Consider the following 563,583-nt stretch of genomic DNA (forward strand, 5'->3'; position numbering starts at 1 on the left):
TGCGTGTGTTAGTTCTTTATTTATTCTGGATATTAATCTCTCGTCAGACGTACAGTTTGCAAATATTTTTTTCCACTCTGTAGTTTGTCTCTGTGCCTTGTTGGTTTTTCCCTTGGCTATGCAGAAAGAAGCTTTTTGGTTTGATGAAATCCCACGTCTGTTTTTGCTTTTGTTTCCTGTGGGTGTGGAGTCTTGTCCAAAAAGTTCTTGCCCATTCCAATGTCCTAAATTGTTTCCCCTGTGCTTTCTTCTAGTAGTTTCATGATTTCCACTCTTAACATTGATGTCTTTAATCCATTTTGAGTTGGTTTTGGTAACTGGTGAGAGATAGGGACATAGTTTCATTCTTCTGCATGTGGATATCTGATGTTCCCAACACCATTTTATCAAAGAGAACGTCTTTTCCCCAATGTGTGTTCTCAGCACCTTTGACAGGATCTATCAACTATAGGTGCGTGGGTCTCCCTGTGCCTCTCTATTCTGTTCCATTGGCCTATATGTCTGTTCTTGTGTCAGTATCTTGTTCTTTTGCTTTTGTTTTTGTTTTGTTTGTTTTGTGGTGCTGGGGATTGAATTCAGACCTAGCCCATGCTAGACAAGTGCTCTACCACGGAGTTCCAAACCCAGCTCTCTTTTATTTTGAAAAAGTGGTTCACTAAGATGTTCAGGCTGGCCTTGAACTTGTGATCTTCCTGCCTCAATCTCCAAAGTAGCTGGAATTAAGGTGTGCACCACCACGCCTGTTATAGTATGTTTTGAAGTCAAGTAATGTAATGCCTCCCACTTTATTCTTTTGGCTATTAGAGTCTTCTATGGTTCCCTGTGAACCCTAGGATTTTTTTTCAAGTTCTGTGAATAATGTCACTGGTATTTTGATAGGGATTGCATTGAATCTGTAGGTTGCTTTGGACAGCATGGATCTTTTAACAAAATCAATTACTCCAATCCATGAACATGAAATTTTTTTCCAATTTTCTGTGACGTCTTAAATTTCTTTCATCACATTTGTGTTGCAGAGACCTTTTGCCTCTTTGATTAAATTTGTTTCTAGATGTTTTGATTTTCTGTAGCTATTAGACATGGAATGTCATTGTTATGTCTTTTTCCAGGAAGTCATTATTGTGCATAGAAGCACTACTGATTTGGGGGTATTGATCCTGCAACTTGGCTGAGTTCATTTTTCAGTTCCAATAGCTTTTTGGTGAAACCTTGGGATTTTCTATATATAAGATCATATCATGTGTAAACCGTGACAGTTTGACTCCCTCCTTGCCAATTCAAATGCCTATTATTTCTCTTCTCTGATTCTTGCTAGAACTAAAATTTGTAAAGTACATTTTAAGTATCATTACAGCAGGGAAACCTGGCAGGCACTCCCTTATCCATGTGAGGAAAGCTAGCTTCAGCAGGGTGCTGTGTGGATTTCAGGTACCTCTGACATGATGTGACAAGAAGGGCACCTCACCTCTGCAGAATTTGCTCTAAAACTTTCGTGTAATTGTGAGGAAAACATCACCTGAAGCCAGATTTGGGGATGTTTTAGTCAGCTTCTTCCTTACTGCGACCTACAGACCTGACAAGAATAATTTAGAGGAGGAAAAGTTTATTTGGGCTCATGGTTTCAGAGGTTCAGCCCATGGTGGGCCACTCCCTAGCTCAGGGCTTGAGGTGTGGCAGAGCATCACGGAAGAAGGGCATGGCAGAGAAAAACAGCTCAGGACAGGCAACAAGGAAACAGAGAGCTCCACTCACCAGGGGCTGAACCCTAAAGGCACGTCCCCAGTGACCCACCTCCCCCAGCCACACCCGACCTGCCTGCGGTTACCAGCCAGTTCATCCATATCAGGGGATTAACCCACTGATGAGGTTACATCTCTCATGATGTAATCATTTTATTCTGAATGCTCTTGCATAACCTCACATGGGAGCTTCTGGGAAACCCTTCTATCTAAATTATAAAAGGGACATCCTACCAGACATCTGGCCAGGTGTTTCTGAAGATGCTGAAGATCTTGAAAAACAAGGAAAGGCTGAGTGAAACTATTACAGGCCACAAGAAATTGGGGAAACCCAACAACTGAATGTCAGGTGGCACCCTGGTTTGGATTCTGGAACAGAAAGTGAAACACATGGAAAAACTGGGCAAAACCAACTAAAATCTGGAGTTTAGTGGTTTTAAAACTTGCTATCTATATTATTAGAGTTGGGTTTTTGTTCGTTTTATAGTCCTTTTGCTTGCTTTTTCTACTTTTGCTACTGGAGATTGAACCAGAGGCACTATACCACTGAACTTCATCCTCAGCCCCTTGTATTTCTTATTTTAAGATAGGTTCTCATTTAATTGCTGATGCTGGCCTCAAACTCGCAATGTTCCTATCTGTAGCTGATATTACAGACATGAGCCACATACCGGGCAGGTTGATTTTTTAAATCAAGAAAAGCATTTGAATCTTGTCAAAGCTTATGAAAATAGTCCATGTGACATTTTTCCTTCTTAGATATATTAACATGTATACTAATGGTTTTCTTTATCTTTTTTTTTTTAACCAAGGATTGAACCCAGAGACACTTAACTCCTGAGCTACATCCCCAGCCTTGTTTGTTTTTAATGTTGAAACAGGGTCTCATTAAGTTGCTTAGAGCCTCACTAAATTGCTGAGGCTCACTTTGAATTTGTGATCCCCCTGCCTCAGCATCCCATGCTACTGGGATAATAGGCACGTGCCACCATGCCCAACTACTAATGATTTTTAATATTGAATGGATGCTTGAATTTTTGGAATAAATTCCACTCCATTAAGAAAGTGAATCCAGGGCGGGTGATGTGGCTCAAGCGGTCTCGCGCTCGCCTGGCATGCGTGCAGCCTGGGTTCCATCCTCAGCACCACATACAAAGATGTTGTGTCCGCCGATAACTAAAAAATAAATATTAAAAATTCTCCCTCTCTCTCTTTAAAAAAAAAATGAATCTGATAAAAGCTGAGGTCCTTAAATGGCCTTTAAGCCACCTCCCCCACGCTACCCTATCCCACCTCATTACCCGTCTGTATTTGCTTGCTAGAGCTGCTATAACAAAGTACCAAAGACTGAGTGGCTTAAACAATAGAAACTTATTCTCTCACTGTTTGGAGGCTAGAAGTCCAACATCAAGGGGTCAGCAGAGTTGACTTCTTCTGAGGGCTGTGAGGGACAATCACGACTGTTCCAGCAAACCCACTCTCATGGTTTGCTGGCAACGGTGGCATTCCTGGAACTGTAGAGCATCATCCAGTCTCTGCCCTCATCTCCCTGGTGCATTTCCCTGTGGACATCTGTCTACGTCCCAATTTCCCCTTCCTATAAGGACACCATTCCTATAGGATTAGGGCTCTCTCTAATGTCCTCGCCTTAGCTAGGTATATCTACAGAGACCCTAATTCCAAATAAGGCCACTTTCAGATGTTCTGGGTTTAGGACTTCAACATATGACTTTGAGGGGAAGGGACACCATTCAGCTCAGAATATGCCCTGGCGGTTTCCTCCCTGTTGGCCCCTTTATGGCTCCTCTCTTACCTTGGCATGGCGACTATCTGTTATCTGTGCTCTCTGTCCCAAAAGCTCTTCCTTAGATACCCTGCAGGCTACTTGCTCACTGCCCAAGTGCTTGCTGGACGCCACCTTCTCCCTGAGGCTCACCCTGTCCACTCGCTTACAACTGCACCTCCTCTGGCCTTCCTGATGTCCCCTACCCTGCTCCATTTTAAATGTCTTTTCCCACAGCACCTATCACTTCCCCAAAAGATGACATACTTCATTGGTTAACACATGGTCTGCCGCTTTCTCTCTTCTCTCTCTTATAGCAACTATAAGCATCAGGAAGACCAGATCCTTATCCATTTTTATTACTATATTCCAAATACCTAGGAGACAACTTGACAACTGGCAGGTATAATAAAAATTGTTGCAAGTTGGGTGCACACCGCAATCCCAGCTACTCAGGAGGCTGAGGCAGGAGGATCACAAGTTCCAGGGCTGCCTGTCTCAGGAAAAATAAATAACAACCCTGTCTCAGGAAAAGTATAATTAAATAAATAAATTTTATATATATATATATTAGTGGTTGCAGAAGAAAAAAACATGGATTCTGTTTGAGACTGGGAGACCCCCCCACCCCTACCCCGGGTGACTTGTCCGGTTTTCTCTCACCTCCATTCTCTGGGAAATCACACAGGAAGGAAAACTCAGCCCACGGAGCCCTAAGAAACAACTTAGCAAAGCAGAGCTTTTTCCTGCAACACCTGATACCAAGCAAGGGGAAAAGAAGAATCTACTCCTGGAGGCCAGGGGCTGTGGTTGGCGGACTAGTCCAGGAGAGGGCAGCATTGTCCTCAAAGAGAACCAAAAAACTGGAGAGGCAGAGCAGATCAATTCACCCGGAAATCTCTCTCCTCAGAGAAGTGCTCCCGGTGAGAATACGGCAACAGCCAGAATTCGAGCTGAGTTTAATTGAGCAACTGAACTCTATCACCCGTGGGCTCACAGATAACTCAGGTTGTCACAGGATTAGAGTATTTACCATTCCTGTCCCTGGGCAACGCCCTTTTCCAGCCCCACAGATCTGTCTTCCAGAAGATTCTCATCTTCTAAGTCACCACTCATTTTCGAATGCAGCACATTTACTCTCAGGCAAGTGGTTAAAAGGCACATAGAATGGAAGATTTGGGGTTTTGCTTTGTGGCACTGGGGATTGAACCCAGGGGCACTAGACCAGTAAACCACATCCCCAACCCTATTTTGTATTAGCACCTTGCCTTAGCTGAGGCTGGCTTTGAACTCGTGGTCTTCCCCCTCAGCCTCCTGAACCCCTGGGATTACAGGCTGCACCACCACGCCCAGCTCAGACCTTTTAAATATATATATATTCTGAGGCAGGGTCTCACTAGGTCGCTAAGGCTGGCCTCAAACTTGTGGTTCTCCTGCTTCAGCCTCCGTGTCACTGGGATGACAGGCATGCTCCACTAGACCAGGTTCAGAACACAAGTTTCAAAGCACTAAAAATCTTTTCAATGTCCTTACAGCTCAGTTCTTCAAGAAAGCTCAGGCTAACTACACTTGGGGGCTTAAGAAGAGAAGATTATTTCCTGCAGCTCTGGGGCCTAGAAGTGCTAGGATGAGGGGGTCAGCCTGGCCAGGTTCTGGGAAGGGCACCTTCCTGGCTCGCAGAGCTCTGCCTTCTTGGAGTGTCCACATGGGGAGAGGGGGCTCTGGTCTGTTCTTCTAAGGACCCTAATGCCATCATGGGCCCCACCCTCATGACCTCATCTAAACCTAGTTACCTCGCAAAGGCCCAACATCCAAACACCAGCTCATTGGGGTAGTTGGAGAATTTAGGGCCTTGACATATGAACTAATTGGGGGGGGGGGGAATACTAACATTTAATCCACAATAAGTACCAGGTCACTCTGTTACCTACTCAGGAAGCGATGTTCCAGTAAGTTCTAACAAACCTTTATCTGTCTTTGATACAGGCTTGATTATTTTCTCTTCCATGCACACGACCGTCCCGCACTCTACCCTGCGGGCTCCACGGGCACAGCCAACATTCTGACAGGACTCAGTCGCCAAAGTAGTATCCTTGGTTGCAGCAAAAATAAACCCCATGGATGGTTATGGGGGTGGAACTGGGCAGATGGGAGACAGGTGGGAAGGAAACTTTTCATTAATAGCTTTTAATATTTCTTGAAGCAAGTGCAATAGTTCCCATTGTACATTTTAAATGTAAAAACATTTATTTTAAGATGCGAAGTGGTAACTTAAGCAAGGTGGTGGGAAGTCTTGGGGCAGCAAGCAGCCCACCTGCAACTCCAGCTGCTGCAGCCCTCGGCCTCTGGCTGCTGACTTCACTTCCACCCACAGAGCCAGAGGCCTTCGGCCAGCCCCAGGCAGCAGCTCTCTGGGCCCAGGGTTTAGAGACGTCATTCTCTTCATTCCTTCTGTCCCAGACTCTAGTCTGCAATCAGCTCTGGGTCTGTCTCTTTCCTGTCCCTGGTCTGTCTAGCTGCCTACATTCTCCAGCCTTCCACCACAAATCAGGGCATCCTGTGAGAAGAGAAAATCACAAGGGCTGAGGGATGGAGGAAGGGAGAGATGAGGAGAGTTGGCCGAACCACCCAGAGACTTGCACATTCCTGAATGCATATTCAAACTTCAACTCATATCCCACCACAACCCCCCAGATGCCAAGAATCCCACTTACAACCCCAACCAATCAGAAGCAACGGTACTTCTTATGGACTACCGTCCGTCCCAAAATTGTCCTTCTAAAAGTTGGAAATCTATTCTAATTGAAATGAACGCACAAGTCAGGCTTGATAGCACAAGTCTATAATCCCGGCCTCTCGGGAGGCTGAGGCAGGAGGATCAAGAGTTCAAAGCCAGCCTCAGCAATTTAGCGAGGCCCTAAGGAATTCAGCAAGACCCTGTCTCTAAATAAAGTATGAAAAAGGGCTGGGGATATGGCTCAGTGGTCAAGCATCCCTGGCTTTAATTCTTAGTACCAAAAAAAAAAATTAATGCACAAAGACATAATCCCTTGAAGTCAAAGAAATTCATCTGCAGGCTGAATCAGGACTGTGGCGTCAGTACTGGAAGAAGCCATTGCAGTAGGAGGCTGGATATATGTGCATTAAAGTACACATCAAAAGTCTCATATGTTTTAATGTGGTGCTGGGCTTAAACCCAGAACCTTGAGCATGCTAAGCACTTGCATCACCACCGAGCTACATCCCCAGCCCAAAGGTCTTATTTTAAGTGAAAGATAAAGGGGATGACCTCAGGGCCATTCAGTGGGTGTCAAGAATCACTGCCAGGGTGAAATTAAAACCTACAGGCTAAGTTCCTTTAGTGCCTAGGAAGGTGGAGAGCCACTTTGTGCAGCTTTGGAATTGTTTTCAGAGACAACAAGGGCAGAGAGGGGAAGCCAGTGTTAAACCCAGACTCTACAGACAGAGGCATCTCTGAAATGAAGGCGGTTACTGAGGGCTGGGGGTTTGACCCCAGAGCTGCAAAAAATTGAGGAGTGGTTTTTGAGCCATCATAGAACGCTAGCCAGAAAGAGGAGTAGGTCCTGGGACAAGTTCCTGCAATTTCCAGTAGCAAGGTTAGATAGCAGTTGGGGAAATGCTCACTTGGCTGCAGCTAAGAGTTTTCTTATAACAGAAATTTGGGAAATGAAAACATAAGCTGTTTACATTGAACCTACATTGGCTACAGATAAGAGGGGTGGACGAAGTGATTTTTAGGAAAGATGGTAATGTTTTCTGAATATATGGAGGTTGGGATTGTACAGGATCATATATTTGTCAAAATCTTGTGACAATACATTTAAGATGTGCAGGGCTGGTAGGCATGGTGACACAGGCCTATAATCCCAGGAATTCAGGAGGCTGAGGCAGGAGGATTTCAAGTTCAAAGCTAGCTGCAGCAATTTAGAGGCCCTAAGCAACTTGGCTAGACCATGTCTCAAAATAAAAAGAGATGTGGCTCAGTGGTTAAGTACCTCTGGGTTCAATCCCTGGTACAAAAAAAGAAAAAAAGAAGAAGATTTGTAGGGCTGGGGATATACTTCAGTTGGTAGAATACTTGCTTACTTAGCATGATGTGGCCCTGAACTCAATCCTCAACACTGGAAAAACAATTCTGTACTTCATTGTATATGAATTTTACATCAAAACTATACATAAATATTGATTTTTAATTAATGATATACTTGCTAATCTATTTAAGGAGAAACGTATTGCTTTCTGCAATTTACTTTGGAAAACATCAAAAAATGGATTAATGGGTATAGGAATAGATGAATATGAGATAAAGTAAACAAGTCTAAGTAGTAGATGTATATAGATGTACAATGGAAAATTATTTCAACTTTGCTGTGCATTTGAGATTTTTCACAAGTGGTGCAGAGGGACCGGCTGGCGTTCAGTCTTGGCCGACTCCTTCACACAGTGTATGCTTTCTTCTTTGCAGCACTCCCCACCTCTCCCTATTGCCTCATGCCTGGACTGCTTCACTCATTTATTTGTGTGCACACCTGAGAGTAGGATGTCTTTATCCTAGACACGTACTACATGTCCTAAGAATGGTCAACCGAATCTCTGGAAGAGGTAGGATGACATTGTACGTGGCAGGGTGGGGACCCAAACTCAAACTCAGACTGCTTCTCTTACTGTACAGATTATTGCTCGGACCAGATGTGTGAGGGTTTCTCCCCGTCAGAGAGCAAGCACGCAGTCGTCCCCACCCCCTCTACTCCAGTTCAGTTCTGACACTGTCTACCTGGAGACAACGTTGGATCCCACAGGTTGAGGGCTCAGTCACCAGCTCTGCCCCCGACCCACCAAACACACACACACACACACACACACACACACACACACACACACACACACACGCTTTCAATCCCAATCACAAGCTTCAGGTTTTTACCTATATTTCCGAAAGACTGGCTGTACGTCAGGGATCATACCACCCCCTCCCTGGGCTTGATTCATTTTCTTGAGCAACTCATAGAACTCAGGGATACTCTTATGTGAAGGGCCCTGGTTTAAACACTTGCACCTCAGGAAAAAGAGAGAGAGATGCATAAAGTAAGGGGGAGGAGTGGAGAGCTTCCGTGCCCTTTCCAGAAACTTCCATGTGTTCCACCATCCAGAAACTCCGAGCTTCATCCTTTGGGGTGTTTATGGAGACTTCATTGCACAGGCTGATCGCTCACAGACAGGTGGGGACCCAGCTGGGCCTGTCTGTTCAGATGCATCTTGACCTCCTCTGCAACATTCCTCCCTCCAGGCTGTGGGGCAGGGCCTCTGGAATGAGCAGGTCTTATGACCTGTTATCTGAAAGGCAGGTCGGAGAATTTCATTATGGCCAGCTCCAGGACAAAAAGGCAGGGGAAGATGACCCCATGACCCACCGCGGGGAAGAGCAGTCTGTACAGCCTGCCCAGGGGAAGGAGCGCAGGGCCCTGAACTATGGACGAAAACCAATATAAGTGCATCCTAATATCCCAGTCCTGATCCCACTGCTTTCCCGCTTTGTGACCTTGCCCAATCGGTTCACCTCTGAGCCTCGGTTTCCTCATCTGCTTAAGGAAGTAATATGGAGAATGCAAAGTTCCTGGCCCAGAATGGGGACCAGGCAATGGTGTTATTTTTACACAATTTAATTGATTGGCTTTGTATATGTAAACAGATAAAATGATGACTGATTTTTACAGTGGAAAAACTTGAGATTGGCTGGGAATATAGCTCAGTGGTAGAGCATGTGCTTAGCAGGCATGAGGCCCTGAGTTCAATCCTTAATATCACAAAGGAAAGCGGGGCGGGAAGCTTTAAAGTTCAGACTCGGGGAAAGGTTAGGAACTCTATGTTCCTGGAAATTGCCCTATTTATTTTCATTCAATTTCCTCTCGCTTAAGAAAAGCTATCTTTGACCATCATGCTTAATGAGCACCTACTATGACGAATACTCTACGCATCTCTGAACTGAGCAGAGTCCCCGCCACAGAGAAGCCAAGGGAGCAACTGGAATCATAAACATATGCTCTCTACAGGGCAGCAAGGAAAGCCCCCAAACAAGGGGAGCACTGGAGTTGGGTCTTGCAGGGTGGATAGGAGCTTCCCATGTGGACCTGGAGAAGGAGGGTTCTCCAGGCAGAAAGAACAGCACGTGAAAAGTCACGAGCAATGAGAGGACAACGCGCTCCTCACTGGTAACAGACTTGAATTATGAAAACCAAGGAAAGCAGATGAACCACATCACACCCTATTGGCCCTGCTACAGAATTTGGGCTTTGTGCAGCTGATCAAAAGCCCCTGGCACATTTTAGGAATACTTCTACAGCAGAGAGGGGCGGGACTGACAGAAGACCTGAGGCAGTGCTGTCTCCAGCTCAGGTGAACTGCCAGGGGCACTTCAGATCCCAGACCTGTGGTGAGACGGCCTGGGAGCTCTGTGATCCAGAGCAGCCTCTTTTCCAGAGCTGAGGAGCCCTGCAAGCACAAGATTGCGGCCCCTGCCCTCCGGCCTGAGCTACAGCCTTCGGCATTCGGGCAGAGCGGATCGGGCATGTGACAGGTGTGACTTGGGGGAAGGATCTGCATCCTGTGGCGAGAGGTTGGCGGGCCCAGGGGAGCAGGCCTGCCCAATGGCTGGACCACGCACCAAGAGGGCAACCCAGGAGAGACAGTCAGGGGGAGGGGACAGTGACTTCTGCTCAGCCAGGAGGTCACCTGAACATTGGCTCTCACAGAGCAGAGGTCAGCCCTGTCTGGGTGGTGGTAAAACCATGGGTGGCTGAGGTCACTGAAGGAGACTGTGGCCTGGGAAGGGCAGAGGGCCACGGTTCCCAAACGCACTCGTTTTCCCTCCCGCTTCCCACACACATCTGTGACTTGAACGTCGCCCGTCTTCCAACCACATGAAGTTATTTAAGTCAGGACAATAAATGATATCATAAAGTCTGGAAATAGACCAATAGCAGAAAACGAAACATTCCCCAGATCTCCAAACCCCAGATGCCAGAGACAGAGACAAGCCGCCTCCTGTCCTCTGACTTAATCCAGGGACAGAGCCAATGGGCGACATTGACAGGCCCCAGAGGAAATTCAATCTCTCTTGTATTTATTCCTTTGTCCTCTCGGTGCTATTTAAGGAACAAACACTTCCCTTTTAAAGACAGCACGAAGCACACACCAGCTCTGAGAAAACCAAGGTCACAGTCAGTTGACTTGGGGCCACTGCCTGGACCTCTGGGAGCCTCTATCTCCCTTTTGTAAATCAAGGATACTAATAAAAGCCATGAGAAAGCCAAGATGTGTCCAAGACTCTGCCCGGGTTATAAAGAGCAGAACCCAGTCTCACGGGCTGAAGCCAAAGGAGAGCTGGTGGAACGATACACAGACGATCTCACCACCCTGCGAAAACAGGCACTAGAGTACAGTCGTCCCTGCAGATGGGAGCCGGATGTCTGACACGACTCCCACTGTGACATTCGCTTGGGGCCATATGGTCTCCCATCCATGCTTCTCCCTGTGGGTCCACACATTTTCACATGGCAGACACAGCAGTTTATCCACTACCCCTTCCTCTTCCATCCTCACTAATGGGACCTCAGTGGGATAAAGATGGCCCGAGCCAATTATGGTGAACTATTGTCCACTTTCCCAGCATCCTTTACACCTAGTGCTGCACATGTATGTAGTTCTGGCCAATGAGTCTTAAGAAGACTGCTGGGGGGCGGGCGCAGCTGGGGTTGTGGCTCAGTGGTAGAGCACTTGCCTAGCACCACATAAAAATAAATAAAGGTATTTTAAAAAGAAGACTGCTGGGAACTCTGGCAAAGCTCTTCCTTTTTCCTAACAAAAAAAGAAAATCATTGCTTGGAACCACCTCTTCCTTGTTCTTCTTTTCAGTGGTGATTGCTAGAGCCACAGCAACCACCATGGAACCATGAGGAAAAGGGCAAAAGAGTCATGAAGAGATCAGTCAGGAAAAAAAAAAAAAACTCACTCCTGTGTTTTTAAGCTACTGTGAGTTCGGTTCCGGTTACTTACATCTGAGGGCCGTCTTCACTGATAATTCTCTCATCTAATTTGGGATTTTCCAAACTCCAATCATCCTCAAACCATCTTTAGCATTTTAACCATGTCTCCTCAAGTACAATAAATGCTCTGATTCAAGTAAGCGTCCCCAAAGGCCTGTGCGTTAGAGGCTTGGTCCCCAGGGTGATGCTATTGGGAGGTGGTGGAACCTTGGAGGGGACCCAGCGGGAGGTCCTTTCATCTTTGGGTTGTGCTTCCACTTCCTCTTTGCTTCAGGGCTGAGGAGGTGAGTGACTGCTGGGTCATTCAACCACAGACTGGAATCTCCAAAACCGTGAGCCAAAACAAGTTTTTTCACATTGGAAGTTAACTTTCTCAGGCATTTTGTTACAGTAATGGAAGCTCACTAACAATGTTCTTGAATACCTATTTTCATCTTCTTTTTCACCTACTTTCCTGGTGTTTTATTTATTGTAACACATGTTAAAATAAATAATGATTAGAACAACTTTGTCACGTACCACATATAACCACCTCATTTTGACCAGTGGCTCACTTTTCAATAGCAAAACCAGTTCTGTCTCTATCTCTGGGACCGTTGCTCTAAATTCTCAGGATGGAAGTAATGGATCAAGGTCTTTCCCTGAGCCACATGGCACATAGCACCGTCCACTCTTCTAGGGAGACGGAGATGATTGGCAGGTCTGCTTAATCATGAGACTTAAACGGGATTAGGAGTAGTAATAGTGAGTGGTCCTGTTTCAAAACTAAGATGTCAGTGGAGCGTGGTCACGCACGCCTGTAATCCCACCAACTCAGGAAACTGGAGCAGGAGGATGGAAAGTTCTAGGCCAACACAGCAAGCAACATGGTCTCAAAATAAAAATAAAAAAGGGCTGGGATTGCAGTTCAGTGGTAAATTCCCCCTGAATTCAATCCCCACCACCAAAAGAAAAAAAAAATAAAGTAAGCAGAAAATGAGATTTTAAAGAAAAAGACTGAACCACAAAGTAACAGAGAAATCACAGAAGGAAGTTTCTTATAATCTTGATGTGGCAATTGGCTTAGTCCTATGCCAATGACAAGCACCATAAAGAAAGGAAAAGGCTGACAAATTTGACATGAAACTGTGATATCTCTCTAACCAACAACACAGACACCCAAGAGCATAGTTTTAAGTATGTCTTTTAAGTATGTTTATGTTTATTGTCTTTTAGGCAAATACAAAAATTGAAGAAATACTTACAATATAATAAACAGTGACATTATTGAATTATGGGTGATTTTTGAAATAAATGAGAAAAAAAAATGATACTGGGGAGTTAACTGCTGAGCTTCATCCCCAGCCCTTTTTCTATTTTTTATGTTGAGACAGAAACTCACTAAGTTGCTTAGGGTCTCACTAAGTTGCAGAGACTGGCCTTAAGCTTTCAATCCCCCTGTCTCAGCCTCCCAAGTCTCTGGGATTACAGGTGTGTGCCATCACACCCAGCTCTATAAATGAGAAAACGCTAAGCCCAGTAGCAAAGTAAGTAAAATGCACAAAGAAGCATCGCAGAAAAGAAGACCTGCAGGGCCTGGGAAAGTGGCTGAAGCGGTAGCGCGCTCGCCTGGCATGCGTGCGGCCCGGGTTCAATCCTCAGCACCACATACAAACAAAGATGTTGTGTCCGCCAAAAACTGAAAAATAAATATTAAAAAAATTCTCTTTCTTTAAAAAAAAGAAAAAAAAGAAGACCTGCAAGTGGACAAAATTCATATTCAAGATGTTCAACTTTACTAACAGCTACAGAGAATTACAATGAATTATCATTTTTCTTTTGGATGGACAGGATTGAAAAGATATTTAATAACCACTTGTTGTCAAGGGTGTGTGGAAGTAGGTGCCCTCGCATTCTGTTGATGGAAACATAGATTGGCACAGCTTTCTAGAGGGCAATTTGGAAGATAAGTATCAAAATTTGAAATGAGCAAACATGTTTCACTCACCTAGGAATTTGAGAAAACAAAAGCACCATATGCAAAAGTGGAATGATCAAGAACAGCCATTGTATTGAAAAGTTAGAAACAACCTAAGTGCCCATCGGTAGGGGTCTTGTTCAATAAATTTATCAAGGTCAAGTTGTTACAGAGATCAGGCAGGTGTCATGAAAAATAAGGAAGAGCTTTACACATATTTTTTAGTGTGGGAATGGAACCCAGGGTCTTGGGGACGATAAGTAAGGGCTCTACCACTAAGGTACACCCCCAGCCCCGTCTGCACGTGTGGACACAATGAAAAGACTGCTGGGAACTCTGGGAAAAGCAGTCCCCACAATTCCATGTAAACGTGATCCCCCTCTGTTTGAAGGTTAATCTGCTGACAAAGTCAACACTTACCATTAACGCTTATCTCTCTGGGCTGGAATTTCAAGGGAATTTTCTATATCAAACTTTTGACAAAGAGGTCGTTTTACTTGTGTGATAACAAAAGTCAATAAGGATCTCATGTGGAAAAATGAAGGAAGAAATGTGTTCTTTATATTGTCCTGTAAAGTATTTATTCATGTACTCTTTCATTCAACAAATATTAGTGTGTACGGAGTGATACCTCCAATATCAAGTGGACACAAACGACCATTGAACTGCACCTCTGGGAACCCTTTACCTCCCCACTCCCAGCCAGTCCCATCCCTGGGCACCCCCACATGCACACCTTCCTCCTTTCCTCCCGCCACAAAGGGGTTGCTGTCCCTCAGTCAACGCAACCCAGTCCCAGTACTGGAGTCCATCCCTCCTTTTTCTCAGAAGCCTTACACTTTTAACTCTCCTGTTTTTTGAGTCTTCAGCCTTTTCCCTCTGGTCTGCAGTCTGCTTGTCAACAATGAAAATTGCTCAAGTCTCCTGGGTCCTAAAAGAAAGAGAAGGAGACAGAGAAGGAAGGGAGGAAATCTTGGGCAGAATTGAGGGAGAAGGGGAGAGAAAAGGAAAAAGAAGAGACATCCAAGAATATTCCCCAACAGTGATGATTTTTGGCCATTCTTAAAGAAATGCATTTGCTTGATTATAAAAAAAAAAAAAATGACAGAGAAAGCCGTGTAAAAGCAGGACCAAGACCCCGGCCCCCAGTCCTGCGTGCCCCGGCACCTGTCTCAGGTGCCCTCTTGGGGCCTTTGAACGTGGGTGATATCGACGGGGAGAGCCCACTTTCTCCAGCTACCACTCAGCCCCTCCCACCCTCTACTAGAGTTCTAGAAAGAATCACCGCTCTCCCTCCATTCCCTTACCCCCTGTTCACTTCCCAACCCTGGAACTGACTGCTGAAACCAGTTCTCCCCGGCCCTTCCTCAGTCCACAGCGTCTTCACCCTGTTGCGTCTATACTTCTTGGTACCCTTGACCAGTGTGTCCTCTCTGGACTAACTTCTCCATGTTGGGGCTCCTGGCATTCAGTCCTCCTCTGCTTGGTCTCCCCCACCTGCCCTCTTCCTAGGCCATCTCATCCAAGACGGGGTGGTGACCACTGTACAATCCCAGTGACTTCTGAGAATGGGCCATCCATGGAGACCTTGTAACAAGTCTCCAGGACACTCAGGCCTCGTCAACATCTCTGCTTGGATGTCTCACAGATCTCACTCATGCATTTATTCCGGAACCTACTGCGTGTTGGGAACTACAGGTGGCCTTGGATTTGGAGTAAAGAACATAACAGACATGATTCACGCCCCTGAGCAGCTGAACTTATGTCAACAGCTGAGTTCAAAATCCTCCCTCAACCAACACGCTGTTCTGTGTTCAATAAACACCTCAATTAATTCCCACCTACCTGCTCAAGCCAAAGACCTGAACATCATGGCTGGTACTTTATTTTCTCTTATCTAATCGATGGAAGATTAGATAAGTCACAACTTAAAGTGACCTACAGGCACACGCGCGCGCACACACACACACACACACACACACACACCTGCAATGAGTCATGCCTTGGTACAATTCCATTTCCTTCCCTGTGACTTGCTTCTAAACATTAGAATACGTTCGGCCCAGGTGATAGCTGTCAGTCAGCCCTCATGTAGATCCCACCAGGTGCCAAGAGTGACAGAGTGCCACCCCACAATTCCATTATGTTATATAATACAGTCTTCCTCTCAGCAGGCTGGAGTGATAGTGAGTCTGTAGCTGGCTTTGAAGAAGTATGATGGCCTGTTTGTCTAGGGACCGTGGAGGGCCTCTGACAGCCAGAAAGGAAATGCAGTACCCCAGTTCCAGGAGCTGAATCTTGCCAGCTACCTCAACTTTAAGTAGTTAGATGGGCCTGCCAAGAGGTTATCTGCTTTGGGAAATCACATGTATCAAGCCTCTTTTTTTGGCATAAAAGGAGAGGCATGTCATTTTTTATTAATAGACAAGCAATTTCTTCCCATATTCACTGAAACATCGTAGACATTACAAGCTTAAAAGGAAGCTTGTAAATACACCTTTCCAAGCTACTGGAAAGATGAGACCCTGGGGAGCCCACATCCTCAGTCACACCTGGCCTGAAGCCTGGTGAGAGCCTGAACAGAGGACCAGCTAAGTGTGCTGGACTCCTGAGCCAGAGACCCTGCGAGAGAGTACACAGGTGTTCTTTGAGGTTACTGAGTTTGTGGTCATTTGTTACTCAGCATGGAAAACTAGTGCGGCACCCAGCCAACCATTACAAGAATTTTGGGTTCATTTGCTGAAATAATTCTTGAAAATATTGGCTTTTCTCCATTTCTACCATTTCACCTGAGCAAGCTGGCACCAACTCCCACCCAGACAAGCTGAACAGCCCATCTCTTTCTGCCCCTTCTATCAGAATCGGGCCAAGCCACAGAGCACCCCAGCCAATAATTTGGCATTCCTTCAACTCTACGATGTTTCAGTGAACATGGGAAGAAACTGGTTGTCTATTAATAAAAAGTGACATGCTTCTCTTTTTATGCCAAAAAAAGAAGCTTGATACATGTGATTTCCCAAAGCAGATAACCTCTTAGAAGGCCCACTCAACTACTTAAAGTTTAAATAACAAATGAACGAATATCTTATTTCCTGTAAATGCACCTTATTGCATTATTCAAGTTCATATTTTCAGCTCACCATACTTCACAGCACTTGGCTGACTCGGGTTTAGAGAAACAGTTTGTATATGCCAATCACAAATTTTCAAATTTGATGAAGAATGAGTTATGTTTTTCTTTCTCTTTTTTTTCCTTTTTGTGGTTTGGAATCAAATTAAGGCAATTGCTCTACCACCGAGCCACATCCCCAGACCTATCTTTTATTTCTTATATTGCTGTGTTTTTAGGGCCAGGTATGAGGTCATGAAGATTTACAGGGCTGGAGTTGTGGCACAGTGGTAGCTCACTTGCCTGGCATGTGTGAGGCCCTGGGTTTGAACCTCACACCACATATAAATAAATAAATAAATATCCATTTACAACTAAAAAATATTTTTTAAAAAAAGATTTAGCCCTATGTTTTTTTCTGATAGTTTTGTAATTTTATCTTTTATATTTAGGTCATTGATTGAGTGTGAATTAAGGAGGCATTCTACCTTTATTTCACACTTGAAAAAATAGATTCCGTCTTGACACACCATCACTCCTGAAACACACACACACACACACACACACACACTCACATGATTTTTCACTGGTTACAACTCTTTGATTCCAATGACAGCCTCCCACTCATTACAGGTGTGTACCTGTAATCCTAGTGGCTCAGGAGGCTGAGGCAGGAGGATTTTGAGTTCAAAGTGAGACTCAGCAAAAGCAAGGTCCTAAGCAACTCAGTCAGACCTTGTCTTTAAATAAAATATTAAAAAGGCCGGGGATAGGCTAGGGATATAGCTCAGTAGGCAGAGTGCTTACTTCACATGCACAAGGCCCTGGGTTCAAAACCCAGCATCAAGAAAAAAAAAAGGCTAGGGGTGTGGCTTAGTAGTTAAGTGCTCCTGATTTCAAACCCTGATTTAATGATGATGATGATGATGATGATGATAAAAGCCACAATTGTTGAAATTCAATTGATCATAGGTGTATCAGTTTGTTACTGGATTTCCATTTCTATTTCATTTATCTATATGTCTATCTTTATGCAAAAACCACAGTGTTTTAATTTCTGTTACTTTTTGGTAAATTTGAAAATCAGGAAGTGTGTCTTCCATTTTGGTTCTATTTTTCAAAATGATTTTGGCTATTCAAAGGTCTTAAGGAAGTCTAGCTTTAATTTCTGCACAAACAAAAAAAAGCCATGAGAATTAGTAAAAATTACATGGAATCTATAGATTGCTTGGGGAATATTGACATCTTAACAGTATTAACTCTCCCAATCCACAAACATTAAACATTTTTCCATTGATTTAGTTCTTTGAAAATTCCTTTTATTAGCGTTTTATGGTTTTTAGTGTAGGAGTTTCTCCATTCTTTGGCTAAATTTATCCCTAGATAATTTCTTCTTTTGAATGTTATTATAAATGGCAATTTTTTTTTTGTACCGGGAATTGAACCAAGGTGTGCTCAACCACTGAGTCATATCCCCAGCCCTGTTTTATTTATTTATTTTTTTTATTTTGAGGCAGATTCTCTCTAAGTTGTTTAGGACCTCGGTAAGTTGCTGAGGCCAGCTTTGAACTTGCTATCCTCCTGCCTCAGCCTTCCAAACCACTGGGATTATAGGAATGAGCTACTGTGCCCAGCTTGAATCACTTTCTTAATTTTCTTATCAGATTTTTCATTGCTGGTGTAAAGAGACACACTGATTCTTACATGTTGACCTTGTACCCTTCAATTTTGCTGAGTTCATTTATGAATTCTAGTAGGTTTATTTTTATTAGTTCAGTGGGATTTTCTTTATGTAGAATCATGTCATTTGCAAATAGAGTTTTTTTTCCATTGTGAATGTCTTTAATATATTTTTCTTACTTAATTGCTCTGACTAAAACTTTCTGTATAAAGTCAAATAGCACTGTGAAAACAAATGTCTATGTCTTGTTCCTTATCCAAGAAGGAAAGCTTTCAGAATTCACCACTGAAAATGATGTCTTATGGATGTGTTAGTAAGCTTTTTGTCACTGTGACAAAATACCTGAGAAAATCAATTTAAAGAAGCAAAGATTTATTTTGGCTTACTGTTTGAGGTTTCAGTCCATAATCAGTCACCTAGCCCATCCCTGTAGGTTTATGGTGACAGAACATCATGGTGGGGAGTGCATGGTGGAGCACAACTGTTCCCTCATAGCAGCTGGGAAAGAGAAAGAGAGAGAGAGGCCAAGAACAAAGCATACCCCCCACACCTAGTTCTGCTGATTAGGCCTCACCTCCTAAATTTCCAGGACCTCCCAATAATACCATCACTATGAACCCATCAACAGATTAGTACATCAATTAGGTCAGAGCCACATGACCCAATCACTTTCCAAAAGCCTCACCCCTGAGCCTAGCTGCACTGGGGACCAAGCCTTCAGCACAGCAGCCTTTGAGGACATTCCCAATCCAAACCATAAAAGTGGGGTTTTTTCATGACTTTATCATGTCAAGGAAGTTCCCTTCTGCCTTAATTCATTTCTTCTGCTATAACAAAATGCATTAAACTATGTACTTAATAAACAGTAGAATTTTATTTATCACAATTCTGGAAGCTGGAAAGTCAAAATTCATGGTACCAGGAGATTTGGTGTCAGATCCTGTTCTGTAGATGGCACTTTCTCAAAGCTTCCCTCCATGGTGGGAAAAGGTAGAAGGGCAGAGGGGATGGAAGAATGTCTTCAGATGGAAGAAGACATGGAAAGTTTGAGTACTGTTTAATTGATTGAGAATTGTTCCATGGCCTAACATATCGTCTATGCTAGAGAATATTCCATATACACTTAAGAAGAATGTATATTCTGCTGTTGTTGGGTAGAATGTTCTGTTAGGTCTAGTTAATTTATAGTGTTCTTCAGGTCGTCTATTTCCTTATCTGTCTAGATATTCAAATTTTTTGTGTTGTTTGTTTGTTTGAAATGGGGTTGAACCAGGCCGATCTTGAATTCCTGGGCTCAAATGATCCTCTTGCCTCAGCCTCCCAAGGTGTTGACACTACAGGCAGGCATTACCATGCCAAGATTATTAAATTGATTATTGAAAGTGAGATACTAAAGTCACCAATTATTTTATAGAATTGTCTATTTTGTCCTTTAATTCTGTCAATATTTGCTTTATGTATTTTTTAGATTCTTTTGTTTGTTTGTTTAGAATTATTTTCCTTTTATCAATATTTAATGTCTTTTCTTTTTCTTTTATGATGATTTTTTACTTAAAATGTATTTTTCTGCTGCTAAGATAGCCCACTTCAGCTCTCTTTTGGTTATTATTTGCTTGAATATCTTTTTTATTTCCAATCTATTTGTATCCTTCTTTTTTCTTTTGCAGTACTGGGGATTGAACCCAGGAGTACTTTATCATGAAGCTATATCCATATCTCTTTTTATTTTTTATTTTGAGACAAGGTCTCACTAAGTTGCTGAAGTTACATGTGGCCCTCTTGCCTCAGTCTCCCTAGAAGCTGGGATTATGGACATCAACCACCAGGCCTAACATATTTGTATCTTTTGAGCTAAAAGTAGTCTCTTATAAGAGTATGTAGTTGGTGGGCTCAGTAGAAGAGGGCTTGCCTTGCATGTGTGAGGCCCTGTTCAATCCTCAGCATCACATAAGAAATAAATAAAAATAAAGAAATGGTGTCCATTTACAACTAAAAAAAATATTTTAAAAAAGAGTATATAGTTGAATACTTTTTTATTCATTTTGCCCATCTCTGGCTTTAATTAATTTAGGATTTTAATCCATGTACTTGTAAAATGATAACTGTTAAGTGATCAGTGATTACGCCTATGATTGTGCCTTGTGTTTTCTAGGTCTCCCATCTTCTCTTGTTCTTCTTTTCCTCCCATACTGTCTTATTTTGTGTTTGGTTTGTTTTCAGTACAATTTTGATTCCTTTTCCATTTTCCTTCCCATGTATATTTTAAATTATTTTCTTAATGGTTGCTATGGGGATTACAATTGATACCCTAAACTCATAAAGATTTTGTTTGAATTGGTGTTAGCTAACTTCAATAACATATATTAGTTCTGCACCTATCGAGCCCCATCCTCTCTTTCTGATGGTATTGTCACAAACAACATTTTGGATAGTACATGCCCATAACATAGATTTATAATTATTATTTTATGCATTTGGCTTTTAAATCATATAAGAAATAAAAGTAGGAGTTATATTAAAAATAGAGTAACACTAATTTTTATGTTCACCTATGTAGTTACTTTTATCAGTGATCACATTTCTTCATGTGGCTTCAAGTTGCTATCTAGTATCTTTATCTGGGAAAGACTTCGCTTATTTTTATTTATACATTTTGCTGTATGTAGTATTTCTGGCTGAAGTTTTTTCTTTTGGCACTTTTACATCATCATTCAACTACCTTTGCCTCCATAACAGAAGTAGAAGTTTCTATGATGAGAAATGAGCTGTTAATCTTGTTGAGGATCCCTGTACCTGGCAAATTCATTTTCTTTTGTACTTTCAAGATTTGTTTTTTGTCTTCATCTTTCAACATTTTCACTATGTCTTAGTGTGACTCTCTAGATTTGTTCTACTTTTTTGAGCATATAGTATATGTAGATTCATGTCTTTCATCAATTCTGGGAAGTTTGTAGCCATTGTTTGTTCAAATCTTTCTTTCTTTCTTCTCTATCTATAACTTCTATATGTATATTTTGGTGTGCCTGCCTGCACTCCATAAGTCCAATAAACTCTATTCATTTTTCTTTATTCTATTCTTTCTGCTCCTCAAGCTGGGTAATTTTAATTGCCCTATCTTCGAATTTATTGATTCTTTCTTCTGCCTACTCAAATCCGCAGTTGAACACCTCTCATGAATTTTTATTTCAGTTATACTTTTCAGCTCCAAAAATTTCCATTTGGTTCCTTTTATTGTTTCTATTATTTCATTCAGATTCTATGCTTTTTCATACATTATTCACCTGATTTTCTTTAACTATTTTTCTATGTGTCCACAATTTATTTATTTTTCCTTCAGCATGTCTAAGGCAGTTAATTTAAGTATTTTTCTGTAAGTATAATATCTAGGCTTCCTCGGGGATAGTTTCTATCAATTTCTCTTGTTTATTGAGAAAAAAACACATTTTCCTAGTTCTTTGTATGCTTTATAATTGTTTTTATGAGGACTGAATATTTTGAACGTTAAAATTGCAACTCTAGAAACCAGATTTTCTCCCTGTATCCTGCCTCAAAGATTGTTATTGCTTAGTGAAGGCTGCAACCATATTTGGATCTTTCCCCCAACTATTTTTGCAAGGACTACTCCTTGTCATGTATAATCGCTGGAGTCTCTCTTTCATTATCTCTGCAGTCAGTGAAGGAGTCTGACAGATTTCCTTAAATACCAGAAGCAAAAAAAGGAAAATATAAAAAAGGTCAGTTTTATTTCTTTAAATCTTCTCCATCAAAAATTCACTTCAGCTGGGCTGGGACTGTGGCTCAGCGATAGCACACTTGCCTGGCATGTGTGAGGCACTGGGTTCAATTCTCAGCACCATGTATAAATAAATAAAATAAAGATCTATTCTAAGAAAAAAATATTTTTAACTCACTTCAGGCCTGTCTGGTGGGGACTTAAACTGTGTTGGCCCCTTAGCAATATGGCTGCTGAGATAGGGGCCAAAGGGCATCTTCAGCTTGGCCAGATGTTGCCAAATTGCTCTCCAAAGGAGTTGTACCAATCTACACTCCCATAATATGTAGGGTTTCTCTTTCCTCCTTATATGAAAAATAAACTATACATTCCTTGTGAACTTGTATATGTATTAAAAGTTTAAAAGCATTCATTAGAAAAATATCAAATGCCAGGTGATGGTTATATTTTCAGAAATAAGAAAAGGAGGCAGAGAAGAGAATATAATTGTAGGAGATTTACAGGAGATGTCAACTAAATTTCACTTTTTAAAGGACCTTACTCAATTTTAACTATAAAGCATTACATTTTGGGCTGGGGCTGTGGTTCAGCAGTAGCACACTTGCCTGGCATGTGTGATGCACTGGGTTCAGTTCTCAGCACCACATATAAATAAATAAAATAAAGGTCTATCAACAACTAAAAATATGGGCTGGGGATATGGCTCAAGCGGTAGCACGTTCTCCTGGCATGCGTGCAGCCTGGGTTTGATCCTCAGCACCACATACAAACAAAGATGTTGTGTCCGCCAAAAACTAAAAATTAAATATTAAAATTCTCTCTCTCTTAAAAAAATGAAATAAAGATATTTCAGTTTAATAAAGATAGTTAAAAAAAACAACTAAAAATAAAAATTTTTTAAAAAGCATTAAGTTTCAAAAAAGCTTGGTGGTGGCTACAGAGATTTTGGCTCTATTAATCACAAGTTTAAATAAACAAAAGCAAGATAAATAAAATGGGAGGACTGATTGAAAAATCTGTATAAAGTGCCTTTGGAGTTCTAGGTCACCAAGCAATCAATGATTATGCCATTTCCTACCCCACCCATTCCACCCACACCCTTCCTCCACCTTCACCACTAGAGATTTATTTTCTATGGCTGTAGCCTGATAGAAAGCAGTTGGGGCAGCGGGAGGGGAAGGCAGAAGGCTGATAATAGGAATCAGTAGAAATTGGCTGGGATTCAAAGCATTCTCTCTTGTTCAGTACTCTGGGAACAATCACAGCCAAGTTTATGAGCCCCGAACAGTTTTCTGGAGAGAACTCCCAATACTGACATTTGATGTCTGGCACATTATTTGTGCACCTTAAAGCAAAGCCTGTGAATCCAGAACTTTTCAAAACAGAATGTGCTGCTATTCAGGGATTTACTAATGAAGTAAAAGACATACTATTGTAAGTAATACCATAAGCATTCTCTGCATGCGGGAACCAAATGCTTAACAGAACATGACTGTAATACCATATAGCATGAAACTTAAAATCCAACAAAACCAAATGATGTTATAATATTATACAATAAAATTTTAAAAGCCAAGAGTATGAAAAAATTAGTTTTCAGTTTTTATATCATCTGCTTTAAAAAAAATTTTTTTTTGGCAGTACTAGAAATTGAACCCAAGGCCCTGGAATGAATCCAGGGACCCTGGGCATGCTAGGCAAGTGTTCTACCACTGAGATTTCCTAGCTCTGATTTTATATTCTTTAGTTAAAGATCTTAGTCTTTTAAAGATCTTTATGTTGACAAAAAAAAAAAAAAGAAAGAAAATTGGGAAGTAAAATATTTGAGGAATTTGTTTTTCAATGCTAGGGATCAAACCCAGGGCCTTGCACATACTAGGCAAGCACTCTACCACTGAGCTACAGTCCCAGACCCAAACAAATTTTAATACTTGGGGGATTGAACCCAGATATGCCTTTTATGTATTTTATCTAGAGATTTAGAGACAGGGTGTCACTAAATTGCTTAGGTCCTCACTATGTTGCTGAGCCTGGCTTTGAACTTGCAATCCTCCTGCCTCAGCCTTCAGAGCCTCAGGGATTATAGTTGAGTACTACCATGCATATCCCCCAAACAAATTTTTAAACAGAAGCATAATGAAGTATAAAAAATAAAAAGAGGGCTGGGGTTGTGGCTCAGTAGCAGAGCCCTTGCCTTACACACATGAGGCACTGGGTTTGATCATCAGCACCACACAAAAATAAATAAATAAAATAAAAGATTAAAAAAATCAGACATTTATTTAAAAAACTAAAAGGGAAAAAATTGTTTTTTACTAAAACACAATGTAATGAGTCAGGCTTAGTGGAGCATGCTGGTAATCCCAGTTACTTAGGAGGCTGAGGAATATTGCAAATTGAAGTCTAGCCCTGGCAACTTAGCAAGACCCTGTCTCAACATAAAATTTTCAAAAGCACTGGGGTATAGCTCTGGCATAGCATACAAGGCCCTGCGTTCAATCCCAAGTTCTTTCTCAAAAAGATGTGCATTGAAGGAATATTACTCAACCATAAAGAAGAATGAAATTATGGCATTTGCTGGTAAATGGATAGAACTGGAGACTATCATGCTAAGTGAAATAAGCCAGTCCCAAAAAACCAGAGGCTGAATGTTCTCTCTGATACGAGGATGCTAACTTACTGTAAGCAGTGGGGCAGGGGGTGTAGAAAGTCACTGGATTAGACAAAGGGGAATGAAGGGAAGGGAGGGGGTATGAAAATAGGAAAGACAATAGAATGAATCAGACATAACTTTCCTATGTTCTTATATAAATCCATAACCAATGTAACTCTACATCATGTACAACCACAAGAAAGGGAAGTTATATGTCAAAATACATTCTACGGTCATGTATAACTAAAAAGAACAAATTTTTTTTTTAAAGAGAGAGTGAGAGAGAGAGAGAGAGAGAGAGAGAGAGAGAATGTTTTAATATTTATTTTTTAGTTTTTGGCGGGCCCAACATCTTTGTTTGTATGTGGTGCTGAGGATCAAACCCAGGCCGCACGCATGCCAGGCGAGTGTACTACTGCTTGAGCCACATCCCCAGCCCCAAATACAATTTTTTAAATATAATTGTGCATTGAAAACATTAGGTGAGGGGCTGGGGATGTGGCTCAAGCGGTAGCGCGCTCGCCTGGCATGCATGCGGCCCGGGTTCGATTCTCAGCACCACATACCAACAAAGATGTTGTGTCTGCCAATAACTAAAAAATAAATATTAAAAAAAAAAAAGAAAACATTAGGTGATCCTGTTCAAGTACAGTTTTTAAATAAGTAGGTTAGGGATAGGGGTGTAGCTCAGGGTTGAAGATGTGTTTTGCATGCATGGGGCCCTGGGATGAATCCCCAGAATGAAAATAAATAAATATTACCTCAGTAGATTCAAGGGACCTGAGATTCTGCTTTTCCAGTGGGCTCCCAGATGACAGATCTTTTTGAGATGCCAGGTGCTGATCAACTAATCTTGTCATTCAGAATCTGCCCTCAGCTTTTTAGTGTCTCATCCTTAAAATGAACAGACTGCTAAGGTAGCCACACTTTTGAGGTTGCCATTAACATGAAACAAAAAGACCCAAACAAATTAGCACAAAGAAGACCCAAAGGAGCAGGGATAAAGCAGAGAGCAGAAGAAAACTAAAAACAAATTCACTACAATACCCTCAGAGAGAGAGACGATACTCCTACCCATAAAATGAAAATAGAGAAAGTGACAGTCAGTGGGGAGAAAAAGAAAGATCTTGGGAGTTAAAATAAGAACATCAGATCTATGCATGGTGGCACATGCCTGTGATCCCAGCAGCTCAGGAGGTCAGAGGATGGCAAGTTCAAAGCCAGCCTCAGTAACTGAGGCTCTAAGCAATTTAGCGAGACCATGTCTCAGAGTAAAAAATAAAAAAATTTTAAAAAGGGCTGGGAATATAACTCAATGGTAAAGTTCCTGGGTTTAATCCCAGTACTAATAAAATAAAATAAGAACACCAGGCTGGGGTGTAGATCAGTGATAGAGCGCTTGCTTAGCATGCACAGGCCCTGAGTTCAATCTTCTGCCCCATAAAAATAAATAAATAAATATAAGAAAACTGAAGTTTAAAATGGTTGAAGATAACGGCAAAGAAATATACCAGAAAAATAACAAGAAAAACAAGCAACAAATGGGTTTAGAATTTCAATTTTGCAAGATAAAAAGAAGTGTTGAGTTCTTGTGGGTTGTATAACAATGTAATGGACACTACTGAATTGTATATTTAAGATGATATTTACCTTCTCCACTCTTGCACTGCAAAACAAAAGATATGTGTTACCCCAGTTAAAAGTAAAAACCATAGTGCACATCTGTAATCCCAGTAACTCTGGAGGCTGAGGCAAGAGAATCCCAAACTGGAGACCAGCCTCAGTAACCTAGTGAGGCCCTACCAACTTACTGAGACACTGTCTCAAAATAAAAAAAGCAAAAAGGATTGGGTAATGCAGCACAGTGGGTAAAGCGCTCCTGGGTTAAGTGTCCAGAACCCTCCATGCATGGTGGTACACCTTTATAATCCCACTAACTCTGAAGGCTGAGGCAGGAGGATCACAAGTTTGAAGCTAGCCTCAAACCTGAAGCTAATTTAGACCCCAACCAATAGCAAGACCCTATCTCAAAATTTTAAAAATTTGGGGCTGAGGATGTAGCTCACTGGTAGCGTGCTTGCCTAGCATGATTGAGGCACTGGAATCAATCCTAAACACCACATAAAAATGAATAAACAAAATAAAGGTATTGTGTCCATCTACAACTAATTTTTTTTAATTTAAAATTTTTAAAGAGCTAGGGATGTGGCTCAGTGGTTAAGTATCCCAGGTTTAATAACCAGTAAGCACAGTGATGTTATTTAAGGGACTCAGGAGGCTGGGGCAGGAGGGTTACAAGTTCAAGACCTTAGGGAATTTAGCAAGACCCTGTCTCAAAACAAAAATAAAAAGGGCTGGGGATGTAGCTCAGTGGTAAAGTCCTTTTGGATTCAATCCCAGCATGCAAAAATAAAATAAAATAAAATAATGTAAAAACCAAACCAAAAAATTCAAATAAATAAAAAATAGAAAATTAAAGGATCACAGGAAGCTGTGGGGCACACCTGCAATCCCAGCAGCTCAGGAGGCTGAGGCAAGAGGATTGCACGTTTGAGACCAGCCTCAGCAACTTAGCAAGGGCCTCATAAACCTAACAAGACCCTAGCTCAAAATAAAAAATAAAAAAAGGGCCAGGAATATAGCTCAGTGGTAAAACACCCTTGGGTTAAACTCCCAGTACTATAAAAAAGAGAAAAGAGAAAGAAAATTACAGAATTAACCCAGAAAAACTAACTTCCAAATGATAGGTGTTACAGAAAGAGACAGATAGACAGTCATACAGACAATCATTGATGAAGTAATGAATGAAATTTTCTTCTAGAACTGAAGGACCAGCTTTCATTTTGAATGAGTATTCAGTTCATAAATATAAGAAAGTGTCACAGCAAGGCATATCATTATAAAACTTTCAGCCAATAAGTTAAAGAGAAATCCTAATGCTTTCAAAGATGGCAGGAGGTATAACATACAAAGGATCAAGAATAGGAATAGGAATTGAACTTCCGTAACAAAACCCTGGAGTTTGAAGAAAATGGATTAATATCTTCCAAAGGATAAGGGAAATTCCCTTCAAACATGAATATCCGGCACCATTACAAATCAAGTGTCAGAATATAATTCAGACATTTACAAATATGCAAAGATACTAACATATCCCCTATATTCCTTTCTTAGGAAGTTACTTGAGGAGGTGCTTACGCAAAACAAGGAAAGAGTTGTAAACTAAGATAGAGGAAGAGATGGGATCCAGGAACAACACCATACTATTGTCACTCTGGGATTTTCCATCAGCATGAAGGAAAATCCCAGAGTGACAATAGTATGGAAAGTCTAGAGAGATGTCAGCCCAGTTGGAAGAAGAGAAAGGAAAAATACTCCAGAGAAAAAGTGGATCTTCGATAATTGAATATATGGAAAATGTTATTGCCAGACTTTTATTTATTTACTGCAGTGCTGGAGATTGAACCCAGGGCCTCTCTCATACCAGGCAAGTGCTCTATCTGAAGGACATTCCCAGCCCTTATTCCTAGGCTTTTTGATAGAGTCTTAGAGTACCTGTGGGCAGGGAGGTATTAACATTATTTATACAAATTATATAAGTGTAAAAGACTTAATGTGAAAATGTTGGCCTATAATTTGGGGACGGGGATCTGCAATGTCCTGAAAATTATCCATGGTTTCTAAGTAAAGAAGTTTGTTTTCACTGGGGCAGGGGAGAGAGAGAGGGCCTATGGATATGGGTCAAGGTTTCTATGAAACACACACACTCTTTTTCTTCTTTCTTTCTGTTACTTTGACAGCATCTGAGGGAAAAAAAAATGTTAGCGTCAACTTAAACAAGTAAGGTATTATTTCATTCCAAACAATTGTGCCGTGGAATAGGATGCTTGCTTGGTGAGATAATACATATGAAAAGTTAATGGCTATGTTACCAAATCAGGCCTGTTTTGCCCATTAAACTGTATGCCAATCACTAAAATGATGAGTTCTGCAAAAGAGAAAAAGAGTTTATTCATGAGGTGCAGAAACAGGCAAGCTAACTCCAAATCCACCTAAAGATAGGGCTTGTGAAATTTATAGAATTAAAAAAAGTATGTGAAAATGTGATTGAAGGTGAGGAAAAATTAAGTAATGCATAGGTAATCAAACTTCATGGCTATTAATAGAAAATGTTTGCATTAGTATGATCTGAGGTTGGATTTTTTGATCCCCTGACATTGAAAGATCACCCATTGGACACTTGCACAGGCCCAAGCAAAGAGGTCTATGGCATCAACATGTTGAGCTAGACAAAGTCTGCTCCAAATTCCTGAAAAATGGCCTGGGCAACTGTAACTATCAGAATCTGTTTGTCAGAGATGTTATCTATAATAAACCATCTGGAGTCTAATAATACATTGCTTACCTCTAAAATTGGTGATTTTTAAAGTCAACTAAATCAAATACTAAAAGTGAACAAAACAAGTTAGGTTTGACAAGTATAGCCAGATTTGCCCTGTTTCAGTGTCTATGTCAATGCCTAGATTAATTTTTTATCGATGGAAATCAAAGAAAGTATACCTTGTTATATACTTAAGGAAGTCTTTCTTTACATCAAGCTTGACTCAGTTGGGAAGTATCAAGTATTTTAGTATCAACTAAAAATATGTTGCACCTTAGGAGGGAAAAAAATCCCTTTAAAATGCTTTTGGGGACTGAGATTGTGGCTCAGAGATAGAGCGCTGGCCTAGCATGCAGTGAGGCACTGGGTTCGATCCTCAGCACTACATAAAGTAAAATAAAGACACTGTATCCACCTATAACTAACTAAATAAATAAAATGCTTGGGGCGGGGGCCAAGGCGGGGTTGTGGCTGAGCAGTAGAGCATTTGCCTGTCATGTGCGAGGCACTGGGTTCAATTCTCAGCACCACATATAATAAATAAATGAATAAAATAAAGGTTCATCAACATCTAAAAAAATATTTTAAAAAATAAAGGTCCATCACCCACTAAAAATTATATATATATTTATATATATATATATATATATATATATATTTTTTTTTTTTTTAAAGGCTGTCAGGGTCTTGACGATAGGACTAGATTTTTTTGGTTCATTTTTTCTATGGCCCCCAACTCTAAGCAGAAAATAAATCATTTCATTGCATGTAGAAGGACTCGACTTAGTTTGTTATACTTTCCCAGCAAGAGGGAAAATGCAAAACAAGGTACAGAGGCAGAAGGTGCAGATGCAGCACAAAGATGACTTCAGATTCTACAGGCATATGAGTGGGAAGAGATGTCCCTAGCAGAGGTACTGAAGGACGAGAATATTGTGTTCCAGAGCACCAGAGGCAGCTCCCCAGGCACAGAAATGGAAGCATGACAGGAATCCAGAAAGGCTCATTTAGGCAGCCTATTAACCTAAAGGACTACTCATTCCTTTCCTCATTGCCCTTTGAGAAGGCGCAATTGTGTAATTGAAATTGTTTCAGACTCCAAACTCTAGGAGGGCAGGTCTTCGTCTATTCATTCACCGCAGTATCACCAGCACTGAGCAAGAGCCCCCTAAATACATGTTGGTGAAATGCATGCATGATGGTGCCTCTGGATAGTCACTATCTGGGATGAGGAAGGGGCATCCCCTACAAACTAGAAGCATATAAGGGCGCGCTTCTTGAGGGGCCTCTGAAATGATAGAACCGGAAGGTGGAGTTGGGCCTCAGGGACAAGCAGGAAGAAGCAGCTGGATGGTGAAACAAACTCAGGGAAAGGCCAGCTCGGTGGAGAAAACACTAGTAAAGATTTGGATGAGAGGCGGTTCTTTAGGAAAGGAGAGGCAGGGTGGTAGCATCACACACGCGCAAGCGCGACCTTTCCAGACACGCCCCTTACGCGCCTGCGTGCGCGTGCTGGAATCGAAGCGGAAATGGCGCCGCGGGGCCGCGCGTTTGGGCGGCGAGCGGAAGTGGGTGTGAGAGCGGAAGTGGCCGGCTAGAGCCGGGGGCTGGGCGGGGACCGGGCTTGTCGGAGAGGCTGCAGCGGTGGCGGCGGCGGCTCGGCAGGCGGGTTCAGGCTTCTGGGGCCAGGTCGGTCAGGTGGCTGGGTATCTCCACAGTCAGTGAGTGTGCGGGCCAATTTGTGCGTCTTCCCCTTCTCCCCACCCCGGTCCCTCTCCCCTTCTCCTCAACCTCCTACCCCACCCAGCCCCCCTCCTCAGGGGGCAGCAGGGCCGCTCCCTCAGTCTTTCCCTCTCTTGCCCACCCTCACCCGCCCTTGTTTCTCCTTCCCCTGCCCGGGGCAGCCGCCGCCATGATCTTGCTGGAGGTGAACAACCGCATCATCGAGGAGACGCTCGCTCTCAAGTTCGAGAACGCGGCTGCTGGGTGAGCGCGCGCCGGGGCCCGGGGGTGGCGGGGGAGGTAGAGTTGACCCCAGTTAATTCCCGGTGTGGTCTAGCCCCCAGGGCCTGGAGGAGAGAGATGGGGATCCCGGCAGGGCATAGGAGCTGCACCGGTGGGGTAGACGTGGAGACTGCTGGGCGCCGTGGGGTGAGGGGAGAGATGCGTGGGGAGAGGCTCGAGCAGGGATGCGGAAGCGGCGAGTGGACTGAAGGAGCGCGCATGCCAAAGGGCAGGAGACCTGTGGGACGTTAGGACAGCAGGAGCCGCAACTCTGGCCATAGGAGCCCATGCCTCTGGGGCGAGAAGGAAACCCCTTCCCTCTATATTCCTCGTTATTGTTGCGAACCCGGAGAAAGCCTGTTAAGGATTGGGTTGGAAGTAGTTTCAGGAATTCCCAGGACTGGAGGTGGGAAGGTGGTTCAGGTCCAGATCACCACCGGCATTCTTGTTCCCCACCCCCACGTCCTCCAGGGAGCAGGAAGGGAAAAGACTGAAAGTAGACCCAAATCTTGCCCCCAGAAAAAAGCCATCTTCCTAGCTTCTCTTCCCAGATCTCTACTGTGAGAGACACTAGCCATTTTTATAGATTTATTTCTCAAGCAAAGTTAATAGTCCCTTCCTTATCTCTTTTCTGTGATTCTAATGCTCTTTCTCCACCCCTTGCCTTTATGGTTATCTTTTAAATTTTTAAACAAAACCCTGGTCTGTGATTTCTTCTGTAGTAATCCTGGCCCAGTTACACGCTTCAGCCTCCAGAAATCTATGAAGTTCATAGATAACCTTGGGACATATTCCAAGGCTACCTTCTCTGTCAAACACAAAGATGAACCTCTCCTCCTCCAAAGCTGCTTTGCTTTTCTAATATAATATTTAAAACGAGGTTAAGAGTTGTGTTTTAGCTTCTAATTTTTGGCCGTCTGTGACTCGTTCCTCTGCTTCATTTCCCCATCTGTGAGGATGGGGATTCACATCTTGGTTTCACAGTTAGGAAATAAATGCAAACTGTTTCTGGTGAACCGAGAACCAGAAATAGGAAAGTAAGTGCTTAAGAGATTCACTGAGGGAGAGGTTTGATAGAGGGGAAATTCTACATGGTCATAAATGAACTCGTGGCTTGCAGGCATTTTTAAAAGGTACTAACCCACCACTTAAATCGAATATATTGTGGGTCCTGTCGGTTTTATAAGGTCACAGATTTTATCTATAAAACAAAGCACTACTTTCCTTGAATTAATGCATGCTTTCGGCAGTGCTGTTTCCTGCCAAGGGTTGCAGTTGCTTATATTTTAGTTTGATTTCTTGCCTTCAGCGTCTCTTACCAGTCCCTTCACATCTTAAATGTTCAAGTGAATCAGCCTAGGTTCTCTTCGGGTGATTGCTATGCACATTTTTTGAGCAGTGTCACATAGGAGGAAGCTGGATTAACTTCTGCATTTTCACAACTGATTTTAATGCATTCTCAAGTCCAGACTAGTAAAGAATGAAGCCTGGGTGGTTATAAGTTGATCCATGAGATAAATGGCTATATTTTCAAGTAGAGTCACGCCTTTTAATGTAAGAGTACGTTTACACTTATTTGTATATTAATAACTTGTGATTTCACAGTATGGCATACTATTCAGAACTTTATTCTTTTTCTTTTAGAAAACTTCTTAAAAAGAGCAGCATTTCAGAGAGATTAAAGTAGGCTGTCAAGTCTGTTTTAATTAGAAATTAGAATTTCGAGGACTCTTATAAAGGTAAACCTTGTAATAGTGGTGAATATTAGTTGGGTGGTAGTAAGTCTTTTATTTCCCCTTTGAGATGTGACTTTGAATAAATGGGTTCAAGTCATTCTGCTGAAAATTATTTTGAAAATCTTTGAAAAGGACCATTATATTATGATATAGGTAGGATTTTCCTTTGATTACAGATTAATACCTAGCAGAAGTTAACTTCCAAGCAAGTGTGAGTTTCTAAGCATACCAGTAAGGTGAGGCAACAGTGAAGTAGTACAGTGTTAATCAAGGTGCATGCATGTACCAGAACTTACAGCAAGGATGACTAGTGTGAGCATCATAAACATTTATGGGATTCTACCAATACCTAGCACCAGGCAGCAATAGAAAAAAAGGGGCCTTTCAGAGACAGCCTGTTAGCAAAGTTAGAGGCACCAAGGGATGAACTGTGTTGGGGTGGAGATTAGAGAAAGAAGTTAAAGAGGAATCACTTAAAGGAGAAACACTGGAGGTTTGAAAGGATTTGCCAGTGTGGGAACCTGCTGGGAGAGGTCAATTCCACCCTGTATTTTAGGGAAATTATAGATCAGCATACCTTTTTCCTGAGTACACATTCCAACTCTACAATGTCCAATACAGTAGTTCGTTCTCTGCTTGTGGCTGGTTAAATTTAAATAAAAATTTTTAGAAAGTAAAATTGAGTTCCTCAGTCACATTTCTAATTGCCATATGTGGATAGTAGGTACTATTTTTGGACAGTGTGGATATAGAACGTTTCCATTATCACAGAAAGTTCTATTGAATGACACTGATCCAACTACCAAAAATGAATGCTTGAGATAGTCTTTTGTTTATTTATTTGTTTTTTCTGGACTACTGAGGTTGAACCCAGGGTCTTGTGCATACTAGGCAGATACTCTACCAGTACTACATTCCCAGCCTTTCTAAGATGGTCTTGAGAGTTCTTTTATGGTATATACTTCAGAATACCATTTCACTAATTTCCTTTAGAGGTTAATTTTTTAATGATGCCTCTCAGATCATTTTGCTGGATCTTCTTGCCTTGACCTTCTACTAAAAGTCTTGATTTCGGGCTGGGGATGCGGATCAAGCGGTAACGTGCTCGCCTGGCATGCGTGCGGCCCGGGTTCGATCCTCAGCACCACATACAAACAAATATGTTGTATCTGCCAAAAACTAAAAAATATTAAAAAAAAATTCTAAAAAATAAATAAATAAAAGTCTTGATTTCTTTTAGGGTAAAGCAGTTCTGTCATGTACACTATCAAAGAATATATCAGGTCACAATTACCTTTTAATTTAGAGGTAGTTCTGGCAAAGCTTAAGATTCATTCCAAATAAATTTCTTCTTTTTCCTACCACAATGCTGCTACCATTATAGCTAGCATAATGGAACTATCTATATATGTGTTCTCACAAAGGAATGATTATTAGTAAATTGTCTTCCTGGAAGCCTTACAAACTAACAAAATGTGACTGATTAAAAAGCTATACCCAACACTGCAAATAACATCCTATACAGGTCTTACCAACAGCATAGCCTTTTCATTTAGAAATTCTTACCCAGACCCACAATTAAAGCAGAAGTAATTTGGCAAATTAATTAAATTCTTTTGTTGCTGTGTACACACTAAGAACCTTTTCAGCCTCAAAAGCAAGGCCTGTCAAGTAAGCTGCAGTCTGGAGTTCAGAACCAAGGAAATGCTGTCAGATGCGAATTGCTGTTGATTTTAAGTGCCTGCTGGCTCCTTGCCACACAGCCTGTGCATATTATGGAGAGCTGTGGTTCTGTGAGGGGGAGTGAAGCTCAGTAAGCAAGCAGTGCCAATTGGGGTGGGCGAGGACTGTGGGAGGAGAAATTTTAGAAAAGAATAAATTAAATCTTCCTGGTACCTTGTTCTCAGTCCCAGATATGCTGCATATGTCCACAGAGAGTCAGATTGGTTTAAAGTGAATCAGAATTAGGACATTGTTTAAGCTCTTAGAAGAAGTAGGATGTAGTTGGTCTTTTTACAGGACATTATAGCTAGCATACTGCTGCCTGTCCTCTGGCCTCCTTGGGATCATGTTGGGTATGAAGCCCCAGAGTTACACTTAGCCAAACCTTATGTGTACAGGGCTGGGACTGAAAAGTCATCGTTGTTTCCCCAGCATTCTCAATATGTATATAGTCAGCTCAATAGAGTGTTTTCTTGAAAGAATAAATGAAGCCACATAGAATGATTATTGATTTCATTAAAAGATTATCCCTCTTCTGACACTTTTAAAAATCTCTTTGTTCTCCATATTTTGAGATATAGCTTAGCAAAGAAGAGGACTACTCCTTATCTAATATGATAAACTTCATAGGCTTTCCTCACAAAGAATAATGTTAGCCTTATAGAGGATTTAAGAGTAATCAGAGTGAGCTGAATGCAATATTCCCTCTAATTCAAGACATAGACTGGATAACTCGAAGAGGGACACAAATGCTCCAGGGGGAAGTTGGATCCTAGGATGCATTTAGGAATGAAAACTGCAGAGTCCTTAATGGAAAAAAAGGATTAGCTAATACACTTGCCAGGAGTTCTTTGTTGACTGATCATTGACATTCCAGAAGCTTCTTTAGAAAAAGAATAGAAATTTTTTTCTAAGGGATTTTAAGAATAACTCAAAAGAATAATTTGCTCAGCACAATAGTGCACACCTGTAATCCCAGCTAATTGGGAGGCTGAGGCAGAAGATGGTAAGTTGGAGACCAGCCTAGGCAATTTAGCAAGATCCTGTCTCTCTTTTTTTTTTTTTTTTATTTTTGGTACTGGGAATTGAATTCAGGGGCACTTGACCACTAAGCCACATCCCCAGCCCTTTTTTGTATTTTATTTAGAGACAGGGTCACACTGAGTTGCTTAGCACCTCGCTTTTGCTGACGCTGGCTTTGAACTCATGATCCTCCTGCCTCAGCCTCTCAATTTCCTGGGATTACAGGGGTACACCACGCCCGGCAGATCCTTTCCATTAAAAAAAGACTGGAGGGGTAGCTCAAAGGTAGAGTGCCTCTGAGTTTAATCCCTAGAACCAAGAAAAGAAAAGAGCTCTTGAAGTCCCTCTGAATAAATTGAGCATGTTTTAATATCTTGGGCTATCCAATCAGTGACTTAAGGACCATCCAGCTGGCTTGTCTGGCTTGTTCTAGGATTCAACAGTCTAACACTAATAGGAATCTTATTTCTTCTTGTACCACTGCTAACCAACTCCTGATTCTGAGTGCTACCAGTCCTGAAACTTCTCCCAACCACAACTTCACAGTCTAGTCTCCTCTGACTCTATTCGAGGAGGAAAAAAAACTAATTTTCTGATATTTTGTGAATGAGGCGCCATGTTAATATGCTTTAACACAATTTTATTAAATTTCAAAAAAATGTATCTGTGTGAAAATATAGTAGATCCATTTAGAATCGAAAAACTGGATTGGGAGAATATACACATTGAGTAACTAGTGTGTATTAAGGACTTTTTTGTGCTTCTGTTCTTGTTGTTCCTGATCTTCTTTACCATGTGGTGCAGACAGAACATCATATTTGTATGACCCAGTTAGGTAAATAGTCTGGCCTAAAGATCCTGCCACTGGCTACTCTAAAGGCTGTGGAGATCATTATCTCTGTATATCTGTGATTTAGTCATGAGACACTGGTTGGGAAACTTTGTTGAACATACATCATCTCAGTTAGGGTTCGAGACAGCCCGTGAGGAAGGTGTTTTTATCCTCAGTGATAAAAGAGGAACTTGAGGCTCAACCACTTTTTAGTATCATTGCCTGTGACCGGTCACATAGCCAGTAAGTGACAGAACTTGGAACCATCAACTCTGACGGTCTTACTTTTTCTATAATTAAACTCACCCCCTATATCTGAAACTTTAGCAAATGGTAGAACAGTAAATATCTTTTTGGCCTATTAAATTATATTCTTCCCTTGGAGACCAGTTGTATCTACTCTTCTGTGCCATAATTTTAAACCACGAAAGATAACAACCAACACCTAGTTCTAGGACCGAGAAACAATCCTGTTAATGGTAGGTTCCACCCTGAGCAGTTTCCATGTGGGAACATGGAGTTTCCAGATCTCTAACTCCCAGATGACTTCTGAAGTCTCCTTTGACCTAATTGTGTCCTTGGCAGCCTTTCTTCTTCAAACCTTTTGTTCAGCCATGAATAGTAAACTAAAATATTAATAGCAGTGACTTAACAGATATTCCTAAATCACACAGCAAACCACTTTGGATCAATCTTAGCAACTTTTCTCAGTGGGAATCTATGCTCAGGGTATTTTATGCCTAAGCCGGGTGGGGGGGAGGCCTTGGAGTCCAATGTTTAGGGCGGGGAGAACCTTTGGAGTCAAATGTTTATAGCCTGGAACCGTAAGATTCTTTATTTATATTTGATTTTTCTCTTCGTAATTGGGAGAGTAAGAAATTTAGCCCTTTCTTGACTGAGGTAAAGCCAAAAGGTTAAAGGGTAGGTGTGGAGGTGAGTAACCATATATTAAGTGATGCAATGTGGACTTCTATAAACTCTGAATCTTCAGCACTGCTAGCCTTCTCCAGGAAAAATGTTTTGTGCATCTTCTTCTTGGACATCATTTTAATTTTTATCATTCAAATGGGCCATAGATTAATGTTGCCATTTCTTTGTTCTGTACTTTTGTTTCTAGGGGTGAGGAATGGTTGTTCTTTGTCCTTGTTTCCTGGCTACAGTTTCAAAGTGAAAGATCAGAGGCGATTTACATTTTCTTTTTTTTTTTTTTTAAACGACTTACATTTTCATCTAACTCTTTTCTCACATTCTAAACCCACAGCCTTTCCGTAAGTTCACTGGATACGCTAACCCAGCACACATTTCTTATCACATATGTATGACTTTGGAACCTTCTCCTTTTTTAAACTTGCGGTACTGAGCATTAGAGCCAGGGCCTTGCATGTAAAGCAAGCAATCTACTACTCAGCTACATCCCCAGCCCTTTTTATTTTTATTTTGAGGCAGTGTCTCACAAAGTTCTTAAGGCTGGCCTCAAACTTGGTGATCCTGGGTAGCTGGAAATATAGCATGCCATTGTGCTTGACTAGGGTGGAACTTTGTATTACGATTCATATAGGTTGATTTTTTTCCCCCCAACAGGATTTACATCCTAAATAGAAACCAATTTTTTGAAAGATGTTGTTTAGCTTCTGCATCAGCTTTTTAATAATCATGTTACCTAGTATTTTTTAATACCATGTTACCTAGTCTGTTATTTCCCTAGAGAGCAAATCTGTCTTGTTTCTTTCACAAGTGAGAGAGCAGAAAGAGCATAAAAGATACGTACTTGACTGAGAGGTCTTGAGCAAGTTGTTCAAAATTAAATGTGGAGGGGCTAGGGTTGTGGCACGGCAGTAGAGGGCTCATTTTCCACATTCGAGGCCCTGGGTTTGATCCAAATAAAATAAAGGTATTGTGTCCAACTACAACCAGAAAATAAATATTTTTTTTAAAATGTGGAAATACGTCCATGCTGTCTATTAGCTCATAAAACAAAGCAAGATCACTGGAGTTCTGGGAAGCTAGCTGCTAAAGCAGTAGCATTGTCATTGATTTGCTACTATTGGCTGTAAAGAAAAGGAGAAGATGTAAACAGTGTTTCACTGGGGGGATAATTAACCGTTATTGTTCATAGATGGTATGTATGTCATGCTTTCTAGGTAATAACGAAATATGTCAGATAGAAGTGTGTGTGCCAGGCTAAGGAAAAGTAACAGGTAGTTAATTGTTGTTGTTTCCCAATTCTTTCAGGTCTGACCTCTTGTTTTATATGTAGTGGTTCTATGAGGTTAATGGGAACATGTTATTCTCCCATTTTATAGACAAGATGAGAAAACAAGGGTGTAAGGATGTTAATTTGTCCCAAAACATGAGCATGAAGAAAAAGCTAGAAAAGGTGTTGACTATTCTCAGGGATTTCAGTGTTATTTTGTGCTATACTCTCTATAAGCACAGAGCTAAGATTTCAAAAAAAAAGTAAGGTAGAACCAGAGAGGGATTCATAAAGGAGAGTGTTAAGTATTTTGGTGATGTGAAGAGCAGGGAAGGATATGTGGAAGATTTGCAGATCGTCCTTGAAACAGAACATAACTTTTTTGTTTTATGGCCCCAAATCATCCTTTCACTTTAAGCAGATTAAAAATCATTCTACATTATACTTAGCCATTTTCCGGTTGAATTTGTTGCCCCCATCACCACTCTGGGGGGGCATTGACCAAAAGATGTTGTTTCATAGTTCACATATATATGTTCTCCAGATTCAGAATTGAAAGTGAGCACTGATCATGGTAAGAGATTACAAACAACAGGTTAAAAAAAAATAATAAATAGCTGTCCTTTTTGTATTTTCCACTTTAAGCAAGTCCAAAGGTTCAGGTATACAAATGAATTGTATACTCAAATTTAACAGTAAGCCTGAGGTTTATACAGAATGGTCTAATTGTAAATAAAGCACAGGAGCTTTTCCTAGTCCCCTTGAATGCAGCACTACAGTTAACTGAAAGCCTTTTTGTTTTGTCTTACAGAAACAAACCAGAAGCAGTAGAAGTAACATTTGCAGGTAAGTGTCTTTCAAACTATTAAGAAAAGATACATAGAAAATAAAATTGTTCCTAAAATAATAAGCTCTGATATCTTGGATTCTGTCCCTTGATTGTCAAGTCTTTTTGATTCTTTTGGTGTTTGATTTTTATTGAGAGTGGGGGAAGTCAAAGGATTTCATCCAGGAGTGCTTTACCATTGAGCTAGATCTTCAGCCCCTGTCTTTTGAGACAGGGCCTCACTATGTTGCTGAGGGCTTTCCTAAGTTGCTGAGGCTGAACTCAAATTTATTTATGATCCTCCTGTTTAAGCAATTAGAGTCACTGGGATTGCAGGTATGCACCACTGCACCCAGCTGAGGTCTTTATTTTAGATGACCACTTCATGGATTTGACTATTTGACAACTGACTCTGGAGTTTTGTAAACTATATAAGATTAGTTGTGTCTTAGAAGTTTGGGGTTCATTTTGTAAGTAAGTTCTTTTTAATTTGGAAGTTTCATAGTATTATCTTCTAGTAGCCATTGTCTTAGTGTACCAAATATAGAGTTGTGGGGAGACAAGAACATGCTAGAACCTTCCTTGTTCAAGTCAGAGATAACTGTTGCTTTCTATTACCTGTAAAGAATTGCATATCTAGGGCTGGGGTTGTGCCTCAGTGGCAGAGTGCTCGCCTAGCATGCATGAGGTACTGGGTTCGATCCTCAACACCACATAGAAATAAAATATTTGAAAAAAAAAGAATTGCATATTGATACAACTGTCTTGCTCTTTGAACTTTAAGGACTTTTATGATCACTCTTTATAAAGTACAAGTGCTTGACTAGATGATCTTGAAAGACTTCTAGAGTTCTGAAGTGCCGTGTGTGGCTTGGAAGGCAGGCACTGTTTCTGTCCCCTCCTATTAACTAGCAATGTGAGATCTCCCTTTGATTCTCTTTCCAGCTGTCTGTGCAATGGCACTCAGCACCTAGCTTCAGAATTACACAGACTAAATCAGTCTACTGTAGTGCAGGAAGACAGCAACTGAAAAGGGCATAGGCCTATAGATGAGAAGAGGTTTAAATGATAACCATATGCAGTAGTAGATCTTCTTGGGTAAAACAGTAATGTTTACAGAATTTTTGAGACAATTGGCTGGATATTTAATATTAAGAAATTGTTTTTAAAAATTATGCCTAACATGGTATTTTTTTTAAGAGAGAAAGAGAATTTTTTTTTAATATTTATATTTTAGTTTTCGGCGGATACAACATCTTTGTTTGTATGTGGTGCTGAGGTTTGAACCCGGGCCGCACGCATGCCAGGCATGCCAGGCAAGCGCGCTACCGCTTGAGCCACATCCCAAGCCCCTAACATGGTATTTTTAAAAATCAGACCTGCCACTTAGCTACATCCTCAGCCCTTTTTTATTTTGAGAAGTGTCTCTCTAAGTTGCTGAGACTGACCTTGAACTTGTGGTCCTTCTGCCTCAGCCTCCAGAGTTGCTGGGATTACAGGTGTGCACCATGCACCACAATTCCCAGCTTATAGTTTTTTGGTTTTTGTATTTTTTTAATAGTTTATCTCCTGAAGATATGTTCTGGAGTATACATGGGTCAAATGGCATGATGTCTAGGATTCACCTCAAAATAAATCATTGGGGAGGGGTCTAAATGAAATAAGATTGGCACCCTTGGGCTCAATCTCCAGTACCAAAAAAAAAAAAAAGCATTACAATAGAAGTGTTGGGGGGGTAGTTGTTGTTGTTATTGTTGGCTTTGGGTTTCTTTGAAATATTTTAAATAAGTTCCCTTAGCACCAAGCTGTGGTTAGGGTAAGAAAAGCTTTGGCACAACGTTGTTTCTGCTGACTTCCCGTAGACTTCATTTTACTTATATGCCTGTTTATCAGAAGTCTTCCTTATGGCCTGCTCTAAGGTAGGTACTTAGATTATTTCCTATTCTCAGGGTAAGAAATCTTACTTTCCTCACAGATTTTGATGGGGTCCTCTATCACATTTCAAATCCTAATGGAGACAAAACGAAAGTGATGGTCAGTATTTCTTTGAAATTCTACAAGGAACTTCAGGCACATGGTGCTGATGAGGTAAGAGTTCCACATCATTTTCCTTAGGACTTTTGTTTCTTCTTCATATTTTGTGGGCAGCTTACCACTCTTAGAAGATCCATGACCCTAAGTCACCCTCATGGGCACCAGCTACTCCATATAGCTTGCCCACCCAACCATTTCCCATATGACTCCATTTCATATAATCATGTAAAGAAATGTTTTCTAGAAAAGGTTTTGGTTCTTTATTTGCTTGCTTTTTATATTGGAGAGATAAAGATGTTCTTTAACCAAAGTTTAATGACTTTTATCTTAGAGGGATTTGCCTTTTTTTCAGATAACAAAGGATCGAGATTTTATAAAAGCAAAACACCTTAGTTCTCCAAAAACAGAGCAAAGAATATGTTCTTGACTAGTACAAAAGTAGATACCAGAAGAATGAGACAGGTTCTATTCTATTTTTATCACATTATCAAGGCAGCTATATAATCAAGGCTTAAATTTTATACTCTTAGTTTCTTATTCTGCAAGTTTAGGTACAAATTATTGTCCTTTAAGTTAAGTTGCTGTTCTTTAGAGTTGGCTTCTTTAAATATCTCTTCTTCCTTACAACTATTTTAGGAGAAACAAGAAATGTCCAAGCCTTGTGAAATTCTTGATGGCTATACCTGATACACTGCTGTCTTGCAGTAGCTGAAGTAGTAGGTTTGGTTCCTGTTGAACTGTAGTTGTTCTAGGGAGAGCCATTTATGGAAGAAAGAAAACTCTGTTACACCAGTGTGCACACATTGTGGTTGGGTCTCAAAGCAGGAAGTATGACTCAGTTCCTGAATCAGTTTTCAAACTTCTTAGTTTTAACAAACTAGACTCGCCTTACTCTTTTGAATGAAGATATAGGAAATAAGTAAATATTTCCTTTCTAAAATCGAATAGTAGCTTTTGAATAATTTTAAAATTAAATAATGAAAGTCTCTTTGTAAAGGAGTATAGTCCAAAACTTAATAAATATTTTGATATAAAAACTAAAATTGGTCTTAACTAAAGGGAATTCCAGTAGTCACAGATAGTCACTTCCCTTAGTCATTCACATGCAGTTGATTTGCCCAGTTCCAAGAAAGAAGGAACATTTATAGAATTTGGATTCAGGGTACTTTAAGAGGAAGACCTAGTCTTGTAAAGTTGGTAACTAACTCTTCTCACCAGATAAAGAACACAAGTAAACAAGACAACTGCTTGAAGGAAGTGTTGAACATTTGAACAGATAACTAAAAAGTTGTATAATCATTTTTCCATAGACAACTCTTTCTAAAAAGCTATGTGCCCTAATAATCCTGGAAGAGAATGCAGCATTGAAGTAGTTGTTTTGTTTTGCACATGCTAGCAAGCAATCTTCCACCAAGCTTCTTCCCAACCTCCTGAACTAGATGTCTTAAATTTTCTTTCCATTCCTTGCTTTGCTTACAATGGAACTACAGAACATATTGCTATTCTTGTCTCTACCAGAAGGGTCAAAGAACCAGCCCCACCCACTCAAGTGGGTGGAGTAAGTAATGTTAAGTGTTGGAACTGAGTGCATAGTAAATGGCTCCCTGCCTTGGTTGAACAGTGACCAGCCTGTGATAACCACAGGAAGCTTGTTACTTTGTCATGGGCCCATTTTAAAAGGCTTTTTAATCCGCCTTCGCTGCTATGTGGGAACATTAACAGTGATGAGTGATAGGTTGCCTCCATCCATCTCCTGGTGTCAGATTGAGAGAGATGGCACAAATTTAAATGTGAATCATAGTTAAAAATGCAAGTGAAGTAATAGGGAATGGCTGGTAAAGCCAAGGAGAGGGTGCAGAGGAGTTGAAAAGGGTATAAACCTGACTCTTTAGTAATGACTGAGTAAGCTTAGAGTTAAACTAAATTGAAGGAACTGTGGTTTCTCACACATCTGATTTCCCCTTCCTCCAAGTACCTCTAAGTAACAGTAGTATGCAGTGCAGAATTGTAACTCAGAGATAGCACAAACTCTTGTGGATATGGATATTACTTTTCCCCAAAGCCTTTAGGAGAAGTGGCACAAATACTGTATGCCACCAATAAACTCTGTGCCTTTGAATCTATCCCTTCAGTTCCTGTCTGTAAAAGATCCCTCATAGTGTCCATATGATCACTAACTAGGAACTACACATGGCATTACTTAACCTGTTACCTGTGTGATCATGGACCCATGCTATAACCCAAATTTTCATATTAGAAATTTCTTCTAGCTATTGGAAAATAGCTAGAAAGTTTATTATTAAATAAATGTGTAAAATACTAGGAAATAATTGTGCAGTGGACTATTTGCAGGCCATTTCTAAAGAATATTTAAGCACAGGCACAGACTTGTGGATATAGCTCAGTGGTAGAATGTTTGCTTAGCATGTGAGGTTCTGGATTCAATCCCCAGCATCCCTTCCCCCCCCCAAAAAAAAATGGGCTATTAGAGAAGAACCTCACTGTTTAATAATTTTTCAAATGGAACATAAAATATATGGTTTATTCCTAGGTTTTGTTTGTTTTTAATACTAGATAGTCCATTGGACATAGATGAAAAGAAAAACACTATTCCTTCAGATGGTTATTGCTCTGCTGAGCACACAACTGTGAATCAAAGACAAGGGCCTGCTTACATGACTCAGTGCTACCTGTGTTTACAGTGCTTTTCTGTGGCTACTAAAATTCTACTAAAAACAAAAGCTTGTGTTCTTCATTTTTAATTTTGTAATTCAGCATAGATTAAATACTCTTTAGTATCCCCAAAATACTAAAGGCTTATTTGTGGTGAGAGAGGTAAGAAATTGACTGGCTGTCTATTGACAAAATTCTGCAACCTGTTATACTACTGAGTTTTAGTATATTGGCCTCATTTTTATATTGCCCTTACCTTCTAAGGAATACTCATGACATCTTTCCTCCCATAAGTTTTTAATGGGCTTTGGTCATTATTCCAAGTCTATATTTTGACTTAAAAGTACAAAGACTGCTAAACGCTGAAAAGCTTATTAGATTGTTACTGACTTGAACAGCTACTTTTTTTTTAATACTTATTTTTTAGTTATAGGTAGCCACAATGTTTTTGTTTTACTTTATGTGGTGCTGAGGTTCGAACCCAATGCCTCACGCATGCTAGGTGAGCGCTTTACCTCTGAGCCACAACCCCAGCCCAATAGCTACTTCTTTTGTATCTCCGAATAGCGGCTTGTCCACTGCTTGATGTACCCCATATAACTTTTAAGTCAGAACTGTGCCTTCCAAAATAAAAAGCATGTCTCCTTAACCATATAATTTGAGAAGCAGATTCCACCAAGAGAAGTAGTCTTACTGACAAAAAATATGAAAGTGTAAAGGGGGCTTTGGTTTTGTCATTTTAGCTAAGTAAATTTAAGATTAGCAGGCTAACAGAAATTAGTTTCCAACAATCCTGTTTTTTATTTGTTCACCCGGGTTGTGGCTTGGCGTACATTCAGTTGGTAACTACCAATCTGTTCTCTATGATAGCAATTATCATCCTTCTGCTGTCTCAAAACCAAAAGATGATTGAGTGCAATGCAGAATATGAAGGAGAACAGTGTATCTGAGTCTAATCAAATCTTTGAAAGATAGCTCCTAAACTAATCCAGTTTCAAGAGGCACCTCTTTGGTGACTTAGATAAATTTGCTTCCCCTTCTAGCTTTCCACTTGCCAAATAAAAGTTAAAAAGAATGCTAGCTGAGAAAAACTTGTCAAGTACTTTGAGCCTCAGAAATATAAAAATTATCATGGACTTTGGTTTGACTTTTTTTTTTTCCCCTCCTAGTTATTAAAGAGGGTGTACGGGAGTTTCTTGGTAAATCCGGAATCAGGTATGTAGTCATGTGAGCAACTATGAAATAACATGAAGAGACGTGTCCTGTTTGTATTATGATTTTCCTAACCAAAAGATTTTATTTAAATACTATTCATTTGTCTGCAGAGGCCCAGTCCTGGTTCCACTTCCTCCATAAAAGTAACCTTTAAAGCAGCCTATTTACGGGTACATAGTGGAGTGTGCAGAATTCATGTTTATTATTAGCATTTTCTTGATGGGGCTAAAAATGGTTCTTCCTTAATCTTTCAGCCAGGGGGCCACCTTTATTGAGTATGGTGATTAAAATGTCTTTTGAGAAGTCTAATGAGCAAATATTGATTCCACTCACAGCCCCTGGCAATTCCTTTCCCTGTACACTGCATATTTGGAGAAGAAATAGAAATATTTGTCAACACTATTTTCAAGTAACAAAAATGTCAGCCCCCTCTTCAGTCCATTTTTCTGAGAGATGATAGATGTGTTTCTTTAAAGAAATTGAAATGCACCATGCCATTCATGAGTAACACAGCTGTGTTCTTTTGTTTTAAAGGAGATTTAAAGTATAAAGACAGAATAGCATTTTTAACCCCTGTGACCCAATGGCATGCCTCAGCTTAGAGGATTTAGCAGGGTCCCAGAGTGAAATCCACATAGTAGGATCATTTGAACATAGTATTTATTCCTCAAATATTGTTACTTTATACCTTGACTGATAAACTGTTCTGAGAAGGAAGGTCTCTGTTTGTGTGTCTCCTATTACCAAGAGTTACTTTGGCTAGTTTTTGTTCCCCAGACCCCCTTAAAATTTGATAAATTCACAACATGACTGCCTCCTGCCCCCATTAGAATTTATGTCTCCTATATTTTTGCTTTTGGGGCGGGGGGGGGAACTAATAAAGGTGCCTTTGAAATGTGCCATGTTACTAGGAATATTTGTGGGTGAAGTTTTTGTTTTGAGAGGCTGCCAGGGATCAAACCCAGGGCCTCACATGTTAGGCAAGTCTCTACAAGTGCTCTACCACTGAGCAACATCCTGGCCTATGGATGGAAGCTTTTGGAGTCCATAAAGAACACTGAAATTTGTTAATCCTCAAATTAATGTAACAAATGTATCACAGAAATACAAACCAAGATAAATAACACGGTAGGCTTGAGGAATCCAGAGTTTAACAGAGAGGAATAAAGAAACAAACAGATCTAGAACATATGTTGGAACTCTTGGGCATGCTTGTCACAGCCAAGATCCCAACATAGGGAGTTGGTATTTCTCTCCCTTGGTCTTCTCTTCCATCTCTTGCTATAGCACAAATATTGCTAGATTGCAGACCCTGAGTTCCTACAAGTATAAAGTATAAACATGTGAAAGTAGCATCTTTTCTCCACTTTGTTTATTGGATTTACTAAGGCAAGTTTAGAAAACTCAACTGGCTATAATAGATTGTTACTTTTCCTCATTCTCAGTATGTCATATTCATGTCAGAAGTCTTAAAATTTAAGGTTAGACTTTAGTTATAGTTTTATTTGATTTGATTTCATAGACCCAGCAAATCTCTATTTGCTTGGTTTTCAGGTGCACAAAATGTAACAATGATTACTGTTATTTAATACCAGAATGCCAAAATATGCTAAGAATTACCTAGAATAGATTTACATGGCCTATGCTCACAAAGAGAGTAGATCAGCAAAAAAAACATAGATCTTAGGAATGCTCTTGGGAAAAAATAAAATAGTGTATATAAGTTTGAGATTTTCAGAATTTTAAGATCAATACAGTTCTAGTTAAATTATTTCAGTCAGTTGCCTAGAATGTGAAATGATCCTCAGTGATGTACTGATACTCTTACAAAAACATATATAGGCTTTTGGGCACTTATTAGTCACTTGATTATATAATCAAGTGGTCCCAGCCCTGTTTTCTGGAATCTGTAATCCACATGCCATAAGAGGCAGAATGTTCTATTGATCAGCAAACTGATTTCAGTTCTTTTCTGTCCCATTTATTGATGACCTGCTATGTTCCAGGTATTTAAATACTATATATTCTTTTAATATTTATAGTAGTCTCCTCCATTTACTTACACCTTTTTTTAATAGATGTGGGAATTGCCCAGGTTAGGCAATTTTCCGAGGTCACAAGGCGGCAAGACCAAGTTTGGACCCGTTCTATTCAGCTCAAAATAGAGCCTGTACTAGTCTGTCATGCTGCTGCATTTGGCAAATCACTGCTCCTTTGAACCTCTCTTTCCCTCTGTAAAATTAGAATAACCTTATCTGGCCTGCTGTCAAAGAATTATTGCAAAAATCAAATGCAGCAAAGTGTTTTTAAAAGAACTTTGAAATTTTTACAATATATACAAATAAAAGCTATGGGGAATGTATATATGAGCAGACACTTGGATTTTCTTCCTTGTCTCCTTTCAAAAGGGGTTTACAATAGCATGTTAAAAGGATGTATTTTATTGGAAAGACACCCAACTCTGACAATGTTGGCACATCAAACCAGCAGAAAAAGATTATGTATTTCATTATAAGTCGACATCATGTATGGTTTCTTTTACAGCACTCTCAGGAACACTAAATTTCTAATCAAATTTTCTAGATTTTGACTTCTATTCCGTGTTTATAATATCTTTGATATTGACCCAAATTTTTGCTTAGTAGGGTTTTTTTTAATTTGTTTTAATTAGTTATACATGCCTAGTGTTTTTTAATTAGCTATAAATACTTACAGGGATTTTACAAGAATTAAGATTTTTATGGAATTGGCCAACATTCTCCCCTTGGTGAAAACTATAAACACTGAGAGAAAGTGAAATGTCATCAGAACCTGAAATGTTATTTTGTTATTATTGCTGTAGATTTGTTTTTGTTTTTAATTCCTCTAGTCTGTGTTTGCTTGAGAGATTTGGTTTCTTTACAGGAGGTTTTTGTTTTTTAATGTGGCTGCTGGGTGATATTTTCCCCCTCCAGGATACAATGTCTCTTTGCTATATGACCTTGAAAATCTGCCTGCATCCAAGGATTCCATTGTACATCAGGCTGGCATGTTGAAGCGAAATTGTTTTGCCTCTGTGTTTGAGAAATACTTCCAATTCCAAGAAGAGGGCAAGGAAGGAGAGAACAGGGCAGTTATCCATTATAGAGATGACGAAACCATGTGAGTATAGAATTTGGTCTTAAAACCTGTTTGTGGCTGTTACACCAGAATGGTACTTAGTGAAAGAAATATAGTATGGTCAGACTTTAAACTCTATCGTATTTATCCCCCTGAAATGCTTTTCTCATGCTACTTTTTTCTTTTTCTTCTTTTTTAAAATTTGTTCTTTTTAGTTATACATGACAATAGAGTATATTTTAACATACATACATCGTATGACTTTCATTCTTGTCATGTATATGACATAGAGTTACACTGGTGGTATATTCATACATGAACATAGGAGTTTTGGCATTGGCTTATTTCACTTAGCATGATAGTCTCTAGTTCCCTCTATTTGCCTACAATGCCATAATTCCATTCTTTATGGCTGAGTAATATTCCATTGTGTGTATGTACAACATTTTCTTTATCCATTCATCTGTTGAAGGGCCACCTATGTTGATTTTGTAACTTGGCTATTGTGAGTTGAGCTGCTATAAACATTGATGTGTCTTATACAATTTCTTAAACCATGATGTAGATGGTAGGGGGGAAAATAGTCTACTTTTCCTAATTTTCATATATTCAGAGTGAACAAAAGATGAAAAGAAAATGCCAGGCTTTCCTTTAAGGCATTAATATTGTGAGTCCTGTTTAAGAAAATAGCCCTGAGCTAGGTGTGGTAGCTATTAGACCTGTAATCCCTAGGACTCCAGAGACTGAGGCTGGAGGGTTAATAATAGTTCAAGGCCAACTCAAGAGAGACTAGCAGATCATTAGGCAGCATCGGCTGACCATAAGTTAAGTGGCATTCTGAGAATCACTAACTCTAGATTCCATGTCATGCCTGACAATACAAGTTAATAAAATCTACTTTTGATGATTTACACTTCCCGCCTCTTAGGATGCATTTATTACACTGACTTTGTTGGCCACAAATACTAGTCTCTTGGCATGCCTTTGCTTTATGGATTCAGGAATTCCGAAACTTAAAAACTGTAGTCGTCTTTACTTGTAGATGAAGTTATTTTCTTTCCTTTTTTTTTTTTTTTGTTTGTTTGTTTGTTTAAGATGACCTTATTGCCAGAACCCCCTTCTGATTCTGTACTTAACTCTCCTTGATTTTGTTCCTTTCAGGTATGTTGAATCTAAAAAGGACAGAGTCACAGTAGTCTTCAGCACAGTGTTTAAGGATGACGACGATGTGGTCATTGGAAAGGTGTTCATGCAGGTATGAAGTGGACATCTTGGGGAAAAACAACGGCATGGTGACTTACATCTTTGCACCAAAACACTGCAAGCATAGAAGTAAGAACCAGCAGCTCTGTTGATGTTGGAACTTGTTGAAGATTTAATAAATACCCTCAACCAAACTCACTGAATGTTACATTTTAGTGGTTTCAGCCTTGTAGGACAGGGCAAGAGGGTGAATTGGGTATTAAACATACTAACCATGACTAAATGTTAAGTTTCCTTCCTATCAGAGTCTTAGATCTAAATCTTTGGTCACATTTCCTCAGATTCTTAACAAGGTCTATTCTTGGCATGTATTGTTGTACAGTCTTTTAAGCATGGTCTGTGGTAGCCAGATACAGTGGTGCATGCCTGTATCCCAGCGGCTCAGGAGGCTGAGGCAGGAGGACCATGAGTTCAAAGTCAGCCTCAGCAAAAGCAAGGTGCTAAGCCACTCAGTGAGACCCTGCCTCTAAATAAAATAGAAAATAGGGCTGGGGATGTGGTTCAGTGGTCAAGTGCCCCTGAGTTCAATCCCCAGAACCCAAAAAAAAAAAAAAATGGTGTATGGTAAATTCTTAAGTAGTAGACCACTGCATTCATAGATGAAGTTGTTGACCTGGTAAAGAGGCTCAGCTTGAGTTGGAATCACTGTAGAATGCCTCCCTAAGAAACTGTGCTTCTGCCAAAAAGGGTAATGGTGTGTGTTAGGACACTTTGTGATTGGAGTTTTGGTATAGTTTGATTCATTTCATCCATTGTAGCTTAGGCATCTTGTCTGCTAGTCAGTTACTGACTATAGGAAGAGAGCTAATTGTTGATGTTGGTTTCTAATTGTTGAGGCTGGTTTCTTCTGAGGTAGCTCAGCATTCAAAATAGAGTATAGTAGTTAAAAATTTTTAAGACCTCAGTACATTATCATTTTATTCCTTGTCAGAGTGATAAGATTTTAAAATTTTGAAACAAAATCTTTTTTGCCAAGTAGAGTTGAAAGACAGCTGTGCTTAATATACTGAGATTATGTGTTGGTAGCCCTCAGTGACTAGGAGAATCTTCAGAACATGTCCTCAGTTTGACCCATCTCTAGTAACTTTTTGTGTTTTGGCTAATTAATGAAACTGGTTTGAGAGTCTCTGCAAAAGAATTTGAAATACTAACACTTTGGCATTGATAGTACTAATACACACAAACACACACACACACACAAATTTTGAAGGTCCTTAAAGTAAGCCTTGAGACAGTTATTTCATGTATTTTTATGCAGAATTGACAGGGAAATGTAATGCAGTAACTTAGAATTGGGCTAAATCCAAACTAAGGCACTAATTTTAAAAGCTATGAAGTATATATTTAGACTTGGCTGGGGTTTCCCCCACACCAATCTTGTTCCATTTTATTCCAGGAAATATCTTAACTTATTTTTATACTTTAAACAGGCCTTATCCTGGAGAGTTTATTGGAGATGTGTTCCTTCGGAGTTTTTGTTTGTTTAGTTGGTTTTTGTTTTTAATGAATTTAAACTCTTTCCTCAAACTCAAATGGTAGGGTTAGGGATGCTTACCTAAAAGGAGAAACCGGCTCTGTTGCATTTTTTTAATTGCCATCTTTCCAGTTAGTGACTGTCCATTCTAGTATTGAGTTCAGAAGCCATCTGTCCTGCCACCCTTTCCAGATTAAGAAGCTGGGGTAATTTTTTGGAAATGTCCATAACAGTGGACTTTAGCTTAGTTTGTCCCAAAGTAAATTGTCTGAATTTTTTTTCCTAGGTCTAGAATTTGAAGTTTCTAGGAAAGAAGAGTAGATGCTCAGTACAGAATATTGTGACTTGGAAATATAGTTTGAAGTTCCTGATGGTCACTAATCTTGCTGTGGGCCATTGTGGACTTTCCCCTCCTGGCATGCACCAACAGCCCAGTTGGCACACAAGTCCTGCTTTTGTCACTTACCATGAAGTCTCTGAGGGCTGCTTACTGCCTTTGGGAGAAAGATAGGAATTGTGTTCCCCCACTCACAGGGTTGCCTTGCTACCAAAGTGTGTTGTCTTTGTGGGTGTACCAGCCAAGCCCTGTAGGGAGCCTAGTAGGTGTCAACCTTTCAGACTCATTCCATGAAAAGCAATAGGACCAGCAGTATGCTCCTAGAGAACTAGAATTCTTTTCATATTATAAAATCTTAAAGTCAAGCTACTGAGAAAAGTGAAGTAGAAACCACTAGTTTCTTTATGTTCTGGGACAAGACAGTCTACCTTTTAGGCAGTTCTGAAAGTGTTTTTTGAGGGCACTTTCTATATTTCCTAAAATGAGAACACCATGTCAAAGTCAGTAATTTTGGTAGATACTGCCAAATTCTTCTCTTTGAAGGGTTATACTGTTTTTCCCCGAACCAGCAGTGGATGAGTGCCTATTTCTGCAGTGTGCAGTCAAATTTTTGGATTTCTGCTGCTGATACATTAACAGTGATTACTACTACATCATCTTAAAATCTTTTATGTTTCCAGGCATGATGGTGCATGCCCGTAAACTCAGCAGCTCAGGAGGCTGTGGCAGGAGGATCATAGGTTCAAAGTTAGCCTCAGCAACTTAGCAAAGCTGTAAGCAACTTAGTGAGACCCTGTCTTAAAAATAAATAAAAAGGGCTGGGTGTTTGGCTCAGTGGTTAAACGTCCTTGGGTTCTATCACTGGTACCAAAAAAAAAAAAAAGAATTTTTTATGTTAAAGACAACGTATTTTTCTTTTCCTCTGAAGTGACTCTTTATGTCCTTTGCTCATTTTTCTGTCCATTTACATAGAAATGTATGGACTGTAAAAGTCTGAGGTCTGTAAATTAGAAAATAAAAGAAATAGCCTGGTTTTTACATCCTCAATCATTTTTTGATAATTTGGTGAGGAAAAATACAAGAGTGATGAGGGGGCTGGGGATGTGGCTCAAGCAGTAGCGCGCTCGCCTGGCATGCATGCAGCCCGGATTAGATCCTCAGCACCACATACAAACGAAGATGTTATGTCCACCGATAACTAAAAAATAAATATTAAAAAAAAATTCTCTCAAAAAAAAAACGAGTGATGAGTTCTTGTATAGGATGTTGATATTTTATTCAGGGCCACTAAGGAGCAAGAATTAAAAATCATGTTATTGCTCATGGTACAAGGTCTTGCTATCTTTCTGAGCACCAAGACAACTCACAGCTCCATTATCATCTGCTCCCAAGAATGGCTTAAATTTGCTCTAGAGTTTTGACTGATGAATTCTAAATGGTGACAGGTTCTAGGAAACCTCAACAAATAGAACTTGGGTAAAGGTCTGGCACTCAGACCTATTCCTGAAACTGGAAAAAATGGAGGTGGGGGTCATGGGAGTCCTGGGAAATTTGTTGACTCATGAAGGCTTTCTATGCATAGATAGGAGGGAGGTAAGACCAACTAAAGCCTGTGTTCACCATGGAGTTTTAAAGACTTCCTTAAAAATCCAACCTTTTTTTATATTTACTCATAAGACAGTAAGGAGCAACAGTACTTATCTTAAATGTAACCAGTGCTTTGCAATTTGTTTAGTGTTAGATATAATTTTATCACCTGTGTTAGTCTAAAATGAGAGAAAGGAGCTAGGATTGGTGCATACATGTGATTGAAGCTTTTCAGGAAGCTAAGGCAAAAGAATGTCAAGTTTGAGGCCAGCCTGGGCAACTTGGCAAGAAGCAAGACCCTGTCACAAAAATTTAAAGGGGGAAGGAGAAGCACCACAGTGATAAAGCACCCCTGGGTTTAAAATCCAGTACTGCAAAATAAAAATAAAAAAGAAGAGGAAAAGGATTAGCAATCTTTTGCATCACATTGGAAGATCTGGCTTGTTAAGTGCTTTGTAATCTAGCCCTTTTGAACCTAAAGTGCACTAGAGCAGTCAGCACTGTATGGTTCAGGTCAGGCATAGTTTATTTTTAGCCATCTGCTGGTCCAGGGGGCTACAAAAGTCACACTGCATAGGACATGTACCATAGCATAAATTGCTGCTCATCCTACACCAGCTTATTTTGCTTTGTCTCCACAGGAGTTCAAAGAAGGACGTCGAGCCAGCCACACAGCCCCCCAGGTCCTCTTTAGCCACAGGGAACCTCCTCTGGAACTGAAAGATACAGATGCCGCTGTGGGCGACAACATTGGCTACATTACCTTTGGTGAGCTGGGTGTAGGTGCCTTTCATGTGGCCTTCCTGAGTTCACAGCAGAGTGCATAAATCAGAAGAGCCTTGGTTAATGTTTTAAGATAGACAGAAGCAGGCATATCAACTTGTTCCTGTTGCCACCACTGTGCCCGTGGGAGGGTGTCACGGTGCACTGATTACAGAGTAGGCCAGGTGCTATTTTTGTACAGTAATCATTTCCTTTTTCTTTTTTCTCCTTTTCTTAAATATTAAGGCAAAAGGGGTAGCTTCTGATGTCAAGAGTTAGGGACAAAACCACATCAGCTTTGCTAAGCAGTTAGAGTTCATTGTCATTTGATATTTCTTGGTTTTTTTGCTGCTTAAGCCTGAGCTCAGCTATCATTCATTTATTTTCCTTTCCACTGAAGAAACTAACTCCAGTCTTTTCTCCTTCCAACACTTCATCCTGTGAGCTGGTTCATTCACACACGTACCTAATGCCACTGAAATGTTTTGTAAAGTTTTATTTAATTGACCTTTGAGCTGAAGGTGTACCTGCTTATTGATGAATTTCTTGATTTATCATATTATGTTAAATTTAAAATATATATACTTTCCCCCCATATTATTGTCCTTGAACTTGAGGTGCACCTTGAAAGGTGTTCAGTTTAATTGGCAACATCTCTTTATGGTATATAAGATCTTGGTAAATTTACAGTCATGTACATAGTAGATTCTTTGAAACAGTTACCTCCTAGCCTAATGTCCATTTCCTTTTAGGCCAAGACATTCCTTTTCATTTCAGCAAAACTTTGGGGGTCTTGCTGATACTAAGATCAATGAGTAAAGGAAGTGCAAAAGATAAGAGAATTCCAAAAAGCCCAAGGGAAAGGAGGAACACAGATCTGCAGATTGGAGCCTAGCCTGTCAAGAAAGTTCAGATCCTTATATCAAGCCGATCCCACTGATTGGTTTTCTCCAGCAAAAATATAAGATCTTCTCTGGGATCACATTTCACTAAAGTCTTACTTTGTACTTCAGCACAAAGAACTCAGGATAGGCAGGAATTGGTAACCATGTGGCAGTCAGGGAATAGATATCAGAATGTACCATCACAAATTCCAGACCTGGAATGAGTGCTCAGGCCCATGCCCCATGTTCTCCCATGAACTCCCCTGTTTGCACTCATTGGCAGCGCCCCCGGCTATACTCTTCACCCACTTTGTCACAAGGTCAAAACCCTGCTTGTGATTACTGAAGCAAAGAGACTGAACTCAGGCAGATAGCATGAAGTTGTCTACAGGCTGCTGATCTCTCCAGTCCTTTGGCATTCGTGCTGCGCCCTGATGCCTTGTCTGTTCCCCTCACCCTCAGTGCTGTTCCCTCGCCACACCAACGCTAGTGCTCGAGACAACACCATCAACCTGATCCACACATTCCGGGACTACTTGCACTACCATATCAAGTGCTCTAAGGTGAGGAGGCACCAGCTTCTGGGTCCAGGTTATTGATATGTTTCTTAAATAGATACTTCCAGGGACTTCAAGAAATCATCCCTTGTGCTAGGCGTTGAGGAGTGACTCAGTGGTAGAGGGCTTACCTAGCATGCACAGGGGCCTGGATTTGATCCCGGCACTGAAAAGGCAGAGAGATGAGTTTGTGTTTATAGAATTGTTCCCCTTTCTGTTTGCTATGTGGCCTGGATCAGTTTCCCCAGTATATGCTCCCAAATTTTCCCAATGGCTATTCCTAAGGAAAGAGTTGTCTTTCTAGAGCATACCTCTGCTTCAGTACCTGCTGTGTTTGCTCCCAGGCCTATATTCACACTCGTATGCGGGCAAAAACATCTGACTTCCTCAAGGTGCTGAACCGTGCACGCCCAGATGCCGAGAAAAAAGAAATGAAAACAATCACGTAAGTAGGACAGGACTGAACTAACCCAGAAGAAAATAGATACTGATGGCCTGGCCCTGCTGGTGTCTGGGCAGTGCTGCATGTGAGACCAGCAGAACTGGGCTGGGCCTGTAGCTACAGGAGTGAAGGTGGGGTTCACAGAGTTTCACTTCTGAATGGACCAGGAGGGGTTTCCTTGTTTCCACATCTTTATGAGCTGAAAGAATGGCAGCTTGGAAAAACAAAGGGACCTTTTTACTAAATCACTATTCTCAGTGTATGAGAGTAAGTTGCTTATGTACATTTAGTTGTGTAAAGAGGCCTGAAATCACCCCAAGTGTTCGTTCTCCTGGTCTGCTCAGCAGGAAGGTGGCGTGGAAAGGAAGGCCACCTTGGTCAGGGTGGAAGTGATGAACAGAGCTGTGAACAGTGTAGCTCTGTGTGGGAGAGCCCGACCTGGCAAAGGACTTAGAAAACTCAGTCTTTGGACAAGGTGTCAGGTCTTAGTTCTGCTCCTGTAAAATTTGAGTTGTCTTGTTCTCAAGACTGTTTATTCTCCACGTGCGCACTCGCTCGTGCACTCTCCCTTTTTTTTTTTTTTTTGTACCAGGAATTAAACCCAGGGATGCTCAACCATTGAGCCACATCTCCAGCCCTTTTTTGTATTTTTATTTAGAAACAGGGTCTCACTAAGTTGCTTAGGGCCTCAGCCTCCCACACCACTGGGATTACAGGCCTGGGCCACCATACCCAGTTTATCTGCTGTTTGTGCCCTTGAATTAGAGATGTTGAGGTAAACTAGGCTCTCCTCCCCATCAAGGCCAGTGCACTCGCCAGCACTGTTGCTATTAGGAGAAATCTTTGGTGGGTGTGGCATGTAGAGGCACCAAGCTCCTTCCATTGATGTGGAGGCCTTTTCTACCAAGTTAGTTTCTGTTGCCATTTGAAAGGATTCAAGAGCTATCTGGCTGAATACTGAGCCTCAGGTGAGGGTTTTCAGTCACAGAATGTTAGGTGTTTTCACAAAGCAATTGAATTCACCTACAACTTTAGACAAAGGCCATTCTGTATTCTGTGCTGCCACTCAGACCCAAAGGAATGGAAGTCAGCCTGTAGCTGGATCCTCTACTTAGAGTAGCATGTCCAAATACTATGCCATTTCTAGTCTGCTCTGCAGCTGCATAGCATATCCCACAATGACAATACTAGGAAGAAGGTAGCAGGTGAGAATGTGCCTGGGGACACACATGCTCCTGCTGCCTCTCCTTTCAGAACCTTGTCTCCATCCTGGCATCAGCAGTTTCCTTTGTTTGCTTGCTCTTCAGAGCGCTTTACTCACCCGGCACTACTTTGTTGACCTCCAGTGTGAGGCAGCCAATTGCATGCCACTTTCAGGACCAGGAGAGAGGCAGTTCACTAGAGGCCAGGAGGAGAATTGACATCTACCTGCAGCCAAAGGGTGGCACATACCTGCTCTGGAGGCTGAGAAGGAGGTTCATTTGAGCCTAGGAGTTCAAGGCCAGCCTGGGCAACATCTTGAGTCTCAAGAAAAGGGCTCAGGGTGGGACAGGGGACCAAGAAAAATAAAAGATTCCAGGTGTAGTGGTGCACACCTGTAATCCTAGCAACTCTGAGACAGAAGGATCACAAGTTCTTAAGACCAGCCTCAGCAACTTAGGGAGACCCTGTCTAAAAGTCAGGATATTGAAATAGTTCCAGAGCTGCCTGCGTCACAATTGCCCTAGTAGTTGTTTGACTACTAAGGCCAGCCCTGCTGGTCTCACATGTAGCAGTGCCTAGCAGTAGCTTCCTGTCCTGATGGGAAACCTAGAAAAGGATGAGACTGTGAACATATTTTCCATAAACTTCCATCCGACAACTTAGAGTGGCTCCACTTATTCTACTCTGTGATCTCTTTGACAGAGTTAGGCCCCAAAAAGGAGAAGAGGGAGGGATATAACTGCATTTTCCATGAAAACCAGATTATGTTATTAATGAGGGATAAGAGTTAAGTTGCTCAGCCATGGGCAGGAGAAGCCAGGCGCCCCATAAGCATAGTGGGAGTAGTTTACAGAAGCATGAACAGGTGAAATAAGGTGTTGGTCCTGCTCTGAGAAGTAGGGCCCTGGATCTCAGGTCGACTGAGAATCAGTACCTGTCAGTGCTCTGCTTTTTATCTAGGGGGACAGGTGATCAAATATGATTTCATTTGGGAATGGGTGAGACATTTGGACAGGAAAAATTGAGAAGAGAACCCTTCTGGGTAAATATGGGTGGAGCTCAGGAACAGAGAACCAGGCCGGAGTCACTGCATGACAATAGACAGAGCTGTCTTTAACCTTGGAAGGTTTAAAGATTGCCTTGACCTGTCTGCCATCTGGTGAGAGATTAAAGAACTGCTCTCTAGGAGTCCTCAAAGGGATCTGCTGAATAGATGAGCCTAAGCTAACTAGCTAGTACTGGACAATTGAGTGCGTTCTGAAGTTCAGATCCATCTGGGCCATCTAGAAATTGGACAGGTGATTCTCCATCTACTTGATACATTTGGTGTCCTTAAGGGATTAATATAGTCATTACCTGGTACCCCAAAGTATTCAATAGGAAGAAAGATGGTGAAACCATTCTGCAAAAACTGGGTCTTGACCTTGCCCCTGTGGCTCCAGGACCTCTGCCTGAAGAATCACCCTTCCCTCCTCTTGTTTGGTGTCCCTTTGGTATCCTACCCCTACCTAGTCCAGGACTGTGGGGTGGAAGGAAAGGACATCCAGAAATCATCCTTAACTCTTACTCTCTGCTTTTGGAGGGGGAAGACGTTTTCATCCCGCTAACTCTTGGGAACAGAGGAAGAAATGCTGGTGACCGAAGGCTGGACCGCTTGCTACTGGATAATCGTAGCCCATCGTGTTGCACCTCTCCAGGTTCTTAAGGGATTCTCCCTTTGGGTTCCATTTTGTACGCATTTGGAAAATAATCTGCAGAAACGAGCTGTGCTTGCAAGGACTTCATAGTTCTCAAGAATTAAAAAAAAAAGAGAAAAAAAGAATTCCACTTGATCAACTTAATTCCTTTTCTTTTATCTTCCATCCCTCACTCCCCTTCCCTCCCACCCTCTTTTCCAAGCTGTTTCGCTTTGCAATATGTTATTGGTAATGAGTTGCAGGATAATGCAATCCTAACTTGTTTTCTCCTAAATATTTGAGTTCAAAACTCCTGTATCTAAAGAAATACGGTTGGGGACATTAATAAAGAAAATCTTTCTATCTTAATTAAGAATTTGCTGGGTTTCTGGACTGGTGAGTCCAAAAGAGAAGAGGAGAGAAGAAGGGCAGACCTGAGCTGAGAAATCTTAGGTTCAGGAGCCCATGCAATGTCTTATCCTCACCTTTAGAGGAGAGAATGGCTAGCTAGTGAACTAGAAACTTCACATAAAGCTTGGTTGCTGGGGCTACATGGCCAGGAATCTCCTGGATAGTGACAAGCAAATTAAAGTGGTTTTGGCTTATTTTGTAATGAATGATGCATAGCATTTCCCAAAGCGTGCAACATTTTGGTGCATTTAATTCTGCAGGACATCCATGGCTATTCAGGTGTGGATCTCATGTAAACTTACAGACACAGTTCCTCTTTTTCACACAATATCTGAAAAGATGGGCAGTCCACAAAGCTGTCTTTGGAAGATGGCCATATAACAGAGTAGGGAACCTAGCAGAGCACTGATCCCTGAGATAAAATTGGTTCCAGAAATTTGGTTGGTAAGGAATTTATCCAGAGAGTTTTAGGGGCATCTGAAATGGTCTGAGGGCTATCCTAATGGTTTCTGCCTTCTGTCTCATCTCAGGCAGTGTTTTAGATTGGTTTGAGGTCCATTAATGAATTTTGAAATCACCCAACTATATAACAACCAGCATTTTTCCCCTAAACTTGTGATTTTGGAATACCTATAGATTCATATATTTGTGATACTGGGAATCAAAGCCCGGGACTTATACATTCTAGACAAGTGCTCTACCCCTGAGCTACATCCTCAGCCCTACTTTGAGATTTTATTTACCTCCCTTCTAGTTTCCCCAATGGGGATACCTTGAATGATTATAGTATATTGTCACAACCAGGAAAATGACATTGGCAGAGTCTGTCCACCTTCTTCACATTTTATTAGATATTAAATATACTTGTTTGTGTCTGTGTTGTGTATTTCTGTGCATTTTCCTCACGTGTACTTTGACACCAACATTTTTAAAAAATGGAATAGCATAGGGGTATGGCTTTAGTGGTAGAGCACTTCCCTGGCATGCATGAGGCCCTTGGGTTCAACCCGCATCACCAAAATATATATATGGAATAGTATAGACTGCTCAGTTAGGGGCCACATCCATTCAATATTGATTTGGAGCCATGTTTTTGTTGCACTCCTACCTGGATGGGAGTGGAGGGGTATCTTTTTACTGAGTCACAGTCAAGTAGTTAGAGTCCCAGATTGCAGGTTGTTTTTTACTTCATTTACGTGGTTTCCAAGGAGCTCCAGGTTCCCTGGCCACCTGCTTCTGGCAGGTGGAAAATGAGGCTAAATATAAATAAATATACTGGGAGAAGTATTGGGCCCCAATCACTATTTAAAGGGGTTTCAAGGCTGATTTTGACTAGCACCAGTTGTGTTCTCGCTGGCGTCAGCATCACTCCCTGGTAAGTTGGAACTCACTGTTTTCTTGCTAATAGAATCAGATTGTTCTGAAGTACTACAGGTGGCAAAACCAGGTTATTTAGAAAATATAAAGTTAGGATAATAAAAAGAATTAAACATTCTTAACAGTAGTAAATCCTAAAGAATATCTAAGTCCAAGATGCTTTGTCAGCATAAAAACCCGTGCTGGTGCAAACCCCCTTCCAGGTCTATCCCTTTCTCTTTACCTATTTCCAAGACATCCTTGACCTTGGTGTGGAAGGAGTCTCAAGATTCTTGCTCCTCTGTGGGCAAAGAGACCCACCGTGACTTTACTCAAGGCCCATAGGACTATGGGAGGGGAACATCTCATGATGGGGACCAAGCACACTGAGGAATGTGATGTGGTTAGGATTATTATTAACTGGATCACCTGCCCTGAGGGCCCACACCTGGGAGTTTTGCATGTCTTTGGATTTGAGCTGCATAGATATGAAACAGGGTTTTGAAGAAACTAGTTCAAATCCAAGTTCTACCTCTGAAGAGTTCTGTGACAAAATCCTAGTTGTGTCATTAGTTGGATGTAATGCCATCTACTCCACAGACTGCTTAAAGAAAAAAGATAAATGTTTGTCACATCATGGGAATCTATAATACCTGCGTGTGTTTTGGTTTGGGATTTTGGCACTGCCAGACATCATCAATCCCAAGATCTCATGCATTGTAAACAAGCACATTCCTACTAGGCTACACCTCCTGCCATCTAATTATAACTTAAATGCAACTTAATTTTAGTTTCCTTTATATATTCAAAGGATTATTGGAGAGTCAAAGTCCAATATAAGACAAACCTTATTCAAGTCCTGGGGTTTTTCCAGGCCTCCCTCTATGATAGTTGTGCTTGCTTGCATGGCCCTTATTGTGGAGTTGGGTGGGAGTTGAGCCAGCCAGGACAGTGGGAATCTCTCTACTTGGATGAAGTGGAACCTGAGCAAGAAAGGAAAAAAATCCTGACCATTGCAGCAAACTCCTGTGGCAGCTGATACAGGGCAGTTGCCATTCAGATGGCCCATCCCATTGTACCCTTGATCCAACAGCTGCAGCTGGGTCTGCTGTGATGATGAGTGTGGGGCCAACCAATGCCACCTTCTTCTGGGGATTGCTGCACACTAGACTTCCTGTGACTTCTAGGGTATCTATCCAGACAGCTGTCCCAGATCTGAAGAATCTGACCAGGTTTGTTTGGCCACACTGGGGATCAAACCCATGGCTTCCTACAGGCTAGGCTAGTGTCTACCACTGAGCCACAGCCCAGTCCTATCTTGCCATTTAGACCTAACAAAAAGGACAGGATTTCTGCCCAAACAGCTGACCAAAAGCTTCCTAGCTCCTGGCCAGTCTCTGGGTAGAGCTCATCCACTCTTACCACAGGGAAGTGGGAAATGTTGAAGCAGCAGCTGGAGGTCACCCAGGGTCCACAAGGCCTCATGTACTGCACCCACTGATTCCCAGACATTGTGGGTCAGCAGAGGAATTCAAATACCTAAAAGAGATGGTAGTGGACAGAGAAGGCCCAGAAGGCTTCTGGGCCAGTCAGTCACGCTGACATGCTGTATGTCAGGAGAGCAGGTCCCGGCACAACCAGCCAGATGGAGCATCTGGAAACTTGCACCAGAGCCTTCTGGGCAAACGGGAGAAGCCTGAGCATGAGTCAGTCCCAAGGCTTGACGGGAACAGAGAAGAACCAGAGGATCTGATAAGGAAGGAGCAGGTTGAGTGGGGGACAGAACACAGGCTCCCACCCGCCTGAGTTGTACCCCTCACACGTCATGCCACACACAGTGTTTAGACAGAGCAGTGAAGAAGAAACACAGACATCCTAGATCCTGTGGGGAGGAGGCCAGAGCTGGGAACAGAAGGCAGTCTGTTTATTCCTGGCAGCCCCAAATTCAAGGGGCCCTGCAACCATTTCTGTTCAGATCCTAGGCTGAACTCTCCAGAGCCCAGGATCTCTGCCCAGCCCTGCCAGATAGCATGGATCTGAGGACCTTGTGGAGAATGGGTTTGAAGCTGGCTGTTCTCTTCCTATTATGTCCCAATAGAAGTCCCACCTTGCAAGACCCTGAATGGCAAGCAGAGCCAGTCTCCAAGAGCATGGAAGTCCCCTTGCTCTCTGCTGTGCTCTTCAGATTGTTCCTCAGGTCTCACCAAGAGCCTTCTTGCTGTGGTTGCAGCTTTTTCCTTCCTGTTCCAGTTTTAAGGGAGTGTGGCTGGGCCCCTCTCCTCCCTCACCCCAAAGCCACTCTTGATAGAAGGTGGAAATCAGGCACCATACCTCTTGGCTTTTCTGCCTTCCCTCTCACCGAGTTTCCTCAGTTTCTCTGTGCAGCAAAGTGTCATTCCCTTGCTTTTCATAGGTCCCCTATCTGCCTTTCTCAGCAGAGTCCTAAAGGGTACAGGTGCAGAAAAGGGCAGAAGGCCTAATAATGTTAATGACTGTCCTTCATTGGGTGCTATCTACCAACTGCTGGTCTGTTTCACATGATCTTAGTCCCGTAAGGGGTGTGTATAATTAGGAGTTCCATTTTTCAGATAAGGAAACCAAGGCAAGAGAACTTTAGTAATCCACCAAAGTTTTGGCCCAAGCTGGAAAAAAAGTAGAATCGCAGCCAACTCTTATTCCAGCCCAGTCTCATTCCTCTACCCCTGACCTACATCCCCAGCCCTTTTTATTTTCTGTTTTCATACAGGGTCTCCCTAAGTTGCCCAGGTTGGCTCAAATTTGTGATCCTATGTCAGCCATGAAGTGCCTGGCATTACAAGTGTGTGCCACCATGCCCTGGGGGCTCACACCTCTTAAAGATCATCATGGAGAGGAAGGATAACAGTCATTTGTTGAGATGACACCTCCCTCGTCTCTCCCTTTAGCATCAAGCACTCGGGTATCTCTGGTTTGCTTCTTGGCCCATGATATTCCCCACAGTAATCCCAAAAGGTAGTCTTATAAACTAAAAGGCCCTTCAATTGATGGGATGGGGGACTGAAGATCCCAACCACTGCCACCATCTCTCTCACACACACATACACTACCCTTGGGTGTGCTGGCAGGAATATGGGAGCTGGCTGTGCACTTGCCTCGCTGGCTGCCTCAGATTTAAGGATCATAAAATATAGCTGTACTAGCTGATGTAGGAGGTGGGTAGGGGTAGGCAGTCATTACCATTCATTAACTGAAATGCATTTTTCAGATGAGTGAGGCAGTGACAGGCAAGGCTCCCAGCTAGGGAGACCACCATCTAAGTAGGGGAACTTAGGTGGCACCATGTGGCCTGTAGTCAGGGAGAGGGTCACTGGTACGGGAGGATAAGGAGGGGAGACAAGGAGCCAAGAGGGAGGCTTCTCGGTGGCTCCAGCTCAGAATGTGCCAGGTCCCACCCCCAGAGGCGGGGCCAGGGCTGGGCCTGCAGGCCACAGCTCTGGGAACCCGGGCAGTGTAGAGCCTGGACGGGGAGCTGGGGCTCTACTGCCCCAGAGTGGATGCACCATGCACTCGCCAGCCAGAACACCAGACTTGGTCCCAAGCCCTGAAAGGCTAGCTGCTGTGACTCCCTGACACTCAGGAAAGCCCAGGCTGGTGAGCTACACCTGTCCACAGCCACCATGTGAGTACCTACGCCCCTCCCGCCAGTCTCCCAGGCCCAGATCCTGAAAAGGCCATTGCACTGGCCCAGGCCACAGACCTTCCAGGGTATGTGGTGGCCCAGTGTGTACCCCGCTGGGACATTACTCCTGGGGGGCTGATCGTTGCCTTTCTTGCTGCTTCAAGGATCATAAAATATAGTTGTACTAGCTGATGTAGGATCATAAAATATAGCTTTGGTGTAGGTGGGGTGGGGGACTCACTCAGAATAGTGCTAGGAACTCCAGTTCAGACCAAGTCTTATGGGGTTTAATAATGTTGATGGTGTAAGGAGGAAGGAGAACAGAAACTGGGGGAATCGCTGAAAGGGGAAGGATGTCTGGGTGGGAGGCACTGGGAGGAGATTCAGTAAGAGGAAACAGGAGTGGCTGGGGAGAACGGGGTAATGCCCTTGCCAAAGGTGTAAGGTACTGGGTTCAATCCTCAGCACCACATAAACAAAATAAAGATATTGTGTACATCTACAAAAAAAAAAAATGGTAACTGGAGGTAAGGGGAGGGAAAAGGGCACTTGCCTAGGGGTAAGGTGGGAAGGGAAGGCAAGAAGGCAACACTGTGCTCAGGGTGGCCTTGAGGCCAATTCTGATCCAGGATGGAGGGAAGGGAGGGAGGAATCCCTTCCTTATTGACTTTGATCCTAGCAACAGCAGCTGCTTCCCTGTTGACAGAAGCAGGAGCTCCCACAGGACCCAGGACCCCTCCCTCTGGCCCCAGCATGTGGCCATGGGGCTGAAACCTGGATGGAAAGTTAAGGGAAGGACAGAGAGGCCAGGCCCTGCCCAGCAGCCCCTCCTCCCTGTCCTCATCCATCCACTTTAGCATCTGGAAGCACAGGGGTCCTAACTCTGCTTGCTGGCATCTCCATGCTCAAAGCCAAGCATGAATCCCCTCCCCCGCCCTTTCCTCCAGTTCCCCGGAAGAGCCTGTTGCTATCATGCAGTGGATGAGTTTATGGACTGGAAGTCCGACCCGGAGGCTGCTCACTGAGCTGTACCAGACTGCAAGGGTGCAGGGGGTGGAGGTGCAAGGACAGGGCACCCCACTGTGCCCCAGGCTTGGGGAGCAAGAGACCACTCCACACCAGCCAGACCCTGTCATTTCTTTGGGCTCAGAGCCTCATTGGGTGGGGCAGAGGCTGGACAAAATTATTTGGATGGGTCTGCTTTTCAATCTAAATAAGCATAAACACAGCTGCCCAGAGCCCAGGCAGATGACCGAAATGGGCAATGCTGCCTGTTGGAGACTGGTCAACTGCCTGAAAGGCAGCCACTGCCCTGCTACCATACAGGAAATGTGTCACCATACCTCGTTTTTTGCAGAGAAACCCAAAATATGAATTCTTGTATATAATTTTAAAAATTGGCAACTAATTCCAAAAAATGTGTATCGGCACACAGGATATGGCCCACAGTATGGGTCTGCAGCCTCTGGATTACTGTGCAGTCCCCACCAGAAGGACAGTGACCTGAAGCCCCGCGCTAACTCTGGCCACCCCCTCCTCCATCCAGGCATGCCGGTTGCTGCTTCAGACCTCCCCCATTCCAAGGCCCAAGATGACATCCAACAGCACTGGGGAGGTGGCCATCCCCATCCCCATGGTGGCTATGGGGCTCTCCCTGACCCTGGCAAGCCTCATTGTGGCCGCCAACCTTCTTCTGGCACTGGGCATCGCCCGAGACCACCACCTGCGCAGCCCCCCTGCTGGTTGCTTCTTCCTGAGCCTGCTATTGGCTGGGATGCTCACAGGGCTGGCACTGCCCACGCTGCCAGTGCTGTGGAACAAAAGCCGCAGGGGTTATTGGTCCTGCCTCCTCCTCTACTTGGCTCCCAACTTCTCCTTCCTCTCTCTGCTGGCCAATCTGCTGCTGGTACATGGAGAGCGCTACAGAGCAGTGCTGCGGCCACTCCAGCCCCAAGGGAGCACTCGGCTGGCCCTGCTCCTCACATGGACTGGTCCCCTGTTCTTTGCCAGTCTGCCGGCTCTGGGTTGGAACCACTGGAGCCCCAACGCCAACTGTAGCTCCCAGGCTGTGTTCCCAGCTCCCTACCTCTACATTGAAATCTTTGGGCTCCTGCTGCCTGCTGTGGGGGCTGCTGCCCTTCTCTCTGCGCGAGTATTGGTCACTGCCCACCGCCAGCTACAGGACATCCGCCGGCTGGAACGGGCAGTGTGTCGCGATGCACCCTCTGCCCTGGCCCGCACCCTCACCTGGAGGCAGGCCAAGGCACAAGCCGGAGCCACACTGCTATTTGGGCTATGCTGGGGGCCCTATGTGGCCACCTTGCTCCTGTCGGTCCTGGCCTATGAGCAGCGCCCACCACTAGGGCCTGGAACTCTGTTATCCCTCCTCTCACTGGGCAGTGCCAGTGCAGCAGCTGTGCCTGTGGCCATGGGTCTGGGTGATCAGCGCTACACAGCCCCCTGGAGGGCAGCCACGCAAAGGTGGCTGCGGATGCTGTGGGGAAGAACCTCCAGGGACAGTCCTGGTCCCAGCATGGCCTACCACACCAGCAGCCAAAGCATCATTGACTTGGACTTGAACTAGGGGAAGGGCCACAACTGTTTCCTAGAAGCATCTGTCCATCTCAGCCATCAAATCCCTTTCCATATGTCCCCTCTTCTCTGGAACAGAAATCATTCCCCTGTTGTATCACCACCCTGAGGGAATAAAGCACCTCTGGCCACTTATAGTGATCTCACTCCTTACCTCAAGAGGGTGGCTGGTGGAACAGTCACAGAAAGAACCTCAAGACAGATGTGTGCCAGGGAGACTCCACTCCAGACAAGCACGTAATTGTCAGTGTGAACAAACCACGGCCCCGGAGAGGCTGGGCTGGCACTCTCAACATCCAGCAGTTTGGGAGAGCCTCCCACTGACATGGCCTTCACCAGTTCCTCCTTGTATCCAGCCACCACAAAACCTTCACAGACACTGCCTCTGGGAAGTATATTTTATTTACATTTTTAAAATCTGTTAACTAGTATCTCTTCCTCCTTTCCACCCCCAAAGACTTGGGAAGGGAAAGAACGGGAACCTCAAAGACCTACTCCCCACATACAAATACACACCCATGGCTCACACCAGCAAATGAAAGTGAAAGAGAAAGAGGCCTGTCCCTCCCGCTGAAGGGCCCCTAGGTCTGGGTGAGGAGAAGGGAGGGGGCCCGAGGGCAGGGTCTCAAGGAGAAGAAAAGGACAGAGGGAGGCAGGTCAGTTAAAGGGGTTGGGAAGCTATCGAGCCCCCCCTCCTTTTCCCTCTGTACCCTGCGCCTCACAGGGCGAGGGGGGGTCTCCCTTCATCCCCCTCAACACCAGACACCAAGTCAGAGGCCACAGCCATTAACGGTCAGGTCTCTGGACACAAAATACTTTCGCTTTGTGATCTCCTGACGTGGTCACCACCAGGGAGGCATCTCTGTAAACAGAAAGCACAGGGTTGAAGGGACTAAGGCCCTGGGTCAGGCTCCAGCAGCACACTCTGATTCTGGGTCCCTAATAACTAGTGCCACGCTGACCATCAACCCTCCATGCAAATAGCAGAGCGGGCAGGAGAGGCAGTCCCCCTCGCATGGGAGCACAGAGCTGAGGGGGATGGAGCATCAGTCTCAGCCTCTACACTCATGACCAAGAGGCGATACCCGGGCAGATCACTGCCGACCACTGGCCTAAGACTTGTTAAAAGATGACTCCCAGGGCTGGAAACCCTCAGGCTTCCCAGTACTGCTGCCTCACAGGCTGCAACCAAGCCTTGGGTCTCAATGCCCCCCTCTTGGAAATCCCTTCCATACCCCAAGACCCTATGCTAGTGCCACTTTCCAAATACAGTGGTCCCAGCCTTTCCCACTTCACGTACTTGCTGAGGGCAAAGTCCAGGATCTCAGCTGTGTGGCCCCGGTAGTCGGTCAGCAGGCGGCCTGTCCGGGCATCCCAGAGGCGCACGACACCATCCAGGCTGCAGGTGTACACCACAGCCGTGCCTGCCTCCCATAGCAGCTGCACGATGCCCGACTGCCCCAGGACACAGAGCAAGGTGGCAGATGTGTCAGATACCGGGGATGGGAGAAGAAAGACATCTGTTCCCAACTCTCAGTGAGGGAGGTTCACAGTGAAGGAGAGGGTAGGAGCCAGGTTTGGGGTGGCGCTCCCAGAGGCCAGGGCTTCTCTGTGACCATGACCACAGCCCACCAGCAACCCAGCTCCAACTACCCTACCTGGTGCTGACACTGGTGCCTGAGGGTCTGGGTAGACAGGTCATAGATGGCCAAGGTTCCATCCAGGTAACCAACAGCTGCCAGCGGCATCCTGGGCAGTGGAGCACCAGGAAGCTTGTGAGACCCTGGACTCATACTCACTCTCCTCCCTGGTCCCCCTGCCCAGCCCCCCACAGGCTTCTCCCCCAGTCCCTCTAATCTCCAAGCCAAGGCTCAGGCTCACACTCACACACTGCAGAAGCCCAAGGACTCCACTGAATTGGATTCGCTCTCCTCCCCTTCTCCCAGGTTGGGCTGGGAGGCCACAGTCTCAGGTCTGAAAACACCCACCACCTATCAGCCAGAGGAGATGATCAGAGGAGGCCTGGACCCTCAGTCCCCAACAGACAGCAGCAGAGTGAGGAACAAGAAAGGAAAGGCAGAAGACTTGGGAAAACAAGAGGCCCCCAGCCAGGCTCCAGGTCCGCTCACCTTGCCAGTGGTGGCACTGACCAGTTTGGCCTGGCAGTCCACAGAGCCAGTCAGGATCAGGCTGCCATCCTGGTTGGCAGCAACACAGGTCAAAGGGCCCTGGTGACCCTCAGTCCCTAGGAAGAAGATAGGCTCAGTCCTGCCCTGATTCTCAGCCTTCTCCCATGAAAGCCCAGTTTAACACTTCCCCCACCTCTGGTACCTTTTAATACATGGATGGGGTTTCCCTGTTTCAGGTCCCAAATCCTAATGGTGCCATCTTCATAGCCTACCACAGCTCTCTTTCCTAAAGGATCAGACACACCAATGAAAAAAGAATAGAGGGCACACACTAAGCAAGGGGGTGGAGGAGACGAGAAAGGGCAGAGCTGGGGCCCAGAGGGAGCTCAGGGAAGGGCATAACCTGGGATCCCCCTCTACACCCAGGAGAACACGCAAGGCAGTACTCTCACCGTCAGGGAGGACACGACCACAGGTGGCTGGGCAGTTGGGGCCCTGGAAGGTCTTGCAGTCACCATTCGGGACCTTCCACATCCAGGTGTTGCCATCGGCTGTGCCTGCCAGTAGGACAGGTGCCCGAGGATGCCACTCCATCCACTAGGCAGAAAGAAGGATCAGCAGGGAGGCCCATTATACCAGCCCACCTAAGGAACCTGTCCCTTAAGTCCCACTGAAAGTTTTCCTGCTTCTGGGATCAGTGGGAACTTTCAAGTCAATAGGTATATTTGTTATAACTTTGGGTACACTGGCTCAGAGCAGGCTTGTCCACTGGAGGTAAGACAGGCCCCCCAAATCTCTTGTCCCAACCTGTGGTTCCACAGAGTTGGATCCCACTCTGAAGAAATTACCTCCAGATCTCCTGCTTCGAAGGACCAGACCTCCTCCTTTGTGTCCACCTGCCACACTTTCAACAGACCACTCATGTCCCCTGTGGCCACTAAGGTAGAGTCATGGCTGAAACCAGCACAAGTCACAGAGTCTTTATGGCCTGCCAAGAAAAATGGGCAGGAAAAGAAGAAAATTTAGGGCACTTAAGTGCTGGGGACACATGATCCAGATCCCTTCCCCCCGAATGACCTACTAGGGAAAAAAGCAGGCAGTCTCCACCAAAACAAGTGGCCAAACACTGCAGCTCTAGGAACGAACACCTCCAGGTCTCTCCAGTAGAGATATCGCTGGTCCCTACTCAACCAAGTGGAGCCTGAGCTTCCTTTGCCTTGTCCCTCTGTTCCCTCTACACATCTGCCTGAAATCCCCACATCCTTTTCCCACTTACTCCTATGCCAGTGTTACTTCCTCTCAGGCCTTTCCTAAACTCTGTTGGCCAATTAGCATCTCCTGCCCCTAAGCCTACAACAGACTATGTTGTTATTCTTCTTTGTGTTCCTGGGACCCAGCCCAGAGCTGATACAAAACAAAGGTCAACAGATGGCTCTTAGATGCTCAACCACTGCAGATCACCCCCAAAAGATCTCCAAAGGAACACGACCTCCCCCAGGCCTCCACTCCAGCCCCCTCACCTGCACACTCAAAGAGTAGCTCCCCATCACTGAGCCTCCAGACAAAGGCTTTGTCATCTTCACCCCCTGTCACTGCCAAGGTGTTAGTCTTGGGATCCAGGCTCACACAAAACACGGATGCTGTCCCAAAAGATAATCCACAGGTGAGGGGATGGGGCTCCCACCTAGAGTTCTGTCCTTTAGAACCTTTAGGAAGCCCACCCTCTTTCACCCAAAGCAATATGTCTTCTCTCCTGGAAAAAAAAAAAGGAGCATTCAAATTCTTCTAAGTTGTAAGCAGTAAGTTATTAGAGAAATCCTTCCCCAACCTGCTGAGCTCCAAGTCCTTCTCCAGGGCAGATTCAAACTGTTCTATTCCCCTCACCACCCCCCACTGAAATTGTGGACAGTACAGGGCTTACAATTCTCAGCATGGGATGCCACCAAGCTGGATATGAATACAGTGAAGAGAGCATAGTGTTATTAGCTTCTTAGTTGAGCTGTTATTGAACAGATTATATAAAATGTGCTCAAAAAGATACATTTTTCAGCATAAGTTACCTCTAATTTCCATTCAGGTTACATTCATTAACTTCCACCAAAGGCTAACTTTTTAAGAGAAAACTTAAGGCCAGAGAAGTTATTGAAGGTGACAAATTGGTAAAAAAGGAGAGGTAGGACTTAAACCCAGGTGACTCAATTGACTCCAGTGCCATTCTTCTCTCTGATCCCTACCTGTGAACTCCTGCAGGACAAGGCCAACAGCTTTCCCAACTTGTCTTTCATAACGCTCTGTAGGCAGCAAATGTGCAATGCTCAAATGCCCACCTGGACTAATTTAAAGAGGATCTCCTCAGAGGCCTACCTGAGTGCAAGGCAAAGGTGACCTCACTATCATCGGGGCCCTCCATACTGCTGACCACTCCTTCCTGGGGTTCCAGGACCCAGCCCTCCTCGTTGCCCTCTTCCTCTTCTTCTTCCTCCTCAAAGTCCACATCTTCCATCTCTTGGGCCAGATCATCTGTTTTGGGGAGAGTGTTAACAAGATGAGGCTCAGGAGGCGTTAAGAGGGATGGGAATAAGCATGAGAAGGCCGAGGCTGGGGTAGGTCATGTGGCCACAGGGTAGGGTGAAGTCAGACGGCTAGGGTGTAGCTGGGGCTAAGGGGCAGGAGAAGGGGGCGTGTGAGGCGGAGGCAAGGTCTGAGGACCCGGGGTTGGCCGGCAACCGTGTGGGAAGAGAGGACCGAGGGCATGATGGGAAGGGGGTGTGTGAGGGGAAGGGCTAGGGGAGGCGTCAGGGAACCCCCACCCCGCCAGGCCTGACAACTAAGTGTGGGGGCAGGGAAAGGGGCAGGGAGAGGAATGTCGGTAGGAATGACCGGTAGGGTGAAGAGGGGAGCAGGGAGAAGCAAGGGTCAGAGGCCAGGGGTTAGCGCCTCCTGTCCCATGGCCTGAGCACAGGCAGTTCTCACCCGGGTCCGGCGGGCCAGGATCCAGTTCTACCACCTCGATAATCTCTTCATCACCATGGAAGCTTAGGGTCTCCAGCGGGGGGGTGTCAGCGGCGGCCCCGCTTTCTGATTCGGACTCCATGCGGCGCAGGCGGCCGATCCACTTCTCTGGGCCCAAACGCCTCCCAGAGTCAGCTCTGCGCGGCGACGCGGAACTCGAGCCCCTCCTCCCGGGAGGAAGTAGGCGTAGGCGACTCCCGGGCAGGAAGAGCGAAGGCGGCCTGGCCAATAGCAACGGGGGCTGACTGGTTGAACCACCAATCACAAGGCAGAGTTGGAAAAGGGGCTGAGGCTTGGCGGGGAGAACCCAAACTCCGCCCGGCCTGACTCCGCCCCCAATAGGAGGGAAACAAGCGAGCGTGCGCGCCTCCGGGGTCTCCTGGGAAGAGTAGTTCTCTGGAGTCCGCTCTGCGGGCTTCTGGGAGATGTAGTTTCTGATCTGTATGCAGGACGGAAGGAGCGGGGGAGGCCCCTTACGCAAACTACAATTCCCGGCGGAGAGCGCGGTGGAGGGGGGTGGGATCTGAACATGGCGGCGGTGGTAGCTGCTACGGCGCTGAAGGGCCGGGGGGCGAGAAATGCCCGCGTCCTCCGGGGTAAGGAGAGGGGCCCCGGGGAGGGCAAGACTTCAGGAGATTTCTCTTCTTTCACATCCCACCCGGCTATAGCAGGCGGTCGGGGCAGCCAATTCTGCCCACACCACTCTTTAGGATCTTAGAGTCTGGGGTGAAAAGATGCTCTATAGAGGTCACTCAGTCCATGCCCCTGCCTTCGGGTTACACAACACCTCTGGGGTCTGGCTGCAAGAAGGACCCCCGAAGAATGTTTTAGACTCCCGCGCTCCAGGTGTTTCACACTCACCGCAGTGCAGAGAAAAGAGCCCTGGGCTTCTGAAGGCTTGGGTTCTAACCCTGGGTAATTAGCAGTTTGACCTTGGGTGAAGCAGTTGTTGTCTCTCAGAGCTTCAGTTTCCTCTTCTCTAAAATGAGAGAATGGAGTAGACTATCTTCAGTTTTAATCCTGTGAGTCCCTTTGCGGTCCTTCCTATCCTGCCGTCGGAAATGAAGAATAGTGAAGCTCGCTCTCCTGGCACCAGGGTGATGAACCCGCAGTGACGTGAAAGTGGCTTCCAAAGATGCCACCTCAGTGGCAGTTTTCCTATTTCCTTTTGGATTCTCCCTAGCACTTGTTACTCCAAACTCAGATCTCAACCGCCCCTTCCCACCCAGTACCCACCTTCCCAGAGCTCCCTCCTCATCCCTGTGCTGACCTTCCTTACCTCCATCCACAGGAATCCTCTCAGGAGCCACTGCTAACAAGGCTTCTCAGAACAGAACCAGAGCACTGCAGAGCCACAGCTCCCCAGAGTGCAAGGAGGAGCCTGAGCCCCTCTCCCCTGAGCTGGAATACATTCCCAGAAAGAGGGGCAAGAACCCCATGAAAGCTGTGGGACTAGCCTGGTGAGTGTTAACTACCTCTTTGCCCACCCATGGGGAGTGCATCCAGGGGAGGGTAGGACCCAGAAATAACTTAAGTTTCAAGTGGTGAGCTGAATCCAAGGTTATAGGAACAGAATTGTTGGGTTCCGAGAATGGAATCTCAGAGGAGTGGGTCAGGAGAGGTGGGAAAGTATGTGGAATTGTGGAGACAGTGGGTTTTCTGTGGCGTTAGCTGAGCTGAGATGATTTGAACTTGGGTCCCTAGCCTCATCCTCCCTTTTGGGAGCTTGGGGAAAGATCCAAATCCTAGTAATTAGTTGAAATCATGTATTATTTGTACAGTAACTACAAGTTGTTCTGTATGTTATTTGGCTGTGATTCTGATCTTAGGTCATACTATCAATCAAAAGAAAAATAGGGGAAATTAACACTTTTTCACCTCTTGAGGTTTGATAGTACTTTACCATGTAATGTTTTCGTTTTTCTGAGATAAATATTACACCCCCATTTCACAGAGGAAGGAACTGAGGCTCAGAGCTGGAATTCTCACCGGGTCTTGTGACTCTATGCTCTTTCCCCCACACCAAGGCGCCCCCTAGTCGCAGTTACTCAGAGAAGGAAAGGGAGGGGCTGGAGTCGTACCTCAGTAGTAGAGTAACCAGAGAGAGGAAGCCTGGGAGGAGTTGTGGAGTTTAACTAGAGAGAAACTTGCTAGGACTCAGAGAAAGAGGCTGGTCTGCCTAGAGAATCATGCACAGGCCCTGAAGCAGGAGTGCAGGGTTCATGCTTATGAGTGTTGTGCCACAGGGGAAAGGAGTGAAGAGCTGGGCGTTTTCTGCCATGCCCAGGAGTCTGGACTTATCCAAGAAGTGATGGAAATTTGTTATGGGGTCTTAAGCAGGGCAGCAACAGGATCTGATTTATGTGGGTCCCTCTAGAAGCCAGCAGAGGGGACAAGTGGACACAAGATGCATTGCAGCATTCGTGCAATTGAAAAGCTGGAATGATCCCCCCATACCCCCCAGCTCTGTCTCAGGCCTGGCCCCTGCCCAAACCCGGTGCACATCTCCCTACCCTTAGGGCCATCGGCTTCCCCTGTGGTATCCTACTCTTCATCCTCACCAAGCGGGAAGTGGACAAGAACCGTTTGAAGCAGATGAAGGCTTGGCAGAACATGCGGGCATCCAACACGGGCGAGTATGAGAGCCAGAGGTTCAGGGCCTCCTCCCAACATGCCCCATCCCCTGAAGTTGGTTCTGGGGTACAGGCCTGAGGAGCACTGCAGCAACCCTCTAGACTGTATTTTGACTGAAACCCTGCAGTTTGGCTGATTCTGGTCATTGGCCTGTGAGGTCCACCAGAGGGCGCATGGAGCCAGACTGCTGCCAGTCCCTGCCCCTCCCACACCGAGGAGCCAGCCGAAAGCAAATAAATTTATTGAGTGGAAAGGAAGTAGGTTTGGGTTTGAGTCCCTTGGGAGTGGAGGGGAAGAGGGTGGGGCTGGTTACTCAGGTATGCTCCCTTTCACGAAGAGCTTGTTCCTGGCTGGGTAGCAGGGCCACCACAGAGGCTTAATCACCACAAGCCTAGGCTCAGGCCCTGGGGATGAATCCCTCAGAGCTGCCGGCCAGGAGGGTGGGGTCCCACTCAGCCTTGAAACAAATAATAAAGAGAATCAAAGGCGGCAATAAGGGTGTGGAGGCAAACAAGCACTACCCTTAGCCAGTCCAAATGACTCAACTTCTCTGGGGCTCAAGAGATTGGACTAGTGCTTTTTAAGACTGAGGTTCTGAACCTTGGTCCATTCCCTCCCTCATCTGCAAGATTTTATATATGCATATAGCTTTGTGGGGAAGAGAGTTAATTGCTCTCCTGAGCTTTTGTGAAGGACCCGTAACAAGAGGTCCCTTTGGAATCCACTATTGCAAGTTTGAGTTCCCCTTTCCCCCAGCCAACTGTTGAGCCTTCACCAGCCTCTCACATCCCTCCCTAGGAAGTGCAGCAATAAAGGATATTTGTCACCTTAGGAAAGGTGCAAGAGACCCAGCCAGGATGTAGAGGTAGGAAGTGAATGGATGCTTTGGGCAGAATCAGACACTCCCTGAGCCAACACCTTCCAAAGAAGAAAACCAGAGCCACACAGGGTTTAACTTCTAAACAAAACTTTAATAACATTTGTAATTGTGTCCCTTTGTGTGATATATTTAGGATCAAGTACTCAATAAAGAAGTCCTAATTATATCCTTGGGTTGATGTGGTTTCCGCCTCTACCCAATAGACTGACCCTGTCCCCTCCCCTATTCCAGCTTGAGGCACTTGTATTACAAAGAAGGCAGTGGCTGACTAGAGAGGTGGTGAAAAGCCCCCCAGTGGGAGTTCAGAGCAGGCTGAGAGACAGTCACCTTGCCCTCAGGGCCCTTCCTGTTAGCAGAAGGAAGAGCATTAAAGTCTCCTTGGGCACTGAGGTGGGTTTTAGTATTTCTCAAACTGGCTCTGGAGGCCCCAAGGCATTTTCCAAGCCTCCACCCATCTCCTCACCCTGGCTACTTCCATGCCACACTCCTGATCATACAAACTACTCTGTTTACTGACTCTTGTCCCTCACTTTCTGCTCTACCTGCCTGAGCAGAGAAAGCAAAAGACCTCAGAAGCACCCAGGGAAGTCCCAGGCAACTTTGGAGAATGGGGACCAGAAGGCTCCAAATGGTCTGCTCTCTCACACCATCCAAGCCTGGAGGGAGCTCAGAGGAGATGCTCTTTGTATTAGCTCCTGTACTTTGCTCATCTCTTCTTCCCCCCAGCCCTAACCTAGATAAACAATACATACATGTTATAAAAACAAGATGGGGTTAGAGTGCAGAGGCCCCTGGGCACAGATCTCTTTTACCATTCTGAGCTAAAAGGTACCAAGTCTAAGGAGTATAGAGTAATGGCCTGTAGTCCAGGAGGTGGGGATAATACTGTCTGGCTTTACTGGGTTTAGGAGGGAAACAGGCTCCAGCTACCTAGGCTAGAAGCCCGTGACAGATTGGGAGGGGAAGCCCTGCACCTTAAAGTCCCTTCTGTGTTCACATTTCCTCTGAGTTATAGAATGGGCTCTTTTCACACACACACACACCCAAGTGCTAAGAGTTTGGTGCCATATTGTGGGTAGAGGGCAAAAGACACATCCTCAGCCTCATTCCTGCCAAGCCCACTAACAGATCTGAACTGTCCCAGCACCCACTGCCCACCACAGGTTCCCACACCTCCACAGCCAGAGAGGTTACCCATCTCCTGGACAGAAAGGAAACTGGGTATGTTACTTGAGGGGAAGAAAAAAGTGTCTGAGGCCCAGACCCCAGTCACAGGGCCCAGCCCTCTGGGGAAGGGAGAACCCAGCGAGGGTGAAACGGGGGGCTCCTCAGTTGCGATCTCCCAACAGCTGCAGCACAAAGGTGAAGATATAGACGATATCTGTGTAGATCTGCAGGGCACCCGTGATGTAGTCCTCTGGGCTGATGGTGTGCTTCCGGTTCCCCAGGACCAACTGTGTGTCATAAGCCAGAAACTGCAGGGACAGGGAAGCTAGAAGTGAGTGCCAGTGAGTACCCGGAGGCCCAGAGCTCCTTTTTGGTCAGCAGAGTTGTCCTGGGAGCCTGTGTGCCACGTAGCAAGCGCGCTTAGGGTAAACAACAGGCTAACAGGTGGTCTCTGCCTCCTGCAGTCCACACCAGAAACAGAGGCAGGCACACTGCATCTCCTGCCCAGCATTCCAACAGCAGGTGTGTGACTAATACAGCAGGAGTGCCCTGAAAATCACGGGAACTCTTGACAGTGAGGAAAGATCGCTTCTGGCTCTGTTCCAAGACACCTAAATTCACTCGCCGTCCCCTGTCCTCCATCCCCTCAGTTCAGCTTTCCAGAGCACAGCAGGGACTTACCAGGGTGAAACAAATGGCCCCCAAAGCAGCATAGACCATGTGGAGCCAGTAAATCTGGGAAGAAGGAGATGGGGTGGTGTTAGAAATCTGAGCAAAGTACAGTGTCAGGCCTTCAGGACCCAGCTAACCCCCGGGATTCAGGCATCAGAGTGGACAGAACTAGGAAGCCAGTTCACTGGGATCCTGGGGCATGCCCTTCTAGGTCCTAGAACAGATCTGAAACGGTGACATATTTGGCAGAGGGAGCAGAGGCTATCCTAAAGCGGCCATATAAAACCAATCAAAGCATCTTTTAGCCAGACCAATCCATAGAGCTAATCTGCAGAGGTGTCCACTCTGCTTCTGAGAAAAAGCAGTGGCTGAGTGACAGCTTTGGAGGGACAGACCCAGCACACACCAGCTGAAGAGCCCCGTCATCTTTCCTCCAGTCCTGGTCAGCACTCAACAGACCACACAGCCCATCCTGGGATGGACAGAATGAAGAAGGGCTAGGAGGGAAGGAAACCCTAGCCTGCAACCACCCTGATGAGGTTCAGAATTAGGGGGTACCCACAAGGCAGCCCTGCTTCACTCTCCTGTAGGTGCCTGTCCACAGAAGGACAAGGCCAGTCCACGGTGAGATGGTCATCAGCCTGGGGACCTCATGTTTTCCTTTAGCTGACTATAGTCAAAGGATTCAGCTCCAGACATCTCCAAAGTCCCTTCCACACAGGTCCATCTTGTTCCTCTGGGTTCCTCTTCCAGTCTGCCTCCCAGAACCTGGTCTCAGCTGTCAGCTCTAATCTACTACTTCCCATAGGAAGGCTCAGAGAGGCTGGACAACATAGGCGCTGTCTAGGGCTCCCAGTGCTGTGGCTCTTTCCAAAGAGACACTGACTATTCCCTAACCCAAAAGGATGGTGCTTGTATGTGGATGCCTTTGCTAGCCACTAGAAGGTTCTAAGGTCAGCCTGCCCAGATGAGGGGCCCTGCTACATTCTGCTATACAGGGAGTCTGCAGTGAGGACTGGGTTCAGTGGCCTCAGCCCTCATGGGACACTCACATATTTGAAGTACAGCACAATGCTAGTGACAATCCCAGACACCATCAGCACAATTCCCAGGACACAGAAGAGGCCTGTGCACGAGGTGAAGTCCACCTGCCAGGAAGAAGAATGAGGTACCTGTCAACTGCCGTCACTAGCAGCCCAGCCAGACTGGCCTTGCCACCCTGCCACCCTGCCTGAGAGTCCCAGTTCTGCCTCCTGGAGACACAGTAATGACCATGTCATGCTAAGGACAGACATAGGAGGCAGCTGTGCAGGTGTAGATATGGGAAAGGGGATTAGGTCTCTAACGGAAATCCCTGGTCTATATGGATCTGGGCCCTCCCAGGCCATTCAAATGCCAAACCCAAAGGGCCAGGTTTCATAATAAAGAGAGGCAGGTGCCAGGGAAGAACCCTCCATTCCCTCACCTTGGTCTGAAAGCAGAAGATGGTGACAGAAATGGACACCACAGCAGTGATGATCATTGCAATGATGACAGCTTTGGTCTGATACATACTGGAAGGAAGGAGTTAAGAGAAGCCAGAGGCATAAGCACATACAAATGACTTCAAACTCACCACTTCCAGAAGATTCCACCCAGAACCCATCCCCACAGATGACCATCAGCCCAGGAACACCTGCTCCCCAAGAATACACACTTCACATGAAGATGGTAGATTGCCCTTGCATGTACCTGGAAATGGTGCCTGTCATAAAGCCCATGGCAAAAGTCTGAGGGAGAGAAACAAAGAAGACATTTAAGAACGGCAGGTACTGGGTGAAGTTCAGTGGTAGAGCACTTGCCCAGCACGTGCAAAGGCACTGGGGGATGACCACAGTGGCCTTCCAGAGCTGGGAGTAGATTCGATGGAGCTGGAAAGATGCAGCCACAGAGGGGACCCAGAGCTAGCAGTAAGGATAATTAGGGGGAGAAAGCCAGGGACATCCTTCCCCAGTGATATCTCCTTCCCTTCCCTGGGACAGCGCTCCCCTACCCTTCTAGACTTACAAAGAGAGTCAGCAGGATGATGTTCCATGGGAACCGGCGCCTTAGGGGGAAGAAAAGGCCTGGTTACATGACTTAGGAAGTCAGATCCTAGAGGTTCCCTCAGCACAAGGGAGCACCTGGCTCCTGTGCCTGCAGGGACAAGCCCTGCTCTGGGGAAGAGAAGGCTGGCATGGCTTTGGTACCTGCTCAGGGGGGTTCAAAAGGACAACATGGAGCAGTGGAGTGGACCTGTGCTATGGAGCCAGAAAGACCTGAAACTGTTTGCCACTATTACTCCGACTACCTGTGTGACTGTGAGAAAGTTGTCCAGCCTCTCTGAGCCTTGAGTTCTTCCTGTTTGGTTTGGGGTTCTTTTTTTCCCTCTCATTTTTCTTTTCCCTTCCCCCCTCCCCACACTGCCTTTTTCCTTTTCTCTTTCCTGTTTATTAAATGGTTAAAATTCTACATATCTTGCAGGGTTGCTGTAAAAATGGTAGCTAAATATATCTCAGACAGTGCTATGTAAACCTCTGAACGGTAGTCACCGACATCATCATCATCATCATCATCACCACCACCACCACCACAGTACTTCTTGTAAGTCTCCATTCGACCACTACAAGGAATCCATTTTCTTCCCAAAATACTCGCTCTTGTCCCACCCCCTTCTCTCCTCATTGTCTAAGGCTCTAGAACTCACCTGGGTCCCTGGCAGCAGGCAAGGGTCAGGTAGGTGACGATGAAGACAGCACTGGGGAAGAAGAGATGGGACATGGACTGTGGCCAGAGCTACCCTTGGCCGTTTCTCAGCCCAGCCTGGCAGCACTCAGCTGGCCCAGGGCTTGGAGGCCTAGGAAGCTGCTTGGGTCTGAGGGGAAGCTACTCAGGAAGAGTTAGGGCAGAACTACCAAGCCAGGGACCCTGAGCAGTTCTGTAACATGCGTGCGGGCCATAGAAACTGGCTGTGAGAACCTGGGCACTTCCATGCAGACTGCACACTGCTGTCATCATCGTCTGCTGCCCCACCACATGCTATGTGATTCTGTGACTCCTCATCAGGCACACCCCAGCATGGGAGAATGGCACTGGCCACTGGGAAGGACCCTCTCAAAAAACATTTTGAGGAGCTGTGGTTGTGGCTCAGTGGTAGAGCACTTGCGTAGCATGTGTGAGGCACTGGGTTCGAATCCCAGCACCACATATAAATAAGTGAGTAAATAAAGATTGATCAACATCCAAAAAAATATTTAAAAAACAAAAAAGCATTTTGATCCATGCCCTGAGTAGAGCCGGTCAACTGGAAACACTGCCAGCCACCTCCTCCCCTCGCCTTGAGTAGAGCCAGGCACACTCACTAGGACACGTAGTACACAGCCACATTCCTCCTCACGAATTGGCCAACTGGCTCCCTGTGGAGTCGAGGAAGAGGAGAAGAGTCATTCCAGGGCTCAGCTGCCTCCCCGCCAAGCACCCCCAAGACAGGCAGCCGACCCAGAACTCTCCAGGGTGGAAGGTAGGGTCAGCGAGGCCCAGACACTCACACAAAGGTGAAGATAGCAATGATGGCCACCGTGATGAGCAGCTGGACGGAGATGATGCTGTAAACCTGGAACATAGCCGGCCAGGGGCACAGGTGATCACCCTGTCTGCTGGCCTCTCCCCAGGAAGCAGAACCACAAGACCAAGAAGCCAAAGGAGCACAGCCCTGCCCTTCCTATCCTGGCAGTGGTGGAAGGGGCTTCTTTTCCCTATTTTGAAGGCTCTGCTTTTACTTTGAGCCCTCAAAGAGCCTGCAGCTGCAGCCTGGCCTAGAGGTGACCCCAGTGGGGAACATGGTCCACATGCTGTTTGAATTTCTGCTCCCTCCCTCCTGTCCAGCATCCAGCCCTGCAGGGCTGCCCTGTACCACCACCGTGGCTCCACACTTGCAGTTCAGCATGGCATGTCACACATCTGTCTGCCCTGAGCAGGTGCCTTGCAGATGTGAGATAGGAGAGTGGATTAGGAGCTCCCCAGTTGTTTAGGGTCTTAACGGGAAAACAAGGTCTGGGGAAGAGGTGGGAGATTTCCCAGATTGACTGTCCTCCCAAAACAAGGTCAAAGAGAAGGGATGCTGGGGATAGGGAAGCCGGGGAGAGAGCAGTGAGGGCAGGCAGCCAGCAAATTTCTATGAGAATTCTGTGCCTTTGCCTGTGGTTGGTGTGGCCTGGCCCTCCCCAATTCCCACAGCGTGAGGGGCCAGGTCCACCTGCCTCCCAGCCCATCTCACCTTTCGGATGAATGTGTGTCGGACTTTTCTGTCATCCCACTCTCCAGGCCCAAAGCTGTCGCTCACTGCTCTCTCCTCTCCATCATAGCCAGGGCCTAGGGACAGATCACATAGGACCATCTGGAGACCTGGGAATGTAACCTTCATCCCAAAACTTCTCAACACTGTCTGAAAGGCTCAGGTATCTCCAGCCAAAGTCAAGTGTTACAGTGCAGAACTCCTTTCCCAGCCAGGGTCCTCTGGATGCCCTCAGAGTGACCTGAGCCAGGGTGGCATGAGGGGGCTTAGGCAAAAGCCAGTCCATCCACATGCATCTCTTAGGGCTCTGTGCAGCCAGCCCACACCATCGGGGTCAGGTGGTGGTGTCAGGATCCAGGGAAGAAGCAGGCAGGAGTGGGGCTAGCTGGCAGAGCAACAGCCTCAGGGATGGAGGGCCAGAGAAAAGGTGGGGAGAACAGAGGATAAGGGCCAGGATGTAGCGTAAGCCTCATTAAGAGCAGATCTTTCAAGGGCATGTAGCCTCTCACATGTGAGTGACGCATTCCAGTCCGCACCAGAACACACATGTCCAAGTGAGAGCTGGCCCTACACTTGCGTCAGGACTCCAGAGCTGCTGCACAGCTTCCGAACATTGTGTGGATGCCTCTTTGGGAACTGCTGTCAAAATCCAACCAGAAAGCACTATGCATAGTTCAGAAGTAAAGCATATGCTTAGCATGTATGAAGCCCTGGGTTCCATCTCTAGCACCACAAAATTAAAAAGACGCCCAGGAAAAGGGGCTCACTGCATTCTAACCTCACTTGTTTCTGACCTGCCATGATGTTTACCAAGGTTGGCTCCACTTTGGGGTGTTTGCAAAACTCAGACTTTACCTAAAGGATGAGGATTTGTCATCCCCAAGGATGTATTTTAAAAAGTGAAGTGTTTGGGGTTCCAGGGATAGCTCCTAAGACAGACATGGCCCCTGGTAGGGAAGGCACGGACTCAGCCTCCTGGCTGAATAAAGGGGCTACCATGTGGCTGGAGGAGCTGAGGGGGGAAAGTAAGGAAGTAAAACAAAATGGAAGGAGAGATCTAAACAGATGAGAGGGAAAAGGCATTAAAAGGGAAGTTGAAGAGAAGGGAGTGAAAAGGAGGGGGCCACATTCACCCAAGGGCTGCTCCTCTCGCCCACCTTCCACATCCACTTCCAGGACTCACCGTAGTTCATGGGCATCGGGTGGATGGGAGGCATAGGCTGTGGGTAGCCAGCAGGGTGGCCGTAACCAGGTTGTGGGTAGGCAGGGTAGGCAGGGTACCCTCCTGGCAGGACAGATGGTTGCCCATAGCCCCCAGGGGGTGGAGGGCCAGGATACAGGGGGTTGCGGTCCTCATATGGAGGTGGGGCAGTAGGGTTGGACATGGCCACTCAAAGAGCTGAGGGAAAACCCCAGCTGCTGGGACCTGAAATGGAAGATAAGCAAAGTAGTCATGAGTGCCTGGCACAGCTCACTCCACCCCCATTCCCTCCCAGGCTGTGTCTCCCTGGAGAAGAGAGCCTCCTAATTTTTCTCTGGGTCACACATGTTACTTGCTTCCCACAGGCTGCTTCCCATCAGCCCAACCCCTGGCCCTCTTGCCCTCAAGCCAGCTCTTCATGGAGAGCTGTGTCTTCCCTGTGTAATTTCCTGGCCACAAGAAAGCAGGAGGAGGGGTTAGTGAGGCAACTAGAGTTGATGCTGAACATCAGATGTGATGCACGAGGAACTGGGCGCCTGGGAACTCCCTGTCCTCACATAAAAAAGCCTTCCAGTGTTGATGGCTTTTCAACAGAACCAAGAAAGAGGCTGGAGGGCTCTGGTAGAGCCTCCAGTGAGTCACAGGGCCAGCTGAGACCCTCCAGAGTGGAAGCCCAGCCCCCACCCAGCTGGCTGGAGCACAGAGCCTGAGAGCCAGAGCTGGGGTGCAGCCAAGCTCCGAGTGGAGAGGAGAAGGAGGAGGGAACAGTCTAGCCCAATGCCAGGGCCGCCTGGCCCCAGGGGAAGAGCCCGTGGACTGGTAGCAGGCCGGGTCAAGGGAGCCTGAGAGGTCTGGGCCAGCAAGCTGCTAAGAGGTCCCACAGAAGAGCAGGCCCAAGACTGGACTTTCAGGTTCCTTAAATAACCAGCTGTGGCACGTCAGGTAGGCATGTGACAGCCTGTGCACGCCTGCTCCCTTCACTGGTGAGCAGGAGCACACAGTGAGCATGGGGCCCCAAAGGCCCCTCCAAAGGGAGTGGGTTTTGTAGCCCAATATCTCTGGGGTCTTGATGGTTTCTTCTGTCTCCCCCAGGGGCAGTGGCTAGCAGTAAGGAGGGCCTGCTGGGAACTCCCTGTTGTCATTTAAAGGAGCTACAAGATGGAGGGAGTTCCTTAAGTAGCAGGGACAGCCCCACAGCCAGGAACCCGGAAGCACAGGTTGAGGGCACCTCGGGTTGCATAGCCCCCATGCTCCTTTCAGATGAGAGAATCAAGGCCCAAAACAGTAAACGATTCCCAGGACCACAGGGCTAGCAGGTCAGTAGCAGAGTCAAAATGGATCCCTTCAGGATCTGGGGCACATGTCCTTTATGTTATGCTGTGCTCCTTATTGCCTCCTCTGCCAAATAAATGTCCCTCAGGCCTGGTGTTCCCCACTGAGGTGGCAGAGCTGGGGGAAGAGCTAAGATGGAGTTTCCTGGGTCCCTCGTGGGAAGAAGCCCTGACAAAGTCTGGGCCCCTTGACAGGGCCATCCCTTTCCTAGAGCTTCGTCCAGGGTAGACCTAGAGGACCCCACAGGGACACCCCAGATCCAGGTCAGCAACCACCCTCAGCCTTTACAGGAACCAAAGAGCCCTGGCTTCTCTTTGTAGGACACCCTATGCGGTTCAGGGATGAGATAAAGGACTGTCTATGTCTTCTTTCTTAGGACAACTAGGGTCATTCAGAAAGGAGAAAGTGGCGGGGATCAAATAGCAGGGCAGATCTCTGAATGGGTTATTTTGATAAAAGTCTTTCTCCATCCACCCAGAGTGAGGAGACAGACAGAGCAAGAAAGTGTTGGCCAGGAAGAATGCCCTTCCCGACAGTGAGGTGTGAGGGGCAAAGCAGGTGTCAGGAGAGCAGAGCCGAGCCCTTGCAGCGCAGCAGGAAAGCCTGCAGCGACAGGTGCCAGACGCACAGGGGAGAGTACAGGAACTGGGTATGGAATGTCTGGGGCTGTGTAAGGGAAGGAAGATCGCCTTAAGTAATTATCATATATGAATCTCCTGTAAGTTCAAGGCCAGCCTTGGTGACTTAGCAAGACCCTGCCTCAAGAAATAAAACGGGCTGGGGCTCAGTAGTAGAGCACCCCTGGGTTCAATCCCCTGCACCAAAAGATAAAAATCTGCTGGGCATGGTGGCGCATGCCTATGATCCCAGTGGCTGGGGAGGTGGAAGCAAGAGGATTGTAAGTTCAAAGCCAGACTCAGCAATTTAGTGAGATGCAAAAATGCAACTCAGTGAGACCCTGCCTAGAAATACAAAATAGGGCTGGAGATGTGGCTCAGTGGTCGAGTGCCCCTGAGTTCAATCCCTGGTACCAAAAAAAAAAGGTAAAAACTTGGTGTCCTTTTTAGAGGAAGGGGTGGAGGACAAGTCACCTTTGGAATAGGTGTGTCTGCATCATGGCACCATCTCAGCACCCCAGGTCTATCTGACATCCACCATTGGGTTGGTAGTACATATGGCTGGCTGAACAGGCCCAGGAGGCACCTGTCATCAAAAGGCATGCTGTGCACTAAACCACAATGCCACCATTTCCTGGCCCTTTACCTCCTCAGGGTGCACTTCTATGAACTGAGGTGAGAAAGACCAGATGATCTCTGAGCTTGCAGCCAGCTCTATCAGCAGATGATGATCCTGGGACCTGAGCTACGCAGGGCCTGCCCTTTGCCCTCCCTATTCCCAGACTGAGAGGTTGCAGCGGCCATAGGTGAACATGACTCACAGAGAGGAAGGTCAGCCTCAGACAGACCTCAAGAGTCTGGTCCAGCCCAGTAGGCTGCTGACTCACAGAGCCCTGCGCCTCCTCACCCTGCCATGTCATGCCCCAACTTCAGAAGAATTCACAAGTTGACCTGCCTGCTGGGAGGAAAGTAGGTCCAAGTCTACTTCTCTGGGGCCTCAGTCACCAGCCCATCTGCAGCAGACAACACCATGATCACTTTACCTCACTATGCCCCAGTGCCTTCACCTAGAAAATGGGGTTGACACTTGAGTCCCCCACACACACACATACACACACCCCAGAGAATTGTGTGGCATGATGGCACAAGCTTATAATCCCAGTTACCTGGGAAGCTGAGGTAAGAGGATCGCAATTTCAAGGCCAGTCTGGGCAATTTAGCAAGATATGTTTCAAAATAAAAAGGGCTGGGGATGTAGCTCAGTGGTAGAGTGCTTGCCTAGTGTACCTGAGGCCCTGGGCTTGATCTCCAGCACTGAAAAATACAGATAAATACTGGCTGTTTTCAGTTTTTTCATTAAGTCTTTTCAGTAGCCCAGCAGGGTAGATACGGTTGTTATTATCCCCACTTACAAATGGAGACAGCAAGGCTTAGAAGAATGAAGTCACCAGGCCATGGTTACCTTGCCAGGGTGAGATGGAGTCAAGACTCAGGGCCCTAGACTGGCCCAGAGCCATGTTCTGAGTCCCTCTCTCGAGTTCCTCATTTGCACAGCCTATCTATCCAAACTCCTCACCCCTTCTCCCATGGCTTCCAGTCTAAGGCCCTCTAACAGCAGAAGGCTTACACAGAAAGTGGAGGCCAAGTCAGCCTTCCACAGTGGGCTCCAACCCCAACCAGCAGCTCGAGGCAGAGGCTGGTCCAGAGATTGAGATTCAAAAGGTCAGAGCGGAGAGGACACGCACTAAGGCAAACCTGCCCCTCTCTGCTCCAGCCAGAGAGCCACTGTGCAGGAAGCAGTAATCTGTCCTTGTCACAAAGCTGGTTTTGTGGCCAGGACCTAATCCTACTTATTTAGTATAGAGCTCTGGACACAGGAAAGGAGACCTTTCCTGTTAGTGCCTGCCAGGGGGTTGCCAGCCTCCACCACCCTCACCTCTGAGCCATGCCAAGGAGAACACTGGCAGGAGCCTCAGGGGCCCAGGGCCACCAGCCTCGGCAGCTTCTTGCTTCTGTGTCTGCCCCAGCACCTGCACAGCCTACGTGAGGGCCCTGACACTTCCTACCATCAGGGCCTGTGCTGGGGCCAAAGTTTAGGCTGATATCTGTCTAGGGAAGAGAGGGAAGGAGAGGGAGCCAGCTCCTCTCCTAGCCAGACCAAGGGTGATGGCTGGAGAACAGGGGGGAGAGGAAGGGATGGAGAGAGACAGAGGGAAGATGAGGCCCAAAGCCTACAAGCCAGCCTTCCAGGTTCTGCCAGTAGCTGAAGGAAGGCCCCACCGTCTCCACAGGCTGAAAGGGGCCTGTAGAGTTCCCACCAGAAACTTCCTTTTCCTCAAATACAGAAGGCATTCATTTCTACAGATGCCAGCCGTGGGGAGTTTGTTTGCCCACTGCCGTGGCTGCATGCAGCTTGAACCATCAGAACATTGTCTACCTCATGCTTGTGACCAAGGCTTTAGACTCTGCCTGATCCTGGCAGCTCCATCTCGGTTTGCTCCTCTCAGTTGGAGCCCAGAGCCTCTTCTCCACCCAGAGATGGTAGAAACGGAAGTGAGTGGAGCCTGTGGTGGTGGCACACGCCTGTAATCCCAGCATCTTGGGAGGCTGAGGCAGGAGGATCACTAGTTCAAAGCCAGCCTGAGCAACAGCAAGGCACTAAGCAACTCAGTGAGACCTTGTCTCTAAATAAAATACAAAATAGGGCTGGGGATAGGGCTCACTGGTCAAGTGCCCCTGAGTTCAATCTCCAGTACCAGAAAAAAAAGTGATTGGGCTCTTGGCCTAATCAACACACTTGCTGGTGACCAATGTTTTCCCATGTGAGGAGGGGACTCATCCCCCCTGGGGCTGTGTCAGTGAGTGTGCCCGGCTACTACCTCGGGCACCAGTTCTCCTGGGGCAAAAGAGGGGTTAAGGCTCTGGAATCTGTGAAGAGGAGGCCAGCTACTGGGGTTACTGCAAGAGGGTGTGTGTTGGAGGGAGGGGCAGAAAGGAGCAGCTGACTGGTCCAGGCAGCCTGCCCTCCTCCCTGCCAAGAACAGATGCCCAGAGCTGAGCAGAACGGAAAGAATAGCTCAGAGTGCACATCTCAGGAAGCCCCACCCAGCAGGCGCTGCGGCACAGTCAGTCTGGCTGGCTCCTTCCCCTGCTTTCCTTTCCCATTCCCCCAGGGAGAGCTCTGCCCCGCCACCCTAGCACAGCCACCAGGGCAGAGGAGTAAAACACATTCAGGAGAATTTGGGCAAGTGACCAGGCCTGATTCTAGACCAAGGGAGTCCAGAATCAACCTCATACTCTTTATCTGGCCTGGCCTCCAGGACCAAGAGATGAACTCTATAGAGGGGCCTAAAATTGAAATGTCAGACTTTAGAATGGGTGCTGCCGGCCCTGGATTGGAATGAACTTGAGAAATCATCTGGCCGTTTGACAGATCAGGAAACCTCAGAGCCAAGAAAGTTCTGGCCCCAGCCCAGGACAGGCCCTCATGGTCATGGGTTTGTAACTTCCCTTCCCAGCCCTGCCTACTATCTGAGAACTCTGAAAGACAGACGCATACACACCCCTGAGGAGGAGCCAGAACAAGCCACCCGTTTCCCAGGTTCTCTCTTAAGCTCTGGCTCCAACCTGTTGCTTCCCTCTCCAGCTCCCAGCCCCCATCTCTAGCCAGGGTTGCCTTTCTGGATCCATAAGACAGAGGGCTGGCTCCTGTCTCCAAGGGAAGAGAAGCTGCCCAGGAGAGCATGGGACACCCCAGGAATGGCAGCTCTCCCATCACCCATCACCCTTGTTTGGGGGCAGAATTGTGTCATCGAGGCATTAATGCCAGAGACCTCAGCCACATCAGTGGTCAGGATGGTCTGGAAGCGTAGATGAAGAAAGAAGAAGCCATTGACAAATAGGATGTCCCTTTTAGAGCACAGCCCCTACTCATCTCTGGTGTTTCAACTCTCCTGTCTTCAGCTGAACTTCCAGGTTAGGAGCAGAGACAGGCAGAGGAATGAGACAGATAATTAACCACCCACAGTGGAGAACTGCAGGTGGGCAGGCACAGAAGAGGACCACTAAGAGTGGCTTAAAGCAGTAAGAACTGTCAGTACTTACTAAGCAAGTAGGGGACTCTGATGCTCACAGAAGCCCTTCAATCCTACTGGCCAATAAAACAAATTCAGAGAAAACACATTTAAGGTCCCATAGAGGCAAACAGCAGAGATGGGTCTGAACCCAGAGCCAGTATCTGATGCTAAAGTCCATACCTTGTACTTTTTATTTACCTGGTTGGAACAGAAGCCCCTAAGGCACCCCCAACAGTCACTCTGGGAGCAGCCCAGCACCTGTGGGTATGGTGGAAAGACTGAAAATGACCAGAAGGGACTAAGCAAGTGCATCGTCGATACCTATTGCTTTTCCTAGTGAAAAGTGATCGGATGGGTGAGTCCTGAGTTAGAAGGCAGAGACCTAATGCCTGTCCTGGCTTTGGTACCAGTTCAGTTGCATGAGTCATAGTAGGTCACTTCATGTCTCCAGACCCAGCTTTTACATCTGTAAGATGAGTATCCTGGACCAAAAGATCAAAGTTCTCTCCAACTCTGCGGGTTTCTGATTCTGAATAAGTAGCCTAATAGAACAAAAACCTTCAAAGCAAACTGACATGCCCCCTAAGAAACCTACACTGGAGGGACTACTGATGTGTCACTGGTCCAGTGGACAACTACAGAGGCAGAGGCACATGGAATGCACTGAGTATGGAGATGGCTGTAACTGCCTCTCCTCCCAGACTACTCCAGTAATTCCCTCCAGATCCTCCAGCAAGCACCTCCTGGGTTCTCACTCACCCTAAAGCCTGCAGAGAGACAGTCTAACACTGTATGAAAGAAACAGCATGTCAGGAATCAAGAGACCTGGGTTCCTTAGCCAGCTCTGGGAATCCTGGCAAATGACCTCTCTGGCCTCCTGTATCTTCAAATCGGCCTAATTATGGGACAAAAGCAGAGATTAGTTTACCAGAACCAGAAAGCAGAGAGAGAGAGACTTACCAAGCCAGGCAATTCTGAAAAAGCGTCAGTGGATGAATGCAGAAATAAACAGTCCATATCCCTTTCTTGGAAATTCACAAGGCACAGTGACATATTAAGCCTCTGTGAAGTCCTGCCCTAAGAAACCTGTTCAATTTTGTTTAACCCAGTACCCCCCAAACTTTCCTAAGGCTGAAACTCTTTGATCCAGGCACACCTAACATTTGTGGGATGAGGATCCAGACCACCTATGTCTTACATAGTTGTCTGGATCAGAAAAATCCGTGTTCTAACCTCTCATATCTTAAAACTCCTTTGCCTCCACCCAGCCTGCCCTTACTCACACCAAGAACCTTACTCTCAATCAACTCAGTTTCAGGATACTCTGGAGGGTCCTCCATGACCCTAAGCCCCAGAGGCACACAGCTGTTACTGTAACTTCCATGATAGGATTTACTGCCCTGCAACAGAGCAGATCTCCAGCCTGCACAAAACCAGGACACTAGCATACCCTACCATCACCCCTATGTAGGGGAAAAGAACAGATCTTTGCAAGCAAGGACTCATTATCATTCTCCTGACCAATTTATCGAGAACCCTCTAGATACCAGCCTCTGTGGCCAGTGGACTTCTGGATAGCATTACTACTTTAAAATGAGACCTAGGTTTGGGCCTAGAATCCCAGAATCTTAGGGTTAACAGATTTTGTCAAGGTCACCCTTCCACAACATCTTCACAGAAGGTCCACATCATGGTTATTTATGTTAGCAGAATTTCTTTCCAGAGATTTTTATGAGCCTCTACCCTCCAGTTCTTCCAGTTTGGCACTCTGAAGACACACAAGTGTGTGTGTGTGTCCCTTCACTATGGCTTCTAGGGTAGGACTTCTGCTCTTTCTGAAGGGCCCTAGATGAGAAGTTTTGGGATTGGAGGTGCTGTGCGGTGGAATCTCCCCCATTTCCAGAGAGGAGGCTGAATGGAGGTGGCTATTACCCCAGCTCACGACATGAGACTCTCCTAATGCTTATGCTCTAACCTAACCCGTCATTACCTCTCTGGCGTGCCCAATTTTACAAGAGAGGCCCTGAGGTCATGGCATAAGAAGACAGGGAAGTCGGACCCTTGACAGTCGTCCTACCACTTCATTCTAAGCTGTAAACTGGGTCCTTAAGACTAAGAGTCCCCAAGTGACACGGAAGTATGGCTCCCCTTTCGCTCCAGACAAAGCAGCCTCAGGAAGCTCCTGGCTCCCCCTGCCACCACTGACCAGGCCGAAGGAACCAGCTTTGAAACCAAAGCTCACCAGTCAGATGAATATTTCAGAGCCCAAGAGAACTGGACACCTGATGGACCTTCCGTGGCATCTGGCTCTGTTTCTGGTTCCCAGATCTCCCCACTTATCCTATGTCCAGGGTGGAACCCCAAGCCCATGGACACTACCCAGAGACCACAGGGGAGTGGATGGGCACGGAGCCCCTATAGGACAAGAGCTGGTGAAGAACAAGGTCAGGCCCAGCAGCCTTTCTCTCCCTCCCTCCCACTCTTCCCATCGCTTTCCCTTTCCCACTTCCCTGTTTTTGTTTTTGTTTTTTTTTAAGAGAGAGAGAGATTAAGGAGGAGCAGGGAAAGAGGAAGAGAAAGAAACAGGTCCATTTTTTTAAAGAGAGTGAGGGAGGAGAGAGAGAGAGAATTTTTTTATTTATTTTTTATTTATTTTTTCGTTTTCAGCAGACTCAACATCTTTGTATGTGGTGCTGAGGATCGAACCCTGCACGCATGCCAGGCGAGCGCGCTACCACTTGAGCCACATCCCCAGCCCCCTGTTTTGTTTTTACTCTGACTCAAATAGGTTCTGAGGAGGACGGGTGGTTCCAGGTAGCTTCCAGAACTCAGTCCACGGGGCGGTGGTTCAGTGTCGGGCTGCGGCCAAGTTATGGTGATGGGGTTGCCACTTCCCCGGGCTGTGGGCTGTGGCTGCCCCGGCTTCCACCCTTCTCTGGGCTGGGAACTCCCCTTACCCCACCACTTACACACTGCTGGGACTACGCCAAGCCAGCGGCAACAGGGAAAGGAGGGGCAACCTGGGGTGGGGGCCACCCTGGGCTGGTTCCCCTCCCTCTCTCCCCCTGCTGAGAGCCATGACAACCCCCAACTCACAGCTGGCCACTCTGAGCCTCGCTTGGGGGACCCGCCCTGCCACAGACAAGCTACTCGTTCCTGTAAGAGAGAATCCCTTCCTAGACCCTGGTCAGTTCACCGGCGCCCTCAACAGCTGCTTGGTTCCCAAGGCTAACCAGGTGCCACATGCCCTCCCAAGGCGCATAGGAAAAGCGAAACTCCCCACTGCCAGGGCGAAAGATCCCCACTCTGAGGCCGAAGCAGGCCAGCCCCCAGCTAACTCTGGAGGGGCCGGCCGGTCGCGCACTCCGAGAAAGTTTGGGGGCTCGGGGCCAGCGCAACCCAGGCCACCTAGTCCCTAGTAGCCCGCAGTCCCCACCTCCGCCGCCCCGGCCCCAAGCCTTGCCTGCGCTGTTTCCAAGCGTGCGTTCCACTTCCCCGTGCGGCGAGTCCTGCGGGGGCCGGGCTGGGCTGCGCTGGGCTGTGAGCGCCCCGCCCCGCCCCGTCCTGCCGGCCCGTGGGGCGGGGCCTCGGGGCGCCGCCAGAGGGCGCAGGAGTCCTCCAGGTGTCCTTCCTCTCCGCTGAGAACTAGGGTGGGTACTTCAGATTTAGGGGCGGTAACGCTCGTTGAGGGAAGTTCAGAACACACACGATTACAGAAAGAAACTCACTTTTTTTCACCCATCCCAAATCCCAGGGGGGAGCTTTGGGTGCTCCTTTGCCTGCATCTGTGTGTACTGTACTTGCTTTTCCAGAGGGGTCCTGTAGGAAAAGTTTCTGTTGTTTTGGTTTGCAGTACTGGGGACTGAACTCAGGGTGTCTCGCATAGGCTAGGCAAGCGCCCTACCACTAGCTACATCCCCAGCACTTTTTATTATTTTGAGACAGGTTCTACCTAAATTGCCCAGACTGACCTTAAATTTGTCATCTTCCTGCCATAGCTCCCAAATCACTGGGATTCCAGGCCAGCGCCACTAAGCCAGGATTGCTTTTTTTTTTTTTTTTTTTTTTTGAAAGGAGGTCTTGCAATGTTGACCAAGCTGGTCTGAGTCACAGATCCTCCCACCTCTGCCTACCTCCGGGACTGCTGACGTGAGCCACCACCTGACTCACTTTTTTTTTTTTTTTTTTTTTTTACTTAACATTTTATCTTGAGTATTTTTCTCATCACTTATTAGTCTTTGAAAGCACAATTTTAGCCGTCGCGGTAGCACACGCCTATAAATCCCATCAATTTGGGAGCTGAGGCAGGAGGATCACAAGTTCAAAGCCAGCCTTAGCAATTTAGTGAGACTCTGTCACAAAATAAAAAAGGTTGGGAGTGTGACTAAGTGGTTAAGGGTCCCCTGGATTCAATTTTTCAATTTCCAGCACCAAAAAAAAAAAAAAAAAAAAAAAGCACAATTTTGTAGTGAAAGAGCACTTACATTAGCAGGCGTTAGACTCTGGGTTTAATTTTTTTATTATTATTTTATTTTTTGAGATGGGGTCTGGCTGTTTTACCCAAGCTGACCAAGAACTCTCCATTCTCCTACCTTAGCCTCCCAAATAGCTGGAATTACAGGGATGTGCAGTGCTAGAAAGTATAATTTTAATGCTGTAAAGTAGTCCATCACATGGTTACATTGATTTATCAAATCAATTTCCTACTACAGGACATTTGTTTCCCATTTTTACAAGTCTGTGATGAATCATTGACAGGACTTTTAAGAAAATGTACTTCCTCCACCTCCATCATTGGGGATCAAACCCAGGGGTACTTTACACCTGATCTAATATCCCAGCCCTTTTTTTAAATTTTGAGACAGAGTTTTGCTAAGTTGCTGAGGCTGGCATCAAACTTGTAATCCTGCCACAGCCTCCCATATCACTGGAATTAGAGACATGCACCAGGGCCCCAATTAAATGCATATTTCAAATTTAAAATTTCCAAGTATGTAAACATAGATGTGGGACTTAGAACCTCTGCTTAGAATTAGTCTGCATTTCTTTTTTTTTTTTTTTTAAAGATAGAGTGAGAGAGAGGAGAGAGAGAGACAATTTTTAATATTTATTTTTTAGTTCTCGGCGGACACAACATCTTTGTTGTTATGTGGTGCTAAGGATCGAACGCATGCCAGGCAAGCGCGCTACCGCTTGAGCCACATCCCCAGCCCTAGTCTGCATTTCTTAACAATGGGTATACATTCAGTTAGGGGATTTTAACGTGTACAAACCTCATAGAATGTACTTACTCAAACTTCAACAGCTAGCCCACACATCACTGGGCACTATAATCTTACAGGACCAAGGTCTCTCTGTTTTTTGTTTTTTGTTTTTTTTGATAAACAAATTATAATATACTCACAATATATAATACCAATCAGCAATAAAGAAGAATGAACTATTAATACATGCTGCAATTGCAGATGAAATCTCATGTTACGTTGAATGGAAGAAGTTGGACACAGAAGATAAATATGATTTGTATTATATGAAGCTCAAGAAAAACAAAACAAATCCATGTTCATAGACATCAGAATAGTATCCCACTCCTCTGCGGAGGTCAATACCTGGAAAGGGGTACCTGGCAATTCAGAGTGACCTTGGTCTGAGTAGGGGCTTCAGGGTGTAAACATATGTTAAACATTCATACAATTGTGCATGTGAGGTCAGAGTAGTTTACTGTGTGTAAAATATACATCTGTAAAAACATTAGATATGGGGCTGGGGATGTGGCTCAAGCGGTAGCGTGCTCGCCTGGCATGCGTGCGGCCTGGGTTCGATCCTCAGCACCACATACAAACAAAGCTGTTGTGTCTGCCGAAAACTAAAAAAATAAAATATAAAAAAAAGCATTAGATATGTGTTATATGCCTCAGAATGATTCACAACAAATTATTTTCTCCTATACAACCCCACAGAAGGGAGAGGCTAAGGGTGGTACAAAAGGAAGATCAGGGTCCAAACTGGGGAGGAGAGGATACAATTTAAGTATCCAGGCAAATACAGGGACTTTCTCTGTGTTTATTGCAAGGAACAAACAATAAACATAAATTTGTTGTACTTATGAAAAAAAATAAATGAAATAAGTAAATAAAATAAATTTATTACACTTATTAAACTAGTAAAATAGTGGGGCCAAGAAAAGGTCCTAATTGGAGGGGCCCTGTACAGATACTTTTTATATGTTTTATGCCACGTCATATCACATACATTAAAAAAGAAAAAAAAAATTCAGCTCTATGCATATTTTTGTTCTTTAAAATTTTTTTTTAATCTAGATACCCATATATCCTCTCATGTAAATAGGATCATATACTTGCTTGTGAGTTGCCTTTTTTTTTAATTTGTTCTTTTTAGTTATACATAAAAGTAGAATGTATTTTACATATCATACATACATTGAGTATAACTTCTCATTCTTGCAGTTGTACATGATGTGGAGTTTCACTGGTATATTCATATATGAACATGGGAAATTTACACACAATTCATTCTACTGTCTTTCCTATTCCCACCCCACCTCCTTTCCCTTCATTCCCCTTTGTCTAATCCAATGAACTTCTGTTCTTCCCTCCTCCTGCTTATTGTGAGTCAGCATCCACATATCAGAGAGAACATTCAGCCTTTGTTTTGGGGGGATTTGCTTATTTCACTTACCATGATAGTCTACAGTTCCATCCATTTACCAGCAAATGCCACAATTTTATTCTCTTTATGTCTGAGTAATATTTCATTGTGTATATGTATCCATTTTCTTTATCTATTCATCTGTTGAAGGGCACCTAGGTTGGTTCCATAGCTTAGCTATTGTGCACTGAGCTGCTATAACATGAGGTCCCTCTTTGATCCCATTATGTGGCACACCACTGTGCTTCAACCTGGAAAGCATGTGTTAGTCTTAAAGCTTGCACTCAGGTGTAGATTACCATTATTAGTGCACAACCTTGGGCTGGGGACTTCCAACCCATTGCTTCACCCCTCACAGCCACTCATGAAGAAGAACATCAACTCTGTGGTACACAGGAGGGAACGGTTTCAGAGAAACTGGAGCTTGTCCCAGTTTGTGTGGTTCCAAAGTCCATGTTCTTTCCTTTATGTAGGAAGGCTGCTGGTAGATGAGCATGGGTTTAAAGTGCTTATCTAGTGCTAAAAGCCTCTGATCAGCACCACCTTTAAATGTCTTTCACAGGTGGTTGACACTTTCCCTTTTTGAATGGACAGGGATTGGCTTGACAAGCACAGCTAGAGGTTAAGGCAGCTATGCAGCTAAGACCACCAGAACATCCCCTGACACCAAGCCCATCAGTAGGCTCTTCTGCTTACATCATTATCTCCAGTAGCCAGCCCAGTGTATTTGTAGAGCAAGATATAAGAAGAGGGGCCCTAGGATTTATCTGGAAGCTCATTTGCATAGTAAGCATAAGCGAAAGCAATGTGCTTGCCAGTAAACAGAGTAAGCAAGATTAACACTTAGATTATACATTTCCTACCAATCAAGATATCAAAGTTTTAGCCCCTGTGGTAGCACATACCTGTAACCCCAGCAGCTCTGGAGGCTGAGGCAGGAGGATCAAGAATTCAAAGCCAGCCTCAACAATTTAAAAAGGCTCTAAGCAACTTAGTGAGACCCTGTCTTTAAACAAAATATAAAAAAAGAGCTGGGGATGTGGCTCAGTTGTTGAGTACCCCTGGGTTCAACCCCTAGTACCAAAAAAAAAAAAAGTGATGTTTTTAAAATTGACACCCCGCCCCCCACACATCTAACTGAGGAGTTACATAGGGGGATTGGTGAACTAGCCCCCCAAACACCCCAACCCTTCAGTGTACTCCAAAGTCCTACAGTCTCCCCCCAAAATGTGTTCACCACAGCAAGTACAGCTTGGGTGCTCAATTTTGGTCTCCCATTGCTGGAGGAACAGAGTCCCTAGGTGAACCACCAGCCCTACAGAGTCAGGCTGGACCTCCTGATGTCCCTTGGCACTTTCTGCTTTCTATACCTAATCCATTCCTGCTGCTATAGTCAAAATGTCTTAGGGGCCGGGGGCTTGATTCAGGGGTAGAGCATTGGCCCAGCAAAGACCCTGGTTTCAATTCTCACACAAGCAAAGAAAAAAGAAAGGTTACACTGGGTAATACATAAACAATATGAATTTATTGCTCACAATTCTGGAGACTGGGAAATTTAAAGTCAGGTGCTAGATTTTTCCTGGTGAAAGCTCCCTCAACTTCACAATATAGGGACACACAAGCCTTTCTGAGTGTTCTTTTACCTGAGCCCGTTTTCTTTTCTTTTTTTATTATTATTTGTTGTTCAAAACATTACAAAGCTCTTGACATATCATATTTCATACATTTGATTCAAGCAGATTCTGAACTCCCATTTTTACCCCGTTGCAGATTCACATAGGTTCCACATCCACTTTTTAACATACTGCCATACTCGTGTCTGTTGTATTCTGCTGCCCTTCCTATCCTCTACTATCCCCCCTCCCCTCCCCCCCTCCCATCTTCTCTCTCTACCCCATCTACTGTAATTCATTTCTCTCTCCTGTTTTTTTTTTCCCTCACTTTCTCTTATATGTAATTTTGTATAACAATGAGGGTTGAGCCCGTTTTCTTTATTCTGAATTTTTATATTTGGCACTAGGGATTGAGCTCAGGGGTATTTCACCACTGAGCTACATCCCCAGTCCCTTATTTTATTTTATTTTTTGTCTAGAGATTAGGTGTCTGTAAGTTGCTGAGCGTCTCACTCAGTTGCTGAGGCTGGCCTCAAACTTAGAATCCTTCTGTCTCAGCCTCCCAAGTCTCTGGGATTCCAGGTGATTGCCACTAGGACCAGCTCTTGAGCCCATTTTCTGATTATGGCAAAATAATACCTGAAGCACCTGGCCTGGAACAGCCCTTAGCTCACAATAGGTATTCAGTAAAGATGTCTTCTGCTGGAGTGCCAGGCAGTGGTAGAGCTCTTGCCTAGCATGTATGAGGCCCTGGGTTCTATCCCCAACACTGCAAAAAAATAAATAAATAAATGATGTCTCCTTCTCTCATCTGGAAGACCCACCCTTAGCAGGCTGTTAATTTACTGTCTACCAAGCAAACAGTAATTTCTGACTCTGGTGATAATTAAGCTAAGGGACCCAGCCTCAGATCAAGGAATTCACTATCAAAAGAAATCAAAGAGGGCTGGGGTTGTGGCTCAAGCGGTATCGTGCTCGCCTGGCAAGCATGCGACCCGGGTTCGATCCTCAGCACCACATACAAACAAAGATGTTGTGTCCACTGAGAACTAAAAAATAAATATTAAAAAAATTTCTCTCTCCTCTCTCACTCTCTTTAAAAAAAAATAAAAAAAAAGAAATCAAAGAGACAGCTTATTAAGAAATAAATAAAATAGAAATAAGGAAGCTCATTCTCTAGGGGCTGGGGTGTAGCTCAGTGGCAGAGTGTTTGCCTAGCATGCATGAAGCCCAAGTGCCAGCTCTAACAAAAAATTATAAAAGGAAATAAAAAGAATTTCACTTTAAGCCTTGCTTCCCACTCCATGCCTGTCTGGAAAAAAAGAAATAGTGCTGGACAGTACATCAGGAACCCAGGAATGGACATTTTACCCCATGGCAATGGGGAACCAGAGGATCCCCTCTGAACACAGGCATCGAGGAGAAGCTGGGAGCCTTGGGGCCCCTGGAGGAGGGCCGCCAGCTTCAGAAGAAGCAGAATGCCCAGTTAAGTCTGAACTTCAGATAAACAAGCAAATAGTTCTTTTGTATAAGTATGTCCCATTGTCCTATGCAATATTTGGAAATACTTCTACTAAAAAAAAGTGTTGATTGTTTATCTGAAGTTCAAGTTCAGCTAGGCATGTGGTATTTCTCTGTCAGTCCTACCCCTGGAGCAAAGTCAAGTTAGTCGGGGCATGGGGGTTTGAAAGCATCAGACTGTTGTTTACTTTAGGAATGGGGGTGCTCAGGCCGGGAGACTGATGGGTCAGGGAAGACTTGGGGTAGGAGATCCAGGGTGGATCCTGAAGGGTGTGGGTAGGGTAAACTTACTGGGAGTGGCGGCTCAGAAGAGCTTTCTCTGCTGCTCGCCCTCTCAAGCCAGCCCAGGGGCTCTACTAATTCCTCCCATAGCGATTGGATTACCTAGTATTTAGTGGGTTACTCAACCCAAATGAGATCTTTCTGTTTATCACTACTTTTTCAAAGAAGTTGCCTTTTTGTACTTACTGAATTGGGGTATTTAACCCAGCCTGGGGTAAATATGTTTTCTCCCCTCTGAAGAGCAGGAACAAAGTCCCATTTATCCTACGCCTCAGCACTGCTGTCCCCATTGTCTGTAGAGTTGAAGGCCCTTCAATGCTCTCAGGTAGGGTGGAGAGGGAGGTTGGGCTTTGGGGGCTCTTTCCTTACAAATTAGTCTTATTGCTCATAAGATTTTTTCCTAAAGAAAGAGAAGTGGAAGAAATGGTGAGTTTGCCTGTCCCAAGAATGAAGATTCAGTCCTAGCTTTAGCAATGAACAGCTCTGAATCCTGGGACCTATCTCTTCATTTACTTTTTTTTAGGGCGGGGTGGGGGGGGCGGTATTGGGGATTTAACCTAGGGGTGCTTTACCATTGAGTCACATCCCCAGCCCTTTTTATTTTTTATTTTGAGACAGGGTCTCACTAAGTTGCTTAGGGCTTTGCTAAATTGCTGAGGCTGGCCTTGAATTTGAGATCCTCCTGCCTCAGCCTCCTGAGTCACTGGGATTACAAGCATATACCTCTACACCTGACCCATCTCTTCACTTACAGATGCTCTAATCATATTATTTTTTCCCTCCTGTGACTTTTGAAGCCTCAGGTAAAATCATCTGTGCAAGATACTGCAAATGCATGTGGTGATGCTGAGCAACTCAACTCCAGCTAGAATTGGAAGTGGGCTTCAATGCATGGAAGCCTGGGCATAGAACCAACCAGGCATCTGCCCTGCTTGGGCCAGAGCCAGGCCCAGGGCATGCTTTCTATTGTCCCCTGACCATTAGAATCACCTGAGGTGTCTGTGAAAGCTGCACATACTCTTGGGGATATCTCCCTCCAGAGCTGAGAATTAGAATCTTCAGGGAGGTGTAAACAAGGGCTCCAGGTGATCACCAGCCAGCTCTGGGCTTAAATGCAAGTTCAGATCACTTTACTGGCTATGTGACCTTGGGAATATTACATAACTGCTCTGATCCTTGGTCTCCTTATCTATAAAAAGGGAGGCAATAATATACAGTGGTTGTAAGGATTAAAAATAGCCATTGTTGCTGGTTGTTGCTATTGTTGCTTGAGGCAGAATTAAAACTGTCCATTGTTATTGTTGACAGTTGTTATTGTTGTGGAGATAGAAGCCTAGTGATTCTCTCAGTGATGCACACAACCTACAGTTTAGAAAGAGGAAACAGGACATTGTGGGATGGATTTGCTTCTTAGTAGGGGGGTCAGGCTCCAGCTGTGCCCTCCCACCTGTCCTCTGCTCCCTCTAACCTTGGCCTCCTGGGCCATCCAGGCCTGTTGGGAGTTCACCCTCCTCCTCTCCTGCCTCCCAGTTAGGAGGCACTTTCCTCAGCTCGTTTGTATTGTGTACCCCAGAAAAGCCAATGGCTATTTGCCCTTATTCTCAGCCTAAGAGCATAGCTGTCTAGACCTGTCTTCCCACAGTCGCACCCTCCATAATATCCAAGAGCCCCAAGCTCTGACTACTGTTTTTACAGATCCTTGCTCTGACAATTCTGTATCCATATTTGGATCAATAATCTATTAATCTTACCACCTTTGTTTCTTTCCTTTCTATCTTCTTTCTTCTTGCTGCTGGGGATGGAACCCAGGGCTTCTCACATGCTAGGTGAGCTCTCTACAGTGAGCAGCACTTACCCCCTCTTTCTGTCCCTCACATCCTCACTCCCCTCCTGGACCAGCTTACACTCCTGTATTCCAACCACTGCTTTGCAAACACCCTCCACTCTGCCTTGTGGTTCTCAGCAGTGAAACCTCAGCCTGCATCCACACAGCCAACAATGAGAAGGAAAGGTGCACTGGCCCTCTCGGGTCTCTCTAAGTTCATGAGCATCTTTGTTCTCCTCATCCGTTCATACTAACCTTCCCATCCTGGGTGCTTACTGCACACTTTCTCCAGGTCCTTCAAAACTCTGGCAACTTCTCTTGCAGCCTGGCTCTCAACCTTAACCTTGCTTCCCATGGCATTTGGCAAAGAAAAGCAAGCAATCAGAGAACTGCCACGTGTATCTCCAGTCAGATAGGAGATTGCTTTCCAATGTGCGAACAGATCACGTGGGGATCTTGTTGAAATGCTTGCTTTAGCTAGTTGATAAGGGGCCTGAGATTCTGCATTCCTAATGAGTCCTGGGTAATGTAGCAGCTGCTCCTTTGACTACATTCTAAACATTGTCCCAAATGTTAACTCCTAATCCACACTCCCATCCTCACCCCAGTGTGAATGAGGATTCAAACACCTTCCTCCGTCTCCATTAAAGAGGCAAAGAGGCAAGATGCATAGGAGGAACTGGAAGAAAAGACATCAGAAAACACTCCTGCCTGTGAGTGCCATCCATGGAAGTGTGACATGAGCCACATTTGTCATTGCAAACTCTTCAGTAGCACATTTTAGGTTTTTTGTTTGTTTTGTTTTTTTGAGATAGGATCTCACTATATTACCCAGGCTGGCTTGAACCCGTGGGCTCGGCAAATCCTCCTGCTCCAGCCTCTTGAGTAGCTGGGACCTCAGGTGTGTGCCACCATACCTGGCTTGCTAATTCACTTTTTTGGGTTTTTTGTTTTTATTTTTTCAGTGGCATGGGGAACTGAACCAAGGGCTTCAGGCATACCAAGCAAGCACGTTGCCACTGAGCTACATCCCCAGCCGTTTTTAAGTGTTTTCTAATAACTGAACAAGTATCATTTTGATATTTAAATGTAAATGAATTAAAATTAAATAAAATTTAAAGGTCAGTTTTACAGTTGCACCAACACATTTTAAGTCTCAGTGGCCAAAATGACGAGTGGCTGCCATATGGAACAGCACAGCACATAGCAATCGTGCTGCCACATTACTGGGGGAAACCCTGGGGTCAGAGTCTGGGTCACAATTCATCTTGGTCCTCAACCCCCAGATGCCTAGCCCAGGGCCTGAAACCAATGCTTCCTACAGAGTTTAGCGTGTCAAAAATAGTCCTCTAGGAAGAGTAGAGTCAGGCACAATCAGTTCCCAATAATTACCACTAGGGGGCAGGATCTGGCTATTACTGCTTGGCAAGAAAAGGGGAAGCCCAACAAATAGCCAGATGGATGGGGTCGGCTCAGTGTTTTCCACACTGTAGGAGAAATTGATTAGTGGGTCATAACCAGCATTAAGAAAATAAAATAGACTATATAAAATGGAAATATTGTTTCATGATACTTTGTTTTAGGTTTCTTTATACTGTATATGTACAATGTATGGGTTTGATTGTAAAATATATTATTAAAGTCTAGGTTGGAAAAAAGTTTCACTCTTCGGGCTGGGGTTGTGGCTCAGGGGTACAGCGCTCGCCTAGCATGTGTGAGACCCTGGGTTCAGTCCTCAGCACCACATAAAGATAAGTAAATAAAGGTATTGTGTCCATCTACAACTAAAAAATATTAGAAAGAAAGAAAGAAAGAAAGAAAGAAAGAAAGAAAGAAAGAAAGAAAGAAAGAAAGAAAGAAAGAAAGAAAGAAAGAAAGAAAGAAAGAAAGGGAAAAGAAAAAAGTTTCACTCTTATAACTGCAGATAAAGTGGTTGAAGCTAGGTAGTAGATGCATGAGAGCTCAACATCTCACTTTCTCCCTGTCTTATGTATTTTTTTAAATTTATATTTCTCTCTGTTTTTAGATACTTTAAATTCTCCATAATAAAAAGTTAGTTTATAATGAAACTGAAGGACCTGGTGCCTTCAGAGTAGCACACAGGGACCTCATCTAGTCTGGGCTTCTCACAGGGTGCTCCTCTGAGAAGGCCGCATGTAACAGTAGCCTGAGACAGGCAGAGGAAAGAGAGTGTGTGTGTGTGTGTGTGTGTGTGTGTGTGTGTGTGTGTTCACGCTTGTGTGCTCCCAAGCAGGCTACCGCCATCCTCACAGGGGAGAGCACAGGGTGTGTGAAGGTGGCTGAGGGCCCTGGAGCTGAAAGATCTTATGGCATTCCATAAACTTCAAGGAAATTGTTAGGCACTGGGAATTGGCCTGAGGTGACTGGGGAGGTGGGCAGAGACCAGGTCTAGAGGACTTAAGGATCTGGAAATGTGCCCTAAAGGGAAGCCAATTGAATGGAGGGTGGAGATCTGGATCCTGAGCTGTGGGCTGCCGGAGGAGGGTCAGGAGCTGACTCGTGATGGGCCGCTGGCCCCCACGCTGGCCCCCACGCTGCCATTCCAAGCCACCATCTTTGGTCTCATCTGGCTGGTTGGCTTCTAGTCATCTCACATCCTGCTCTTCCCTACTGTGCTTGGAGCTGGTTCACATGGACACCTCAGTGGGCTCTTGGTCCTCCAGCTTTGGATGGGTTTGATCAATGGAGATTTCCAGCAGGGAATGGGAATGGAGTTGGAGAATTTTTTCTTCCTTCTCCCTCCCTGAAGAGTCACCACAGACTAATAATCTCTCATCCAAAGGTCACAGCTCCTGTCCCATGACCCTCCACACAGCTCTTTCTCTCTGCTCCCTCCCCTCCCCCTTCAGGCCTAGGGTTGGTGACAGAGACCCACTATCACCAGCTCCGAGGAACTGCACTATCTCTTATCTTGCTCTACTCTGCCCACAGCCCCAAAGGCTTGTTGAATACAGTAGCCCCTCCTTATCCTTAGTTTTAGTTAACTGCAGTCCAAAAATATTAAGTGGAAAATTCCAGAAATAAACAATTTTTACTATTGTTGTTTTGCTTTTCTTTTTCAAGCTGGAAATTGAAATCCGTACCTTTGGCATGCTAAGCATGTGCTCTACAACTAAGCAACACTCTTGGTCACAATTTATGGGTTTGTTTTGTTTTGTTTTGTTGGGTACCAGGGATTGAACTCAGGGGCACTCAACCACTGAGCCACATCCTCAGCTCTACTTTGTTTTTTTTGTTGTTTGTTTTTGTTTTGTTTTTGTTTTTAAGAGACAGAGTCTCATTGAATTGCTTAGTGCTTTGCTAAATTGTTGAGGCTGGCTTTGAACTCCACAATCCTCCTGCCTCAGCCTCCTCAGCCACTGGGATAACAGGCATACGCCACCACGTCCAGCTACCAATTTGTGTTTTAAATAACTTTTTTTTTTTTCAGTACTGGGAATTGAATCCAGGACCTCATGTATGCTTGGGAATTGCTCCACCACTGAATATATCCCAGACCTCAGTTCATAAGTTCTAAATAACTATATTTTTGCAGTACTGGGATGGAACTCAGGGACTTACCCATGCTAAGCAAGCGCTGAGCCACATCCTCAGCCCTTTAATAACATTTATTATATTGTTCTATTTTATTATTGTTGTTAATTTCTTCTTGTGTCTAATTTATAAATTAAATAGGCCTAGGCCTAGCACAGTGATGTATGCCTGTAATCCAGTCGCTCAGGAGGCTGAGACAGGAGGATCACAAGTTCAAAGCCAGCCTCAGCAACTTAAAGAGGACCTGAGCAACTTAGTGAGACCCTGTCTCAAAATAAAATATAAAAAAAAGGTTTGGGAATGTGGCTCAGAGGTTTAGCGACCCTGGGTTCAATCCCTGTTACAAAAAAAAAAAAAAAAGTTTGCCTTAGTATATCTGAATAGGAAAGTGCTTGCATGGACAGTTCTGGGACTGTCGGCATTTCAGGCATCCTCTGGATTCTTGGATGCGGTCAGGGTCACTGTGGTCCTTTCACGCAGCTCTCCTCAGATTGCAAATCCAAGTCTGTTGTGTTTCCCGGGGCTGGTGCACTTTCTCCCCAGGCTGGCAGCAGAGGTATCAGTGGACCGCATGGACTTTGGATCCCCTGAATCCAGACTTGAATTCAGACTGTCACTTGTTAGCCCTGTGCTGGGGTAAGTCACTGGGCCTGCCTGAGCCTCAGCACTCTCATCTCTAAAGGAGGATGCCACGACCTGGTTTATTGCGTTGTCACCACAATTAAATAACAGAGTAAAGGGCTTCTCCACAGGGGTCAGGGGCTCAGCAGTCTTTCCCTTATTGTGCTGCAAGTGTCAACCAAGTGGCTGGGTACTAGGGAGTGTGAGAGTCTAGGAGTGAACAGCACTGTCTCTGCCCATAGAGAGGTCACAGACTTGTGACCCTGGGGCCATGGCCATAGCCCCAAGTGGGAAAGTAGTTACTTTCAACCATTTATTTCTGTTTGACTATAATGTGGCACTTTCTGTGGGTCTGCAGATGACCTGGCAATATAAACTTTTCTTTATTTAGCTATGCTGGGTATCAAACCCAGTGAGTGCCTCACATATGCTAGGCAAGTGCTCTACCACTGAGCTATGGGCCCAGCTGGTTGAATTTATTTTTAGCTTTGAAGGAACTGTACTCAAAGGACAGATCAGCCTCCCAGAGCACAGAACTCCCTCCCTCCCCTCCACCCAGAGCCTGTTAGATTCCCCAGATTGTGAATTGAGGCCTTAATTAGTTACAGTTACTCCTGAGAGTGTATAATGTCCCCTTGGGTGTGTTGGAGCCAGAGGTACCTGCTAGAAACCTGCCTAAAGCAGGACATGGTGGCACTTACCTGTTATCCCAGAAACTAAAGCAGGACTATCATAAGTTCAAGGCCAACCTCAGCAATTTAGTGAAACCCTGCCTGAAATAAAAAACCAAAATGTCTGGAATGTAGCTCAGTGGTAAAGCACCTGCCTAGCATGTGCAAGGCCCTTCATTCAATCCCCAGTACTAAAAGAAAAATAAAGGAAAAAGAAATGTGTCTTAAAGGATTTCCTGGTGACATGAACAGAGGACCCAAGACAGCAAGCAGTGGAGGCTGGCTTGAAGAAGTGGGGGCACATTGTAGGAAAAAAAAAAACAAACCTAGAAAACAATATGGTTGAGACCATGTTGCTAAAGCAGGTGCTGTAAACTTATAGTGTCAACACTGGCTTCAGGCAGAGGGATGCCCAATTGGAGCAAGGCTTTGAACCCTTCATCTGAACTGCATAAGGCTGGAGGCCCTGGAGGGGCCAGGTATGAAGACTGAGGGCCCAATTTGGGGCAGTGGCAGGGAGGAATGAAAGGAAAGGATCTCACCCTCTGTGTTCAGGCCTATACTGAAGCACAGAGAAGGAGCAGATGCTGATATTGCAAGAGAGATAAAATAAACATCAGCAAACATGTAAGGAGTCCCTGGTGGACCAAGTGCCCCATCCTTGACCTGTGTAATCACCAGTCATATTTTGGGTATGTGTAGGGGGGTAGTATTGATGGAACCCAGGGGTGCTTTATCATTGAACTACATCCCTAGCCCTTTGTATGTTTGTTTGTTTTGTTTTGTTTTGTTTCAAGGCAGTGTCTTGCTAAATTGCCAAGGCTGGCCTTGAGCTTGCTATTCTCCTGCCTCAGCCTCCTGGATCATTGGGATTACAGATGTCTGCCACCACACCTGGCTCACAATCTTTAAAGCAGTTCACAGATGATCAATCCTTCTCATGGAGAAAGAGAATGAGGCCTAAAGTGATTAAGACCTTTGCCCCAAGGTACCACATTAAGTCAGTAGTGGGTACAGGATGCAATTTAGTCCATCTGAGTCCTGCACCCACCTTCTCACCCTCAGATCCTACCCTCCTTAGCCACCAGGAACTCCCAGTGTTGGTGCAGCAGCCTGATGAGGAGGTGACACAGCAGTGTGTGTAATAAGGGGAACGTCATCACCCAGGACTAAGGGGGCAAGGAAGAAAGCCTTCCATGGGAGCTAGGGCTGTAGATTGGTTTGGTCATTTGACAGTAAATGTTTCTGGGATCACTGTTTGCCAGGCACTGGCTCAGGGACTGGGAGGACAGCTGAGAGTAGACAAAAATCTCTGCCTCACAGAGCACATGTGGACCTGGAAGAGCAGTCTCGCCTCTGTGTTGCATGCTTTCTGGGTCTCAGGCACTGTTCAAAGAGCTCCACGTCATTAATTTCCTCACAATAACCCTAGGAGACCCTATGACCTCATTTTACATTTGGGGAAATTGAGGCCCAGAGAAGCTATGAATGACTTGCCCACGATGCCAGGGTTTCTAAATGGTGAGTTTGGAATATGCCAGGGAACAGAGTGGGCAGACAGCAAAACAGCAGATGCAGAGGTTGACACTGAGAACCTGGCCTTCTGCAGGGTCAGTGCTGCTGGAACCCGAGGCCAGGAGAGAGGTAGGGAGACCAGCAGAGATGGAAGAGAAGGAGATAAGGGCTAGCTGGGAAGGGCGGAGACCTCAGGTGTAGTGGTCAGGATGGTCTTCCACAGACAAGGCAGCACCAAAGCATGTTAACAGAGGAAAGAGGTGCTCAGCTTTATGATTCATAAAAAACCCTTGGAGGGTGAATAGGAGGCCCCACTGGAGTAAGGGGGACTGTGGCAGGGTCTCAGAGAGGGAGGTTGAGAACCAGCTATAAAAACAAAGTCAGGACTGGGAGTGGAGCTGTAGTGGAGCGCTTGCCTAGCACACAGGAAGCCCCAGGTCGAACCTCAGCACCACCAAAACAAAAACAGAAAAAAGTTTTTGAACATCTCCATGCCAGGCACTGTGCAGAGTGTGCTCAGCCTGAAATATCTCCTTGGATCCTCACAAAGTGTAGGACACAAATCCTTTACTCCTCCTAACCTATAGATAGGAGGTGTGGACTCAGAGAGGTGACAAAATTTGCTTTTGTCCAGGGTCACACAGCTAGGGAGTGGTAAAGACAGGGTCTCAATAAGTTGCCCAGGCTGGCCATGAACTTGTGATTCTTCTGCCTCATCCTCCAGAGCAGCTGGGATTACAGGTGTGAACCACCATGCCCCGCTAAGATTTTCTCTTAAACTACTTCTAAGAGTCCCAATGGTTGCTGCAGTTCCAGGCATCACAGGCAGATGATAGTATCCTAGAAAAGCTCCCTCTTGATAGAAAGAAAGGGAATGTATGCGAGAGCTACACTTAGGAAGGACCTGTAGCCCAGTGGTATTTCATTGGCCTATAATGCACAAGGTCCTGGGTTTGATCCCCAGCACCTCAGCCAAAGTATATCCTCTAAATAACAAGAAGAAAGAACCTTCCAAGAAGACCTTCGGCCTATTTCCTCCTTACCTCACCTGTGTGAGGTGACCTGGACCACTTACTCTCTCCCTATTTGATTTATAGGGCTATTGTGAGAGTTGAGGGTTAATCTGCAAAGCACTTGGAATAGTGCCTAGTCATGGTGTACCCTATATAAATATTTGCTATTACTATCTGATGGCAAGAATTGCATTCCTGGGTTTAACCAGAGCTTGACTGAGCAACGAGTGCACCAGATGGCTTGAAACAATAAAGGTCCACCCAATCATGGCTGGGGAGGGACTCAGAGGCTACAACTATTCAGAGGAGAACTGGCAAAATGGAGGTCAATAAGGGAAACGGAGTGGGGTAGAGTAGGGATGTCAATCAGCAAACAAGATCTGCCATATCGTGTTGTTGATTTATTTTATTTTATTTTTGCTGGTACTGGAGATTGGCACAAGGGCACTCTACCACTGAGCTACATTCCCATTCCCAGTTCTTTTTAAACTTTTTCACTTGTTGCTTTTAGTTATACATTAAATTTTATTTTGAGATAGTGTCTTACTAAGTGGCCCAGGTTGGCCTTGAACTTGAAATCCTCCTGCCTCGGTCTCCTAAAAGTTTTTTGAATTTTCAATTAGCCAAAAGAGTAATTGCTTCCCTTGTCAGGTCTTCCGTTGCTTTTTGTTTAAATTTAAGAATCATATATGTCTATTAAAGAAAATTAAAATAATACTTGTATCACTTTTAGCCTTATAAAGTCCTCTGTTATTCAGAGATTGGACATGTATTTTATTTTATTCTAATTTTGGATGGTTTAATTTAAGTTAATTTATTTTTGCTATGCTGGCCCTGAACTTAGGATCCTCTTGCCTCAGCTTTCTGAGTAGCTGGGATTATAGACATGTGCCACTACATCCAGCTTAATTTTATATCCTTAACACTGTAATTCATCTGGACTTTATTTTGGTGGACTCTGTGAGGCACAGGTCTAAACTACCTTTTCGTAACTAGCTAGTCCATTGTCTACACAGTGTATCTTTCAAGCACCATTAATAAGTAATCTGCTTCCTACTGTATTTGTCAGCTATTGTTACAATGATGCTGCATAACAAACCAACCCAAAACTGAGAGGGAGGTAGGGAGGGAGGGGATGAAAATATGGCATAGTGGGATGGGAATGTGGCTCGGTAATAGAGCACTTGCTTAGCAAGCGTGAGGTCATGGGTTAAATCCCTAGCACCACAAGAAAAAATATTTTAAAAGGCCGAGTACATGGTGAACAAGTACATGGTGAAGGGCACGTTACAGGGAGAGAAAAACTAAGACTCAAATGTAACCCATAACACCGTTAAAGACAGCCTTTTCTTCAGAAAATGAAGCTGTCTTGAGATAAAGGCAGATAAGAGTCTAGAAAGGGGGTCAGCAGAAATTCTTTGTTCTTCTGGTTCTTTTTTGAGGGGGTGGGGAGACTGGAGATTGGCTTCAGAGGCATTTTACCACTGAATAACATCCCCAGCCCCTTTTATTTTTTATTTTGAGAAGGGTCTCTCTAAGCTGCTGAGGCTGGCCTCAAACTTGTGATCCTTCCGCCTCAGCCTCTCAAGTATATAGGATTATAGGAGTAGGCCACCATGGCTGCCTTTGAGGGAAGTTTTTAATTTGAATTTGCTCATATGATGAAGAAAGTAGAGAGAGAACACTTAAAAGATATGAGCAAGAGAGACTAATAGGCCAGTTGCGGTGGTGCACACCTGTAATCCCAGCAGCTCTGGAGGCTGAGGCAATAGGACAGCAAGTTCAAAGCCAGCCTCAGCAACTTATCAAGGCCCTAAGCAACTTATCGAGACACTGGGTGGAAAATAAAACATAAAAAGGGCTTGGAATGTGGCTCAGTGTTTAAGTATAGGCCCTGGGGGTCCATCCCCAGTAGAAAGGAAAGAAAGAAGGAAAGAAAGAAAGAAGGAAGGAAGGAAGATGGGCTAATAGAACTTTCTCTAAAAATTCATCAAATAAGTAGCAAGATGTTTAGGGGGCATCTGGGCACATAACTTGGTTCTCTAAGAAGGATATTTGATGGAAGCAAAGGAAATTAAGTTGAGGCCTGAGGTTGGGGTAAACAGGGGTAGAAAAAGGAGATGTCACAAAACAAAAGTATTGCCAGGCGTTGGTGTTGGGGTCTCTGTGAGGCCTGAACTGTAACAACTCTGATTGACGGGGGACAGCAGTTTTCTCTAGTCCTTTCCTTGAAATGGGAGCAGAAAAGAGGATTGTTGGAACAGGCAAGTCTGTCCATTGGTGGACTAAGGCCGGAGGGCTGAGAGGGGAGGAAGGGGACAGCTGGTGAAGGTTCAAGGATTGAACCAAGTCCATATTGGAAGGGAAGAAATACGGGCGGGAGGGGTGGAAGGGCTGGAAGAAATCAGTTTTGAGGAGCTAAAGCTGGAGGGTCCTGTGTCCCGGGGAAAAGAACATTAGAGTTTAGGTTTTCAGAGGTAGAGAAGTTCCAGGTGAATGCAGGGTATGGCCACATGAGCAGGCTACTGAATGACATTGAAGACCTTGGAACTGAGGTCAGGAACTGAGAGCAAGGCAAAATCACCTATGCAGAAGGCAGACTGTTGGGCTGAGGCAGATTCCTGAGTTGAATCCCCAGAGCAGGGGCCCAGGAGTCTGCATTTGATATGCTTCTTGAGTGGATCTTGGGCTCTCTGAAGCTTCAGAACTACCTGAGCTAAGAGAGCAAGCCAGGATTGTTACCTAATGGCAAGAATCCAGCAGGAAGAGTAGAAACAGGTGTCTAAGTCCTTGGAGTCTGGGCGGGGTCAGAGGATGTACTGATGGGGAGGGGTGGAGAGATGTTTTTATAGGAGTCAGGAAGAGCTGTGGTCTTGACCTGCAATAAAATTAGCACATCCCATTCTAACCTGGAGCTGCAACAGGCAGGAGATTGGTTTTCTCTGTAGGCGGCAAAAGTGAGGGGGTGAGAGGGAGATGGAGATGGAGGGAGGGGAGGTGGGAGGGAGGGAAGGGAGTAGAAGATGGGGGTCAGATTCAGTCAAAACAGAGCAGGTCGCCAGGCGCCATAGTGCACACCTGTAATCCCAGGGCTTCGATGAGGAAAACAGACTGGTGGAGGAGCAGCGCAGGGCACTCAGAGAGGAGGAGAACTCCAAGCTTTATTTTACAGGCTGGCAGGCCCAGAGGAGATCAGACTGCAAATTCTGAGTAGCCACCATCAGTTTTCACAACATTTATAGGCTATCTAGCGTCATGAATATTCTAGTCTAAAAGATACATAGTTTTGCACGGGTTTCAAGGGGAAGCACAGAGTGTGAAAAGGGGAAGAACCAACTCCTTTTACAAGGCCTTTGATAAATCTCTAGCCTTGGGCCTAGAGCCTCTGAAGGGGCATAGATACTTCAAAGGAAAGTAGTTAGATCCTAGGGGACAGCATTTACAATCCAAAAGATTGCTGACTAGAAATGGGAGGGGAACTCTCCCTTTCCCAGGCATTAATTCTCAGTGTTTTTACTGTATTTTACATCCAGGCTTGAGTTAGTTACCCATTACAACTCAGGAGGCTGAGGCAGAAGGATCCCACGTTCAAGGTCAGCCTCAGCAACTTAGTGAGGGCATAATTTTTTTTTTTTTAATATTTATTTTTTAGTATTTGACGGACACAACATCTTTGTATGTGGGCTGAGGATCGTACCCGGGCCGCACGCATGCCAGTAGAGCGCGCTACTGCTTGAGCCACATCCCCAGCACCGTGAGGGCATAATTTAAAGAGACATTGTCTAGGGCTAAGATTGTGGCTCAGTGGTATAGTGCTTGCCTGGCACGTGTGAGGCACTGGGTTTAATCCTCAGCATCACATATAAATAAATTCAATAGTTATTGTGCTCATCTACAACTAAAAATATTTTTAAATGGAGAGGGGACAGGGAGGGAGCTCTTTGAGAAGGAAGAGGGTGAGGAGGATCTGCTTCACCAAATCAGGGTTCTGAGGGAAGTCCACATCAGGATGGTAAGTTTTGGGTGGTCAAAAAATGAGAAAATAGAATGATGTGGCTGGGGCTTGGCAGAGCAGGGACCAGGGCATCCCAGCTACCACTTCTGTATCGGGTTAACTTCACTCAGCTGGACTGACTTTGTCCCCCTGATCCATCAAGCTGTCTCTTTTTTCCTAACATTCAAAAGCTCCAACCATCAAAACTCCTTCATGGCCATGTCATCATTGTCATTGTCCTTGAAATCATCATCATCATCGTTGCCAGTGATTTCCTGTATGCCAACCAAGCACTAGTCATCCAGCTTGAGCCGGGCTGCAAAGATGAGGACAGGCTGTTCATTCTAAGGGCACAGCCCGGGCTGGCGGGCGGAACAAGAGGCAGATGTGAGAACCCCACCCCCACCCATCCCGGGAACCTGGGGGGCGCTTGCCCCTTGTAGTTAAAGCTCTGAAACCACCACACCACATGCCTGACCCCCCTCGGGTCATTGCTGGGTCTCCCCAAAGAGAACTGTAGAGGCAAACCCTAGCCTTTGCCATGCCCCCAGGCTGCTCTGGAGAGGACACTGTAGCCAAAGATCCAGAGGTGTACCGGTGCCCCGGCTGGGGTCTCCTGCAGCTTTCCCGCGTGGTTTGTTCTGCTCCCTGTTCAAGACCTGCCTCTTGCTTGGAGTTCAGTTTCCATCCAACTCTCCTTCAGGGACCAAGCCCACTGGTCGGAATAAGAGGGTTCCTTTGACAGTCACAGTCTCAACAGCAATATAGATTGTCATTCATCCATTCTTTTCTTCTATCATCCACTCATTCATTCAGCAAATACTTAACCAAATGTCTTCTCTGGGCCAAGAATTATACACACCCCTGACTTCAGGGCTTATATTCCAATGGGGGTGATAGACAGGAACCACAAAATAACGTCAGATTGTGAAAAGTGCCTTTAAGGTGAAGGAAAAAGAATAACTCAAGTAATTTAATAGTGATGGAGTGGCCCATGAAGGCTTCTCGAAGGTGTGACTGTTTTCTTTAATTTGATGTATACATTTGGTAAAGTGTATAAATCTTAAGTGTAAAGCTTGGTGAGTTTTTATATTTGAATATGCCAGTTTCTCAACATATACTACAAACATTTGGGGCTACATATTCTTTGTTGTAGGGGCTTTGTCCTGTGCATTGTAGGATTTTTTTTTTTTTTTTTTTTTTTTTTAGTACTAGGATTGAACCCAGGGGTGCTTAACCACTGAGCCAGATCTCCACTCTGCCCCCTTACTTTTTAATTTTGAGAAAGGGTCTTGCCAAGTTGCTTAGGGCATCACTAAATCGCTGAGGCAGGCCTTGAACTTGCAATCCTCCTGCCACTGCCTCCTGCGATGCTGGGATTTCAGGTGAGTGCCACTGTCCCCAGCTGCACTGTAGGATTTTAACAGCATCGCTGGCCTCAGCCTAGGTACCAGTAGCACTCCTCTACCCAGTTGTACTTGAGAGCACCTGGTGTGTCACACAATCACCATTCAGCTGGAGATGTGAGTTATTTCTCATCTGTTGGCATTTGAGCTGTTTAAATAACTGAGGGGACTACGTACCAAGTGGATGGAGCATGAGCAAAGACCCCGAGGTGGGAATGAGCTTGGCACATTCAAAGAACCATGTGACTGATCTGTGATGATAAGAAGAATGGCATCTGAGGAGGCTGAAGAGACAGGCTCTATCAGTCAGGGGCCTTGTGGGCTATGGATAGGAGTTTGATATTTCAAGGAACATTGTGTAACATGCATCTGGCATCCTACCAGACACTGGAGAGTTGAAGGTGAATAAATAAATTATAATCCCTATTCTTAAAGAAGACAGTAAAGTCTTCAAGACTGTGGACTCTAAGATAGACATGTAAGCAAAGAAGATATGGCGTGGGTATTGCGTTTATATCCTGAATGATAGGATTATGTATAAGACTGAGAGTTGGCACAAGGAGAACATGCTTAAACCCACGCTGGGGGTGGGAGGGTTCAATAAAAGCTTTCTTGAAGCAAGTGCACCAGATCTGAATCTTTAGGGAACAAAGAATGATTGGCACTCCAGGCAGAAAGCACAGCATGTGTAAGGGCACGGGGGTGTGAAACAACATGGGAGATTCCAAAAGTTATAACTAGTTAGGTATTACAGAGTATAAGGTGCAGGACAGGGTGGATAATGAAGCATCAGTCTAGCTGGGACAAAAGATTCTCATGGGAGAGGAGGTGATACGAAAGCAGATTTGGAGCAGCCATGGGAAGTCTTCCAGAACAGACCAGGGTAAGGAAGGATGATTTCCTGAGACTGTATGAGTCCCCCAAAACACCCATCCTTCCGCTTTATCCCCAGCCTTGTCTTCTCCTTGTATTTCACAAAATGCATCTTGGATTTGTTATCTCTAGTCTTATGTGAGCATATGGCTTGAGATTTAGGATCCAGTTGTCTGTTTTTCACAGGCTCATACTTGAGCCTGCATTTCCTGTTTCTGATCACAAGGAGTGTGTTATAATTTCTCAAGATAATGCTTGCCTGGCACAGCCTCACCTGGAGTAAGGAGTGTTTATAATACACCTTATAATAAGTAAAAATTCTTCACTTTGCATGTAGAGACACAAACTCCACCATCCTGGAAGAGCTTTCTGCAAATTAGTTTATCAGTCTTCCTCTCCCTCAGGCCTCCTCTGCTGCACCTGCCCTTTCTGTGCCAGGCACTGAGAAGTTGAACTGCAGGCAAGGAACAAGATGGATGTGGGTCATAGGCACTGTCCCTCAAGATGTATCCATGTAAAACAAGCTCCATGATGCGTGTGTGTGTTAAGTATATACATATTGCAATTGCATTTGGGGAAAATTTTACCCATCCCTTGGCTTTTTGGGTAGAAGTAGGAAAAGGAGGGTACATTGTACACAATGATCCTACAGTTATACACTCTGCACAGTGTGGCTGCCGCCTTTAGATCCAAAAATCTAATCCTTGTATTTCAGAGGAAAGAGAAAATGTATGATGTGGGGGTCAGGTTATCTGGTCTTAGACCAGAGCACAGGAAGCAGGGAAGAAAACAAGAGCATTGCCTCACCTGCTTCCCTCCACACCATCTCCCAGAGGGAGCCCTGGTGAGCTTGACTGCTTGCAGCATTTCCTTTCCTTCCTGTACTGCGCCAGGGCAAGACCGGATCCAGAGAAGCCCAGCCCTGACTCCTGTGTGCCTAAGTTTGTAGATTTCACCTCCCTTGCCCTCTTGCATCCACTTCTATCCCACAGCCATAAGGACTTCTGGAACACTTTCAGGAAGGCAGCAGTAAGGGGTGGAGGGTAGCAATGTGGAAATCCCATGGGGCATGGGAGGGAGGATGCCTTGGTCCTAGACCTGGCTCTGCCCCACCTCACTGCATAACCTTGATCAAGTTATTCAGCCTGAGCCTGGGCGGCCTCTTATCCTACTGACATGGTGAAATGCCACCTCCTCAGGGGGCCCTCCCCATCTAAATTAGTCCTCTCTGCGCTCCATGTCATTGTCCCCACTTTTTGCTTCCTCTATAGCACCACAATTTGTCATCATGCGTGTGTGTGTGTGTGTGTGTGTGTGTGTGTGTGTGAAGTATATACATATAATTGTTTGCTAACTTGGTTTGTCTCCTCACTAGATTCTAGATTGTAGATCCTAGATTCCAGGAACACAGGCTGGGTATCTTTGACCCTTCATCCTCAGATGCTGGCGCAGTGCCTGGCATTTAGGAGGAGCTAGAAAAGTAATTTAGTGAATGAATAAACTGAGTTAACAACAACTGACTCAGATAAACTTCCAGGTTCCTTACACCTCAAAAAGTCTCTTTAGGGCTTCTTGCTAGAAAGACCACTCCAGAGCCTCTCCCAAGGTGCCCTGGAGGGGGAAGGAGGAGGCACGGGCTGCGGGCTTCTTTTCCTTCTGAGGATTCAGGCGACTGTAGACCCAGATTAGCCAGGTCCGAACCTCGTTTGGGTCGGGCCTCCAGGCGGGCCAACGAGGAGTAGAGCCGGTCGCCTCCAGCCGGGTGGCCTTCTCCGCGTGCGCCCGGCCAAGGCTGGCGAGGGGGCGGGTCCGATTTCGAGCCAGGGGCGGGGCGGCGCCGCAACGCCCTGAGCGCCCCGAAGCCCGCGCGCCCGGAGCCCGGCCCCCATCCCGCAGCTTCCCCGCGTGGGGCCGGGGCTCGGCCGTCGCCTAGCAACGCCCAGCCACGCCCCCGGCGGCCGCCGGCGCCGCCCCCTAGCATGGTCTGGGCCCGCTGGCCTGCGCCTGGGCTGTGGGTGGCCGGCTGCGGGCTGCTGCTCCTCGCCGTAGTTCTGCTCCTGAGTCCCCGCAGCTGCCGGGTGCGGCGGGGCCTCCGCGGCCTGCTCATGACGCGCAGCCAGCGGCTGCTCTTCCGAATCGGGTTAGTGTCCGGGCTTGGGCCGATGCGGGTTCGGGAAGGCGCGAGCGCTGGGAGAGGGGACGTGGAGGCGGGACTGGGGTGCTTGGGGATTAGGACCGGGCTTGGGCTAGAGGGTCCCGGGTAAGAGCGGAGGGATCGGGAAATGGGATGGAGAAGCCTATGAGTTTGCAGCGACTGAGGAAGGACAGGAGTTGGAGGGTTAGAGAATTGGGACCGGCCGAGGAGGTCGAGGGAGCCAGGGAACCAGTGTGAGAGGCAGCTGGGAAAATGCTCCAGATAAGAAGCTGGAGACCAGGGAGCTGGGAAGTGGGGATCTTGCAGGGGCCTCCGGCCGGCGAGACGGGACCTGTCAGGATGGAGGGCAGGAGACGTTGGCTCAGCTGGCAGGTGCAAGAGAGAAGGAAAGCCCCAGACCAAATAACTGGCACGGAAACCGCCCCTCCCTAATGTATCCCTGCCCCATCACCCAACTCCCTACCACTCCAGATAGGTTCTTTTGTCCCAAGCAGGAGTCCCAGCCATATAGATCAATCTGTCCCTTTTCTCCTACCCCGGACCCTGGAGGCCCCCGGCTGGCTGAGAAATCTGACTGGACTAACAGCCTGATTGTTGAAGGCTCATTGACCTCCAGTGGCTCTGTCCCCAGCATACCCTTCCCTCCCCTCCCCCTGCCCTGCTTTCCCTGACCAAGGCTAGAGCAGTGACCAGTGCTGTCTGCCACAGAGACAGGGAGACAGGGGAAGGAGCCAGAAAAACACAGGCTTCTGAGGGCTCCCTGGCCCCCTACTTCCAGTGGGACCATGGGGCAGAAACTCAAGCCCCAGTTTAAGGACAGTGATTTTGGGGGATGAGAATTGTGGGAGCCCTGGCTAAAGGCCAGGTTGCTGAGAAGGCCAAGTCCTGGGAATTTCCTGAGGTTCAGAGAAGGCATTGTGCAATTCACTCCTCCTCCCCCACCTCCCCAGATTCCCCCCCAAGCTTCAGGCCTAGGCATTCACTAGCATTCAGAGAAATAGAAATAGAAAGGCCTAGTGGGACTAAAAAGAATACTGGGGATGAAGGAAATCTTGTACATGACTTTTGGGATACTTGTGGTGCCATTATCCCAAACATTGGTCACATTGTAGGTAATGCTCCAACCAAGTTGCCATTGCTCATTATTTTAATGCTATTTCCCATTGCAGATAGCATTAAAATAATGACATTTTGAATATATTAATATCTTAATATTTATGAGGGGTGTTTTTGTTTTTGTCTTTGTTTTGGTGCTGGGGATTGAGCCCAGGACCTCATGTATGCTAAGCATGTCCTCTACCACTGAGCTACACCCTTTGGAACAAAATTTTTTAAAAATTTATTTTACAAAATTTCTGGGAATTTGACAGCTGTCTTTGAGAAAAGAGTTTGAAATCTATTTCCAGCTTCCAAACTTGGTAAATTTGGTTGAGTTCAGTGGTGCTCACCTGTGATCCCAACAACTCAGCAGGCTGAGGTAGGAGAATCACAAGTTTAAGGCCAGTCTCAGCAACTTAACAAGGCCCTGTCTCAAATTTAAAAATGAAAAGGGTTGGGGATATAACTCAGTGTAGAAAGCCCTGGGTTCAATCCCCAGTACAAAAAAAAAAAAAAAAAGTTTATCATACAAATGGCCCAAGGAAATGGAAAATAGGAATGTCCATGAGGAACTGGAATTAAAATTGCTGAGATCAGAATGTCCAAAATCATTCTATCAGAATTGTGAGGTTTTGGGTATGCCTAGAACTTGAGATCCAGAAATTTCCAAATTCCTGAACTTCAAGTTCTCAGAGATCTTCTTCAGAATTCATTATTTCTATGGGCTTTCCTATGTCTGGATTTTAAGATTGCCTGGAATTAACTTCCCAAATTGGCAGAGCAGAAGGGTGTGCCTGGAATCAGAATTCCAGATCCTATGCTCTGAGTCTGAGAAACAATTGGTCCAGTCCCCTGGGAGGCAGACCAATGGCTGCTGGAGAGGTGAGCCTAGCAGGAAACCCACCGAGAACGTGTAGGCTAGAATGTGTAGGCCTAGTAGTTGGTGCTGTGGGCGCCCAGGCCCACAGGAAGGATGGGGAGGGAGGGGAAAGCACATGGGCACCTGGCTGGGAGGACCACAAATGGAGGATTGGGTGGGGTGCTGGAAAGTAGACCCTGGGAAATCCTAAACAATGGCCAGGAAAGAGGCTGTTTGTATCATTAATAATGATACAGAAGTGGCATTTGTCAACTTTATAAAAGGCTTTCCTCAAACACAATCACTGGTCTTTTGGAATGGGAATAACTGGGCACAGCTGAGGTAGGCAAAACTGAGGATAGACACATGCATTTGGGGCTCTGTGGGGGCTGGGAGGGTATACAGTAGCTAAGCACACAGCATGTCACCAGACAAATCAGCTCTTGAATCCTAGTTTTGTTGTGCAGTGGCCATGTGACCTTGGACAGACAACCTTTCTGTGCCGTTTGCATCTGTAAAATGGGGATGGCGAGAGTGCCTGCCTCATAGGGCTTCTCTGAAGATGAAATGGAATTTCACGTGTAGGTGCCCAGGGCCTGGCTCAGAGTAGGTCCTCAGGAAATGTGGGTAATTGCTGTAGCCTGGGATGGGCAGGAGGGAGGGTACCTGGCGTGACCAGCTCCTTCTGGAGCTTCCTTATATCCCTTCACTAGTGTCTTCCACCGCTGTCTACCTACCACCCACCGGGAAGGGCCACATCCCTCCATTCGTTAACACCTCACTGCCCTGGGCAGACTAGGATCACAGACAGGAGCAGAATGTGGCCTCAGAGCCCCCAGGTGGGGGAAAGGTGCACGTGAACAAATGTAAACAGATATCCAAACTGGTGCAGGGGAGGGGCACCCCAGGAGCTGGAATCGGGAGGAGGGGACTCTTGCATGTGTGCCCCTGCTTCATGCCACAGTTTCCCTGTTGCCCCTTTGCCTTCTCGGGGATAGCTGAGAGGATTTTGCAGTCAAGGCCCTGAGGAGAGCCTCTGTCTGCTGAGGGAGGTCAGTGGGGCAGAGGCGAGGCTCATGCAGTGGCCTGAGAGTTGAAGGTAGATAGCGGCAGCCTTTGGGAGTGGACAACCCTAGCTGGCCAAGCCCCTCGCCCCCTCATTCCTGTGCATCAGGAATCCTTCTTGGCCACCCCACACACACCTGAAAAAAACCAACCGTCCCCAGGGTGAACCTTACTTGCACCACTTCTGTAAGAGGAAGCCCTTTATCATGGCCAGTGGGGCCCATTGTCTTGATGCTGCGGTGGCAGGAGTCCTGACGGGAGTGAAGGACCATCTACCCTGCTCTGCTCATGGCCTGAATAAAAGCCAGCTGAAGGCAAGGTGCTGGGCCGTCTGCAACAGCCTGTCAGGAAGGGGGAGGGGGAGAGGGTTCTTTTCCTTTCTTCAGGCCTTTGGGACCTGGAGAAGTCACCTGCCACCTAGACCATGGCAGCCCCTTGGCTTCCCTTTTCTCCCTATCGCACACCCTCCCCTACTGCCCAACAGGTGTCCCCTTCCCAAACCACAGAGCACAGCTGCTAACCTCCACCCAGGTCTTTGTAGCCCTCAGCACCCAACCCCAGACCTGCCCAAGTCCCCTTCCCCAGGACTCTTCCTGTACTCCTGTCTGACCTGTCAGTACGTCTGTCCTCCCCTGTGTCTCTTTGGTCTAGTTTTATTGCATCCTCAAGGTTTGTCTTCACAATGCATCAAAATCTGAACTCCTCCCCACCCTGCTTCTCCTCCCACCTGGCCTCCCATTGCTGTCTCTGCCCTCCAGCCCCTCAGTGTCCTCAGTGTGGCGACTAGAATGAAACTCTTCTGATTTAAGTTAAAGCATGCTGTTCCTCTGCTCAGACCCTTCAGCCTTCCATCTCTCTTACAAAGAACGAGTCCATTCAAAGAATGACAGCCAGGTGCAGTGGTGTGCACCTGTAAACACAGCAGTTTGGGAGGCTGAGGCGGGAGGATCTCAAGTTTGAGACCAGCTTCAGCCACTTAGTGAGGCTCCAAGCAATTTAGTGAGAACCTATCTCAAAATAGAAAAAAATAAAAATAAAAAGAGTTGGAGATGTGGCACCCCTGGGTTCAATCCCCAGTACAAAAAAAAAAAAAAGAATGACTTCAATATTCTCTGCCCCTTTTTACCCGACATGTAAACAGCAATGTCCCGCCTCTGCACACTCCAATCTCTCTGCCCTGCTTCAGTCTCCACAGGACCTGTCCCCACTTGACATGCTATACATTGACTTGTCTATTTGTTTATTGTTTTTCTCCTCCAACCAGAATATGGCCACACAAGGGAAGAAACTTTCTTCACTACCATGTCCAGCCTTCAGAGCAATGCCTGGCTCATGTTGGCCCTTGCTAGATGTTTCTGAATTTTCAAACTGGCTTGGCCCAGGTGCCATCTCCTCCAGGAAGCCAGCCCAGCCTCCTCAGCCCAAATTCATCTCTGCCTCCATACTGGACCCTGCCACCCTCTTTCCTCTTACAGATTCAGTGCACCTTCTTGCCCGTTCTGGGATTGACTCTGGTTCCCACAGGCCTGGCTCAGGGAATGGTTGAATCAAGAGAGCCTAGGGTCAGGATGAGGAAGAGAAGGGGAAGGCCAAAGTAAACCCACCCCATGCCAAAACAAACAAAACCCAGAGCCCGCTGGGCAAGTGGCCTAGGAGTACAGGCAAGGAGACTGGCCCAGGCCGCCCACCCAGCACGAGGCTCAGTGGAGGGTCCTCCAGCTCTTACTGTGCCTCCTACTGTGCCTCCTGTCAGGTCCAACAGCCCCGAGCGCCACTCCTTCCCCTTCGTGAAAGATGTCTGTCCTCTGGAGAGGGCTGCGAAGTCTAAGGAAGATGGCAGGAAATGCAGTCTTGTGCTTTGACCCCGTATGCATGGTCCTCTCTGGGCAGAGAAGTGACACCCCCACCCAGGCAATCTGGCAGCTTCAGGAGAACCTCACCTGCTAGGCGCCCTTAGCCGGCTCAGGTTCTTGTTCCTGAGTTTTGAAAAAGCACAAAACAGGGAGCTGCTGTCTACTGCAAAGAGACCTCTGAACAGGCCCTGACTCCAACAGAACCCTGTGTCCTGGTAGCCTTCCAGGTCCCTCAGCACTCAGATGGCCATTTCAAGTTTTTTTTAAATATAATTTTTATACCTTTTTTTTTAATGTGGTGCTGAGGATCAAACCCAGTGCCTCACATGTGCTAGACAAATGCTCTACTATTGAGCTGCAATCCTGGCCTGCCATTCCAAGTTCAGTGTCATTAAGAGTGTCCTGTTGCAAGCTAGGCATGACAGCACATGCCTGTAATCCCAGTGACTCAGGAGGCTAAGGCAAGAGGATCAGAAGTTCAGGCCCAGCCTCCGCAACTTAAGAGAGGCTTCAGCAACTTAATGAGACTCTGTCTAGAATAAAAACCAAAAGGGAGTGTGGATGTAGCTCAATGGTAGATCTCCCCTGGGTTCAATCCCAAGGAAGGAAGTAGAGAAAGGAAAGAAGGAAGGAAGAAAAGAAAGCCCTGTCCCTGGTCACATGCAAACTTGGGCAAGCTGGGTCCTGGCCAGAAGCACCCTTGACCCGAGGCCTCACCAGCCTGGGCTTAGTTGTTGGGTCACAGTGGAATCAGGGACCCACTAAGGCCAGGAGCCACTTAGAAAGTACTGGAGGGGCTGGGTTTGGCGGCACATGTCTGTAATCCCAGCGGCTCAGGAGGCTGAAGCAGGAGGATAGTGAGTTTAAAGCCAGCCTCAGCAATTTAGTGAGGCCCTAAGCAACTAGGTGAGACCCTGTCTCAAAATAAAATACAAAAAACAAAGGGCTGGGAAATGTGGCTCAGTGGTTGAGTGCCCCAGGGTTCAAACTCCTTACAAAAAAAAAGTACCAAGGAGGGGGGGAGGGGACCCTAGCAGTAGGGACTTTTCAGGTCATTCTGTTGGGTACAGACCCCTTTATGCTCATCCCCTCCTGGCCTTTGCCATCCGAGGCTGATGCCCAGATGGCACAAGGGCCTGAGGGAGGAGGAGGAAGAAGAAGAGTTCCATTGTGTGTTTTCTGTGTACCAGAGGGAGGGGTAGGAGGGCTCTGACTCACGGTCCCCAGCTGTCCCACACAGCGTCCCCTAGGCTGGAGGCTCAGCCTCAGACACCAGAGGCCATGCTTTGGCTCAGTGAGGTCAGGAGGTGTCTGTGACCCGACACTGCAGGGCTGGTGCTCTGCAGGGAGGCCGCTGGGCAGCTGCAGTTCACCCAGGGCCACTGCTCCCTGCTTCAGCCTTGCCCTCTCTGCGGGGTGATTTTTTTTGTCTCCCACCTGGGTCCCAGGGGACCAATTAGGAAACTTTTGTTTTAGGAGATGTGTTGGTGGGTAGTTCCGGGCAGAACTGCTGAATCAGAATTCAAGAAAGGAGGAGGGACGAGAAAAATCAGAGTCAGTCTCTCTCCCTCTCTCTCTCTCTCTCTCTCTCTCTCTCTCTCTCTCTCTCTCTCTTTCTCTCTCTCTCTTTCTCTCTCTCCCCCGCCCCAGAACTGGGGATTGAGCTCAGAAACGCTCTCCTTCAGAGCTATGTCGCTAGCCCTTTATTGCATTTGGATACAGGGTCTTGCTAAGTTGCCCAGGCTGCCTCCTGCATCAGCCTCTTGAGTCGCTGGGATTGTAGGTGTTCACCACTGTGCAGCTCAGACAACCTTCCTGTTTAGCCTGCACCCCAGATCATTCAGGAGCAGTTGGCCAGGGCCTTCCTTTGAGAAGCTCTGTCCTGGATCCCAGCTTGCTGACCCTACTTGGGAAACCGTGGCAGAGTGTGAACCCACCTCTGGTTCCCAGGGTTGTCAGTGTCACCTTGTGAGTTATGTGCACTTTAGGGGGACACTCAGATTAACAAAAAGGGAAGCTGAGGCTGGGGAGTGAGTGAGTCTTGCCTCTTGCATCCAGCAATAGAAGAACAAAGCTATGTACCTGGTAATGACTCAAGAAACCAGAGGCCAGCTGAGCTTGGTGGGGCACCCCTGTAACCCCAGCAATTTGGAAGGCTGAGGTAGGAGGATTGCTAGTTCAAAGCAGCTTTAGCAAAAGCGAGGTGCTAAGCAACTCAGTGAGACCCTAAATAAAATACAAAATAGGGCTGGGGATGTGGCTCAGTGGTTAAGCACACTTGGAGTCAATCCCTGGTACAAGGGGGGAAAAAAGAAAGAAAGAAATCAAGTATGAGAAAAAAAAGAAATCAGGGGCCAGGGTCTAGGATGGGGCTCAGTGGCAGAGCTCTTGCACAGGACCCCGGGACCAATCCCCAACACTGTAGAATAAAAGCGGCATTGCAGCCAGGTCGGGTGGGGTGGGCCACAGGCCATAGCTTCTTCTCAGGGTCTCCTCCACTACCACATTTTCTCCACTGGGCTTTGTTCCTTTTTTCCTAAATTCTCTCCTCTATCTGGCTCTCAGTGGGACCCACAGAACCATCAGCCCCGCCAGCCGTCCAGGATCAGGAATCCCAGAGCCTGGATTCAGAAGGGCCCTTCATGAGTCCTGGGTCAGGGTCTTATCCTGAGACCCCTGGGTCCCTGTTCCTCTGCAGTTGTGTGCAGAACGCTGCCTGGGTAACAAGTTAGCCCAGAGAAAGGATTCAGAGCTGTCCAAGCTCTGGAGGTCCCAGAGGCCAAATTCTGCCCTGTGTGTCCAGGTCACTGTAACCACCCTGACATATCATTTTTCTCAGAAAAGGCCCTCAGAGGAATTGGAGTGGCCCCGAAATAGTTCAGAACCACTCTTCTCATCCTACCCCCTCATTTGGGGTTTGGGGAGGAATTGAGTGCCCGAGTGGACTCCCAATCAAGATGCCAGGAATGAACCTCTGCCTGCAGTCATTATGGTATCAAGCGAGCCCCTTTCCCCTCTCTGGGCTCCATTTCCTCATCTGTAAAATGGGAGGACCACAGTACCTGCCTCAGTCCTGTTTTGAGGGTGACCTGCCTGAGGTCAGGGGTGGGAAGCACGCGACTCAGGGTGTGCCCACAGGCGGAGGCAAAAAACCTGCTGATTGTTATTGAAGGTGAGGCATGAGCTCCAGAGGGGACCTGTGACCTGAGCTGGGCAGAACAGGGGCTGGGGGGGCCCAGCTGCAGACTCCAGCTTCCTCCTTCCCCTTCCTGGCCTGGAGGCCCTGGATGCAGACCACATGGCAGAGGAAGTTGGGATTTTGTGCCCAAGTGACAGAAACCCCACCCCTGCCCTTGGGTCTGGGTGACCTGCTTGGCAGAGCACCCTGCTCACCCAGGTCTGTGGAGGCAGCAGGGAGAGGGAGGGACATGGGAAGCAGGTGGGAGGAGGGGGAGATGGGTGGAGAGGACTTAATTGGGCAAGACGCCCCCCTGGGCTTCCCAGGATCCAGCAGCCTGGTGTCCCTTGGAATCTACATTTTGGCCTCTGTCACGGCACCATCCACAGGCCAGGCCCTCTCCTGGCCTTGCCTACTCACCAGCCAGACGTTCTTGATGCCAAGGGCTGAGCTGGGAGCTCCGGCAGGATTGCCAGGATCCCTGAGGAGCCACAGGAGGCGCAGGTGGGAGTCTGCCCACCCTGGGCAGGGCACTGACCAGGGCGCCTGGGTGGAAGCCATAGGCATGGCCTCTGCCTCAAGGACCCAGGGGGTTGGGGAGGGTGCATGCCCCAAATGGAGCAGAGAAAAGAGGTTTTCTGCTGGCCTCATCAAGGGCCACTTCTCTGAGGAGGCAGGTGTGAGCAGAGCCTGAAACACAGTTAATGGAGAAGGCTCTGAGGGTGGGCAGGAGGGCATTGCAGGCAGGGACGGGGGGGGGGGCTGCCAGAGCAAAGGCAGGGAGCAGTGGGGTGGTTTTGAGATTTTAAAGAGTTAGTCCCTCATTCAAAAAAGGCTAGGTACTAGAGCAAGCCTCTGTCCCGCCCCCAGTTTAAGAAATAAGCCCCTGTCGCCCTGCTTACTTTACCACCTACATCTGTATCCCAGAATGGTAGCTCTGTGGTTTCTGCATGTGTTGCCATTTTTAATAAATGTCATCAGCTGTCTTCTCAGCAACCCCTCTTTTAGCTTAATGGTATATGTCGAGCCTTGAGCGTGTGGAGACCCGTTATGCTAGATGGTTTGTTTTGCTGGCCGTGTAGGTTTCCAGAGAGTATGTCACACTTGTTTATATATTTGCTGATGGGCATTTGGGGAGTTTCCACCTTCCCACTCTGGGAGTGCAAGGCTGTCATTAAACAGATCAGCAGACACAGATCTCAGGGCTCACAACAGGGCCGCCCCTCCCCCTGAGCCAGCTCTGGTCCTGGCCCTGAGTCACCCCCACCTGGATGACTCAGCATCTCTGACTACCCGCTGTCGCTGCCTGCAGGTGCAGCAAGCCAGGGAGTGCTCAGAAAGGGATGTCAGACCATGGCTTCTCTGCCTTAGCCTGGCAGCAACTCCTCTCCAGCCATGGCCTGACCTCTGCCTGCCCCTCAGATCTCTGTCCTCCCAGCCCTGCCGAGAGACTGAAGCCCCCCAGAAACTCCTAGAACATACCATATACTCCCTCCTGCCCAGGCCTTGATACCACGCTGCCCAGAACAGTGCCCACTGCAGGGTCCGACTCTCAATTTCCAGGTTCCATATCACCTCTGAGAGAAGAGGTCTTCCCTGGCCACCTGCCACAGTCAGGCCTCTTCCCTTAGGTCCCTCTCCTCCTTCCCCAGCTCGAATTAACCGATACTTTGCTGACGTGTGCTTTTTCTGGTTTGGCCTCTGTGGCTCTTCCTGTCACTACTGCACAAGCTCCCGGAGGCCGGAACCGTGGACCTTGTCTTCAGCTCTCCCCCCTGTGTCCCACAGTGCAGTAACTGTTTGCTGAGTCAAACAAGCAAAAGAGAGGGGCCTGGTTTCCCCAGTCCCTTAGCACATGGTCCCTCCTCACAGTCTTGCTCTTTGTTGGGCGACAAAACCAAAGCCCGCATGTAAGCATCCAATAAGGCAGGGAAGGACATTTCTCAGTCCCTCCCAGCAGATGACCCTGTGCTAGCAGCTGTGTGGCTGAATTTAGGAAGGAAGTGGCAGTTGCTCAACCTCTCCCACCCTGAAAGAGCCTTGCCTGTTATCTTGCTCTATGCCACTTAGTCTCTTCCAAGTCCCAAGTGTGGCTTGCCATTCTGTGGATGAGGAACCTTATCTACAAGACCCACAGCCTGCCAAGGGCACAGAGCTGGTGTAGGGAGAAAACGAAGACAAACAGACCTCAACATGGCGCAATTGGTGTCGGGTACAGAGGAAAGGTGCTTGTCTCATTGAACTTTTTAACTTTCCATTTTGAAATAATTTCAGAATTGCCAAAATAGCACAAAGAATTCCTATATACCCCTTGCCCAACTCCTCAAATATTAACATCTTTCATAACCACCGTACAATTATCAAAACCAACAAATTAGCATCAACACAAGATTGTTAATTACTCTCAGAACTTATTCAAATTCTGCCAACTGACTCCCTAATATTCTTTTTTCTGGTGTAGAATTCAATCCAGCTCCCGGAGTAGCATTTAGTCTCCTAGTTTTCAGTCTGTCTGTCATGATGTTGACACGTTTGTCTGAGGTCTTCTTATGAATAAATTATGGCTATGTATTTTTGGCATGAGTACCGCAAAGTGAAGTCATGCCCTCCTTGGCATCATATTGAGATATTGAGAAGCACATGATGTCTGTATACTGTGGCTGCTGAGGTTTTTTGTTTTTTCTTTGCAGGGCGGGAGATGGAACCCAGGGCCTCACCTATGCTAGGCAAATGCTCTGCCTGCCCCTGAGCTACACCCCCAGGCCTGAGGGTAACTTTGATCTTGGTTTCAGGTGGAGTCAGCCAGGTTTCTCCCCTGCTGACTGATTAGACTCCTGTGCAGGAGATGCAGGCTATGCAAATTTGCTCCTTCAAATTGTACTTGGCTGACTGCCCCCAGCGCCCAGGTGTAGACTGCGCTCCTGTGCTGGAGCTCTCAGTGTTGTCTGTGTGTTGAGCCTCGGTGAGCGAGCGAGGGAGGCTGAGGGCCAGGGAAGGCTTCTTGAGGGAGGAGAGGGCAGCACAGGCAAGGGACCTGCCCAGGAGGAGGCGGGCTGTGCCCTCCTTCTTTCCCATTCCCTCAGGCTCCTCACCTGCAGGGTCCTGCACAACCTCTGGCGGCAGGCCACTGTGGGGCCTGTCCTCAGGCAGCTGACAGCCACCGGAGCTCACCCTTCCTCCAGCTCAGGACCTTCAGGGACAGTTCAACCCTCCAGTTCCTGCTCCAGCAGAGAGGGGCAGCAGCCACAGCTGTCCACTCACCACCTCTCTCCAGCGCGCGCGCGCGCGCGCGCGCGAGCACACACACACACACACACACACACACACACACACACTCTGCCACGCCTGGGTAAATTGTGGAGGGAATGAAGAAGGCCGCCCTCTTCTCAGGATGGTAGAAATGGCTGACACCTGTGTCTCCCACTCGCTTCAATCTGCTATCCTCTACCCTCTCCAAGAGTATTCAAGGGATCAGAGGGACACTTGGCAACCTTAATGTGTCTTTTTTATTTCTTAATATGTCTTTCAGTTTATATATTTCTTTCTTTGCCTCCCCCCCTTCTCTCCCCTCGTGTCTCTCTCTCTCTCTCTCTCTCTAGTGGGGATTGAAACCAGGTGATACGTGTGCTCTACCACTGAGCGACATCCCCCTCAGCCCTTTATTTTATTTTGCCACAGGGTCTCTCACTGAGTTGCCCAGGCTGGCCTCCTCCTGCCTCAGCCTCCCAAGTTCCTGGGGTTACAGGCATGCGCTATCACTCCTGGCTTTAGTTTTCATTTATTTTTAAGTCCATTTTCTATCTTTTGTATTTGTGTTTTCAAGCAGTAATTTTTATGCTGGTTGATTAAAAAAAGGAAAGTAAAACCAACCTGAGTATACAACAATAAAGTGTTTGGTTTTGTTTTTAATTTTTGTTTGGGGAGGATCTTATTTCTGAACCACAGGATTCTTTTAGAGTTTCTCACTTACTCTGGCTCTCTGGCTCTCTCCAAAAGTATTTCATGTTCACTACCAGATAGGAAGAAAATCCAGCCAGGTGCCGGGCTGCACCCCTGCAATCCCAGAGATTCAGGAGGCTGTGGCAGGAGGATCACAAGTTGGAGACCAGCCTGGGCAACTTAGGGAGACCCTGTCTCAAATTTTTAAAAAGGGTGGAGGTGGTACTGGATTAGTCATTCAGTGGGAGAGCACCCCCAGGTTCTGTCTGTGGCACCACAAAACAACAGTAACAACAAAAACACAAACAAAATCTATTAAAGATCCACTGGTATTTTCACTGAGAACCACTCTCAACGACTCAGTGCCTTTTCAATGGAGATGTACACAAATATTCTAAAAAAAAAAAAAAACAAAAACCTCCATGTGCTGTTTATAATTAATTCCTGCCATCTGTTTTCTGTTGTGCTCACTCAGCTATTTTAGCAGCACAACACAGAAAGAATAGCCTGTCCCCAGCAGGGGATGGCCGGAGGGGCTGGTTGCACTTCCCCTTCTTCTGCTCCGCAGACTGCACAGCCTACCCCGGACAGAGAGGCCTAACTTCTTTAGGAAAGTGTGTCTAACGTGGCAGTTCCTCTGGGATCCTTTCCCTGGTTTTAGTGTGTCATCTTTACTTGTTGACTGTCCTATTTCTCCTGCCAGAACATAAGCTTCAAGTGGCTGGTGACTTTGCCCTGGGCGGTGACTTTGCCCTGCACCCTGTGCACACAGGGTCTGCCTGGCCAATAGCCAGGGCCCGATAAATATTGCTGAAGACACAGAAGCACAAGCGGCTGAAACTGACTCAGAAATAAAGCCAAAATAGAGGACCTATTTTTTAAAATGGCCTTATGACCCATAAGAGACTACAAAGCCCCCTCAGTGCAGGGGTGTGGGGGGCAGGGAGGATACTGATTAAACTTCAGCTGAACCATTATTCCCAAATTGTCATGGAGGCCTGCTTGCTTCTGCCAAACTGCAGACGAATCAGCTAGTTCTTCTAGGCTCCCCCACTCAGTGTGCCCCCTGCAAAACACATATCAGAAATCCTGGAGAGGTATGGGGTCTGTCCTCCATCCTGACTCACTCTTCTGCCTCAGGCTTCAACAGCCAGAGTGCCTTCCTATTTTCTGACTAGCTTGACATGCATCCCCATGCAGACTGCCCCTGACCCCATCCCCAGCCAACTTAAAAGTTTCCCTTCCCTGAAAGAACTGGCTACATAATTTGTAAACCTAGCCTAAAGTGAAATCTTGATCCTCTTGTTTAAAAAGCAGGGACAAAGTGCCATTAAACGTACTAAAAAGTAGAGCCAGGCATGGTGGCACACACCTGTAATTTCAGGGAAGCAGGAGGCTGAGGCAGGAGCATCCCAAGTTCAAGTAGCTTAAGGCCTAGTCTCAACAATTTAGCAAGGCCCCATCTCAAAAATTTTTTTAAAAAGATCTGGAGTGTAGCTCAGTGATAAAGTATCCCTGCGTTCAATCTCCAGTATTACCCAAATCAATGACAAGTCAAAAGAATGATCATAAAAGAAAAGAAACACTTCATTTTTGATAACTTTTAAATTATTATTTCTACCAGTACTAACAACTTACTGAAAATTAAGGAAGGACTGAATGAAAGAGGACAGATTGGTCATCTCATCTTTCCTTCCCCTTCATAAATGCACTGATGAGTTAGGAAGTCACAGAGTAGGAGAGGTTGCTGGAGGGTTCTTTGGTCATTCATGTTCCTTGGAACACTGTCGTCTGTGCATTTGAAACAAATCCTAGTTTCACTGATAGCTTGACCTCTGGGGTCAGCCAGCATCCCCAGCCCTCAGTCACAGATGTGCACTTAACCTGTCACTCCGGGTCTTCTTGAATTTCCATGCGTAGGGATCCCCCAGAATTCTGTGCTCACGAGCATCTCTAATACAGTATGTGTATGGTAGAGTGGAATGGAGCCTATTCATACCACCATGTGTTCCTCTTCTGCTCATGTGCTCCATTGTCGCCTCAGACTCTACTCACAAGATGCAAGTTCAAAGATAAATTTATTAATAATTTCAAGATGTGCCAAGAGCTGTGGCACACACCTGTAATCCTAGTGACTTGGGAGGCTGAGGCAGGAGAATCATGAATTCAAAGTCAACCTCAGCAACTTAGCAAGGCCCTAAGCAATTTAGTGAGACCTGTCTCTAAATAAAATATAAAAAGGACTGGGGATGTGGCTCAGTGGTTAAGCACCCTGGGTTCAATACCTGGTACCCCTCCCCCGCAAAAAAGAATTTCAAGATGGTAACAGCAGAGCATTAAATTGAATGGAGCCTGTCTTAGAATGGGCCCTCCTAACTGCACAGGCCGCACACCTGTGAAGCCACCTCTGTATCCTGACATTTTGTGTTTGGAAGACTGTCACCATGGTCCTCTCTGTGGCCTTTTCCCAGTGAGCCCAGGACGGCCTAGAATGATGATGGGATTGGGTCATCCGGATGCTTCCACTACCAAGCAATCGAATAGAACTTTCTAGTTTCCCCAAACAAGTCCTGCTGTCTGCTGCCTCTGGGCCTCTGTTTCCTCTGCCCCAGTGTGTCTCAAAGTTGTTGCCGGATCAGCAGCAACATGGAAGTTTCTGGGTCTCAGCGCAGACCTTCTGAAGGTGGAAACTGGGGTTGGGCCCGGGGATCTGCTCCTTCACAGGTCCTGGGGGGATTGCGATGCCTGCCTGGCTCCACCAGCCAGGCTCCTCCTGAGCTGCTTGTCCTCCCTCAAGGCTGCCTCCTAACTCCTCTCCACCCCCTTAGGCGGGGGGCCAGCTGTAGATTCAACCCACAGTCCCCCTGGTGGCTGCAAGCTCCAGGTGTCTGTCTCATGCTCCCTCTTGTGTGCTGACAGAGCACACAGTAGGCCAGCAATGTGTGCTGATGGAATCGCCTCGGCTGAGGAGTCGAGCTGTGGGGCTGCAGGGATGACGAGGGGACCCTGGAAGTCAGGGCTGACCCCTGCCATCTGCCCTCCAGGTACAGCCTGTACACGCGCACCTGGCTGGGGTACCTCTTCTACAGACAGCAGCTGCGCAGGGCCCGGAATCGCTACCCCAAAGGCCACTCCAAAACCCAGCCCCGCCTCTTCAATGGTGAGTTTCGGGGCGCCCCTGGCCGCATCCCCGGGGGTGGGGACACACTCCTGCACCCTTTACTCCCCGGAACTACTGGGCTCCCCACCCACAGCCCATCTCTGTCTGTGTGCGTCCCCAGGTGTGAAGGTGCTTCCCATCCCCGTCCTCTCGGACAACTACAGCTACCTCATCATAGACACCCAGGCCGGGCTGGCTGTGGCTGTGGACCCCTCGGACCCTCGAGCTGTGCAGGTGAGGCGGACGCAGGGGGCACATGGGGTCGCTCTTGGAGGTCGACTTCTTCCCTTGCTAGAAAGGGATGACCCTGGTCCCTCCACCTGCGATGGCGACCCCTCCATGTGGAGGTGTGTGTGCAGGCCTGAGAGCGCAGACCTCCACAGCATGGGGGAGGGCCGGTGCCCTGGCAGGACTGGAAGGAGGGGGCAGGACTGGGGGGGAAGGGGGGAGGGGGCAGGACTGGGAGGGAGGGGGGCAGGACTCCAGGGAGTGGGGCAGGACTGGGAGGGAGGGGGGCAGACTGAAAGGAGGGGGATAGGATTGGGGGGAAGGGGGCAGGACTGGGAGGGAGGGGGGCAGACTGAAAGGAGGGGGATAGGATTGGGGGGAAGGGGGCAGGACTGGGGGAGGGGGGCAGACAGGTGCTGGCCCAGGACTGTGGGTCTAGTCAGTTTCCAAGCTGTCTCTCACTCTTTGCCCCTCACCCCCCCACTACCCTCTGGCCTCTGTCAGTCCCGGGGTCTCCCTCCCTTTCCCGGTTTCTCTGTGTGTAGTGCCTGCGTGTCCCTGCTAGAGCTCGCTCTCCCTTCCCCCTCCCCGTGCCCACCCTCCCGCCCTCTTCCAGTGCCCCCTGTTTCTCGGTCCCCCCATTCTCTCCCCGTTTCCTCTCCCGCTCTCCTCAGCACCCACACCCTGGTCTCTCAGCTTGTCCCCCTCTGCGTCCTGCTCCCCCGACTCAGTGCCTCCTCTTCCCCAGGCTTCCATTGAAAAGGAGGGAGTTACCTTGGTTGCCATTCTCTGCACCCACAAGCACTGGTAAGGGGCTGGGGGGGCTCTGGGGGTCTGGGGGCAGACAGTCTTCCCTAGCCCACCCTTGCCCCACTGCAGGGGTGTGGGTCAAAACTGGGCCCAGAGAGGGCCAGAGGGTGGAAGTCAACAGAGTAACCCAGCACAGCAGGGGTGGAGTTAAGGGGCTGCTCTCCCACCACCATCTTAAAAGGCAGGACAGTCACTCATCCTCCGTTCTGTGGCCATGGAGTAGGTATGTGACTGAGCACCAGCAAACCTTGTGATCTCTTCCATCAAAGCAAACAAGTCTAGTAGGGGATACACTGCATAAAGGACCAATGGCTATGAACATTTAAGTGGCAGGTGGCACAGGGCGTAGAGCATGGGAGGCACTAGGCAGGCTGTGACCAGATCTACTTGTGAGAATTCGAGGATGATTACTGGAGCTGAGAGGAGCCAGAAAGGTCAGTCAGCATTGGCCAGGCTGAGCTCTTTGGGGGTGGGGGATGACAGGTAGTGGGGACAGGGGTGGTGGGGGTGGCAGTGACATTCTGGACAGGAAAACAGCTTGAACAAAGGCCTGGGGATGCTTTGGATAAAAAGGAGGCCCAGGGACAGTTGGCTGCCCATCTCTACTGTCCTACAGGGACCACAGTGGAGGGAACCGTGACCTCAGCCGTCGGCACCGGGACTGTCGGGTGTACGGGAGCCCTCAGGACGGCATCCCCTACCTCACCCAGTAAGTCCCTGGCCCAGGTTGGGAGGGCGTGGCAGAGGGCATTAGCTAGATCTTTGTTGGCATCCTTGCTGGCTCTTAGCAGATCCAAGCCCAGGTAAGGATTGGCACTCCCTGCCCTCCAGCTAGCCCAGCTATGGCCCCCAAAAGAGGAAGGGGAAAGGTTTGGATCTGACCCTGGGCACTAGGTGCTTTCTCCCTGACATGGAAGCCCACCCCCTGCAAGTCGCCCAGACCCCTGGGCCTGTGGAGGGAGTGGGGATCAGCTCTGGTTCCCTCTCTCCCCATTGCTTTGCCTCCAGCCCTTTGTGTCATCAAGATGTGGTCAGTGTGGGACGGCTCCAGATCCGGGCCCTGGCCACTCCTGGCCACACACAAGGCCATCTGGTCTACCTGCTGGATGGGGAGCCCTACAAGGGACCCTCCTGCCTCTTCTCAGGGGACCTGCTCTTCCTCTCTGGCTGTGGTGAGTTTCCCCGAAAGAGGAGAGAGTGGAGACAGGTTGGGACAGAGACAGGACAGCTGTAGTCCATGTCACACATGAAAGTATTGGTTACAACGCGTATGTTGCTTTTGTGTCACGTAATGTTTTTGGTTTGTTTTTTCTTGGTACTGGTACCCATGGGCACTTTGCCACTGAGCTACATACCAGCCCTTTTTATTTTGAGACAGGGTCTGCCTAAGTTGCCTTGGCTGGCCTTGAACTTACCACCCTCCTGCTTCAGCCTCCCTAGTCGCTAGGATTACGTACAAGCACCATTGCACCTGGCCCCCAATTGTTTTTCATATCCTCAAGACTTTCCACGGGGGAAGGACAGAAGAGAAGATCCTGCACCTGAGCAAAGACCTCAAGGGGCACAATTACTGTCACTGGGTGGGGCCTGGCTCTCTGAACAGTGACTAGAGGATTAGGTTGTGGAAGGCTGAGGACCCCTAAGTGAGGGGAGATCTGTAGACAGGTGGCAATCCCATGTCTTAGGCTGCAGAGTCCCAAAGGGCAGCCAGGCAAAGAAGCCCCCCATGGAAAAGAGCAGCCCCCCATCTCCCCAGCTTGGGCCTCAGGAGGGAGGCCAACCTGAAGAAGTCCCCTCCCTCCAGATGCCACTGTGTGCATGGAGCCTGGCCTTGGGCAGGGTGACTGACAGGCCCAGTTCTCAGTGGGAAGAGGGAGCTAAATTCCTGGAGGTGGGTGGGAGGGGCATGGCCAGAGCTTCCAAGTTGGTCCCAGCCCTCTTCAAGTACCATATCCTGTGTCATCCTGTGCCCTTGACCCCACCAGGACGGACCTTTGAGGGTACCGCAGAGACCATGCTGAGCTCGCTGGACACTGTGCTGGGGCTGGGCGATGACACCCTCCTGTGGCCTGGTGAGGCACCTTTCCCCTTCTCTCTAGCCCCACACTGGGCCTGGCACCAGGGTGCTCCACCCTTCAGTCCCCTGGAGCTGGAGCCAACCCAGTTTCTGGCCCAGGGACAAAGGGTTCCGCCTCAGGGGTGGGCAGGCTCCGCCTCCCTTCTTTAGGAGTACAGTCCTGGCTCCTTAAGGCTTCTGCTTGTCACACCGCCATCCCCACCAGCCAGCCCTTGGCCTTGGGAGCCCTGCAGGACCCAGAGCATTCCAAGGGGGTGTCTAATTGTTCATAGCCAGAGTCCGGAAAAGTTAGTAAACGCATCCCACATGTATCATTGCCTTGTATTTTTATAAAAACATTCACAAGTATTAATTCTCAGAACATAGATTCATTCATTTGGCAGGTACTTAATGTGCACCTGACATGAACCAAGCTCTGTTCTAGACACTGGGACCCCATTGGTGACATCCGTGCCCTGTGGCATTATTGTTTTCTCTACTTGCCAAACTAGAAAACTCTGGCTCATTGACTGAGGTGACATGCTGGGCAGTGGCAGAGTGTCCTCCCGGCTCCAAGCCTAGTGGTGTTTGTCTCACCGCCCCCCAGCCTCTGCCTCTTGCTCCTGACTGACTTGTGCCCACAGCTGGGAAGCAGCCCCGCGGGTGGGTTTCCTGGAAGCCCCGCCTTCCTTCCTGGTTGTTGGGTAACCATAGGCCTGGGGACAGGGAGGCCACACCACTGATCTGCCTCATGCCTCATGGCCTCTGCCAGGTCACGAGTATGCAGAGGAGAACCTGGGCTTCGCTGGCGTGGTGGAGCCCGAGAACCTGGCCCGGGAGAGGAAGATGCAGTGGGTACAGAGACAGCGGATGGAGCGCAGGAGCACGGTGCGGGGCTCGGGAGCCCGAGGGACAGCAGCCCAGGGGACAGCATGGGCACTCAGCCCATCCTGAGCCTGATACTAAGATGGGGCTGGGGATGCCTCCGCAGAGCTCTGGACCCAGGATGGGTGGGGGCTGGGGCAGCCTTCCTTTGTTGGGTCGCTTTTCCAGCCTCTGTCCACCCAGCCTGGTGCCTCTCACCCTACAGTGCCCGTCCACCCTGGGAGAGGAGCGCTCCTACAACCCATTCCTGAGGACCCACTGCCTGGCACTGCAGGAGGCTCTGGGGCCTGGCCCGGGCCCCACAGCGGACGAGGGCTGCTCCCGCGCCCAGCTCCTGGAGGAGCTCCGAAGGCTAAAGGACATGCACAAGAGCAAGTGATGCCCCAGTCCACCCCAGCCAGCCCCCCTGCAGTGGGGAGGCTGCCCGTCACCTGCACATCACTGTCCTCCTCATGGCTACCACCACCACCTCCACCTGCGCCCCCAGTGGACATCGTCCCCTCCCCACTGGTTGTGGGGAGGAGAAGGGCAAGGTGATGAGATTAAGAGTGGCCAAAGGCTGGGAGACCCCATGGAGTGCGGCTGGTCATCAAGGGTGACAAGAAAGGAAGGACGTTGGAACATCTCCAGACCTGGTTACTAGGAGGTCCCTCTCTGTTCCTGCACTCCTGGGCCAGCAGGGAAATGTGGAGGCTACTGTCAGCCCCTTCCCCAGGAGGCCTGGCTTTCACTGTAGCCCCAGACTAGGGCGGCAGGAACCCTGACCAGGCTAAGTCCATCTTCTGCCTTTGCCCCGTCAAGATTGAGGGACAGACTCTTCCCAGTAAAATGGTGTCAGGTATGGTGCCTTGGGAAAGTGGTCGCTGCAAGGCTACCTGCTCTGGGTCACTAGGCCTCTCCCCTCCTCCCAGCCTCTCACCCACCCTACCTTGCCAAGGCCTTTGCAGGCAGAGCCATTCCCAGAACCCCAAGGGGCTGGAAATCTGTCTCTAATCTCAGCCTCCGTGGGCCCCCGGCAGCCTAGAAGCAGGAGGGTCCTGGTTGCCAAGGAAACCTCTGCCTTAGGCTGAGGAGACCCCGGATGCTGAGATGCAGAGCCTGACCGCCTGGCCAGCCAAGCTCCCTGGCCTGGGCCTGTCTGCTGGCCTCTGCCCCTGCCGTGGGTCCCAAGGGCTTCCCAGAGGAGAGAGAGCCACAGTCTGCCTCTGACCAGTGCAGTTCCCTCCTTTTGGCCCTTGCTCTTGGGAATTTCTGCCTGCCTTCTTCTATCTAACCATCTCTCTTGCTGTATCCTCAACCCCTCTCCTCTTTTGAGTTCGGGGCCCTGACATTCATCTTGGCAGTTTGCCAAGAACTTCCATTCCCCTGAGTCCCACTGGCCCCTTGGCCCCTCCCTGGCAGGGAGGAGGGCTCTGCAGCAGAATGCAGAAGTGTGGGAGCCGTGGTGGCCTCCAGGGCCCTCGCCCTCTGCTCCCCTCTCCTCTAGCTCTGCTTCTCCTCTAGTCTCGGGTCCAGGTCCCTTTGGGGCCTAGAGAGGGACCCTGTGGTCCTCCAGCAGGCGTACCTGGGGTCAGCCAGGAGCCTTCTCTTCAAGTGTCAAAGCCTTGCCTCGGGCTCTCCTCACCGCACAAGACCCTGAGATGCCCCCTACCCTCTCTTTCCCCTCCTCATCGGGCCTCCCTGCCCTCTGCAGCCATGGCCCCTGGAACAACTCTAGCAATACCACCAGACTGGTTAGCAGTCTGCGCCCGAGACACAGTTTCATGCCTCTGTGCCTTCGCTCACGCTGTTTCTTTGAACCGGAATGTCTCCCCCCCCCCTCCCCCTGCCTCAGCTGCCTGGCAAACACCTGTTCATCTCCCCCAAGAGCCCTCCCCCACCCCCAAGGCACCCGTGCCCCTCCTCCCCAGGCTACCTCTGCACTTTGTAAATGCTTCTCTCTCTCTCTGTCTCTCTGTTTCTCTCTCAGCACTTATCATACCCTATTTTACTTGTTTACATGTTTGTCTCCCCTTCTAGACTGTGAATCCTTAAGGGCATGGACTGTATCTTATGCATCTCTGTATTTCTGCGCCTAGCACGGTGCCCAGCACAACAGTAGGCGCTCAATAAATGTTGAATGAATGAATGATTTAACTAAGGTCTGACTACTCAATGACTTGTCTTTACTGCTGTGTGAGTGAAGACAGCAGAGAACTTTCTAACCATTCTCCCAACTCAGTTCCAGGTCCTATAACTTGGGTTGCTACCTTTGAAAAACTTTGGTCAGAAATGGCACCCTAGGGCTGGGGCTATAGCTCAGTGGCAGAACACTTGCCTAGCACATGTATGGCACTGGGCTCAATGTTTAGCATCATATAAAAATGCTGTCCATCTACAACTAGGAAAAATGTTTTAATTAAAAAAAAAAAAAAAGAAGTGGGACCCTAAATGTATTCTTTCCACAACCCGCATGCATTTGTTCAGGGTTTACAATTTGCTTACTTCAGTGTTTTCCAAACCCTGAGATGCACAGGTGGACCACAGGGCAGGGAGGGTGGGGAGGCGTGACTACACATGGTCACAGCACTTCAAGGGCACAGCCTGTCTTTTTTTTTTTTTTTTTTTGTACCAGGGATTGAACCCAGAGGTGCTTAACCACTGAACCACAGGGCCTTGCTAAATTGTTGAGGTGGTCTCCAACTTGAAATCCTCCTGCCTCAGCCTCCTAAATTGCTGGGATTACAGGATTGAACCACCACTCCTGGCTCTAGCCTGTCTTTAACACCGCTGTGAAAAAGATCCAGACTTCAGCTCCACGCCTTAATTGAGTACCTGTTTCTAATTAAATTTTAACGACATCTTTGTATTTCTCTTTGGGGCCAATATTTACTTTTGACAAGTGACACTAATTTGATTGTAGATATTTATTGAAATGGGAAAACACAAAGAAAAAGTGAAACTTGGCTATGGCCAAACTGAAGGTAGGAATGAAGACAGGGAGCACTGGCTTAGTGACACACGTTCTTGGCCAGCCTAGAGCACAGATTCCCCCCGGTCATAGTTCAGCCCCTTTTAGGATCCCTCACCCCAGGCCAGGGACCCTGGCACTGCTCTGGCCGTCCTGAGTCAGGCTGGGTTGGGATGGGCCACAGCCTTCGCCTCCTAGAGAAGGTGGCTCTGTGTACTCAGGGACGTGTCTGGCTTGCTGCTCTCTGGGCAGGTGAGCACCAGGCTCAGGACTCTGCAGGTCACTCTGGGGATGCTCAGCTTCACATCTTCAAAGAGCCTTTGGTGGCGGGTCTCTGGGCTGGTGAACACTTTCCCAGGGCCTGGGTCATCCTCCCACCTGGCTGGCTGTCCTGAAGGATGGAAGACACATGCCTCTCCTGAAGCTGGCACTGCCCAGTAACAATCACACCGTGTGTACCTGCTTATAGGACAACAGGTGTCACTCACCTTCAAGGCCTGGTTACAGTCCTAGTTCTGTCACTCAGCCTCCCAGTGACCATGGGCAGCTCAATTCCCTGTCCTGTTTCTTCACTTTTCAGTGGAGAGGACACAGTGAGTTAGAACCCTTTTAGGTACAAGTGTCAAACACTCAGTACAGAGTAGCTTAACCCGAAAGGAGAATCTGGAGAGGAACAGCCTCCTGACTGCTCAGGTGGGAAAGCAAAACGTGGAGAATCGCAGGTGAATCCAGGGATTCAGAGTATCTTCCTTCACTTTGCTTTCTTCTCCATTAGTGTCACCCTCTGCCAGGCGTTCTCCCTGCGGTGGAAAGAGGCTAAGTTACAGCCTTACAGGACTCTACTCCACCACACCATGCAGAACCTCCAATAGTCCCAGGGCTTGAGTTTCACTGCTCCAGCTTGGCTCATGGGCCCAAGGCTGAAGGAATCATAGACCTTAGGAGAATGGGCTTCTCTCATTGGCCAGGACAGGTCATCTGACCACACCCACAGGGACTGCATCAGCCCCATTGTGCCACACTGAACCAGGGGTCAGGGGCAAAGGAAAAAGGGGTCTGATCTAGAAATGATGCAAGATAGCGAAATCATAAATCTTCATTCACGATCCCACTTATCAATGGGCTTGGTGGTTCATGCCTGAAATCCCAGCAACCCAGGAGGCTGAGGCAGGAGGATCACAAATTTGAGACCAACCTCAGCAATTTAGCAAGGCCCTGAGCAACTGAGTAAGACCCTGTCTCAAAAAAAAAAAAAAAAATTAAAAGTGCTTGGATTGAAGGCATGTGCCACCATGCCTGGTGATTTACAAATTTTTCTATCGAAAATGTTTTCAGTTCTCTTGGTGATATACTTAGAAGTAGAATTGCTGACTTTTTGAGGAACTGCCAGACTGCTTTCCAAAGCAGCTATAAGATTCCTTAATATCACTGACCTTGCCTTATGTGAGGAGAGTTATTCAAAATTCACTTTGGTACTGGGTGTAGCAGTACACGCCTATAATTCCAGCCACTCAGTTGGCTGAGGCAGGAGGATTGCAAGTTTAAGGTGAGCCTCAGCAATTTAGGAGACCCTGTCTCAGTGAAAAAGAAAAAGGATTGGAGATGTAGTTCAGTGGTATGAACATCCATGGGTCCAATCCTCAGTATCATACACAAATTTTTTTTTTCCTTTGGCTTTTAAAAATTTATACTCAGGGTTGGCGGTGTGGCTCAGTGATAGACCACTTTCCTAGTATATTCAAGGGTCTGGATTTGATTCCCAGCACCACCAAAAATAATTAATACTACAAATAAAAATACTCAGCTTCTTAAATGCAAATTAAAAAACATAAGTATTTTTTAAACTTTTAAACTTAGCAGTCATATTGTTCTAACTATAAGTCTGGCAAATGTTAATAATTTTTATTTTCTCTTTGTTACCAGAGATTAAAACCAGGATTGCTTTATTACTGAGCCATATTCTTGGTGATTTTTATTTTTTATTTTGAGACAGGGTCTGGCTAAGTTGCTTAGGACCTCACTAAATTGCTGAAGCTGGTCTAAAACTTTCAATCCTGGGGCTGGGGATGTGGCTCAAGTGGTAGCGCGCTCACCTGGCATGCGGACGGCCTAGGTTCGATCCTCAGCACCACATACAAAGATGTTGTGTCTGCTGATAACTAAAAAATAAATATTAAAATTCTCTCTCTCGCTTTAAAAAAAAAAAAAACAAACTTTCAATCCTCCTGCCTCAGCCTCCTCAGTTTCTGGGATTACAGGTGTACACCACCTACTTTTTATTTTTGAGACAGACCCTACTTTTTATTTTTGAGACAGGGTCTTGTTAAATTACCGAGGCCGGGTGAGGTGGCACACACCTACAAACTCAGCAGCTTGGTAGGCTGAGGCAGGAGGATGGAGAGTTCAAAAACAGCCTCAGCAATTTAGTGAGTCCTGAAGCAACTTAGTGAGATCCTGTCTCAAAATTAAAAATAGAAAGGGCTGGGGATGTGGCTCAGTGGGTTCAATCCTCAGTACAATAAAATAGGCTTGCCTTGAACTTGTGATCCTTTGCCTCAGTCTCCCCAGTTGCTGGGATCTATGATCCAGTGTGGTATGTGCCACACTCTCCAGCTCTTTTTAATCTTATAATGTTTGGTCCTTTTACAATCTCAGTAAGACTTTAAATAAAAGTCCAAGTCTAAATCAATTATTCAATTGAAGTATATATTTATTAATTTTATTTTTATATACATACTTTTTTTTAGTTGTAGTTGGACACAATATCTTTATTTTACTTATTTATTTTTATGTGGTGCTGAGGGTCAAACCCAGTGCCTCCCGCCTGCTAGGCGAGCACTCTACTGCTAAGCCACAACTCCAGTCCCTTAATTTTCTTTTTATTTATTTTTCATTTTTGCAGTACTGAGGACTGAACCTAGGGGCACTCCACCACTAAGCTACATATTCTTAGCTCCACTCTCTGTTTTGATTCTATTTTTGTTTTTGTGGTGCTGGGGATTGAACCCAGGGTCTTGCGCATGCTAGGTAAGCACCCTTTCACTCAGCTATATCCTCAACCCCCCCACCCCTTTTCTTATGTTTTGTTTTGAGTCAAAGTATCACTAAATTGGTCAGGCTGGCCTTGAATTTGCCATCCTCCTTCCTCAACCTCCTGATTCACTGGGATTACAGGCATGCTCCACTACACCTATCAGGAGACCCTTGAATTGCCTCTGTAATTCCACTGATTTGGGAGCCTGAGGCAGGAGGATGGCAAGTTCAAGGCCAGCTGCAGCAATTTAGCAACACCCTCTCTTAAAACTAAAATAAAGCTGGTTGGAGATATAGCTCAGAAATAGAGCGCCCATAGATTCAATCCCCAGTACAAAAAAAAAAAAAAAAAAAAAAAGGAAGAAAGGAAGAAAGAAGGAAAAAAAAAAAACATAGTTTCGCAATGCAGTCTTCTGTGGAGTATCCTTGTTCCCTCTCATGATCCAGGGGCTGACTGGGAGCCAGGGCTCGCTGACACTGCCCAGCATCCAGAGAAAGGATCTTATGGCCTATCACTAGCCCAGGAAATCACACTCAAAATCCAAAGTATGTTTTCTACTGAAGGCAAATGGTTTCACCTCTTTGTATGTAAAGTCAAACCTGGGCCAGGTGTGGTGGTGCACACCTGGAAACCAGTGGCTCAGGAGGATTAGGCAGGAGGATCACAAGTTCAAAGTCAGCCTCAGCAACTAGGGAGGCCCTGTCTCAAAAAAAAAAAATGCTGGGGATGTGGCTGAGTGGTTAAGTGCCCGTGAGTTGTTATAAATAATAATAATAATAATTGTTATTTTTAATAAAAGAATAATTATTAATTAATAAAAGAAAAACCTGATAAAATGAGGCATCACAAGCTGGGTGCCATCGTGTTAGGACTACAACTTGCAGAGCTCTTCAGGCAACATGGAACTGGGTTCTGTGGTTGTGAGACTCCTGGCCCACGGCCACAACTTCTGAAGTTCTTTTAATGATCCATTTCTTCCCCTGCCTCTTAAGAAGGTCAAATGCTCCCCCTGCTGGACAAGGCTTCAGGCTTGGGCTGAGCACCAGAGCCTGCGTGGACTTTTCCTCCAAGGTCAAGGTGTAGTGAAGGGGCCCTTTAAGGGGCGGCAGCTAGTCCGGTTGCCAGGGAGACGGCTGGACACAGCCCCGCCGGCTGCAGACAGCATGTCTTCCAGAGTTCAGTCCTCAGGTGGGACGAGGGCGGCTGGCTGGGAAGCGGGTGGGGGCTCTTTTCCCTTACAACCCCCTCCAGGGTCGTCCTGGTGGACTCAGTTCTTGGGGACCGAGGCCGGGACTGGGGGACTCCTGCCCGCCCCGCCCCTCTCCCCAGGGGTTGCCATCTTAGCCTCTGCCCCGCAGTCCCCAAAGGCAAGGACCACCGGCCCTCAGGCCAGGAGCGTCAGCCCCTCCCAGAGGCCAACGCTGAAGCCGTGGACTTCCTCAACTCCCTCCGTGAGCCCAGACAGGGGGAGGGGACAGGCCCGGACGGTCCCCACCTCTGTCAGCTCCGTTCTCCTAGAACTAAAATGGGCGCAAGGCCTGTTGGCTGACGTTGGAGGGATGCGAGGGGGAGAGGGGTCTTCAGCCCGGGCTCCTGCGGACGGCAGGGGGGAGGCAGGACAAGCTGGGAGGACTCCAGGGCTGATCAGTCCCCACCCGCCGCCCCACCCAAGAGCCCGAGGAGCTGCAGATGCTCTTCTTCTCTGAGACCCTGGCCATGGTCTCCGACACCGGGGAGCCTCGGGGAGAACTGACCATCGAGGTGCAGAGAGGGAAACACAAGGACGAAATGAGCATCATGTCCCAGTGCATCCTCGTGCACGCCTTTAGCCATGGCCTCCTGGATAAAACCGTCTGCGGAAACTCGCTCCTGGGTAGGGTTCCGCCTGCTGATGTCACCACATCCTTCCAACCCCGCCACCCCTTCCATTATTCAGGACCTATCTCTTGATGAGACATGGGGGAGGCGCCACTGGGCGGTTATCCACAGACACAGGAGCAGCACTGACCCACCCCATAGTTTTCCTGTGGCCACATCACATCCAGCCTGGGCCCACCCTCCTTCCCTTCCTTCCATCTTGGGCCCATGACTCCTGTGACATGAAAGTTTGTCCCTGCACCCCAGGCTATCTCTCCCAGACTTTGGAGACCGTGGAACAACATAGTCGAGAGTTCATCAAGGTACTTCCTGGGGTCCTGTGTCATGCCCTGAGTGACAATGAGAGAACAGAGAATCTGAGGGAAGGAGGGATCTCCCTCACCCTGTCCCCACCGCCCCCGCCACACACACACACAGTTTGTCCTCCTGATGCACAAACTGAACCAGCCCCACTTGGTCCTCCTCTAGCCTGAGAGCGCAGCATCCCTGGAGGATCATGGGGGCTGGCCTTTCCCAGGGCCTAGCTGGTCCCTAGGATCTGTCACCATGTGGCCTCCAAACCCTCTGGCTCTGTGCTCCTCACCCCCGGCTTCAGCCCCCTCACTAACTTCTAGAACCTGCCATGACTGTCTACACAGTGGAAACCACTCCTACTTAGAGCATTTCCAGAGTCGTTGCCATGTTTTAAACCTGTGTTCTGAGGCGCCCTGCTTTTGAGCTAGTATCACACCATCCTCTGGCTGCTGTTCATGAGCTTGGCCATATATGGAAGGATTTTCTGGGTTGGTTGTATTTTAAATCAAAACCTTTAAATCTCAGTTTTCTCATTTATAAAGGAGAATAGACAGATGACCTCTGGGGACCAAGGAGTCTCTGATTCTCCGCCACATGTTCTGGCCCTTAGTTCCTCATCCTCCCCATGGAACACAAGATGAGTTTGCTGAAGCAGAATGACCAGCTGGCCATGACCAGAAGCATCAAGGAGGGTGAGGTAAGGGTGAGAGCCAGGTGGGCACCACCCTTCACCTCCTCCTCAGAACCACAAGCACTGAGCTGGTGGCGTGCGGCCAGGAGTCTAGACAGAGGACACCCCAAGGACCCACACCCATAACTGCTTTGCCCACCCTGCCATCCCCTTCCTGGCTGGCGGTTCTTGACCCAGATCTGTCCTGAGCAGGAAGTGAAGACTGGTGTGGCCTTCTTCCCTTCGCACTCAATTACTGGCTTCATCTCCGAAGCTGCCAACCTGGTGCTGTTGAGGTTGATGGCTCGAAGGCAGAAGGTCCCTCAAAACGCCTGCTTCCTGGCCTTGGACACTGAGGGCAAACTCTGCTACTCCACCTATGTGAGGGCAAGGGATTTGGCCTGGGGACAACTAGAAGGGACATGAGGGATGCTGGGCTGGGATGCAGGATAGCTGTGGAGTGGAGAGGGAGTTGGGGTGGGGATAAATCAGGAGGGTGGGAATGAGATATCTGAGGGCAAGAGAAAGCAAGAACTGATGTCAGGTGCGGTGGCGCACGCCTGTAATCCCAGCGGCTCAGGAGGCTGAGGCAGGAGGCTCACAAATCCAAAGCCAGCCTCAGCAACTCAGTGAGGCCCTGAGCAATTTAGCAAGACCCTGTCTCAAAGACAAAAAAATAAAAAGGGCTGGGGATGTGGCTCAATGATAAAGCACCTTGAGTTCAAATCCCTGATACCAAACAAACAAACAAACAAACAAAAACAAGATCAAGTGGAGGGGGGCAGGTGAAATGAGTTCTACAAAAAGTGGGAGCAGTTGAGCAAAACAACCTTTTGCATAAAAGCCAGGCTTCAAAAGTCAGTACAGCAGAGGGATGCTTTTAAAGACATGTCATCCAGGGCCCCGCACATGCTAGACAAGCACTCCCCTGCACCCCCAACCCAAAGACACATCATTTTTTAACTTGGAGAAATGCAGTTTTTCCCCACTTACTTAAATATTAAGTGAGAGTGTTCCTTTTTTTCTTTTATTTTGGCTAGAAGTTCACAACACACCTGGGACCTCCTGCACTACATGCTTTATCAGCTGCCCTCTGAACACACACTAGTTCCAGCAAGACACTTTGGGGGTGGATCTGTCTTTGACCGACCTCCTAAGTTACCTTCTGCCTTGTCCATCACAAACACACAAGCAAGCGCGTGCCACAACCCCCCATTTTCTTTGAGACACCTGTTTAATGTTAGCATGGCAGCAGCTACATTGGTTTAATTTCAACTGCGTTAAGGCAGGCTGCCAGCAGCTGCGTGGCCTGAGGCCATCACAGATCTGTCCAGCCTCTCTCCTCACAGCCTTGCTACTTCCCCCAATTGGCCCCCAAAGCTTGCACCTCCTCCTCGCCTTCCCCATACTGACCGACCCTCCTCCCTATAACAGAATCTGCCAACCACAACACTTGGCCACAAAGATGGCATGGCAGGGGCCAGGGGCCAACTGAAGCTGGTTCTCTGGGAGAAGGCCCAAGTTACCTGGGGGTTACAACTCAAATCTTGTGGCACCTGACGGTGTGGACAGCCAAGAGCTGCTAATCACTGGTGAACAAGGAAAAAAGGAGGAGGAGGAGGAAGGATCAGGCTGAGAACAGGGAGACCCTGGTGGCGCCCACCTCACCACCCTCCCTTCGTTTTGGCTGCTGCAGCAAGCCCTGGGCTTCCAGAACATCCAGGTGGGCCACCAGCAGTCCGAGGTGTTCATTGTGGAGCACACCGTGCACTCGAACGAGGGTATCCCCATGTCCTGGCAGTTCTACATGCTCTGTGATGGGTGAGCCTTCTCAGGGGTGGGCAGTGTCATAGACAAGTCTGGTGCTCAATGATGGGGAAGGGACATGGGCTGGGGATGGAGCAAAGGAGAGACGACCTATTCCTGGGGACACCTCCAGTAAGAGTGGTCATTGAGATCCCAGTGTCCCCTCCACACCACTCACCCTTTCATTCATGGGCTCCTTCCCCGATGCTCACATGCCTCCCAGAACTTCCCACAAAGAACCCCAACTGGCTGAGGAAGGAAATGCCAGCCTGCAGAGCCTACCAGCTAAGGCAGCGGCCGTAGGCGAGGGGAATATTGAGGACACCAGGATTTGAACTGGACACTCGATTGAATCAGTGCTGGAGCACCCTTGGCATACCACCAAGTGGTCACCAGCAGAACACTGACCCTGAGAAAAACCCATGTGGGGGAGAATCATTTCTTTCTTGAAATTTCAGAAGTATTGATCTAGAAACTTCACTGAAAAAAAAGTGACCAATATTTTTGGCTTTCCTTAGTTCATCACTTTTCGTATGTTTCTTTGTATGTGTCACCTATGAAGGAGGAGGTTTTGTTTTGTGCTTATACCTTTGAAAGTCTAAGTCTCTTCTTATTGACTTTTTCTTTTTTTAATACCAGGGATTACTCTACTTCTGAGCTACATCCCCAACCCTTTTATTTTGAGACAGTCTCACTAAGTTGCCCAGGTTGACTCAAACTTGTGATCCTCTTGCCTCAGCATCCCGAGTAGCTGGGATTACAGGCATGCACCACAGCACTTGGCTTTTCCATTTACTTATTTTTTATTTATTTCTATTTATTTATTTATTTATGGGCATCCCTGGGTGGGCTCCATTTACTGACCCTTCCAAGCCCTGGGCAATTATTTGGAACAGGGAACTCAAAAGATAAGAGAGAAGGTAGAATTAAATAGAACGAGGAGCATTCTCCAGGGGGCATTGTGGTTTCTTAGCTAGCTCAGGCTGCCATAACAAAGTGCCACAGGCTGGTGGACTTAAGCAAGAGGAATTTATTTCCTCACAATTGTGAAGGCTGAAGTCCAAGGTCACCATGCCAAAAGTTGGTTTCTGGTGAAGACTCCCTTCCTGGCTTATACCTGCCTTCTGGCTGTGTCTTCATGGGCCTTTCTTCTGTGTGTGGATGAATAGAACTCTCCCGAGTCTCTTCTTGTTCTTATAAGGATGTCAATCCTATGGGATTAGGGACCCCCTTGAGACCTTACTTGACCATATGACCTCCCTAAAAGCCCTCTCTCTAAATACCATCACACTGGGGCTGGTGGTCCAGGAAGGCCCACTCTCCAACCTTCCTCTGTGTTGCCTTCCAGGCACCTGGCTAAGAGGATCCAGGTGGGCTCCCCTGGGTACTGCATCATCACCAAGATGCCCATCCTGAGGAAGGAGGGTAAGTAGAGCCCAGGCCCAAGGCAGCTGGTGGGAGAGGGGAGGAAAGGGGAAGGAAACCAGGGTCTGCAGGGTTTGGCCAGCACACTCCACGTGGGATGGGACCGAGCCTGGAATCCAAAGGAGAAACTCTGTCCTCCTGCCCCTGCCCCCAAGGCAGTTAGGGGCGGGCCTCTTCTGCTAGGAACCCCTTGCAGCAACTCTGCCCTGTGGGCAGAATCCGAGGTTGGTCCTCAGCTTTCCATTTGACAGCGGGAGTCCTCTGGGTATCCAGGAAGGTTGGGTGGGATAAGCAGCCCCCCTCCTCCCCGTCCAGACGTCGTAGAGCCAAAGCCCGTGTTTGAGAAGAAACCCCTGGAGTGGGAGGAGGACCTGGAGCTCTACTCTAGGTTCCTGGAGCGGAAGGTAAGGAGCGGCAGGGCCAGTCTGGGGTACCCCCCCCGGGCCATGAACCCCCCATTACCGATCTCCCTGTCCCTCCCTCCTTTCCCCGTGGCCCCTCCCGGCTCTGAACCGCACACCCTGGGGGCCCTGCTGGGAGCGGGTGGGGGCTCCTGGCGCGGGTCCCCGGCTCCGACCCGGGCCTCCCCGCCAGGAGGAGCTGCGCCTGAGCCACGCCAGCTACCTGCGGCAGCACCCCGAGGCGCAGGCGCTCGTCTCCGACTTCCTGCTCTTCCTGCTGCTGCGCCAACCCCAGGACGTGGTCACCTTCGCCGCCGAGTACTTCGGCCCTTTTGCGGCGAACCGCCCGCCCTCACCGCCCTTGCGCTCCTCCCACAGGCCCAGCCCTTTCCGCTCGCCGGACCCCGGGGACGCCGCGGGCTCGGGGGCGGGCTGGGCGCACTAGGCTGGCGGGGACCCAGCAGGAAACGGGGGCGTCGCGGCGGGGCCCCTCGGGGACGTGGGCTGGTCCCGCCCGGGGCGGGCGCGCCGGCCCAGCTGCGGCTTTTGTGGGAATAAACGGGGCGCTCCCGGCGCCGCTGGGCCAGCAGGGACTCCCCCTGGCCAGCGCCTGGTGCCTTTGACCCCACGAGTGGAGCGAGTCTCAGTCTTTCCTCCTAGATGCCGGGCGCATTGTTATCCCATTTCGCAGATGAGAAAATAGAAGCCTAGCGACTCTTAGAGTTGGCGCGGGAAGCAGGATGAACCTGGACACTGCTCTTGAGTCTCCAGGTAGCAGACATAGAGGGGCGGGGTCCTTGGCGCTCAGAATCCTCTGGATCCCACTAAGCACAGTCGCCCGCCCGAGGAGGGTCGTGAAACACCCCTGGCCTCGCTCTACTCCTTTGTGCTGCATCTTCTCCGCGTCCCCACCGACACACGGGAACCCTCAAACGGCGGGGGATCCCCAGGCACTGGCTCTCACTAAGTTGCTGAAGTTGGCTTTGAACTTGCGATCCTCCTGCCTCAGCCTCCCGAGCTACTGGGATTACAGGCAGGCACCACTGTGCCAGGCTCGAGGTAGAGGACACTTAAGGTTTTCCAGGCAGAGAAAATGGCATGAGCTGAGGGTACCAGCAGGAGAGTGGAACACCACCTTCTGGTAGAAATGGTCTGTGCCTGTGATGTCCACAAGGAAGCCACTAGCCAGTATGGGCGTTCTGTACTGGAAATGTGGCCAAAGAATTGGAGCTTTACTTTTGATTTAAATTAACTTTCAAGATAGAGTGGCTACCATATCAGAAGCATAGCTCTAGAGAACAAATTCTTACCCCATCTGGCAGTCAGCCCAACAAATACTGCCTCCCTTCACAGACTAGGATTATTCTGGGAAGTGGGAGATCAGCAGTGATAAGACACAGTCCCTGTCATCATGGAGCTTACAGGTAATGTGAGGAGATGGACCCCCCTCCAAAAAAAAAGCATTATTTCTTATGACATTTCAGATATTTAAAAGCTGAGTCATGGGTAGAAAGTGACTCAGGGGGTTGGAGGATTGAGGGTGGGGACTTCAGGGAAGATCTCTCTAGGGTCTGAGTTGAGCTGGGACCTAAATGAGAAGGAGTCAGACTGAGGGAAAAGCATTCTAGGCAGAGGGAATAGCAAACACAAAGGCTCTGAGCACAGCATGTTGGGGAACAGAGCAGGGAGGCCTGAGGACAGTGGGAGCCATGAGTCCTGGCGGGTTGGACAGGGCTGGCTCACCGCCAGGCTCCTCGGCCTCAGCATGTACAAGTGGAGAACCAAGGCGGGCCCAACCCATGCACCCAAGGCTCCTAGCTATATCCCCAGGCCCCTGCAGTCCCGGACACCCTGCAGGTGGAGGAAAGGTGAAGAGGCAACTTCCAGCCTCTCTGTTGAGCTCGCCTGCATTAGGGAACTTAGGAAGGAGAAGTCTGACCACTCCCTGCCCCCTCCAGGACATCCATTGCAAAAGTGGTTTATTTTTAGATCTGTTTGTCCCAGAACTTCTATGACCCCTTCTTTTCCTTCATAATACCAAGAAGTTTATTAATTTCTCTCTCTCTCTCTCTCTCTCTCTCTCTCTCTCTCTCTCTCTCAGCACTAGGGATTGAAGCCGGGGATGCTCTACCATTGAGCCACACCCCCCAGCCCTTTTACTTTTTTATTTTGAGATAGGATCTCACTAAATTGCCCAGGCTAGCCTTGAACTTGCAATCCTTTTGCTTCAACCTCTGACCATTTCCTGGGGGCGGGGGGGGGGGGACACCTGTTGAGCCCATGAGCCCATCTGGCCCAGCACCTGGGCATTCAGTGGTGGGCAAACAGGCCAGGCCCCTGCAGGGCACAAGGAGCCCAGAAAGGGAGACACCCTCATCATCCCGTGGACGAATGTGTAAGGGTAGATCACAGAAGGGGTAAGAAGGAAGCTGGGCGTGGGCTGCACACCTTTCATCCCAGCTACTGGGGAGGCTAAGACAGGAGGATCACAAGTTCAAGGCCAGTCTGGGCAACTTAGTGAGAGCCTGCCCTAAAAAAAATTAAAAGGGCTGGGGATGTATCTCAGTTGTACAGCATCCTGAGTTCAATCAGCACCACAAAATAATAACAATAATAATAAATAATTATTGTTATTAGTTAATAAATAATAGCAAATAATAATTATTATGTTATTATTAAAAGACTTTGTTATTATCATAAAGAGCTAAGAAGGGAACATATGCATGCAACATGGAAGTATGCAATTCAAACTTGACCTCGTCTGGGAACCCAGGGATTCAAAGAGAAATAAATAGTAATCGTAAGGGGTGTAACTTAGTGGTAGGGGACTTACCAAGCATGCATGAGGCCCTGGGCTCAATTCCACCACTGCAAAAAAATAAATAGTCCTGGTAGTGAGTGTGAGTCTGCAGTTCCTGTGATCACAGCATCCCTAGGAGGTGGGTTAGTCCACTTTCTGATGCTCTAACAAAATGCCTGAGTTATTAATAAGGAACAGAGGTAGTTGGCTGGTGGTTTGGAGGCTGGAAGAGCACCTGCATCTGCTTGGCGTCTGGTGAGGCCTTCTGGCCGCATCCTGACATCACAGAGACTGCAGGCAGCCGCCCAATCTCTCTCTTCCTCTTCTTCTTTTGTGTTTGTCTTTGAGTGGAGGGGAGGGTGTGGTGCTGGGGACTAAACCCAAATTGAACCCAAAGGACGCTCTACCACTGAGCGACACCCCCATTCACCCTCAGCCCTTTTTATTTTGAGGCAAGGTCTCACTAAGTTGTGGAGGCTGGCCTCCAATTTGCAATCCTCCTGCCTCCTGCTACACAGAGCAGGGAGTTCAACCCAGAGTGTCCGGCTCCAGGGTTCATGAACTGATCCATTCTGATAGAAAGACCCCAGAGGCTGCCTCACAGCAGAAAAGAGGCCCCTCCTGTCTTAATAATCCAGAGCAGGGGGCTGGGGATGTGGCTCAAGCGGTAGCGCGCTCGCCTGGCATGCGTGCAGCCCGGGTTCGATCCTCAGCACCACATACCAACAAAGATGTTGTGTCCGCCGAGAACTAAAAAATAAATATTAAAATTCTCTCTCTTTCTAAAAAAATTAATAATAATAAAAATAATCCAGAGCAGGCTTGACTGGACACTGCCTTTCCCCTTCCCCAGGCGCCTGGAAACTGCCTTCCTCCCTAGAGCATTGCCACCAGAGCAGGGCATTGTGCCGAGAGAGCACACAACCTTGCCTGGGAAAAACCATGGAGGGCTTCCTGGAGGAGGCCACACCAGGCAAAGGTTGTGGAGGATGTTTCAGGAGAAAGCAGCAAGAAAAGGCTAGGAAGTTGGAGGCTACTACAGGGCTCAGGACAAGCTGATGAAGAGGGTGGGAGCCTAACCAGCATATGGCCTGCTGTCCGAGACACTAAGACTCTGGACGTGAGTGAGGCAAAGGCCTGGATGTCCACCTGTTTCTGCAAGTTTCCCTTCCCACAAGAAGCCTTGAAGAGAGCAGGTAAACTAAGAGCAGTGCTACAGGTAGAGCCTGTCTCAGTCTGTTCAGTGCTGCTTTAACAGATTGCCAGAGGTTGGGTGATTTACCAAGAAAAAAAATGTATTTCTCACAGTTCTGGAACTTGAGGAGTCTAATGTCAGGGTGCTGGCATCTGTGGAAGGCCTTCTTGCTACATCACCCCATGGTAGAAGTCAAGAGGGAGAGGGGGAGAGAGAGAATGCAAAAAAGATGAAGTTGGGGTCTCAAACCCTTTTATAATTGATACTAATTCACTCACAAGCCCCATGAGCTAAACACCTCCCAACACTGTTGCCGTGGAGATTAAGTTTCCAGTGCAGGTTTTTTGGGGACCATATTCAAACCATAGCAGAGCCCTAAAGAAGAGTCTCTGGTATTTAACTAGACAACATTAAAACCAGGCTGGTAGTGCTTTGGGAGGTACAGACCTTGTCTTTGGACTCTCTGTCGGTTCTTCCCTTCATTAATCCTCTGGTTAAATCTACAGTTCCCCTGAAACCAGCACGAAAAACCTGCTCCTGCTCAGTTTGATGGTTTCTCCGTTTTGTTTTATGACGTATTGCATCAAGATTGTTCTCTACTGGGGCTGGAGCTGGGGCTCAGTGGTAGAGCACTAGCATGCATGAGGCACTGGGTTTGATCCTCAGGAACACATAAAAGTAAAATAAAGTTGTGTCTACCGAAAACTAAAACATAAATATTAAAAAATTCTCTCTCTTAAAAAAAATAAAAATAAAAAATAAATAAAGGTATTGTGTCCATCTACAACTAAAAAAGAAATTCTTTAACAGGAATTGTTCTTTACTATTTTAATCATTATAAATACCTCATGTTTGAGATCTTGGCAAGGCTTTGGTGGCTGAATGAGTCCATTCTGGCTGCTATAAGAAAATACCTTAGGCTGGGCGCTGTGGTGCGAGCTATAATCCCAGCGGCTTGGGAGGCTGAGGCAGGAGGATCCCAAGTTCAAAGCCAGCCTCAGTAATTTAGCAAGGCCTAAGCCACTCAGGGAGACCCTGTCTCTAAATATTAAAAAGCTGGGGCTGAGGCTCAGTGGGTAAGCACCCCTAGGCTCAACCCAGGTATCAAAAAAAAAAAACTGTAATTATAAACAACAAATTTATTGCTGACAGTTCTGAGGGCCAGGAAGCACAGACTCAGGCGATAGCAGGTGTAATGTTTGGGGAACGTCTTCTGTGGGGCTGAAGGGCAAACAAGTCCCCTCAATGCCAGGTGAGCACACTACTTGAGCCACATCTCCAGCCCCACCAAAAACTATTTTTTAAGGCTGAATAATATTCCATTTTGTGTATATGCCACATTGTCTGTTTATCTCGTCAACTGTTAATGGACACTTGGGCGGTTTCCACCTTTTGGCTGCTGTGACAATGTTGTCAAGAGTATTGATGAAAGAATGTCTCTCCACATTTTTTTTTTTTTTTTTTTGGTACCAGGGATTGAACTCAAGTGACTTAACCAACTGAGACACATCCCCAGCCCTTTTTATTTATTTTTTATTTACAAACAGAGTCTGGCTAAGTTACTTAGGGCGTCACTAAATTGCTGAAGTTGGCTTTGAACTCAATGATCCTCCTGTCTCAGCCTCCCAAGCTGCTGGGATTACATGCACCACCATACCCAGCCGTGTCCCTGTTTTCAGTACAACCAGGATAGTGACATTGACACAATCCCATTGATCATTTTCAGGTGCCCTTCTTTTTCCTATATTCATGTGTGCGTGCGTGTGTGTGTGTGTGTGTGTGTGTGCGTGTGTGCATGCCCACATGTGAGTGTAGCGGTTCTGTGCAGTTCTGCCATGTGTGGTTTCGGTATCCACCACAACAGTGAAGAATCTGAATGGCTCCAACACCACAAGGATCCCACAAGTCACTCTAGTAACCACATCCATCCTACCTCACCCATCCCTAACCCCTGGCAACCACTAATCTGATCTTCATTTCTAGGATCTTGTCATCGCAACCTGTCATTTAAATAGAACAATAATACAGAATATAACTTTTTTATTTGTTTCGTTTTCTGTTACCCATTGAACTACATCTCCAGTCCTTTTGTTTGTTTTGAGAAAGGATCTTGCGAGGTTGCTGAGAGTCTCCCTAAATTGCCGAGACTGGCCTCCAACTTGTGATCCTTCTTCCTCAGCCTTCGCAGTTGCTGGGATTACAGGTGTGGGCCTGAACTGCACAGAACCAGCAACATTTTGAGATTGGCTTGTGTGTGTGTATGTGTGTGTGTGTGTGTGTGTGTGTGGTCCTGGGGATTGGACCCAAGATGTTCCACAAGTCAGGCAAGCACTCTACCACTGAACTATACCCCAAGCCCTTTTTAATTTTTATTTTGAGATAGCATCAAGGCTGGCCTCAAATTTCCAGTCCTCCTGCCTCAGCCTCTCAAACAACTCCAAATTACAGGAGTGTACCACTGCGTCTAGCTATTTTTTAAAAAATAGTTGAACACAACATCTTTATTTTATTTATGTTTAAATAAATAAATGTGCAAGGCAAATGCTCAGCCGCTGAGCCACAGCTCCAGCCCCTAGCGATTTTTCATTCAGTACAATTTCCTGGAGATTTATCAAAGTTATTATCAATACTTTGTTTCTTTTATTGTTGAGTAGTAGTCCATGGTATGCATGTACTACAGCTTATTTAGCCATTCATCTGTTAATGGACATCTGAAATAATTACCATTTGGGGTTATTACAAATAAAGTTCCTATAAACATTTATGTAAAGGGCTTTATGTGTGTGTGGACATAAGTTTCAGTTTCTGGGATAAATGCCCAGCGGTGTATCCTGGCATGGTAAGGTGTACCGTGGTTTGGCTAACCATCCACCTGTCGAAGGACATCTGGGTTGCTTCCAGCTCGGGCTATTATAAATGAAGCTGCTGTAAACATTTGTGCATAAATTTTTACCCACATTGTACTGAGGATTAAACCCAAGGACACTCTGCCACTGAGCTATATCTGCATCCCATTTTTGTTTTTCTTATTGGTACCAGGATTTAACCCAGGGGTGCTTAACCACTGAGGCACATCCTCAGCCCTTTTGTTTGTTTCTGAGACATGAGCTGAGAATGTGGCTCAGTGGTAGAGTGCTTGTCTGGCCTACATGAAGCCCTGGGTTCAATTCCTAGCACTGCAAAAAAAAAAAAAGTAAATGAGAGAGAGTCTCACTAAATTGCTGAGGACCTTGCTAAGCTGCTGGACCTCAAATTTTCAATCCTCCTGCCTCAGCCTCCAGAGTATCTGGGATTACAGGCATGCACCACCATGCCTGACCTCCCCAGCCCTTTTAAATTTATTTTAGAGGCAGGATCTTGCCAAGTTGCCCAAGTTGGCCTTGAACTTGTGGTACTCCTACCACTGAGCCACAACCCCAGCCCCTGCTCATGATTTTTGGTCACTTCTGTTGGAATATTTTAAAATTTTTTTTTAGTTGTTGGTGGACCCAATAACCTTTTATTTTTAGGTGATGCTGGGGATCGAACCCAGTGCCTCATACATGCTAGGCAAGCGCTCTACTGCTAAGCCACAACCCCAGCCCTGTATAATTTTTTTTAACAATAGATGGAAGATTTATGAAAAATCTGCCACTAGGTATATTTCGTGTGTATATAATTGTATATACAGAACCCAAGAGGATACATGAAGGAGGAAATAAGAGTCTGTAGGACAAGACACAGAGGGTGAGCCTTCAGAGCCTGGGTCTGGAACAGCAGCATGTTCCAAAACTTCCAGTTTTCCCAGGACTGAAGTCAAAGTCTTAACTGCGGTAGAGAAAGGGAGGCTCTTCCAGCTTTAACTGTCTGCAGCAGGAACCACTGCAGTAAGAAGGGAGTGATGGCTTCTCCCAGAGGAAGAGTGCGGCTGACTTTGGACCACCCGCCCTGTCGCCCTGTCACCGGGTGCAGACCCTTGTTCCCTCCTACTGCCTCCCAGCATCAAGACGGTTCAGTAATGGCTCATCACAAACCCAGCCTCCTCCATCTTGTCTCCCCCTGAGTTTCCTTCTCCTTCCTTCCTCCGGCTCCTGCTCTTCGTCTTTTCTTCAAGTCTGTGCTTTGCTTCAGTTGCTGCATCCATGTCTCTGTTTTCTAAACCGAAAGTGACTTCCTTCCAAAGGCAGCGGGACTCACATTCATTCTGATCTTCCAACTTCCTCCCTTTCTTCTCGATGACAGGCAACTTCTTGGTTTCTACAAAGACCGCATTTCCCCTGTTGCACATTTTGCATGCATGACACTGTTCCATTCCCCTTCAGTTGAGCAAAAAGACTTCTTGTCATTTGGAGAAAAAAAAATCTCAGCAGTAATTCTGTTTCTTGCCTCCATAGAAAGGTTTAGTGTGGAAGACGATGTTTGCACTCTAGCCAGTTTGGGAACAATTAATATTGCATCTCCTCCTGGTTCCACGCAGGGCACTGTGAGCGCAGACCTTCCTTAACAATTGGAGAATGTGAGAACGTAATGCTCATCATAGTCTAGCCCTGAGACCCAGCCTCGCCCTATGTCGTGCACCCCAATGGACACCCCAAGGATGATGCTTTAGTCCAGATCTGAGCATTGAATTGGATTTTCTTGTTAAAACATTCAGCATAAAAGACTGAAAAGGGTGGATGATGGAAACCTGCTCAGCCGCGGATGTTACACGTTTTTGGAAACCCAGGGAACGGGTCCTTCTGAAACAAGCTCCGTGTTCTCTTCCGTGTCATTTGGTAATGTCCAGTGACACTGAAAGATCTCACCCAAAATGGGGTCGTATGGCTTTTTGGCAACCGATCCTGTCCTTCCTGCAGGAAAGGCGGAGAGGTACCATTTCACAACCTGAACCGTTCCATCCCTGGGATCTTTCTGGTCACAAATGCTCACCACCAGGTCCAGATGTGCAAAAGAGTCTGCATACATTTCTAAAAGAGATCTTTCAAGAATAAATGTTGGAAGAACTACCTGAGGAAGATCCATTCGGAGCCTAACCTGTTGCGAGAGGTGCATGACAACACTGACCCTGCCTCCCCGTCACCCTCTCTATCGTCACGTGAATCAAAAAGGTCAGCACCACTTGTACCATTGGACATGAAAAATTCAGTGATTCTGTGGTATCTGGGTGCTGTAGACTATTCCCCAAACTGCTGTGTGTCAAGACGGAGGCAGAACCAGAAGAATCTATTAAGCTCTTTGGGGATGAGCTACCCCATGGAATCCATGGGCATCACAGAATTCCTCTTCACTGCTAGAGTAAGGGAACTCTGGGACTGTGTTTGGAGACCAGGTGACATGACTTGGAGAAGCCAGACTGCTACTAGGTGGTGAATGCCCACTGCCTGTGCTATCTGGTGTTGGAGTCTGATGATGTCCCAAGGTAGCTAACCCAGGTCCCACGGGTAAGGAAGAGGGACGCTGCTCTGACTCACACAGCTGAGCTGGTTCTGGAGGTAAGACAGTCTGGGATGGCACCGTGCTGCTACAGGTTCCCAGGGACTGGGTTGACATATTGCATCCACAGGATTAACAGCACTGATAATTCCATCTGCGTGCTTCTCCACATTACCCTGGTCTTTAGCGATCTGCAGCAACACAATACGGTGTTTAATAGACTCTGCCTTGCTCTTTGTTGTTTCTTTGAGTTTCAATTTTCTTTCTCTGTTCATCATCTTTACAGTTTTAAAGCTCGTCATGAAAAAGCGTCAGTTGTTCTATCAAGATTTGAAGGTCAGCATCTGCCTCTGTTAGTTTCTTGTCAAAGTCTTGGACACAAGGAACAAATCCTGAATCCAAACCCCAAAGGGTCTACTCACTCCGCAAGCGGCCAGCAAGAAAGCCATTTGCCGAGGCCCCTCGGTGCCTCCAGAGGCGGGAGCCGGGGCTGCTCCAGAGCACCCCTCTTCTACTCCCTGGATCAGATCTCGAGAGTTAAGTTCTAAGAGATTTTAATCTACTGTGATAATAGTCCCTCGCCCTGTGATTTGCAAACATTATCTACAAACCTTTATCTCCTTGTTTTGTTTTTCTTTGTACCAGGGGTTTAACCCAGGGGCACTTAACCACTAAGCCACATCCCCAGCCCTTTATTATATATCATGTAGAGACAGGGCCTTGCCGAGTTGCTTAGGGTCTTGCTAAATTGCTGAGGCTGGCTTTGACCTCGAGATCCTCCTGCCTCAGCCTCCAGAGCCGCTGGGATTACAGGTGTGCCCCACCACGCCCAGCTTTACCTTGTCTTTTAATCATTTTAACAGGGTCTCTCGTAGAGCAGAAGATTTCACTTTGAAATAAAAGGTTTTAATTTGAAAATGTCTTTAATTTTTATCTGAGGTCCAGTTCACCTGTTTTCCCCTCATGGATCAGGCTTTTGGTGATTAAGTCCAGGAAGCCCTCATTTGGTTCTAGATCTGAAACATTTCTCCTGCTTATTTTCTTAAAACTCTGATACTTGCATACTGACATTTAAGTCTCGGACCCATTTTGAGTGAACTGAGAATTATGAAATTTCACCTGAACCGGGCAGGGGTTGACATTCAGATTCTGGGGGTATCTCTGTAGATTTCTGCCGCTCTTCTAGAACTTCTGCTCTCTGAGTCTCTGCCCAGGATCTCTGCTCTGGACCATGGCACGGACCCCCTGTTCTGCAACTTAGCGGTTGTGAGGGACACTGATCAACGCATGATCAGTTACATTGACTGAGTTCCCAGCTGTTGGAAAGCTGCCCCCCCCACCACCACCAAATTGGCAGACAGCAAGACTCCCAGTCCCAGCCCGCCAAGCCCACAGGAGCCCGGGTGGGTGATTGGGAAATGTGTGCAGACCTCAGGGGCCAGGATGATGTGGTGCCTTGTGCAATCGGATTGCGTGGTGACAAGCCATGCGGGTGCCGTGTCCCCTGGACCCATTCCTCTCCCCTGTCCCCGCACTGCCATCTCTCCCGTTCCTCCAGCCTGCCCCGTCATGGAGATGCCAGGAAATTGGCTCCCCACTCGCACCCTGGGTTCCCAGGCGTCATCTAAAGGTTTTGACTCAATATGGGAGTAAATCCTATTCTAAATCAGCTCTGGGCCTAAAAATCTCTGAAAGAGGGCCACTTTGTTTCCTTCGTCTCCACACTTCTGACACCACGTGGGGTGTTCTCCCACGTAACTCAACTCTGATCCTAACTACCTGAGTTAACACAAGCAAGTTAGACAGTCCCACCAGGCTGGCTCCCTTCTTTAGATGCCGATTGCAAGTACCGGGTCCCTAAGTTATTCACACCTCTTTACAAGTCGGCTGCAAACTGGAGGTTCCCACAACCCTTCGTTTTGATATTCTGTGACTCACAGAATTCAGGAAAACCCTACTTAATATCCTAGGTTTATCATAAAGGATTTACCCAGGGACACCCGAATAGGAGGAAGACACAGAGCAAGGTTCTTGGGGGGCGGGGGCGGTGCACGGAGCTTCTCTTGCCCCTCAGATGTGGTTCACCTAGCACCCAGTGTGTTCACCAACCCAGAATCCCCCTGAAGCCCATAGCTGAGCATTTCCAAGAGGCGCCACGGTGCAGGCGTGGGACTGAAGCAGGGCCACTGGTTACGGAACTCTCCTCAACCCTCTCCCCTCCCTGGAAATGAGGGAGATCAAAGTTCCAACCTGCTAATCAGGAAGTGCCTGAAATCAGAGAGTTCATGTGGGAGACACAGAACATGGGGAGCCTGGAGGGGAGCCAGAGATGTTGAAGGGCATAGGGCACCCGAGAGAGGAACCATGTTGTGGGTGACCAGACCCTTCCGCCCCAGCGGCCACTTCTGCCTTTGGAGAGTTTCACAACGCCCAAGCGTGCGAGTATGTGAGTGTCCGCGTCCAGTGACGTAAGGGACGGAGCCAGGGTGATGGGCAGGAGGGGGTGTTCCCACAGTCACTCGCACCAGCCCCACAGAGCAGGAGCAGGCCGAGGGGGGCCCGGACATCCCTGAACTCACCACGCACCGGACGCCCGTGTCCTCATGACGAGTGAGTAGTGGCCTCCAGGGGCCCCCCGATTGGGAGGGCAGGGTGGAGAAGGTCTGGGGAGCTCTGAGAGTCAAGGAAGCCCCCGGTCCCCCAGGGGAGTCGCGGCCAGGACCACAGTTCTGACCCAGGCCCGCCGGGGCTGAGACCTTCCCCCCTTGAAGGGCCTGTTATTCCCACGTCTGGTCTCCGTCCACAGGGCCCCTGGGTTTCCTGTCCCTGGGAGGAGGCAGGGATGGAGGACATGGTGGCCTCAACTTGCCCTTCCCGCCGTCGGGTGTCGTTGTCACACCTCTGAGATGGGAGTGTGGGGAATTCTGGGAAAGTAATTCCGAAACTTCCAGTTCCCACACAGCTGAAATATCAGGCCAAGGGGTGGAGGTGAGGGACCCCAGAGGAGGGCCAAGGACTTTCATTTCTCTACTTTGCCAAGAAGAGGAGAGGGAGGAGGCCGTGGCTTGAAGTCTGGGCTCTAGGAAGAGACAGGGCCCTCAACATGCCTCCTGGGCCCCTCACAGGTGACGGGAGGCCCTGGGGGCTGGGCGGGCCCAGCTACGGCTCCATCTCCAGCCCTCCCGGCCCAGGGCCCCAGCAAGCGCCTCCCAGGGAGACCTACCTGAGCGAGAAGATTCCCATCCCAGACGCCAAGCCGGTGGGCCTTCTGCAACTTCCTGGGTTGACAGGATCCCGAGTCCGCAGTGACAGTGACAGCCCCTTCCTCAGCTGGAAAACGCCATGGTCGTCTAAAAATGACCACTGGCTTTCTGAATGAAGCCATTTCTGAATGAATCTCAGCTTTCTAGGAAGGGAAAGGGTCCCGGGTGAATTAGGATGGCCGCCTCCAGGTTCCTTTTAGCTTCCAAAGAAGCTGTCACAGGAATCCAGCAGATTTCTAGTCTGACTGACAGGCCAAGCCCTGGAATGGGGTGGGGGACCCCAGCCTCAGTGGACCCCAGAGAGACCCCTGTGGTCTGAGAGGGGCTAGGGAGCGAGGAACCGGACCAGGGCGGCTTGGCCCCCAGAGTGCTCCCCTCTTGGAGCCCGGGGACCTGCTGAGTCAAGCCGGCAAGAGGTGGGCAAGTCAAGAGCAGGATGCTGCTGAGACTGCGGTCAGTGACCGTGACCAATTCAGAAAGCAGATCCTCCGTGACTCAGCAAACCCTGCCGGTTCCTCCACACGTGTCCCCTGCCATGTCTGGGGACAGGGCAGCTCTGGGGACAGGCAATGGAGCCTGGGTGGAGGGGCCGGCCAAGGCAGGTGCTGCCACCCTCGTCCTAGGCCCTCCTCCCTCTGCTCCCCCACCAGGGCACCTTCAGCCTCCGGAGACTGTGGGCCTTCACGGGCCCCGGATTCCTCATGAGCATCGCCTTCCTGGACCCGGGGAACATCGAGTCGGACCTGCAGGCCGGCGCCGTGGCTGGATTCAAAGTGACCGAGTCGGGGCCTCCGTGGGGTGGGAGGTGACCAGGCTGAGAGCAGAGCCCTCAGCTTGCCAGGGGCCCTCAGGGCTGCCAGGGAGATGGTCTTCCTGGTTCAAATGGGTCAGGCAGGGGTCCCCCGGGGCAGCCTGCGAAGCTGGTTCCTGCTCCCTCTTCCTGCCTCTCCCCACGGGGTGTCCTGGGTTAGGGGTCCCCAGCCTGCAGCCTTCCAGGACAGCCCCCCTGGATGAAGCTCTCCCTGCCTCCTCACAGCTGCTCTGGGTGCTGCTCTGGGCCACCGTGCTGGGCCTGCTGTGCCAGAGACTGGCTGCCCGGCTAGGCGTGGTGACGGGCAAGGACTTGGGCGAGGTCTGCCACCTCTACTACCCGAAGGTAAGTGTAGGGGGCCTGGACAGGAAGCACCCACAGATTTCGAACCCTGAGCAGCTACTCACAGCTTCCATGATCAAATGAAAGCTGTCCATCATCTCACCCGAGTGCGGCAAGCAAGCCCAGTTGACAGATGAGAAGACTGAGGCTCACACAAACAGCACACAGACTCGCCGGGCATCGGGGTGAAACACGTGTTTTACAGAAGGGGAAATTAGAACCTGGGGATGTGATTGCCCAAGGCAGAAACTGAAAGGCATCAGATCAAGGAAGGTCACTGCTGGGCTGGACCATGGGTAGTTGCTGTCCAAGTCCAGGCAGGAAAACAGAAATTATACCATGAGACATTTCCAAGGATTCAATGCAGGCACTTAGTTTGAAGGGCTGGAGGAGCAAAGGCAGAAGGTTTCACCAAAGCTCAAACTGATATACTCCTGGCATGAGCCCAAGAGTCATCATTTGCCACTAAGTTTCCAGAAGCATTGTGGCCACTGCTTAAATGACCACAACTGTGGCTGGAGCTCAGTTAGCTGGTGTCCTTGCTAGTGACCCCACCAGAAACACCACCAGAATCAGGGAAAATGATTTCTCTCTGCCCAATCTCTTAGTTTATTTGTCACTGCAATAACAAAATAACTGAGGTTGGGTCTGTTGTGAAGAAAACAGGTTTATATAGCTCAAGTTCTGGAGATCCAAGAGTGTGGTGCTGATTCTGCTTGACTCTAGTGGCACATGGCATCACAATGGCAGGAACACAGGAAGAAGGGATGTCATGGCCAGACAGGAAGCCATAGTGAGACAGGAAGTCAGAGCCATTCAGGGGCCAGGCCTGCTCTTTTGTAACAATTCACACTCTTGGGAACTAACTAAGGTCCCATGAGAATTACATGAATCCTTTCTGGGGGGCAACACCTCAATCACCTCTCTACCTTCCTCTAGGACCCCACCTCTTTTTTTTTGTTTTGTTTTTAGTACCGGGATTGAACTCAGGGGCACTTAACCACTAAGCCTCTTCCCCAGCCCTTTTTATTTTGAGGCAGAGTCTTGCTAAATTGCTTAGGGCCTCCCTAAATTGCTGAGATTGGCTTTGTACTTGCCATCCTCCTGCCTCAGCCTCCTGAACCCCTGGGATTACAAGGTGCACCACCAAGTCCAGTTAGGCCCCATCTCTTAAAATTTCTACCACCTCTGAACATTGCTGCCAGGGAACCAAGCTTGCAGCACATGCATCTTGGGGGGACACACAGAAGTGGAATCCAAAACACCGCCATCCTGCATAAGCACCGCTTCTAAAGCCTGGCAAGGCTGCCTGGGGAGGCTGCCTGGGGAGGGTGGTCTGCAGGCGGCTAGCCCCACAGCACAGTACAGGGAAGGAAAGTTGGGCGTGAGGCTGAAACTGCAGGCAAGTGCCTGACCCGCTTTGATGAAGGACCTTGATGAAGGACCGGCTCCTCTTCCTAGGTGCCCCGCACCCTCCTCTGGCTGACCATCGAGCTCGCCATCGTGGGCTCCGACATGCAGGAGGTCATCGGCACAGCCATTGCTTTCAACCTGCTCTCAGCTGGACGGTACCACCCCGTGGGCACCCACCCTTCAGTCCAGGGCTGGGGAGAGCTGCTATTTCTTTCCCGGACCATGTACCTCCTGAACTCCGTTTCATCTTGCTGTCCCCTCTGACATAGGGGCTGCTGCTCCAATTCTCAGAATGTAAAGTGACCTCTGTAAAGTCCCACAGATGTGACTTTCAGAGCTCTATGTAGGGCTATGGCTCTGAGCCTCCTGCCTTCCTGGCCCCCTGCGGCCTCGCTGGGCCTGGAGTGATGGGTTGACTCTCAGGGCCTCCCTCCTCCCTGCCTGCTGTCCTCCTTTGGGCTCCTACACCCCAGAGGCCTGGTCCCACTGTCCCTGCGCTGAGGACTGTAGTGCGAGACGCTGGACCAGGCTGGGCTGACCCGGGCCACTGTGGTTTCAGAATCCCGCTCTGGGGTGGCGTCCTGATCACCATCGTGGACACCTTCTTCTTCCTCTTCCTGGATAACTATGGTGAGTGAGCGCTCCTGGCCCACGAGGCTGGGCGCTGAGCCTGGGGCCGGCTGCGCTGGGCGGGGCTGACTCCCCCCTGCGCGCCCTGGAGGCCCAGCTGTTTTTCCATCTGCAACATGGGAAACAGTGGCTCAGGTGGGTACAACACCTTAAGCCTCGGCACAGCGTGGGAACCAAGTGCTCAAAATATCAGCCATTAAAATTGCGGTGTTCCAGGGGATTCTGGTGGGTGGGTTTGCTCTGCCCCTAGGGTTGCGGAAGCTGGAAGCTTTTTTTGGATTCCTGATCACCATCATGGCCTTGACTTTCGGCTACGAGGTAGGAAGCCGGGCCCAGGGGTGGAGGAAGCGCCTTAGGACAAGCCCCCAGGTGCTGGGCTGGAGGGAGAGGCGGTGTCGGGCTTTAGTGGCTGACCCTCTCCTCCCCACAGTACGTGGTGGCTCGGCCGGCACAGGGACCGCTTCTTCGAGACCTGTTCCTGCCCTCGTGCCCGGGCTGCGGCCATTCAGAGCTGCTGCAGGCCGTGGGCATCGTGGGCGCCATCATCATGCCCCACAATATTTACCTGCACTCAGCCTTGGTCAAGGTGATTGGAGGGGGGGGGAGGAAGACAGGCCTCCGTAGAGCTGCACTGGCCCCGCCCCCGCCCCCCCCCTTGGTCTGAGGGGTTGAAAGGAGCATCAAGAGCTGGGGCTGGGGCACAGGGTTCCATCCTCAGCACCACATTAAAATAGACAAATAAAGCAAAGGCATTCTGTCCATCTACAACTACAAAAAAAATTTTAATATATTTTTTTAAATTTTAATAAAATTTGTTTAAAAAGGAGCATCTGCTGTGTGCACAGAGCTAAGGGTCAACGTTGAAAAAACAGTCAAGGCCCTGCCTTCCCAGAGCCTGTATTCTAGGAGGGGAGATGGGCAAGGATCAAGCAAACAAAGGAAGGGACTGTGGACTGTGAAAGGTCCTCTGAAGGAAACAGAAGAGAAGTCTGGTAGACAGTGACCAAAGACAGGGAGAAGCTATTGCAAGCAGAGGGAAGAGCGAGTGCAAAGGCCCTGAGGCAGAAATAAAGCAAATGTTTAAGGATGTAACACGGTGAGTGAAAGGGACGGTGTCAGACTGATTTACAGGGGGACCTCAAAGGCCCGTCTTCCTTTATTCTCATAGCCAGTCACTGTGGAGAGGCCTCTGGCAAGGACAAGGATATAGGAAGGAGGCAGCTGACCAGGTTCTGAACCAGATTGCCACACAGGGTCTTCAGAAGAACTGGGGTTTAGAGGGAACAGAGGTGCAAGTGGGAAGGTAGGGGACACTGGTGTGACTCTGAGGACTTTGGCTCTTCCCTCTCCTTTTGATCTTCATAGTCCCGAGAGGTGGACCGTGCCCGCCGGGCGGAAGTCCGAGAAGCCAACATGTACTTCCTGATCGAGGCCTCCATCGCCCTCTCGGTCTCCTTGGTCATCAACCTCTTCGTCATGGCCGTCTTTGGGCAGGCCTTCTTCCAGAAGACCAACCAGGACGCGGTGAGCCGGCTCGCCCTGTCTGCGCCCTCCTGGGGGACTCCAGGGCTTTGCCCTGTGCTGGGGGGGTCACACCCTCCCCGGGTTTCACCCTGTCCCTGGGTGCAAGGAGAGAGGGACTAAACAGGGACTGCAGACTGGACTCCAAGGTCAGACGGTGGTCTCGGGGTCGGACGCCTCGGAGCTGTGGGAAGCGGTTCCGATGGGAAGAAGAGGGGACCGCGGGTCCCCGGGATTTTCTGGGTAGTGCCAGGTCCTCTGAGGCTGGAAACCGAGTCCCATGGGCCTCCTTCCCAACTTTAAGTACAGGCAACGAATTCACATGGGGGGGGGGACAAAAAGCCGTGACAGCCACAGTCTGGCCAGATTCTGGGTGCAGACCACCAGCTGCTGGCCTCGGCCCAGGCCTGGGGTCTGACTCTCCAAGACTAAGTCTGCGCTCCCCATCTCGCCCCCCGCCCGGTGCCGCAGTACAGCGTCTGTGCCAACAGCAGCCTCCACGACTACGCCTCCATCTTCCCCAGGAACAACGACACGGTGTCGGTGGACATTTACCAAGGAGTAAGGCGGGCCAGTGGGGCGGTGGGCGCGAGCGGGCCCCGCCTGTCCCCGCCCACGGGGCGGGGCCGATGCTCTGACCCCGCCCCTCGCCCCAGGGCGTGATCCTGGGGTGCCTCTTCGGCCCCGCGGCGCTCTACATCTGGGCGGTGGGTCTCCTGGCGGCCGGGCAGAGCTCCACCATGACCGGCACCTACGCGGGACAGTTCGTGATGGAGGTGGGCGGGAGGCGGGGGCGCCCTGGACACTAGTAGGGCCTCGGATACACGGCCTCGCTGGTCCCTCGAGCAGCCCCGGGGTGCCACCGTAGTCCCACTGGAGAGATGAGAAAAGTGAGCTTCAGAGAACTGAGGCCACTGGCTGGAGGTCGCAGATGCAGGAGAAACAGCGCCCCCTCCCGAAAGCCCCTTGAAAGTCTTTAGGAATCAGGGACAGGTGGGGACCCCGCTCTCCACCCACTGCCTCTCCACCAAAGGGGGACAGAGCTGTCCCTATTTCAAAGATGGAAAGCCCGTGTTCTCCCAGTGTGAAGTCCCCAGTGCCACCCACACCCCCGCTCGCTCCCCACCCCAGGGCTTCCTGAAGCTGCGGTGGTCCCGCTTTGCCCGGGTGCTCCTCACCCGCTCCTGCGCCATCCTGCCCACGGTGCTCGTGGCTGTCTTCCGGGACCTGAGGGACCTGTCAGGCCTAAACGACCTGCTCAACGTGCTGCAGAGCCTGCTGGTGAGATGAGGGCCCCGCAGGAACCGCGGCCACCCCACGTGGAGCCCACTCAGGCGCTACCCTAAATGCACTTGGCCTACAAGGCTCACCAGATCTGAGTCACTGTTGTTCCCGTTTTACAGATGGGAAAACTGACGAGCAGAGTTAGGTGACTGAGCCAAAATTCAAACGCAGGCAGCCTGTGCCAGAGCCCCCACCCCCCCCGCATACTTTCTCCTGCTTTGAAAGGCACAGAGACAGGCTCAGAGGAGTTAGGGGACTTCCCCAAAGGCTCGCCACAAGACAGAGGTTGAGGTGCTGGGCCTCCCCACCCCCTGCTGTACTGGAGGCAGGGTCCCGGCCTCAGCCTCCCTTCTCTCCACAGCTTCCCTTTGCTGTGCTGCCCATCCTAACGTTCACCAGCATGCCCGCTGTCATGCAGGAGTTTGCCAATGGCCGGTGAGTCCTCCCATCCCATGTACTCATCACCCAGAGGCAGCAACTACTGTTATCCCCAATGTCCAATTGAAGCTCAGAGAGATTGAGGAACTTTCCCAGAGTCACACAGCTAGTAAGTGGGTGGGGGAAACCAGTGGCAGTGAGGGCTGTTTCTAGAACCTGAGGTTACCCTCACCTCACCTCTTGCCAGATCCTGCCAGTGTGGAGCTGGGAGTCCTGGAGACCAGAAGTGGGCAAGGCTCTGTGTGTACCAGGCCCGCAGCTCAGAGAAGAGGGCTTTGTGTACCAGCTCCCAGCTCCAAGCTAGCGGTGGGCACTGGACGAGGGGCGGGATGCAGGTCTCTAGCTATATCCAGCCAGTCCTGAGCTTCCTGCTTGTCCCCTAGGCTGAGCAAAGCTATCACCTCCGGCATCATGGCACTGGTCTGCGCCATCAACCTCTACTTTGTGGTCAGCTATGTGCCCAGCCTGCCCCACCCAGCCTACTTCGGCCTTGTGGCTCTGCTGGCCGCGGGCTACCTGGCCCTCACTGCCTACCTGGTATGCAGGGGCTGTGGGGTGGGGCTGTCAGGAACGGGGGGGGGGGCAAGTGGAGGAAGCAATGGTGGGGGAAGAATGGGAGGAGGCCACAAGGGGCCTCCCCTGGGGTCTCAGCCTCTCCCCCACTCCCAGGCTGACTGTCCCTGTGGTCACCCTCTCCCAGGTCTGGACCTGTTGCATTGCCCATGGGGCCACCTTTCTGACCCACAGCTCCCACCAGCACTTCCTGTATGGGCTCCTAGAAGACAGGCGGGCGGGTCGGGAAAGCTCTGGATGAGACCTCCAGGCCCTGGCTGGGAGATGGGATGAAGGGGCAGACTAGCCCCCGGACACAGACAGGCGTGGACAGGAAGGCAGCAAGAGGGAGCCAGACACTCTTGCAAATCAACGAAAGGTGGTCTTTGGGGACTTACTGTCTCCTAGTTTGAACAAAGGCTTAATCTCTTGGTCTGTGTCCTCATCCTCATGGGGACAACACCAACCTTGCCGTGGGTATAAAGCACTTTAACGCAGTGCCTGGCACATGGAACTTTAAAAAATCATTCAAAAATATTTACTGAGGGGGCTGGGGATGTGGCTCAAGCGGTAGCGCGCTTGCCTGGCATGCATGCGGCCCGGGTTCCATCCTCAGCACCACATACCAAGATGTTGTGTCCGCAGATAACTAAAAAATAAATATTAAAATTCTCTCTCTCTCTTTCTCTCTCTCCCTCTCTCACTCTCTCTTTAAAAAAAAAATTTTCTGAGCACATATGAGTGACTTGACCCATGAGGGGAGGGGAAAGACGGGAAGGGACACAGGCTCCAAACTGGCACTTAGAACAGTTTGATGAATGTTAAACAAACATTCCCTCCTCTTCCCAAGAGCTGGGAACGCAAACCCGGAAGACCCCAAGTCTGACCCCCTCCCATCTGGTTCGCTCCTGCTCTGAGCTTGCAACCCGTTTTCCAGGCAGTAAAACCAAGGCCCAATTCTTGTTCCTTCAGGCTCCAGTCTTAAGGAACCCAAGAGCCCGTGCCTTCCAGTCCCAATTCATTTGTCATCTCCCCAGGGAACCGGGCGGACGGGACTCCCACGCGGCGCTTTAACATTCCCTCTGTGCTGACTCCCAGCTCCCCCTAGGGGCAGGGACAGTCCCGAGGGCCCGCACTCCCGCCTCGGCGTCTCCGCTCCGGGCCAAGCGGCACCGTCAGGGTAGGCTGGTGCCAGAATCTCGCGCCCGGGGGGCCACAGAATGATCCCCGGCCAGGAGGTGGCGGGGAACCCCCTCAGCTGCAGGAAGGAATCGGGCACCCCTTCGCCCGGTGCAGAGGCTGCACTTTACAGACGCTCCCTAGGCTGTTTCTAGGCTCCCCTAAGTCCCTCCTCCAGACTCCGCCAGTCCTTCAGACCTCAGCCCCGGAGTTGCGAAGAACTGCAGCGAGGAGGGGTCGCTGCACCTTATCCCTAAGTTGAGCCTGGGGCAGATGCAGTGTCTGAAAGTAACCCGGGTTTCCCGGGGACCCAGCGGGTCCCGCGGCCGGCTTGGCGCTCAGGTTGGGGCGCTTGTTTATGAGAAGAATTTCCTCTTTCTTAAAAGGGCAACGATGAGAGTGGGGCCCGCAAGGAGAGAAGGGAGATGACAGGACCTAGAGCTGAAGAATGGGGCTGGTGGGTGGTGAAGAAAAGCATCTCCCATATCCTTCTGCAGCTTCCTAGAGGTACCCGCTGCCTATTCCTGTGGCCAATTCATTTGGCATTAACTGGGTGCCAATTCTGTACCAGACCTTGTGCTAGAGGCGGGAAGGGAGAGTTCCGAATTAGAGAAGGTGTCAGCTATCCAGGAGCGTGGACACTCCAGGAGACAGCTACGTAAATAAAGGACAAGCCACTGGATAACAGGATGAGGTGAAAGGCACCTGACCCTAACTTAGAGAGCCCAGGAGCAGAGAAGGTGACTTTTGTACAGAATTTTGAAAGTTGGATAGGAAGCGGGGCAGTCCAGGGAGGGGGTGTGTGCCAGGAGTAGGGTTCTGGTGTGTGCAGTAAGTGCAGACAGGAACCCCTCTAGGGAGTTCTCAGATCTGTGGAGCAGGACTTGGGGAGGGGGTGGACAAAAGGATGCATAGATTGGTCACGTGAACATTTAAGCCTAGGGCTTAGAACTTGGGGTCAAAGAAGACAGCAGAGGGCCAACCAAGGGGCGACCCTGGGCCTAGCATAGGGGGCTAGTGATGAGGGCAGGACAAAGTCGATTTGGGGACAAGGAGGCCCCTGTTCGGGGCTGCCCTCACCTCCATAGTAGCTTTGAGTTCCATCCCCAGAGGGAGGAAGGCTGTCACACCCTGGGAATGGGAGTGGCCCTGCACCTAGACTCTTCCCAGGAGCCCTGCCCTACCCTACCCTTGGCACTGCCCCCATCCCACTTGGCCGGGGATGGAGAAGACATTTGCTCTTAATTGCAAAACCGAATTCTGCTGAGTTCTGTGCCACCTTATGCACGCACCGCCCACCCCGACTGGCAGCCCCCACGACTGTCCTTTCTGGGAATGCAAAGAGACCCAAATAAATGTATGGGTACAGTGATGACCGGCTGCTGGGGTAGAGGGGTACAGCAGTTGGTGGGCTGGGGCGGGGCGGGCGCGTGTACCACCCTACCCACCTTCGCCAATGTGGGGAGAGAGCCAGAGGCTTCGGACCTAGGTGCGCCAGCCGGGCCGGTGTCTCCCCTGGTGAGAGACCCGCACCAAAGGCTTGGCGGGGGGCAGTTAGGGATGTGTGCTGGGAGTGGGACCTCGGTTTGTGAATGGCGGGTGAGGGGACAGCCAGGCCTGTTTTTGGGTATCTCTGGGACAGCCAGTTCAGTTCCAGCCCCCTTCACAGTCCCTGGCCACTTCCTTCTGGGGTCAGCGCGGGCGAGCATCCGGAGGTATTGAGACGCCACCCCCGGGCTGGACCGAGGAGAGGCGCTGGGCTGAGGGGCCACGGTTCCGCCCCTGCCCAAGCTGGAGGGCCTGGGCCGATGGCTTCCTTCTGAGTTCAGTTTTCTTATCTGTCAGTGGGATACGAAGGGGTTGGTTCTGAGGACTAGGAAGCGGAGGAAGAACGGGGTCCGGCAGCGGGCGGGCATCGGTCCCCTAGAGTCCCCGCCCGCGCGCTCCCCTCCCGGCTCCCCCCCGTCGGCCCCGGCGGACGAGCGCTGCGCGCGCTCCCGGCCGAACGGGACAGGACGCGCCCGCCCCACCCCGGCCCGCCCCGCCCGCCGCCGAGGCCCGGGCAGGGGAGGAAGTGCCGAGGCGTGTTGTCGAGGCTCGGGTTATTTTTTAAATTGTGAACCCCGAATAGTAACTAGGGATGGGAGGAACTTAGTAACCGGGAAAAAAGGACCCGCACACCTCTTGGCGCGCGCACGGAGGTTTCCCGCAAGAACCCGCGTGGCTGGGGTGTGTCCCCACAGAGCCGGGGACAGTGTGTTTAAACGCCTGTAACTGTGATGTCTGAGTCCCCGCGGTCCCGCGCGGAGTGCACTATGCACGGGGCGTCAGGCTGGACACTTGGGAACGAGCCTGTCCCAGGAACCCGCACCCTCCAATAATAAGAATGGCCGTCGGCGGGGGAAGGGGATCAGGCAAGGCCCTTGGACACGGTGGCATTTTCTCTAGGTCGGTGGGCGAGGCGGAGGAGGGGAGAGCGCCTCCAGGCGGGAAGGCGAAGCTGGTAGGGTGCGGGACATAAGTTGAGCAGTCGGAAAAGGTCGGCAGACAGCGTCCCCGGGGGAAGGAAGTTGGAATTTTCACTCTCCGGACCCGATCTCCTCGCCCCGAGACCGCGGTGGGTGGTGACACAGTCAAATCCAGAACGTAATTTTGTGGATTTGCACAGCTGTCCGGGCAAAGAGATTTCAAGTGCTCCTTCCAGACATCTCTGCAAGGAGGTTCCTGCGAACGTCAGACAGAAAACAAGACCCATTTAACAGATAAGTTAGTGTTATCCCATTTTCCAGATGAGCAAACCGAGGAGTGGCAAGTCCCTGGCCCCCGTAGGAGCACAGGGTGGAACCGCGCCGCCCTCGGGCACTCGGAGCGGGCGGGGCGGGCCTTGTCTCCGGGCACTCGGAGGCCTGGCACCGTGGGCCGGGTGCTGGCTGTGCCACGCAGCCGCAGAGGCTCTGTCCCGCCAGCCAGCGGCAGGAAGGGAGGGGACGCCCCCCGGATCGCGGCAGGAACCCGGCTCGGCCCGCCTCCCCGCCGGCGGAGCCGTGCGGGCCCCAGAAGTGATGAAAGCCGCGGCCGAGTCCAGGTCACGCCGAAGCCGTTGCCCTTTTAAGGGGGAGCCTTGAAACAGCGCCCGGGTTCCATGTTTGCATCCGCCTCGCGGGGAGGAAACTCCATGTTGTAACAAAGTTTCCTCCGCGCCCCCTCCCTCCCCCTCCCCCTTAGAACCTGGCTCCCCTCCCCTCCAAAGCTCGCGGGGATCCCTCCCTCCCACCCCCCCCTCCCCCCCGCGCCCCGATTCCGGCCCGAGCCGGGGGGGAGGCCGGGCACCCGGGCCAGAGTCCGGCCGGAGCGGAGCGCGCCCGGCCCCATGGACAGCTCGGCCGTCATTACTCAGATCAGCAAGGAGGAGGCGCGGGGCCCGCTGCGGGGCAAAGGTACTGGGGCGGCGGGGAGGGGGCCGCAGCCCGCGCGCCGCGGGAGGGGAGGAGGAAGGGGCCGGGATCTTTCCCGGAGCTGCATCCGCTGCCACCGCCCCGGGCTCCCGCTTTGGCCGGGCCGGAGCTCCGAGCCGAGAGGGAGCAGGGAGAGTTTGAACTCCTGGAGTCGCGGGGACGCGGGGTGGGACCTGGCGCCTCTAGGGAGCTCTAGTCTGTCCGAGGTGGGGAAACTGAGGCAGGGGTTCCTGCGGGGGCTTCCGGGCTGGCGGTTCCCGGGCGCCCCCCCCCCATTGGCGCCAATGGGGCTGGGAGGGGGGGTTAGGAGGCCGCCTCCAGGCCACCCGCTGAGACTCCGCCCCCTCTGGGCTGTGGTCTCCTAGGGTTTTGGGAAGGGGCGCGAGGTGACAGCGGGCTGGGGAAGCTTGGAGGGATCTCCCGCCAACACAGCCACGTTCCCACAAAACTTCCGCGTCAAGCATGGAGGCGCTGAGCCCCTCAGGCACAGAAAGGGGCCACTTCTTCCAAGGAGAGGGCGCCCGCAGGCACAGCCTTGTGCCCGGCCAGGCACGCGACACCCGGGCTTTAGGCCCGTGGGCACCGGGCCTGTGCACACTTGCACCGGCAGGGAAAGCCGCGCTGCTCGCTGAGGCTGCGCCCGGGGGGCTGGCCAGGTTGGGAATCCCTCTTCCTCTTCCTTGTGCAGGGGCTGGGGGTCCTCCCAGATCTGCCCACCCCCTGCCTGGGCCTAGCTTGGCCTGGGGCGGGGGTCAGACGGAGGGGCGGTGGAGGGTGGGTCTGTCAATCAACCAGCCGCGCTGCAGGTCTCAGGTCTGGGCGGGGCAGGGGCCGAGGAGGCGGGGTTGACAGTTGGCTGTGGGATGCTTGCCCAGGCCTTGGGACTGCACCCCCTGCCCCTGGGCCCAGCCTCAATGAGGACTTTGGACCCATGGAGTGGACTGGACAGAGGGAGGATGGGAGTGGACAACGGGGCCCCAGGCCCTGGCCCTCCTAAGCAGGGGATGCTCAGGTAAGGCCTAGTCAGGTGATGGAGGTTTTGAGAAAAAGAAAACCTCCCCTCCCCCTCCTTTAGGTCGCCCTCCCTAACCTGGGTGACTGTCCACCCTAGACCTCCTCATGGGGAGCCTCAGAGGATTTGGAGCAAAGGCTGGGGTGTGTTTCAGGAGGACTAGAGCACAACAGTGTCTCCCTTGATGAAGGGGGTGTGGCCAGATCCTCCCGGAGCCGGGGTTCACACCTGGACACATACACAGCACTGCGTGCCCACATCCCCAACCTGTGCCTCCCTGCTTCAGGTGACCAGAAGTCAGCAGCTTCCCAGAAGCCCCGGAGCCGGGGCATCCTCCACTCACTCTTCTGCTGTGTCTGCCGGGATGATGGGGAGGCCCTGCCTGCCCATAGCGGGGCACCCCTGCTCGTGGAGGAGAATGGCGCCATCCCTAAGGTGCGGGGGTTGGGATGACTACAGGGCATTTGGGCTCAGCTGGAAGGGGGCTTAAGGGAAGGGGTGGGTGCCTGGTGGAGACACACCTGCAGTCACTGAAAGTTTCAAAGAAGGGGGGACCTGGACACCAAGCCCTATACGCCCCCCACTGGGCCCCTCCCAGCTTGCTCTGCCTGCTGCCCACCAAGAGAAGATCCGCTGGAAGATGGAAGCTTTGCCAAGGGGCTTAGAGAGCCAGCAACCATTCCTCCCGGGAGCTGCCGGGGCCCATGTTGGGAAGCGGGTGGGATGTCCCACTGTCTCCTGTTTCTCAGGTAGAGGGCCAGGGTAGGGAAGGCTGTGTAGGAGGTGCCCCCACCCAGCCCGGCCCCTCCCACCAGCAGACCCCAGTTCAGTACCTGCTCCCTGAGGCCAAGGCCCAGGACTCGGACAAGATCTGCGTGGTCATCGACCTGGACGAGACCTTGGTGCACAGCTCCTTCAAGGTGGGCCCTGCCCAGCAGCCCTCATCCCTGGCCGGGGAGGGAGGGCTCGGCTGGGCCCCCAGCCCGGGGGTTCCCCGCCCCAGCTCCAGCAGCTCTTTTCCCCCACAGCCAGTGAACAACGCTGACTTCATCATCCCAGTGGAGATTGATGGGGTGGTCCACCAGGTGAGGGGCAGGGGAGGAGGTGATGGGCTTGGCATCTCCCTCCAGACCCCAAGCGCTGCCCACTGAACTGGAGAGAGCCCCACATGGGACTTTGATAGATGTGGAATGTCTGAGGCCCAGAGTGGGTAGGAGACTTGTCCAAGATCACATAGAACCTCAGGGACTGGGCCCAACTCCAGGCCTCCTGAGAGTGGGTTCCTCTTCTCAGTCCTGTATGTGTGCCCCCTTGCCCACCCCTGCCCGGGACCCAGTTCAAGTAATTCAGGATAGGTTGTGTGCTGTCCAGCCTGTTCTCCATTACTTGGCTCGGGGGCCGGTGCGCTGCAGCCTTGGGGTGAGGGGGCTGGCTACCCCTAGGCTCCTGAATTTGGGGGAAGGGACTTAGGATTAATGACTCCCCACAAGGCAGGACCTGCAGCTGGTGGGAGCCAAAGCTTGTGTCCGTCCTCCTCTGGGAGGCTGGGTGGGTGGAGCAGCTGGCTGTGGGAACCCACAGGCCCAGGGCCAGCCCTCCTGGGCTACTCTGCCTCCTCCACAATGCCCTCCCAGCCCAAGGCTAACCTCCCCCAGCTCGGCCAGCCGCCCTCACAGACCCACCCCCTAGGTCTATGTGCTGAAGAGGCCCCATGTGGACGAGTTCCTGCAGCGAATGGGCGAGCTCTTCGAGTGCGTGCTGTTCACTGCCAGCCTTGCCAAGGTGAGCTCCCACCAGGGACCTGGAGCCACCATGCCCTCCCATCTGCTGCCTCAGGTGGCCCCGTGTCGCTAGACACAGCCCCAGGCCACTCCTGGCCCTAGGATAACCTACCTCCTACCCTCCAGTATGCAGACCCAGTAGCTGATCTGCTGGACAAATGGGGGGCCTTCCGAGCCCGGCTGTTTCGAGAGTCCTGCGTCTTCCACCGGGGGAACTACGTGAAGGACCTGAGCCGGCTGGGCCGAGACCTTCGGCGGGTGCTCATCCTGGACAACTCGCCTGCCTCCTATGTCTTCCATCCAGACAATGCTGTGAGTACAGGGCTGAGACCCAAGGGCAGGAGCCCATTCACTCTGCCTTGGCCTGCCCAGTCCCAAGCCTGGTAGTCTCCAGGACCGGTGGGAGGGGGATGTTCCCATTCCTGTTTCCTGCACCTGGTTACCTGTGCCTGTCTTCGCATGTCCCCAGGTACCAGTGGCCTCGTGGTTTGACAACATGAGTGACACCGAACTCCATGACCTCCTCCCCTTCTTTGAGCAACTCAGCCGCGTGGATGATGTGTACTCAGTGCTCAGGCAGCCGAGGCCCGGGAGCTAGTGAGGTGCCACGGGGCCTGGACCTGCCCCTGACTGAAGCCCACACCTCCTCCCACGGAGACTCTGGGCACCTGCCCGAGAGCTCTTAAGAAAACCCGCAAGCTGTGCCCATCGGTGGCCCTGGGGAAGCAGGTGTCTTCCCCAGCAGCCCTGCCAGGCTGTACCGAGGACTGTACACCCCTGGTTCCCTGTGTCAGTGCCTTCGAACCTCCTCCCCACTTTTCAGGGGACCTGGGGGCCCTGCCTGCTGCTCCCCTTTTCTGTCCCCTCTCTTCATGCTGCCATGTTTCTCTGCTGCCAAATTGGGCTCCTTAGCCCCAGTTCTGCTTTTGGGGTGGGGGCAGGATTTCTGTCATCCCATACCTTGGAGCCCCAGCCTGGGAACAGTGGACACCAAGTGCCTTTCATAGAGCCTCATCTTGCCCACTCAGCTTTCCCGGGGGCGTGGCTACCATCATAGCTCCTGCCTGGACTGGCCTGCAGGTTGCTGAGGTCTAGGCTGGTCCGGGGAACCAGTCTCTTCTCACCCCCACGCCTCCCTTGGAACTGACAGAGGCCCCACCAGTTCCTGTCTAGGCAGGGGAGGGCCCGGAGGGAAGAACCTCTTACCCCTTGTGAAGGGAGCAAGGGTCTTTCCTTCAGGACCCCACAGTCCAGATTCTCCAAGGTTGATGGCTGCTCCTTATGTCACCCAAGCTGTGACCCCTTCCTTCTGCCTTAATTACCCCAAGGCCCTGGAGCTTGGCTCCCCATTTCTGAATATGGGGACATAGGCAGGACCCCCTTGTGGTGCCATATAAATATGTATATGTGTATATAGATTTTTAAGGGATGGAGAGAGGGAAGGGTGGGCATAGAGACACCCTCCCTTGCCCCTTTCCTGGGCCCAGAAATTGGGGGGAGGGAGGGAAAGGATTTTTACATTTTTTAAACTGCTATTTTCTGAATGGAACAAGCTGGGCCAAGGGGCCCCAGGCCCTGCTCCCTGCCCTTCACAGCCCTTTTGCTCCGTTCGTTCAAAATACACTTATTGAGCACCTTGTGTGCCCAGCACTATGCTAGGCCACCAGCTAAGTGGGGGGTCTCCACCCCTAATTGGTGCCTTCTCCACCCACCCCAGACTTCACCAGTGCCTTTGGGGTATCTGCAGGAGATGGAAACTTCTTGTGAGGTTTGGGGGGTCTCCAGGAAGCTGGGCCAAGCTGTCCCTGTCCCCTGTGCCAACCCACCCACTGCAGCCTCCTCCCTTGCCCCCTGCTGGCTGGGGGAAGCTCCCAGAATGTCCGCCTTCCAACTCTAACTTGTTTCTGAAACTCTTCCCCACACTTGCTGAGTCAGGAGGTCAAGGCCTTGGGCTTTCCCCGGGGTCAAACGGTCAAGTGGACCCACAAACCAGTGCCAAGGGAGTTGATGGGGGGAGGGAGGATATGGTTGACCTGAAAAGGGTGACCTTCGCATTTAGTGCCTTCTTGGTGACCCAGAGCCTCACCGTGTAACAAGAACTAAAGAGAAAGCCAGACCCCCCTATTCTGCTTCTGTGGTTTTTGGGGGAGTTTGAAGTGGGCATGAGTGGTCAGATAACAGTCACACTGAGACTGCAGTGTGACCCTGCCTCAGCAAGTGGCTAGGAGTGGTGCGGAGGAGGAAGCGGCTCTGGCTCTCAGGGCTTCCAGGGTGGATCGGGATTTGGGTTGGATCTACATCGAGGCAGGGCTACCTTACCGAAGCCTCGGTCACTTAAGTTGCAAAATGGAGACAGGTCTTGCAGACTTGATTAAGTTCCCGGACACTAATGACTAGAGACTCGGCTACACAGCAAAACTAAACCACTCCTGCAGGGGCTGCCTGTGGAATGCGCGGGGCGGGGCGGGGCGGGGCGGGGCCTGCCTGCGGTGGGCGGGGCGTCCCGGGCGGGGTCTGAGCAGGCGCTGCTCCGCGGCCGGGCTGACGTGGGCGGGCTCGCGGGGTCGCTGGCCTTCCGCTGCTGTGCTGGCCGGTCGGGGGGTCCGCAGTCTAGGGCCTCCGGCCGGTGGAGAAAACCGGGTGTGGTCGGCGCCAGAGCTCCCGCTGGCCGCCGCCCCCTCCCTCCCGAGCCACCGCCCCGCTTCCCGTCCCCGCCCTTGCCAGGGCACTTCCTTCGCGGAGCCTGGGTGACCGCGGCCCCGGCAGGAAGTGCCCTCCCGCCGCTCCCGGCCGCTCGCCCGTCTCCTGCGGTAGCCGCTAGAGGCCTCCCGGTCCTGATGGACTCCCGGTTTCCCTGGGGCCTGGCCCTCTCCGGCCAACCCCTCCTGCACCGGCCCCCCTACGCTCTCTCCTCCCAAGTGTTGCTCCCTTTTCTCCCAGCTCCACCTCCCTAGTCCTGCCTCCTCCTTGTCCCAGGTAGGGTGATCTAATCCCCGAGCCTGCCTCCTTGTGCTCCAGATGTTGATCGCCCTCTAAATCTCTGTGCGGGGCATCTGCTACTTTTAACTCCATAGAAAGGAGCTGGGAAGCACCTACCTGGAAGGAGAAGCCTGCAGTACCCCTGGCGTCAGCCCTGGTCTGGGCTGGACCCAGAGAGCCCTTGGCAAGATGAATACCAGCCCCAGGCCTTGGCAGTCTTTAGACTGCTCTTTTTCCTGCTGTTTATGCAAAGGCTGGTCGCCCCAGATTTGCATTTCAGAGGTGAGAGGAACTGGACACCCAGCTTTAGTGAGACCACAACCAGGCTTCCTCATCCCCACCGCCTACATTCGCTTGGTCCATGCAGAGTTCAACTCAACCACATGTATGGGTGCATCCCTGTGCCAGGCACCATGCCAGGAGCAGACCGGCCCTGTTGCTGCTTTCAAGGAACTCACACACCAGTGTAATAAAGGGCAAGGTGGAGGAGGTACTCCTCTGTATAGATATAGGGAGATAATCTTTTAAGTATCAGTGTCATTTCTCTAGGATGAGTTATTAACTGTACTTCTGGAATGTCCTTTAAAAAAAATTTTTTTTGTAGTTGTTTACCCAGAGTCCTCTAAGTGTCCTCTGGGGGAGGGGGCAGGGCACAGTAGTGCACACCTGTAATCCCAGCAACTTGGGAGGCTGAGGCAGGAGGATCATGAGTTCAAAGCCAGACTTAACAACTCAGTGAGGCCATGTCTCTAAATAAAATACAAAAAAGGACTGGGGATGTGGCTCAGTGGTTAAGTGTCCCTGGGTTCAATACCCAGTACCAAACAAAACAAAAAATCTGGATGGGCCATTCTGAACACATTTCCATAATTGAAGCAGGCTTAATTAATTTAAAAAAAGGTAGGAGGGAGAAAATGAAGATTTAGCAGCAATAGGAAGCACAAATATGAATGCCACCTATAACTTAACCAAAGAAATAAGGTAGGAGGGCCTCAGTAGCAGTCACAAAGGTACACATCTTGGCCTGTCTTTGATGGCTTCTGTTAAAATTTCCAATAGTAAGGCCAGGGGTGTAGCTCAGTGGTAGAGCACCTGCCCAGCATGGGTGAGGCCCTAACCCTGAAAACCTTTTTTTCAGTAGTATTTATTTATACCAGGGATTGAACCCAGGGGCATATAACCACTGAGCCAAATCCCCAGCCCTTTTAATTTATTTATATTTATTTTATTTTCAAAAGTTTTTTAGTTGTTGATAGACCTTTATTTTATTTATTTATACGCGGTGCTGAGAATCGAACCCAGTGCCTCACACATGCCAGGCAAGTGTGCTACCGCTGAGCCCCAGCCCCAGCCCTGTTTATTTTTTGAGACAGGTTCTTGATAAGTTGCTTAGGACCTCACTAAGTTGCTGAGGCCGACTTTGAATTTGCCATCCTCCTGCCTCAGGTTCCCGAGCCACTGGTTTACAGGCATGCACCACCATCCCTGGCTTTTCCAATAGTATTTAATCAGAAAGCCTCATGAATTGCTTCTCTGGTCACCTGCCTCATGCCAAGCTACGGTTCCCCAATGAGGCAATGCTCCTGGTCCCCAAGGAAGAAAAGAACAGGAGTGAGATACCCACTCCAGGAATGACTCCATCAACTCCTGTGGACTGAGGTCTGAAGGACACGCTCTGGTTGACAGAGTGCTGCAGCAGGGAGCAGGCAGACAAGGAAAGGGCGCTGAGGAGCAGTGGTGCCCTGCGACTGCCTCCCCCTTGAATAGTCAGCAAATGAGGGGACTTCAGATAATTTCTGATTACACAGTATAGAATGCCCCTTAGCATAATTAAAATTTAAACAAAGATCCCCTGCTTGCTGTGCCAATTTGTCACAGCAGACTGACAAGGGTGGTCCGGTTCCCTAATACTGGTGACACTTGAAACTCAAGAAGGACAGACATGGTCTGGGACTGGGGCTCAGTGGTAAAGCGCTCGCCTAGCACGTGCGAGTCCCTGGGTTCGATCCTCAGCACCACGTAAAAATAAAATAAAGATATTGTGTCCAACTACAACTAAATTTTTGTTTAAAAGGACACACGTCTAATGAAATGACGTGCTGAATAAAACAAACGACAGTTCCAAATTAAGTGGCTTTTGGAATATACAGAAAAGCAGGATAAAAAAAAATAAGCTAAAGGAACATATGAAAACATAGCTAAAAAATGAGTAAATCACGCGAGAACAGCACTAGTCAGGAACCAAACAGGGAGCATCTGATAGGGAACAGATAGATGTGAACGGTGGGAACCTGAAGGGTTACGGGAAGAGTTTTATAAACTGGGCCCACCATGCTGACCCTCACATGCTTTTTATTTATTTTTTTAATGGGTGAGACCCTAGCCCTGAAAACCTTCCATAGTAATTTACCTGAAGCCGTGCCTGGCTTAAGTTGACAGGATGTGTCACATTCCTCAGCAAACTATTCTCTGCAGGAGAAATACAGGCCCAAAATGCCCATAAAGAACACATGCCAGCTGGGGCTGGGGCTGGGGCTGAGTGGTAGAGCAGTTGCATGTGGGAGGCTCTGGGTTCACTTCTCAGCACTGCATATAAATAAATAAAAATAAAGCTCCATTGATAACTAAAAAAAATTAAAAACTCTAAACAAAATTTAAAAACACACATGACTCTGAAAGGGGAGGGGGATTTTGTGACCCTTATACAGATCAGATCCCAGAACTCCGGGACATAAGGGTTATTGCCCTCTAACCATAAAATCTATAAGAACAGGTTCTGATTAGATCTGATCAGCTTGGGCCAATCGACCTGGAGTTGTCATATGTAATGGGGACTTGGAAGTCTGATATCATCCTGCTGACAGTCAAAAGTCAAGAGGTGGACCTAGGCAGGGCTCTCTGGAAATTTCCCTGGACCTCCCCTCTGTCCATAAAACTAGATGGCAGGAGAGGCACACTGTTCCTCTCCTCTCTGAGAGGACCCACTCTCTTCTCTTCCTTGATAGTGTCCCCCATTCCCCTTCCATATCTTTTCTAACAAACTCTTGCCTATTATTCTGAGCAACACCTCTGAAATCTTTCTGGCATGACTGCAAGCATCAGGATGAAGGGGCCTTTGAACTGCCTCAGCTTCAAGGCAGGTCTTATGCCCTGTAAGATCCATGGAAGAAATTGTCCAAATGGGCGGGCATGGTGGTGCATGCCTGTAATCCCAGCAGCTCAGGGGGCTGAGGCAGGAGGATTGTGAGTTCAAGGCCAGCTTCAGCAACTTCAGTGAGACCCTGTCTCTAATAAAATATAAAAAGGGCTGGGGATGTGGTTCAGTGGTTGAGCACCCCTGTACCAGGGGACCATTCCCTCCAAAATGACAAGGGCCCAGAATATCATCAGGTTGTCAACAATGAAGCAAGACTTATTGCTGAGCAGAGCCTCCAACAGACAATGCCATTTCAGAGCAAATACTTGCAAAGTAGAGTCACAGCAAGATGTGTCTGGGAGAACAATCTGAAGGCTCTGGTGTCTATAGTTCTAGAAGGTGTATATCTCAGCTTCCACATGTCAAATTTAGAAGGAAAAGTTCTGGTCTGCAACTACCTTATTTGCATATGGGTACACTGTTGTCCAGGTGGCTATCAGCTAGCTGCTTGGCTCCTTCACAGCTTGTTACAGGGAAAGGTCAAAAAGGAGTTAGCGCTGTCAAAATGTAGTCTCGCTGTCAAAACATAGTCACATCTCACATGTGAAACAATGGGTTCGATTCTCAGCATCACATATAAATAAATAAAATAAAGGTCTTTCAACAACTAAAATAAATAAAAAATAAAAATAGAGTTATTGTGTCCAACTACAATTAAAAAATAAATATTAAAAAAAATAGTCACAAATACATTAAAATTTAGGCTCCCAAGAATCATTTGTTTTTTACAATTAGCTAATTTTTATTAAGGATTTTTGTGTCTAAGTTTTTTTTAATTTGTTCTTTTCAGATATACATGACAGTAGAGTATATTTTGACATATCACACATACATGGAGTCTAACTTCCATTCTTTTGGTTGAACATGATGTGGAGTTACACTGGTCATGTGTTCATATATGAGCATAGGAAAGTCATGTCCCATTCATTCTACTGTCTTTCCTGTTCCAACCGGCCTTCCCTTCATTTCCCTTTGTCTAATCCGATGAACTTCTATTCTCCCCACCCCCCTTATTGTGGGTTAACATCCTCATATCAGAGAGAACGGTCAGCCTTTGCTTTTTTGGAATTGGCTCATTTCACTTAGACTCACAAGAATTTTAACATGGCAAAACACACATCACTCCTAGCATAAAGAAACGCCAACAAATAAATGGTCTGTACACTGCTGTGAGAGAGCACAGGAGATGGAAGAGCTCTGGGGTTGCCTAGCCCCACTGGAGAGGCCCTCTGGAGATTGGAAAACAGCTCTTTGCTGGAGGAATACTCAAGGAGCTGGAAAAGGAGTAGTTGGGAAGATGGGTTGAGGCCCCGTGTGCTGGAGCACACCTGTAATTCCAGCGACTCGGGAGGCTGAGGCAGGAGGATTGCAAGTTTGAGGCCAGCCTCAGCAACTTAACAAGATCCTGTCTCAAAAAATTAAAAGAGTTTAGGATGTAGGTGAGTGATAGAACACCCCTGGTTCAATCCCCAGAATTGAAGAAGAAGAAAAGGAAAAGGAAGAGGCAGGAGAAGGAGAAGGAGGTGACTTGAGTGAAAAGTATGTGCTGGGAGAATTTCAAGCAAAACCCCACGGGCTGACCAAACCCAGACTGTGGGAAGCATAAAAGGTACGGAATGGCACACGAGCGGGGGTTGGGGGGGGGGACGGCCCTGCGGAAAGCAGGAGGGGGCAAATAATGCCCATCTCTAACTAGAGCAAGGAAGCAGCCTCTTCCTTTCAGGCAGTGGGCACCGTGGAGGAATCCCGAGGAACAGCGGGCGGGAGAGAGACGCGTGCAAACCTGGCGACTGCACATTGGAAGCTAAATCACGGGTCCAGGGACCTGGTGCCCCAGCGGGAGCACACCGCCACAGTCCTGAAGACAAGGGCAAAGGCCTGGACAGGGGCTGCTGAGTGGAGCGAGAGGGGAGGAGGCCTGAGAGAGGGGAGAGAAGCAGACAGGCAGGGCGTGGCTGGTTGGCTTCCTGGCGGGCAGGGGGGGGGGAAGGTGACCTGAAGTCTGGCGCAAGATACAGTGCTGGCAGGAGTGTCCCTGGTGCAAGCTGGTTGCAAAGTGATCTGACCTTCTATCACAAATATTTAAAAAATACAGACACCTACCGGGTGTGTGGTGCACGCCTGTAATCCCAGCAGCTCTAAAGGCTGAGGCTCCAGAGGATCACAGGTTCAAAGCCAGGCTAAGTAATTTCGTGAGACCCTGTCTCAAAATTAAAAAAAAAAAAAAAAAAAGACTGAGGATGGGGCTCAGTGGCTTAGCACCCCCCACTTCAATCCCTGGTACCAAAACAAACAAACAAACAAAAAAACCAGACACCTTTTAAGCAATTCTGCTTTTAGGACACAACCTGCTGTGTAGGAGCTCCCACTTCATTATTGTCTGTACAGCAAAACACTTAGATTACTAAGTGTTCACCAGAAGGGACTGATTAAATAAATCTTGTCATTTCTATACCAGAAAATGCTATGTAGTTACGAAAAACAATGAGATGGAACTCTATACACTTGGAGAATGAGCTCCAAGATCCACTGATTGAAACAAAGCATGATTCATGTTGCCAGGTACAGTGTCCACACCTGTCACCCCGGAGGCTGAAGCAGAAGGTTCACAAGTTTAAGAACAACCTGGGCAACATATGGAGGCCCTTTATCTTTTTCTTTTTTGGGTACCAGGGATTGAACTCAGAGGCACTTGACTACTGAGCCACATCCCCAGCCCTTTTTTGTATTTTATTTAGAGACAGGGTCTCACTGAGTTGCTTAGCACTTTACCTTTGCTGAGGCTGGCTTTGAACCTGCACGATCTTCCTGCCTCAGCCTCTTGAGCCACTGGGATTACAGGTCTGTGCCACCTCGCCCCTGGGATTAATCCCTGTAAAAAAAAAAAAAAAAATTCTGTGCTATTAGTTCCAAACTGTCAACCAGACAATTTTGTTGTTGGTGGTGGTATTCTAAATTTTTTATTTTATGTATTTATCTGTTTTTGGAAATGAGGATTTTTCTACATTGCCCAGGCTGGCTTTGAACCCCAGGGCTCAAGCCATCCTCCCTACCGATGCACATCACTGTGCCAGTTTCAAGGCAAGTTCTAATTGCAAAGAGGAAAATGTGCCTTAGAATATCTGGAAGTCACCACTATGACCAAGAAATCATTGTTCCTGCTGGGATAACGGGACATTATGTGCCCCCTGTTTGAATGCAATGTCATTACCTTTGGCCATGCCACTGAAAGACTGGTCCAAAGAAAAAGCAGGTCAGCATCCCCGGGGGAGCTTGTTAGCAATACAGAATCTCAGATCCCAACCCAGACCTATTAAATTACAATCTCTGCTAGTTGATTCTTCTTTTTTTTTTTTCCTTTTCTTTTGGTACTGGGGATTAAATCCAGAAACATGTCAAAATTTCTTTTTAAATTTAAAATTAAAAATAAGTAAATAAAATTAAAAATACTGGAGACACACCAGTCAAAGGGAATACTTCATCTTTTTTTTTTTAAAGAGAGAGAGAAAATTTTAATATTTATTTTTTAGTTTTCGGCGGACACAACATCTTTGTTTGTATGTGGTGCTGAGGATCGAACCCGGGCCGCGTGCATGCCAGGTGAGCATGCTACCGCTTGAGCCACATCCCCAGCCCCAGGAATACTTCATCTTGATTTTTTTTTTTTTTTTTGTACAAGGGCTTGAACCCAGGGTTGCTTTACCTCTGGGCCACATCCCCAGCACAGGATCTTGATGAGTTGCTTAGGGCCTTGATAAATTGCTGAGGCTGGTTTCGAATTTTCAATCCTCCTACCTTAGCCTCCTGAGCTACTGGGATTACAGGCGTGTGCCACCACGCCTGGCCTAAAACAATTCTTTCTCTTTTTGATACCAGGGATTGAACCCAGAGGGACTTAACCCTGAGCCACATCCTCAGCCCTAGTTTGTATTTTATTTAGAGACAGGGTCTCACTGATTGCTTAGTGCCTTGCCATTGCTGAGGCTGGCTTTGAACTTGCAATCCTCCTGCCTCAGCTTCCTGAGCTGCTAGGATGACAGGCGTGTGCTACCACACCCAGCTTCCATTTTATTTACAAGAAAGATTGTTATGTTATTTTAAAACCAAAATAGTAGGAGCAGTGTGTTACTTCTCTGACCAGATGTGCACACCCCTGCACTCACAGACCTGTGCACATGCGTATGCTTTCAGGCTCCAGAACTATTGGGAAGCTGGGTCAGGAAGAGGGGCTGCCTTACCCAGCTGACTTCATCTCATCCTTCTGAGAACCAGGGTTCAGGGGAGGCAGAATTTCTGCAGGTTGAGGGCAGTTACCCAAGTTGCTGACTCTGTTACTGATGATTGAACCCAGGGGCACTCTACCTTTGAGTCACATCCCCAGCCCTTCTTATTTTTTATTTTAAACAGGGTTTCACTAAACTGCGAGACTGATCTCAAATTTGTAATCCTCCTGCCTTACCCTCCCCAATCACTGGGATTCCAGGTGTAGACCACCGCACCAGCTCAAAGCAAGTTTCTGAACCAGATCCACACCAGGGAGGACCATAGTCCTTTCCCTTCCCATCCTAAATGAGATGGACCTTTAGGGATCCATCCAGGGTGGGAAATGGAAGCCTTGGTCCTGGGAGAGGGCAGAAGAGCAGAGTCCAAAGGCATGGTTTATGGTACCTCATAAAACTCCAGGTGGTGCCTGTGCCCGAGTGGGGCGGACGGGAAGAACACTGGCCCCAACTGAAAGGTGAGTCAAAGATCTCTCAGAGTCAGAGTCCCCATCCGACCTGGAGGGGCCCCAAGTGCGAACTCCCAGTCCTGTGTCCCTGGGTCTCCTGGGAGTCCTGCACCTTCTCCCCATGTGCCATCCTCCAGGACAGGAGGGAGGACAGCTAAGCCCTCCTCTTAGTGGGCAGGAGGAAGGGTCTAGGGGCTCATGCCCTTCCTGGTGGGTGCTGTCCTCCTGCACCCAGGGCCTGAGCCCTGGGCAGAAGTGCACCCCATTCTTGGTGCTCACTCATATCACCTGGGCTGTCAGGCTGTCTCTGGGCTCCAGGTTCCCAGGGACTTGTCGGGCACCTGCCACCCCACCCCCCCCACCCATTCTCTCTCTGGGGCCCTATCTTCCCTTATATGGTGAGGGCAGTTCCTAGAGGAGGGGAGGTGAGGACAAAGGTCGCTCTCCTGCAGCCAGCTTGCCACAACTCCCCGAGATCTCCCAGGTGGCAGCTGCCTCCTCCAGACAGGTAAGACAACCCAGTGGCACACGCGGGGACCACAGGTGGTGGGAGCGGGCAGGGTCCTTGCAGCTTCCTGGCAGCCTGGAGCCTCTCGTGCTGTGCCGTGGGGAGGGAACTCTGAGATTCTGGAAAGAGCAAGGAGCTCAGCGTGTCTGTCCTGGGCCTCCAAGGAGAGACTTTTGCAGCACCTTTTCTGGGACTAGCCCCCACCCCATGTTGGGTGTCAACCATCCTGGATTGCTCAGGGCTCAGGAGGATCCTGGGGCTCGGAATGTCTAGATTTTAAACCTGGTGAGTCCTGGACAGAACGGGATTAGTTGTCACCCTGGTTTCCGTCGTTCTCTTTACCCCTCAGCTCCTCTCTGCCCTCATCTGAAGTGGCTTCCTTCTTTCTGTGTCGCTGTTCCCTTAACCCTTCGGGGACCTCCGGGTCCTCGCCTCTTGGATCCCAGAGTGTGAGCAACATCCGTCAGGAACTGAACGCTGAGTGCGCAGAGAGTGGCAGGGAGGGTGGGGACTGGAGGCTGGGGGACCTTAGGCTCCAGTCACACCCGGACACCTCTTCTCTGCCAGGACCTGCCCTCTGTCCCCCGAGGTGTTGTGGCCCGAGTCCAGCTCAGAGTCACACCTGGCCACCCTCTTCCCAGGATCATCCTCCTATCGCAGAACCTTGGGGTTGGAGGGGTTGGGGGTGTCCATGTCCTATGCCCTCTTGGTCCTGGGGAGGCCGGAGAGTGCCCTTGTTGAAGGAAAGGACCTCACCCGACTGCTTCACAACATCCCTGTTCAGCTTAGAGCTGCATAACTGGGAACCAAGAGCTACAGCAACACCCCCAGGGTCCTCACATCTGCTTCATGAGAATGACAGGGCAGCCGATAAGAAAGGGAAGATGGTGGAGAGCAGGACCCTGACTCCCTCCAGGGCCCTGAAAAGGTTCTCTTGGCATTCCACAGTCCAGTCTTTCAGCTTCGTGTTTGTTGAGCACCTACTATGAGCTAGGAGCTGGGGCTACAGACGTGAATGTGTCTGGGTTGTGCTCACAGACTTCAGACTTGCACACAGGTCTTTTCATCATGGTGTGGTGCTGGCCCAAGAGAGGCATCAGCCCAGGACACTTTGGAGGATTCTGGAAATGTTTCTGGGAAGAAACTAGACCTATATTTGTTGGGTCTGGAAGAGTGTGTAAGGGTCAGACAAGGGAGGGCAGATGGGGAGGGCGTTCATTGGAGGGAATGGGAACAGCAAGAGTGGGCAGCAGTGAGAGGCAGCCCAGGGACTGGGCAGCAAGCAGGCTGGTGTTCTAGAAGGCAGTGACCGCAGACAGAGGCAGGGGTGTGTCAGAGTTTAGGTGGATAGAAGAGCAGCAGAGGGGAGGAGGCCAGGATGCTGCACTCCTGGACTCCAGGGTGACAGTACTCTTCCCAGGCTAGGGACATAGAAGAGAGGGGACCAGGAGTGAGGGGGAGTCAGTGGGTTGAAGTTGCGGGGGGAGGTAGTGCACATGCAAACCAGGGCCCTTGTCATGGGTGGTGGGGGGTTGGGAGTGAGGGGCCCAGCAGTTTAGGGGAGGCAGGAGGGTGTGGAGATCCCACTAGGGCTGTGGGAAGGGGCGACTGCTCTGACAGACATGGGTAGGGAGCAGGGAGCTGTAGATCATGGGATGGAGTAGGGTCAGTTCCCCAGCCTGTCCTTGGCCCTAAGAGGCTGTCCACTGTTCAGGCTGCTGCAGGCCCCAATCCTGATTTTTTAGGGAGGAAAAGTGAACCCCAAATCCCATCTCTGGTGAATAGGAAGTCCCCTCTCATGTTCGCCATTCATTCCTGTGGCTGCCTTTCACTCCTAGAACCAGGGCAGGCCCTGGGTGGACTTCAGAGATCACATATTTAGTTGACTCTCCCCACTCTCCTGAGGATTCATGTTTTACAGCCAGGGAAGGCCAAAGAGTCTCTTAGAGAAGTGGGGGTAGAGATTAAGGTGGCGATTGGAATAAAACAGAAAGCCTTCTCTTCCTCTGTGCCCAAATTGGTCCTGCTAAACCAGGAGGCCTGGGGCCCTGGAGACTCTTGGTGTTGAGGAATACCTGATAGAGGAGGCCAGGGCCCACAGGGGCATCCGGCAGGGTCCAGGCCCCAGGGCCTCCTAGGAACACGCAGCAGGCAATCTGGCTTGGATCAGCAAGGCAGGGCCGGCCAGGCTGGGCAAGGGCCTTGCCCCCTAACTCCAGAGCACCAGGGAGAGCTGCCACTTCTCAGGGCTCAGAAGAGGGTGTCTCCAAGTAGTAAAAGGTCAAGCCATTTACTACTTCAAGATGTGACTCAGAGTCAAAGTGCAAGCAGAGATTAGATAGAGAGATCTGAGTGGAGAGCTGAGGCTGTCAGGGTGCTGAGGCCTGATCCTGGGGCCACATGATCTTTCATTCATTATTCACTAGTTCAAGGAGCAGTCAGGCAGGGTGCCTCCTGCCAGGCTGGGGCAGGCGCATGAAGAATGACGTGGCCTTCAATCTGGTGGAGGGGGACTGAGGAACTAGGGATGAGAGTAACCAGGGACAAGTGGATCTCTGTTCCAGCTCACATCAGGAACCCTGGAGAGTTTTCGAAAGCACCTAGGCCCTACCTCCTATTGGCAGAAAACACAGTACCTGGGGCTGGGCCCCACCCTGGTCTAATTAAATCAGGGCCCCTGGGGATGTGGCTGAACACGGCAGTATCAATATTTTTAAAAAGCCCCAGGTGACTCTGATCAGCAGCTGGGGCCAAGAACACAGCTAAGGTCTAAACAGAAAGTCAACATGGTTAGAGAAAGCTTGGGGACGGTGACTTCTGCCAGCCTAGTGGGTAAAGGCTGGTTCACAGTGTGGAGGGTTCAGTCTGTCGTTGGTTCACTCCTTCATGTCTCATTTTCTCCCCCTTTCCCTCCTTTCATCCATCCATTCATCCAGCCATGTCCTGGCACCTTGTTAGTTGCTGGAGAGTTGGTGCTGAACAAGCAGAAGCGGTCCTTGACCTTGTGGGGTCCATAACTGGGGAGGAGCAGGAAATTCTTGCATCTATTTTTTCTATCGTGGCAAAACACTATTTCCCCCCTTGTGGTGCTAGGGATTGAACCTTGCACATACTAGGCAAGTTCTCTGCCACTGAACTACATTCCCAGGCCTTTCTCTTAATTTTGAGACAGAGTTGCTCAGGCTGGCCTTGAACTTGTGATCCTCCTGGGATTACACTCCTGTGTCACCACTCTTGTCCCATTTTATCCATTTTGAAGCACGATTCGGATGGCATTCAATACAGTATTCACAACGTGGTGCAACCATCACTTCTATTTAGGTCCAGAACTTTCCCATCATCCCAAATGGAAATTCCATCCATACCCATTAGCAGCCCTCTGGCAATCACTGCCTCTTTTTCTACCATTTGCCTATTCTGGGTATTTCACGTAAATGTAGTCACACAGTATGTGGTCATTCATGTCTAGCTTCTTTTGCTGGTTACCATAGGTGCATCCATGTTGTAGCATGTATGTAGGTTGTACACCATTCATTTCTAGGGTTGCATAGTGTTCAATATACACACCTTTTGGTTTATCCATTCATCTACTGATGGACATTTGGGTTGCTTCCATCTTTTGCCTATCGTGAACACAGTTACTACAAACTTCAAGTGTAAGTGTAAGAATCCAAGTGTTGGAACACTTGGATTCTGCTGGGTGCATACCCTGTTAAGCCTTTATTTTTTATTATTTATTTATTTGCAGTACTTGCATGCTAGGCAAGCATTCTACCCCTGGACCACATCCCCACACCCTTTTTATTTTATTTTGAGATAGGTTCTCACTAAGTTACCCAGGCTGGCTTTAAATTTTTGATTCTTCAGCCTCAGTCCCCAAGCATTTGAGATCACAGGCTTGTACCATCAGACCTGGCTGAGCCTTTATTTTCTTCTTTTCCATTTTTTAGAAACTTGGTATGATCTTTTTAAAAAATGAACACAGGGGCTGGGGATGTGGCTCAAAGCGGTAGCGCGCCATGCCTGGCATGCGTGCGGCCCGGGTTCGATCCTCAGCACCACATACCAACAAAGATGTTGTGTCTGCCAAGAACTAAAAAATAAATATTAAAAATTCTCTCTCTCTCTCTCTCTCTCTCTCTCTCTCTCTCTCTCTCTCTCTCTCTCCCCCCTCTCTCACTCTCTCTTTAAAAAAAAAAAAATGAACACAGCTTTGATAACACATTTCCAACAAGAGAAATTGTCTAAATAAAGAAGGGGCTTGGGTGCCAGGGGTGGGCTCTGTTCAGCAGGACAGGCATTGAGTGAGAGTCAAGGTCAGAGCTGGGCCCAGAGTGCGGAGCCAGCTCCATTTCTTTCCCAAGGTCCTGAACCTGCAGCTCCAGGGAGCTGGGTGCCCTGTGGGGCTGGGCTAGCACCTGACACCCAGGGCACCCCCACCCTGGGCCCTGACTCCCACCCACTTTCTCCCCAGGCATCTCCACCATGACAAACCTGAGCGCCCAAGTCAAAGGCTCCCTCAACATCACCACTCCAGGGGTGCAGATATGGAGGATCGAGGTGAGCTCCCGCAGGCTGGGCTTGCTCCTGGTCTTACCCTGTGGGGCTGCCTGGAGCCCCTCTGTCACCTGCTGCCACCTGCTGCCAGCTCCACCCTCACTTGGGGCCTCATCCTCACCCCTTGTCTACTGCGCCCCTTCTCCTCCATTTCCTCCTCACCTGCCTGGCAGCCTTCCTCTCCACTTCCGGTCCTCACAATCTCTGGCTTCCTTTCTCCCCTCTCCTCTTCCCTCCTTTTGTTCCAAGGCCCTGATCTTTCCTGCTGTGGCCCCCTCCTCATGCGTCCTCTGCTTGGCTTCCTGGGCCCCGGCCTCCTCCTCCTCTCCCTCTTCCCTGGCCTCAGGGTTCATGGTGCCCGGCCTCCCCTCTGACCCTCTCCTCTCTGCAGGCCATGCAGATGGTGCCCGTGCCGTCCAGCACCTATGGGAGCTTCTTCGATGGTGACTGCTATGTGCTCCTGGCTGTGAGTGGTTTGGGAAGGGGAGGGGGCTGAGCAGAGAGCAAAGCCCACCGCGTGATACGGAGGAGCCTGGGCGGTGGGCAGGCCTGGCCTGACTTTACCCAGCTGGTGTTTCTAGGGGTACCCAGGTACCCAGCCCGTGGCAGCTCCTCAGGGACAGAGACACGTGTAAAAGGCTCTCCCTGCCCTGGAGCTTCCCAACTCCCAGCTGAGGCCACTTCTGTGGACTCAGTCTTGAGGACCTTCTGGCAGGTAACACCGCAGTCCTCAGTTTGGGACTTCTGGATTTTCACCACACCCTGGGACCATCCCAACTGCCAGGGCATTTGTATTCTTTCTGTTGACTCATTTTAAAATTTTAAATACATTATTTAACAATTGAACCCGGTCTTTGATGTAAATAGGAAGCAGTGTTGTGTATTTTCATAATAATGTTACATGTAGCCATCCTCCTCACCTACAGAATATTCTGAGATTCAACCAACCACATGCAGAATATTTGGAAAAATAATTGCATCTCTACTGAATATGTACAGACTTTTTTTCCTGGTCATTATTTCCTAAAAAATACAGCATAACAACTATTGCCTTTTTTTTTAGGGGGGGACTGGGCATTGAACTCAGGGGCACTCAACCAATAAGACCACATCCCCAGTCTTATTTTGAACTTTATTTAGAGATAGGGTCTCACTGAGTTGCTTAGCACTTCGCCATTGCTGAGGCTGACTTTGAACTCGCGATCCTCCTGCCTCAGCTCCTGAGCCACTGGGATTACAGGCGTGCACCACCATGACCGGCTCATGACGATTTATAGAGCAGTTACACTTTATTTATTTTGGGGTGCTGGGGACGGAACCCAGGACCCCAATTCTGCTAGGCAAGTGCTCTACCACTGAGCCACATCTTCAGCCCCCAGTTCAGGGTTTCTAAGTAATCTAGAGATGATTTAAGATATATGTCATTTTACACAAGGAACCAGAGAATTGGCAGAATTTGGTATCCACAGAGGTCCTAGCTCCCTTATGGACACTGAGGGACACACCAGTGTACACCCCGTGTGCCAAGCTCACCTGTGGCCCAGGCCCCAAGTACATGGGAGACTATGCAGAGTTGGATGTGGGGCTGTGGGGAGCCCAAGGCCTTGGGTACACTGAGCACCCCATTTCCCCAGATCCACAAGACAGGCAGCAACCTGTCCTATGACATCCACTACTGGATTGGCAAGGACTCCTCTCAGGATGAGCAGGGGGCGGCTGCCATCTACACGACGCAGATGGATGACTTCCTGAAGGGCCGGGCTGTCCAGCACCGTGAGGTCCAGGGCAACGAGAGCGAGGCCTTCCGAGGCTACTTCAAGCAGGGCCTTGTGTAGGAGGGGAGCGCTGTGTGAGGGAGGGAGACAGAGCCCGGGGCTCAGAGGTGGGGATGGGAGATGGGGGTTGAGCTGAAGAGGCAAGAATCCTGAGACCTGTGGTGACAAGAAGACCCCAGGAGGTGGGAGGTGACCCAGGCCTGGAAGGGAGCCTGAGACTGTGGGGGAAGCCAAGGGACAGCTCACGTGAGCTTCTACAGACTTTTCCGCCTTTCCACTCCCCGACCCTGTTTCTGCTGCCATTCCTCCTCAGCCCCCTCCCTCTGAGTGTACCTTGGGTGCGCCGGAGGCTGTTCTGAAATCCATATCTCCACTGAAGTTCTGTCAATCAGCTCCTGTCTGGTGTTCTGAGAGCTCAGAACCTAAGGAGACCCTCAGGGCATCACCTCAAGTCCCCTCTGCCTCTGGCTGATGGGCAGGTGGCCGCTCCCCTTCTCTAAGCAAGCCAAGCCTCATGTCAGGTTGGAGGTTCTGGCCTCCTGGCTTTCCCCGTGGGAACAAGTGCTCTGCAGCCCAGTTGCTATTGAGCTGTGGAGTGGGCTGGGAGCTGTCCTGAGCCACAGTCCCCTCTCCTTGTCCTGCTCTCCTCTCCCTACACTACAGCAGCCATCCACTCCTTTGGGCATTTGAATAGCACCTCTCCTTCTTCCACTTTCATCCCCTGTCCTCAGGGACCTGGCTTTATTATTCACTTGTCCTACCATCCATGTCACCACGACCCTAGCTTTGCAGCCCCTCTGAGGGCAAGGGCTAGTGTAGGATGAGTGGGCATCGGGGGTGCAGACTTTAAGGGGCTCTCACTACCAGGGTCACCTGCAAAAGCACCTCAAAGAACCAATTTCACACTTGCAGGACACTGACAGACTCCTTAGAGTTTGCACCCCAAATGCCTCAACCCCTTCGCTTAGTCCCAGCAGGGCCCCTAAATGGCCCTGGTGGCAGCCAGACATCCCAGGACCTGGGAGGAGAGGGCTCGGATCATTTCCTAGCCTACTCCCTTAGGTTGGCTCTCCTTTCCCCAGGATCCGGAAAGGGGGTGTGGCTTCTGGCATGAAGCAGGTGGAGACCAACTCCTATGATGTCCAGCGGCTGCTGCATGTCAAGGGCAAGAGGAACGTGGTGGCCGGAGAGGTAGACAGGCCTGCTGGGCACCCGGCAGGGAATGAGGAGGACTGCTGGGCAGGGAGGCGTGTCAAGAGACCATGCTGATGGATGGGCTGAGTGGGGTCTGTGGCTCCCCCAGGTGGAGATGTCTTGGAATAGTTTCAACCGAGGTGATGTTTTCCTCCTGGACCTTGGAAAACTTATCATCCAGTGGAATGGGCCAGAGAGTAACCGCATGGAGAGACTCAGGGTAAGCCTCTCACCCCATCTGCTCCTGCAGACCAGCCCAGGCTCTGCCCCCTATGCAAACCTGTAGACCTCTGCTACATCCTGGGTGACCCCAGTGCCCTCAGCTTCTCTCCAATATAGGGAGAAGGCGGTGGTGAAGGCGGACCTGGGTCTCCACGTGCATGGGGGAGGCATGTTGGAGTTGGCCTGTGTATACTCATGGTTAATGCCCTTAGGTGGGATGAGTTCCCACAGTGTGGCAAACCTGTGCCAGGCCTTGGGAGTCCAGAGGTGAATGAAATGGGCAGAGCTTTGCCTCACTCTGGCCTTCAGCATCAGTGACAGAGACAGACAGGAAGGGAGGAGCATGGTGCTGGGTGCAGGGAGGCTTCTGGGACACAGAGGGGTGGGAAGGTCCTAGAGCAGGAAGGAGGTGGATTAGGGAATCAGAAGTGAAGCAGGAGCTTGGAGAACAGGTTGAGGGGCGGGAAGGCTGGGGGTTTCCGCTTAGTGCAGCTGGCCATTGAAGATCATCTGACTTCTGAGTGGAGATGGGGCCAGCAAGAGGCTAAGACCAGCAGAGAGGCCCTGTGGCCCTCCAGGTGTGATGGAGGCAGGCAGAGTCTGCTGAATGAGGTGGGGGCCGAGAGGAGTGAGGCTGACTCCAAGCTCGGTGCTCAGAGAACCCTGGGAATCGGTGGGGTCCTGTTTCCTGGGAAGATCTCAGGGGAGAAGACAGAGGTCTGTTTTCGGCATCTTACAATGTCTTCTGGGAATTTGGGTAAATGAGATAAGAGCAAAGACCAAGGTTGGAGAATGAAGCAGGTGCAGCAGGCCCTGGGACAGGAGAGGTGGCTGGGGAGGGCGAGTGCCACATGTGTGGCTGTGTGTTCATGGTGAGTCCACAGGCATGCTTTGGTGCAAAGGGACAGTCCAGTACTCTGCTCTTTGGGGCTCAGCTCTTGCACAAAAGTAACGTCACAAATTTCAAATGTCAAAACCAAAGGTCCGTCAAGTCTTCCCTGAACACTCTGTTGCTGACTAGGAAACCCGCTTGCCCCCTGCTTCTCACCTGGCTTCCTCGTGCATGCCTTAAATGCCTGGCCCCAGCCCTGGTGGCTGCTGGGGACTGGAGCTTTTCTGGGGGATTTGGGTGGCTGATACTGCTTTGTCTCCTGAGAGCCTTCCTGGGTCCCTGGGCCTTCCTGCAGGGCATGACCCTAGCCAAGGAGATCCGAGACCAGGAGCGGGGCGGGCGCAGCTACGTGGGCGTGGTGGACGGGGAGAACGAGTCAGCCACCCCGCAGCTGATGGAGGTGATGAACCACGTGCTGGGCCAGCGCAGGGAGCTGAAGGCAGCTGTGCCCGACACGGTGGTGGAGCCGGCACTCAAGGCGGCCCTCAAGCTGTACCAGTGAGTATTCGGCTGGGATCTTCCTGGGTTCTGGGGACTTCCCGAGGGCAGAATGCCCTGGCTGAGGGGCTTGGACCCATCTGTGTCTTTTTCGTCCCACAGTGTGTCTGACTCAGAGGGAAAACTGGTGGTTAGGGAGGTTGCCACTCGGCCACTCACACAGGACCTGCTAAGCCATGAGGTGAGAGCGCCTGGCACACCTCTCCCCCAAGCAGCACAAACTCCCAGCTCTAGGGCAGGTGCGGGGGAGGCCAGCCCAGCCCAGCCTCTGGCACCAGCACGGTGAGGCTCTCATGGGGTCTTTTTCTTTCTTGCCCTGGGGATTGAATCCGGGAGTACCTTACCACTGAGTGACATCCCATTCCTTTTTATTTTTTTGTTTTGCGATGGTGTCGCTAAGTTGCTGTGGCTGGCCTGGGACTTGAGATCCTTCTGCCTCGGCCTCCCGAGGTGCTGGGATTGCAGGAGTGCATGACCCTCCCTGGTTCACTGGCTCTCTCGCTCCACTGTAGGACTGTTATATCCTGGACCAGGGGGGCCTGAAGATCTACGTGTGGAAAGGGAAAGCAGCCAATGCAGAGGAGAAGAAGGGCGCCATGAACCAGGCCCTGGTAGGGATGGTATTGGGAAGGAGGGTCAGGGTGACGAGGGAAGAAACAGCCGCAAGGAGGGCAAGTGGGCTTAGATCAGGGCCAGGCAGGGGCCGGCTGACCCAGCTGTGGCAGCTGAGGGGCCATCTGTAGGCACCTTGGGGGCTCTCTGCAGGCCAGGGAGCCAGCCACCAGGCACCCCTGGCACCTCGTCAGGATGTGGGCTGTTACTCCCCTCGCTCGAGCTTGTTGTAGAGAAGGGAGTGGAATTGGTAGCTGACCTTCCTACAAAAGGGGATTGGGTCAGCTTGGGACCAGGCCCAGTCAGTGTTTGGGGTGATGGGACTGGGTTTGCAATAGAGGGCTGGTCATGAGGCTTAGAATTAAGATGGGGTTGAGCGAGAGGTCAGATTTGGTCTTAGGGTTAGGATCAGAAATATTCTTGGGGTCAGCATTAGATTCAGAGTTGAGGTCAGAGTAAGGCTTGAGGCCACGTTAGGTTTGAGATGGTGTCAAGTTTGACCTTGAAGTTGGGGTTGGAGTAGGCTTAGGTTTGGGGTCGGCATTGGGCTTGGGGGTTGTGTTCAGGTCTGGGACCTGGGGCAGGTGTGACAGTGGAGCTGGCTGGGGTGAGAGCCAGGCTTTGGCTTGCCTTGGGGTGGGGTTGGGAAGGCACATAGTGTCTAGATGCCCCTTCTCTCTTCAGAACTTCATCAAAGCCAAGCAGTACCCACCAAGCACTCAGGTGGAGGTGCAGAATGATGGGGCCGAGTCAGCCGTCTTCCAGCAGCTCTTCCAGAAGTGGACAGTGCCCAATAAGAGCTCAGGCCTGGGCAAAACCTACACCGTGGGCTCCGTGGGTGAGGGCTGAACTGGGGCAGCTTGAGAGGCGGGAGCTGGGATCCAGGAGCTGGGCCAGGGAGCAACTTGGCCTATACCCCCACTCGCTCCCTGAAGCACCTCTTCTCTGCACACTTTTGTCCTGACTCCAAACTCTCCTGCACGGGTTGCATGAAGAGCTGTCACAAGAGGGAGTTAAAAATGACCTGCCTTCCATTTGGAATGGGGTTGGATCTTCTTGGGATCCAAACAGCGTCTCGCCAGACAGTATTTGCTGAGGCAAACTTGGTGCCAGGTCCTGGGAGAGATAAAAGCCTCTGTCATCATGGAGCTGTCTATTGGGATGGGAGATACTTGAAGTCCGATACTGCAAGGGTCAGCAAAATGTGACTCACTGAAGATGAAGTCTTGCTCTTGTCCCTTTCTTGTCCCTGGTGGCTTTTCTGGGAGGAATTAATGAAGCAGGTGTCTTAAGGGCATGGGGATGTGATTCTGTAGTTTCTGTTATTTTGCACGTGTGTGACCTTGGGTAAGCTACTGAATTTCTCTAGCCTCAGTTTCCTCATCTATAAAATGGGTCTAAGAACTGTAGCCACCACTCAGGACTGTTGTGAGGATGCGGGTGACAGTCCTCTTGGCTGGTAACAGTTGATGTTATGCTTCCCCCCACTCCAGCCAAAGTGGAGCAGGTGAAGTTTGATGCCACATCCATGCACGTGCAGCCTCAGGTGGCCGCCCAGCAGAAAATGGTGGATGACGGGAGCGGGGAGGTGCAGGTGTGTGAGGGGCGGAGGCCCGTGCTGGGTGGGGGAAGGGAGGTGGAGCTTGGCCTGGACCTTACACTGCCTGATACTCGCCCCAGGTGTGGCGCATTGAAGACCTCGAGCTGGTGCCCGTGGAATCCAAGTGGTTAGGCCACTTCTATGGGGGAGACTGCTACCTGCTGCTCTACACTTACCTCATCGGCGAGAAGCAGCACTACCTGCTCTACATCTGGCAGGTAGACCCTGCCACATCCCACCGGAGCACAGCCCACTCACGCCCCTCCACCATGCCTCACTGTTAGTCTTGGGTTGAGTATCCCTGGTGATGGGGCGCTCACTCCCCCAGAGGCAGCCCATGCCCTCTTGGGGCAGCTTTGGCTGTGAAACCCTATGGGGTGCCTCCACTCACAGCCCTTTCTTTCTTGGTTCTCTGAATCTCCCTCCCTGGGGTTTGTGAGGGAGGAGGGAAACGCTTGGGTCTGGGGGTAGGTAGGGTGGTATTTCCTTGAGGAAGGAGGGATCAGGAGAGCAGGGCTGGGCTGGGCTGAGATCTCACTGGGTTGGGGGCTGGAGTGGAATTGGGACATGAGTCAGGTTGGGTTACTGGCTGTGCCTGGCTGAGGTTTGAGGGGAGACAGTGGGCTGGGGCCAGGTCAGTGCTGGGGAGGGAATGTTTCTAAGGCTGACTGCACACCACCCCGCCTTCCTACTCATCCCCAGGGCAGCCAGGCCAGCCAGGATGAAATCGCAGCCTCGGCCTATCAAGCTGTTGTCTTGGACCAGAAGTATAATGATGAGCCGGTCCAGATCCGGGTCCCGATGGGCAAGGAGCCACCCCACCTCATGTCCATCTTCAAGGGACGCATGGTGGTCTACCAGGTGTGGCTGCTGGACTGAGGCGTCTGGGCATCCAGGAGACGGGAAAGGGGACAGGCAGTGTGGGTGGGGCTCAGGGCGAAGTCCATTCCTCAGAGAGCAGGACCATTTGGGGTTCTATCACCTACGTGAACTGCTAATAGAAACCACCACTTGACAACTTTAGAAATAATACCTAAGAAGCCCTTGCCCTGTGTAAGCACAGTCTGACCTCCACGCCCAACTCCTTGAACCTTCTACATAAAATGTTTTCTGGTTTGCCTAAATGAGGCACCTGTCCAAACTTCACTGGTGTCTTCCAATAATGTGAAGTAGACATTTCATACAGCCATTTAAACAGTAATCTGTTTATTGAGCATCTTCTAAGTACCCAGTTCTTTGTAATTCACCAAGCCAGGAGAGGTGTGGCAGACTAATATGGCTTACCATCTTTTTGGAAAAGGATAGTGGTGTGGTGTGTCTGAGCCGTGAACTCACAGCCTGAGCCCTTTGTTGTTAAAATGAGCAAAATAAAAGTTGAGTTCAAAGTGGTGCCAGGAAGGCAGTCCCTGGGACCAGGCATGGAGCTAGTTCATGGTGAGAAGGGGATTTTGAGGAGGTATTGACATTTGGGGCAGAGCTGAAGAGCTTGGTGGAGGTAAAAGGAGGGTTTGCAAAGCAGGGGACACTGCAAGGTCCAGGGCCCAGGGGAAGGCTCCACAGGGAACAGTGGGAAGCTGGCCAAGCTCAACTCCAGGGTTTGGAGAGCACGTGAGCCTGCAGAAGTGACCAGTGTGGAGTTTTAGTCTATAAAACGGCGGGGAACTACTGAAAGATTTTGAGCAAAGAAGTGCCTGAATGAAGGCCATTTTTGGAAGGATCAATCTAGCAATGGTTTATCAGAGGACCTAGAGGGGTGGGCAGGCCTCACCCCACCCTCCTCCTCCCTCTCTGGTTCTCTGTGCCCCTGGATTCCCCCACTGTCTTCCTCACTGAGTTGTTCCTGCCCCTCTCCCTGGCTTCTCCCACCCTTATAGGGAGGCACCTCCCGGGCCAACAACTTGGAGCCTGTACCCTCCACGAGGTTGTTCCAGGTCCGGGGAACCAGTGCCAACAACACCAAGGCCTTTGAGGTCCCAGCCCGGGCCACCTCCCTCAACTCCAATGATGTCTTCATCCTGAAGACCTCATCCTGTTGCTATCTGTGGTGTGGAAAGGTATGCACTGGGTCTAGTGGCTTCCTATCCCCAAGTGAGTCCCTCAGTCTCAAAGCAGACTGGGTGAAGGTAGGACCCCTGGCAACCAGACCCCATTTGCTGGGTCTCCAGCCCCTTGGTAGCCCAATCTCCCAGCTCTGTAGCTCTGGGCCTGACAATCTCCCCACCTCCAACAGTCTCTGATTCTCTGCCTCTGTGTTGGGGTCAGACTTGTTCTGTTTGTCTCTGGATATTCCGTCTGTCCCAGTGTTGTTGGTCTGCATCTATGCCTTGGGGTCTTTCACTACCCTAAGCTTCTCCCTTAATTTCTGTAGCAGGGACTCACAGCCTCTTGGAATCCCTCTTCCACCCTCTGAGGTGGGGTGCGGATGCTTTGGTCTCCTGTGCTGTTCTTTGGAGTGTCCAGGATGCATGGGCCATGATCCAGGGAGTCAGACACTGGAGCTCTGGGCAGAGAGAAGCTGGCACTGACACCAGAGAGGTCCCCCCTCCACCCCCAGCATGGCCTGTCCTCTCTCTTTCCCAGGGCTGTAGTGGGGACGAACGGGAGATGGCCAAGATGGTTGCTGACACCATTTCCCGGACGGAGAAGCAAGTGGTGGTAGAAGGGCAGGAACCAGCTAACTTCTGGATGGCCTTGGGTGGGAAGGCCCCCTATGCCAATACCAAGAGGTAACTGTCGAGTCCTCTGCTCCCAGCACCTCCACCCCATCCAGAGACTGCATGGAGTAGACTGAGAACTTGTCCCTGGTGCCCAGGGCTACAAGATGAATAAGGGGCAGCCTGTGGGCTTGAGGCTCTGGGGCACAGACCTGTGCCCCTGTGCCCACCATGGGATACACAGACCCTGATGGAGTGTTTCCCTGGCAACAGGAGTTCATAGCCACAGCTTAAAGAGAGGGCAGAGCTAAGCGTTTGTTTGCTCTTCACAAAGGTGTCAGAGCCTAACTCCTTTCCTTAGGTGCCGACAAAAGCCCAGGTCGCTGAGGAACACCAACTGTAAAGCCTCTTTCAAATGGTCTTTCTAAAAAAATATCCATGACTACCACCCAGTTCAAAAGCAAAAGAGCATGTACTGCTGTAGCAGCAGGAGGGATGGGGGAAGATATCAGGAAGAACTTCCTACCAGGGCTATGGAAAAGCCAGTGGAGTTCATGTCCAGAACAGCAGTGGGGATTTCCTTCTTTGAGCAGAAGACTTTTGTCAATCATAAGATGGGACATTTGGTGAGGCAATGGCCTTTCCATGTCGGAGCCCCTCAGAGTCTGTGTCCTCAGGTTTCCTCCCCTCACAACCTCCTCCTGCCAATGCAACCTTCTCTTTCTGCAGACTACAGGAGGAAACCCTGGCCATCGCCCCCCGGCTCTTCGAATGCTCCAACCAGACTGGGCGCTTCCTGGCCACAGAGATCCCAGACTTCAATCAGGATGACTTGGAGGAAGATGATGTGTTCCTGCTGGATGTCTGGGACCAGGTAGGACCAAGGGCCTTAGTCCCCAGGGCCAAGAAGCCCCCATGACTTTAGGGGTCGGTAAGCATCACTGTTTTGGGGTCCCTTGTTCTTTCTCCCTGGGAATGGCATATGAACACCAGGATCAGAAGGGAGGAAGGGGAAGGGCTGTGTCCCGTAGGGCTGCTGGCAGGGGGGAGCCTTTTCTCCCCTGTCTTCTGTTTCCTGGGACAGCAGGTACATTTGGACACTCAGGCTCAGGATGCTGGAGTCACACGTGTGCAGAACATCCACGTAGGGCCTGTGCAAAATCAAAGCCAGATGGGCCACCCAAGGTCATTTCACTAGGTAGCACAGGGCTGGGGCTCTACTCTTGGACATCTCAGTGACCTGAGGCAGAGCCCTGAGGGCTGGGGAGGACAGGAAGGGCTGACTGAGCTGCTGGGATGCTCCGCAGGTCTTCTTCTGGATAGGGAAGCATGCCAACGAGGAGGAGAAGAAGGCCGCGGCCGTGACCGTGCAAGAGTACCTCAAGACCCATCCCAGTGGCCGCGACCCCGAGACCCCCATCATTGTGGTGAAGCAGGGACATGAGCCCCCCACCTTCACAGGCTGGTTCCTGGCGTGGGATCCCTTCAAGTGGAGTGTGAGTGGCCCCTGCCCCACCTGGTCCTCGCAGCCCAGCACATCCTTCTCTACTAGGAGGCTTCTTCAAGGGACACCCAAGGACGGTAGACGCCACAGGTCTTTCTCCTCCTTTGGGACATGTGACCTGCTTATTTGAAAAAAAGGTTAGGGCTTAGAATTAAAAGCAAGACTTCAGTAAGGCCATGGAGCCTCCCTGGTGAGGGAGAGGAAAGGAAGTCTGTCAAAAACCAAGGCTAGGGGGCTGGGGCTACAGCTCAGTTGTTAGAGTCCCACATGCACATATGCCCTGGGTTCAATCCCCAGCACCACCAAAAAAAAAAAAACCCAACCTACCAACCAACAAACAAAAAAACCACCAAGGCTAGGACTTGGGAGGCTGTGGCAATACTCCCTAGCTCCACAGGTGGGTGGAAACCAGTGAAGATTTTCCTCCCCAAAGGAGGAAGGCCCAAGTAGAGAGGCCTGGCCTGATGGCTCTGGGTTTGATTACTTAGCACAACAGGTGAATTTAGGGATGCATAATTTCCTCAAGTCGAGATTTTGTGTATATGTAGTTTTTAAACCTGTAGCTGATGGGCCATTTAGTCTTGAGGACCCCAAGGCAGCGAGTCTCAGGCCTCCTAAGACACACTTCAGTGCCCAACTCAGTGGCCCTGGCAGCCCTTCCCTCACCCTAAGTCTGTGTGGGCTTCTCTCTCAGCCTCATTCATTCAGCATGAGAGTGGGGAGCTTGTGATCTGCCATGCCAGGAGCCAGGCCTGCGGCCATAGAGGTGCAGTCCCTGGGGAGTCATGGTCCCTGTGTTCCTCTTGCTCCTCTGCGGCAGGGCTTCCCTCCAGTGTCTAGGACCCCTGAGGTCCCCAGAGCCTAAGAGTGTGGATGGGTTCTTGGCTGCTTGTGGCTGCTCACATGGGCTCTATGGTGAGGGTGGTCATGTGACTCTCCATCCCCACACTGGGCTGAGCAGGGACAGGTTAGCAGCCTGGCCTGCCTGTCTCTGATCTGTCAGCTCCTTTGTCCCATCCTCACCATTTTTTTTTTTTCCCTTTTGGTACTAGGAATGGAATCCAGGGAGCTTAACCACTGAGCCACATCCCCAGACATTTCTTATTTTTCTTTAAAATTTTGAGACAGGGTATCACTGAGTTGCTTAGGGCTTCGCTAAGTTGCTGAGGCTGGCTTTAAACTCGCAATCCTTCTGTGTCTGCCTCTCGAGCTGCTGGGTTACAGGCATGTGCCACTGAGTCGACCCATCCTCACCATTTAATCTCCTTTTCAGGGCCTCCTCCAGCCCTCTGAGCTTCCTCTTTCCCTTCTCACCACTAGGACCTAGATCAGCCTTCTTTCAACTCCTGAAGGAAAATGGCCTCTTGTCTCCTCTGCTGAGATCTGGGTCTGAACAGTTGTTTACTTTATATGCAGAATACCAAATCCTATGAGGACCTGAAGGCAGAGCTTGCGAACTCTGGGGACTGGAGCCAGATCACTGCTGTGAGTACGGAGAAGGTGGCTGGGCCCTGAGTTGGATGTTGGCAGTGGGATGCTCCCATGGGTGCTGAGAACTTACCAGACAGAAATGTCAATGCCCTCTTCTCTCCTTCTCCTTCTTCTCATGGAAGTTCTTGCTGTTTAACTGCAGGGCCTCTAGTGTTTTATTTTTCCTTTCCCTAGTGAAATGGTTTTCAATTTTTATCATGCATAGGAGTCTGGGTGATGTTGGGGGGGGCAGCATATCAAAATGCAGATTTCAAAGCCCCATTCCTAAATATTCTGATTTGTGGATTTTGGGGTAACACCCTGGAATTGTATACTTTAGGTAAAAGACCCAGAGGTAGTTTGATGCAATTAGCTCATAGGCTGCAGTTGGGGAAATAATGACATCTCTGGACACCATCATCCCTGGGATCATGTCTCCAGGCAGAATAAGTGCAAGTCTTTCATCTCTAAAGTAGTTAAGAGGAATGTATTTATCTGTAGGCCTGGAATATGGGAATATGAAGTCAAAGCCTTTCCTCTGAGTTCACAGGCCAACAGGGAGTAAAGACAGGGCTAATTCTGCAGAAATATGAAGTGGTTTCATAAGCACAGTGTGGTCATTGACAGATGGCTCTTTCAGGCTGGGAACCCTGTAGCACTCAATAAGTGGACTGACAGTGCAGATTGGAAAGATAGGCCAAGGCTAAGTAAATTTCTGGATGACAGTTTCTTAACAGATGGGAGTCCAGGGTTGATCTCAAACTCTGGGGGAAAGCCATGGAGAAGTTAGTAAGTCATTGAACCAGAGAGTCATCTAATACCAACTGACTTCTGTCAGATACAGACCACTAAGCTCCCAGCTCCTGGGTCCAGTCTTTATGCCTGTGCATGTGTGTGCGTGTCGAGGTGGGGTAGATCATGGAACATTTCTTGAAGGGGGTGCCCTGAGTCAATGCTGACTTTAGAGAGGAAGGCAGTCTAGGAGGGGGCCACAAGCCAGTTGAAGAAACCAATGCCCCTTCCTTCTCTAGGAGGTCATAAGCCCCAAATTGGACATGTTCAATGCCAACACCAGCCTCAGTTCTGGACCACTGCCCATCTTTCCCCTGGAGCAGCTGGTGAACAAGCCTGTGGAGGAGCTCCCTGAAGGTGTGGACCCCAGCAGGAAGGAGGTGGGTCTGGTTCCCCAATCAGGACCAAAAACATATGGCTCTTCTATTTGCTGGACAACTTAATTGCTCCCAGATTGGGTTCTGTAGGGGACTGGGTAATGGGACTGGATGTTCTAGTGTACAAGGCGGACCTGGGTCCACCCTCTTGCCAGCTTACATCCTGGGGGACAGAGATCAGAAGAGCCCGATCACAGCACTCATTTCAGCGATGAAGTATAGGTGTCAGCCAGAGTGTTATGAAAAGGAGCCTGTTTTACTCAGAGATTTCCTTCCGAAAGGCAGACAAGAATTAATTATTGAGGCAAAGCAAGTTATTCTTGGAGAAGGAACACAAGTGTGAACCCAGAGACACGAGTCAGCACAGAGTTGGGGAGGGACAGCTGGCTGGCCTTCTGTCCCATATTAAGGACTATACTGTCCATCCTGCAGTTAAACAGGGGTCACATGGTTGAATCAGTGGCTGTCAGACTTAATAGTTTTGATCATTCTACGCTGGGTGTGGTGGCGCACACCTGTAATCCCAGAGGCTTGGGAGGCTGACACCAGAGAATCACGAGTTCAAAGCTAGCCTCAGCAAAAGCAAGGCACTAAGCAACTAAGTGAGACCCTGTCTTTAAAAAAAATACAAAATAGGCCTGGGATGTGGCTCAGTGGTTGAATGCCCCTGAGTTCAATCCCTAGTATGTAAACAAACAAAAAGATCACCCTAGGTGCCCAGTGAACATACTAGGAGGTGGTGAAAGCCCAGAAAGAGATGTGTTAGGAGATGTGAAGACGGCATTGTCTAAGAGGAGGTGGGAGCCTAGAGGAGATGAAAAAGATGCCCAGAGAAGTCTTTAGGAGGAAATTACTGGATCAGGAGTGTGAGACAGAAAACCCTGGCAGGTAGCAAGGTTCACATGAGGGGAGAGTACAGCAAGAACTTTTCAAAGTCACACTTCTAATATCATTCCCACTTCATGAGATCTGCAATGGACTGCACATCTAGCTCAAGTGTTTTGAGAGGAAAGTGTGCATAGAGGCTGGGGTTGTGGCTCAGTGGTACAGCGCTCGCCTAGCACGTAAAAAACAAAAGTATTGTGTCCACCTACAACTAAAAAAAAATTTAAAAAAATATTTTTAAAAAAGTTATAAAAAAGTCTGTGTGTGTGTGTGGGGGTGTGTGTGTGTGCTGAGGACTGAACCCAGGGCTTTGTGCGTGCAAGGCAAGCATTCTACCAACTGAGCTATATCCCCAGCCATAAAAAAGTCTTACAAATGAATCAAGGTATCTATAGAAGACAGATGCCCAGTTTCTCCCATAACATTAAAACCTATGGAGGATGTAGATTGTTCCAGAGTGCTTCCATCCTGCTGTCTACCTTGGAGGAGAGGAGTGTTTTCTCTGAATCCTCCCACCTGTGAGGTGGCTGGAAGGCTAAGGTTCAGAAAGAAGTGACATGCCTAATGTTAACTAGCAAGTTGCAAAGCCAAAGCAAACACCAGGACTTCTGAGTGCCACTGTTACTATCATACTCTGGAGGCATAAAGGAAGTATTTCCAGAGGGAAGGGCAGCCAATGTTATGGAACAGAGGGTTGACAGGAGGTTGGAGTGGGCTATTGATGAACTAAGACAGTCCACATGGCAGAGGCAAAGGGGACTCAGGTTTTTTATTTAAAAATCAGTTGTCCAGGGGCTGGGGCTGTAGTTCAGTGGCAGAGTGCTTGCCTAGCATGTGTGAGGCACTGGGTTTGATCCTTAGCACCACATAAAAGTAAATAAAATAAAGGCTTTCTGTTCATCTACAATTACAAAAAATAAAATAAAATAAAATCAGTTGTCCAGCAAGATGTGGTGGCACACACCTGTAAACCCAGTGACTTGAGAGGATGATGTAGGAGGAGCCCAAGTTTAAGGCCACTATGGACAACCTAGTGAGACACTGTCTCAAAGAAGAAGAAAAAAAAAGTCGGGGAGGGGTGTTTGTGGTGTGGCTCAGTAGTAGAGCGCTCCTAGGTTCAATTCCCAGGACCAATCAATCAACAGTGATTTTTTTTTTTTTAACCCGGGGGCACTCTACCACTGAGCTGCATCTCTACCCTCTTTTATTTCTGTGAGACAAGGTCTTGCTAAATTGCCCAGGCTGGTCTCAAATTTGCAATCCCCAAGTAGCTGGCATTCTGGGCATGCATTGCTATGCCCAGCTGTTGCTGATTTTTTTTTTTAATCATAGAAGTAATATATGTGTGTATGTATTGGTACCAGGAATTGAAACCAAGGGAGCTTAACCACTGAGCCACATCCCCAGCCCATTTTTGTATTTTATTTAGAGACAGGATTTAAGTTGCTGAGTCTGGCTTTAAACTTGTGATCCTCCGGTCTGAGCCTCTGGGCTGTTGGGATTATAGGCATATGCCACTGTGCCCTGCTACTTTTTTTTTTTTAAAGACAGGGTCTCACTAAGTTACTTAGGGACTTGCTAAGTTGAGGCTGGCTTTGAACTAATGATCCTCCCGCTTGAGCCTCTCAAGTTGCTGGGATTATAGGCATGCACCACCCTAGTAGTGTACATTCTTTTTTTTTTTTTTTTAAATATTTTTATTTTTTTTTAGGTGTAGATGGATACAACACAATGCCTTTATTTTTATGTGGTGCTAAGGATCGAACCCAGGTCCCGCCTGTGCTAGGCAAGCGCTCTACCGCTGAGCCACAATCCCAGCCCCTAGTGTACATTCTTGTAGAACTGAGAGTTCAATGCCACGTGGGGAGGTAGGAGAGGTTTTCAGACCTCTCTTCCTTCTGCAAACACAGTAACAAGAGAGTGTGGCAGATCTGGCTGCAGGTAGTAGCTGAAGGTAATCTAAGTGTTGACCCTGATGAGTAAACCTTAGGGAGACGGATATGGGTGGATATGGGCGTGGGGGGCAATCAGCTGGCAGACCTGCAGAGTTCAAGAGCATGGAAAGACATAAGTACCCTGGGATGGGCAGTCCCTGCTATTTGGCCTTGGGGGGGGGGTGGAGTGTGGGGGGGGTGGCGGTCAGAGTCCAGCAATCTTGAAAGAGCTGAGGAGCCAGCCTGGCTGGGCCAGAGAGGGCAGAGTAGAGTCATTTATGGAGACCTGGGACACAGCAGTCACAGTTATGAGGAACCTGAGGTTTGGCAGCACTTCCCCCCCCCTCCAAACTTTCATATTTATTTACCCTCTCTTCCAAGACAAAGTGCTCCACTGCCCTGCCTGGGGATAGAAAGGTTCCCAACACCCAGCTCCAGGAAACCTTGAAGAGAGAATGCCTAGGGGTGGGAGGCAAATCTAATGATAGGTTAAAGAACTGGAGGGCCTGATCCACCTGTGCTTGAAATCCATTGCAGGTGTTTACCAAGCAGCTGTTCCATGCAGGGCTCTCTGGAAGTCCCTTATTGGGGCTCAAGGCAACTCCACTTTAGCAGAGTAGCCTGAGATGTTAAAAAGACCCACTATGCTCATCCCTGCACTGTTCAACTCTCCATGCCTAGGGGAGCAGGGATGAAGACTGAGAGATGCTGTTAATATAACTTAAAGTATGCCCAGAGGGCAGTTGGCTGCCTTAAATAATATCACAATGATATCATCTTAAAGTTGGGAACAAAGGTCCTTTAGTCAATTCCTGGCTGAAGATACCCAAGGCCTAGTCAGGTAGTGACTCCCAAGGTGACCTCCTAGTCAAGAGTCAACTCGTGAAATTGTGCTAACTAGTCTTCATTCACAGCATGAGAGGAGCTGGAATGCTATTTTGCTCTCTAGTTTTCAAAACAGCTAGGTAAAATTTGGCTCAGAATTCGTTCTTTGGCCTTCCTGGCTTCTCCTCCTACAATCCTTTCTCCATTCTACTTTCTCCATTCTACTTTCTGCAGCTACCCTCCCAGAATCTCTAAGCAAAACTCATTCCTACAAAATGATCTGGCTGCTACACTGACCATGGACTAGGAGACTGATGAGATTTAATGTGTTGCCTTTTAGTCAGGAACAAAACTGAAGGCCAGGAAGGCTGAAGCTATCTGTAATGGTAAAACTCCAGTTAACTGCAAGCACAGTAGTACACTTGCAGGTGGACTGAGATTTGAAAGCAAACCTCACAGTATGCCTGAAACCACTCAAGGCAGGAGGAGTCAGGATGGTGCAGTGAAGCATGTACTGATTGAAATCAGGGACACAGTCAGCCCTCAGTATCTACAGGGAATTTATTTCTGGATTCCCCATGATACCAAACTCCAGGGATGCTCAAGTCCTATATAAAATGACATAGTATTTGCATATAACCTGCATACATCCTCCTGTATACTTCAAAGTATAATAATCAATATAAAATATCTAAGACAATGTAAATGTTATGCAAACAGTTGTTACACTTATTGTTAAGGGAACAATGATAAGAAACATCTGTACACATTCAGTATAGACACAATTTTTTTTTTTTTTTTGGTGATACTTGGGATTGAACCAGTGCCTCGAATATGCTAGGCAAATGCTCTACTGATAACTAGGTCCTCAGCCTTTTTTGAGACAGGGTTTCGCTAAGGTGCTGAGGTTAGTCTGGACCTTACGATCCTCCTGCCTCAGCCTTCCAGGTAGCTTGGATAGGCATATGCCATCACACTTGGCTAAACACACAATTCTCATCCACTCCAAATGTTCTCAATCTTTGGTTGGTTGAAAACATGTATGCACCAGAGGACTAAAAGTTTGCCTCAGTGTCTTTGTAAGTACATGTGTTAGATGGTTGCTTCCTCTGTCCATGAGGGCCACAATAGGCCCTACATCCTGTACAGCTGATCTGCTAGCTTGGTTCCAAGCAACATAGGGCCAGGAGACCCTTCGTGAGGAGTATGGGTTCTTGTGGTAGTGATAATCTCACATAGCCACACTGGGACAGATGCCCTAAGACTCATTAGCTTATTTTGTGGGCCAGGTTGGCTTCACTGTTTAATAGGTGAAGGCAGATGAAACAGCTACTTTTTTTTTTTCCCCCAAAAAACTTTTTCCTATGCAATATTTTCATCTTTATAAAAGCAGGTGAAGGGTTGGGGTTGTAGTTCACTGGTAGAGTGCTTGCCTAGCTTGTGTGAGGCCTTGGGTTCAATCCTCAGCACCACATAAATAAAATAAAGGTATTGTGCCTGTCCACAACAACAAAAATATTTTTTAAAAAGTAAGTGAAAATTGGCTTTTAATAAAATGTCTCCCATTTTATTGATAGGAAAACTAAGAATAACCTGGAAAGAGCTTTAAACAACCTTGAGTCAAATGTCCTAATTCTTATTTCCAGGCTAATGTGAATTTGACCCTGGCAAAAATAAGGAACTCAATTTACTGTATTACCATTTTTTCATGTTACAAGTTCAGGGATCCTCTGAACCCTCTAAATGCCACCTACTCCTCCCCAGGCCCTCATGACATTGCTTGCTTTTGCTCTTCTTTGACTCATTATATGCCGCACCTATATGACTCATCTGGGCAAACCCTGGCAGACTCTGACCTTTGCCTTCTGGCCCATCGTCTCTCCTAGGAGCACCTGTCCATTGATGACTTCACCAAGGCCCTGGGGATGACACCAGCTGCATTCTCTGCCCTGCCTCGATGGAAGCAACAAAATCTCAAGAAAGAAAAAGGACTATTTTGAGAAGCAAGAGTAGTTGCTGTAAAGCAGCACACTCCCCTGCTTGTGAGGCTTCGTTTGTCATTACTGGTTTTAGTCCCATGCCAATTGAAATTGCCATGTGCACAGCAGTATGTGGCAATGGCACTTTTGTTTAGTAACCTATTCATTCAGAAAGATGCCACCTCCCCAAGGAGGCTGTGATCAGACAAAGGTGGTCGGACTGATTTTATCCCAGGGCGTTTTTTTACTTTAATCATCTTGTTCTAGGCCTTTCCACAGAGGAGCAGCCGAACACTCCATGCAACCAACACGGGCGTTCTGTGGCACCGCCCCAGGTGTTTTCCTAGCATGACTCACTTTTATCTACAGCAGGTGGGCTGAGGCACCTTGCAGTTTTCTCTCCTTCCCATCGCAGTGACTTCTTTTCACATACTTTCCTCACTGCCTTCTTCAGGCCGTAATTTAAAGGCACTTTCTTCTTTTAAGAAGAGTTGAATGGCCAAGGAGAGTGCCCTCTTGGGGGTTTCACAATACTGACTGGCACCCAGTGAGAGCTGAACACACACTGGGTCTAGGAAAGTATGAAATGCAAATACTATTTCAACCCGCCCACTGGCAAAGGAAAGGCTTGGCTAAGGCCAGCACTATAAACTGTTAGCCAGAAGCCTCTGCAAAGCTTCCTAGGTTCCTTGGATGAAAAGCACAGGAATTCAGTGGTGACTATGGCCAGGCATTGGTTTGCTGCATGAAGTCCAAATTGGAAAGCCAACAGAAGGCGATTGCCCACAATTTCAAATGAGTTATTAAAAGTGTCTGCAAAAAATGTGCCCCTTTTAGAAATAATAGTCAAACCAACAGAAGGTTAATAAAGGCTTTAATTTCACACACACAAAAAAACTCTCTATAATTTAAAAAGGAAACAAAAAGGAAAAATCGTAAAGGATACAGAGGAACAGTTCTGCTAAAACACAGATAAAGTGCCGCTCCACACAAAACATCAGAATCAGAATCAAAAGTCACTCTGAACACAAAGAAAAAAACCCACCTCACAAATAATGTGGCCAAAGCTGCCAGCAAACCTGGGAGTGGCTCAATTAGGCAAAGTATAGGAACCTCCCTTCTGTTTTCTTCTCCCTAAGCATAAAGAAACACCTACAATAGGCCAGGGAAGTTGGGGAGGGACATGAGCTCTCAGGAGGAGGGAAACCTGGGGGTGAGAGCTGTGTACACCCACACGTGCTCTCCCTCTTTGCCTGCTGTTTTAGAAATAGACCAGTTCAGTCAACTGATTTTTTTTGTTCTAGCATTTGACCTGATGAACTTGAATCCTGATCCAGATCCTCATTCCCTCTCTGCTGATGCCAGTGGACATAACTATACTCCAAAATCTCTGTACTTTAAGAAAAGTCCAATGTCACTAAAATCAAATGCTTATTCATTACTGGCACACTTTTGATTGAAACTTCAAAATCTCAGACACACAGCACACGTGGAAAGGAAACAACTTACTAATTGTGTTTAAATATAACAAAAGTGACTGTCTGAAGCCTGGTAATCAAAGCATGCCATAAAGGAGTCAATGATTGGGGTAACACACAGCAAAGTAATTGTCACAAAACTCTCAAGGCCTAACAAACTATAGTTTCCCAATAAAATATATGTATTCTTCACATGTTAATAAGACATACCAAGGGAGAGAAAGATGTTAGAAGCAGAAATCTTTTAGTTTGGGTACATTCTTGCGAGAGTATTACTTGGTATAAAGAAAAATGAGAAGGAAAAGAACATATCCATTTACTGAGATGCTTTTTATGACTTGCATCTAGTGCTGGGTTGCTGATTTTTCTAAAAATCTCTCTACACATGCAAGCTCCACATCTTGGAAATTGAGCTGTTTCCCTGATTTAAAGCAGAAATCTGCCTCAGGGGTCAAGTAAATCAAATAAAAGGGTTGAGGGGGAGGCTGGATAACTAAGAACATCCACTGCAGTCACTTCAGAGGACAGAGAAGGAAGAGGAGAACATTTTCATACCCTCTTTTCAGTGTATCACAAATGAGTTTACAAATTACTTTTTTTCTCTTCAGGTGAATTTCATTATACAACTCTCTCTGTAGGTGCATGTGTGTGGTTACATAATAGTAACTGCAGTATGGAAGGATAAATAAATTCATAGATTACGTTGCAGAGGTCTGTAAATCTTAAAGCTTCTCTTTCAGGAGAATTTTACACTTGATCAAGAAGAAAAAGAAATGTGTAGTTTAATATTTGCATCTGGAGTTAATTAACTGCTCTGTAAGTATCACTGCACACTTCTTAAAAATGTAAACACATTTACATTTATTTGCTACTAAGCCATTTAAGTTAGGCCTGGAATTAACAAATCATAGCAAGTAAACCAACAGTTTTGGAATCAAAATATAAATAGAAGACCAACCATGAATTTGCTTCTTATTCTATTTTGCTGAGGCAAAATTTATGAGTGTGTTCAAACATATAAATAGATCCCTAACAAAACAAGAGTCTACCTTCTCAAAGGTCTAAATTATAGTCTGGGTCACTAAAAGGGTAACGGCATCTAGCCACATGCAACTTTCTGGTTTTCCATAATATCAGGGGATAAAAATCAACAAGTTTAAATTTTTGTTTATTTTTCCCTTCAAAAAAAATTTCAACTAAGAGCAAAAGGTTGTGTCCAGAACTGCTATCAAATTCCAATTCAATGTCATTTAAAGTAATGTAATGTAACCACACATTTGGCATTTCAATAGGAAGGTTAATTAGTTATTGTGCAGACTGCCTGGAACTGAAGTACTCTGTTCCTATCTAATCTGTCCCTTCCTGGCCCCAACATGCTAACTGCCCCATCCCTTGCTTCAGTTAAACTGACAACACTGTGCAAAAAATAATATATTACCTATTTATAATATTAAAATATATACAGCCGGTTCAAAAACAAAAGAAAACAAAAACCAAGAATTACCACCATCCCACACCCAACATAGTAGAGCTCAAATCTCCATTTGTAGTCAAATGAATAAGTTAAAGGAGTGAAGGGAGAGGGGAAGGCTGACAAGGCCACAACCCTAGAGAGTGTAAAATCCAAGCCCCAAATTTGCAAGTATGAGCAGTGAGAGAACTCATATACTCTAGTATCCTATTTTCAACAAGTCCTGCCCAAGACATAAAAATCAAACCAAATCAGAGTTCTGTGCCAAGTGCACTTCTAAACCATAAACACATGCAAGCCATGAAAACAATTCAAATCAGGTTGCTGGTAAAGCAATCTAGGCTCATGGCATTACTTCCATTTTTCTCTGTGTCTGAACACAGACGTCACTTCAAATCATTCCCAATCATTTTAATAGCTCAAAGCTCTCATATGCAGAGACAGGGAAGAGAACAACCAGCTAAGAATTTGGTCACTTCATTTACTTATGAGAAAACAATCTTCAGTCAAAACAAAATGAGGCCCCGGATAGAAATGAAACAAAATTTAAAAAGCTAGTTTTTAAAACAAATATTTTCCTCTGCTCTAAAACCCTGAATATTCTACCACTACCATTTTGGAACATTCACACCAATAATGAGTGTTGATAGATGGCAGGAGGCAAAGCATTTATCAATAGTTAAGCAAAAGTGCTGAGGCCATTTACAATTCAAAGATCAAAACTTTTAGAATTTGTGACTATGTCAGAACACCCAAGTTTTAAGAGTAGGGTTGGAGTTTGCCAAAGGCAATCTTCCAGAAAAGATATTGCATCTTCTGTGATGACATAATTTCTCCTCCTGAAAAACTTGATGTGGTTTTGTCCCTAAGAACTGAAGGGTAATTTCTTCAGTTCTAATAAAAGCAACAACAACAACAACAACAAAATAAGATGGAAAATAGCAAAGAACTTTCATTTTGCTATCCTTAACTGTGCAATCCTAATGACACCTGGGCTTGCAGAATTACACCCTCAAACTCATTCTTCATTAATAAGCTGTTTAACCAAGCTGGTTATGTTGGCTAAGTGACTAGCACTTGACGCTGTCTCCCCACTCACCCTCAGAGCACCTAAAAAGATATATTGTGCACTTTTAAAAATTTGTTAGTTCTTGAGATCACCAAAATCAGTCACATTTTAATTCTCACCCTGTTTTTAAGAGCAGAGCCAAACAGTAAATGATTAAATGCTCAAGCTTTGCCCTATAGCCCCTGTTCTTCATTTCACATTTGCAGCAGGGCTTTTAGCTTTAGTGGTCTAGAGCCTTAACAAAGCAGCATATCTCCTGCCCTCTCTGCCTGGGTAGCAGAGATCCTTCTGTTTTTCCTTCTCCCTAAGCATTTCTGCTGGGGAGTCTAGTTGAAGCAATATTATCTTTCCACCTTTTAAAGTTTTGACTACAATTCTTTAGGGTCATTCTGCTCCATGGAAGAATGATACAGAATAAAATAAAATATTCTATTCTCACCATCACAATAATATAGGTGAATATGATGAATAAACTGTATGAAGAAATCTCGCTAGAGAAAATATGATATGTACAATGAATACCAAATGTGGGACCATAACACATTCTAAAGCACCAACAATCTATTCTTGGGAACTGCACATAAACAGCAAAGGCAGGGCAGATTCACAAAATTTAAAAAATGAAAAAAACTCCTTAAGTCAGGTGACAGAAATGTCTCTTGCAAGAACAAACTGTCATTAGTGTAACATGGAGAGCTGGCTTTCCAGTGAAATTAACTCATAAGAAACACACATGAAAGGTCACAGACTTGAGTGAAGCTACTCAAGGAACATAAAAGCTAAAAGACAACTGATATGTATATCTTCACACATTTCTCAAGTGAATGGACTCTCTGACACTTTCCTTTCTCTCCAAACTGCTGTGCTATTAATTTTGAGCAGGCATATTATCTGGTGGCTCATCCTCTTTTTCTTTTTCCTTTTTTGATACTGGGGATTGAACCTAGGGGTACCCTACCACTGAGTTATACACACAGCCCTTTTTATTGAGACAGGGTCTCACTAAGTTGCCCAGGTTCGCTTTGGACTTGGCGATCCTCCTGACTCAGCCTCCCAAATTGCTGGGATTACAGGCCTGTGCCACCGCGGCGTTCGGCTTCATCCTAACCCTTTAAGGCTCCATTCATTCCACGTGCCCGTGCGTGTGTGTATGTATATATGTACACATTTATACATACACACCTATTTACAACATGTATTCCTAAGACAAAAGGAAGTGCCACTTTTGTAGGAGGAAAAGTAGAATCAGCTACAGATGAGAACAAGGTTTCCATAAAATAGTTAGTATGGAGCGTTCTGTGGCTAACTACAATTTTGTCTTTTGGTTTGGCCCTGAGCTATTTGTTGCTCCCACATCAAGTAGAATTTCAAATTCTCCTCGGGCAGAGAAAAGGTGAGGTGGGTAGCTGTAAGAGAAAATGCAGTGCACACTGCCAACCTAGGAGTCTGTTCCTCATGAAGCCTGACGAGCAGTCTTCCCCACTTCCACGCTAAGTGCCTGAGAGTTCTTTTCTGTTTCCAGCAGCTCATCAAAGATCTCCCTTAAAATAAAACAAAACAGGGAGTTCAGAATCAAGGAATACACAGGAGAAAAAGTAACAGGAATGGACACCGATAAAGCCTATACAATCCCATTTTGTGTTGCAATTTTATTAAATAAGCAGCTCACTTACTTCATCACCATCTTAACCCTCTGGGTGCTAATTTTGGAGAATAGCAGAAACTGCAATAGTTTTTAGCTTTAATAAAAATGCTATATAGTTCCCATTCATATAAATCAGATTTCTAGCTGCAAAACTGAAAGACCAAAAACATTTGGGTTAGGACAGTTTCTATCATAAAACAGTTTAAAGTTCTGTACCTAGATGCTACTGTGTGATGAGTAATTAGTCTGAGTACAGAGAAAATACTTTGCACTTATAAGGAAATATCAAGAGATGAGCACTAAGCAAAGATAACAAAAGTTAAAAAAAAAAAAAAAGTAAAAAAATCAACCAATCAAGTCATGGGAACATTTTATTCTCAAAGGAGGAGTTTGGATAATTTTTTGCCTGTTACTTTGGGTCTAGCAAAGTTTCTTACTTGTGCATGTAAAAGAAGATGTAGCCACTCCGATCCCGATCACTCTGCACAGCAGCCTCTTGGATTTTCGATACCTCTAGGTCATTATAAGTAAACCATGCCTGCTTCTTAATGTCATACACGTCACTAATATAATGACCTGAAACAAATAAAATCTTAAAATTGAGGTTTTCTAAAACATAAAAAAATTTTCTCAGACATAGGAAATTGAGAAACAGTCACCTCTTCTACCTGATCCTCAACAACGTTTTTAAAATCCATTTGAAAACATACAGAGAACTAAGGGATTTTTTTTTTTTGGGGGGGGGGCGGGTACTAGGGATTGAACCCAGGGGCACTTCATTACTGAGCAACATCCCCAGTCCTTTTTATTTTTTATTTTGAGACAAGATCTTGTTAAATTGCTTAGGGCCTCACTAAGTTGCTTGAACTTGTGACTCTCCTGCATTGGCCTTCCAAGTTGCTGGGATTACAGGTGTGAACTACCATGCCTGGAACAACTGAATAACTATATTCTACTCAGGGGAATAAGGGAATTTAGGTCATTTCTGAATAGAAAAATTGAAGCAGATACACGCACTTAATCCACAGTATGTGATCAAAGTGGTTTTTTTTTTTTTTTAAGCATTCAACTTATACCTTATAAAACTAGGCAAAGAGCAACACAGTAAGGGATAAATGCTGGCTAAAATGTCCATTTACCTGAAGATGAGGTGCTACCAATGTGACTGACAACACTGATGAGCCGATAGGAATGAGGGAGATTTCCTGTCTGGAAAACAGAAGTGGGGGTGACTCTTAATTTGAGTAAAAGCAAAACACTGAATTTGAATTTATTATCAAGCTGACAGAGGTAAGCTTCAGTGCATGGTATAGTCATGCTGGTTATGCTCTTCATACCCTTTGGTCCAAGAACTCACTCTCAACTAAGAGTTTATTCTAATGAAATAATTCAAAAGAAGAAAAGAGTATATATGTCAATTATTCACTGTAGCATTATCTATAATAATGAAAAGTAGAGACTAACAATATACCCAATATAGCAGACTGGCTAACGGCATATCAATTCAATACAGTATTATTGAGTTATATAAAAAATTGTGGATCAGTAATATGTTAACTTGATTTTCAACCTCAAAGAATGCACATAATAACTACAACCCTATAAAAAGTTATATTAACAGGAATTGGAATGGGAAAAAAAAGTTGCTATCTTGCTGTAGGGTTATGGGTAAACTTTTACATTTTAAATGTTTCAAATGTTATTAAATACTGTCAGTAAAAAAAAAAATGAAAAAGTGATAATCATGAACTGTACAGCACTGTAAGGTAAAAATTTGTGAAGGAATACTGCTATATGTAAACCAAAAACTATTAAAATGTTCATAAATTTTTATTCAGTAATTTATTGCTGAAGATTTATTTTGAATAAAGACATCTAAAATATGAAAAACACTATAATCACAGCTTGTGAGCGCATTATTATTATTATTATTGTTTTTTAAAATGAAAAATCATAACTACTTAAATGCTCAATGTTAGTTAAAAAATAAATAGTACGGGGGCTGGGGATAGCTCAGTTGGTAGAGTGCTTGCCTTGAATGCACAAGGCTCTGGGTTCAATCCCCAGGACCAAAAACAAAACAAACAAACAAAAAATAGTATGTTAATTTGAGGACATACAGTGTAGCCATTAAAAATAAAATCCTTATAGTCTTTATTTGGTGCTATTGGGGATTGAATCCAGGGCCTTTTGCACATGAGGCAAACCCTCCACCAGTGAGCTATACTCCTACAATTAGTCGTAAACCAGCAGGATAAATCTTTACTAGTACAATAACATTTTTCAAGCACATGCAGAGACAGAGACGACGAAAGAATATGCTAACAGTAATTGTAGTAGGATAGTGGGATTCTGTGAGTTAAATTTTGGGAAAAAGACTATTATTTAAGGAAAGAGATCAACAGGCTCTAGCTGACATCACTAATCCAACAGTTTTCACTATTTAACTATAAAGATAATACGGTTACTTGGTGAATTTAAAGATAATTTAATATACATATGCCTTTATGCATACCATAATCATCAGGTTCTTTTATTTTATTTTTTAGTATCGGGGATTGAACCCAGAGGTACTTAACCACTGAGATATACCCGCCTCCCTTTTTATATTTTATTTAGAGACGAATTCTTGCTAAGTTGCTGAGGCTGCTTTGAACTTGTGATCATCCTGCTTCAGCCTTTCAAGCCACTGGGATCACAGACAAATGCCACCACATCCAGCTCACAATCATGTTCTTATCTAACTAACATGCACATAAGATGGTCAGAATGTATTTGTTTTGTTCTGAATTTTGTATGTAAGTAATGAATAGCAAACTTGAGAAAAAGAAGACCATTTGATGGTGGCTAAAAGGGCACAAAAGAAACTGTGGTTGATATTAAACATGTGGTATTTAAAAATAAAGAACACTGACAACCGGACCAGTTCTACTCAAGGATAAAACATTACCTCAGCATTTCTTTTTAGTTCCTCAGCTTCAGCTTCTGTGTACTCCATATCAAAAATATCTTCATTTCCAGAATCCTCATCTGAGCCCAATGCATCCAGAAAAGAGTTGTTAAATTCTGAAGAACAGAAAACAAAAAGACTTTTTTGGTGATACTGGGAATTGACCCTAGGGGTGCTACATCCTCAGCTTTTTAATTTTGACACAGTTTAAGTTGCCCAGGATGGCCTTTAATTGTATTCCTCCTATCTTAGTCTCTAGAGTAGCTAGGACTATAGGCATGTGCTACTGCGCCTCTCAAGATAAAAATCGTATAACATCATTGAGATGATTTAGGCTGGTGGCACATACCTGTAATCCCAGCAGGTTGGGAGGCTGTGAGGCAAGAGGGTCATTAAATTCAAAGCTAGCCTCAGCGAGGCCCTAAGCAACCTGGTGAAACCCTCTCTCAAAAATTCAGAAAAAGGGCTGGGGATGTGGCTCAGCAGTTAGATGCCCCTGGGTTCACTACTTGGGACCAAAAAAAAAAAAAAAAAAAAAAAAAAAAATCCAGATAAAAAGATGATCTGAAAGATAAAATGCTTGAGGTACAAACTTTATCATTCTAGGCAAACACAAAACACATTATTATTATTATTTTTGTGGTGCTGGGGATTGAACCCAGGGCCTTGTGCATGTGAGGCAGGCACTCTACCAACTGAGCTATATCCCCAGCCCACATAACATATTATTAAGGTTCAAAGTTACTCAGCCCATTCTGGGGTATAACACTGCAGACACAGATACCTGTAAATAAATGTTTCTTTTTTCTTTTGAATATATTTCTATGATAAAGGAATCTAACCCTCATAAGAAAAGAGTAAAACTAAAAAAGAGTATATATTCTACAAATAATCTAAGTTCACTAGTTCTATATCATAAAGACTGTTAGATTTGAAGTACTTGGTGCATATTGTAGGTGGCAATAGCAAATATGAATTATCCTTATAGAAAGGTCAATATCTTTCTTTCCCTCTCCCTCTTGGCTTCTCTCTTTTATGCTACTGGGAACTGAATTCATGCTGTTCTATCACTGAGCTATACCCACAACGCTTTCTTTCTTTCTTTCTTTTGTTACTTTGAGATGGAGTATTGCTAAGTTGCCAAGGCTGGCCTCAACCCTTCTGCCTCAGCCTCCCAGTAGATGAGATATAGACCTGCACCACTACACATGGCTTCTTCCTTTTTTTCTTTAATATGCATCTCCACTGGAAGAATCCATCTTCACTAATGATTTTATTTTTAAATTATTTGTTCTAATTATTTATACCTGACAGCAGAATGCATTTTGACTCATTGTACACGAACAGAGCACAACTTTTCATATCTCTGGTTGTACACGAAGCAGAGTCACACCATTTGTGCAATCATACATGTACATAGGGTAATAATGTCCAGCTCTTTCCACCATCTTTCCCACACCCATGCCCCCTCCACTCCCTTCCTCACAATCCAAAGTTGCTCCATTCCTCTCTTGCCCCCCGTGCCCCATCCCACCTAATTATGGATCAGTATCCACTTTATCAGAGAAAAGATTTGGCCTTTGATTTTTGGGGGAATGTCTTATTTTGCTTAGCATGATATTCTCCAACCCCATCCATTTACCTGCAAGCACCATAATTTCATTCTTCTTTAAGGCTGAGTAATATTCCATTGTGTAAATATACCACAGTTTCTTTTATTTTTATAAAATGTTTTTGGTTGTAGATGGACACAATACCTTTATTTTACTTATTTATTTTTATGTGGTGCTAACGATTGAACCTGGTGCCTCACACATACTAGGCAAGAGCTCTAGAATTGAGCCACAACCATAGCCCCTCACTAATGATTTTAAATAAAGAATCTCAGGAGCATTTGTACATAAACGGGTTATTTCTTTAAAAATGTAACTGACATCAACAAAATCACAGCAGAGGACTGAACACTTAAGAATGAGAAGAACTGGAAAAGAGAACACAGCATCAAAATTCTGGAATCTGAAAATATATAGGTGACTGACTCTGTAGACCTAAGAAAGGCAAAGCCATATCCCAGCCAGCAAGAGAACAGCTAAGAACCAATACAATTTATATCACTGAATATTCAAAAGAAAGAAGACATGGAAGTATCATGTACCTCTAAAATTGGAGGCTAAGGAGGTGAGACAGTAAAGATTGAGTGAAAGCTGTTTGAGAAGCAAACTCCTACATCCACTTCCCCCAACTTCATGTTGCTGCACAATGACAAAATTCTAGTCCTTTATTCTCTGGAGAGGTAAAACAGACTCTAGATTGGGAGAATGCCAAGCACAGGTGAGGTCATGAGTGCCATTCTGAAAACAGAGGAGTACTGATAGTTTGCATGTTGAATGATGAGTACAAAGACTCCCACCTACAGTTTTATCACTTCATACCTGGCTCCCACAGTCACCTTGGCTCTGAATCACCTCTTTCATCTTTAGGCAAAGGCAAGAGATTTGAAAAATATTTATATAGCCAGGCATGTAATCCCAGCAACTTAGAAGGCTGAGGCTGAGGACTGCAAGTTCAAAGCCAATCTCAACAACTTAGCGAGACCCTGTTTCAAAATAGAACATAAAAAAGGACTGGTTCCTTGGTTAAGTGCCACTGAGTTCAATCTCTGGTATCTTCCTCCAAAAAAGAATTTGATTAGCCAAAGAAAAAGGTTCAAAATACTAACATCATTTCCCCAAAAGTCTCACCCTATAAAACTCAAAGTTAATAAGTCCTATCTATTCATGTGCTTAGAGATTCTGATCAATATTTTAGTCTTCCATTCTTAATCATGAGCTGACAGCCAAGGATTACTGTATAGATGAAAAAAATCCTCTAATAAAGAATATAAAGACAATATCCAGGCACAGTGGCACACTCCTGTTAATACAGTGGCTCAGAAGGCTGAGGCCTCAGCAAAAGCAAGGTGCTAAGCAACTCAGTGAGACCCTCTCTAAAACTTAGAAGAGATGAGGCAATTAAGAGGTCTAGCACTAAATTTTGAATTTTGCCAATAAATATTTGTGTGTGTGTATGTGGGGGGTAAAGAGGTCTAGCCCAGGAAGTCTGGATTACAGGAGTTTCAAGAAGAGAGAAAAGAAAATATAAGGAAAGAAATGAGAGAAAAAAATTGAGATTGAAAAACACAGATTTATAGATTAAAATGATTACTATATACAACACAATGATGTTGTTCACAAGGCACATTATTGTTAAACTTCATCACAATGGAAAAAAGAAGAGCTGGGGATGTACTTCAGTGGAAGAGTGCTTGCCTAGTGTACATGAGGCCTGGGTTTGAGCACAAGCATGATGAAAAGAGAAAAAAAAAAAAAAAAAAAGAAAGAAATAGAAGGTCTACAAGTTTCCAGAGAAAACAAGGTCACATCAGGATAAAGAAAGATTTATGTCTTTTCAAACAGCAACTCTGCTCATGAATGAATGCTTTCAGGATGATTGCAAATGAATTCTATATTCAGCTAAACTATCGAATACTATGATAGAATAAAACTTGTAAGAACGCCAAAATATTTAAGCTATGTCTTCTTTCTTCTTTTCTTGTGTGTTTTTTTTTTTGGGGGGGGAGGTACTAGGGTTTAAAATTAGGGTCTCATGCATACTAGGTAAGTGCTTTACCACTGAGCTACACTCCCAGCCCCCCATCTCTATTTTATTTTGTGACAGGGTGTTGCTTTTAGTCACCTAGGCTGGCTTTGGACTTATGATTAGCTGAGTCCTTCCTAGTAGGTAGCTGGGATTGTAGGCATGGGCTAAATGCCTTCTTTCTTAAAAAAAAAAAAAAAAACTAGTGGAGGATGTTCTCTATTACACAAGTAGATCAAGCATAAGGAAGAAAGAGGAAATAAGAAATTTGAACAATGAAGCATTAGAGGGAATTCCCAGGAGAATGGTTAGGGAGATCTCAGTATCTGTGCAGGGATGTACAGGGCAACCAGTCCAGGAGGAAGTGATGTGACTTGAGACAGCTGGAACTGTTACCAATGTACTATCTTTTTAACCTGAAGATAGAATGTCTGGGTGAGCCTAGCTGGGATCCTTATTTGTAACTGTCTCAACCAAGTACCAGTGAAATCCTTACTCTCACCTTCATACCTTGTTGATTAGATCAGATAAAAACATTTATTTCATACTACTAAAGTGTTTAACTAGAGAAAGACCACAGTGATTTTAGAAATGGAAAACAGGAAGTCAGCCTAGTCTCTCTGACTCTCTCTCTCTATGTGCTTCTAGGACCTTGTCTACATATTAGTTTTGCCAAATGCTTTGACTATGTGAACCTTATGCCACTGAATACTTGCTCAGGACTGCCTACTGATTTCAGAGTGAGCTCTTGAAAATTTGTGAGAAAACTGAAGTCACATTACATTGTCTTAGGAGTCTTTTTTTAAAATATTTTTTTTTACTTGTAGATGGACACAATCCCGTAATTTTATTTATTTCTTTTTTATGTGGTGCTGAGGATCAAACCCATTGCCTCACACATGCCACATGAGCTCTCTACCACTGAGCCACAACCCCAGCCCAACAAGTTTTTTTTTTTCCCATTGAACACAGGGCCCCCTGCAAGCTAGACTCCAGCCCTCTTCTAGGAGTCTTAGCAGTAGAAACATTAGTCTTTCATTAAACAGATTGTTCTTGCTATTTGAATTTTTAAAATAAAAAAAAATGTTGTTTAGGAATAAGGTATATTATAGATGGCAAAAATCATTTTTCAAAAAGTAAGCTAAAGGTAAATACAAGTGTTAAAATAGTTATTTCCTGAGAGGGAGGAAAGGAAGAGATATGTAGGTAACTTCGAAGGCTCTACTTCTGTACCTGGAGAGGCTCAAATCTGTTAACCTTAACGCATTTTATATGTTACTCTGTGTGTAATACATTTTACCATTTAGAAGAATGTAATTAAAATGATCTCCACACCTTGAAGACTTAATTCTGTAGCTCTTTTGAGGTCATCATCTTCTTTCTGTTCCCAAGCCTCCTAAAGGGACAAAAATAAAAAACTAATGTATTTAAAGAGGTATTTATTAGATACATTTAATGAGGATAAATTTCTCTGGAAGTATTTTCTAATAATGCTTTCAGTAACCTCATGGATACCTGAAATGTTTTGAGGATGTGAAAACATTCTTTACTTTTTCTAACACTGTTCTCTCTTAAGACACAACCTTGGGAGTTAAAAAGGCTTAAATGATATTTCCTCTGTCGGTGCCATCTGGCTTGCCAATTAAAAAAAAAAAATTCAGTGTGACATTATGACATACTTTTCTTTCTTCTTAATGTATAAAATGCCTAGCATATAGTAGATGCTTAGCAAACAGCTGTCTTTTCTTTCCCCAGATTTACAGCATCTACCAATTTCCATAGTATAAATACTCCCACTACAGCCAATTTTAAGTTACTCACATGACACTGAATGCAGAGTTGGGAAGAAGGGGACAACTGGCTCATATGAGCTAATGATGATCCACCACTAGCACACCACTAACCCTGTTTGTGACAGCAAAATGAACAATATTTCCATGGATATTATGTATAATTTCTATTTTTATTCTTTTTTTTTGGTATTGGGGATTGAACTCAGGGGCACTTGACCACTGAGCCACATCCCCAGCCCTATTTTGTATTTGATTTAGAGACAGGGTCTCACTGAGTTGCTTAGCACCTCACTTTTGCTGAGGCTGGCTTTGAACTTGTGATCCTCCCGCCTCAGCCTCTTGAGTCTCTGGGATTACAGGCATGTGACACTGTACCAGGCCATGTTATTTTTCTGATATATCTGAATTTCTCAAAGGTTGAGGATGTAATTAACAGCAGAACAGGGCAAAGCCCTGGGTTTCATCCCCAGTATTGCAAAAATCAGTAAATGAATAATGAAAAATGGTATGTCTAATATCTCCTGACAAATGCCTGGGTTTGATCCCTGGTAAAACACACACACACACACACACACACACACACACACACACACACACACAAAAGGGCAGCACAACTAAAGAAAAATATATAATGTATTTGAGTTTATGCTCATAAAATTTTATACATTTCTTAATTTTTCCAGAATAAGTCCATTCTGAAACAAACAGGTAAAAAAAGAATTAACAGAATGACACAGATATACCAAACTAGACATTTCATCTTATAATCCTATTCTTATATCTGAGAAAAATAGGCTGTTCTTAACTGGGTCAGTTGACAGGAAAAAAGAAAATAAGGGGTACTTATGTTTTCCTTTATGAAGAATTCTAAGAAATTAGGTCTTTGTGGGGCTGGAGTTACGGCTCAGTGGTAGAGGACATGCATGTGAGGCACTGAATTTGATCCTCAGAACCACACAAAGATAAATAAATAAAGGTATTGTGTCTATTTACAACTAAAAGTGTGTGTGTATATGTGTATGTATATATGTGTATGTATGTGTGTGTATATACACACACACACACATATACATATGAAAGAAAGAATATACCTTGGCAAGGTCTTTCTATTTTTTTTCCTTCTTCTTTCCACATTTTTGATGTTTTACATTAGAATTCTAAGGGACTAGAGATGTAGTTTAGTGGCAAAGTATTTGCCTAGCATATAAGGGCCCTGGCTTAGATCCCTAGCACCACAAAAACAAAAATAAACAACAAAAATGGAAAAACAGATTACTACATAAAGCAAAGAACAGATATGTTCTATTACCAAAGCCTGAAAGTTATATTTCAGATACTATTTCTGAGAATTTTATGTTCAAATAATTCATAGAATGCTGGGTGTGGTGACACATGCTTGTAATCTTGGCTACTCGGGAGGCTGAGGTGGGAGAATTGCAAATTTGAGGCAATTTAGGGAGACCCTTTCTCAAAAAACAAGACAGAAATGGTTGGGAATGTATCTCAGTGGTAGAGTGCTTGCCTAGCAAGCAAGTATAAGGTCCTGGGGAGAGAAAAAGGGGGAAAAAATCATTGGAAAAGATTCATATCGTGAGAAAATAACCAGAACAAATGAACTGTCTTAAAATATTAATGATAAAATCATGGTAGTATACTTGCTATTTCCCCAGCTTGAAAAATAAGGTTGGAGTGGGAATAATCTCTAACATCCCATTTTGCTTTAAGCATGAAAATGAACTATAGCATGGAACATAATTGATAGTACATTCTGTCGCAAATGGATTTTCAAAATAGGAAAGTCTACTAACACATATGTTTCAAACCCACAGCAAGCCCCAAATTAGATTTGGATTTTTCTGGGTTGTTTTTTTTTTTTTTTTGGGGGGGGGGGCGTTGGGGGGAGCATTTTAAATTTAAGTTTGTTTTATTTAAGTTTAATGTTAATTCCATGCTGTGTTTCAGTAAGAACAATACAGATTCTGTAAGACAGATTGTTTGTTTTTTTTCTGATGGACCAATAACAATTTACATTAATTACCTGGAATAATGCCTGAGACAGTAATTAACTGACGCATGTTAGTTATTTTTATTATTATTATTCCATTTCTTGGGAAATATAGGTGTAGAGAAAGTAGCAACAGAAAATCTCTTACTTGCTCTTGAAGACTCTGAGCTAATGCTTGCTGAAGCTCTTGTTCTTCCCTTTCACGCTCCATATCGTACTGCTGAAGCCAATCAACCTCTCCCTGAGATCCTTCTGGAGTTTTGTTTTCTTTATTCTCATCACAGTCTTTTGTGATCTCAGGAAAACTGGCAGGATCTGAAGAAGCAAAACATAATATTACTCTGGAAAATTCTCTTTAGAAAATAGAAATTTCTAGGGCTGAGGTTGTGGCTCAGTGGTAGAGAGCTTGCCCAGCACGTGTGAGGCACTGGGTTCAATTCTTAGCACCAATATAAATAAATGAATAAAATAAAGGTCCATCAACAATTTAAAAAATATTAAAAAAAAAAAAGAAAGAAAATAGAAATTTCTACACTAGAGTGACATCTACTGTTCAGAGAGTAATATACCCTACCAGTCATTTACAACTTGTTTGGACACACAATTCCATCTCACTACACCAGGGTTTTTTTTTTTTTTTTCATTTTCTTTCTTTCTTTCTTTTTGGTACTAGGGATTGAACCAAGGGGGTGCTTAACCACTGAGTCACATTCCCAGCCCTTTTTTTTAATATCTTATTTAGAAACAGGATCTTACTGATTTACTCAATTCTTGGCTAAATTGCTGAGGCTGTCTTTGAACTCACAATCCAACTGCCTCAGCCTCCCTAGCTACTGGGATTACAGGTGTGTACTACCACACCTAGCTCATACATCAGGGATTCTTAACCTCAGGACTACTGACAATTTGGGTGGATGGGTGTTTGGGGGGAAGGGAAGAGTCTATCTTGTGCACTGCAGAATTTTAGCAGCATCCCTTCTTTCTGACTACTAGATGCCAGTAGTAGTCACCCTCTCCAGCTTTGACAACCAAAAATGAAAGACATCTGTCAAATGTTCCTTAGAGGCAAAAGTGCCTAAGAACCACTGATTTATAGCAATGGTTATGAAACTTAAATGATCATCAGAAGCACACTATGGCTAGGGAAAAACAAATATCAATATTCATGGGTAACAGTGTCATATGACCAAGTACTAAAAATATTGTTTAGAGCAAGTGAAATAACAATTAAGCTAAGGGCTGGGGGTGTGGCTCAGTGATGGCACATTTGCCTACTAATGTAGAAGACCCTGGGCTTGATCCCTAGTACTGGGGGGGGTAGGGAGGAGCATTAGGCTAAACCTAAACTATTATTGAGATGTTCCCATTTATTACACTGTAGGTCAACTGAATGTGTTCTCACGTTAATAATCAAGCAGGGGATGGGGAGAGTTGCTCAGTGGTAGAGCAAATGTACATATAAAGCCCTGGGCTTTAATTCTCAGCACCAAGAAGAAGAAAATTAAACAAGTCTTTTTTTCTTTATAATTTTTTTTAATATTTATTTATTTATTAGTTATTGGCGGACACAACATCTTTGTTTGTATGTGGTGCTGGAGGATCGAACCCAGGCCGCACGCATGCCAGGCGAGCGCGCTACCGCTTGAGCCACATCCCCAGCCCCTTTCTTTATAATTTTTAATAGAGATAAGAGTGGGAAAGAAGAAGAGTCTTTATATGTGTGTGTGTGTGTGTGTGCGCGCGCGTCTCAAACATTTACAAAATAAAAGTTTCTCATCCTCAGAAATAATGAAATTCTTACTTGGTCAATAAGAATTATATTTATACATTTTATTAATTTATTTAGTGGCACTTGAGATTAAACCCCAGGAGGCTTTACTACTGAGCTACATGCCAACCCTATTTATTTATGGTCCTGGGGATTGAACCCAGGACACTGTATCACAACCTTCAGCCCTAGCCCTTCTTTTATTTTTTGAGGGTCTCACTAAATTGCCAAGGCTGGCCTTAAACTTTTGAACCTTCAGCCTCAGCCTCCCCAGTCACTAGGATTACAAGGTGTCATGGTGCCCAGCTGCACAGTCATTCTATGTGACCATTTATTAGTTAGTATATGCTCTTCACCTACCCCAATACTGCATTTTAATACTTTTCTACTGCACAGATAACTCTGAAGCTTACAGCACCTTGATTTTAGAAATCACAACTAGTTATTTTTAATTATACTAAATAGCTGAGTAAGTGAACATTTATCATTAAAATGAATGCTGAATATTCACTTGAGGAAAAGAAATTCAGAATTTATGCCCCAAATGTTTCTTTTATCCTTTTTGGCACTAGGGATTGAATCCAGGGGCACTTAACAAAATAAAAGTTTCTCATCCTCAGAATTAATGCAATTCTTACTTGGTCAATAAGAATTATCTTTATATACTGAGCCACATCCCCAGCTCTTTTTATTTTGTGACAGGGTCTTGCTAAATTGCTGAGGGCCTCATTAAGTTGCTGAGGCTGACCTCAAAACTTGTGTTCCTCCTGCCTCAGCTTCTAGAGTTGATGGGATAACAGGTATGTGCCACCACGCCTGCTCCAATTATTTCTGTTTTTTTTCTTTTTGGGTACCAGGGATTGAACTCAGGGGCACTCAACCACTGAGCCACACCCCCAGCTTTATTTTGTATTTTATTTAGAGACAGGGTCTCACTGAGTTGCTTAGCACCTCACTTTTGCTGAGGTTGGCTTTGAACTCACAATCCTCCTGCCTTAGTCTCCCAAACTGCTGGGATTACAGGCATGCTCCAACTGTTTCTTTCTTTTTTTTTTTTTTTTAAAGAGAGAGAGAGAGAATTTTTTAATATTTATTTTTCAGTTTTCCATGGACACAACATCTTTATTTTATTTTATGAGGTGCTGAGGATCGAACCCAGCGCCCCATGCATGTCAGGCGAGCGTGTTACTGCTTGAGCCACATCCCCAGCCCTTCCAACTCTGTCTTAAAAATAAGTATAATTAAAAAATGATTATACTGGAAACCATTTCTTCCTTCCTTCTATTATTGGAGGAAGAGGCTTTCCAATGGCCTGAAGCTCCAAAGCCTAGATGGTCTGGTCTGTGCCTATGGCCTTTGCTTACTAGACTGGGAATGGGTATTTGACTCAACTAATCAGATCTCTTCTGGAAATTTTAAATTGAGGCATACAAATTATATTTCAGTGGAAGAAAGATCTGAGGGTTGAGATTACTATAATAGAGTATAAAAGGAGCATAATTACTTTTATATCCAAACTTGTTTTTTAATTAACCAAATAATTTTCAGCAATATACCAATGTACCTCAGACAATCCTGAATTATACAAATGATATATATGAAAAGAGATAAAGTTTCCTTTGAGATGCAAAATTCAATATATATTTGTCTATAGCACATTATCAGACAGGTACAGAAACTACTACAGGGATAAATATGGCTACTTAGTAATAATCCATCATTAAGAAGCTTATACAGGGGTTGGGGTTGTGGCTCAGTGGTAGAGCACTTACCTAGCACGTGTGAGGCACTGGGTACAATTCTCAGCACCGCATATAAATAAATAAAATAAAGGTCCATCAACAATTAATAAAAATTAAAAAAATTTAAAAGCATGCTTCAGCGAGTATTCTTTTTTTTTTTTTTTTAAAGATAGATAGATAGAGAGAGAGAGAGAGAGAGAGAGAGAGAGAGAATTTTTTTTTTTAATATTTATTTTTTGGTTCTCGGCGGACACAGCATCTTTGTTGGTATGTGGTGCTGAGGATCGAACCCGGGCCGCACGCATGCCAGGCGAGCGCGCTACCGCTTGAGCCACATCCCCAGCCCCAGCGAGTATTCTTTATTAAAAAAAGAAAAAAAAATTATACAATGTAGGGCTGAGGTTGTGGCTCAGTGTTAGAGTACTTGCCTAGCATATGTGAGGCACTGGGTTCAATTCTTAGCACCAATATAAATAAATGAATAAAAGATATTGGTGAAAAAAAAAGACAAAAAGAAATAAAAGACTCAATTCCAGGAAGGTTTAAAAGAAAAGAAAGAAACAAACTTATACAATGTATAAAAAGGGATCCATCTGTAAAAACTCAACAGTCTTAAACTGAATATACCATTTGCCTCTTCTTTATTGCAATTAAAATCTGTTCCTTTTCTTATGTTGTATATTTCAGTGAATCAGATCAAACATGTTTTTTAATTAACCAATAATTTTCAGCAGTATACCAATGTACCTCAGACAATCCTGAATTAAACTGTCCACAGGTTTTTTTTTTTTTTCCTGTAAAGACAGAAACCAGAGGATCATTTTTTACTTCTCCCTCATTTACTACTCACCTCAGATAAATCATTATTTCCTATTTCTTGGATCCATCAATTTTTCTTCCTAAACACAAATCTTGGCTTAGAGCATCATTAACTATTTGGATTTTTGCAAGTAACTTCCTAACAGGTCTCACAGGATTACTCTGGTTATTCCTAATTTATGTGCTATCCTATGTATGGCCAGAAAAATATTTTTTTTAAAACATCAATCTTTATCAAACACGTGTTTGCTTAAAATATGCACTAACTCCCTAATGCTTTTGAAATGAAACTCCAAACTCCTTAACTGCTTCGCTTTTTAGTCTCACTTTCTGCTTCTCCCCTTTAGCACTATAGGGAGAAGATCATTCTGAACTTTTTTTTAGGTCCACTAACTTGCCCAGCATTTCTCTTAAGACTTTGCACTCAATATTCCCTTTGGCTCATTTCTGGAGATTATGAAACCTTACTCAGCTAGTCTTCTGTCCCTCTTCAGGTGACTCACCACATGGCCAATCTATTGCATCACAAATATTCATTGAGAATCCACTATGTAGCTAGGCATTGTTACAAGCTGGGGATATAAAAAAGTAAGATGGTCCTTGCCTTCAAGGAGTCTAACTGCCAGGGCTCTGAGATGACAATTTGAGGGACACAGAGAAGGCCAGCATGGCAAAAGCAGCAGCCTGAAAATGGGTTGAGTGAAGATAGGCCACAAGCAGCAGCCTGGATTTCTATACTAAGTGTACTGAGAAGTCACAATGAGTTTTAAGTATGAGACTGACATGATATGAGTTATGCTTTAGAAAGATTTTTTTGGCGTTTTTCTTTTTTAATATTTATTTTTTAGTTTTCGATGAACACAACATCTTTATTTTATTTTTATGGGTGCTGAGGATTGAATCCAGTGCCCCGTGCATGCCAGGTGAGTGCGCTACCGCTTGAGCCACATCCCCAGCCCATGGCGGTTTTGTTTATTAAAAAATCCATACGGAGATAAGAGTAGAAGAGACATTATTTAGGAATCAGTTACTGGTCCAGGTCAGAGATATAAGGCTAAAGTTTTTGCCATAAAAATGTTATAGATGGTTGAATTCAGAATCTATGATGGAGGACCAGTTGACTAGATTTATTGATGGACTGAATACAAGGTATGAAGTAAAAAAAGGAAACACGTTTCTTGGCCTGAAAATCTGGACAAATGGTGTACCATTTGCTGACATGGGAAAGACATAATTGGGCAGGAAAAGTAGAATCAATATTAGATAGTCCAATGGAGATTTGAAATAGGTACTTCAATATAAAAACTTAAAGCTTAAGACAGAGATCTATGTTAAAGGTAAGAATTTGACCTTTTGTTAGTATGTGAGGCTGTGGGGCTATATGAATTACTTAAGGCAAGGCTTAAATTGAACCTGAACATGTGTCCTGGGAATACCTCAACAGTTAGAGCTCTGATGAGGCAAACAAACTTAAAAACTAAAAATATAAAAAATAAATAAAATGGAAAGTGGCTAGTTTATTAGAAAGAAAATACTTAAGTAGTGAGGTATCATAGAAACTCAGAGGAAAAAAAACTCATAATATTTTAATGTTAAGGACAGAGTCATGGGGACAAAAGTCTACTTGGAGAGGGTGGTGTTAAGAAAACAGAATGAAAAAAACTCAAGAAATTTTGCTGTAATGGGCAAATTTCAGATTTACATTTCAATTTTTTTTCCTTTAAAAAGAGTGAACTGTATACAGGAGGTTAAATGCTTTTATAAACTTAATTATCATCATCTTCATCTTCCTTCTTTTTCTTGCTTTTTTTTTCAGGTATGGCAATTCCCATTTTGTCATTATTAGGTTTTCCTCTACCTTGGTGTGCAGCAATATCCTTTTTATATTTTTCTTCAGATGACTAGCCTTCTGTTCATAATGCTGCTGGTCATTTGTAGCAGTGTTGTTCCATCTCTCTCCCAACTGCTTTGCAATGTTAAAAATGGAGGGCTGGTTGGTAGAGTGCTTACCTTGCATGCACAGAGTCCTGGGTTTAATCCCCAGCACCACAAAAAAAAGAGGGGAAAGGTGGGACATTCTCCTTTGAATTTTGGGTGATACTCAGAACAAAATAAGAAAAGAGGCCAAAGGAGGTCTGTAAGTGCACTGGGGTTTAGGAGAGACAAAGATTTTCTTTTTCTCTCTCTCTTTTTTTTTTTTTTTAAAAATGAGGAGGCCTTGCCTGCCTTTGCCATATCTTCAAATTTATTTTTTCTATTTATTTATTTATTTATTTTTTTAAGCAGGCACGCTCTTACCTCTGAGTACTTGTTAGAAGTGTTTGGGTGTTTCTCTTCTTGTATTCCTTATGAGGACTCCTTTGCCCATGTTTAGTTATTTTTCCTCAGTGAGTCATCAGCCAGCATGTATTTGGCTCTCACTTGCTCCATAGTTGTCTATATGGCGCTCAATGTATCACAAGGGCTACCATGTGGCCTTTCTAAAAATGGCTGATACTAGGCACAATGAGGATAATGTAAAAGGACAACATGGAGCTGGGGTTACGGCTCAGTGGTAGAGTACTTGCCTCACCCGTGCGAGGTTCTGGGTTCATTCTCATCACCACAAAATAAATAAATAAATAAACAAACAAATAAATAGATAAATAAATAAAATAAAGGCATTGTGTCCAACTACAACTAAAAAATAAATATTAAAAAAAAAAAGAGGACTGGGATTGTGGCTCAGAGGGAGAGTGTTCGCCTCGCATTCATGGGGCACTGGGTTCGATTCAGCACCACATAAAAAATTTTAAAAAAGGGGAAGACTTTACAGCAGGAGAACTGGGAAAGCACAAGGGTATAAGATTCCTGCAATGAGCAAAGGAACTGGCTTTAATCAAGAACAGGAATATTCTCAAAATGAAAGCAGAATTTTATGTATTTGCATCTATTTTCTTTAAAAAATATACACTTAATTCACAAGCCTACTATGTATAAAATGAGAACCAGAGATTTCAGGAAGAGATCATAGGGCCTGAAATCTTTAGCTGCTTTAGAAGGCATGGGAAAGAGGCAGCAAGATGAGTTGTGAAATGGGAAGAGAAGAGAGATAAGAGTACTTAAATACAGCACATAGGCTGAATAAGAGGAAGATAGTGATAGCAAAGAAGGAAGAGTAATGGACTGGAGGTCTTGTTGTTAAAGCAAGAATATGATACTAGGTAAGCAGAATATGATACTAGGTAAGAAAGAAGGGTTAGAAAAAGATATTTGAAATAAAGATCACAAGGGGACTCTAGTTAACAATGATGACAAAGTCTAGAAGAGTGATTCTCAAATTTTGCTGCCCAAGAGAATCACTTGGAGGGCTTAACTAAACAGTCTGCCAAGCCCACCCACACAGTTTCTAGGTCTGGGGAGGGGCCAAAAGATGGTTCCAGCCAAGTCCCCAGGTGATACTGATGATGGTCTAGGGTTAGGGTTAGGGTTATACTGTGAGAAACACTCGGTCCAGGCTATGACTTCCGTGAGTTAGAAACTGAGATAAAAGATCTTTGGATTTAAGATCAGGAATTGAGAAAACAGTTTGTTGAAAGAATCATTCATGAAGATGCTGAAGTGCCTAAGATGTCAATGGGAATAAGTGGAAGGTAAAGAACTAGAACTAAGGAAAATTTCCATAAAATTTTTTCCTCCGTAAAAAAATTTCCTAAAAAGGAAATCTGATGTCATGTACTTCAAAGGAATTTGGATTTTTGTAGGATGAAAGGACAGCAATGGGTAACTAGGGCAAAACCTTGAGGCTATGTTAAAGAAACAAAAACAAAGAAACAAACAAACAAACAAAAAAACCTCAAAACTAAACCAAAACAACAACAAAAACAAGAGTTTTTACCTTCAGAGATATGGAAATTCTTACATGAAGTGATATTAATATCTGTGATTCATTTCAAATAATCCAGGGGATAGGACAGAGAAGTGACTTAGGTATAGATCAAACAAAATTGGCTTTTTTTGGATAATTACTGAAACTGGATGATGGATACAAGGAGTGGAGGAAGGCTCATCATACTCATCTCTCTACTTTTGTCTTTGGTTCAATGTTATTTTCCAAATGTGAAAAAAAAAAAAAAAAGCAAAAAGAAATCTTTTCAGGTTTCAGTTACAATAAGGTGAAAGGAGAAGTGAACTGCAAAGTAGACCTTCTGCCCATCAAGCCACCCTGGGTGGGGCTGGCTATGTAATTGGTGGGATCAGCAGAAAATGAAAGGAGAATTGAAGTTAAAGAAACAGATAATACAATAATGACCTATATTTCGCTGAGGAATGTGGCAATTCAAGAATAGAGTATCTATAGAGACCAAAGACATAAAGTATATTTATTAAAAAAGACTGTCGTTCCCAAAGTTGCTATAGTGTGAACCACTTATTAGTGATTTTGATAACCTTATGTTTACCTACACTGGAGTAAATAGATAATCAAGCACTAATATAAACCAATGATATCTGTAGGTAGTCATTATAAAGTTTAACAAGAGAATAGGAATGCATAAGGACACTTCCATCTGTTTCTTGTTTCCAATTAAACCAAGGATACATAAATTCTTATCTTCTTTGATTATAAAATAATTTAAAATTAAATGGCCTTGACTATGCAAATGTAGAAAATAAAAATCTTGTGATATTCAACTATTCCTTTAATTTCCAAGATCCTAGGCTTGGATTATTTAGAAGCCATTTGTCACAATAAGGCTTTGAAACACACTTATGCTTTAAAATAGTTATCTTCATTAAACCTAACTGGCTGGGCTGGGGATGTATGTCAGTGATATAGAGCTTGCCTAGTATGCATGAGGCCCTGGGTTCAATCCACAGCATCACAAGAAAACAAAACAACAACAAAAACTCTACCTGGATCTGTGACTGTTTTGGGCTTCTCTGTTTCTATAGTGTCCAGATTTTCAGGCATTTCTTGAATATCATCTTCTGCAAAGCCAGTGTCTGGGCTGCTGGTTGGTTTATCATCATCTTCATGACTGAGCGTAGGTGAAGCTTCTCTCTTACTGATCTCTAAGACAGCTGCTAGGAGCTCTTCTTCACTCATTCTGTCAAATCCTGAGTTTTCTAATTCAGACTTATCAGGCTCTATTCTGCATAATTTTGAATCCTGAAAGAGACAGTTACTTTCAGAGGAAACCAGAATGTCTACAAATAAAGCATTCTTAGAGTTTAAAGAGGAAACTTTATTTCTTAAAAAGTTCTTGGATGCTTTGAGTTATTTAAAAATCAATAATCAGTAAAAAATGATAAAAATCAATCAAAATAAATTGCCCAATAACAATTGCTATGTTGAAATTTTTTTTAAGTATTTTGCCAAACTATACATGGATTATATTGAAATATTCTTTTCATCACACCTATTATTTCATTTTAAATGTTGACTGATTTGAGAAAAATATAAATTAAATAAGATTATGTAAATATTAAGAAGTTGTCTAATGAATAATTTTCTTCTTTCTATTTAGGAGAATTTCTGACTTTTATTTCTTATTCAAAGTAAGCAACCACAAATCATCTTTAGCCCTCTTTCCCCTGCCCCCAAGTGATGGGGATTAAATCTGCATCCTTGCATATGATAGATAAGCACTCTTCCATTGAGCCACATCCCCAGCCCTACCTCTAGTTATTCTATCTATCTATCTATCTATCTATCTATCTATCTATCTATCTATCTATCTATCTATCTATCTATCTATCTATTTTGTACTGGGGATTGAACCTAGGGTCGCTTAACTACTGAAACACATCCCTAGCCCTTGTTTTTTTTTTTTTTTTAATGCTTTGAGACAGGATCTCACTAAGCCCTTAGGGGCCTCACTAAGTTGCAGAAGCTGGCCCTGAACTTCCAATCCTCTTGCTTCAGGTTCCCGAGTAGCTGGAATTATAAGCGTGTGCACAACACTTGGCTCCTACCTCTAGTTTTAAAGTAAGATGTAAAACAACTCAGAACACATAACTACTATAATTTTATTATTTTACCAAAAAGGAAATTTTATTAAGTGTTAAGGTGGAAAATGATGTAGCCAGGTCTTCACACTCATATTTTAATCAATTTGATCACTCAGTTGCTCTGTTGAAGTACAATGTTTACTATAGCTCCCTAACACACAATTGTTACCAAAATAAAGGAAGTAACTATTTGAGAACCAATATGTAAAAGTAGACATGAAGGTCAATAGGAGGAAGTGGTTTGTAACATTTTAGTTCACATATGTGTGTATATGTAGTGCTTTTTTTGGGGGGGGGGTTCAGTACTGGGGATTGAACACGGGTGCTCTACCACTGAGCGAGCTACATTTTTATTTTTATATTTTCTTTAATGAGACAGGATCTTGCTAAGTGGCTGAGGCTGCCCTTGAACTGTGGTCCTCATGCTTCAGCCTCTCAAGTCACTCAGATTACAGATGTGTACTGTGCCTTGCAACAATTTCACTTAAAATCAGATTAGTTTTTGAGCTAGAGAATGTATACACTTTAAAACTAGTCTGGCCAGGCATGGTGGTACCCACCTCTAATCCCAGCAGCTTGGGAGGCTGAGGCACTAAGCAACTCAGTGAGACCCTGTCTCTAAATAAAATACAAAAATAGGGCTGGGGATGTGGTCAATGGTCCCTGAGTTCAATTACTGTATTCCATCCATTCCCTGCAGAAATTAGTCTGGACAGAGACAGTAAGTTTGAGATCTATTTTGTGTATTTCTTAAGTTTGCTAATGCTACTTATAGAAGGCATTTGTTTTCACACTGAGAGCTATACAAATCTTTGTGAGATGTTCTGATGAAAAATTACTTACTTTTTCCAGGTTTTCCTGCTGTGGTTCACTGCCTGACATTTCACAAAGTCTCTGGCTGAGGGCCACACAGCGTTTTAGTTCATCCTCGCTGTCTGAATCAAGGCATAAAGCCAAGGAGTTCTTGGACTTGAAGGTGAATTTCCTGTAATTAAAAAAAAAAAAGTCTGATAAACATCTGTTTTTTAAAATTCTTTTTGATGTATAAATTTTTAAAAAAAGGGTTTCCATTATGGAAAATTATTTAAAGGAGAAAAAAAGATACCAAAAGAGGTATAAATTTAAGCATTACCTTTGACCCAATCCTAAAGAGCCATGCTTTGAAAACTGGATAATTCTTGTACTATTATAAATAATTACTAAGACAATCACTTTGTGCCTTGTTTCTGTTTTGATCAACTCCTAATGAAGTTTTATTTTTATAGTTAAGTAGTCTACTGAATTCATGCAGGCATAACAATGAAGAAATGTTTTGACAACAAAGTGCATGAGGACTAATGTTTTATCTTTTAAATTCTGACCTATGCACTTTTGAAATAACAGTAACATTCCACTTATCCAATTATCTGTAGGTCAGATTTCTGGCAGTCTTTACCTTCCAGAATAGAGAAATTCCAAACTAAAAAAAAAAAAAAAAAATTGCTCTGAGGAAGGTAGTTTGAAAGCCCACACATATACAGGGACCCTTTCTTTTCCATGAAGTGGTTTATAAAATATTGTAACCAAGTTCATCAAGAAATGAGAGAGAATAACCACAAAAACCCCCCAAAACTATAAAACTATTTAGTGTAAAGGTAAAGGGTCTTATAATAATTAAGAGCCTCTGATGGCAGTATAACATGAAAACACAGCATAATAAATGACACTCATAATGCTGATTCTAAGTCATTAAGATATATTAAAAATTATCTTCAGTGTATTTAAGAATATAAGTAAAGTGTAACATTTTAGAAAATATTTTATTCAAAAAAAGCTAAAAATTTTAAAGGTAAATGCTTAAAGATTCAGTTATATGAAAATTGATTTATGTGGAATACCAATCATCCTTCAATGATACCAGATAAGTAAGGTGTTACTGTATTGTCTTCTAGGTAAGCTGAAAATAAACTAAAGGAAAAAGTGATAAAAGTCAAAAAACTTTCTTTAATGGAGGTTAAGATAAATTCATATGCTATACTAAAGAAATGTAAAATGAACATTTGAAAATGCAATTAATCTAAATGTGAAAACTGTAAATAAACTTACAGAATGATGGCACCAAGAAATAAGAGGCCACAATGGAAACCAGAAGAATTGCATAGCAATGTAGATCAAAGAAAAGAGGCAAGTGGTCAGTGATAAACCCACAGGTAGTCTGTCGCTGAGAGCAGCCAGGATATCATTGCACTCTAGCCTGAACACTTGAACATCCTTACACCATGTGTTCAAAAGTGTTTTTCATAGAACATAGAAATAGCCAATTAGCCTAAGGTACAAATAGCCAATTAGCTTCTTAATTTCTCATTTCTGATTTAATGCTCACTAAGGAAACCTGAACTTTTAATTTATTCATCCAAATAAAATATTTTGCTGAAGGAGGATGACACCTGATTACTATTTTACCCAGAGCCAAACGTGATAAAGGACATCATAGAGGAACCAATGGTATTCTGATTCGTAACTCAGCCTCTTTTAAGTTTGATCGGCATGACAGGTCTTCTAGGGCCTAAGCATTCTTTGTTGAATCTTTCAAATTTTCATACCAAATAGACCCTGGAGAACAGATGACATGCCAAGGTACAATGATGTCCAACGAAACCATCTGTTTCTTGCAACTATAGTGATTTGGTACATCACTTTTAGTACATAAGGAGTGCATTCCATTAAAAATTACTATATTTACAGAAGGCAGCTTGCCTGTAGCAATGAAAATTATTCATCCTTTAAATGCATCACTTGCTCACTTTCTAAGCAGCCAAGTGGTTTGCTCATTTGTATCTTGAGAAACGGGTAAGAGTATTCATATCGGTACCATTTCAGATTTCTAGTCATGTTAGTCATCTGGTTTTAATTGCACTGAAAAATAATTAACAGGAGGAAAAGAAAAGAGCAGTTCCCAAATGTCATTTTATTGTTATATAACACCCCCCAAAGCCCTTAAACAACAAATGTGTCTCTCTTCTAAAAGTACTTTGGGACATCAAATTTTCAGAAAAACAAATTTTAAAGTCAATGCCAACTATGTCAATTGGAATTGTTTAATCAGGAACTGTGGTTCTAGTAAAATCTTAGAGGAGTATAATTTCAATAAAAAGAAAGAAGAAAGCATTTGCTTCCATCCTAGAACAAATTTTTGGCCCTAAACAAAAAACAAAGCCATTTGCAGAATAGCTACATTCTAGTGCATGTTTATTCTCCTGTCTCCTTTCAAAATTCTTCCTACTCAGTGTCAACAACGCGAAGACCCAAGCTAGCTAGCAACAGGTAAAAGATATTTGTAATCCTGTGCCTATCTTTGAGGAAGTGGGGCCTTAGACCAACAGGGTTTATTTTATCTCTTCAATTCTTAAAATCCTTTACGAACAATTTTTAGAATTTTAAGATGAAAATACTAAATATTGATAAATGGTAAGTTTTAAAACATTAAGAGAATCATTTAAATTTATTTTAAAGTTTAAAAAATGTCTTTACCCTAAGCTACATGCTAAACCAGATTTAGAAAAATTTTGGAAGTATGGTAATACAGAGCAATTAACATGCAAAAAGAGAAACAATGGCGGGGGGGGGGGGGCAATCTCAGATATTAGGATAAGCCAAATCCTTAAAATTACAAATTTTGGGTACACAAGAAATGTAACTCACTTTGAAGTTGTAGAAGGGCTGGTGATGCAGGAATTCACCATTTGAGAGGCTTTCAATGGTCTAGAACTATCAGAAAATTAGAAAATATATAATGTACATAATTACATTATTAAAGATATAGATTTAACTTATAAAATGAATTATTCTATACTACAATCTCTTCTTATATATACTCTTAAAAAGCAAACAATTGTAATGCTTTTTTAAAGATTATTAGCAACAGAGGCCAAGAGAATTAATGGAATACCAACTCTAGGCTCCATCTCTCTGATCTAATAATCTAAATAAACAGCTCTGAAATGAAGTCAAACACAATGCATACAAAAGAGGCAGGGAAAATTACCTTGTTTCATTTCTTTACTTTTAAGCAATAAAATAACAATAGCTCTTATTAATTGAGTATTATTAGGAGTCAAGTACAGTACTAAGAACTCAAGGTTTATTACCTCACTTAATGTTCAGAACCACAGTATTATTTTGCCTACAGATAAGTCAAGGAAGTTGTCCAAAGCCTGATTTTAGGCCAGTGATCATAAATATCAACATTTATGGCATAATACACTACTACTGCCAGAAAGAATAATAGCTCTACCAGCAGAGGGCAGTTGCACCAAGTAAATACATCCACTCTAAATTAAAGCCAAAAGTGAAGAAAAACCAAAATTACTAAGATAATCTGGGCACCTGCTTTTCTTAGTAGACTCTTGAGGACTTTAGTGTAAACTTATATTAACTTATGAATCCAAAGGGAAATATATTTTATATAACTGCATCAATTCATATTAACAAAAGTTTATTCACTTTCTGAAATGTCTATTCCCTAGTCAAGAAACAGCCTTTTCAGTTACAAACTGACCTTAGAAAAACCACTTTATCTTCTTGGATCTACTCTGCAAAATTAAGTATTTGGATAAAATTTCAAAAATCCTTCTCATCTCTAAGTTCTAGACCTTTATGATTCTACCACACTAGAAAAGAACTACAGTATAAGGCGTCAAAGTAAGAAGATATTCAGAAAAGAATGTGACATTCTGAGAAATCCTAAGGTTTTCCTGGCATTGCTTTAATGAAGCAAAACCTAAAGGTGATTTCTTTTCTCACTGAGAAATTTCTAGGAACCATTGACATTCTTTACCTTGGTGACAATTTACATTTATGAAGGCATCATCTATTTTGGGGGCTCCAGTTTAACACTTAGTACATGGTTTCTCAAATTTGCATGTCCCAAAGAGTAAGATAAAGCATTTCTTAAAAATATTGAATCCCAAGCCTAACCTCAGAGTTACTGAAACAGAATATCCAGGAAAAGAACTGAGAAATTAGTATTTTAGTGTCCAGGGACGCTTATGACCAGCCAAATTTGATTTAAATTCCCCTATGTATCAAATGGTCTTCAAGTGATCTAGAATAGAAGCATTCCCTAAAAAAGTACCCATTATGAAAGGTAACTAATAAACTTGGAATAATTTTGTTTAGGCATTTTCTTCAATTATTTCAATCAGGCAATTAAATGCTAAAATTCCAAAATAAAGCAAAATTAAAATCTCCTCCTTAGTCTGATTTTATGTAGGAGTCATGTGTTCAGTCATTGATTAGATGCTAAAGTACGTTTCAAAAGAGAAAGTAAAGACGTTGTCCCTGAAGGACTTACATTGCCATATGTGCACTCCAACCAAGAGTAAAAGGTGGTTTTGTATTTTCCGTGCAATGAGATGACAAAGTCAGGTATCTTGGAATGATGACTTGCTGCCCAATCTTGTTGTTAAGTGAGAGAGCCACATTGAAGCTGTATCGTTTCAAATGAAGAATGAGGACCCTAAAAAAAACAGGAGATGATGACTCTATTGACTCATATATAATACAGGTAGTATTTATAGCTTAAAAGAGATCACTCTAACCACATTGGACAAACATTTGCAGCTGGGAATTAGCTCAGTGGTAAGGCGCTTGCCTTGTGTGCTTATTATTCCCAGCACATTTGGCCCAATTAAATACTTCAAAGAACATTCAGTAAATACCTGCCATGTGTCAGAGTCTGGGCCTAGGTACAAATGAAAACAAAACCTGGACATGGTAGATTAAGGAGGTTTGAGTAAAATACATATAATTCTCCTAGAAAAAAAATAGCAATAAATAAAACGTTGCTATTGATGTTGGGTTAAATCCCTACTTATTTCACTAATTTTAAATGGAATAAGTGTTGTATAGCCACGTGGTAAAATAATACCTATTAAACTGAAATGTTACATAGCCCTTACATTTGATAGTACATTAATTATTTCAAGATGACTTTTTATAATAAGTCTCTAATTTCAGAATAATTTTCTCTGAGGAAGCTAAGAGGGAAACAAAATTTTTTTGACCCACCAAAAATTGTACAAAACATCTGCATGCCATATCTAGTTTGTGAGTCTGAAAAGGCTTTTAGCTATTTGGAAACATTTAGTTCTTTTTGGTTATCATTGCTGTAACCTTTTCCATTTCTCATACATAATGTAATATCTGCCTGATGGATTAGATACATTTCATTGCCCACAAGAACTTTAGAAATTGAATTTAAAAAATCTTATGGGAAAAAAAAAACTTCAGTCCAAGACAAAAAAAAAAAAAGTCTGATTTATGGAAAATTGTGTCCTTTCTATTGCTTATAATTCTTCTTCACAGAAGCCATAAATTCAAAAAATTGTAGACTTAAGTTATTGTGTCTTTAAAAAACCATGCTAAACTGGGGTTGTGGCTCAGTGGTAGAGTGCTTGCCTGGCATGTGTGAGGGTACTAGGTTTAATCCTCAGTACCATATAAAAGTAAGTAAATAAAATAAAGGTATTGTGTCCACCTACAACTAAAAAATATTTTAAAAAACCATGCTAAATTCATGATCTTCAAATTTACAATGTGAAAGAACACAAGGATATGACTGTGAAGAAACCCAAATTAATGTCAAAAATCAAGTATTTTAACTAAAATTTCAATAATCCTCACCAAAACAAAAGGCAATATAAAACAGGAAGATGATAGTCAAAATCATCTGCAAAGATGAGACAGACTGAATAAAAATAGAACAAGTCTAATCATTAGAGAATCTTCTATTTCATGTACATTTGGAATTAACCTTTAATACAGGTGTTCCAGTAGGAAAAAAAAACAATGAAAAAAATTCTCAATGTTTTCTTTTCCATTTGAAAGACCAAACAGTTTGAGAATGGGAAACTTATGAAGTCAAACAAGTCTTTTAATTGTCTGCTGCTTTCCTGTTAGTGATAGCTGGTAACAACCAATCCTTTTCCTTAAGATTTCTTCCTCCCTCCCTTTTGCTTTAAATACCCCAAATATGAAAAAACAAAGTTTCTTGGATAAAAAATATTGACTATAATCAAAACAATAATACTGCTATGATTTATAAAAGCAATTTCTTTGAAACAACTTATTATTTAGAAAGAAATAGATCAGGAATGTAAAAGAACTAGTCTCTAGGGTCTGAGTTCCAGAAACTCCACACAGAAAATTGAAGCTAATAAAACAAAGTACAGCAAAGAGCCGCATAAATACTTAATGTTAATAATAACCTTGTTTATGATTGATTCTATTTTTGGAAAGAACTAAAAGCTGTCCGGCACCACACTATTTTCTTGTAACTAGCTTTGCTTTATGTTTCTTTATATAGTGCTAATACAGTGTAAGTTAATTTCATTCCCAAATCAGAAAATCTATTTTAAGATTACAGAAACTTACTAACTTATTATTATTTAAAAAAATTTCTTTTGGTAGTGGGGATTGGACTCAGGGGTGCTTTGCCACTGAGCTACATCCCCATTTTAATTTTTAAAAATTTTGTGGTGCTGGGGATTGAACACAGGGCCTTGTGCATGTGTAGCAAGCACTCTACCAACTGAGCTACATCCCCAACCCATTTAACTTTTTGAGACAGGACCTCACTAAATTGCTGAGGTTGGCCTTGAACATGTGGTCTCCTGTCTTGGCTTCCCAAATCACTGGGATTTAGATTTCCAAATTATTTGGATTAAAGGCATCAGCCACCATGCCCAACATAATTTGTAAGATGCTCTGAGAAAGTAATGCACAAATTGCACAAAATTACTCTTTCCATTTTATTTTCACACACACATGTGTGTATGTGTCTGCAAGCAGATTTTTACTGACTGTGTGGAATAAGAAAGGGAGCCAGTTGTGGTGGCACACGCCTATAAACCCAGTGCCTTGGGAGGCTGTGATGAGAGGAGCACAAATTCAAAGCCAGCCTCACCAATTTAGCGAGGCCCTAAGCAACTTAGTGAGACCCTGTCAAAAAAAACAAATGAGTAAAAAGGGCTGGGGGATGTGGTTCAGTGGTTGAGCACCCCTGGATTCAATCCCTGATAGCAAAAAAAAAAAAAAAAAAAAGGGAAACTATAGCACAACAAAGAATAACAAATTACTGGTTGAAGAGCTCTAATCTGATGAAAATTCAAAATAAAAATGCTCCAAAATGTGAAATTTTCATAGCACTGAAATAATGCCACAGTGGAAAATTCCACATCTGCCCTCATTTGACAGGATGCAATCAAAATGTAGGTATTCTAAAAATATTGTTTAAATTACCTTCATGTATATAATGTGTAAGAAATGTTAGTGAACATCACACTTAGACTTGGGACCTGCCCCCAAGGATCTTATTGCATACATGCAAATATTCCAAAATCTGAAACACTTCTGGTCCCAAAATTTTGAATAAGGGATACTCAAGGTGTAACTAAATGTTACATATTATTAATTTTTTTTAACTTTGGATATACATGACATATTTTGACATACACACATGGAGTATAACGTATTCTAATTAGGATTCCATTCTTGTGACTGAATATGATGTGGAGTTACAGTGGTTGTACATTCATACATGAACATAGGAAAGTTATGTACAATTCATTCTACAGTCTTTCTTATTCCTACCCCCCCATTCCCTTTTGTCTAATCCAATGAACTTCCATTCTTCCCTCCCCTCCCCTTATTGTGTGGTAGCATCTGCATATCAGATAGGATTATTTCACTTAGCATTATAGTCTCCAGTTCCAAACATTTACTAGCAAATAACATAATTTCATTTTTCTTCTTCTTTTTTAAACATATTTTTTAAGTCATAGTTGGACACAATAGCTTTGTTTTGTTTGTTTTTATGTGGTGCTGAGGATTAAACCCAGTGCCTCAAACATGCTAGGCAAGCACTCTACCAATGAGCCACAATCCCAGCCCAATTTCATTCTTCTTAATGGCTAATATTCCATTCTGTGTATGTGTGTGTATCTATCTCACATTTTCTTTTTCCACTCATCTGTTGAAGGGTACCTAGGTTGGTTCCATACATTACCTATTGTGAATGGAGATGCTATGAACGTCTATGTGGCTGCATCACCTGAATATGCTATTTTAAGTCCTTTGGGTATATGCCCAAGAGTGGGATAACTGGGTCAAACGGTGGTTCCATTCCAAGTTTTCTGAGGAATTTCCATACTGCTTTCCAGAGTAGTTGCACCAATTTGCAGACCCACCAGCAATGTATGAGTGAAACTTTCCCCCAACATCCTCACCACCAACATTTATTGTTACCTGTATTCTTGCTGATTGCCCAATTGTTACATATTATTACTGAATTAAAAACCTATTAGCTAGTCTCCATCATCACTTCTAAGACTCACCAGCTGCATCCTATTGCCATCTTCTTGGAACTCTCAAGACCCTTTCTTCTTAACCATTCCAAATCACCCTTCTTTTTTATGCAAGGGTATTCTCATTTTCTAACCTTCACATCTTAGCTTGCTCACCTCTCACCAATTCATTCCTACACTTCACTTCTATTTGTAAGTACTTTTAAAAATTATGGGCTGGGGTTGTGGCTTAGTGGCAGAGCGCTTGCCTTGCACATGTGAGGCACTGGGTTTGATCCTTGGCACCAACTAAAAATAAATAAATAAACAAAATAAAGATATGTGTCCATGTATAACCAAAAAAAAAATATATTTTTTTAAATATTTATTTTTCAGTTTTCGGTGGATACAACATCTTTATTTTATTTTTATGTGGTGCTGAGGATTGAACCCAGCGCCCCGCACATGCCAGGTGAGCACGTTACCGCTTGAGCCACATCTCTAGCACTAAAAAATATTTTTTTAAAATTATGTATTTTTATAAAGCACTTTTTGGGGTGGTGGGTATCGGGGATTGAACTTAGGGCACTCAACCACTGAGCCACATCCCCAGTCCTATTTTGTATTTGATTTAGAGACATGGTCTCACTGAGTTGCTTAGCATCTTGCTTTTGCTGAGGCTGGCTTTGAACTCACAATCCTCCTGCCTCAGCCTCTGGAGCTGCTAGGATTACAGGTGTGCGCCACCGTGCCCAGCTAAATCACTTACTTTTAAAAGGGTAATTAAAGGGCTTACCTAGGAAGCCTGTTAAACTTGTGCCTGACAAGAGCACACTTCCCACCACACTTTTCACAGGAATACTCAAGTTCTTCTGCCTACAAAAAGATGAGAGAAAAATAAAGAAGGATGGAATTGAATTCCATTAGCTCATTCAATGCAAATCATGTTCTTTAGTCTTACTAGTTCAGTTGAAGGATAACTCTGAACCAATTTAAATTTTAAGTCTTGAGCCATAAGACGTACCAAATTAAGACTTAATCTTTAAAATATAGTCATCTTATAATATCATGTCCTCTTTCAGAATTCCTAATTCCGTCTTTACCAAGGAAACATCTCAGTTTATGATAGTAAACTGACTCTTAAGTAGCAGATTCTCAAACTTTTCCTCATGGATACACGAGTCGCTTCCAAGAGTATATCCAGATTTTAACATATGGCTATAGCAGAGTTAAGGTCATCTTCAGATTAGGTGGAGTTCATGGTCTGTAAGGTGTAATTCTGCCCCTTATAATGGAACTCAATCTTCTGGTGACAGCCCACTAAGAACAACTGCTCTAAATGGAACAAAGTTTGGGGTGGATATCATTACCTAGAGAAAACTGAAACAAGAAATCCTTAAAAAAATGGGGATAAAGATACACAGGAAAGTCTTAAGTCTATGATTACAACAGGAACAGTACAGAAAGACTAAACAACAAAAAAGCAGAGCATTGGGGCTGGGGTTGTGGCTCTGCGGTAAAGTGCTGGCCTAACGTGTGAGGCCCTGGGTTTGATCCTCAGCACCACATATAAATTAATAAATAAAATAAAATAAAGGTATTGTGTCCAACTATAACTAAAAAATAAATATTAAAAAAAAGAGAATTTATCTTTGGGAGGAGATGAACATTCATGTTAAAAGAATAGAGTTTTCTTTTTTTAAAATCTTAGGAAGACAATCCTACCAATTTGCTGCAACAAAATAAGGACCATGTTATATAGCTTGGCAAAGTTCCACTAGTTATAATGTCTCTATGTAACAGGTCGAATCATGCCACAGAACTTTTCTATCTGTGACAGTGTATCAGTGTACAGTTTAACTACAGTTTTGGATAAACATAATTTTTTTCTTCCTATTCTCATCAGGGTACACAGACAAACTAAGGAAATGAAATGAAAAGCAAAAACACTTTTTTTCATTACTCAACTTTTATACAGTATCTTCATATTTAATTCATGTTATCAAATTATAGCATTTCACTTCAAATGCTTTAATGTTTACAAATAATAAACTGCTTCTAAGGTTGTTTAAAACATTGCTACTGACTTAAATATATAATCTACTTAATCAACCAATTTTCTTCTTCAATGAACTATAGATTTATCAATCTTTATAAAACAAATGTTACATATTCTTCATTTGTTTTTCCTGAAGATAATTTGATAGAAACTCTTGCCTTGAAGAAACCAACTTTAAAAACAATTACCTATGATATATAAAATTTACTTATGTGAAAATACGAAAGATTTTACTTACTCTAAAGAAAAGATCAAGAGAATCTTGAATTGAACGAGGAGGGAGTGGCTTTTTCCTACGAGGGAGGTCGATGGAGAGGTCATTAAACTGTTCTCTTTTGGGAATAGTCTCTCCACATCTGTTAACAATAAAAGGGGACAAATATGTGTATTTAGAGCAATATAAAGATACAAATATACTTGAAACACTCTTCACCCCTGCAGAATTTATAAAGCTGGCATAAGTAACGACAACACTTAGACCTTTTTATGCTTACTTTAACACTTATTAAATTAATACAGAAAAAAAATCTTATTTGTAATATTTAAGTACTTTCTTAAAATACTAAACTTTAAACTTTTATGCTTTCAAAAACCCACAAACTTTTTTCTTTTTTTGGGTACTGAGGGCAGGGGCACTCAACCACTGAGTCACATCCCCAGCCCTATTTTGTATTTGATTCAGAGACAGGATTTCACTGAATTGCTCACTACTCTGCCATTGCTGAGGCTAGCTTTGAACTTTCGATCCTCCAGTCTCAGCTTCCCAAGCCACTAAGATTACAAGTGTGCACCACTGTGCCTGGCTGGATGTATTTTTATAAATTAAAAAAAAAAAAAAAAAAAAAAAGAGCTCATAGATCAAAACACCTTATTTAATTTACTTGAAATTAAACTGATTCTTTTTAGTTTAGCTAACTGCTTTTCACTGGTCCTCTTTATCAGCATTTTGATTTTCAGCCCAGTTCCCTATTGCCACAATTGAAGACTGGGGCATAAGAACAGTTTTCATTCAATAAAAATTTGCTGAATGCTTTCCTGACAATAAAAACTCCCCTCCCCCACCAAAGAAACAATTTATTTAGAATAAAACAAAAGCAGCTCAACTGTGAGCAAGCAGCATAATTGAGCAACAGCTACTTTAAAACTTGGGCAAAAAAGAAAGGGGGAGGGGTACGGTTTCTTAATTTTCTAGAACTCCTGTGTACACAGCATAAGGCAAAGAGGTCAAGTTTTTCTACTTAAAACACCAGCTTTGGCATCATACTTGCAGATACACATAATGGCACTTGACAGGTAGAGTTCTAAGGTGAAACCTGATTTTGTAAAATTCCATATCCTTTGAGTTTGAGTCGTAAAACTCCTGTCAACCATGAGCTATCACTCCCACAGTGATGCTACTCTACTTCGTTAAAGGAATTTTGCAAAACCTTAAAATTAAGGTTATTAATCTTAACTTTGAGTTAATACATATTATCTGTGTGGAGCCCTTTTAATCTGGGTCTAGAGAGCAGAAACAGAGGAAGATTGAGTGAGATGTGCTCTTGCTGGCTGGGAAGCAAACAGTAATGTTGTAAGCTGTCTGTGGGGGCCACATGCCAAAGACCTGGAAACAGCTAGATGCTTATCTCCCACCTCCTACCAGTTGTCACACTGTGTGCCACTGCCTAGCCTGGAATTCTCTTCAATTCTTATCCCACCAAACATTTTTATAGAAAGATAATGACTTAGAAAGGTTCTGTATACTCTGTGGGTTTATGCTTTCTTCCTGATGTGGAAAGGAAGATAAGAATTCATAGCATTTGGTACATCAAAAGAAAGTTTTATTATTTGCCATAAAGAATTAAGAGAAAGAAGTCTTCTCAGAAGTTACTTACGCTTTACAAATGATGGAGTGCTGAACCTCAAACTCCAAATTAGTAATAACTGGACAAGTGTATACTCTGGTAGCTGAAATATCTGATGAATTTTCTTCTCCAGGAATAGACTCAGTCTTCCAAGTTTTATTCAATTTTTCCATATCCTCTTTCAGCTGGTCTAAGCACTGACTTAAAAATTCATGAGCATCCTAAGAAGATAATGATAACATCGTAAGAAGATAATAACATCTGTCATCAAATCAAAACTTTTTTTTTACTAATAATAAAAACAGTTTGTTATCCTTGCACAGTGGCGCATGGCTGTAATCCCAGCAGTTCGGGAGGCTGAGATAGGAGAATCACGAGTTCAAAGTCAGCCTCAGTAACTTAGCAAAGCACCCTGTCTATAAAAGGGCTGATGATGTGGCCTAGTGGTATAGTGCCCGAGGTTCAATCTTCAGTACTAGAAATAAAATAAAATGTCAGTTCAAGATTAAAAAAAACAAAACAAAAAACAAAAAATGCGAGGCTTGTGGCTCAACGGTAGAGCATGCATGAGGCACTGGGTTCAATCCCCAGCACCACATCAAAATAAACAAATAAAATAAAGGTATTTTGTGTCCATCTACAAATTAAAAAAAAAAAAAGCCAGTTTGCTACCAATGTGATTCATATAAGCACCTGAAAGAGAAGTATGTGAACAAGGTCAGATTTATTCTAATAAGGATTTTAGGGCACATATTGTGTGAAGAAAAACAAATGAAAAGGGCTTGGGGTGTAGATCAGTGGTAGAACACTTGTCTGGCATGCACAAGGCCCTGGTTTTGATCTTAGCACTGTAAACCTCACCTCACCCTAACCCAAAACTACAAGTAAAAAAAAAATAATAGATTTTATATTCTTTACTATTCAGTTGCATTAGAATGAATGAATGAATGACTCTCCACTTTGCTAAAATAAGGTTATTTTTCACTGGCACACCACACCTATATATTAAAGTACGATAAAACAAGAAGAATCATACAGAACCTTATAACTTCTTAGGTTTTTCAATCCATGATAATCACATTACCCAAATCACATTTTAAAACAAAAATCAGGGGGGCTGGGATGTGGCTCAAGCGGTAGCGCGCTCGCCTAGCATGCGTGCGGCCCGGGTTCGATCCTCAGCAGCACCACATACCAACAAAGATGTTGTGTCCGCCGAGAATTAAGAAAAAATAAATAAATGTTAAAATTCTCTCTCTCTCTCTCTGTCCCCCTCTCTCACTCTCTCTTTAAAAAAAAAAAAAACATTTTAAAACAAAAATCAGGTTAAATACTAAAATAATTACATTTTCCCATATCTCTGAAATATTTAAAAACCATTTGCTAACTCACATTCTGCATGTAGCCAGAGAATCTCTCTGCTGTAGCTGAAATGGCATTTTTAACTTTCTTGAGTAAGTCCTTTTTGGTCTCTGAATTGCAGATATCTTTTTTAACAAGCAAGTGTGCAAAGCGTCTGGTAAAATAAGAGACAAGGTTAACATGTCCCACAAAACATTAGATGGTATAATAGCACATAAAATTTTAAGCATTAAAATTCCATTATTATATAATCAACAAGGTAAGAGGTTACTAAAGAATGTATATAACAATTACCTGATAAGGGCATTGAGTGGAATTTTCTTCCATGGGATACCTTGTTTAAGCAAGTCATTTGCAAATGATTGAAGTGAAAACAAAGACTGTAAAATTGCATTCATATAGCACGTATTTCCCAAATTGGAGAATCTGAAAAAAAAAAATAGTATTTAAGGTACATTCAGTATAGCGTGGGTATTTCCTAAAGTCTGTGTAGTACAGTAGTACAAAGGGGTTCTCCAGTTAGTCATGCATCAGAATCACTAAAGGGCTTATTAAAACTACACATTATTGGATGGCACACCAGAGACTCTAATTCAGTAGGTCTGGACAGAAAGGGTGCAAAAATATGCATTTCTAACAAGTTACTAGATGATGCTGACACTACCAATATGGAGAAAACCACTTTGAGAACCACTGCATTATAATATCTCGATAATTTAGTTTCATCTAATTGAAAATTAGATACTTGCCATTAGGCTAAATTATTACCTTCCTCTCACCTCAATTTATACCTTTTTTTTTGTATTTAAGGGTATCAGCCCTTTATATATAATATTTGTAGTGAGTATTTACTCTCAATTTATCATTTGCCTTTGTTTTTGGCCATGAAAAAAATCTAATTTTTATATAGTCAAATTAATCAGTCTTTTATTGAATCCTGATCCTGAATCAAATCTACAAAGCCTTTCCCCTACATTAAGATAACAGAAAAATTTGCCAAAAATTTCTCCATGTACTTGAAGAGTTTAATTTTTTATGCTTAGAACTGTTTCATTTGGAATTTATTTACCAGAAAGATGTAACTGTGCCAGGAGTGGTGGCGCATGCCTGTAATCCTAGCAGCTCAGGAGGCTGAGGAAGGAGGATCAAGAGTTCAAAGCCAGCCTCAAGCAAAAGAGAGGCACTAAGCAACTCAGTGAGACTCCGTCTCTAAATAAATACAAAATAGGGCTGGTGATGTAGCTCAGGAGTCAAGTGCCCCTGAGTTCAATCCCCAGTACCTAAAAAAAAGATGTATCTGAATATTTTTCAAAATGACTACATATTTATTCTAATGTTTTAATAAAGTCCATTGTTCCTATAATCAGGACTATCTATTCTATTCTATAGCCCATCTAATTACTCATTAGTACAATGAATTATAATGAATTGATACCATCTTAAAATATCTGGTAGGACTATTCTTCCTATTTCTATTCAGCATTTTCCTACTATTTTTCTGTATTTATTTTTCCATATGAATTTTTTCACAGAAACATATCAATTACTACAGCTTCATAAAAAAGCTGACCGTATTGGGATCACATTAAATTTACTGTAGAGATAACTATGTATCTTGATATGCTAAGATGTCCTAACCATGAATAATTGATATTTTCTATGCATTTCAATTTACTATTGGAGTACTTTGTAATTTTCTTCAATTTGAAAAATTCTTAAGTTTATTCCCAAGTATTTTTCTTTTTTGGTGCTAATGTAAATTGGATTTTCTCTTTCTACAACTTCAAACTGGTTATTTGTATTGGCATGTCTGCTAATTTTCAGTCCTGCTTATCTGGCTAAATACTTTAATTGTTTTAGCTACTTTAACATCGACTCACCATGGTTTCTAGGTATTTCATTTACAATTATTATGCTTCTACTTTTTTCCTTATCTAATTACATTGACTAATACCTCCAACACAACATTAAACAAAAGTAAAAATAGTAAGTATCCTTGTTATGGGTTAGCATCCACAATTCAAGGCTGGGGGTATAGCTCAGTTGGTAGAGTTGCCTTGTATCCAAAGGACTTGCATTAGGACTTCTTGCAGCATTATTTATAAGTGATATTTATACTTTTTTTGTGCTTCTTGAATAGGTTTGGTTATACCTGTTTCATGAAAAGTAAGCACCAGAATCCTTTCCTCGATTTCTAAGCTCTGAAATAATTTGTGTAGCACTACGATTCTGTGATTTCTGAACATATCACAGAAATTTCCTGTGAAATCACTTCAACCTGGTGCTTTTTATGTGAGGAAGCCCCTTGATAAGTTTCATTTCTTTCCACATAAACTGTTTTAAGTTTTCTATCTTGAGGGATCAATTTGGTAAAATATATTTCATTTAAGTTTTAAAATCCTTTTATTTTTAATTTTTAGATATATACATGACAATAGGTGTATTTTGATATATTATACATAAATGAGGGTGCAACTCATTACGATGCTGATTCCTTTCTTGTGGTTGAACATGATGTGGAGTTACACTGGTCATGTACTCACATATGAACATAATAGGAAAGTTATGTCCGATTCATTCTACTGTCTTTCCTGTTCCCACCCTACCCCCTTCCCTTCACTCCTCTTTTGTCTAATCCAATGAACTTCTATACTTCCCCTCCCAGCCCTCCCTTGTTATGGGTTAGCATCCAAATATCAGAGAGAACATTCAACCATTGATTTTTGGGGGACTGGCTTATTTCACTTAGCAGGATATTCTCTAGTTTCATCCATTTACTTGAAATTCTTTTTTTAAAATATATTTTTAGCTTAGATAGACACAATATCTTTATTTTTGTTAATTTGTTTTTATGTGGTGCTGAGGATCAAACCCAATGCCTCACACAGGCGAGGCAAGCCCTCTACCACTGAGCTATACACCAGGACCACTTGAAATTCTTTTTGCCAAGTACAAAATAGTCTCAAATGATTCTTTAAATTTCTTCTTTATCAACAATTATTTCCCACTGTCATTTCTTATCTTGCTTCCCTTCTTCCTATATTGTCTAAAAATCCAGTGACTTATCTATTTCATCATTTTTTTTCAAGTAACTAGCACAGATGCTCCTTGACTTAAGAACGGCTTGTTATATCCCATATAAAACCATTGTAAGTTGTAAATATTTATAAGTTGAAAACGCACTAAATACATGTAATCTACCAAAAATCACAGCTGAGCAACAAACAGCTATACAGTGTCAGCTGTTTACCCTCAGACTGCATGCCTGACTGGGAGCTGTGGTTTGTTGCCATTGCTGTTGCCTAGTATCACAGGAGTGAGTATAGTGTCGCATATTGCTAGCCTGGGAAAAGATCAAAATTTAAAATTTGAAGTATAGTTTCTTCCAAATATGTATCACTTTTGTACCATTTTAAAGTAAAAAACTACTAAACTGAACCAATGTAAGTTGGGGACTATGGACTCTGATTTGTTAATATGATTCACTGTTTTTTAGTTCACCATTTCATGCAACTCTCTTCATTTTTATTACTTCCTTCTTTGTGTTTTATTTTGGTTTGTTATTTTTTCATTTGGAACTCAGAATTGATTTATTTTCAATCTTTTATTTGCATTGATATATACAGGTGTTCTTTGGTTTAAGACTGTATACTTATGTATTCTCACCACTAATTTTTCTCTGATGATTACACTTTAATGTATCCCATGGATATGGTATGTAGTATTTCCAATTTTATTCATTTTCAGAATATCTGCAATTTGTTTGTTTAACCCAAGAGTCTCTTAATATGATTTTTTGAGTTTCTAGGTAGAAGGTACCTTTTTGATATTTAGTTTCATGCTTGATTTTTTTTTTTTTTTTTTTGGTACTGGGGATTGACCATAGGAGTGCTTAACCACTGAGCTGCATCCCTAGCCCTTTTTAAAATTTTATTTAGAGAGAGGGTTTTGCTGACTTGCTTAGGGCCTTGCTGAGTTGCTGAGGTTGGCTTTGAACTCAAGATCCTTCTGCCTCAGCCTCTCAAGCTGCTGTGATTACAAGTGTGTACCACCATACCCAGCTTCTAAGAATGTTCTTAAACAACTACCAACATTGAAATCTAAATTTAGTATGTTGGTAGTTAATATTTAATTTTCCCTTTCTGAGAATGATTTCTTCAGGTTTCATAAGTCTTCCCCTCGTATATGTTTTTTTCATGTAAATACTTGAGTCTCTTGTCTCTTTCAATATTTACAAGCTTAGACAGCAGAAACAGGAACACTACATAGGAATTTTGCTTGCATATCTACTTAGAAGGTAATTTAAAGATGTACTGTCTCCTGGTAGTGCCAAAGCATGTATCATGTGTGCTCCTCTTTGCACTCCTCATTGATTTCATGGCTTTCTTTTAAAACAAACAAACAAACAAACAAACAGATTTTGTAAGGAACTCTAAAATTAGGTAGCCTCCTTTATCCTGAAGACCTGGAAGTTTTCTACTCATATTTTTTTAAAAAAGGAATCCCTGGTCCTGAACACTTTTTTTGGTACCGGAAATTGAACCCAGGGATGCCCTACCACTAAGCTACATCCTCAGCCCTTTTTATTTTGAGATAGGGTTGGTTTTGCTAAGTTGAAGATACCGGTCAATGCTCAACTTAGCAAAGCCTTAAGCAAATTATAAAGACACTGTATTTAATAAAAAATTTTAAAGGGCTGGGGATGTAGTTTAGTGATAAAGCACCCCGAGGTTCAAGCCCCCATAAAAAATAAATGAATAAATAAAACAGCTTTCCTTAGTCTTAACAATTTCAACAATTTATCCTATAGAAGTTTCATGAAATACTATAAAACATATGTGTGTATACACAAACACACATATAAATGTTCATTCTATCTTGGGTTATATTTGGAAAACAGAGAAACTTAAAATGCATACTAACATAGTTTAAAGTTCTGTATTAATACATAAGAATTATTATGCAGTGAAAAATTAGAGAACAAACAATATAGCACAATGCTTAAGAATTCAACTGGAGTCCAACTGCCTGGATTTAACACTGCTGTCCTATTGACTATATCACTTTAAGCAAGTTAATTAACTTTCCTAAACCTTAGCTACTTACATGTATAAAAGCAGAATTTTAATATATCTATCTGACATAGCTGTTGAAAGAGTTTAAAGAAAAAAGGACTAAACCCTTAGAATACAAAATCTGGCACATAATAAACACTTTAGGTGTGACAGCTACTATCATTATTTCAGTTATATTATGATCTCATTTTTTATGTCTAACAAAAATATAATCATAAAGGTGCTGAAAAGAATACATTAAAAACGACATTGAAAGTATATCAGTACTAAGAGGCAGTGTATGAGCTTGGAGAATCTTTGTTTTTGCCTTTAAAAAGAAAATTATATATACTTCAAAAAATCATCTGGAGATCAGATAATGGACTCAACATTTCTTATGGATGCGTGAAATCTTTCATAAGTGATCTAATTTGTAAATATTTTAGAGCTATAATTAATGTGACTCCTTTCATTATTTTTTATAACATAGCACAATTAAATTGAATTATTTTATAAAACAGAAAGTGAAAAATTACCCACCCCTGCAGTTGTTGCTGTTGGTGAGAGGAAAGGGGCATTCTTGGTTTGTTCCAGCCAGTGTAATCCTGGTTACACCTCAGTTTTTTAACAGAAAGAGGAGTTGGCTGAGGAAGAAATCCCAAACTTCTTTTGGCAGAGGGAGTCTGGCTTGAAACAGTCCTATTTAAAAAAAAAAAAAAAAAGTAAATAAGGAAGAAGCAAAATAAAAATTTGAAAGTTACTACGGTACTCCAGTAGATTCAAAGAAGTCACTATCTAGGGGAAGAAATCTTAAACTTAGGGTAATAATGGTAAAATGGTAATTAAAGTCACTTGGAGGGGAAACTCATAAATATGAATTAGTAAGTTTACGGACGGAGAGCCAAAGAGGTTTATAATACTATATATATTTAACCCATAAGCAAAATAATCCAAGTTAATGGCTTGAGGAAAACTATATAATTACACTAAAACTATATAATTATACTTTATTATTCACTTTTATCCATTTTAGAGATTTCACACATTAGTTTACCTAGTCTTGGACAGATTTAGGCAGTCAACTTTTTCCACAATTACAAATAGCAACACTGAAACAGACAAATTAAGGGTCCCTCTATAAGAACAACTTCCCGATAGCATCCTGTATTTCCTCATACTGAGAGTAAAAGCTGAAGAGTTGCCTCTCCTGGCCTGAAGGATGACAAGGAAGATGAGAATAGGAACTGCCCTCTGCTGTGGCCTGTCTAGCACAGGATATTTAAATCCACATATGCCTTTTGTCCCACTTTGCTGCCTCTTATAAAAGCTTTCCTGGCTCTTGAATTTTCCAAAGACAGAAATTTAAAACAAAAAAGTTTCTATCTTCCTTCAAAGCTGACTTTGAATAAAATCTATTTTCCTGCCAATCTGACTCTGGGTTTGTGGAGCAATAAATGGTAAAGCCCAGTTTCTTGCCCCTGAAAGGTATAGTTCTGCCTGGTACCAACACAACAAACATTTCCTACTCAATTTCCTTAAGAAAAACTTCTAGTTTATATGTTTCTAAGTGGAAATATTCAAGGTATTTTTAATTGTTTTAGATACAGTGTTTTCCAAAAAGCCAAAAGCAATTTATATTTCTACCAAAATGAACTGTTATTTTCTCACTTCTCCATTGCTTATTATTAGAAGTTTTAATTTTAAACAGAATAGTGATACTTGAACTTGATGTTATTTATCTTGCACTTCCCTGACTACCACTAACAATGAACATATTTTTATTTTTTTTTCTTTGAAATGCTTTTCTATATACTTTGTTTTACACTGGGTTCTTAATGATTTGTAGTTCTTTACATATTCTGTACAATAATCCTTTGTCTATCATATATCTAAGTTTAAAAGTTTTTGGTAGTGAAATTTATTTTTTCTTTCATGGCTTTGATTTGTGTGTGTTTTAAAAGAAATCATCCTGTGCCATAAGCTCACAGAAATATTCATCAGTATTTTCTCTAAAAGGTTTAAATTTGTTTTTCCTCTCTCTTTAAGTCTTTAATTCACATTCTCCTGTCATGTTGTGAGAAAAGAATACAAATTACTTTATTTTCCTTTCATGGTACTGGGGATTAATAAGAATCTCTCAGGTGGTAGGCAAGTACTCTACCACTGAGCCACATCCCCAGCCCTTTCCATTTTTAAAAATCTTGACACAGGGATTTTGCTCAGTTGCAGAAGCTGACCTCAAACTTGCCATAATCCTGCCTCAGCTTCATAACTAGCTGGGATTTCAGGTGAGCATCAACACACCCAGCTTCATGATTTACCTTCCTATAAGGAAAACCAGTTGCTCCAAATTACTTATTGTCTGGCTAGGCCATGCATTAGGCACTATTTTTTGTTGTTGTTGTTTTTGTTTGGGTGCGGGGGAACCTAGGATTGAACTCAGGGGCACTTGACCACTAAGCCACATCTCCAGCCCTATTTTGTATTTTATTTAGAGACAGAGTCTCACTGAATTGCTTAGCATCTTGCTTTTGCTGAGGCTGGCTTTGAACTCTCAATCCTCCTGTCTCAGCCTCCCAAACTGCTAGGATTACAGGCATGTGCCACTGCATCCGGCTGCTTATTTTTGTTTCTATACTTAATTTTCAATTAAGTTATTATTTTTTATATATTTTTTAAAGTTATAGTTGGACACAATATCTTTATTTTATTTATTTATTTTATGTGGTAATGAGAATCAAACCCAGGATCTCCCACATGCCAGGCGAGTGCTCTACAGCTGAGCCATAATCCCAGGCCCTTAATGTCTTTTTTTCTTCCAGTATCTTTACAATGATTTCCTTTACCACAGGTTTTAAGCACTAATTATACTGTACTTGGTATAGCTTTCAGTATGCTTTATGAGGCTTCTTCCACTGTGGTTTTATATTATTCAGTAAACTTGAAAATCTTTTAGATTATTTTCTTGAAATACTTGCTTTCTCACTTTTTCTCTCCTCCTTGGGGACTCTAATTTAAGAGATATATTTGGGGGGCTGTGGTTGTGGCCAAGTGGTAGAGCGCTTTCCTAGCATGCAGAAGGCACTGGGTTCGATCCTCAGTACCACATAAGTAAAAAATAAAGATACTGTGTCCACCAAAAGCTAAAAAATAAACATTTAAAAAAAAAAGAGAGAGAGAGAGAGATATTTGGCCACCTGAAGCTGCTCCTCAGCTCACTGTAACTCTGTTAATATTTTAGTCTTTTTTTCCCCTCTTTGTTTCACAGTAGATAATTTCTATTATTATTGTTTAAATTCATTAATCTTTTGTTTTGCACTATCTAATCTGCTGTTAATCTGGTGTATTTTTCAAATTGCATTGTAGGTTTTTTTTTTTTTTTTAAGAGAGAATCTTTTTCGTAGATGGACACAACACAATGCCTTTATTTTTATGTGGTGCTGAGAATCGACCCCGGGTCGTGCCCGTGCTAGGTGAGCGCTCTACTGCTGAGCCACAATCCCAGCCCCATTTTAGGGTTGTTGTTTTTTTTAAAATATTTATTCAAATTTGTTATACATGACAGCAGAATACATTTCAATTCATAGTACATACAGAGCACAATTTTTCATATCTCTGGTTGTACAAAGTAGAGTCACACCATTCAAGTGCATTATAGTTTTGATATCTAAAATTTTAAGTTTTAAAAAAGATATCTTCTGCCAGCCACAGTGTTGCATGCCCATAATTCTAGCAGCTCAGAGGCTGAGGCCGGAGGATTTTGAGTTCAAAGGGAGCCTCAGCAACTTAGCAAGGCCCTAAGCAACTCAGCAAGAGCCTGTCTCTAAATAAAATATAAAAAAAGGGGACTGGGGTTGTAGCTCAGTGGTATAGTGCTTGCCTAGCACATGTGAGGCACTGGGTTCAATTCTCAGCACCACATAAAAATAAATAAAATAAAGCTATTGTGTCCATTAAAAAATGTATACATATATATATATATGTATATATAAAAGGGCTGGTGATGTAGTTCTGTGGTTAAACACTCCTGAGTTCAAACCTCAGTACAAAAAAAAGGTATCTTCTATGTCTATTTGATGTTTGTTCTTCTATTTTCAACATGCAGAATATAAATATCTGTTTACTAATTCTATCATCTATGTCATTTCTTTTTTTTTTAAGAGAAAGAGAGAGAATTTTTTTAATATTTATTTTTTAGTTTTCAGTGGACACAACAGCTTTGTTTGTATGTGGTGCTGAGGATGGAACCCGGGCCGCACGCATGCCAGGCAAGCGCGCTACCGCTTGAGCCACATCCCCAGCCCATCTATGTCATTTCTGAGTCAGTATTTATTGAATCTCCTCCTTAGAGTTTATATTTTCCTGCTTGTTTGAATGTCTACTGTTTTCTTGGATGGCAGGTAGATGTGAATTTTACATTTTTAGGTGATGGATATTTCATACTTCTACAAACATTCTTTAACTCTGTTCTGGGATATGGTTAACTTTCTGGGAACAGTCTTTCAGGGTTTTGCTTTTAAGGTTTAGTTTGTGGGACCAGAACAGAAATTGGTCTAGTGATAGTTTTCCTCACTAACAAGTCAAGACCTTTCTTAGTTTTCAAACTGCTGCTACTAGGAACAGAAATTATGCCTAGCTTATTGTGAACATCAAGTATTATTTCCTTACATCTTAGGCGAGCACTCTACCATTAAGCCACAATCCCAGCCCCTCTCATCTTTTTTTTTATACTTTTATTTTATTTATTGTTTATGTGGTGCTGAGGATTGAACCCAGGGCCTTGCATGTGCTGGGCGAGTGCTCTACCACTGAGCCACAACCCCAGCCCCCTTCCTTACATCTTTTTGAGTAGTTCTTTCCCTGACCTTGGATATTCTCAGCCCCAAACAAGGTACAAACATTATTCAACTAAATACTCAAGGAAGATCCTCTACAGATCTCTGCAGTTCTTTCTTTGTGAAGCTCTGTCCCCTCTGGTACTCTGCTGTGTAAATTCTAATCAGCTGGCCTCCCTGGACTCCTAGGTTCATTTCCTCAATGTAGGAAGAGCACAGGGCTCTGCCTGTTTCCCTCACCCAGTGCTATGAGTTGGGAACCTCTACGAAGTAAGCTGGGGCAGTCATAAGATTCATTTCATTTGTTTTGCATCTCTCAGGGGATCATGGTCCACTGTGTAATAACCAATGTCTTAAGTTCTTAGCTATTTCAGGAGAGAAGATAAAACCAGTCCCTAGTACTTCACCTTGGCGAGAAGAAACAATCTTTAACTTTTTTTTAATATTTATTTTTTGGGGGGCTGGGTATGTGGCTCAAGTGGTAGCGTGCTTTCCTAGCATGCGTGAGGTACTGGGTTCGATTCTCAGCACCACATAAAAATAAAATAAAATAAAGATATTGTGTCCAACTAAACAAAACTGAAAAATAAATATTTAAAAAAAATATTTATTTTTTAGTTGTAGTTGGACACAATACCTTTTTTATTTATTTATTGTTTATGTGGTGCTGAGGATCAAACCCAGGGCCTCGCACATGCTAGGCGAGTGCTCTACCACTGAGTCACAACCTCAGCCCACAATCTTTTTTAATGTGTCTATTTAACTTAACTGCAGCTGCTTCATAAATAAGGAACTTTAAATGTTTTAATATCTCTGTACCCTTCCTCCCTCTTGTATTTCTTCTCATTGTCCAATATTTTATTCATTCTTTACTTTTAATCCTACCAATTCCCATTTCACAAAAACTATCAAAATGTATTTATATACATAGAATAACCTCAAAAAGATATTGTTAACAGTTGTTGCTTCTGGAAAGAAATAATGAAAACTAGGAGATAGAAAGAAATATTTTTTTACTGTATATACCCAATGTCTTTTGAACTTTATACCACATGCACTTATTAGCCAAACAGCTAAAAATAGTTAGCTTTTTAAAATATGCTTTTTAAACTTCCTGGCTCACTTATTTTTTCTACTCCTTGTTTTTGCATATCTAAAAACAACATTCTTTTACATTCTTCAATTGTAATTTAACTTGGTATAGAATTTTTATGCTATAAATCTGTTACCATCTGTCTTCTATTCCTATGGTTGCTTATGTCAATCTGACTTTCTCTTCTATAAAGGTCATTATTCTCTTTTAAATTTTTATTTAGCCACCATCTTCTATAATGACTTTTTAAAAGAATATTTGTTATTTGGCATTTGTTGGAGGTTTTTCAATGTGAGGACTTTCATTATTTTTATCCATTATTTCTCTGACTATTCCTTGCCTTCATTCTCCTTCATCTTTTTTTCCTGTAATACTCAGAAGACATGGAGGATAGACCAAGAAGCCCAACTTAATTATCTTATCAATTTTATTTATACTGATCACTTCCTCACTCTACTGCATTCCACAATCTTTTTACCAAATGCTTGGTAATTGCCTCTGTCTTGTCTTCTACTGAACACAGGACTTTATGTTTTGGATTCTTAATTCTCGCCCCTATATAGGTAACACTGAAGCAGATGCCATTTGTTGTAAGTCCCATTTTTGAATCTTTTGTTCTCTATTCAGAGAGCATCAGTAAATAGCAAATTAAAAGTAGTTATTTAAAAGTAGTTATTAGCATCAACAGGTAGTTATACAGAAATGTTTTGCTCTCATTTATTAGCTCAGAGAGTTGTTCTAGATACCCAGCTTCATATCTTCTAAGTGGTGTCACAATTCCCAACCTCATTCTGGTTTTGACTTCATTTTGTGTCTTCCCTGTGCCTTATGACTTTAGTTTTTGCTCATTATTGGTTTTCACACCAATCTGGAAATTTTCACATGATATTTGAGGGTAGCTTTGCACTAACATGATTTTTCTCCCAAATGTTCCTATCTGGAACGAATATGCTCATTCTTCTATTTTAATAAATTTGTGTATTTAATAAACCACTTGCAAACCAAATTTAGGCATTTTTAAAAAAATTGATTGCTTTAAAATTCTTCTAATGAGACGAAATAAGTCAAGATTTTAAGTATAAATAACTTAGTTACCACTGTAGTCATAAAGCACTTGAGAGGTACCACACAAGGTTGAATATACATAAATATACAGTATCTAGTTGTTTACTTTATCTTAATCATTTTATACAAATAAGATGTCTTTATCACTTTGAATTAACCTCCAATAAAAAGACAAAATATGACAAGTCATCATACAGCATATACATTACACACCACATATATTATACATGCATATATATTATATTCCTTCACTTTTTACATTTTAAACCATCACCCCTCTGTACCACATTCTACAATCATGTCTTCTCAACAAGTGCTTAGCAGTTGTGTTATATGTATCCAATAAACCTAAAAAATATATAGAATCAACAATTAAATTTCAGACTAGCTTTCTCCAATAAAAGATACTCATGAAATTTTTGTTAAAATAAAACCTTAATTTTTAGAAAGCAGCTTAACAAATACACCGGAAACAAAGGCATCATTAAAAAGGCCTCAGGAGAAATCTTATTAGGCTCATTACTTGGGAGGATGGAAAATACAGTGGTCTAGAATCTGATAATATCACCAATCACAACCTGTGGCCTCAGTGTAAGTTTTCTGAGATCTAAGATTATTCACTTGTTGAAAAAATTTTTGAAAAGAGATCAAGTTAGAGCTGAGCATAGTGGCACATCCCTATAATTTCAGCAACTTGGGAGGCTGAGACAGGAAGATCACAAATTTAAGGAAACTTGGAGCCACTAATTTAGCAAGACCCTATCTCAAAATGAAAAATAAAAATAAAAAGGGCTGGGACTGGAGAGTAGCTCAGTGGTAGAGTGCCCCTGTGTTAAATCCCCAGTACCACAAAAAAAAAAAAAAAAAAAAAAAGATGGAGACAGAGCAAGAGAGTAGAGCGAGAGATATCAAACTAACACAGTTCTAAAGTAATTTCTAACTGAACTGTCAAAATTCTATGTATCTCATTTAATTTTGATATGCTTAAATTAGGTAATTCACTTAGAAACATAATGCATAGCCCATTCCACCATTCAAAATTCTGAAAAAGAAAGCTCTTCAAATTTTCCATAAGGCACACAATTAATGCATACCTGTCTAGGTTAGAGGCACCAGAAGAGTAGTCCTTAGACCCAACTCTGCTACCATAAAATGATGATGACTGCAAAGGCAAAAGCCCTATAAAACAAGCAAACAAAGAAAAAATTTAACATTTAAATCAACCATTCAAATTCATTTAATAATAAATTATATACTGGTCTTGTTTACATTAAACTGTTTTTTCCCTTTGTTTTCATCAAATTAAAACACATGTATATTTACAGATTAAGTACTATGGGAAAAGAATAGTAAAGGAAGGTTCCCTTGCCCAAAAGCTCTATAAACTTTTGATTCTAGTTTCTAACCATTTTTCGAAACTTAGTTTTTCTTCTTCTATACAGTGCTAGAAGTCTGCGCTTTCTACTATTTCTTTTTTAAAATTTTATTCTAATTTGTTATATATGACAGCAGAATGCATTTCAATTCATATTACACATATAGCACAATTTTTCATATCTCTGGTTGTACACAACATAGAGTCACACCACTTGTGTCTTCATGCATGTACTTAGAGTAATGATATCCATCTCATTCCACGCCTTTCTACTATTTCTTTATGTATTCATTTTAAACAGTATCAGTTGACTCTTCATTATAGAAAATTAGAAGATTTTCATTCACATGACCCCAAACTGAGGTCCACAAAGATGTGTACTGAGGATACTTTTGTCTCCTCTCTCCAACCAATTATTAGTTGTGTTAACTTTAGTTCTTTTACTGATTAACCCTGTGACTCTACTGCACGTGTATGTATGTATGTATGTGTGTGTGTGTGTGTGTATACACACACACACATATATATTTGTAGTTGTAGATGGACAGCATGCCCTCATTTTATTTGTTTATTTTTATGTGGTGCTGAGGATGGAACCCAGTGCTCTACACATTTTAGGCAAGCGCTCTGCCACTGAGCCCCAGCACCAGCCATACACTTCTATGTTTTCCTTAACTTCAACATTATTAAAGTTAAGGAAAATATATTTTTCTGCTTTCTAACTATTGGATGATTATAAAAGCTGAAAACCAACAAGTTGAGTTTATATCATTTAAGTATTAAATATTTCAGAGTTAAAACTCATATTGGATACTTCTTTCTGTAGGAATCAATATAACAATCCCAAACCACTAATAGGAGAACACTTCAGAGACCTAAGTAAATTCTTCATTATCAATTTATCAAAACTACAACATATTTTAGCTTGATTCAATTTAAGCTGACATGATATTCCAATCACTACCAGATATCTGAGTCTCTAAGAATTTCATATAATCAGACACATAGGTCAATGTGGGAAAGATCTGACAAAAATTCATAAACATCCTTTCAGTTTTTATAAAAGCATTATAAGGCAATTTTAAACAACGGCTTTAGACAACACTTTCAATGTCTTCTAAATAAGATTATCTTATAAGTAGAAACATTGATTAATTTTTATTTCAACCAATTTAACTTCTCTGATTCAATCTATGGTCCTAGTAGCTGTGACAACAAAAGAGCTTAATTTCAGACAGTCAAAAAGAGAAAGAAGGTAAAGCCTGGATCATATATATATATATAAAATACAAGTTTCCTTATATTTCTAACACTATAAAAATATCTTAGTAGGGTGGGAATGTGGCTCAGTGGTAGAACACTTGCTTAGTATGTGTGAGGCCCTGGGTTCAATCCCCAGCACTGCAAAAAAATAAAGAAATAAAATTAAAAATACGCACATACACAAACACACACACATTCTTTGGCTAAATACTGGGTATGAATTAGAGCCTAATAACTACTAATAAATTGCGCATTATTCCTGAATAATGTAGACATATGTCCCGGTTTAAGTATTTATTTCTAATCTAATACAGTATCAAATAAATCTTATATAGAAGACCTAAACTTACCTGATGTCCGATTTTCTTCTGTCTGTTTCAAACTCAGTTGCTTTTCTCTACTACTGATTAAATACTTTCTGGCAGGATCTGTCATAGCCTTGTTGTTCCTATAGTTAATAATTTTAAATCAATGTAATATAAATATATAAAGATATTAATAATTTTAACAGTTGTCATTAAAAAATTTATATTTCAAGTGCCAAAGTCATTGACATGCCTAAAAGTTAGGCAATGAGGTTGTTAAATCTTCAAGTGCTCAGTGAATTAGCTAAGAATTATGAAAATAACCTTTTATTACCAAGAGCTAGCTTAATGTATAAAGAGTTAAACAAAAACCAAAATGTTTGCCAGGTGTGGTAGCACACATGCCTGTAATCCCAGTGGCTTGGGAGGCTGAGGCAAAAGGATCCTAAGTTCAAAGCCAGCCTCAGCAAAAGCAAGGCACTAAGCAACTCAGTGAGACCCTGTCTCTAAATAAAATTCAAAACAGGGCTGGGGATGTGGCTCAGTGGCTGAGTGCCCCTGAATTCAATTCTTGGTACCACTCCCCCCCCCCCAAAAAAAACCCAAAATGTTTTTTCATTGTGTATGATCTATAATACTATTTACTAAATGTCATTATCAGTTCATCTTATAATAATCAAAGTATTTTAAGTTAATAAATATAAAGTTAAACCTTCTCAAACAAGCCCATTTCCCCTTCCATTATTCCCAAATACCTCAACTCATAAGTAGACAGTGTCCATTCAAATGAAAAGTTCATGCTTTGGATAAAAGTGCTAACTTAGGGAAATCATCATGAATTAAGTCAATGGCTAACAATGTTAAGTGCTCCACTCAAAACCCCTCTGGCCCCATTTTTATGATCTCTCTTCTATACCCTCATATCATCCTAGATCAATGTTTCAGAGCCAGTAACTAGGCTTGCCCTCAAGGTATGAGATACTTTCTCTAGGACCAGGATGAAGTCTAACCTCTGTGTGATTTTGGTCCAAGACCACAACCATGCTTCATTTCTTGCCCTTCATTACCTTGGTTTTCTTGCTCCCTTCCTGTTTTCCCCTGTGAATATTTCCTTAATAACTCACTGGTATACTAACCTCCATTTCAAAGTCTAATTTTGGGGAATCTGATCTATAACAGTTGGTACAAGAAGTGGGCCTAGGAAGCATACTTTAAGGATAAGGCTCTGGAATTGGGGCACTTATTTGACAATGGCAACAGAAATTCCACTGTTGGTAGTAATACTTATGGTATCCAATAGTATTATAATTCCTAAGAATTTCATTTGTGCTCAATGGGGACAGGATAAATAAAAGTGGACATGGCTAATGCAATCTCCACAACATTTAAAAATTTGGCAGAATGATTGTAAAACAGACTGTACTGGGGTAACAGAAATGTTCTAAAACCAGATTACAGTGATAGAATATAAGTGAATACATTTACTAAAAATCATTGAATTGTATATGTAAAACAGGTGAATTTTAAGATGTGTAAACTGTACCTCGATAAAGTTGTTTTATTCCCCTCTGTATCCATGCCTTTCATCCAGAAGTACAGTCTAATCTTTCATCCTTTAATGGGGTTAGCTTGATTTCCTTTCCACAAAGAATGTGATAGAGGTAACAATGTGTGAGTTCAGATCCTAAGTCTAAAGGTGTCTTGTAAATTTCTCCTCTCCTGGAACCCCATCACTGTTATATGAGTAACTCCATGCCAGCTTGCTAGGTGGCAAAAGATACATGGCCCAATCACCAAAACCAATAGGCAGCCAACAGCCAACCATATGAAGTTTGACTGCACCAGTCAAACCCTAACCAATCCACCTAATGACTATAGATGCATGGGAAAGTCAGAAAATCCAAGCACTAGAGGCCAAGCCATGCCCAAGTAAGCAGAACTAAGGTGAACATAAATTAATAAGCAATAATAGTTACTATTTTAAGCTACTAAATTACGAAGCAGTTTATTATATAGTAGTAGAGAACTGTTAGAAGTGATATGGAGTAAATAATAACCATCAAGATTATGGGACTGGTTAGTTGTTACTAGGAGTATTGATATGCTCAAGAGAGAAGGTTACAGGCTCTGTGGAACCAAATTCCAACTTCAGGACAAAGACATTGTGCAGAGTCACTTATCCACAGAAGAGGTGCAGCCTGGAACCTTAATTCTAGAGCAAAACTATGCTGTCTGCAGCAGAAAGTTAACACATCATCTATAAAATATGATATAATTTTTTGTGTGTGTGTGTGTTGTATGGTATGCTGAGAATAGAACCCGGGAAGGTTCTACCACTGAGCTATGTACCTATGAGATAGAGTGTTGCTAAGTTACCCAGGCTAGTGTTGAATTTGTGATCCTCCTGCCTCAGCTACCTGAGTCACTGGGATTACAGGTGTGCACCACTGTGCTCAGTGTGGCATACTACTCTTGGCAAATTACTATGCCCTGGAAGAGTCCAAGCATTTGCCTATTGGTCATCAAAGGACTATATACCCAGAGGTAAGTCTCATGATCTGGGTGCCACCATGTCCATGAAGTCATAAGATCAGAGAAGCACAGCATCGATCCATCAAAAAAAGGAAGCAGGTCTATTTGGATTATGCCCAAGTAATCAGGAACTGAAAACAAGAACAGGCCTAGGACATTCCCAAGATCAGCTGAAAGGAAAGAAATAAATATGGATGGATCATCTCAGGACACTGTTCCAAAATGAAAATGAATTATAGCCCCATTAAATTACTTCTCTGAAAGACAATGGTAAGGGTTAATCCTTTATTGGGCAGAGTTCTGAGAAATGCATCTCCTTATCCACTTCATGTGAGAAAAAAGTGGGACATGGATTCCTGGGTGGTGGCAAAGAGTTTAGATAGATGGTCAAAGGCAAGGAAGATCCAGAAATTATTTTTGGAAGTATATGGACAGGTTTATGAAAGTATGTACAAAGGTAAAGATCTGTTTTACCAGAGAACTCCAATAAAGAGACAGTATCAAGCAGCAGGCTAACTTATTAAGTGAAGTCAGCTAATCTCTGACCTAACTCATTCCAATACTTCCATAAAGGGCCCATGAATAAAACAGCCATGATGGCCCAGATAAAAGCTACAGAATAGGTTTCCCTTCACAAGGAGTCTACTCTGCAGGAAAAAAGATTAGACAAGGGCAGATGACCACAGAATCAACTCATCTTATCACGTTTGTTATTGTCCCAAAGCTGCTAGCCTGGTAGGCATTGTAATAGCTTCTTAATTTTTTTCTATAAGTATTCATATATATGCATATACATGTATAAATGTAAATACACACATAATTTGAAATCTAAGTCAAATCTGAGACAGTTTTAGGTGGCATACTATAATAGCTTTTAAAAGTGCAGCTTAGAGATGATCTTATTAGGAATGTGATGCCCTTCAAGATAAATATAGATTGAGTTGAATATCCTTTATCCAAAATGCTTGGGACCAGAACTGTTTAATGTTTTGAAATACTTGCATACATATAATAGCTTGGGGATAGGACCCAAATTTAAACACAAAATTATTTTGTTTCATATATAACTCATACACATTAGCCTAAAGGTAATTTTATAAATTATTTTTAGTGCAACCTGTGTTTAAAGTACTGTAAGGAGGTCAGATGTGGGTTTTTCCATTTGAGGTGTCATGTTAGACTCAAAGAGTTTCAGATTTTAGAATTTTGGACTTCAGATTTTTGTACTAGGGATGTTCAATCTACACCTTAAATCAACAAATCATTACATTTATAGAGAATATCTGGATCTCTGAACCAAGGGTTAGAAGTAGGAGTAGTCCCACTCACCATTATTTTCAAAATTCACTTGGTGAATTTGTTTCCTAGTCCCCCACCCCCTGATTTAAATTGCTATAGGCTCTGACTTTCAGATATTTTACCAGGAGGCACAGTAAGAAAATAATTAAAACTAAAGTTATAGCTGTTACCTAGTCATTTTGGGCCCCTCATCCTGGCAGAGCAACAGACAAGGAAAGAGGTTACCACCCTAGTAGTGAGGAACCCAGCCTAATTCCATCTTAATATTGGGAGCCATTTCGTCACAAAGTCATGAAAAGTTAATTTCTGTTTTACTACAAATTACTGAAATTTCTAAACTTGTTTGGAATTCCTGCCCGTGCCTTGAACTCACCCATGCTTAGCTTTCCCTGACCAGATAATAACCCTCTCTAAAACCTTATGGTGCCTCATAAATCCTGGCTCCCCCTGACAAGATAACAACTCTCTCTGAAACCTCATAAATTCTGATGTTGGGATCTAAATTTACTCCCTACCTTGAAATACCACATAGATCATTAACCTACTATCTGCCTTTGTATTATTATGCTCATCAAAATCCTATTAGCTGTAAGTTCTCAAGATACTCCCCTTTGCAACTTTCTGTGCTATAAAACCTTGTTCCTAGAGAGGTGAGGGGCTGGTCTCTAGCCCACGTTAGGAGAGACAGATGCTAATCAACTCTCTTTGTGTACACAAATACAAGATTGCTTTAATTTGATTTAAAATTGGAAAAAAAAATTGGACTCGGTGGTCTTTTCTCTGCGTTGGGGTTCAACAGTAGAGGTAAATGACTGATTATTAAGAGGAAAGGTTGCTGCTACATAATAAGGACAGAGAGTAATCTGTTCAGAATAAAGGAAATTCACTAGGGTACCACTTGGTGCTCTCATGCTTGCTGGTAGTATGGTTCCCACATAATTGCAATGGGCAATTATATCAACAATGGCCTGAAAAGCACATGGTGACCAGAGGCTCAGATCAGGTGACTATAGTTTCAGGTTCTCATTCTATCACCTACTCAGACTTTCATATCTATTACAGCATCAGAACCAATTATTATTCGAAGTTTCTTTGACTTTTCTAGCTCCTTTCTTGTGACCCTTTGATCTGAAATGAGTTAAATAGTAACTGATTTTTATTAAAGTATTGAGATATTAAGTACTGACTATGTACTAAGTATTCTCATCTTGAAGGAAAAAAAAAATCCTCATGTGTTAAGAAAGAAGACTAAGAGTTGGTGACATCCCTGCTGCAGATCTATTCCCTTTTGTCCAACCCAGAAAATATCCCTGAAAGAACGCTCCTTGCCTACAACCTACGAAGGGCTCACAATCTTTTAACCCCAGGCTAACTACTTATGCAAGTAAGGTAAAATAATTATAATAATAATAGAAGGACGGAAGGATAGGTTCAGACTCAAATAGCAAGAAACATTATTTGGAGATCTTTGGCTGTAGTCTTCCTGTGAGTAATCCAAATTTTAGGCAGGAAAGAACAAGTACAATGAAACAAAGGCAACAGCAATGGATGAATTCCCTCCATTGAACCTACAACCCATTGTCACCAAAACACTTTAAATCCTGCTCTTCAATCTATGGAATGTCCCACAAACTGAACATTCCTCTAATCTTATCCTAGTTGTTATAAGAAACACTCATCTGGGCCAGGAGTGGTGGCACAAGCTTGTAATCCCAGTGGCTCAGGAGGTTGAGGCAGGAGGATCATGAGTTCAAAGCCAGCGCCAGCCTCAGCAACTTAGGAAGGCCCTAAGCAACTCAGCAAGAATCTGTCTCTAAATAAAATACAAAAAATGGCTGGAGATGTGCCTCAGTGGATAAGTGCCCTGAGTTCAATCGACATATCAAAAAGAAAAAAAAAAAGAAAAAAGAAAAAACCCTCAACTAGTATTAAAATGGTTCTTAAAGCAACTTACGATGATGAATCATTTTCCTTAGGGTAATCTTCATTCAGCTCTGATCCAGATAACATTCTTTTCCTCTTTTCAGTTCTATAGAGAATGAAGAAAAAAAGATTATTTTTAAAAGGTAATATCTTATACCATTAAAAATTATACACCAATATATTTAAGGACAGAAAACATGACTACTAATTCTCTATACCATATTTAAATGAATATACTGTATATCTGCATGCTTAATACATACATTTCACTGACATAAACTACATAAGACAAATACCTATAATTATCTACAAAAATGTAGTGTATACTTTAAAAAAATTTTTTTCTCAAATTTCTAAAAGGCCTAAAAGATATTTATAAGCAGATAATCAAATGATTAAGTAAGGAAAATTTTTCCTACCGGTTTTCTAATAACCCTGATCTAAGAGGTGTTGATGTTGATGTCAAAGAAGGAATTGTCCGGGTTATTCCATTTCCTGCTACTGTCTTAATCGATCCTCTACCAGGAGTACCAAGAACTTTTCGAAATGGAACATCATCTTTATTTTCCAAACTTCCTCTTTTTGAAGAGGCCTGTATGAATGAAGTTTGAGCCAGTTAATCTTCAAATTAATTGCAATATTTTTAAGACCTATGATTCTTGATGGGAGCTTTAAAAAAATATAACTACAGACCTATCTTAGTAGAGTCTAGCCTAATTGGTCTGGGATGAAACTCATTCATCAATATATAAATTATATATATTCATCAATATATATAAATATGTATACACACACACACACACACACTTCACTACTGGGGATCAAACCTAGGCCCCTGCACCTGCTAGGAAAGTACTCTACCATTTAGCTATACCTCCAGTCCCTAAGATATATACATTTTTAAAAGCATTCCAGGTGATTCTAATGCATATTCATGTGTGAGAAACTGAGCTTGATACCTGTTTTCCTATATTATTCTTGTAAACTTAAAAATTCCACAGCATACCTGAAGGAGGCAAGATCCACACTCTGAAGTATTAATTTTTTAAAAAAAGATACACAAAGACATAGTTCTAGTGGTCAGCATGAATATTAATCTTTGGAGAAAAATCATATTCATGATTATGATAAGTAAAGATGGAGTGACAGGAGCTAGAAGTGTAGTTCAGTGGTAGAGCCCAAGTTTAGCATCAAGAGGCCTTGGATTTGGTCCCTAGTACCACTATTTAAAAAAAAAAAAAAAAGAAAGAAAAAGCAACAATGACATTTGGTTGCCACAACTTGAACACCAAATTCTGTGTGCTAACACACTGTCATGTGCCTCTTAAGGAGGTTTGAGTTTGGAGGAATAAAACATATATAACGATGAGAAGGAAGATGAGAAAGAGTCCACTGACAGAAGATGAATCAAAGAATCTACCTTGTAGACAAAGCAAGAACATTCAGAGAGAGTACAGTAATGTAAATACATTAGCTGGGAAATAGTGCTTTAGTTGAACATTCTGCCACTTAAGTAAGTTATGTATTTCTCTATGGAAGACATGTCCAATTATAATCTTCTTATATAATTACAATCTTAAGATAGAAAATAAACCTCTAAGGTCACCTGGATAAATGGGCTAAAAAGTTAAAATTTATTTTCAGAGGGTGATAAATTTTCAAAGTTCAGGGCTGAGGATGTAGCTCCTTTGCTTAGCATGCACCAGGTCCTGGATTTGATCCCCCAGCACAAAAGGAAAAAAAAATTCAAAAAGTAATACTAAAAGCCACAGACTGAGAAGTCTCAGTATCCTCATCCCCACATCCCCAGTTCTTCCACTTGCTACTCTCACACCCTTATATTCTTCCCTAGTTTCTCCAGGCAAACAGAATCAATACTTCATTTTTCTTTCATATGGTAGCATAAATCTGTATACCCCTGCAACTCTTTGAAAATATCCACCACCATCTCAAAGAAATATTTTACATCAAATTCTATTATACATAAAAATAAAACCAAAATAAACTTTTCAGAAATCAATATTTATTTATTTATTTTTATGCAGTGCTAAGGATTGAACCCAGTGCCTCACACATACTAGGTAAGTGCTCTACCACTGAGGCACAACCCCAGCCACCAATATTTATTCTTAACATAAATAAAATCTTCTATTCAACTTCCTTTGTAATTACAACCCACAAAATTGATTTTATTTATTTTATTTTTTTTAAAGAGAGAGAGAGAGAATTTTTATTTTTAATATTTATTTTTTTAGTTCTTGGCGGACACAACATCTTTGTTGGTATGTGGTGCTGAGGATCGAACCCGGGCCACACGCACGCCAGGCGAGCGCACTACCAGTTGAGCCACATCCCCAGCCCCACAAAATTGATTTTAAAATCCCACTAATAGGGGCTGGAGTTATGGTTCGGTAGTAAAGTACTTTCCTAGAATATGTGAAGCACTGGGTTCAATTCTCAGCACCACATAAAAATAAAGTTCTTGTGTCCATCTACAACTAAAAAAATGTTTTAAAAAAATCCCACTAATGGAATTTTTGTGGAAGTATAAATATATCTGCTATGTACATTAATAGTTAAACACATTTAAGAAATATTACAAAAATTTAAATCCCTACTTAAAAATCTATGAATCTGGGGTTGGGGTTGTGCCTCAGTGGTAGAGTGCCTAGCATGTGTGAGGCTCTGGGTTCGATTCTCAGCACCACAAAGAAATAAATAAAAATAAAGGTCCACTGACAACTAAAAAAATTTTTTAAATGTAAGAATCTAAAAATAACTATGCTCAGTGGGGAAAAATACAGACTCTCCGCACAAAAGTCCTCCCAAAATACAAACTGATTCCACCTACAGAAAACTACATCAAATACAACCTTATCTATAGTGACAGAAAGCAAAACAGTGGTTGTTTCCAAACAGGGACCAGAGAGAGGGGGAGGAAGGAGGATTACAAAGAGGGATGAAGAAACTTACTGGGATTATGGTTCTGCTCATTGCATTAATTATGGCAATGATTTTAAGGTTTAATACCTAAGTCAAAACATATCAAATTATACTTTAAATATGTACAATTTGCTACATGACAATTATACCTCAATAAAAAATCCCCCCAAAATCTCATTTATGACAATTCTAACAAAACTTTTTTCTTATTTATTGCTTAGTCCAGAAGAGGACTAGTAATCACTTTTTTGCCAAGCCAATAGGACTCCTAAATTAACATATAAAAGAGATTTAAAGTTTCTAACTTTATGCTTGGCTTACCTTTGCAACACAAAAGAGACATAAGTACTGCCAAGTTGCATTAGTATGATTTACTGGTACACAGCACATCTCATTGCTGGCAGAATAATACGTATAAAAGAAAAACTATTTAAAAAGTAAACAGAAGTTCTCAACAAAACAGAATTATTTCATACAGTATACAGGCAAAGTCCCTAATGTAGAACAGACCCAAAGTGCATCACAGAAATAGTAGCAAACATTTCTAAGGTTGTTAGTATGCGGTATAGTATACAATGAATTAAATAATTTTACATAAATTATATCACAGCAATCCTTGAAATATTACTGTTATTGCAATTTTACGAGTAGATGCTGAAGCTCAGGATACTTTAGAAACTTCCAATGACCCCTAACTAATAAGTGACACATCAAGTCTTGATCCCATACCTAATTCCAAAGTCAAGCTTTTTATTTATTTATTTTTAAGTTGTAGATGGACACAATACTGAGCTACAACCCCAGCCCCCCAAAACTATGCTTTTAAAAATTGTACTTAAACCTTAGATTGTCACAAAACTAATTGGAAGAAATCAAGGTGGCCAAAATGATGAATTTCAGCTCTGGGGAAAATATCCTGTGACAATGCCAGAAATGTTAGCCATTATAACCTAAATTCCACTTCTTCCAACCTTTTAGTATATCTGTATATAATTATCATCTTTTTAAATAAGCTAGAAAGATTCAAATGAACATACCTGATTGTCTGAATAAGAAAGCTGCCTGTTGGTTTCTTTCTGCGAGGTCCTGCTTCCCAGAATGGCTCCAAAACTACCAGAGCCCTGAGGTTTCATGGCTGGTGAACAAAATCCAAAATACTTAGTTTAATAAAAAGATATAGCATTATTATTATTACATAATATTGAAGAAATGGAAGAAACAGAGTGTAAAAGATAGAACAACTAATTCTTTCTGATAAAAATATACACCTGAGATATAAAGTAATTAAAATTGTGTGCTAAATCAAGCACAATGGTACATACCTATAATCCCAGCTACTTGGGAAGCTTAGGCAGAAGGATAGCAGCCTAAGCAACTTAGTAAGACTGTTTCAAAATTATAATTTAAAAAGAAAAAAAATTTTTTTTTTGAAGGGCTGGGGATGTAGCTCAGTAGTAGAGCATCCCTGGACTCCTGGGTTTAATTGCCACTACTGCCCACGCCCCCCAAAAAGAATAAAACTCCCCAGTAAAGAAACAGATAACACAAAAATGTGAGATCATGTAATAGGAGATAAATTTTACAAACCAAAAGGAAAATACTAGCCATGTGCAGTGGCACATGCCTATAAGCCCAGGTACTCAAGAGGCTGAGAAATGAAGATGTCAAGTTTGAGCCTGGACAATTTTTTTTTTTTTGGTACCAGAGATCGAATACAAGGATGCTTAACTACTGAGTCACATTCATAGCCCTTATTTTATTTAGAGACAAGGTCCCACTGAGTTGCTTAGCACCTTGCTTTTGATGAAGAATTCTCAATCCTCCTGCCTCAGCCTTGAGTCGCTGAGATCACAGGGAAAAAAAAAAAGAAAATGCTAGAAATTCTCCTATGATATTGGTAATTAACAGTCTGAAAGAGTTAAAGGTCACTGTTTATTTAAACTTTATTTTTTCTTAATTTTATTTTTTATTTTTTTAGAGAAAGTGAGAGAGGAGGAGAGAGAGAGAGAGAGAGAGAGAGAGAGAGAGAGAGAGAGAGAGAGAGAGAGAGACGATTTTAATATTTACTTATTTTTTTTAGTTATTGGTGGACACAACATCTTTGTTTTGTATGTGGTGCTGAGGATCGAACCCGGGCCGCACGCATGACAGGCGAGCGCGCTACCGCTCGAGCCACATCCCCAGCCCAGTCACTATTTAGAGCATGAACACTGACTCCAGATGCCAAGGAAATATGTCAGAAATAATGACACACCTCCAATAACACACTCTAAGGCACTGTCTACAAGTTTATTAATTAAAATGTATGCATTAATTGAAACTTCACATGGAATCCCACAAAGATGTACAAAATAGTTTATATTTTTTATATAAAAGTTTGCAAATTTCCCATTGATGATTATTTTGGAAGGTTTATTCAAAATTGCAAACAATATTTAACATCCTTCCACATTTCCTCTTCTACTAATAGAATAATTTCTGAAACATTTACTTTTTAGTTGTAGGTAGACACAAAACCTTTATTTTATTTTTATGTGGTACTGAGGCTTAAACCCAATGCCTCACATATGCTAGGTGAGTATGCTACCTCTGAGCCACAACCTCAACCCAATAGAATAATTTCAGTAGAATAAACTCCTTAGAATAACAGTTGCTGGGTTAATGGGTCATTTTAAACCAAACTGACATTAGTACACAGTCTTCCAAAAAATGTATCTAAATTCCTATCAAATACATGAACATCTCCATGCTTCCCCTCACATCAATGTCATTGTGACAGAATTTGATTTAATTACTGAAGTTGGAAAATTATTTTACAATTAACGGCCATCTATTTTTCTTCCTGAATATTTTGCAGTTTTTGTCCATTTCTCTATTGAGTTGTCTTTTTTCTTACTAACTTGAAAAATGTCTTTGTATTTTAATGGTATTAATATATCATTCTGGCTAATAATTTTCTTCCTTTGTCTTTTTTTCCCCCTTGATACAGACACTGTCTAAGTTTTTATACAGTCCAGAGTTTTTTGTTTTTGTGTGTATTCATGTGATGCTGGGGATCCAACCCAGGGCCTCAGACATGCTAGCCAAGCATTCTACCATTAAGCTACATCCCCAGAGCAATTCATTTTTATGTAGTACTCAGGAAGGTCTTTTCCAACCAGAGATTATATTGTAATCCAGTCTCCACACACCTTTTTTATTCCAGTATATGGTCTCCTTAAATTGCTGGGGCTAGCCTTGATTGTGTATATGTGTTGGGGATGAAACTGGGGATTGATTCCAGGGGTACTCTACCACTAAGTTACATCTCTATACCTTTTTGTGTCAAGAGTCTTGGTAAGTTGCCAAGGCTGACCTCGAACTTGAGATCTTCCTGCCTCAGTCTTCCAGACTGCTGGGATTACAGGCTGTATCACCATGCCTAGCTAACTCCACCTTTTAATAATACTTAATCATTTTAGCTTTTCACATTCAAATTTTCTTTTTTTTTTTTAATATTTATTTTTTAGTTCTCGGCGGACACAACATCTTTGTTGGTATGTGGTGCTGAGGATCGAACCTGGGCCGCACGCATGCCAGGCGAGCGCGCTACCGCTTGAGCCACATCCCCAGCCCTCACATTCAAATTTTCAATCAATCTGAATCTATTTGGATAAAAGTGAGATAAAAAATTTTGTTTTACCATCTTAAATGATTAGTTATCAGCTTTGTTTATAAACAGAGTTCACCAACTGTTAGTGTTTTTTCCGCATTCATTTGAATGCTACACTTAATAATATTAAATGCTTTATATTTCTCAAAGTATTTTTATATTCATTGTCTTATTCTAGTCCCTGCAAAGTATATAAAATCCCCTTTGGAAAGCTAAGGTAATTAAATCTAAAAGATTAAAATGAGTTGTACAAGATCAAAGAATGAGTATCAAGCTTACAGCCAGCAATTTTAATAATAGGAATGACTTGCTTCACACAGTCATATTTTACATAAATGAGCCCTCATTCTTTAAAATGCCCCAATACTAAGATAATATAACTTTCATTTTAGAGACGAGGAAACTGAAACTAAGTTAAGTGACTTGTCTAAAACCACAAATGAAATAACAATCAGAGGTAGGACTGAACCCAAAATTGTTATTTAAGCTTGGGTACCTGTCTACTATGCTTTCCACTGCAATGCATTTAAAGACATGCTTTTCTTACATCAATTTTATGATAGCAATTCAGTCAATATCATTGATATGATGGAATAAAAGAAAAACAAAAATGTAGACAAAATTCCTGACATAGTTGAAGAATTTTATTATTTATTTATTTAGTACCTAGGATTAAAAGACACCAGGGGTGTCTTTTTTACTTTTTTTTTTTTTTTTTTTTTTTAAGAGAGGGGAGAGAGAGAGAGAGAGAGAGAGAGAGAGAGAATTTTTAATATTTATTTTTTAGTTATTGGCGGACACAACATCTTTGTTGGTATGTGGTGCTGGGGATCGAACCCGGGCCGCACGCATGCCAGGCGAGCGCGCTACCGCTTGAGCCACATCCCCAGCCCCTCTTTTTTACTTTTTGAGACAGGATCTCACCAACTTGCTTAATACCTTGCCAAGTTGCTGAGGCTGGGTTTGAACTTTGGACTCTATGCCTCAGCCTCCTGAGATGCTGGGATCACAGGCATATGCCACTGCACCTGGCCTAAGAATTTTAAATAGTACTGTCCTCAATTTCTTGATTCTAAAATTCAACTGTTGGGCTGAGGATGTGGCTCAAGCGGTAGCGCCTCGCTCGTCTGGCGTGCGTGCGACCTGGGTTCAATCCTCAGCAGCACATACAAAACAACAATGCTGTGTCCGCCAATAACTAAAAAATAAATATTAAAAAAAAAAAATTCTCTCTCTCTCTCTCCCTCTATCATTCTCTCTTAAAAAAAATATAAAATAAAATTCAACTGTTTAGGGGCTGGGGGGATACACAGAGAACTTGCCTAGCTTATATGAGGCCTGAGTTTGATCCCCAGCACCAAAAATAAATAAAATCCAATTGCTTAGTAAGTGCACTTAGCTTAGATTTGGTGGCACAAATGAGTAAGTACTAAATGGCAAACAATCACAAAGTTTTTATTTTATAAAAATGCTATGCCAGCACTAGGGCTGTAGCTCAGTGATAAACACTTACCTAGCATGTGTGAGGCACTGGGTTTGATTCTCAGTACCCCATATAAAAAATAAATAAAATAAAGGTCCACTGACAACTAAAAAAAAAAATCAGTGTGCCAAATAGCATTATAGCATTATCAACTAAATATAAAAAGTAATGCTGTTACATTTCAATTTTCTAATGCTTATGAGTTTTGTTGGGATTTTTTGGTGACAGGAATTCAAGCTAGTACCTTGTACCTGCTAAATATGTGCTCAACTAAGCTACACTCACAACCCTTCTAATGTTTTTAATGTTACACTTAAATTGAGAAATACTCTAGTAAAATTTTGTCAACTATAAAATATTAGAAAAGTATTCATGATAGAGCCTGAAACAAAAATGCCTATAAATACATTTAGGACATGAGTATATTATGTGATTTTCTATAGAACTCAGTTTTCACAGGAAGAATAAAATTTAGGAATAAGATTTACACAGATTCATAAATAGGCAAGTGTATTAAGATTAATGCAATAAGGTAACTTTTCCCATTATAATTTAAATCTTCCTCCCTTCCTAGTTACATATTTTTATAGAATCTGTAGGGCTTTCTACATTAAGATGAAATCATCTGTAAACAGAGATAATTTTTTTTTCTTTTTTAATATTTATTTTTCAGCGGACACAACATCTTTGTTTATATGTGGTGCTGAGGATCGAACCTGGGCAGCACGCATGCCAGGCGAGCGTGCTACCACTTGAGCTACATCCCCAGCCCAACAGAGATAACTTTATTTCTTCCTTTCCAATTTGGATTCTTTTTATTAAGTAATTGCTCTGAGACTTCCAATGCTATACTGACTAGAAGTGGCAAGAGCAGGCATCCTTGCCTTGTTTTTCTTTTTTGAAGTACTGGGATTAAATTCAGGGGTTCTCTACCACCATGCTATTTCTCCAACCCTTTTTCTTTCTTTCTTTTTTTTTTTTTTTGATGCTGGGGATCGAATTGAGGGCCTTGTATGCAAGGCAAACACTTTTATCAACTGAGCTGCATCCCCAGCCCCCCTTTTTTCTTTTTGAGACAGGGTCTTGATAAAGAAGTTGTCCACTCTGGCCTCAAAACTTGCAATCCTCCTACCTCAGCCTCCTTAGTAGCTGAGATTATAGGTGTGCAACATCACACCCAGGCTTTGTCTTATTATTGATCTTAGGGGAAAAGCTTCCAGTTTTTTCACTGTTGAGTATGATAGCTATGGGTTTTTGACATATGGTCTTTATCATTGAAGTTGTTCCCTTCTAAGTCTGTTGAGTGTTTTTATCATGAATGGATGTTGAGTTTTGTCAAATTCTTTTTGTGTACCAATTGAGATGATCCAACAGTTTTTGTCCTTTATTCTGTTAATGTGATATATTATATAAACTGACTTTCATATCTGAACATTGCATCCTAGGAATAAATTCTTTATGGTCATGGTGTACAATTAGTTCTTTTAATGTTCTTTTTTTAAAATATTTTTTTAGGGGCTGGGGTGGTGACAACTAAAAAATATTTTTTTTGATGTTGATGAACCTTTATTTTATTCCTTTATTTATATGCAGTGCTGAGAATTGAACCCAGTGCCTCACACGGGCTAGGCAAGCGCTCTACCACTAAGCCACCACTCCAGCCCTTTTTTAATGTTCTACTGAATTCAGTTTACCAATATTTTGTTGAATACTTTATCAGTATTCATCATATCAGACCCTGGGATGATTAGTGCTTACCTGAATGAAGTCTGTTTTGATGAACTGCATCTAGAAACGACCTCATTTCCTCTGCTTCCTTACTTGGTACTTTGTCAATAGACAAGAAGCTATTATCTTGTAGAGTTAACATTAGGCGGCTTTGTTTTGCTCCACTGGGCCGAAGCACCACATTTTTAATGTTATGACTTAGCTGACAAAAACAAAAGAAGTATTATCTTAACATCAAAAATATAAATTAAGTACAATAAATTATATAATGAATACTAAACTCTGTGTTTCTCACTCTTCTCCATACTAATTCAATCTGTTTTTAACCAAAGAGTTCCCATTTCTTGACACATTTAAATCAAAGATTAAGCTTTTAGAAGATACAAACAACTTCTAAACTTGACTTTAGAAAATAATCCTAGCTCTCTTGCCTTATGGCAGAAAATTCCTATTTTAAGATATAGTTCTAAAGTTACGAGAGCTAACCAGTGAGCTAACCATTTTTGGAGCCTGGACAGTTATACTATCACCAAGACAGAAAACCAAATTGGATTACTCTCTTTTTCTTAGAACAAACACTTTGCAAGATTATTTGGTAAATCATTTATGTAGTTGCAATGTAAAAGGATACATTAATCCAAGCCACCATCCTCACTCTAAAAACACATCAAAAATAAACTTTCAACAATACTAATATTTTTAGTTTCTTTATTACCTAAATTATCCCTGCCAGCCTTATCCTCTAATATTCTTCCTTAGCAGAACATACAAAGGTTTCTTTCTTTTTTTTTTAAGAGAGAGAGAATATTTTTTAATATTTATTGTTTTTTAGTTTTCGGCGGACACAACATCTTTATTTGTATGTGGTGCTGAGGATCAAACCCAGCGCCGTGTGCATGCCAGGCAAGTGCACTACCGCTTGAGCCACATCCCAAGCCTATACAAAGGTTTCTAAAGCTGCCTTTTGCTGAAGACATATCCTTTAAACAGTATAAAAAAGAAATAACACTCATTAATTTTAATTAGAAATATTCTTTGTCACTTTTTAGATAAAAATGAAAAACTATTTTACCGATTTTCTCTAGTAAAACATAAAAATAGGTAACATAAAGACATTACATCAGTCTATTTACCATTTTTTAAAAAATTAGAGTTAAATGTAAGTAGACAAGTTTGCTCATTAACGAGAATAATTCTGAAACTGGTCACTTCAACAACTGAAAATCCCATGTAGCCCCCACAATTGTAGCCCTAACTCCTTTTTTGTGGTGCTGGGGATTGAACCCAGGGCCTTGTGCATACAAGACAAACACTCTACCAACTGAGCTAAATCCCTCATTTTTTTGGTACCCACTGAGCCACATCCCCAGCCCTATTTTGTATTTTATTTAGAGACAGGGTCTCACTGCGTTGCTTAGCACCTCGCCATTGCTGAGGCTGGCTTTGAACTCACAATCCTCCTGCCTCAGCCTCCCAAGCCTCTGGGATTATAGGTGTGCACTACTGCAACTAGCTAAGAGTTCCCCACTCTTTATCCCAAGTCCAGACCTCTCCGTTAGAACTCCAGGCTTGTTTACCTTCTGAATGCCTGAAATCTCAAACAATTCATCTCTCTCAATCTTCAAACCACAATTTTTTCTTTTTACCCCTCACAGAATGCACAAAAGGGACTGCCATTCTCTCAGATAGGGAATCTCCCCAGACTCTTTCTCTCTCACCTCCTAAATCTAATGAGCTGAGTCTTTTGACAATCCTTTCTTCCTCCTGCTTCTTTCACTACCTTTTCCTTTCTTTAGGACTTTTCATTCTTAATCTCCCATGAAATCTCCTACATGTCTTGTCTATCCCCAAAGGACATTAATTTGAGATGCTTGGCTCCTTAGAACTTGAGATACTCTTGGGACAAAGAAGAATCAGCAAAATCTGCCACTCCCCACTGCCCACTTATTTTAAATTAATTTCCTATTTCCCTGAATGTTGACTCATATTTGTGTTTGTCCATGTAGAGAAATTACTTCTGCCTTACCTCTACTATGTTTAGAAAACTCCTATTTATCCTCTAAATTCCCAGAGTACAAACCACTCACTTCTTTTGTTAGCTCAGTATCACTGAAATACTTTCACAGCTGAAAATGCATTTGGTTATGTTTAACTGAGGGGAATGGTGTTTCGTTCAGTTTTGTATTCTTAGCCCTTACCACAGAATCCCCAACAGTAACCTGTAGATGGTTAGAAAATGACTGTTGAATGTAAACTGACCCAGAACTGAGATGAGGCTGGGAATGCAAATATAGTCATTGTGCGCCTATCTATGTTTGCTTAACTATTCAAATATTCAGTGTCAACCTTGGCTGAGGACTGAAAAAAATGATTCCATTTCAAAACAACTTTCTTTTGTTGAGATGAACAATCAGTAGATATTTCAATTACCAGTCACCACCTCCAACTTATCCGATATATAAAATCATAAACAATTCATTTTCATAGTTAAAAGCAAAGACAAATGAAGATTTTTATTTCTTAAGCATAGTTATATACTGCTCTTCAACAGAGTATTTTAGTTTAGAACAAATATTATACTTTTATATAACCTAATTAACCAATACAAGATTTTTTTAAAAGATTTTTATTTATTTATATATGACAGCAGAATGCTTACAATTTTTATTACACATATAAAGCACAATTTTTCATATCTCTGGTTGTATACACAGTATATTCACACAGATTCATATCTTCATACCTGTACTTTGAATAATAATGATCATCACATTCCAGCATCATTAATTATCCCATGCCCCCTCCTTTCCCCTCCAACCCTTCTGCCCTACCTAGAGTTCGTCTATTCCTCCCATACTCCTGCTTCCTATCCCACTATGAATCAGCCTCCTTAAATCAAAGAAAACATTGGGCATTTGGTTTTTTGGGATTGGCTAACTTCATTTAGCATTATCTTTTCTAACTCCATCCATTTACCTGCAAATGCCATGATTTTATTCTCTTATTGCTGAGTAATATTCCACTATGTATATATGCCACATTTTTTATCCATTCATCTATTAAAGGCCCAATAAAGGATTTTTTTGTTTATTTTTATTTATTTATAAATAAATTTTTTAAAATTTATTGCTTCATAAAATAAATAAAGGATCGAACCCAGGGCTGTACACATGCTAGCCAATAAAGGATTTTTAAGGACAGAAAAATGTGAGACATTATGTTTTGTTTTGTTTTTGTAGTACAGGGGATTGAACCCAGGATTGCTCTAACCCAGATCTTTTTTTTAATTTTATTTTTTATTCCAGGACAGTCTCTCTAAATTGCCTAGGTTAGCATAAAACTTAAGGTCCTCCTGCTTCAGCCTCCTGAATAGCTGGAATTACAGATGTGTACGACACCCAGCAGACATTATGTTCTTAAATTCAACATATAAGTAACTCATATTACAAAAGAGAATCAGTAGAAAAGTGAAAACAAAATTAACAATTTTCTGTAGTGATAAAATAAAGAGGATCCTTCAAAATCTTATAAGAAAACATTTAAACAATCTTGAACAATTATCCTTAAATACTCCATACTATGACTTTTGGCAGAATTATTTAGGAAATACACACTGGCTTTAAAAGACACTAGTAAATCCTCTTAAAAGTAAATACTAACCTAATGATGAATTCATCATCTATATTAAAACCAAAAAGGAAGGCTGGGGTTGTGGCTCAGTGGTAGAGTGCTTGCCTCATATGTATGAGGCACAGGGTTCAATTCTCAGCACAACATACAAATAAATGAATAAAATAAAGGTCCATCAACAACTAAAAAAAATAAAAAGAAAAAAGGATTAGGACTAAGCTTGTCCTAATGTGTTTTTTTTTAAATAACTTAAAAATGCAGTTATTTAAAAACATATAATCCTTCTAAGTTCCTGCACACTGGTTTTCTTTTCAATACTGGGTGACTATTTCTTGCTCTCTTATACACAGCCAATACTGGTGCTAAATACTTTATAAATCATGTACACAAAAGTATTAGTGTCTTGGAAATGAGAAACAAGAGAGACTACTCTGTTACTTATTATGTCTTTAGCAATTTACTGATGGACCTGATCCAAGAACAATTAAAAAAAAAATTTAGTTAATACCTGAAATATCCTTGGAATTCCTCCAGTATTGTAGTGAACTACTAGGCTGACTTTGTTCTCTTTTTCCACAATTTCAAAGGATCCTTCTTTCCACTTTGTAATTCCAGTCTGCATACTTCGAATTCTGATAGGACCATGTATCTTCAGGGGAGACATATTTTCTTTAAAAATAAATTGCTTCTAGCCAAATTAAAAAGCAAAAATATACCTTCACCTGACAGGTTCTAAAGAAGGAAAATAAAATAGAGAGTTAAAAGTTTTTTTAAATTAGAGTTTAAAAGAGAATACTTAATGAACCATCTTGTATTTCTCTACTTCAGTAAACACTTTTATGAAGCAATCTCCAAGGCCCTTATCAATTGTAGAATATAGGTAACAAAGAACAAAAGCAGATACTAACATTCAATGATGGCATCTAACCACATTTAATTTCTTCTGTACATGTTTCCTTCTTTGCCAAGAGTCCAATACCTACGCCTATTAGTTCCTAAATTCTACATTTTGCAGAATGCATAAACAGTTGTTGCCAGTAATGACACATCAATTTAGGAACAAGAGAAGATGTCTTTCTCAATGTGATTGCCCTCACCATTATTAAATGGTGTTGAATTCTTTTCTTCTTTTATGAATGTTTATAGGTCTTAACTTCATGTATAGAAGACATTAAAGGAATAAAAATGTTTGAGAATCATCAAATTAGTCTAACTTCCAGAATTACATTATTTGAGAAAAACATTTAATCTTTAGGAAGAACAAAAACTGCTCTCTTCCTAAGAGCCACCTACCATTTATATTTAACATTACTATTCTTAACTTTGACAAATACATTCCTGAATGAACTTTTAATACTTAAAAATGACTTACAGCAATGATAGGATGTCTCAGACCCTTCTAGCTTTGCCAAAAGCCAGCAAGTAAATAAATAACAGTAATAGCAGAAAGTGTTATATACATAAATATTCAGCCATCTAAAATTGCTAAGCTGAATTTATACCATTTCAAACATTTAAAAACACACTGCCCCTAAAATGATCGCTGCTCATAATCGAATAAATTAAAAATCCTTAAACAATGCCTTTGCCTTCATAGCTCATCTAGAAAATTTAGAAAAGGAATTACACAAGGAAAAACATGAGATCTAGAAATCAGGAGCCAGGTCTGTCAATTACTAACTTGTAACATACCTTCTCTATTTACAAAACAAGAATAGAAAATATTGTAATATTTCAGAATGAAACAGCATATATTAGGCACTCAGCTGACAGTACTATTAATATTAATGGAGTCACTGTTCACTAACTGAATTTATTTCTTGTCTACAATTCCTCTTTCTCCAAAAACCTCTATAAATAAGATGTTAATGAAAGTCACCCACTCAACTGCCTATAGGGAACAGCCAAGTAATGACTTAGGTAAAACATGAACAATTACTAACCAATCCAGCCAATTATAGCATGTAGCAGTAGTGAACTTAGCACTGTCTTATCATTTTCTTTTTCAAGAAAATGAAGACTCTCAACTTTTATATAAAAGTTTTAAATTTTAAATTGTGAATATTAAATTGTGAATAATGAATTCAAACTTAATTTGAAAACTATGAATCAAACAAAATCCACCTGTAGGCAGGACACAGCATAGGGGGGCCCCTGTTCAAGGCCTTTAGTTACTATTGAGCAAAAAACTGGGGCTAAAAGAGATGTGGAAAAAACTTTGAAGAGTTAAAAAGTATTATTCATTTTAAGTTCTCTATTATAATTCACCCATCTCATCAGAGTTTTCTGAGTGCCTACTATGGACAGATTTAGATATTGGTAAAAGTGGCTGAACATATGAATTCCTTAAAATAATTGAGCTCATTACCATACACAAACCTCTCTATTAATATAGTTTGCTTTGCTCAAACTAGTAACTGAAGAAATCTGAATAAAAATTGTATTTATAATTTTTTTTGAAATTAATTATTTGTGGCTTCGTTGTTAGGGTATGTCCTTAAAATCATTTGCACTCTACTTCTCAACACTGCAAAGAATATGTGGTTGCTCTTCTACCATAGATTCCATGCCGGAAACATGACAGTTCTTTGACTTCTTTCTTGATGATTATTGGTATTAGTTTGGAAATGGTAGGTAGTTCTGTAAATTCTACCTCCATATACTTTTCATACAGTTTTATAATGAACTATAGATCAAATCATATCACATTTTTTAAATATCATTAAATGGCTTTCCTCTGTCCTTATAATAAAGTCTAAACTCATTAACATGATATAAAGGTCCCATGATCTAGACCCTGATTACCTCTCTATTCCCAATATCAATAAACTTCCCCAAAATCCAATCATCTGAACTGTTTGCAATTTTCCCCTAACTCCATATATACACTTGTACACTCTGTGGTGGATGTCTAGAAAATTTTTTATTCTTTTCCCCATCTTCGGCCCTCTTAAAATTTTTTTTCTTGGCTCTAAAATCAAGGCTCAACTCTTTAAAGTAAGTTTTTCTAACTCTTCACTTGTTTTCTTCCCCATATCCACAATGGGACTGTTTAAATCCTTCTGTCTTCCTGTTGTGTTAGCTTAGTTACTTTTAGCAGAATAGTTATCACATTGTATTATAAACTATTTATTTCTTTGTCTGTCTATCTAGACTCTGCAGCTTGAAGACAGGGAAGATGTTCTTTAATTTCTCTGTCCCCACTAAGACAACGTCTGATGCACAGGAGACAGAAACTCATTGTTCAAGAATAATGAACAAAATAACACTAATTTTATTCAATTTGCTATTAAAATATACAATAGCAGATAGCAGAATCATAAATCTCTTTTATATGGCCAATGTAGGATTATATCTAAGCTCTTTGTAAGAGTACTGCTATGTGCTGTATTATATGTAACTCATTTTTTGAAGATTACATCTAAAGCTTTTTCTATGTGCATCTAAACTTCCCTACTGAGTGCAAAGCTGTCCTAACATCTTGTTAATAACTCAATGGAAGACTGATCATTTATTAATATGAATTAATATGCAGTAACAGAAAGCAATACTTAAGAACCTAGTAAGCTTTCCCAAATTGGAACTAGTGTTATTCATTGCTCAATGATGAAACTCCATATTAACAGTTTTTTCTTTTGTCAATTTCCCTCAGCTTTCCTTATGTTCTCATTATTTATTGGTCAGGCTGCCAAAATAAGCCCATTATTAAAGTTTGACTTATTAAAAATGACATTATTTAATAAAATTTAGATGAAGAGTTCAAAGTTCACTAAAATAAATGAGAAATAAAAATGTTACTGGTTACTTCTGTTTCTAGCTAATTGTCTATTCCTCTCAAACATTCTGATGCAGAGTTTTGATTAACTGCATAAAATTTTACTTTAGATACTAAACATTTTCTTTCTTTTCTCTTGGTGCAAGGGATGAAATCCAGGGGCATTTTATCACTGAACTACATTTCCAGCCCTTTTATTTTTTTTTGGAGACAGAGTCATGCTAAATTGCTGAGGCTGGCCTCAAACTTGTAATCCTCCTGCCTGAGCCTCTTGAGTTGCTGGGATTTTAAGTGTGCTTCAGTGCACTCTAGACAACGAACATTTTCTTAACCATTTCTGTTAGAAACCTTTCCTTTTCTAAGGAAAAAAACTAAACCATGCATGACATAAAATTAATAGAACCTCAGCTGGGGTTGGGCTCAGTGGCAGAGCGCTTGCCTCGTATAGGTGAGGCACTGGGTTCAATCCTCAGCACCACATAAAAATCAATACATGAAATAAAATATTATGCCCATGTATAACTAAAAACATTTTAAAAAATGAATAGAACTAATATAATAAACCTTTTTCTTAACGCCTCAATTTAGTCTGCTACCTGCTTTTGCACTAAATGAATTAACAATAACTACTTTTGTACGTTCATCACATTATCAGGGCTTGCCCTTCTTGGTCACAGGAAAAAAACTAAGTTTCTTTTTCAGTACGAAGCATGATTTAGTAAAAGTTAAACTTTCTATGAACCTAAGATAAAGTTTCCTTGAACTCTATAATGCTAATTCTCTAATCAAAGCAATATTAGAAAGAGGATAATTAAAATGAATTATTCTCTAAGTATGTTCTAAGAGTATCCCCTTTCCCTAAACTTCTTTGCAATTAAAATTATGGTACAAGTTGCAACACTTCATCATAGCTCAATCAATAATATTGCAAAAATGTTTCTATAACCAGTTTATTTATTTAAATGCTACATTTAAGGTGCTGTTTTGAAAACATTGTTCAGAGGGTATTCTGTGGTCAAGAAAACATGCTAAAACATAAAATTATTACTAAAAAATAAACACAGAAATCTTGTCAGTTCTCACTGATTTGCATATACTCTTGGAAACATCAAAAACAAAAACATGACTTACTTTTCAGTGACTTTTACTAAAAAGCCCTATGTAATAACAATTCACCTTTATTCTGATCCTTGTGCCAAAGGCAATGCACTCTTCTTGGGAAACTACTCATATTCTGCAGCTATGCCAGTTCTCCAGGAGCCATCAACTCAGCTAAAGAAAATATAAGTGTGCCTTTTTAAAAATGATTCAATATACAAAATTAAAACTTAAGAAAGAAGAAATTGATCATTTATATAACAGTTAATCCCTCAATGATTTACAAACCACAAATCACTTACTGAAAATATTTAAAATGATGCACATACAGGCATGCACATCAACAATTTTAGGAACGGATCTGCTGTGGTAAATAAGGGACTACAGAGGAGCCTGCACCTTGATCACCTTTTGTGTTCTGATTTATTTATTCCTGCTACATTTTGAAACTAAGAAGCCTGAGCAAAAGTATAGCCTTTGTTGTCTTTATAAACACTGCTACAATGACATCTTAGTCTTAAAACATCACTTCCATGATGTGTTTACACAAATAAAGTTAGTAAAATTGTTTCCAAAATTTAAAAAATAAAACACCTATTTTTCAATTTTAGACCTTTTTTTAAAGCCTGAACTTGCCCTGAAATTCTACCCAAACATCCTTCACTGCCTAATTAAATGCAACAACATCAACTTTAAAAATCTGATCATTTAGTACTGAGTAAACTACAAAGTGGTAGGAATATATATGTATGTACATGTATGTGTGTGTGTGTGTATATATACACACACGTATGTGTGTGTGAGAGAGTGAGTGAGACAGAGAGAGAGAGAGAGAGAGAGAGAGAGAGAGAGAGAGAGAGAGAAAGAGAGAGAAGATGCAGTCCACGGCCTCATTGAAAGGTTCATACTTTTCTCCTTCTACCATCATATAGGCAAGAAATCTTAACATCAGGTTTAATATTAAAACCCAATCTTTTCATAGTTACTACCCTAATTCAGAAAGTCATCATTTTGCCATCAATGCATTAAATATGCATTATGCAACATTTACTAAGCACAGTGCTTAGTGCCATACATGCATTACTTCATTTAATTTTCACAATAACACTAAAGGACAAGGATCATTACTAAATTATCTAATTTACCAATGAGAAAACTGGCTTAGAGAGATTAGGTAATTTATGAATACAGAATCAATAAGACACAAAGCTATGTGTCTCTGATAAGAACCCACGGTTTTAACCACTTCCACAGTTCATCCTCATCAGTGAATTGAAATCATTTTACAAGTCCCCATTCTCTCAGGATTTCTCTGCCAACGAATCCTTTATACTACAATATCTTTTCTGAAAAAATACTTTTTTTTCAAATTTTTCAAAGTATGTACTAGTCTCCTTAACTGTCTCCCTAAGGTGGGGGGTGCAGGGGCCGGGCAGGGGTGGGGGTAATGACACATAGACACAGAACTTTTATATTCTAACAAAATAACAAACATTTAGTAAGTGCTAAATATTTGTGACTGATGGTACTAATTTCATCTCAAACTTTTTCCCTAGCTTGTCACTACTTAGAAAATAAATTCAACTGCCTGACATTTGCATATTGTCTATTTTTTATTCCCTATTTTTCAACACAAGTTCTATTTTAAAAAATGATTTTAATATTTCATTTCTCATTCACTAGGAATTGACCTAAGTATGAATTTTTTCTTACTTATAAAAACCTCACCTTCACTGGTCTCATACTTTAACCTGTTGTTAAAATATATACACCACTATTCTGATACCCAAGGGCTTTCTTTCCTAATAAAAAGGTCATAAAACAAATGTGCAATGGAGATAAAATTAATGTTAAAGTTGAGAGTAAAGAAGGATGTTTGTCTAGACAAAGTTTATCTTCAATTCGAGCAGTTTAAAATCTGAATAATTTTATGAGACACAAAAATCTCATAAAAAGTTTATGTTCTCTAAGAAATTACAACTTAACTGAAAATTGAAGAATGAGTTGACTGTGGATTGTGGTACTGGAATAATTCAACTAAACAGAACAATATACACAAAGGCCCTGAAGTGGAACATAATTTGGTGTAAAAGTACCCAAAGTTGGATGTCAGGCATGGTTGTACATGCCTATTAACCCAGCTATTTAGGTTGTTGAGGCAGGAGGATCATAAGTTTGAGGCCAGCATGGGCAACTTAGTGAGACCCTGTTTCAAAATAAAACTTAAAAGGATGTTGGTCAGTGATAGAGCAACCCTGGGCTCAATTCCTAGCTAGTACCAGTGAGGGGGTAGAGTTGGAAAAAAAGTTTTCAAAACTGAAACCCTGCCCCTTTTTTGGATGCATCCTTTAATTTGTCTGCAGAATGGAAAAAAGTGTTTCTCATGATAAGAATATCATTAGGTTGACACTTCTAAGACACAACTTTTTTAACTTCCTGATTTACATTAAATACTACTAGTTATTCAAAATCACATTAAATACTATTGATTATTCAAAATCAGAAACAAAAACAGAGGATCATAACATACATTTGAACACAAGAGATTTGTGCGAGCAAACAGATCCTCAAAACCATCGTATGTCTATCACTGAACCTACCAAGGCCTATCAGAAAGTAGACCTGATGATTCTTATAGCAAGTTCTAGTTTACTTATTCATTTAACAAATTCTTTTTTTAAAATTTCTTACATACATGATCATTTAACAAATTCTTGAGGAATAAAAATAAAATAATCACTCTCATATGCCAATGAGAGGCTTCCAATAAACATAAAAATAAATCTATAATTACAGTTCTGAAAAATGATATAAAGTAAAATGCAGGGCATGATGAAACTTATGATTTAAGACCTGAAGATTCAGAAGGGGGAAAAAAAACAAAAAAAAAAATCAAAAGATTTTTTTTCGCTGTTTTTATTCTCTAAGAAACTACAACTGAAGATAAAAATTGAAGAATGAGTTGATTGGAGATGGTGGCACTGGAACAATTCAGGTAAACAGATCAATATAAACAAAGGCATTATACTGGAACATGATTTGGTATACTAGGCTACTAGAGGTGACAGAAAGAAGGATGGTGTAAGATGAAGCAAACAAGAATCAGGTTATGCAGATGCAGATCACAGGAAGGATTTTGAAATTTTATCCTAAATGTAATAGGCATTTAGCAACAGGAAAATACAATAAAGGGTTTCAAGAAAAGAAATCATATATTATTGTTACGTGGAGAAGTGATGTGGTTTGTTTAGGAAGGAGAGTAGAAAGAAACAAGAATGAGAAAAAAAACTAGGCAATTAGATAGGAAAGTACTGAAATTGTTCAGCTTACAACAATTACAAGAACAACTAATTCTTACCAATTTATGTGTGTCATGTGCTCACCATGGTTATTTCATTTAATCATCATAACAATCAAGTAAAGTACAAACTTATTATTCCTATTTTATAGATGAGAATGCTAGGAGTCAGAAAAATATAAAGCCCAGGTAGGAAGAATTGTAACTTGAATTAGAAAAATGATAGTGAGAAGTACAAAAATAGATTCAAGAAGTAGAAGTAGAATAGACAGAACTTGGAGAGGGTATGTGTGCATGGCAGGAAAAATACCTCATTTTCTAGTGAAGATATGTATACACAATTTAATGAAACGGGACACTGGAGGAGAAAGAATCTGGGTATGAAGAGAATGATCAACACTTTGGTTTTAGACATGTTACAATTTAAAATTCCTAAGAAAAAAGTTGAGATGTCAAGCAGACAGTTGGCTATTTGGATATGAAGTAGAAAACAAAATAGGCTGGAAATAAAACTTGATAACACATCAGTACATAGGTGGAATTTAAAACTGAGGAAAGAATGGAAGAGCAAAAGAGGAACTAGGACTAAGCCCAAACATCCCTAAGACTATTAATTACTTTTACATCACTGCGTTTCTCAGTCCAGCTTCAATTTTACTTTTCAGCAGACACTATGCATGACTTCTTTCATCTCTTGCAAGATTCATCCCCTCTATCCAGTTATTAGACATCAAGAATATCTAAATGCTCCATCTTAAGTGCCTTTCTTTTCTACCACTACAATCACTTTAAGCACCTCATTCAAAACTATCTATATGGCAGAGACATACACATATATATTCATACACAGGTTATATCTACATATTCAGCCTCGACTACCCCTGATCTCTAACCCACGATATACAATGCCTATTTAACATTCTCTCTTTGATATCTCTCCTAGTTGAAGACTTGTCATGCACTGCCACCCATAAAGAGGCATTTACACAGAGCTGAAATTTGGAGAGCAATATCACAAAACTGCTACAGAACATCACTCCAAAATACAGCATTTTGCAATCAATGCTTGATGTGATGGCTACATATGGGATGCAAGCAAATGCACGACAAAAATACCCTCCATGCCTTTTAATGGAGACGATTAAGAGAATGACGAAGAATGATCAAGACAGAGAATAAGTATCATGTCCAAGACCTGATGAATATAAGACAACGAAGTCACCTAATCAGACAGTAGGCCTTACTAGGGGGCAAGCGGCGGACGAAGACAGCCCCAGAGAAAAGGGACCAGGTTCGAGATGCAGAAGGAGCAAGTGACAGTACAGATCAGGTCAAAGGAGAGAGAAAGTCTAGGGGAAACACCCAAATAGGGTACCTGTGAAACCCAGAGAGTGCAGAGGAGCTGCGGGCCGGCTGAGCAGCGGCTGGGCGAACTCCACAAGAGTGAACGCTGAGTGGGCGGACTGCACCGGGGAGGGGGGTAGAGAAAACGGCTCAATTGAGAAGCTGCCCTGGGCGCCTTACCTGAGCCTGAGGGTCCGAAGCCCCGGAACAGGCCTGCCGGAAGCACAGAGTCCGCGTGGAGGGGGAGGAGCCAGGGGTACAGAAGGAAGGGTCACTGAGCCCAGAAAAGCTAGGCGGCTCACTCCCCCTACACAGAGAGAGCGGCTGATGGCGGGAACTGTGACCACACGCAAACACGCACGCACGCACGCATACTCGACGCGACCAGACCAGGCGCGTGCGCGACGGCTGCAAACTCCGCCCCTCTTACGTCTTCGCCCCGCTCCAGCATCTAGAGACGCCCAACCCATGCAGCCCCGCCCCTGCTGTGACTGTAGTACGCATGGGCACTTATCACTTTTTTTTTCCTTCCCAATTTCGACCTCCCATCATTTCCCTCCTACTCAACCCTGTTGGGCATGCGCAACGCTTGTCCTCCCAAGCCTGTTGGTCTTTTCCCGCCCTTCCTTTGCAGGAGGGACAGAGTACGCACTCCGCTAGGGATACCTGCTTGATTCCAAGGAGTGCGGGAACTAATAGGTCACAGAAGTCCTTTTGGTCTTAAATTTTCAAGGGGTAAAGGACATACTCTGGGACTGTTAACTAGGCCGAAGGCCCGGAGGCGGGAAGAGGTTGTGTGGGTGGGGTCAAGGGTGAGAGGTCAGAAGGCAACGAAGGGGGCGGAGCGAGTGGAGGCGGATGGCGGCTCATCTTCCTTGGCGGCGGAGGCTCTGAAGCTGGGACGCGGGTCGGGCGCGTCCAACGAAAGAAGGAGAGCAGCGGCTGCCCCAACATGCACAGCCTGGCGACAGCAGCGGTGAGTGGCTGGGCCCACATCCTTCCTCAGCCCCGCCGTTCGGCCTCCCCTAGTTCCCTGCGTCGGGCCCGAGTCTAGCCGCTTCTGCTCCCCGCCTGCGAGTCCCCGGCCTCCTCAACACCTCTCCGGGACGGTGTTGGAGCCTGCCCCCACTTTTCTCGCCGGACGCCTCTCGCGGCCTCCCGCGCGGCACTTCGTGTTCTTTATTTTAGCCGGCGGGGCCTGGTCCTACGCCGGCAGCGCCCTCTGTGCAGCCCCGGCCGGCCATTCATTGATTCATTGCGCTGGCCGACAGTTTCAGGGCACCAGTCGTGTGCTGGGCGCTGGCAGGGATGAGGGAAATTCCATGATCAGACCGACTCGTCTGCTGCGCTTCAGACTCAGCGCCTAGGCACATCGCAGCGGGAAGGAAATGGCCTCTGGTTCTAACCAGTCGCTGTGCATAGAGGCCCGTAGAAATGCATAATTAATGCATCTGACTTGTGGTTCTCTGCATTGAAAACCTTTCTCGCATAACTCGTTCGACCAAAGTGATCTTTAAACAAGAAACACGGATAGTGTAATTCACCTGTCTGAAACAACTCTTGTGGCCTTCCTATTGCACTTAGGTAAATCTGGACTTCTCCGCATGGCCTGAAAGGCCCCATGTAATGTGGTCCTTATACACATTTACCGCTTTGTTTGATGCACCTTCTGGCCTCTATGCCTGGAATTTCCTTTCTACCTCTCCAAGCTTACAAACACATAAAGCATATGAATCTAACTGGTTCCTTTTCTCGCGTGTCTCCACCTAAATGTGCTGCAGTGAATTTCCCCGAGCACACTATAGAAAGTACTCGTGACTTTTCTGTCAGAGCAATCTTTACAGCACTCATCCCAATGTGTAATTATTGGATTTGTTGACTTGTTTGAAGTCTGTCTCCGTTGTCTGTCTCCCTGTTGAGTGCACATAAAGACTAAGGGCAGGGACAGGGATAGTGTGAAACCTGATAACTTCTTTTCCTCAATGCCAGGACAATTCCTGGTACAAAGTAAAGACTCAATTTGCCGATTTGAAAGACTGCTGATGAGGAAACTGACCACTGGGAGTTCATAACCATAAAGGGGAAAAGGGATCGTTTGATTTGTGCACACTCCTCTGAAGGCCATTTCCACTTTGATTTCACCGAGTCATATACTAAAGTTGCATTATGAGGAAAAACGACAAACACAAAATAGAACACAAAATCTGCCTTAATTTTAAATATAAAATGAAAAATTCAGCTGATTATAACTAAGCTATAGAAAACATTGTTCTTGAAATTTGATCTCTGTTGTCTTGGCATTTCCAGAACCAGTGATATCTGGGCCTCCTCTCACCATGTTTCTAGGTGTTTGTAACTATTCAAAGTGGAGAAGTATCTTTTTTAGCTCTCAATTAAGTAAGCCTAATTTCTTTACCTTCTCTGTTATTTGAAATTGTACCTATAATTTGAGAAGAAGGAAGTTGGGAGGTATGGTTCCTGCTTGTAAGGAAGAGGCTGAATAAAGGAAATCCTTCCAAGGTTGGCTGTCAAAATCTGATTGTGTCCTCTGCATGATTTGTACCTTTGATTCTGGCCTCTGTGTGGAATGCCCTTCCTACCTCTCCCCACTTAGAGACACATTCAGCATGTGAATCTAACTGGTTCCTTTTCCCTCTTCCCTATACCTCCCCAGACTCTATATTCAGTTTGTTTTATTTTCAGTTGCACCCTAATGCATTTTTTTAAGTACCCTTTTTTTTTTTTTTTTAAAGTACTGGGGCACTCAACCACTGAGCCACATCCCTAGCCCTATCTTGTATTTTTATATAGAGATGGTCTCACTGAGTTGCTTAACACCTCACTTTTGCCGAGGCTCGCTTTGAACTCTGGATCGTCTTCTCTCAGCCTCTGGAGGCTCTGGGATTACTGGAGTGCACTACCACACCCGGCTTAATGCATCTTTTGAACAGCCATTAAAACTGTAGTACATTACTTAAATATTCAATACATGTTTCTTAATTATTTTACAATTCCTCATGTTAGCTTAAAGATTTGAATTTTTCTTGCATTTGCACTTGTTATGCTGTTTGCACCACTCATACAAGGATATTTAACTAGTGATGAAACTGAAACATAAAAAGTTGAGCCACCTCCTTCTCAATCCCTCATTTCTTTCTTTGTATTCTTCTGTTCTGAGTAAAAGGCCAGTAATGGTGTATCATTCACTAGAAATTGAGAAGAGTTAATACTTGCAACAGCGCCTACAGTACGCTAAACTAAACAGCAGGAAAATCATCCCTGTAGGAAGGGAGACAGAAAGTACTATCAAAGAAGAATGTAATCACATGTGAATGTAGGATGTTCTTCATTAGTGGGAGAATAAGTGATTTAGAGATACTTGAAAAAATATCTTAAATTTTACCTTCAGTAGTATTTTACTGTACTAAAAATTTATACTTTAGTTAGTTCTTGTCATTATGGATATATCCTATCAATTTCATTGCTGTCGCCAGAAACTGTAACATCCTTCTGAAATTATATTTTGAAATCCAAGTGGAAATGGCCTTCAGAGGAATGTGCTCAAGTCAATTTTCTCTCTATTAAATGGGAACAGAAGTACTACACAGAATTAGTCTAAAAAATAATAAGAATAACAAATTGCTCTCCACTTGGCTAGGTTCGCTTACTGGTTAAATGACTCTTGATTCTTTTCTTGATAAAGTAACGTACTACTATGTTGCTTCAGATTAATAGAACTACCGATCTTCTTGTGCCATAGGTCTTCTGTAACAGAGGTGTTTAGTTATGCTAGTAAAATAGATAAATGTAAACCTTTATGTGATGCATTAGATATGCATTTTTTTGGGCTGGGGATGTGGCTCAGGCGGTAGCGCGCTCGCCTGGCATGCGTGCGGCCCGGGTTCGATACTTAGCACCACATTCCAACAAGGATGTTGTGTCCGCCGAGAACTAAAAAATAAATATTAAAAAAAAAATTCTCTCTTTCTCTCTCTCTCTCTCTCTCCTCTCTCACTCTCTCTAAAAAAAAATAGATATGCATTTTTAAAATTCTTTTCACTGATTTCTGTTGGGAGTTTTAGCATCTGTCAACTTTTGTGTTTCTCTCGCTGTCCAACTAACCAGCAGCATCATTAGTTGTTTTATATCTTTGTGTTGAAGCTGTGATTGACTCCCAGATGCCCTCCCCATTGACAAGTAGACAAGTAGAACTATGCACTCTACAGTATCTAATTCATTGTTTTCTCCCAAGTCTCCTACTGAAGCTCTAAGCAAGTTGCTGAACTTTTCTTAACTTTATTCATCCATTTTTTAAAGTTATCTTGGGGAAAAAAAAAAAAACCATTTAGCTCTTAAGTTAATGAGGATAAGATTTTTAGGTTTCAGTTTGATGTAGTTTGGTTTGTGATGCTGGGGATGGAACCCAGAGCCTCATGCATGCAAGCAAGCATTCTGTCACTGAACTACATCCCTAACCCTAGAAAGTATATTATATAATAGTATCATTATTATGTTGACGTGCAAAACCACATGTTGAGTCACAGACTTAAGATAATAATTTTCATTTCAAACTAATCCTATATTTTATTTACTGTGACATTTTCTTTTTTTTTTTTATTAGTGACAGGGTCTTGCTGAGTTGCTAACTGCCTCACTAAGTTGCTGAACTGGCTTTGAACTCGTGATTCTCTTGCTTCAGCCTCCTGAGCCACTGGGATTATAGGCATACACCACCTCGTCTGACTTGGACCTTTATTTATTTATGTTTCTGAGAATTGAACTGTTTGCTAGGCAAGCGTTCTACCACTGAGCTACAACCTCAGCCTTACTGTCCATTTTCATTGGTAGGAAAATAAAGAACTATGGCCCTTAAAACATAAAGTGATATTGATAATTTGGCTATTTTCTATTTAAGAAAGTCATCAACATCAATTTTTTAATTTACTCAAAGAGGATGTTATCAGTAAATTTGAGTGTGTTTTATTTAAAATAACTTCTAAATATCTTTCTACTTTTCATATTAAATGTTAGGATATTTCATAGATAGAAGACCAACTGTCTGTATCATCCTGTTTGTGATACTTGTAATTAACCATTGATGTCCCACTTTCGTAAATGTCTTGCCTGTGCTGAGCTTTGTGGAAAGAAAAATAAAAGTGTTACTCAAAATACATTTTCTGCATACACACCATTAAACAAAAATGGGGAAACATGCCTGCCATGGTGGCACTTACCTATAATCCCAGCAAACTCAGGAACCTGAGACAAGATCATAGCATGTTCAAGACCATTCTGGTCAACTTGGCAAAACCCTATCTCAGAATAAAATAAACACTTGAAAAAGGACTGTGGATGTAGCTGAGTGGTAGAGCTCTTGCCTAGCCTATATGAAGCCCTATTTCAGTCCTGAGGACCAAAGAAAAAGAACAGTTCCCTAATAAGTTTTGATAATATTTTTTCTTTTTTAGTTTTGTTTTTAGGTTTCTTTTTTTCCTTTTTTTTTTGTTGTTGATAGACCTTTATTTTATTTATTTATATGTGGTGCTGAGAATCGAACACAGTGCCTAACATATGCCAGGCAAGTGCACTACCACTGAGCCCCAGCCCCAGCTGGATAATATATTTTTAAACACAACTGTTGAAAGGACTATTGACTTTAGCAGGTTATAATTAAAATGCAGTAATGTACATCAGCCCTTTTAGTTGTAGTTGGACACAATATCATTTATTTTTATGTGGTGCTGAGGATTGAACCCAGGGTCCTGCACATGTGAAGCAAGCGCTCTACCACTGAGCCACAACCCCAGCCCCGGTAAAACACATTCTAAATCATACTTCTCAAATAATTTTGTGTCTGAGTATGTAATTGAACTGTTTATCCAAATCCAAATTAGTGCACTATGTCAGAATACTAAACTTGAAGTTCGGTAGATTCTTTTTATATTTTATTTAGAGACAGGGTCATGCTGAGTTGCTGAGGCTGGCTTTGAACTCACAATCCTCCTGCCTCAGCCTCCCAGGCTACTGGGATTATAGGTGTGTGCCACCAAACCTGGCAAAGGCAGCCCTGATCAGCAGAAAATATTCATGGGTACCTAGGACTGGCTGAAAAGGACATTAAAGAACTTTCTGGGATAATGGAAGTGATCTACATCTTAATTGTGATGGTTACTAGATGTATAAATTTGTCAAAATTCATTGACACATACACTTAAACTGGCATGCTTTGTATGCAAATTATACCTCAATAAAACTGATGTCTCAGAACTGAATGAAATAATTTCTAAGGTAGAAATGACTAAAGCCAGTAATTATTTAATTTAGTTCCTGCACTTTAATAAAATTGAGACTTGAAAAGTTAATGACTTATCCTAGGTTGCAGAATTCTAGAAATGGCTAATCTGGGTTTTAAAGCCATGCAGGCTTGCAATTTAGTGTGCATTCATTCCATTTATGCACTTATAGTTATTTGCAAATTGAGGTCTTTTCTGTTTTTTTTTTTAATACATTTTTGTATTTGATTCTGCAAGAAGTCCATGAATTACCTAAAATTATGTGTAGGTTTTTACGTTTTTGTATTGTGTGTTTTTCTGAGGAAAAGACCCATATTTTCTTTTTTTTTTTTTTAATTTTAATATTTATTTTTCAGTTTTCAGGAGACACAACATCTTTTGTTTGTATGTAGTGCTGAGGATCGAACCCGGGCCACACACATGCCAGGCCAGCATGCTACCGCTGAGCCACATCCCCAGCCCCCATATTTTCATTTGATGCTTTTTTTTTTTAGTTGTAGTTGAACACAATACCTTTATTTTATTTATTTTATGTGGTGCTGAGGATCGAACCTAGGGCCTGAACATGCTAGGCGAACGCTATACTGCTGAGCCACAATCCCAACCCCTTCATATCAACCATAGCTTCAGAAATGTGTTAGTAGATTAAAATAGACCTTTATCATCTGAACTAGAAATCTTTAGAGAGTTTGAGACAGGATCTCACTGTGTTACCCAAGGTGACTTGAAATCAGGCTCACCTGATCCTCTTGCCTTAGCCTCCTAAGTAGCTGGGACTACAAGTGCATGCTACTACACCTGGCTTGGTGATCTTTAGAATGGGATGAGGAGGAAATCTGCCCACTGTTTCGCTGGTTGTAAAATGAGGATAATAAGTACCTTTGTTGTAAACCTTAAATAAAACTGCCTTTAAAAATACACACAGTTCCCTCTTCTTCCTCACCCATTCTACCCCTTGTTTCACTCCCCATCCCCTTCTAGGAAGAGTTTAATTTTTAGATATTCTGTTTTTGTGAAAGGTATACCTAAATAGTCCTTGGGATTCAGAAAATAAGATACATTTTGCATTTTATTATCATCATGATCTAATAAAGACCAGGGGCAGTGGTGCAAGCCTGTAATCCCAGCAACTTGGGAGGATGAGACAGGAGGAATGCAAATTTGAGTTCAGTCAAAGCAATTTAGCAAGCTCTAAGCAATGTAGCTATGCCCTATCTCAAAATAAAAAGTAGATGGGTTAGGGTTGTGGTTCAGCAATCAGGCACTTGCCTAGCATGTACAAGGTGCTGGGTTCGATCCTCAATACCACATACAAATAAATAGTTATTGTGTCCAACTACAATTTAAAAGTGCCAAAAAGTAAAATTTAGCCCGTGTTTCCATTCATCTTTTAAGGTAATGGAAAACTCTAAATAAATAAACATATACCCTTTCTTCTGGTAGGAATAACAAATACTATAGTTTTTGAGTTAGAACCTATCTGCAGTAACATGGAAAGGGTAAGTACTTGAACAATACTGCTTTTGCTGGAGGAATGTTCTTTCAATCTTCTTGTTGCCCTGGGAGCCTTTGATTCATTTAGGAGCATCACCAGTCAGAATTGCAAAGCAGCTTTTAGCAGTTTACTGTAATAGAAGTTGTAAGCTGCATGATAATTCAGTCCGGTTTTGCCAACTTGTGGTTTATTCTATTAGGCAAGTGAAATAAGTACCAAGATAAAAGCTTCTAATCAAGTTTCCATTTATAGAAGGCCATCATTCAGGTTAGATAGAGGAAATTTGAGTCCATCTCAAAGTCCATCTTATACTTCTTCAACAAAAGCAATTCTTTCTGTTTTCTTTCTATCTATGCAGTGGGTAGGTCTTCATTCCATCACACCAAAATGTATTGGGAACTTGTCAATATTATGAGAAGCTGTGTAATACACTTCAAGAAAGCATTTGCATATACAGCTTTATACCTGGATGAATTGAGCAAGTCAGCTCTTCTGAGTGTTAGTTATTTTATCTGCAAGTGTAGCTCACCTTTTTATCTACCCATCCACCCTTTTATTTCCTCATGATTTGGTAAATACTCCATGAAAAACTATTGGGCATAGGTGATAGAAATCACCATGAATTTGTAGAAGTTTATAAGTTTAGAAACAGCAATTGTAATAATTTTTTTAGTCTGTCATCTCATTTTCAAGATGAGAATAATTAAGGATCTTAAGGTTACAAGGCTATTTGGCAAATGTGGAGAATTGTAGAAATGCTCAAATTTAGGAGGAATGTTGCAGTTCTTCACCAAAGCAGTGAAAGCATGTTTTAAAATTTTGCTTAATTCTTATGTTAGTAATAATGGATGCTTTGAAAGGGATGGACATGCAGTGTATATGTAAGAATCATTTGGGGCTGGAGCAGTAGCTCAGTGGCAGAGCACTTGCCTTATGTGTGAGGCACTGGGTTTGATCTTTAGCACCACATAAAAATGAAACAAATAAAGGCATTTTAAAAAAAAAGAATCATTTGGAGGGATCGGGAATGTGGCTCAGTGGAAGAGTGCTTGCCTGTCATGCACAAGGCCCTGGGTTCAATCCCTAGTGCCATTTAAAAAAAAAAAAAAAAATCAGGAGAAAGAACTTTTCCATGTTGTGGGTTTTCTGGTCCATGGAAAAGGTTGCCAAAATTAATAAGAAGGAATCAGTAATGGATGGGAAGAGTATAATTTTTTCCCTCTCAGTAATTAATGGTTTGAACAAATGTTTATGCAGAAGCTTTTGTTATATATAGTGAAACTTAAAGCTCCTATGTAAATCTCTAGCCTTGGAAATAACTATTGTTAACATGTGTCCTAGAAATGTGGTATGTAAATAAAAGAATATGTTTGTATATATTAGTGGAAGCATGTTATACAGGTTATTCTGTTCCCCCTTTCTTTCTTTCTTTTTTTTTTTTCCTGTTAGTATATATAGAACTGTCTTTACTAAACTTCATAGTATTCATTATAGACATGCACCAATACTTATTTAACTAGTCCCTTATTGGTAAATCGTTGTCAGTTTCTGCTTTTAAAAAGCACAACAGTAAACATCCTGGTGTATATTCAGTAAGCCCAAGTAAACTTGGGATAAATTCCTAAACATGGAATTATTAATGCATGTGAGCATTGATAACTGACAAATAGGTTGAACTAGTTTACATGAAGAGTATATATTAAGAAAAGCTCCCCTGATGTTTATGAAAAATACATTTCCTCTAAAGCACTGTTACAGGGTAAGATTTTGTTCAATTCTAATTAACTCACATTTTCTTTTTCTTTTCTCTTTTTTTCCCCTGAAGCCTGTGCCTACTGCACTGGCTCAAGTAGATAGAGAAAAGATCTATCAGTGGATCAACGAGCTGTCCAGTCCTGAGACAAGGGAAAATGCTTTGCTAGAGCTAAGTAAGAAGCGAGAATCTGTTCCTGACCTTGCACCCATGCTGTGGCATTCATTTGGTACTATTGCAGCACTTTTACAGGTGAGTATATATCTCTGAGTGACAGTTCAGTCAGATTCATTGCACTTGAATTTTTCTGTGCCTTTGCTTAAAGAACTTTGAATACTTTAAACGGAGGTTTTTTTGTTGTTTTGTTGTTTTTGTTTTTTGTGCTGGGGGATCAGAGCTTTGTGCTTGCGAGGCAAGCACTCTACCAACTGAGCTATATCCCCAGCCCAGAACTTTTTTTTTTCATAGTAGTAGATGGACACAATACTTTTACATTACTTACGAATTTTATATGGTGCTTAGGATTAAACCCAGTGCCTCATACATGCTAGGCAAGCACTCTGTCACCAAGCTACAACCACAGCCTCTTATAAGAACATTTTGCATAGAGGTTTTAAACTTCTTTGTGAGTCACTTTGGTTGACTTACTAATAATTTCTGGCCGGTGATTAATCATTATAACTTAAAGCAGGATGACAAAAAGAGAAATTATAAAAATATAAGGGTCCCTCAGGTGACAGACTCAGTAGCTGCAGAAAGAAAAAATGTAGATGACTACAGTTGTTTCTGTAGAATCCTCCTAGAGACACATGTAGAAATGCCTTAGGTAATTAGTCAAATATGTTTGTGATCAAAGGATAAGAGCATTGTTTATTTCTACTCCTTCTTTGATACTTCAGTTTTTGTAGTATACATGTAGTTCAAAGGCTTTTTTGTTTTTGTTTTTGCTTTACTTTATTTGAATTAATATTATAATTAGTAGTACTTTAATATGAATTAATTTTATAATTAGTTACTCCTTGTTCATCTGGTGCCGATTTCCATTTTTTAGGAAATTGTAAATATTTATCCATCTATTAACCCACCCACGTTGACAGCACACCAGTCTAACAGAGTTTGCAATGCTCTGGCATTACTGCAGTGTGTGGCATCACACCCAGAAACCAGGTAAATGCTTTGAGTGAGTTGGTAGGGGGAGGTTTATATTGAAAACAATTCTAAACTGTTGCTGCGTGAAAACAGAAGGGATGTGTAATGTGGGTTTTTTTGTATCTTCAGGACTCTTACTTTTTCCCATTCATGACAATGAACTTTAAAAGAGCAATATTCATACCACAGGAAAGGTGATACAGCTGCTTCTCCATCCCAAATCTATCATAGACAACTCTGCTATACATAATATATAATAGTAATTCGTAAATATTATTTAAGCCTTTTTCCCCACTAAACCCTTATTTGACTTCAAAATCCTACTCAACATAGGATTCTAGGAATTGGCTTGAAAGTTAACTTTTTTTTTACCATTTTTGCATATCTGGAAAATTAGGAAAAGGGAAATAACCTGTTCAGGAATCTGTTTTATGGCTCTCATGGTCCCTGGAACACTTGTTAAAGCCTTTTTTCTCTTTGTCCAGTTTTCTTATGACATCTCAGTGTTTTGTGGCACTGTGACCTTTCAGAGATTTAGAAAATTAGGAAGAAAATTATTTTTAAACACTTAACAAAAATCCAAGAGTAATTTGTTAAAAATCTTGGGTGTTGATTCTGCTACAGGTATAACAATAAATAATACAAAGTAATAGACTGGTTTTAAGAATGCTTAGTATATTTGAAATGCCCTAACAAAAAAGAAAACTGCATTTAAACATAGCATATCAACCTTATGATGACTACTTTGTCTTGTCATCTTGGTTTATAAGTTTTATCTATTCAGTCCTAAATTAGGTGAGGAGGTAACCTAGGAGAATCTCCTGGGAACTTAATAGCATTTAGTGATCTGGGGGTTTTTTGTTTTTTGTTTTTTTAGTTGTATGAACACAGTACCTTTATTTATTTTTATGTGGTGCTAAGGATCGAACCCAGTGCCTCACACATGCAAGGCAAGCGCTCTACCACTGAACCACAACCCCAGCCCCAAGTGATATGTTTTTTAAATTCACAGTTGGCTATTTTAAGTTAAACAGTCTTTAAGGTACATGGTGCTGATTACAGAGAAATGTGTTCCCTTATCCACCCTGCCCTGTACTAGTATTGTTCAGTAGAGGCACCATTGACATTTTGAATTGGATAAGTCTTGATAGTGGGAAAAGAAAAGCAAGACAGGACTGTCATATGCATTGTAGGATGTTTAGTTGCATCTTTGGCCTCTATCAATTGAATGCCAGTACCTTCAACATCCCTTAATTCTGACAACCAAAATGAATCCAGATATTGTTAAACATTCCATAGGAGCTAAAGCACCCTATTTGAGAGCCATTCGTTAAAACTAATGACCCATAAATTTCCTTTCTGAGGATTGTTATAGGCCTTACAGAATTAACTACTTGGATTTGAATGTTCAAAATACTTAGAAATCGAGCTGGGATTGTGGTGGGTGGTAGAGCACTTGCCTAGCACGTGTGAGACCCTGGGTTCAATCCTCAGCACCACATAGAAATAAATAAATAAAATGGGGATATTGTGTCCAACTACAACTAAAAAATAAATATTAAAAAAATACTTAGAAATCATCTTCAAGCTCTGAATGTGATTTTTTTTTTTTTTTTCTTCCAGGTCAGCTTTTCTTGCAGCACACATCCCACTTTTTTTGTACCCCTTTTTGCACACTGTCAGCAAAACACGTCCCTTTGAGTATCTTCGGCTTACTAGCCTTGGAGTTATTGGTAAGTTGTTAGGGTTGTTTTGTAAGCCTGAAATCCTCATTCTGAAGTGGTCTAAGTTGAAATATTTTGTCTTGCTTCTTGTGACTTATTCTTTTTGTCTTTGAATTTATCCCATTCATTAATAACTGAGTTATGGGAACACGATAAATGATTGTCAAACACCATACTACATGTTGTAAGACTTTGAGGACTAATATTTAGAATTCAGTTCAGTATGTATGTAGAAACATTTGCTGGCAAGGGAGAGTAAAGAATAATAATTTGATTCAACAGAATATTATTACAGGAATAAAAGTAATTCTGGACTTACCTTCTTTTAATGTTTTTTTTTTTTTTCCACTTATAAGCTCTTCTCCCATAAGTTGAGAGGTTTACTTTCCACTACTTTACCTAGTTATTTTTTTCATGCTTCAGTTAGTGTTTTTATGTATAATTACTGTGGGGAATATAGGTGAAATACTTATTGCTCAAGAATATAACATATCAACTATTTCAGACCTCAGACTCCTAAGTAGTAAGGAACTATCTTTGGAATATCTACTATATTATGGAATATAATACATTCAAGAAGATTTATTTTCCAAATAACCCTTTCTTTCTTAATGTCTTTTAAGTTTTTTGCTTTTGTACTAACCAAAAAAAAAAAAAGAATACTAATTACACAGACTTGGTAATGTATTGTTTTAATGCTCAACCTGTGTTTGTGTCCCTATAATTATAGACCATAAATCAGGAAATGATTTTAAAAGTTGGTATTTCCAAGATGTATGTCTCAAGTACATTTTATTCTTCTAAGGAGTAACCATTACCTTTTTTTTTTTTTTTTAATTGCTGGACAGCATGTCTTTATTTTATTTTTTTTAATGTGGTGCTAAGGATCGAACTCAGTGCCTCATATGTGCAAGGCAAGCACTCTGCCACTGAGCTACAGCCCCAGCCCAACCATTACCTTATATGCTTCAAATGAATGTTTCTGGTTTTTACATCTACCAGTTGGTACTCTAATTAGAAATTTTTCCCAATAATATTCTTTTCTGCCTTTAAGCTACCAGAATTTTTCATGTAGGGCATCAGTATAATTCCAGCCAAAATAAAATACTTAGATCCTTAATTCTTTCTTAACTCATCTTACTTCTGCTTGTTTTATTGACCATTACAGTGGGGTGGTAAATTTATGAGATATTAGGATAAAGGTTAAGAATGAGGAGATAATAAAGTTCTAAGCCAGCTTTAGCAACATAGACCTTAAACAACTCAGTGAGGCCATCTCTAATAAAATATATATGTATTTTTTATATATATGTATATATAAAAGAAACTACCAAAAGAAGCAAATTAAATCAAACAAACAAAAAAAAAGGTAATGGTAAAGACTGACAGTTAATGAAAAATGAGAACAGAAAAACAAGAGGTAAAAATCATTGAAACCAGACTGGGAATGTAGCTTAGTGATAGAGTACTTGTCTAGCGTACTCAAGGCTCTTCTTAGAACCATAAAAAAGAAATAAGTGAAACCAAAAGTTGATTCATTGGGGGAAAAATCAGTACAGATTACAAATATGAATGAATGAGGGTACATCACTTGACTCTTCAGACTTTAAAAGGATAATAAAGGAATATTAACAGCTCTGCTTAAAAATTAACAACTTAGATGAAATAGTAAAATTCTTTAAGAGACACTATTTGTCAGATTGCACTCAAGAAATAATAAATACTACATCAATGTTTATAGCAGCTCAGTTCACAATAGCTAAGGTATGGAACCAACCTAGGAGCCACAGCAGATGAATGAATAAAGAAAATGTGGTATGTGTACCCAATGGGATATTATTCAGCTATAAATAAGAATGAAATTATGGCATTTGCTGGTAAACAAATGGAAAAGGGAGACTGTCATGGAGTTGAGAGATGTAGCATTTTTAAATTGCCAATTCTAACTTGAAATAAGCCAATCTCAAAAAACCAAAGACCAAATGTTCTCTCTGATATGTAGATGCTAACACACACAATAATGGGGGGAGGTAAGAATAGCAGTTACTGGATTAGACCAAGGGGAATGAAGGGAAGGGAGGGAGGATGAGAATAGGAAAGACAGTGGAATGAATTGTACATAACTTTCCTATGTTCATGTATGAATACATAACCAGTGTAACTCCACATGGTGTACAACCACAAGAATGAGAAGTTATACTCCATGTATGTATAATATGTAAAAAACACTGTCATGTATATCTAAAAGAAATAATAGATAACTTGAGTAGTCTTGTATCTATGAAATTGCTTTTCTAGTTAAAAACTTTTTAACTTAGAACACTGTAAGCTCTGATGGTTTTATTAGTGTCCTATACCAGAAATTGAAAGAAGAAATAAACCAGTTCTGCACATTTCCACAACATAGAAGGAAGGGAAAACCTTTCAACTTTTGTGAGGCCTGCATTACACTGACCATAAAAGCAGAGACTACAAGAAAAGCAAATCACAGGCTAGTATCCCTCATGAACACTGGTGTAGAAATCTTCAATAAAATACTAATAAACTCAGCAATAAATAAAAAAGATCATTATGAACATAAATTTGGTTCAATTTTTTGAATATCAACCAATATGACCTGTCAACAGAAGAGAAAAGAAAAAAATCATACAATCATTTCTGTAGATAGATTTTCTGTTCTCAGATTTTCATATGTTGAAACCTTATCCCCTAATGTCATGGAATTTAGAGATGAGCCTTTGGGGACTCGATTAAATTAAGATGAGGACAGGACCCTCATGATGAGATTAGTATTATGAATATATAGACAAGGGGCTGGGGATGTGGCTCAAGTGATAGCACGCTCACATGCGTGCGGCCTGGGTTTGATCCACAGCACCACATACAAATAAAGATGTTGTGTCCGCCGAAAACTAAAAAATAAATATTAAAATTCTCTCTCTCTCTCTCTCTCTCAAAAAAAAAGTTTAAAAATAAATAAATAAGGACATAGACAATGAGTGATCTTGCTTTCTTTCTGTCCTTGCCACATGAGGGCACAGCAAGAGGGTATACATCTTCAAGTCAAGAAGAGAGCTCTTATCAGAACCCTTCCTTATTGGCATTGTGATATCAGGCTTCCAGCTTCCAGAACTGTAAGAAAATAAATTTCAGATTTTTTTCAGTTATGTAAGTCAGAAGTCTATGGCAGCCTGACCCAATGCACTGATCTTAAAATTCATAAAGAAAGTGGGTTGGAGGGTTTAGTGTTAGAGTGTTTGCCTTGTAAGCCTGAGACTCTAGGTTCAATCCACAGTACTACAAAAAATAAATAAAATTTACATGGAAAGACAGAGGAACTAAAAAATTCAAATACTTTTTAAAAGAAGAGCGAAGTTGAAAGATGTATACTACCTGATCCAGACCTACTGGAAAACTACAGTAGTTAAAACATTGTGGTATTGGATAAAATTAACTTGTAAATCATTGCAACAGAATGGAGAGTCCAGACATACATACATGGTCAGTTGGTGTTTGAAAAAAGTGCAGAGACAATTTAGTGGAGAAAAAGATTGTCTTTTCAACAAATAATACTATAAAAAATTGAATATCAATATGTAGAACAGTGAATTACGATCCATACCTATATTCTAAATTAATTCAGGACTGGGGTTGTAGCTCTGTGGTAGAGCACATGCCTTGAATGCGAAAGGCACTGGGTTCGATCCTCAGCACCACATAAAAATAAACAAACCATATTGTGTCCATGTACCACTAAAATATTTTTTAAATATTTATTTATTTTAGTTGTAAGTAAACACAACACCTTTATTTCATTTTTATGTGGTGCTGAGGATCGAACCCAGGGCCTCACACATGCTAGGTGAGCGCTCTACCTCTGAGCCACAACCCCAGCCCCAACTAAAATTTTTTTTTTTTCCAAAGAGAGAGTAGTTTTTTTTTAATATTTATTTTTTATTTTTTTCGGTGGACACAACATCTTTATTTTTATGTGGTGCTGAGGATTGAACCCAGTGCCCTGTGCATGCTAGGCGAGTGTATTACCGCTTGAGCCACATCCCCAGCCCCCAACTAAAATATTTTTTTTAATTTAATTCAGTATGGATCATAGGTCTACATTTTAAATCTAAATGAAAAAATTAATTTGATAGCTGCCTTAGGCCACATTAGAAAATTATTCATGCTGGTTGATGTGGAGTTTAGAGATGTAGCATTATAATTTACCAGTTCTGGCATTCCAGAAATTTCTCAAGATAATTGATTTCAGTTATGACAGATTCAGGTATTTATATAAAAGCTAGTGATGCATTGAGCAGCTTAAGTCATTTAAGGGGCCCTGCTTCCCTGTGTACAGACTGAAAAAGATGTCACTGAGCTATGTCCATCATCTGATCAGCTTTATCATTCGTTTTTATCAGTGACTAGAAACTCACAGAATAATAGAATGGAATGAATTTTAGGAGTCATCTGTTCTCGTCTCATTTTATTGATAAAGAAATAGATCTACAAAGGGAAAGTAACTATCAAGTTGGTAAACTAACTGGGGACACAGGATTATAATCTAGGTGTGTGTTTGTTTCTTGTTTGTAATTTTTTAAAAAATTTTTAGTTGTAGATGGACACAGTACCTTTATTTTGTTTATTTTATTTTTTTTATATTGTGCTAAGGATCAAATCCAGTGCCTCACACGCAAGCACTCTACCACTGAGCCACAACCCCAGCCCTGTAATTTTTTTTTTTTTTTTTTTGTAATTTCCTTAGTTTTGTCCTACAATATTTGTGCTCTTTGAGAAAACAGGCAATTAAATAACCTGGGAGTGGTGTTTCAAATTGACACCATTTCTTTGCTACCTGGAAATATGCTTTTATACTGATGTAGAATTCTCCCTAACCTAAAATAAGTCGAGGACAGATTGGTGGTATTGTTCTAAGATTGTCTAACAAGAATGAGAAACATTATTTAAAAGGTGGCTAAACCACCGCTAACTGTAGGATGAACCAAACTTGATGTCTGGTCTTTCGGTGATGACTAATAAAATCAACCTGTGCTTTTCTTCCTTTTTTTTTTTTTTTTTTTTTTAATAGAGGTGTGAATCTGATTCTTTGGCATAGAAACCTCAGTTTGTGTTCTGAGTTATTTAAATTCCACAACTAACTTGACGAGCAGTACAAAATTAATTTAACTTAAAATCCTGACTCAAAAATAATTTTGTTTGTCATATTTTCTTTAGGGGCCTTGGTGAAAACAGATGAGCAAGAAGTAATCAACTTTTTATTGACAACAGAAATTATCCCTTTGTGTTTGCGCATTATGGAATCTGGAAGTGAACTTTCTAAAACAGTATGTGCCTTTACTGGTCTACGTTGTTTTGGCTCTTGAACTGCTGCTTTTATGATCCAAGGATCACTTTCTGCCTCTTCTATCTCATTTTTCCCTCTGAGAGTTTTGTTGTCCTAGCCTTATTGTCTTAAGACATTAATGTTGGGCTGGGGATGTGGCTTAAGCGGTAGCGCGCTCGCCTGGCATGCGTGCGGCCCGGGTTCGATCCCCAGCACCACATACAAACAAAGATGTTGTGTCCGCCGATAACTAAAAAATAAATATTAAAAAAAAAAAAAGACATTAATGTTGTGTCCAAGTCTTGGGCCGTCCTAATGTTTTCCTTTTGTAGGTGGCTTGGCTTGCCTTTTTTTGTGTGGATATCTATAAGCTTCTTTATTAGTTTTTATATTCTTTAATAATCTGTATCAGATTTTTATTAGAAGAGCATATCTTTGTTTTTGTTTTTATGGTTTTTTAATTTGTTCTAGTCTCTTGTTTCAGCAACATCAGTTATGTTACTTTGTCTATCTTTCATACTCCCTCCCCAGCATTTTATATTATTTCACATCATTTGATTTTTCTCACGGCTTCTTTTCCATTTTGCTAACTCTATTTTGCAGTATCCAACTTCTGTTCTAATCACAATAAATTTTTTTAAATGAATGAATATTATAACATCAGACCTAAAGTATAGATAATTATTACTTGTTACTTCTTTTGGGGGTATGTCTCCATAGTTTCCATGTGGAGATTTCTATCAAGGATTATTATTTTCAGTGATAGATAAGGAGAAGTTCTATGAACTTTAAGTCAAGTACTTTACCTCCAGATACCTTTTTTATTTGGTACTGAGGAATGAACTCAGGGGCACATCCCCAGCCCTATTTTGTATTTTATTTAGAGACAGGGTCTCACTGAGTTGCTTAGTGCCTCGCTATTGCTGAGGCTGGCTTTGAAATCGCAATCCTCCTGCCTTAGCCTCCTGAGCCTCTGGGATCATAGGCATGTGCCACTGCCCCGGGCTCCAAATACTTTTCCAGTAAGTCCTCCATTCTGTGATGTGTATGTGTGTGTGTTAAGGAAATTTTTACCTCTGTCCACAGTTTTCTGCTTATACACACAGAAGACAAGTGACATGTAAACCTTTATTTCATGCTTTTCATAATTCTTCCCTAACTTTAGTTATTTTTATTAATTTCAGTGCATTTCAAGGACAGGATTAGAATGCATAAAACTGTATGCTCATCTTTTATTATTATTTGCCTGTGAAGAATTTGGTTTTGGTATTGTTTTTGTTTTTCTCTCTTTCTTTTTGCAGTACTAGGGATGAAACCCAGGGCTCATGAATGATAGGCAAGCTCTCTCCCTCTTAGCTATATCCCTAGCCTTGTGAATAGGTTTTTCAAGTTGACTTCTTATAACTATGACAGAAATACTCATTTCTACTTTGGTGACATCTCTTTAAATGTAGGCAAAACATCTCTGTTAAGAAAACATTTTCAGGGCTGGGGATGTGGCTCAAGCGGTAGCATGCTCTTCTGGCATGCGTGCGGCCCGGGTTCGATCCTCAGTACCACATACAAAGATGCTGTGTCCGCCGAAAACTAAAAAATAAATAATAAAAAATTCTAAAAAAAAAAAAAAAAGAAAACATTTTCCAAACTTATTTTATTACAGGATATTCTGTAAGTTGTATTTTGTCTGAAGACCAACAAGACTGAGATATAATGAAACCTTAATACATTAAAGAAAGGTCTTAAGCAGATTAATTGCTGTAGGAAATTAAGGGCGGGGCTGGGGATGTGGCTCAAGCTACCGCTCTCCTGGCATGTGTGCAGCCCGGGTGCGATCCTCATCACCACATACAAACAGCTGTTGTGTCCACCGAAAACTAAAAAATAAATATTAAAATTTTTAAAAAAAGGAATTAAGGGGGAAATATGTTTTAAATGCCATAAACATTACATATTTTGATTAGGTAATCTACATAATATAGACCAATGATAAATGAGTAGACAACACAAATGTTAATTAGTAAGTAATCTCATTATTCTTAGGCATGGTGTTCCTGTTTCATAAATACTAATTATTGCATAATTTGTTACATTTACTAAGTGTCTGATATGTGCCTTTTTTGGTACTGGGGAGTGAATCCAGGAGCACTTAGCCAGCCTCATTTTGTATTTTATTTAGAGATGGGGTCTCACTGAGTTACTTAGGGCCTCACAAGTTGCTGAAGCTGGCTGTAAACTTGTTTTTGTTTTTTGGTTTTTTTTTTTTTTTTTTAGAGTAAGAGATTTCTTTTTTTAATATTTATTTTTTAGTTATTGGCGGACACAACATCTTTGTTTGTATGTGGTGCTGAGGATTGAACCCGGGCCGCACACATGCCAGGCGAGCCGTAGCTTGAGCCACATCTCCAGCCCCAAGGCTGGCTGTAAACTTGTGATCCTCCTGCCTCAGCCTCCCAAGCCACTGGGATTACAGACTTGTACCATCACGCCCAATGCCAATTATTGTAACCACTATATGTGCATTATTCCATCAGATTCTCACGATTGTCACCTCCATAGCACAGGTGAGAAACAAAGGCTTAGGGTACTTAATTTACCTAAAATTTCATAGAAATGATGAAACATGAGATTTGAACCTAGACACTATGAATCTGCTTTGATCCACTGTGCTAACAAGAACAATTACATAAGTATTAATATTTTTCTGTTAATTAGAAAAATTTTAGAAGAAAATAACATATTCTAAATGCTATCCTCACAGCACAAATTCAGAAATCTCTCTTTCCTACCATTTGTTTCTGCCCTCCCCTTTGGAATAAGGTATTTGGGAAAGTTACTTATATGTAAAGTCGCATTTTCTTGAGTTATTTGGAAATCACCGTTTAAGATAAATACTACCATTCAGATTGCAATTGAATGTTTTAGCTTAAGTTTGTAACAAGGTATGTGTGATTCTCTTCAAATTTATCCTCTCCTATATTATATTTTATATCATATCAAATTATATCTTAGTATTCCTACTTTGTTTCTTATATTTCAACAGCGAGGTAAGGAAACAAGCCAGGCAAGGTGGTACAAACTCTAATCCCAGCTACTTGGGAGGCTAAAGGCAAAGGAATCTCAAGTTTGAGGCCAGTCTGGGCAATTTCACAAGACTCTGTCTCAAAATTTAAAAAAGGACTGGGCATGCAACCCAGTGGTTGAATACCCTGGGTTCAATCCCCAGAACTGCCCCCCCCAAAAAAAAAAAAGAAAAAAAAGGAAGAAGAAGAAAGGAAACAATGTATCTTAGGAGATATTAAAGCAAATTCATGTTATTTGTCATCAGCTTTTCATTTGATGATATCAAAAACATGGTAAAAACTTGATTGGGAAAGTGATTCTGAGGTTTGGGGGTTTTCTGGTTTGTTTTTAGTTTCAGAATTTTAATTTTATGAGAAATTTTAAATTTCACATCTGGAAAAAGTAGAGAAATTTCAGAATAATTAGAGTAAGTGGAAACTTAAAATAAACTAAGGATAAGCCTATTTCGAGAAAACTACTAAAAGTACTGTATGGTAACCAAGTATCCTCAGTTACCCCTGTTCTTCAAGCTCTGAATATTTGTGGCCAGTCTATATTCAGAATCCCAAAAGTATTCTCTGCCACCTGAGTCTTGTGTTTATTGCATTCTTCAGATTTTCAAAGGAATATATGACCTCTCTCCCACAAACCCACAGAAAATATAAGAACCTAGCCTTCTCCCAAATTTATCAGGCATATAACGCTGATCTTTCATCCACTTAATCCACATACTGAGGCTTTGCCTTTTTTTTTTTTTTTTTTTTTTTTTCATTTTTGTCAATCTTGGGTTTGTTCTTGTTTGGTGGTGTGGGGATTGAGCTTTGTCACTTGTTAGCTTTGTCACTTGGAACCTTATCCTGGCACTTTGATTAGTAGTTTATGCATGTCACATAATAGATGTTCTATAACCTGGATTTTTAAAAATCTGTAGGACTTGCCCTTTTATGTAAATTGAAAATAACAGTGTCTACCTCATAAGTTTACTGGGAAAATAAAATAAGGGTATATAAATCCTTTAGAAAAAAGTCCTGATGTATAGTGATGTTCAGTATGGTAATATTTTTAACTTTTTGTACTAAGCATATGTAGTAGAATAAGTTGTATGTGGTATATAGGGGTCTCTGCTTGTGCAATTTACTGATTGATGGGAAATTGAGTGGCCAATTGGTTAGTAAGTCTGAGCAACTTTTTAAACTCTTTGTTTTACTCCAGGTTGCCACATTCATCCTCCAGAAGATCCTCTTAGATGACACTGGTTTGGCTTATATATGTCAGACATATGAACGTTTCTCCCATGTTGCCATGATCTTGGTGAGTTTTTTCACCTACTTCATTTTCATCCTTGGCCCCTCACACTAGAGATTAAATCCAGGTGTGCCCTGCCACTTAGCTTCATCCCCAGCTCTTTTTATTTTGAGATAGGGTCCACTAAATTGAGACTGACCTCAAACTTAAAATTCTAGTACCTCAGCCTCTTAAGTAACTGGGATTACAGGTGTGGGCTATAATGCCCATCCCCCTTTGCAAATACTTCTGATCCCACAGCTTAGTCTCTTTGCAGTTGGCATTCAGCAGGTTTAGTCTTCTAATTAGAAATAGCAATTCTGGAACCTTTATAATGATTTTTAGACAATCTAATCTCCAATGTCAATTACAATTATTTTCTGTTTTGTGTTTTTTTTCCTACCTTTCCCCCTATTTTGGGCAAAACAGGGTAAAATGGTCCTGCAGCTATCCAAAGAGCCTTCTGCCCGTCTTTTGAAGCATGTAGTAAGATGTTACCTTCGACTCTCGGATAATCCCAGGTAAACATTTACAGGATTTATAATATTTAAGGGAAATATTCTGCTGATTGGACTCCACATCTCATGGCATAGATCCCTGAATCTTTAACACAGGAAGGGATATAATTTTATTTAGTTGGTTTTAGATAGAGTTCCTTTTAAAACCTAAAATTCCTTTTAAAATCTAAAATGCTAAATTTGAAAAATCCATCATAGGTATATCTTCCCAATGTAATTCTCTATCCTACTCTGAAATTCCAGAGTCTAGGTAATTGCAAGGGAAACCCTATGTAATGCATTACTCCTGTGGTTTGAGCTTTCTGTTGCTATTCCAAGTGGTCAGAAAGAGAAGTATACTTCCAAAGATCATCTTAGAAAGGACCATAACCCAGAAGACTCTAAAATTATATTTCTAATTCTCTGGTTCCTGTAAAGTCCTTTGAGCTAATTATTTCATCTCCTTATGTTGATAATCTTTGTCAGAAATCATACGTTGTAGATATAATTGATTTTAGAAATGTTTGACCTTTTGTTTCATAAATCCATTATTTATTTTGAAAGCTACTTGTTCAGATTCTGCCAAACCACATAATGGAGTGATTTCTGTATTCCTAGAAATAGGGATAACTGATTTAATGTGAACTTAGTCTCCTGCCACTAGAGTTATTTTTTGTTTGTTTGTTTGGGGGTTTTTGTTTGTTTGTTTTGTAGATGGACACAATACCTTTATTTTATTTTATTTTATTTTATTTATTTTATGTGGTGCCGAGTTTTGAACCCAGTGCCTCACACATGGTAGGCAAGTGTTCTCTACTGAGCCACAACCCCAGGCCCAGCCCTATTTATCTCTTTGACCATTTTGTCCTTTTCTTCAGTGGTTCTGTTTTCACTGTGATTTGAAAATGTGTTGATTTAATATTGTACTTGAATAAAATAGCTATAACTTTGTTTAAATTAGCTATAAAGTAGTTAACGTTTACCTTTTATAGGTTTTCAAATTTGACTTTCATTATTTCAAAGAAAATGAAATGTTTAAAAGTTTATGTGATAATTTTTGGTTTTGTCATGTATCCAATATTTTAAAATATAAAATTGAAGCAATTTCTATAAAGATACAAATTGGTAAAGCTAGTACAAAGTTAAAATTTATTATTTGTCATATACAAGTGAGGTCATCTGCTATTTAATATACTGATTTTTGAAATTATTTCATTTACTGTAACTCACCTATTTTCAACCTGAGTATTTTGACAGTATTGACTGTAAAAATATCCGAAAGCAGTTTAAAGTAAGTTATTACATCTTTTTTTTCCATTTTGCTTTTGCATGAAATTCTACAGTGGGGCATCATTCTGAAAATATTTACAGACTACAGATTCTGGAGGTCTCTGAGCCTACGAACTTATTTAAGGGATTTCTTAGTATAACTTGACAGAGCAGTAGATTCCCAGAATACTGTATACCTAAGAAAGCAACTCTTGCCTAGCCCCAAAATGTGGGTTTATTTGTTGGTCTTCCTGGTTGGTTTGTTTGTTTCTGATGTAGGGCACGTGAAGCACTCAGGCAGTGCCTCCCTGACCAGCTGAAGGACACAACTTTTGCCCAGGTGCTAAAAGATGACACCACCACGAAACGCTGGCTTGCACAACTGGTGAAGAACCTGCAAGAGGGACAGGTCACCGATCCCCGGGGTATCCCCCTGCCCCCTCAGTGATCCTCCCTTGTCCCCTCCCACCACTCCCCTAAGTTGGGGAAGGGAAGGGGAACCTAGGAGGAAAACAGCTCAGGTTTTATCACCGACTGGGAAAAGAGAACCTCAATGCTGAACTGCACTGGAGAAAAGGGGCAGTGTACTCCCGCTGAGGTGTACGGGCTGCCATCTCAGGCTGCCTTGAGGACCTGGGCTCTCTGCTACTCCCGGGAAATGGGCTCCTAACACAGCAGTCTGCCACCACAGCCCCAGGAGGATGTCAACACCAGCAAATGCTGTATTTGCAGCATGCCCAAGATGACCCTGCTCTTCCACCTCTACCTAGCTACTGGCAGGGAGGGGAGACAGTGGTGAAAGCAGCACTCTAGGCATGATGAACGCCTGGGACCAAGCCATGTGGCGTTTTTTACTTGCCTTCCTGGAAGACTCAAGATGTGTCTCTTAATTCTCTCTCTCTCAGTATTTGTTTACTTTGGATTTTTTGTTTTTAATCTCAGAGAGAGGTGTGTTTAATGGACAAAAGCTGTAATTTTCAGCAAAACTTTGTCAATTGGCACTGTTTACAAGTCTGTTAGCTGCATAAGCTTAATAAAAAGTTGGTCTGGGCATTACATCCCCTCTGATGCAGGCCGATAGCTGCATCAAGCTGTTGGGAGAAATGGGAGGCAGGGGTAAGATGTAAAGCCAAAGGACAGCAGGAACCCAACGCCTGAATACCTTCCTTCTGTCATTCTTTTACTGTCATTCCTGAATGCCACAAGGACCTTAACCTTGTTTTTGGCTTTAGCTGCTAGCTTTTCCAAATCTTAATACTTTTCCTTTTTCCACTTCCCTCCTATTAAACTTAAAACAGACGTCTTAATTCATCTGGCTATCCTGAAAGGGTATAGTATTGGGGCAGAAAACGGGTTGTGGTCTTCAAAGATATACTCAGATGACTTTTAAAAGGGAGGTGCCTGGGATTAAGGTGATTAGCCACCTGATCCCATTCTTTAAGTGTGAATTTCAACAGCTTCATCTGTCTTCATGATTGTACTTGAAGCAGTATTGATTGAATGAGTTTATTTTATTCAGATTTAAGATGGAGGGCTAGACTCTGCTCGCAAGTTTGTTTCTTGGGATTTTTTTTTTCCCCCTTTTTAACACAATTTCTTTGGTCTGGGAATTACAGGGTTGTCACAAAATATTTTTTCACTTGTTCATATTGTGTGGGAGAATTGTTCTTCGTCCTTTGGAGCTTTAGATGACTATTCACAATTTTCAGGCTTGAATCTATATCTTAGTGTAAACTGCCTTGCTTTTCCCTTGTTAGTACCTGTTCTTTCTCTCTCATTCCCATCTCCAGTCAAAGATGGGATTGTTGATTGAACTCTAGAGAGGGACCAAGTCTTTCTGTCCACATCTCACGAAATTGAATATGTCTTTGAATAAGTTTGGGGAGGGTCTATAAGGGGAAAGTTTAGAGAAACCTTTGCAGAGGCAGTTTTGCCAACCCAAGGGCTTTCAAGCCGACTTTCACAAAGGGAGCCGGTCTTATTAGTTGGCTTCTGTCTCTTTTAGAGCCAGGAAAGTAGTAATTAAGTAGCCTAGATGTAGGAAGGGTAGAATAAGCACTTATTCCCCTCCCTACCAAAAGGAAGAGAACCTGGACACCTCAGTAGTCTCAAGCCTGAAGAGGAGAGGTCTTGGAGAAAGCAGAGGACAGCATGGAATTGATAGATGTCTTGACTCCCTTCAGCCACAGCCTGCAATCTGAAGAATCCAACTAGGGTAACCCTGATTTTGACAACCGCCTTCCTGCTGAGCCAAAGTTTTCTCATTCCCCCTCCACTGGGGAAGCAGCTGAGGTCCAGGGCCTTGCTCCCTGGGAAATTCTCTGTCCATCTTTCGGTGCATTGGCCATGTTACTGTGCCAATAGTGTCTTAATTCTTATCCCATCTATTCTCAGCTGGTCTTGGAACCCACATAGGATTTAATGAGGGGGGGGGGTGGGATGGGTATTCTTCCTGTGGTTGGTCCTAATGTTACATGTATTATATAAAGAGACCCTCTCCCCTTATTTTGTGTTTTCCATCCCTCTCACTACCCCCCCCCCAACAGGATTGAAATAAAACGTGCTTCTGTTTTTATAAAAATATTTTTTTCCTTTTAACTGGAGATTTAATTCTGACAACATAGAGATAGCTAAGACATGTTGGTCAGGTGATTCATGTTGTGCCACACGCTCAGTCTGCCTACATATACTACATATACACTGCTAAGAGGGCAGTGGCAGTGATAGTTCTTTTTTGGACAGGTTATTGAGGGGTCTAGAAGACTACAGCTGATGTACAAATCTGAGAAGCTGAGATGGTACCCTTTATCTGAAAAACTGTTTCTTGCAGAGACAGAACCTCACCTCCAGCTTTCAGGCCAGTGACAGATTTCTGTAAGTGAAGAGGTAATGCTTGAAACACTTATTATGGACATCAATTTTTATCTCCTCTGGAGTTCAGAGCTTAGAGCCTGTCTTAAGAGTTGTTCTAGCTAGGCACAGTGGCTCATGCAGCTTAGGAAACAGGAGAATCACAAGTTCAAAAACAGCCTCAGCCACTGCGAAGCACTAAGTATCTTGGTGAGACCCTTTCTCCAAATAAAACACAAAATAGGGCTGAGTTCAATCCCTGGTAGCCAAAAAGAAAAAAAAAAAAAGTTGTTCTAATACTTGGCCTATTGGTAGGATGCATTCTGCTCCTGTTTCCAGCTTTTTTCCAAGGGCTTTAGAGGGCTTATGACCATGTTGGGACAGGGAAAGGAGAGGAGGCATCACTTAAATTTCAGAGCATGCCTTCCCCACTGTCTCCATAGGATTCCCCTGTTCACTATCCCTGCTGCTCACAGGTTAGGAAAAGGGAGACATACAAATTTGTTGCTATCAAAAAGCCCAAGTGGGGCTAGGGTTGTGGCTCAGTGGTAGAGCACTCACCTAGCACGTTCGAGGCCCTTGGTTCAATCCACAGCACCACATAAAAACAAACAACAATAAAGATATTGTGCACATCTAAAAATAAATATTAAAACAAAACAATGGGCTGAGGATATATCTCAGTTGGAAGAGTGCTTGCCTCGAATGCATAAGGCCCTGACTGGGTTCAATCTCTAGAACTCACTCCCACCCCCCCAAAAAAACATGGATGGCCAGGCAAGGTGTGCATGCCTGTATTTCCAGCTAGTTGGGGGATTGATGTAGGAGGATCACAAGTTAAAGGTTATCCTAGCAACTTGGTGACACCTATCAAAATTTTCAAAGAGCTCAAAAGGAAAAGTATTCCTGGTTTCAATCTCCAGTGTGGGGGCAGGGGAAGGAGGGCTGAGGGCATAGCCCATCAGTAGAACACACACTTACTCTGCCAAGGCATTGGGGTTCCATCCTCAGAATCAAAAAAGGAAACATTTGAAGGAACCATAGAGTGAAATGAGATCTTTTTTGCCCTCCTGATACAGTGTGGAATTTAATTTTTTGGAGAAGTATTTTGATACATTTATTTCAAAAGCAGAAATAACAAGCAGAAATTTTTAGTTATACACTTAACCTCGTTTAACTGACATACATCAAACACTGCACTCTTAACCAAGAGCATGCATATTTCACCTATTTTTTTTTTATGTGATGCTGATAATCGAACCCAAGATCTCGTGTGTGCGAGTCAAGTGCTCTGCCGCTGAGCCACAACCCCAGCCCTGCATTTTTTTTTTAAATTGAGCCTAAAGCATGTACAAGAATTGATCATAACTGGACCATCAAGTAAGCTTTAAAAAATTCAGAACTGAAACCATAGACTGCAGTGGGATCAAGCTAAAAAGAAAGAACTGGAAAGTCCCTCTTAGAATTTAGGCATTATGATTCTAAACCTGTGGGTTAAAGGGGAAAAAAAAAGGTCATAGGAAATTAAAGTATTTTGAATTAAATTGATAATGAAGACATTATCAGAACCTGAAGCATTTAGCATTTAGGTAGTGTTTTTTGAAGTATATAACCTCATAGTCACACATTACAGAAAAAGAAAGGCTAAAGCTGACTTCATGTCAAAAAACTGGAAAAGAATAACATTCAAAAAGTAGGAGTCAGGTGCAGTGGTGCATGCCTTAGTCGAAGCAGCTCAAGAGACTGAGTCGAAGCAGCTCAAGAGACTGAGTCAGGAGGATCATGAGTTTTAAAGCTAGCCTCAGAAACTTGGTGAGACCCTAAGCAATTTAGCAAGACCCTGTATCAAAAAGGGCTGGGGATGTGGCTCAGTGGTTAAGCATACCTGGGTTCAGTCCTAGAACCAAAAATAATAATGTGAAATAGAAGGTACATAAAAAATTAATAAAGTGAAGTGAGTCCCTGGAAAACATCAATAAAATTGATAAGCCCCAAGTAGGCTGGTGAAAGTAAAATAAATAGCGTTAGAAGTGTAAGTAGTGCTGGGGATATAGCTCAGTAGAGTGCCTGCCTCACATGCACAAGTCCCTGGGTTCAATCCCCAGCTCCACATACACACACACACACACACAAAAGTAAAAAGTACATTGCTTTTATCTTAGTCACCAATCTTTTGTAAGTTCCCAGAAAATAGAAAAAAACAGATTGCAGTTCATTTGTGAAGAATCATTATCCAGCCACCTTAAACCTTCTCAGTAACATGATTACAAAAACCAGGGTCCAATCTCTATTGTGGAGATAGGCAGAATCTACATACACAAGCTGTTGGCCAGGTTAAGGCAGAAGGATCAAGAGCTTTAGACCAGCCAAACTCTGGGACTCACATGTAATTCCAGAAACCTGGAATGTTGAGGCAGGAGGATTGCAAGTTCAAGGCCAGCTTCAAGCAATTTAGTAAGACCCTGTTATCAAGGGCTGGAGTTGGAGCTCAGTATAAAGCACTTGTGAGGCACGGGGTTCAATCCTTAGTACCACATAAAAATAAATAAAGACATTATGTCCAGATACAACTGAATATGTATACATATATTTGTATATATACATATGTATATGTATACATATATAAAAACACATATTACAAAAAATAAAAAGGACTGGGGATGTTGATCAGTAAGAGTGCACTTGGGTTCAAGCCCTACTACTGCCAAAAAAAAAAAAGAAAAACAGCATGAGATCTAATTTAGATTTATTTAAAAATCAAGATCAAGGCTGGTGTTGTGGCTCAGTGGTAGATGCTTGCCTAGCACGTATGAGGCACTGAGTTCAATTCTCAGCACCATATAAAAATGGATAAAATAAAATAATGGCATTGTGTCCATCAACAACTAAAAAAAAAATTAAATATATAAGATCATTAGCCAGGCATGGTGGCACATATCTGTAATTCCAGTGGCTCAGAAGGCTGAGGCAGGAGGATTGTGAGTTCAAAGCCAGCCTCAGCAAAAGCAAGGCACTAAGCGACTCAGTGAGACCCTATATCTAAATAAAATACAAAATAGGGCTGAGGATGTGGCTCAGTGGTCAAGTGTTCCTGAGTTCAATCCCCAGTACCAAAAAAATATATGTAAGATCAATTCAGTACTTAACCAATTAATGCAATTCACATAGTCAACATAAAAGGCAAAAGATCACACAATACATGAAGAACACTACAAAATTTAACACTTATCCATGATATTTTTAAAAAGAAACTGGATAATATAACTCAGTGGTAGAGCATGGGTTTAACAGGCTTGAGGATTTGCACTTGATCCCCAATACTGGAAGGAAAAAAAAATCACTTTGAAAACCAGGAATAGAAAGATAGAAAGTTATATTCTTAATCTAATAAGTATCAACAGCTGAATTCAGTGGCTCACACGTGTAATTTTAGTGTTGAAGCAGGAGGATGGCAAGTCCCAGGCCCCCCTCCACAGTTTAGCTTTTTCTAAAAAGCTAAAAAAGGGCTGGGGGTATAGCTCAGGGGTAGAACACCCCTGGGTTCAAACCCCACTACTGCAAAAAAAAAAAAAAGTATTATGATCATTTCATGAGGTAGCTATGTCATTAACAGACCAAAGTTTGTATTTTTCCACGATGTCTTTTTATTGAATAACAATTCACAGGTTATACTGCTTTCAGTGCTAATGAATACTCATGGATCATCTGATAGTCATAAACCAGGCAAACATAGAAAAGTCTTTTATTTCAATTTTAATTTCTAATATCTAGAACTCTAGTCACACATCATACTTCACACAATGAAATTATATACACACATATATGCCACAGAAAGACTCAAATTGCCATTCTTTTTTCCAGTTTTTTTTTTTAAGTTGTAGATGGACACAATACCTTTATTTATTTATATGTGGTACTGAGGATGGAATTCACACATTCGAGGCAACCCCAATCCATAGCGCCTTGCTTTTGCTGAGGCTGGGTTTGAACTTTCGATCCTCCTTCCTCAGCCTCCCTAGCCTCTGGGATTACAGATGTGTGCCACTGTGCCCAACTCAGAAATAAGATTTTAATGAGCCAGTCCCATAAAGTTGTCAAAACAGAGGGTCTAGACTGACAGTTTCAGAGTGTCAGCTTGGAGTGGGCCATGCATGGTTATCACAGGCAGGAGAAAAAGTGCTTTGCTGAAACCCATTGGAAAAGAAAATTCAAGCTTTGTCGCTGTGGTGATTTTCCTGGTAAGTGACCTGTGACAGAATCAGGGTGCCACCATGTCCAGTCTTGGAGAGGCTCCTCCTTTTATGGGTCTTAGGTGAGGGGGTTGTATATGGTGATGTTGATAAGCTCCAGTGTCAAGTGTTCTTAATGTGATTTGGGATGTCCACAGGTCCAGGCACTCCTTAATTTAGTTTGGTAAGTTAGCACATATAAGCTATTATAAAGGAAAAAGATGAACAAACAAACAAAACCTCAGTATGTGCTGACAAATGGTTCTGTACATATATTATCCAAAAGAATCTACAGCTGGGCATGGTGGAGCATGCCTATTATCCTGGGGGCTTGAGAGACTGAGGCTGGAGAATCACAAATTTGAGGGCAGCCCAGGCATCTTAGCAAGACCCTGTCTCAAAACAAAATAAAAAGGGCTGGAGATGTAGTGGTAGAGCAGCCCTGGTTTAATCTCTAGTACTAGGGGGGGAAAAGGAAGAGGAGGAGGAGGAGGAGAGAGGAAGAGAAAGGAGGAGAATCAATATCAATATACTCAGAATTAATAACTGAAGCAAAGTTAACAGAATCACAAAATACAAAGTCAATATACCCAAAAAATCAATTACATGTTCCTGAAATACAATAAATAGAAAATGATATTTCAAAGATATATAGTGTATAGTAGCATAAGAAATCAAGTAGTTAGAAATAGGTATGTCAAATGATGTAAGAACCTTTTAATGAAAAACAAATATTCTGGAAAGAAAGTAGAGACCTATAAAAATTGAAGGATAAATCATTTCCAAGGATTGTAAAAAAAATATTATACAGATGCCCAATTTTTCAAATTGATCTGCTGGCTAAACAATTCTAAGTAAAATTTCAGCAGGTATATTTTTGTGAAAATTGACATATTCTAAAATCTGCAAGAACAGCCAAGATAATCTTGAATTTAAAAAATTGGAAGCTATGTGTTCTGGTGCATACCTATAATCCCAGTGATTCAGGAGGCTGGGGCAAGAAGATCATAAGTTTGATGAAACTGCAACTTGGTGAGATCCTGTCTCAAAATATAAGGGCTGGGTATGTAGTTCAGAGGGTTCAATCCCCAGTACCAAAAAAAAAAAAGTGGAGTCTTACTATTCCCAAATATCTTTCTTTAATTTCCTTTAACTTTCAATCTTTTTGTAGAAATAACTTATAAAAAACATATGCTAGCTTGGCTTGATGGATCATACCTGTAATCTCAGCTTCTCTGAAGGCTGAGGCAAGAGAAAAGTTCAAAGCCAGCCTGGGCAATTTAGCAAGACCTTGTTTGAAAATTAAAAGGGCTGACGGGGGATAGGTGATAGCTCAGGGGTAGAGTACCCCTCGGTCAATCCCCAGTACTGTAAAAATAAGCAAAAAAAAAAAAAAAGTATCTACTTATATTTTGTTTTATGATCTTTTCTGAAAGTTAAATTTCTTGGCATGGAATATTATATCATTTGTACTCTTAATTTTGCCTTCTATCACCCTTATTCTCTAGTATTTTTGGTTTGTTATTGTTGTTTTGTTTGGGGTTTTTTGTTTGTTTTGTTTTGTTTTGTTTTGTACTGTATGTTGAGCTCAAGGGGCACTTTACCACTAAGCTATATACCTAGGTCTTTTATTTTTTATTTTGAGACAGAGCTTTCACTAAGTTGCTGAGACTGGCCTTGAATTTGCAATCCTCCTGCCTCAGTCTCCTCTCCCGAGACACTGGTATTACAGGTGTACACCATCACACCTGGTTCATATTTATGATTTTAAAATGGAATTTGATATTTTGAGTTACTTTTTTGACCACCATTCATTTCAGAAATTTGAGTAGTTTGGCTGTATAGTCTGGGGAATTTGCCTTAAACTTTCAGCTGGAATGTCCTAAGAAGCAAAGGTGTTTATGTATGATGTCATTTGCCCTAAATGTCTAGAGGAGGGTCTAGGCAGGTCTGAGTGACGGAGGAAGAGTACTGTGTTTAGGTCTACCTCTGCCAGCTGCTGCTTCATTTCAGTTTAGGCCTTCTAGGCCTTTCCTGGGCATTGTTCCCAGAAAGTCCCTCTGCTACTGCTGCCCTGCTCAGGTTTCTGAATCTGTTAATAATAGACATCAGTGGGGGGAAGGGCCAGGATCTTTGCAGAAATAGGAATTACCAAACCAGATGGACAGTTCCTGTGCCTGCGGCCATCTGTTCTCTCTCTGGATTTAATGAGAATCATGCCTACTTTCTAAGGGCATTCCTTCTAAGCAGTCTTGGGAGCCATTTAACTTTGTGAAAGTCCAAAAATCAGATCCATGGACTGTGGAGTACTGGTGTGTTAATGAGGATGTTGAAATTTAATATTTGAAATCTATGCTCTCCCAGAAAATCCAGGATGTGTGATAGCATCCCTCACAGATCACCCAGAACGAAAGGAGGTTGTGCAGCATTGAGCTGATAATGACTCAGAAAGACACAGATGAATATAATCCTGGGGTTAAAAGAGGAGTGATATAAAAGAGGGGGGATATGAAGGTGAAGCTCAGAAAAAGGAGATAATGATGTCAAGCAAGTAGGAACGAGAAAACGACAAGCATGGAAGACAGGGTCTATATTAAGTCAAATCTGAATTCGGCACAGCTCACATTTTGACACCCCTATTCCCTAAGAATGGTCTCCCTTTTAATGCCTCCCCTCCCTTCATTCTCTCTTCCCCTATCAGTAAAGAGCATGAGCAACTTAACCTAGGTATAAATTATTTAAAACCATGAAGGCTTCAAAAAAAATTGCAAAGTTTAAAAACCTTTATTTGCAAAATATAACACAGATATAGAAAACTACATAAAGATAATGTCTGGCTTAGTAGTTATTATAAAGTCCCCTGTTAGCACTCAAGACTAGAAGTAGAACTTAGCCAGCTATTTCAAAAGCCAGTTACGTGCTTCATCCCATCACAACACCTTCTTCCTCTCTATTTTATGGCTATTACTTAGGAGGATTTTATTTTATTATTTTTTTTAGTTGTAGATGGACAAATACCTTTATTTTGTTTATTTTTATTTGATGCTGAGAATTGAACCCAGGGCTCCACACATACTAGGCAAGCGCTCTACCATTGATCCACAGGCTCAGCCCTGAGGATTTTATTTTAATGGTGCTAAAAGTTTAGCTATAAATAACCACTAGTGGAAGAATATTAGGCAGTTGAAAGATGTTTGGGGGAACCACAAGAGACAGCCTGATCTCAGCACACTTGAATCCCACTGTTTCACACAGCTGATTCCCTCTGTGGCTATGATTAAAATACACCTCACCGAAAAAGGATCTCATAGACATTCAAGTACAGGGCTCTGCCCTGTTCCCTTAACTGCCTTATGGTCATCCATTGGTCCAGAAAGAACCATATCCCACTGTCTTCCAAAGACAGATCAAAAGCAGATCTTAGCTCACAGTGTTTGGGATTCGTGATGGGGCTGGTTGTCTCCATTGCCGACACAGGAGTCTAGGTCATTGTGTAAACTTCCATGGGCTTCAGTTTCTCATGATCATAAAGCTCTTTACAATTCCCTGTTCCTGTCCTAATCCTCTTTCCTCATTCTTGGTTTTTGTTTCAACTGCCATGTCAGCCACTCTTGTAAGGAGCTCCTCACCCTTCTTTCCTAGTGAGTATCTTTCTGGCCTGTACTCCTTGCTGCTCTGGGTTCTTACACATCATGAGCCAGCTTCATCTCTACTCACCCCTTTGTAAACATACACATATGACCTGGCACTGGACAGATGCTTGTAGAAGGAATGAATAAGTGTAAAGAAAGAACAGGTGTGCCAGGCTCAAGAGCTGAGGCAAGAGGATCACAAGTTCAAAGCCAGCCTCAGCAACTTAATGAGGCCCTATGCAACTTAGCGAGACCTTGTTTCTAAATAAAAGAGCTGGGGATGTGGTTCAGTGGTTAAGTGCCCCTGAGTTCAATCCCTGTTGAGAGAGAGAGAGAGAGAGAGAGAGAGAGAGAGAGAGAGAGAGAGAGAGAGAGAGAGAGAGAGAGAAGAAGAAGAAGGAGGAGGAGGAGGAGGAGGAGAAGGAGAAGAAGAAGGGGGAGGGGGGAGGAGAAGGTGAATTGTTTCACATATTCATATATGCATTTTTTTAATGAGAGAGAGAATTTTTTTAATATTTATTTTTTAGTTCTCGGAGGACACAACATCTTTGTTGGTGTGTGGTGCTGAGGATCGAACCTGGCGGCATGTACGCAAGGCGAGCGTGCTACCAGTTGAGCCACATCCCCAACCTAATACGTGCATTCTTTTAAAGAAATTCCTTTGAATACCTTAAATATACATAAACACTACCTGCCCCCCTACACTCCATGATCATTCCTCTCCTTCCTTTCTCCTCATCTTCCTCCTTTCCCATCCTGTTTCTTCCTATTCCTGTGCCACAGAGTTAGAACTAGTGCCCTGCAAGGCAGGGGGCAGAGACATAGGAGCAAGCCGATGGAAAGACACTGTGGAAAGCAGCCAGATGAAATGAGGGCGAAAGCAGCTGTGTTACATGCAGAGACCGGTCAGAATGAAAAGCTGAGATTCACGGAGCACTACAATTCAGACATTCCTTGGGTTTCATTTTGAGAGCTTCTGCCGGATTGGGGCCATGGAGGGAGGTACGGGATCAAGATAAAAAACAGCAGCCAGGCTTTTCCTCTCTGGAGATGGTTGTCAAATCCATCTCAATCCTTTTCTCTCACCCCACCCCCACCTCGAGTAACTGGTGTCCTGGGCCTTTAAGAGTTGAATGGGCTGGACTGAGAAAAGTGCTCCCATCTCAAACCACCCTACTCTTTTCCTTGGACTCTAAGGGATTGTAACGCTGCCAGTCAGAACAGCAGACTGCAGTAGAAGAGGGAAGGAAGCAGGCGAGAGCAAAGGAGAAAAGGAGCCAGGCTGGGATTTCTTACCTCACGGTGGAGATCAACACAGAGCTCAGGTGGGCACAGCTCATAGACAAAAGACGGCTATCCTGCCCAGGTAAGGGCCAGGAGGCTTGATCAGACTCTGCCCATGCTCTGCCCTACATGACTGCCTTACTTTGCTCTTCTGATGCTTACTTGCCCTGACTTTCCTCACCCCAAAGGCTCACAGTGCTGCCTCCACCTGGTTCTCTCCAGTGCGTCTTCCTCTTTGACTTTTCTAGTTTTTGCCTGGTGTCAACACTCCTTTTAAGAAGAACCTCTTAGCTATCCAAGGCCAGGAGTGCTGACCCTAGCGACTTCTCAGAGGTGAGTCCACCCCAATAAGAGAAGAAAGAACTGGAGTAGACAAGTTGTAGCAGAGACTTATTAATGGATCCTTGAGAGTTTCCAAAGGAGAACTGGTCAAGACCCAGGGAGAAGCAGAAAAACTCCTGGTAGCAAGGAGTTATGAGACTTCTTAGGAAAGAGGCAGGTTTGAATTCTGTGCCTTGTTCTTCACCTGCTTAGGTAGCTAGGACAGTTTCTTGGTACACCAGAAGACTGTACCCTGGGACTTTAGACCATAACTTTTTTGATCTGTATTAGGAGAAAGTTTAGGGCTCCCCAGACTTGCCTTTGTACCAGATATGCTAGTTTAAAAATATATATATATATATATTGGGGTTGTAGCTCAGTTGGTAGAGTGCTTGCCTCACATGTACAAAGCCCTGGGTTCAATCCCCAGCACCACCACCAAAAAAAAAAAAAAAAAAAAATATATATATATATTACTGAGCCCCATCCTTGGAAATTTTGATCTGGTAGATTTTGGGGGTGGGAGCTAAGGATTCTCTATTTTAAGACACTTTCCCTGGGACATTGAATTATCTGTGAAACCCTGGTTTATATGTGCTATGAAAGAGCCTTCAAGTTCTAACATTCTGAGAGCTGTGACCTGTGACTAGAGCCATTCTATCCTTTTTACATGGCATAATCCTAGACATAATCCATGACATAAGGCTAGACATAATCTTCTCAGAAGCAAGGGAATAGTCAAAATGATTGTCTTTCTTCCTGCCCCTCAGAGAGAATTGAGACATCCTGATTCCTAGTGTAATGTCATTGGCACCAATGGCGACATTGCCAAAGTCCGTCTTTAGGTGACATGAAGACACTTGGGAGTTGAGGACTAAATCTTGTTCTGCAGCCCAAGGTTACTTCCCATCTTATTTTACGTGTCTTTTGTCATACCTGTAGTATCCAGGCAACTATCTGTATCCTCTAAGGTCTCCACATACATGTCTAAGAGATAACATTGAAAACCTAATCTTTCTTACTGTCAGTTTTCAGTCTCTGTGCCCTTAAGTGCCCCCACTCACAAACCCTTGGTTCCTTTTCTCCACACTGCACCTGCATCAGCTGTAAAATTCTTTCCTTTCAGACACAGAAGAAACACCAAGACCTAGAACACTAGGTTCTAACTCACATTCTCTGAGCACTTTGTTTAGTCAATCTCCTAGGATACAGGGAAAAGTGACGCTGAGCAGAGGGATATGCTACTGAGTGTCCAAACTCAAGTGTCCTTCCTCCTGGACCATAGTCTCAAAATCCTCAAAGGAAATGATAATCAGAACTATTGGCAATTAGTGGAGACAGAGGAGGGAAGTGACAGGAAGAGGTAATGAAGAGGCGAGAAGAGGAGAGCAAAAAGAGGCTGACCAGAAGAGAGAAGAGTGAGCTGGGAAGAAAGGGAAAGGATGAGATCAGACATGGGATGGGGAAAAGAAAAGCTATTTTATGGGATACAAGAGGAACAGAGGATGATGAAGAGGAGAGATTAAACATCAGCATCTCTCACTGATCCCTAACCTCACTTTGACCTGCTTTCTGGAACAAGGCAGAGTTTCAGCAAGCTCTCTGATTGGTTATATGGAGACCTCGGTTCTAGTCCCAGTTTTGCAACTCAACTAAATGACCCCAACAGATCCACCAATCTTTCTAGTACTCAATCCTCCTCTGTAAAGAATGAAGTCCAGTTCTGACATTCTGCAGCTCCTGAATTAAAGCTGGTGCTCTTATAGCCATAGTCACCTGGATACAGGTTTAGAATAATAATTCGGGAATGGGCGCAAAGTTAGCTAGGGTGAGGGAGAGCAAGCCCCAGGGTTTGACAAAGGAGGGTTTCCTAAGGCTGGTTTGAGAGGAAATAGTCTATCAAATAAGGGTGTCTAGGCAGAGGACCTAGACCTCTAGGTTTCTCGTGCTGTAGGACATTATTGAGGCTCCTGATCAGAGGTATAAATGAAGGTAGTTCTGTCTTCTCCCAGGCCCTAGCTCCACCCCAGAGTCTCTATGCCCCACAGATGGGAGCTGAAGTTCAAAGAGAGGCAAAGGCAGAATGATACCACTGAAGATTATACTTCAACCTTGACCTTTAAGAACTTTAAGAGAGACCTATCACTTTCTACTTCAATGTTGATTTAACTTCTGTAAGTTTCAGATTATTTCATACTGTGCTTCTTCACCTGGATATGGAGATAAAAATCTCTCTCTCTGTCTTTCAGGAAGCCCTGGGAATCCCTTCCTCTTTTCAGAGGTTTCTTCTGATCTTACCCAAGACACACAATAGCCAGCCTTAGCCAGAAAAATATCTTATTCTTGCAACTGTCACAGACTGTTTTTCTCCCAAGAAACTTCTTCCCAACATTCCCTCTTCAATCTGTTACCTTTTTAGAAAGGCATCTTTAAGTCCTGTAGATAGGGCATTTTCAGTGATCTCCACCTTCTCCCTGAATCACTTTAGAGTGACTTTATAGGTGGTTCTTCTCATCAAAGAGAGACAGAATTCTAATATGCTGTGTGACCTCAGACAAGTCACATCACATTTCTGAACCTCCTTCTTTATTCCTCTATAAAATCTGGAGTAGCTTATATATATTTTTGTTTCTTTTTTCTTTTTTCTTGGTACCAGGGATTGAACTCAGGGGCACTCAACCACTGAGCCTCATCCCCAGCCCTATTTTGTATTTTATTTAGAGACAAGGTCTCACTGAGTTGCTTAGCACCTCGCCATTGCTGAGGCTGGCTTTGAACTCTCAATCCTCCTGTCTCAGCCTCCTGAGCCACTGGGATTACAGGCATGGACCACCATACCCTGCTTATGTTGTTTGTTTGACAATACTGGGAATTGAACCCAGGGGTGCTCTACCACTGATCTGCGTCCCCAGTCCTTTTTAGTTGTAGGTGGACACAATACCTTTATTTTGTTTATTTAGTTTTTTTAATGTGGTGCTGGGGATCAAACCCAGTGCCTCACACATGCTAGGCAAGCGCTCTACCACTGAGCAACAACCCCACACCCCCTTTTTTTTTTTTGGTACCAGGAATTGAATCCAGGAGTGCTCAATCACTGAACCAGCCACATCCTTAGCCCTTTTATTTTTTATTTTGAGACAGGGTCTCACCAAATTGCTGATGGCTCCACTAAGTTGCTGAGGTTGGCTTTGAACTTGCAATCCTTCTGCCTCTGCCTCTCAAATCTCTAGAATTACAGGCATGTGCCACCATGGCAGCATAGCAGTATTTGCCCCAGATTTTTTTTTTTCTGATGCTGGCCTTGAATTTATGGTTCCCTTGCCTCAGCCTCCTGAGTAAGGTTGTTTTAAATGTTCATCACTGTCAAAAGTTATTTTTTTATTTTGGTATTGGGGATTGAACCCAGGGTTGCTTAACCTCCTGCCTCAGCTACCTGAGGATAACAGACATGCACTACTATGCCTGGAAAAAAAATTTTTTTAAAGAAAGAAAGAGAGAGAGAGAGAGAGAGAGAGAGAGAGAGAGAGAGAGAGAGAGAGAGAGAATTTTTTAATATTTATTATTTAGTTTTTGGCGGACACAACATCTTTGTATGTGGTGCTGAGGATCGAACCCGGGCCGCATGCATGCCAGGCGAGCGCACTACTGCTTGAGCCACATCCCCAGCCCTGGCAAAATTTTTAAATGTTTTAATTAAGAAACACAAAGTGCTTCTATTCAAGTGTAGGTCCTTTGTTCATTAGAGAGAGAGAGAGAGAGAGAGAGAGAGCGCTCTTTATGTTTCATAAGCTTTGTCAAAACAATCTGGTCAAGATTGAATATGTTTATGGGGTAGTACTAGAATCAAAGTGGCCACATATTAAATATTGTTAGGTTTTTTTTGTGTGTGTGCATGTGTGTGGTACTAGGGAGTAAACCTTATGGGTGCTAGGCAAGCACTCCACCAGAGCTATATCCCCAGCCATTTTTAAAAATAGTATTTTGAGGGCTGGGGCTGTGGCTCAAGTGGTAGCACACTTGCCTAGCATGCATGAGGCACTGGGTTCGATTCTCAGCACCACATAAAAACAAAATAAAGATTTTGTGTCCACCTAAAAGTAAAAAATAAATTAAAAAAAATAGTATTTTGAGACAGGGTCTTGCTAAATTGCCTAGGCTGGCCTCAAACTTACAATCCTCCTGACTTGGCCTCCTAACTAGCTAGGATTACAAATGTGCTACTGTTCCCAGTGCTTCTAGTTCTTTTAAAGGGAATTTTGTGTTAGCAACTAGGACAGTTTAGCCAGCATATAAATTGGGTAGCATATATCTTAAAGGATGTGCCCTTTTTTTAGTAAGTAGAGAAAACTTGAAAATGTAATTCCAAGGGCTGGGGATGTGGCTCAAGCAGTAGCGCACTTGCCTGGCATGCGTGCAGCCCGGGTTCGATCCTCAGCACCACATACAAACAAAGATGTTGTGTCTGCCGAAAACTAAAAAATAAATATTAAAATTCTCTCTCTCTCTCTCTCTCTCAAAAAAAAAAAAAAGAAAATGTAATTCCAAGACTTGTGTAACTTAATCACTCCATTAAAAACTGTGAGAATAACTGCTATGTAAAAGAATATAAAACATGCTCTACAATGTGAAGGCAGAAAAATACAACTAAGTGTTATAGCAGAGACTCAAGAAGTACTTTCTGTCCTAGTTCTTCAGGAGCCAGACAGGGTTTCCAGAAGAGGAGGCTGGGATGATTCTTCCTAAAGAAGAGACAGCTAGGGTGTGGGGAGATTCCAGGTTCTGAAAGGGGTCACCAGCAAGATGAGGATGTGAGAATAAGTGTGGAGCAAAGCTACTTAGTGGGTTGTAGGTGCCCTTGTTTAGCCTTTCCTAGGAATAGTCATGGGAAAGAGCAGAGGCTCTGGGAAAAGATATATCTGATTTTAAATTCTGATCTTTTTAAAAAAATATTTTTAGTTGTTGATGGATCTTTATTTATTTATATGCAGTACTGAGAATCGAACCCAGTGCCTCACAAAAGCTAAGCAGGCTCTCTACCACTGAGCTACAATCCCAGCCTTAAAATTCTGATCTTTATGAAATCTTAAGCTAGATTCTTAGGCTACCTAAGCCTCAGAGTCACCAACCTCAAATTAGAAGTAAAATATAGCTGACTATGGAGATGAAGTACCTGACCCATATATTTTGCGCACTAAGGAAACAGCAGTTTCCTTCTCTTGCTTCTTTTAGGTGACTCTGGCGCCAGCTGGCGGACCAATGAGTGATGGCATCCCTGATACAAGACCGTGAGTACCCTTTCAGAAGAGGGCTTAGGAAGAAGCCCAGAAAAGGAAAGGAGACCTGACCCCTGTTCTAGAGCTCCTTCTGGGCCCTCTTCTCTCTCCACTGGCTATCTCTCCCTGCTTTTCTTGTCCCAGGACTGACCACTGATCAGGACCTGCTGCAAATGCAAGAAGGCACACTGATGCGGAAGGTGAGATCGAAAAGCTGGAAGAAGCCAAGATACTTCAGACTTCAGAATGATGGCATGACAGTCTGGCATGCTCGTCAGGCTAGGGGCAGTGAAAAGCCCACCTGTGAGTGACCTGGATAGCTGTGGGTGGGCACAAGGGTGGAAGGTCCCAGAGGAACATGGCAGCCTGAGGGGAGGGGAGATACCAGAGTCTTACAATAGTATGTCCTTGTGCTGTCTCACTATGGCTGTATCTGAGCCTGTGCAAGGAGATCATAGATAATATTTGCTCCTGTAAGGCTGTTATGAAGGATTAAATTAGTTTTTGCAGGGCTAGGATTGTGGCTCAGGGGCAGAGCGCTTGACTCACATGTATAAGGCACTGGGTTCTATTCTCAGCACCACATAAAAATAAATAAATAAAGGTATTGGGTCCATCTACAACTAAAAAAAATATTTTTAAAAAAATTAATATTGCATATAAAGGACTTGAAAGAGTCTTGGCACACTAAGTAAGATTCAATAAGTCATAGGCTATATCTTTTTTATTATTGTTATTATAAGACCATGACCTTAGGTATCAGCCTGCCTGAATTAAAATCCTAGCTCTTCTACTTTCTAGAGGAGTGGCTTTTGACAACTTACTTAATTAAACTGAGCTTCTGTTTCTCATCTGTAAAATGAGTATTAAGCAATACCTGCCCACAGGTGCAGTGGTACACACCTATAATCCCAGTGGTTTAGGAGGCTCAAACAGGAGGATCATTAGTTCAAAGTCAGCCTCAGCGAGGCCCTAAAAAAACTCTGTGAAATTCTTTCTCTAAATAAAATATATAAGGGGGCTGGGCGAGCCAGAGTTTTGGGCTCAGTAGTAGAGCGCTTGCCTAGCATGCAGGAGGTACTGGGTTCGATCCCTGGCACCACATAAAAAGTAAACAAATAAAATAAAGGTATTCTGTTCATCTACAATAAAAAAAATTAAAAAGGGGGGCTGGGGATGTGGCTCAGTAGTTAAGTGACCCTGGTTCGATCTCCCGTACAAAAAAAAACAGTACCTACCTACTAGGTTACAGAGACTCAATGAGTTGATTTGTAAAGCACATACCTAGCACAGGATCTGAAACCAGGATGCATTTAATAAGTGTTAGCCATTATGGTATTTTTTAAAAAATATTTTTATTAGTTGTTCATGGACTATTTTTTTACAGAGAATTTTAATATATATATTTTAGTTTTCGGCGCACACAACATCTTTGTTTTGTATGTGGTGCTGAGGATCGAACCCAGGCCGCCCGCATGCCAGGCAAGCGCACTACCGCTTGAGCCACATCCCCAGCTCATGTTCATGGACTTTTATTTTATTTACTTAATTATATGCGTTGCTGAGAATCAAACCCAGTGCCTCACACATGCTAGACAAGTGCTCTACCACTTAGCCACAACCCCAGCTCCATTATGGTACTTTTTAGTATCTATTTATTTATTTGTTTATTTTTAAATATTTATTTTGTAGTTGTAGTTGAATACAATACCTTTATTTATTTATCTTTATGTAGTGCTGAGGATCAAACCCAGGACCTCACACGTGCCAGGCGAGCACTCAGACCACTGAGCCACAATCCCAGCCCCAGTATTTATTTTTTAGTTGTAGTTGGAAATAATACCTTTGTTTCACTTATTCATTTTTATGTGGTGCTGAGGATCGAACCTAGGGTCTCACACATGTGAGGCAAGCGCTCTACCTCTGAGCCACAATGCCCCCATTATGTATTTTTAAAACATAAAAAAAACATATCAAATTTGGATGTGGTGGGGCACACCTATAATCCTACCTACTCAGGGGGCTGAGACAGAAGGATCACAAGTTCAAGGCTAGTCTGAGCAAATTGGTGAGACCCTGTCTCAAAATAAAAAAGAGAAAGCATGGAGGTATAACTCAGTGGTAGAGCACCCCTGGGATCAATCCCCAGTACTGAAGAAAAAAATAACAGTGTTCATCCTATTGGCCAAGCTCTTTGTGATACCTCTAAAAAAAGAAAAACAATATTTTCTTTTTTTAGAAAATCCCTTTTACCAGGGATTGACCCCAAAGTCACTTAATCACTGATCTACATTCCTAGCCCTTTTTTTAAAAACATATTTTATTTTATTTTTTAAAGAGAGAGTTAGAGAGAGAGAAAGAGAGAGTTTTTTAATATTTATTTTTTAGTTTTCGGCGAACACAACATCTTTGTTTGTATGTGGTGCCGAGAATCGAACCTGGGCCGCACGCATGCCAGGCGAGCACGCTACCGCTTGAGCCACATCCCCAGCCCCACCTAGTCCTTTTTATTTTATTTTATTTTATTTTGTTGTTGTTGTTGTTTTAAGTCAGGGTCTTACTAGATGGCTTACAACCTCACTAAGTTGCTAACGCTGGCTTTGAATCTGTGATCCTCCTGCCTCAGCCTCCTGAGCTGCTGAGATTATAGGCATGCACCACTGCACCTGGCATATCACTACAAATTTGATCACAGGATACATTTAAGAGAGTCTGCTTTAGAGACATAATTAAAGTTCACAGTCCTCACCACCCCTTCCATAAAAGGAGTGGAAGAATTTTTTTTTTTTTACTCTCTCCAGACATCTGGAAAGAAGAAACCCTCAAATCTGAATGTGAGCATGAGCTGCTTTGTTGTAACTGCTTTTCAGCGTGTTCTCGTTTATCATTCCTGCCAGTCCTCCTATGATCACTATTTAGACTGACCATGGAAAGGAATATTCTTACTTAAGATGAGGACACTGAAGAATTAAGTTGTTTTGATCTGTGTCACTCTGCTAACTTTGTGACTGGAAATTATGTCTTGCTGTCCATAGCACAGGTCCCTTGCCCAGCTGCCTATAGAAACTGCAGTGATTCACATGGGCCCTGGAACCCTACTATGTCTCTCTGTACTACACCTTTTGGGACTCAGTCTGCAGAGACTGGAGTTCCTCCTTTCTATGTTTTCATGAAGAAGTAGGCACTGGTCCTTGCCCCTAAGCCCTTACAATTTGTTGGACCCCTTTCTCAGTGCTCCCACCTGCTTCTTTGGCAGTCTCAATCTCCGATGTGGAGACAGTGCGTAAAGGTCATGATTCTGAGTTGCTGCGCAGCCTGGCAGATGAGTTCCCCCTGGAGCAGGGCTTCACCATTGTCTTCCATGGCCGCCGTCCCAACCTGGATCTGATTGCCAACAGTGTTGAGGAGGCCCAGAACTGGATGCGAGGACTCCAGCTTTTGGTGGACCTTGTTACCAGCATGGACCAAAAGGAGCGGCTGGACCAGTATCAACAAGTTGGAGTCAGGGTGGGGACTGGGAATGACTGAAGAAGCCAGATATTACAGAGCTAGGGAAGATGGGAAGGGGTGAGGGATAGGAAAGCTAAAGGGTCCAGATTATATGGGCTGAGACATCTTTTTTTTTTTTTTTTTAAAGAGAGAGTGAGAGAGGAGAGAGAGAGAGAGAGAGAATTTTTTTTTAATATTTATTTTTTAGTTCTCGGCGGACACAACATCTTTGTTGGTATGTGGTGCTGAGGATTGAACCCGGGCCGCACGCATGCCAGGCGAGCGCGCTACTGCTTGAGCCACATCCCCAGCCTGCTGAGACATCTTAGGTTAAGTGTAACTGAGGATTCTGAAGGAAAAATGAATGCTAGGGATGGCACAGAGTTTGGCATGAATGAGGACTTGTAGGGTTTGGAGGAAGGGACAGTGAGAGACAGAGGTGCAAATAAGGCATTGCTCCTAAAAGCTGAACAGAAAATCCAAAAGCATATACTACCATAGGGATACCATAGTATTGGACAGGAAGCCATTTCTTCGAGGGCTCAATGATATAGACAACTTCAAGATTGCTGGATTGTACACCAGCTCACTTATTCATTCATTAATCACTTATTAAACAGAATGTTTCAGGAACTATACAAAGCTTTAGGGTTCCAAATATTAATGAGATACAGATATTGCTTCAGTTAGTGGAGAGAGGATATAAATAATCTAAGTTCCAAAGAATTGTTGTTCTTAGATGATTTGTATGTATTTAAAGGAAGATTATTTCATTCTACTTAAGAGTGTATTGATAAAGCTTCAGGGAATAAATAGTTTGTGAGCTGGGTCTGAAAAATGGAAGAATTGGAACATGATGAGTGGAGGAGGGAAAGGCACTTCTGCCTGGGCGAACAGAATGAGTAAAGGTCTGGAGATAGGAAATTGAGGAGCAAGAGAGAAAGTCGAGAGCAGGGAGTTGCTGAGTCTAGCTATAAAGTGCAAGGAAGACAGAGATATATTGAACAGGCTATGTTGTGTAAGATCCAAGGGGTGAAGGGAATCTTAATTTCTATGTTAAGGAATTTGAGTTTCTTTCTTCAGGCAGCAGAGAGGTCCCTGCAGGTACCTGAGCCATTCAGTGACAAGATAGATTGTTGGTCTAGAGAGATTATTCTAAAGCTGTGTGGGGAATGGATTGGCATGGGACTGGCAACAAAGACAGGGGAGGGATGTCAATGGATAAAGATGCACATACTTCTGAACACACAAACACATACATACAGTGCTTTTGCCTTGACTCAGACCTGGATGGTTGAGTGATTTGTTCCAGCGTGGAGACAAAAACCAAGATGGTCGGATGACTTTCGAAGAAGTTCGGCGGTTGTTGCGTCTGATGAATGTGGAAATGGACCAAGAATATGCCTTTGGTCTTTTTCAGGTGAGTCTGCAGAGGAAGAATTTTCAGGAGCCAACCATCTACATGCAGGCTTCTGACGCCAGTCAGCAACATTCATTTGTTGAATCCCTACTGTGTGCCCTAGCATCATGACAGGCTCAGTGGAAAGTGTAGGGAATGATTCTTGCCATTTAGTCTTGTTGGAAAGATGAGTCATAATCCCATGAATGGTAAATAACAATATGTGATTATGTTGGACCTCAAGGGACCTCTCTGTTTGTGGCCAGAATTTCACAGGTGCCTAGAACAAACCCCAACTGGAATATGAGTAATTGAAGGAAGTATATCCTGACCTAGGGAGCTTTGGGAGGAAGAACTCTTTTGGGTGGAAATTTTCTCTACTAGCAAATGATATAGCTGCAAGTTTGCTTTTTTCTTACTGAAGTGACTTCTATGAACACAAGGTGTCAGGGGTTCTGTGGAGTTTTATGGAAGCATCTTTGAATATGTATGTCAATGAAATGTCCTTAAGAACAAGTGAAGGTCATAAATTTTCCCACTGAAATGTCTGTCCACTCTCTCCTAAACCTGTTGCAGGAAGCAGACATGTCCAATTCTGGGACTCTAGAAGGAGAAGAATTTGTATATTTCTATCAGGCATTGACAAAACGCATTGAGGTGCATGAAATGTTTGAACAATTTTCTGATGATGGGCAGAAACTGACCCTGCTGGAATTTGTGGATTTCCTTCGAGAGGAGCAGAAAGAAAGAGAGCGAGCCTCTGACCTTGCTCTGGAACTCATTGACCGCTATGAGCCTTCAGAAAGTGGTAAGGGAAACTAGGTGTACAGAGGTACCAGCCATGGTGTGAGGGGGACAGGCCATGATTATAATGATCCAGAGACAGTCTTTTGACTAACTTATGGGAGACTGAGTCCATCCCTACTCTGGCCCTCTGCCCAATCATCTCATTTAACTGTTCCTTCTAGAGGTGAACAGCCATTCCCTGCCTGGATAAGACAGGTGTCTTCTCTCAGGAGGAAGATTAAATTCCCCTATGCTCACGTTTCATATTCTTTACATTCAGAAAATTCTTCCTGATATCAACTTTGTCCTTAGTGGCAACAGAAAACTCCTAGTGCTCTTGTTTTGGCCTTTTCTTTATGCAAATTATACTTTTTCCTCTAGTTCCCCTTCATGGTTCCTATCTGCTGTCCCATTAAATCCTGGCTTTTTGTCCTTTCCTTGGATTTCTTCAAATTCTCCAAGTGTTCTTGAATCTCTGAGTCCCTCTATGAAAAATCTAGACAGCTCTGGGCAGGGGCATGATGAAGAAGCCAATAATTTAGCATTTAACAAGTGCAGCTAAAATATACCTTCTTAATCCTTGAACTTTCTTTGACTTTGTCTGTAGACTTGTTTTTATCCCTCCATTCCTTTCAGAGTGAGAAATTTACATTAACAGTAAATTATTTACAAGGCACTTTCTCATTCACTTAATTTAGTTCTCACTACTACTTATAATTCAATAGCTATACTCTTTATTGGGTCTTTGGTAAGTATTCCATAATTTGCTAATATCGCTACATACCTTTTCTCTTCTAATCCTTAATCCTCTGTTAGAATGTGTTCTATTATTAAATCAGTTTTATAAAAAGGAAAGTTGAGGTTTAGAAAGATTAAATGACTGGGCTGGGGTTGTAGCTTAATGGAAAAGCACCATCTAGCCCTTGTGAGGCACTGGGTTTGATTCTCAGCACCACATAAAAATACATTTAAAAAAAAATATATATATATATATATAGAGAGAGAGAGAGAGAGGTTAAACGATTTACTTCAAGTCAACAGGTAATGAGAAAAGAATTGGAATTCAACTCAGGTCATTTCTTAATTAGTGCCTCTCTAGAAAATAAAGAAGAGATAAGTTGATTGAAAGCCAAAGTGATCCAGGTTTCCTGAATCTCAACTCCACCTTGTTTAATCATATATTCACCACTTCAGATAATACTTATCAAGTACCTGTAATGTAACAGGACCTACACTGAGTATCAAAGATAATTGGCACTTAGATTAGACAAGAACACTGTCCTCATGGAACTTAGAGTCAAACAGTGTTAGAATATCAGTGATCCCAGATTTGTATGGTAGTTTAGAGAAGAACAAGAGTTGTAAAGCAATAATTTCAGAAAATAAAATTGAAGAAGGATGTGAGAGGATTAAGAAATAGGATATTCTGTTCTCAGTGCAGGATCTAGTATACTTAAATTACTTAGGGTTTGAATGTGTCCCCCAAAGTACCCGGGATGGGAACTTAAACTCCAACACAACAGTGTTGAGAGGTGGGACTTAAAAATTGGTCATATTGGGCTGGGGCTATGGCTCAGCGGTAATGCACTTGCCTGGCATGTGTGAGGCACTAGGTTCGATTCTCAGCACCATATATAAATAAATAAAAATAAAGATCTATCAACAACTAAAAAAAAATTGATCAAATCATAGCCAGATATGGTGGCACTACACCTTGTAATCCCAGTTACTTAAGAGACTGAGGCAGGAGGACAGCAAGCCTTGGCAACTTAGCCAGAACCTGTCTCAAAAAAATAAAAAAAATTAAAAAGGCTGGGAATGTAACTCAGATAGAGTACCCCTGCGTTCAATCCCTAATACCACACACACACACAAAAAAAAATATTACTAATTCATGCTGGGTGTGTATAATCCTATAATCCCAGCAATTTGGGAGACTGAGACAGGAGGATAGCAAGTTCAAGGCCAGCCTCAGCAACTTAGCAAGATTATTATTATTAACTTAGTGAGAACCTGTTTCAAAATTAAAAATAAAAAGGGCTGGGGATTTGCTCAGTGGTTAAGTGCTCCTGGTTCAATCCCTAGTACCCCCCCCCCCCAAAAAAAATTACTATTTCATGAGATAAGCCCCTTTCCCCTCTCTTGCTCTCCCATGTGTTCTCTTGTCTTTCCACCTTCTGCCATGGGATGACAGCAAGAAGACCCTCACCAGATGCAGGCCCCTCAACCTTGGACTTCTCATTTCTACTAGAATTGTAAGAAATCTTTATAAATTAATTATCTTTATTAATTTATAAATTAATTACCCAGTGTGCTTTATAAATTAATTACCCAGTATGTGGTATTCTGCAATAGCAGTATAAAATAGACTAAGACAATATTTACTCTATTTCCTACCACTCCCGGTAGTCCCTCCCCTTTCACTTGACAATTAGATACTATATGCTGGTTGCTGAGTGTATTATTAGTCAATTGTCAAGTCCCTACTCTGCTTCTAATTGACTGAGTAACCTTGAGCAAGTCACTTAACCTATCTGAGACTCAATTTCCTCATTTATAAAATAAGCGATCAAATAAAATGATGCACATGCAAAGTATCTAGCAACCATGGACTTACCTGAGCAATTGGATTATCAATGGCAAAAATGAAACTTCCTGCCCAACATCCTACCATTCTCTACTGCCTACAGGCCTTGTCAAACCTGGAGCAAAGAAGCTGAGAATGTCAGTCAGGTTGTTTAACTTTCAAGGGCACCTCTCTGCAGCAGCATTATCCTCAGCAACACTGCATAGCCCAGTAGTACAGGACAAAACTCTGACTCCTGGCTGCGTGGATATAAATTCCAGTCCCTCCACTTACCAAATATGTGACTTCGACTAGTTTTCTAACTTCTCATAGCAGATCATATTGTGTTGTGAGAACATTAAGTGAGATACTGCATGTAATATCCTTGGCATAGAGCAAATGCTCAATCACAACAGTTAACAAGTTGCTATTGTATGATGCCCATGCTGAGACGGGTGAGAGTTACAGAAGGAGAAACAGGGCCCTTTCCTCAACAAGAGGGTAATTTAAGGCAATGTTGACAAATGCTCCCCAAAATACCACTTGGGAGTGTTGACAGTAGAAAGAACCCCTCAGATCATAAGTAACATAGCTTTACACAACCCAAGGAAGAAAACACAGGTACCTTGGCCATGTCACTAACAACCTTCTTTGTGATTCTCACTAGGCTTTGATTATAAAATTAAATCTTTAATTTTATATTTAAAATCATAAATTTTAAAAACCATCTATAAAATTAAATCTTTGGACTGGACACTGTGCTGTCCATTATGGCAACTGTGAGTTTCTTGTGACTATACATTTAAATTAGCTAATATCAAATAAAATTAAAAATTTAGTGCCTCAGTCATACAAGTCACATTTTCAAGTGCTCACAGCCACATGTATATAAAGGCTACAATATTCAACACCATAGAATAGAACACTTTTATTACTGTGAAAGTTTTATTAGATAGCACTGGACTTAAAATGATCTTTTTCTTCTTCTTGGCCCTGGGGATTGAACCCCCAGGGGCACTTAGCCACTGAGCTACATCACCAGTTCTTTTTTATAAAAGAAATATTCTCACCAGCCAGACTGAAAACCTCTTTTTTTAAAAACTTTTGTTTATTTATTTTTGTGTGGTGCTGAGGATCAAACTCAGTGACTCACATGTGCTAGGCAAGTATTCTACTCCTGAGCTACAACTCCAGCTTCATCCCCAGTCCTTTTTGCTTTTTATTTTAAGACAGGTTCTCACTAAGTTGCTTAGGACCTTGCTAAATTGCTGAGGCTGGCATTGAACTTACGATCCTCTTGTTTCAGCCTGCGGAGTCTCTGGGACTCATATTGTACCACCATGCCCAGCTAGACTAGAATAATTGTAATGGCTCTCTTTAATAATCTCTGAGGATAGGGGGTGATTGAAATGACACACACTGGGTGGGGCAAGTTGGGGATCTGGAAGCTGGGAACAGGAACCATCTGAAAGACAAGACCCCATAGGGAGTGGGATGGAGGATGGTCTGTAGGTATGCTGAAGGGCTCTCCTGCAAGCAGCTCACTCTGGCATTCCCCATTCCATACTGTAGGCAAACTGCGGCATGTGCTGAGCTTGGATGGCTTCCTCAGCTACCTCTGCTCAAAGGATGGAGACATCTTCAACCCGGCCTGCCTTCCCATCTACCAGGATATGACTCAACCTCTGACCCACTACTTCATTAACTCCTCTCACAATACTTATCTCGTTGGGGACCAACTTTGTGGCCAGAGCAGCGTCGAGGGATATATACGGTGCAGTGGTAGTAGAGAAAGGGTCCAGCTCATTAGAGGGACCATCTGTGGGAAATTGGGGGGTGGTGAGTGAATAACAGGGATTGAAGAGATATTTTTGTAGTGCTTTCAACACTTTGATATTGGGGGGAACCGGGACTGAGGAACCCTGGATACCTGAGACATTTGAAGAAGATATTGAAGACTGATGGGAGAATGGTAAAGAAACCCTATGGGTAAATGAGATTTCTCTCTTTCCTGAGCTATGAAACTCTTGGAACTCAGAGACCCTAACAAATAAGCAAAATGTTAAAGAGGAAGTAGTACAGCATAGGAGTTAAAATCATGGGTGCAGCCAGGCACGTGGTGCACACTTGTAATTCCAGTGACTCGGGAGGCTGAGATAGAAAGTTTGCAAGTTCAAGGCTAGTCTTAGCAACTTAGCAAGACCCTAAGCAACTTAGACCCTATCTCAAAATAAAAAATAAAAAGGGCTGTGGCTGTGGTTCAGTGGTAAAGCGCCCTTGGATTCAATCCCTAGTTCCAAAAAAAAAAAAAAAAATGGTCAGTTCTGGAGTCAGACGGGTGGATGTCAAAGCCTAGCTTCCTCACTTGGTACTATCTATATCTTGGGATCCCTATCTATGAAATAGGGAGATAACACAGTATCTGTTCTTTTCAGGTTGTAGTGGAGATTAAATGAGACAATCCATGTGTCAATAGCTAATAGGTGGTAGCTGCCTTTATTGTGATTTATCATGGATTAGATTGAATAGTCAAGACGTTTTTGTAGTGCTAGCAACTCAACTAGTAGCTTCAAGGGATATGAAAATGAGTGGAACTTTTACTCAAAATTAAGTGAAACTTCCAAGTGGTAGAACACATTCTTAGCATGTGTGAGGCCCTGTGTTCAATCCCTATCACCAGAGAGAGACAGAGAGGAAGAAATTAAGTGTAAATATGCAGAGAGTTTAACTAACCCAAGTGTTGTATAGGGATATACAACCAGAATACCAGGAGTATCATGAAGTAATGTGTGATAGGTGGCTAAAAAGAATTGTGAGTGGTGTGGGGTGGGTGTATGAGCTGCAGCCATCCTCAAGCGGACAGAGAAGCATCCAAGAATACATAGCTTGAGAGGCTGGGGTTGTAGCTCAGTAGTAGAATGCTTGCTTAGCCTGTGTGAGGCACTGGGTTCGATCCTCAGCACCATATAAAAATAAATAAAATAAAGCTGTCCATCTACAACTAAAATAAATAATCACACACACACACACACACACACACATACACACACACAGAGTGTACATAGTTTGAAGAGGTGTGGATGGGTAAGTGCTGATGAGCATTGATCTCTCCACACTGGGGAGAGGGTCAGAACTTGACCTCTTCTGCTTCTGGGGTTGGGGTTCTTGCAGGGCCCTGAAACGTGGGTGCCGCTGTGTGGAGGTAGATGTATGGGATGGACCTAACGGGGAACCCATTGTTTATCACGGACACACCCTGACTTCCCGAATCCTGTTCAAAGATGTTGTGGCCACAGTTAAACAATATGCCTTCCAGGTAGTAGCCCCAGGCTGGGAAGAGGGCTGAAACAAAAGAGCCTAAGGGAAAAGTGACTGGCTCTGGTTCTGGGGAGGGTGAAGGGGTGCTGGGAAGGTTATTGCAAACGGCATGATATATGTAAGAGAGGTTTTTAACTCTAGAGCACTGGGCAGATATTAAGGGATTATTATGAATAAGTGTTGGATGTGTTACTAATAACTAGTAGTCATAGTGGTACTAACCAGTCTCCCATCTGGGAGAGACTAGATAAAGAAACAAACAGTATCAAGTAAGGTTGGGAAACACTAGGAATCTGGAGATGAAGTCTAAGAATATAAAGACCTGGTCCTCCCCTTCTGATCCTAAAAACTCAAAAGGTCTCAGAGGACCTGAGTCAGACTCGGCACAGGTATGAAATTGGGGATCCCAAAAAATGACCTTTAGATGTAGATCTTGTCCCTGTGGGTGGGCCCCAGACCCAGCAAATTCTCACTGAGCTCTATAATGGGGTTGGAGGAATTTAACAATCAGGGTACTAATTTGAGTAAATAGAGGGTGGGTTAGGAACTCAAATGTCTGGAACAGGAGGGTATAGGGTTTTAGAACTCTGATGTAGCATGTCCCCCCACCCCCGCCCCCAACAGGCATCAGAATATCCACTCATCTTGTCCCTGGAGAACCACTGCACCTGGGAGCAGCAGCTGACCATGGTACGCCATCTGACTGAGATCCTGGACGATCAGCTGCTGAGTTCCACCTTGGATGGGCTGCTACCTACTCAGCTTCCCTCACCTGAGGTAAGGACCTGGTACCCCTGACAGGCTTTACTGTGGCTTCTGCATTCCTTCACCTTGACTTCTTCCTTCATGTCCCTCTTGTTTACTTCTTTCTATCTCAGATGAACCATCTTGCTCTTTAATATCCCTAAAGTCAACTTTAATTTTAAAGATCTAATTGAACACAGAATTCCATTTACAGTTCTCTAAGTTTTAAATCAACTACTTACTTTTTATTTAATTTTCTTTTTTAAAAAACATTTATTTTTTAGTTATAGTTGGACACAATACCTTTATTTCACTTATTTATTTATATGTGATGCTGAGGATCGAACCCAGGTCTCACCCGTGCAAGGCGATCACTCTACTGCTGAGCCAAAACCCCAGCCCTTTATTTAATTTTCAATGGAAATGTCTTATTTTTCCGGATAGTTGACAGTTGGTGTAGACTATACAGACAATACAGAGAAAGGGAAATCTTTCCATCATAATCCCAATTTTTTCCATAATAACACCTATCAATAATTTGGGGGTTTTTTGGTACTGGGGATTTAACCAAGGTCCTACACATACTAAGCCCCTGCTTTACTGCAGAGCTATACCCTCAGCCCCTAGAATACATTTTTATTTATTTATTTATTTATTTTAATATTTATTTTTTAGTTCTCGGCGGACACAACATCTTTGTTGGTATGTGGTGCCGAGGATCGAACCCGGGCCGCACGCATGCCAGGCGAGCGCGCTACCGCTTGAGCCACATCCCCAGCCCATAGAATACATTTTTAAATGCTTATATAAAAATAGATATATATTCACACTTTTTATCATTTTGGGGGTACCAGGGATTGAACCCAGGGGTGCTTAACCACTGAGCAATATCCCCAGCCCTTTTTGTGTTTCAAGACGGGGCTTTGCTAAATTGCTGAGGCTATCTTTGAACTTGTGATCCTCCTGTTTCAGCCATATGAGCCACTAGGATTACAGGCAAGCACCCCAGAACCTGGCTATGTTCACATTTGAAAAAAGACACGAAGAAAAAAAGAATGAGGTCGTTTTCCATATTCTTTTCCTTTTCTTTTTCATACCAGGTTTTAACCCAGAGGTGTTGAACCAGCAAACCACATCTCCAGCCCTTTTTAATATTTTATTTAGAGACAGGGTCTTGCTGAGTTGCTGAGGCTCGTTTTGAATTCATGAACCTCCTGACTTAGCCTCCCTAGCTGCTGGGATTACAGGCATGTGCCACCAACCCAGCTTCCATAACCTTTTTATATGTGAAATATATATCATGGATGTCTGTTCTTGTAAAAATTTTTTCTTTTTTAATAGTTCTACAGAATTCCATTTTATGTCATAAAGGAGAATTATTCAACCAGTTGCACATTTGGTAGTGATTTTCTACTTGTCCATACAGCTTTTCCCATTGATTCTTTATTATGGATTCCTTGAGGCAAAAAATGTCAAAATAAAAACTCTCTGGGTTAAAGAGTTTTTATTTTGACATTTTTGATTATTATTGCAAGTTGCCCTTGGGAAAAAATACCAAATTATACTCCAACCAACAGGGGAGAGTAACTACAAACAACAGTGAGATGATTGATAATGGCAAATACTGAAAAAAGATCGTTTTTTTAAAAAGTCCATATTTTCTTTTCTTGAATTATCTGACAATTTGTTTACCCAATTTTATTAGGGTTTATAATTTTTATTGATATTGTAATGATTCCTATGTGTTAAAGATATTAATGGTTTGAGAAATACTTTGTTGTCTATTTTTGTTTTTTTGTCTTTTAGCATGTTTTTCCTTACAAAAGTTTTTAAGACTTATGTAGCCATATCTGTCAATATTTTAGATATCCTCTGAGTTTTCTTTTTTTAATTATTTTTTACTTATAGGTGGACACATATCTTTATTTTTTTAATGTGGTGCTGAGGATTGAACCCAGGGCCTAGCGCATGCTAGGTGAGCGCTCTACTTCTGAGCCACAATTCCAGCCCCATCTTCTGAGTTTTTATATCATGTTTCTAAAGTCTTTTCCATTATGAGATTATTCAAAAAAATTCTCTATTCAAGAAAATTCTGGCAGGGTGCAGTTGTGCATGCCTGTAATCCCAGGGGTTTGGGAGGCGGAGGCAGGAGGATCACAAATTCAAAGCTAGCCTCAGCAATTTAGTGAGGCTCTAAGCAACCTCAGTAAGACCCTGTCTCTAAATAAAATACAAACTAGGAGGCTAGGGTTGTGGCTCAATGGTAGAGGGACCCCCTAGTGGGTGAGAGGCCCTGGGTTTGGATCCTCAGCACCACATACAAAAACAAAGATGTTGTGTCTGCCGAAAACTAAAAAAAAATAAATAAATATTTTAAAAAATAATAATAAATAAAAATAAAAAATAAAACAAAGGTATTGTGTACAACTAAAAGAAATAAATATTTTTAAAAAATACAATCTAGGGCTAGGAATGTGTTCAGTAGATGAGTGCCTCAGAGTTCAATCCCTGGTACCACCATCCCCCTCCCCCATAAAAAGATTCTTGTGGGCTTGATGGTGCATGCCTGTAATCCCAGCAACTCAGGAGGCTGAGGCAGGGAGGACTGCAAGTTGAAATCCAACCTTAGCAACTTAGTGAGGCCCTAAGCAACTCAGTGAGACCCTGTCTCTAAATAAAATATAAAAAATGGGGTTGAAGGGCTGGGGATGTGGCTCAAGTGGTAGCGCGCTCGCCTGACATGCGTGCGGCCCAGGTTCGATCCCCAGCACCACATACCAACAAAGATGTTGTGTCCGCCGAGAACTAAAAAATAAATATTAAAAAAAAAAATTCTCTCTCTCTCTCACTCTCTTTTTAAAATAAATAAATAAATATTAAAAAAAAATAGGGTTGGAGATGTGACTTAATGATTAAGCACTCCTGGGTTCAATCCCTGATACCAAAAAGAAAAAAAAAAAAAAAGGATTGTTTTCCTCTCATACTTTTATGTTCTTTTTTTTTTGTACTTTTTTTTTTGTACTGGTGATTGATTCCAGGGGTGCTTAAGCACTGAGCCACATCCCCAGCCTCCCCTTCCCCCCTTTTTTAAATTTATAGAAAGGGTCTCACTGAGTTGCTTAGGGCCTCACTAAACTGCTGAGGCTAGATTCCAACTCATGATCATCCTGCTTTAGCCAATGGGATTACTGGCATGCACCATACCCTTTTATATATGTAAATCTTGACTAAGAGGATAAAAACTCTTAGTGTTTCAGATGTGAGGTAGAAGCCTACATTTATTTATCTATCTTTCATATGGCTACAGATGTTACAAATTTGTTTAACAATAAGGGAATCCCTCTGGTATGTATTAAGCAATCAATTTCTTCATGGGGGAACTTCCTACTATTCACTGCCTTTGAGGGCAGCAGGAACTGCAGGATTCCCAGGAACAGACAGGTAGACATTTTTCTTCATTTTTGTTCCCTAGCAGCTTAAAGGGAAGATCTTAGTGAAGGGGAAGAAGTTAGGAACACTTGAGGATGATCTTGAAGATGAGGAAGAAGTGACAGAACCCCAGCTGGAGAGACAGCAGGGGTCAGAACTGCCATTGGAGTCCCCCTCTAAGCCTGTGACACTGGAGCTGAGCCGCCTGAATAAGGACAAAAAGAAGGTAGACCAGGAGTGGTCTTTCTGTGGTGGCATTTGGTTAGCATGCTTCACAAGCTGAAGGCTAATTTGTGAAGATAAGAGCCTGGCAGGGTGGAGGGCCGAGGAGAAAAATGACCCTTCCTCCCAAGAAGAGAGGTATAATAATGCATAGATGGCATCACTGTGTGGGATACATCACCAAATAAAGATACATTGTAGTGGCTTTCCAACTTTTCTGGGCCATGAAATTTTTTTTTAATGAAATCTTATATGGAAACTCAGTATACAAAATAAACAGAACCATTCTAATTGAACCCCTCATTTGGCTCTCTCATGGGTCCCTTAGATGACTCTAGACCTATTTTGTACTTCTCAATATCCTTAAAGTCCAGTTTGAAAACCACTGTGTGTATGTGCGTGTGTATTTAGCACTATTAGGTTGGCTAAATAGGGATTAGTGGAATGATTACAATGACTTTAACTCCAGTGGGCTTAGAGGAAGCTTCTTATAATGGGTGGAATTTGAGTTTGAGGTACGGCCAGAAATGGCCAAAGGTTTGGAGAGGGGAAGGTGAAAGCTTTGAGAAAGTTTTGCCAGTGTGGTCCATATCCCTATGGGGAAAGGCAAGGCTAAGGAAGAAGGGGTGCCATTGGTGGGACCTCTTAGATCTGGATTTGAAGTCTGCATTTCTCTCTTGTGGGCTTGATTGGCCCGCTCAGCTGACTTCTAGCTTTCCTGTTCTCTCTGTGACTGTGATGTTTAACTTGCCATCATGTCCAGGGATGGAAATGGGAATTCAGGAGACAAGTCCAGTGATATTACTCTAGGACCCTCACATTTGACCAGAAACAAATTCCACTATCATTTGCATACCTTGACATACCTCTGGATTCATGTACATTTTGTTGTTTTTGTTTCTGTGGTACTGGAGATTGAATCCAGGGGAGCTCTACCACTGAGCTACGTCACCAGTCCTCCCCCCGCCACCAGGCAGGGTCTTACTAAGTGGCTAAGGCTGGCTTTGGACTTGTGATCCTCCTGTCTCAGCCTCCCAGGTAGCTAGGATTAAAGGCATGCATCACCATGCCCAGCATGAATTCATGTACATATATATTTTAAATTATTTTTCAGTTATAGTTGTACATAATACCTTTATTTTATTTATTTTTATGTGGCACTAAGGATCGAACCCAGGGCCTTGCACATGAGAGGCAAGCGCTCTACCACTGAGCCACAACCCCAGCCCGAATCCATGTATATTTTGATCAAGATTATTGTTCATTTGTTTTCAAACAAGAGAGGTAGGGAAGATAACACATCTCCGTTTAAAAATAATGAAAAAGACCTGTTATCCTAGATATAACATAGAATGGACTCTCCAAGCCCAGCAGCTGAAATTGATCCCAGCAGTATATGCAGACTGCCTTTATTCCCATCCCCACCCCCAGGTTGTGATGTGCCCGCTGTTTTGTCCGCCTATCTGTTGTCACATTGTGGCCCAGGCTTCTAATATCAATCTTGGGTCCCTTCTCTTGCTTGAGCAGGTGAGGCAGGAGGGAGAATACAGTGGGGAGGCAGTGGGCAGAGGTGTAGATTGGATGGAGGGCCATTAGCTTCTTCCCTCTCAAGCTGATGAGGATTCAATTCCTCTCCACTTTTTCCTCCAGAAATCCAGGTCCGTCTTGTGTCCAGCCCTCTCTGACCTGGTTGTCTACCTGAAGTCTGTCTCATTCCGCAGCTTCACCCATTCAAAGGAGAACTACCACTTCTATGAGATATCGTCCTTCTCTGAAACCAAGGCCAAAAGCCTTGTCAAGGAGGCTGGTTAGGACCAAAATGGAAGGACAGGGAGGGAAGTGCGGGATGGGTAGGTTCAGACTTATGGGCAGGGATACGGTGGTAAGTCCCAAGTAAGAGGACAAGGGAGCTCAAGAGAGATGATGGAGTTAAGAAATTTATCACAGCAGGCAAAGGGAAGGGAGTTAGGAATAGTGAGCAAAAGACTGATGACACTGGGGGAAGGGGACATTGAGCTTTAGATGTTGGGTGAAGTGAGTGGGCAGGGTCCTTGGGGCCAGGGAATTGGCAGGAGCTACCCCACTTCCATCTTCTTCCTTCTTTCTTTTACAGGCAATGAGTTTGTGCAGCACAATGCCTGGCAGTTAAGCCGTGTGTATCCCAGTGGTCTGAGGACAGACTCATCCAACTACAACCCCCAGGAACTCTGGAATGTAGGCTGCCAAATGGGTGAGGAGGCAGCAGAGACAGGAGGTGGGACAGCAGGAGTGGGTGGAGGGAGATAAGTTCCCTAATGGAAGTAGGGCCAGGGGGAATGACCTTGAATGCTAGGTGAGGAAAAGGCTACCTATCTTTGAAGATGTTCCCAGCAGGCACTCTTACACCCAATACCTGTCTTATTCCCTTGGAAGAGAACCTGGAAGTCTTCTGAGATGAAATCTTTCCCTTCTTTTCTCCTGGGGCCTCAGTGGCTATGAATATGCAGACTGCAGGGCTTGAAATGGACATCTGTGATGGGCTCTTCCGCCAGAATAGTGGCTGTGGCTATGTGCTGAAGCCAGATTTCCTGCGTGATATCCAGAGTTCCTTCAACCCGGAGAAACCCCTCAGTCCTTTCAAGGCCCAGACTCTTTTGGTCCAGGTATGATGGGAAGAGAAGCTGTTGAAAAGAACCTGGGATAACTGGGATAGAAGTGGGGGAAGATATGGCTAGGCCTGACAAGAGCATAATTGGATGAAAATTCCTTGTGAGATGCAGAATAACCTGATTGCTAACAAGACATTGGAGCCAACTGCCTAGCTTAAAATCTACTTCCTAGTTGTATAATACTGGGCAAGTTTGTTAGCCCATCTGTACTTCAGTTTACTCACCAGTAAAATAGGAATGATACTACTGCCTACCTCACAGGATTGTGAGGATTGCAGGAGTTATTAAGGTCAAGTGCTTAAACCACCTGGTACACAGGAAGTGCTACAGAAAAGGCTGCTGTCATTAGCATGTCTACTTTCAAACCTCTTAAATTTCAACTTTGTGCATTTAAAATTGCAGAAAGGGCTGTGTATGTCTGTAACCCCAGTGACTTAAGAGGCTGAGGTAGGATTACAAGTTTGAAGCCAGGTTCAGCAAGTTAGAAAGAAAGACTTATCTCAAAAAATAAGGGCTGGGAATGTAGCTGAGTGGTAGGGCATTCCTGGATAATCCCCAGTACAATAAATAAGTGAATAAATTTGCAGATAGACTAGAGGAAAATATGTTGCTTGCAGAGGATTAGTTTTGCAAACTGAAAAGCTAGTGCAAGGTCCCTTGTCCTCTCCTCTGGGGAGTCAGAGATTGGGGGGTGGGTTGGGCTAGGTAGGCACTCATGAGGTTCCAGTGCCCTGGTTGCAGGTTATCAGTGGTCAGCAACTCCCCAAAGTGAACAACACCAAAGAGAGGTCCATTGTGGACCCACTGGTGAGAGTGGAGATCTATGGCATCCGTCCAGACACAACCTGCCAGGAGACCAACTATGTGGAGAACAATGGTGAGACAGCAGTGCTGGGGAAGGAGGTGGTAGGAGTATAACTGTTGGTTCCCTTCCATACTGTCATGTCACCACCCACCCCTACCTCCACCCCTATAGCAGAAGGGCAGTATGGAATAGTACAGGGAATCCTGGCCTTCCATATCTTCCAGTGACTTGGGAAAATTGCTTACACATTCTGAACCTGTTTCTTCACCTATATAAAGCTGATTGACATCTAGATTAAGTGAGAATACAGGTAAAACAGTGTGAGCCAAGAGAAGCTGGGCATGGTGGTGCATGCCTGTAATTTCCAGCAACTTGGGAGGCTAAGGCAGGAGGATCTCAAGTTTGAGGCCTGCCTTAGTAACTTAGCAAGACCCTATCTCAAGAAAAAAAAAAAGGGGTTGAGGGTTAGGGATGTAGCTCAGTGGTAGAATGCCCCTGGGTTCAATCCCCAGTACTACTAAGGAAAAAAAAAGTAAAACATGTTTTATTCCTTCTTACCCGCCACCTCAGGTTTTAATCCCTACTGGGGTCAGACACTGTGCTTCCGGGTGCTGGTACCTGAACTTGCTATGCTGCGTTTTGTGGTTCAGGATTATGACTGGAAATCCCGAAATGACTTTATTGGTCAATATACCTTGCCATGGACTTGCATGAAACAAGGTGAGACAGTCCTTGGCTCCTTGGCCAACACCCTGGCTCTGGCTGCCTCCCTAATGTTGTTGTCCTGCCCCTTTCCAGGTTACCGCCACATACACCTGCTCTCTAAAGATGGCATCAGCATCCACCCAGCTTCCATCTTTGTGTACATCTGCATCCGGGAAATGGAAGAGCCTCAACCTGGGGAGTCTGAATTCTGAGGTGAGTATTTCATAGTGTGGATGGGTATACTGGCTTTAGAGGGTAAAAGAACAACCTGGATGCTCCAGAAAGCAATTAGAAAAGGTGAAAATCTTTGGATTGTGCATTCCAGGCATATTACCTTGCCCTTCCTAACATGCAAATCTAGAACCTGACTTTTCACCTTTTTCTCTCCCTTTGTTTTCATGTCATTGGTATCTTTCCTGCCTTTTCTCTTTGTGTAGTCTATGCTGGAGTTCCCTCCTTCCTCTTGCTGTAGGCTCAGTCCCATACTCAGATCTACCACTAATCTCTCCCATCAACTCTGGTGCGAAAGCAAATTGCAACTAGAAACTCAGAGAGGAGCTTGGAGCAAAGAAACTTACAGAAGTATTATACCTTTAACTTCCTCAAAGCCCTGAGCCAAGGGAAGGATAAATCAAGGCTCCTCAGGCAAAGGCTGAGGAAGGAGACCTGACCCTAGGACTGTACCTTGACTCTCCAGAGAACAGCACACAGCCATGTCCCCACTGGGTTGCACCTCTCCAGTCCCCCTGGTGTAAATAGAGCTTCTCTCTCCAATTTGGCTCTGGTATGGTTATTGGGCAAGGGGAGGCATAAGGGTTGGGGGGACATTTGGGTAGTCGGATGAGTCAGAGAAAAGGTAGAAAACCAAGCTTTCCGGGGACATTCCTGCATGTGCTGAATAGGAAGGACACAAAAGAGAGGCTTCTGAGAGGCAGGGCAAAAGGAGACAAAGGTTTATGCAATCTGGCCCTCCTGGAAAGTTTGCCTAAAACAGTCCTGGTTTATAATCTGTTGAGTCCCAGCATAAACATTAATGGCATCTTCTTTGATTTTCCCAGAGTATCTCAGTTCAGATGATCAAATACATAGTGAAGCAATTACACTGTGAGAATTCTGAATGAGAGATTTACCTTCCCAATCACCTGCCTTTTACAGTGCCTTTGTGCTTTCACTCATAAGTGCAGTTGTGGGCCAGTCTAAGGATTTATGTTGAATTAAAGCTGCTTCCAAGAGGAGGCTTAATGAGTGACAATCCTCTCTCTATACAAGCAGAAAGAGGGGCTTGGAAATAGGGAGAAAGTGAAAACATCAGGACAGGCTTAAGGACAGAGAAGGCAGACTTGGTTCTGTTTCAGAACTTGTTTCCGACTGAATACAGAAGAGATAAAGGAGGAGCAGAGGTCTAAGAGAGGACAGGGTAGATCAAGATCACAGCCTAGAAATGCCAAGTCAGGAGTTTGGATGAGTCTATAAGTTGGCAGTCATTCTGTTTGACATGCTTTATAGAGCATCAGGCATAATAGCACATGCAGTTAGATACAACTGTTTTGAAGGTGCTGAAAGAAAATAGGATTTGATACAGTAAGAAGAGAAAAGAAGTCTGAGTGGATAAAACCAAGATCTTATAGCCAGGGTCTCTAAGAAACTAGAAATTCACAGGTTAAAAACACTGCGTGCTTCAAGAAGAAATCACTGTTTTGGTCCGTGTCTCTCTCTCATATAGCTGTTCATTTCAAAGTACTATGTCCAGAGTCCTGGGGGTGGGGATAGGGGGTGGGTGGTTTCCAGTCGCACTGACACCGCAAAGCCAGTCCTTTCTTAGGCCCTGAGCTCCTCAGGCTAGCTCTGGTCCCAGTATGCACACCTCTTACCACATTTTCTTCCTGTCTTAGTGGTAGCAGGCTCTCAGCCCTCAGGTCCAGTGGGAGGAGCAGCAGGAGCTGGAGGGCTGGGATCCTCCAGCTTTACATCATGTAGGTGCACTGTGGGGGTGGTGGGGTCTTTGCCCACACCCTGGTTTGGGTCAGCCTGCTCAGGGTGGTGCCTGCGCACGTGCTTGACCACCTGGAATTTCTGCTTGGCCTTGTAGCTGCAGAGGCGGCAGAAGAAGGGGTGGCGGTCTGTGTGGGTAAGGGCGTGATGGCGCAGGCCAGCAGCCCAGCGGAAAGCACGGTGGCACACATTGCACACGTAGGGTTTGGCCTCACTGTGCTTGCGAAGGTGGGTGCGCAGCAAGAAGCGCGTCTTGAAGGCCTTGCCACACTGCTCACACATGAAAGCCCGTGCTTCTCGATGCCGTGTCTCCCGGTGCACACGCAGTGCGTCAGCCCGGTTGGTGCAGTACTCACACTCAGAACACTGGTATGGCTTCAGTCCTAAAGGCAGGGAATAAATCACCATCGAAGGGGGAACAGACAAGGCTCAATGGGTCATAAGAGTCACTGTGGATACATACTGGGATATAAACGACAGAAATGGCAAGTTAATGACCATTATCTTTGGAATGTTCCAGTCTTGACATTCTTTCAACACACTCTTTGAATACATGGAAGCCCAATGATACTGATAACTAACTGGACCTCTAACCAACTAGCCATCTGATAGTAATGAGTACTCAAATATGGTAGGTTATCAAATGGAAAAGTCCAGCCCTCTTTTGGTCATAGAATTTGAAAACACACTTAAACACAGTTCCTTGTTCAACAAAAATGTTAAAGAGGGAAGAGGTAAAAATGAAAGAAGCATCATTATAGAAGCAGAGGGTCTTGAAATGCATCTGATCAATTCCTCCACCTATGGGGGAACCATATGCAATAATAAAAGGCAATCATTAACCTTTTTCAGAGAACCACATCAGCACAAAGGAGCCCTCCTCTTTTTCCTTCTTATTTGTGATAGTTCCATTATATCTGTATACAATCAGGTAGACCTGTCCTCAATCACTCAAGTTTGAGTTGGGGTTCTCTATGGGGGGGGGGGAGTGTGACCTTACACCACAATCCCTGAGAAATCTGCCAAGTACAGAGGCCAAGACTCTCAGGTTTACTCTGTCCTATTTCTGACAGGTATTCAGTGTGTACCATTCCGGTACACACACTCCCAGCCTACCTAAACCCTCAGTATAAAAATCAATGATGGCCCTGAATCTGGGCAAGGACATACACCACCTCGGTGAAGTCAAGTTTGATAGTGAATGGGAGAACCCTTTAACCCAAATCACAGACTCACCTGTGTGCTTGGTCATGTGATACTTGAGCTGGTTGACCCACTTGCACTTGTAGCCACATTCAGGACACAGGTACTTCCGTTCCTCCTTGTGTATCCGCATATGGTACTAGAAGAGGGAAGAGCAAAAAGCAGAACATGTGCTCCCCTTGGCACTCACTGGATATAGAAGGGGGGACAAGTAGGCAGAGAAACCATTGGTGGATAACCCTGCTCCTTGATCTCATCTCATCTCTACTTCCCTTACCAACTGGGTCCCTCATAATGGTCACTTTGTTATCAACCTTACCTATTCAGTCCCTCTCTAGGCTTTCCCTGACTCTCTCAGTTCTGACACTGACAGTCACTGGGTGAGCTAACCCATAATTCTCAGTCTACTAATCTGTAAGATGGGGAATAGAATAAGTATCTATATCTCTTTATTTTTGAAAAGATTAAAATCATGGTACTAGGCATTATAGTAACTGCTCATAAATGTTAGCGTTATTATCCAGATTATCCTCCCCCACTTTTTTTTTGTGGGGGGATCCTGGGCAGTTTACCACTGAGCTACATGTCCAGTCCTTTATATTGAGATAAAGTCTTGCTAAATTCCAGAGGCTGATCTTGAACTTGTGATCCTCCGGCTTCAGACTCCCAGGTTGGTGGAATTACAGGTGTGCACTACCATGCACATATAAATTATTATGTCTTTATCACAAGGCAAGTCCTTGTTCTTCTTAAGCATGTATTAAAGATTATATTTTTTTTAATATTTATTTTTTAGTTATAGGTGGACACATATCTTTATTTATATATTTTTAAATATTTATTTTTAGAAGTAGTTAAATACAATACCTTTATTTTATTTTTTTATTTTTATGTGGTGCTGAGGATCAAACCCAGTGCCTCCTGCATGCTAGTTGAGTGCTCTCCCTTTGATCCACAATCCCAGCCCCAAGAACTGTATTATTATATGATCCCATGAAGTTGGTAAATATTATCTCTTTTTTATAGATGGGGAGTCTGAGCCTTAAAGAGGATAAGGAACTTGTCCAATCACAGATCTAATATTTGGAAGGGTCAGGATTAAAGAAACTAGAGCCTGCATTCCTTCCATTCCCTGTCCCATAGCCCAGATCTTACCTTGAGGCGAGAGGGGTCAGCACAGGCATACGGGCAGAGGTGACAGCGGTAAGGCTTTTCCCCAGTGTGGATGCGGCTGTGCCATGTGATCTTCTGCCGGTTCTTGGTGCTATAAGCACAGTCAGTACACTTGTAGAGCCGAGTGCCCCCATGCCCTTTCACATGGTGATCTAGCACGAGCTGATGGCGACATGCAAAGTCACAAAAGGGGCAGCGCAGAGGGGGCTGGCCAGCATCCCCGTTCGAGGCTGCTGGTGCAGCTGAAGTCTCTTCATGCTGTTCTAGGTAGTGCTTCACCAGACCTGCTCGCTCCCGGGCAGCAAAGTCACAGAGTTGGCAGCGGTGGCTGAAATGCTGCTGCCTCCGGTGCTCTTCCAGGGCTGGCCGGCTAGGGAAGGCCTCCTGGCAGGCCCCACATTCCAGCCTTGGGTGCTGCTTACGGGTATGTCCCCGCAGGCTTGCGAGGTTGGGGCACAGCAGGCCACAGCGGGAGCAGTTTAGGGGCCCCTCAGTGGCCTCTGCAGGAGAGCCAGGGGCAGGGTTTAGGGGCTCAGGGTGTCGGCGCAGAGCATGCTGCTTAAGTGCTGTCTCTGAGCTGAATTGGGCCTCACACTGGGAGCAGGCAAAGGCTGGGGTGCCCTGGTGGCAGCTGTTGACATGGCGAGTTATGTCATGGCGAAGATAGCCACTATAGTCACAGAGTGGACAGAAGTGGGTGGGTGTTTTGTCATGAACCCTTAACCGGTGCAGGCGTAGTTTCGAGTTGGTACCAAATGTCTGAGGGCAGGAGCTGCAGGGGATACGGCCAACACCTGTGTGTCTGGACTGGTGAGCCTCTAATCGGTACCGTCTGGTGGTAGAAAAGTCACAGAAGGGACACTGGTGTGGCTTCACCCCTTCATGCTTGAGTTGCCGATGCTGCTGCAGGCACCGATTCTGTTTACAGGTGAAACCACAGTCCCCACACTGCAGGGGAGGCCGGGGGCCACGGGTTGAGATTGTAGTAGGGTGTCTCCGTTTCTGGTGGAGTCTCAGGGCAGCAGCAGCAGGAGCAATGAATGGACAGAGGCCACAGTGCAGCTCTCCAGACATCCCAAGGGGGCAGCCCTTAGTCTGATGAGTCCTTAGGGCCCGTTCCTGCTGGCAGCGAAAAGGACATGTGGGGCAGGAGAAGAGGGCCCCCTTCTGCTTCTGAGTCAGAGTTGTGTCCCCATTACTAGGGCTGGACTGTGTATTCCTATTACTCAGGGGAGCAGAATTCTCATTGTTCTGCAGGGAAAGAGAAGGCTGAGTTTGAGGCAAACCTCGCTTTCCTCCCCGGCCACGTCCCCCTCGGCAGCCTTCAGCCACATGAGAGGTAATAGAGGAGAGTCGAGAACAAAGGAACATGCATGAGTTGCAGTGAAATTTGCCCTGCTCAAAGTAGAACTTCTCTGGGGTCTCTGTGGGTGAGGAGTTCCCTATAGGAGGGGCTGAGGAAATAGAGGGTGTGGTGAGAGGCTCCTCTACTTCCGTCTCCCTGGGAACTTCAGAAGGAGCATCTTTTGAAAGCAACAGCTCTACTTCTAATGGTACAGGTGGGGGCTTCCCACCTTTGGCATCCTCTGAGGCCTCGGTGCCTGGGAGCTGAGGATGCAGGGGGATGGGAGTGTCTGCTCTAGGCAAGCCCTTGTTCTTCTTAAGCAAAACAGGGCACTTCTTCAGCAGGTGGGTGCTGAGTCCACGTTGTTGCTTAAAGCTTGTCCCACATTCAGGGCATAGTAGGGGCTCTCGGCGGGCCTGGCATCCTGTTCTGGAGTGCAGGTTCAAAGCCTTCTCCCGGCGAGTGATAAAAGGGCAGTGTGGGCAGCGGAAGGCTCGCCCCTCTCCCTGGATCACTACCATCTGCACGCGCCCCTCCAGTACTAGGGCCTCTGCTTGCTCTTTGTCCTGTTTCCGTAGGGCCTTCAGTAATGACTCTGTCTCGGGCAACTGAGGCAAAGGTGCCGTCTCAGCAGGTGCAGTTACTTTGAAGGTTCCCACCCAGCTATTAGGGGCCTCCTCTGAGGATGAAGGATTTCTGAGGGACTCAGACTCTGGTTTCTCCAGAATGGGCTCTTCTTCAGCACCCAAGCCAGGAGTTCCAACACTTTCAAAGCTGGACAGCACAGGTCCTTCCAGTCCTAGGGGCACTGAGGCATCCAGGGGCCTGAACTCCACAGGGGCTGTTTCAGTGAGTTCCTCAAGAGATGGCTCAGACACAGGTTCCAGCTCTACTCCCAGGGCCTCTAAGTGTAGCGTGCAGCTGCCCTCCTCCACTTCTGCTGGGCTAGAGCTGCCAACCAGGTCATTCCCATGGGAAGCCTCACTGCCATCCTGTCTCTGAGTGATGACCTCCTCACTTGTCTCTGGCAGAGCCTGATCCAAGGTGGGATCCACGTCAGGCTTGTGGCCTGGTCCCTCAGGCTGGGCAGATAGCTGGCTTGAATGCTCTGAGACTGGTGGTGGTGTCAGTGACTGCCTTGCTCCAGGCTCTTGGCTGGTATCACGGAGCTGCCAGACCTGGTCTCCAGGCACATAGCCATGGGCCTTGCGCTTGTGGAAGAAAAGTGTGGTGTTGCTGAAGGTACGGTAGTCACAGAGGGCACAGTGGAACTCACGGAGACGGGTGTGCTTGCAGTTCTCATGGCTCAGCAGGGCCTGCTTGTGGCGGCTCTGGTAGTTGCAGTAGCGGCAGGGGTAGAGTGGGGCTGGTGTGCCAGGGTGGTGCTGGGAAGCCATATGCTTCTGCAATTCATACTTTCGCTTGCAGGCAAAGGCACATACCTCACACATCAGGGACTTGCCCTGGTGCCTCAGCTTGTGGCTGCTCAGCTGATCAGCCCGATGGCAGCGATAAGAGCACTGGTTGCACTGGTATCTGACAAGGAGGAAAAGAGGGTGATCACAAGGAGGCAGGAGCTAAAAGTCTCTGAATAAATACTTTCCATGGCAGGCTTTAAACTCTGTATTGTACATGCATCATCTAATTTAACCCACCTTTTTACTACCCCATGAAACAGGCATTTCTGTTTTACAAATGAGGAAGTCAAGGCATGAAAGTTTTTAATAACCTGCTTGAGGTTTGTTCCAAAAGAATCGAGGCAGAGACAGCTTAACTTCAGGGCTGGTGTTCTAAGACCTACTCTCTACTGCTTCCTCAAGGAAAGTAATAATGGGTCAGTACCATCTACTGATATGAATACAGCATTTCAAGACAGGTTTCTATGTATAGGTCCCATTTTCCCATGGAAGCATGAAAGCTCCTACCAGCTTCCTGGATTAGGAAGTAGCTAGGATGGCACCATAAATAGAGATCCTATCCACTTTCTCAGGACCAGTCTATGAGAACTTAAGTACACTTTAGTCTCTAGGCTTTTCCTCTAGGTCTAAACTCTCTCCCCTGGGCTCAGAGAGTGCTCACTATGCAATTGGGCTACAGGCACAGGGGCTAGCCACCTGTAGGTGATAGAGTTGAGATGGGGGGAGCAGAGGGCATTAGGAGGAACTCTCCAGCAAATGGAAAAAGCAGTGGGGCTAGAAGTTGGATCTAAGAGAAGACTAACTTGGCATAAGGTTCTTGGGATAGGGACAAAGGCATGTGTGTGTTTGTACCTGAGGTCCCCGGCATGTTTTCGCATGTGCACGCTGAGGTAGTGCTTCCACTTGGTGACATAACCGCATTCAGTGCACATGTAATCCTTGGTGTTGGAGTGGGTGAGCATGTGCTTAGATAGGTAGCTTACATCTCGACAGGTGAAGTCACACAGCTCACACTTGTGAGGTTTCTCACCTTATATGGGAAGTGGAGATGAGAGGGGAGGACATATGTCAGACACAGATCACATGTGTGGCCAGACCATTTCCTCTAGCAAGTTTGCCCTGATGCCAGGCAGGGGCAAAAACTTCACATGTAGGGCTGGGGATGTGGCTCAAGCGGTAGCGCGCTCGCCTGGCATGCGTGCGGCCCGGGTTCGATCCTCAGCACCACATACCAACAAAGATGTTGTGTCCGCCGAGAACTAAAAAATAAACATTAAAAATCCTCTCTCTCTCTCTCTCTCTCTCTCTCCTCTCTCACTCTCTCTTTAAAAAAAAAAAAAAAAAAAAAAAAAAAAAAAAAAAAAAAAAAAAAAAAAACTTCACATGTAACTTGAGATACTAAAAGCCTCACAACAATCAAGAATGCTTCATAGCCCTGTCAGACAATTATTCCCCAAACTCCTAAACAAATGGAAAGAAGAAAGACTGAGCTTTTCAAAACTAGGTCTGAAGTCCATTCTTGATTTGTTACATAGCTTACTGGCATTAATGACCAGTTGTTCCATTTAGACCATTCCTTTCAGTTTTCTGGAACAGAGAGAAAAAAAATCAGGCAACAGAACAGTAGTTAAGAACTGACTAGCTGAGTGCAATGGAGTATGCAATTCAGAGGTTGAAGCAAAAGGATTACAAGTTCAAAGCCAGTCCTGGCAACTTAGTGAGACCCTGTCTCAAAATAAAATAAAGGGCTGGGGATGCGGCTCAAGCAGTAGCGCGCTCGCCTGGCATGCGTGCGGCCCGGGTTCAATCCTCAGCACCACATACAAACAAAAGATGTTGTGTCCGCCGAAAACTGAAAAATAAATATTTTTTAAAAATTTAAAAATAAAATAAAATAAATAAAAGGGCTAGGAATGAAGCTCAGTGGTAGAGCACCCTGGGTTCATCCCGTTTCAAAAACAAACCAACAAACAACAACAAAAATCCCTGTCTCTGGATTTCAATATTATAGTAAGTATTAATGCCCAACTACAGGCATTAATATTTGCATAGTACCCACTATGGGCCAGGCACCTTTCTGGGCACTTACAAAAATGTCTCCTCACGGGGCTGGGGTTATGGCTCAGCCGTAGAGCACTCGCCTCACATGTGCAAGACTTTGGGTTCAATCCTCAGCACCATATAAAAATAAATAAAGGTATTGTGACCAACTACCAAAAAAAAAAAAAAAAAATCTCCTCACTAAATCTTCATAACATGCCTATAAGGCAGGCACTCTCATTTTATAGATGAGGAAATTGAGGCACAGAGAAATCAGAGTTATCAAGTGGTGGTTCCTACTATGTGTCTCAGTTTCCTGGTCTCTAAAAAGGGAGCAACAAAAAATACTGACCTCTTATGGCTCATGTGAACATTAAATGAGATATCCCAAAGTTGTCAGTGGTTCTGAGTGAATTCAAGGATGGGGTGTCCAAGTAGTTGATCAAGACCAGGATGAGGGCCTTGTTCTACCCAGCTCCCTTCCCGGTGGCGAAATGCAAGCAACATGGCATGCTAGTTCTGGTTCTGACACTAACTGTGAGACCTTAAAGTAGGTCTAAATTTAACTTCCCATAGTTTGTCTCTTTTCTTGTCTTTTACCTGTCTTGCTCACAAGATTGATATATGGGATAGTACACATGAAAGATTTTGGAAACCATACAATAGTGTACAGATGTAAGTTTTAGGAAAGGCCTCAGAAACAAGAAATCTTATAAAAAATCATGTAAAGAAATGAACTATTCAATGGGAACAACAGTGGCTTTGTGCCCCAAATTGTCTAAAAAACTCTCCTCCCAAACCAGATTTGTTTCCCTAGTAGTGGGAAATGAATTGGGACTCACACAAAAGGGCATGGGTCTCCTACCACTGACCTGCATCCCTAGCTCTTTTTATTTTTTGAGACAGGGTCTCATTAAGTTGCTGACGCTGGTCTCAAACTTGTGATCTCCTGCTTCAACTTCTCCAGTCGCTGGGATTACAGGAGTGTGTTACCATGCCTGACATGGTGAAAAGTTTCTTAATGTCCTCTTGACACACTGGTCTTTATATAGATTCCAAAGGGGATGATGCTATAGCAGGAAGCACGATTTTGTTGTTATCTAGCATCTAAAATGCTAGCAACGGATTGAAGAATCTGAGGTGAAACAAATACAACTTCCAGGTCATTAGGGATGATCTTATTTCAGTGTCATGAATGCCCCAACTTTGGAAGCCCATGTGTATGTATGTTCAGTCACCTTGCCTCCTGTCTCTCACAGCATATCCCCAAACTTGAATTGAAAAGGAAGGCATCTGTCCTGGTCTGGGTTTCTTTATTCTAATAGGCTAGGTGGTCATCATCCCATGCCTAAGGATGATGCATAACTGTATTGCAGTTAGAGCACAGGCTGTGGACTCAGACTGCATTCACATCCTAGATTCACATCCTAGCCTGACCACTTTATTTAAATGACACTCAATTTATGGCTCATTTGTAAACTTGAGATACTAAAGCAGTGCTTAGGAATTCTAGGCCAAGTGAAACAATGTATGTAAGGCCCTTCCTGTGATGTCTGGTACACAGTAAAAGCTTATGTTAGACACATCACCACCATCATCATTATTACATTATCTTAAGGATGGATGGAAGCTATCTCACCAGTATGCAGCAGCATATGTCGGATGAGCACCCTCTTGTGGGCAGTGGCAAAGTTGCACTCAGGGCACTGGTGAATTTTCTCATGAGCATGCATCTTGCCTACATGGTCCTGGTAGGCCACTGGGTTAAAGGTGGCAAAGGGACAGAAGGTACAGCGAAGTTCTTCGCTGCCAGGGTGGCCTTGCTTCTTGTGTTTGCGGAACAAGTGCTTGTTAGAACAGGCAAAGTCACAGTGGGGACAGTGGAAAGCATAGTGGCTCTTGTGATGGGCCTCCATGGCTTCAGCTGTGGCAAAGAGCATGGGACATGAGTGATGGCGGCACTCCACAGCCCGCACCCCATGGGTCTCCTTCAGGTGCTTTACAAAGGTCTTGCGATCAGGGGCTGCATAGCTGCAGCCCTCCTGAAAACAGGGCAGGGGTAAAGGCTCTGCTGCGGCTGCTACTGTGTGGCTCTTGAGGTGCTCCTTGAGTGCCTGGCTGAGGCGGAATTCCTCACGGCAGACAGGACAGACATAGGTGTCTGAGTAGAAGTTAGAAATATCCTCATGCATGCTAGCCATGTGGCGGTTGAGTGCATTTCTCTCCACTGCACTGTACTGACACAGTGGGCAGCGGTGGGCCTTCTCGCCCAGCTCCCGCAGCAGATGGGTCTTGAGTTTGCTTTTACTGGTGAAGAACTTCTGGCAGTTGGGGCACTGGAGGGTGGGGTCTGGGAAGTGGAGATGCAGGTGCTCTACCAGATGGGTCCGCTTCTTAAAGCAGCGTTTGCACTCTGGGCACATGTGTGTCTTGAAGAGGCATTCCGTGCTAGAAGTCACATTCCCTGGGGGGATGGAATACAGAGAGGTAAGAGCAATATTCTTCAACAGCCCAGATGCAAACCTTTTGTGGTGTCTCCAAGAACCCAAACAATAGATTCAAAACACTATAGCCTCAAAGAAGAGGGAGAAACTCAAAAGTATTAAGAGAAACCAAAACACAGGGACTTCTCAGGCCTGTTTCAAGTGCTTCTCTCAGTCATCCAACGTTCTTGAGCCTCTCTTTAGAGCAGCTCAAAAGAACAACCTGGATGGACCATTCTTGTTCTTGCCTGCTATAGGTGTAGGGAGAGGTGTCAGGGTTGGATAGAAGGAAAAAAGCTCCAAAGGGAATGAGCAAAAGGGAAGATGATAAAATACTCTTACTTCTGAACCCTAGTTCAATGGGCTCTAGATAATAGTGAGCTGATAATAAATATAGTCAGTTCTTTCCTATTCACCTGACAGTAAATATGCTCCCTATGGGAAGGGTTTCAGAGACTATTGAGGTGAAAACCTGGGAAGCAAAGATTCAGAAAAAAGTCCCTAAGAAGCTCAATACCAGGCAAAAGGGGCTGCTGATAATCAATAACCTCTGGTATCTTTATATTATGACATCACAATTTCCATTTTGCAAAAGAGCTTTCTACTTGAGGAAAACTAGCCTAGAACAAATTCTATTTACCTCTACCCTGTGTTACTGGAATCTTGGGTCTGTTGAACATTTTCCACTTGACTTTTGAGTCAAGGCAGAATAAAAAAAAATGATCTGAACCAAAGGTTAGAAACCCAAACCCTAGAGCCTCCATGTCAGCTTCTCAACTATCTATTCCTCCCTACCATCGAGAGCTTCAAGCTTACTCATGATGTCATTACCTTCAAACTGCTGAGCCCCTTGATCATTATCCAGAGCTTTCTGAGAGACCTTCTGGGTGCCACTTTCTTCTTCCTCTACTTCTTCCTCCTCAGCTGACACCTGCCCAGGCACAGTTGTATCTGCTTCCTCTGAAGGTTCTCCCTCTCCTGGAAGCAGTTTGGGAGCTGGAGACATAAAATTTAATGAAGTCCATAGGGAGCCAATAACAGCACTAAATGCTGTATTTCTCCATTTACTGCTTAGCAGAATCACCTCCTCCCCTTTAAGCAGAAGGGAATTTGGGGTTGTAAATAGTTAAGTATATGCCCAATCAAGACAGAGATATGAACTAGGAGTTAAGCTACCAGTAGTAATCACTTTAAAGTAAATCAAATCTCAGATAATAGCAGTCTCAGACCCCTTGAAGCCTAGAGTTTTGAGGTCACTGGGGTCATAGGGACTGAGAGGTAGAGAAGGGCAGATTATATTTCTTTGGTTCAGGTTCCCAGGGATAAGGGCTGGGTTGGCTCAGTGCAGGTGAATATACCCTTACAGCTCAACTGTTCTATTGAGAAATTCAACTTAGTGAGTCAAGACCACATCTTGCTCCTCAAATGTATCCCTTTATCCCTCAACAGCTGACTCAGACTAAAGGTATGACTGGTTCCCAGGAAAACAGTCTTCTTTAGGCCCTAGACCTTGAGTGGATCTCAGCAAGCCAAATTCTCTCATCATAAATCTGTCCTCTTCTGGGCCTCTTTTCTCTCACTTATTTCTCTACTCACCCAACATTGGGGATTTTTGTTGTTGTTGTTGCTATTATTATTGTTTTTTGAGATTAAAGAAATAGGAATTAATAAAGTGCCATTCCTCTTGAAGGTTCCTTTTAAAAATAACCCCAGCTTCTCCTGCCCAATCTCATTTGCTCTATAGGGAGTCTACAGGCATTTGTGGCTACAGCCAGTGGTGGGCACTTTTACTTTTGTCCTTAGAAAGTAAGTTCTGAAATCGAAAATGTTGCTTAAGTAACTTCAGGTCACATGTAGACTAAGCTGAATTTCACTCAGTGTCATGGACCAAGACTTCCTCTTTGTTCCGTATATTCTAAATGAGTCAAGGTTTCTAGATGCCTTTCTATCCTTCTCCAGGAATTCTATCCTCCTGACTTTCTGTTTAAAAAGTCATTCATGGCACTGGAAATAAGTGTGTCTTCTATAAGATCAACTGTGGCTATATTTTAGGCAGGGCACTGATGGATCCTGGCTTCATTCATACCTGGTGGCAGCTCCTGGGATGGAAGGCCCTGAACAGCAGAAAGTTCTCCCTGTGTCACAGCTCCATGGCTCCGCTGATGCTGCCGGAAGAGTTTGATGTTGGAGCCTATGAAGCTGCAATGGTTGCAGTGGAAAGGGTAATGGGTCTGCCGGTGCAGTTCCATGCCCTGATGGCTCCCAAAAAGTAGGGAGCAGCCTCGGAAAGAACATGGCACAGGGACTGCTCTGTGGTTCTGCCTCAGGTGGTGCTGCAGACCTTTGCGATCTTCAGCAGAGAACACACAGCCAGACTCTGGGCAGGAGAAGGTGTCAGGAGTGGCCCGGTGAATCTTGAAGTGGTTCTTCAGGGCCTGTGGTTGGGCAAACTCCTGTCTACATACAGGACATGATAGGGGGCTATCTGTCAGGCTTTGGCCCTGCAGAGGGCCATGGAGGGTGAGGTTGTTGGAGGGCAGTTCTACAGAGCCTGGGGGGCTAGACAGGCCCTGCACAGACTGTATGTGGGTCTCACTGCACTGGTGTAGGGACAGCAGAGTGGGCTCTGCGAAGCTCTGTTCACAGCGCTCACAGAAGTACACCTCCACCACCTTTACCAGGACACCTGCAGGCAGAGGACCGACAGAGAAAGGAATAGAATCAGATCGAACAAGACTCATAGGAGTTGGTTACTAATATAAACGTAGGCGAATCTGTTCATATTCACTGAATGCATATGGACTTCAAGACTGGCTCTGCAGACTATAAGCCCATAGATCAGGGTTAGTCTATCTGGTACATGTGTTTGTATTCCTAGTAGCTAACATAATAACTGGCACAAGATGGGTGCTTAATAACTGTGTTCAATGAATGAACAAACATCAATGTAATCTAGGAAGCATTAAGGCAATAATAGATTAAAAACTTCCAAAAGAGAACAATGACAACTAGAGAGATGTATCTGCAATATTATGCAATATAAAAATATCTGTATGGGCTGGGGATGTGGCTCAAGCGGTAGCACGCTTGCCTGGCATGCGTGCGGCCCGAGTTCGATCCCCAGCACCACATACAAAACAAAGATATTGTGTCTGCCGATAACTAAAAAATAAATATTAAAAAAAAATCTGTAATAAATGACATATATATGCAGTATCAAATATCTGTAATAAATGATACAGGACTGTCCTACATTTATTCTGTGGGTCCTTTTTTTCTTTTTAATTGTTTTTTTAAAAATTTCAATGCAGGGCTCAAGTGGTAGCATGCTCATCTAGCATGTGTGAGGCACTGGGTTCGATTCTCAGCACCACATAAAAATAAAATAAAGATATTGTGTCCACCTAAAACTAAAAAATAAATATAAAAAATAAAGTTCAATGCAACAATTTAAATGATAAGAAGTATGCAAAGGAATAACTATCCCCATAGTCTGGTCTCTTTTTGGTACCAGGGATTGGCTGCAGGGGTGCTTAACCACTGAGCAACACCCTCAGCTCTTTTTATTTTGAGATAGGGTCTCACTAAGTTGCTTAGAGCCTGGATAAATTGCTGAAGCTGGCTTTAAACTTGTAATCGATCCTCCTGCTTCAGCCTCCTTGAGTTGCTAGTCTCTATCTTTTCAGGCTTTTTTTTTTTTTTTTTTTTTTTAAAAAGATGGGGGTCTTGCTATGTTGCCCAGGCTGGACTAAACTCATGATCCTCCAGTATCAGCCTCCTGAGAACAGGTGTGTGCCACCAAACCCAGTTTCTTCCAGCCCTTTTGTGGTCATTATCCTACAATTTGCTTTTTTAAAAAAATTTTTTCTTGTCTCACTTGCTATATAACAATGACATTTTATCTATCAATAAATCTGTTTCATATTTTTGTCTAGTTCATGGAATTTCAAAACACTGATAAATCAAACCAGTTCAAATAAAGCTTCCCTACGTAACCCCATCCTCATGTGCATGTGTATTTTTCTATAAGACAGATTCCTAGAATAGAATTACTGGGTAAACCTTGCTATGTAGCTAAACTAACCTTCAAAAAATATATTAATTTATATTCGCCATAATTTGTAATTCACAGTCTCACCAACATTACACAAATTGTTTAACTTTTAATTTTTTGTTTAAGGAATTACCTAAATTGTTAAACTTTGCCAAAGTTGAGAAACAAAATGTCACCAACCTTGGAGCTTGAGAACAGGGTCTTGCTAAGTTGTCGAGGTCTAGCTAAATTGCTGAGAGTAGCCTTGAACTTGTGATTCTCCTGCCTTAGCCTCTTAAATCTCTGAGACTACAGGTGTGCACCACTGTGCCCAGCTCATATAGTTACTAATTAATTTATTTTTTGGATACTAGAGATTGAATTCAGGAGCACTCAACTACTGAGCCAGATCCTCAGCCCTATTTTGTATTTTATTTAGAGACAGGTTTTCACTGAGTTGCTTAGTGCCTCTCTTTTGCTTAGGCTGGCTTTAAACTCATGATCCTCCTGCCTCAGTCTCCTGAGCCACTGGGATTATAAGCGTGTGCCAATGTGCCCAGCCTCATATAGTTATTTTTAACTATGGAATTTATTTATGTGAGATTAAGCATCCTTCATACATTTATTGACTATATTTACTTCTTATTTAGCAAAGAGAGGAGAAATTTCTTTTTTGCTTTCTTGAAAACTATTTTTCTTATTGTGCAGATCTTTGAATTTAAAAGATATTAACTCTTTTTTATATATTACCAATTTTTGTTTTTTTGTTGTTGTTTCACTGCAGAGAAGGTTAGAAATACTATATGGTCAAATTAGCCAATCTTTCCCAGTATTCTTTGTCACTACATTACATAGCCAAGGAAGTGGTGAAAACTACAGCTAGAGGATGACAGTTAAAAAATAGGTAAGTTTCAGAAAAATAGGAAGTTGTAGGAAAAGGGGAAGAATCTTTCTCCTAGGATAAAAATGCTCAACTGTAGTTATATTTGTAGTACTTTTGGGGACTTGAACCTGGGGCCTTGAACATGCCAGGCAAGACCTCTACAACTGAGTTATATCCCCAGCCCCATTTTTAATTTGACTTTTGAGTCAGGGTCAACAAGTTGCCCACATGGGCCTCAAACTTTCAATCTTCCTGCCTTAGCCATGTGTACCACCTTGCCCAGCTCAACCCTTCCTCTTAACATGCTTTGAATGAGTGAAGTACATTATACACAGGAAGTTAAGGCAAGGAATTACCAGTTACCTTTGGAAAGCCCTGCCAACTACAGGGTGGGAGGCAGGCTGGGCTTTTGCCTAATCCCTGGCTGCAGTTTCTGGGTGTAAGGTCAATATGGGTAAAGAATCTGTGAAGATTGTTAAGAGTAAGGGCAAGCCAGGATCGGGCAGGTGTCAGAAAGGTCTTCCCTTGTGGATCCTGCCTAGCAGACAAAAATCCCTTAAAGGACAGACTTTGCCAAAAGCTTGGTTCAAGATTGTGCAGTAATCTGCCAGCCTTCCATCATCGGGCTCCAATTGCAAACCAAAATACAACATCTCAAAGTATAAAAATAGCATACTATTTTATGCTCCAATCATATTCATACAGAAGGATAAAAATAGAACACACAAAACCTCAAGGCTGCCTGTCCCACTAGCCTGCTAGCACTCTTTGTACCTGGGGTCTCTTCAGGAGCTCCTGTGGATAGGGTTCCAGCTACTGTTTCCACAATGATCTCCATGTTCCCTGGGCCCTCTTCATTAGCTGTGGCCTCTACCAGCAGGCAGTCTGGGTCAGCAGGCAAAGGTGCAGTGTCCCCAGAAGGACAGGTGCTCTGGACAGGTCCCAGAATTCCACGGTCAGAGAGAGGTGGGGGGATCAGCAATAGCTCAGGGCACAGTCCATCCATCTCCACAGTACTGTTGGCTGGCTATGAGTCCAACACAGGGTCTGTCATCACCATTGATTTGTATGCTATGGCCTCTTAAATGCTGACAAACCAACAAAAAGAAAAACAAAATGTGGTTAGAGCTCCCATTTTTTTCCCAGTTTGTGTGTGTACACAGTCCAGTGCCCTCCAACTTAGGCATTTTCTTTATGGTACCATGTTCAGAACAAAATGTATAAAAATAATAGGGTCAATGGGCTGGGGTTGTAGCTCAGTGGTAGAACACTTGCCTTGCATTTGTGAGGCACTGGGTTCAATCCTTAGCACCACATAAAAATAAATAAATAAAATGCAGATATTGTGTCCAACTACAACTAAAACAAATTTTAAAAAAATATAATAGGATCATAGGGTTAGAAATGATGGTGGAATGTGATGGCCATTATTATCCAAAGTACATGTATGCACACACGAATTGGTGTGAATATACTTTGTATACAACTAGAGATATGAAAAATTGTGCTTTACATGTGTAATAAGAATTATAATGCATTCTGCTGTTATATATAAACATTAATTTAAAAAGATTTAGTTTACATAAAAAATATATGTATAATAGAGTCAATATTAGGAGAAAGCCAACAAGTTTTGGCCAACATAAGAAACATATCAGGTTATGTTTCTTGATACGAAGTGAGTCAAATCTTAAACTAAGTTTTAGTTTTCAAAATTGGGTGAGGCCAAAGGATTTCAAATGCCCTTTCCTTTTTTTTGGTACTGGGGATTGAATCCACAGGTGTTTAACCACTGAACCACATCTCCAGCTCTTTAAAAAAAAGGGTCTCACTGAGTTGCTTAGTGTCTTGCCAACTTGTTATGGCTGGTTTTGAACTCACAATTCTCCTGCCTCAGCCTCCTGAGCCCCTGGGATTACAGGCATAAGCCACCATGCCCAGTCCTCTTTTGCTTCTTGATGCTCTCATTCCTCAGTGAGGTTATAGGGCCTTTCTATCACAATCTGGTTCTTGCTGATTTCTCCAGGCATGGTTTCCACCTCTGCCCTCAACAGACCTCTGAACCTGATGATGTGCCATTCTCTGGAGGCACCATACTCTCTTTTATTCGCATACCTTTTTATCTCTCAGCTTGATGCACTTTTTCAATCTCTTCTCTGGCTAATCAGTGCCTTACTGTCCTTTAAGAAGTAAAGCCACTGATTAGCCATGGTTTCCACCTCTGCCCTCAACAGACCTCTGAACCTGATGATGTGCCATTCTCTGGAGGCACCATACTCTCTTTTATTCGCATATCTTTTTATCTCTCAGCTTGATGCACTTTTTCAATCTCTTCTCTGGCTAATCAGTGCCTTACTGTCCTTTAAGAAGCTACACAGGGCTGGGGTTGTGGCTCAGTGGTAGAGCACTTGCCTCAGCGTGAGGCAATGGGTTCGATCCTCAGACCACATAAAAATGAATAAATAAAGATATTGTGTCCATGTAAACTAAAAAAATATTTTTAAAAAGAAGCTACACAAATGTCATTTCCATTCTTAAGACTTCCTGACACTCTTTTTTTCAGTCTTCAGGGGTCCTGATGGTACATTGTACATATCAGAAACTCTGTCACGCTGCACTATTGTTTCTCTTCCTGATGTGGAACTTTCTGAGTAGATTTTACTGACATCACTTCAATGAACAAGTAGATACTAGTGAAGAACCACTGAGAGGGAGGGACATCAGAGTAAAGTATATTGTACCAAGGTATGAAACCAATGGTTCCCCACATAAAGAAACAGCAAGAAATTTCAAACTCATTAAGGTCTCAAACTGGAATACAACCAAGAAACCAATAGAAACCAACTGTATATCCCGTTACACACGAATTTAAGTCAAGTAATTTTTGTAATTTATATAATGACAATCATTTCATGAATTTGAGTCAGACTCAACTCAAAACAACAGATCACAAAGGTGACAGGGAGGTGCACTTCCGAGGTCCGAAGGAATATCTTTGGAAACCGGCCTCCGCTTGCTTACTGCCGGTTAACGCGGCTCTGGGAGATCTTCCGGCTCGGCAGTACACCGCCTCAGGGGAGAGACAGGAGGACTTGGCGCTGTCTACGCTGAAAACCTTCACCAGCAGGAAGGGGGGGAGGGTGACAGGCGCGAAGGGAATCTGTCTTCCGGGCAATGGCAGGGCAGTGAGGAAAAAGAAGGTCAAATTAAGGGAGAGGAAAGGCTTGGGGAAACAAGGAGCCACTAAGTATACGGGTTCCCACCTGCCGCTGGGCGGACTCACCGCGTGGCCCCTGACAGATGCAGTCGCCACGCTTCTCTGGGCCTCAGCTTTCCTCTCTGAAAAGTGGAGGCGATGACAGCATCCACACTGTTGGACGGGAGCTGGCGCACAAGAGCCACAGAACGGGAAAGATGTTTTGTAATCTGCAAGGTTTGGGATGGAGCACCACCATGACTGTGGTCCTGAGGAGCGGTAGCGGGTACCCGGGTGGGGTCCAGAGTGGTGACGCGGCTGAGGCGCCGAGCGGCCGCTGAGATGCGCCGGGGCCCCCCTCGTAGGCGTGTTTCTTTCAGCACCTCCTCCCTCGGGTCCCCACTGTCCAGGTCCACTTCCATCCTGGAGCTCGAGAAACTTTTGCCTCCAGCTCTCTCCACCCAAACTCCCCCCAGATCCCGCTTCGCAGCTGCTCACTCACCTCTAGACCCACAGCCGGCAGAAACCGCATCTCTATGGTCGAAAGCGGCTGGAGCGACCTCCCATAGCTCCTTTTGTACTACCGCCCCCGGCCCAGCCGCCTCTAGGACGTCGGGCATATGGCGGCCACTCTATCTACCTCTTGTTGGCTGATGGGTACTCTATGGTTTTCTCTCTTCTCTCCACCTTTTCCCTGAAGCCAAAGGAGGACCATCGAGAGTTGTGGGGCAGAGTGGCAAGAAGTTCTTGGTAGGCGTGGCAGGAAGTAGATTAAAAAATTCGGGGGGCGGGACCGAACGGCGCTTCCCCAAAGTTCGGCTGGGCGAAACCATCGAGACGAAGGGCCAGAGAGTCATGGCGGTAAGGGGGTGGAGTGACTGAGAACTCCAAACCACGTTCCTGGAGGCTCGAGCCTTGGTGTAGAGAGGGGTTCCGTAGGGTATCTTGGGTGTCTGGACCGCGAAAGAGGAGAGCTTTGTGATCTTCCATGGGTGTTTTGGAATTCTGGATCCCATTCTGAGCCTTAACCAAGGTCCCTGCTGTCAATTCGCTGCTCTGCGTGCCAGGGGCAGGGCAAAGTGGCAGGAATGGAGTGAGGTGGGGTGTCGGAAGAGTGCTAAAAACTATTTGGCTTCCCATTTTCCTGGCGCTGATAATTGAACCCAGGGTCACTTTACCACTGAGCTATATCCCCAGCCCTTTTTTGAGACAGGGTTCTTCACCAGTTGCTTAGGATCTCCATAAGTTGCTGAGGCTGGCCTTGAACTTGGGATCCTCCTGCCTTATCTTGCCGAGTCGCTAGAATTACAGATGTGCGCCACTACTGCCGGCTTTATGATCTTGTTATCTACAATTAGACCTAGTCAAATCTTATTAGGTTGAATTTGGGAAAGACTCCATAGGCGAAATAGCAGATGGGCAGGATTTCATTTGGGGAAAATGCAGGGAGAATTGCTTGAGGAAGGAGGTGGGAGGTTTTGCTTATTTGTTGGATAAGGAGTATTAAGAGTTAAGCCAAGAAAGGTAGGTGGGTGGCTGTTGTGAAGGGTTTTGAGTACCAGACTGAGGAGTTTGTACCCAATTCAGGGATCTATTGGAAACCAACCACTGAAAGTACTGGAGTAGGGAGAATTCTGATCCTTATGATGAACGATCTGGATCTTTGCAGCTGTTTGGTGATACAAGAGTTGAAGATTCATTAAAATGCCACTTCCTGAAGTAAAATTTAATTTTAAAGGGAAAGTTTAGGTGGGAAGTAATAAAGGTCTCAACTCTAAACAGGACATTAGGAATTGGATGTGTGGGGGAAAGAGAGGGTATTTGAAGAATGTTATTCATGCATGGTAAGTAAAGCATGTAGTCACTGACAAGTTAGTGGAAGCGCCACTGCTGCTGACTCCAGCTAGTGCCCCCAACCTCTGACTTTAAAAAAATTCTCAGCTTGTTCCATGGACCTCAAAAATTCTACCCATCCACTATCCTGATGTGAATCAGGTAATATTGCTCTCTCGAGCTTAAGGAATTTCCAAACATGATCCTCTGACCAGAAAGCAGGCTGATGGGAGGACAAAATGGAGTAAAGGGTCTGCATTCCAACACTACCCCTACCCTGAAAAAGGATATTGAAACATATACTGTTGACCTGTCCTTGCTACTTCTGGAGAAGGGAGTAGGGCAGGTTTGGGGACATACAATGGAGTCTGATTCTAAACTAATTTTGTGCTTTGTCCCATCTCTACCCCTAGGTTTCAATAGGGCCTGAGAGCCTGTAAACTTCTTTGTTTCCCATTCAAGATGCCACTTTCAGACTTTGTTCTGGCCCTGAAGGACAATCCCTACTTTGGGGCTGGATTTGGCCTGGTAGGTGTGGGCACAGCCCTAGCCCTGGCCCGAAAGGGTGCCCAATTGGGCCTGGTGGCATTCCGGCGCCATTACATGATCACACTGGAAGTCCCTGCTCGAGACAGGAGCTATGCTTGGTTGCTTAGCTGGCTTACCCGCCACAGTACCCGTACTCAGCACCTCAGCGTGGAAACTTCATACCTTCAGCACGAGAGTGGTCGGATCTCCACCAAGTTTGAATTTGTTCCCAGCCCTGGAAACCACTTTATCTGGTAAGACTGGGAACCAGGGAGGGCTCTGATATAAGATTAGAGAGCTGGATTTTATCATTTTCCTTCACTCACCCCATTTTGACCATTCTTATTCAGGTATCAGGGCAAATGGATCCAGGTAAAACGAAGTCGAGAAATGCAGATGATAGACTTGCAGACCGGGACTCCTTGGGAATCTGTCACCTTCACAGCTTTGGGCACTGACCGCAAGATTTTCTTCAACATCCTGGAGGAAGGTGTGGGATGGCATAGGCAGGCTGTAATGGGGGGTGGGGGGCTATAGGGATGGGGACATTGGATATTGGAGGAAGAGCAGTTTGGGGAGGAAGAATAAGAGGATGTGAGTCCTTGGGAGCATGGGGCTAGGAGGCCTTTATTGCATAATTCTGTCTAACTGAAGAACAGCCATGTTGGAGAGAATTATTGGCATTGTCTTATCTCCCCTTTTACAGCTCGAGAGCTAGCCTTGCAACAGGAGGAAGGAAAGACTGTGATGTACACAGCTGTGGGCTCTGAATGGCGCCCCTTTGGCTATCCACGCCGCCGCCGGCCACTGAATTCTGTGGTTCTACAGCATGGTCTGGCTGACCGAATTGTCAGAGACATCCGGGAATTCATTGATAACCCCAAGTGGTACATTGACAGAGGTGAGAAGTAGCTTATGTCTGGGATAGGCTATTTCTAACCATATTGTTTTTTTGTTTTGTTTTGTTTTAAAGAGAGAGTGAGAGAGAGAGGGAGACAGAGAGAGAGAGAGAATTTTAACATTTATTTATTTTTTTCTTAGTTCTCGGCGGACACAACATCTTCGTTTGTATGTGGTGCTGAGGATCGAACCCGGGCCGCACGCACGCTAGGCGAGCGCGCTACCGCTTGAGCCACATCCCCAGCCCTTTCTAACCACATTGTTAAGGCAGACAGGCTGGTTTTTGGCCAGGAATGATGTAAACCTCTAGCTCAATTCCCAGATAAGAAGGGGCAAGAAAAGTTGCCTATGATTTTTTTTTCATACCAAGGCCATCAGGCCAATAAGAGGCACAGCTAGGAACAAAGTGGACATGTGGGACAGGGTATATAATTCACTTTAGGTCTTATTTTTCTTGGCTGTATCCCTAGGTATTCCCTATAGACGTGGCTACCTGCTTTATGGACCCCCTGGTTGTGGAAAGAGCAGTTTTATGTGAGTAGTCAAAATTTCACTCAAGTCTGCAAAACAGCCTTTGTAGAAAAACTGGGCAGAAGAGGCTGGAGAGTGGAATGAATCTGGGGACCAGGAGCCAGGAAAAGCAAGTGATATGTGGAAGGAGTGGGAGAATTGGGCCTCTGAGATACACCTCCCACAACAGAAGGAAAGGGTCTGGACCCAGGAATAGTCCCCAAGTTGCCTACCACCTCCTCATGTTCACAGCACAGCCCTGGCTGGGGAACTGGAACATAGCATCTGCCTGCTGAGTCTCACAGACTCTAGCCTCTCTGATGACCGGCTCAATTACCTGCTGAGTGTGGCCCCACAGCAAAGTCTGGTGCTCCTGGAGGATGTGGATGCTGCTTTTCTCAGTCGAGACTTGGCTGCAGAGAGTAAGTGAGGGTGTTAGGGAAGGGGGATGGTTCTCAATGAGGATAATGAGGTGTAGGAGTATGAGGAATGGGAGGACATGGAATTCAACAGTGCTGACAGGATGCCTAGGTTGGCTGTGAGGCACTAGAGTCAGGGACTGTGGTGGGAATGGAGGAGGTGCTAATTTTAAGCAAGGTTATGACCATGCTTTTCTGTCTTTTCAAGACCCTGTGAAGTACCAAGGTCTAGGTCGTCTTACCTTCAGTGGACTGCTCAATGCCTTGGATGGAGTGGCTTCCACTGAGGCACGCATTGTGTTCATGACCACCAACCATGTTGATAGGTAAGGAGTGAGGGAAGAATCCATTCCATGTCTTGGGAGAATTAGGAAGTTGAGGAGACCATCATTTTTGGTGTGCTAGTGCGACTGTTGCTTGTGACTCTCCTCCTAGGCTGGACCCTGCCCTGATACGCCCTGGGAGAGTAGATCTGAAGGAGTACGTGGGCTACTGTTCACACTGGCAGCTGATCCAAATGTTCCAGAGGTTCTATCCAGGGCAAGCACCTTCTTTAGCTGAAACCTTTGCAGATCATGTCCTTCAAGCTACAACCCAGATCAGTCCAGCCCAAGTGCAGGGCTACTTCATGTTGTATAAAAATGACCCCACAGGGGCAATTCAGAATACCGAGTCTCTGAGGTAATCAGCCAGGCTGTGCTGGGCTCTCCTCCTAGAGGAAATCAATAAACACTTGCCATACTACTCTGGTCCCTGTCTCTCCCTCCCTCTCTCAAATTAGTACTTAATACAAAACGAAGGGCTGCAATCACAGGGGACTATATAAGGGTTAATCATTCCAAAACCTATACAGATGATGTGGGGTCTAGCCTAAGAGAGGAGGAAGAGGCTCTAAATCGGAAGATACGTGCCTCCATCTAAGGGCATCCAAGTGAGGAACATGTATTAACATGGTCGAATACATAGTGGGATTATGGCTCAGAGGTAGAGTGCTTGCCTAACATGCATGAGGCACTGGGTTCAATTCTCCAGCACCACATAAATATAAGATAAAGATATTGTGTCCACCTATAATTAAAAAATAAATATTAAAAAAAATAATACACAGTGGGTTATGTTATAGTGCTTTCTAAAAATTCCGCCCAAATGTCAACCTCTGAAACTCATTACAGTAGAGGAGCCGAACCCTTTTCACCCTGATTTCTTGGGATAATTAAGAATGGAGGTAGGGGCTACACTGTCATACCCCAATCTTGCTAGGAACTCAGAGAGTCATACATTACAGGTTAGACACTACTGAGAAAGAAAACGAACAAGGCTTAATTTCTTTATTGCTTCCCACCCACCCCCAATTCCCTGTCCCCCCACAATAGTGCTAGGAACCATCTTCAGATTCCAGGCCCAGGGGCTCCCTCAGAGTACCAGGCCGGTATGCTCCCTGACCCCGAGGCAGGCGAGGGTAGGAAGAACCCGCTGTCCGGCCTTTGGAGCGCTCCCAGCGAGCACAGTCCCGAGTCCTGCGGGGTGGGGGACCCTGCCAGCTGCCAGGCCCCTTCTCTTGGGGCGGACCTTCAACCCCTTGGTTACGGGATTCCAGCTTTAGGTCCAAAGGCTCTTTGAGGGGCCTCTCAGGAGGTGGTAGTTCCTGGGAATCACTGGTACCTTTGGGAGCACAGCACTCCCCTCCCTTCAGGTGCCTCCGACTAGGCTGTCGCCAGGGGCTTTGACTGGACCTGGGGGGATCTAGAGTAGCTTTCTGGGTCTCACCCAACCTCTGTTGATTTGGCCCAGTCCCTGGGAACTTCTCACACGTATACTGGGTAGCCATAGAAAGAGGAGTTGGCAGGGTTGGCTGGGCAGCTGGTGAGTTGGACTGTTCTGTGGCAAGGGCATTAGGTGGGTGGGATCCTCTGGAAACATCCACGGCTGACTCAGCTTCCACAGGGGCAGGAGGCTAGAAAGAAGAGACGCACTAAGGGAGATGACGCTCCTCCAAACAGGGAACTTCAGGCTCCTCTCCCACTATTAGCCAGCTACCACCAGCCTGGAACAACTGAGCAGAACACCCTAGGGCCATGGTGCAGGGGCATTTGTAGGAGGGTTGGCGATGTTGGGCGACAAATAGGAAACCCTTCCCTTACCTGCTGAAGGCTGATGAAATACCGGTTCCGCTCAGCCTCAAGGTCAATGATGCCACCCCGTTCCTGCTGCCTCTGATAAAGTCGTTTTAGCTCTTCCTGCTGACGCAAGTTCTCTGCACTAGGTTGGTACAACTCCTGGAGGAAGGAAGCAGAAAGGCAGGAAAGAAAGAACAAACAGGAAAAGGCAGCAGACTTGAACCTCTATTCTTTCAGGTTGGCCTCAGGAGCTAACGACACAAGGTTTTTGATCTTGTCCCTCACAAGCCAGTGTAGGCTTGTGGTTTTGCATACAGTCCTAAGCAGATCAAAGATCCCATTCATTGGAGACAAGATGCCCTCCCTCCTGCCTTACAGAATGCCATCATTCCTGGCTCAGATTAGAAGGGAATCCCCTTACCATGGGTTGTTGGGGCTCAGGAGCTGCTTTCAGTGATGCAAGATCATACACGAGAGGCTCTCTGCACACAGGACACTGCACACCAACTGCTTTCTAAAACAAGAGGAGAAATCACACCAGCTTCCAGCCAGCCAAACTAATATGCAGAAAATTGGGAATAAAAGGCACAGGCATACCTATTCGGCAATGAGGGGGAACAAAGGAAGGACTTCCCCGAAGAGGTCTGGGGACCCCTAGAAATTGCATGCAACATATAAGTATACATAAAGATATCCTTTTTTCTGGACAGGAGTAAGATTTCACTCAGATCAAAAGTATCCAAGATTCTAAAAAGATGAAAGCCATTAGAGCAGAGGAGTGGAAATAGTTGCCAAAGTCTAAGGGTGTCAGGTGAGACAGGCACTGGCCAGACCTACCTGTTTGGTGGCAGCATGCTGCCGTTCCTGTTCCTGCTCCTGTCCTTGAGCCTTCAGCTCTTGCTCCATGTGTTGGATATATCGAGCAAGACAGTGGCAGTGGAAGTAGTGGTAACAGGGCGTTTTGGTAAAGGCTTCCTTGTCCTGGAGGAGGCACAGTTGTATGATACTGCATTAGCACTCACTCAGAATCCTCATCTGCCGTAAGCACATCCCAGGCCCCAGAAACCTACCTGAAAGCCATAGAGACAGATGACACACTGGCCATGGGGGATGTTGTTATCTGTGAGAATTTCTTTTCCTTTCTGAGATGAGAGAAGACAACATGGAGGCAGGGACAAGAACTGTGAGCAAGACCTGCCTTCTACTTCCAAGAGTGAGTGGCAAGACTCCATGTCCACAAACCAGCTTGTTGCCCTGTGTTTCTTCATTCCTGTCCTGTGTTACCTCGTGTTTATGAATTCCTGTTCTGGTCCCTTTGCTTACAAACAATCCTCCATATCACCATCTCTCCCTGACAAACTGGATCTTCCTGGCTTCAAATTCCAAGTTAATTGTTTTAAGATATATTAAAGTCACTTTTAATATATCTTGGAGAAGAAAACAATATACCTTGGAAAGAAAAGGCATTAAATTAAAACTCATCTTCTGTGAGGCCTCTTTTATTTATTTTTTGAGACAGGGTCTGGATAAGTTGTCCAGGCTGGCTTTAAGCTTGCACTTCTTCTTCCTCAGCCTCCCATGTACTTAGAATTACAGGCATGCACAACCACAAGGGAGGCTTTCTTGATTAACACTCCTTGATTATCACTCCCCCATGGTGCCATGAGTTTGTTCTAGAGTTGGCTGGAAGAAAGTCAAGGCACACACAATCCAGATGGACAAAAAAAAATCAAAAGGCATCAATTAGTCCATAAAATATGCATTTGCATCATTATGTGAATAGCTAATCCTCTGGAATTTCAGAGTTCAAAGCTGCATTGTGGAGGCCTGACCCAGGAGTGCCATAGTGGTCTAACATGCCCACTCCCTGACACTGGGCCACCCACCTTCACTCTGTTGTGAATATTTTTCTCAAAAATTCCAAGTAGAGGAAAACAAACTTGACCTTGATTGTGTTTTTAATCTTAAACAGGGAAAGTTATCTGTGTATATTAATTTGGGGCTCTATGTGTTGCAATGTATAGATTGTTTCCTTAACCAGGGTACAAAACAGACTGCAATCCCCCTGTCTTAGCTTACCCAATTGTTGGGATTACAGCTATGCACTATGACATCCCACACAAAACTTTGAGCAGAAAAACCATAACTTTTTCTTGTCAAATCCAATGGCGGGCTGGCCTTCAAATGTTCACTAATGGTTAACCTGCCCAGGAAAGATCCCCATCTTTTCCACTCACAGTTGCTAGTGCCAAGAAATCAAGAAATGCAGTGAAATGAAGCAAGAATAAAGGCAGCTAAAGAGGAAAGGCACTTTTCTGTTGAGATGCTAGAATAGACAACTTGGGTAAGAGTTATCATCTTTCTAAATTAATTTATGGCTTACCTAAATAGAGTCCCTTGGGGAAAAAAATGGTTGTAGTTTAAAGGGAAGAACATTTTCCCAGGCCAGCACACCTTACCTCAATTAGTTCATAGAGCATGGCAGTGCCCAGTCCTGCTTTGGCCACGTGGCCCAGTGCTTGTGAGATCCTGGAAGAAAGAGAAGCTTATATTAGGCCTGTCCTCCTCCTTCACCAGGCAAAGCTGTGTGCTGAGCTTCCCCTGCTAATGACCAGCTCAACTTACTTGTGGATCTGCTCATCTGAGAGTCCTCGGGGGTTACGGATAGATATCTGTGGCACCTCTTGGGGATACTAGTGGGGGAAAGTAACAAGTTACTGCTAAGGCAATCCAACTTTGGGGACTCTTCCCTTCCTTCTTGTTTTGTATAGTAAGAGCCTCACCTGCACTGGGACCTGAAGCACCAGAGTAAAGCAAACATACTGTGAATCTTGATCCTCTGCAGTGGCAGGGTGCAGAGTGATGAAGATCTCCCATGGTGAAGATCTGCAGGTGGATGAAGTGAAGACCCAGGATGTAACAGAGCAGAGGCTTGAGGAGAGGAGCAGGGTGAGACAGTAAAGCAGGCAGAGAAAGTGAGCATTGGACACTTTCTTTTGAAGAAATTAAGGAACAGCCTTTGTCTACACAAGAGAAACATTATCTCTGAATCAAGGCTCACAGTGTCTTTTTTTTTTTTTTTTTTGAATTTTAACATTTATTTATTTTTTCTTAATTCTCGGCGGACACAACATCTTTGTTGGTATGTGGTGCTGCTGAGGATCGAACCCGGGCCGCACGCATGCTAGGCGAGCGCGCTACCGCTTGAGCCACATCCCAGCCCCGCTCACAGTGTCTTAAGACCTGATTATGCACAGAATCTGGTCATTACTAAGAGGATTCCTATTCACCCCTAGCTGAGTACATACCTGCCATTTCCTTTAATCACCTGTAGTTCATCCAGATAGATAGACTCTAACACTTCGACTTCAGAGGGAAGGACCCTAAAAAGACATGAGGAGACTTACTTACTATTACAGCTCTCCCTGCCAAAGCCTGTTAAAGCAAATGAAGGCTGGCTTTGTAGAGAAGTGGCTATTTGCTTGATAGCTTTCTCTTGCTAAATTCCTTAAAAATAAGAGAAAAATGTTTCCCTACATTGTTGGTGGCCAGGTAGGAAGCTTGGAATCAGAATCTTGGACATCATTCATGTTAACAGACGGGATGGAGTCCCAGAAAGTGAAATGACTAACCAAGGCTTAACATAGGCAGAACTGGGACCAGAGCCACATTTCCTGACTCCCTGATCAAGTTTCATTCTACAGTTGAATATCCCTTAGTGGCCATCTCTATGATCCAAATATATGGCATCCATCCATTACTAACACAGTTACCAACACTAATCCTGCCTTTTGCTACATCATTGTTCAGCCTGGATCTCAGTGTCCTGGCTACTGTCTAAATATACTGCCAACATCAGTCACTCCAAACCTTCTCTAAGGAGATACTAACATGAACAGAACAGCTCTCGGTGGTTTAAAGGCTGTGTTGTAGGAGAAGAGTCATCAACCATAGAGTCAGTAATATATACCAATCACTTATCAGCTATGTAATCTGGGTAGTCACTTATTCCTGTAAGCCTAAATTACTCTGTCTACACATATATATAATACCACCTAAACCAGAGTTTTTGTGAAGATTAAAGGTGATTTGTTTATGTAAAATCTCTTATAGTGTCTGGGCCATAGTAACTAGACTAAGTCCTCTTTTCTGTTTGTATATACCCTTTTCACTTAAAAGAAAAGTGGGAATAATATAGTCAGTAGATATGTTTATAACCTTAGCTGTCTGGTTGACCTAGATCAGCGTAAATTAGGATCCATGGTTCTGATGTAAATCAGAGGACACAAACTTAGTCACAGAAACAGCATTAAGTAATGATACTGAAGATGAATAATTTAAGTCCACAGCTCTATCCAGGTGAGAGAAGGAAAGACACATGCTTTGTTCTCTTACATATTGTTCCCTCTTCACAAAGAGCAGGGGTGCCCTAGCATGAGCTATATCATAGGTTCTTTATTATTACCTTTTAAGCCTTAGGTAGAAACTTCAAAATATAAAATTATAAAGTGTTACATCTCACAGATAACGGTGGAATAGTTCTGATTGATATGGGAGTGGAAGTTTGGGAGTACCACAAGCTGCTGAATTCACTAATGGCCTCTCACAGTCCAAGGTATCCTCTCAGAATCTCAATGTTCTCCTCAAACACTGAAAACCACTAATCTAGATAGTCCTAAAAAAGAATGGCCAGTGAGGTTTAGCCTAAATTAATGTAACACTGAGGTGCAGCCTCAGTCAAGAGACAATTTTAACACTTCTCCCACTCTAGCTGTGTCTTGGGTCCTAGATACCAGGCACAATATGGGATGGTGGTAAGGTGGTGTCAAAAAACAGGGGAGAGGGATGGTAGAGTGTCCTAGTACTAAGAATATGAGATCTAGAGGATATAGAACTGAATTCCTAGTAGTAATTGTGTACCTGAGGCAAATCACTTCACTTCTTTGGATTCATCAAGTCTCCTCAGGTCCCACACCTCAGATTTACTAATGAAAAAGGCTTTTGTATCTTACATATCCATAGTGATCCTCTCAACTACTCTATGAAGTAGATGCCACACCCACTTTTTTTTTTTTTTCTTTTGCAGCTGAGGACACTGACTCACAGAAGCTTGGAGGCCTGGTCAGCATCAGACAACTAATAAAATGTAGAGTGAACCCACATTTATCCTGTTTCCAAATCCCAAAGCCCTTACAGGTTCTGGTCTCTTGTTGAGAATGCTTGCGAGAAGGTCTAGGGAGGTATTTTTGTAGGTTATAAGGTTTCTCTCAACAACAGTCCTTATTAGTGCTGCCTGGGAGAGAAGGCTGAGGAAAGCGTAGGTGGAAATACGTTGAGCCAAGGGGCAAAGGGGCCCGGAGCTGAAGGACATCAGTTCTGGAAGGTGGGGAGATTTGATGAGCAGGTATGCACAGACCCCTGAGAAAATTCACTTCAGGAGAGAATGGGAGGGGTGGGACCGAAGGAGGAGGGATCAAGTTGACCAGGGGGGGCATCAGCTGGCCCGGCCCGAGCCGACCCAGACTCCCCTCACTTAGATCAGCGCCCCTCACCCTCCCGTTCCCAGTCCAGGAGCTCGCCTAGGCAGAGGTGTCAGCATCTAAGGCATCCCTTATCCCTCGCTCCATCCCAAATGCCCCCCGTACGGACAGTCTAGTTCTTCGAACCAGATCCAGGCAGCCAGCCAAAGCCCATGACCCAAAGTTACCAGTCCTCCTCCCCGGCAGCTGCCGACGCTGACGCCGCCATGTCTTCTCCGGCCGGCAGCCGGAACCGGAAATACCCTGGGGAAGTCGGAGGCGGAAAACTGAGGCGGGTGTGCTGCTACCGTTTCTAGGCAACCTCAGACTCCCCGTCCTTAATGGAGCGGGATGGCCAAGCGACAGCTTGGAAGTGCTCTAGGAAGTGCCTATGGGCGGTCCACGTCCCTCCCACACCTCTGAGAGCCTTTGTCTTCTGAATTTTGGGCCAGTTCTAGCGAGTAAAATTGGTAAGAATGGGGCCCGAAAGAGCCTGGCAGTAGGCCACGGAGAAAAACTAGTTAAGTCAAGCCAAAGTAAGGAGACAGGCCCAGGGGACCAGGCTGGAGGCCGCCACCGGCGCCTCCCGGACTTAGCGCTCCTATTTTTTTTCGGGGGGGTTTGGGGGAGTTTGAGAAAGATGTCCGGATCAGTGAAATGCACGGGCAAGTGTCCGGGCCAGGCTGCCTAGGAGTGAGAGGTAGGAAATTGGGGTAGGCTTGAACCAACAGAGTCCCGTGGGCTTGCGGGACAGGAGAGTAAAAAACGGGGAGGAACTCCAAGAAGATGCTTCGTTTGTTCCAAGATCCCATTATCTTTCTATCTACTCCACCCGACCGTGTTTTTGAGGCCCGGATTAGTGTGAAAAAGGCAAAGTGGCTAACGTTTACCTTTCCCCGTGCCCGAACCAGGCCTCCCAGATGTGTGAAAGTGACCCTGGATCTGTAGCTCTTCAGCACCAGAACCAGGCCTCCCAGATGTTTGAAAGTGACCCTGGATCTGTAGCTCTTGAGCACCATCGCTACCTTCTTTCCTGAGAGATCCTGAAACCTTTGTTATGGAGAAGTACCACGTGTTGGAGATGATTGGAGAAGGCTCTTTTGGGAGAGTGTACAAGGGTCGGAAAAAATACAGTGCACAGGTGGTGAAGAAAGGGATATATTTTCAGTGGGATTCGGTATCCACAACTCCAATGGAATATGGGGCCAAATGTGTTTAAACCAACCTGTATTCCTAAGGCAATGACTGTCACATTTCTTATGAAGTATGGCCACTAAAGTTGGGTTATGTGGGTTCAGATTCCAGCTCTACCACTTTCTGGCCTTGAAACGAAGGACAAACTACTTAACCTCTGTGTCTCATTTTTCCTCATCTATAAAATGGGTATAAGAACTTATTGATGAGGTTTGAGGACTAAATATGTTTTTAGACTAAATCCCTTAGTGCAATGTTTGGTACCTAGAAAAAACAAATTATTATTATTATTATTATTATTATTATTATTTTAGTAAGCCACATCCCCAGCCAATTTTATTTATTTATTTATTTATTTATTTTATTTGTGGTGCTGGAGATCGAACCCAGGTCCTTGTGCATGCAAGACAAGCACTCTACCAACTGAGCTATATCCTCAGCCCCCCATTTTATTTTTTATTTTGAGACAGAGTCTCACTAAGTTGCATAGGGCCTTGCTAAGTGGCTGAAGCTGGCTTTAAACTTCTTGTCCTCCTGCCTCAGCCTCCCCATATTGCTGGGATTACACTTCTGGGCCACCACTCCCAGTTTATTATTCTTAATAGTTTGATCTATCATACCATTGCAGGAAGAGACAAAACACCTGAACTATTTTTCCATCTTTATTTTGCCTTCACTTTTCCTTAAAATCTCAACTGAAGTCCTTTGGTTAGATCAGAACACCTTTCTCAGAATCCATGAATAGAATCTGTTTAGCAAAGGGTGTCTCCACTGGGTGCAGTGGTGAAATGCCTGCAATCCCAGAGGGTGGGGAGTTCAAAGCCAGCCTCAGCAACTTATCCAGGCCCTAAGCAACTTAGTGAAACCTAAATAGAAATACAAAAAAAAATGGTTGGGGATGTGGCTCAATGGTTAAGTGTCCCTGGGTTCGATCTCTGGTACTGAAAGTGTTTCCTCCTAGGTTGAGGGGTGGGCAAAGCTTGGGCAAGGCCAGCATACAATGGGGTAAGAGGTGAGAGACTAGCCAGTGTAATAAGAGTTGCTCAGTCTAAGGTCTTAAGTTCTGGACTTCTGAAGTTAAGGTTGAAATCCTAGCTTTTTTTTCAGTAGTATGGTTAGTCCTTGACTCTTCCCTTTACCACTGATAGGTGGTGGCCCTGAAGTTCATCCCAAAATTGGGACGCTCAGAGAAGGAGCTAAGGAATCTACAACGAGAGATTGAAATCATGAGGGGCCTGCGGCATCCCAACATTGTGCATATGCTTGACAGCTTTGAGACTGACAAAGAGGTGTGCTTTCATGGTTTTGGATCACCTTTCTCCAAGGGTCCCAATAATTTCCTAACCCCAGAATATATGAGCATTCCATTAGTGACGCAGCCTTCTCCTCACAGGTGGTGGTGGTGACAGACTATGCTGAGGGAGAGCTTTTTCAGATCCTGGAAGATGACGGAAAACTCCCTGAAGACCAGGTATGTTTCCTGGATAAAACTTCTCTTCACCCCTGACCACTCTGTCAGTGAAGGGCTGGGAGGGCAATTAGAGGGCAGGGAGAGTCTCCATTTTTGAAAACTCCCAAGAAGAATACAAGAGTCTGTGTGTATATAGAGGCAGTATGACATGAGAATTAAGTATGTGAACAGTGGAACCAAAATATCTGAGTATGAAGCTTGGTTCTGCCTCTCACTAGCTGAATCTCCTTGGACAAGTTAATGGAAATAATATCATATCTACCTGATAAGACTATTGTGGAGATTAATGAATTAATTCACATTAAGTATTTTAACAACTATCGTTAATGTTGTGAAGATTTTTATTGGGTATCTTTGAGATAAAAGGGGCTGTGTGGTGGCACCAGAGAAGGCAGTGAGAGATAAGGGTTGTGGGTCAGGCAGGATGTGCCACTAGACGTAGAGTTTAGCAGCCGGATTTGGTTGAATGAAATCTTCAGTCAGATTCTGTAGGACCCCCTCAGAATTACTTATCACAGTTCTCTTTTTCCTTTTGCGCATTCATATCACTGTTTGAAATGTCTTTTTCATTTCTTCTTATTTTTATGTGTGACTACTTCTCTTGAGAAAAGATACTGTCTTATTTAGTAATAGCTAATGTGTGTTGAATGTTTACTCAATGCCAGGCACCATTTTGAGCAGTGCTTTACACACTTTTATTCATTTGGTCCACACAATAATCTAGAAGATAGGTGATATCATTATTCTCACCTTATAGATGATGAATCTGAGAAGCATAAAAAAAAATTGCCCCTGGTCATGCAGCGAGTAAGTGAGGTTCAATACATTTTCCTTGAGTGAATGAATGAATGAATGAATGAATGAATGAATACATGCATAAATCAACTGGGGAAGCAAAAGCTGCCCTTGTTCTTGAACAAGTAAACTCTGGGAGAATGGGAAAGAAGAAAAAATCACATTAGTGGCAGTATTAAAAGTCTTTGGCTTGTTAGCCAATCCTTCCCTCCTACCTTTTATTTTTTCATCCTGCCTATCTGAACCCTAGGTTCAGGCCATTGCTGCCCAGTTGGTGTCAGCCCTGTACTATCTACATTCTCACCGCATCCTACACCGAGACATGAAGCCTCAGAACATCCTCCTTGCCAAGGGTGGTGGCATCAAGCTCTGTGACTTTGGGTAAGGATTCTGAGCTTCTGTCTATGTCTCCAGTTCTGCAAGGGGTCTTAGACTGTATGTGTAACTTACATGAACTTCCCTTGAGAACCTGAACTAGAGACTGAGCCTCCAGCTGGATCCTTTGGAACTAAATCAAATGTACTCTCTGTTCTGGCTTGAGATAAATCATACAATGACAGGTAGTAGTGAGCAGGTTTAATTTCCTATTAGTGACTGGGTCTAGAATATCTTTTCCTTTTCCCTTTCCATGCCATTTGCTACTGCAGATTCGCCCGGGCTATGAGCACCAACACTATGGTTCTTACCTCCATCAAAGGCACACCACTCTATATGTCTCCAGAGCTGGTGGAAGAGCGACCATATGACCACACAGCAGACCTCTGGTCTGTGGGCTGCATTCTGTATGAACTGGCTGTAGGCACTCCTCCCTTCTATACCACAAGCATCTTTCAGCTGGTTAGCCTCATCCTCAAGGACCCTGTGCGCTGGCCCTCCACCATCAGTCCCTGCTTTAAGGTAATGAAAATTGAAAGGGAAAATAATTTTATATCAGAAAACTGTCTCTGTCTACCTCTATTCCCTTTTCCAAAATCTTTTTCCAGAGCTAGGGCAGGATTTTTCAGGAACTGGGCCAATAAGTCTTGCTTTTCTACTGCAAGGGCTTATGCTGGGCTGGGGGTTGTTCTAAAGCCTGCCAAACTTGGGAGTGGTAGGCCCTGTTTGGAGCAGGATAAGCTTTATCACAATAAAAAAGTAATTTCAAAACCTAAGAAGTAGATACTTGTTCTTTTACATGACCTCTGTTCTACTTATTTCGTATCATACGCAGAGTCCAGGTGATATTTAGATGTTGCCTATGTTGCTTCCAGTCTTCCTCAGACATCAGAATGGCCAGTGTCGGAGCTGGCTCCATGATTAGGGGCAGATGACAGAGGTGGTGCCTGTTCATGGTAGCTAAGTCTCAATGGGTTTTTGGAGGAGGGGAGGGAAAGGCTTTGTACTCTATTTTTTATCTAGGGCAAGATTTTGGATCCTCAATGGAATTTAAGTGCAGTTTTATCCTAGAATAAAATCTCATTATAACTTTCCTATGCTCTATCTAAAATGAAAAGGGACAAATTCCTTTACAACCTGTTCAATTGGGGAGACCCAAATAATTAGAGAAAAAAAATCTAAACAAAGAAACCTCAGGGGCTGGGGATGTAGCTCAAGCGGTAGCGTGCTCGCCTGGCATGCGTGCGGCCCAGGTTCGATCCTCAGCACCACATACAAACAAAGATGTTGTGTCCGCTGAAAACTAAAAAAAATAAATATTAAAAAAAATTATCTCTCTCCCTCTCTTTCTTAAAAAAAAAAAACAAAAAAAAACCTCAAATAGGAGAGATATATACAAAGATAATCATTCTCTCCTATGGTACATTCGCAGGGATCTTTAGCAAAAGCCATAGTTATACAAATCACCTTGTTTTAGAACAGTGGTCATAATCTACTAGTACCTTTTTGTTTCTGGCCCAGTTGAAGATTTTTCCACCAATAATTCATAACATATACTTCTTGAATTATAGTCTCTATTCCCCTCAACCATCTAAAGATTTGCTTTTGAGTGTTCCCAAACATCTCTACACCATTACTGTTTGAGTGTCTTCTTAACTATAGATCTATTTCTATGCAGCCCAAAACAAACCCATAATGAAAGGGAGGCATCAGTCTGGGAATCCCTTGAATGTTTGCTTTCTGAAGATGACTGTGAAGGTGATATCTTCCTCTCAGTTGTTTCTCCCTTCTTCACAAAGTTGGTGACATTGAAATTCTGTACTCATGTCTGAGGGTACAAAATCTCCATGAATAGGGATTGGTGCTCCCTGGGAGGTGAGGCAGTAGTCTTGTCTGGAAATGGGGCCCACAGTAACAGTTGTCAAGGTTGTGGTAAAGTCTGTTATTATACCAATAGGAGTTCAGGATTACCAGTTCTGTTGACAGGTTAGAGAGAGTCTAGAAGGAAGGGAAGGAAGAGCTGATGGAGTATTATTTCTCTTCACAGAACTTCCTACAGGGGCTGCTCACCAAGGACCCCCGGCAGCGTCTGTCCTGGCCAGACCTCTTACATCACCCCTTTATTGCTGGTCGTGTCACCAGTGAGTCATCAGGATTCCCAAGGCTCTGGCACCTCCCAGTATTTTTTCCAACCTATCTCTCTGCCCTCAATATCTGGATCCAACATATTATCATTTCTCTACCAGCTTGAGCTTTCTCTTTCTAGCCCTTTGCCTAACTTTGGCCACTCCTGCTCCCTTTTTGTTATTGTCTCAAATGGCTGCCTTCCATAGAAGCCTGGAGACACTGAAGTAGTCTCTGGCCAAGTGGCCATGGTGTCTACAGCCCTAGTATAACCATGTTTTCTCCTGCTCCCTCCCTGCAGTAATAACCGAACCAGCAGGCTCAGAGTCGGGTACCCCATTTACCAGTCGCCTACCCCCAGAACTTCAGGTTCTAAAAGATGAACAGGCCCATCGGCTGGCCCCAAAGGGCAGTCAGTCTCGCCTCTTGCGTCAGGCCTGTAAACGCATGGCTGAAGAGGCCAAGCAGAAGGTATGTGAGATACAGAAAAATATGTAACATGTAAAAATATATAACTAACCAGGCTAATCATTGGGGGAATTGGAAAAGGAGGTTGACTTTCTAGGAAATTGGGAAAGGCCATGAGTAAGATCCATACCGTCCTACAGCATCCAGACAGTTCTGGTCCAGTATCTCCTACTCATCTCCCACAGAAACACCACAACACAGAATCTGCCCTTGAGCAAGAGGACAGGAACAACAAGGTGACTCCCAGCACAGTCCCTCTGCCTGGACTACGGGCTACTCCTAAGGAATCAAACCTCCTGGCTGGGATCTTGGCCTCAGAAATGAAGAACAGCTGGGCCGAGTGGGGGGCTGGAGAGGCCCCTCCTACACCTCGGTGAGGGTTGTATAGTGGGAGGAGGTATCTTGTAGATTTTTGGCTTGAGCTAGAATAAATTTAAAATGGTTCCTGTCACTAGCCATTGCCTAAATACAAACCAGCCCTTCAGAATTTGAGTCCGGGGTTGTTGGGTTCTAATTATAGACCTTTTCCTGACTCATTGGGAAAGTTAAGGATTTTCTCTTCTTCATTTCTCACTTGTTCTTTGACTGAAAGGAAAAGGATTATTTCCAACCAAAAACGCAGATTGTTTGAGTTGAAAGCCATAGGTGAAAACTGTAGACTTGAATATAAGATCCAAAGTGGGAGCAGTTAAGGATTTGTGTGTAGAGGTACATATCCTGTACTGGCCATATCCCATACCTGAGAAAAATTCCTCTATCTCCCTCGATGGCTTATACCTCATTCTTTTTCCTGGGTCTAGAGGGAGGGACAAGTTACTGAACTCTGAGCCTCACAGTCTTGGGACTCATCCTACTTCCATCCTGACTTCTGGCAGGGAAAACCACATCACCCCAGGTTGTGAACAAGCATTCCCAGAGCTGAGGTCAGAGGTGGTCGGCCAGCGGAGCATTGATGCAGTGGACCTAGAAAATGAGGTAAGCCTTAGGGTTTCTTCTTAGCCTCATTCCTGCTATGGCATGTTGGGCCCAGGTGGGTGTTTTTCTAGAACAATGATTCTCTTAAGCATGAGCTCCTTTTGTTTTAAAAATTACTTTTATATCAATTTATAGATTTTAATAATAGTATCTGAACATGTAATTCTCAAAGAAGAGAATGCATAGGTAAAATCAAAAGTGCCAAGTTGGGCATGGTAGCACATACCTATAGTTCCATCTACTTGGAAGGCTAAGGCAGAAGGATCACTTGGGCCCAGGAGTTGCCACTATATTGCCAGCCTAAGCAGTATACTGAGACCCCATCTAAAAAAACCAAAACCAAACAAACAAAAACCCTTCTTATATCAGTTCTAGGTGTGACTACTGTTATTAATTTAATCTGTGTCCTTCTAAACTTTCTAACTTTGTATTCACATATGTTCACAAAGGGAAATAGTTTGGCTGTTTACTGAGTTCATCCTATATGTATTGCTTCATATCATGCCTCTTTTACCCTTTGATTTGTTTTAGGGCTTTTTCTACATCATAGCATATATTTCTACCTCAGTCTTTTGTGTTTTATGATTCTAATTTTTTATTTTGAAATCATTTCAACTTAAATATTACTTGTGAGAATACTATGTAGAATTCCCATACATCCTTATCTTGGCCCATTTTGTGAACCAAAATAGAACACCTAAGACTAGATAATTTATAATGAACAGAAATGTATTTTTTTTTAAAGAGAGAGTGAGAGAGGAGAGAGAGAGAGAATTTTTTAATATTTATTTTTTAGTTCTCGCCGGACACAACATCTTTGTTTGTATGTGGTGCTGAGGATCGAACCCGGGCCACACACATGCCAGGCGAGCGTGCTACAGCTTGAGCCACGTCCCCAGCCCCAGAAATGTATTTTTTTTTTTAAAGTTGTGGAGGCTGGGAAGTCTAAGATGAAAGTAAGCAGGTTAGGGCTGGGGTTGTGGCTCAGTGGTAGATCGCTTGACTAACACATGTGAGGCCCTGGGTTCGATCCTCAACACCACGTATAAGTAAATAAAATAAAGATATTGTTAAAAAAAAAAAAGAAAGAAAGAAAGTAAGCAGGTTAGGGCTCAGTCTTTCTCCTTCTAGCATAGTACTTTGAATGCCACATCCTCCGAAGGTGAGGGATGCTCGAACAGAAGAGATCGAGTGAACCTACTCCCACAAACCTTTTCTATAGCAGCATGAATCCATTAATAGAGGTGGAGCCCTTGTGACCTAAAAACCTTCTATTAGCCCCACCTCCCAACAAATTTTGGGGGGGATTATTTAACACAACCACACACACACACATATATATATATATATATATATATATATGTATAATGTTGTTGTTGTTGTTTATTACTAGGAATTGAACCCAGGAGTGCTTAACCATTGATCTACATCCCCAGCCCTTTTTATTTTTAATTTTTTAAAATATTTATTTTCTGGTTGTAATTGGACACAATTCCTGGACCAGTTCCTTGGTTTTCTTTGTTTTTTATGACAGTTTTTAAGGTATATGTATATTACCTTTATTTTATTTATTTATTTTTACGTGGTGCTGAGGACTGAACCCAGGGCCTTGAACTTGCTAGGTAAGCATTCTACCACTGAGCCGTAACCCCAGCCCCTTTTTATTTTTTGTTTTCAGACAGGGTCTCACTAAGTTGCTTAGGGCCTTGCTAAGTTGCTGAGGCTGGCTTTGAACTTGTGATCCTCCTGCCTCAGTTTCCCAAGCCACTGGGATTACAGGCATGAACCACCACAGCCAGCAACACAAATATTTTGGAGAGGACAAAGACATTCAAACCATAATCCCCCTTATACCCAGATTCACCAGTCAAAATTTTGTCAAATTTGCTTTACAATTCTCTCTCCATATATGTTTGGATATAGCATCTTTTGAATCATTTTGAAGTAAGTTGCAGATATAGCCCTTCATCCCTAAACAATTATAAGGTCAATCACTTGACTACCACCGTACAAAGAAATTTAATATTGATATGTTATTATAATAATAGTAAATAGATTAATGGACTAATCTACAATTCATATTCTGATTTTGCAAATTGCTCCAGTAATGTATTTTATTAAAAATTTTTCTGTTCTGTGATTCAGTCTAGTATCATACATTGCATTAAATTGTTAATACCTCATTAGTATCCTTTAGTCTGGACCAGTTCCTTGGTTTTCTTTGTTTTTTTATGACAGTTTTAAGGTACATGTATTAGTCTGTTTTTCATTACCTGAGCATGCTAACTTTGTAAAGAAAAGTGGTTTATTTAGCTCATAGGTTTGGAGATTCAAGGGCAAGATACTGGCATTGGCTTTGCTCTGGTGATGATCTCATGGCTGATGGCATCACAACAGGGAGGTGGTATGTGTGGGAGGAAGTGTCACAACTCAAAATAGGAAGCCTGAGAGATTGGGTGAGTCCAGGTTCAGGGTTTTATAACAACCCCCTCTCAAGAACTAATTAGAGTCCCTCAAGAAATACTTAATTCCAGGTTGGGAATATAGCTTAGTGGGAAAATACTTGACTAGTTTACATGGGATCCTCTATTTGATCACCAGCATGGTTCCCCCTCAAAAAAGAAAAAGAAAAAAAAATATATATATATATATATGAGAGAGAGAGAGAGAGAGAGAGAGAGAGAGAGAGAGAAATACTTAATCCTTTCTGCAGGCATATCCCCTTCCCACTTGACCTAAAGACCTTATAAGTAGGCCCCATGTCTTAAAAGTCTCACTACCTACTGGTACCACCATGCTGGGACCCAAGCCTCCATTATATGAACTTTGGGGAGAATACACATGTCCAAAGAATAACAGTACATTTATTTTGTAGAATGTTCCTCAAACATTAGATTAGATTAGATTCAGTTTATGCTTTTTTGGCATAAGTAATACATGCTCAGTACTACATTCTTTTCAATAACCTCATAGTATTCACTAGTAGGGATGGATCCCTGGTTGTTTATTTACTGAGTTTATGATGTTTTCATTTTTTATCATTACCAACCATGGACATCCTTCTAGATATTTTTTTGTTTTTCTGGTTTTGTTTTTGTTTTAGTATTAGGGATTGAATTCAGAGTACTTAACCACTGGGTCCTTTTCAGTTTTTATTTTGTGACAGGATCTTGCTAAGTTGCTGAGTGAGGGCCTCATTGAGTTACTAAGGCTGGCCTCAAACTTGATCCTTCTACCTCAGCCTTTTAAGTTGCTGGGATTACAGGTGTGTGCCAGCACACCTGGCTTCTTAGTATCTTCTTATGCACACTTGCCAGTGCTCTCAAAGACTTTTCCAGACCCCTCACATACTGCCCACTACACCCTTTTATGACTGGAGATTGAAGGAGGCACTTGCTGCTTGCAATTACTTCATGATTCCCCCAATTTCTGGCCCCAAGTTGAGAGCATGATCCTGAGACTTATACGCTCCTCTGACCTCTTTCATCCTCCCACCACTTCCCTTGTTCCCCAGGAGCCAGAAAGTGATGATGAGTGGCAACAACTGCTAGAGACCACTGAGCCTGTGCCCATTCAGCTGAAGGCCCCTCTCACCCTGCTGTGCAATCCTGACTTCTGCCAGCGCATCCAGAGTCAGCTGCGTGAAATTGGAGGGCAGGTAATGGGCAGAGGGTACTGTAGGCAGGATTTGGGGCTATTTTCAGAGAGGAAGCATTGAAAAACATCAAAAGGAGAAAGTTTGTCTTTCCCCAGTTCTTCCAGTTTATCTGCATAAATAGAAGAGACTCACTAACCTCCTTTAGTAACACAGAAAGAGAAGGCCTTTTCTGAAGGAAAAAAAATAACTATCTAGAGCAGGCATCAACAAACTTTTTTTGATGGTATATATTTTAGGCATTGTGGGCCAAGAGGCAAAAAATTCATAAGTACTTAATTAAATATTTAAGTATTCATATAATGAAGAAAAACACATTTCCACAAAATATTTATGGACAAGCCTTAAAAACAAAATTGTAACAATTGAATATGCCATATTTTGTACTACAGGTATACTAGTGAGAATGAAGTTCTTTGTTGGGGGGGTAACATTTTTCTTAATTAACATTTGCTTAATTAAAAGTTAGGATTCACTCTTATAAAGCCTTTTTTCCTTATCTGAAACAGTGCTCTCCCTTACTAGGAACTCACCAAAATATGCTGCTTATATTTATTTCCCTTTTTTTTTTTTTTTTGTGGTACCATGGATTGAACCCAGGGCCTCACACATGCTACGCAAATGCTCTACCACTGAACTATATCCTAAGTCCTCCCTCTCTTTTCTTTAAATTTTTTTTTACAACAAATTTATTGAGATCTAATTTATGTGCCACAAAACTTACTGATTTTTAGTATACAATTAATAATTCCAGCAGAGGCAAAAGGATTGCAAGTTTGAAGCCAGCCAGCCTCAGTAATTCAGCAAGGCCCTAAGCAACTCAGAGAGACTGTCTCAAAATAAAAAGATATATCTCAGTGGTAAAGCACTCCTGGGTTCACTCCCCAGTACCAAAATAATAACAATTTCAAATTATGAAACTATCATCATATTCCAATTGTAAAACACTTTTATCATCCCATAAGGTTTCTTATACCTATTTTCAGTTAATCACTTTTCCCAGTCCTAGGCAACCATTAAGCTTTCTATCTTATAGGTTGTTTATTCTGGACATTTCACATGATTGGAATTGTATATGATCATTGTGACTGGCATTTTTCACTTAGCATGATGCTTTCAGGTTTATTCATGATGTAGCATGTATTAGGATTTCATTCCTTTGTATTATGTATGAGTATTTCATTGTATTGATAGATTACATTTTATTTATCTACCCACCAGTTGATGGATTGTTTTTATTTTTTGAAAACATGGGGTTGTTGCTGCTATAAACATTCTAATCCAGCTGTGTGCTGCTGTATGTTTTTGTTTCCCTTGGCTAGATACTTAGCAATGGAATTGTTGTCATGTAGTAAAAATTTGTTATTTAGCATTTTAAAAAACTGCTGAACCATTTTCCAAAGTGGCAATACCATCTTACATTCCCACCAAAAGCATGTGAGGGTCACAGTTTCTCCATGTTTGCCAACATTTATTATTGTCTGACTTTTTTGATTATACCCAATCTAGTAAGTGTAAAGAACTTCATTGTTATTTTAATTTGCACTCCACTAATGATAAATGATGAATACCTTTTCATGTGCTTATTAGTCATTCGTATATCTTTGGTGAAATATCTGTTCTAATCCTCCATTAATTTTTTTAAATTGATTTGTTTATCTTATGGAGTTGTAAGAATGTGCTATATATTCTGGATATAGGACTTTTACCAGATAAGTGATTTGCAAATATTTTCTTCCAGTGTATGGTTTGTCTTTTTTTTTTTTTTTGCCATCTTATAAGAATGTCTTTCAAATCACCAAGATGTTGAATTTTCTCCTTTTGTTTATTATGCTTTTGATTGTAAGATTATATTGTTTATAAGAAATCTTTTTCAAACTGAATGTCTTGAAGATTTTCTCCTAAAAAGATTTCAACTTATTTCTAAGAGTATAAATTTTACCTCTTACATACATTAAGTTCTCTGACACATTTTGAGTTAATTTTTATTTATGATGTGAGTTAAGAATCTAAGTTTATCTTTTTGCATGTCTATACACAATCCTAGAAGGATTTTTTTGAAAAACAAACAGAAAAACCAAACCAAAACAAAAAAACTGCCCTCTTTGAATTGCCTTGGCATCTTACTCTTGATTTTTGGCAATAACACATTGTTGTCCTATTATTGAATGGTTGCTGGATTTTTAATTTTTTTAAATCAGCATTGACTAAATAATGTTGATTTTAAAAAAAGAATCTAGGGCTTTGTATAGGTTAGGCAAGCAATTCTACCACTGAGCCACACCTCCATCCCCTGTTGAACTCTCTGAGTTGGAATTCCAATTCAGCTACTCATTAACTGTGTGGTCTTTGACTATGTATTAATCTGTCTAGAAGCTTCAGATTTCTCATTTAAAATAGATAGTTTGGGGCTGGGATTGTGGCTCAGTTGTAGAGCGCTCTCCTAGCACATGTGAGGCCCTGGGTTTGATTTTCAGCACCACATATAAATAAATAAAATAAAAGTATTGTGTCCACCTACAACTAAAAAAATTAATATTTATATAAAAAATAATAAGATAGATAGTTTGGGCTGGAGTTGTAACTTGATGGAAGAGCACTTGCCTAGCACCTGTGAGGCACTACGTAAAAAATAATAAATAAAATGTGTTCATATAATATAAATAAATTTATAACTAAATCATTTATAACACATATATCATAAATTTAAAAAATAAATGGATAGTTTTAGCCAGGTGTGGAAAACAAGGCAGGAGGATCAAAAGTTTGAGGTCAGCTTTGGCCACTTAGTGAGACCCTATCTCAAAATAAAAAAATTAAAGGCTCGGGATGTATCTCAGTGGTAGAGCATCCCTGGGTTTAATGCCCAATTGGGGCCAGGGGAAGGGATATTTCTATTTACTTTATAGGGTTATTGTAAAGATTGCACAGGAAAATTAATGCCCAAATTTAAAAACAGTGAATGGTATGTTCTAAAACAGCTGTAAATATTATTCCTTTATATTTAAAATTATAATACTGTCCCAAGTTTATAGGCTGTACAAGTAAGTGTTAGGCAAGATTTGGTTGGTAGGCTATAGTTTATGATTTCTTGACCAGAAGTTGAATGACCTTCGGTCTCTTTAAAGTTTAGTAGCATTGTTTTGTGTTTATTGTTTTTTAATTTTCAAAAGTGCTGTTGTGTGCATGTGTGTGGTGTGTGAAGGGCTGGAGAGTGGAGTGGGAGCAGATAGGATTGTTACAGGGCCTGATAGATCCTGAGGGGAATTGCCCTGCCCCTTAGTCTCGGGTGTTCTGTGTCAAGTGACCTGACTATCTATAGTCCTCTTCCTTGGAACAGTCGCCCTCTTTCCTTGCTCTTCTTCCCTGGATTTTAGATTCTAAAAAAGGAAAGCAAATATTTGGCCTACTTTGCCAACTCCTTGAGGACATTTGATATCTGTGACTCTCCTTTTTCGTGTGTGTGTGTGTGTGTGTGTGTGTGTGTATTTTAGTTGTAGATGGACAAAATACCTTTATTTTATTTATTTTAATGTGATGCTGAGGATTGAACCCAGTGCCTCACACATGCTAGGCAAGCGCTCTACCACTGAGCCACAACCCCAGTCCCTCTTTATTTTTCTTATGATCCATTTGCCTATTAATTGCTGTCTCTTTCCATCATGTCACCCAGATCCTGAAAGGCACCCTGGAGAATGCTTCCCATATCCTCCCTGCTCTCCGGGTCCTGAGCAGTCTTCTGTCCAGCTGCAGTGACTCTGTTCCCTTGTATTCCTTCTGCCAGGAAGCAGGGCTGCCTGAGCTGCTGCTCAGTCTCCTCAGGCACAGCCAGGAGAGCAACATTATACAGCAGGTAAGCACCAGGTCAGGAACTTCTGAAGACTAACAGAAGGTTCTTTTGCTTGGAATTCTGTCCTTTAGGCTTCCAACTGTATTTTCCCTGACTGCCTTTTATTTTATTTTCTCCTTTTTCTAATTAGCACACCATCAATTGCAAATTCTCTGCCCTTCTGGGGCTAGAGAGGTAGTGTCAGTCAGTGAAGTAGGCTAAGTTTATAACTATGTGAGAGGTGGGGAATCTGACAAACCGGATTAGACGCCCTCTCTAAATGGACCATCTTCTCCTTGCTCCAGCCTATTGTTGCTATATGAAAATTTGGGCCAGTGTTGCCATATCTTCAAGTTTTCAAGTAGAAATCCAGATTTTTATACATAATTCCTTCATATTTAGAATAAATATGGTTTGAATCATTGGATCCTAGGCTTTACTAATGTGATTTTAGAGGGCAGAGTACTGAAGTTCAGAGGCTAACTCATACTTAGTCATTAATCTATAGATGGTCACAGAAATTATAAGTGGAAGAGCTAGGACTGAGACGCACTGTATTTGGAGCCAAATCTCTACTTGCCTACACTGTCTGCTGCAGCTGAGCTGTGAAGATAGGAGGACCATTATGTCACCCGGAGAGGACAGAGTCAGAGTTTACAAGGGCATAGGCTAAGGCAGCTGGCAAGCTGTACTCTGCTGATGAGTATTTGGGGGGATTTTAAGGAATTTTTATGAATTTTTTTTTTTTTTGAAAAATAGAATCTCCTACACTTGAAAAAGACACATTTCAGGCTGTTTATAGTGCACTCACTGGCTGACATTTTGTCACCTCTTGATCTTCTCTCTGCCCATACTTCTTCTCCCCCATCCCTTTCTGTTTGGTCACTTTGGCTGGATTTCTGTAGGCCATTTTTATTTATTTATTTATTTATTTATTTTGGTACTGGAGAGTGAATCCAGGGGTTTAACCACTGAGCCACATCCCTAGCCCTTTTTTGTGTTTTATTTAGAGACAGGGTCTCGTAGAATTACTTAGGACCTCACTAAGTTGCTGAGGCTAGTTTCAACTCATGGTCCTCCTGCCTCAGCCTCCCGAGCTGCTGGGATTACGGGCATGGGCCACCATCCCCAGCTCTTCTGTATGCTCTTCTTTTACTATTTTTTTTTTTCTCTTTGCCGCCATCCTCATGTTGTCCTTACTCTCTCTTTTTTTTCCCTCTTCCCTGGCAGCAACCCTGGTATGGGGCCTTCTTACGGGACCTAATGGCTGTGATTCAGGCCTATTTTGCCTGTGCCTTCAATCTGGAGAGGAGCCAGACAGGTGACAGGTGGGATAAAATGCATTTTTGCTCTGCTGACCAGTTTGGCTTCAGTTTCAACTCCATTTCTTCCCCTGCAAATTAGGAAGATGCCAAGTGAAAAGAAGTTGTGATTTGTGACAGAGCTAAGTGGCCCTCAGAGTTAAGCTGTCCTCTTAAGGACCTTCAAGCATCTCTAGCTTCACCCCAAGACTTTCAGGTTCTAAGAGTCAGCAGTCACCATGGCCTCTAAGTGGAAAGATCAAGATGTGAAAATGGCAGAAAAGGGGCTTGGAGGCTGTGTGTGTGTGTGTGTGTGTGTGTGTGTGTGTGTGTGTGTTTATTGGGGGAGACAGGGAACATTCTGTTGTGTTTCTTTGTAGAGATTCTCCTATCAGCCAGATCTGACCCATTCATCACATTGGGGCTTTTAGTAAAAGGATGAGAAGAAACTATGGGTTCATTTTTTTCCCAGCCTACAGGTGTTTCAGGAGGCTGCCAATATCTTTCTGGACCTGTTGGGGAAACTGCTATCTCAGTCAGATTACTCTGAGCAGACATTGAGGAGGGACAGCCTCATGGTAATCTGATCCCACCTCCATATTTCTGTCTCTCCTGTCTTCCTCTGTGTTTCTCTCATCCCTTTTATTATGAGTATAAAGAGGCAGAGCAAGTTAATAAAACAAACATTTGTTAACTCCTACCATATGCCATATGCCTCATGAGTCCCTGCCTTTAAGGGACTAGGAATAGTCAAGAAGGGAAGAGTGAAAAGTACTTTAGAACTTTGTATAAAATACAGATGCTTTGGAAAAGATGCCATTAACATTATTTGGAGGGTTATGGAAGAAATCTTGAAGAAGGAAGTCATCTCTGTTAGGCCTTAATGAACACATAGCAGTTTGCCAGTGGATAAGGCAGGAAAGTAGAGAGCACATTCTAGATAGAAAGAGCAAATTTCTAAAGGCCCAGAGGCATCAAACAACTGGTGTATTTTAGGGGACCACAAATAGAAACATTTCTTCTTGAAGAGACTTATGAATCTTTTAATATTTCCCAACACTAAGGACTAGATAACTATGTGGATTCTCTCCCTGGACCCTGGCAGTCAGGACAAGAGAATAGAGAATTGAATGGGAAGACAGCTAAGTTCTCATGATCTCAGAGGAGATAATTTGAGAAGAGCATGTGCAGGGAAGTAAACAATCTCCTGGTCCTTATTTAAATTGATAGTTAGGTACACAGATCTGGACTATATTTCTGCCTCCAGAGAGCAGTCCATTCAAACTTTTCTAATCTTCTAATTCTAATTTCATATCCCTCACCCTTCCAAGTCAGGAAGTTTTGAATGTCTAACCTAAATTTCAGCCTGCGGTGACACTTGTTATTCACCACTTTTTCTGTCATTGTGCAATGAGTAGCATGAGGAGTTTAAAATAACTATCCCTCCTCCCAAAATTTTGTATCAATAAGATTGGGTTGAGGAGGGAAGTCCCAGGAATCCCTAGGAATTCTACTCATGGTCTGTAGATTACACTTTGATAAATATCGTGTAGGGAAGAGATCAGAAAATAGAAGGATTGGCTGAGACTTGGGGATGGCTCAGTGGTAGAGCGTGTGCTTAGCATGCCAGAGGCCCTGGGCTCCATCTCCAACCAAAGACAGGAAAGAAAGAAGGGGGAGTGGAGGTAGAAGGATTGACACCAAAATCCTTTTCCTTGAAATGGGAAGGCAGTTGTACATTTTCTGTGTAAGGACACCTTAGCATTAGATACCTGCCCCTGGATCTGTATTCTCTCTCCTCATGTTCTCAGGGTACTCTTGGTTCTTACACTCAGCCCAGTCAGTTTTCTGATGCTCTGATGTTACTTCTGCCCTTATATCCTTTAGTGCTTTACTGTCCTGTGTGAAACCATGGATGGGAACAGCCGGGCCATCTCCAAAGTGTTTTACTCCAGCCTGCTGACCACGCAGCGTGCTGTGTTGGATGGGCTCCTTCATGGCTTGACAGTTCCACAGCTCCCTTTCCACACACCCCCAGGTGACCATAGTTGGGAGGGGAAGTTCTCTTTGTTTGTTACATAGAGCTCTGCCATCACCTAGAATAGTGCCAGCCCTTAGTAGGTACTAAAAAATAACTGTGAATTGAAAGAGGGAAGCCACCAGACCTCGCTCCACATCCTTTACTTTTCTCCACAGGAGCCCCACAAGTGAGCCAGCCACTGCGAGAGCAAAGTGAGGATCTGCCTGGAGCCATTGCCTCTGCCCTGGCAGCCATATGCACTGCTCCTGTGGGACTGCCTGGCTGCTGGGAGGCCAAAGAACAGGTCTGAGCTGCAGCTTCCTGCTCCTCCCTTCCCCGCTGACAGAGGAGTTGGGAAGACTGGCCCAAGTTTCTTTGAAGGACAGAAAGAGAAGCTTTTAATGCTTCCCCTTGCTGAGGACTTCCAGAAACAGACTCCCACCCACCCTGTTTGAGCTCCTTATAGAATACAATACAGCCAGAATCCCAGAAACTGTGGCCAGCTGGTGATAAAGAAAGCTCAATGATAAGCTATCTGGGTGGTTGGACAGCTGATCGGAAGCCATGGGTAATGCTTCCACAAGGGCTCAGGATTCAGTTTTTCTGTTGCCCTGCCTATATACTGAGGCCAAACTAAGACATGACTTTCATTTCTCCAATTCATGAAGACTGATTCCTATATTCCCCTATTCCTATAAGGGGAATAGGATTGAGTCTTAAAGTATGTTTCCACAGGTTTCTTGGCATTTGGCAAATCAGCTGACTGAAGACAGCAGCCAGCTGAGGCCATCCCTCATCTCTGGCCTGCGGCATCCCATCCTGTGCCTACACCTTCTCAAGGTACTTCCCACAACTTCCAGCATCTCAGATTTCTTTTTTAACTCCCAGGACAGAAAAACAGACACAGGGTCTGAGAGAAAGAGTCTGAGAGATCATGAGTCTCCCTTGGAGGACTCCATTCTACCTTTAAATCTATTCAACTGAGGTGACCCCATGTTAGCCATTCCTCTCCAGAACTGAGAAGCATCCCTGTTTGGCTATCAGAAACAAGGGGTAAAGTCCCCTAACACCCCAAGTGTGGGCCCCAGCTCAGTAGAGACTCACCTGGTTTTCAGCTTGGCCTTCCAGTCAAGGAACCTGAGCTGCTCTGCCCACTGATAGATACCTTGCCACTCCTCCAGGTTCTCTACTCCTGCTGCCACATCAGTGAGCGACTGTGCCATATTTTAGGGAAAGAGCCCTTGGCCTTGGAGTCACTGTTGATGTTGGTCCAGGGCAAGGTAAGCTGCCAAAGCAGGTAGGCATATCATAGTGATCCTACCTCACCCAGAAGTGGTTCTGACAGCTCGGGTTTCCTTTTAGGTAAAAGTAGCAGATTGGGAAGAGTCCACTGAAGTGGCCCTCTACCTTCTCTCTCTTCTTGTTTTTCGACTCCAAGATCTGCCTTCTGGGTGAGTCACAAAGTTGGGTCTCTCCACTGGTCTTCTGCCCACACAGCCAACCCTGACACAGAATATTGAGAATAGCACACTTTAGCCTATGCCAAAGGGATGAGAATGAAGTTTTCTTCACAAAGAACAGACCTGCATTCCCATCAACGTAGGGCCTTGGAGGTGGACATACATCCTGTGTGAAGAGCACAGTCCAAGGGAGAGGGAAGGCCACCTTTAACATGCTGTCTCTCTCTATGTATCTCCCTATTCCAGAATGGAGAAGCTAGGCAGTGAGGTTGCTACTCTCTTTACCCACTCACACGTCGTCTCTCTTGTGGTGAGTTTTCAGCCTTCCCCAACCTCTCCCTCTACTCCTATCATCATGACCCTTTTGGGAGTGGGGCAGTCCCTCTCCCATTTGCAGCGTTTTCAGGATATGTTCTATTAGAGCACGACAGAGACACAAATCCTACACCATTCAGATTCAGACAGTCTTCCTCTACCTTTCCTACAGAGTGCAGCAGCCTGTCTGTTGGGACAGCTTGGTCAGCAAGGGGTGTCCTTTGACCTCCAGCCCAGGGAATGGATCACTGCAGCTGCACATGCTCTGTCTGCCCCTGCAGAGGTGAGGCCTACCAGAGAAGGCCCAGACATGTTTTCTCTGAGTCAAATCCTAGGACACCATTCTGGGTGAAAGACTGAAATGCCAGCAAGCCTGGAGAAAACAAAGGAATGGGAAAGGAATCATCCTTTTACCCCAGATAGTAGTCCCTTCTCAATCCAGACTGGTCAGGGCTTCAGATTTCCTATGCAGGGCTTCTAAAGACAGAGGTAGGAACAATACCAATTGACATGATCTAAGGTTTCCTGTCTGCTTTAGCCCCCCAGAAATTCATGTTCTAGTTAGAGTCCTCCTTTTTAAAAAAAAAAAAAAATTTTGTTTTAGTTGTAGTTTGACACAATACTTTTATTTTTATGTGATGCTGAGGATCTAACCCAGCACCCAACACGTGCTAAGGGAGCGCTCTACCGCTGAGCCCCAGCCTCAGCCCTGGAGTCCTTCTTTATGCTTCTTCTCTTCCCCTTCTACAGCAGAGCCCACTCTACTTTTCTTGCTTTCTTAACCGAGATGGAGAAAGGGCTGACACATTCTTCAGGAATCAGTCCATTTGTAGTCTCCTTTCTGCCCTCTTCCTTTTCTAGCCTTTTGTTCTTCATTTTGAGACCCTTTGGAATCCATATTTCCCTCATTTTGTGAAAAGAAGGGTAGACTTCATATTCACATTACTGTCTTATGTTATATATAGAATTCTTTATAATTTATAAAGCACTTTTCACATGTTACCACAAAACACTTGGCAGATAGATATAGGAAATATAGTAATAATCGTCTGCTTTTCCTTGATAAAGTCGACCTTTAGAGAAATCATATAATTACTGATAGCACTAACATTCATCCAGGAGCTTGAGTCAAGACCCTGGAAACCATCTTCCGCATCATTCTCCTTATAAATGGCTCCCCAGTTCCCATGTATTCTTCTTTCTGATTGACATACAGATCCCTTCCCTCCGTGGCACCATCACTGCCTTAGTTTGTATTCACACCATCTCTCTTCTGGTCTTTGGCATTTGCCTAAAGGATCTCTCCTCTCAGACTTTACTGCTGCCAGAGCTTTCTTTCTTTCTTATTTATTTTTATTTTATTTTTTTTAGTTGTAGATGGACACAATACATTTATTTTATTTATTTATTTTTATGTGGTGCTGAGAATCGAACCCAGTGCCTCATATGCTAGGTAAGCATTCTATTAATGAGCTACAACCACAGTCCTGAGTGATCTCTCTTAAAGGAAAATGTGGTCATTCACTCAACCAGTGTTTATTGAACACGTAGATATATATCAAGTGCTCAGCACCATTCCAGACTCTGAGGATATAGAATTGAATAAAAGAGACAAAAAATGTTACTGGTGCAGAGCTCATGTTCATGGTCAGTCGCTTCCCACTGCTTCTGGGACAAAGTCCAGACTCTGTTGCCTGCTGCTGGAAGTTCAAGTATCAGCTCTGGGCTCTATTACCCTCCCTGCTGTACCAAAAGAGTTACAGGAGGTGAAGTTTAAGGCCTACCTACTCTTTTCTTTTGAGGGGGCTGTAGGGTACTAGGGATTGAACTCAGGGGTGCTCTACTACTGCTCTTTTTAAATTTTTTTTTTTTTTTTTTTAATTTTGAGACAGGGTCTCACTAAGTTACCCAGGCTGTCCTTGCACTTGCAGTCCTCCTGCCTCAGCCTCCTGAGGAGCGGGAATTATAGGCAAGCCCCATTGCACCTGTCTTTAAAATTTTTAATCCAGAGGCTGAGTTGTGACTCAGTGGTAGAGCTCTCGCCTAGCATGCATGAGGCACTGGGTTTGATCCTCAGCACCACATAAATGTAAATTAAAGATATTGTGTCTACCTAAAACTAAAAAAATAAATAAAGATTTTAATCCATCAGTTTTCTATCCCAAGAGGCAGCTTTAGGCACTCTCACCCATGTCCCTAACCTCTTGTTTAGTAAGTATCTTTCTAACTATAGTTGCTTTTTTGTCTGCTTACCCTACCAGACTCTATATTTATGACACACACTTAATAGAATAGACAGGACCAAGACTCCTAAATCCAGAAGAACTCTTCCCACTCTGCCAGACTCAGGAAGAACTTTCCCACTTACTGGGGATTGGGTGCATAGGCCTAAGGGCAAACTCATCCCTTTTAGGGATCTGCATTCTTCTTGCTCTCTCCAACAGGTTCGGCTGACTCCGCCAGATAGCTGTGGGTTCTATGATGGCCTCCTCATCCTTCTGCTACAGCTCCTCACCCAAGTACAGGTGTATCTTAGGATGGATGAAAAGAAGAGAGAGAAATTGGGCATTCTGGGAGCCACTGGATAGAAAGAAGCAAACATACTTGCCTTTCCTCTCAAACTACCATACCTACCATAGCCTGAGAATTGCCCCACTTGCCATCAGTAGGGCCCTTTAAAGGAAACCATTCAGCTGTATCCCTGGGATCCAATGGGGAAATAACAAACTTTCTTGTTTTGTTTTGGGTTCTGGGAATTGAACCCAGGGGCATTTTACCACTAAACTACATCCCTAATACTTTTTATTTTTTTTATCTTGAGACAGGGTCTTGGCACAGTTGCTGAGGCTGGCCTCAAACTTGTAATCCTTCTGCTTCAACTTCCCACATTGCTGGGATTACAAGTGTGCACCACTACACCTGGCTGTTGTTTTATTGATATTTAAAACTTTTTATTTTATAGACCTGTGCATCACTTGGCCTTGGTGCAAGCCAGCCCCAATAGGGCAATGCTTTGGTTTTTAGCTGACACACATGTGGGTTGATAGGTCAGGAGGTTAAGGTGTGATAAGAAAGGAAAATAAGACAACATAAATTCTAAGTAGGAAGATGTGGAATTATTTCTCTCTCCCTCTTTTTTTTTTTTTCTTTTTTGTACTGGGTGTTGAACCCAGGGATACTTTGCTGCTGGGCTACATCCCCAGATTTTTTATTATTTTTATTTTTTGAGGCAGGGTCTTGCTAAGTTGCTGAAGCTGACTTTGAATTGAGATCCTCCTGCCTCCTGACTTGAGACTCCCTTTCCTTTTAGATCAGGGTCAAGAATGAAAAAAGGTAATGGACTTCTAACTTCTGCCTCCCCCATCACTCTTTCACTTTTACCTCCAGCAAGGAAAGACTAGCCTGATCAGGGATGTGGCTAGCTCAGAAATGTGGACCATTTTGTGGCACCGTTTCTCCATGGCCCTGAGGCTACCTGAGGAGGTAGGAACACAGGAAGAGGAACTGTCACTATCCAATCCATCCATCCCTGAGCCAGACTGGACGCTGATCTCACCCCAAGGTATCTTTCTGTTAGCATAGCCTCCTCTGTGAGGCCAGTGTATGGGTCCCTTTTCAAGTGGATTGAGTCTGGAACTGGGTTAACCACAGAGACTGCTGCTGCTGCTGCTGTTGTTATGGGGGAGACAGCAGTTTTCAATAGAGCTGTTCAAGGATGGAGAGGGACTGAATAGGTGATGGTCCTGGGAGCCATGGGGAAAAGGGCAGCAAGGTCTCTTGCGTGCTTCACTAGGTCTTCTTTCTCCATGTTTTCAGGCATAGCAGCCCTGCTGAGCCTGGCCATGGCCACCTTTACTCAGGAGCCCCAGTTATGCCTGAACCACCTGTCCCAGCGTGGAAGTCTTCTTATGTCCACCCTGAAGCACCTTCTTTCTCCCAGCTTCTTGCATCACCTGAGTCAGGCGTGAGTCTGAGCTAGAAGAAGGAGGAGAGAAGATCCAGAATTAGCAATAGGAAGGTGGTGGCTGGGAGTGCAGGAGAGAGGGAGCTGACAGCTTGAGTTACAAGACCAGAAATGGGATAAGGATTAGTCCGGAAACCTAAGGAGTTGCTGAGGTTGGGGACAGGGTGCTGGGGAAGGAAACTTGAGGTATGGGGTGGAAGTATCATAAAGGATAGGTGAGCAAGACCAAGTATATTGTACACTCTTCTCCTTAGGCCTCACGGGGCTGAGTTTCTGCCTGTTGTGGCGGTCTCTGTCTGCCAGCTCCTCTGCTTTCCCTTTGCCCTGGATGTGGATGCTGACCTCCTCGTAGGTATCTTGGCTGACCTAAGGGACTCAGAAGTTGCAGCCAACCTGCTGCAGGTATTTGGGAAGCTACCAGGTGTGAAGATGGGGCAGGAATATGGCCAGTCTTGTGTTCTCTAATTCACTTCCCAATAGGTCCAGGGTTCTCCAGGCTTGACCTAAGAGTTGGAACTGAGGAGAGACTCAGGCCTGAAGAGAGGCATATGGTTGGAGCTGGGCTAGTGTTTTCTTCTCTCTGACATTCTCTCATCTGGTTCAGTGGGGCAATCATCCTAGTCCAGACTCTAGGGGCTCAGCTTCTTGACCTGGAACCCATTCCCTGGCAGTTCTTGGCATTACCCCCATAGGTCTTTGGATGCAGAGACCCAGTCCTTAGAGAGCAAGGGGTGTGTTCTTGGAAAGAACCTGCCCCCTTGGGCTCCACCTGAGTTCCATGTGGTGTGCCATGGGTCAGGACTTAAGCTTCATTCTCTCTTCAGCTTGGCTTTTCTCTCCCCCAGCTTTTGGGTCCCTACTTCCTAGCTACGGTGTACTTCTCCCTCAGGTTGAGCTCCTTTTTCCCACTCTCCCCACTCCCCCAGGTCTGCTGCCACTATCTTCCATTGTCACAAGTCGAGCTGCCCATCAGCCTCCTTACACGCCTGGCCCTCACGGATCCCACTGCTCTCAACCAGTTTGTGAACACAGTGGCAGCCTCCCCTAGAGCTATCATTCCATTCCTCTCTGTTGTCCTCCTGAGTGACCTGCCACTGCTGACCTCTGACCTTCTCTCCCTACTGGCCCACACAGCCCGGGTACTGTCTCCCAGCCACTTGTCCTTTATCCAAGAGCTCCTGGCTGGCTCTGATGAATCCTATAGGCCCCTGCGAAGTCTCCTGGGCCACCCAGAGAACTCTGTGCGGGCCCGTACTTATGGACTCCTAGGACACTTGCTCCAACACAGCATGGCCCTGCGTGGAGCACTACAGAGCCAGGCTGGACTGCTTAATCTTCTGCTCCTGGGGCTTGGAGATGAAGACCCTGCTGTGCGGCGCAGTGCCAGCTTTGCTGTGGGCAATGCAGCCTATCAGGCTGGTCCCCTCGGACCTGCCCTGGCAGCTGCCGTGCCCAGTATGACCCAGTTGCTTGGAGATCCTCAGGCTGGGATCCGGCGCAATGCCGTATCAGCTCTGGGCAACTTGGGACCTGAGGGGTTGGGGGAGGAGTTGTTACAGTGCCAAGTACCCCAGCGGCTCCTGGAGATGGCATGTGGAGACCCTCAGCTGAATGTGAAGGAGGCTGCCCTCGTTGCCCTCCGGAGCCTCCGACAGGAGCCCTGCATCCATCAGGTACATCCCAGGGGACTTTTGAGCCATGATGATCAGGGCCTCTATAGTTCACACCAGTTCTCTGAGATAGTCTGTAAGGAACTGGGACATCTAGAAATCTAAGCTATTACTCCAAGGATGCCGGAAACTCAGGGACAAAGCCTTGGAGATGAGTTTTCCATTTACCATCTCACACTCTTGAGAAGGGAAAGGAGCTAGAAGAGGGCTTCACTGGGCTAGGACATGCCTGAGATCTCAAGGTCCACAGTTTATCTCTTCCAGAGGCTTGGGTGGAGGGAGAAGATAAGAAGATGTTGAGGCCACGAAGATACCAACTATCTTTTTAGTAGCATGCTAAGCATTTTTCCTTTGTTGACTGGTTTAAGTTATTATTATCCTCATTTTGCAGGGGAGGAAACTGAGGCACAAATAATTTAGTAATTTTTCCAAGTTACAGAGCCAGCAGGTAGGGTTGGGCTTGTGATCTCAGAAGTCTGGGTCCAGAGCCCATATATTTTTTTTTTTTGGTTCTGCAGGTTGAACCCAGGGGCACTCTGCAACTGAGCTACCATCCTCAGCCCTTTATATATTTTATTTAGAGACAGGGTCTCTCTGAGTTGCTTAGGGCCTCACTAAGTTACTGAGGCTGGCTTTGAGCTTGCGGTCCTCCTGCCTCAGCCTTCCGAGCCACTGGGATTAGAGGCATGTGTCACCAGAGCCCATACTCTTTTTTTTTAATATTTATTTTTTTGGACACAGTGCCTTTATTTTATTTACTTATTTTTTATGTAGTACTAAGGCTCTAACCTAGGACCTCGCATGTGCTAGGCGAGCGCTCTATTGCTGAGCTACCACCCCAGCCCCTAGAGCCCATACTCTTAACCACTGTTTTATTCTGCTGTGTCTGCTCAGTTTTCAGTATATAAGGAACCCAGTGGAAATTTCACAACTGCCTACGATAACATAAATTATAGTAGCTCAGTGTGATAGCATTGGGTACTTCATGCAGAACAGAAATTTGACAGGGTGGTGTGATATTATAGGAGTTTCTGGCAATCCATATGAGGAAATAATAAAAAGGTTTCTTGGCTGGGAATGAGGGATTAGCTTGGGACTAACTGATCTGGATCCAAAGCTGGGAATCAGACTTTGCTGCTCACTGTCAGTCAGTGCTACATTCATTATCTCTTCTGGGGGACAAGTGGATGGGTCCCTTGGTTCCTTGGCTTTAAGGTCTGCAACCAAAGAGAATGGAAGTAAATCCCTAGTCCTGATGATTCCTGTCTCCAAGGTTTTTCTTCCCCCATTCAGTCTATCCAAGTCCCCAAAAGCCCATCTCCTTTTTCTTCCTTTGGGATGGGCATTATAGGACTAAATGAGAGTCCTCTGCCTGTGCCCCAAACACAACTGGTTCTAAGCCTCCCATCCTATTCTGTCATCTACTCTCTGTCCTACAGGTGTTGGTGTCCCTGGGTGCCAGTGAGAAATTAGCCTTGCTCTCTCTGGGGAATCAGTTACTGCCACATAGCAGTCCCAGACCTGCCTCTGCCAGGCACTGCAGGAAACTCATCCATCTCCTAAGGCCAACACACAACACATGATCTCAGATTCGTGGGATCCAGCCTCCAGCCTTTGTTGCCCTGCTATTGCCAAGTCTTCCTTATTCTCCTACATAAGCCGTCAATTCAACTGAGAGCTGAAGAGACTGAAGAAGAGTGATAAGCTGCCAATTCACTTGAGAGTGAGAAATGAGAGGAGATTTATGTATAAAGCTCTTTCCTTCCCCCAGATTCAGAATGATTTCAGCCAGTAAACTTCGCTACTGCTGGTGCCAGAGAAGATTCCTTTCTTCTCTGTGTCCAGGGTCTTTTTCCAATAATGTGCCTTGAACTTCAGGAGTGTGCCTCCCAGACTTTAGGGAAATATACCTCACCTGTCCCATCTCCCCCTTTCTGGAGCTACTGTAATCCTCCCATGATTGTGCTTTAGGTGTACTGGCTTCTGTCTCAGCTCTAGGCTAAGGGGGATAAATGCCATCAGCCCCTGTTGTTGAGGGGTTCCTAGCCCTTAGGCCACATTCCTTCCATGGGTGGGGGTTGGGCAGTATATCTTTTTTTAATTGTAATTCTGTTTGTAAACTCTTTTAATAAAAAATGTACCTCACCCTACTTGGAGCTCCCAGGGTAAGGGGTTGGGAGGCTCAGCCCACCCTTTGGCTTCTACAGGGTGCAGAAGCCCTGTTGTTCTGTACTCACGGGATCCTGATTTGGGGGTTTGAATCTTCTCTAGCTTTCTGGCTTTCTCCATTCTAGATGAGACAAATGTGGTTGCCTACTTTTAAACTAAGGCCAGTGGAGCTAAAATAGGAAAGAATAAGATTTAACAAGTAAATTGGATTGCTTTGAGATCTCAGATGTTAGTTTGGATATTTAGCACAGTTTCAGTGTCTAGGGAAGCCTGGTAGCTTTAGGAGTGTAGCTATTTAAAAAGGGGTGTTTGGCAGACCCGTTAGAATTATAATTTAACTGAACATATATTGGGAAGTTTAAACCTGACTTATTGAATGACTTAGGACAAGCTTTCAGGGCCCTGATTTCTCCATCCCCAAAATAGGGAGACTCCTTTCTGTCCTTCCTTAAATTACAGGGTTTTTTTAGTTTTGTCTCGTTTTATTTTATTTTTTTTAGAAATGACAGATGAGTAAGATGTGCTCATTTATAAGGAATTTTATGGTGTCCTCAACTTCACTGACTACTGTGTTTACACTTTAACAAAAATAACAGAGGAATGATGTTTTCTTAGACTGGGGTGGATGGTAAAAATTGAGATGACCTCAATTATGTGCTATCCAGATCATTTAAATTCAATCTATATTTATTGATTCCTTTTTTATGTTAGATCCTGTTCAAAACAGTGGAGATAGAGTTTCCATTCTGGTGGGGGACATAGGGAATTTATTAAAGTAAGTGAATTAAAGCCAGACTTGGTAGCACATGCCTATAGTTCCCCTAATCAGAGGCTAAGGCAGGAGGATTAATTGGACCCAGGAGTTGAGACCAACCTGGGCAACACAGCAAGACCTCACATCTCCAAACAGGAGAAAAATTGTGTGTGTGTGTGTGTTTGAGGGCTGGGGTTATGGCTCAGAGGTAGAGCGCTTGCCTAGCATGAGTGGAGCACTGGGTTCAATCCTCAGCACCACATAAATAAAAAATAAAGATATTGTGTCCAACTATAACTAAAAAAATAAATATTAAAAATGCTGGGGATGTGGCTCAAGCGGTAGCGCGCTCGCCTGGCATGCGTGTAGCCCGGGTTCGATCCTCAGCACCACATACAAAGCAAAGATGTTGTGTCAGCCGAAAACTAAAAAAATTTTTTAAAAAAATGTATATGTATGAATTAGATATACAAATAAAAAATTGATAAAAGCTCTAGAGAGAAAGCAGGGAAAGAAAGGGGTTTGAGGAGTGCTAAGTTGGGTGGTCAGGGTAGATCTCATTGGAAGGTAAATTGTTTTTGTCAGTGCCAATGATCAAACCTAGGGCCCTGCACATACTAGGCAAGCACTCTACTGCTAATCTACATCCCCAGTCCTAGCTTTTTTTATTGTTTATTGTTGTTGTTTGAGATGATTCTCATTAGGTTGCCCCCAGACTGGTCTCAAACTCATGGGCTCAAGGGCCTCACTTCTTAAGAACTGAGACTGCAGGCATGCATCACCCAACTGAACATTAGATGGTGAATTTGAACAGACACTCAATGAAGTAAAGTGAGCAATGGAGCTAGCTATCTGAGGGAAACACCTAGGTAGAGAGAATGATCACTTCAAAGGCCCAAAGATGGAAGTCTGCTTGTCACGCTTAAAGAGCTATGAGGGGGCTGGGGATATGGCTCAAGCGGTAGCGCGCTCATCTGGCATGCGTGTGGCCCGGGCTCAATCCTCAGCACCACATACAAACAAAGATGTTGTGTCTGCCAAAAACTAAAAAATAAATATTAAAAAATTCTCTCTCTCTCTCTCTCTCTCTCTCTCTCTCTCTCTCTCTCTCTCTCTCTCTCTCAAAAAGAGCTATGAGGGAGCCAGTTTGGATAGAGAGAAGGATGGAGAGGAGAAGAAACGGAAGAAAGGAAGATGATAATGGAGCCAGATGTTATAGGTTTAACTGAACTTGGTGAAGAGTTGAGGTTTTACTCTGCACTAAGGATCTAATGAGTTTCTTCTCCAGAGGAGTGATGCTTTCTTAGACTGGGGTGGATGGTAAAAATTACCCAAATTTTGAATATATTTTGAACACAGAGCAAATTGGATTTCTTAGTAGTTGATTGGATGTTGGACATGTGACCAAAGGAAAGGCAGACATGGATGATTCAAAGTTTTGTTTTTTTTTAAAATATATTTTTAGATGTTGATAGACCTTTATTTTATTTATTTATATGTGGTGCTGAGAATTGAACCCAGTGCCTCACACATGCCAGGCAAGTGTGCTATCGCTGAGCCATAGCCACAGCCTTCCAAGTTTTTTGGCCTGAGAAATTGGAAGGATGAAATTGCCATGGATTGAAATGGGGAAGACCACCAGTAATGAGTAGGAAGATTCAATTTAAGTTATGGACTTACTATGTTCTTTTAGTAAGAAATTTTCAAATGCACAGGAAAGTAGAGAGATTAGATCAATGAACCTAATCACCACTTGAAAAGATACCCATTTATTCTTTCATTACTCAGGTATTTTAAAACAAATCCTGGGCAACCTAATGTTACCCATAAGTATATATTTACATATCTAACAGATCAGGACTTTTGTTTTTAACAAAACTACAGTATTAAACCGTACTTGACAGAAACTAACTTGATTAATATTAAATATCTGACTTTAGTATTCCTTGACTTAAAGTTAGTTTGTTCAAATGCCAGATCTAAACAAGGTCCACTCATTGTGTTTGGTTGACTTGCTTGCAAGACTTAATATATTTTATTGAAAAAACCAGATCATTTGACCACCAGAATTTCCCACATTAGAGTTGGCTGATAATATATTGGGATGTCACTTTTTCTGTTCCAGTATTGAAACAGAATAAATCTGGGGGGCCTCTCTGAAATTAAAAACTTCCTCATGTAGCTAGTAGAAACTGAGGGGGCTGCCTCCAGTGGCCTGACAGGCTCTTAGGGAGCTAAAAGTGGAGATTGCCCCCTCCTCAGGCCTGTGTAGCAGCAGGCTAACAAAATTTGCATATATACATTTCCTGTCTTTGGTCTCACTTCCCTGCCTCTTCTTTTTAAAAGCTTTGCTCACCTTCAGAGATTTCAAAGATGGAACTTTTGAAACAATTTCCTCTATATTCCTTCAAAGCTGGCTTTTTTCCTACCAATCTGACTGAATATTTCTGGAGCAGCTAGAGCTTTTAGCCTAACTTCACCCCAGCCCCTCAGACTGTATTGGCATTACAAAGTAACAGTTTCACTTTCTTTAAATATGTAAATATATCCTGGGGCAATGGCACATTTTTGTAATCCCAGACTTTGGAGGCTGAGGCAGGATGATCACAAGTTTGAGGCCAGCATCAGCAACTTGTGAGACCTATTTCAAAATAAAAAATAAAACGGGCTGGAGGTGCAGCTCAGTGGTAGAGCACCGCCCAGGACTGGATCCCCAGTAAGAGGGGGGGAAAAAAGAATTCTATTGGTTGTTGAATCTTGAATATGGGCCATTGAATCTAGATAGATGATGACATTAGAATCACTTTTCCTTTTGAAAATTCCCTTGCACAGATCTGCAGTATCTATTTCTTGATCAGGATCTAGGCAACCATTAACCCATCTCTGATTTGGGCAAATATAGTATTTTAAAACTTGTATGTTGTTCCTAAAAGATAAGTTAGGGGAAATAATTATTTTTATTTTTATTTTATTTATTTATTTATTTATTTTAATTTTCATGGTTCTTTTTTTCTTTTTCTTTTTTTTTTTTAAAGAGAGAGTGAGAGAGGAGGGAGAGAGAGAGAGAGAGAGAATTTTTAATATTTATTTTTTAGTTCTCGGCAGACACAACATCTTTGTTGGTATGTGGTGCTGAGGTTCGAACCCGGGCCGCACGCATGCCAGGCGAGCGCGCTACCACTTGAGCCACATCCCCAGCCCGAAATAATTATTTTAAAAAATCAATTCATTAAATACTAGCTTGAAAAATGCTCTCTGGCACATAATCTATTTTATTTTATTTTTGGTACTAGGAATTGAACCCAGGGGTACATTATTACTGAGTTCCATTCCCAGGCCTTTTTATTTTTTGATTTTGAGACAGGTTGCTAAGGGCTTTGCTAAATTGCTGAGGCTGGTATTGAACTTGCAATCTTACTGCCTCAGCAACTCGAGGCGCTGGGATTAAAGGCATACACCAAGGTGTCAGGCAGGTACATAAAAAAATTGATGTAAAAAAATTAAATTCATATCCAAACTCTTTAGGCTATTGCATAAAGCATTAATTGATAACTTTTTATAAGCATTGTAAGAAAACATGTTCAATATCTTTGGGAGCAAACACATCATGTAGAGGATTAGAAAAATATCAACAATTTTACATCTAGTAATTATTGCAAAGTGCTAAGAGGGTTTGGAGTAAATAGTCTGAGTAGCACCTGGAATTTAGAGAATGTCTGGAAGGCTGAGGATTTGTGCCTGTGTTCGGTTTGTGTGTATGAGTTTGTGTGTGTTTTAGCTTTTTAGGGGAGGGAGGAGGCTCAAAATGCTCAAACATACAACAAAACAGAATGACATAATGAACCCCTCTGTCCTAATGCCACAGATTCAGCTGTCATCAGCATTTGCCAAATTGGCTTGTCTATGCATTTCTTTTTAAAATCTGTCTTTGGTGTAGTTAAAAAAATTCTATTTGAGGGTTGGTGATGTAGTTCAGTGGTAAGGTGCTTGCCTACCATAGGAAAGGCTCTGGGTTCAATCAATTGTACCACCAAAAATTTTTAAAAATTCTATTTAAAAGAATTTTTAAAAATTTTAAAATAGTACAAAGAATACCCATGTACTCTTTGCCCGGATTCAGTGATTATTAGCATTGTTAACTAATTTACCATTATTAACTAATGTACAGCCCACATTCAAATATTGCCAATTGTTTGAAATAATGTCTTTTTTGTGGTGCTGGGGATTGAACCCAGGGCCTCCTGTCACATGCTAGACAAGTGCTCTACCACCAAGCTACACTCCCAGCACTTACACATTATATTTACTTGCCTACTTAATCTGAAACAGATTCTCAGATTTTCCTTGTTTTTGATGACCTTAACAGTTTTGAGGAGTACTGGTCAGGTATTTGGTAAGATACCACTGAGTTCTAATTTGTCTGATATTTTTCTCATGATTAGACTGTGTTATGGGTGTTAAAAGGAAGATCAACAAGCATTGTCTTTTTTTTTTTTTTTTAAGACAGAGTCTTGCTATGTTTCCCAGGTTCCCCGGTGGGTCTCAAACTTGTGGATTCAAGCAGTCCTCTTGCCTCAGCCTCCTGAATAGCTGGACTACAGATGTGTGTACCACTATGCCCATTTTAAAGTGTCACTTTTATCATATCCAGGGTGCATACTGTCAGCATGATTCATAACTTTATGTTGATCCAGATGAGCTGAAAGTCAATGGCTGGTTGTTTATTTTCGGGTACAACCAGAAAATAGTGAGATATTGAATTATGGGAGGCTTGGACTGCCTTGGTTGTCAGCTTATTAAGCTGATTTCACTTCTTTTTTTTTTTTTTTTTTAAAGAGAGAGTGAGAGGAGAGAGAGAGAGAATTTTAATATTTATTTTTTAGTTCTCGGCGGACACAACATCTTTGTTTGTATGTGGTGCTGAGGATCGAACCCGGGCAGCACACATGCCAGGCGAGCGCGCTACCGCTTGAGCCACATCCCCAGCCCCTGATTTCACTTCTTAAAAAATAATTTACCCTTAAAAAATGGAATGTGGGGCTGGGGATGTGGCTCAAGCGGTAGCGCGCTCGCCTGGCATGCGTGCGGCCTGGGTTCGATCCTCAGCACCACATACCAACAAAGATGTTGTGTCCGCCGAGAACTGAAAAATAAATGTTAAAAATTCAAAAAAAAAAAAAATGGAATGTGGTGGGATTTCCTCCTCTTTTTGTCGTTGTTACCAGAGGGGCTTAACCACTGAGCCGAATCCCCAGCCCTCTTTATTTTGAGACATGCTCTCCCTGAGTTGCTTAGGGCCTTGCAATTGCTGAGGCTGTCTTTGAACTCCGGAGCCGCTGGGATTCCAGACCAGGATTCTCTCCTTTTAAAAAATTTTTCTAGGGCTACTAAAATTTTGAATTTACAAAATAGTTGAGCCCGGTGCAGTGGCGCACACCTGAGTCCCAGCGGCTGGGGAAGCTGAGGCAGGAGGATGGCGAGTTCAAATCCAGCCTCAGCAACTTAGCGAGGGACTAAGCAACTCAGTGAGACCCTATCTCTAAATAAAATACAAAAAAGGACTGGTTAAGCACCCCTGGGTTCAATCCCTGGGACCAAAATAAAGCAAAATAAAAAAATATTCCTCTGGATTGTACCAGAAGGGAGATGGGACCACTGATAAGACAAGGTGAATGATTAATCAGACTTAGCTTCTTTCTCTTCTGCTTCCTCAGAGGCTGGACTCTGCCCATGTTCTCTAGTTTCTTGGTTAGCCACTTCAGCCTGTTTTCCCTTTGCTCCCCCTTTCCCTTGGGTGTGAACTTTTTTGTCCGCAGATTTATCCTTGCCGCCTTCCAGGACCTGGCCTAACGCCTTCTGGGCTCCTCCTCCGCCAAGGCGCCGGCCGCCCTGACCTTCCTCTGGGGCACTGTGGCGGCGCGGGGCGCGTGCTGGTGCTGCGGAGCGCTGGAGCCTTCCCAAGCTGCGCTGCCTGGCCGCTGCCGCTGCTTCAGTCACCCGCGCTGCTGCGACCCGCCAACACTTCCTTTCTGATATGACAAGATGTGCCAGGCTCATCTTGTATTTTTCCTGCCCCAGCCTTTTCTCCAAGGAGCCTTGGTTCTTTTTTTGGAGAAATGTGCTCCTTGCTGCTAAGGGGTCTGCTGTAGTATTTTAAAGCAAAAACAAACCCTGGCATTATGCCACTTAACCCTTAAAACTTATATGAATCTCTGTAAGGATATTTTCTACAGAAACAAACTGCCAGAATGCTTATTTTAATATTCTGTGGCTGCTATAAGAAATTACCATAAACTGGATGACAGAGACGGAATGTTTTGTCTGACATGCGACTGCTTACAATAAGGGGGCAAGGGTGCAGGGAAGAATACAGTTTCTTTAGATTAGCTGGAGGGGAATGAAGGGAGGGGAGGGGCTGTGGGAGTAGGAAGGATGGTAGAATAAACCAGATATTATAACCGTATGTACATATATGACTATATGACCAGTGGGATTCTACATATACAATGAGAAAAATGAGAAATTATACTTCATTTATGTATGATGTATCATAGCAGACACAGCATTCTACTGTCATGTATAACTAATTAAAAACAAATAAAAAAAACCCAACTAAATTATAGCAATGTAGCTAGGTGCGGTGGCACACACCTGTAAACCCAGTAACTCAAAGGACTGAGGCAGGAGGATCGAAGGAAGCCAGTCTCAGCAATTTAGCAAGACCTTATTTCAAAACAAAAAGGGATGCAGCTCAGTGGTAAGTGCCTCTGGGTTTAATCCCCAGTGCCCAAACCAAACCAGCCAACCATATGTATTCCCTCAGGGTCCTGAAGACTAGAAGTCTGAAATTAGACAATGATCAGTACCCAATTCCCTCAGGCAACTCTAAAGGAAAATCTATACCTTGCCTTTTCCATCATCTGGTGCTTGAGATTCCTTGGCTTGTGTCCACTTCACTATAATCTGCCTTCAGGAATCACATTGCCTCCTCTCTTCTGTGTCTTCTGTCAAATCTCCTGCCTCACTTTTTCTTTTTGTATGAGGATTGAACCCAGGGGTATTTTACCACTGAGCCACATTATATAAACTGATTTATATTTATGAGACAGAGTCTAAATTGCTTAGGGCCTTGCTAAATTGCTGAGGGTGAACTCAAACTTGTAATCTTTCTGCATCAGTCTCCTGAGCCCCTGGGATCACAGATGTGCATTATGACACCTGGCCTGCCTCACTCTTTAGGAGTTGATGGACTTTATTTTATTCATTTATTTATATGTGGTGCTGAGGATTGAACCCAGTGCCTCACACATGCTATGCAAGTGCTCTACCACTGAGCCACAACCACAGCCCCTGCCTCTTATAAGGATACTTGTCATTATTGGATTTGGGGTCCACCCAGATAATCCAGGATAACCTCTTCCTCTCAAAATCCTTAATCTCATTTTCTGCCATATGAGGTAATAGTCATTGTTTTGCCATATAAAGTAACAGGTACAGTTTTCTGGAATTAGGACATGTTGCAAGGGGTGCTAGTAATAATCACTCGGAGGCAGACTGTCTTTATTTTTTTTTAAATTTTTTTAATATTTATTTTTTAGTTTTCAGTGGACACAACATCTTTGTATGTGGTGCTGAGGATCAAACCCGGGCCGCATGCATGCCAGGCGAGTGCACTACCGCATGAGCCACATCCCCAGCCCACAATAGTAGTTTCTTAACATCACTTATGTTCTTTTTTTTTTTTTTTTTTTTAATTTTAACATTTAATTTATTTTTTAGTTCTCGGCGGACACAACATCTTTGTTGGTATGTGGTGCTGAGGATCGAACCCGGGCCGCACGCATGCCAGATGAGCGCGCTACCGCTTGAGCCACATCCCCAGCCCATCACTTATGTTCTTAATGTTCCCAGACCAAATTCAGATTTCTCTATTGTCTCAAAAATCGTTTTTTAGTTTGAATCAGGATACAATGTGCATGCATTGTATATGCGTTGTATTTGATTACCTTTTTTTTTTTTTTTTTTTTTGGTACTAGAGAGCTAATTCAGGGGCCTTTACTACTAAGCCATCCTCCCACTTTTTAAGGAGACAAGGTCCCCCTAAATTGCCCAGGCTGGCCTCTTACTTGCAATCCACCTGACTCAGAGTCTCTTGGATTACAGGTGTGTGCCATCACATTCAGTTTGGTTGTATCTCTTAATCCCCACCACCACCAGTACCCTTTTAAATTTTTTTATTTGTATATTTTTGGGTACCTGGGATTGAAGCCAGGGGTCCTTAACCACAGAGCCACATCCTCAGCCTTTTTTTATTTTTTGGTACCAGAGAATGAACTCAGGGGCACTCAACCACTGAGACACATCTCCAGCCTATTTTGTATTTTATTTAGAGACAGGGTCTCACTGAATTGTTTAGTGCCTTGCCATTGCTGAGGCTGGCTTCGGACTCAAGATCCTCCTGTCTCAGCCTCCATTTAAAAACGTTTCTTTTTATAGTTGTAGGTGGACAGAATGCCTTTATTTTGTTTATTTTTGTGTGTTGCTGAGGATCAAACCCAGTGCCTTAACACATGCTAGGCAAGTGCTCTGCCAACTGAGCTACAGCCTCAGCTCAGAGTTTATTTTATTTTGAGGCAGGGTCTAGCTATATTGCCAGGCTCTTTTCAAACTTGAGATCCTCCTGCCTCAGTCTTTCAAGTAGCTGGAATTTCAGGATGTTCAACTGAACTGGATCCATCTCTCTCCTCTTTTTTGAAGAAAGAAGTTGTTCATCCTATACATTGGCCCAAATTCTGTGTATTTGTCTGATCACTTTCTTTCTTTTTAAAGAGAGAGTGAGAGAGAGAGAGAGAGAAAGAATTTTTAATATTTTATTTTTTAGTTCTCGGCGGACACAACATCTTTGTTGGTATGTGGTGCTGAGGATCGAACCCGGGCCGCACGCATGCCAGATGAGCGCGCTACAGCCTGAGCCACATTCCCAGTCCCTGATCACTTTCTTGTAGTGTTAGTCAACTGTCTCTGTTTCTTGAAAACTGGAAGCTAGAGCCAAAGCTTGATTAGATTAAGTTTTGGCTTTTTTACTCCAAAATATACACTGTGCTTCATAAATATCCTGGGTATGGTGGTGCATGTCTGTAATCTCAGGATCTCCGAAGGCTGAGGCCAGAGAATCTCAAGTTTGAAGTCAGCCTCAGCAGTTAAGCAAGGTCCTAAGCAGCTTAGCGAGAGGCTCTCTCAAAATAAAAAATAAAAGGATTGGGGATGTGGCTCAGTGGCTAAGCACCGCTGGGTTCAATATGTACATAACCTGCTGTGCAAATCTAATTGCAACATATTAGGTGACACAATGTTTCTGTTTCATGATCTAAGAATGATTAGTATATACAGATGATGGCAGACATCCTTCCGGTATAAAATTCCTCCACCAAACATCTAGTAGTTTAGTAGCCACCCATGACTATTTCCTAAATTAATTATTTATTGAGCATCCTTGTCCCCGGTCCAGATTATTTTCCTCAGGGTAATTTCATATTGATTGTCCTCTTTGTTTTTTATAGCTGATTATTTAGAAAAGATCCTTTCACTGATAGAGTGCTTGCACAGCATGTGTAAGGCCCTGAGTTCAATCCCTAGCACAGAGGTGGGGGGCCAAGGATCCTGGAGGAATTCTTTTACCCTCCAGATCTCTGTATCCCTTCAAATTCATCAGATCCTGGACATCAGAGACAGGAAGCATGATCTGTCTTTCTTAGGGAGACAATGAGATAATGAAGGGAGTCAATATTCCTAAAGTTCACACTTGAAGCTCATCTAACAGGTGGTTACAGTTTTGTCTGTTGTGTAGGTTGGGTTTAGGGGAAAGTGAATTGGAGGAAAGCAGAGTGAGCTCTTTACGGAGCTCAAATTGAAAGGCTTTTAGTGGAAATTCTTTGACAGGGTTTGGGCCCTTTGATTTCAGAAGAGCAAAATGAGGCACGGCTAAAGAGTCTACATGGTTTAAGTGGAATTAGAGTAGAAAGGGAAAGTCCTGGATTCCCACAACGGAGCCTTCAGCTTCTGGACTACCTCTCCCAGAATTCCGCTCGCCGGAAGGGTCTGCGCGTGCGCAAGGCCGGTGCCAGCCCTTCCCCACAGACCTCGTAAGGCCCGAGATTCTGCGCGCCGGCTCCTCGTCCGACCCCGCCCGCCCCTTCCAGGCCGTCGATCTGTCCGCTGGGGGCGCGCTCAGTGTGTGGCAGGCGACAGCGGCATCGGCTGCTGAGCGCGCGGGTCGCGTGGCGGTGCGTGGTTGCTAGGGGCGCCTGAGGTCGTCTGCTCGCCCAGCAGGCGGAGGGAAGGAAGCAGCGCGGAGACGACGCGAAGCCAGGCAAGGGGTTCTCAGGGTGAGTGTGGCTGCGGAACCCGGGACCGACCCCAGACCCTCCGCCGGCCCGACGCTTCCGCCCCTCCCTCTTCCCGGGTCCTCCAACGTGGTTCCCTAGCCCTGCGGCTGCTCCCGCCCGGTCCCGCTTCCGGCTCACCACCTTTCCATCCTTTCAGGGGCGAGGGGGCCGCGGCCTCCTCCTCGGCCTCGTTGGAGCCTTTCTCCGCGCGGCCACGCCGGTGAACTTGTATGGCTTCGGCTGTGGGTAGCCGAACCCCACAGCACCCCCCGGGTCCTGGCCTCCGTGCCGCCTTTTTCCCGCCGCTCTGCGGTTTAAATTCCCCTTGTCTAGGTGGGAGCCCAAGCGCTTCCTAGGCTTCAGGGCCGAATTTAACGTGGGTACTTACTTTTAAACTCTACGGGATCTGAGAGCTTGTGGAACTTTTCATTTTTCCATCTAGTTCTTCTTTTAGTCATTGATAACCAACTTTTAAAACATCAACAAATGTTTAGGAGCCAGGCTACTGTGGAAGGAACTGGGAGAATATAGAGGCGTATAAGACAGCATGTTTCTATGGAACTTAGTAGTGGAGGGGAGATTTTTAATCATGTAAACAAGCATTTTCCATACTATGATGTGTGTTGTGGTAGAACAGAAGAGAAGCATTCAAACTAGACTTGCTTGGGAAGGTACATTATCCCTGTTCCCCCTGGTCTTCCTATTCCTATTCTGGATCTAGGAAATGCTTAATCTGTCTTTTATGGGGGTCATTTTAGATACTCCAAATCATGTCTTCTTAATTTAAGCACCTGTTGATTTAGCCAATCATCAAGCATCTGGTGGAGCCTTTGGGAGAATGATCCATCCCATCCTTTCACTTCTTGCAATCAATACCGAGACCCTGTTTTCATAAAAACCAACCCAATTGTGCCCAGAAAGTTACCAGCTCTTACGGATTGGACAAAACCTATCCTTGAAAAATTATCAAGTGTTTTCTGGGAATAAAAGGATGGGAAGACATTTCAGATAATAAATTGGCTTAGAAAGATTCAGCAAGGCTTGAAAAACGCACAAACTTGAATTAGTTTGACAGACATCCTGTGACAGATAGGAAAAGGAAACTTAAACCATAAAAGGCCTTGGATATTTTGCTGGATTAGAACTATATCTTCCAGAGCGGTGGTTTTCAAGTTGGGTAATCAGGGACCCAGACTTCCCAGGGATATTCCTGCATGTATAGCTTTAGATGAATAAATTCCCAGACTTGCAGCTTTCAAATGAAGTCTTTTCTTAAACTGCACTTAAAGAAGGACAAGGGGGCTTGTACTTCACACTTCCAGTATTTTATCCTCCTCAGAAGCCAAGTAGGAATACTTTGGAAATGCTGATTTCAGGAAAGCCTTCTTTAGTGATTAAGTTGCCTTCCAAGTGCAGATGGCTTCTTGCCTTTGCCTGTCTAGTACACATTGCTTTTCAAATGAAATTTGTTGCTTGTTGGCATGTTCTACATTCAAAAGAGTACAACAGTAAACAGCTGGACTGTGTTATGGGATCATGGGTTTTCAAAGCTATATTGGATAATTTTAGATTTCTCTTAGTGTGCTATTCAGCAAGATAGTAAAAACCAATTTTATCAAATCAAGTGATGAAATCTCTATTCTTTTATTTTTACTTTTATTTATTCTACTTAGTTGTGCATGACAGCAGAATGCATTTCAATTCATCATATACAAATGGAGCGCAACAATGAAATATATTCTGATTACAGTTCTTGAACTGGGGATGCTGCTTAGTTGTAGAGCACTTGCCTAGCGTGCATGAGGCACTGGGCTTGATCCCCAACACTGAAAAAATAATCACAATTCTTAACTTTTTTTTTTTAAAGTTTTTTTGGTTGTAGATGGACAAAAAACTTTATGCCATTTATTCATTTATGTGATGCTGAGGATCAAACTCAGTTTCTCATACATGCCAGGCAAGTACTCCACCACTGAGCTACAACCACAGTCCCAAACATTTATTTTTATGAAATGTTTAATGTTTGCTATCTTCTCCTAACAAAAAAGTAAATTTTAAATTTGTGATGAAAGAGCTTTGTAATGTTTTGAACAACCAATAAAAAAATTTGTGATGAAAAATTTTAAGATATTAGTGCTGGGGATGTAGCTCAGTGGTAGCATGCAGAGGTTCTGGGTCTGATGCTTGGCACCAAAAAAAATTTTTTTTTCTGTCTTTTTAAGTTTTTTTGGTATGCGGGATTGAACCCAGGGGCGCTTAACTACTGAGCCACATACCTAATCCTTTTGTTTTTAATTTGAGACAGGGTGTCAGTAATTTTCTTAGGACCTCACTAAATTTCTGAGGCTGATTTTGAACTTGTACCTGTCTTAGTCTCCGGAGCCACTGGGAGTACAGGTGAGCTCCACTACGTGCAGCTTTTCTTTCTTTAGTTGACAACTTGAAGAATACATGGTTTAACAAATTATTTTCGGGATATGTGAGTAAAATCATTTGAAGACTGTTCCAGGAAAAACATGAAAAGATAATAGCAGGGAAATAACAACAGATTTGTGCCTGAGGTTCTGTAGAGCTAGTGTGTATGTTGACTAGGAAGGATTTTAGAGTGGAGCCAATGAGAAAATTATTATAGTGATTGAGGCTGGAGAAAATGAATGTTGCTATAGTGGGAATGGAGAGGTTTAAGAGAGGTGTTAAATCTGTTAGAATTGACAAACCTGGTAAGAATACATGCAAGGAGAGTGTGACAAGGAGTGGCATGGAATGCTCTAAGTTTCTGACTTTAGGGACCATGTGGTGCTGCTAAAGGAACTATTGAAGGAGGAGCAGCTTTTTTGGGGAGTGGTACCAGGGATAGAACTCAGAGGCATTCACTCTCTGAGCCACATCCCCAGTCCTCCTCCTTTTTTATTTTATTTTATTTTTTAAAATATTTTTTAGTTGTACTTGGACACAATTCCTTTTATTTAGTTTATTTTATGTGGTGCTGAGGATCAAACCTAGGGCCTCACATGTGCTAGGTGAGCGCTCTACCGCTGAGCCACAATCCCAGCCCCCCTAGCCTTATTTTGTATTTTATTTAGAGACAGGGTCTCACTGAGTTGCTTAGCGCCTTGCTATTGAGACTGGCTTTGAACTCAAAATCCTCCTGTTTTAACCTGTTAGCCACTAGTATTATAGGCGTGCGATACTGCGTCTGGCTGGAGGAGCAGCTCTGTGGGGAAAGATAAAGGAGTTATATTTTGGATCTGCTGAATTTAAGTCCTGTAACACATCTAGGTAGAAAGGCCCAGGAAGTCATTCTGTAAGTCTGGAGCTCGTGACAGAGGTTTGGGTGATGACAGTGAGTTGAGAATGTAGAGCTAGAGTCCTGGGATGGAAGATATTGCTGTGGGAGAATAATTGCAGATGTTGAGTGCTTCCTGTATACCAGGCAAAGTGAGAAAACTGAGTTCAGGGAAAAACCAACATTGAAAGAGTGGGTGAAGGAACAGGAGACAGAAGACATAACTGAATACAGAAATGAATATGAATGGAAGGCTGGAGAACTAGTCATTTACTGAAAAACTAGGTGAAACCTTAACTTCAGAATCTCTTTGATACTTATGATCTGGATTTAGGTTTAGCATTTCATTATATGACCTTGGAATTATCTGATCACAGACTGCCTGGATTTTTAGTATGGGACTGTGTACCTTGGTCTGCCAGTGAAGTGCAGATAAAAAGTCTTTCTTTAATGTCCTGAACTTCTCAACCTCTCTTCTGGAAGAACTGGGAACAAATACTGACAATGCTAATTCTCTTAGGCCCCCCAAAACCTAGAAGCTTGTACTTCAGAACCCTCATGGATGTCCTGGACAGGCAGTGTTGCTCTAGACCAGGAGTTCCCAGGCCTTTTCAACTCAAGACTATTCAGAAAGCTTTTTGAGATTTTGTGTATGTGTGTTTATTTTAGTGTGAGATATATATTTCAACTTTGTGTGGGTGTGGGGGTTGTACTGGTACTGGGAATTGAACCCAGGAACATTTTAACCACTGAGCTATATCCCTAGCCCCTTTTATTTGTCAGTTCTTATTTTAAGACAGGGTATTGCTAAGTTGCCCAAATTCAAACTTGCAATCCTCCTGCTTCAGCCTCCCAAGTTGCTGGGATTATAGGGTTGTGCTGCTGAGGCTGGTGTATATCTCAATATTTATCATATTAGAAACTTAAGTATTAATTCATTTGGATATAATAAGCCTATTAATAGTAAGCCCATTATTAACATAAGTAGTATTTTTAACACAAGTTCTGGTTAGCACAAGTGTGTGTGATGGGGTGTACTGGGGATTAAACCCAGGGGCATTATACTACTGAGTTATGTCCCAGTCTTTTTTATTTTGAGAAAGAGTCTTACTAAGTTGTTAAAGCTAGCCTGGCCTTATACTTGTGATCCTCCTGCCTCTTGAATCTCTGGGATAATAGGCGTGTTCTACCACATCTGGCTTATAACTTACATTTTTAAAATGCTATTGTTTCAAAAATATTAATGAGCAGGGGCTGGGGTTGTGGCTCAGTGGTAGAGCATTTGCCTAGCACACATGGGACACTAGTTTCGATCCTCAGCACCACATATAAATAAAATAAAGATGTGTCAATCTACAACTTAAAAAAAATTAGTGAGCAGAGTAGTATTTTTACAGGGCTCTTTAATGTCAAGCATAATAGAAGACAGCAGGATTTTCATATCTGTTTCTGCATTCACTTTATTGTGGCATGTAGTTTGGTTGAATTTTGTGGAAAATCCAACCTCACAGAGATAGTAAACTGGAAAAGGGAGGAGTATTTCAAGAGCCTTATCAAGGAATTGGGATATTCTTTGATACAACACAAAACAGGGCTGATTTTTTTAAAGATCAGTTGTAGCATGTAATCTAAAATGTTACCAATGAATTTTTCATACTTTGTCACATTAAAATCCATCTGTTTCTTTTTCACTTTGGATCTTTATACCCACACATGACTTTGTAACATCATGTGGTTGATAGTTGGATGATACTGGTTGAGTTATGCAGATCTTCCAAATGTTAACACATTTTATTACATAGTATCAGAAAATCGTATTTGCATAATCACCATAGTTGTTTCAGAAAATTAGTTAAGTACTGGGAAACTGTCAAGCTCCTAGTTGCAGATACAGTTTTGCCAAAATTGGCAACAAATACTGTCAGCTGTTTTCCTTGAGGTGACAGGCTTACTTTGTTTCATTTTCCAGACCATGTCTATCAGATGCCAAAGTCTGAAGAACTATCACTTAGGGCATTCATTCTTTCAAGTAAACATGGTATCTCACAGAAAAATCTTGCAATTCAAATAATCACACAGTGCTTTACTTAAAAAGACCCTTCATCCTCTGTATGCATCATGTCTGTTGTATGTACTTTCTTTTTTTTTTAATTTTTAAATTTATTTTAATTAGTTATACATGACAGTAGAATGCATTTATGTGCTTTGATATATCATACATAAATGGGATGTAATTTCTCATTTTTTGAGTGTACATGTTGCAGAATCATTGGTCATGTAGTTACCTATCATATATACATACAGTAAATAATATTTGTTTCATTCTTCTATCTTTCCTATCCCCACATCCCCTCCTTTCCCCTCCCATCACTTCCCTCTACCTAATCTAAGGTAACACTATTATCCCTAGTTTCCCCCACCTTATTGTTAGTTAGCATCCACATATTAGAGAAAACATTTCGCCTTTGGTTTTGTGTGATTGGCTTATTTTGCTTAGCATGATATTCTCCAACTCGAACCATTCACTGGCAAATGCCATAATTTCACTCTTCTTTAAAGCTGAGTAACATTCCATTGAGTATATATACCAGATTTTCTTTATCCATTCATCTATTGAGGAACACCTAGGCTGGTTCCATAGTCTAGCTATTGCGAATTGAGCTGCTATTAACATTGCTGTGGCTGCATCACTGTATTATGCTGATTTTAAGTCCTTTGGATATAAACCAAGGAGTGGGATGTCTGGGTCAAATGGTGGTTCCATTCCAATTTTCTAAGGAATTTTCATACTGCTTTCCATAGTGATTGCACCAATTTGCAGACCCACCAGCAATGTATGAGTGTACCTTTTTCACTGGCTCTTCACCAACATTTATTGTTGTTTGTATTCTTTAAAAAAAAAAAAAAGTATTTTTTTAGTTGTAGTTGGACACAATACCTTTATTCCATTCATTTATTTTTATGTGGTTCTGAGGATTGAACCCAGGACCCCACACATGTTAGGCGAGTGCTCTACCATTGAGCCACAATCCCAGCCCCTCTTGTCTGTGTCTTGATGATTGCCATTCTGACAGGAGTGAGATGAAATCTTAGAGTAGTTTTGATTTGCATCTCTCTAATTGCTAGAGATGTTGAACACTTTTTCATATATTTGTTGATCATTTGTATTTCTTCTGTGAAATGTCTGTTCAGTTCCTTAGCGCATTTATTGATTGGGTTATGTTTTTTGTTGTTAAATTTGAGTTTTTTGTATATCCTAGAGATTAATGCTTTATTGGAGGTGCATGTGGTTAAGATTTTCACCCAGTCTGTAGGTCTCTCTCTCTCTCTCTACGTTATTAATTGTTTCCTTTGCTGAGAAGAAGCTTTTTAATTTGAATCCATCCCATTTATTGATTCTTGATTTTACTTCTTGCACTGTAGGAGTCTTGTTAAGGAAGTCAGTGGTGAAGATTTGGGCCTATTTTCTCTTCTGTTAGCTGCAGGGTCTCTGTTCTAGTGCCTAAGTATTTGATCCACTTTGAGTTGATTTTTGTGCAGGTTTAATTTAATTTTCTACATATGGATTTCCAGTTTTGCCAGCACCATTTGTTGAATATGCTATCTTTTCTCTAGTGAATATTTTTGGCACCCTTGTCTAGTATGAGATAATCGTATTTATGAGGGTTTTCTCTGTGTCCTTTATTCTGTACCCTTGGTCTACAAGTCTATTTTGGTGCCAATACCATGCCATTTTTGTTACTATGGCTTTGTAGTATAGTTTAAGGTATGGTATTGTGATGCCTCCTGCTTCACTTTTCTTGCTAAAGATTGCTTTAACTATTCTGGATCTCTTTTCCAAACAAATTTCATGATTGCTTTTTGTATTTCTATGAAGAATGTCATTGGAATTTTAATAAGAATTGCATTAAATCTATATAATGCTTTTGGTAGTATGGCTATTTTGACAATTCTGCCTATCTAGGAGCATGGGAAATTTTTTCCATCTTCTGAGGTTTTCTTCAATTTCTTTCTTTAGTATTGTAGAGGTCTTTCACCCTTTTGTTAGATTGACTCTCAGGTTTTTTGTTTGTTTGTTTGTTTGTTTGTTTTGAGGCTATTGTGAGTAGAGTAGTTTTCCAAATTTTTCTTTCAGTGAATTCATTGCTGATGTATAGAAATGCATTTGATTTATGGGTGTTGATTTTATATCCTGCTACTTTGTTGAACTCATTTATTAGTTCTAGAAGTTTTCTGGTGAAATTTTTTGGATCTCCTAGGTATGGAATCATGTCATCAGCAAATAGTGATAGTTTGAGTTGTTCTTTACCTATTTGTATCCCTTTAATTTCTTTCTTTTGTCTAATTGCTCTGGCTAGAGTTTCAAGGATGATGTGGAATAGAAGTGGTGAAAGAGGACATCCTTGTTTTGTTCCACTTTTTAGTGGGAATACTTTTAATTTTTCTTCATTTAGAATGATGCCGACCTTGGGTTTGGCATATATAGCTTTTACAATGTTGAGGTATGTTCCTCCTATCCCTAGGTTTTCTAGTGTTTTGAACATGAAGGTGTGCTGTATTTTGTCAAATGCTTTTTCTGAATCTATTGAAATGATCATATGATTCTTGTTTTTAAGTTTATTGATATGATGAATTACATTTATTGATTTGCATATGTTGAACCAACCCTGTGTCCCTGGGATGAATCCCCCTTGATCATGGTGCACTATTTTTTAAATATGTTTTTGTATATGATTTGCCAGAATTTTATTGAGATTTTTGCATCTATGTTCATCAGGGATACTGGTCTGAAGCTTTTTTTTCCTTGATGTGTCTTTGTCAGGTTTTGGTATCAGGATGATATTAGCCTCATAGAATGAGTTTGGAAGGGTTCCCTCCTTTTCTATTTCATGGAATACTTTTAGGAGTATTTGTGTTAATTTTTCTTTGAAAGTCTTGGAACTTGGCTGAGAATCCATCTGGTCCTAGGCTTTTCTTGGCTGGTAGGCTTTGATGCCATTTTTCTATTTCATTACTTGAAATTGGTCTGTTGAAATCATTATGACCTCCTCATTCAGTTTGGGTAAGTCATATGTCTGTCTTCAATATTTTCTATTTTATTAGAGTATAAATTTTCAAAATAGTTTGTAATTATCTTCTTTACTTCAGATGTGTCCATTGTGATATTTCCTTCTCCATCTTGTATTTTAATAATTTGAGTTCTTTCTCTTTTTCTCTTTGTTAGCATGGCCAGGGGTTTATCTATTTTATTTACTTTTTTAAAGAACCAACTTTTTGTTTTGTCAATTTTTTCAGTTGTTTCTTTTGTTTCGATTTCATCAATGTCCGCTCTGATTTTAATTATTTCCTGTCTTCTACTGCTTTGGGTGTTGATTTGTTTCTTTTTCTAAGGCTTTGAGATGTAATGTTAGGCCATTTATTTGTTGACTTTTTATTCTTTTAATGAATGCACTCAGTGCAATAAACTTTCCTCTTAGTACTGCCTTCATAGTATCCCAGAGATTTTGATATGTTGTATCAGTGTTCTTGTTTACTTCTAAGAATTTTTTTATTTCATCCTTGATTTCTTCTAGTATCCATTCATCACTCAATTGTGTATTATTTAGTCTCCATTTGTTACAGTAGCTTGTATTTTTTATTTTATCATTGATTTCTAATTTCATTCTATTGTGGTCTGATAGAATGCACAGTATTATCTCTGTTTTTTTGTATTTACTAAGAGTTGCTTTGTGGCATAAGATATGGTCTATTTTAGAGAAGGAGCCATGTGCTGCTGAGAAGAAAGTGTATTTACTCATTGTTAGATGAAATATTCTATACATCTGTCTAAATTATTGATTGTATTATTTAGTTCTGTAATTTCCTTACTTAATTTTTTTTTTTTTTTTTTTGAAGATCTGTCCGGTTGTGAGAGAGGTGTGTTAAAGTCACCCAGTATATTGTGGTCTATTTGACTCTTGAAATTGAGAAGGGTTTGCTTGATATACATAGATGCTCCATTGTTTGGGGCATAAATATGTTATGTCCTGCTTATATATATTCTTCCTTTGAGAAGTATGAAATGTCCTTCTTTGTCTGTTTTGATTAACTTTGGTTTGAAGTCTACTTTATCTGAAATGAGAATGGAAACTCTTGCTTGTTTATGTAATCCATGTGAGTGATAAGTTTTTTCTCATCCTTTCACCTTCAGCTGGTGGATTTCTTTGCCCATGAAGTGAGTCTCTTGAAGACAGCGTATCATCCAGTCTTGCTTTTTAATCCAATCTGCCAGTCTGTGTCTTTTGATTGATGAATTTAAGCTATTAACATTCAAGGTTATTATTGAGATATGATTTGTATTCCCTGTCATTTTGATTTATTTCTGGGTTTTGCTTTGTTTTAGTTTCTCATTTGGTTGAATGTCCCTTTAGTGTAGATCCTACCTTTGCTGGTTTTCACTTTTTTTTTTTTTTTTCACTTCATCTTCATTGAATATTTTGTTGGGCATGCTCTGTAGTGTAGGCTTTCTAGTTGTGAATTCTTTTAATTTGTTTATCATGGAATGTTTTAATTTCATCTTCAAATCTGAAACTTAATTTTGCTGGATATAAAATTTTTGGTTGGCATCTGTTTTCTTTCAGAGCCTGAAATATATTATTCCAGGACCTCCTAGCTTTGAGGGTCTGGGTTGAGAAATGAGTTGAGATCTGAATTGATTTCCCCCTATACATAATTTGATTTCTTTCCTCTCACAGCCTTTAAAAATTTTATCTTTATTCTGTATGTTAGTAATTCCATTATAATGTGTCTTGGTGTGGGTCTGCTGTAATTTTTGTACATTTGTATTTGATTTTCCATTCCATTCTTTAGGTTTGGGAAATTTTCTGCTATTATATCATTGAAAAGAATGTGCATTCCTTTGGTTTGTATCTCTGCTCCTTCATCTATTCCAATAACTCTTAAATTTGGTCTTTTCATTTTATTCCATAATTCTTGGATGTTCTGTTCATGGTTTCTTACCATCTTCTCTGTATGTTCAACTCTACTTTCAAAATTAAACATTTTTGTCTTCATTGTCTGAGGTTCTGTTTCCCAAGTGGTCTAGTCTGTTGGTGATACTTTCTACTGAATTTATAATTTGTATACTGATCCCTTCAATTTGAGGATTTCTGCTTGTTTTTTTTTCCCATGACCTCTAACTTTTTATTGAAGTGGTCTTTCACATCCTATATTTTTTCTTTGATTTCACTTCTTATACTCTCCTTTACTTCACATATCAATTTAACTATATACAATCTGAATTCCTTCTTGGACATTTCTTCTACTGTGTTATCAGTGGCTTCTGTTGTTGAAGCATCTTGGTTTGTTTGGGGCGCTTTATTCCTTTGTTTTCCATGTAGTTACTGAGTTTTCCCATCTAAAAGTATGGATCTGGGGGCTGATAGCTCAATTGGTAGCGTGCTTGCTTCTCATGCACAAAGCCCTGGGTTCAATTCCCAGTATCATCAAAAAAATTAAATAAATAAATAAATAAAATACAAATAAATAAATAAAAGTATGGATCTGAGGCAGGATAAATTCTACCCTGTAGCCTATAGTGTCCCTGAAGGTTTCCAGCGCTTCACCTTTACTGGTGAGACCAATATCAACAGCACCCAGTGTACACAATATATAGCATTAAACTTAATAGCTCCCAGTAAGGTGTCTACTGCTTTCTCACATTAAACCAAAATAATAAGTTCAATAACTATCTATGTACAAACAGAATATTGTATGTACTTTCTGTTTGTCCCTTTTGCAGTACCCAGGTCCTCACACATACTAGACAAGTAGTCTACCACTGAGTTCTCCAATTCCCCTACTTCTCATTTTATCCATATTAAGAAGCATCATACTTAAGGGTTTTGAGATTCAGTATGATTTTTGCTGTGTCATCAAGCAGAACTGGCATTCTTTCACTGTGTGGCAAAGAAGTCTATAATAGTAAAGGGTCAAAGTTGGCATTGTCTTGATTCATGGTAAGATGCTGGTTGTTTTTTTTTTTTTTTTTAAGAGAGAGAAAGAGAGAATTTTAATATTTGTTTTTTAGTTCTCAGCGGACACAACATCTTTGTGAGGATCGAACCCGGGCCGCATGCATGCCAGGCGAGTGCGCTACCGCTTGAGCCACATCCCAGCCCGGATGCTGTTGTTTTACTCATCATTGCTTTAACAAAAGCACTGCTGTAAGATCAGCATAGAAAAAAATGTACATTCCATCTTAATTCTGTTATGAAAATAGTTTTGACACAGAAGAATCTCAGTGTCCCCTGAAGGTCTGTGAACTAGGCTTTGAGTGTTGCCACTCCAGTGCTTACCTGAAGAGGAAGGAGTTTCCTTTCACAGCTGATAAAGGTCAAGGCTTTAGGAAGGCTGGCTGCCTGACTATACACAAAGCCTTTTCTATGGTTTGTAGATTTTCCTCCCTCTACTATAGCTGCTGTAATCTGTATCTTTTCCTTAGCTTTGCTCACTTGTTTTGCGTTGCTGAACCATGTTCTGCCAAAGCTTCCTGTGACTTCATGTATCTTCACTTGTGATACTGACGCTTCTTACTATATCTTTGATGCTGACCTTCCTCAGTATGGCTTTAAGTTGCTTGTTCAATTTTCTTTAGGGAGACATAGTTTGGGATTTATCTCAAACTATGAGTCATTTATATCTTCTAACAGCTATTGAAGAGTAGGAGTAATATCAGAGATCTTGGGGATTGCAGAGCCATTTCTGATGTCCTGAGTTCTCCTGTTGAAGGGGAGAAACTTCTGATTGAGGAGGAAAAGAAAACTGCAGATCCCAAGTACCACACACCCTGGTGCAATCTAGGAGAGTGATTTAATCAGTGGGTAATGAATAATTGCTTTTTGTAGAAATAGAAACCTGTCCGAGAAGATCTGGGCCTGTCCCCTAGAGACTTGATGGTTTGAGACAACAGCAATAGGTTCTCTGGCATAGGCCACTAATCCTTCATGCTTGAGGTCACTAATCCTGCCTGCTTGAGGAAACTTGAGATAAAATTACCCCACAGAGATTGGACTGAACAGGTAGTTTATAAATGCAATGGATGTTCAGGTTCTTCAAACTGGATGCTTTCAGAAGGAGAGAATCTGGAGCCAGGGACTTAGATGGGGGTGCCACCACAGCAGCCCTGTACTTGACGATGATGTCTTGGCACTGGGCTAGAAAGGGATGTTTGAGGCCATTTTGTTTTACCTGTAGAAAACTCTACAGTTCTTTACCTCCACTCTTAACCCTTTGGCCAGTGTTTTGTTGTTGTTTATTTTATTTTTAATTTTATTTTTTGTGGTGCTGGGGATTGAACCCAGGGCCCTGTGCATGCAAGGCAAACTCTCCACCAACTGAGCTATATCTCCAGCCCATTTGTTTTATTTTTAATAGCTTTGTGGATATATAATTGTCATTGGACATATCCATCACCCCAAAGTCAGTTGTTTTTAAACTTTGTTCTGGGAAACCATAGTGCCCCATGAAATTGTTGGGGGAGGAGACTTGGGCAGTTACTCTTCACGATTTCTGTCAGAATAGTTCTGTATTTGTTTTCTGTAGATACACAAGAATTTCTTTTAAAACCCATCATTTATATGGCATTACCACATGGAAAGTGGATAGTGGTATAAGATAGTTTTGGCAGAGTATCAAATGGGATATACAATAGGTACTCATGGAGAAGGTGGGGCTTGGGCCAGGTCAAGAAAAAGTAGATAAAATACCATAAGGATTCAGAAGGAAGAGAATTCATGAATAAAGCTTTGCAGATGGGCATCTGAAAGGTTTATTTAGGAGTTTAGAGTAAGTACAATTTATACGACAGAATTCAAGATGGGAAGAAATGAGAATAAGCCTAAAAATATATGTTGTGGATAAACTATGGAGTCTTACAACTCAACCTAAGAAATCTGTTATTTTTTTTTTTTTAATTGACACACACAACAGACTTTGTGGAATGTTTGTAAAGCACACAGATTTACTAGCTGCACTCCAGAACAACTAAATCATCAGTGAAGTTGGGGCTTAGAGGTCAGCGTCCCAGATTATTCTGATGCAGGTGGTTGGTGGACCTCCATGATGTGATCATGGGCAGTTTTTTTTTTTTTTAAGATGTTGATGGACCTCATTTTATTCATTTATTTATATGCGGTGCTAAGAATCGAATCCAGTGCCTCACACATGCTAGGGAAGCGCTCTACCACTGAGCCACAATCCTAGCTCATGGGCAGTTTTTGAAAAGGGAATGACCTGATCAAGCAGTATATGAGCAAAATTATTGCAGAGATTGTCTGCAAGATGAAATTAGGAAGGGCAGACCCTGGAGACCTAAATTTCTGTTTGGATGCTGTTATAGTAAGTCCATATCTGGGATGATGGTGAAATAATAAAAAGAAGAAGAATGTTATGAAGACAGACTCTCATGTTTCATGAGTAGTTTGGCTTTGGCAAAATAAAGGAAAGGGCTGTCCACCACCACTCCCACCCCAGAACTGGGGATACCACCCAGAGGTGCTTTATCACTGAGCTACACCCCCCAACCCCTTTTTATTTTATTTTGAGACAAGATCTGGCTAAGTTGCCCAGGCTAGCTTTGAACTTGTGATCCTCCTGCTTCAGGTATGTGTCACCAAGACCAGGTGAGGAAATAAGGGAAAGGAGGAAGTCAGAAATTACTTAAGTTTTCCTTTTAGGTGACTAGGAGACAGAAGTTTTCATCAAAGGAAGATGGAAGGTCAGGAGTAGAGAGCCAGTTTGATAATGCTGGATTGAAGTGGTTGGATATGAATTTGGACCAAATGGAGTAGGTAGTTGGTGATGTGGACATGAAGCCTGAGAGTGATGTGGCCTATGTGACTATCCTCCTACAGATAATATTTGAAATTATGAGAACAGATAGGTTTGATGTGGGAGAAAGGATAAGAGAGGAATTGTAGAAGATTTTGGAGGGTGCCAAAGAAGAAGAATGGACATCAGCTATAGAAGGAGTTGGGCATAGCTGTGGCAGAGTTAATGTGCCAAGTAAAGAAGTAGCAACCAGGATATGGAGGTAAGGGGGCACACGTTAAAAATGAAGTGGTTCACCTGTGACTTTGCTGGTGTGCTGCTGTGATATGTTATAATAAAAAATTGATATTTGGCCTCTGTCCTTTTTTTTGGGCACATAGTTCCTAATATCCTTTAATCTCCTAAATGAGGAGTGTCTTTTTGTGTGCTAGTTTAGATGACCCTGGCTCCTGGGTAGCCTCTGCATAGGAGGCTGGTTGCCAGGGGAACCAATCATGTGATTAGATGGCTGGAACTTTCAGTCCCACCCCCAATCTCTGGGGAGGGGTGTGGAGCTGAAGTCCAGTTGATCACCAGTGGTTAGTGATTTAATCAGTTGTGCCTGTATAAAGCAACCTTCCTAAAAACCCCAAAGGGCAGGGTTTAGAGAGCTTCCAGATTGCTGAACACTTGCAGGTATGTGGAGGGTAGTGTGGAGGGAAAAGTTTCCTTCAGTTCTGTGAGCTACTCTAGCAAATTATTCACAGCCAAGGAGAGGCTTGGATTTTTAGTTGATTTGTCAAAAGCATGGGTCATAGCCTGAGACTTAATAACTACAATCTGGAATGTGAGCAGTCTGTGTGATTAAGCCCTTAACCTATGGGATCTGAGCTATTTTAAGGCAGATAGTATCAGAATTGAATTGAAGGACACCCAGCTGGTGGCCACTAGAGAACACCTTGGTATGTGTCCCCCACATAGCGCTTTTGTTGACCAGAGGTGAAGTTTTCTGTGTTGTGTTGTAAATTAGCACATTAAAGTAGAAAAATTGTTACTTAGCTGGTCAGAAGTGTTGTAGATGCATTTGTTTATTTAACAAATATTTAATGTGCTCTGTTTATGTTTCTAGGGCTGAGCATACACTGTATAAATATGGTCCCTGTTCTTAAAGAGCTTTCATTCTGGAAGATAGGCAAATAACAAAGAAATGCATAATTAATTGAAATTTTCATTTTACAATATAATAAATAGGTAAGTGATTCATTTATGTAATTCAGATATTAAAATATTAGAAAAGGTATACATAGGGAAATCTCTCTCATCTTGGTGTTTCCAACCCTATTGGTAATCTTTTGTAAAGAATCATTTCTTTGTTTACCCCTTTATTGTATTTTTAGGCAAGTATAAGGAAGTATTAAAATATCACAGGATTAGATAGTAAATGAATGAAATGGAATAAACAGGGTAGTACAATAGGGAATGATTGTGGGTGGGGCAGTATTAGAGAGCATTGACAGGGAGGCCTGTTTAGCTCAATACTGAATGAGGGAACTGAACTGGTCATTTGGGGATCTGATTATTTCAGGAGCAACAAATGTGGTGGAAACATGCCTGGTGAGGAGAGTGGCTCTTGACAAGGTCAGAGAGAGTCCAGTCAGATCACTTGCGCCTTAGCGCATCAGAAGGCTTTAAGCTATGTTTAAAGAGCACTGTGGCCATTGCCTAGAAAACAGATTGTAAGGAGGAGAAAGAGTAGAAGCAAAGGAATCAGCAGGTAAGAGGTGATGGTGGCTTGATTGAGCCAATGACTGGAAATTAGAGACCAGTATTTGAAGCTGGAAAGACCTGTTGATGGACTGAGTGGAAGCGAAGATCTATTGAGGTTAGGGAGAAGTCCTTATTACCCCAGGCATGTTGGGAATTTCTATTACTTGGACACCTGTTCCAGGGCCTGCGGCCCCGATATTCTACCTGGATTTTTTTTTTATTGTCTTTTTTTGTTCAGTTGTAACTTATTTCCTGCCCTTACCTCTAAAAGATTAATTAATTGAGCAAGGGAGGAATATGATTGATTCATTAGTCCTCCTGCCATTCCCCCTGGCATGGCTTTGCTAAAATCTGATGTTCCTGTCTAATTTAAGGAGATTAAAAGATGATGTGTTTCTTCCTTGAATGACAGTGATTACAGAAACTCTTGAGCTTCCTAGAGTTTCCTTGTTTCCATCTCTTTAGTCCCTTTAGTTCTTATCCCAGCCTCTTGGGTTTCTGTTTCTCTGCTTGTTGCTGAGAGCACCTGTTTTTTTTTTTCTGTTGAGGGCAAGATAAGGACTTGGGTTTTACTGGGCAGTGAGGTTTTCATGTAGAATCAGGTTTAAACAGCACTATCCTCTAAGTATTGGAGCCTCCTCTGCCCCCATTATGCATTGATGGACACCAAAGTGCTTCTGTTAAACTTGATCTGTCAGGCTCCAGTGTTTGCCTTCTCCCTTGAACTCCCCTTGAGTCAGAGTTCATTGGTAGGTTAGGATGATATGTGGTGGATGAATATGTGGTATGTGGTGGATGAATAGTTCTTCTTTAGGAGGCTACATTTAAAAGATGTCTGTTGTAGTGAGGTTCCTCATATCAGGCATCTGACTTTTGTTCTTGTACCTTAGGAATGACAGGTGTATTCCCCAGTCAAGCTCACTGTAGGTAATGGAGTAAGGAGCAAATCCATTGGTTTGGCTGTTCACTGGCAAAATCCATTTTTGCCAGTATACTTTTAAAGAAAGTCCAAGTTTATTGTGTGTTACCTGCCTTCTGGTCTGAGGAGAACCAACCTTTCCTTTAAGTAGTAATGACTTAAAACAAAACTTTATTTGGGAAGGACAAAAAAGTTACCAAAAAAAAAAAAAGTACAAAGAATATTACTCTTTACCCAGATTTAATGCCAATATTTTTACCATACTGCGTTATTATTTATTTATGTTCTCTTATAGATATATGTATGGACCGTATCTGAATATTTCTTTAAAACATCCTGAATTTTTGTTAAAACCAGGATATTCTCTTACCTTGCCACAGTGTAACCATCAAATTCAGGAAATTAACATTCATTCAGTATACTGTTATCTGTAGACCTTATTCAAATACTGTCAGTTGTCCCAACAATAGCCTTTGTGTGGCCCAGGATCATACATTGTATTTATTTGTTATGTCTTTTTTTCCTCTAATCTGGAATAGTTTTTTATTCCCAATCATAGAGGAGAAACATCTAGTGTTTCATTATTAAGTATGATATTGGGGGCTGGGGGTGTAGCTCATGATAGAACACTTGCCTAGCATGCATGAGTCCCTGCTCCATCCCCAACACGGCGGTGGGGCTGATATTGGCTGTTCTGATGTTACTATCTTCTGATATCTTCTGATGTTACTATCAAATTTTTAGCACTTCCTTACTTTTTGACTGAACAAGATGTTCTGGGTTTATCTCCTGCTTTTCTTCCACAGCCTTGGAATGAGCCATTTCTCCTGGAGCTCTGGCTCCTCTTATTAACAGATAGTATTTAGAAACAAGGTCTGGGAAGTTGAGTAACAGTCACTTTTTAACTCTTTCACCTAGTGTTTCCAGAAATGCCAACCAGAATCTAATGATAAAAACCATACCAAAATCCTGAAGCAGGGGTTGGGGATTTAGCTCAGTGGCAGAGCACTTGCCTAGCACACGCAAGGGTTCGGTCCTCAGCCCTGGGGGGGGAAAAAGGATTAAAAAACAAACAAACAAACAAAAGTTAACAAAACCCTGAAGCAAAGTTATGGAAAGAAGTTTTGCTTCCCTCATGCCTTCTCCTGGTTTGTCCCAGAGTACTTTTCAGTTGTTCTTTAGTGCCTAGTCACACCTGCAGCTGAAGACTCTAGTTGCTGGTAGTATAATAAATTTCACAAAAGCTCCCAACTAGCAGACAGTTATGTATTTTATAAAAGAACATTGCTTGTCCTAGCTAAAGTCTTGTGGTGGGATAATTATTGCCTGCTCCTTGTATTTTCCCCCTTCATGGAAGCTTATAAAAGGGCTGAGGGAAAAGATGAGATCATTGGGTGCCAGTAAGAAGGAGAGTGGTAACTACCACGCTGCAAATGTTGATTATGGGCCAGGTACTGTGCTTTTATACTTCATGTGAATTTTCTTTCTTTCTTTCTTTTTTTTTTTTTTTGTACTGGGTATTGAACTTGGAGGCACTTACCCCTGAGCCACATCTCCAGCCCTTTTTTTATTTTGAGATAGGGTCTCACTAAATTGCTTAGGCCCTTGCTAAGTTGCTGAGGTTGGCCTTAAACTTGTGATCCTCCCAAGTTGCTGGTGTTACAGGCATGGCCTAATGTGCTGGCTTCATGTCAGTTTTCTAATTTGGTCTGTCACACTAATTTGGTACTCTCTCCTGTCTTTCCCAGAATATTCTAGCTGTGTAGATTCAGCATTGGAATATAATCCACTGCTGACCAGGGCTGAGCTTGGCGGAAGTCACCAGGAGGTGGTAGCTGTTAGTGCAGCATGGCTGGGGGGAAGAGGATTGCTCTGGAGACTTCCTGGAAATTTTGCACAAGTAATACATGTTTTTGCTTTAAAAATTAAGAGAGTGCTGGGGTTGTAGCTCAGCAGTAGAGTGCTTGCCTTGCACATGTGAGGCACTGGGTTTGATCCTCAGCACCACATAAAAATATATAAATAAAGTAAAGATATTATGTCCATTTAAAAAAAAAAAACTTAAAAAAAAATTAAGCAAGACAGATACCTTGAAGTAACATTCCCTTAACATTCCCCTGCTCAGTCCTCATCTCCCTTTCTGCCCTGACCATTAACAGTGGAGTATAGGGGCTGGGGATGTGGCTCAAGCGGTAGCACGCTCGCCTGGCATGCGTGTGGCCTGGGTTCGATCCTGAGCACCACATACAAACAAAGATGTTGTGTCCACTGAAAACTAAAAAATAAATATTAAAATTCTCTCTCTCTCTCCGCTCCCCTCTTTAAAAAAAAACAAAACAGTGGAGTATATATTCTTCTGGACTTTTGGTTTTGCACAGTCTAGTCAAATGTCCTGAGAACTGTCCAGAGAGAATTTTCCTCCAGGTTAGTTCTTCCTAACTTACCTTTATTTGCCTTTCAGCTGGGCGCTTTCCCGTTTGGACCAAGATTGAAGAACTTAGCCACAGAAATATACTTGCTTTCTTCTAAACTTGAACTCTGCAGGCTATAGGTCAGTGTTTGTGCCCTTTTTGCTTCTTAAGTCCTCCTGTTCTCCAGGGATCATATGTAGGAACAAGAAAATGTTAGATCATTGACTCTGTGAAATGTTAGATTATTCAAAGTTATTTTCCAGGTGAGGTGAATTTATTGACTCCTAAAGTGAATTCTTTGCAAGCCTCTAGTTGGACTGTCAGCAAATGGAGGATCCTTTGGACTTAGTCAGAGACAGTAAGTATGAATGCTTTTGCCTATCTTTCAGTGGTGTACATATGTGGCTAAAAGTGTATGTAAACTGAATGAAAATAGTGGAGCTTGTGGTAAGTCCTTTTGTAACTTGCATAATCACCATTGGTTCTTTATGAGTTTATATTTGTGTAAGTTGGGTATTTTTGATGTATCCGTGGCTTCTATGTACACAAATATCTTTCCTTCCTGTTCTTTTCCCTTTGATGCCTTGCCCTAAAATATTGCCTGGGAGATGGGCAATTTATCTTGGAATTAAAGTCATACATATAGAGTGTGTCATTATGGTGCACTTAGAAATTTAAGGGAGTTTGGGAGAAGGGTCTCCCAGATGTTGTCTTGTAAGCCAAGAGTATACCACAGGGATGGGCTTGATGACCTTGCAAAAAACTGCCTCTGAGTTTTGTGGTATTTGGTTGCCAGACATTCTTTGCCTGTCTGGGCTTTGATTTTATGGCAGAACTCACTATTTTTGGTGCATTAGCTTTTGGAACTATTTTTTGTTTTTCAACTTCTTAGATTTTGGATCTTCTACAGCTTTCTTAAGTCTTGCTACTAAGCACTCCTGTAGCCACTGGACAACACACAGGCAAAGGTGGCTGTGGCAGAGGTTGGGGGCCTAGGACAAAGTCTGCCTGAATGTTCTAGCTAGGTTTCTGCTTCTCATTATATGAGGTTTTAATATCATTAGGAATTTTACAAGGAGAAAGAAGGAAGCTACTTTTAGCAATCATCATGTCTTTGTGTAAGCAGATACTAATTCTGAACCAAAAACAGTGAAACCAGTTTGGAACCCTTGTATATGATAACTGTTGTGGAATGTTACTATTTACTTCATGTTCTTGGAGCTACTCACTGCTGAGTGTGACACAACAAATTTGTTTTTTGCTCAGCATTACCTGACAACCATCTTAGCCAATCCTGGATGTCTCTGACTAGCTGAGGAAAGAATTTAGCAACATCTTACCCACTTGGTCCTTGCTGCAGATATCTTTCTTTAGGAATACAGGTGCTGCTTCTTCAAGTTGGCGTCCTATACATCATAGTCTCCTCTGTGACAGGAGACTAGGAATGGAAATAACTGTTGCAGAGACATGAGCTCTGAAATCCCATCAGTTGGAGAAAAGAGAAGTCACTGTACTCTGGCTCTCATTGGCCAAGTTGGCCTGCTTCACACTGTGTGGGATCAGGCCACCCAAAGCTTCTAGGAGGGTGGGAGTTTGTTCTTAGCCTTCTTCCTCCTTGTTTGGATTAAAAGGCAAGCCAATTGGGTGAAAGACTCCTTGTGTCCAGTGTTCCTGGCACTAGGATTCACATGGTGGAAATCAGGCAAAACTGAGCACTGTGTGGCAACAGAGGAATTCTTCACCCAGCCCTGAGGTATTATGCAGTGAGTGCTGATGGCTGCAGGGGAATATGGGATTGTCTGTGGCATCAATGAGACAGCAGTGGTGTGCTCCTGCGGACTTCACCCATGAAGGCCTGGACCAGCGCTTAGAAAGGCCTGAAAGTCTGAAGAAGCATGATGCACATGGGGAATCATGAGTGGGATTGTTTTTCAGGGGATACCAGCGTGAATTTTGATTTTCTTAATGCTTTTCTCCCATCACTTTGGTGTATCCATTTTGTTACACTGGTAGGGCAAACATGTGAATCTTGAACGTACATAACACACATATGCACATGTGCAGTCTTGTGAAGAGGCAGGATTTGCCTCTTCCTGTTGTGTGTTTCTCTATCATATATGCACAGGGTAATTGTCCCATTTACAGTGTTTCCATAGTTAGGACTTCTATAGAGATCTAGTTTATGTCACCTCATTTTGAGGTTAAGCTGGCCTCAATATCTGGTCTTAGATTTATGCTGCTTTTAGCCCACCATCATTTTGAATATTGGTGAGTGATGTTGTGACTTTTTGTACTCTCCTCAAGAAAGAGTTCAATGGAAGTCAGCCTTTTTAGGAAAAGAAGGTGACATCACGTGGCTTTTGCAGGCTGTTTGTGTGTGTCGTCCTTTCCTCACTAGCTTCTTTGAAAACACCTGATGAGGATAGCATCATTTAGAATTATCCCACATGTCTGACTTCTTATAGATAGGCTTGGTTATCCCCCTCCCGTGCTGCAGTGAAAGCAAACACACCTTTCTCTGCGTTTGTGAAAGCTGGAGAATATTTTGTGAATTTGATTTAGAAAGAGAGTGACCATGCTGAAGAGATTAAGACTCAGAACTACAAGGCTGGTTCAAAGATTCTGCATGAGAGGAAACGATGAATGAGAAGACAGACTTTCTATCCCCAAGAGCAACCCAAACTGACGTCTGGGCTCTGGAGTAAAGAAAGCTTTTCTCCTCTTCTTGCCTCTTCATTCCACTCCCTGAACACTCCTGTCCATTGTGGCTGCTGGGAATAAAGTCACTGTAAGTAAAAATAATGTTGGTGTTTAGTTCCATTTTCTTTCTTTTTCCTATTAACATGTTGTTAGGGATTTAAGTGTATGGCTGGCAAGATTCATTTTTTTAAAAAATATTTTTTACTTATACATGGACAGAATATCTTTATTTTATTTTATTTTTTTAAAGAGAAAGAGAGATTCTTTTTTTTTTTTTAAGAGAGAGTGAGAGAGGAGAGAGAGAGAATTTTTTTAATATTTATTTTTTAGTTTTTGGCAGACACAACATCTTTGTATGTGGTGCTGAGGATCGAACCCGGGCCGCACGCATGCCAGGCGAGCGCGCTACCGCTTGAGCCACATCCCCAGCCCAGAATATCTTTATTTTGTTTATTTATATTTATGTGGTGCTGAGGATTGAACCTAGTGCCTCCCATGTGCAAGGCTATGTTCTGCCACTGAGCCACATCCCCACCCCAGCCGGCAAGATTCTTGAAGAGATGAAATTTCTGTTTTAGGTCCAGAATAAACTCCAAGGTTAGCAGGGGAATTCTCACTTCTATCTGAACTTGTCCTGCTTAACTGTAAAAAGCAGGCTGAATTAGGGGTAGCTGAGAGCTAGATTAGGGAGAAATAGAGGTCAAATTCATTCTCAAATAATCTTTTGAGCTTTCAGAACTGGTGGGTGAGAGGAAGATATTGGCTCTTCTCTGCCACTTCTAGACTTGCCTCTTTCCTAGCCATGCTGGTTTTAGGTGAGGGGATGTGGCCCCTCATGGAGAATTATGTATGGTGAGACAAAGATATTTCCTTTTTTTTGGAGAGGAAGGCACACTTTCTGAGTGAGATAGGTGGACACACTGAGCAGCCTTGGAATTAAGTCTGGTTGGATGAGGGCATCAGGAAGACCACTGGGAATTCCCTGGAAACATAGGGTTCTTCTCCCATGGCCCCAAATGGTGACCAAGACTGGTTGCCTAAGAAATGCTGAGTGGGACTTGTTGCTTACCTGAGGACCACTCTAGTATACTTTCCATCCTCCCAGGAATACAGCATTCCTAACCCTCTCTCCCCTGCAGTTGACAGACTTCAAAGATGAAGCTGTTGCTATTGGAGATGTGTGGCACCTTACCTGAGCCAGGCCTTGAGGCCATGCGGCCATGATGTAGGCCCCTCATGGCCTCAGCAGGAGCAGAGCACTACAGTATTGGCCTCCGCCCGGGAAGCAACTTCAAGCAGCGAGGTTCCTCAGGCACAGTACCTGCTCCACCACCTGAGAAACCGTCAGAGTGCAAAGTCTGGTCACAGGCCCATCAGCAGGTGAAGCCAATCTGGAAGCTGGAGAAGAAGCACGTGGGCACACTGTCAACGGGGCTGGGCTCAGGCCTCTTAGGGGTTCCACCCCAGCCAACCTATTTCTTTTGTCCCAACACTTTATGTAGCTCTGGGACCACAACCGTCATTGCAGGTCATAGCACCTCCTGTTACCTGCACTCTCTCCCAGACTTGTTCAGCAATACCCTGCTGTACCGCCGTTCCAACAGTAGGCACAAACCATACCAGCAATTGGAGTCTTTCTGCTTGCGCTCAAGCCGATCAGAAAAAAAACCTTTTTCTTTCCCTCAGAAGAGTCTCCCTGTCAGTCTCACTGCCAGTAAAGCCACTTGTTCCACAGTCTTCCCCATGGCTCAGCCCATGGCGTCCTCATCTACAGATCCATACCTCTTACTGGCAGCAGCTGGGGAAAGCCCTTCAAGGAGGAGTCTGGCCTCTGCCATCTCAGGGAAGATCCCATCTCCACTGTCCTCTTCCTACAAGCCCATGCTGAACAATAATTCCTTCATGCGCCCAAGTAGCACTAAAGTGCCTTTATCTCAGGCTGTAGAGGGCCTGAAGTCAGTATCCTCACCCAAGATCCAGCCTATCTCCTGGCATCATTCAGGGGGTACAGGAGACTATGCACCCCAGCCTGTTGATCATAAGGTGCCCCAAAGCACTGGCACTGTCCTAGAGGATGCCACTGCCCATATCACCCCTGCTACTCTGTCTACCCCTAGCTCCCTCAACACATCCACCACCAGTGTTGCCTCTTCTCAGTATAGCCAGAATAAATTAGCCTTGAGGACAGAGCCACATCCCTACGTCCTGGATGACAATTCAGATTCCCAGGCTCCAGCTAAAGAGGTTCGTTTCACAGAGGCTGTGAGGAAATTGACTGCAAAAGGTTTTGAGAAGATACCACGACAAGGCTACCAGTTTGAACAGTCTTGTTTTGTGAACCCCAGCCTCCAGTGGAACCTTCTGAACAGGAGCAGGCAGTGGAAACCTGTAGCTGGCCAGCAGTTTCCTCAGGAGGATGCTGGATCAGACAGTAGGAACCTTCCTGGTGCCTCGGATACCGTGGGGTTGGACAGTACAGTCTTCTGTACCAAAAGGATCAGCATTCACCTCCTTGCCTCACATGCCAGTGGGCTCAGTCCCAGCCCTGCCTGCGAGTCTGTAGTTGATCCCCCACCACCTAGAGAAGATAAAACTCCTGTTCCCCCTCCTCTCCTTCAGCCCCTTGGGGTAGCTGAAGTGGCCACCCATCTGTCTTCCATCCATCTGGGCCAACCTGGAAAGGAGGAACTTGAGAAAGGCAGGGAGCTGGCCTTACCTGCTAGGGATATTGGGTAAGTAGAAGAATGTTTTTGGTTCATTTAGAGCAGTACAATGTGTATACCATAATGGTGATACTGACCCAGTTACCTCTGAAGGTTGGTTTTATTTTTTAACTGTCTCAGAATTTTTGACTTTGATTTTAGGACAGGGATCAGGAAACTAGCTTGTAGACCAAATCCTGCTTGTTGCCTACTTTTTGAAATACAGTTGTATTGGAACACAGCCAGGGCCATTTACTTCTATTGTCTGTGGCTGCTTATTTTTTTTTTAATTTATTTTTTAGTTGTAGTTGGACACAATACCTTTACTTCATTTATTTATTCTTATGTGGTGCTGAGAATCGAACCCAGGGCCTTGCATGTGCTAGGCGAACGCTCTACCGATGAGCCACAACCCCAGCCCCTTTGTTTTGTTTTGATTTCTGGTACTGAATGGTGAATCCAGGGGCATTTTAACACTGAGCTACATCCCTATTCATTTTTGTTTTTTATTTTGAAACAAGATCTCACCAAATTTCTCAGGGTCTTGCTAAGTTGCTAAGGCTGATCCCAAACTTAGGATCCTCCTGTCTTGACCTTCTGAGGTGCTGGGATTACAGGGCTTATGGTGGCTGCCTTCTAGTTACAACATTTGGGTTGAATAGTTGTGACAGATTGAGTGGCCTGCAAAACTAAAAATATTTACTCTTTTGTCCTTTAGAGAAAGAATTTGCTAGCCCCTATTTAGGTTATATTCAGGAGAGAAATAAGAATTCCAGATACCAGGTATTGGGATCTGTGGCTTTTCTACTTATTCCAAATCAAATCATGTTCCCAAGTATTGCTGGTATGACAGCCAACCATTCAGTCAGGACATAGACACAGCTGATTCCTTCTCTTGTGTCTTGTTACTTTTCTGGAATTTTGGTTTGCCAAGTCCTTCTGAGTTCCCAGTGAGCAACCTGGGAACATTTGAAGATATTCATTTATATGCAGAGTTTTTCCACTTACATATTATGAAGTAAGGGACTTCAAAGAAAATGGAAGAGGTAATGCTACTGTATAGGTGGGGGATGTAAAGAACTATGGCTAGATGTGAACTTTGAGGGCAAGAGAAATGAGTTTGAGATCCAGGCAGGACATAGCAGATTGGTGACAAGGAGGAAACAAATACTGGGAGATAAAAGAGAAATGAAGCTGCATGTAGTGGCACATGCCTATAATCCTGGTGATTTGGGAGACTTAGCAAGATTGAAAGTTCAAGGCCAGCCTTAGCACCTTAGTGAGACCCTGTAAAATTAAAAAATAGAAAGCAATAGGAAATGAGACTCTTAACTGTGACATCTTATGGAGTTGGTTGGGCTGGGGGCATGATTCTTTCTTTTAGTTCAGCAGCTAACCTCCAGCCAGACCAGGTTGAGGCTGAAGATACAGAAGAAGAACTAATAGATAGTTTGGAGGACTGCTGCAGCCATGACGGGAATGAAGAGGAGGAGGGTGAGTAGGGAGCCCTTTTCCTCCATGTGAGATTGGTTGCAGTCTCCTAGGAAGGGGGCTAACAATTATGTGCTGTGCTTGACTCATATTATCACCCTCATTAATCATCTGCTTTGGGGGACTTACTGGAGCTTCTGGAGGACTCTGGTCCCTAATTGTCCTGTCCCATCAGTCTTCTCTCTGCTGCTCTTGAGCACAAGAAAGGCAAAGCAAGGTAGAGGGTAGTGTCATGGCTTCCAGAGCAGGGCTGAATGTATATGTATATGTATATTCACGGAATATTCTACGAAGAGCTGTATAGGCTTGGTGGGTGTATGTGGCAGTCTCTTCCAGTTGAAACTTCTCTTCTCTTCTTCCCACAGGAGACTCAGAGTGCTCCTCACTAAGTGGTGTCTCCCGCAGCGAGTCGGTGGCAGTGATCTCTCGGTGAGTGTCAGTTGTGTAGATCATTGGTACATATTCATTTTTTTGTCTTTTCAAGATCATGAAATGTGTAACCCTATTTGCCTGGCGAACCCTAACTCATTTTCCCCCAATTGTTACGTTTGTTACTTTAGTTTTTGAACAGGGAGCTAGTGGGAGACCAGATGTACACTTGTCAGTTGGGTTTAAAAACAGTACCATGTTTCTGGTTTTGAGGCTCCAAGAAATTGTTCAACTAAAAGACAAATATTTCAAGAAGTGTTTAAGAAATGAATAACCAATTAAATTAAATTTAAAATTCTTTTTCATCTACCTTTGAATGGAGTCTGAGGTTCATTCCTAACTAAGGAACCAAAAAAAGTCAATCTCTTAACAAAAATCCTGGGTGGGAGTTGAGGGAAAGGAAGGAATGCAGGACTATAAAGAAATGTCTATAAAGGAGGGCATTCATTCCGTGGAAGATTTTTTAGAACTTGGTAAAGGATCATTTAAACTATCTTCAACATTCTCCACCATAATCTCATATTCCCCAAACCATTTCCAGCTTGGCCTCAGAATGAGGCTTTGTCTTATATAAATGTATGTGTGTATATACACATATATAAAATATTAATGTACTTATTGAATATATTTATATATAATTATATATTTACATATTATATATTTACATATAATTTATATATTTATATATATTTATAATACATATACAATCATATATAATCGATACAAACCCCCCCACACACACATGTATGTGTTTTGGTACGAGGGATTAAACCCTGGGGTGTTTTACCACTGAGGTACATACACAGCCACCCTGCCTCTTTTATTTTTGAGACAGGGTCTTGGTAAGTTGCTTAGGGCCTTGCTTACTTGCTGAGGCTGGCCTTGAACTTGCAGTTCTCCTGCCTCAGCCTCTCAAGGCTTTGGGATTACAGGTGTGTGCCACCACACCTGGCATATTTTTTATTAAGTATTAAAAAAGAACCCCCAAATGTACTAAACATAATTTTTTTCTTTTAAAAAATTTCTACTGAAAATACAAATATAGAATATTGTTGTATTATTTTTAGTTCAAAAATATTTATTCTAATTTCTAATTAAAATCTAGCCATATATGTCAATGCTTGTCCAACACGTGGAACATCTGCTCTGGTTGCTTTTCTTTGTGTCAGCTTACCTTAGGGAGACCTGAGAGAAAGCTTTCCACACTGTGGTGAATATGGGCAAGGTTAGGTGTGTCTCCATGATGCTATGGCAGCAGCTGTACCACCTGTAGAGCCCTAAGACAGCCCAGTGAGGCAGACCTGTCTGGAAAGTGGGAGAGAGCGAATTGGGACTTTCTCTGAAGGTGGACAGAAGTTCTGTCACAGATACTTGAGTCTAATCTGTGAATTGTTACTTCTGACTTAACACATCCTCCTTTCAGAAAAGCAAAACTCCTAGTTATAAATCAATTAAGTAACTCCATTCTCCATAAGAGAAGAATATATAGCTTGGAATTGGTTTGGTGTCCTGTCTTTTTCATACTTAAGAATGATTTGTGTTTATCTGTAGGCCTGCTTCAGGACAGCTACACAACCCTTTATCTAGACGTTTGATATGTAAAATAAAATTCATTGTCTGGTAATATAGTTCAAAGGGAGAGCACATGCAAGTGTGAGGGAGGACCTGGGTTCAGTCCCCAGCACCATGGGAATAAAAAGAAATAAATTCACATAAGATGTGTGTTAATTATTTAGTTCATTAATTCATTAATTCCTACAAATTTTACACATCTTCCTAGCAATATGAGGCTTTAAACAGGGTTTTCAAGAAAATGAAGATTGATGGATTCCAAACCACTGTGGTGCATGTCTGTAACCACGGTGATTTGTTAGGCTGAAGTAGGATCAGAAATTCAAGACCTGCAGCAATTTAGCAAGACCCTGTCTCAAAATAAAAAAATAACTATATTTAAAAAATAGAACTAGTGATATAGCTTAATAGTAAAGTGCCCTTGCATTCAATCCCAGTACCAAAAAAGAAAATAAAGATAATTAAAATGAGAAATGCTTTTGGATTGCCAAAAAAATCTTAACTTTTTTCCTCTTTTATCAAACATTTTTACATTTATTATAGCACATTTGGAAAGATCACTGCCTTTATTTTTCTACACAGTGGTTCCCCGTACCCCTCCACATTAGTTGGTTGTTTGACTCTTTTTTTTTTTTTTAGTTGCCAATGGATTTTTCACTTTATTTGTTTATTTATTTGTGGTGCTAAGGATGGAATCCAGGCTCACACATGCCAGGCAAGTGCTCTACCACTGAGCCACAACCCTAGTCCATGGTTGACTTTTTTGAGAAGGGGTCTTGCTGTGTTTCCAGACTGGCCCCAAATTCCTCGACTTAACTCATCCTCCCACTTCCCACCAATAGCTTTATTACATTTCCTGCTGTTGCCCCCCCCACCCCTAGAATAATGTAATTTTAGAGATGGCTGTCATCAAGTCCAATGAAAAAATTTAGGACCAGAGAAGTTAGTCTTTCAAGATCATAGATTGTAGCCTTCCTAGACAAAAAGTCAGGTGTCTCGGGGGTAAGCCACTACTCTTGAGAGGCAGCTAACAAAGGCTTTCTCCTCTTTGGTTTTAATTAAACTTTTAAATTTAAGGTAATTGTAGACTCATATGCAGTTGTAAGAAATTAACAGAAAGATCCTTTGTATTATTTATCCAGTTTCTCTCATGTTGTAACTTGTTGCAAAACAACAGTAAGACGTAGCATAATATTATTATTGAAGGAAGTTAACATTGACAGGGGTAAGGTACAGAATATTTCTATCACTGCAAGAATCCCTCCTGATTCCCTTAAGTGACACCTATACTCTCATCCGCTTGCCCGTAACTCACTAGTTTCCATTCCTGTAATTTTGTTATTTCAAGAATGTTACACAAATGGAGTGATATCAGTATCTAACCTTTTGGGATTGGCTTTTCTTCACTTAGCAAGTTGTTTAGAGTCGAATCCAGGTCATTGCATGTATTAGTAGTTCATTTTTTGCTGTTGTTGCTGAGTAGTATTCCATGATATAGATAGATATACCACAGATTTTGTTTTGTTTTTAAACATCCACCTGTTGGAAGAAAATTTGGGTTGTTTCCAGCTTTTGGCTATTGTTGTGAATAAAGCTGCTATGAACAATCATGTAGATTTTTTCCTTTTTCTTTTTCTGTAATGTACATATTTTTATGTGAGCAAAATAAATACTTGGGAGTTCAGTTTTGGTCATATGATAGTTGCATGTTTAGTTTTTTAGGACACTGTCAGAACTATTCTAGGGTGACTATCTTTTATATTCCTGTTTTTGTTTCTGTATCTTTACTCATTCCTCTTGATTTTCAACAATCTTAAATTCTGATGCTCAGTCTTTGAAGGAAAATCTTTGGGAAATGAGGAATAGAGTGAATTCATTGGAATTATTTACCTAGGAGTTAGTATTTAATTTGACCCAATAAAATAAAAATCCTTTAAAATCTGGAATGTTGAAGTATTTTATATATAATACTTATTCCTACCATACTGAAAATGATAATAGGTAAAATGACTTTTTTTTTTTTTAATAGTTTTTTCAGTGCTGGGAATCAGAACCAGGAACTTGTGTGATAGGCAAGCACTCTACCACTGAGCTATACTCCCAGCCCAAAAGTGACTTTTTAAAAGATAAAAATCAAATTTTTTAATATTTGTGGATCATAGCAGCTCAGTGTAGAAGGGAATGACTGTTTTCTCCATTCTTTAAAGATGTGATCTGTTCCAGTTGGCTTGTACTGATAGATGGTTGAAGTGTTCACTATTTTGACTACCTTTGAGGTAGCTCTGGCTGAGCCATTGCTAGAACAACAGTAAACATCGCCATGGTCTGCTGGCCCAGCATCCTGGCTTGTGCGTCCATGAGATCTAGAACTGTATGGCTCTGTCATGTGAAAGTCCAGTTTCATAAGCTATCTGTGCCTTCATATGAACCTAATACAAAACAGTTACAAGTATCATTGTTTCTTTTCTTCCTGTTGCTTTTTCCCCTTTTTCTTTTTTAAAATTTCTATATCTCTTCTTTTCGGGGGAAGGGGATTTACTGGATATTGAACCCAGGTGTACTCTGTCACTGAGCCACATCCCCAGCACTTGTTTTATTTTATTTTAAGACAAGGTCTCACTAAGTGGCTTAGAGTCTGCCTAAATTGCTGAGGCTGGCTTTGAACTTATGATCCTCCTGCCTTGGCCTCCTAAGCCACTGGAATTACAGGTGTGTGCCACCATGCCTGGCTTTATACCTCTTCTTTGATCTTTTATTGTTTTCTTCTTTTGATTATCCATATTGTTCTTTTTTTCTCCTCATCTAGCTCTTTATCTTAGTGTAGCAGTTTTCTATTTGTGTCCTGTCAGACTCATTCCCTCTTTGAGAACTACAAGGAGATTCCCAGCCTGTGGCTTGTCACAGGAAGTTTTGGAGATGTATTATCTAATGAAGTGGAAAATCTTGTCTCTAGGTAACTTTTAATGGTGTGGCTGTATGTAGGATAGCTCTAGCATCTTACGGATTCATATTTGCAAAATAATTATTGAACACTTGTCTTTTCAGAATCATTATATCTAACTAGGTGCAGTGGTACATTCCTATAGTCCCAATGTCTTTGGAGGCTGGGGCAGGAGGATTACAAGTTCAAGGCCAGCCTCAGCAACTTAGCAAGGCCCTAAGTAATTTAGCGAGACCCTTTCTCAAAATAAAATATTAAAAGGGCTGGGGAAGTGGCTGAGTGGTAAAGTACCCCTGGGTTAGATCCCCAGTACAGGTAAGGGGAGAATCATTCTATCTTAATACTATGACACCTCGGGGCTGTTGCTTTTCCTTACTTGCCACATGTTTGTTTTTTATCTTAGGAACTGTGCGGAGCTTCTTACCAAACCTTCCATTCATGAGAAAGTTGTCCGACCAGCCCTTATCTACAGTCTCTTCCCTAATGTGCCCCCTACCATCTATTTTGGCACTCGAGATGAAAGAGGTAAATATGGCCAAGTGACAAAGTCCAGGAGAGCCCCAGGAGGTGGTGATAAAGGTGGGAAGGGGCTTCCGGAATAGCTGTCACAGTGGTTACCGCACTGTGCTCAGATCTCACCTGGTTATAGGTCCAGGATGGGGATATTTTCTTGCCTGTCCTTTAGCTGTTCCTTTTCAACCTCATATTCTTAGACTTAACACCTACCCTCTAACCTTGTTTCTTTCCTCTTTCAGTCTCATCCTTTTTTTTGCTTCTCATTCCCACCCAGTCCTTTTTCCCCAAAGTGTGCTCTTTTGAACCCTGATTTGGAACAATTATTAGGGATTTGCCTACCCAAGAAAGGATGGACACCAGTGTCTTTTATATCTTCTCACCAAACCATTCTCCTGCCCTTCTTGCTCCTGCCCCACCTCCCACCCTGTGCCTTTTTCCCAGTGGAGAAACTTCCTTGGGAGCAAAGGAAGCTGCTCCGGTGGAAGATGAGCACAGTGACTCCCAACATTGTCAAGCAGACTATTGGACGGTCACACTTTAAAGTCAGCAAGAGTGAGTCACTGGCCTTACTGTGGGCCTGTCCACTTTGTCCCACCAGTTGGGCTTTGGGTAGGAGGAGAGCTCTAGATTCCCCTTGGGCACAGCTGGAAACCCTGTCTTGAAGCTGCCAACCTCATAGTGGTGGCATAGCTAAGCCCTCTGTCGTTCAGGGTTGGGAGAACGACATTGTTCTGTCCCTAGCCCCAGGGCCTCATGTAGGACAGTTCCTTGGCAACTCTTGGAAACCTAGTCAGGGAGCTGTGCCCAGGATCAGTGGTTTTTCTGGGGCCTCTGTCTCAGGGACAGAGCTACCAGCAGGATTGACTCCCCAATTGCCCTCTTCAGGAAATGATGATTGGCTGGGCTGCTGGGGTCACCACATGAAGTCTGCTAGTTTCCGATCCATTCGAGAACATCAGAAGGTAGGAGTGCTTTCTGAGGAGCTGTTTCCCTGGATTTTGAACTAGGCCAAGAGGAGGGTGGTATTGGGAATGGTGAGAGTGGATGTGGAGAGAGGAGGGTAACTGCAGAGATATGAGGAAGGTTTATAGAGAGGAGTTCAGGAGGGGTACAGGGTGAGACCTAGCAGACCATACACAACTCCAGTTTTGTTGCAGTGTCTTGGCCAGTTGCCACCTCTTAAAAATACTTTTTCCTCTAATGTATCTTGAGATGTATTGTTTGTTTTCAGGTGATAATATTTCCCCAATAACCATTGTACATCGCCTCCATTGCTCCAAGCTAAGTGTGTCTAGAGGACTTCTGGTCTCATGTTGGATCAAATGAGTCCCTTATGTCCAGATTTACTAAAGGCCAGGTGTTTTCCTGTCCTTGTTTCATAGGCTGTTGTGGAAAAAGTTTCATCCACTTTTTCTTTGCATTCAAGGTGATATCATGCCTATCTTAATCAAAATTGTGTTTTACGTATCTTTTGATGAGTGCTCAGTGTTGTATATGTGAAAACCATAAAGCAATGACAGTGATATGGAATAGGAGCATGCACTGTTGCTAAGGAAGTTGGAATGGCCTAATGGGGCTTGTCATCTTTGTGATCTCACCTTCACCTTTCCTTGCTCTCATTTTTGGTCCCTTCTGTAGCTAAACCATTTCCCAGGTTCTTTCCAGATTGGAAGGAAGGACCGACTGTGGCGGAACCTGTCTCGAATGCAAAGCCGCTTTGGCAAGAAGGAGTTCAGTTTCTTCCCCCAGTCCTTTATCCTGCCCCAGGATTCCAAGCTCCTGCGCAAAGCCTGGGAGAGCAACAGCCGCCAAAAGTGGATTGTGAAGCCAGTGAGTGGGTCACTGTGGGCAACAAATGGTGGTCTGAGAATGGGAACAATATAGTTTTGTGCCTGGAGCAAATTTTGTCACCCTTCTGTTTTTCTCTAGCCAGCATCAGCTCGAGGCATTGGCATCCAGGTCATTCACAAGTGGAGTCAACTCCCCAAGCGCAGGCCCCTCCTGGTACAGAGGTGAGCCCACCTGTAGCTCACATTCCTCTCCCCATCTTCCTATCTCCTTGACCTCTAGGTTTCTCTCTTACAATGTTCTTCGGCCTCTTAGCCTCCCTGCCAGAGACCTTCCTTAGCCAACTGTTTTAGTGTCTTTATCTTGGGACCTTGAACTGGCTTTTGCCCTAACACAGCTGCCCATCAAGCCCCACTGGCTGAATGTGGAGCTGCCTTTCCTCTACACAGGTATCTACACAAACCCTACCTCATCAGTGGCAGCAAGTTTGATCTGCGGATCTATGTTTATGTCACTTCCTACGATCCTCTACGGATTTACCTCTTTTCAGATGGACTTGTCCGCTTTGCCAGTTGCAAGTATGTTAGAGTGTGAAGTGTTGCCTCACAATTTGGGGGACTTATTTTCCTCAGAGGGAGGAAAACTGGAGGACGCCAAACAGAAAATAACATGATTTAGTGATATTTCTTAGTGGGGGAAGCAGGAGGGAATGGGAAATGAGGTTCTCTACTTCGCTGAATTTGCAGCTGAGGTGGGACAAAGGAGATGATTGCTGACAGTTAAAGTTCTCTGGTCCTTGTTGATCTGAAAAGATCTGTGTACTTGTCCTTCACCTCCTCAGGATTTGAGAATATTTGGTTCACTCTCTGCTCGCTGTCTTATCTCTGCCTTTCTTCTTGTCTCCAGGTATTCCCCTTCCATGAAGAGCCTTGGGAACAAGTTCATGCACCTGACCAACTATAGTGTCAATAAAAAGAATACTGAGTACCAAGCCAATGCAGACGAAACAGCCTGCCAGGGCCACAAATGGTACTGAAGGCAGAGTGTCCCAGTCAAATGTAGTCCTAGAGGGTGTGAGGGTCCTTCCTGGGGCTTTGTAGGTCCAGGGGCCTGGTGGTAGGGAAGTATTATAGCAACTGAAGGTTACATAAGCACTTGTAAATTCAGAGTTGATCTGTTTTTTGTCAAGTTCATCTCTTAATTTTGAATGTCAAAGGAAGAGATGAAGAAAAATACCATTAGGTCTTTTATTCCCTGTTTTTTCTCATTTCATTGTCATTTATTTCTTGAATATAACACTAAATACTCCCTTTTCCTCCCCCTGCAGGGCACTGAAGGCTTTGTGGAACTATCTGAGCCAGAAGGGAATTAATAGCGATGCCATCTGGGAAAAGATAAAGGACGTCGTTGTCAAAACCATCATTTCGTGAGTTATATTGCCACTCTGTGGAGCCTGCTGCTAGGGAGCTCTCCTGATTTCTTATTGGCCTAATGCTGCTAACTTCTGGGCTTTGACCATGCTGTGGTTCTGTTCTGAGGACAGGGAATGGTAAGGATTAGATAGAGTTAAATTTTGCTCATTTGCTGAACTGTGTACCCCAGGAGCTGACCCCGATCACACAAATCTCTTAAGAGCCACTTTTCCTGGGTGGCTTCTGTCTGCCTAACTCTGGGCCAGTCCATTGGCAGGACAGCTCTGGGTGTGGACCTTTGGGAGGAGCTGGACTGAATACTTGACTTTCTTTTGGGTGGAGGGTGCTTTTTATTCCTTTTTTAAAAATTTTAATTTGTTATATATGACAACAGGATGCATTACAATTTATATTACACAATTTTTCATATCTCTGGTTATACACAAAGTAGGGTCACATCCTTCATGTCTTCATACATGTACTTAGGATAATGATGACCATCACATTCCATTGTTTTTCCTACCTTTATGCTCCCTCCCTACCCCTCCCTCCCCTTTTCCCCTTTGCCCCACCCCCCAGCATATTATGGATCAGCATCCTTAAATCAGAGAAATCATTTGGCATTTGGCTTTTGGACTGAATGCTTCTTTATTCCTGTGTCCAGATCAGAGCCCTATGTGACCAACCTGCTCAAGCTATATGTGCGACATCCTTATAGCTGCCACGAACTCTTCGGTTTTGACATCATGTTAGATGAGAACCTCAAGCCGTGGGTCCTGGAAGTTAATATTTCCCCAAGGTAGAGTGTATTTTCAATATACTCACAATAGAATTGATTCCGTATCCTAAGAATTCTTTTGTCATTCTAGTCTTGTCAGTTTTGGGAAGATAGTTCATAGTTCCTTCCCTAGAATTTGTGTTTAACCTTCATGGTTTGTGTTTGCTCGTTCACTTACTCTTTGCCATTATCTCAAGGTTCTTCAAGAATGTAGAGGGTTTTTAAAAGTTGTTCTTTTCATCAGAGATATGATAAATTGTGGTATAAAGGTGAATTAAGAATTGTAGGGCTGGGGATGTAGCTCAAGCGGTAGTGCACTCGCCTGGCATGTGTGCCACCCTTTTTCGATCCTTAGCACCACGTACAAACAAAGATGTTGTGTCCGCCGAAAACTAAAAAATAAATATTAAAAAAATCTCTCTCTCTCTCTCTTAAAAAAAAAAAAAGAAAAGAAAAGAAAAAAAAAAGAATTGTAATGCAAAACAATAATAAGAGCTCATGTATAATGGCATAGTTTTGCATGAACATACTTGACATACAGAATTACGAAAAATGGTGTTGTAAATGGATAATTATGATTGTAATGCATTCCACTATTGTCATGTATGTAAGAAATTAAAAAAAGAAGTTGTTCTTTTCAAGTTAATCCCTATTATTTGTTTTTCTCTAGCAAACTAAGGTCATTGGCAGGTTTAACAGCTGGGTAAATTATTCACTGTCTTGGTACAAGAGACTTTTGTGATGATGTTTGAGCTTTGTCCCAGGAAAGCCAAATGGGGCTAGTCCTGACTTGGACAGAGAATCAGAAACTATTTGTAGTGCTGCTTTGACCACAGTGTGCATCTTTTCCCAAAGCCTCCACTCCAACTCTCAGCTGGACATCAACATCAAAGGCCAGATGATCCGAGACCTTCTGAATCTGGCAGGTTTTGTTCTGCCCAATGCAGAGGATATTTCCAACTCCAGCAGCCCCAGCAGCTCCAGTGGCTCCAGCACCAGGTCAGCCTCCTTATTTCCCTGAGGCTTAGCTGGCTGCATGAATAGCTCATTGTGATTCTGGGAAGGAACGGATTCTGGATCCTTTCTTTTGCTTTTGCTTTGTATCCCTTGTGGCTCAGTCTGCCCCTCCTATCCATCTGCACATCCCTGCCATTAGTACCCCTAAAAGTAAGTTTGGTTATTTTGCTCTCCTGCTCAGGAATCTCCACACGGCCTGGGAACCAAGTTAACTCCTTATCTGGACATTCGAGGCCCCTGCCTCCTTTTCCTGGGTGCATTTCTCTCTACTCCTCTTCCTGGCTCCTGTGCTCTGACAGACAAGATCACTCACAGAAGCTCAAGGTTGGGAGGATCCTTAAGGACCAGTTAGACCAATCTCGTTCTCTGAAAAGTTCATTGCTTCTTGCTGTTCCCCTTGATGTCTTTCCTCTGCTCATGGGGTATCTTCCTTCTGAAATCTCCTTAGCCAGACCCCTACCCACCAGAGCCTCTATACCCTCAAAGCACTGGGCTACTCTTATGTTTATTAAATGCCTCTGCTGTGTAAGGAAACACCTTTAACGTTCTTACAACCCTAAAGGTTACTATCAGTATCACAGTTTACAGAAGAAGAAATTGAAGATCCCTAGGATTAAGCAACCCATCCAGGGTCATTCAGCTAGACGGTTGTAGCGAATAGAAATAAAATCCTGATTTGCCTGGTTAGAAAATTCGCTTTCTCTTCTATACCTTGTTGACTTATCCTTGGCTCTGCCCTGTGGTTATTTGTCATTTAACTTGTTCCAGTTGCCATACTGTAAGCTCCTTGGAGGCAGGACTGCTTTTCAGTCATCATCATATCTTTCTCAACAGTGATCATAGTAACATGGATGATGAAACAGGGCAGGGGGGGTTAGTTATTTGCCCAGGATCATACAGCCAGTAGGTGTGTGGTAAGTTTTCACTAAATTAAACTAAGCCAAAGTATACAGCAATCAGGCTTACTCCTTTTTTATTTATTTTCTTAAATTCAGGAGAGGATATCTTGTGCTCTTTCAGTTCTTCCATGGTACATGGTTCTGGATGACTTTCAGACAGGCTGCCCGAGTGGATTGCATTTTAGTGTGATCCACTCAAGTGACAAACATCTTTCAACATCTTTGTCTTCTCCTAGGAAGTGTGTCTTCCTGGGCTAGACCTCTCTGAATTCCTCAGGAGGGATGCTGCTGACTCTTCCTTTGCTTTCTGTCTATCCCCTGTCTTAGCCTGCCCAGCTCTCCCAGGGACAAATGTCGAATGGCACCAGAGCATTTTACAGCACAGAAGATGAAGAAAGCCTATTATTTGACCCAGAAAATTCCTGACCAGGTAGGAGATTGGTTTTCCCCTGTCTCAGCAGAAAGCTCCTTTGATCAAACATTTGGGAAACCAGCTATCCTTCTCTCTAAAGCAAGGGTTCTTAACCGAGGTCTGGGATCCTGTGACGTGTAGAGGTATGTTGGTACATTGCTTATTCTGGGGGAGAGCTGGTAGTCTCTGCCACATTTTTAAGAGCCAATGCTCTTGGCTCACTTGTCAGAGCTGTAGACCTTCACTCACATGGTTTCTTTCCCTGGGGAGTACAGCAAGAGCCTGGGAGGCTTGGTCTTCTCAGAGCAGATATGGGAGCCAGATGACAGAGTAGCAGGCACAATGCTGGTGCCAAGTCCTGGTTATTGGACCCTGATTGCAACTCCATCTAACAAACCAATTAATCTCACAGCCCCAGCAGCTCCTCCAATTCTAATCAAGAGCATTTTCCTCCATTAGTTAAGTTGAGTGGTCTTAGAAACAAATGAGGTACGGAGCTGGCTCATCAGGCAAAGCTAGTGGTCCTTTGAGGGTTCTGGAACACCTGGACCCCAGGACTGTGTTTCTTGTCTCCAGATTCTTGATTCTCTGCCTCTGGCTCACACTATCTGCCACACCCTCTTCTTCCCTGTTCCTTGGACCATAGGACTTCTATGCATCCGTGCTGGATGTCCTGACACCAGATGATGTTCGGATTCTAGTTGAGATGGAGGATGAGTTTTCTCGTCGTGGTCAATTTGAACGAATTTTTCCTTCTCGGATCTCTTCTCGCTATCTCCGCTTTTTTGAGCAGCCACGATATTTCAACATTCTCACCACCCAGTGGGAGCAGAAGTACCATGGCAACAAGCTCAAAGGTGATGTGCCCTTCCTGCCCACAGGAGGCTACATTTAGTGAGAGATTAGGTCTTATTAACCCAAGAAATGGACTTTTCTGGAAAAAATGGGCCAATTGGTTCCTCCCTACTAAGTTCCAAACCCCATTTATCTTGCCCTAGGAGTAGATCTGCTTCGGAGTTGGTGCTACAAAGGGTTCCACACAGGAGTCATCTCTGATTCTGTTCCACTGGTGAGTTATGCCAGGGCGGGAAAACAGCTCTTTTTCAGAGCCCACCCTCTTCTGCATTAAAAGTACTGCATGGGCTGGCTGTGGTAGCACATGCCTGTAAGCTCAGAAACTTGAGAGGCTGGCAGAAGGAGTTCAACTTTGAGACCAGCCTCAGCAACTTAGTGAGGCCATGTCTTAAAATAAAAAGGGCTGGGATGTTGCTCAGTGTTTGAGCACCTGTTTACTTCCTGATACCATCAAAAAAGAAAGTATAGCATAGGTTGGGCTATATGTACCCTACCTCTAGGCCCTGCTTCTGTATCTCATGACCCTTACCTTTGAAAAAAAATGATTGGCTTTAGGATTATCTGGACTCCTTGGCTTTAGGATTGTCTGGACTCCTTTCTTTCAAGGATCAAAAAAGTGCTCTGCAGGCCTCAGTTTTTTTTCTCACTAAATAGAGAGCCAAAACTTTTACCCCATGGGCTCAGGGTCAGGGAATGGGAGAGCTGCAGAAAGAGTCTTTGGCCCCCGACACTCCTGCCTGACCTCTGCCTGACACCCTTTTTGCCTGTTGCTTCCTTTGTTCTTAGTGGTCTCTGCCGACATCACTTGTGACTGCCCCAAAGGGTGATGGAGTGCTCAGTGCCTTCTACAGACCGGAGCCTGGCAAGCTGGGGTGAGTGTGGCTTCAGCAAAGGAAGGGCCAACAGAGTTTGGGGAGCTTACTTTCTTCCTCTTTTCCTAGACTGAGCATTCTCTATCTGGGGGTTGATAGGAATGTCGTATATGTAGCCACAATATCCTGTTCCTGGTGGCTCTTAGGATGCCCAGCAAAAGTGAGCTGGAGCACAGAATTAAAGTACTTGGCTCTGCTCCACTCACTCACATTCACACTTGCACTTGAGCTCTCAAGCCTTCAAGTAAATAAAATATATTTTATGGTTATTAATATATCCGTGTAATTAATGATCTATAGTACATAATGTTGTGAGTGCCTGGCCCATATGTGGAAGGCAATTCAAAAGTAAGTCTCTGCTGCACAGTGTCTCAGCCATCTTTCCACACCTGTTTCCTTCAGAAAGAACAGCTCCTCCAAGGGAAACCTATTTTCATCTGAAGATGGGACCATACCCAAGCCCAAGAAGACTCAAGTTGGCCTTCCCCCTTTCCCCAGGAAACCCATCTGCTTAAAGGAGAGTGAGATCACCAGCACAGAGCCCGGCCCTTCCCAGAAGTTACCTGTGATCAAGTACTCTGGGCGGACTTCCAGACTTTCTGTTTCCTCCACTTCCCAGTCAATCAGTGACTCCCTCCTGCCTGCTGTGAGCCCATGACTGGCCTTCACAGCCACTGCCCAGGAGCACCCGTGTCAGCTACCTCATGGGAACCATCCTGCTGACCAGCCTGACCCCTGCTACCCCTCCACATTGCCCCTCATCAGAGTATTTTTTGAAGTGGTTGTATTGCAGAGATGGGCATCTGGAGGGCTGACGGGGTGGTGGTGATGGGGAAAAGGTGAGGAAGGTTCACCCTCTGTCACCTGTCTGCCTGACTGGCACCTCCTATCTCTGTAGAGAAGTGGGTGACAGCCAAGCAGCCTTATAAAACAGGGTTTGGTTTCTGTCTTAAGAGAGCCATGTGTGGTTTGTTTGTGGCCTTGGTCTTCAAGTGGAGAAAAAAAATGCACCTGTAGTCTCAGCTACTTAGGAGGCTGAGGCAGGATAATCTCAAGTTTGAGGACAGCCTGGGCAACTTAGTCACCCTGTCTCAAAGAATAGAAAGGGCTGGGAGGTAGCTTTGTGATAAAGCACCTGGGTTCAATCACCAGTACTGCCAAAAAAAAGAAAAAGAAAATGTGCTAAACATAATTGGGCCAGAAATCCTTTGTTTTATGATCCAGGGGTTCTGTATGTCCTTATTTTCTCAGGTCTGCCCTCTCTCACTCCCTACCCACTCTTCTGAGGAGCCACTTTCAGAAACCTTCAGACTTCCTCAGTAGACAGTCAGGAGGGCTGTGACATGCTGAATCTATTTCCTGACATCCTGGTCTTGAGAGCTTCTCCACCAATGCTCCTTTCACATACCTACCCTGCCAGGAGACCAGGGTGCTGCTGTTCTGACCTCACATGCTCCTTGTCCAAACTTGTAGACTTCTCTCATGGACGTTCAGCTCTTGGCATCCTGTGGGAGGTTCTGTGAACTTTGTGGCTTTCCTGTGGCACCAGTGAAGGAGCTTGGGTGACCCAGTTGCTATTATCTAAGTTCACATGTCAAAGGAAATACCCCCAAGGAGGGGAAGAAAGGCTTGTGTTCCTCTTTTACAGCAAGCAGGTTCTGATACCTTGGCAGGTAGGTTTCAGGGCAGTCACTACTATAGGGTGGGCTTCTAGTCAGACCTCTGACTAAGCTCATACTCCACTGAGTCTACCTCCCTCCCCAGGACTTGGTGAACAGTGAGTATTAACATATTGAGCCCGAGAACTAGACACACAGTCCTCAATATGCAGGTACCTGAGCCTCTGTAGAATGTGGAGCCTGGGGGAAGCACACGGTGGGGGGGGAGTGGATCAGAAAAGTTGTTAGCATTTGAACTAGGGTCCTCTCTTACCCAGCACTTCCCAGTGGTTGCTCACCTCTTCCCCTGCTCCTGCAATCCCTTTATTTAGTTTTTCTAGCAGCCATAGTACATACACAGAGCCAGTTTTTCCCATGTCTCTAATCCATGTAAGGTTTGCCTTTTACACATCAGGCAGAAGCTCAGCAGTTTCTCAACTTCACCCTGTTCTTTAGTTGCCCTCCTCTCTGAGCTTTGAAAAAGAGAGAGATACCCATGTTTCTTGGCTCCTGGAGTTTGTGGTGAGTTGGGATGGGGCCCCAAAAAAAATCACTGAGAGGCCTGATTGGGCTCAAGGCCACAGAGTAGGTAGATGTGCTGGTCAGTCCCAAGGCTGTGTTGAGAGTTGTGAAAAAGTTTGGTGGCAATGTCCTGGGCAGCACTTGCCACTCAACAAATAAGGGTTTCAAAGTCAGGCTTCAGTGAGAGAGGTCCTTGGCAGTCCTGGTGAATTTGTTTTACAATCAAAGCTAACTCTCTCTGGTCCTCCCTGGGTGCAGTATTCTCGTGCAGATTGACATAGGGCCTAAGCAGCCCTCCTAAGAGAAAACTAGCCTGTTTAACAGCTTTGTTCCTGCCAGTTCTCTGGTGAAGAGCTTAGGTATAGAGGCCTAGGTTGAGCTGGTTGACTCCTTAGAAACCAACTTCAATTCTTTGGCCTATTCTCTGAGAGCCCCTTTATAGCACAACCAACCCATTTTCATCTCCATAACTGGAGAGGGGACCAGCATTGCAATATGATGGATACTGGGGGAGGAGGAAAGAGGTGATGAAGATAAAATGCTCTTGGTGGTTTAAAACACTTTTATACATTCTGTTTTTAATTTTCATTACATTTAATTTTCTGATAGGTATGTTTTGCTGGGTGGGAGAAAGGAATGGGGCTTGCTTTTGAGAGAAAGTTAAGTCTTGCTTATTATGCAATCAGTACCCCTAGTTTAACCCTGAATATATAGTATTCAACTAAATAAGGAAGTTTTTGAGAAGTAGTTCTCTTTTTGGAAATTTGAATTTGGGAGTATAATAGAATAAATGTTTGTCAGAATATATCAACTGGTTTCCCAAGTTGATAACTTACCCAGTCTCTGTGTGGAAGTAGGTGAGTGTGTGCTTTGGAGGCAGGGAATGAGCACTGGAGCACTGGAGTAAGGATTTAGGATGGGGGTGGAGAGGGTGGTCACTATTCCTTTTTGCTTCAAGTCCACTCAGGGTTGATTAGAAACTAGATTCCTTAGATTGAACACTAATAAGGTAAGTAGCATGGACCTCATAAGCTGCCCTAGGCCCTGAGTCCCAGTTCTGCCACTTATTTTGACCTTGGACGTACCATTTAATATTTCAAAGTTTTGTTTCTTTATAATATGATTATGGTACATACATTGCATGGTTGTGAAAACAAGCCAAACATTAAAGCAGGTAGAGGAATCGCTCCTTCTTTTTGCTTACCAAGCCCTGTTCTTGGCAAGAAATTTAAAACTTTTTCATTGAAGGAAGCAGAGTGGCTACAGATATTTTAGCAGTCCAAAAGCATGCTTCCCTAGTTTATGTGAGGCCCTGGGTTCAATCCCCAGAACTACAAAAATAGAAGTACAGAGGCCAGAACAGGGTCTCCATAACTTATCACCCCCCATTTACCTCAGTGCAACAAGAAACACAATCTTTGTTATTTCTTCTACTAATACATTATTGCTTTAATAGAGATTTGTATCTTTGCTTAAATATTTCACAGGGTACACATTTCCTGGGAAAGGGAGCACATTAAGCATTGGGAATACAGATGTGCACTGGGCACAGGCACACTCTTATAATCCTAGATGCTTGGGAGGCTAAGGCAGGAGGATCACAAGTTCAAAGCCAGCTGCAGCAATTTAGCAACTTGCTACGTTAAGCAACTTAGCAAGACCCTGTTTCAGAACAAAAAATTTTATCCCCACAGCTGGGGATGTGGCTCAGTGGTTGAGCACTCCTGGGTTCAATCCATGGTACAAAAAAAAAGTAGAGATGTAAATTGACTTGATTATCCTAAGAAAAGTGCAAGGGAAAAGAGGGTGCCTGGTGTCTGGAAAGGGGGAACACCAGGCATCCACAGGGAACAGAAGATAGGGAGCTTGACTGGAGCAGGAACCAAAGGACTGATGCACAGACCTAGCAGCTATACCAAAGGACAGTTGTCAATGTAGGTATATTTGGCCTTCCCATTACAGTAATGAGAGGACATGCCTGATGGCCTCTGGGGCACTCCAATAGTGGTGGGGGCTGATGTCTGGGCACAGGGACCTTCCTACCTACCTCCCTCAGTTGAATTAATTATTCAAGAAAGGCCATCCCCAAGGGCAGCAGGGAGTGCCCCTCCTTGCTTCCTCTTGATTTGCCCTTAAAGGTTCCCTTCTGACTACTGTTCTAATACACCATCTACTTTGGGACTTGGCAACATTGATAGTTTTCATGTGTGGCTAAAAGAGCTCATCTTACCACTTGAAATCCCAAATCCAGACCCTCCGACAACCCCCTGTGGCAAAGTTTGTATACTCACAGGACCCAGGGATCTATACCGGCTTGATTGACTTGCTCCTTCACCAGCTTTGGATCAATGAAAGCTGCAAGGACTGTTGCTTTAGTCTAGCAGATTTCTTATATGAGTGAAAACCCCAGAAGGCTCAGGAACCAGGGTGGTGTTTTTTTAAACCCATGTTTACTTTAAATTTCATAATGGACTGAAACATTTGGAATGCCAGCGAAAGCAAAGAAAAACTTGAAAAGCTATTTAGCTTTTCATTAGTAAACTAGAATACTAAAGCCTAACTCATAGGTAGTTATAAGGATTAAATTTGGGGAAAAAAAGATTAAATTGGATGTAAAGCATCTAAAAAGTGCCTCACCCATATATGGTGCAGATTTAAATAGGTACTAAAACACACCAAAAATATTTCTTCTAGACTGGCATGGCACATGCCTAGTAATCCAGCAATTCAGGAGACTGAGGAAGGAGGATTGCAAGTTAGAGGCCAGCCTAGGCAATTTACGGTGACCCTTTCTCAAAAAACAGAAAAAGGTCTGGGGATGTAGTTCAGGGTAGAGTATACCTAGGTCCAACCCCCCATACTACAAACAATGAAAAACTTACCTAAAGTAATATTAACAGCATGCAATAGCAATATAATACTGTTATAATAGGATGTTACTATTACTAAACTATGGTGAAATACACAGCAGGTCCTCTCTGCCTTGGGTTCTGTGTCCATGGATTCCACCAGCTGTGGATCAAAAATGTACTCAGGCTGTGTTGGTACTGAACATGAACAGTCTGTCCCCTCATCCATACAGTGTATTTACATAATATTTACATTGTAGGTATAAGTTGACATATTTTAAAGTATACAGCAGGATGTGCATAGGTTATACATAGCAAGCACAATGCTGTTTTATGTAAAGGACTTGAGCTTCTGTGGGATTTCGTATCTATGGGAGGTCCTGGTATTAATCCCTCACTGATACCAAGAGACAACTGTACTTTGATTCTATCCAATGGAGATAAAAGTTAGGATTTAGAATAAGTAGCTTAGGAAATTCAGAGTGCTTATTAATCAAAGAGGTGCAATTAAGACCAAACAGTGGGGCCACTGGAGTTGTAGTTTAGTAGTAGAATGCTTGCCTTTCATGTGTTAGCCCCTGTGTTCAATCCCCAGTTCCACTACCAAAAAAAAAAAAGAGATGAGATACCACTTGAACACCAAAATGGCAATATATAAATAACCCCAAAATACCAGGTGTCGGGATTGGCATAACTGGAACTTGTATTTATCACTGGTGCAGGCATGAAATGAAAAACAGCCTGATAAGTTTCTTACAAAATGAAACAACCTTAATATATGACCTAGTAATTCCCTTCCTGCAAGCAAATGTGCCTAGCAGCTTTATTCATAGTAACAGAACTTGGAAACAAACTAGGTGTGTAGCAATTTGATAAACACACTGTGATACATCTGTTCAATGGAATACTACTTAAATATATTAAAAAAGGAGTATATTCTTTTTTTTGTCCCATCAGTTTTATTGGTCATATATTCAGAATTCATTATATACACCTTTCAGAATAATGAGATATTACAAGAATAGTTTACAAGTCAGCTCTGATTGCACAAATACTTGACACAGGAAATCATTTTTTACAAATAAGTTTTCTTAGAAGAATACCTTAATAAAGAAAATAAGTCTGTACATCTTATAGCACATTTTTATGTGTTTTCTTTCCTTCATTCAACCATCATTTTGGGTTTTCCATCACAGCATGTCTACCACAGTCAACAAACCAAATTACAGTCTGCAGCTGCTTCTCACTTTCAAATACTGAGATTTTCCTTTTCTAATATTTCCTTAAATTTAAGAATTCATCCATTCAGGCTAGAAGAGGGAATTTAAACAACATTCCTTTGAAACAGAACTTGGATTGGGTTAATCACTAGGTTTGATGAATGATCTTTTAACTTCCCACCTAGGCGAGGCCAGCCAATAGTTTAAACCTGCTATACCAAGTCCTTACATTCCAAATAGTCCCAAAATTGCAAAAAGGAAACCCTAGAAATGAGTGAAATACAGATATTAAGACGTCTAAAATATTTGCTATTGATTAGAGAGCACCTTTAAATTAAGGTTCCTCTCAAGTTGAAGATGACAGAAAAGAAAGTATAAAGGTGTGGCAGTAGTTGTATAAAATATTGAAAATCTGAAAAGGTTAATTGCTTAGGCCAGTGGTCTGTAATTTCCAGAATATGAGAGGATACAGAAATCTTGCCTCTGTAGCCATCTGAACTCAATATCTGACATTCTTCTTGTTGTGGCTTTGATACGGCCTAACAAATAGCCACTTACCCAGAGCAAGTGATCATGTAGGCCAGAGGAACTTTAGAGAATACTGACCTCGTTTATCCGAAGAGATGGATCCCACCAGGGGAAATGTGGCATTCACTCAATCCCTTCACTGTCCCTGAAAGTGTGTCCACTTGGCAAAACTTATTGTCTTACTTTTCAGGTAGCATGAATTAAGATCAGAATGAACGTTATCCTACAGTTAAGTTCCTGAGTGCTCAGCTCCAGTTATTCCATATCCTTAAGAGGATTCTTTCATCAAGCTCTTGTCCATTGAGAGATTTAACAGCACTGAGGGACCACAAAATGACCCATTTCTCTTCTTTATTTCTCTTTTTCACCCCAGTGTACAAGTTTTTACCAAAATGCTGCAGCAGTAGTTAAAAATGAGTTATTTTGTATTACCAAAAGTATTCAAACACATTATGATAGGTCACATTTGATTATAACTTGGAGATAGCCAAATAATGTTTATTGCAGTGATTTTGCAAATTCAGCCTAGTCAATGTATCCATCATTGTTCTTGTCATCTCTCAAGACACCATCTATTATGTAAATCAGTTCTTTGCTCATTAGTGGCACCTGTTCACTCTCTTCCTCCATATGGACATGATGGCTCTAGAGAGTTCTAAGCCATCAAGTAAATTATTTCCATCATAATCGTGTATTTTGAAATAATGGTGCTGCAGTTCTTGTGGGGACATCTCCGCCTATGGTTTGTTGATGACACCTTCCAGATGCTCCATGATATGCTCTTGGTCATGCACCATGTTCTTATCGAAGCCCAGGCTGCTCAGCCCTGGCATCTGAAGCACAAAAAGCCCAGAGCAGGCCATACAGGAAGGGGCCTCTGAGCAGATGCAGGGATCTCATGGTCACCGGTACCTTGATCCTAGGTCCCAGGTCCCAATCCCACCCCACTGCTGATGCCTGAGCATCTCCCAGTGACCCCCCAGAATATTAATTCTTGCGAGAACAATCCTGAGAATTTTGCTGCTGGGTGTGGTGATACAGGCCTATAATCCCAGTGACTCAGGAAGCTGAGGAAAGAGGATCTAGGCTAGTCTGGATAACAGTGAGACTGTCTTAAAAATTGGGGTGGGGGTGGGGGAGGAAGGGATTTGGGGCATAGCTTAGAAATAGAGCACCCTGGATTCAATCTTCAGTAGCACCAAAAAAACAAACAAAACAAAAAACCATTTTGAAAGAAGAAGCTGGAGAGAAGACTTACACTTTCTTAGGAAAGATTATATACTTTCCAATTCCATAATATTCTAGAAAAAGTGAACTATAGTCACAGAAGGCAGATCAGGTGTTGCCAGAGACTATAGATGAGGAAGAAGATTGACTAAAGGGTCACATTAGAAATAGTATGTATCTTCATTGTGTTTGTGGTTGTATAACTGCATACAGTTGTTGAATCTCATCAGATTATATACTTAAAATTAATATTTTTGTATGTAAGTAAAAATCTTTTTGTTTGTTTTTTGTTTGCAGTGCTGGGGACCAAGCCTAGGGCCTTGCTTGTGCCACGAACATCTGCTACTGAGCCACTAGCCCAATGCTGATTTAAGAAAAACTCTACAAGAGCTGGGCATAGTAGTGCACACCAGTAATCCTAGCAACTTGAGACTTTGAGGCAGGAAGATTGCAAGTTCAAGGCCAGCCTCAGCAACTTCGCAAGACTGTCTCTAAGTAAAAATAAAAAGGACTGGGAATATAGCTCAGTGACTATGCACCCCAGGTTAAATTCCCACTACTAAAAAATAAATTAAAAATAGTTTTTATTTTTATTTTTTATTTTTTATTTATTTATTTATTTATTTTTTTAAAGAGAGAGTGAGAGAGGAGAGAGAGAGAGAGAGAGAGAATTTTTAATATTTATTTTTTAGTTCTCGGCGGACACAACATCTTTGTTGGTATGTGGTGCTGAGGATTGAACCCGGGCCGCATGCATGCCAGGCAAGCACGCTACCACTTGAGCCACATCCCCAGCCCCAGAAAAAAATAGTTTTTAAAAAGCACAAGGAGATACCATTCCATGAAACATACACAAAGACCACAATGAGATGGCACTAGAATAATTAAAGAGGCTGCAGAGACTAAATAAAATGTACAGCAGTTGAAGCTTGACACATGACTGGTGTGAATTATAAAATGGTTCAGAGCCCTGATCACTAGCCATTTATTACAAGGCTAACGTGTATCCACCTATGACTGTAATTTCACTGCTCGGTGCTCTAGTCCCCCTAAATGGGAAAAAAAATAGCAATCATATGCCCACCAAAATGTTTTCTGTAACTTGATAAAATCACACTGAACCAATGCCTCTCAACAGGAGATCAGGTAAACTGGGACCGAATACCACTTAAATACCACAAACTTCTGACTTATCAACAACATGGATGGATGAATCTTAAAAGCAAAGAATGACAGAAGCCAGATACAAAAGAGCACATATTGTATGCCTGCATCAAGTTCAAAACCAGAAACTAACCTTTGGATATTGAAGCCAGAACAATTCACTTGGGAATTAATAGTCTAATAAGAAAAGAGGAACCTGGGGTGGTGGCAGTGCTCCATTCTTGAGGTGGGTGTTGATCACATGGGCGATGCACTTGTAAAACACATTGAAATGAATATGTGAGACTTGCACATTTTTAGGATGGCATTTTTTTTAATTGAGGTAAAATTAACATACTTTAAACATCTTAAAGCAAATACTGTGGTATTCATTTTATTCATAGATTGGTAACTACAACTTCTACCTAATGCTAGAACATTTTCTTTAATCTGAGAGGAAACCCTATATCCATTAAATAGTCACTCATCTTCTCTTCTTCCCCTTACCCCTAGCAGCCACCAATCTTCTGTTTCTAGATTTACCTGTCCATATAAATGGAGTCATATAATATGGGACCTTTGTGTCTGGCTTATTTTACTTGGCATATTTTCAAGGTTCATTTACTTTGTAGCATGTATCAGCACTTCATTCCTTTTGATGGCTGAATAATATTCCATTGTAGTATATACCACAATTTGTTTATTCACTCATTCACTGATAAACACGTAGGCAATTTCCACCTGTTTTTTAAGGGTTTTGCTATGTTGCCCAAGCCAGACTAGAACTCTAAGCTAAAGGGATCCTCCTTGCCTCATCCTCCCATGTAGCTGGGACTATAGGCATATACCACCGCACCCTGCTAGTTCCACCTTTTTTTGGTTATTGTGAATAGTGCTGCTATGAACCTGTGTGTACATGTATTTGAGTACCTGTCTTCAATTCTTCTGGGTATTCTGTTAGTTTGCTAGAGTTACCATAAAAATACAGCAAATTGAGTGGTTTACAATATTAGAGAAATGTATTGCCTCACAGTTCTGGAAACTAGACACCCCAAATCTAGGTGTTGGCTGGATTGGTTCCTTCTGAGGGCCATGAGGAAGGATCTGTCTTTGGCATTTCTTATCTTATAGATGAACTATCACACTGATCTCTACCTTCATGTTCACACAGTCATCCTCCTCCCTGTGTGCATGTCTGTACAATTATTTATTTTTGTCATACTGGGGATTGAACCCAGGGTCACTCTACCACTGAACTACATCCACAGCCTTTATTTTATTTTATTTTATTTTGAGAGTATCTCCCTAAGTTACTGAGGCTGACCTTGAACTTACAATCCTCCTGCATCAGCCTCTTGAGTTACTGGAATTACAGGCATGCTCTGCCATATCCAGGCAGATTTTTCCTCTTATAAGGACATAGTCATAGAGGATTAAGGGCTCACCCTACTCCAGTATTACCTCATCTTAACTAATTATATTGAAAGGACTTTATTTCCAAAAAGTTCACGTCGGGGCTGGGGATGTGGCTCAAGCGGTAGCGTGCTCGCCTGGCATGCGTGCGGCCCGCATTCGATCCTCAGCACCACAGACCAACAAAGATGTTGTGTCCGCCAAGAACTAAAAAATAAATATTAAAAAAAATTCTCTCTCTCTCTCTCTCTCTCTTAAAATAAATAAATAAATAAATAACAAAAAGTTCACGTCATGCAGTACTGGGGGACCAGCACATAAATGTACTAACTGGGATAGGAGTTGGGGACAAATAATTCAATCCATCACAGGTAGGTATGTGAGAGTGGAGTTCCCAGGTTCATCAGTTCTTACTCTACAGTGGCACTGGCAGAGTCAGTCTTAGTGTTCAGCTCTCTGGCCATAACCATGATAACCCCTGGAGTGCATGCTCTTTGGCAAAGTAAAACTAAAATTTAAGACACATTTCTCTTTTTTTTTTTTTTTTTTTTTTTGAGGAGGGTAACAGACTCAAAATCAGGATTCAGCCAGGTATGATGGCATATATGTTTAATCCAGAGGCTCAGGAGGCTGAGACAGAAGGATCACAAGTTCAAAGACAGCCTCAGCAATGTCAAGGCACTAAGCAACTCAGTGAGACCCTGTCTCTAAATAAAATACAAAATAGGGCTGGGGATGTGGCTCAGTGGTTGAGTGCCCCTGAGTTCAAATCCCAGTACAAAAAAAATCAGGATTTATGGGCCCAGTAAGTGTTAAGAATCTTAATCATACCTGATAATAATCACAGAGATCAACAGCACTAATTATTCTTGCCCACTTTCCCCTACTGGAAGGGAAAAGGCCCATATCCTTGGAGATAAAAGAATGTTTTTTCTAGAATCCATCTCTATCCTAAACAAATGAACTTTCTAATGAGCTGTGACATGGACAAGAACTTTGGCATTGACAATCTCATCATGATATATTTCAGAAGTGAAATAGGAGTCATTGAAAGAAATATTATCAATAAAAGTACAGTTCTCTCTGTACAGTGGTTGCTTAAGCAAAACAAATAATTGTGCTTAAGCTATCATGTAGGAGTTTCTTTTTTTTTTTTTTTAAAGAGAGTGAGAGAGGAGAGAGAGAGAGAATTTTTGATATTTATTTTTTAGTTCTCAGCGGACACAACATCTTTGTTGGTATGTGGTGCTGAGGATCGAACCCGGGCCGCACGCATGCCAGGCGAGCGCGCTACCGCTTGAGCCACATCCCCAGCCCCAGGAGTTTCTATTCTAGATTCAGACACTGTTCTCACTATAGATGCATACACTCATTCTTCCATAAAAATTCCTTCAATGTTGGTGTTGTCCAAAGTTACTGGATGGTGGCTATTATGAAGACAAACAGCAATAAGTGTTGGCGAGGACTTGGGGAAAAAGGTACACTCATACACTGCTGGTGGGATTGCAAATTGGTGCAGCCAATATGAAAAACAGTATGGAGATTTCTTGGAAAATTGCGACTGGAACCACCATTTGATCCAGCTATCCCTCTCCTTGGTCTATACTCAAAGAACTTAAAAACAGCATACTACAGGGACACAGCCATATTAATGTTGATAGTGAATTTGCTTTTTATACATTTTCTTTCACTGGGAATTATGAAATAGTATGTGTCTGAATAAAAACCTCTGCTAGTTCTCAAGTAGGGTTTCCAACATTATTCTTCAGGTATTTCGGGAGATGGAGGTGGGTCCCTTGGTTTTATTCTTAACCTCTTATTTGGTCTAGTGAGTATATTTCTGCCTGGGTCTAGCCAAACCACTCGCTTCATTTCTAGCACTAGCTTCACCCATTTGTGGTGCTACAACAGAACACCATGTTCATTTATAAAGAACAGGAGTTTCTTTCTCACTGTTCTGGAGGCTGGAAAGTCCAAGGTCAGGTATAAGAAGGTTTGTCTATCTGGTGAGGGCTGCATTCTTCAGAGGAGAGGAAGGCTGTGTCCTCACATGACAGAAAGTAGAAGATCAAGAAAATGAACTTCTGTTAAACCTCTTTAATCCCATTCAGGAGAGAGAAGCCCTCTTGGCCTGATCACCAAGTAAAGGGCCTGTCTCTTACTGTTTCATTTGCAACACTGAATTTTGGAGGGGACACACTGAAATAATAGCAAGTGCTGTACATTACTTTCGTATTTTTAGACCTTACTTTTTTGGGGGGGTGCAGGATACTAGGGATTGAAAGTAATGTACAGCACTTTCTTAATGAAACATTGTGAGCATTTGGCTAAAGCCCCTGCTCTTTCCACAGGAGGGCACAGCCTCAGGAGGACACATGGTGGGAGTATTTCATTTCATTCCCTTTTGGGAAAAAGATAAAAAATGGACCAGTGTTTTCTTTGTAGAAATTGAAGTCAGACACATGATGAAATATTTAGAAAAAAATATTTGATTACCAGCAGCCAGTTTCCCCTACTTGAAGAGTAGGGTTGTAAGTGCAGGGGTCTTTGAATTTGTTGCCTAATTTCAAGTGGTGGAATTAGGGGTGATTTTTGAAATATTGAAAATGTTTTGTTGTGTACTTAAATACTTTAGAAATCAATGAAAATATAAAATCACTACTACCAAGAGGCTTGGAAAGTTTTGGTTTAATTTTTAAAATTGCAAAAATGTATGAGTTGGTTGATAATTAAAAAAAAAACAAAACAAGGGCTGGGATGTAGTTCAGCGGTAGAGCGCTTGCCTGGCATGTGCAAGGCTCTGGGTTTGATATCCAGCACTGCAAAAATGAGAAAAAGATACTGGGTTAAGTGGTATTTACTTGTCATCCCTCCCCTCAGGAGCTTGTTGAAGCAGCAAGATCCCTTGACCCCAGGAGTTTGAGGCCAGCCTGGTCACATAGTGGGATCCATATCCAAGAAAAAAGGAGAAGAAGAATGAATGAATTTGAAGAGCTTTATGTACTTCTATTACTCAATTTTTATGTACACTGTTTTATATTTATTAGATGTATTTTTTAAATTATGTATTTCCTGCATTGCCTGATATCACATCCCCTCCAACAGAGAGGAAGAAAGAAGTATGATGTATATGTAAAGATTTAATTGTTTTAATACATTATTATTGCTTTGGTAAAGTTCTGAGTTCTGTGAGGACCCAAATGACCTAGTTCATGGACAGCCAGGTATCACATTGGGAAACTAGTTTTTAGAAAGTTCAAAAGAAAATGTCCTCATGGCATTCTTTTGAATGAGCCACTTTGATAAAAACAAGATATTGTGTGTACATGTTACAAAATTCAGAGTCCATAGGTCATGCTGTGAAGATATGTCTGAGTTCTTTATCCTAGAGGCAGCTACTATCACAAATTACTTGTATACCTCCAGACATGCTCTGTGTCCATGCAGGCATTGGCCTAACTATTTGGTAGTCTACCATACAGTATTATGCATATTGAATTTTTCATTTAAAATACATATCTTGAAAATTGTGGCATATCATCATGTTTGGGGCTGAATTGTATAATTTTTTTTTAATCTCCAAGTTATTTCAATGTATGGATTAACCACAACTCATTCCATTAGTCCCCTATTGCTTCCAATATTTTCTTTGTATGTACAAACAATGATATGTACAAATATCCTTCTATATTTGCATGCATGCATGTATACATGTACAATAAATCCCTAGTAGTAGGATTGCTTGTTCAAAAGACGAGTGTACCTAAAAGTTTGAAAACTCTGTAGCAATTTCATTTTGCTTTCCTACTCTGAACTTTAAGATGGTATCAAATTTGTTATTTTTTGCCAAACTTATAGGTGATAAAATTTTTAATGCAATTTTTATTTGTCTTTGTCTTACAATAAGGAAAGTTGAACATTTTTATATATGTTTAAGAGCCATAGACAGGGCTGGGTTGGAGCAAATCCTATGTAATTCCAGTGACTCTGGAGGCTGAGGCAGGAAGATCACAATTGGAGGCCAGCCTAAGAAACTTAGTGAGATCCTGTCTTAAAATTAAAAAAATAAGGGGCTGGGGCTGTAGCTCAGTGACAGAGTGCTTGCCTAGCATGTGTGAAGTCCAGAGTTCAATCCTCAGCCCTGCATAAAAATAAATTAATTAGTTAAATAAAGGTATTGTGTCCATCTACAACTAAATTTAAAAAAAAAATTTAAAAAACCCTAGACTGATGGAAAGTAGATGATAAATATATATCAAATGCATGAAGGATAAAATATGAATAAAATATTAAATCAAACTAAATCCAAGACAATTAAGTATTTCTAATTTAATTTATTTTTAAAGTTATGTTGTGGGAATTAAACTCAGGACCTCATGCATGTTAGTCAAATACTTTACCATTGAGCTCCATCTCCAGCCCAGTGTCTCTAATTTATAAATGATGACATCCCTCAGGAATATATAGTAGCCATGAAGCTTTATGTACCTAACAACAGATCTTAAAAATATAAAACAAAAGCTGTTGCAAATACAAGAAAATTTGAAAAATCCACAATATAATATTTTTAGAATACTTGTACCTCTCTAGGAAATTAACTAATCATTTAGACAAAAATAAGTAAAGTTATAAAGGATTTTAAAGCAAAATTGATAAATTAATAAAGAGAGACTACATGTTTTTTAAAAATACACATGGACCAGGTACCGTGGTGCACAACTATATTCCAAGCTACTGGGAAGACTCAGCAGAAAGGTTGGAAGTTCAAGGCCAATCTGGCAATTTCGCAAGAATTTGTCCTAAAATAAAACATAGAATACACATGGAACATTTAGAAAAATAAGCAAGTTCTAGGCCATCAAAAACATTTCAGTAATTCTAAAGAGTAAAACATATGTATTGCCACCATAATGTAATAATAGTATAAATTAATATCAAGAGTGACCCCTTTCAAAACAAATAAAACCCCCCAACTGTTCACATTTAAGTAAAATCACTTTCTATTTTACTCTTAGAGTAAGATGCAAATCACAAACTGAAAATAAATGTAGAAGGAAATGATACATTAAATCTTTTTGCATGCATCCAAACAGTATTTCATGAAAATGTACAGCATTAAATGCATTTGTTAGAAAATAAGAAAACTTTGGGCTGGAGTTGTGGCTCAGCAATAGATCGCTTGCCTAGCATGTGTGAGGCACTGGGTTTGATTCTCAGACTGCATATAAACAAATAAATGAATAAAGGTCCATCAATGACTGATAAAAATTTTAAAAAAAAGAAAAGAAGAAAACTTCATTAAGCAGTCAATTCTTTGAAAATATTTTTAAAATGTAAAATACCTGCTGGGTGCAGAGATATATACCTGTAATCCCTGCAGGAGTATTGATTGCAAGTTTGAAGCCAGCCTGAGCAAATTAACAAGACTCTATCTCTAAATAAAAAGGCTGGAGATGTAGCTCAGTAGTAGAGCATTTTCCTAGCATGTGCATGGGTTGTGGGTTCAATCCCCACCCCCACCCCACCCCACCCCCGAAAAAAACAAAGAAAGGAAGAAATGAATCCAGACATGGTGTAGGCTGGGTAGGGTAAAGGGAAGACTAATAAAGATAAAAGTAGAAAATGGATTTCAACTGTTGATACCAGAACTAACTTTCTGGGAATAACTTGACAAGCTGAATAAAATATGAAAAACTTTTGCTTGAAGACACCAGCATCAGAGAACAAACAAGGTAATGAAGAATTACCAACAATTATCAGAAAAATCCAGAGATAAATCAGGCATCTGGGAGAACTTTTCTATCTGTAGTATTTCCCATTTTCAGAAGAGGAAGCTGAGGGCAAGAATCTCTTAGGTGGGGTGAAGAAAAGCTGGAATCCAGGATCTCTAATATTTGAACTTAGGGTGGGACCCAGAAGGATGAAGGACTGAAGCCTCCCTCAGCTTTTTTAAAGCATCGCAGGCCTGAAACTACACCAAGGGGTCCTGGATTGCAGTACCTTCAGACAACTGTCTGAAGCAGAAGTTAAGTCTTCCCCCAAGGAAAACGAAGTTACCTTAAATCTCAGGTAATTTCTACTAGAAACTTGAGATGTGGTGCTGAAGATCTAACCCAGTGCCTGGCACATGTAAGGCAAGCACTCTACCACTGAGCTCCAGCCCCAGCCCCTTGAATTATATTTTTTAGCATACAATCAAAAGTAACCAGGCCTGGAAGAAATATGGTCATGTGAACAAAAATCCCCAGAAATGACGGACAATACAAATGGTCTTACGTGGATTCCGGATATTGGAGTTATTGGTCATAATTCTTAAAACAACTGTGTTTACAAAATTAAAGGAGATATAAAAGAGAAAATTAGGAATCTTGCCCTAAAACTGAGACTATAAAAAAGGACATAGGCTTTAACAAACTAATCTAAATTGAAAACTGAAAAAATACAAAAATGGAAATTAAGAATTCAAAGGATATGTATTTAAAAGCTGGGAGAAAGGATTTTGAATGTTTTTGCCATAAAGAAATGATAGATATTTGAGGAGATATGCTACCCTGATTTAAACATTACACAACATATACATGTATCAAGACATCACATAGGACATACGTATAATTTTTTAAAAATTTTCTTAGTTGTTAATGGACTTTATTTATTTATGTAAGGTGCTGAGAATTGAACCCAGTGCCTCACAAAAGTTAGGCAAGTGCTCTACCACTGAGCCACAGCCTCTGCCCTAATTTTTATGTTTATTTCTTTACTTATTTTTATTTTGGGACAGGGTCTTGCTAAGTTACCCAGGCCATCCTTGAACTTGCAATCCTCCTGCATCAGACTCCCAGGTAACAAATATATTCTACAGCATCCAGCTAACAGGTACAATTCTTATATTTTTTATGCATCAGTTAACAATTAATTAATATTTAAAAAGAATTAAATGAATATTGTCTCATGCCCCAAATCCCAGCTACCAGGGAATCTGAGGCAGGAAGATCACAAGTTAGAGGCCAGTCTCTGCAACTTATTGAGACCCTGTCTCAAAAATTTTAAAAAATTTTAAAAAGAAAAGAGGGCTGGGATTGTGGCTCAGTGGTAGAGTGCTCACCTAGAACGTATGAGGCCCTGGGTTCAATCCACAGCACCACATAAAAATAAATAAAAGTATTGTATCCAATTACAACTAAAATAAATAAAATATTTTTTTTTTTTAAAGAAAGAAAAAGGTCTGGGAATATAGCTCAATGGTAAAGTGCCCCTGGGTTCAATCCTCTGTACAGAAATCAATCAATCAATCAAAAAATTAATGAACTAGGGGCTGGGGATGTGGCTCAAGTGGTAGCGCACTCTCCTGGCATGCGTGTGGCCCGGGTTCGATCCTTAGCACCACATACAAACAGAGATGTTGTGTCCGCCGAAAACTAAAAAATAAATAAATAAATATTAAAAAATTTTAAAAAAATTAATGAACTAGAAGAGACAAAAGAAGAGAAAAGGGTTGGGGTGCAGCTCGGTGATAGAGTGCATACTTGGCATGTACAAAGCCCTGCATTAGATCTCTAGCACCACACACACATGTACACACAAAAATAATAATCATGATAAATAAAGAAGACACAGACACAGTGAAAAAGCTCTAACATAAGTATAGGTTGAGTCATAGAAGAAGAGAAAGAATAGGAAAAAGCAATGTTTATACAGAAAAAACTCCCAAAGCTGATGAAAGACATTTAGTCACAAATTCAAGAAACTTAGCTGCTAGGCAGGCATTTTTAAGTGGAACCTGAAGAAGGCCCTTCAGAGAAATTTACAAGGAACCAGCCTAAATTCTAGAATCCTTTAACTCAACACCACCCCCCAAACCTCTCACCTGGGCCATAAGTAACCTGGGAATGGAACCCAGGGCCTTGCTCATGCTCTTGCTCTACCACTGGGTCAAATCCTCACCTTTTTATATTCATTCTTTTTAAGTGACCTAATATGTCTTTGCTCATCATAATACTAAAGTCTCTGCCCAGAGGTGTGACTGGGGGTGGGGGGGTTGCACTTTTTTTTTTTTTTGTCAGTACTGGGGATTAAATCTAAGGATGCTCTATGTCTGAATTACATCCCCCTCTTTTCTTTTCTTCCCTCCCCCTCCTTCCCTCCCTCTCTCCTTCTCTCTTCCTTCCTTCCTTTCCTTTCCTTTCCTTCCTTCCTTCCTTCCTTCCTTTCTTCCTTCCTTCCTTCTGAAGTGGTCTCACTACATTGGCAAGCTGGCCTCCAATTTGCAGTCCTCCTGCCTAAGTCTCCCAAGTTGCCAAATTGCAGAGTTCCTGACTACAGCATGTACCACCATACTCCCCCCTTTCTTTTTTGTATTAGAGATTGAACCCAGGGGTACCTAACCACTGGGTCAAATCTTAAGCCCTTTTTCTGTTTTTTATTTTGAGATAGGGTCTTGTTAAATTGCCCAGGCTGGCCTTGAACTTTCAATCCTCCTGCCTCAGCATCCTGAGTCACTGGGATTGCAGGAGGCACCTCCACATCTGGGGGCATGTTTTCTTTTAAATATGTAGTATGATCTCAAATTGAACACGCTAAACAATGTTCCCAGCTCTACAAGGGATGATGAATCTTTCCTATATGTGAAAATGTATAATTTTCCTTAGTAAAAAATCCCTTGCTTTCTAAAATTGTTTGGGTAGAACACTGCTTTGAGAGTTGTCTCTAACTCTGTCATTACTTGCTGCAAAAAGTCTTTGTTTATCCTTTTTTTTTCTCCTGGTTGTGCTTATTGGCTTTGCAACTCACCCCCGGGGTGAACTTGGGTTTCAAAACTATGCACCCTAGTATAAACAAAAAGTTTACAACCAGTCACATCAACTGTCAGTCTAATTGTTTGAATTTAAGAGGTCCTTTTTTCCTCTGGCTGGCTATAAACAATTCTTTAGATGTCTTTTTTTTTTTTTATTGATTGTTCAAAACATTACAGAGCTCAAGACATATCATCTTTCATACATTCGACTCATGTCTTTAGAGCCAGTTTTATTACCCTGCTTCATTCTTCATTCGTGGGCTAAATAACCTTTGATTCTGTGCTTATTTAATATTTATGTAAGTTGTTTCTTCTTTGCAGTCCTGGGGATTGAACCCAAGAACTTTGCTTAGGCTAGGCAAGTGCTCTACCTCTGAGCTACATTCCTAGACCTTTTTATTTTGTATTTTAAGACAAGATCTCCCAAAGTTGTGGAGGCTGACCCGGACCTTGTGATTCTTCTGCCTCAGCCTCCTGTGTAACTGGGATTACAGGAGTGCCTGGCTGAAAACCATACTTTGAATATGCATGAAACAAAGGATTCATTAAACAATACTTTTTCTTCTTACAGTTTTTTTTTCTTTTTGGTATTATTATTATTATTATTTTTATTGTTGGTCGTTCAAAACATTACACAGTTCTTAATACATCATCTTTCACAGTTTGATTCAAGTGGGTTATGAACTCCCAACTTTACCCCGTATACAGATTGCTGTATTTTATTCTTTTCATTTTATTGAAAGTAATCTTTATCACAACCCACTAATGCTGGTCTCAATTTGTAGTTTGAAACATCCTGCTTTAGCGGATGGGCTGGGGAGGTGTGCATTTTAAAACTTCACTAATATTTAATTTCTTTGTTCGTTTTCCCAGCTCCAGGGGTCAGATGACTTTGGCCGCGGACCTTTTTGGCTTTTTCCTGGCTCAGCGCTCCGATTCCAGGATCTCTGCTGGAGACCAATAGGAAAGGCCAACGGGGCAGCCGAGCCACGGAGCCGGTTCCAGGTCGGTCCGGGAAGTGCGGACCGCTGGCGCCGGGTCCGCAGGAGAAGGCGGATCTCACGGGGTGGGGCCTGCGGCTCCTGGAAGTGGAGGGCAGGTCTCCCGCCCATGGTTCAGAGCCAGCGAAAAGTTTTCCTCGGGCGTCTGCGGCAGCGTGGGCTAGGGAGGAGGTGGGGGAGGCAGGCAGCGCCGGAGCGCGGTGGGTCCCGCCAAGTCACCTCGTCCCCGGGCCCGGAGCTTCCATCCGGAGAAGGTGGCTGCAGTGTGTTCGCTAGGCTGCCCTTTGCAAGGGTGGGGACCGCGACAAAAGTGAACAGGAAGGAGCCTGGCCCGCCTTTCCTTGGCCCGCCCCCCACCCCCACCCCCGGGTCACCCCAGCCTTTGAATCCGCCCCTCAGTTCAGCCTCCCAGGCTGGCCCGGGTGCCCGGCCTCCTGAGTACCCTCCATGGCTGCGCTGGGCTGCGCGAGGCTGAGGTGGGCGCTGCTGACCACGCGAGCGGCCGCCCGTGGCCTCTGCCCACACGGGGCCAGAGCCAAAGCTGCGATCCCTGCCACCCTCCCGGCGGACGAGGCAGCTGAGGGACCAGGAGCCAGTCCTGGCGATCGGCGGCGGCTGCGAAGCTTGGACGAGCTCCCAAGGCAAGGGCAGCTGCGCTTTTTTTTCCAGCTGTTCGTGCAAGGCTATGTACTGCGCTTGCATGAGCTCCAGGTAACCAGGAGGGGACATGAGACCTGAGGGTGGGAGTGGGCAGTGGGACCCAGAAGCTGAAGGTGAGGGAGACGTTGGACAAAAGTAAAGGAGACTTAGTTAAGAAGTTAACTCTGGGCCAAAAGAGGCGCATCATAAACTAGAAGTTTGTAGGGAAAATGTGCAGATGAGTGGTATGCATAAGAAGGACATCAGCAAGGAGGAGACTTGGAGGATAAACTTCAAGTGGATAGGCAAGGTAGCCTGTGATGCCAGCTACTCTGCAGGCTGAAGCAGGAGGATAGCAAGTTCCAGGGCAGCCTCAATCATTGGTGAGAAACTGTCTCAAAATACAAAATAAAAATGTCTGGGGGGTGTAGCTCAATGGTAGAACACTTTCATAGTAGTATGAATGTTAGGTTCAATCCTTAGTACCCTCCAATAAAAGAAGGGGGCCAGAGGTTGGGAGTGGGGAGAGCTGTCTTGGCAAGAGAATGACAGATGGTAGTGTACAAACTGTCAGAGGATGCAGAATCATCTGCAGTGATGTTGGCTGCCACAAACAGTCTTCCAAAACAACTAACTTAGGGAGGATCACAGCTGCATCCTCTGCACTTGCCCATGTGGCTGTGTCTCTCTTGAGGTCCCTGTTGGATTTACATTTCTAAGGCTTGGGGGACAGATCATAAGGTACTGAGAGAGGGTTAAGAAATTACTCCCTGTGGATCTGACTCCTTTAAGCCCAGAAACCAGAGTCCCATGAAGTTCCCCTGGTCAATTCAATCTCTAGAAATATGAAAGGCCCAGTGAATGCCCAAGGCTATGGGCTGAGAATTTCTCAGAGGGAGATTGGCTCGAGATGAGCAGCTACCAAAGAAATTCTAGATGGCCTTGGGACAAGGAAGAGGAAGCTGGAGAAACTCCAAGATTTGTGGTCTTTTAAAGGAGAGCCCCCAAAGATCTTGGATCACTTGAACTTGAATTGCCCCATGGAAAATAAATTAGCCCTCCCCATTACAAAGGCTGGTGTAAGTAAAGAGCAGAGTGTTGTACATCTGCAAAACCCAATTGCTCTACTGAGGAGGAGGTTGTGTTTCAGTGACATACATGATACAAATCAGTTAGAATTGGTTTGGTTACTATTCATACTGGCTTAAAATCTGAAGCACTTTTATATGCTCATAGGATGAAAAACTTCAATAGTTGAATGTCTTTCAAGGGTAATTTCTCTAGAAATTTGTCTTTGTCTTGTGTTGTTGTAACAAAGTATCCAAGTCTGGGTACTTTGTAAAGAAAAGAGGTTTACTGAGCTTGCAGTTTGGGAGGATAAAAGTCCAAGGTCTGCAGCTGGTATCTCTGCAGCTGGTATATCTGGTCAGCTCTGGTATCTCTGTGTATGCCACGGCAGATGGCATTACATGACAGGAAGGTATGCCAGAGAGAGGTCAAATAGTGAGAGGATGCAAGAGACTAGAAAGGAGCCAGGCTTCCTCTTTCATAAAACTCGCTTTTGTAGGAACTAATTCCCCCTGTGAGAGCATCCCCCTGTGATAGTCAGGACCCAAACTTCTTCCACTCAGCCCCCCTTCTTAAAGGTCCCACCACCTTTCAGTACTGCTACATTGGGAACCAAGTTTCTGACCCATAAACCTTTGAAGGGACAAAGCACACCCACTACTGGCCCGTGAAGTTCATGTCCTTTGCACAATGCATTCATTCAGGCCAATAATTCTCGGAATCTTAATTTGTTTTGAGTATCAACTCAAAAAAGTCTGAAGTCTCATCTGAGACACAGGCAAACTTCTTCCAGATGTGAACCCGTAAAATAAAAAACAAGTTTTGTCTTTCTCCGATACAATGGCAGGGCAGGGATAGGATAAACATTTCTGTTCTCTGGCCCCCAGCAAGACTGAAACTCTGCAGCACAGACATTAAATCTTAAAAGCTCCAAGTCCTGCGTCCTGTGCACACTGGGGTGGGGAATGGGCCTCTTAGGCAGCCCTGCTTCCCCCTCCCCCTTTCCTGCCCCAGACTTCCTGAATTCCAGAGGCTGAGGCCTGAGGACAGCTGGGTTGCATGTAGGCATTTGTGACCTTCTCAGGTGAGTGCGGCATGCCACTGGTTGCCCTGGCTGTCTTGGGTCCTGGCGATGGCTTCATCACTTTCGTGGCTCTGTTGAGCATTTTTTTGAGGTACTGGGGATTAAACCTGGGCTGTTCTACCACTGAACTACATCCCTACCCTTTTCCTTTTTGATTTTGAGACAGGGGCTTTGCTAAGTTGCCCAGGGGGCCTTGAACTTGCGATCTTCATGTCTTAGCCTCCTAAGTAGCTGGGATTCCCGGTGTGTGCCACCACCCTCAGCTTCTACTGGGCATTTAATGGAGATTTTCTGTGGTGGTCCTGCCCCTGTGGCAAACTTCTGCCTGGCCACCTAGGTTGTTTTTTTTTTTTTTTTTTCTACTCTTGGTGGCAGCTTGTGTGGCCTCCCAGCTCTTGCTTTCTGTGTGCCTATAGAATTAGCACCACGTGAACTCTACCAATGCCTATTGCTTGCATCCTCTGGAGCAGCGGCACAAACTGCACCAGGGCCCATGTGAGCAGCAGCTGGAGTGGGCAAGTACTGCTCTGGGATAGGAAGAGCAGGGGCCCTGGGTGGCAGTTCCTGAACCATTCTGCCCTCTGCATCCTCTGGGACTGTGATGGAAGGGTGTCCTGATGCCCAGCTCCCTTTGTCTGTCTAATAATCTCTTTAGCAAGTGGTGGCTCACTGCACCCCTACACCTTTTTTTCTTTTTTCCTTTTTTTTTTCTCTTGATATAAGTAGGCTGTGACTTTTTCCAAATTCTCACACTCTCCTTTTCTTCTTATTATCCATCCCTAGGTCATTGCCATTGCTCCTGAATCTTACTGTGTATATATATATATATTTTAAAGTACCTACACAGCTCCTTCTGTATTTTGCTTAGAAATTTCTTTTGCCAGATACCTATAAGTCATCACCCTAAATTTGGCCTTTCACAAAGCTGTAGGGCATGGATACAATTCAGCTAAGTTCCTTGCTACTTAATAACAAGGATGGCCTATTCTCTGATTTCCAATAAGATATATTTTTCCTTTTTATTTGAGACCTTGTCTGCATGTTCTTTACTGTCCTCATTTTTATCATCATTACAGTCACAACAACTTAGGCAATCTCTAAGAATATCTAGCTCCTGGGCTGGGATTGTGGCTCAGTGGTAGAGTGCTTGCCAAGCATGTGTGAAGCACCGGGTTCGATCCTCAGCACCACATAAAAACAAATAAATAAAATAAAGGTATTGAATTCATCTACAACTAAAAAATATTTTTAAAAAAGAATATCTAGCTCCTTCCAAGTCTCTTTATTTGCATTCTCACCAGAATTGCCCACAGTGCTTTGTTTAAATAAAAGACCCATTGACGACTCCAAGCTCTTCCAACCCCTGCTCATTACCTAGTTCAAAAGCCACTTCCATGTTCTTAGGTATCATCATAGCAACAATGCTACTCAGTAATAATTTTCTGTCTTAGTCCATTTTGTGTTGCTGTAATGAAATACCGGAGGCTGGGTAACTTTAAAGAAAAGAGGTTTATTTGGCTTATAATTCTGAAAAATCCAAAGAGTATGAGGTACCAGTGACTGGTGAGGGTCCTCTTGGCTGTGCCATAACACAGTAGGAGAGGAGGTAAGTATGTGTGCAGAGAGAGGTCACATGGCAAGATAAGAAGAAATAGAGCAGGAAGAGGCCAGCTCTGCTCACTGGAACTAAGTTGTTTCCATCATGAGGGTGGTTATGACCCAGTCACCTCCCATGAAGTTTTACTCTTTTTTAAAAAATATTTTTTAGTCATCAATGAGACTTTTATTTAATTTATTTACTTATATGCATTGCTGAGGATTGAACCCAGGGCCTCACACATGTCAAGCAAGTGCTCTACCGCTGAGCCATAACTCTAGCCCATGAAGTTCTATCCTTAAAGGACCCACCACTTTTTAATACTGTGAGTTTCAGGACCAGGCTTCCAGCACATGAATCTCTGGGGAGCAAGATATAATCGAATCATAGCAAGAGGCATGAAGTCATCAAGCTACAATTTGTTTTTCTGCAGTTCTTTTGGCTCTGCTGTCTTGTAGAAGTTGGTTGACTAGGTTGGCCTGGGTTAATTGCCCATCCTGGAGTCCATCATAATGGCCAGAACAGAGACACATTTTAATTAGCTTTGCCCTATGCAGCTTCACTCCTAAAGCGAGGGTTGAGGCCCCCCCACCCAAACTGGGTGGCTTCCACCCAAAAGGAGAAGAGGAAGGGGTGTCAGGGTAGCCAACTTATGAAGTCCTCTGCATCCTTGTTTTTTTTTTTTTTTTTTTAAAGCAGAGGTGCTGAGGGCATAGCTCACTGGTAAAGTACTTGCCCAGCATGTTCCAGGCCTTGGATTTGTTCCCCAACATGGCTGAAAAAAAATCCCCCCAAAACCTCACAAAACAAACACAGACAAACTCTCCACATTATCACACATAAAAATAATACAGTCATCTTAGGGAAGCATTGAAACATTTAAGGGAACTGCCAAACAATGATGTTAACAGTGCCAGAGGGTCAGGGATGTAGCTCAGTGGTAGAGTGTTTGCCAAGCACGGGAAGGACCTGGGTTCAATCCCCAACACCAAAAAAAAAAAAAAGTAGAAAAAAAGAAACATTGACATATGTTAAATCTCTACCAAACTTTTGTCTTTCAAAGATGTTGTTCTGAGAATTGTGGGATTTATCTGCTCTATAGCTCTGATTGTGGGATTGTGGCCTACCTGGACTGGACCCTTCTGTGGACCCCGAGTGCCTGAGCACATATTTGTCATTTCATGTATCATGTTTCTTGTCATCACCTGTTTACATGGCTTAGAGACTGGGCTGGTAAAGCTCCGGGAGCTGAGCCTACGTCTTTTCCACCTCTGTCCCTGCAGCACCAGGCACGGTCTTAGGTTTCAGGAGTAGCAGTGGGCAGTGGACGCTCCTAGTGGTAAACTTCTGTGACACTTGTCTTCCCAGCTCCCTGCTCTGGGTAGTCTGACCTCAAATAGAGTGAAGGAGATACAGTGAAGGAGGAGGGCATACCAGTTGAGCCTGGCCCTTCAGTTCTTAGTGTTTCTAGTGCAGAAATTAAATTGTCGGGGTGGGAGTTGGGGAGATTGAACCCAGGGGCATTCTACCAGTAAGCTATACTCCAAACCATTTTCTATTTTTTTTTTGTTTTGTTTTGAATCAGGGTCTCACTAAGTTGCCAAGGCCAGCCTCAAACTTGGCAATCCTCTTGCCTTGGCCTCCCTAATAACTTGCATGCCATCACACCTGGCTCAGAAACTAAACTTTGTCAGCACAATCAGCATGGGCAGATTATTGGGGATTGACTCACATTGACCAAACCCACAGAAACAACTGTGCGGACTGGAGTGCCCCCGTGTTTATTTTGTGAGGTGATCAATCCCTTCAGGGTCATATTACTCTGTCATGCAAACATGCCCTGTTCTGGTTCTGTATTATTGCATAATGAACTATCCCCAAATATAGTGGCTTAAAATAACAAACATTTTGCTGGAGTCACAATCTTGTGGGTCAGGAATTTGAGCAGGGTACCATGAAGAGGACTTTTCTCTATTTCATGAGGGAGTCGAGGAGGGGTTCAGTTCAAATGGCTGAAGAATTGCTCAAGTGGAGCCTTATGTCTGGACTTCCAGTTTGACTTTTGGTTGATATGTCACATCTCCTGGGGCTGGAATGACCAGGAAGCCTTCTTCCATGGCATGATTGGTAGCCAGGCTGGTTTGGCCTAGAACAGCTGGGTCTCTGTCTCTCTGCAGGGCTGGCTTGGGCTTCCTCAAAGAATGGAGGTGTTAAGATAGTCTTCTTACATGGTTCTAGCAGTCCTGAGTAAGTGTTTAAGAGACAGAAAGTAGAATTTATCCATTTCTTAAGGCCTGGGCCTGGAAATGGGCACAACAGCATGCTCACTATATTTCATTCATCAGAGAAGTTACAGCATCCAAGACTTTAGAGAAGACATAGACCCTACTTTCTAAGAGATGTCCAAGAATCTATAGCCATGTTTAATTCACTACATTGTCCCAAGGATCCAGGTACCTAGGGAGAAAAGTGAATGACTACATTAGTAGACTGCTTGCATGCAAGGACCCAGAACTAAAGGAGTGGAATTGTATGGAAGGAAATTCCACATAGACCATGGAGAAACCTGGTTGAATGAGCTTCTCAGATGCCCCTCCCTTAGGTGAAGTGGGGCTCTCTCTTGGAGAGTGAGAGGTAAATGCTGCCACAGCCTTGCTGTTTGGCTCCCCCTCTTCTGAATTTTGTAATGATCACCTCTCTTCTGCTAACACATTCTCTTTCTATTGATTCAATAGATCTTCTTCCCCAACACTAATGTCACCTTTACACCTACCAGAGCTTATAGGTGTGTTTTTCAGTGTCATTTGGCAGACATGAACAGGTTCTCTATTAGGCTGTGGGAGAATAGAGTCCACTGCCTTTAAGCCTCAGGAATGGGAAATTTGAGGCTAGGTATGAAGGTAAAAAATGCAGGGCTCATACCAGCTTAACAATTGCACTGCCAGGGTTTTATCTTACAGCACCACTGTGGTCAGTGAGGTACTGAAGAATGTTTAAGGCAGCATTCTATGCAGCTGGAAAAGATTAGAGTGACTTAAATGTTCCATAATAGAAGCCTAATTAAATTATAGCCCATCCACAAGATGGGGTTTTAGGCAACCTCTAAAAAGAATGGTGTAATCCATTGTACAACTATGAATTGCTCGCTAAGACTCGGGAAGAAGGTAAGGTGCCAAAATATGTAATGTGCCATCATTTGTGGATAAAGAAAGAGTATGAGGCAGATGTGATTATAGATATGTTTGTGTATGCATGAAATACCTCTGGAGGGCTGGGGGTGTAGCTCAAGGGTAGAACACTTCCTAGCATGCACTAGACCCTGCCCTAGGTCCTTGGCACCATGAGAACAACTACTAATGATGACAAAGAAAATCTCTAGAAGAACACACAAGAAAGAAATGGACAACAAGGGTTGCCTCTGTATAGGGGTTTTGGACTCCAGACGTGAAAGTCAGGAGGAAGACATCCTTGCCATCATACACCCTTTTACATTTTTTGGATTTTAACTGTGTCCACATATTTATTACCTTTTGTGATTAAAAACAAAACAAAACAAAAACAATAGCAGGCAGGCAAAAATCCCAGTGACTTGAGAGGCTGAGGCAGGAGGATGGCAAGTTTGAGGACAGCCTGGACAACTTAATGAGACACTATCTCAAAATAAAATTTAAAAAGGGCTGGGGATGTAGCTCAGTGGTACAACACCCACGAGTACCCACGAGTACCCACGAGTGCAAAAGAAAACAAAAAAGCAAAGAAATTGAGAGCAGGAGATAAAACATGGTTGACCATATGTATCTCTGTCCAACATAAGATTTTGGGAATCTTTTGACACCCATTCCCATCCTGTATCCCTGTTGGGCTCTGAGTCTTTACTTTTGAATCCTCTTTTGACCTTTGCCTCTGTTGTTGGTCATCCACTCCTTTTTTGGTATTCTCACTGATCAGCCTGGCAGGACTTGCAGACCACGTTGTGTTGTTCTAGCCCCCTGAAGTTTCCCTTGGTTGCTGTGGGAGCTGGCCGCAGGGGTGGACAGTGCTTTCGGTTTTCTGAGGGTCTCCCTGAGGGCATCCCAGGTGCAGCTCTTCTTGAATCACTTTGGGATGCTCCCCTACCTTCATCCCATTATATCCCATTGTTTTTCTAGGTCACAAAATCAGGGGAAATTATTATTTTTTAAAATATTTTTTTTAGTTGTAGATGGACACAATATCTTTATTTTTATTTGTTTATTTTTATGTGGTGCTGGGGATTGAACCCAGGGTCTCACACATGCAAGGCAAGCGCTCTACCACTGAGCTACAGCCCTAGTCCTCAGAGGGAAATTCTTACTGTCCACCTCTCTGGTACACATCTTTATAACTTATGGTAGTTTTGTATTCTTTCAGAGAAACAGAAACTTTTCTGAGTGTTGAAGTAATGACATGCACAAAAATGTCTTTTTGTAAGCTTTGTTTATAAAATTAAAAAAAAAATATGGCTGGGCTGTGGTAAAGCCCTTGTCTAACATGCAGGAAGCCCTGGGTTCAATCCCTAAACCAAGAAAAAAAAGATCAGAAGGGTGAAATGTCCATCACAATATGGAAAACTCAAAGCAAAGTTGAATACAGAATAATATATACAATAGAATACCACTTCTATGATTTATTTTTTGTTTGTTTGTATTTTGTAGTACTGGGGAAATTGAACCCAGGGGTGTTCTATCACTGAGCTATTCTTCCATCTTTTTTTACTTTATTTGAGATAAAGTCTCACTAAACTGATCATTCTGGCCTTGACCTTGTGATCCTTCTGCCTTACTTATATGAATTATAAACCACACAGAAATTCTATAAGTTATCATTAGATACATACATATCCATGTGTATCTACATGTTAGTATGTATGTGTGCTTTCTGTGTGTGTGTATAATAAAGTTTTATAACCAAATTCAGGGTAGTTGTTACTCTGGGGAGGAAGGGCAAAAGGACTAAGGAAGCCTAAAAAGGGGACTTTGTATATTAAATTTTTCATTTAAAAAATATTTGAAGAATATGGGCTGGTAATATAGCTCAGTGGTAGAGCCCTAACCAAAAAAAAAAAAAAAAAGAAAGAAAGAAAGAAAAAAGTTTCCACCAGATATTATTATATATGTATAAACATCTATGTATAAAGTCTTTTTAAAATGTCTAGTTTCTACTATGTAATACTTAAGTTCAGTAATTCATTTTATAATTTTAAAATAAATACATAAGTATTGAAAAATACTGAAAGCAAATATGATAAATATGAACTTGTCTTAATTTGAGAAAAGTGGGTACATGGCTGTTTTTGACTGAATTTTCAACACTAACATATTCATAATAAAGAATAGTGGGCTGGGGTCCTGGCTCAGTGGCAGAGCACTTGCCTAGTTAGCTTGTGTGAGGTACTGGGTTCTATCTTCAGCACCACATAAAAATAAAATAAAGGTATTGTGTCCATTTACAACTAAAATCGAAAAAATAAAAAGAATGTAAGTAATTCCACTCATCATGAGTCCAAATTGCGCCACCAGCTTGCTCTGATCTTGGAGGAGCTCATTCACGGCAAGGTGCAGAGCAAGGAGAAGCTGGGAATGCTGTTAATTATTTGGCACCTCCTGTCACTTGGAGATGGTATTCCACTTGTGTGAGGGGTTGGGGTTAACTCCTGATGACACTTTGGCAGCACTCAGATGGGCTTTCCCTGCTGTACTCCCCTGCCTGTGACCCAGAATGGGCCTTCTTTCTGTCATCTGTCAGCTATATAGACACTGGTGGCCTGTGCCTGGAGTTAGGTCACTCTTGTTTATCCAACTGCTGGCTGCTAGCTAAAAGCTGATTTGTTGACCCTGGCAGAACAGTGCCGGGCGGGCGTTGGTGAGTTTGCTCCGGTTGTCAGGGCTATTTCTTGTGCTTTTCGTGTTTAGCTGAGATGAGAGCTTCCCCAAGGAGCCTCTTGCTAAACCAAACAAGCCCCCAGTTAGTTTAACAACCAAGAGCAGTCATCAGATTTTTGGTGGGAAGTAGATTTCAGGTAACTTAAATGTTCATTTTTGTGTTTTGTGGTAACAGATTAAGATAATTACATACTATGCAATTCACCCGTTTATAATAATAATAATAATTATTTTGTATTTTATTTAATTTTTTTAGTTTTATTGATTTTATTTTTTAAATACATGACACGTAATGCATTACAATTCTTATTACACATGTAGAGTACAATTTTTCATGTCTTTATATATAGAGTGTGTTCACGCCAATTCATGCCTTTATACATGTACTTTTTTTTGCATTACAATTCTTATTACACATATATACCATAATTTTTCATATCTCTGTTTGTATATAAAGCAGGTTGACACCCAGCTGGAGTCTTCATACCTGTACTTTGGATAATGATGTCTATCACATTCCACCGTTCTTGCTAATTCCCTGCCCCCTTTTTCCTCCCCATCTGCCCTATCTAGAATTAATCTATTCTTCCCATGCTCCTACTCCCTACCCCACTATGAGTCAGCCTCCTTATATCAGAGAAAACATTCGGCATTTGTTTTTTTGGGATTGGCTAACTTCACTTAGCGTTATCTTTTTTAACACCATCCGTTTACCTGCAAATGCCATGATTTTATTCTCTTTTAATGCTGAGTAAAATTCCATCCTGTATATGTACCACATTTTTTCACCCGTTTATAATTAAATGTTTTTTTAGTATATTTACACATTTGTGCAACCAACACCCTAGAGAAAAACCTGGTACCCCCTTAGCAGTCACCCCTCATTTACTCATCTCTCTCCCAGCCGCTGGTGACCACTAATCTACTTCCTGTCTATGGATTTGCATGTCATGAACATTGCATGGAAATGCAATCTTGCAGCATGTGGCCTTTTATGACAAGCTTCTTTTACTTAATGTTTGCAACGAGCTTTATCCATATTGCAGTATCAATACTTCATTTGTTTTTATGGCTGGATAATATGCCATTGTAGGGATACATCATAATCTGTTTAGCCATTGTCCATTGATAGATATTTGGGTTGTTTCCACTTTTTGGCTCTATCACTTCTTGAGTTCATAGAATTCAGAGCTCAGTTGTCTAAATTTGGGGTTTCCCAACACTTTGAAAAGCTGAAAGCTTTTTATTTTTTCTATGTCAAAAAATAAATAAATAAATAAAATTTAAAAAGAGAGTTTGTGCGTATTACGTAAGATTTCAGTTCTACTCCCTGACTTCCAGCCTCTGTACCTCTCCGATTACAACCCTTTGCCTTGGAGGCAGATTAGTGCTTTCTGGACACCATCCTTATCATTTAGTTAACAGATTCCAGGGCCTGCTTGGGATTATCTACCCTTAACACATAGGCTAGCCACCATATATCTTTGGGGTCCACTAGTATTATAATTCCTTTTTTTAACTGATGAGAAAATATAGGTAAGCTCATACATAAAAGATACGTCAAAGCCAAGGCCTGAGAGATTCAGCCAGTAAAGATACAAAGAGCCACTCTTAGATTTAGACAGTTTATTACCTACATAGATAGTGAAAAATGAATAAGCCAAAGGGGCCACCCACCTTGTCCCACACACCCCAAATGACAACACCAAAACACAAGGAGACAGATGACTTCAGCATGGATTGTAGGGTGTCCTTGCTGCCATCAAGCCCCTTCCAGGCTGCAGCTAAGGAACTAAATGCTCTGCAGCTCTTTTCTGAGGCAGGCGGGGTTGGAAGGCTCATGTCTTGTGGGAACTCACAGGGAGGCAATGAGATGCGGTATCATGACAGTCTCCCAGGTGAGATGAGGGTTGAGTAGAAGAGGTGGCCTCAAGCAGCTCTTTACAGACCTCCCATCTGTCTTGTTGCAGAGGATCACAGTTCCCCACCCACTCACCACTGGGGATTGAACCTAGGGCCTCGTGCAAGCTAGGTGAATGTTTTACCACTGAGCTATATCCCAGACTTGAGACAGGTTCTTGCTAAGTTGTCCAGCCTGGACTTGAACTTGCTATCCTGCCTCAGCCTCCTGAGTAGCTGGAACTACAGGCATGCACCACCGCACCCAGCTTATTCTGTTTGTTTTAGGCAACATTAGATGAAAGTGGGCACGGCCATGACTCCATGCAGGTTGGTCAGGCCTATTGGAGGACAGACAGCAGCTCAGCACCATTTGGAGTTCAACGAAAGCTGTCATCACCTGCACCTAATCAGCCAGCCGGCAGGAACTGGCTGACAACCTTGGAACAACCTGTGACAAGTGTCCAAAGAGGCCAACAATAACAGGAGGAGACCAAAGAGACCAAATTTTTTGGGAGGGAGGCACTGGTAATTGAAAGTAACTCACTTTACTTCTGAGCTATAGCTCCAGCCCTTTTTATTTTGAAACAGGGTGTTCCTAAGTTACTGTGGCTGGCCTTGAACTTGTGATCCTCCTGCCTCAACCTCCCAAGCTGCTGGGACTATAGAGGTGCCCCACTGCGCCCAGTACTTGTTCTGTCATCTTTTGCGAACTTTCTGTGGTCAGTGTCTGTAGGAAGTTTCTATGTATTCTCAGATTCAGATTCTTTGTTTGCCAGCAATCAAGTTGAGAATGGTGGCAGAGTATGTTAGATACCCTGTGGACAAGAGCTGACGGAACTCAAGGGTGCTCTATCACTGAGCTACATCTCCGTCCTTTTTATTTATTTTTAATTTTGAGACAGGATATTGCTAAGTTGCCGAGGCTGCCCTGGAGCTTATGATCCTTCTGCCTCAGCCTCCCAAGTAGCTGGATCACAGGAGTGCTCCACTGCACCTGGCTCAGTAGAGTCTTCTTGTTTGCTTTCTAGCATCTTAGACGGTCTCCCACCCTCTGATGTGTGGACCACATGAGGATCATCTTAGGAATTATCACTTTCTACACATGATCATTATCATCACTATCCATGATTGCCCAAGACAGCAAGCATAGCTGGTGCAAAAGAAGCACCAAGTTTAAGCCATTCACTTCTAAATTCTATTTGCTACTTTGCAAATTCCAGTAGCCTAGTTTCCTAAGGAGTAGGAATGGGAAGAAAGATAGCAGAATGAGAGGAGTTAACTATCTGGTTTGTGTCTCTTACAGCCAATCAGGTTCTCTTTCCACTTCCTCAATCTCATACTTAAAAATCATGCTCAATGTGAGCTACTCTTATAATGAATTGCCACATTCGTATCCAAATCGGCTTTCTTAAGCATGTGATCCAGTGGCAGTTGAGTCTTGGTGACCTAGTTAATCTTTTTTAGTTTCTCTTTTAACTCATTAAGTCCCAAGTTTTCAATTCTGCAGATATCTCAATGAAATTGACATGGATGCATTAAAATAGGTTGGAAATCATAATCTAGAGCTTATTACATAATTTATTATCAATAATTATATCAATTATGTCATTAATATTATGTTATGTGAATATTATCATAATCATTAGCCTATTTCAAAGTTATTATGTGGTATATTTGTTGCTCATTTTTAAGTTTTTTAGGTGTACCATGAATGAGATGATGAAAATAATGAGTTAATGGGGCTGGAGATGTGGTTCAAGTGGTAATGTGCTCGCCTGGCATGTGCGGGGTTGTTGGGTTCGATCCTCAGCACCACATAAAATAAAGATGTTATGTCCACCGAAAACTGAAAAATGTTAAAAAATATTTAAAAAAAAAGAAAAGAAAATAATGAGTTAAGAGTCTATTTGTAACTCTTAGCTCGAGGAGATAGTACATGGCTTAGAGTCCCCTGACTGTCCTCTGAAGATTCGAGGAGCAAAGGATGGGTGTGACAGGCTCAGGATTTCTGCACAAGTCATGTCCGTTCTTTGAGCTCTTCAAAGAAGAGCAGTTAATATGATGATCTGCTTATGCATTTTGGGTCCCTCTGCACTTGACTCTCAAAAGATGGTAGAGGTACTCACTATCACCACTTTAGCAAGGTCATATATGGGTCAAGTTCAGGCATGTTGCATATGTTGTGGTTTGGGGAAAGCTTATAGGGAGGAGTCAGCAGCTCCTTAACCTGGTCATTGGTGAGAACTTTTTATTTCTAAAAAAAATTTCCCTCAGGTGGAAACCTTGGGAGAATCAGGGTCCTACCTGCTCTGTCTTGCTGCTGCCCAAGGATATTGGGCATGGAAGGAGCAGTCAGTGTCTCAGATAATTACCACTTCTGGGTTCTTTTTGCTATCAAGGTGGCACCATCATCTGATTGGATGCTTTTGGAGAATCCACATATGTACTGTAGTCCATCTAAGGGTCTGTGAATAATTTGCCACATCTACTGTGTGGATGAAAATAATGGTGCCATATTTATAACAGTCAATACCCAGCAGTAATCTTGAGAAAATGGCAAGGGATCTAATAGTTTATTTACAATACAGGTCAATGCCAGTGCCCCTCACTATGTGTCACAGGGTTTCCCTTACCACTGGCCTGTGTGGCTTGCAATCTGGTCAGATCTGCCGGGCTTTCTTGACCTCATGTGCCGTAACCACTAGATTTTGTTTTGGCCTCCAATCTTGAATTGTAAATGAGTTACCATACCCTGTGATGGTGTATCCATGTGACTATGGTCTAACAAGCTTGTTGATTCCACTGATGTTCATCCCTAGGTGACTTTTTCTGTGGGCTTCTGTTTAGATCACAAAGGTAGGGAGAGGTGTGGTGGTCTTGTGTGATTTGCTGCCATAATGTTTATCTCCAGAGAGGCTGAGACTTGCTCATCCAGTCGATCCTGCTGCCAGGCACCAATCTATACTGCCATGAGTCAGTGAAAATGTGATAAAGTGCTTTTCAGTGTTTTTTCCTAAAGCTAGTGCTACAGCTGTGTCCACTGAACAGAATTCTCTTTTCCATGCCAATTTTTTTGGGGGGTGCTGGGGATTAAACCCAGGGGTGTGCTACTCAGCTATATCCCAGCCCTTTATATTTGTTATTTTTGAGAGGGGTATTACTAGGTTGTCGAGGTGCAATCCTCCTGCCTCAGCCTCCCACACAGCTGGCATGTGCCACTGTTCCTGGTTTCATGCCAGTTTTGAACAGTTTTTGTTGGGACTATGCAGTAGCAGTAACTCCTTATACCCCACATGCTTTCAACTTAGCTGATCCCTCCCTGAATCAGGCCTGGGAGCCATCAATAATTTCAGTGCAATGAAGTGCCCAAGAAACCCAAAGTGCTGACATAGACCCCGAATCTGGATCAACTCCTAGAAAATGACTAGCTAATGTTTGGTTTACTTCTTTTTTTTCACACAATTTTTATTGGTGCATTATAGTGTACTTAATGATGGGATTTGTTACATGTTTGTACATGCACACAATATAACAATATAATTTGGCCAATATCACTCCCCAGCCTGTCTACTTCCCTTCCCCTACCTCTTTTTTTTTTTTTAAATGTTATCATCTGTTTTTTTTTTGTTGGTCATTCAAAACATTACATAGTTCTTAATATATCATATTTCACAGTTTGATTCAAGTGGGTTATGAACTCCCAATTTTACCCCGTATACAGATTGCTGTATCACATCAGTTACCCTTCCATTGATTGACATATTGCCATTCTAGTGTCTGATGTATTCTGCTGTCTGTCCTATTCTCTACTATCCCCCCTCCCCTCCCCTCCCCTCCCCTCCCCTCCCCTCTTCTCTCTCTACCTCCTCTACTGTAAATCATTTCTTCCACTTATATTATTCTTCTCTTACCCCTCGTTTCCTCTTATATGTAATTTTGTATAACCCTGAGGATCACCTTCCATTTCCATGCGATTTCCCTTCTCACTCCCTTTCCCTCCCACCTCTCATCCCTGTTTAATGTTAATCTTCTTCTCAAGCTCTTCGTCCCTACCCTGTCCTTGGTTACTCCCCTTATATCAAAGGAGTCATTTGGCATTTGTTTTTTAAAGATTGGCTAGCTTCACTTAGCATAATCTGTTCTAATGCCATCCATTTCCCTCCAAATTCTATGATTTTGTCATTTTTTAATGCAGAGTAATACTCCATTGTGTATAAATGCCACATTTTTTTTTATCCATTCATCTATTGAAGGGTATCTAGGTTGGTTCCACAATCTTGCTATCGTGAATTGTGCTGCTATGAACATCGATGTAGCAGTGTCCCTGTAGCATGCTCTTATTAGGTCTTTAGGGAATAGACCCAGAAGGGGAATAGCTGGGTCAAATGGTGGTTCCATTCCCAGCTTTCCAAGAAATCTCCATACTGTTTTCCAAATTGGCTGCACCAATTTGCAGTCCCACCAACAATGAACAAGTGTACCCTTTTCCCCGCATCCTCTCCAGCACTTGTTGTTGGACTTCATGATGGCTGCCAATCTTACTGGAGTGAGATGGTATCTTAGGGTGGTTTTAATTTGCATTTCTCTGACTGCTAGCGACGGTGAGCATTTTTTCATGTACTTATTGATTGATTGTATGTCCTCCTCTGAGAAGTGTCTGTTCAGGTCCTTGGCCCATTTATTGATTGGGTTATTTGTTATCTTATTGTCTAATTTTTTGAGTTCTTTGTATACTCTGGATATTAGAGCTGTATCTGAAGTGTGTGGAGTAAAGATTTGTTCCCAGGATGTAGGCTCCCTGTTTATCTCTCTTATTGTTTCTTTTGCTCAGAAAAAACTTTTCAGTTTGAGTAAGTCCCATTTGTTGATTCTAGTTGTTAACTCTTGCGCTATGGGTGTCCTATTGAGGAATTTGGAGCCCGACCCCACAGTATGGGGGGGATCATAGCCAACTTTTTCTTCTATCAGATGCCGTGTCTCTGATTTAATATCAAGCTCCTTGATCCATTTTGAGTTAACTTTTGTGCATGGCGGGAGAAAGGGATTCAGATTCATTTTGATGCAAATGGATTTCTAGTTTTCCCAGCACCATTTGTTGAAGATGTTATCCTTCCTCCATTGCATGCTTTTAGCCCCTTTATCAAATATAAGATAGTTGTAGTTTTGTGGATTGGTTACTGTGTCCTCTATTCTGTACCACCTACCTCTTGATCTCTTTCCTCTTACTGATCTCTCTTTGATTTTTAGGAGATCCACTCCAACCTGGTTTACTTCTTTCATAGACATACCACTTCCGCTTAAGAAAGAGGCTTAATAATAGTCGTTCCTTATCTACAGGTGTTCATTCCCAGACCCCCAGTGGATGCATGGAACCACAGATAATGCTGAACCCTATATGTACCATGTTTTTTCCCATATGTAAATATCTATGATAAAGCTTAACTTATGAATTAGGCACAGTAAGAGATGAACAACAATAAATAAGATAAAAATATAATAACTATAATAATATATTGTAAAAAAGTTATATGAATGTTCTTTCCACTTAATGTTTTTGGACTGTGGGTCCACCATCAACTGAATTCGTGGAAATTATGTGTGTGTGTGTGTGTGTGTGTGTGTGTGTGTGTTTTCATCATGCATAAACATGCAATGCCTCCTTTGTTGGTATTCTCATTTCTGCCCATCCCAGATAGTGACATCAGGGCATGACAATACTTGAACATCATCAGTCTCTTGGTGTCTAACAGTGCTCTATAACAAGCCAATTATTTTCTCTCAAATGCAGCATTTTGTGGGGGAAAGGGGTGACATCAGGCAAGATCCACCTCCACAACCTTAGAGAGCCATGAGGCTACTAGCCACATCTTTTTGTCATAGATTCCAGCCTCCAAGGTTGTTAGTCACTGACACATTAGAGGACAAAACTCTCTGGGGCTGAGTGACTCAAGTGGCCTGAGTCTCTTCACTCTGAGGGAGAGTGTCTCTCTTTTTTTTTTTTTTAATTCTTTTAGTTGTAGATGGACACAATACCTTTATTTTATTTACTTATTTTTTTTAAGAGAGAGTGAGAGAGGAGAGAGAGTGAGAGAGAGAGAGAGAGAATTTTTAACATTTATTTTTTAGTTCTCGGCAGACACAACATCTTTGTTGGTATGTGGTGCTGAGGATCGAACCCGGGCCTCACGCATGCCAGGCGAGCATGCTACCGCCTGAGCCACATCCCCAGCCCTACTTATTTTTTTTTAATGTGGTGCTGAGGATCGAACCCAGGGCCTTACACGCGGTAGGCAAGCACACTACCACTGAGCCACAACCCCAGGCCTGGAGAGTTTCTTTAAGCATGATACCTCTACCAGTTCTCTAACAAGGTGGTGGTCTTCCTTTTACCCTCCTCTCCCCTGGCATCCTGTACTACTTTATTGATACGTTATGGCTGCACTCAGGGAACTGAGTGGCCTCCCCATGGTTGACTTGACCCCCTACTACTGTTTTGTGACATTTCTCCATTAGGAACATCCCTTACAATCAAGTGCTGAATTCCATGTACTTAACATATCCATTCCATAGTACATTATATTGGCTCAAAAACACATATCAGTTGTGTCCATTGATTTTTATGTGTTCACTTCCATGGCAACCAATTTTTTGGTCAAATGCCAGTCTAGGTGCAACTGCGAAGTGTCTTTTAGATGTGATTAACCTTTAAATTGGTGGACTTTGAATAAAGCAGTTTATCCTTCATAAGGTGGGTGGGCCTCATCCAGTCAGTTGAAGGCCTTAAATGAAAAGGCTGAAGTCCCAGAAATGGAATTCTGCCTCTGGACTGTTTTCAGACCCTGCATGGACTCCTGCTGGAATCCCCAGCCTGCCCTGCAGATTTCAGACCTGCCACCTCCATATCATGTGAGCTCCTTCCTTACAATAAACCTCTCTGTATGCAAACATCCCATGGGTTCTGTTTCTTTGGAGAAGAAATACCCCCAAATTATACCCGTCCATTGACCAATTGGAAGAGTTGATTCCAAATTCAGTTAAAGTAATTTTTTGATGACACCTATGGAAATTTCTTGGCACCCTAGTGACTTGTGCCTCAGTGTCTGAAAAGGCTGAAGAGGTTTTTAACAACCTTGATTGCCAACAATTCCCCAGCATACCTCGATCAGGATATGAGTCCTCTGATCCTTCTTAGGAAAGGAGGGACTTGGGCCTTTGCTCTAGCACTGTTCATTTTGAAGGGAATAAGTCTGGGTAGAGGGGGAACATGAAGGGTCAGATCAATGCCAGTTCCAATAGCACAGGCCTCAGCAAGGGGATCTGGGTCCTCTGGGTCACCTTTTTGTCCACAGTAAATTCCCAGCTGACAGGATTCTCACTATTATGACCCAGAGCTTTACATTGTGGGTCTTTCTCTTGGCCTGATAAAGGGAATTTCCCTCATAGGAAACCATCAGTTTCCTCTACAGGGATACCCTGGTGTAATGGCCAGGCCCTATAGTCTTGTAGTCAATATTTGTGTCCCCCTAAAATTCATACTTTGAAACTTAACCCCAGGGTGATGATATTTGGAGATGGGTCTTTGTGAGGTAAACAAAGGCAGACCACTCATGAATGGGATTAATGCCCTTTTTTTAAATAAAAGGCCCAAAAAGCTAACATACCCCTTCCACCATGTGAAGACACAGCCAAAAGAACCAGGAACCAGGAAGGGGGCCCTCACCCAGACACTGAATCTGCTGGCACCTTGAACTTGAACTTCAAGTTTCAAGAAGTGTAAAAAGTAAGTTTCTGTTGTTGATAAGACACCCAAGCTATGATTTATTTTATAGCAGCTCAAATAGACTGAGACAAGTCCGGATCCTCAGGTGGCCACTTTTCTCTTTGTTAATTTGTTCAGGTGGCCCTAACAGTACCCCAAACTAAGTGGCTTAAACAACACAAGTGTGTAGTCTCCCAGTTCTGGAAGCTGGAAGACAAAAATCAAGGTGTTAGCAGGGTTGGTTCCTTGTGAGGGCTGTGAGCAGAGGGTCTGTTTCAAGCCTCTTTCCTTGATCTGAGGATGTCTGTCCTGTTTCCAAGGCATGCTATCTGTATGCACATGTGTCTGCCTCCAAATTTCCCCTTTTTATAAGTGTATTGGTCATACTGGGTTAAGGCCCACCCCAGGGATCACATTTTTACTGGTTAATTCTATATAAAGTTCCTATCTCCAAGGAAGATCATACTTGGAAGTACGAAGAGTTAGGACATCAACACAGGAATTTGGGGGAGGGACACAATTCAGCCCATAATACTCTTCTTATCCTGAGGGGCACTCAATTTGTCCTGTGTTTTCCAGAGCCTATCTCTGGGATCTAATGTAGATTCAACTGTCCCCAATGTGCCCTTTGAACAGGCTTGTCAGTCTAGCTGAGCATTTGAGTCCTTGTGTTTTCTATTACAAATCCAGGTCAGATTACAGTGGCCTTAAAGGGAAGTCATGGTTTCTGTCTTGACATCCGAGGGGACTCCCCAGGTGCTGGACACTCCTCTCAGGTGGACTGCTTCCTTAGGTGTTTTCCCAGCATTTCTTGAAGCCTCACAATTAAGGGAAGAGGCGGGAGCAAGTGCTGCCCAGTCTCCTGTTCCTCCTCCACTCTCGCTTCCTCAGCTAAGGTGTTCCTGGCCAGGTGTAAAGGGGACCTCAGTGCATCTCTGAGGATCTGATTACCTTTGATGGCCAGGGAAGATTCTACCTGTGGTCACAGCCATGGATCCCAGCAAAGCAGTTTTACTTTCCCAGTGACATAGAAGGGTTCAAAACCACAGAATGCCCCTCCTGCCTTTATAAGAACCTCTTTCTTGAACTCTAGACACCAACACAACTTATTGGTCATCTCAAGGACAATGGTCAAGGACTGATAGCCCCTCTGGTCACTAAACACATCAGCAACTGGATTTGTGACTACCTGCTAGGATTCTGTCCCCTACCTTGCTAGTTGGTGTCTTGGGTTATGCTGTCCTTTTTCCAAAAAGACACTTCCCTCAGCCTTGGGGAAAGAGAGGGTCAAAAACTCCACAGACTTAATCTGTAGTTAATCTGTTAGGAACAGGTGGGCAGCTCCCCGGACAGTGTGCCCCCTTTGGAAGGCACAGTTTCTGTCTGAGGATCATACTAGGGGGTTCTTTCTTTCTTTTGTTTTAGTTGATAAAAGACAGCAATTTTCTTTGACTGCCAGAGATTCAGTGTTGTGACTCCAGTGTTGTTTAGACAACAAGCCCTGAATCTTGGCAAAAAGCCTCTGTTTGCTAACAAGATATCATTATGCAGTGTAAACTTGGCACACCAAAGGTGTCTTGCCAGCATTTCTTGAAGCCTCACAATTGAGGATTTCAATATTGATCATACCTTTTTGCAGAAGCGCACAGGTGGGATTGGCTCACAGGTCTGTCACTCAAAGACCTGCTTTTCCTTTGGGGTTCCCTTTACTGTTTTTACAGAAAGAGACCAAAGGGCTTTTGCATAGCCCCTCCAGGAGGTCTGCAGTGGCTGGAAGCTCAGGGAATTCTGGGGACCCAGGCAGGGAAGAGGCAACTCAGAGGGAGCAGGTCTACCAGCAAATGCAGATTGACACAGATTTGAAGTGGCAGTTTGTTCAACAAACTTAAGGTGCCATCATGAAGCTGATTTGATGCTCCTTTTGGCTCTGTTGACAGAGTGCATAGGAAGTTGGAAATTCCCTACTCCTCTTCTCTCCTGGACCATCAGGGTCCTGTCTCCTAATCTGGCTTGTGCAGTCCCCGAGAAGGAGGACCCTGGCCCATCTCACTGTTCACCCTTCCTATCCACAGCATGTGCTACTAGATCCTGGGAATTTATCTCTTAACTTGGCTCATGTCTTCAAAAAGGACATAATAAGTTTATGGGTCCCACGTTGGGCACCAGATATGTCAAGTTCAGACAAGCCAAAGCCTGAAGCAGTCACATGGTAAAGATACCATGAGCACTTTGAGATTTAGACAGTTCATTATTTACACAGATAACAAAAAGAAGCTAAAGACTAAGGAGATATAGGGAAGTTAGTGGGGAGCAAGAAGCATCCTTGAAGCTTCTTGCAGGCTCTTCTCTCCTGTCCTAGGAGGATTGCAGGGCTTCAACCATCAAGACTCAGGGAGGCCTGGGTCCAAGTCTCTGTGTATAAGGACAGGTGCACAGTCCCGAGGGTGCCATGGAAAAGTCACGCAGGATGGTAGTGCTGGGCTGGAACTAGAACAAAAATCTCATGCCAAGCACTTCCTGACCCTTTAACTGATACTGCCAGCTGTGGATGACTGAGCTGAGATAAAAACACATGGTAATGACACAGGCACTTGTTGTTTTCTATAAAAATTACCCTTGGTTGAGGGTGTTGCTCAGTGATAGAGCCCTTGTCTAGCATATGTGAGGGCCTGGGTTCTATCCCCAGCACTTCAGGGGAGAATATTATCCTTATTTAAAAAAAATATGTAAATATGAGTACAGGCTATTTTGTGCTTTTATGCCACATTTAAGAGAAAATCTATTTAGACTTATTTGAAATAACTTGCAGAAGTAATCCATGCCTATTATAGAGAAATCAGAAAATATAAAGAAACTAAAAGAAGAAACTCTAATCTTCCATAATTTCAGCCCCCAGCACAAAGCATAGTGCCTATGCTTGTAGGTGCCTAATAACATTTGTAAAATGAATACACAAACACATCCATGGTCTAGCTAACAGTAGTCATTGCCTATTTCCCATGTGTTGTTGACATATATGTCTGAAGCTTGATAAATACATCTGTCACTCAATATTAATAATTTTCGATTATTTCCTTAGAATAAAACTCCTAAATGAAATTGTGGTAAAGGATTTTCTTTGTGACTTCGATATGTATCACTGCCAAAATGTCCTCCTTAGGAGGAATTTTTTTTTTTTTCTGAGATGGATCTCACTATGTCACACCCAGGCCAGCTTTGAACCCATGGTCTTGCTTTGGCTTCGCAAGTAGCTGGGATTACAAGCATGCTCCACTGCGCCTAGCTATACTTCCTTCAGAAAAGTTACAAAGGGAGTAGTTTAATGTGTGAGAGAGAGAGCATGCTCATTAAAAATAAACCTGCAGAACTGCACATGGTGATGCATGCCTGTAATCCCAGTGACATAGGGGAGGCCGAGGCAGGAGGATTGCAAGTTCAAAGACAGCCTCAGTAACTTAGTGAGACCTAAGTAACTCAGTGAGACTATGCCTCTAAATAAAATATATAAAAGGGATGGGGATGTGGCTCAATGGTTGAGTGACCCTGGGCTCCATCCCTGGTACAAAAATAAATAAATAAATAAACCTTCAAATATCATAGTTGAAATGCTATGTCTTCGTGATACACATTCTACATGTCTTTGTGTGAAGTTCTCATCACCTACAACTGACTATTTATTGATTGATTGATACTAGGGATTGAACCTACTGAGCTCATATATCTTCTGTTGAAAATTCACTATTCTTACTTTTATATCTACTTTGACAACATGTTTTTCTAATTTTCACATGGATTTCAGCTCCCTCTTTCTATAGGAAAGTTATGAACCCTTTCTTATATAAAGTGCAGATATACAGTCCTGAGTCACTAATCACATGGGTACATTCTGAGAATTCATTATGAAGCAGTTTTGTGGTTTTGTGAATATCATAAAGTGTGTTTACAGAAACCACAATGGATACTATCTCACTAGGCAATATAATTTTGTGGGACAGTGTCATCTATGCAGTCTGACATTGTCAAAAATAATGTGTGGCTCATGAATGTTTTCTTGGGCTGATGTTTTTATAATTTTCTCTTATCAGATCAATCTTTGTACTGTGTTCTTTGAATCTGGGTGTGGTATTACAAAGTCCTTGCCCATTGGAAGATTGTACAAATAGAATGTTCCTTTGCATTTCTTATGTAGTTTCTTTTTAACTCTTTAACCCATCTGGGATTAATTACCAAGCTTGACCTGAGGTCTGCAGGGCGTAGGCTCCTGACCAAGAGGTTAAAGAGCAGAAATGGAGTCTGCCCTGGACTGTGGCCTGGATTACAATGGCATCCTGGCATCCTCTCAGATCAGGTACCATCCCCCCTCTTCTTTTCTAGTGCTGGGCATTGAGCCTAGTAGTGCAAGGTCCTGGGTTCCATCCCAAATACTGCAAAAATATAAAAAAAATTAAAATAACATGTCTGTAATCCCAGCTACTCAAGAGGCAGAGGCAGGAAGAGTTCAAGGCCAGTCTGGCCACTTCAGCAAGACTGTGTGTCAAAAATTAACAAACAAACAAAACTCTGAAAAATTCTAGGCTTAAAAAATGTTGGGAGTGAAATTCACATTATATACAACTATTTATTTATTTATTTATCTATCTATCTATCTATCTATCTATTTATTTATTTATTTATTGGTACTGGGAATTGAACCCAGGAGTGCTTTACCACTGAGTTACATTCCCAGTCCTTTTTGTTTATTTTGAGACAGGGTTTTCTTAAGTTGCTTAGGTCTTCCATAAATTGCTGATGCAATCCTCCTGCCTTAGCCTCTGGAGTTTCTGGGATTACAGGCATGTGCCACATTTAGCAACGGTTGACCCTTTTAAAGCAAATACAGTTAAGTAGCATTTAATGTATTTTCAATGTTGTGCAACCACAACTTTTTCAATACTTAGAAAAGCATGCCATGTCCATGTTTTTAAAAAATCCAGTTTTTCAAAGAAGAGTGATATTCATCTGGGAAGAGCAGAGTGCTGCAGTAGAAATACTCACGCCATAGTAAACTAGGTATCTTCAAAGAGGTTGGGGCAAGAGGATTTGTGGGGAGGTATGGGGGATTGAACCTAGGGTGCTTTGCCACTGAGCCACATTCCTTTCCCTTTTTATTTTGAGATAGGATCTTGCTAAATCACCCAGGCTGGTTATGAATCTGTTACACTGCCTCAGCTTCCTGAATTGCTTGGATTATAGGCATGTACCACTGCACTTGGTCTTTTTGGCTATTTGTATATCGTTGCTAGAGAAATGTCTATTCAAGTCTTATTTTAATACTGGGTTGTTTGTCTTCTTGTTGTTCAGTTATAATTTTTCTTTATATATTCTTGATATTAAATCCTTACCAGAAATATAATTTGCAAATATTTTCTCCTCTCCTATAGGTTGTATTTTTACATTTTCAAAACTGTCCTTTGATGTACCAGTGTTTTAATTTTTTTTTCAGTCCCCAGGGATATTTAACCACTGAACCACATCCCAAACCTTTTTTTTTTTTAATATTTTTTAGTTTCTGATAGATCTTTATTTTTTTTAATACGTGGTGCTGAGAATTGAACCCAGTGCCTCACACATACTAGGCATGTGCGCTACCACTGAGCCCCAGCCCCAGCCCCAGCCCCCAAATCCTTTTTAATATTTTATTTAGAGATGGAGTCTCGCTGAATTGCTTAAGGTCTCAATAAGTTGCTGAAGCTGATTTTGAAATTGCAATCCTTCTGTCTCAGCCTCCGGAGTCGCTATGATTATAGGTGTGCACCATCACACCCAGCCAGAGTTTTAATGTTTATGAAGTCCTATTTAATTAATCTTTTCTCCTTTTATTGCTTATGCCCTTAGTATCAAGTTTAATAATCCATTGTCAAGTTCAAGGTCATAAAGATTTATTTCTGGGGCTGGAGTTGTGGCTCAGTGGTAGAACACTTACCTAGCATGTTTGAGGCACTGGGTTCGATTTTCAGTACTGCATATAAATACATGGTCTATCATATTACCACATATAAAGGTCTATCAACATCTGAAAAAAATAAAAATAAAAGATTTATTCCTATGTTTTATTCAAAGAATTTTATAACTTCAGATCTTATATTTAGGTTATGTCTTTTTTTTTTTTAAATGCCTGCTGGATTTATTTATTTATTTTTTCTTTTAGTTGTCAATGGACCTTTACTATATTTATTTATCTGCTATGCTGATAAGTAAAACCCTATGCCTCATACATGCTAGTCAAGCACTCTACCACTGAGCCACAACCCCAGCCCCATATTTAGGTTGTTGATAATTCCATTTAGAGTTAATTTTTACATGTGGTGTGAGGAAGGTTTCCAATTTCATTCTTTTGTGTTTGGTTAAACTGTTTTCTCAGTGCCACCAGTGAAAGAGACTTTTCTTTCCTCATTGAATTGTGTTGGCTTTCTTGTTGCAAATTAATTGGCTAGAAATGTTTGGGTTTATTTCTGGACTCTGAATTGTATTCCACTGGTCTCTATGTCTATCCTTATGCCAGTACCATGCTGGGTTTTTTAAATATCTTTTTAGATGTGATGAACCTTTATTTTATTCATTTATTTATATGCAGTGCTGAGAATTGAACCCAGTGCCTCACACATACTACAATCCAGCCCCTACCATACTGTTCTGGTTACCGTAGTTTTTGTAGTAAAATTTGAAATCAGAATGTGTGGGCATTCCAACTTTGCTTTCTTTTTCAATATGACTTTGGCTATTCAGGGATCCTTGCAGTTCCATATGAATTTGAGGACCAGCTTTTTCCATTTCTGCAGAAAGGTCATTGGAATTGTATGGGCTTTACACTGAATCTCTAGTTAGCTTTGGAGAGCCCTGTCATCTTATCAGTATTGTCTCCCTGTTCTTTCTTTTATAGTTATCAGTGTATAAGTGTTTTACTTCACTGGCTAAATTTATTCCTAAGTATTTTATTCTTTTGAATGCTGTTGTCAAAGTTGTCAGAATCAAAATGGTGTCACTTTTGTCAAATCCTGACCAAAATAAATACATGCAAAATACATGGAGGGGAATCTCATGTATGTATGCCTGGATAACAAGAGCTAGTCATGAAAGAGTCTCCAGAACTATACTGCCATTGCAACTGTATACAAAAAGAATACTTCTATAAGAACGTCTGCCCAACAACTGTCTGTTTAATCTTGGGCTGATGACACTTTATTTGTTTTTGTGGTCAGAATAATTATTTGACAATATCTTATGCAGTCCTCCCTATTTCACACCTAAACATTCACCCTTTCCTCAATCTCTTTGAGTACAGAGTAAACTATGTGCAGCCCCATCACAAGGCTGTGCTGTTCCCAAATAGTTATTATTCTTTGGGGATCTCTCTCTGATTATTATTTGGGTTAACACTATGTATTTATCTGCCTGGGCTGTCATAACAAAATACCATGGACAGGATGGTTTAAATAACAGAAATTAATTTTGTCACTGGGGAAGTGACTCAGTGGTAGAGCATTTGTGAGGCATGTGTGAAGCCTGGGTTCAATCCCAGCTCAAAAAAAAAATAAATAAATAAATCCTTTTTCTCCCAGTTCTGAAGACTAGAAGTAGAGATCAGAGTGCCAACATTGTTGGTTTCTGAGTGAGATGGTTCTTCCAGGCTTGCACACAGCTGCTCCCATGATCTTTCCTCAGTGCTTGTGAATAGAGAAGGTGCAAACTTTCTGGGCGTTAATCCTATCAGATCAGGGGCCCTATCTTTATGACCTCCCCTAACCACAAAGACTTTTTTAGAGGGCCCATCTCTAACTGGAGGTTAGACTTTCAATATAAAAATTTTGAGAGGATACAAATATTTCATCTCTAAAGAGACTACTATACTCTCTCTCTTACTCTACCCCTCTTACTCTCTTGCTCTCCCTCTCTCTCTTACTCTCCCCCCTCTCTCTCCCCACTCTCTCTTTCTTCCCCCTCTCCTCTCTTTCTCCCCCTCTCTCTTCTCTCTCTCTCTCTCTTTCTCTCTCTCTCTCTCTCTCTCTCTCTCTCTCTCTCTCTCTCTCTCAACCCCCTTCTCTTATGCAACTGACCGCTTCGGTCCTGCTAATAAAATCTCGGACAGGTTAAAAAAAAAAAAAAAAGAGAGAGACTATTATAAAGGGAATTGTTTTCTTTTTTTAAAAAAAAATATTTTTTTTTAGTTGTAGCTGGACACAATACCTTTGTTTTATTCATTTATTTTTATGTGGTGCTGAGAATCAAACCCAGGGCATCGCACACAAGCGCTCTACTGCAGAGCCACAACCCCAACCTGGGAATTATTTTCTTAATTTCCTTTCCAGATTATCCTTCCAGGTTTTCAAAACAAATGCCCATCCTGGAAGAGCCATTGTTACCAGGCTCCTGGCATTCATTGTCTTTCCCAACTCAAGGTCTGTCTCTGTCTTGCCTATTCTTTGTATTGTCTGCAACTTGGTCCCTCACCCACTCTGCCCCCACCCTGGTTTACTGACAACTACTAAATATTTATTGTATCTGTTTTATCTATCTATTGTATCTAAGTATTTATTAAGTATCTATAACGTGCCTAACATTTTGGAGTCAAACAATATGGGAGGAAATAAAGAAATATTTTTCTACTTGGTTTCTGCCCTCTAGGATTTTCAATCTAGTTGAAGGGACAAGACACCCACAAAAATCATTAGAAAATCATTTGGGAGCCTATGTAGTCAAATTCTCACCTATCCAACATGCACCAGGATTGGAAACTCTCTAAAGCTAGGTCTTTTCTGTTATGTGCTGTGTCCTTGTCCCCTGAAATGGAATAGAAGAAACAAATTGGGAGTTTAATAAGTAAATGTTGAATGAATTCAGCACTCACTCCCTGGGGTTTCACCAGGTGAGGGCTAGTTCTCTCATTCATCCTAACAGTGGATCTCCATTCCACGGAGAAGCTTGGGCACAATAGTTTTTTTATTTTGTTTTATTTTATCTTATTTTATGTGGTGCTGAGAATCGCCTCGAACGTGCTAGGCAAGAACTCGTCCGGTGAGCCACAAGCCCAGCCCTGAAGCTTGGGCTTTTTAACTGGCTCAGGTTACCACCTAAGGGCAGGCACAGAACAAATCTCTCATCGAGTGTCCCAGTGTCTTTCTAAAATAACCTCTTACATAAGTTGATCCTTGGTAAGTTCCACCAGTAAACTGAGAAGAGAAATATGAAGGAAGAAGGAAGAAGGCATGGCCTGGACAAAGGGACAAACGTCCTAGAAATCTCCACACTGACAGCCAATAAGTGGTCACAGAGACCATGGATCCCAGGGAAGAAGCTAGTACCCAAGAAAATGAGTCTTTATCCAGTCTTTTTAAATGTGACTTTTTTTTTTCTTCTGATTCTCAGATCGTGGTAGAAAATTTGAAAAACAAACCACAGTATAAAGAAGAAAATTAATTTATCTACTGATTTACAAACCGCTCTTTGCCACTGCTGAGATCACCAGTGTTCACATTTTTATAAAAAAATATTAAATGTTATTTTACTTAAATGTTAAAGGAAAATAAACCAAAATTTCAGAGAAAGATTTCTTCAAAAAGGCCTATTATTTTCTAAAAAGAGTCCTCTAAAATTAAAAAAAAAAATTAAGAGACACTTTAAGAGGTAGGGTTTGCTGTAAAGGTTCTCAAATTTAGGTGAATTGGTATTTTGACAATGTCTAGAGACATTTTTGGTTGGTTGTTGCAACTTGGAAGCTACTACTATAAAGAGGCCAGGGATGCTGCAAAACAGCCTGCTGGGTACAGGAGCTTCCCAGAACAGACTTATCCAACCCCAAAGGGGAACAGTGGCACGAGGGAGGAACATGGATATTGCATGGTCACTGTGGTTTCAAAATTGCAGGTGTCTTTAAAGGGTTTAAGTTTGTTTCCATTCAGTAGGACACAGCCAATTTTCTCAGGGACCAGTGGAGTAAGTGGTTAAGAGTGTGGCCTCCAGCCAGGTGGTCCAAATTTGAACCCCGACTTCCACTTACTGGTAAGTGAGCTTGAGCAACTTCTTTGGGCCTCAGTTTGCTTATCTGCAGATTGCGGTAATATTAAACCCAACTCATGTAACTGTAGTGAGGATTAATGCGCTAATTTAAGTAAGGTTCTTGGAACAGTGTCTGGTTATGGTCAGCTTCATAGAAATAGGTGCAATTATTATTATTAATGTCTTAAACCAAACTAGAACACAAATTAAGCCTACTTTTATCATAAGTCTCCTAAGGAATTTAATAGGAAAAAAATAGATATGTATGTAAAACATGTTTAAGTGGAAATTTTATTTTTTTAATGTATTCATTAGAGCTTTATAGTTATACATAATGGTTGGGTTCATTCCAATTAACTCATAATACATGGAACTCAATTGCAGTTCATGTTCCCCTCCTTTTTCTGTCCTTTTTCCCTCCTGTCCTCCTTCCCCTCCCAATTCTCCTTCTTCCATTCTACTAGATTTCCTTTTGCTCATCATTTTTTTATTTGTTCTAATTAGTTATACGTGACAGTAGAATGCACATCATACATAAATGGAGAATAACTTTTCATTCTTCTGGTTGAACATGATGTAGAGTTACACATATATGCACGTAGCATAATGTCTGATTCATTCTACTCTCCTTTCTCACCCCAAATCCCCTTCCCTCCCTTCACTCCCCTCTGCCTAATCCCAAGTACCTCTATTCTTCCCTAAGTCCCCCATTCTTATTGTGTATTAGCATCCACATATCAGAGAAAACATTCAGCCTTTGATTCTTTGGGATTGGCTTAGCATGATATTCTCCAGTTCCATTTACTGACAAATGCCATAATTTCTTTCTTCTTTAAGGCTGAGTAATATTCTTAAATGGAAATATTAAGACAAATAAAACAAAACTCCGTTTATTGGAAAATAAATATGGCTAGGGTCTACTTATAGATCTAAGAAGTTTATATGTGAGTTCAGAGGTTCAACAAGGTTTTCCTGCTTTCTGAAATTATCTGATCAATGCTGGGTGTATTGCTGTTTCAGAAAACATTGTTTTGTTTTCTTTTAGGTTAAAACAAATTTGACAGATAATATATTCTCATAGGTAATGAGAATATATTATCTATCAAATAATATATTCTCAAAACAATATAACATGATGTACACTGAGAATATTCTTTGCACTCCACCCCCATCTTCCTGTAGGTAGTCCTTCAGTTGTCTCAACTGTCTTCTTGGGAATGGGCAGAATCAGCCTTTATTAGTTCAGGATGGATTCTGAGCAAGTGGGTGATATATCAAGAGTAATTATGGTCCTAGGACCACGCAACATAAACAATATTGGCCAATAGTGAAAGCCAGTAAAGACTGGCATTTTTCTCACTATAATTTGGGTGACGTTTCCTTCTATAATCTGAATGATAGATCTCTACAACTTCAGTGTCTCTTTATAGAAGCCCTTAGGCCTTATTTCTGTACTGCAACAGACTCTGATTCTCTTAAAAACAAACAACCCCCCCTACACACACACACACACAAAAAACCCAACCAAACAAAAAGCCAAATCAAAACAAAAAAAGTCTTTAGTAGCGATTATGAAAGAGGAAGTACTTGGCAAACCCCTGTGTTTCTTTTTCTCTCAGTCTGTGGCTATGACTTAGTAAATTTTTGTTTCAGATTTGTGGATTCTGTTTGTTTCACCACCACTCCAAATAGCAAAATGTGCTTCTTCTGTCTCATTCTCAGCAACTATAAGTACATTGTGGCAATGTCAGTTTCATAGATGTGATGAGTATTAGTTACCAAGTGCTTTAGAAATTCTGGATAGTTTTTTGGTTTTGTTTTGTGCTTGGGATCAAACCCAGGGCTTTGTGTACTCTGGGCAAGTGCTCTATCACTGAGCTACATCCCCAGTCCTTAAGACCTGAAGGTAAAATATTTGGGAGTTATGTAATACAAACAATAAATGTTTTTGTTTAAAAAATACACACTTACATAGTTTACTTCATGCCTTTCTCATCCAGTTTCTTGTTTTTCTTGGAATTTCTCATCTTGTAACGTTCCTTTTTTCTTGTCGATTGCACCAGACATTTTTATTCGTCTCAGAGCTACAAGCTGCAGTAGATTTAAATGCTAAGAAGGAACCATAGGCTTTCTACCTCACTCACTAAAGGGGTCAGTTTTCCTAAAATGCTGCGTCCCAAATATCTACACTTCAACATCCCCCTTTCTCACATATTTTCATTACTTCAAGGTTCTTATTCCTCCAGTTCCACCAGATACACCTTGCTCTCAATGTCCTTGCTCCTTGTGTGGCCATTTTCTCCAGAATTATGCCCCCAGAACCACCAGCCCTCTGCCTGCCTCTTACACACTCCACTCACTAGTGCGCCATGCCCCATCTCCTGCCCCAGAAACCCTGCCTAGTCGGACCTCGTTTATTCAGTGTTGGTTGACTCCCACAGGTGATGAACAAGGCCAAGTATGGTCCGCTATGGATATCCAGCCTTGGGTCTCAGACCTTGGTGAACCTGGCCAGCGCGCCACTCATAGAGCAAGTGATGCGGCAGGAGGGCAAGTACCCCTTAAGGGACCACATGGAGCTGTGGAAGGAGCACCGGGACCATCAGGGCCTGACGTATGGGCCCTTCACCACGTGAGCTGGGGCCTGAAGGGACCAGGTCAAAAGAGAGTGGACACAGGGCAGCCAATGGGGGGAAGGGCAGAGTGGCATCTCTGCATCCTCTGAACCTGATACTCAGTATGGAGCAGTTGTTGGGATGGGCTGAAGCCCACCCAGGGCCATTCATGGGCTTTTACTTTAATACATTGTGTGACTTTAGACAAGTGAATCTGAGAATGATATTGACTCAGCTGCCAGTCAAAGTAGATAAATGGGGCTCATTGGTGATAAGCCATTCCCAGTGCCACAGGTTGTAACTGGGAATATTACAGCCTTCTTTTTGCTATAGTATGTTAACAGAATTTCAAAAACAGTGGATGGTTTTCCCCATTTATAATCAACTTGACAACCATGTTTTAGTTGCTTCTCAAGGAATGAAAGTTGATCCCGGTATAGATGATCACACTGCTACAATGGTATATTTGTGACATGGCAGACACCAGGCTGGTCTCTTGACATCCATTGTTTCTTTTTATGTTCACAACAAACCCATGAGTGGGTTGTAATTTTAGATGAAAAAACCGAGGCCCGGAGAGGTTTTACATCACATGCCAGAGGGTGACACTAGTAACCATGGTGGAATAAGATCTTTCTGGTTCTGGAATTCAATAACTTACAACTTTGGAAAGAAAATAAACTAGGTAGCAGGGTCATCTCACCTATCCCTGATGGTCACACAATCACTGTCCCATTGAGTGTTATTCTTTTTCCTGATTCCTTCATAGGCGGACAGTTTCAGAACTAAAACAGCCATTCCTGGGCCCTTTATTCCAAGTTCTGGGATCCAAGCAGCAGATGTCTGGTCTTTAAAAAGACCTCTTTAACTTGACATCTGATCCAGAGTCAGATTTGGATCCCAGGTTTTCATCATTCCAGGCTACCTCTGATTCAGTTGAGCATCAAGTGATCTAAGTACACTTTTTTCCTCTGAAGCCAATTTGCTAAATATATTTAGCAAAATACTCACCTGTATGTGCTTAAGAGCTGTTTTGCTAACCTATGATACTTGATGTTTGTTTTGTTTGAGCATATACATTTTTTAAATCTCTTTTTATGAAGCATTTTCTCTCAATAAGTGGCTTAACAATTACAGAAATGCTCTCATTTAAATTCTGAAAATCTGATTTCTGCTATGGAGAGAATTTTACTCTTGTAAGAGCACTTACAACCTTAAATTCCAACAAATGGGTTTTTTTGGTTTTATTACTTTTTTAGCAATATTTCTATTTATATATTAATGTATTGATTAATTAATTATTTTATTTATTTTTGCCATACTGGAGATTTAACCCAGGGGTGCTCTACCACTGAGCTACATACCCAGCCCTTTTATTTTGATAAAGAGTCTTGCTAAGTTGCTGAGTATCTCATTAATTTGCTCAGTTTGGCCTCGAATTTACAATCCTTCTGTCTCAGCCTCTCAAGTCACTGGGATCACAGGTGTGCACCACCTGGTTTTTCTTTTATCGTTTTCTAGCTTTTTCCCAACACAGTAAAGAAAGCTCCTGGGAAAGAGGGTTAAGGTTCACTTAAATAATTTTTTAAATAAAAAATGTGTTTTATTCCTTAACACTTACTGTAAAAAATTGTATAACAAAATACTAAGTCTCCTCCTCACTCCCATCCCATCTTTCTAAGCTATCAGTAGTGACAATTTGGTGTGTTTTCTGTACTTGGAAGTATGTAGATATACATAGGGATATGTAAGGATCTCCTCTCTTGCTCTTAAAGTTGGACCATATTGCATTTATTGCTCTGAAATAGCTTTGGAAAAAAATGGGACTCTCACCCAGCTTGCTTGGGAAAAGTAACAGGTTTGGGCTAGCTGAGGATGAGACAGCCCTGAAAATGAAGCTTCCATGCAGAAAGCACGTTCCCACCCATCTGAGCATCCCTGCTAATCAGAGTGGGGGCCTGACCATCTACTGAATAACTGTGGCTCAAGGGCTGTCCTCCTGTCCTCTTGACACACTGAGCCAAGCAAAGCATACAGGTCCAGAATCTGAGCATCCTAGAAACATTGCTCCAATTTTATTCCTCAGAATGGGACATCTGCAGCTCCCCCTCATTTCAAATATAGTAGATTCAGGAAAAAGACACTCGTGGGCAATATTCATTACGCATTCACCACATGCTGGGAACTGACCTAAACACTTTAATGATCTGCCCAACCCCGCTACGATGACAGGCATTATTATCATCATCCCCAGTTCATAGATGGGAAAGCTGGGGCACTCTGGAGTTGAGTCACCTGCCTAAGGTAATCCTCAGATCTGTGATTTGGTCCTAGAAGTTTGGTTATAGATGTCCACCTTATCCACATAAACTGTGCAGTAGTGATTCTGTCATTGAAAGCTTGGTGACTGTGTAATTCTAAATTCCAGGAGCCAGATTTCCCTCAATTCTGTGGAGGCCTTGGGTGGGAAGAGAGCATTTAACCAGATCCCTGTCAGGGTTACACCTGAGCTGACTCTGTGTCCCGCAGGCAAGGAGAGCATTGGTACCAGCTGCGCCAGGCTCTGAACCAGCGGATGCTGAAGCCAGCAGAGGCCGCACTCTACACAGATTCTTTAAATGAGGTGATAAGTGACTTTATGGCTCGATTGGACCAGGTGAGAGCTGACAGTGCCTCAGGGGACCAGGTGCCTGACATGGCTCACCTCTTCTACCACTTTGCCTTGGAAGGTACCCTTGCTGGGACATGGGGCTCAGAGTGGGAAGCGGGCAAGGGAAGGCTGTGCTCCTCCTCTTCATTTCCCTGGGTTTTGTGTCTCCTGGCTCTGGGTCCTCTAATGGCTTCTGTTCTTCCCAGCTATTTGCTACGTCCTGTTTGAGAAAAGGGTGGGCTGTCTGGAGCCCTCTATCCCCAAGGACACTGCGACCTTCATCAGCTCTGTGGGGCTCATGTTCCAGAATTCAGTCTATTCAACCTTCCTCCCCAAGTGGACCCGTCCCCTGCTGCCCTTCTGGAGGCGATACCTGGCTGGCTGGGACACCATCTTCTCCTTTGGTGAGGACTCCCAGACTGGGGCCAGGGAAGAAAGTTGGTTGGCTCTCAGGACTGTGCATCTCCAAGTCTCTCCCAGGACTATCTCCCTCATGCCACCAACCATTGGAAAGGTTTGACCCATCCTCTGTTGTTCTCCATTGTCCCTGCAGGGAAGAAGTTGATTGATCAGAAAGTCAAGGAAGTGGAGGCCCAGCTACAGGCTAGGGGGCCAGATGGGGTCCAGGTATCTGGCTACCTGCACTTCCTGCTGACCGGTGGACTGCTCAGTCCTCAGAACGCTCTAGGCAGCCTGCCTGAGCTGCTCCTCGCTGGAGTGGACACGGTGCGTGAGCCGGGCTGACAAGGAGACCCAGGACTCCCAGCTCCCATCTGAACAAATCCCCCACTACCCTCTGCCTGATGCTGACCTTGATCCCTCATGTAGCTGCTCTTTCTATAACATGGCTGCGACTGTGAAAGGAAAAGAGTCATTTAGCCCGGCTGAGGCAAAAGGGCTGGTCCTTTTGTAAGAGGGATCCCATCACCTCTGGGGGCTCTTTGCTCTCTGATAGCTTGGAAGGGTCATCACACACCTATTCCAACTCTCTTTTACTGCTTGTCCATGGGCACCTTTGTCTCTAGCAGATTCCTTTTGAGCCCCTTTGTCACATGGGGCTTCTCCTTGCTACAGTCACCTGTAAGGTGCAATTCTTCATTGTATCAGTCCTTATTCCACTCACATTTAGCATCAAGGTGATGAACCCTCATCTGTTTTCCTGCCATGTTTGTGGCAAATTAACTTTCACATTTTGCATGCTCGCACTGTGTAGACCCTCGCCTCGCCTCGCTGGGTACTTCTCTAGAAATCCCCTTTCACTTTATCTCCCATTCTACCCCCTAGACATCCAACACGCTGACGTGGACTCTGTACCACCTTTCAAAGAACCCAGAGATCCAAGCGGCCTTGCACAAGGAAGTGGTGGGTGTGGTGCCCACTGGGCAGGTGCCCCAGCACAAAGACTTTGCTCGCATGCCCCTGCTCAAAGCTGTGATTAAGGAAACCTTGCGGTAGGATGTGATTCCCACAAGCTCAAGGTCTTTGTGTGTGGGAAAGCGTGAGAGACAGGAATGGGAAGTGGAGGCTGCTGGTGGGCCAGGGCCAGGAACAGGGGTGAGATGGGAAGAGGGGCTAAGGCACCAAAAGGCGAGGAAGGAGTGGCCACTCTGTCCCTCCTTGGCAGACCCCCGGCATTCTGTTCCTTGCAGCCTCTACCCTGTGGTCCCCACAAACTCCCGGATCGTGGATCAGGAAATTGAAGTTGATGGCTTCCTCTTCCCCAAGAATGTGAGTGGGCCCAGAGTGCCCAAGTAGCCAGGAGTGCCCAGAGCCCTTTGATGAGGGAGTCACACTGTCCATTCCTCCCTCGTAGACCCAGTTTGTGTTCTGCCACTATGTGGTGTCTCGGGACCCCAGCTCCTTCTCTGAGCCTGAGAGCTTCCAGCCTTACCGCTGGCTGAGGAAGAGGGAGCCTGCCATTCGTGGAAACCAACACCCATTTGGCTCTGTGCCATTTGGCTATGGGGTCCGGGCCTGCCTGGGCCGCAGGATTGCCGAGCTGGAGATGCAGCTGCTGCTGGCGAGGGTGAGCTGGGACAACTGGGAGCTCGCGTGGGCCAGGGAAGGGTGAAGGAGTCTGAGGGGGAGGAGAGGCAGGGAGGTTCGGAGTCAGCGTCTGCAGAGGGGGGCAGTGGATAGAGGTCAAGGCTCCAGTCCTACCTGTGCTCTTTCTCTGTCAGCTGATGCAGCACTATGAGGTGGTCCTGGCTCCTGAGACTGGGGAGGTGAAGCCTGTGTCCCGCATTGTCCTGGTTCCTAGTCAGAAGGTGGGCCTGCGTTTCCTGCAGAGACAGTGCTGAGCTGGGCACCTGCCTTTCTGGGGCTGGTCCCAGAGGCCTTGTGTCTGGCATAGTAGCCCTCGCACACTGCCAGGTCTTAGATGAGGAGGAAAGGAAGGGGACTGTCCGACTCAACAGGCTGGAAGAACTCAGCACCTTCCCACAGAACCCGGAGCTTTTGACACATCTGTATCATTGTGAGCAACCCTCTCTCAGATGAAAGGCCATCTCTTACTGCATTGCTATTCTTGGTACAATATAAACTAAAAGGACTTCTAATTCTTTGGAGTCTGTTTTTCTTTTGGACCACTCAGCATCCGAACCCTTTTCTGTTTGGGGAACACCCTTTCTGTACTTAGGAATCATGATGGGAGGCCTTGCTGCCCGCTCCTTGGAGAGAGAGACCCTTGTGCGCTTCCCCAGACCTCACAGAGAGGCCTTGGCTTCACATAGTTAGGGCTGCAGCAGGGTGGCAGCAGCGGAATGATTCCAGGTGCCTTAGAGAGCAGCGCTTCTATGGTCCTGCTCCCACTGCAGATAATAGAAGCCACCAGCTGGGTGTGGTGGTGCACACCTGCGGTCCCAGCACTCAGGAGGCTGAGGCAGGAGGATGCTTGAGCCAAGGAGTTTAAGACCAACATGGGCCACAGAGTGAGACCCTGTCTCAAAAAAAAAAAAAAAAAAAAAAAAAAAAAGAAGAAGAAGAAGAAGAACCCCCACACACACCCATTTTTAAGGAAAATTCTGAGAGAGAGCCAACAGAATGCCACACAATTTGTTAGAGGAGCTCTGGGCTGGGCTGCAGTGGCCTCTAATAGATATGGAACTGCTCGAGGAGCTGAAAGTCACAATCCAGAGGATGATAGGCAAGAAACTGTTGCTACAACTGTGCATCGCCTTAGTTGTCCCCAAGCACAACCACCTTATCATAGACCGTCATGCCTCTCAGTACTCAAAGAACCAATACTGAATTGTTTGCCTCCTGACCGCCCCTGAGAGCAGGAAAAGAACATTATTCGGCCTCATTTTTCACCTTTCAAATCCCTTAAGTACAACTGCCTAGAACCTCAGCTGCAAGGGAGGCTGGGGATTGTAGTTTTTAGATTTGTAGCCTCTGTAGTAAGAACAGGGGTTGGTATCCAGATCAAGAACACCACCCCAGCCCCAGCCCCAGCCCCAGCGGTACATTCTTCTGAGTCAGAAAACATAAGAAACTTGATTTTCTTACACTTCTGGGGATAAAACTGTTTTATTGTATTTTAATTTTTCTAGTACTGGAGATTGAATCCAGGAGTGCTCTACCACTGAGCTACATCCTCAGTCCTTTTTATTTTGAGACAGAGTCTCACTATGTTGCTGAGGCTGGCCTTGAACTTGTGATCCTCCTGTTTCAGTCTCCCACTGGTCACTGTGTGGGCCACTGTGCCTGGCTTGGAACCCATTTTAAAAATTCAGTCATTGCCTTGATTCAAATCCTTCAGTGGCTCCCCTCAGTCATCAAACCAAATAAAAAATTCTTCCTATGACTTATAAGACGCATCATGCCCGGGCACTGTCCACCCCCACTGAGGACACCCTTGCCCTAGCTGAGCTTGACTTCTTGCATCTTCCAGAGCACATTATGCTCTTTACTGGCTCACAACTTTGTACTTACTGTCCCCTCGCTTGGCAAAACACACTCTTCACCAATTGTGTCCTCCTAGGGCATGTACTTAATGTCCCCTCTCTTGGCACAGTCGCCTCTTCATCAATGTCATGTTGCCCAAGGGAATTTGCTCTTCCTTGGATCAAATGTCCTGGCTACTGCAGAACCCTCCTTGACCCCTCTAGGTGATTCCCGTGCCCTCCTCCGTACAGAACCGCGCACCCAACATGTCCGCCTCGCTGTAGACCCGACTGTCTTCCTGGCCAGCTGTGAACTCCCTGAAGGGCACAAATCACCTCCTTTCAGTTTGGATCCAGTCTAACTGTCCAGAATCTAAGAGGTGTTAAATAAGGTTGGTTGACCCTGGTGCCAGTAATCTCAGCAGCTTGAGAGGCAGAGAGAGGAGGCTCACAAGTTCCAGGCCAGCCTCAGCAATTTGGCAAGGCCCTAAGCAATTTCATGTTGCCAAATCCTGCCTCAATATGAAACATAAAAAGGGCCAGGGATGTGGCTCAGTGGTTTAAGTGCCCCAGTACAAAAATAAATAAATAAATAATATTTGTTAAATGAGAAGAGACTGGAATAGGAGGAAGAAGGAGAGGAGGAGGGAGGAACACAGCGCTTTTCACATTGAGTAGAGGAAGCTAGGGGAGATTGGGAGGGACTTCTGATCACAAGGACATGGCCCTTGACTTTACTGGGGCAGTGGGTTCACCTGTGAGGGCTCTTTATAAATTCAGAGGATGGAGTCTTGGATCAAAGGGTGCTAGGATCTCTGTTTCAAAGTCAACCAGAGGAGACTTCTGCCTTCCCCAGTGTGTTGCTCCTTGAAACCAGCAGGGCCCAGCTGCTGAAGCCACGTGAACTCCCCAACTCCTGGCGCCCGGTGGGAGACACATGTGTGATGTGAACTGGGATTGGGGTTTTGTAACAACTGTGCAAGAGCATTTCTGTACTCATGATCTCCAACTTACTAATGATCTCATGATCTCATAATTTGACTAATCTCACATCAAAATCCACGAAGGTCCCGCCATTACAGAACACAATATGAAGATTCCTCAAAAAATTAAAAAGAGCTACCGTATGATCTAGCAATTTCAGGATATATACTTGAGATATAGTCAAAGGAAATGAAGCCAGCATATTGAAGTGACATTTGCACTCCCATGTTGCTGCTTTGTTCACAGTAGCAGAGAGACAGTGCTGACCTAAATGTCTACCAGTGGAAGAATGGATAAGGAAAATGTAGTGTAGATACACAATGGAATACTATTCAGCCTTTAAAAAGAAGTATAACCTGTTATTTGCAACAACATGGATGAACCTGGAGAATATTATGTTTCATGAAATAAGCAAGCCACAGAAAGAAGTTCTTATTATATGTGGTATCAGAAAAAAGTCAAACTCATAGGAAACAGGGAATAAAATTGTGGTTATCAGGGATAGGGGCAAGGGCAAGGGATTAGGGAGATGTATGTCAAAGGACACAAAATCTCAGGAGGAGTAAGTTCAGGAGATCTATTCTACATTATGGAGACTAGAGTTAATAGCAATATAGTGTATACCTGGGAATGAATGAGGAATTAGACTTTGAGTGTTCTTACCACACACAAAGCATGATAAGGGATAGGGTGTGGCTCAGTAGTAGGGTGCTTGCTTAGTATGCCAAAGGCCCTGTTCAATATCCAGCACGACAAAATCATCATCATCCTGTGCAAGAGCACAGATGTGAAGTGGTGCTTCCACAGAATGAATATCTTGGTTTAGCCATTCCACAATATGTATAACTATCAAAAAGTATTTTACACTATAAATATATATAATTTTCATTTGCCAGTTAAAAATATTTTATAAAGAAATCAAATCCAACCAGGTACAGTGTGCACATCTGTAATCCCAGCAGTTCAGGAGGCTGAGGCATAGGGATCATGAGTTCAAAGCCAACCACAGCAACTTAGTGAGACCCTAAGCAACTTAACTCTAAATTAAAAAAAATATATAAAAAGGGCTGTGGGTGTGGCTCAGTGGTAAATCTCCAGTTCAAACCCTGTATACAGTTCAATAATATTACTAAAAAAAAAAAAAGAAAAGAAAACAAATCCATATCTACAAAAACCCATAAAGACTGTATATGCATGAATGAATATTTGTATGTGTGTGTAAATATATATATATATGTGTGTGTGTGTGTGTGTGTGTGTGTGTGTGTCCATAAACAGAATATTATTCAGCCACACAAAAGAAATACTGATTCTTGCTATGTTATGATTCAATCTTGAAAATATATTAAGTGGAAGAAGCCAGACACAGAAGACCACATATTGTATGATTGCATGCATTATGGAATATCCAGCAGAGGAAACAGAATAGATTAGTAGTTTTCAGGTGCTGGGAGGAGGGGAGGGAAATAGGGAGTGGCTGTCAATGGATATAAGGTTTCTTTGGGAAGTGATGAATGTTATGGAATTACATAGTAGGAGTGGTTGCACAACCTTGTGAATATAGTAATACTATTGGAGTATATACTCTGAAAGGGTGAATTCTACAGTATGTGAATTATACCTCAAAAAAAACCTCTGAAGATCATCTTGGTTAAGATTATTGCAGAATTAGCTTCCAAGACAGGTATGGTGGCACATATCTGAAATTCCATCTACTCAGGAGGCTAAGAAAGGAGAATTGCAAGTTGGAAGCCAATCTCAGCAACTTGGGGAGATCCTGTCTAAAAAGAAAAATAAGCAAATAAATAAAAATAAAAAGGACTGAGAATGTAGCTTAGTGGTAAAGCACTCCTGGGTTCAATCTCTAGTACCCACCCCCCTGCAAAAAAAGCTTTCCATGTAATCAATACTGTTGAGGATCAAGTACCATAGAAAGTTCTGAGGCAACTCTGCCTGGTGTGTATCTCCAGGGCTTATAATCCAAACTCAAATCAAAAATAAAAAATACAAAGGAGAAACACTAGCTAAGTAGACTGGTGAGTGAGTCGAGTCCTTGAGAAGATTAATTAAAGGACATGCTACACTTTCTCACTCTAAGATGTGACATGGGCACAGCTTCAGAGGCTCCCTTCAAAAGCTTTTGCCAACAGGGCTAGTTAGTCAGCTTCTCATTACTGCAACAAAATACCTGAAATAATCAACTTATAAGGAGGAAAGTTTTTGTTGTTTTTTTTTTTTTGCCTCATAGTTCGGGGGATTTCAGTTCATGATCAATTGGCCCCATTGTTTGGGGCCTGTGCCAAGGCAGCATATCATGGCAAGAGTGTGTGGTAGAGCAAAGCTGTTCATTTCATGATGGCAGGAAGCAAAAGACACTTTCTAACCCCTCCAAGGACATGTCCCAGTGACCTAAAGACCTCCCACTAGGACCCACCTCTTAAAGGTCCCACCACCTCTCAATAGCACCAAGTTGGGGACTAAGCCTTTGAACAACTGGCTTTGAGGGGCATTCCAGAACCAACCTACAGCAAGTGCAGAACCCAAGATATAAGTGCTGAGGAGTCAATGACACAGACATGACACCTTGGCCACAGGGGCTACTAGCAGAAAGCCCACAAATGCAGCAGCAGTGGAGGAGGCGAATCAAAGACTTGCATGCCAAACCAGGAAAAACAAAATACAACGTGGCCAAGAGTCCTGCACTTTATACTTGAAGATTTTTTTCCTTTCCTTTTCTTTCTTTCTTTCTTTCTAAAGATTTTTGCTTATAGGTAATAAATCAAAAAATACACCCACATTGGGCTGGGTATGTGGCTCACAGGTGGATCACTTGCCTAGCATGTGTGAGGCCATGGATTCCATCCCCAATACCAGAAGAGAAAGAGAGAGGGAGGGAGGGAGGGAGAGAAAGGCAGGCAGGCAGGCAGGCTGACCCACCAAAAGTGTACATGAAATTCTTTTGCTTATCTTGGGAGTTGAAAATGACCTCTCTCTATGCATATTCCATTGCAATGCCTCACAAGACTACTTTAATGTAAACGAAAACATTACTTTATTTGACAGTGGTTCGTTCAAGCACGCATAAGTGTGACAGGGTGGATGTGATGTCATAGGTAGGTCCCTTCCCTTGCAGCTTTCTCTGTGCAGGGTGAACAGCAGAAGCCCTGTTGGAGGGTTGGCACAAAGCCCATAAGTGGCCAGTAATGGCACCCCCTTCCAGGGTCTGAGAATCTCAGGGTGCCCAAGAGTCACAGCAAAGGGATGTTACAGTGAGGCTCCCTGATGGCCCACCCTACCTGCCTCTATAAGGAAAAATATTAGCAGATGTAGGATAATTGTAGATTGATTCAGCCCAGCAGATACACCTTTAACTGAAAAGAACGCACCTTTTGTTACTCCCAGTCCAGCTCATTGGAATTTGTTGGTCAAAGTGGGATCGATATTTTGAGTAAGGTTTTTAAGAGAACAGCTTGTCTTCTTAAACAACTAGCCAACACTCTTGTGATTAAAAATAGACAAGGGCGCCAGCATTGCCTGGATGTCTGCTTTATTAAAACACTCATGTTCTGTAGACATTTTAGCTCTGAATGCATCTTGGTTTGATAATAGAAATTTTTTTCCAAATTGTTGTGTATGATTCTAGTTTTAATATGTCTGTCAAGTAAAAACTTTGACAGCTGTCATCATGGAATGAACAATAATAACATTATACTGAATACTGTTGTGCTTAAGGATGTTGGGAAGAGGATCTGTGAGAGGCTAATAAATTACATGTCCTTTATAACATGCTGTCATTCTTAGCCATTGCTTCTTGTAGACTTTAGTCAAAATTTAATAATAGATAGATCCCATCATGTGACAATAGACAGGGAACCGCATTGACTTTACTATGCAATGAGACATTCATCCTGCTTTCTCAGCACACTCTCATGCTCATCATGTGTTAGTAACTGTAAGTTTCTTGTTTTTATAGAAAATAAACATAGATGCCCAGGCTACACTCCAAAATCAGGAAATGGGTATGTCTACGAATGAGTCCCTGGGCTCTGGATGTTACAAAGCTTCCTTGGTGATCCTGAAGCACACCCAGGGCCGAGAACCATTGAGAGGGTTGAGAGAAGAGATGGGGAAAGCAAAGGAGGCCTGAGAGTCCAGCCCTGAGGGCACAGAAACGCAGAGAAGCCTTGGGGGACTGAAGAGGAGCTGGGGACAACAATGCTTGACCCCTACTTAGGCACGAGGGGACAGCAGGGCAGACTGCACTTTAGGGAAGGGTGATTCTGAGCTAGGGTGGAAGTGCTTGCAGCCTCCATGGAAATTCTACATCTCTTTTTCTGGTAGCCATGATGGCTGCAAGGGTGAGCCAGAAGCTGAGGGTGGAGCTTGATCAAAAGAGACAGGGAGGTGGGATGGTTCCCCACAAAGCGCCCAAGGAGGAGCTCTGCTGTGTCCTCAGAATGGTGACCCCACACAAGTAGAGATGTTCATATTCCCAGGAAAGTGTGAGGGGAGCCCAAGGGGACCTGGTGACTTCCTCAGCCTTGCTATCACCCCTGAAGGCCTGACTCAGGCACAGCAACTCAGAGTCACACCATCAAGGTTGTTGTTACATTCTCCAGAGCCAGCGCTTGCTGGGGGCAGCCCACCCTGAACTCCCCAAGGACGTTGTCACTTGAGAGATCTTCCTTTGGCCCAGACGCAACTGTTGCCCCCTTCTCATCCTCCCACTCGAGCCAATACCTCACACCTTCCTAAGGGACAGAGCAGAGCCAGCAGAGACTCTGGGATCTGGCAAAATGGCTAGTGAGAAAATACCTTCATTTCCTGCCTGACAGATCATCACAAATGTCTCCACTCTGCAGCTCTGGGAGGTAATGGGGGCAAGATCATATTTCAGAAATATTAACCTATGCTTCCTGCATGAGACAACTGGAGCTTCGGTGCCCATTGCCACAGGGGAGGGTGACAGAGGAGAAGCCTAGTCTTGGCCTTGGAGTTTCAAAAGGCTGATCCTCACAGTGGGTAGCAAGAACTCAGGACACAGACTGTGGATTTGGCCGAATATAAATATGATGGGTTAGAGGACCAAGGTCTCCTCTCTCCCCATTGGTAAAGGTTCCATAGGTTGGGATGGGCTGGAGATGGCAGTGGACATTTATGGGGTCCCTAAGAAAAGGGGAAAAGTCTGAAGGGGAAGGGGTATGTATGATAAATACCTCATACAGGTGAGGAGAGTCTAAGGGTAGAAGAGCCTGGTGCCCCGTGTTCCCAGTAGAGTCTGGAAAAAATGGTAAGATGTAGGGTAGAACAGGATACTAGCTGTACAGCTCAGCACATGGGCCTGGAACAGCCTCATAGAGCTTCCAAAACCCAGAGGGATGGAGGGACTGGAGCTAAAATGTCTTGCTTGCCCCAAGCACAGTCAGGCTCCAACAGGCTTTGGGAGTAAGGGAGCACATGGCAATGTCTGTGACTGTGCACACCAATGATCGACCAACTGCCAACAGGGATGTTTCAGCAGGTACTGGCATGGTGGATGCTGCACTGGGGAACAAAGGCTTATGCTACTTAAAGTTTTCCAAACTTAGTCCCAGGAAAAGATGGGAAGAGACTCCAAATTGACTAGATCAATTTCCACCACCTGGTATGGGGTTCATAATAGAAATTGCATTCAGTGTTAGAAACATAGCTATTTCTTACAAGCTCGAGTTTTATAGACTGGGTTTTACCTACCATGTAATAAATTAATAAATATTTTATGATTTTTGTTATAAAGAAAACATTTTTTTAAAAGTCAGTGGAATAACATTCTATGCACAAAAGAAACGCCACTTGCTGCTTTTGTCAATCGTAGACTTTTCCTCCAAGTCTTACATTCAGAAAGCAGAAGGATCTTCAGAAAGTTAGGTTAAACACCTAGCATTTTGAGTGGAATTTATAAAAATTCAAGTTCATGGCTTGTTCTTTTTGCATTTGTGTTTTTGATTGCTCATTTTCAGGGATCCAAATACAAGGTCATCTGTCACTGGTGAGAGATAAGGCATTTTCTGGACTACCATGGAGAGAAGACCCCCACCATCAGACAGTTCTACAAGTAACTGCTGTTCCATTGTGACCCTAGCAGCCCTGAAATGACCACGCCAGGAGGGTAGAAGGGCAGCAGCAAAGTTATAGGGAACCACTAAAGTGGTCCCCATGGGGAAAGAACAGTTGGGTCTCCCAGGTGCGAGCCAAACACAGTCCAGAAGCCCAGGAATCCAGAGCCCTTGAATAAGCCTACAGGCTACTGGCTCACTATCACATCCCAACCAGCCCGATCCAGGTAGGGGAAAGGGATATGAGTGCATATGGGGCACAGATGGCCCTGGGGTAGTCCCAGTGCCTGTGCTTCAGGGACCTCCAGCCTTGACTCAGTTGTTCTCCTTAATTTCATCATCCCACAGTGCACTGGGCATGCCCAAGAACTTTGGGGAGTATAGGCAGGGCAAGGACAATCAGGAAGGCTGGAGAAGCCTGTGAGGAAGAGAGAAGGGAACATAGTGACCAAATAGGGAGGGGAGTTGCCTTCCCAATAGGAGAGTTGTGCCATTCACTGTCAACAGGTGAAAACTGTCCCCCATCCCTCTGCAAACCTCTAGCAAACGTTACAGGGAAAGAGTCTGCGATCACAACAAATTTACCACGGTGAGCACTAGGTGTGGGCACCTTATTTTAAGGGAGCTTAGTTCTTACTGAGGATAGAAATTCCATTTGACAAAGGTTTATTAGCTTGCTTCCCTCCAGGGGTTCTGCTCAGCTATGAGAGGGGCCACTGCCATCTTCATGGTGCCCCAGTCTGAGATCTAGGAAACTAAAAAGTTATAGGGGCTGATCCAAGGGCCGGGGGCAAAGCCTACCTGGAACAGAGCTGACTTGGCAAACAGATGGGGAAAGATGAAATCTGGGTCCCCTGCTCCTTTCCTTGTCTTCAGGGTATGGAAGGTGAGGGGAATAGGAGTGAGGACTCGTCTTCTCAGGCACCGAGGGCATCAATGCCAGCAGGGCTCAGCACCAGCGCCTGAAGGATGTCGGAGAGGGAAACCACGCCCAGGAGATGCTGGGTCTCGTCTACTAGCACCAGCCGGTGTACCTGTGGGTCACATTGTTCAGTGACTAACCAGGCCCCCCCCCCCATCCCAAACAAGCAGGGGAAACAGTTTGACATAGCTGGGGGGACAAGAGGGTGTCTCCTGGGAACCAGCTGGCAAAGTCTCTGAGCACTCAGTTGACTGGCCCTTGGCAAGAGAACCTCATAGACAGGACCAGGTGCATACCAAGGTGAATGCCAAGAATTGGTCTCGAAATAGGAGGACAGGCCAGGTGTCCACTGTCCAGGGATGGCTGGAGCCCACATGGAAGAACTGGGCCATCTCTATGGGGGCATTCCTGGAGAGGCACAGGGTACCTGTTCTCGAGCAATCCTGTCAATGACTTCTCCCAGGCTCTCGTGGGGCTGGCAGGAAAGGACCCCCTCCAGACACAGTGTCCTCTGTCGCAGGGCTTCTCCCACACTCATGTCTAGGTGGTTGTAGGTTTTCTGGGCAGCCAAATGCTGGGGCAGGGAGAGAAAGAGAGTTCCAAGTCACCGCTTTGCTTAGACTCCCACCTCACCTGACAGCACCCCTTACACACTCGTGAAGTGTGTCCACAGATACTCCCCCATCCATCCTCCTACCACAGCCTCCCTACGGCACCCCAAGCCCCACAGACACTTACAATCACATCAAAGCGGGAGTAGAGGCCCACGACCTGACCTACAAGGGGAGAGAGGAGAAAGACAGGGAAGAGGGCCGCATCAGGACCAGTGCAGTGCGGAGGGCCTGGGCCAGGTCTTGGAGTGGACTCCTCCATATCCTCCCATGTTGCAGCTTTATAATGAGGCATCAGGCTGCTCCCTCTGAGCCATGAGTCAGCCTGGCATCACAGAGAGTGAGACCACCTGATCTCCTGCCCCCTGAAGAGATGCAATACGAGAACAGTGCATCACCTACGAAGTGAGTAGTCTAGTCCCCAACGTGTAGGGCCAACTCATCAGGGTTCCAGGAAACTAAAGCAGAGAATAAGGTGAAATCCACCTCTAGGAAGCAAATGGGCAAATCTGGAGAGGAATATTCTCTGGATACCCCATTCAGGCTCTTCAACTCACCTGTGTCAAACAGTCAGGGGAAAGGGAACAGTTCTAGATGTAAAGAGACTTAAGGGACAAAAGACAGAAATGCAAAATCTGGACCTTTAGTTGGATACTGGTTTGAACAAATCAATTGTAAAAGAAAAAAAAATCTTGGGAGAAATTGCAAAATGAGAATAAGTATTGAACATTAGATATAACATTAGTAAATCATTCCTGGTTCTGTTAGGGTAGAAAATTATACTCAGAGACATAATATTGTCTGTAATTTAAAATGCTTTAGAAAAAAAGATGAACTGATTATGGCAATACATTAACAATAGTTAATCCAGGCAACATATATATGGGTTCATTATACAATTTTTTCTTTTCTTTTTTAAACCTTTCTTTTTTGAGAGAGAGAGAGAATTTTTGTTTAATATTTATTTTTTAATTTATCGGCAGACACAACATCTTTGTATGTGGTGCTGAGGATGGAACCCAGGCCACTCACATGCCAGGTGAGCGCTCTACCGCTTGAGCCACATCCCCAGCCCTTCTTTTTTTAATAATTATTTTTTAGTTGTAGTTGGACACAATACCTTTATTTTATCTATCTATTTCTATGTGGTGCTGAGGATCGAACCCAGGGCCTCGCATGCACTAGGCGAGCACTCTACTGCTGAGCCACAGCCCCAGGCCCTAATTACACAATTTTTAAAAATTTATTTGAAATTTTTCCAAGTCAAAAATAAATTAAAAGGAAAGGTAGCAGAATGCAACAGTCACTAATATGCCATTATGTAAAAATGCGAGTATGTAACAGATGTGATTCTGCAATCAGTATTTGGGGTAAAAATGGGAGTTCAAAACCCAATTGAGTCAAATGTATGAAAGATGATATATCATGAGCTCTGTAATGTTTTGAACAATCAATAAAAAAAAATAAAAAATAAATAAATTAAAAAGTAGTTCTTGACAGGCACGATGGCATACACCTGTAATCCCAGCAACTGAGGAAGCTGTGGCAGGAGGATAACAAGTTCAAGGCCAGCCTTGGTAACTTAGAGAGACCTTGTCTCAAAACATAATAAAAATGGATGGCTGGGGATGCAGCTCAGTAGTGGAGCACCTCTGGTTCAAACCCCAGTACTGAAGGGGAAACCAAACCAAACCAAACACTTCTGGATATCTAGCTTTATTATGGTGAATTTTTTTTTGGGGGGGGGTGCTGGGGAATGAATCCAGGAATACTATACCACTGAACAACATCCCCCGCCCTTTTTATTTTGAGACAGGATCTCATTAAATTGCCCAGGTCAGCTGGGAACTCACGATCCTCCTGCCTCAGCCTCCTGAGTCACTGGGATTACAGGTCTGCACCACCACACCCAACCAAAGAAGAATACTTGTTGTCCCTCTGGTCCTTTCTAAAACAGGAAATTGACTCTGGCTGGGGGCCCAAGATCTCATGGCCCATTTTAAGATGAATGAGACCAAAAAAAAAAAAAAAAAAAACCAAAAAACTGGTCCTGCTGTTTCACCTCACTGTGCTGATTTTATTGCAACTAATCTTGTAAATCCTGTGAAGTCAGATGTATGGATATTGTTAAGATTGCCATTTCACAGATAGGAAACTGAAGCAAAGAAAAGTTAAGTGACTGGTCCAAGGCTCAAAGCAGGTGACTTCTACTCCACTCCACCCTGGGCACCCAAGTTGGTGCCACATGGACTCCTGCCACCCTACACCCCACCTCATGTTGTCCCCCCACCCTGCTCTTGCTCTAGTGCAGGTACCAGATTCATTGATCACAGGCAGGGCAGACACACGCCGGTCCACGAAGATGTCCAGTGCCGTAAGGACGGGCGCTGTTTCCAGTACCACAGCCAAATCTCGGAATGTACCAATGCCCAAATCTTGGATAGTGCGGTAGAGGAAGGAGGGCCGGGGCAGCAGGGCACCCTGGTGGGGTGGAGACAGGGTGATGATCAGTGGTCAAGCAGCCCAAGGGGGCTCTGGGTTCCTCCATCTCCCACGTCCAGGCTTGAAGACTTAGCCCCTTGAATCACCTTCCTGTGGCTCCCCCTGCCTCCCCCTGGCCCTGGGCTCACAAAAATGTGCAGGAACTTGAGCAGCCGCTTGTGTGTGAGGATGTAGAGCACCGTGCCAGAGACAGGATCCAGGACTGGAAGGCGATGGATCCGGTTCTTAATGAGGACATAGACGGCTTCGAACAGGCTGCAGAGGTGAGACCAGAGAAGGGGAAGCAGCGTGGGAAGAGACACCTTCTACTCCAGTCCCCGCAGATAGGAAGGAGGATAGGGCACCAAATTGGTCTCATCTGCCTGCTTCCTAGGATGGGTCAGGGGAAGGGGACAGGGCAAGACAGGGGCTCAGGTAGTTGATGGGGAGGCTTACCTGTCATTGGGAGAGATGGAGACCAGAGGCTTGAAGCAGCCTTGGAGGTAGATCTCTGTAGAAAAAGCCAGAGTGAGGCTGAGGGAGTGGCCACTGCCTCGCCTGCAGCTGGACCCTTTTCTTCCCCCAGGCACCTACAGTACACAGTTTCCTCCCTATGGCTTGCACCCTGCAGGAAATCCTCTGAGCTGGCCCTCCCTCTGCCCCAGGCCCTGGGCCCCACCCTTAACCCCACAGCCCCTCTCCCCACTCACCCCTCCAAGTCTCGATTTTATGTTCTTCAATCTCATAGATCTGGACCTAGAGGCATCGGCAGGATTCTGGTTTCAGATGTGGACTTGGCAGGCACCAGGCTCCCTAAAGACCCCCTTCCACCCCAATACTACTGGCACCCAGGGCTCCCGGCTGCTCCTTACCAGGGGGGACCTGTAGTATCTGTGAAGCACCAGGATGAAGTCTGTGATGGTGAGCATCCCTACGGGCAGGCGGGACACAGGGGGGACCATAAGCTTTCTGTCCTTGGGTGTGAGGAGGGTTAAAGGTGCCACTCTCCCAGCGCCCTTGCCATTCCTCACCCCCCCTCTCCTCACCCACAAAACTTTGCTTCTTGCTGTCCCATAGAGGTGCTGCCCGCACACCATTGGCCACCAGGGCAAAGAAGGCCTTCTTGATCTGAAGGATGGGACAGAACAGTGGAAGGGTGAGTCCCAAGAGGCCCTCATACTCCCCTCTTGCTGCCCCTCAGTGGCCACTCCCCTGTCCACCTGCTGTCCTCTTTGCTGTTCCCACCAGAGTCCTTCCTTGGGATCTTCTCCCAGGTTCTCCTCCACAGGAGCCTGCCTGTCTTTCCCATGTCATGGCACACACTAGACCAGATCCCACTTGGGCACATTTACAATTATAGACAAGGCTGCTTGTGGCGGGAGGTACAGGAAGACCCTCAGCAGTTACAGCAGGTTAGAAGCCCTAATTCAGAGTCTCCACTTGGAAATCATGCATGTACAGACACAAGCATAATTTTTTACTAATCTAAATAAGTACTAGAGATAGAATTATTTACATAATATTTACATAGTTTTTGTCTCTGAATAAACTATAAATTGACTCATATTAAACAATACACTCTGTACATGCTGGTTGTATTTTTCTAATACACATTAAAATAAATACAAAGCTACTGAAATGAAAGTATTTGTTTATGAACTACTAGAACCAAATTGTGTACTGTAGGTGACATACAAACCATGCTTTAAGCATTTTACATATACTACCTGCTCATTTATACCAGTAATAAGAACAGAACCACAGCCAGGCGTGGTGGTGCACGCCTGTAATCCCAGTGGCTCGGGAGGTTGAGGCAGAAGAATCATGAGTTAAAAACCAGCCTTAGCAAAAGTGCTAAGGTGCTAAGCAACTCAGTGAGACCCTGTCTCTAAATAAAATACAAAATAGGGCTGGGGATGTGGCTCAGTGGTTGAGTGCCCCTGAGTTCAATCCCCAGTACCAAAAAACAAAACAAAACAAAACAGAACCACAGACATTTGGTAGCTTAATCTAATGAAAGACCAGGTACCAGAGATCTTCTAATTTTTTCTGTTACCAAGAGTCTCCTGCTCTTCTTTCCTAAGCAACTCTGCAATGTCTTAGACATACTTCAAAGTTTGTTTTCACTTTGTACTGGGTTGTCCTGATACTCTGAAACACAGGGGGCAAAGCAGGCTTTCTGATCTCCATTTTCAAGATAATGGAGGTAAATTGATCAACGCAAAGTTTTGTAGATAGTGAAATTGCAGAGATGGGATGATGGGATGCTCCCAAAGAACAGAATCCCTCCCTCTCCCCACTGGGCTCCGTGGTGCTAAGGAGCTCTTGAAGGGGACTTGGCAGGGCATGCTGGAGGGCATGAATGGTGGTGGCAAGATGGCGTTGAGCATGGAGATCGAGCTCTGGTGTGGCAAGCTGGGTCTCACCTCCAGCGTGGTGTCAAAGATGACCAGCTTGGAGCTGGTTGCCATGGCATCATAGCAGGTGTGCTCCTGCATGAAGTGCATGTAGACCTGGGCCCCAGGCTTCTGCAGCTCATCCTCCCAGCCCAGGCTGAGTAATGGAGCCTGTGGCGATGGGCATGGGGCAGGCCTCTCTTCCCCAGGGCCTTCAAGTTCAAAGCCCCAGGCTTCTGGGGCTGGGAACTCAATGGCCACCTCCAGATCATCTGTGCTGGAGCTGGCGGCTGAGGCTGCAGAGTGCTGGGGGAAGAGTTCCCACCCTGTGGGCTTGGTGCCCACCCGGGCCAAGGGAGCAGCTTTGGCCAAGGGTGTGGCTTCTGGGAATGTGGCCTCCAGCCCGGTGGACTCAGCAGCTGGCCTGGAAGGGGGACCTGATGGGAAGAGAAGGAGGGTAAGATAATAGCTCCATCTTCAAGCACGTTCTCATCAGCTCTCAGTGACCTCGTGGCAGCCTTGGGAAGCTTGGATGCTGTGACTTCACAGTGCAGTGGAGGACCCAAGTCACCCAGGTAGCTGCTCTGTCTGTGGTCCTAGCTGGCCATAGGGCCCTTGGCTCTGCCCTGAAGTTGTTCTCTCCCGTGTGGGGAGACAGAAGTCACAAGATGAGGATTGGGCCCAACTCGGTGTTAGGAAGGGATCCACGGCAGTCCCGCCACCCAGGCTCTGGGCTTCCCACTGCCCTGGCTCCCACCTCTCCAGAACTGGCCTTGGCCTTACCTTCTTCCAGATCCAGTGGTTCTCCTTCCTCCACAGCCTCCTGCCTCGTCCATCTTGATGCCTTGCCCCCCCGTTTCCCATGGATTATTTCTGAACTGGTGGTCGTGGCTGGTGAAGGCCATGAGGAACTGTCTCCTTGCTCTAGGAAGCTCATCTCTGGAAGGGAGAACAGGGCCTGTTTGGTTAAGTGGGCAGTACAACAAAATCAGTTAAAATGTTGTTAATAACACTATTGGCAAACTTCCAGGGGGCTTTTTCTCCATCATATTTCTTATTCTATGCTCATCATATATAAGGGAGGCATTATTATCATCCCTATTTTACGTGCAAGGGACCAGAAATTCAGAGAGGTTAAGCAATTTGCCACAATCACACAACTAGGAGGTGGTAGAGTCAGGAGTGGGGTTCAGGAGATGAGAGAAACACACTATGCAGAGGAGGAAGAAGGAACCTCTCCCAACAAAATTCAGGCTAGGGGCTGGGAATTGGCATACCAGAAATATGGGGGACAAAGGAAGTGGGAGAGGATGCAGACCCACAGAAATCGGGCAGTCTACCTACCTTGATGCTCAGGCTCCCCTAGGCTGCTCCAGGACAGGGTCTATGGGGAGAAGAATGTCTGAAGGGGTGGGAAAAACACCTCGGGTTCCCGAACCCCAGGTCTTCTTCCCTCTCACTGTACACATAGGCACACACACATACACACACACACAAACACACACAGAAACATCCAACCACTCCTAGACACACACAGGACTTATACACACTCACACACTATGTATATACACAGGCACCAACATACTCACACAAACAGAGAAAGTGTAGACCAAACAGCACACACGCACACACACCACACATACACACACACATTCACACGCGGTGCCCTCTGTGCTCTCGATCCTCGGGCCCAGCTGCCCCGGTGCCAGCCCCACTGGGACCCCAGTACCCTGCGCAGTGCGTGCTCCAGCTCGGGCTCCATGCAGCAGGCCCCAACCAACCATGAGCAAGTGCCGACTCCCGGGCTGGGCAGCACTATTCTGGGCCCGGCCTCTGGCGCCCTGCCTTGCCGGGATCGGTTTCTCTGATTGGGTGTCAGGCAGCTGGGAGGGAGCGGGCCACCCGCAGCTGCTCCAGCGCAGGAGCCTGGGGGCGGGCTGGGGAGGCGAGGGGCGAACCTGCGAGTCTTGGTGCCTGGTCTTTGGTGGCCTCCAGGTCTCCCAGGACAAGCTAGATAGACCCTGCTGCTGAGTAAGCGGCTTGGCACATTGTGGGGGCATGAGCACTAGGAGAAAGTTGGGTTCTTGCAGTCCCAGGGCCCCGCTCAGCTTTATCAGGCACCAAAGTACTGAAAGTGGAGGCTGTTGAGCTTAACTTTCTTCCCAGTACAAATTTTGGTGGGGGTGATGCTGGCTTAGAAAGAACCAGTGGAGGCCACTGTGCAGGCTGGGGATAAGGCAGGGAGCTCAGGGGTGATCCCGGCAGAGCAGCCGGTCTATGCCATGATGCCCTCCATTTGAGTCTGGGATCCTCTCCTTCTCTCAGGTGGAGGAGGTGGAGTGGGTGGGTCAGGCAGGTGGGGAGCTACGCAGGTCACCTCCCAGGCTTGAGGTGGGCTTCAGGGCTTGGGGCCCAGGCTTGTCCACAGAGGGAAGCACCTGTCGGTGTCTTCCTGTGATTAGGAGATGTCTGGGTGTTCCGGAGCCCCAGCCCCCACGGCTGTGTGTACTGTCCCTATCTCTCCTGGTGCCAACGGAATCCCAGCCTGGCTCTGGTGGCTGCCCACCCCCTTCCTTGGCATTCCAGGAGCCTGAGTCAGCGTCCAAATCAGGAAAGCTGACCCAGCTGCTCCTGCTCCCTTCTCACTCCCCCTCCCTTCCTCCTTCCAGCCTCTTCCATCCCAGTCCTTGGCTCAGGAGTGGACATTCAGAAATGGACTACTGGATTTCTTGCTGAATTTGTTAAGCATATTTCCCTCCCTCCCTAGGAGCACCTGCACTGTCTGCGGGGAGGGTGGAGGAGAACAGAGCAAGAAGGGGACTTTACCTTTTCTTGTGGGTCTCAAATAGCACAGGATCCCTGGAGCCTGTCTCTCTGTGGTTCCTGATGGTGGAAACTTCCAAGGCACAGCTAATGGGGACATCTCATACAATGGACATACCACCAGCATATGATCTATCAAGGCATCACAGATGACAGATATTCCCTGTACTTTGCAGAAATGCAACAATGGTCCACAGCTCACCAGCAGGCAATATTTATCCTTGTCTCATGTTCAATCTCTAATCCTCTGACACTTATTTTAGGATTTTAAGCAGTACCATTTCCAAATATCAAATTCTGCATTAGTTTGCAGACTGAGAAGCTGATAGAATGGTTCTTCCAAGCATCTTCCATCTTGGGCACAACATGGCCACTCTAGCTCTTAGTGTTACATGAGCATTCCAAGTAGGAAAGGGGGAACTTTTTCTTTTATGCCTAACCTGGAAGTTGCTACCATTATTTACACTCACATTGCATTGGCTGAATTTGGTCAGTTCAAGAGATGTTGAGAATCAAAGTCTTTATTATGGTCAGCTGTGTCAGGCAGTCTTTCATTCCTGTGTCAAAATACCTGAGAAAAACAACTTAAAGGAGGAAAGATTCATTTTGGCTGATGGTTTCAGAGCATTGTCAGATGATGCTGTTGTTTCGTGGCCTGTGGTGAGGCAGAGCATCATGGTGGTTAGGAAAGAGAAAAAGAGAGAAAGAGAGAGAGAGAGCGGATGGGGGGAAGGGGCTGGGAACAAGATGTAGTCCCCAACAGCACACTCCAAGGGACCACTCTCTTTGGCTATCTCCTACAGTCTCCACCACCTCCCAATAGTCCGTTCAGCTGTGAATCCACCAATGGATTAATCCAGTGATGATGTCAGAGTCCTTCTGATTCAATCACTTCCCAAAGCTCTGCTGCTGAACATTGCTGCATTGGAGATCAAGCCTTCAATATATGGGCCTTAGTGAAACATTCCAGATGCAGATCCAAACTGTAACAGCAGCCCTTTCAGCTGAAACTCAAGCCATTTTATTACTAAAGAAAAAAAGAAACAGACGTTAGGAGGCAACTGGCAGTCTCTGTTACAGAAGCTATTGAAGAAAACACGTGGGTGTAAAAGAAACTCCCTTTTCATGATTTTCATCTTCATGCTCATAGGAAAAGACTCAGAGAAATCAAGCAAAATTTCCCAAGGTCATTGGCAAGCAAAGGACTGAGCCTAAGCTGGAATCAGGTCTGTCTGTCCCCAAAACAGACTTTTCATCACATCCAGCCAACATATTTTGGCCGTCAAGGGGCCCACAGTTGAACTGGAGATGAATAACGTTTGCTTGTGAAACAGCTGGGTGAATGCCAGCTCAACTCTACTGAGATGGACACGCACTGTAAGGAAATGCAACTTGGATAATAGTCAGGGAAGACTTCCCGGAAGAGGAGGCCCTGCTTCTGACCCTGCAGGAAGTAGCACAGAGAATGGAGCATGGCAGTGGTGTGAGCTGAGTCTGCTCTGTGCCTGTGAAGGTGACTCAGAGCACAAGGGGGCAGTGGGCAGAAGCTGGAGGTGTGGGCTCTCTGGGTCCACTGCATCGTGTGTCCTTGTGGATGGTTCAGAGAACCTGTTAACTCATGGAAACTGGTAGGAAACACTGAGACCACTGGTGCATGTTGGCTGTAACTTACTGCTTCTAGCAAAGTTCTACAAGAGCTGGCACTAGGGCTACCTATAAGATATGGTTTGGAAGAAGGTGGTACCTGGGCTCCCAGCCCATTCTCGAGCCCATCCTTTTCAGCAGACAATGGGAACCAGCTCAGTGGGCAGACATCAGAAGAAGGGAGTTTCCTTTACACCCTCGTGTGTTTTCTCCAATAGCTTTAAGATTGCCACCTCCTTAGAGAGAATAAGAATATAGATCCAGAGTACCCTTGCAATAAATATTTGAACCCAATGATAGAAGATGCAGGACCTCCCCAATCCTACCATGACCTGCCTACCTATCTCTGTCAGTTTTGTGTCACTATAACAGAATACCACAAACTAGGTAATTTACAAAGAAAAGAAATTTATTTCATACAAGATCAAGGGTCTGCATCTGGCAGGGCCCTTTTGCTACATCATCCTGTGGCAGAAGGCAAAAGGCAAAAGAGCCTGCATGGAGAGAGAAAAAGAGAGGGCAATCTGTTCATAACAGATCCACTCTTGAGCAAATGTTTTCCACTCCATGAAAACAGCATTGATCCATTCCTGAGGCCAGAGCCCTCATGACCTTACCACCTCTTAGAGGCAGCATATCTAACACTGTTATTTTGGAGATAAGTTTCCAACATAGGGTATAAATATGTCAAACTAAACTCTACTGTCATCTATAACTAAGAAGAACATTTAAAAATATTTCCGACATATGAACTTTTGGGAGACACATTCAGATCATAATCCTCCCCCACCCCCACCTACTTCTGGACTGTTATGTTAAAAATAAACTTCTGTCTTGTGTAAGCCACTGACAAGTGGGACCTTTGCTGTAGCATCTTTCTCTAATTAATACATTTACACTGCAGGATTGGTGTAGCACTAGAATTTACATATGTAGATCTCTTGTTTATAGAGAACACTGAACACATCCTAAGCAGTATCCCACAAAATCCCTTGCAACATTGTGAAATAATGATTTTATTACTGTGGTTTTACAGATGAGAAAACCGAGGCATAAATAGATTGAAGTAACTTGATCAAAGTATCAAAGCTAGTGAGATGAATCCAAGAATCAGATCCAGGGTTTCTGAACTCCAGTGCCCATAAGTAACCACTGAACTTTAGGGGGAGCACAGGCTTGGCATGTAATATGTGCTCAGTAAGTGGTTACTATTATTATTACCTTGCCACCTGCTCCCAGTGACCCCAGACCTCCACTTCAGAGGTTCCAAAGGTAGGCAGGCACGGGAGGGCTTCAGCACCTTAGAGGTCATCTCAATCTCACACTGCCATCAGAGTCGGAGGTGTGCTCCGGCTGGAGTCAGACATCAGTGCTGCTTAGCACTGAGACCAGAATGATTTGCTAGTTTAAAGAGAGTGCTCCTTCCTGCCCCTGCCCTGCCCCTGCCCTGACTGTGCCCAATTCCTGCCCTGCCCCTGCCCTGCCCCTGCCCTGCCCCTGCCCTGCCCCTGCCCTTTGCCTCTCCATCTCCCACACCTGCTCACTGCCAGCCCAACTCCCACCTGTCGCCTCTGGCAAGGCAAATCGGCAGAACATACTGGCCTCGGTTGGAAATGTATACTTCTTGGGTGATTGATTTTAACCTCTGGTCATGATATTATGTTTCTTGAAATCCTGCTTCATGACTGCCTCACAGACTGTGTGGATAATAAAGACCCTGCACCCTGACTCTAGGGTGAGTTTGGCTGCCACCTCTGGAGAGCCGATTTGATAGTACATGGAGTTGGGGATCCTGTTTAAGCGTTATTTTTATATCAGAGGGAGAAAAACAGCTTGAGGAGGCCAAGGGAGTAGCCCGGACGAAACCATGTACTGACAAATCACAGATGAGGTCCCCTTCTGCCAGAGCAGTTGAGAGGCTGTGAGAGTAGCCTTTGTTCAGTGGCCCAGACACATCAGCTCATCCTTCCTGGGGGTGCTGGACACAGCAGCATGTGTGGACTGGACAGAACCAGCACCTTGGTGACAGTTCCATTGGTCCACAGGCCCATTGCTGAGCTTTTCCTGTGAGCTGCTGGGGATGGTAGTGCCCAGATAGTACTTTTGCCTCCCCGCCCCCCCCCACCCCGCCACAGTATCCTTTTGCCCCTTTTTTGGCACACCTCCAAGATTTTCTTCAGAAAACCCCAAATTCCCTGATCTCAGAGCACTTGATTTTTGGAGGGCTCAGCTATGGGTGGGTTCCAAGAAGAAGACCTCCAATTCAGACTTAGCTCATCCCACACTTAGTACCTCTGGCCACAGTAAGTGGGGCATTGGCAGAATTAGTCAAATAAGGGTAAATCCTGGGACTTTTGCTGGAATTAATAGGAACTCTTTTCAACAGGTGAAGTAGAAGGATATAGTGAGGAGAATCTGGGGGCTAATATGGAGAGCGGGGCAGATAATAAAGACCAATCCACAGGCAAGAATCATGATACGATGGGGAAAGACAGATCCTCCTGGCATTCATTGCATCCTTGGATTAAATTGTACCTGAAGACCTACTGCTGGGCTTTTTCAATTACATAAACCAATAGAAACGTTTGATTATTGGTTGGTTTAAAGAAATTGGAAGTGTGTCATTGGTCATTTGCAGATGAAAGTGTTATAACCAAGAAATAGTGCCCATTTGAGAAAGCAATTAGAGTAAATCAGAAGGTTGTCACGGGAACTTTTACAAGGTGCTTGAAGAAAATAGAATAAAAGGAAGATTGAAATGGAACAAGGTTATTGAAGGAAGACTTTACATAAAGAAGGTGAGTTTGGGCATAGAAACAATAATAAATATTTACTGAGCTGTAAATAGTGTATCTTCATACTTTAAATGAGTTGGAAAGAGTTCCTATGAATTCCAGTATAAGTGCCAGGATTCACCCTTATTTGACTAATTCTGCCAATGCTCCACTCACTGTGGCCAGAAGCACTAAATGTGTGCTGGATACCAGGTTAAGCAGTTTACATATGTGATGGAAGAGTATTTAAAAATAGGAACAAAATTGGGAAGTGGGTACTTTCTTCTAACCTATTGATTTTTCTCATTCAAACTGGAACGTCTTAGTTTATTGTCTCCAGAAAGAAATAGTACAGTGCAGAGGAGCACCTTCTGGCTTGTGCATTTCTGAGGTCTTCTGGAAGAAATGGAAAACCTTTGATGTAAAATATTTTGGAGTTGGGGAAGATTAGGTTATTCAGAAAACATGTTCCACTAGGAATAAAAAAAAGACTGGATAAAATATAAAGAGCATTTTCTAAAATAAGATAAGGGCCAACTGAAAGAACGTTAGTGAGAAGTGACTTTTGCTCTAGGGCATCTGCCAATTTTAGCAAGAGCCATTAGATGGGGGTCCAGCAACCCATGCAAGTTGAGAGAAGAGACTCCATCTGTAGAAAGCAGTTATCTCAAAAGGATTGCACCCTCAGAGCAAGTGCATCCGGAAGCAAACTAGCTTTTATGTCCAGACAATATTAAACCTTGAACTTGATGTAAAGTGGGACTGAATCAGTAATGACCCAAGTGCTCAGCAGAAACAAACATAAATATTCTCTGGAGAAACTTACCTTCTCCAAAAATCACAGATTATTCCAAAAATATTTATCACATTGTTGAAGATAATTAGGCACATAAAGAAACAAGGAGCCATGAACAAGAACCAGCACAAAGATGGCAGGAGCAAACCTATATAAACTTCAGAAACTGGAAATATCAGACCTTTTATACATAACATTATACTTAATATGTTTAAAGAAATATAAGGCAAGCCTGAAAAAAGTATGGCACAACTAGCAAACTAAAAAGCAGCTTAGCAAACTGGGCATAGTGGCTCATGCCTGTAATCCCAGTGACTCAGAAGGCTGAGGCAGGAGACTGTGAGTTCAAGGCCAGCCTCAGCAACTTAGTGAGGCCCTAAGCCTCTTAGTGAGCCAGTCTCACAATAAAAAATAAAAAGAGGCTTGAGATGTATCTCAGGGGTAAAGCACCCCTGAGTTCAAAAAAAAAAAAAAAAAGAGAGAGAGAGAGAAGAAAAGGCAGCTTGACAGATTTTCAGTTTGAAAAAAAAAGTGAGTATAGGTTCAAAAAATGAAAAACACAACATAAGTTAAAATTGAACAGATGAATTTAACAATATTTTAGGTAGCACTAAAAAGATTAAACATCGGGTCGGAAGAGGTTACCTAGAGTGTAATACAGAGGGTTGAAAGTATATCCAAAAGACATATGAAAGAGAGTTAGAGAATAAAAGTTAGAGTAGAAAAGACTAAAGCAAATTTCAATAGAGTTCCAGAAGGAGAGTAGTGAGAGAATGGAGCAGAGCATGATGTTGAGGGATTAGCTGAGGTTTTCTGGAACTGATCAAAAAATTACAGTGTCTACGAATGCCAGGGGAAATAAAGGAGAAGCCCACCAGAAACATCATGCATCAGAGCACCAAAGACAAAGAGAGAACATTTTAAAGCAGCAGGAGAAAAAGACAGGTTATTTTCAAAGAGCCTCATTTTCTTCATGTATTAAATGAAAATAACGACAATGTAATAGCTGACTTCTCAATACAAGGTGGAGATCAGAAAGCAGTAGAATATCTTCAGTGTGCTGAAAATAATCTCCAACTTAGAATTCTATTTATTTAGAGTTCTGGGGATTGAACCCAGGGTACACTGCCACTAAGCTATATCCCCAGTCTTTTTCATTTTTATTTTGAGACAAGGCCTGGCTAACTTGCTGAGGCTGGCCTTGAACTTGTGGTCTCCTGCCTCAGCCTCCTGAGTTACTGGGATTACAAGTGTGTGCTGCCATGCCTGTCTCCCAGTTTATAATTTTATATCAAGAGAAAATTTACTAAGAAGATCAAAAAATGTATTTTATGACAAATAAAAACAAAGAGTTCATTACATCAGTAAAGAAAATTCTGGAGTTTTGAACAACCAATAAAAAAAATTAAAAAATGAAAAAAAAAAAAGAAAATTCTGGAGTATATGCTTCAGAGAGGAGAAAAGCAATCTTACATGGTAGATCTGAGCCCTAAAAAGGAATAAAGAGGAGGCTGGGAGGCTTGCCTAGCAGGCTCAGTGCCTAACACTGAAAAAGTAAATACATAATAAAAACAAAAAATAAATACAAATAATAAAATTATAATGTCCTGTGAAGTTACAGAATTAAAATATTGGCAACAGTAACATATAAATTAAGAATGGGGGCGGGCCGGGGTTGTGGCTCAGTGGTAGAGCACTGGGTTCCATCCCCAGCACCACATAAAAATAAACAAGTAAAATAAAGGTATTGTGTCCATCTACAACTAAAAAAAAATTAAAAGAATAGGGGAGAATGGAGTTAAAGTATTTGAAAAATCTAATGTTGTCTGCATGCTTTAGATTTTGATATGTTAATCACGCATGCTGTCACACCTAGGAAAAGCATTAAAAGAATAGAACCAGAATTAGTCAATAAAAGAAGGCAAGAAATTGAAGCAAAGGAAAAGAACAGAACAAGTGGGATTAAGAAGAAACACAAAAGATTTAGCAGAATAAGCATGAAACAAGAGGAGATTAAAGTTCTCTTTCTTTGGGGCGTAGTGGGAAAAGTCAGAAGAAAACACTAGGAGCAGCAGATGGGAGGCCCTGAAGGAGAGCGCTCTACCCTCAGCCTCTGGTCCATATACCCATCACGCCTCCTGGATGGCGCTCAGAGTAAAAAGGGCTGCAGAGTCTGGGGTGTGGGAACAGCAGAAGCATCCTAGTACCAAGAGCAATACAGGATCACCCCAAGCCTTGGAAATCTTGGGAAGTTTCCTGTGACCTGTCATAGCATCCAGGCAGCAAGATCGTCTGTGTTGTGATCCAGAGTGGGACAGACAGGGGAGGGAAAGAGAAGGAGTTGACCAGAATGGGGACCAACACGACTATCTGTGTGGCTCAGGAACAAGGGCCCCATGGGCGGTGGATGCTGCAGCTGAGACTGCGTTTCTCAGAAAGCAAGCAGTATTACTGAGGATGATTTCAGACACATGTAACAGAAAATTCCATTCAACTGGGATCAAATAATTTGGAAAATTATTGGTTCACTGGGTCACTGAGGTGAGGCTTGGCTTCCAACCAATTTAATCCAGAGACTCTGGTGGATTTTCCCTTGATTTTCTTAGCACTGCTTTTCCAGCTCTGCTTGTCTCTGGTGTCAGCTTCAAGTACTGAGGCAATAGCTGCTCTGGGCCCTCCAGAATCCAGAAGAAAAGATACTGTCATTTCTTACACTTCCTTCCAAGACAAGGAAACATTTTTATTTTATTTATTTATTTTTGTGCTGTGCTGAGGATCAAACCCAGTGCCTCATGCATGCTAGGCAAGGGCTCTAACACTGAGCCACAACCCCAGCAACAAAAAAAAAAAAGAAAAGAAAAAAGTTGTTACAAGGAGAAAGTCTCATTCGCCTAAGTCTCATTGTCCTAAGCGGGCCTAGTTCACCAGGATCCCACAGAGAACTTAGGAAGGCGTGTTGCCTTGTTCTTTCAGGATCTCAACAGAGATCTACCCAGCTCTGTTGGGACCTCTGCTGACCACGGAAATGCAATCGCTGGGAAAGAGGAAGAAAAACCACTGTTGGGAAATCCCCAGTCTTGAGATTCTGGTTTTGTGATTCTCCATGTACCTGACAGTTAGAGCTTGAGAAATGGCTTCCATATACGTGCCTGAACGGCCCCAAGATATGGCTTCCACAAACATAAAGAATAACTCCCCAGCAACGGGGCATACATACCTAATGGGGTATTGTTTCTGTAACTAGGGTAACGGGGCTCTGTTTCTGTAACTGGGGTGCCTAGGCTACCCCAATCTGGGGGACTCTCCGATCTCTGATTGGCCCCTGCCTTTGCCCCTACCTCCCTTCTCCTCTCTCTATATAAGTCCTCTCCCTCCACAATAAACTGAGTTGCTGTGCCATCTCGGCTGACTCAACTCCCAACTCAATGTGATTTTTGCCAGGCAGGGTGGCGGGCCGGGTTGCGACACTCACCCTCTCGCTCAGCCTGGAGACACTCACTAGCTGGTCTAGTGATTCTCCTCAACCTCTGTCGGAGGGCAGTCCGACACAGCTCTACCAGCCAAAAAATGTGGCTGTATTGCTCTACCCAGCCAAAAGATGTGGCTGTATTCACTATGTGACTTTCAGCAAATCACATTCATTAAACCTTGGTTTTCTACTTTGCTCAAATAGGAATAGAAATACCTACTTGGCAGGGTTGACATTTCAAATGTAAGACATGCACATTGTTGGAAAAAAATTCTAAAGCAATATAGAGAGGTATAATATTAAAAAGAAAAATCTCCCTTTTCCTATAATCTTTAGGTTACCCTTATTAACAGTTTATTGTGGGCTGGGGTTGTGGCTCAGTGGTAGAGCGCTTGCCTAGCATGTATGAGGCACTGGGTTCAATTCTTAGCACCATATATTAAAAAAAATAGATAAAGGTCCATCAATAACAAATAAAAATATTTTTTAAAAACCAGTTTATTGTGTTTTCTTCCAGAAATTTACCCCTTAGAGGATTTTTTTTTCCACTTAAAGATTTATCCTGGATATGATGTTCCTGCTTTCTTCAATGAAAATATGTCTTGACCCTGTCAGCATATGTAGAGCCTATATTTTATAGCATTGGCTATAATAAGTGCAATTATTTTCCTACTGATAAACATAAAAATTGTTTTAAGGTGTTTTTTTGTTTTGTTTTGTTTTCCTAGTACCATCAATGCCCCAATGATCTATTTTGTTCAAATGTCTTGAAATTACAAATTCACTTTTATTTGTTCTCATTAGTTATACAAGACAATAGATTGTACTTTGACACATCATACATAAATGGAGATAACTTTCCATTCTTCTGGCTGTACATGGTGTAGAGTTTCACCTGTCATGTAATCATATATGCACACAGGGTAATAATGTCTGATTCATTCTACTATCCTTCCTATCCCATACCTCCTCCCCTCCCTTCACTCCCCTCTGTCTAATCCAAAGTACCTCTATTCTTCCCTAGCCCCTCCCCCATTGTGAATTAGCATCCACATATCTGAAAAAACATTTGACCTTTGGTTCTTTGGGATTGGTTTATTTCCTTAGCACGTGATATTCTCCAGCTCCATCCATTTACTGGCAAATGCATAATTTCATTCTTTTTTAAGGCTGAGTAATACCATTGTGTATATATACCATATTTTCTTTATCCATTCAGATACTAGATTTCTTTTTTCCTTTGTTCACTTAAAAACTTTTTGTAAGCCAGATACTCAGGAGGCTGAGGAAGGAGGCTCACAAGTTCCAAGCTGGCCTGGAAAATTGAGCAAGAACTTATCTTAAATAAAAATAAAAATAGCTGTGAATGTAGCTCAGTGGTAAAGCACCTCTAAATAAATAAATAAATGTGAAGGACTGGGGGTGTATGTAGCTCAGTGACTATCATGTTCAGAGCCCTGCTTCAGTCTCCAGTACTGCAAAAATCCCAACCTTTTTGTTAGCAGAAAGAGAAAAGAAGTCTCATCTTAGTGACCTGGAGGATCTAAAGAGAAGGTGGTGTTGGCACGGAATCTTGCATTTGAATGTTGAGAGTTTTTCTATAATTGCTATTTGCAGAGCGAGAGAAAATGCCTTGTCTGGAGCCAGGCCTCCAGCCTTGGGCTGGTCCTGTCCCTCCTCAGAGCTCTTTTCCCCTGAGCGAATGCTAAGCCACTTTCCCCAGGTCCTGGTGGCTCTTCCTACTTTCTCTCCCCTGGGGAGAACTGAGCAGCGCATCAAATCTGCTCCTTAGGGTCTGGCACCCTCTGCTGGTTTCTAGGACTCACCACAATCCTTAGAAGATTTTAGGACCTACAGAGTTTAGGGCTCAATCCTTGTCCACTCCTCCCTGTCACATGGGGAGAGGAAGGCAGCAAGTAGTGAAGAGACTTGCTCAAGAAAAAAGCAAAAACTAAGTTCTGGGCCCAGAACTTAGGTCTCTGACCTTTCTTTCCACATGCCATCTTGGGAGGAATGAAGAAGACACCAAGGGGCTGGGGATGTGGCTCAAGCGGTGGCGCGCTCGCCTGGCATGCGTGCGGCCCGGGTTCGATCCTCAGCACCACATACCAACAAAGATGTTGGGCCCGCCAAAAACTGAAAAAAAAAAATAAATAAATATTTTAAAATTCTCTCTCTCTAAAAAAAGAAGACACCAAATGCCAGACTGGGTGACCAACCTGGGGGAGGAAGGTTTCAACATATGCCTGGGGCCCTCAGGGACTCCAGTCACACAAGGCCCCTGGAATTGGAGGAACAAATGTTCAGCTGGAGCCATCCTTTGATTGCTCAGGACCAGAGTCCTCCCTGGTCTGCTGCAGATGAGTTAAAGAACACTCAAGGCATAGGCCATGCTTCTCCAAATGCCAGCTTTGATGGCCCCTTTATGTATTTTTTCATATCCATGTACTACCCAGATTATTATTTACTTATTTTTCTTTAAAATGTCTCATTTTAAGCTTAAAGTACCAAGGAAATCATCACTCTTCCCCCAGGTGATGACCCATGCATGCATCTGGTTTCCTGGCAACTGTCTCTGAATCTTCATTTAGTGCAAGAAAGTTGATCCTCATTGATCCTCACCAAGTTCTCCACTTAAAGCTGGTATCTTTCAGTAGCGACCTTGTTCTGTGCCTTCGCAATGCTATTTAATCCTCATTCCAGCTCTGTGTAGTAGGCATTCTGGTCCTCATGGGAAATTGAGGCACAGACAGGTTAGTTACTTAAATCCCCACAGTTTGCAAGTGGTTGAGCTGAATTTGTCACACCCTGATTATTTCCAATATCAACTGATCTTGCTTGAGTTCTGAAACTAAAAGTAAAATGATACAAAGCAATAATTAAGAAATAATGTCAGGGGCAGCATCTATGCAATAGAGACTCTCTGTGCAGGGGGGACAGAGAGTGGCCCCATGAGGGCAGCAGGTGGTCCATGCTGTGATAGAGGCAGGGACAAAGTTCAAGGTCCAGACACACAGGAGGTTAGGGATTGTGTTGGTGATATGTCCTGGTTATGGTGGGGAGGAGTGGGTAAGAAGGAGCATCCTGGGTTCTACCCTTGATGTCGCTGATCCTGCTGGATACCCTGTGGCCCCTTTGGTCATCCATCTACAGGCCATCAATAACATTCTCTCCATGGGGGGCCTTCTGGATGGGGTGGCTCACTGGGGCTGGTAAGTGCTGGACCACTGTGGGATAGGCAGGGAAGGGAGGGTTGGGATACAGGCAGAAGCATAAGCTGAGATGATAATACCAAATGATAATGATATTGGCTTCAGTTACTTTATATGCTAAATATCCTATCCATGTAAACACAGATATGTACCACCCAGGTTCCCCTTCAAGGAAGAACTTGCTGGTCAACTGGAAGAGCGTGGCCAGCAGGAAGTGTCTAGCTGTTTGCTCCTTTGGGATCAGCCTCAGTGGCAGAAAACACCTCTTATCCTTCCCAGGACTGCCCACATAGCTGATGACTGGATGAGGCACCGGTACAAAGACCTGCCATTTCAACCCAGCAAGGGACACTCTGGGGCCAATCTTCCTCCATGGCTCCAGAACCCTGGATTGGAATTTAGCTCCAATCCTATTTCCTTCCTCTTCTTACCAATGCAGGTGTTGATTCCATGCAAACCCCAAGCATTACAAACTCAGCCTGTGACATGTCTTTTTTATGTGCCTAGGACATAAGAGGCATATAACTAGTTTTGATTAAGCAGTTTCATATATGAATTCAAAATGTGAGAATTTCCTTGCTCATTGGAAACCACCTTCTGGTTGGTCTTAGATTTAATTTTGGAAAAGCACTGAAAGTAGGCAGCTAGAAAGGTCATTCACAGCTTCCATGTATGATCAGGCCCTCACAGAACCACAGTGAATAACTTGAAGCCATAGGCCGAGCACACTTCTGGAGAGCAGAAGGGCAATGAGGAAGATGGCCATTATGGTGGGCACAGCATCATGTTCATTCAGGGGCTCCAGAGACATCTACCAAGAGCATATTATGAGCTATGGGTGTATTAGGAGGGGAAAAATGCTTTGGAGAAACACCTTACAGAAGATCTCTAACACTACTATCCCCTGAGGGACAGTCTTCAGCTCTGTAAACTTTGGGTATTTTTCTAGACAATTCCTTTTTTGTTTGATTTTTTTTTACTGAATAGCTGATGTTTTCATAATAAAAATAAGTATCAACCAAAGAGTCTTTAAATAGACAAAAAAATTCCAAGGGCTTCTTCATCCTTTGATAACATTGACTATGAGATTTTCAATCCTCTCCACTGCTTATTGTTGTGCACATGTCTACTTCACAGTCTTTATTATGAAAATAACATTTGGGGTGCTCTTTCTGTCAATTGGCTTTATTTCAAGAAGTCTGTTTCTTGTTTTAATACAATGAACATATCGTCATTTTAAGGCCTGCACAGTACTTTATCCTGTGGGCAAATCATGCTTGGTTAACTATGCCCTACTTCCAGCTAGTCATTGCCCTAACAGAAAAGTTTTTCACGGATATATTTCATATATATAGATAGATTCACCAAACTTTTTTTTTTTTAAACTAGGGATTGAATCCAGTAGGTAACTTACCCTTAAGCTACATCCTCAGCCCATTTTAATTTTGAGGTAGGATCTCATTAAGTTACTCAGGGCATCTCTAAGTTGCTGAGGCTGACCTTGAACTTGCCTTTGGAGTCCCTGGGATTACAAGCATGTACTATTGCACCCAGGGAATTTTTTTTCCCCTCTTGAATAACTTCCTTTGTGTATCAATCCAGAAGAGGACTTCTACAAAGTAGATAATCAGTTTTGTTAGTATGTTCTCCAGAAAATATGGTCAAATTTCCAGCTCATCTTCTTTACTAGCACCATCTTCTAAAATGTTGCTAATATTACAAATTAGAGATCAACCTAGTTCTAATTTTTCATGTGCATTTCTCTGTCTTGGAGTCCAGTTTTTTCTCTTGAGGAACAGTGTGCTGTCATGCCAGGAGATGGCGCTGTGGTTCTGCACTCAGACTCCCGGAGCCTGCCTTGGAGCTAGTGGTGGTGGTGGTGGGGTGCACCAAGAGAGGCCATGCCAAGAACTCCTGTGGGCTCCCCAGTTTTCCATCTGAGTCCAGAAGACCTGGTTTGGGTAAAGAGGTGTTACTCTGCCTTTTGAATTCCTGCCTTGCTCTGCCCTACAGGCTATCACTCAGTGAGGCCAGACTCAGTTCATGTCCTCCCAAACCACCCAGAACCAATGGGAGGAAATTTACAGACAAAATTCACTCTGGATGCTGTATTTCCTTAAGGAAAGCTATTAGGAATTGGAGGCATTTGCTACCAGCTATAGGTACCTGAGATCTTGGGGGATGTAGGGGCTGTTTGGTGGGGAGGAGAGCCAGTGTGGGCAGGGGTTGGGGTCTGAACAAGATCCCCTATCAGCTTGGAGCTCACGTGGAGACAAAATGCAAGCTGAGGCTAGGAAGACAAACAAGAGACAAACTGGTCGGGTCTCACTTTGGCAGACATACTGAAATTAGAATGATACAGATTAGCTCCACTGCAGAAGGATGATACCCAAATTCGAGAAGTGTTCCACATAGAGAGAGGGGAGGCGGGGGAGAGAGGAGAGAGAGAGAAAGAGAGAGAGAGAGAGAGAGAGAGAGAGAGAGAGAGAGAGAGAGAGAGAGAGAGAGAGAAACAGAAATTGTCTGGATCTCAAGGCCAAGCTTAGAAGTATGGGCTTTATTTTGCAAGCAGAGATGTGCTGATGGAAGACGGAGGTTTTACAGCGAGAAGTTGGTGGGATGGTGTTTGTGCCTTGACAAAATTGGCCCAAGGTTTAGCTAACCCAGTGGTGTTCCTCCTGTGTTCTAGAACATGTTTCCCTCTCCTGACTGACATCTCAGAGAGGCCATCAGAGTTGTCCGCTTTCTTCCTCCTGAGTGCCCTCTTTCCCTGGCTTCTGTGATCTCCCACCACCTCTGCCCCAGCAGCACCCCCTCTGTCTCTTCTGCAGCCTCTTCCCCTTCATCTAGCCATGAAAAACTGCCCTTCATCAAGGCTCCTCTCAGCCTGTCCTCTCCCCTGGGTGATCCAGTTTAATTATACCCTACACAGAGATGACTCAGCCCAGGCCTCCCCTCTGCACTCAGATCCACAGAGCCAACAGCCTGCTTGACAGCTTCTCTTGAGTGTTTCGGAAGTATCTTGAATTTATGTCCCAAAGTTTGCCCGATGCTGGTCCTCTTCTGGTGTTTGCTGCTGGGTGGACGACACCAGCATCCATCCTGTTAAATAGCTTAAAACTTTCAGAAACATCCTTGACACCTCCCCTCATTTTCAACCAGTCCCCAGGTCCACTTGACCCTACTTCCCTGACACTAAACTTCCACTTCTTTTCATTTCCTCTGCCACTCACCCAGGTCAAGGCTGCACTGTTTTGCCTTGCCCCCACCCCTCCCACTCCCGCCTGGACAGCCACAGAGCCTTCTAATTGGTCTTCCTGCTTCCACTTTGGCTGCTTTCCAACCCTGTCTTCACTCTGGGTGGCCTGAACCTTCAAAGCATAGAACTGACCAGTCATTCCCATTGCCAAGGTATGTCTTAAAAAAAATCCTTTTAGGGTTAAAATAATGAACCCAGAAAAGAGCATAAAACAAATGTACAATTGAATACCTGTGAAATGACTGACCAAGAAAGGAGATGAAATCTTGCCAGGCTGTCCTTCCCAGGGTACCCCTCAAAGCAGAACTGTCTCCTTCCCCTACTCCCAGAGCTATGACCCCAACTTTTGTAGCAAATAGCAGTCAGTAGCTACTTAGGGACTGCCCCTGGCTTACTCCACTCACCAGTTGGACTTCATAATGGTGTAAAAGTATATGAATTCAGTAAAACCGTAACTTGACTTTTGACCTTTTCCTGAGCTAGTGATAAGTAGTAAGTTACTCTTAGGAGATCTCAGCTCCCAGATAGCCCTACCACCATGAGGGGAAACAACCAATGCTTTACAGTATAGTACGTTGCCAGCAATTTTTGGATATTGTACTTCCAAACCCCTTCATGTCAATGTCTACAGATGTGTTCACTGCATCCATATATGTTATGGTTTGGATGTGAGATGCTCCCCACCAAAACCTCATGTGTGAAATGATGCAAGAAGCTTTAGAGGACAAATGATTGGGTTATGAGAGTCTTATAGCAATGAATTATCCAATCAATTAATTAATCCTCTGATAGGGATTAACTGAGTGGTAACTGAAGGTGGGTAGGGTGTGGCTGGAGGAGGTGGGTCACTGAGGGTGAATCTTTGGGATACATATTTTGAATATAGCCAGTGGAACCTCTTCTTTCTGATCATCATGTGATCAATTTCTCTCCTCCACTCTCTTCCACCATGATGATCTGCATCACCTTGAGCCCTGAGAAATGCAGTTGGCTGTCTATGGACTGAGAGATCTCTGAAACTGAGAGGCATCATATAAACTTTTCCTCCTCTAAAATTGTTCTTATCGGGTCTTTCAGTCACTACAGCAAAACAAACAAACAAACAAAAAAACCTAACATATAACAATGCTGGTTTTCAACTTCTACGCTATCTAAATTACTGAAGATATTCAGTGTGTTATTATAAAATAGGATTTGTGTTACAGGATTTTGCCCAGCTCTGGGCTACTGCAAGTGTTACCAGCATGTTCAGGGCAGGGTGGGCTGAGCCACAGTAGGTAAGGTACATCAAATGCATTTTCAGCTTGAGAGATTTTCAATTTATACTGGGCTTATCTGTAGCCTTATCATAAGTTAGGAAGCATCTGTATTTTTCTTCGTCATCCAAACATGCATTCCTAAATACTGTAGTTCCAATTTACCTGTTTTGTTCTTTATTTATATGCCCGTTTGGTTTTCTTTAACCTCAAGCTCCCCTTCCTTCTCTTTCTTTTCCCTCTTGAAATTGATACTGTTTTTGTTTCATTGTTTGTTTTGATATTGGGGATTGAACCCAGAGGCACTCAACCACCAAGTTACATCCCCAACTCTTTTGATGTTTTAGAGACGGGTCTCCCTAAGTTGCTTAGGGTCCTGGCTAAGTTGCTGAGGCTGACTTTGAACTTGCAATCCTCCTGCTCATCCTCCCAAGTCACTGGGATTACAGGCATGTGCCACCATACCTGGATCCACTGTTCTTAAAATAAAGAAAAAATATTACCTTCCATGCCTTTTTTGATTAGGTCATCCCAAATCCCTCCAGCCTATACACCCCACCAGGCTGTACTTTACCCCCTCTTCCAACCTCCTGCAAATCCTGTTTCACCATGTCCCCTGCATGCAATCCTCCCTCCATGCTCAGGCAGGACTTTCACAATGGTTATTTCCTCAGCTGGAAATGGCCTTCCCTCTCTGCATCTACCAGTTAACTCCTTACATCTCTGTTGGAGTACTCCCTCCTCAGAGAAGCCTCCCTGCTCCCTGACCTAGTCAGTGCTCACCTCAGCCTCTCAAGGGCCCTCCTTCTTCCTCCCAGCATGTTCTAGGCTGTGGTTTTCCTTCTGTTTGGAAGATGACAGCGTTAATGACTGCCAGCTCCATGAGGATAGGGGTTAAATCTGCCAGCAGCCAGCAATACAACCAGGAGAGAAACTGGTTCTGGACACCTCCTTACACAGAGGCCAGAAGGGGAGCAGCAGCAGGGAGCAGTCAGAAGAGCAGAAGGTGAGGGCTCCTCTCCAGAATGCTGGAAATCATGCCAGAGCCCTACAGCCCAACAATCAAAACCACAGGAGCTGACCTGAGGGTGTGGCTCAGTGGTAGAGCACTTGCCTAGGATGCACAAGGCCCTGAGTTTGATCCCTGGCACCTGCCAAAAAGAAAGAAGCAGGAGGGGCCAACCACTCCCATTTGGTCCACTGGGGCTGAGCTAATTGAAAGTCAATGTTCCCTGGCTCCCCCCAGCCCAGTTCTGGTGGGCAGCAGTATCTCCTACCTCTTCACCCCTATTCCCTGAGCCCTGCCCCTTCTTTCAAGCTCACCGGGGGTGTGGAAGATGTGCAGGTTGGCTTTGTGGGGAACTAGGTGGAGGTCTCTTGGACAAAGGCTCAGAGGGAGTCTACAGGGTATGGTAAGAGGGGCTAAGGGTGAGACACCAGCTGGAAAGGCACAGCCTTAGGATTTCAGGTGGCTGGGGAAGCTTAAGTAGAACTGTCTAGGATGTAGAAGAGAGAGGAAATGAGTCTCTCCTTTCTTTTTCTTTTTAATATTTTTTAGTCAATGGACCTTTATTTTATTTACTGATACGTGGTGCTGAGAATCGAACCCAGTGCCTCACATATGATAGGCAAGTACTCTGCCACTGAGCCACAACTCCAGTCCTTCTCCTTTCTTTTTCTAACTTTCTTCTTCCCTCCATCTCTCTAGGGAGTTGGCCTTTCCTCCCTCTGTTCTCCTGGGACTCTGAGACCTGGAGTTCTTAGAATTCTCAAGCCTATCATCTCCCTGAGAGTGAGACACCCCATCATTGGTGAGGGAGGGAGAGAAAGAAGGAGGGAGGAAGAAGAGAAAGAAAGGTTATTGAGAGGGGAAGGGTCATAAGCCCAAATTCCTGGGCTCCTGCTGCTTTGGTCATTCTGAAAAAGAAAAAGAAGAAGAAAGAGAGAGAGAGAGAGAGAGAGAGAGAGAGAGAGAGAGAGAGAGAGAGAGAGAGAAATTTAGAGACAGACACAAATAGAGACCAAATTCTAGCCATGGGAGAAACGTGAAAAGACACAGAAAAGGCAGCTAGAGAGAATCCTACAGAGACAGAGGGCTCTGCTTTCGCCCCGCAGCCATTCCGATGTTATCTGTCTCCAGCTGCTTCTCTCCCCCCTCCACAGTCACCACCTCTGCCCCTCCTTCTTCTTCAGCCCCTTAATCAGACACCCAGGTTTCTCCTTCTCTGTCTCTTTTTTGCACAGGGACTAGAAGTGGAGTTTAGAGGTTCCTGGCACTTAAGGCAAGCAATGGGGGAAGAGGCGGAAGAGCTCAGTACCCAAAGAGGGGTCAGGCTGGCACCTCCCCACTCCTGCTGCCCAGAGTGCCCCTCATGAACATTTCTCTGCATGTGCATTTGTGTAGAAGTGGCATGTGCACGCGCATGCACCTGCATGCAATCTCCAGGGAGGCAGGTGTTCATTTCAGCCTGAGCCAGTGCATCTCTGTCCATCTGTACCTGTGGGTGAAAGTTACCCAGCATTGCCTAAGGGGAGGAGTGTGGTTTCTATGGGGTTATCTGCTCGCCTGTGCCAGCTGTCAGTGTGTGAGCGTGCCTACGGGAACACACATCTTGATTTATCTTGTGTGCCTTGGTCTGTATCTCCCACTTCCCAGTCCTGCTCTCTAGAAAGGCTACTAGGATGACAGCGGGGAGGTGAAGGCTCAGAAACATCTGAACTCATGTCTCTGAAAATTTGTGGACAGAAGTCATCAATCTGGCTCTACCCAGATGCCAAGCAACCCCAGATAAGAATGCAGAGAGGGCAAAGGGGAGTGGGCAGAAGTAAGGTTGCTGCTGGAACCAAAGCCCTGGAAACTGAGGTTTCCTGCCCATCACGGACTCCAGCCCATACCTCCCTGGCCCAAAGCTTGGACAGGCAATCCCACACCAAGTGATTCTGAAGTGGGACTCTATGGGGGAAGGATCAGAGCTTGGGGAGTTCAGGGATGGCTAAAGATTCTGTGCTAGATCTGGCCAGAGCCAGCGCTGCAGGAGGGGTGGGGTGAGCTGTGTGTGTTTGTAGGAAAGGTGGGGGGTGGGGGCAGAAAAGCTGCCTGCGGGGGAGAAGGCTTCTTGGCAAACGCCCCAGTTTCCTGAGCTGATCCCTGCTCCCTGCCACTGCTCCCAATTCTGTTGTTTCAATAACATCATTTTTATCCACCCCACAGAGAGACTGTATCTTCAGAGGGGGAGGCAAGGGGTAGGGCTAGGGCATGGGGGGTGTGGCAACGGAGAGAGGCTGGGGTCTGGAGTCAGCCAGGACTAGATTTGGGGCGCTCCCTCCTCAGGCAGAGGCAGGGCGGTCCCAGAGCCCAGGTCCCCTGATGACAAAGACAAATACATTAAAATTCTTGCCTCAGAGAAGAATGCAGGATAGGGAGAGCATTTCATAATCTGCAATAACAGTAGCAGGGTGGGGGCAGGGTGGGCAGGGGGTTTGGAACCCAGGCAGTATTCCCCAGGGACTGGTCACTTGTCACCTACAGCCTCCAGGGAGCCCTTAGAGTACTCTGGCTGCCTGTTTAGCACCATCTGGCCCAAATGGATATGTCTCTGAATTTGCAGTGTCCAGGGTTAGTGTTGCCCTGCAGAAATGACAACTGTGAGTACAAAATCACTAGGCATTGGGAAGTTGTTGAAGGTTAAAATGACCACTGTCTCACTTAGCTACTGCCCCCCTCTGCTCCTTCTCTTTTTGCAGAGTACCCTTCAGCTCTCTGCACCAGTACAAAGGACTGGTCAGACCCAGCCTGGACACCAGGTGGGACTCCCAGAAAACCTAGGGGCTTCCTCTGGGCCAACATTTCTCTATTTCTTCTCTACTTATTCCTCTTCCTTTCCCAGATCTTTTTCCTCTTCTGGGGTAGGCATCTATAGTCTTTTGTTGCTTCCCCTTGGACAACCAGCCTCATCTTGATCCACTCTTCCCCACTATCTGGGATACTCAGGATAGTGCATTCTCTTATTCACTAGGGGTGTTTGTCTTTCTTGGCAGTGACCTCAGTCTCCACTTCCAGAGCCCACCCCAGACAAGGGAGAGCTTTCTTCCTGGTGCCTGAAGTTTCTGCCACATGGGCTTGAGGTGCTGTATCTGTCCTCCCTTCAAGGACACCCTTAAAATGTTGTGGATTCTCTAAATGGTAGTGATAGGGAAACTGGCCCCTGCTGCAGAACGTCAGCACCACCTGTCCCTCTGCACTCCTGGGGTATGTCGGGGGGCCTCTGCCCCGAACTGAGGAGCAGGGGCTGCCGCCCCGCTGCCAGCCGCTTGGCGTGATGAATGGAGCTGTCCCTCCTCCCCACCGGGCCTTTGATCTCCCCCTCGTGGGGAGGGGCCCGGGGGCATCAAAGACATTTTTGTGGCATTAGAGAATCAGATAAACGCCATCTCACCTGCAGCTGGCTCTCCCACCCTCTGCCCGGGCCAAGCTGGGGGAGGAACTCGAGGAAGGGACCGCGGACACGCGAGGCGCTGCTGCAGCGAGTTCTGGCCGCACATCTCTGGGAAGTCCGCAACCTCCTCCCTTGCTCTCGCTTACACGTGCGAGCACTCGAGCGCTGGCCCTAGAGAGGCTCCCCTTGCTGTCTAATCTCCCCCCACTCCCGCCCCTGAACACCGGCCTGAAGAGGCGGGATGGCTGGGGAGCTGGAGCGGAGGCCTAGGGCTTCCTCCTTTCCTCCAGGAAAGGTTGAGGAAGGGGCGTGTGGCGCAGAGACCGCGTTCTGAAGAGGTGATCCCTCCGAGGTCCGCTGGGCTGCCAGTGGAGTTGACACCCCTCCCGGAGCA

At 43.7% G+C, this 563,583-nt stretch overlaps 19 protein-coding genes, 3 long non-coding RNA genes and 2 pseudogenes across 82 annotated transcripts; 13 read left to right on the forward strand and 11 right to left on the reverse strand.

The window, feature by feature from the left end:
* The first annotated feature begins 30,640 nt into the window (after positions 1–30,640).
* On the forward strand, positions 30,641–59,018 carry Arpc2 (actin related protein 2/3 complex subunit 2). Of its 2 annotated transcripts, none has more exons than XM_005330457.4 (11): positions 30,641–30,788; positions 31,004–31,085; positions 39,422–39,456; positions 41,412–41,524; positions 45,313–45,358; positions 48,313–48,499; positions 49,619–49,712; positions 53,760–53,886; positions 55,227–55,327; positions 55,666–55,766; positions 58,549–59,018. In XM_005330457.4, the coding sequence occupies exons 2-11, from the start codon at positions 31,012–31,014 to the stop codon at positions 58,571–58,573; spliced, it is 903 nt and encodes a 300-aa protein (XP_005330514.1). In that variant the 5' UTR covers positions 30,641–30,788; positions 31,004–31,011; the 3' UTR covers positions 58,574–59,018. The 2 variants fall into 2 exon arrangements, with proteins under 2 accessions (XP_005330514.1, XP_040123733.1); XM_040267799.2 differs by having other exon boundaries at positions 30,704–30,820.
* Positions 59,019–59,171: 153 nt separating this feature from the next.
* Gpbar1 (G protein-coupled bile acid receptor 1) lies at positions 59,172–66,794 on the forward strand. Of its 2 annotated transcripts, none has more exons than XM_005330459.5 (2): positions 59,172–64,067; positions 65,503–66,794. In XM_005330459.5, the coding sequence occupies exon 2, from the start codon at positions 65,659–65,661 to the stop codon at positions 66,649–66,651; it is 993 nt and encodes a 330-aa protein (XP_005330516.2). In that variant the 5' UTR covers positions 59,172–64,067; positions 65,503–65,658; the 3' UTR covers positions 66,652–66,794. The 2 variants fall into 2 exon arrangements, with proteins under 2 accessions (XP_005330516.2, XP_040123731.2); XM_040267797.2 differs by having other exon boundaries at positions 65,614–66,794.
* A 249-nt stretch (positions 66,795–67,043) lies between these two features.
* On the reverse strand, positions 67,044–71,974 carry Aamp (angio associated migratory cell protein). Its single transcript, XM_005330460.5, has 11 exons — positions 71,762–71,974; positions 71,153–71,308; positions 70,309–70,428; positions 69,637–69,776; positions 69,241–69,385; positions 68,991–69,074; positions 68,789–68,904; positions 68,547–68,650; positions 68,318–68,408; positions 67,960–68,114; positions 67,044–67,521 (listed from the first exon to the last, which is right to left on the reverse strand). Exons 1-11 carry the CDS (start codon positions 71,880–71,882, stop codon positions 67,446–67,448), a joined length of 1,308 nt encoding a protein of 435 aa, XP_005330517.1. The 5' UTR covers positions 71,883–71,974; the 3' UTR covers positions 67,044–67,445.
* Positions 71,975–72,238: 264 nt separating this feature from the next.
* Positions 72,239–137,671, forward strand: Pnkd (PNKD metallo-beta-lactamase domain containing). Of its 5 annotated transcripts, XM_021729928.3 has the most exons (10): positions 72,239–72,396; positions 73,092–73,260; positions 131,441–131,556; positions 131,678–131,790; positions 132,533–132,591; positions 133,211–133,303; positions 133,603–133,766; positions 134,580–134,666; positions 135,423–135,538; positions 135,741–136,141. In XM_021729928.3, exons 1-10 carry the CDS (start codon positions 72,330–72,332, stop codon positions 135,912–135,914), a joined length of 1,158 nt encoding a protein of 385 aa, XP_021585603.1. In that variant the 5' UTR covers positions 72,239–72,329; the 3' UTR covers positions 135,915–136,141. The 5 variants fall into 5 exon arrangements, with proteins under 5 accessions (XP_021585603.1, XP_040123730.2, XP_005330520.2 ...); XM_040267796.2 differs by lacking the exon at positions 135,423–135,538 and having other exon boundaries at positions 135,741–137,671; XM_005330462.5 differs by lacking the exons at positions 72,239–72,396; positions 73,092–73,260 and adding an exon at positions 116,089–116,389.
* Tmbim1 (transmembrane BAX inhibitor motif containing 1) lies at positions 75,385–92,308 on the reverse strand. The gene is made up of 12 exons (XM_005330464.5): positions 92,155–92,308; positions 82,649–82,891; positions 81,448–81,542; positions 80,720–80,784; positions 80,534–80,587; positions 79,879–79,929; positions 79,200–79,239; positions 78,885–78,922; positions 78,619–78,706; positions 78,206–78,301; positions 77,163–77,216; positions 75,385–76,789 (listed from the first exon to the last, which is right to left on the reverse strand). Exons 2-12 carry the CDS (start codon positions 82,848–82,850, stop codon positions 76,643–76,645), a joined length of 930 nt encoding a protein of 309 aa, XP_005330521.2. The 5' UTR covers positions 82,851–82,891; positions 92,155–92,308; the 3' UTR covers positions 75,385–76,642.
* Positions 137,672–142,540: 4,869 nt separating the features above from the next.
* Positions 142,541–155,186, forward strand: Catip (ciliogenesis associated TTC17 interacting protein). 6 transcript variants are annotated; one of them, XM_078018000.1, is made up of 10 exons: positions 142,541–142,707; positions 142,878–142,970; positions 143,192–143,392; positions 143,644–143,699; positions 144,302–144,388; positions 144,575–144,742; positions 146,058–146,182; positions 147,516–147,592; positions 147,908–147,996; positions 148,654–155,186. In XM_078018000.1, exons 1-10 carry the CDS (start codon positions 142,683–142,685, stop codon positions 148,702–148,704), a joined length of 972 nt encoding a protein of 323 aa, XP_077874126.1. In that variant the 5' UTR covers positions 142,541–142,682; the 3' UTR covers positions 148,705–155,186. The 6 variants fall into 6 exon arrangements, with proteins under 6 accessions (XP_077874126.1, XP_040123740.2, XP_077874123.1 ...); XM_040267808.2 differs by lacking the exon at positions 148,654–155,186 and adding an exon at positions 148,187–148,629 and having other exon boundaries at positions 142,543–142,707; XM_040267806.2 differs by lacking the exon at positions 148,654–155,186 and having other exon boundaries at positions 147,908–148,629.
* LOC120883686 (uncharacterized) lies at positions 146,952–148,354 on the reverse strand. Its single transcript, XR_013424310.1, has 2 exons — positions 148,217–148,354; positions 146,952–147,378 (listed from the first exon to the last, which is right to left on the reverse strand). It is a non-coding gene; the product is annotated as an uncharacterized LOC120883686 (long non-coding RNA).
* Positions 155,187–155,241: 55 nt separating the features above from the next.
* LOC101958498 (oxysterol-binding protein-related protein 9 pseudogene) lies at positions 155,242–157,923 on the reverse strand (annotated as a pseudogene).
* Positions 157,924–159,667: 1,744 nt separating this feature from the next.
* Positions 159,668–168,328, forward strand: Slc11a1 (solute carrier family 11 member 1). 5 transcript variants are annotated; one of them, XM_040267804.2, is made up of 15 exons: positions 159,673–160,010; positions 160,526–160,659; positions 161,314–161,436; positions 161,700–161,819; positions 163,278–163,384; positions 163,789–163,859; positions 164,110–164,177; positions 164,290–164,445; positions 165,225–165,383; positions 165,852–165,941; positions 166,037–166,156; positions 166,512–166,661; positions 167,026–167,099; positions 167,486–167,639; positions 167,803–168,328. In XM_040267804.2, the coding sequence occupies exons 1-15, from the start codon at positions 160,004–160,006 to the stop codon at positions 167,914–167,916; spliced, it is 1,647 nt and encodes a 548-aa protein (XP_040123738.1). In that variant the 5' UTR covers positions 159,673–160,003; the 3' UTR covers positions 167,917–168,328. The 5 variants fall into 5 exon arrangements, with proteins under 5 accessions (XP_077874122.1, XP_077874121.1, XP_040123737.2 ...); XM_040267805.2 differs by lacking the exon at positions 160,526–160,659; XM_040267803.2 differs by lacking the exon at positions 160,526–160,659 and having other exon boundaries at positions 159,670–160,010; positions 161,314–161,819.
* Positions 164,623–177,522, reverse strand: LOC144365632 (uncharacterized). Its single transcript, XR_013424311.1, has 3 exons — positions 177,401–177,522; positions 166,559–171,557; positions 164,623–166,253 (listed from the first exon to the last, which is right to left on the reverse strand). It is a non-coding gene; the product is annotated as an uncharacterized LOC144365632 (long non-coding RNA).
* Positions 171,793–177,205, forward strand: Ctdsp1 (CTD small phosphatase 1). Of its 4 annotated transcripts, none has more exons than XM_078018003.1 (7): positions 171,793–172,270; positions 173,587–173,735; positions 174,050–174,220; positions 174,329–174,385; positions 174,990–175,082; positions 175,208–175,393; positions 175,551–177,205. In XM_078018003.1, the coding sequence occupies exons 1-7, from the start codon at positions 172,204–172,206 to the stop codon at positions 175,677–175,679; spliced, it is 852 nt and encodes a 283-aa protein (XP_077874129.1). In that variant the 5' UTR covers positions 171,793–172,203; the 3' UTR covers positions 175,680–177,205. The 4 variants fall into 4 exon arrangements, with proteins under 4 accessions (XP_077874129.1, XP_077874130.1, XP_077874132.1 ...); XM_078018004.1 differs by having other exon boundaries at positions 171,797–172,270; positions 174,116–174,220; XM_078018005.1 differs by having other exon boundaries at positions 171,803–172,270; positions 174,119–174,220.
* Positions 177,523–186,372: 8,850 nt separating the features above from the next.
* Vil1 (villin 1) lies at positions 186,373–210,473 on the forward strand. The gene is made up of 20 exons (XM_005330468.5): positions 186,373–186,493; positions 190,968–191,053; positions 191,442–191,516; positions 192,685–192,881; positions 193,908–194,016; positions 194,129–194,239; positions 195,429–195,631; positions 195,734–195,812; positions 196,144–196,242; positions 196,928–197,081; positions 197,737–197,837; positions 197,924–198,061; positions 198,546–198,704; positions 199,718–199,897; positions 200,424–200,569; positions 201,227–201,371; positions 201,805–201,993; positions 203,418–203,486; positions 204,503–204,643; positions 210,171–210,473. The coding sequence occupies exons 2-20, from the start codon at positions 190,979–190,981 to the stop codon at positions 210,282–210,284; spliced, it is 2,484 nt and encodes an 827-aa protein (XP_005330525.2). The 5' UTR covers positions 186,373–186,493; positions 190,968–190,978; the 3' UTR covers positions 210,285–210,473.
* A 647-nt stretch (positions 210,474–211,120) lies between these two features.
* Usp37 (ubiquitin specific peptidase 37) lies at positions 211,121–295,318 on the reverse strand. 4 transcript variants are annotated; one of them, XM_021729931.3, is made up of 25 exons: positions 295,094–295,317; positions 290,350–290,445; positions 285,907–286,130; positions 281,799–281,970; positions 275,943–276,040; positions 272,382–272,554; positions 271,994–272,068; positions 266,254–266,351; positions 264,360–264,444; positions 256,813–256,971; positions 251,513–251,644; positions 251,249–251,372; positions 249,887–250,077; positions 248,251–248,368; positions 246,750–246,829; positions 241,963–242,127; positions 240,312–240,377; positions 237,474–237,615; positions 235,533–235,788; positions 226,459–226,625; positions 223,848–223,908; positions 218,877–218,992; positions 217,066–217,135; positions 216,364–216,502; positions 211,121–215,822 (listed from the first exon to the last, which is right to left on the reverse strand). In XM_021729931.3, exons 3-25 carry the CDS (start codon positions 286,060–286,062, stop codon positions 215,735–215,737), a joined length of 2,931 nt encoding a protein of 976 aa, XP_021585606.2. In that variant the 5' UTR covers positions 286,063–286,130; positions 290,350–290,445; positions 295,094–295,317; the 3' UTR covers positions 211,121–215,734. The 4 variants fall into 4 exon arrangements, with proteins under 4 accessions (XP_021585606.2, XP_040123745.2, XP_077874140.1 ...); XM_040267811.2 differs by having other exon boundaries at positions 290,305–290,445; XM_078018014.1 differs by lacking the exon at positions 240,312–240,377 and having other exon boundaries at positions 295,094–295,318.
* Positions 295,319–295,467: 149 nt separating this feature from the next.
* Cnot9 (CCR4-NOT transcription complex subunit 9) lies at positions 295,468–321,359 on the forward strand. The gene is made up of 8 exons (XM_005330470.4): positions 295,468–295,889; positions 304,527–304,706; positions 305,506–305,621; positions 307,227–307,336; positions 312,560–312,669; positions 316,941–317,039; positions 317,442–317,533; positions 319,058–321,359. Exons 1-8 carry the CDS (start codon positions 295,866–295,868, stop codon positions 319,224–319,226), a joined length of 900 nt encoding a protein of 299 aa, XP_005330527.1. The 5' UTR covers positions 295,468–295,865; the 3' UTR covers positions 319,227–321,359.
* Positions 321,360–325,358: 3,999 nt separating this feature from the next.
* Positions 325,359–331,554, reverse strand: LOC120883687 (uncharacterized). The gene is made up of 2 exons (XR_005725863.2): positions 330,786–331,554; positions 325,359–326,060 (listed from the first exon to the last, which is right to left on the reverse strand). It is a non-coding gene; the product is annotated as an uncharacterized LOC120883687 (long non-coding RNA).
* Positions 330,006–371,386, forward strand: Plcd4 (phospholipase C delta 4). Of its 18 annotated transcripts, none has more exons than XM_078018015.1 (19): positions 330,006–330,491; positions 330,687–330,855; positions 331,022–331,106; positions 336,324–336,379; positions 336,512–336,670; positions 339,624–339,852; positions 341,147–341,276; positions 341,832–342,063; positions 346,180–346,381; positions 347,779–347,923; positions 348,550–348,702; positions 352,142–352,324; positions 353,752–353,847; positions 353,971–354,127; positions 354,434–354,550; positions 354,790–354,962; positions 355,710–355,845; positions 356,344–356,691; positions 356,916–357,252. In XM_078018015.1, exons 4-18 carry the CDS (start codon positions 336,358–336,360, stop codon positions 356,688–356,690), a joined length of 2,481 nt encoding a protein of 826 aa, XP_077874141.1. In that variant the 5' UTR covers positions 330,006–330,491; positions 330,687–330,855; positions 331,022–331,106; positions 336,324–336,357; the 3' UTR covers position 356,691; positions 356,916–357,252. The 18 variants fall into 18 exon arrangements, 17 of the variants coding, with proteins under 17 accessions (XP_077874141.1, XP_040123767.2, XP_077874144.1 ...); XM_040267821.2 differs by lacking the exon at positions 330,006–330,491 and adding an exon at positions 331,865–331,992 and having other exon boundaries at positions 330,532–330,855; XM_021729941.3 differs by lacking the exons at positions 330,006–330,491; positions 356,916–357,252 and adding an exon at positions 370,185–371,386 and having other exon boundaries at positions 330,536–330,855; positions 356,344–356,493; positions 356,572–356,691.
* On the reverse strand, positions 357,417–377,129 carry Znf142 (zinc finger protein 142). Of its 9 annotated transcripts, none has more exons than XM_078018008.1 (11): positions 376,747–377,129; positions 376,332–376,432; positions 375,983–376,208; positions 373,823–374,136; positions 370,219–370,818; positions 368,964–369,128; positions 367,289–368,113; positions 364,462–364,639; positions 360,829–363,727; positions 359,707–359,812; positions 357,417–358,853 (listed from the first exon to the last, which is right to left on the reverse strand). In XM_078018008.1, exons 4-11 carry the CDS (start codon positions 374,052–374,054, stop codon positions 358,384–358,386), a joined length of 5,475 nt encoding a protein of 1,824 aa, XP_077874134.1. In that variant the 5' UTR covers positions 374,055–374,136; positions 375,983–376,208; positions 376,332–376,432; positions 376,747–377,129; the 3' UTR covers positions 357,417–358,383. The 9 variants fall into 9 exon arrangements, with proteins under 9 accessions (XP_077874134.1, XP_040123751.1, XP_077874136.1 ...); XM_040267817.2 differs by having other exon boundaries at positions 375,983–376,212; XM_078018010.1 differs by having other exon boundaries at positions 376,312–376,432.
* Positions 376,994–387,713, forward strand: Bcs1l (BCS1 ubiquinol-cytochrome c reductase complex chaperone). 4 transcript variants are annotated; one of them, XM_005330475.4, is made up of 8 exons: positions 376,994–377,105; positions 378,491–378,859; positions 378,956–379,095; positions 379,312–379,506; positions 379,976–380,039; positions 380,268–380,437; positions 380,643–380,760; positions 380,870–381,178. In XM_005330475.4, exons 2-8 carry the CDS (start codon positions 378,540–378,542, stop codon positions 381,117–381,119), a joined length of 1,257 nt encoding a protein of 418 aa, XP_005330532.1. In that variant the 5' UTR covers positions 376,994–377,105; positions 378,491–378,539; the 3' UTR covers positions 381,120–381,178. The 4 variants fall into 4 exon arrangements, with proteins under 4 accessions (XP_005330532.1, XP_013216323.1, XP_013216324.1 ...); XM_013360869.4 differs by having other exon boundaries at positions 377,062–377,277; XM_013360870.3 differs by lacking the exon at positions 376,994–377,105 and adding an exon at positions 377,582–378,239.
* Positions 379,614–388,368, reverse strand: Rnf25 (ring finger protein 25). 2 transcript variants are annotated; one of them, XM_005330477.4, is made up of 11 exons: positions 388,259–388,368; positions 385,860–385,934; positions 385,335–385,437; positions 385,177–385,244; positions 385,011–385,080; positions 383,622–383,693; positions 383,389–383,532; positions 382,973–383,065; positions 382,576–382,710; positions 380,677–382,388; positions 379,614–380,428 (listed from the first exon to the last, which is right to left on the reverse strand). In XM_005330477.4, exons 1-10 carry the CDS (start codon positions 388,297–388,299, stop codon positions 381,810–381,812), a joined length of 1,380 nt encoding a protein of 459 aa, XP_005330534.2. In that variant the 5' UTR covers positions 388,300–388,368; the 3' UTR covers positions 379,614–380,428; positions 380,677–381,809. The 2 variants fall into 2 exon arrangements, with proteins under 2 accessions (XP_005330534.2, XP_021585621.2); XM_021729946.3 differs by having other exon boundaries at positions 385,335–385,482.
* Positions 388,364–415,836, forward strand: Stk36 (serine/threonine kinase 36). 3 transcript variants are annotated; one of them, XM_040267818.2, is made up of 27 exons: positions 388,364–388,540; positions 388,982–389,247; positions 390,413–390,553; positions 390,658–390,735; positions 391,781–391,911; positions 392,178–392,427; positions 393,953–394,046; positions 394,331–394,500; positions 394,683–394,870; positions 395,373–395,472; positions 398,987–399,130; positions 402,801–402,980; positions 404,187–404,284; positions 404,730–404,835; positions 406,145–406,295; positions 406,454–406,581; positions 407,013–407,117; positions 407,459–407,557; positions 407,640–407,728; positions 407,984–408,047; positions 408,225–408,335; positions 410,497–410,577; positions 411,440–411,614; positions 411,869–412,016; positions 412,271–412,418; positions 412,943–413,689; positions 415,126–415,836. In XM_040267818.2, the coding sequence occupies exons 2-27, from the start codon at positions 389,128–389,130 to the stop codon at positions 415,267–415,269; spliced, it is 3,990 nt and encodes a 1,329-aa protein (XP_040123752.2). In that variant the 5' UTR covers positions 388,364–388,540; positions 388,982–389,127; the 3' UTR covers positions 415,270–415,836. The 3 variants fall into 3 exon arrangements, with proteins under 3 accessions (XP_040123752.2, XP_013216342.2, XP_077874138.1); XM_013360888.4 differs by having other exon boundaries at positions 388,365–388,540; positions 388,982–389,211; XM_078018012.1 differs by lacking the exons at positions 388,364–388,540; positions 388,982–389,247; positions 390,413–390,553 and adding an exon at positions 391,493–391,542.
* Positions 415,837–426,736: 10,900 nt separating this feature from the next.
* On the forward strand, positions 426,737–481,291 carry Ttll4 (tubulin tyrosine ligase like 4). 9 transcript variants are annotated; one of them, XR_013424314.1, is made up of 23 exons: positions 426,741–426,994; positions 446,216–446,305; positions 448,728–448,953; positions 450,005–451,597; positions 452,952–453,061; positions 453,424–453,487; positions 458,404–458,525; positions 458,958–459,068; positions 459,402–459,478; positions 460,155–460,346; positions 460,446–460,528; positions 460,754–460,882; positions 461,211–461,333; positions 461,632–461,730; positions 462,381–462,515; positions 463,350–463,493; positions 464,738–464,840; positions 465,469–465,679; positions 465,821–465,891; positions 466,464–466,549; positions 466,952–467,388; positions 474,851–475,943; positions 479,990–481,291. XR_013424314.1 is itself a non-coding variant. In XM_021729948.3 (22 exons), exons 5-22 carry the CDS (start codon positions 450,102–450,104, stop codon positions 467,205–467,207), a joined length of 3,612 nt encoding a protein of 1,203 aa, XP_021585623.2. In that variant the 5' UTR covers positions 426,741–426,994; positions 446,216–446,305; positions 446,429–446,523; positions 448,728–448,953; positions 450,005–450,101; the 3' UTR covers positions 467,208–467,502. The 9 variants fall into 9 exon arrangements, 7 of the variants coding, with proteins under 7 accessions (XP_077874150.1, XP_077874149.1, XP_077874147.1 ...); XR_013424313.1 differs by having other exon boundaries at positions 474,851–481,291; XM_021729948.3 differs by lacking the exons at positions 474,851–475,943; positions 479,990–481,291 and adding an exon at positions 446,429–446,523 and having other exon boundaries at positions 466,952–467,502.
* Positions 473,825–474,444, reverse strand: LOC110598676 (multiple coagulation factor deficiency protein 2 homolog pseudogene; annotated as a pseudogene).
* Positions 481,292–486,923: 5,632 nt separating the features above from the next.
* Cyp27a1 (cytochrome P450 family 27 subfamily A member 1) lies at positions 486,924–524,705 on the forward strand. The gene is made up of 9 exons (XM_005330480.5): positions 486,924–487,612; positions 519,324–519,514; positions 522,027–522,226; positions 522,354–522,551; positions 522,701–522,873; positions 523,432–523,598; positions 523,797–523,875; positions 523,961–524,173; positions 524,328–524,705. Exons 1-9 carry the CDS (start codon positions 487,349–487,351, stop codon positions 524,445–524,447), a joined length of 1,605 nt encoding a protein of 534 aa, XP_005330537.1. The 5' UTR covers positions 486,924–487,348; the 3' UTR covers positions 524,448–524,705.
* A 5,381-nt stretch (positions 524,706–530,086) lies between these two features.
* Positions 530,087–540,459, reverse strand: Prkag3 (protein kinase AMP-activated non-catalytic subunit gamma 3). Its single transcript, XM_078018025.1, has 11 exons — positions 540,304–540,459; positions 539,551–539,957; positions 538,171–538,252; positions 537,997–538,055; positions 537,835–537,880; positions 537,581–537,635; positions 537,274–537,400; positions 536,959–537,124; positions 534,771–534,808; positions 534,460–534,606; positions 530,087–534,144 (listed from the first exon to the last, which is right to left on the reverse strand). The coding sequence occupies exons 1-11, from the start codon at positions 540,455–540,457 to the stop codon at positions 534,028–534,030; spliced, it is 1,398 nt and encodes a 465-aa protein (XP_077874151.1). The 5' UTR covers positions 540,458–540,459; the 3' UTR covers positions 530,087–534,027.
* Positions 540,460–563,583: the final 23,124 nt, after the last annotated feature.

The sequence above is a fragment of the Ictidomys tridecemlineatus genome, chromosome 7, assembly GCF_052094955.1.
Source record: "Ictidomys tridecemlineatus isolate mIctTri1 chromosome 7, mIctTri1.hap1, whole genome shotgun sequence".
Taxonomy (NCBI): domain Eukaryota; kingdom Metazoa; phylum Chordata; class Mammalia; order Rodentia; family Sciuridae; genus Ictidomys; species Ictidomys tridecemlineatus.

Excerpts from the sequence above, each read along its gene's own strand:
- Arpc2 (XM_005330457.4), top strand. The coding sequence starts at position 31,012 with ATGATCTTGCTGGAGGTGAACAACCGCATCATCGAGGAGACGCTCGCT. Across the intron at positions 48,500-49,618 it reads TATAGAGATGACGAAACCAT|GTATGTTGAATCTAAAAAGG; the intron begins GTGAGTATAGAA and ends TGTTCCTTTCAG. Across the intron at positions 55,767-58,548 it reads AAAGAAATGAAAACAATCAC|GGGGAAGACGTTTTCATCCC; the intron begins GTAAGTAGGACA and ends CTGCTTTTGGAG.
- Gpbar1 (XM_005330459.5), top strand. The coding sequence starts at position 65,659 with ATGACATCCAACAGCACTGGGGAGGTGGCCATCCCCATCCCCATGGTG.
- Aamp (XM_005330460.5), bottom strand. The coding sequence starts at position 71,882 with ATGGAGTCCGAATCAGAAAGCGGGGCCGCCGCTGACACCCCCCCGCTG. Across the intron at positions 71,309-71,761 it reads TCCTGGCCCGCCGGACCCGG|ATGATCTGGCCCAAGAGATG; the intron begins GTGAGAACTGCC and ends TCCCCAAAACAG. Across the intron at positions 69,777-70,308 it reads GCTACTCTTTGAGTGTGCAG|GCCATAAAGACTCTGTGACT; the intron begins GTGAGGGGGCTG and ends TTTTCTTGGCAG.
- Pnkd (XM_040267796.2), top strand. The coding sequence starts at position 72,330 with ATGGCGGCGGTGGTAGCTGCTACGGCGCTGAAGGGCCGGGGGGCGAGA. Across the intron at positions 131,557-131,677 it reads CCAGCCCCGCCTCTTCAATG|GTGTGAAGGTGCTTCCCATC; the intron begins GTGAGTTTCGGG and ends GTGCGTCCCCAG. Across the intron at positions 134,667-135,740 it reads TGACACCCTCCTGTGGCCTG|TGCCCGTCCACCCTGGGAGA; the intron begins GTGAGGCACCTT and ends CTCACCCTACAG.
- Tmbim1 (XM_005330464.5), bottom strand. The coding sequence starts at position 82,850 with ATGTCCAACCCTACTGCCCCACCTCCATATGAGGACCGCAACCCCCTG. Across the intron at positions 80,785-81,447 it reads GACACACATTCATCCGAAAG|GTTTACAGCATCATCTCCGT; the intron begins GTGAGATGGGCT and ends GCTATGTTCCAG. Across the intron at positions 78,923-79,199 it reads TCATCCTGCTGACTCTCTTT|ACTTTTGCCATGGGCTTTAT; the intron begins GTAAGTCTAGAA and ends TCTCTCCCTCAG.
- Catip (XM_040267806.2), top strand. The coding sequence starts at position 142,683 with ATGTCTTCCAGAGTTCAGTCCTCAG. Across the intron at positions 143,393-143,643 it reads CTGCGGAAACTCGCTCCTGG|GCTATCTCTCCCAGACTTTG; the intron begins GTAGGGTTCCGC and ends CCTGCACCCCAG. Across the intron at positions 143,700-144,301 it reads ATAGTCGAGAGTTCATCAAG|TTCCTCATCCTCCCCATGGA; the intron begins GTACTTCCTGGG and ends TCTGGCCCTTAG.
- Slc11a1 (XM_040267803.2), top strand. Across the intron at positions 165,384-165,851 it reads AGAAGACCAACCAGGACGCG|TACAGCGTCTGTGCCAACAG; the intron begins GTGAGCCGGCTC and ends CCGGTGCCGCAG. Across the intron at positions 167,640-167,802 it reads TGGCCCTCACTGCCTACCTG|GTCTGGACCTGTTGCATTGC; the intron begins GTATGCAGGGGC and ends ACCCTCTCCCAG.
- Ctdsp1 (XM_078018003.1), top strand. The coding sequence starts at position 172,204 with ATGGACAGCTCGGCCGTCATTACTCAGATCAGCAAGGAGGAGGCGCGG. Across the intron at positions 172,271-173,586 it reads GGGCCCGCTGCGGGGCAAAG|GTGACCAGAAGTCAGCAGCT; the intron begins GTACTGGGGCGG and ends TCCCTGCTTCAG. Across the intron at positions 174,221-174,328 it reads TGGTGCACAGCTCCTTCAAG|CCAGTGAACAACGCTGACTT; the intron begins GTGGGCCCTGCC and ends TTTCCCCCACAG.
- Vil1 (XM_005330468.5), top strand. The coding sequence starts at position 190,979 with ATGACAAACCTGAGCGCCCAAGTCAAAGGCTCCCTCAACATCACCACT. Across the intron at positions 194,017-194,128 it reads GGAACGTGGTGGCCGGAGAG|GTGGAGATGTCTTGGAATAG; the intron begins GTAGACAGGCCT and ends TGGCTCCCCCAG. Across the intron at positions 197,082-197,736 it reads CTACACCGTGGGCTCCGTGG|CCAAAGTGGAGCAGGTGAAG; the intron begins GTGAGGGCTGAA and ends CCCCCACTCCAG.
- Usp37 (XM_021729932.3), bottom strand. The coding sequence starts at position 286,062 with ATGTCTCCCCTGAAGATACATGGTCCTATCAGAATTCGAAGTATGCAG. Across the intron at positions 226,626-235,532 it reads CAAAACAGTCACAGATCCAG|ATCCTGCCAGTTTTCCTGAG; the intron begins GTAGAGTTTTTG and ends TTGCTTCTTCAG. Across the intron at positions 216,503-217,065 it reads TGGTAGCACCTCATCTTCAG|GTCATTATATTAGTGACGTG; the intron begins GTAAATGGACAT and ends TATTTGTTTCAG.
- Cnot9 (XM_005330470.4), top strand. The coding sequence starts at position 295,866 with ATGCACAGCCTGGCGACAGCAGCG. Across the intron at positions 307,337-312,559 it reads TACTAGCCTTGGAGTTATTG|GGGCCTTGGTGAAAACAGAT; the intron begins GTAAGTTGTTAG and ends TATTTTCTTTAG. Across the intron at positions 317,534-319,057 it reads CGACTCTCGGATAATCCCAG|GGCACGTGAAGCACTCAGGC; the intron begins GTAAACATTTAC and ends TTTCTGATGTAG.
- Plcd4 (XM_078018015.1), top strand. The coding sequence starts at position 336,358 with ATGGCATCCCTGATACAAGACC. Across the intron at positions 336,671-339,623 it reads GGGCAGTGAAAAGCCCACCT|TCTCAATCTCCGATGTGGAG; the intron begins GTGAGTGACCTG and ends CTTCTTTGGCAG. Across the intron at positions 354,963-355,709 it reads CCCAGACTCTTTTGGTCCAG|GTTATCAGTGGTCAGCAACT; the intron begins GTATGATGGGAA and ends CCCTGGTTGCAG.
- Znf142 (XM_040267814.2), bottom strand. The coding sequence starts at position 374,054 with ATGGATGGACTGTGCCCTGAGCTATTGCTGATCCCCCCACCTCTCTCT. Across the intron at positions 359,813-360,828 it reads CTGACCCCTCTCGCCTCAAG|TACCATATGCGGATACACAA; the intron begins GTAAGATCTGGG and ends TCCCTCTTCTAG. Across the intron at positions 358,854-359,706 it reads TCACATGACCAAGCACACAG|GACTGAAGCCATACCAGTGT; the intron begins GTGAGTCTGTGA and ends CCCTGCCTTTAG.
- Bcs1l (XM_005330475.4), top strand. The coding sequence starts at position 378,540 with ATGCCACTTTCAGACTTTGTTCTGGCCCTGAAGGACAATCCCTACTTT. Across the intron at positions 378,860-378,955 it reads CCTGGAAACCACTTTATCTG|GTATCAGGGCAAATGGATCC; the intron begins GTAAGACTGGGA and ends ATTCTTATTCAG. Across the intron at positions 379,507-379,975 it reads CAAGTGGTACATTGACAGAG|GTATTCCCTATAGACGTGGC; the intron begins GTGAGAAGTAGC and ends CTGTATCCCTAG.
- Rnf25 (XM_021729946.3), bottom strand. The coding sequence starts at position 388,299 with ATGGCGGCGTCAGCGTCGGCAGCTGCCGGGGAGGAGGACTG. Across the intron at positions 383,694-385,010 it reads TGCTCTATGAACTAATTGAG|AAAGGAAAAGAAATTCTCAC; the intron begins GTAAGGTGTGCT and ends CTCTCATCTCAG. Across the intron at positions 382,711-382,972 it reads CTGAGCCCCAACAACCCATG|GAGTTGTACCAACCTAGTGC; the intron begins GTAAGGGGATTC and ends TCCTTCCTCCAG.
- Stk36 (XM_040267818.2), top strand. The coding sequence starts at position 389,128 with ATGGAGAAGTACCACGTGTTGGAGATGATTGGAGAAGGCTCTTTTGGG. Across the intron at positions 404,285-404,729 it reads AGGAGCCAGACAGGTGACAG|CCTACAGGTGTTTCAGGAGG; the intron begins GTGGGATAAAAT and ends TTTTTTTCCCAG. Across the intron at positions 406,582-407,012 it reads GCTGGGAGGCCAAAGAACAG|GTTTCTTGGCATTTGGCAAA; the intron begins GTCTGAGCTGCA and ends ATGTTTCCACAG.
- Ttll4 (XM_021729948.3), top strand. The coding sequence starts at position 450,102 with ATGGCCTCAGCAGGAGCAGAGCACTACAGTATTGGCCTCCGCCCGGGA. Across the intron at positions 460,529-460,753 it reads AGGCCCCTCCTGGTACAGAG|GTATCTACACAAACCCTACC; the intron begins GTGAGCCCACCT and ends TCCTCTACACAG. Across the intron at positions 463,494-464,737 it reads TCCAGTGGCTCCAGCACCAG|CCTGCCCAGCTCTCCCAGGG; the intron begins GTCAGCCTCCTT and ends CCCCTGTCTTAG.
- Cyp27a1 (XM_005330480.5), top strand. The coding sequence starts at position 487,349 with ATGGCTGCGCTGGGCTGCGCGAGGCTGAGGTGGGCGCTGCTGACCACG. Across the intron at positions 519,515-522,026 it reads ACGTATGGGCCCTTCACCAC|GCAAGGAGAGCATTGGTACC; the intron begins GTGAGCTGGGGC and ends TGTGTCCCGCAG. Across the intron at positions 524,174-524,327 it reads TGCAGCTGCTGCTGGCGAGG|CTGATGCAGCACTATGAGGT; the intron begins GTGAGCTGGGAC and ends TTTCTCTGTCAG.
- Prkag3 (XM_078018025.1), bottom strand. The coding sequence starts at position 540,457 with ATGAGCTTCCTAGAGCAAGGAGACAGTTCCTCATGGCCTTCACCAGCC. Across the intron at positions 538,253-539,550 it reads TCTTTGACACCACGCTGGAG|ATCAAGAAGGCCTTCTTTGC; the intron begins GTGAGACCCAGC and ends CCCATCCTTCAG. Across the intron at positions 538,056-538,170 it reads CAAGAAGCAAAGTTTTGTGG|GGATGCTCACCATCACAGAC; the intron begins GTGAGGAGAGGG and ends GCCTGCCCGTAG.